The sequence below is a fragment of the Ahaetulla prasina genome, chromosome 6 (assembly GCF_028640845.1).
Source record: "Ahaetulla prasina isolate Xishuangbanna chromosome 6, ASM2864084v1, whole genome shotgun sequence".
In the NCBI taxonomy this organism is placed as follows: Eukaryota; Metazoa; Chordata; class Lepidosauria; order Squamata; family Colubridae; genus Ahaetulla; species Ahaetulla prasina.
In genome coordinates, this window is record NC_080544.1 from 61,468,165 (window position 1) to 61,955,922 (window position 487,758).

The 487,758-nt window shown below is 39.2% G+C and overlaps 15 protein-coding genes across 26 annotated transcripts; 8 read left to right on the forward strand and 7 right to left on the reverse strand.

Annotated features, from left to right (window-relative positions):
- Positions 1-338: 338 nt before the first annotated feature.
- LCOR (ligand dependent nuclear receptor corepressor) lies at positions 339-63,241 on the forward strand. The gene is made up of 9 exons (XM_058189121.1): positions 339-404; positions 814-893; positions 10,845-10,977; positions 15,816-16,103; positions 21,440-21,533; positions 24,923-25,890; positions 27,311-27,484; positions 28,398-28,467; positions 51,811-63,241. Exons 4-9 carry the CDS (start codon positions 15,866-15,868, stop codon positions 56,495-56,497), a joined length of 6,231 nt encoding a protein of 2,076 aa, XP_058045104.1. The 5' UTR covers positions 339-404; positions 814-893; positions 10,845-10,977; positions 15,816-15,865; the 3' UTR covers positions 56,498-63,241.
- A 2,675-nt stretch (positions 63,242-65,916) lies between these two features.
- SLIT1 (slit guidance ligand 1) lies at positions 65,917-243,812 on the reverse strand. Its single transcript, XM_058189305.1, has 37 exons — positions 243,543-243,812; positions 203,396-203,467; positions 202,702-202,773; positions 198,814-198,885; positions 124,370-124,441; positions 122,296-122,367; positions 120,630-120,701; positions 119,294-119,457; positions 116,825-116,972; positions 115,210-115,281; positions 114,591-114,662; positions 113,793-113,864; positions 112,701-112,844; positions 111,882-112,045; positions 111,244-111,267; positions 109,683-109,827; positions 108,289-108,363; positions 107,593-107,736; positions 107,328-107,471; positions 95,271-95,437; positions 93,148-93,280; positions 92,343-92,411; positions 91,004-91,075; positions 89,803-89,874; positions 81,614-81,685; positions 80,376-80,539; positions 77,927-78,051; positions 76,742-76,839; positions 75,136-75,272; positions 74,122-74,215; positions 73,770-73,907; positions 72,865-73,102; positions 72,623-72,753; positions 72,177-72,331; positions 71,337-71,625; positions 70,199-70,410; positions 65,917-69,567 (listed from the first exon to the last, which is right to left on the reverse strand). The coding sequence occupies exons 1-37, from the start codon at positions 243,737-243,739 to the stop codon at positions 69,329-69,331; spliced, it is 4,602 nt and encodes a 1,533-aa protein (XP_058045288.1). The 5' UTR covers positions 243,740-243,812; the 3' UTR covers positions 65,917-69,328.
- A 16,485-nt stretch (positions 243,813-260,297) lies between these two features.
- On the reverse strand, positions 260,298-286,716 carry ARHGAP19 (Rho GTPase activating protein 19). The gene is made up of 12 exons (XM_058189018.1): positions 286,640-286,716; positions 280,522-280,787; positions 275,054-275,134; positions 274,138-274,347; positions 273,196-273,422; positions 272,945-273,031; positions 270,687-270,752; positions 266,746-266,937; positions 266,099-266,194; positions 265,351-265,461; positions 263,291-263,359; positions 260,298-262,995 (listed from the first exon to the last, which is right to left on the reverse strand). The coding sequence occupies exons 1-12, from the start codon at positions 286,714-286,716 to the stop codon at positions 262,975-262,977; spliced, it is 1,503 nt and encodes a 500-aa protein (XP_058045001.1). The 3' UTR covers positions 260,298-262,974.
- Positions 286,717-294,512: 7,796 nt separating this feature from the next.
- Positions 294,513-325,830, reverse strand: RRP12 (ribosomal RNA processing 12 homolog). Its single transcript, XM_058188639.1, has 34 exons — positions 325,635-325,830; positions 323,999-324,225; positions 320,513-320,596; positions 319,979-320,055; positions 319,261-319,366; positions 318,793-318,909; positions 318,514-318,652; positions 315,155-315,282; positions 314,150-314,248; positions 313,975-314,066; positions 313,774-313,885; positions 313,476-313,576; positions 313,245-313,359; positions 311,254-311,396; positions 307,986-308,107; positions 307,323-307,387; positions 307,008-307,170; positions 306,629-306,783; positions 306,386-306,453; positions 305,850-305,943; positions 304,384-304,542; positions 304,186-304,266; positions 303,366-303,471; positions 301,260-301,367; positions 300,717-300,874; positions 300,291-300,382; positions 298,588-298,743; positions 298,263-298,435; positions 298,024-298,125; positions 297,175-297,224; positions 296,637-296,715; positions 296,053-296,120; positions 295,430-295,512; positions 294,513-295,204 (listed from the first exon to the last, which is right to left on the reverse strand). Exons 1-34 carry the CDS (start codon positions 325,771-325,773, stop codon positions 295,102-295,104), a joined length of 3,864 nt encoding a protein of 1,287 aa, XP_058044622.1. The 5' UTR covers positions 325,774-325,830; the 3' UTR covers positions 294,513-295,101.
- A 4,351-nt stretch (positions 325,831-330,181) lies between these two features.
- On the forward strand, positions 330,182-335,078 carry PGAM1 (phosphoglycerate mutase 1). The gene is made up of 4 exons (XM_058187238.1): positions 330,182-330,413; positions 332,691-332,965; positions 333,895-334,075; positions 334,234-335,078. Exons 1-4 carry the CDS (start codon positions 330,272-330,274, stop codon positions 334,401-334,403), a joined length of 768 nt encoding a protein of 255 aa, XP_058043221.1. The 5' UTR covers positions 330,182-330,271; the 3' UTR covers positions 334,404-335,078.
- A 146-nt stretch (positions 335,079-335,224) lies between these two features.
- EXOSC1 (exosome component 1) lies at positions 335,225-341,696 on the reverse strand. Its single transcript, XM_058187236.1, has 8 exons — positions 341,444-341,696; positions 339,813-339,928; positions 339,150-339,224; positions 338,518-338,606; positions 337,970-338,003; positions 337,159-337,209; positions 336,992-337,076; positions 335,225-336,289 (listed from the first exon to the last, which is right to left on the reverse strand). Exons 1-8 carry the CDS (start codon positions 341,694-341,696, stop codon positions 336,183-336,185), a joined length of 810 nt encoding a protein of 269 aa, XP_058043219.1. The 3' UTR covers positions 335,225-336,182.
- ZDHHC16 (zinc finger DHHC-type palmitoyltransferase 16) lies at positions 341,691-361,877 on the forward strand. Of its 5 annotated transcripts, XM_058187232.1 has the most exons (12): positions 341,697-341,833; positions 342,685-342,756; positions 344,372-344,624; positions 344,924-345,118; positions 345,635-345,726; positions 347,468-347,496; positions 347,818-347,951; positions 348,087-348,134; positions 348,613-348,698; positions 348,880-349,003; positions 349,994-350,064; positions 350,652-351,121. In XM_058187232.1, the coding sequence occupies exons 3-12, from the start codon at positions 344,388-344,390 to the stop codon at positions 350,764-350,766; spliced, it is 1,131 nt and encodes a 376-aa protein (XP_058043215.1). In that variant the 5' UTR covers positions 341,697-341,833; positions 342,685-342,756; positions 344,372-344,387; the 3' UTR covers positions 350,767-351,121. The 5 variants fall into 5 exon arrangements, with proteins under 5 accessions (XP_058043214.1, XP_058043215.1, XP_058043217.1 ...); XM_058187231.1 differs by lacking the exon at positions 342,685-342,756 and having other exon boundaries at positions 341,691-341,833; XM_058187234.1 differs by lacking the exons at positions 341,697-341,833; positions 350,652-351,121 and adding an exon at positions 361,765-361,877 and having other exon boundaries at positions 342,619-342,756.
- Positions 349,790-378,370, reverse strand: MMS19 (MMS19 homolog, cytosolic iron-sulfur assembly component). 5 transcript variants are annotated; one of them, XR_009155625.1, is made up of 32 exons: positions 378,258-378,370; positions 375,005-375,053; positions 371,412-371,512; positions 368,679-368,764; positions 368,225-368,299; positions 364,685-364,754; positions 364,472-364,600; positions 363,734-363,795; positions 363,460-363,546; positions 362,490-362,564; positions 362,263-362,340; positions 361,838-361,976; positions 361,391-361,545; positions 361,096-361,174; positions 359,284-359,409; positions 358,971-359,052; positions 358,053-358,150; positions 357,565-357,690; positions 356,648-356,803; positions 356,213-356,312; positions 355,932-356,034; positions 355,557-355,634; positions 355,175-355,301; positions 354,928-355,028; positions 354,788-354,844; positions 354,512-354,698; positions 354,095-354,177; positions 353,792-353,956; positions 353,637-353,696; positions 353,438-353,538; positions 352,981-353,217; positions 349,790-350,044 (listed from the first exon to the last, which is right to left on the reverse strand). XR_009155625.1 is itself a non-coding variant. In XM_058187229.1 (32 exons), the coding sequence occupies exons 3-32, from the start codon at positions 372,175-372,177 to the stop codon at positions 353,190-353,192; spliced, it is 2,955 nt and encodes a 984-aa protein (XP_058043212.1). In that variant the 5' UTR covers positions 372,178-372,307; positions 375,005-375,053; positions 378,258-378,327; the 3' UTR covers positions 351,270-353,189. The 5 variants fall into 5 exon arrangements, 3 of the variants coding, with proteins under 3 accessions (XP_058043212.1, XP_058043211.1, XP_058043213.1); XR_009155623.1 differs by having other exon boundaries at positions 352,878-353,217; XM_058187229.1 differs by lacking the exon at positions 349,790-350,044 and adding an exon at positions 372,137-372,307 and having other exon boundaries at positions 351,270-353,217; positions 378,258-378,327.
- A 2,794-nt stretch (positions 378,371-381,164) lies between these two features.
- UBTD1 (ubiquitin domain containing 1) lies at positions 381,165-409,050 on the forward strand. 2 transcript variants are annotated; one of them, XM_058187239.1, is made up of 3 exons: positions 381,165-381,493; positions 404,675-404,902; positions 407,928-409,050. In XM_058187239.1, the coding sequence occupies exons 1-3, from the start codon at positions 381,424-381,426 to the stop codon at positions 408,311-408,313; spliced, it is 684 nt and encodes a 227-aa protein (XP_058043222.1). In that variant the 5' UTR covers positions 381,165-381,423; the 3' UTR covers positions 408,314-409,050. The 2 variants fall into 2 exon arrangements, with proteins under 2 accessions (XP_058043222.1, XP_058043223.1); XM_058187240.1 differs by lacking the exon at positions 381,165-381,493 and adding an exon at positions 394,886-394,908.
- A 1,360-nt stretch (positions 409,051-410,410) lies between these two features.
- On the forward strand, positions 410,411-420,711 carry ANKRD2 (ankyrin repeat domain 2). The gene is made up of 9 exons (XM_058186995.1): positions 410,411-410,796; positions 411,442-411,549; positions 413,185-413,325; positions 413,766-413,873; positions 416,975-417,073; positions 417,341-417,439; positions 419,187-419,285; positions 420,093-420,191; positions 420,388-420,711. The coding sequence occupies exons 1-9, from the start codon at positions 410,719-410,721 to the stop codon at positions 420,484-420,486; spliced, it is 930 nt and encodes a 309-aa protein (XP_058042978.1). The 5' UTR covers positions 410,411-410,718; the 3' UTR covers positions 420,487-420,711.
- Positions 420,712-420,903: 192 nt separating this feature from the next.
- On the forward strand, positions 420,904-434,046 carry HOGA1 (4-hydroxy-2-oxoglutarate aldolase 1). Of its 3 annotated transcripts, none has more exons than XM_058186992.1 (7): positions 420,904-423,682; positions 427,206-427,334; positions 427,939-428,066; positions 429,334-429,468; positions 430,645-430,741; positions 430,977-431,110; positions 432,153-434,046. In XM_058186992.1, exons 1-7 carry the CDS (start codon positions 423,436-423,438, stop codon positions 432,300-432,302), a joined length of 1,020 nt encoding a protein of 339 aa, XP_058042975.1. In that variant the 5' UTR covers positions 420,904-423,435; the 3' UTR covers positions 432,303-434,046. The 3 variants fall into 3 exon arrangements, with proteins under 3 accessions (XP_058042975.1, XP_058042976.1, XP_058042977.1); XM_058186993.1 differs by having other exon boundaries at positions 420,904-423,580; XM_058186994.1 differs by having other exon boundaries at positions 423,509-423,731.
- A 1,669-nt stretch (positions 434,047-435,715) lies between these two features.
- MORN4 (MORN repeat containing 4) lies at positions 435,716-445,860 on the reverse strand. The gene is made up of 5 exons (XM_058186998.1): positions 445,563-445,860; positions 441,259-441,356; positions 438,650-438,764; positions 438,136-438,245; positions 435,716-437,916 (listed from the first exon to the last, which is right to left on the reverse strand). Exons 2-5 carry the CDS (start codon positions 441,323-441,325, stop codon positions 437,768-437,770), a joined length of 441 nt encoding a protein of 146 aa, XP_058042981.1. The 5' UTR covers positions 441,326-441,356; positions 445,563-445,860; the 3' UTR covers positions 435,716-437,767.
- A 5,260-nt stretch (positions 445,861-451,120) lies between these two features.
- On the forward strand, positions 451,121-464,501 carry PI4K2A (phosphatidylinositol 4-kinase type 2 alpha). The gene is made up of 9 exons (XM_058186991.1): positions 451,121-451,697; positions 457,015-457,215; positions 458,308-458,439; positions 458,526-458,679; positions 459,058-459,119; positions 460,212-460,311; positions 460,529-460,662; positions 460,773-460,832; positions 460,939-464,501. The coding sequence occupies exons 1-9, from the start codon at positions 451,197-451,199 to the stop codon at positions 461,098-461,100; spliced, it is 1,506 nt and encodes a 501-aa protein (XP_058042974.1). The 5' UTR covers positions 451,121-451,196; the 3' UTR covers positions 461,101-464,501.
- Positions 464,502-465,029: 528 nt separating this feature from the next.
- AVPI1 (arginine vasopressin induced 1) lies at positions 465,030-469,057 on the reverse strand. Its single transcript, XM_058186997.1, has 3 exons — positions 468,839-469,057; positions 466,909-467,269; positions 465,030-465,422 (listed from the first exon to the last, which is right to left on the reverse strand). Exons 2-3 carry the CDS (start codon positions 467,229-467,231, stop codon positions 465,266-465,268), a joined length of 480 nt encoding a protein of 159 aa, XP_058042980.1. The 5' UTR covers positions 467,232-467,269; positions 468,839-469,057; the 3' UTR covers positions 465,030-465,265.
- A 3,041-nt stretch (positions 469,058-472,098) lies between these two features.
- MARVELD1 (MARVEL domain containing 1) lies at positions 472,099-474,901 on the forward strand. Its single transcript, XM_058186996.1, has one exon. The coding sequence runs from the start codon at positions 472,220-472,222 to the stop codon at positions 472,745-472,747; it is 528 nt and encodes a 175-aa protein (XP_058042979.1). The 5' UTR covers positions 472,099-472,219; the 3' UTR covers positions 472,748-474,901.
- The last annotated feature ends 12,857 nt before the right edge of the window (positions 474,902-487,758 follow it).

Sequence of the window (487,758 nt, forward strand, 5' to 3'; positions counted from 1 at the left end):
TTATAAAGCTTAAAAGTAGACTCTGGGAGATACATTTTTTAATTCATAATCTGAAGTGAGTACTTATTTTTTAATGTTGGAATCATTTAATTGAATTATATTTGAATAGAACCTTTTCAGTTTTTAAACTGTTTTGGTTCATTTTCACTATGCAGCATTTATATAATTATTTCTGTGTGCATGTTTTAACTGATTTTGATAGGATTGACCAAGAACTATAGGATACATAATAAAAGCACATTCAGATTATTCTAATAACAGATAAATGTAGAATTGTCAATATTCTGGCACTGAGATATATAATTTGAGGAAATTAAACATTCTTTCTTTAATTTTAGGATTTGAAAGTATTCTAGAAGGGCTGTTTGGAGCTGAATTATTAAAAGATCTGAATTTGTTTAAAGGTATTATATATACAGTATATTTATATATATATATATATTGCCTTGATCTGCATCTTTAATGACAAACTCAACCTCTGCTCTGTCTCTAGAAAATGTATGTTACCTTGGTGATTTGTGCTTTTTTTCCCTCCCCCAGGCAGTGCTCACAGTTAGTTTCATATTGGCTAAAATTACTAATGAGCATAACTGGCAGTGGTTTTGGTGTTGCTTAGGAAAATTAGCTTTGTGTGTAGGCGAAAATTATACTTTTGTAACATTGTGGAAATGAAAAGCATGTTAGCATTCAAACTAGCATTGCTCATATAGCATCAAGCGTCTTATAAAACGGGTAGGGAATTAGGAATGAATTTTAACCATTCAAAAGTTGCATCTTTATAGATGTTAAATAACTTTTTCTTCTTATTCACAGACTTTGAACCTGAAGGTGTCTCTGATTGGTCTTTTGATGAAAATTGTCTTTTCTGCTGTTTGAGAAGAGAAAAAGTGAAGGTAACAATGCAATAAAGATAAACTTTGGCAAAGATTAGGGATTTCATTTAGCTTTGTTTTTGGCAAAACATAATCAGAAGGTGATTCTGCTGGTCTTTATTCACCTCCTCAAAGCAGGAGAATATTGAACAAAGTAAGCAATATTGACTAGGTGAAGTGTTTTTTCAAAGTGGGGTTTTTTTTCCCATTTGCTTTCATTTTTAAAATTATCTGTAGTGATACAAGACAATTGTATTCTTATTGTGTCTGAGAATGCAGATGACACTAAATGTTTTGTGGCTACTAGCTGTGAGGTGCAATATGTAAAGTACGGATGAAGCACGCAGCTCTCACTGCAATTGTTATATAAAGAGTTCTACCTGTGCTCGCACTCTGGGGAGATTCTTTTTCCATGGTGGTACCTTTTAACCATATATGCCATGCAGTTATTTCATAGCTTAAAGAGAAGGCTGCATCTGTTGGTCTCCCCCAGTAGATGCACCCTTTTTGTTTTCTGTCCTGCAATATTAAAATTCTCTGTTCTAGTATTTCCTTAGATAAGAAAATAGTAGCTAGAGCTACTTAAAGCCAGACTGCCTAATAGATATAAAATTATAATTCTACTCTTTGTTTTCTTGATGTATTGACCGATGTACTACGCTTTCATTTTATTCTCATTATCTTTATATATTATACTCTTATAAGTAAGCTATGAGATACTACATTTATTGGAGTGATTGTTGCATTTCTGATGTATTTCATTCATACAATGTTAATGCCTCTAGTGTTTTTTGAAAATCAGGGATTAGAATTATAAAGGTCAACAAAAATTTCATGGGAAATGATGCAAGAAATGTCAGTAAAACTGATTTTAAGTGTAGGAATTGGGTTAGACTTTGACACATACTATTATTCTGTTGTTTGTATTTTTCATGTATTTTAAATTTGTTGCTTCAGAGTAATTGATCTTGAACATGGGAGATACTTAGCACATCTGCAGATTTGAACCAGCATTGTTGTCTTATTTTTTTTTTGCAAAATTTATTGTCGTCTTATTTTTGATGTTGCTACATCACTACAATTTCTAGTATCCCTTGCCATTGACTAAGATTGCTAAGACGTATTTCAATAATATATCAAGGACTATTAGTATTGATCTTAGTGAAATCACTGAGATTTGTTTATTTGATCACTAGATCTATATATTTACCTTAGGTCCAAAATTAGGATATGTTTTGTATTTTTAAAATTTATGCTAAATAGCATAATGTCAATGACCTACCTTAATATATAATTCCACAGTCTTTTTTTGTGATTTTTTAAACTTTGTTAAAAATATTTGCAGGCCATAACATGCTGCACTGGGATAAGAGCTAATAAGTAGATTTTTCAAAAATACAATATTTAGGAGGAATAGGGGCTATATTAATAGAAAAGCAGCTAATTTTGTTTGAATCTATGTGAAACAGTAAAAAAAAAAACCTAATAGGGAATATAGTTATATGCAAAAGTTTTGGGCATCCCAGATCAAATGAATGTTTCAGGGAATTCTGAGTAAAAAGTAGCTGATATAATCTTTATATGGCTACAAACTGAAACCTCACATCTTTTTGTAAATTTGAATGCACATTTGCTATTCATGTCCATCTGTTTACAGATTCAGAATAAGAATACAGAAAAAGTGGATTAGGGTTAGGATCCCTAGACTTGAATATTATTTAAAATGTATGCAGAGAGCAATACATTCAGGAAGATGTAATTATTATTGAGCTAGATGAATTTTGAAAGGAAATATGGAGAAAATTGTAAGAGGAAGAATAGATTATTAGCTGGCTACAGAAATCCTTGTAAAGATCTGCCAAGCAAAATACGAACTGAAAGGTTTTTTAAACTTTGGTATCAGTCTTATTCACTGCTTCATTACTTCATCATCTACATTATGTAGGGCTTGAAAGATAATAATGAGAGCTTTGCATTTTATTTAAAACAAATTGGTGCCTAGTATGGTGCTTTAAGCACAAATATTCATATCGTGTCTAGACCAACATAATTGCTGAGTTTTGTACCAACTAAGCTTCCTGACTAGACTCAAAGGCATCTTACATGTAGAGTATATTACTGTAGTCAAACCTGGATGTTACCAACTTATGTGCCACAGTTTAATTATCTTTTAGATAGAGATGTAGCTGGCATATCAAAGCAGATAAAACACATTGCTGAGAAATCAGAAAGAGATTTGGATCAAAAAGAGATCTACTCCTTCTGGCAGAATATAATTCAATTCTGGAAAGGCCGATAAACCACCTATCAACCTTTCCAGTTAAATCAGATAGGATACATGAGCAGATGAGGTAATTCTACTTTATTGTAAGGCAACATCAAAGAAACCTTGCAAGTCTGGAAGTACAAATCTCCTACTGTGTCTTTTTACCAGCCTAGCCAATTTTGTGGGTCCTTCCTAAGTTTTCTCTGATTGTTAAACAACTCTTGGCTTCTCTTCCTCTTGTCTGATCATTCCTTGAGCAGAATCTTTTTCTGTCATCCCACATAAATTACACCCCGGTAAAATAATACATCACAAAAAGAACCTTTGCCTTTCTGGTTTCAGTTTCAATTTATTATCTCTAACCCAGATGAATACTGATTGCAGGAGTAGTTGTAGTTGTAGCCACATCATTTCTTGGAGAGATCATTGACATAGATTTGTGTGATCTTTGGTGCTGTCTGAGTTTGGTTGTTATCATGCAGGTCAGGGGTGAAATGTAAAATTTGTTACTACCGGTTCTGTGGGCGTGGCTTGGGGGTAATGTGATTGGGTGGGCGTGGCCAACTTTTTTTTTTTTACTTTTAAAATGCTTTGAAAGGGTTCTGACAATCCCAGCTGAGCCGTGTGATCATCAGAGGCTTTTATTTTTTTACTTTTAAAAGCATTTTTTTCGGCCAAAGAAAACTTGCTTTTAAAAGTAAAAAAAAAGCCTCAGATGATCATGCGGCTCAGTTAAGCATGCAGGGGGAAGGCAGGGCCAGGGGTTTTTGCTACTGGTTCTCCGAACCACCCGCCTCCATCGCTACCGGATCAAGCGGTCCAAACCGGGAGCATTTCACCCCTGATGCAGGTGTTTCATTACCAAATTAGGTAACATCATCATTGCTAGATGGGATGGGGTTTGCTCTCATTTTATATATTAATGGCTTGCCCTGCCAATGTTGGTGGAAATGGTCTTGGTGATTGCTTGATTAGGCTATTGTTCACTTAGCTTTTTTGTCTAAGTTGGTGATTCCTTGATTGGGATATTGTTTACATCTTAATTGTTAATCTGTTAATCTTGGTGTTAATCTCTGCTTATCTTGGTGTTGATGCTGACGAGTAGGTGTTTTAGTCATTTTGTTTCCTTTTTGGCTTTTTGAATGTTGTGTAGATGTTGTTTATCTCTGTTCTTCTTGATGGCCAATTTAGCTGAGTGCCAGGCTTCCAGGAATTCTCTAGCATTTTTGGACTTGGTTTGGTTTAGGTCTCACAATTTCCCAGTTGAAACAATGGTTAAGTCTGTCCATATGCTGTGAAATTAAGGAGTATTACCGTATTTTATGGAGTATAAGATGTATCTTTGCCCCCCAAAAAAGAGGGTGAAAATCTGGGTGTGTCTTATACTCCGAATGTAGCCCTGCCCAGCCTCTCAAACAGAGGTTTCAGAGGCTGAAAAAACGGAGGTTTCAGCCTCTGAAATGAGCTGCAGAAAAAAAGCCTCTGAAAGGGAGCTTCAGGAAAAAAGTCTCCGAAATGGCAGGAAAAAAAAGCCTCTGAAACAGAGGTTTCAGAGACTGAAAAAAAAAACAAGGCGCAGAGTCACAACCAAGCAACCTGTTGCTAAAATTCACCTCTGGGAAGAGATGATTGGCGGTATTCCGGGAAGCTGATCCACCCGTCAATCAGCTTTTTTCTTATTTTCCTCCCCAAAAACTAAGGTGCATCTTATACACCGGTGTGTCTTATAGTCTGAAAAATATGTTAGTATTACCTTCAAATGAAGACACCTGAAATTCAATAGTGAAAAAAATAAGGTTCTACATTTAGGCAAGAAAAATAAAATGCACAGATACAATATATGTGGTACCTCGCTCAATAGTAGTATTTTGTAATTTTAATAGATTAATTCACTGCTGATTAATGGAGAGAAAGGGTATGTTGGATGTGGCCATTTCTTTAAAGGAGTGGATTTGTCATTTGCAATATCTTAAATCTAACTTAATTCATTTAATCATTTGATTTTTATCCTGCTTTTATTTTATAAATAACCCAGGGTAATAAACTTTCATACTTCCTCCTCCTATTTTCCCCAGAAAAGCCCTTTGAAGTAGGTTGGGCTGAAAGACCACATCTGGCCAAAAGAAACCCAGCTGGCTTTCATACCTAAGATGGGACTAAAACTCCTGGTTTCCAGGCCAGCCCCTTAACCACCGCATTGGATTGGGTCTCTTCATTCTGTTTACTCTTCTTTGAAAATCAGTCATTAACTAAGGCTAGAGGTTTCTGTTAGCTGCACAAATTGGCTCTTTGAAATGTTCTGTCCATTACTAGAGATTCTGTAGATAGAAAGCTGCAGTAAATTTAACAAAAAGATTTTTTTAAACCTGAATGTAAATTAGAAATGAGAACAGTAATACACTGAATCTTGTTGTGTACTTAGGTTGGATTTTCAGATAATAATTTTTCCACAGTTGTCATAGAATCTGGACTAATGAGTAATTTCAACCTTGACTAAAGGTATCAGGACATTTACATGCATAATGAACATGTAATGTGAACATAATACCTCTTGAAGTGTGCCTAGATTATTTTGTTTTCTCTGGATCCATGATGGCGAACCTATGGCACGCTTGCTGGAAGTGGCATGCAGAGCCATCTTCAGGGCACACGGAGCCATCGCCCTTTGCTCTTCCAGGTTCCAGCGCTCTGGCCAGCTGGTCTTCATGCACATGGGAGTTCCAGAAATCAAAAGAGCAGTTGTCCAGTGTGCATGCGTATGCCGGGAAGATGATCTTCCGGTTTTTGGAGTGCGCATGCACGCTGGTCTTCTGGTTTCTGGCGCACATGTGCACTCGAAGAATAGCTTGCGTGCCTAAAGATGTGGAGATGGGATCCCGGCAGTCGCTTCCTGTGGGAGAAGCCAGGACGAGCGGTCCAGGGCTTCCCTCCCTCCCTGCACGAGTGGGCCTCTTGTGCGGCCCCAGCCCTTCAGCCCATGGTGACATGCGTCAACGATCTGAAATGCCTGGCCAGCTCAGGTGCCCCAGAAGAGCAGCAGCAGCGGCAGCGCTGCTTGTTCTTGTGGCAGGCAAGGAGGGGGCAGCGGTTCTCCTCCAGAATCCCAGCCACAAGGGGCAAGATGAGAAGTGCTGCGCAGTCCCAGGAAAGTAGCAGGGGCAATGCTGCTTGTTCTTGGTGGCTGGCAAAGAGGTGGCGATTATTCTCTTCCAGAATCCCAGCCATAACCGGTAGAGTGAGAACCACTGCGCAGCCCCATGAAAGTAGTAGGGGCATCGCTGCTTGTTCTCAGTGGTGGGCGACGGGGTGGTGGTGGTTCTCACCCTGCCACTTGTGGCTGGGATACTGGAGGAGAATAAGAGAACAAGCAGCGATACAGTATCCGCCCTGAGTCCCTTGGGAGATAGGGCGGTATATAAATACGATTAAATAAATAAATAAATAAATATGATGCAGAACAAGCAGCGATGCAGCGATACAGTACCTTCAGAATTTTGGTTGGCAGCAAATTATTTAAAGATAAAATGAAAACTAATCAGAATAGTCCATTCTTGCAGTGTGGCCATTTGTATACTTACTGGATAGACCTTCAAACAATGGTAGTTATGCATCCCTAGCCTGTATTTTGATATCAGAGGTTGGAAGAAGATGACAAAAAGTAGAAATAATTTCTTGAAGCAAAACTGTAACTTTAAATAAGTGGAAGTTTATCAGTGAAGATGAAGTTGGTAATGATAATAGCATTTTTGCCATCCTCCTTTTTTCCTTATATGATGATTTTTTTAAAACTCAGAATAATGATGAAATTGCTGCTGCAATTTCAGTAAGGCATACTACCACTCTCCTCTATGGGATCTTGGCATTGCATTGTTTTATTTATTATATTTTTATCCCACCTTTATTACTTTATAAATAACTCATGGCAGGAAACCTACATTATACTTCTTCCTTCACCTGTATTTCCCCACAACAACAATCCAGTTGTCAGCATTCCAGAAAACCCCAATTCCAATTAAAAACTCCAAAGCAAGCATTTTCTCAAAGTTCCATTTATTGAAGTAGGTATACTGACACATCTGGGAAAACCTAAGTCAGAGAGTTCCGGGTTTTCCCTCAGTAAATCAAAACCCCCCAAAGCATCCCCTCACTCATCAGTCTATCACATGCTCCAATCAGCATCCATCCCATCTTGAGACATCACTCCAACCACTCCTTCTCCAGATGCAGAATTGTCCTGACCTTGACCAAAAGGAAGAATGCTATTTTGTCTAAATACATTCTCTCCACTAAATCCCTTCTCCTACTTTCCCACACATGAGAAGGTGTCAGCACGGAAGCTTCCAGGACTAATATAGCTTCCAAAGTTGACATCTGATTGAGCTAAAAGTGTGACTGGCCCAAAGTCATCCAGCTGGCTTTCATGCCTAAACTCAGTCTCCTGATTTCTATGTCAGCATCTTAACCTCTACACCAAAATAGCTTTCTATGTCACAGTGTAGTGTAGTTTAGTATTTTTCACCTTTATTTATTTATTTATTTATTTATTTATTTATTTATTTATTTATTTATTTATTTATTTATGTCACAACAGTAAACACAAACATCGTCATAAATAAAAACAACACATCATGAAAGAAAAATATGTATATATAAGTAAAAGTATGCAACGGCTATGTTAATTTGATATAATGAAGGGAACAATAGGACAGGAACGGTAGGCACTTTTGTGCTTTTATGCACGCCCCTTATAGTCCTCTTAGGAATGGGGTGAGGTCAATAGTAGGCAGTTTTTGGTTGAAGATTTTGGGATTTTGAATAGAGACTATGGAGTCAGGTAATGAGTTCCAAGCGTTACATAAGTCATAGTTCTAAACTCTGTTACATAAGTCATATTTTCTGCAATCAAGTTTGAAGCGGTTGACATTAAGTTTAAATCTATTGTTTGCTCTTGTATTATTGCGATTGAAGCTGAAGTAGTCTTTTACAGGAAGGATATTGCAGTAGATGATTTTGTGTGTTAAACACAGGTCTTGTCGAAGTCGGCAGAGTTCTAAGTTTTCTAATCCCAGGATTTCTAGCCTGGTGGTATAAGGTATTTTGTTATTTTCGGAGGAGCGAAGAACTCGTCTAGTAAAATATTTCTGGACGCGTTCGATTGTATTAATGTCAGAGATGTGGTATGGGTTCCAGACAGATGAGCTGTATTCAAGAATAGGACTGGCAAATGTTTTGTATGCTCTAGTTAGTAGTGTAGAGTTTTTGGAAAAGAAGCTGCGTAAAATTAGGTTTACAACTCTTAGAGCCTTTTTTGCTATGTAGTTGCAGTGGGCTTTGGCATTTAGGTCATTTGATATGAAAACTCCAAGATCTTTGACAGGGTGGGGGTCATCAGTAAGGTAATGACCATCAAGTTTGTACTTGTTGATAGGGTTCTTTTTTCCAATATGTAAGACTGAGCATTTGCTGGTTGAGATTTGGAGTTGCCAAGTTTTAGACCAATCGGAAACAAAGTCGAGGTCTTCTTGAAGGGTAGAAGTATTGTTAGTGGTATTAAATAGTTTGACATCATCAGCAAAGAGAACACAATATCTTGAAATAAGGTCACAGAGATCATTTATGTATAGTATGAAGAGCGTTGGTCCAAGAACACTACCTTGGGGAACGCCACTTTTGACAGGAACAGGATTAGATACAGCGTTTCCAATTTTGACCACTTGTTGTCTGTTTGACAGGAAGGCATTTATCCAATTGTGAAGAGGTCCCGAAATGCCGTAGGAGTTTAGTTTGAGGAGAAGTTTATCATGTACTACTGAGTCAAAAGCTTTGCAGAAGTCTATGTAGATTGCATCTATTGCTTTTCCTTGATCAAGGTTGGTAGTCCATATGTTTTTGCAATGGAGAAGTTGTAAGTTACAAGACAATTTTTTTCTGAAACCAAATTGTTCTTTAGAGAGAAGGTTGTTTGTTTCAAGGTAGAGTGTAATGGATTGGTTTATGATAGATTCCATTACTTTGCATGAGACACAACATAGAGAGATAGGTCTGTAATTTTCAACTAGGCTGGGATCTCCTTTTCTGAAGATAGGGATGACTGTGGCTAGAGACCAGAGTTTTGGAAGGGAACTAGTTGTGAAAGCTTTATTAAAGATTATGCTTAGGGATTCAGCTATATTAATTGAAAGTTTTTTTAAAAAGTATGCACATAGTCCATCTGGTCCAATAGATAATGATGGTTTCAGGTTGCGAAGGGCTTTTTCAACATTATCTTCTGTGAAGTCTATATGTGTTAAGTTGTTGTTAAAATTTTTGGTACGATTGAGGAATGTCGGATATGAGCCATTGCTGTTTACAAAGACTGAGCCGAAGAATGTGTTAAAGAGGTTTGCTTTTACTGTTTTGTCAGTACATTCTTTGCCGTTAGGTTCTTTTAGTGGTGGAATGGATCTTGTTTCTTTAAGTTTATTGTTCACAAAATTATAGAAAGCGCGATTGGAATAAGTGCGTAGAAGGTCTTCTTCTTGCTTGGTGTGATAAATGTTACATTCTGTTTTTACTTGGTTGCAAATATTTCTGTAGCGGTTTTTGAAGTTTGCTACATAACCCTTTTTGTTTTTTTTCCAGAGGGATTTTTTTTTTGGATTGAAGCTTTTTTATTGATATGGGTAATTTGTTTTTTCTTTTGATTTTGGTGGTGATTTGTGGTACGTATAGTTTGATGATTTTATTGATTTCAAGTAGGAATATTTTATAGTGGTCTTCTGTAGTGATACAGGTTGAGAATAGATTTTGCCAGTCAAGAAATGAGAGATCATTGTTTATAAGGTCATAGTTAGCTTTTTAAAATTGTAGTTTGGAGTACTATTGTTGTGACGATTTATGTAAGGGCGTATGTTTAGACAAAAGTCTATCATGCAGTGGTCACTGTTGAAAAAGGGTTCTTTTACTTGTAGTCCATAAATTGAGTTCGTGTTATTACAAAAGATGAGGTCGAGGCAGTTCATGAGTCTAGTATTGTTAGTTACTAGTTGTTCAAGACCTAGGTTTGTAACTGCGTTGTGTAGTGTAGTATGTGATGCTCTTATGACCATCACAGTATCCCCATGGTCACATGATCAAAATTCAGACACTTGGCAACACTCATATTTATGATGGTTGCAGGGTCATGTGATCACCTTTTGGGACTTTCTGAGAAGCAAAGTCAATGGGGAAGCCAGATTTACTTAACAACCATTGACTTTGGTTTTCAAAAGGTCCCAAATAGTGATAACATGACATAACCGTGGCAAGAAAGATCAATTGTGGTCATATGTCTAGGACTACGGATAGGATAGGATAGGATAGGATAGGATAGGATAGGATAGGATAGGATAGGATAGGATAGGATAGGATAGGGAATGGGAAAATAGAATAGAACAGAACAGAACAGAACAGAATAAATGATGTTATGATCTGGTCTGCAGTCTGCGTTAGTGTTACAGGTTGTCCATCCTAAATTTTAGAGATGGTTTTAGAACACCTTTATCCAGAAATGATTTTAGTAAGTTGATAGAAGTTGTGTAGTAACACAGCAACTCATACAGTGAAACTGGTATGTATACTTGCATAATAAATGCTTGACTGTGTGAATAGTATTGTGGTTGTTTTATTAAATTTAACAGTGGGAAGCAGTATTTTGTTTTTATTATTTTTGTTAAATGTTTTCACAGGAACATTTCGTCAGTCTGGATGATCCAGCATTGGAAGTTGGGCATCACGCTCTGCTTAAACAAGAGCAAACAAAGATCACTTGGTTTGAGAGGCAAGCAGAAGAATTCCTCCATGAAGTCTTTTATCGAAAAGGTTGGACTTAATAAAAAATATTTAATGTATTGGTTCAACTTATTAATTTTTAATATTTATTTTGCAATAGTAAAATATTTGCCTCCTCTCTTCTGCTTATCAATTGCCAATGCTATCCCAATAGTCTCCCTAGTCCCCAATTTTTTCATTCTCTTCCCTTCCGCCTCTTTCTTTCCTCACCTTCCTGCACTAATGACCAAATGTAGCATATTTCATTGGCCTGCACATTCCCCGATCTTCCAAGTGCCTTCCTTTTCCTCTGCTCTCTCATCCTCCTCTTAGTATTAGTGTGGTGACATACTACCATCTTCCCATTGCCTTCCCTTTTATCTGTCCTCTCAGCTTCTGTGATGTCCTAGTATGGCGCATTCCACCAATTCTTTTGGATAAAATTATTTGATCAGGGAGATTTAATCTCTGAATACATTGGTAGTTCCCAACCATGTTTCTGTCTGTCTCAACCTTCAGTGCTGCCCTTCATCTTATCCTTCACAATGTCTTAGGGGAACACATAATTTTTTGACTGAACCAAAGTACTACAGTAGTTTTGCCTTTTTTTTTTTTGTTCTTGAAATTACTTCCTTTGTGTTTCACTTATGAGAAAGCATACATAGATAACCCACAGAATATTGGCAACACTTGAATATAGTTACTGAATTTCTGTTCATTTTTCCACATTGCCCAGTTCGTTAATTAAAAGCAAGGAATAAGCAGCCATTTGGGAGCAGGAAAAAAGAAATGGATAAAGTTGCTGTTTTCTGTTTGAATGTTGAATTAGTATGTGGAGGAGGTATGAAAATGTGCATATATTTTTATGGTCTCAAACGTGTGTGTTGCCGATATTTCCCAATCTACCCTGTCTAGAATGAAGAAAAAGTTGAGTATTGTTTATGTCTGTCTTCCACTATCACTGACCTAAGTTATTTCCATCACTGAAATTCTTTTCTTATTTACCACGGCATGCTTTCCTCCCTCATCCATCCAAAGTGCCTTGTGTTGTTTTTGTTGATAGCGTTATGTCAGGTTTTAGCATGCAGATTCACAAATTAATAAATATGGCACAAACAGATTTTGTTTTATCCAAACATTCCATAAAATTCCTGGTGCAATTTTTTAAAACAAAATAGAAATACACTATAAACTGAATATTTGTCTGGGTCTATTTGTGGTGTTACGTAGAGCCAGTTTAGTTTAGTAATTAAGGCACCAGACTAGAAAGCAGGAGACTGCAAGTTTTTATTCATGAAAGCCAGCTGGGTAACTTTGGGCCAGTCTCTCTTTCTCAACCCATGGCATCAGGCTTCAGCAATTCCATCTCAACCAATGGATCAAGATTCAGTTCTGAAAAAAGTGCATGCATTTTTCCTACACTTCAGGAAAAAATACTAGGGGGGAAAAATGGTATTTCCTATGTTGCATACCGAAATGCTTAACCTGCTTTGTTTTCTGAAAAAGAAGTAAAGTAATTCTTGGTTAATGTCCATTCATGCAGTGACCAATCAGAGTTACAACAGCACTGAACGAAGAGGAGTTATGGGTCCTCATAGTTACAGCTGTTGCAGCATTCCCATGGTCACATGATTGTGATTCGGGTGTTCAGTAAACAGCTTGTAAATATAACATTACAGCATCCCACTTTCACATGATTGCCATTTGCAACCTTTACTGCTGTTTTCCAACAAGAATAGTCAATGGGGAAACTTTCAGGAGGTTCCAAATGGCAATGTTATGACTGTGGGATGCCTCATTACGATTGCCTAATGACAGCAACTGGAACTGCTGCAGCTACCATCATAAGTTGGCAGGGTCACATGACATTGCACCTTATGACTGTGTTGCTTAGTGAGACAGTTTCCAGTCACAATTGCCATTAGTTAGCAAGGATTACTTGTATTTCCAAGTTCTGCTTATTATAATGTGAGAGGTTGAAATATATACTTTATTTAAGATCCACCTTACTTTGTTTTCTGATAAACTCCTAGTAGTATTTTCAAGCCTTTAGCAGGACATGGTGAAACCTGTTTTATTGCTGGTATTGCTGCTATGTTTTTATCATGTATTTATTTTCATGTTTGTTTATTTTGTTTTGTACATTTTGTACAAAAATGTAATTTTGTTGTACAAAGTTGAAATTCATAAATGTATATAAAAAACAGTAAACAATAAAATACTAAAAATAATGGGATTATTAAATGATCGATTTGGCAAAATTATGACATAAACTTGTCTATCAGGTAGTAGCGCTAATGAATGATGCTCTCAAATGTTAATAAGAAAGAAAAATAATTTGTAGGATTACAAGTACCAGTAGTCCTTGACTAACGAGTATAATTAGCCCAAAATTTCTGTCATATATCATGATGGTCATAAGTCAAGGCACTTCGTAAATCACCCAATTTTATGACTTTTTTATGGCAGTCATTAAATGAATCTGAAATTTGTTAAGGAAACCCATTGTTTGCAATGGGTATTTTATGCTGAAAACTGCAAGTAAACGCCCATTTCTGTCAAAAAGGCATTGTAAATTGTGGTCACTTGACCATGGGAGTTGAAAATGGCTATAAATGCAGCCGATTTGCCAAGCACCCAAAATGTAGCCATGTGCCTGTTGGAACTTCAAATGCGGATCATAAATACCTTTTGGAGGGAGGCATCATAAGTTTGAATGGCTGCTAAGCGACTGGTTGTAAGTCGAGGACTACCTGTACTAATAACAATAGCTTTTACTTAGCACATTTCAAGTATTCACATCATATATATTATGGGCAAGTTTGGCTAATTCAATCCAGCAGGGTTCAATCCATCAAGCATTTCCAGATTCCTTTATTTTCCATTTAAAATTTTATTAATTTATCAGAATATAAAATATAAAGAAAACGAAAATATTGGGAGACTAAGGGAGGAAAAAAGAAGAAGGGGAAGAAGAAGAAAAAAGGCGTTGACTTCAGACTCTTTTTAGCACAGAAGAAAATAACATTCCAGCTTCAACTTTTTATTTTTACACAATAATATATATTAGCCATTTCTATAACAACAAACCTATTGTCAGGGTTCCAAGTAACAGCCCCAATGAAAAAAAAAACCCGAGGCTCGAAGATCCTCAAAGTTCCATTTTATTAGAAATGTCATATTGGCACATCTTGGAAAACCTGAATCTGAAAGCTTCCAGGTCCGTCCCCTCCCCATAGAAAAGTCTAAGTCACTGTCCAGCATCCACATGTCTTATCACATGACCCAATCAATGCACCATCCCAACTGGAGATGCCTCCCAGTCACACCCCAGGTGCAGGGAAAGATATCCTTGACTCTCAGAGAAAGGAATGTTATTATGACTATATTTCTTTCCTGCTCCATACAATCCCCCCTCCCAGTTTCCCACAGCACTAAACTTAGCAGGCCTTAAAATCCAATGCAGTGATGGCTTCCAGGCCTGACACCTATCTAATCAGCAAAACCAAAATCAGCGTTTCATTTTTTTTCATCACAAGTACATTTCCAAATGGAAACAAAATTAGATATGTTCTTTTCTTTAAATAAAGCAATCAATTTGACCATCTCTACTTTTTTTTTTTTTTTTGCTATGGGAGATGATATATATTTTTGTTTATACTTATTAGTCTTTATTATATTAAAATTTTCTACACTGTCTCGGGTTGTTTAACCTTAAAGCGGAAAGATCTTTTTAACATCAATTATAAAGCTTTAAACTTTTCTTTTAAAAATATTTCTAAAATTAATAAATTCTAATACATATTTTTTATTTCTTCCTAACATTCATATTTTCAAATTCAATCATATTTTACAAACTTTAGGAATTACTGAAGCATTTTTTATATAAAAAACCATTTTCAGACCCACTTTATGAGCACAAAACTGCATCAACACTTTCTTTCAGTTACATATATCAGATTTGTAAAAATTCATTTTAAGCCCAATTAATTCATTAAATTTAAGTTGCTCCCTCCTGCTTATTCTCATAGAATAAAATCTTTTTTCTCTGGAATTTCTATCAAGTCTCTTTCTCAAGGAGTTCTCAACCTTAAAAGTTTGAGGAAACATGAAGAAAACATCCCAAATTTGCCCTTTTGAAAGTTATAGATTTGCATGGGATAGTATTCTGTGCTCCTTTGGCATATAGCAATGTGGCCACATGACCAGAGAAAATGTCTTCGGACAATGCTTGTTCCGTTGGCCAAGAAACGAAGATGAACACTGTGCCCTAGAGTTGGACATGACTGGACAGGGAAACCTTTATCTTGTTTCAGTTGTGCTGAGAGGGTAGCATTATCATAACAAAGATTGGTATTAGATTTGTATTCCAAAGTTGCAGTTAAATCCTTTACATTGTCAGATATTTGTGAAATTGCCTCATGATGTATAGGAAGTTTCCAGGTCCTTTTGATTAAACAGTATCATCTATTGGGACCAGAAATGTGCTTTTTTTTTAGTTCTTATTCCTTGTGGAATAAGCTTCCTCTTCAGATCCAGGTGCCCCCCACCCTATTGTCATTTTAGGGGTTTTTGAAGACCTGACTCTTCATTCAGACTTTAAGCTAAAGTAGTTGGAACCCTTTGCAGGGTTGGCCAGATTCGTCTTGTCGTTCATTGTTTTTATCTGGATTGCATATTATTATTTGTTTTTAGTTTGTGAGCCACCTACAATCAGTGGAGGTCAGCAGTGTTCAGATCAAATAAACAATAAAAATATGTCAATCTTGAGCTGGCATTTTAAAATAATTGAACATGAATCTAAAAATATTTGTATGTAGATTATGAATGTATAATTCAGGTTTTACATTTTTTCTGAGTATTACTACTTCAAATTTTATGTCTTTTAGATAGTCCCAGGGTCTCAGACCCCAACATTCCCTTAGTGGCCCGCGAGATCATGCAGCGGATGATCCGACAATTTGCTGCTGAATATACCTCAAAAACTAGCTCTACTCAGGACTCCAGTTCGCCCAATAGCACAAAGAACCAAAGCCTGCTGAAAGCATCTCCGGTTGCCTCATCCACTGCAGGTGCAAGAGCTCAAAATCCCGTGCTCAGCAAACTTCTCATGGCTGACCAGGACTCACCCTTGGACCTCACTGTCAGAAAGTCACAGTTGGACCCTAGTGAACAAGGTATGCATGCCACATTTCTGCCTTGTTTTTTGCAGGTAGTTACAATACGTTAGTCATGAATTGTTAAATGAATAGAAGAATAAACTATGATTGTGAGATTTGGGAAATGTCTGCCCCAGCAGATTGGCCCATTATACGTGAGATCTCAAATTCTGCTCTCTTCCCCCAAATCTATGAGTGCGATGGCTATATTGGGAAAGCTGTTTCTGCCTTGTCATATTGAATGTTGAAAGCATTGAAGATCTATGTAATGTCAGAGATGAAACCACATTTAAGAATACCAGAACCTCTGCTGAACTTTAGAAATAACGAATTTTTTCATTCCTTATGCTTCTTCAGTCCAATATTTTTCTGTTCATATTGATGGTAGCTAGTTGTATTTATGCAGTAGCTGGCCTCGATCAATATTTGTCTGTAGCTTTGCCTATAATCCTTTTAAAAGTAAAACTTTATTTTTATGACAAATTGGGCATGTAAACAATTTTTATTTATTTATTTCTTTATAAAATTTGTGTGGTGCCCAAATTCATAACACGTCTTCGATGTGAAACAGTTTGGAAGAGTACATATCTTAGGGGCCATAGATCCCTGGAAAGATGCTATTCCAGATGGTATGCACTGCAACAGAAAAGGCTCACTTCCTGGATCCTATGATGACATTGTTTAATCAATCGAATCTAATGCATGCCAACATTACCAAATTGAACACAATTGGCAGACACCCAAAAGGAGACAGATGATAGACGCTATGCCACTGAATAGCTTTATAGATAATAACTAACACCTTGAATTGTATTCTGAAGCCTACTTGTAACCAGGATATCTGAGAAAGCAGATGGATTACATGGACTTACTGTGGCATGCCCATAGTTCCCCATTCTATCACATTCTGAACCAACTGCAGCTTCCAATTGGGTCTTCAGTGGCATCTCCCCATAGAGAGCATTGAGATAGTCCACATGTCAGGTAATCAGAGTTTGAATGACTGTTCAAGGCCCTCTTGATCCAGAAACTGATGCAATTGATGTACAAGATGAATCTGTGTAAACACTTTCCTGATCACAGTTATCAATTGCTTTTCCAAGTAGGAACTCTGAGTCTAGAAAATCTTCTGAATTGCTTGACTAGCAAAGTGCAATGCCATTCAGAACTAAGATGGAAAGTCACCTTTCCACGATAGCCACAAATACCCACAGTTGCTTGGTCTTGCGAGGACTCAGCCTGAATCTGTTTCTCCCCCTCCAGCCTCTAGGCACCTTGATCTCTTCCGCTGATCTCACAATGATATTAAAGAAGGGTCAGAGATTGAGCCCTATGACAGTTTGCATGTCAGAAACTATGGTTCAATATCATTCCTTCAAGGCATAGTCTTGCCAGCATGTATGCTAATGAAAACAAGAAAGCTGACAATCACCTCATCTTCTATTTTTACTTTGGGGAAAAGGTGCAAGGTAGTTGAAGCAATGTTGTTCTTTCAAACTATCTAGATTGAGAAAACCCTTGCTTGAAATTTCATAAGTAAGAGGTTTCCTACTTATGGTTTCCTAGTCCTAGTCTAGTTAAGGAATACTATTTTTTAAATTCCAGAAATGGCTAAATAAAACACCAGAAAGAAGCAGAAATAGCAAGGGTGGAGACATGTGAAGAACAAGTATTACAATCCAATATTGTGAAGATTGATAAAAATAAAGACAGGTTTTATTTCCTGAGTATTGGATTAGATTGAGAGCAAGATGCAAGTGAATGTGCACTGAACTTGAGAAAGGACATAATGAAAAGCTTCAGTTTTTAGGCTGAGTTTAGGTTGAAGGAGAGTGACAGAGAAGTGGACTTTGTGTTTGTGTTACAATTTACAGTATATCCACCCAATTCTCAGAAACGCTGAGTAGCTTACAGTAGAAATATCGTAACCTTAAAATTGTATGAATTTACTTTTTTAATTAATCTGTGACACAGTTTGGATATAGCTTGGTCATACACATTCCTAAATGCTTTCCTGAAGAACTGCATTTTTATAGCTCTCTGAAAATTTTGCAAGGCATGGATGGTTGCATATCTGGTGATACAGTGTTCCAAAGCCATTACTGAGAAGAAGTGAACCTCCAGTCCCTGAAGTTGCCCTCCTGCAATGATGGGACTCTCCACAAATACTTTTCCTATAAGTGCTTAGTGGTCAGGCCTATTCTACCTGAAGAAACTTGTCGCAAAGATATCGAAGCCCTGAGCACAGAGGGCTTTAAAAGTGGTAGACAGGACTTTGAATTGCACTAGGCTGCCCTTACCTAGAAGATTCAGTTATTGCAATATGTCCAGCAACTGGCAGCCTTCTTAGCTCCTGTTTTAATGGTGTGCTACAGGCAAAGTTTACTGCTTCCTTAATTGCCTAGACTGCTGTGTATTGTAATAGCTGAATCTTCCAGGTAGACTTGAATGGCAGCTCAATGTAGAGCACATTAGAAGATTACAGCTTTGTGGCGAGAAGGACATGAGTGACTAAGTAGGGCCACCTGTTCCAGGAAAAGTGATAAGAAAGAATGTTAAGAGCAATGTACTGTTGCTTTTCCTTGGTAGAGAAACTCAAGATTTTAATTGACCATTGGTGATATTAACAAATATAAATGGACCTCATTATCCATTGTTTCAATTCCTGCAGTTACGTGAACGGTAAAAAAACCCATTATTCACTAAAAAATATTGCATGTACCTTTAAGTTTGACATGTGGTTCTGTTTTTGAGGTTTTTTTTGTGTTTTTCACATGTACAAAATTGAGGATGGCCTTTTGTGCATGCACAGAGATTGTTTTTCAAGGTTTTGTTATTCATTGTTTTGCTATCTATGGATAGGCTGGAATGAAACCCCTACAAGTAATGAGGTCTTTTTTTTTTTTTTTAATTTGCATTTATATCCCGCCCTTCTCCGAAGACTCAGGGCGGCTTACACTATGTCAGGCAATAGTCTTCATCCAATTGTATACTATATACAAAGTCAACTTATTGCCCCCCAACAATCTGGGTCCTCATTTTACCTACCTTATAAAGGATGGAAGGCTGAGTCAACCTTGGGCCTGGTGGGACTTGAACCTGCAATATTGCAGGCAGTTGCTGTTAATAACAGGCTGCATTAGCCTGATGAGCCACCAGAGGCCCTTGAAAAGTCTTGAAAAGTCATTGCCTACTTAGTAGTCACCCACCCCATTTGCAGATGTGAGAGGCAAAGTATGTATTGCTAAGATGATGTGAGTTTCTTTTAACTACCTATTGTTTGAATAATTATTAAATCAGAACACATTGACAGTATAAAAGTTTGTGAGTTTTACTTAGCTATGTAAGAAAAGATCTGCAATAAGCTTCTTCATTAGTGTGCTAAAGATAGTGTGAATGTCACTTAGCATAGCAACAATTTTGATCTGAATTGTTAGAAAATGAAAAGCTTGAATTTTTACTCTATTTCACAAAGCAAAACTTGCAAACATAATCTTAGATGTGGACATTTATAACTACGGTAATAAGAGTATGAATTTTGAGTGGATGTAGAGATTCATTACTCAGACAATTATTATTTCCCTCTTATTGCTTCTTTAGAGTTGTTTGTAAAAGGGTATTTGTTAACAAAGTTATGCATTTCCTAAAAGTTATTATTCTTAACTTTGTGTTCCCAGGAGATTTTCCATGGAGTTAGTTTAGAGAAGTGTGTTTGACTACTTGGGAAAATCCTAGAAAAAAGAATGAAGCAGTGGATTTGCAAGCACTTAGAAAGAAGCAATGTGATTTCTATAACCATCATTTCATTAAACAAAGGCTATGTTAAACAAATCATAGTGGGGGTTTTTTTCTTTCGACAAAGTGACTAAATCCATAGATCAAGAGAATGCTATGAATATAATGTATCTAGACTTCAGTAGGACATTCAGGGAAGTTGATGAGAGCCACCTTCATAATAAAATAGAACAATGTGGGATAGGTGGTCCCACTACTAAATGAATTTGCAATTGATTGAACAACTGTAGCCGATGTAGGTGGAGTAAGGAATGCAATAAGACTTCAAGGTTCTATCATGGATCAAGTGCTCTTCAAAATATTTATAAATTACTCAGAAGAGGATTTAGTAGTGATGCTCAGTAAATTTACAGATATCACAAATTTGGGGTCAGCGAAGGATTGCCAATGCCTTAAAAGACAAACTCAGCATTCAAAAGGATCTTGATAGACTTGAACATTGAACCAACAAAATGCAGTTCAGTAGTAAGAAACGTAGTGTTCTGAATTTAGATAGAAAATGCAGAATATAGAGATACAAGATAAATGGTTCCTGGCTCAGCAGTTGTACCTGTGAGAAAGACCATATTAAATATGAACCACTGCAGCTACCAAGAGTGAATTCAGTCTTGGGCTGTATCAACATAAATTCAATGCCAAAATTGCAGAAAGTGATAGTTCTGCTCTATGCTACATCAGACCACTTTGGAATATTATACCCAGTTTTGGTTGCTACAATAAAAAAAAAGGATGCTGAGAAACTGGAAAGAGTACAGAAAAGAGCAACCTCCTGGTGAACGTCTTGGAAGCTAAATCATAAGAATGATTAAAATAATTGACTATATTTAGCTTGAATAAGAAAAGATGAAGAGTAGACATAACAGCAGTATTTCTATATTTGTAGGGCTGTCACGGGGAAAAAAAATACGGATTTATTCTCCATACTGCCCAAGGGGAGGACAGAAACCAATAAGTGAAACTTTACAGAGATAAGGAGGAATTTCCTGACTATGAGAGCTGTTAAGTAATGGAACAGCAGCATGGGTGCTCCATCACTGGTTTGACAGCCATTTGTCTAAGATGGTCCGAGGATTCCTGCCCTTGGCAAGTCGGACTAGAACTTCTCCAAGGTTCTTTTTAAACCTATGATTCTATGCTTCTAAGTAATTTTAATTGAAAATCATATGGAGAAGAAATGTTTAGCCACTCTCCATGTCTAAAATCTCAAAATATTTCCACATCTTTCTAGGATATAACCTGCTGATGTAGACCTTGCAATATTAACATTTTTGGCTAGAAATATTTATACTAATTGAAAAGTTTTTCATCTTTGCTAGCAAAAATATTGGAAGATTTTGCTTTGGGATTTTTTTTTATTTTTTTTTTGCTAAACTTAGGAATATGTTATAAACAATATAAATAAAAATACTTATTGATGTGCTAAAATACTTTAATGCGAAGTTCAGGAAGAGTCATTGAATTGAACCTAGATTAACAAGTTACGACCTTAATAAGTTTTCAAATATGTGTTTGGTTTTCCCATTCTTTCCCATTCTCAAATTACACTCATGTTGTTGCAGACGGAGTGCTTGATCTGTCCACTAAGAAAAGTCCTTGTGCAGGCAACGCCTCCTTGAGCCATTCACCTGGCTGCTCTGCTACTCCTGGGAATGGGTAAGAGAAATTCTTAATATTTTTGCTCACACCTAATGTTTGGGGATATAATTGAAGTCAACTATTTTTGATAGGTTGAGTTTTTAACTTTTTGGATTATTAATTAACTTAGAAAGTTTCTTATTTCCAATGTTCAACTATAAATTCAAGAGAAATAATCAGTCTTTCTGTTGAATATAGACATAGGGTTTTTCAGTTTTTAAAGTCTAAATTTATATCCAATGATTAACACCCACAGACTTGATGCAAAAGCACTTAGGCCATTATTATGTTTAAAAACTACCAAGAATTGTGTGAGGCACTACTTGTGTGAACCTGCACTTTGACTTGAAACTGTACAAATTACTTAGGTTCCATTTAAAACCTATGTACATTTATATTATCATAGCAACTCTATAAAGTATATATTATTATTGCAGTTAGAGCACTCCTAAATACAAGTAGTCCTCAGCTTACAACCAAAATGACTGTTTGAAATTACAGTAGCACTGAAAAAAGAGACTTATGGCTGATCCTCACACTTATGACTGTTGCAGCATCCCCCAATCACTTGACCAAAATTTAGACACTTGGCAATGATTATTATGTCATAAAGTCACATAATCATCATTTGTGACCTTCCCAGATAGCTTCTAACAAGCAAAACCAATAGCAGAAGCCAGATTAATATAACAACTGCTTGATTCACTTAAGAACCATGAGATTTACTTAACAACTGCAATTTTGGTTAACAACCATGGCTTTTTTAGGTTGTAAAATCTGACATGGCTCATTTAACAATCACCTTGCTTAGCAACAGAAATTCTGGTTCTAATTGTGGTCTTAAGACAAGAACTTCCTATATAGATCATTTATACATATGAACTGTGCATAGAAGACCTGCTGCAATTTTTAGAGGATCTTCAGATAGATTTCCTGCTATCATCTTTGGAGTAGTGGATTCTGCTTTTCACAATTAATATGACTACTACAAAGTTTTCATGTTTTCAAAACAGTGATATAGACTGAAAACAATGTAGTAACCATTCATCATAATGCATTATCCCGGGTACAAAGACAATACCTACCTTAGTTTATCTGCTATTGAAAACCTTGTTGAGAGGAAACATGTCAGTGAGTTTAAATCGCCTGTCATAGGAAGTTTAATTGTTTTTACTGCACACTGCAGAGAAGTGATCCTTGTAGTCCCTTTCAACTCTACAATTCTTTTGAGTCTGAAATGAAGGTTGGACCTTTGATCCTTAGCAGCTATCTACAACCATGTTGTTGATGGTTCTGTCAGTTTGGGTTATTAGGCCTCTAAAAGCTCTGCAGACTCCTATAACAGACTGCATGAGGTTGGCTGAATAACTGAGCCAGGCCTCATTTTTTAATAGATTGAAATGTTAATAGCTGATAGTTTCTACTTTTAACACAAACCAATCAAGAATGCTTAATATTAATGAACACAGTATTTGGACAAGGGTGCCAAAGCAAACTAGTGGGTGACGAATTGTACAAAATTTGTTAAAAGATATAGGCAGAGGAGAAATAACCATTATTATAACACAGTACTAGCATTGCACTAGTTTCTTACGATTCATTAGGTCAAGGCAGATTTGTAAATACTTGTATTGAGGATGTTTTCAAAATAAAATACTGAATAAAAGCACTTACTATACTATTCTAACTCTATGCTGGGAAAGACTTCTCTTGAAAAAGCTTGTGTAGTCCTGTTGGTTCTGAATTCTTAGCTATGTCTGCGGATATAAATCATTTAGAAGTAAAGAGATACAGAATGGCATTGTAAGGGCTATAGTAGATATAAGAGTAAGGATAAACTACATAAAAATATTTTCTGCAGGCTTAGTTTAACCATGTAAATATGTTGTTATAATTAGTTGGACTTCTACATAAAATAGCATTGTTGGCAGCCACTGATTTTAATTGCAAAATGAAGTATTTAAATCACTCACTACATGGATTAAGTCTCGTGATATCTAAGCTCCAAAAATCCTAAAGTTTCTTAAAGAAGAATATCTGACTACATCTGTTCATTTTCTGAACAATTTAGCATAAATTTCTGAAATTTGTTTTAAACATTACATACCACATGGAAAGTTGAAGATCATCTTCAAAAGATCAGCATATTTTGCTGTGTCTTATATAAAGAAGTTGGCATTAAGTGTTGTCAAACAGTACCGTTTATCTTTGTTTATGTTTGTACTGTTAAGTTTAATGCCATTGAACATTTGTTTTCTTAATCAATGTTCCCTGGACAATGGTTCACTTTTATCAGACTAGTAGAAATATTCAGCACATGTTAAATGTCTTATCAGAAATATAAACTACAGGGCTGTTTTGTTCAGAAACAATGAATAACACCTGTTATCAAAACAAAATGTTAATTTTGGATTCTAATATTGAAAACAGATGCCTAAAGGATTAGAATCCCTAAAAACTTTTTAATATGTTCTTTGTCCATTCTGTGCTCTCATATCTTTCTAGTTGCAAAATGGGAAAACTTGCATTATGATTGTCCTAATGGAAACAACAAAGAGGAATGTGTTAACATATGCTTTGGGGGACTATTGGTTAGAATACATTGTAAATTTATGGGTTTTTAATAGTCTGATTAAACTGGATAACATTAAAATAGATTAATTCCTAATCTATTGAATTAGTAAAGTTGCAAGGTGCATAGACTGCTGAGTACTGTAGTTTTGAAATAGAAACTGTTTCTTCATGACTTGGCATAAAGAAAAAAATGAGGTTAATGTTTTTGTAACTCATGATGTCAATTTTTAAAAATAAATGAAGTCTGAACATTAGTAATAAATTTGTGAGCTCTTCATTATTTTTGTTTTTGTGTTTAATGGGAACAAAATGATTTGAATTCTGCTGAACAGTTTTGATGCTGCAGCAGCAACAAGCATGCATAGTGTGAATCCATATCGTTTTCACTTTTTATAAAAAGTGCAGATGGCTGATGTGTATGAATGTGTGTTGAAGTTGCTGCAATTTGTCACTTGGCTTACTCTTTTATTACTGTACTTGTTTAGTGGTAACGTCACACTAGTAATACAGTCGTGAATAGACTCTGGTGATTATTCCTTTCTAATCTATAATTAAGATGCTATTTTCAGACACTTGCGCGAAGTCTTTTCTGCTCCAAGATTTTGTGAACCCAACCAAAGACCAGCTGACAGGTTTCATTTTTCTTTGCCCAAAAAGCTTCTCTTTGTTTTTTGAACATTTTTAAAAACTGACTGCTGAGACTTTAAAAAAATAATAAAACCACAAAAGTGATGTTACCCAAGCAAGGCCTTCTAATAAAGGAGTGGCCCCCTCACCCATTCCTCCCTACCTGTGCAAGTCCTGCTCACATCAGTTTCCTTCCATCCAATTAGGCGACCTGGGAGACCCAGCCAGCACCATGCAGAGGGACTTCGGAGTGGTGATGGGGTACCCCCAAGAAGCTGGCAGGATGGAACGAGGGAAGGGTCTGGCCACTCCACATCTCTCAAAGTTCCATTGGCTCGATCACTGCAGATAAGTGAAGAACTGCTGAGCAGAAACCAGCATGCTACCGCTGCCAGCCATGGGCCATCTGGGTTGCAGAATCACGGACAGCACATGATACTATCCAGGGAGGCTTCTTGGGCAAAACCACACTACGAATTCAACTTTACCCGAATGAAATTCAGGGGAAATGGTGCACTCCACAACATCAGTGACCTTCCTTTTCTTACAGAAAACTCTGCTTTTCAAAAAATGGCACTTCAAACTAAACAGGATGGGAAAAAGGACATGAGCCATTCAACTCCTGTGGATTTAAAGATACCACAAGTTCGAGGCATGGACCTTTCATGGGAATCCCGTTCTGGTGACCAGTATAGCTATAGCTCTTTGGTGATGGGTTCACAAACGGAGAGCGCGCTTAGTAAAAAGTTAAGGGCTATCCTTCCGAAACAAAATAGGAGGAGCTTGCTGGATCCTGGACCAGATTCCTGGGGCTCAGATGCTGAGCAATCTACCTCTGGACAGCCATATTCCACCTCTGATCAGGAGGGTGATCCTGGCTCTAAGCAACCTCGGAAGAAAAGAGGCAGATACAGACAATACAACAGTGAGATATTGGAGGAAGCAATTTCTGTGGTGATGAATGGGAAAATGAGCGTTTCCAAAGCTCAGAGTATTTATGGGATTCCCCACAGCACCCTGGAGTATAAAGTGAAAGAGAGGCTGGGCACTTTGAAAAACCCTCCAAAGAAAAAAATGAAATTAATGCGTTCGGAGGGACAGGATGTCTCTGTAAAGCTTGAGATAGATCCCCAGGGAGAGGCAGCACACAGTGCAAATGAGTCAAAGGATGATTAGGGATGTTGTAGAGTGCCAATTACATAATAAACTGGGTGAGCACTATGGCATTGTTCAACTCCAGCTGTGTGTACCTAACTCCTCTTCAATCACTGGGTGCAGAACACGTTCCATTGCAATTCAGCAGAGACTTGTGAGGGCACGGGAAAAGGGTGCTCTGAATGTTGCATATTTGTAAATTTTCTGGCTCAGTATGGCTTAGAGCCTTTTGTGTTTTGTTTTGTTTTGTTTTTTGGCCTTTTGCATGTTTCTCTAATATTTTATAGAGAATTGAGTTACCTCACAAAAATGCAGACATGGAAGTGGACTGCTTGCCTCTTGAGCCTGCATGGACTTTCAGTTATTTTACTGGGTTTGCTTTTTTCATATGGCCTTTTAAATAATAATAATAATAATCCCTTTCTTGAGCTCTTAATACCAGAATTTGAAAACAAAACTGGATTATTGGATTATACTTAGATTTTCTCTTTTTGTTCCCTTGGATCCATCCAGTTGGTTGGAAAGAATTTTTTAAAATAATAATTGGTCTGTTGGAATTCAGAGATTTGGGGCTGGTTTGTTATTGGATCTAATAGGAGCCATTTTGTTTTAAATTCGGGAGGTTTTTTTTTTTAGTTGTTTGCAATCTGCTTAGTGTTCACCTGGTGAAGCGGGTGGGAATGGGACGGGGGAATCTTTACATACGTACACTACCTGCAAAATGCTTTGGTTAATTTCTTTGGAACACTATTTTCATTGTAATTTTATTCATTCTTTTATAAAGGTGAGGGTTGGACTTGCCTGCTTGAGGATGTAGCCTTATCTCAACAAACTCCTTGTATTCTAGGAGAATCAGGGTACACTGGATGATACACTAGGGTATTCCTCATTTTAACAAGAATATGGTTTTTTGTGACCAATATGCTTTTCGTAGATTTGATCCTGAGTTCACTAGACTGTGTGTTTCCAACAATTAGTTAAAACATACCTTTCTGGGGGTCAGAAATACATATAACAGTTTACTATATTCTTGGGCAAACAAACAAAAACCCTCATAAATTCACTAATTTCTAAATATTACAACCTTAGTAGTCTGACTAAATAGTTGTATAAATGAAGGATCTATGTTATAATGTTCAGGGAAGAAATTTTTACAAATTTTAATAAAACCTATGATCAGATCATTCTGGTCTGGTTTAGGCTGAGCATCTTATCTAGCTATAACGCTGTCAGGGTTGAACACCCAATGGGTGTTTCCTTTTTAAATACTAAAGTTGCCAGTAACAGGAAATGTTCTTGCATCTCCTGACATTTTGTTTTTGTTTTATCCACTATTGATTTAATAGTGGAGTAGCACACACATAGGTAAATCATCTGAAGCACTCCTAATCCACAATTCAACCTTTTTAGTTAGCATCTTTTCATTCTTATATTTTAAGCTTTAAGTAAAGCTTTCTGGATCTGCAGCTTCACTGAATTAGACTTAATGGTTCTTCAGGTAGAGAGACAATTGATCATAGCTGTGCAAAAGATTGATAGGACTCCATTCTGCTTTGCACAACCAAAAGAGGTAATGGGATTTATATGTAAGATGACATTAAGCACTGTTCATGGTTAGTTTTTGTCCTGATGACTGAAAGTGGATGCTATGATTCATAAGAAGATGGCCTAAGTAACCCCAGGACTGCTGCTTGAATTTGGGGCAATTAATTGTGGGCCTTCTTGATTTGTTGACTGAATACAGTGGATTCCTGGGAAGCAGAGGTTAGGCACACCATTGCTGTCATGTTAAATATGCACTTCTCATTCTTGAGAGAGATTGGGCTTCTAGCCCATATATACTTTGTACTACTGTTAATGTACTTTTTTTAAATTGCTTAATGTATTTCCATACTCAAAAAGCAGAGTTCCTTAGCTGTCCTAGATGCCATCTCAGTACAGACATCTGTTTAAAGCCCTGTAGTAGTATAGAAACTCTGCAATATAATCCAGTTTCACTGGAGATTGCAATAAAAATGCACTGTTTTAAATTTGTGGTTTCATCTGCTATTGAAAGTGTGGGAGAGGGTTTGCTGCAAGCTAGAAGTGTAACACTTGCATAGACTTTAGCTGTCTGAGGTTTAACCTTTTGTGACTGTTTTTATTTAAGTGATGTATGGATTGAGTTCCGTAAAATCTGTTGTTGTATTTGGTGTGCTCATTTTGCTTACTTAATATTTTCAATTTGTATCATTAAGTGGATGACAATCGTGCAGCAGAAAAATGGTGTGCCTACCCTTTAATGCTGCAGTTTAGAAGAGAACTAATTGTATGTCATTTCAGACCATAGGTTGAGAACTGTAAATAGATAGTGATAGTTGTGTATTCTTATTGCTTTGGTTAGAAAATGAATTAAACAACCAAACAATTTTCTCAGATTTAAGTCTTGGGACCTGAAGATTGTAAGATTCTTATCTACAAAGCTTTGAAATGTAACACTTATTATCTGTGATCACTTTCTATTCAGGTAAAAAAAAAAAAACCCAGAAGCTTTGGAACAACCATATTTCCTCAAAAGGTCTCTGTTTTTAAAAAGAAAAGAAAAAGAAAAGAAAAAGTAGGTTATTTTTAAAGCACTAATTGCATTACTTTGGTAATTGCAATATAAAATAGCCATTATTGTTTTGTGAAGCATGTTTAAAATTAGTTGTCCCTTTTTAAAATTTCAGAAGCCTCTCAAAAATAAACAAAACGCTGCTGAATATTCAAAAGATATAAATATATCTATATTTTATCTTATTGTAGGTTTTGTAAACTTAGTTGTAATATTCAGGTGCACCTTTTTAATGTTAAACTTTTGTTATAAGATTTCATCTTACTTGTTTTTTCCAAGGTGGTTCATCCTGTGGCTGTATCTTGCTTTAGTTCCCTAAGTGGTCCATTAAAGTCAGACTGCTCTAATAGGCGCCTTTGGTGTAGCTTTGAGTAGTATTTGGGAGCATTTCGCCTGTAGAAAAAATGGAATCAGTGTTTACCCATTAGCATGTTCAATTTTCTGCTGAACAGACATTTGTATGACCAAAATCCCAACTGATCATAGGTTGAAGTGGGAAAATATGGTTTTTTGTAAGAAAATCTTTGTTTCCTCCCATTTCTAATAACTGGACGTTCTTGTAAAATTTTGCAAGAAATGTTTGCCTTGTTTTCCTTGCTGATTTTCATGGCAGGTTAAGGAATAGCCAAGTGCAATGCTTCAGAAGTTAAGTCTGTAGGAGGAAAATTGGGGCATTTTTATCATGTATGTTAAACCTAAAACCAGAATTTTTGTAGAGATATGGCATATCTGTTGATGGTGTTGTTTGCACCTGCACAACAGAAACAAACTCTGAACATCATTTATGGCAGCCTCTGCTTTTAGAGACGGTATATGAAGGGTGAGTTCTCCCTTTACTCCCAGCCCAGAAGACTAAGGACTATGTGTGTGTGGATTTGAGAGAGAGAGAGAATGTGAGTATGTGTGTGTGTAAAAAATGTTTAAAATCAAGTTTTGTATTGTACTGGAATTTTAGATGTTGGTTGGTGACCTTTTACTGCAGCAGGTTATACAGATGACTAAGGCTTAGTGTTGTAGGGGTACAAGTGTGGAGTTTATTGTACAGTTCTGTGGAACAAGCCCCGTTTGTAGAAAATGTACCAGGTTTTTACTTGGATCTGTAAAATATAAAAGTTATTTCGTGAAAAATCTGGAGATCTGATGAACAATTACCTCTCTATCAGCTATTTTAGGACCTCATTTCCAGTGCCTCAGGCCTCTTCACCATACTGTAGTTATAAAGAATTCAAGTTATAGGACTTGGGCTATAGTCTTACTTTTAATTATCCAAGTGAAATAATCCCCAAATTGATTAATTTAAAGATCCTACACTGGCATCCCTCCAAATGCATCAATAATACATCATTATTTCTTGCAAATTTCAAGGCTGCTCCCAACTGCTTAACCAAAAGCCCCTAAGTTGTATGTATTCTTAACTATGTTTTGAAACAAATCTGATATTCTGATATTGTTTTAGGAATACAATGTGTCTTTTAAAGAGGAGAGCAGTATGAGACTGCTTTCTTTGTAATAGTTGATTTTGAATATTGTCAAGTATAGGCAGTTGAGGGAACTTGATTTTAAATAGATACAATATTTAGTCACAATTTCTAATCCAATACATTTTGGATTAAATGCTTATAAATATTGTGAGTTTTTTAGTGGTGAAAAGAGTTATGGCACATGGGCAGATGGGGAAGCACATTTACCATTCTCTTCTCCTATTCAGAAGCACTTTGCTAGAGCTCTAGAAATTTAAGTCATCTCCTTCAGTCCAAAAGTGAAAAGATTAATGTGCTAGACGAGATTGCCTGAAAGATTTAAGCAGCCTTCAAAAGAACAGTTTGTAATGTAAACAATTGAGATAAGACCTCTTGCTTTCTTCCTTGTAGTTTAAAAAGATTTCTGTTCTCGTTTTCTCTCTCTCTCCCTCCCCCCCTCCCTCTCCTTTTGATAACTTGAATTTGCTGACTGCATATTTTGATACTTGCATTTGGTGTTTTTAATTATTTGTCTACTGGTGTTTTTAATCTATTGTCAGACTTTGTTTAGAAACTCTACCATGCTTCTTCATATTTTACATTTGGTAGAGATAGTTATATATTTTCAATCCACACTTACTGTTTTACTTCTCAGTAAATAAACAGGTTAATAATTTACATGTCTTTTAACAGTAGAGGATCTCTTTACAAAAGTATTTGTTTAATAGACAAAATTGCTGAGTAATATGATAGGTGAATAATTGGTAAATTATTTTATCATTGGTTTTCCAAATTAATTTGTGAAATACAGGTAGTTTCTAAGCAGTTTAAGAAATGAAAAGAAAAATTAGTTCAGTAGCTGAGATTCTGGTTCACTTGGGACATGATAATTATTTTCCATCATTCACCCTACCAACAAATTTTAGCTTCTTTCTATCACAAAAGAGGACAATGCAATAGCAGTATCAATTATTATAACACCTTACATTTGACTATCTGATAATTGGATATTATCATAATTATCCTATGAATTCTGATAATTCTTCATAGGAAGGAACGTGGAACAAGTTGATCAGGAATCATCACTAAATCAGAAGTGATCTTTGGAGCTAAAAGGAATAGAATTAAAAGAGTTGATTATGCAGCTCTTGGATATAGAACTTTTGGTTATTTTTTAGATAATACATCATAGAATATCTAGCCATGAGTTGAAATTTAATAAATAGGTTTTCTGCTGAATGTAGAATTATGCAATTATAATTTGAACAGAAGTAATAGATATACTTTTACTTCCTTTCATTTGCAGATGAAATTATGTAGGCAGATGATCCATACTGAAGATATTATAGTAAGAAAATATTAGCCATTGCATGCTTTCTCTGATGGATAACTGGATTTTGTACCTTTTGTATATCAGTAGCATTCTTGATAGGACAGAAGTATTCTAATTGGATTATGTCCTGAAAGCACTCATTATATTTTCTTCAAGAAATTATCACCCTGCTCATAACACTCCCATTAATTATTTTTCTAAGATTCCAAGATCTTTCTCTCATATTAGTACAACATATACTAAGAATCCTTGATAAGAAAAAACTAACCGAGGGGTAACAAGTTTATAAAAAATAGATGGATATATTTCTTCTCCCATTCTGCAATTATGGGTATGCCACCTCAGTCTCTAATGTACCTCACATTTGGTGCTACATTTAACAGAACTTCACAATTTTTATAAAAATATCTATTAATCTTTACAGTCCATTAATATATCTGTCTAATCAGATTTTTAAAAATAACAAAAAGAAAAGCAGGAAAAGGATCTTCAGCACTTTTATTATTACAACTCTAGTCTTACTTTATCTGGTCTTCAAGTCTAAGGTACTATTAAAAGTTTCAGTCCACAAAAGATTTATTGCTTTTAGGTCAGATGATTTCTATTGATAATAAATAACTCAGTTATATAATGTTCAGGAAACTTGTAGGCATACATGTCTGATACTTTACATTTCAATAGACTATTTTAAAGACCATTTAGGGCTTTAAAATTTGGAGTCTAAATGTGGGAGGCTAAGTTAAGTTTCCTAAATGAAGAATAATTGTAGAACATTGTGTGGAATTTGGTTTGAGAATATATCACTAGGGAAATGGGTAGGGATTTTTCTCCTTTTTATCTTCAGGGAATGAACAGTATTTAGAATCTTTGATTGAAATTCAAGCCTTTTTACCATGTAAATTTTAATATAAATTTACTGACATGCTTTTACATCAGAGGACTGAAAATGGATCTTAATGTTTAAGTAGTTGGATGGTATATTTGTTATGCCATTAACTTGTTGAATGGTATATTTCTTAAATGAAGGGAGAATTTTAAAAAACAAACTAGAGTAGCATACCAGCATTAGTGATCTTAAGGGATTTTATAATATGTTATAGAGAAAATACATTAAAATCTAACCTTGAATTGCTAGTCTGTAATTAGGTGCATCCTAATTTAGTTGTTGGAAAGAGGGTCGGTGGCGGCTGTCGTGTACCCTAGCCTCAAAGAAAAAAAACCTGACAGATGGCAACCTCTCTTGAGTTCCATTTGGGGTAGAGATCTATGGGACTTTGGTTTACAGTAGCTAACAACTGCTTAAACATGTCTAAATATGTTTTGAGTGTTTGCTCATAACTTTCTAACCTCCACTCAATTGTCAAATGTTGGTATTTTATCAGTCCACAGTGTAAGTTTTAAACTAATGTGCTTAAGATTCCAGCTTGTACACACACTGTTTGAAAACCCTCAGGGACAGTTTACACACTACCCTCATTCAATTCAGGTACTTGTACACTATTCTTAAACCTAGCAGTGACTCGTGGGTTTTTTTTTTGTTTTTGCTTTTTTTTTTAATGTGCTAATAGCACATCCTTGATGAATGTCAATTTAAACTCAGTTCAGGTATCCAGGTATAACTCAGCCAAACGGATTTTAAAGCTGCATATTACTCTCCAGCACGCAGTGCCTCAGACACGTAGTGGCATTCTGTATATTCAGTTATTACTACTGAGCAAGATCGCAGGGGGGGGTTCCTGATAATTATGTATTGTAAGAAATTTCTATATATAGTATGTGTATTATGGTATATACATATATATTATATATGTAATCTTAAATATTTAAAAATGCCACTACCAAGCCAGCACAGCTAATGTCAAATACATTCCTACTTGCCTCTGTAAATAGAGCAGGGGCAGCTTCTCAGTCTAGCTGTGGTTTCTCCTTCATCTTAGGTACTTCTAAGCTTGAGCATTGGCCCTTGGATGTCTGACCTCTACATTCTAGTTATGCAATGTCTCTAGGAATTCTGTGCACTGGCCACTGTGATGGAAGCCAATGGGTCAGACAGGCTCGAGTTTATTAGTAACCCTTCTGCCAAAGTTGATGTGATACGGCAAGTGTGTAAATTTTTCAAATAATCAGCAGGAGCACTTATATTGTAGAAACGTATGATCTTTTCCAAATTGTAGCCCTTTTTGGGTGTTTCACCTTTAATTGCCATGCATTAATCATGAATGTATTGGCATTTCACAGCGCTAATAATGGGTCTATTGGTGAGCATTAAAGTTGGTGTGAGTAATATATTAGCATAATTACAACTGCTTGTACTGGCATCAATTTCGCTGTAACTATACACTAATGATGCTTCTGTATTATTATTTGATGCTTTTACACTTTAGAAAGTTCTCTGCATGTAAAATATGGAAAAATGGCATTTTTACAGACCTCTAAAAGTATAAGTGTCATGGAAAAATAAAGCAGGAACCCCCTTTTTAATCTATGGACCTCATTTCAATATACTGTTTACAATTTGACGGAATTGTATAAGTTAATATTTCTCTTGTACTGTAGCTTGTATTTATTTACAGATTTTTTGTACTGTGTGATTTGAACTTTTTTTTTTTTGTTCCTTGCTATGATCAACATTTTATGTAGTAGAGCACTTATGATCACAAATTAAGGTTTTGGTTTGATTGCACTACATTTAATTTTTAATGCAGTTCTGATTTTTTGACTGGACTTAATAAGCTGTGTCTTAATATATGTGATAAGTACTTATAAAATTTTAATTCATGTGGTTCTCTCTCTCTCTCTCTCTCTCTCTCTCTCTCTCTTTTCATTGTATGTCAAAATGCTGATTCTATTGTGCATGTATAAGGGTTAAACAGCCCTCTTGTATTTGGCCATGTCATTTTGGAAACACATTCCCAGCTGTAATATGTATGGTAGTTTTCACTGGATGCTAGACTTTTCAGAACCACTATTCTTCTAATAAATTTTGTTGTGAAAACCTGAACGTTTTAAAGCATTGCTTTCTAAAGTGTCTTTTTAAATAATAATGGTAATGCTTTTCATGATGTATTTGTCTAATGGAATATTGAAGTAGATTGATGTGCTTCAATGAGCTGAAGCCACAAATGTATTTGAAAAGTCAAACAGATGCCTATGAATGCAAATATCTGCTCCTGCAGCAAAATGTTTACATCAGTTTTAGAAATGGGATCTTACATGAATTGACTGAATATAGTTCTTCCCTCAGAGAAGAATTTGGATTATAAATAATATTTGATGAGGAATGTCATCACAATTTTGCCTATCATTTTCATTTACAGTATTTTTTTCTGAATATTCTTTCAGTGCAGTAAAATATTAGTATTACTGCAGTAATGTGAGTTTTTCCAGGCTCTCTAGATGTGATAAATCTCAGACCTTTGATATGTCATTATATTCAAAAGGAATTATCACTACGTGAAAATAATGGATGAATTTATATCTATCTCATTGTATCAGAAATATACCCGTGAAATCAAATTGAATATTTGCTAATCATTGTGCTCAATATTAGAATTATATTTGCGAAAATCTTATATTTATATTCAAGATAAGAATAAAGTATAATCTAGTACATTTAATCATTAAAATTCCTCCTCTTTCTAAAACAGCTTTTTTATTCTGTTCTTCTCACAGGGTGATTCACTGTATTCACCCAATATTTTCATATTATTTCTATAATCATACCTGTCTCATTTTGGCAGCTTGCACAGTTCTCAAGTTACATATATATCACCTTTTTTATTCTAGCTTTATTTATCTTTGGTATAGAGTTTTTAACAATGTTCAATTCTCATTTATTTTATGAATAATATAAATTATCTTGTTAAAACAAGTGGGTCTGGGTTCATGTTCATAGGCAGCCAGGGACTATTATTCTCATACATAATGCTATACCAATAGAAAATCACAAAAATGCTTATATTTTATTTATTTATTTTTATTTATTTATTCGTATTTTTATACCGCCCTTCTCCGAAGACTCAGGGCGGTGTACAGCCAATAAAACGACAGAAATCCCAACAAATTTAAAATACACTATCAAATTTAAAAAACTGATTCAATCGCTGTAACTTAAAATATTAGCTAAAATTTATCAAAACTAAAACCTTGGTAAAAACCCTATTAAAACCCACTAAAACCCCCATACTAAAATCAATCAGGCCAGCCCCGCTTGGTGAAAAAAGAAAATCTTGAGCTCGCGCTTAAAGGTCCGGAGATCAGGGAGGAGACAGAGTCCCACCGGCAGCTCATTCCATAAAGCCGGGGCCCCCACAGAGAACGCCCTTCCCCTGGGGGCCGCCAGCCGACAGTGACTAGCCGACGGCACCCTACGAAGACCCTGTGGGCGCGCACTGGACGTATCGGACAATGGGAGGTAACTGTTGGCAGCAGGCGGTCCCGTAAATATCCCGGTCCAATGCCACGGAGCACTTTAAAGGTGATAAACAATACCTTGAAGCGCACCCGGAAGACCACCGGCAACCAATGCAGCCTGCGCAGGAGAGATGTTACATGGGAGCTACGAGGAGCTCCCTCAATCCCCCCGTGGCTGCATTCTGCACCAGTTGGAGCCTCTGGGTGCTCCTCAAGGGGAGCCCCATGTAGAGAGGATTGCAGTAATCCAGACGGAAAGTGACGAGGGCATGAGTGACCGTGCATAACGCGTCCCGGTCCGGGAAAGGGCGCAGTTGGCGAATCAGGCAAACCTGATGAAAAGCTCAATTGGCGATGGCTGTCAAATGGTCTTCTAAAGACAGCCGTGCATCCAGGAGAACGCCTAAATTGCGCACCGATTCCCTGGAGGCTAATGATTCACCCCCCACAGTCAGCGATGGAGTAAGCTGACTGTGCCGGGACGCCGGCATCCACAGCCACTCCGTCTTGGATGGGTTGAGTCGGAGCCTGTTCGTCCCCATCCAGACCCGAACGGCCTCAAGACACTGAGTCATCACATCGACGGCTTCGTTGGGGCGGTTCGGGGTGGAGATGTACAATTGAGTGTCGTCAGCATACAGCTGACAGCTCACCCTAAAACCACGGATGATCTCTCCTAGCGGCTTCATATAGATGTTGAACAAGAGGGGCGAGAGAATCGACCCCTGCGGCACCCCACAAGTGAGTTGCCTAGGGTTGATCTCTGCCCCCCTGTCAACACTGTCTGCGAGCGGTCGGAAAGGTAGGAGGAGAACCACCGTAAAACGGTGCCTCCCACCCCCAAGCCCTCCAAACCGCCGCAGCAGGATACCATAGTCGATGGTATCGAACGCCGCTGATAGATCTAACAGGACAAGAACAGAGGAACAACCTCTGTCCCGTGCCCTCCAGAGATCATCAACCAACGCGACCAAAGCCATCTCTGTGCTGTACCCAGGCCTGAAGCCGGACTGGCACGGGTCTAGATAAACAGTTTCCTCCAGGTACTGGGGGAGTTGCCAAGCCACCACACTCTCTACAACATTCGCCAGAAAGCAAAGATTGGAGACTGGACGATAATTAGCTAAAATAGCTGGGTCCAGGGAAGGCTTCTTAAGGAGGGGCCTCACCACTGCCTCTTTCAAGGCGGCTGGGAAGACTCCCTCCCTCAGAGAAGCGCTGATAATTCCCTGGAGCCAGCCTCGTGTAACCTGGGTGGCCAGTACTAACCAGGAGGGACGCGGGTCCAATAAACATGTGGTGGCATTCAACCTCCCCATTATCCTGTCCATGTCATCGGGAGTCACAGGATCAAACTCAGCCCAAACAATGTTCTCAAGACGTGCCCGCATCATCCTGTCCGGATCTACCCAATCTGTGTCCAACCCATCCCGGATCTGAGCGATTTTATCGTGCAGATAACTTCCAAATTCCTCAGCCCGACCTTGCAAGGGGTCCTCCCTAGCCCCCTGAAATAGAAGGGAGCGGGTCGCTCTAAACAAGGCGGCTGGGCGGTTATCTGCCGATGCTATAAGGGCGGCCAAGTATACTTGCTTTGCCGTCCTTATTGCCACTAGATAGGTCTGAATATGTGACCGTACTAGTGTTCGGTCAGATTCGGAGCGGCTGGCCCTCCAGGCGCTCTCTAGGCATCCTCTCCGGCGCTTCATCTCTCTCAGCTCCTCAGTAAACCAAGGAGCCGGTCGAGAGCAGTGCCAGGTCAGAGGCCGCATCGGCACGACGCGATCCAAAGCCCCCGCCGCCGCCCTTTCCCAGGCGGCAGCAAGTTCCTCGGCCGAGCCGTTGGCCAGCTCCTCAGGAAATGGCCCAAGCTCCGTCAGGAACCTACCCAGTGGTCAGCTCCAAGGCTGCCATGGAGGCCATGAACTCCCGAGCTAACGACGATGACTCACCTACTGACGGCAGATTGAAATCCCCCATGACCATAAGCCTGGGGGTATCAACTGCCGCCTCGGCTATCACGTCGAGCAGCTCAAGCAGGGCTGCTGTCACGTGGCAGGAAGCCTATCTTTTCCTATCTTTTTAATGGTAAAGAAATATGCTCAAGAACATTGGTAGAATGAACCCTCCTTTTTGGGGGTGGAGTATCCCATAAAACAGAGATATACAATAGTCAACAAACAGTTCCTGTTCAAGAAAGGAATGGGTCAAACTGTACAGCAAGAGGCTGGCCTGGACCTTGCATTTTAGGGCGTGTGTTGCCAGGTGCCTTTGGCAGGGTTGTCTTGCTTTCTTTTTACCCTAATTAAGCACATGCTACTTAAAAAGGTACATAATCTGCACTCTATTTAAATGCAACCAGTTTTTCTTTCCACACCATTTCCTTGGATGCTGGATTGCTATCAGAATTGCTACCTTCCAAATGCCCTATAACTGGTTCACAGGAATCGCTGTGTTAACATCCCTGCCAGATAAGGAATTCAAAAGGATTTTTAGAGAATTAAACTACCATTTCTTCTAACATAATATCCAGACCTCAGCATCATTAGAGTGCCACAGAACTTTGCAACTTTAGGTAAATGCTTTTTAAGAGTTTTAAAATTGAATGTTTAATGCAATAGCAGAGAGTGAAGTATACATCACTGGTTTCTTCCATATCTACGTTTAGTATATTACTACAATACCAATTCTCTTCATACTACCCATCCTTTGCTGAAAATAATAGCTTTTTCAGATGTGTTCTGCCTTATTTCTTTAAACAGATCACTACAATATTTAATAGAATTTACTGTTTAAGTGATAAAGTGGAACGTAGATGTATTTTCTTAAATTTGAATTCTTGTTTGAAAGTGAGCTCTAGTGAGCAGGACCATTGATCAAGAATGGTTTTCTGTTAGGTAGTTGTTTTTTTTTTAAAAACTAACATTGGGCTAAAATTATCCATTGTGATGCCGGTACAAATGTGTGTACAGTATTTCTTTAATAATCTATTTTCTTTTATCCCACTTACTTTAATGAGGGCATCTTGATTATACATATTCTAGTCTAGATATAAAGATTTCACAGTTCATTTTCTATGCTTGGAAGTGGCTATATATAAAGCTTGTATGGTTTGTAAGCAGTCCAGCAGGTGAAACCATATTAACAGAACTCTTTGGAAATTATTTAGGAACTTTTAGGAAACAGGAACATCACAAAATCACATTAGGGGATGATACATAGAAGGTTCAGTTCGAATTAGGAACTGTCTTACATAACCAAGACTGTTTCTACTTAGTATTTTATGGAAACATCATGTACCACTTTTCTGTTCAATCTCTTGCTTCTGGAACATTCTGGTTAACTAATCTTAACTGAAGTTTTGAGGTCTATTAATTATATTGTGATACTATATGGAGTTTTTGTCTTTTATCAAACTCTACTGCAGAAGAAACATAAATCTTAGCAGAAAAATATGCTTACATCTTTGAATAAATGTGTACACCCATTAGAGAAAAGCCAGGATTTCCTAAATGCCCATTCATAGACTAAAGAGTAATCCTGTGCTGCTGCAGCATAATCAAAACCTTAACCAATCCTGGTAGAGATTACTTGTTGAAATAATTAGGTTGTGTTTGTTATGCTGCTTGTGTTCAAACAGATAGAATCAAAAGAACACATATACAGCAAGGACTAAATTAAGAGGATGAAATCTTCATAACCTTCACCCTTTCTATTATGTTTATCAGTCTGTGTAGAAAAATATTTTTGACCACTCTGTGGATCACTAAATATTGGAGTCCCCCCCCCCCCCCGCAATCAAATGAAATAGTGTTTTGGATTAGTTTCTTTCCCCAAAGGATTTTCTTTTATTTTTAATTCCTTTCAGCACAACATTTCTCATGTTCTTTCAGGTGCTGTTAAAACTCTTGATGTTTTTAATTCTGAACACTTTTTATTTAGATACATATTCCCATTGAATTTTAAAAGGATTTATTTTCCTGCTCCATATGAGTTGATAGGTAAATGCTGAGTGAGAGTAGTAGTATTGTTAGAACCATAATAGGGATAGTAGCCATTATCTTTTATGATTTATATGCTATTTAATGCAATATTAATATTGGTATTAGCTAACCTGTTAGCAAATGTAGTTTCCCTGAAGAGTAAACCCAAATAATGTAGTTATTGGAAGTTTTTACACCTCTTGCTTTTGCACAACAGCTCATGCCTTTGAGACAGTTTGATGTCTTGACAAACTCCAACTGTTACGTGTAAGTATTCCAGATATTTTCCTACTAAACACAGTGCAATTCAACAATAGTTGATGTATATTTCACTGATATATCTCACTAGTCTTCATGATTACATGTGAGAGAAAGAGAAAAAAAAGATAGGTAATAGAAGATGTAGTTATTAAAGACACAACCTCATTTTCCCTTCTCCCAACTCTAATGTGCTACTTATAGAATCACTTGTTTTTATGCACTGCATTGCAGTGGGATCTCTGCATATTTCTCCCAACATAATATAGGTGTTAAGTCAAGGCTTCTTCTGAAGGAATTACTCTTCAGTTATGCATTATCAATTGAATAAGGAGCGCTGTACTTGTGGTGCCTTCTGGGAGCTTTATTTCAATTATATACTAAGATGTTATTTTTGAACAAGTGTTAAGTTTAATTACTGTAAATAAATATTATCATTAAATTTAATTAGTAGCAAATGACACTGCTTCTCAAAACAATGCTTACATTGTGCATTTTCTGAAATAATTTAGAAAAATCAAGTATTGGCCCACAGATGCCATTGATTCCTATTTGTTGATGTTGTTTTAACTTCATAAGTGAATCAGTTACACTGTTAGCTGTTGTAGTTGATACAGGGGTATTTTAAATGAATACATCAGTCTAGATTAAGTATTCATCTATCAACCCTTCTCAATCTAGTGTCCTCAATAAGTTAAAGCTATAATTTTAAGAATTCTAGCTGTGAATTTTGAAAGTGTAATCTCTACACTCTACTTGCAGTTGTATATTTTTATTTGCTTTAAAAATGTATAACTGTCACTCTGGATGGCATATAGTAAAAGCAATTAAAGCAGAAATAACCTCCCCAAGTACCAAGAAAAAAAGCCATCCTAAAAGACAAACAAACCTGCCAGAGCCCTGTGGCCTAAGGAAAGAGCTAGGTTTTCAGAACACTTGAATACAGTCAGGTCTGGGGTCAAAGGGGGATAGTGTTCGAGAGGACAGGTCCTGTGATCAAAAATTTTCCTAGATCCCTTCAGTGGCATTGCTTATAAATGGGACCTGAACCATATCATCTCTGCCTGACCCTACAGTCAGGTTGAAACTATAGAACAGAGTTCCCCAACGTTTCTGGCTTTGAGGATTGGCAGAGGGGGGAGAGATGATGTTCTGTGTGAGCTTCCTAGGAATAACAATAGCCCACAAACCCACAGCCATACTCTGCCAAGAATTATTCAGAACCAAAGACAAAATACAGAAGGATAAAAGAAAGAATGTAATCTACAAAATCAACTGTAACCATTGCAACTAATTCTATGTGCGAAAAACATCACATCAATTAAAAACCAGGATCCATGAACATCGACTGGCAGTCAAACACCACAATCCTAAATCTTTTATCTCTACCCACATTGACACCAAACTACCAGTTCAATTGGAGAAACACAAAAATAATCGGCTATGGTACCACCCACCATGCTCGTGAGTTCATTGAAGCCTAGCATTCCACCAACAGACTCCAACAATTCCATCAACAGACTCATTGACCTACAACCAGCCTATGAACCCCTCATAATCCAAATCAACTGCACAGCCAAGCAGACAGCACCGACCCTCAAACAACCCCCCGCACCAGCAGTGCACCTCCCAATGACCCTGATCTGATATAATCTCCTTATCACAACCCATCTCAAGACCCATCACAAAACTCACTGATGACTCACAGCTGACCCAGCACAAGACTTGACACACCCACACCTGAAGCCTTTATAAACAAAAGAGAAGAGCAACAAAGATGATTAGGGGACTGGAGGATAAAACATATGAAGAACGGTTGCAGGAACTGGGTATGTCTAGTTTAACAAAAAGAAGGACTAGGGGAGACATGATAGCAGTGTTCCAATATCTCAGGGGCTGCCACAGAGAAGTGGGAGTTGGGCTGTTCTCCAGAGCACCTGAGGGTAGAACAAGAAGCAATGGGGGGAAACTGATCAAGGAAAGAAGCAACTTAGGAGAAATTTCCTGACAGTTAGAACAATTAATCAGTGGAACGACTTGCCTGCAGAAGTTGTGAATGCTCCAACACTGGAAATTTTTAAGAAAATGTTGGATAACCATCTGACTGAGATGGTGTAGGGTTTCCTGCCTGGGCAGGGGGTTGGACTAGAAGGCCTCCAAGGTCCCTTCCAACTCTGATGTTATATATATGTTAAAAGAACACTGATATGATATCCCTTAAACTCTGCTGAAGATGTTACCTAACCTGGTAATGAAATATTTGGATACAAACCCACAAATGTCACTATAGCAAAAAAATATAATGTATTATGTATCTCATAGTGTTTAAAGAGATTTTCAACTTTATTAAAATTAAAAAAGAACCAAAAGAATTGTGCAGGCAATAGTTTTTACTGTTACTCTGGAAGTAAAAGTTGGACTTCAAGAAACAAGATAGAAAAAAGATTGATCCTTTGAACTAACTGTTGAAAGAAGACTCCTGAAAATGCCATAGATTGCCAAGAAAATACACCTGGATCATAGAATAAACCAATCCAGAGTTCTGATCTGAAGCACAATTGATCAGGATCAAATTAATCATGTTCTGAACATATGTTGTTAATTATGGGTTCATTGCATAGTCACCCAGATGTTCAGACCTGATGTGGTATTTTTATCTACCTATTGACCTGGGATAGGTATATGTTGTTTGAAGGTGTTAAAGGTATCATTGCAGGATGGAAGCTATTCCAAGTAAAACTGCCTTTTGCGATTATTGTTTATTATTTCTGGACTTAACTCTGGGAAAGGTAGAAGGAGTGAGAAAAAGAGGACAACCAGCAGCCAGATGAATGGGCTCAATTACAGCAATGAAGGTTGCCTTATTGAAAGACTTGGACCTGGAGAAAATCATCTATAGCTGCTAAGAGTCAACACCAACTTTTATGGCATGTAATCAATCAAAATGTTAACCAGAATTGCCTTAATATACATATTTTTGCAGCACACGATGCTTAGTCTCTCTAGGCTTAAATTGTTATCCTGCAATAAAGTTGAAGATTTTACAAGCAGGTGTTTTTTTGTTACTTAAAAGCTTTTTATGAATTTATCCACTTGTAGACTTATTTAAGATTTGTTTATGTAAATGCTATATGCTGTTATCGTTTTATCCATGGAGCCAACTTGTCAGGGAGTGAGTGGTGTTTGACTATCTTAAGGGGAGAAAATAGGAAAGCTCCCAGTGTCCTTGATGAGCATGTAAATTAGCTGGACCATTGTTCAAAGCCCTTGAAAAGGAAGCAGTACGTGGGTTAATGTTTCAGCATGATAAAACTCCTCTAGTTTTAAAGGGATGGACTGAATGATAATGTTTTTCAATTAGCCGTAAGAAGGCTGTTAGATGCGTCACAGCTGGTGATTCAAATGTATGGGAAAAGGGGAAGAACAGAACACTCTAGAATGAATGTTTATTCAGGTGCATGTGAATTTAGGTGAGAGAGAATTACCCATCTGACTTGGGTTTGATGCAGGAAAATATATGAAGGCTATTTTTTTAAAAAATAAAAAATATTAAAATCTCTAACTTGCAGGCATGGTAACATAATGATTAGCTGTGCCCATGAAAATAATGTCAGCAACTTCTTAAGGAAATTCTGAATCTTTACAGTAAACAAAATATGTTTTGATTCTCTTCCCTTCCAATCCTGAGAACCATCCCTGTTTACATTTGGAACTGGATAGATGACTTATTCCTTTTTCTTATGTGTTCCCTTTTTCCATCGCATACATAATGAGCCGTAGTGGCGCAGTGGTTAGAATGCAGTACTGCAAGCTACTTCTGCTGACTGCCGGCAGCCTTCCATCCTTCCGAGATCAGTAAAATGAGGACCCAGAATGTTGTGGGCAACATCTGACTCTGTAAACTGCTTAGAGACGGCTGTAAAGCACTTTGAAGTGGTATAGAAGTCTAAGTGCTATTGCTTTACTTAGAAGTTGTTTTCAGTTCCATTGTTTGGCAATCAATCCATTTTAGGAATATGAACCTTATATCAAGCTACAGCCAAGGAATATACTTTTGATACATTGATCAGCCTTCTTAAAAAGTAAAATAAAAATCACAGAATTAATATATGCAATTCTTTTTTTAATAGTTTACTAAACATTACAATTTGAAAGAGAAAAGCTAATATAAATTAAAAAAAAGAAAAGAGTAAAAATTAAAAATAGAATATGAAAATGGGCCGTAATAGCTCAGGCTGTAAGGAGCCTGTTATTAGAACACAGCAGCCTGCAATTACTGTAGGTTCAAGCCCGGCCCTAGGTTGACTCAGCCTTCCATCCTTTATAAGGTAGGTAAAATGAGGACCCAGATTGTTGGGGGGGCAATAAGTTGACTTTGTAAATATACAAATAGAATGAGACTATTGCCTTATACACTGTAAGCCGCCCTGAGTCTTCGGAGAAGGGCGGGATATAAATGTAAATAAAAAAAAAAGAATATAATAAAGAAAAAGAAAAGAGATATATAAAGAAATGACTTTCCCTTCATCACGATAAGTATACACAATTGTAACTAATCATCTTCTCTTAAAATACAAGTGATTTCTTCCCGTATCTCATCTCTTACCTATAAGCAAATCCTTAAAAATTCATGGTACAGTCCTAACCAGTAGTTAGGAAGTCTACTAAGGGTTACCAGGAATAACCACATATTGATTTTAATTTTGATCAAATAAAGCAATTTTATATTTCTTTTCTTTATTTTTAATAATCTTGAACTATAACCTTCTCAAACAATCACCTAAAAGTTGATTTTTGTTGCCCCATTAATTTGAATAGGGGAAAGCTGTAACTCCAGCAGGTGCTGGGGCTGCTTCTGCTAATCAGTCAGACTTCTGAAAAGCATAAGGCAGAAGGGAAATAAATAAATCTGAGAAGGTATATAAAAATCTAGGGATGGGAGATACCAGCTTATAGCTCTATCTCATTTTTTATAGATCTATAATTGTGGTGCTTAAAATGATCTGAAAGGAACAGAAACACTTAGCCTTGAACTTTTGTTCTTCTGCTTCTTACATACCTGTAAACTTGTAATCTGAAACTGATTTTCCAGTGAAATAAACAAAGATGGAAAGGTTAGATATATTGAATAGTGAAAAACTTTGGTTGGAGTGGGTGATAAAGTGGGAATTTGTGTGTGTTACACACACACACACACACACACACACACACACACACACACACACTACAGCAGTTCTGCTATTCTGATAAGGATCATTTACTTATCTTCTTCCCCTACCTGTAACTGGTATAGAATCATACTGCTAGGTTTTATTAAGCAAGACAAAAAATAAATGCATACCAAGTGAAACGGTTTTTGGTGATTCTGTAACTATGAGCCAAATTGACTGTATTTAACCTTAAAAATTCTATTCCAATAAATAAATCCTCCAAAACATCCCAAGTGAAACTTGCTGTTGTCTCAGCTATATCTTTGGTTTCCGTCCTAAAATGTTTTGTCAGTATGGATTTTTTGCAGTGCTTTTTATTATCATCTGTGTGCATCTTTCAGATCGGAATCAGAAAAAAAAAATGAAGTGTAGATGTAGATATTTGTGTTCCCATTCTAATTGAAAACATAAAATCAATCAGTGGCAGCTCTGTTTTTCCACCCATGTTTCAACATCCTACTATGTAGACAGTTTCACAGTACAGCAAATTCTGAAGCGCATTAATTGTAGCACTATGACTGTTGCATGGCAACAGTTCTGTTTGTAGAAATCATAGCTTCGCTCTTGACATTCTATCATATGCTCGTCGACAAAAATAGATTATTTATTTATTTATTTATTTATTCGGCTTGTACACCGCCAAATCAATACAGATTCATGGTGGTTTTTCAAAACAGTAAAAAAAAGCGTCTATAACAGTAAAACAGACACAGTAACAATAAATAAATTAAAAACAATTATTAATTAAAATTATATGAATATTAAATTGATTGTAATAATTTGAGTCAGATTTGGCTCCTGGCAACTACCTGGACAAATCCTTTGGGAAGATTTCTGAAGTGGTTTGCCATTGTTTGCTTCCTAGCACTGATAGAGAATGACTGGCACAAGGTCACTGAGTTGGCTTTGGACCTAAAGCAGAACTAGAATTCATGGTCTTGCAGTTACTGGCCTGGTATCTTACTCACTACAACAAGCTGCCTCAAATAATAAAGTAAAGTAACATAAATTTAATAAATAAATTCAAGGTAAAGTAAAGATAATCATAATTATTCATGGAACACTTTTTGGAAGAGTTTCCAGAATATTAGAAGTGAGAGAGTGAAGTTTAATTTTAATTTAATTTTACTCTAGAGGCGCAGGGCACCACTCAAAAAGTAGCTGCTTCTGACTTGACTTTCATTCCCTTAACTTCACAAAAGTGATATCTCTTAAACTCTGCTGAATATGTTACCTAGCCTGGTAACGAAATATTTAGAAACAAACCCACAAATGTCACTATATCAAAAAATACAATGTATTATGTGTCTCATAGTGTTTAAAGAGATTCAGTTGTCAACTTTATTAAAATTAAAAAAAGAATCAAAATCACACCACAAAAGTGATGTGAAAATAAAAGAATATTTTGAACAAATTCAAATGACTCCTCACGAGAAGCCATATCCCATTCATATACTTTATTTCCATTCTGAGTACTTGGTACACAGCCTCCTTGTTCTAGATGTCTATTCCTTATTATTATTTTTTCTTCAAAATTAAAACAATGCAAATTCAAATGTGCTGGAGCATATTAAATCATGATTTCCTTGGCATACCTTTGCCACTTCAATCTGAAAAAAGGCATCCACTTTTTTGTGAAAACACTGAGACAGTATTTTTGTTACAGTAACATAGGTTTTATTTTTTCTTAAAGGGATTGGTGGAAATTAGGCTCCAAATTATATGGCAGGTTTACATTTATGAAACAATAAAAAGCATAGCTTGGGGTCCAGAACCACTTCTGTCATGGAGCTTTCAAGCTTTTTGTTACCTAAAGAAGCACTATCAGCTACCAAAAACATGAGGTTACCGATAATTCCACTGAAATTGGTCCATGAAGCTAGCCTTAGAATAAATTTACTTAAAATTAAAGTTCAAGATAAGAGTCTAGCATTCCCCAGTGTGCTTGTGATTGAACCCTTCAAATAAATGAAATTATATTTGCAGTATTTAAATTCTGCCCTAGGATTTTTTTCCCCATGGTTTTTCAGAGTTTTGTATTCATGAAGTATTGTTGATTGTAGTCACTCAATAAAAATATAAAACTATACCATACATGTGATTCTAAGTACCGTAGTCATAATTTATTTGTAAGACTTATGCATAAAAAGATTGCAAATGAAAATAACAAAAAATAAAGAACAAATAAACAAGGTAGATAAACTTCTAGCTAGTCATACTTTCTTTATTTTTAAGAATTGTACATAAGAGTTTGTAAAACGAAAAAGCTATAAGTTGTGGAGAATGGTGTGTGCTAATAAAAATTAATTCTCAAGATTACACAGACACACAGACACAGACACACACAAGTTAAAATGATGGTGAAATTTTTTGCTGATCGTATTCTTTGACCTTTGATTCTTTGAGAATACCAAGGCTTCACAGTAATAGTTTCTTTGTATTTGTGTATATATAGGGCACACATTCCATTTTTTACTACACTCATCTACTTCATCAGGTTGTATACTAGCAGGTTTTATGGTTAATCTTATCTTAATTTTCATTAGTTATTCTATGTTTAAGAACACGCAATTATTTTAGGGCACTACAAGGTTCTAATTAGGCTGCTTTTTCTTTTTTCTTCTTCCTCCTTTTCTTTTAGCTTATTAAACATAACTATCACATTATTTATCTCATAAATTTACTGTATTAAATTTATTATTTATTATATTACCTTTGAGCTGGACAGATTAGGTTAAATCCCCAAATGGAAAATTTAGTAAATGTAGTTTCTACTACAGGACAACAAATATAAGACTTGTACATCCAAATAGATTTTTTTTATTAGATTCACCACCACAAATGATAGAATTAAAATGTGTATCAGCACCTGAACTTGATGGACTTCATGTTTCTACAAAAGAAAATTCAATACTGTTTATTCAAACTTTCTTCATTTAAGTAGAATACAGAATTTTGTTTCTGCTGTTAAACAACTATTGATTTATTGATTTGATTTATTGCAGAACATTCAGAGATTTAATAGGACTTTATATCCAAAAGCAAAATAAGTTTTAGGCCCTGCAACTTTTGGAAGCAAAACCATCCATCTCAAATATACAAACATCTCCATCTGCTCTGGAACACTCATTTGCCTTCAAGTCCAAAACACTACACAGATCTATTTAATATTCTGTCTTCTACTGATGAAACAATACTTCACTCAATTTTACATTGTACCTTTCTTCAGTTTCTAAATAATTGTTTAACATTTAAAATGTTACATTTCATTTGTCCTTTTGTTTTCTAGAGCAATATACTATATGTAAATTTGAATAAATATTAGACTAAATAATTATGTTTACCTGAAATTCCAAATACTATTCTGATCAAAATTATTTATAAATGTCACTTTGAGATGTGCATATAAGGAAAGAGACCCTATATAGTTTCTCCGATATAATTTCTATGTCTCTCTACAGCCATGATAGCGAACCTATGATACATGTGCTGGAAGTGGCACGCAGAGCCATCTCTCTGGGCATGCTAGCTGTTGCCCATTGCTGTTCTAGGTTCCAGTGCTCACATGCGGGCCAGCCAGCTGGTCTTTGTGCACGCGTGCATGCTAGAAACCAGAAAAATAGGTGCGCGCCAGAAACCAGAAGCTCAGCTTCCAGGCACTGACGTGCACACCAGGGAGCTGATTTTACAGTTTCCGGAGCTCCTGCACATGCACGCCAGGGAGCTGCTCTTCTGGTTTCCAGCACTTCTGTATGTGCGCACCAGGGAGCTACTCTTCCACCCTCCCCCCTGTGCGCGCACTCTCCCGTTTCAGCACTCAGTGCCGAAAAGGTTTGCCAGTACTGCTCTACAGTGACAAGCTGGAAGAAAGTTCTGTGGACTGAATAATAAATATTAAAATGTTAATTTTAATATTTAAAAACACATTGTTCAGTAGGAGGAAATTTACACTATAAAACTACCATGTTCTGTTTCCAAGTAATCATGAGATCTAATTCTCTCAAATGATAATCCTGTCTCTGAACTATGCCCCCTCTGAATGCAGCTGGAGGCTGATTCAGTGTGATTGACCATCATGCAAAAGCAACATTGGCGGTGGTGAAATCTGAACTGATTGGCCACCGGTTTGCTGGCTGCGCATGCATACCAAATGCGTGATGCGCAATGCTTACCAAAAGGAGGCTTGGGAAGGTAAGTAGAGCAGTGAGGGGGTGGATCAGCTGTGCTGCGTGATTTAGATTCACTAGAAAGCAGGATTTCCTGCTTTCTAACAATTTTAAATTGTGCAGCATAGCTGATTGTCAGAAATACCAGTTCAGGGGAATTGTTAGCTTTTTTTTACTATCAGTTTGCCTGAATCTGTAGTTTTTATCACTACCAGTTCACCCAAACTGGTGCGAACCGGTAGCATTTCACCACTGAACATAGGGTATTTGTAAGTTAGAAATGTGGTATTTAATTATGTATAGGCAGTTTATAATTTTGTATGTTGAACACTACATTACTTTGTGCCCTTACTTGCAATAAGAAGTGATATAGCCCAGAAACATGCTTATTGTACCACCTATTGTACTACTTGTAAGAATGAAACCTGTATAATCCGAATATGAAATGTTTTTGATATGGAATCAATAAATACTCTCTCTTAGAAAATGAGCAGCACAATAGCTCAGTGCCGACAGGCCAGGTTTGAGACCCAATCATCACACAACAGAGTGAGTGCCCATCTTCCCTTGCTTCTGTGCCCCCAGCAGTTTGAAAGTATGCAAATGCAATGTCGTGTCCCACTCCTCCGCTGACGGCTGGGTCAGGGAAATCCGAATCAGGCTTGCCTCTGCAGCTCTGCCCAAAGTCCTAGCAAAGTCCTCAGAGCAGGCAGGAGACCAGTAAGTGACTTCAGCAAGATAAGTTCGACTTTTGCCTGACTCAGAGACTGCCAGAAAGTAGATCCTTTATATAGGCCATGGGGTGTGGCTCCATGACTCAGCACTCATTAAGGCCTGCTCCTCCCTTCCTTCTGTTGCCTCCGCCTCTCCAATCTTCTGATGCGAGGGTCACTCCAATCAGCTGTTGTTGGGAGTAAACCCTCCTCAGGCTCACCTGCTGTGGAGGAGGGGGAGGGGTCTAGCTGCTCCGTTTGCCTGGGCATGGAGTCAGGGCTGGGGGAGGGAGATGCTCCTTCTTCTGCAGTTTGTGTGGGCATGGAGCCAGGACTTGGGCCGGGAGGCATACATTCCTCAGTGTTCGGGAGCAGGTAAGAAGGCCCCGGCTGCTCTGAGGGCGGGCAAGACACAACATGCAAGTAGATAAATAAGTACCACCTCGGTGGGAGGAAACAGCACTCCATGATGTCATTCTGGCCATGTATCGTGGAAACATCTTCAGACAGCGCTGGCTCAATGGCCTTGAAATGGAGATGAGCGTCATCCCTTATAGATGGCAACAATTAGTGGAATAAAATCCACAGGACTCCTTTCCTTTCTTTAGAAAATGAAATGTTTCTTAAATGTCTTTAAGAAATAAATGAAAGGTGAAATTGCATTTTCCATGAATCTTCCAAAGACTAAAAGCTATTTTATTATTCAGTTGTAAGTACTGTAGTTACGATGCTGCCTTCTTTAAGCTGATGTATTCCCCCACCCCCACCCAAGCTGTTTGGCCACTGAATTATATCAAAGTGAAAAATCTTACCACTTACTTTGGGAGAGGAGACTTGGTCCAATATTCTGGCCAGAAACTTGTGCTCTTCTGAATTCATTAAGTTGTAACACCCATAAGCCATTCTCCCTCCCAACCATAAACTTAGAAATATATCTCCATTTTTTTTAAATGTTAAGATTTTAGTTGAAGTCTGCTGGAAACTTTGAATACATGAAGGAATTTGTATTTTCTTAAGGTTTTTAGCCTTTGATAGAGTTAAATCTTGCAGCATGTTTTGAAGAGATTGTTGACCACATGAATAATACATTGTGCTATATTCTGCTGTATTGCCTGCAAGATTCAGAATCAACAGTAATGAAAATAGCTTACCTGGTGTTATATACTTTGTAAATATTATCCAAGCCTGTTTTTAAATTATTAAGTTTTGCTAATTAGATTTCTACCACACCTTTCTTTCAGGAGTTCAAGGTACTATGCATAATATTAAAAAAAGGTTTCACCTACCAAGTTGTGCTTCTTCCTTCAATTTTTACTCACAGAAATCACCCTGAAATAGGTTGGCCTGAGAGAGACTGAAGAGTAATTGCTGATAAAAAGCGTTCTAGTAAACATCTGTGGGTGTATTTGATCCTGGATCTTCCCAGTCCAAGCTTTTATACCACACTGGGTCTGTTTGTATAGCTTGTCATTGCATACTAATTTGTTCAGGTTGTTTCTCCCACCTCATTAGATTCACTCCTCTTAAGAATTATGTTGTAAATAGGGTCATATTCAGGTAGTAGTAATGCTTGAGTTATATATAAATAGACAGAAACTTGAAAAGAAATCCAGGCATAATGTTAATATTGTTTAGGATTTTGTGTTATCTATTTGCTCAGTTACAGTAGAATAGAAAGATATAGGCTTTCCAAATAATTCAGTCATGAAGAGAATTGTGACAATTTTGCTGTGAATTTTGTTCCTAAATTTTGTACTGTACTGACTATTTCCCTCTTTCTCTCTCCCTCTCTCTCTCTCTCTCTCTCTAGTGAGGAGACAGCACAAGCAGTAGCAATAGATTCTCTTGGCCAGCCGAAATCTCCATTGGAAAAAATTATGGTCAGACTCTGTGAATACCACCAGAAACACTTCGTCCGTGTCCTGAATGACATCTGCACTGAAGTACAAACAGGCTATGAAGGCCAGCAGTTATCTGGACCTGAAAACTTGGATGTGCCTACTTGTAGTTCAGGGTGCAGCCAATATCATATTGAGAACCAGGAGCATGGAACTTCTTGCTCTGAGTCAAAACTCCCTCTATTGCTGGATGCGGAACAATCAGAGGCCCGTGGTTCTTTGCGAATACTATGCCATGCGCTGAAACATGCTGTAGAACTGAAATCTACAGACAGAAGAGAAAATTGCAGTTCCGTCAGAAGAGATTTCCCTGAGCTTCCAACTATTAGAACAACTTCTATAAGTCCCAGAGATAGTCCCACTCAAGGGTACCTCACTGCCTCCAATACCCATCACTCTATTAAAAATCTGGAAGGGCAGACCTCTGCTATTGAGCAAGAGACAGGGACTAGAAAAGGTGAAGATGACAAAGATCAGGTGCAAAGTAGAGGTTTACTGGGAGGCTATGTAGCTGTGAAAGCAACAAACGTAAACATTAATGAAGAGAATTTAGAGAATAGGGTGAGTTCTTTGAAGAACCCTTTCAAAGCTTTCCCAGAGGAAACTCGAGAGACGGCTTTCACCACTAGCTCTCCGCGGAGAGCAGACAAAGAGAATGCCTTGCAGTGCGGCTCCAAAGCCTTTATGCACCAGGATACTGAAATCAATGACCAAGAAACAAGATCAAAGGTAGAGAATCACTATCTGGCTTCAGGGAAAAGCAAGGGCGTCTGCCACATGCATCCTGGTGACAAGACTCATGTAGAGAATGCCAAAGACATTTGGCTACCTATTAATTCCATGCCAGCAGTACACCACAAAACTACCAATGGGCACTCCCGGGTCAAGAGTATTTCAGCTTCTACTAAAAGTACACGTAAAAGCAAGAAGTCTTCAGGACTAAGAATAAATGATTATGATAATCAATATGATGTTGTCTATATTAGCCAACCAATTACAGAGTGTCACTATGAGAGCAAAAAGACAGTATCAGCAAGAAAGACAGCAAGGAAGAGCACTCGTGGATATTACTACAACGGTGAATGTTGTGAGCTTCCTACTATTCGCACCTTGGTCAAGACTCCGCATTCACAGGAGAATGGGAACATCCTGGCTACAAGGCCTGAAGCGCTAACAAGTCCTATCCAGGGCATTTCTCTTCCAAGTGATAGCTACTTGGCTGCAGCTGAACCTGTGGGTAGCAATGATGATCAAAGATCTTCCACAGTGGCCCCTACTCAAGAAGATTCCTTCAGTGAAATAAGAACTGAGCAATGCTCTTATGAAAGTATCTCTTCTGAGGTCAGTGTCCTAAAGCAGAAAGAAGCTAGTCTTGCTGAACAAGCTACCATGCCTGTTTCTCTATTTCCCTGCCCTGTTTTTCATTCAGATAAAGACAGCTTGTTTGTGTCTTCACTGCAGACCATGACTGTCTCTTTCCCTCAAGAGGATAAAGGGGACTTGCAAGACAGTACTGACATCCTGGAGGCACATAGCTTTGGCTCCGATTCGTATAACTGTAATAGATCTAAAGAAAATAGTGTCAGTATAGCAAACTCTGTTGTACATCCTGTCTCAGAAGCTGCTAATGATAAATCAGCTCCTCTGTTCTCGGGAAATGTAACTATCCCAGAACCTCCTATTTTGATAGAGCCAGAATCTCATGTTAGCATGGATCTGCTGATGCCTGAAGTATCAGCCAATAGCATGGACTTGTTGCCTCCACTAGATGAGCCTGCTTCTGTTATAGATGTATCACCGTCTATAGAACCCCCACTACTTTCCCCTATAGACTTGGCAGAACCCTCAGTAATACCACCCGCTCTTGATGCTCTGGACCCTTGTATGACCTTTCCTTCAGAGATTCCCTATATTTCCAACAGTGTATCACCTGTGCAGCTTGTTGCCAGCCCAAGGAGCATGTCTCCTGTAAATCATCCTACTGGCCGAGTGCCTGAACTTCCTACTCATATTGATCGAGAACCTTCAGAGATTCTTTCTGAAGAATCTTCAGTGGTAGCAACTATCAAAATGAATGTGGAGCTCCCCCAGCTGCTTTCCAATTTAGAAGCAGCAAAGCTGCCTCTCAGTTTGGATTGTACTAACACACACGAAACCACTATTGAAAATTCCCAGAATTTGAAAGAAAGACTCTCTGTTGAATGTAAAAATGTGCTGCCCCTTGTGGCTGGCAGTGAAGATAAGGGAGAGAAAAATGTAAATGATACAATAAACATCAGTGAGACCATCAAGTCTGATGAGGAAATGGAGGTTAATAGTGAAACTCCAGTAGATCCCAAAACATCAGACAAGGACAAGAAAGAGACTTCTTCCAAAACAAACATAGACAAAAAACGAAGGCGGGAGAAAAAACCCCACATTGTTTCGGATCGCTGTCTTCGAAGCCAGCAGTCTCTGGCACCTACAGAAGACAGTTCTGAACAACCCTGCTCTTCCAATTCTCTTCAGTTTCCTCAGCTACAGATAAAGCTTTCTAAAAGTCCTGGTGCTAAACGTTTTAAGAGAGAGGTACATCTTGATGGGGCAACATCTGTGTGTTTGCCTAATGACAGACACCATCAAACACTGCTAAATGATAGTAGCAAATCTACTGAACAGCAGGCAGATGATGAAAATGACATCACAATAAGGCAGACCTATAAGAAAGTAATGGCAAAGGAATCTGTAATAGAGAGAAGCGAGAATGGAGAAGAAAACAAAGATAAGCCAGCAGCAATGCTTGAAATTTGCTTAGAAGCCAATTCTGACAAAAGAAGTGTTCATGTTCCAACAGAGATATCTGATAAAACCGAAAAGCAAATAGATTTAAAGCCAGAAAGTTTAGAGAATTCTGACGGCCCTATGAATATTATTGAAGAATTGTCCAACCAGCATGAGACAAGTAGCTTCATATGTCCTGGTAGCAAGCATGCACAGCCAGAGAAGGCAATGAAATGCAAGAAACCAGCCCTACAGTTCTATAACTTGAGGCACACCCCTACTACAGGTCATGTGGTCACTGCCACAAGAAATACATCAGAAAAAGCAATTGTACAAGTGAACTCTGACATCATGACCACATCAGCAGATCCTGTTGTCACAGATGAACCAAATGCAAGAAATGAAAACTCTATTGATTTTAACAGCATGAAAGTACTTTCTGACAAGCCAAGATTTGTGGAATGGTGTGCTGAGGAAGACAACCAAGAACTTATCACTAACTTTAATACCCAGTATATGAAGATCCAGAAAGGCTGGATTCAGCTGGAGAAGGAGGCTCAGCCAGCTCCAAAGGTCAAGAATAAATCTGACAAGTTGAAAGAGATTTGGAAAAGCAAGAAGAGGACTCGAAAATTTAAAGGATCCACTGAAGTCCAGAAACTGTCCCCTGTTCAGATGCTTTTCATGAAGGGTTTTGATATATCCAATATCTGCAAATGGTTTATGGAGACAACTGAAACCAAATCTCTGGTTATTGTGAAGAAGCTGAACACACGTATCCCAGGAGACATGCCTCTCATGAAGCTTCCACTCCAAAAGGGTTGTTCTTCTGGTGTCTACCCCAGTTCTCTCCAAGCAGAGCGTCTAAAGAAACACTTAAAGAAGTTTGCTGCTATGACCCCGGCAAAAAATACTATAAAGATCCAAAAGCTGTGGACCAGACTTCGAGAGAATGGTGACCAGACTGAGTCAGAGCAGATTGTCGGTCCAAAGCAGACATCTCTCTCTGAAGGCAGCTTGGCACAATGTATTGGACCCAAGAACATCCAGCCTTCCCCTAGCATGCCGGTGCAGACAAGCTCACGGATCCTGAGAAAATATTCCAACTTGAGAGGCAAACTTCATGGATTCCATAGAGCGGTCAAACAGGAGAGGCATGACTGTATGGCCAAGCAGCTCTTGGCCGAAAGCAGTTCAAGCAACAAGAGCATGTGCATTAAACCCTTGATGTCCCCCAAGTTGGCCCAGCAAGTGAAAGCCATCCAACTTCCTACTAAATCTACTCCGATTGAAAAAGGAGGAAAGGGGAGAAAAGGGAAAGGAAAGTTACAGGAGGACACCTCCGCTAAAGGCAGTCTTCAGCAAAGCAAAAAAAAGACTCCGAATGAGAATATCAGGACACTGGCGGTGAGGCAGTTGAGTCCTTCAAGCAAGGAAAGAATCTCTCTCAAGAAAGTCAGTAAAGTGAAGCAAGTGGGAGCTCCAGCTACTAGGAAGCAGACAGCGGCAGGAAGAAATAATAAGCACACCTCTCAGAATGAGAAGTCAAAGAAACTTATTGACTCACGACCTGGGAAAAAAAAGGCTCCCACCCACATAGGGAAAGCCAGTACCAGTCAAAAGGCCAGCCTGCTTTCCAAGCAGCAAGGGCTTATGAAGGCTCTAAAGGAGAAAGTGGTGCGAGATCCCCCCAGTCAGTCTCTTAAAAAGGCAAGTAGTGAGAAAGCGCTCACCAGATCAGTGAAACGAATCCAAGAGAACAAAACTCGGAGCAAGAGGAAGCTGAGGGCAAAGAAAGAATCTTCTCCCAGCAAGCGCAGGCGTCTGGATGCAAAGTAGCAAAGTCTTGGGTAGGAAGTGTGTCATAGAAACGCTTCCTCTTTCTTTCAGTAGTTCCACTGCTGAACAGGGAAGGAGGGAGGGGTGCTTGGGTCTGGCTAAAGGCCACCTCCCTCTTGCTTTTTAAGGAGCCTTCGGTTTGTGTTGCATCCGGAGAGGAACAGCATTTTTCTATATCACGGAGAAAGAAAAGTTGAAAGTTCCTGGAGTTGAACTGGAAGCATGGCGGTTTCAGTTCAAAGTACAGTGCCTTATTTATCATGTTAGGAAACAAATAAATTAATCTGCTTGATTTGAAGCTAGCAGTTTATGGGTTAATGCACATGCACTTGTACTGTAATGGAAAGAGAACCACCTGTCATGCACATCCCACAGAGTTGATGGCATATCTGCTAAGGATCATACAGAGCGTTTCCTTCCTTTTGTGCATTGTAGCATACTGACACTGTTTAATTTGTGCAGGGCATTATGAAGCCAGAACCCAAAGTTGTTTCCTCCTCTAATTATATTCTTTACTAGCAGGTTATAATGATGGATTTTATTATTAAGTTATTAATAATTACCTATGTGATGTAACTTTGGGCTTTAGGGTTTGGCTATAAGCTAGCCAGGTTTTGTGTAAAAAAAAAATCTTATGTTTTCAGTGATAGTCAGCCACGCTTGGCCTACCCAAGACACTGGTCCTGTTGGATGAATGGATAATGTTACCCTAAATGGAGATTGCTTGCCTCGTTTAACATTGCTGTAAACCTTAAACACCTTAAAGGCTACTTTTTAAAATGCTGCCTCAATTTCTGTTGGAGTAGTTCTGAAATGCATTTACCCCAAAATTCCTGGAATGATTTTTTTTTTGGGGGGGGGGATAGTCCTGAATTCATAGGCATATTGTAATGCTAAAATTAAATCTCAGAGAAAAATATCTGTAAAGAAAAAGTATTGGAAGGTGCTCCTTGTCAGAGATCTTTCATTGCTGAAGATTTTTAACATTTCTTTACTATGAAGTTGCTGCAAGTTTCTTTTCTATAGACTTCTTCAGATATCTGAAGGCTTTTTCAAAAGTAAAAAACATGACAATGCTGGTTGTGAATAAAGTAGCAGCTGGAACTTTCTGGTACTTTCACAAATGTATGGGTTGCAACTTAACATGAAGTAAGTTTCTTTCTGCCTCCCCCCAAGATGTAGGCTCACCGATTATTCATTAATTTTATATGCAAGTTGCCTGGCTTCACCTTCAAAGTTTAATTTGTGTATTATATAAAGATAAAGGTGTTATCTTTCTTTAAAGAAATCATTCCTATAAGAATACAATGTACTTAAAATGCAATAGTCACTTTTCCAGTTCAGACATTTGTTTTGGATCAAATAAGAAAGAAAGCAAAATTTTCTCAAAAGAAAACATCCTGTCTTGTGCTGCTCATTTGGAGGGGGGGGGTAGTAACAGTGACTCCTTTTGCTCTAAGGCTGGAGAAGAAAGGTAAGGACCAGCTTTTTATTTTATTTTTGTAGCTCTCGCTAAGCCACAACAAAGGCCTAGATAATTGCTTAGAAACTTGTGCAGACCTCCTCATGTTTGCCATGTTTGACTCCTGAGAGCTTCCTGTGAAGGCCTTCAGATAGTTTGACCTTTCAGAATAGCTTGCCATGGATACCAGATGAGATCAACAAACTCAAACATCTTTATGCATTATTGTATTAACTAGCCTGAACCAGTTTTTCCAGGCAGTGAGGGGGTTATTGAATATAAGATAAACTTTGGGGAGAATGAAGGTGTGAGGAAATTGATTTTTTTAAAGGATAGAGAGTACATTAGCATTTCTATTCTTATACCAAAGCTCATTACTGCAGGCAGAAAACTGATAATTACCATACCTATTGTAAAGTTTCTCATTGATCAAGGAAATTGGAATTTGGCTTCTGAAAAAGGAAAGCCCTGTTGTTCGCCCGCTTACTCAAGTCTGTGACTTGAGAGGGTGCCCTAAAGCTACAAGACATATCAGGGTGGACCCGTTTTTATATAATATTTTTAAATCATTTGATTTTTAACTTCTCTTTTCATTTAAATCACGATGTATAAATTAATTGTTGTAAGCATCAGGTTAGGCTTAATGTTTTCTGTAAAGATTCATACGAATTTGTCTGGTTGCTATTTTAATTGTAAATATCAAATGTGCTAGACATTCCACCAGGAGTATTAAAAATATTTAAGGAAATGTGTGAGCACATGCATGTGTGTGGTGATGGCAAGGGGTTGCAAAAATCTTTTTTTCCTCAACTTTACATGATTACATTCAGATATGCATACAACTTCCTGCTCCCTCTGCCCAGGGCTGCTTCCTAACAAACTGCTGGGTAGTTGGGGCTTCTTGTGGTACATCACTTTAAGCTAAGTGATTCTGATTTAGATCTCTGCTAATAAAATCTTTCTACAACTTGTGCTGTCCAATTTCTTGTGTGGTCTAGAGTCTAAATGTTCCTTGTGTAAGCATTATGTAACATGCTTCAGCTTCAAATCCGCCCTGTTTTGCTCTAATCTGCTGCCCATACAAAGTTGCATAACTGAGAAATCAATTGGTTGCCAGGCCCAGAGTTGCTGATAGTTTTAGTTCAGCTTCTTACTATTTTTTGGAGAAGACCACACCATCCTACACTTCAGCACTCTTGGCTGCCAGCTGGACATGCCTTTTCTATGTATACAATCAAAATATTAGGAAGCAAGAGATTAACCAAGTAGTTCAAAACAGTTTAGGTAGTTTTTTTAAAAAAATATGCAATTTGGTATAGAGAGCTAACAAGTCTTGAGATAAAAGAAAGCAAAATATTATCTAATTGGAAGACAGTGCTCTGTGCTTCAGTCCTTGTGACACTCAGTTCATACCTGGCAGAGATCTTGAGCCTCTAATATTCAAATACCATTTTTAAAGAGTTCCTTGAGATGTCCTTCAAGACACTGCTTTTTTGATACTCGAGTCTCTTCATTAAAATGAACTTTGAAACTTGGCTTGTACTATAGCTGGGTCAGGCTTTTCTTTTAGAAACTACAGGACTTAATTATGTGCCTTGCATTCTATTGTGAACATTTTACCTTTCCCCCCTCTAATAGATATTAGGTATGTAAGGTGTAGTTTCATGTTCTGATTACCATAGGAAAAATCCTCCAAACCTGTCCTGTTGTTTGACTTTTATCATATTTGTATCTTATCCCTCTTACTGTGGTCTTTTTCTTTGTCTGTCCATAATTCTTCCAACTGGCATGCTTCCATTCTCTCTTAGTAATCCTACTCTTAGCCAAACTCTTGATGCTTTGCGGTTGGGCATGCTGTTGCATTTAGTACTTTCTAGCAATGGCTATATGGAACAGCTTAAACTCATGTGGTTTATAAAGTGAAGAATTGCACCTTCACACCTCTGTGTATAACAGTAACCTCTATAACAATTGGAGCACTCACTTTTCTTTGTTAATGGTTTTTTTCATCCTGTCAAACACATATTCTCAACATGTATATGCTTTTACTTTGAAATAATGATGATGATGATGAACTGGAGAAAATCATAAAATATAAAAACCTGCAAAAAAAAGTAGCACAATTCTAGCAAAAGAAAACATCAATAGTACTAATAGTAGTAAGCTCCTTGGGTGCAATTCCAAAACATCCAGAGAGCCATTTGAGGACCATTGACATTCATAAAATTACCAACAATCAATTGCAAAAGATAGTTGTACAGGTAGTCCTTGACTTATAACCACAGTGGGCTGGATCTTTGGCTGTAAGCCATTGTAGTCATAAATTGAGGCACTTGAGCAATTGAGAATTGATTTTACAACCATTTTTACCAGATCATTGAGTCACCATGGTTGTTACGTGGCTATTCAGCAAACCACATAGTCATAAGTGTGAACTCATTTTGTCTGATGAATATTTTTTGCCTGAAGATGGCAAAAGAGTTGCAAAACATGATCATGTGAACATGGGACAGGGCAACTGGTTATAAATGCAAGCCACATGCAAAGTGCCTGAAATGTGATCATATGACTGGAAGAGGTGTTGCATCAGTTGTAACTATTAGGATAGAAGTAAGTTTTTTTTTAATCAGTCATAACTTCAAACAGTTGTTGAGTGACCACTCGTAAGTTAAAACTACCTATATTTGGAACCGCTTACATCCTGCAACAGTTCCTTTTAATAAAATTAAATTATTTGCCTATCTCAGTCTTTGGGAAGAACTGAATAGGTGAACAAAAGGGTTGTTTCTTGCATTTATCCAAGGGGCTGCAGAATTCTTATTTTAGGATAATCTCAGGAGTTTCACATTTGCATTGAGAGTAAACTCTTCTCTTCTTTACAAGCTTGTTTTTTGAGCAGGCTTCCTAAATAATTAAAAATGGATGCAGTCTGAATGATTTTTCTAACATGTATGTAATCATTTGCATAAATAATTCTTTACATTGCTATCAAAAATTTCTAAGTGTGTGTGTGTGTATGCATTACATTCAAATGCAATGTGAATATATACATATATGTATATGTATATGTGTGTGTAGTACAGACACATGGACATGATGCTGTGTTTGCACAGCATCTGGCTAAAGATTAAAATGCTTTCCTAGGTGCAGGATAAATTCTGCCTTTTCTCCCTAGGTAGTTACAAAATGGAAGAATAATAATGTAAATACAAATAGTTTTAAATATTTATTTCCTGTATTTTGTGCTGACAAGTCTCAGGAGTTCTGTTGGTTTGCAATATTATAGGTGGTGGTATTTTTTAAAAAAAATAATAATAAAGGCATGTTTCCTATAGGCAAATAGCATTAAAGGCAAATAGCATTAAACAGAAGAACTGTCATCTGGTCTGGAATTTATGCTGCAAAATCAAAATCCTAGATCTTACTGAGATGTAAGCCTGTGCATGGGCTAAATATTTCACACTCATCATTAAATATTCTTTTATGTTGAAATCAACACCTTTAATACAGAAATCTTGATATTAAGCATTATAAAACCATTATAGACTACATTCTGCATTAGAACAAGTGCTATGTTATAGTAGACAGGAATTAAAATTCTTAAAACCTTCAGGCTGAAGTGAGAATAGCACAGACACAGACTGACCATCTCTGTAAAAGTTACATCAAATGGATTCAAAGCATGATATAGTAAGGGGTTTTTTTCTCTCTTTTTTTTTTGCTTCTGTGGAAGTGACTTGAAAATTCAACTGCTGAGCACAGTTCTTTGAAAACTGCTTGGTCACGTGCACTTTTAGGCACAGCACTTGAAAGCAATAAGAATTCTAGTAATAAAGTTTTTTGTGAAAAAGTGGCATATGGGCAGCCGTATGCCTGTGTATGCATGTCTCAGTAAAGCCTGCTTCTCTTCAGTGGTCTTGCCACCTAAAGAAAGAAACATCTTTTGTTTCAGTCTTACTCCATGTTTGGGCATCATCACGGAATAACTGGCAATCCAGAATAAATGTATTGATTGGGGATATGGACTCAGGGATAGTGAATAAAAGGAGATTTTACTAGAAGCTGGGGTGGGGGGCGGCAGGGTGGCAGTGGCACATATGAGGAATGTTGGGTGCTTTCTATCATTTGCAGCTGATTCTTGTCAATTCTTATTCTCACTCCAAATCTTCAGCTGCTGCATTGAGCTAGGCACCATTTTTCTGGGCTCTCTAGAAGTTCCTTTTATTTTATTTCTTGGATCATACTTTTATCTTCTCTAGTTCCTCTCTCTTAACACTCCTTAGGTCACACTATTGTATTTAGGATATCATTCTCCTTTATTTGATAATTATTTTGATGGGATTGTGTGGATATTCCTAAGTGTGTGATTTTCATGTGCTTTGGGCTGTTGAAAATGCTTGCTCCGTTCTTCTTTCTGGAAATCTATTAGTTTCCTGTCTTAAGGCATAATCCTACATGTAGCTCCTTTTTGCTAATTCTTGCATCCACTTTCTGCTATCCAGAAATTTAACTCCTGCCTGTATTTGTTGTGAATGTCTTCACTTCTCTTACAAAGTTGCTACAGGAAGTTTAGCATAGGGAGCAGGCTTCTAACCTTCTGCAATCATTTTATTTTCCAATAGCATACCTGAAAACTTGGGGGGGAAAGTTCAATGAGCCCTCAATGTCTTGCATTCAACAAGCGAACAAATGCATTTGGCAATTTTATATTCTATGCATTAATTTATATTCCTTTCTCTCACAAAGGTTTTTATTTCTTTATCCAAAGCAGTCCTTTCTATCCCATCTCAAGAATCATGTATGGGGATTTCTCCTCCCCATGTTTGACCAGCCTGATATTATCACCAAACCCTACATATGATAAGTAGCATTTTTGGAAGGGTTTGATTGTATATCCTTCTCTTCAGGGCACTGGAAAATGCTGTGATGTTAGGAGAAGAATGTGTCTGTTGTGTATTGTTGGTTAAAATGTGTCATTAGATAATGGTTATATACCTCATCTGAAGAACATTTTAAATGTATATAAAAGGTAATACTCTCAGTTGCTTTCCAGTAATTCATAAACCTATAACAGCTAGGGCTATTTTACCGTTGAAATTGTATCAGTTGTGACAGCTTCATACTTGTGTGTGTCTGTTATTTCCTTGACTAACCAATGGAAAGTGATTTAATTCTTTTATCTTTTTTCTGTGCTGCTTTCTTTCTTTTATGCATTGTGACGGACTCTATGTACTCCGTGGGTTCTTATTTTATTGCAGCTTATTAAAATTTTTAAAATATCAGCACTGGTGTGGTGTGATGAAGTTTAATATAAAGATTTTTAAGCCATGGTCCACAATTCATTAGTGTTTCACAAGTTTTTTTCAGCCAATCGATGGAAGATCAAGCTGATTATCAATTTCAGTAGCTATTTTGACATACCAGTTACAGTGAATACACCAGATATTGAATCTTTGAAAAATCAGAAGTGCTTAATAATATTTTCTTTGTTAATTATAATCCCCAATTTAATATATGAAACTAAAGCAGCCTGTCTCTCACCTGGCTTCATTTTATTGGTAGAGATTATAGAGACAATTGTAAATAATGAAGAAATAGCTATCAAAATCCTGAGGAAAGCTGAACATAAGCAGAGCTTTTGACTCTGCTGCCTGGACATTCTGGAAGTTATAGTCAAAATATTTTGACTATACCAGATCAAAGAAAACTGACCCAAAGCATGCTTATTCAAGACCTGTTTCAATGTCAACTTTTTTTCTTCTGCTTTTTTTTTACTTAAGTATTCCTTCCTATTTGATCCACCACTTCATTAGGTTAATTCTAGAATGTGTAACTACAGGTAGTCCTCAACTTACGACCACAATTGAGCCCAAAATTTCTGTTGCTAAGTAAGACGGTTGTTAAGTGACCTTTCCCCCATTTTATGACCTTTCTTGCCACATTGTTCAGTGAAATCATTGCCATTATTAAGTTAGTAACATAGTTATTAGTGAACCTGGCTTCTCCGTTGACTCTGCTTGTCAGGTGGTCACAAAAAGTGATCACATGACCCCTGCAGGACACTGCAACCACCATAAACATTAGTCAGTTGCCAAGCATCTGAATTTTGATCACATGACCACAGGGATGCTGCAACACTTACAAGTGTGAAAAAGGGTCATAAGCTACTTTTTCAGTACTGTTGTAACTTTGAACAATCATTAAATGAATTGCTGTAAGTCGAGGACTACCTGTATGTAGATGATATTTCCCCCCCTGCCTTGGCACTGCTGCCTACATGAGGTGTCTTATATGTCATTGCTCCTATCTCCATGCCAAACATTAGACAAGAGTTAAGAGAGAATTGCTAACTCCTTACAGCTTACTGCTCCTGAGTAAACCACCTATCCCTCTCCCTTCAGAGTTATGGCAATAGTTAAGTCAGAAGGCTAAGTGGTAATAGAAATACTAAGCCAGAAATGGGCGCTCTTACAATTCTCATTTTGGTGTTTCACATTGATCTAAAACAAGAGCAGAATGTAATAAAATCCTCCAATATTGAATATCCAGTATACTAATTTTTGCAATTTATGTCCAAATGATGCAAATATTTTTTCTATTTTCAAGTTTCAAAAAGGGCACATTATTTTTCCATTTTTTCTTTTGTAAGAAAAATGTAGAAGTAGTTCTTTCCCCAAATAAATTTGTGACGGTTTTCCAAGATCTTTTCAGCTTATAAGACCAAAACCAAGTAGAAAAATAAATGTTGTCTAAACTATATTAAAATACGTTTTTTTAAAGGAGCAAATCTATTGCATGCATAAATGCCAGACACACTTGCATGGATGCATTGTATACATCAAAGAACAAAAGCAGGATGTATGAAAACCTGTTGCAAAGATGATTTGTGAAAAGTGCTGCAATGATACACGTGTGTATATAGTGGCTTCAAGTCATTCTTGACTTGTGAAACTACTCGGATAAGTCCACACATTGTTTTTTGGCTACATCTTTAGAAGTGGTTTGCCACTGTCGTCTTCCAAGGGTGGACAAAGATTGGTACAGGTGACTTCCAGCCTGGTACCTTAACTGCTACACCAACTTGGTATGTGTACATGCATGCCTACACACATATGATACAGGCTATATAACTAGAAGGCAGAGGAATAATAAATTTGATTTTATTGACTGGAATTTTCAGTCTATTGTTTCCTGTTTTGGGTAGAAAAGAGAGATTCTTATATTGAAGCAAATGTGTGGAATCCACCAAATCTATTTCTCTTTGTTTCCTATTAAAAAGCAGCAGGGATTGAGTGACAAAAAAGTACTCCTCCATCATATAATGAGGAACACTCACCATTTTGATATTTTTCTTAGAAAACTGAACACAGCATATTGTACTTGGACAACCATTATAGGAGTTGGAAGATGACACCTATTTTGTTACAGACAGAGATGGTTGGTTGCATGTCTGATTGAATTAATGTTATCTTCCCATGTGAAAAAACACTACTTTTTCAAAATCTATAACAAGATTGCTGCTCTAAAGAAGTTATACTCCTATAAAGGAGTATGTTAGTTTACATAAGCAAGGCTGTTCACATGATCATTTAGGTGTGGCATTGATTAGACTGTTGGGACACCAAAAGTATCGTTTTCAATAATGTTCATACAAAGCTTAGTACAATTTTCAAATGCAGAGGTTAGTGAGACACCATTGCTTTACCAGTTTAAAAAGTCAGTACTAAATCTGAATTAAGGAATTGTGCTTTGACGGTCTTATAAGTACCAAATGACATGGGGATCCTCAGAAAGGGAAGAAGACAAAGAATCACATTATTTTTGTTGATCTCAAATAAATCCATTCCAGACTTTGACTCATATTATGATCAAAGGATGTATTAGATGAAAATTATGAGAGTTGAAGCCCATATTTCTAAGTATATATACAGGATGGAGGGTGAATTGGTCATAATCAGCTAAATTTAAGCATGTAAGCATGATCAAATGTCACTTTGTTTATTCAAACATATGTCTTACGGTATGTATTGCATTGGCAGACACGGAGTACAAATTCAGACATATGATATTCTGTAGATTCTAATGGTTACCATTAGAAATAGGAAGTCATTAAAAAAGTCAAGAGCCCTAGATATATATTTTGTGTCATCCTAAAAGTTCAAAAGTTTCACTTTCTCAGTAAGAAAAAGAATACAGTTAACTTTTTGCAGGGTTTCTAGAATAAAAATGAAAAATATTAGGAAGCATGGTAGTGATTAAAATGCCTCTGTAAATCATGTATTCAAATCTGAAATTGGTTATCATTTACATTTCAGCAAGTCTCAACAGCCATAGCAGAATAGACCTCAGCTTTATTCCACTTACCCACGTAGCAAGCAATAGCACAAGTCCCAAAGTAAGCCAGAGAATATAGGCACAAGCTCATACACAGAGATAATTCTATGTACCTTGAAAAGGAGCTTCTGCAAGAACTCACTAAGTAATCACTCCCTAGCTTCCTGCATATCCCCACAGGAAGTAGAAGATGGCTTTATTATTGCTTTTTCTTTATTACTGCCAGTTTAATGGACACCATGCCTACACTTATAGTAATCTATTTCACCCTCGGGACTATCTTACTGAAACTGCTGTACAATAAAATCTGATGTTTTAGAAACGGTTACCTTGAGATCGCACGTGTCACATGCTCTCAAGCTAGTGCCAGAGTTACCTTTCTAGCGGAACCTTTTGTAAAAAAAAAAAAAGTCATAAGTTTCAAACAGACACCTGGCTGAGGTTGTCTTGGAAACAAGAACATTGGTAGAGTTTAAGGCCTCAAAGCTTGCATCAGACTGTGATTGCTTAATAACTGCATTCTTGCAAGGCTGCTGCCAGATAATACCTACCATGAGCTTATTTAATATTTGAATAAGCCCTCAAGGTGACTTAAAAGAACGTAACATCACTGTGCTATAAAGGTATCGGGAATTAGTGTCAGGTCCCAAGGTTACTTCCAGGGCACAGGGAGCAGGCCTTTAGATATACGTTGCAGGGGAACAATGGCCAGAAAGGTGCATCCAGTACCTCCATTTCCTACTTCCAAGCATCCAGTTGCATTTGAGTAGCCTCCATGAGAAACAAAATGCTGCATTAAAGGGGGCCTTTTCTCAATCCAGCAGGGTTATTTTTTATGTCTACTATCCGATGAGGTTTTAAAAGCTGGAAAAGGATAAATAATTTCTATTAGTAGGATCCATACATGGAAAGACAAGGATGCACCCACAAGGGCAAATAGTGTGATAGCCTGCAGATATACTGGTTAACTACAATATAAATGGAATATAGTATAATAAAAAAAGGAGTCACCAATCATGAATGGCAGGGTCAGGACGATATGGTGAATTGGGGGTGAACACAGTTGTACAAAATGCTAATGCAACAGAAAATTGGCCCTGTGATAGGATGAGTAGGGACTACTTTAAAAGTCCAAGCCATCTGCCTTATGACCAGGTAACCATCGGCAAGGTTGCAGCAACTCTCTTGGTTCTGGCATCCTGAGAATAGAAGCAATGGCAAACTACATCCCTAGATGCATCAACCATATGAATGGAGAAAAGTTCAATGAGAAAGAATGTCATTTTGCAAACCGGTGTGCCAAGAAACAAATCAACTTGGAAAGCTTTTGGCTTTAGAACCCCCTGAAGTTAGTTACAACATGACAGAAAATAATCACAATATAATTTGGAACTAGCAGCCCTGATGTCTAATAGACATCCTTGCTTTTCCCAACCAGCAGCAAAATAAATTATGCAAATAAACTGCAAGTGTTTAATTTGTGTCTGTGTATGTGCATGAGAGAGAGAGAGAGATGGCCAATTTTTATAAAATTTGGGTCTTCAGTAATACAGAAAATCTGCTTTGTTTTTGTAACTTAAAGTTACTAGTATTACTTGTACATGTCAACTAATTGTAAGAAGTACAAACAGAATTCATTTACTGATAAGAAACCTTGAGCAAATTGTTCCTGCAGTTAAAGTACTCCACAAAAGCCTTCTCTCAAGCAGGGATCTTATTTTATTTTAAATGCCTTGCTCCATCTTATTCCCAGTGGATGCAGCGAAGTCCCAATCTCATTCCTCTCTCATTTACAGAAAGACAAGTGTTCTATTTTATGGGAAGGCCTGCTGCATCCTATTGCAGGGCTGAAAAATAATACAATAAGCTGAATGCAAGAGATACATGCTGTTCATCTTTCTTCCATGAATAATGATTGGTGTGAACAAGGTTATTCTATAGGTGGTAGCAATGAACGGTAGAGCTGACATCTTCGATCAATGCAAACTTATTTGTTACAATAATCAAGTGATATGTAGTAAAAATGATTTTATGGTATAGAAGACTGATAAGAGTAAAGGATCAAAGAAATGATTGTGGCAGTTGCAACAAGAATTGGATGTCCTTTTCTTTCCTGTCAGCAGACCTGCAGTTTGTAGCCCAGGTTCTTTAGCCTTCATGTAATCACAATCTTATTTAGAAATTAAATTCCATGGAATTGAGTAAGTTTTACTTCTGAATAAGTTAGCATCAAATTGCAACAGTACAGCAATAGTAATGCCAATGGTTCTGATATGGGTGTTTTAGGGTTGCATAGATATCGGGGGCCCTTATCAGTTCAGCCATTCTGTTTTTTTAAATTATTAATAAATGAAGGCAGCTTTCAAGTAATGACTACAATGCAATTGCATGTCTAAGCTGTTTTTATTCCTCAGTGTCTTATAACCATTAAGCTGTAGGCAGCAACAATTCCTTCCTCAATTTCTTAAGTATTTTTTTCTTTTCTAGTCTTGTAACAATGTTCCCTTTGCTCCTGGTCACTGTACTGCTTGCAATTTAGCCCCATAAACAGAAGGTGAAGTTACCATGAGCAGGTACTAAGAATGAGAATAAGAGAAGCTACTCGATAAGAGAAAAAGTAGAATTGGCCAACAGAAGAAAAAAAGGCATGGTGCAGCTAGGAGATTCCAGTTAAGGTACAAAAGATACAAAATGACTGGTTCCTGAGGCCAGGCATGACCCATGGGCATGGTTCTTAGGACATTACAATGGGCAGCAAAAACAATTGTAGAGATCTTCAGTAAGAATCCATGGTGTGCCCAATCAGTGGCCCCAGGTAGAATCCGTGCTGGATATAAATACATTTGTTCAGCTGGATTTGCCAGCAAAAACAACAACAAACAAACCACTTTTATCTACACCTTTGTCTCTTCTGTCCTGAATAACCACCATGACCATAATAAAGGAACTGCTCAGATTCCTGACTGTTCCCAAAGCTTCTGCTAGGGCAGGTCTCACCCCTAGGTCTCTGGCTATGGCCTGCCCTTCACCAGAGACTACATGCAATGGGAACAGCCACATTTGCTAGGTTTTTCCACTTCCTCCACAAAGGATGAGCCATCGCTGCACTCAAAGGTATATTTCTTGCGCTTAAGACGCAGTCCTCCACAGCAGCTTAGTCCTGGGCATGATCCCTGGCAATCCATCCAGGAGACTGGGCGTGTTGTCTGGCAAATGGCATAACCTCGCTGGACTTGATGGAAATCTCGCACAGCCTCTCCCCGACACTCTGATTCTGGGGAAAACAGAAAGGTCAGACAAAAGGATGACTTTAAGAATGTTATCATAAAATAGACATTTTTATTGTCATAATCATTATCATCATGAAATGGGGGAATTCTAGCGAAGGGCATCTAAAATAATGTTCTGCTATCTATTGTCATACTTGTTTTTGTTGAGCCTTCTGATAGTTGAGAGACAGACTGAGAAAAGCACTGCTTACTTGTAAAAAGTGCTGGTGTGTGAAAATGCCTCTGCTTTCTCCAATGGAAATAGAAGATATAATTTTGTTGACAGTAAAGAATCATTCTAGATTTTAAACACTGGGAATTGTGGCTGCATTGCTCATGTTCCTTCATTATTCAAGTCACTTATAACCACCATAGTTGGAAGAAGCTGCTTACAGGGACCTCCTATACTGCAGCTGATGTGCCAAGAAGCTTTCCTATAGTCTCAGAGAAGCAATATTTTACTTGCTAGAATGTTCACTCCCAGGAAGAAGTTGATTCCTGAATTAGGTTTCTATCATTCACTTAATATGACTTGCCAGCAAAAATATGAACCTAACCTTTTGCAAAGAAGGGAAATTCCCTTAGTGTCATTAGTTATTAATGGTCAACACATATGGAAACAGAAATGTTTCTAACCTTGATCACAGAAATCCCCATCAAATCCTGAGTTGCATTCACAATAGGCCTCTCCTGCATCTGAGATCTGGCACTGACCATGAACACACTCCAAGCTCTTGCATGGGTTACGCAGTTCAACTTCCTGATTGCACAAGGCTCCTTTGTAACCATCTTGGCACTGGCAACTATAGGAAAGTGCATCAAGAGGCATACAGATTCCATGTTCACACCTGAAGATAAAGTGAGACATAAAGCTAGGTAGATATATGTAATTGCACTTAAGCCAGTATTGCTTTTCACCTCTTCCCTACTATCTTGAATCGGAGACAATTAGTAACTTAGGGAACCATGTATGACATAAATCTTTCAGCAATGAAAATTCTCTCAATAAATGTTTTTTTGCTCACAGCATTGTAATGAGATACCTGATTGGCATGGATGGTTTCAAGCCAAGGTAAGCAATGAACAGTATTTATTTGTATCCCACCTTTATTATTTTTACAAATAACTCAAGGCAACAAACCTATTAAACACATCTTCATCCTATTTTTTTCTCTCACAGCAACAGCCCTGTGAGGTGAGCTGGGCTGAGACAAAGTGACTGGCCCAAGATCATCCAGCCGGCTTTCATGGCTAAGGTGGGACTAGAACTCATGCACTCCTGCTTTCTAACCTGGTGCTTTAACCACTAGAGCAAACTGGCTCTAATATGCCCCTTCACTTAGTGCCAAACAAATTTTCTGACCACCTGATTTTCTTTATAAATTCTTCTAATTAAAACAAAATGAAATTAGAAGTTAAAATACCACAAGATAATGGAGCTACCTGTAGCATCTATTCTTTTAAAAGTCAGAACCAAAATATTCCAGGTTTTGTTGGCTTAACTGGTATGCGATGGCTAAAACAAGCACATTTTCTTTTCTCACATATCAAAGTCCATTATTAAAGGCCCCACTGGGAAGACAGAGCATATCCAGGATTCTTTTGTCTCCTGGATATTTTGTCACTGGCCACATATGCCATAGCAGCTATGAATAGGCAAGGTTCCTATGGCAGATGTCCTGTGAGTATTCTCATAATTCCACAATTGCTCTTCCCCGAAAAAAGATTGTATTCTCTAGATCTAGCAGAAAAGAATTTTAACATTTGTACTTACTTGTGTCCCTGGCAAGGGTTAGTAATGGGCTGGTCACAATGGGGGCCAGTCCAGCCTGACTCACAGTAACAAATGGGTCCATGAGCAGTGTTGGGTTGGCAAATGCCATGCATGCAATAGAGCTTGCGGCAAGGTTCACAACCAGGAACAACTCCTGGTTTCATCTGAGTCTTAGTAAAGTCTTGTAATTCATTGTTGATGTATAAATTGCGGATACATCCATGGAAGCTGGAACCATTCAAGATTTGCCAAAGTCGGAAGGCAGCAGAATTCACATCCACTGGCATGCCTGGTGAGAGAGGGCCATAGGAGCAACATCAGTCAGGGAAGAAAAAAAGAAGATCAGAGTGCTGGTGAGTAAGAACATGACTGATGGAAGGAAATAAACTTTGAAAGTCTCAGCCTCCGCTTTTCCCAAACTGATACATTTTAAACATGCTGGGACTGCAATTTAATCAACTTCATAAATTATTTGGAGCATAGCAAATTGGAGAAGGCTGGCCTAGTATATTGTAGACAAACGTTAGAGCCAGAGATACCAATTTAGAGAATACTAAGTCCAGAAAATTACACTATTTCGTTCCACCTGCCAGTGGACCTCTTGTCTCCTTGACTCTACATATTGGCCTCTGTTGTGAAAAGGAGAAAGAAAGAATTCCTTCTCTTCCTCCTTCTCCCAATTGATAGTGTATAAATGGTCCAAACTAAGAATTATTAGAACCTCCTAGTCCATATGGTAGCCTCCTTGTAAAAGTGTGGAAGTGTTGGAAAGAACTGATGCTCTCTCTGGTTTCAGCAGGATATTGCTTCCCTGTTCCCCAACAGAGATTGCAGTCCTACCCCCCACATAGAGTGGAGCCTCAGAATTCAGAGTGTGGGCCTTGCCAAAGCTATCCATGGTCATGGGATCACCTCCATCGATAGATAGGTTTACCATCCGCTCAAATGTTACCAGTTCCACTGTATGGAACTGTCCATCATTGATGGTCTCTGCACTAGGAGAAAAGAGAGAGATGGGATGAGAAAAGCTCTTGTATACATCGTTTTCATGACATCTTAACATCTACAATCTTGACCACTCAACATTCATTCAACACTCTGTTTAAAGATCACTTTCTGCTTTCTACATCAACTCTCAACATACGTTGTTGGACCCTAATCTAAACCTTAGCCTCTCCCCTTCACCCCCAAAAATCAGTGTGCAGATTGTAGGGTCATGCAGACAAATTTGCTCACATCCCATCAAACTACCCTTCGTTTGAATGAGAAATCAAAGATAGAGCTACCTATAAAGAGCTGAGCTAGGGTAACTGCCTGGATCATAGCTGACACGCACATGGCCTTGATAAAGTTCCACTGCCATGTGGTCAGTGTCCCCGTTATACAATAGAATCCCATTATCTTCAGCTGTGGAGACCTACAGAGAACAAGAGAGTGGGGAAAAAACAGATAGGAAAACCAACATTGTATCTGAAAGTAGATAATGCTTCTTCTTGGAGGGCTGGGCAGAGACTTAAATCTCTTTTACCTGCAGAGTAATATTGGCAGTGGGCCAATTCTGTAAGTCCGTGAATTGTAGGTATGTGTCCCTATCCACAAAATTGACACTCAGTAGCTTCTCGCATTTGAGCCCACCAAAGCCAGGAAGGCACTGGCATAAGGCACGATTGCCTAATTCCACACAGTTGGCACCATTTTGGCACTCCACTCTCTCACAGGGACTGGACTGAAAGGAGCCATGGGGTGGGATCTCACAGAGCTGACCACTAGAATGAAGCAAGCATACAATAGGGCATAAGTTTATTGCCAGAATCAGCTATTGAAATTGATACATTTTTGGAAGCAGGATGTATCCCTGATCATTCCAATGTTCTAAATGGATCCCTCATTTTCAGCATCTCCTAAACCATCATTGGCATCACCCAGGTGTATAAATACTATTAATATTTTCTCATAATTCAAATAATAATATATTTTGCATCCCAGGAAATCAGATTTGTTGTTCAACTTGCTGTGTCCTATCTCCTGAGTTAATAAAAATATGGTCCAACCATAGTGGAAGGAGAATGCTCTGGCATCTCTTTTTGGACACTGCTACTTGAAACAAGTTGGATAAGATTTCAAATAAACAGGTAGCATTGTGATCAACCTGTTGTTGAAAGCACATGAAAGATGCTGGAGGATCTCCATCTTGCAATGGTAGTGAAGCCACCCTGGAAACAGCTAGTTACTAATAAGTTTAGTCACTACTTTATGTTTTTGCAAACACTACTCCTTTGGTTACATTTCTTTCTTCTGACTATATTTCAGGCAACCGGGAAAAGGGTCAATCATCCAATAAAGGGCAAACCTCGGTCTTGAGCTTTGCAGAACACTTGGTATTTTTGTAGAAATTATGGGAATTCTCACAATATCTCCACCTAATATCCATACCTGAAACCACCAGTGCAAAGACAGGAATAACCATTTGGTTCATCAAAACATTTGGCATTGTTCTGGCATTGGTGGTCTAAGCAGTCATTGTAGTCCACACTGCAATTATCTCCCGCATAGCCAGGCATACATTCACACCTGGAGGCAGGAATAGGAATGAAATCCAATCATTGAGGTGGTCTGGCTAGTGCTCAAAAGAACAGCAAAATACACCAACCAAGAAATGGCTGAGGCAATGAATATAACTGTGTTTTTCCTAACTCCACTATACATTATTTGGTACACATTCATGTTCTCCACTTGTTTTTAAAACTTTTTCTTCTCCCCAAACTCCACTCTTTCCGTCACTCACTTGGGTCCATCAAGGGAGACTCTACATATGGCATTATGCTGGCAGGGGCTGAACTCAGGGGAACATACATCCATCAGCTGTTCACAATATGTCCCTGTGGGAAAAATACAGAGATAAGGTAGAAGCATATCAAATAGCGTCTCTCCTTGAATTTGCCTCATTCTGTCCCAAAGAAGTAGTACATAGAAAGGAGGAAAGCCCGTATTTGACCTCAAGAATTCCTATTTGCTTTATAGCAATAGTGAACAAAAATACGTATTGCTAAAATGTTCGCCTTTTGGACCTATGAGATGGAAACGTTCAGTCATTCAAAAGCTGAAATGTCCCTGATCCTTTTTATGTTGGCCAATTCGGGTGGTTGACTTGCATTTTTTTCACTATTTTGTTCAGGATAGCTATGCACAATAAGTAAATTCTGTGACATTAAAATAAACAGATGGGTTTTTTTTCTATTATGCAGAAACCATTCAACTTCTTGAGGTCATGCAGAAGGACAAGGAGCTACACATTATAGATAAGTATTTTGACTATTAGGCCAGCAAGCCTACTCACTCCTTCCCCTTCCTGTTCCAAATGTCAAATTTAATAAGATTTAGTGAATTTAGCAAATTTAGCAAATTTAGTAGCCAACAGAAAATATATCCAATGTCTATAGCAATTCTGAAGAATTAATCATAAGGTGAATGAAGCAGCTTATCTTTACACTAGCTGTTTTCTGCACTTATAAAAAGTTAAAAACAAACATTTGCCAAAAATACATTTTACATTATAATTATCCAACATAATCCACACAATTTATAAGAAGGGATGGATAATAAAATTATATTAGTATGAAAGGATGGATAATAAAACCATATTAGTAGTCTGGACATGGACCTCCCTATTCCCAACACCATATGAGGTCACTTTAGACACTATGACAATTTTGCTCCCTTCAGAAATAAAAGCAGAAAGCCCAGCAACCCCCCCCCTCCCACCTCCACTATAAGCAGTAGTTTACAACTGCAGTCATACCTGTATAGATGGGTAAGCACAAGCATGTGTGGTTAGTGGACCCATTAACACATGTGCCCCCATTCTTGCAACTCTTGTTGCAACTATTCATCTTCAGATTACATCTTGGACCTTCAAATCCATCCACACAAGCACATCTATTAATAAGGAAAATAAGAGCTATTTGATACTTTGAAGCACTTTCTTTTAGGCTTTTGTGGAATTTATATCCTTATCTAAATTTCAAGAAAGGTGAAAAATAGGGATGCTACTTCTTTTTTGAAACTGGGTTTAGGATCTCCATAACGCTCAGTGTTCCATCTTGTTATTCATCTTATACACTAAGCATTTTGGCTTCCAACTGCAGGAAATAGTTGGACCATTCCAGAAGGTCCTAAACTGAGAAAGAGCTAAAGCTGCTTTAAGTACTGGGACAGATGGAATGGCATCCTACTGCGGTCTTCGATGTTAGTACCAAAAAGAAAAAGCAGGACCTTTGGGAAGAACTAGAGAAAAGCACAAATGTGAGAATCCTAATCCTGAGTTATTTTTCAGTTAACTTCCTTAAATCTATTCCAATGCAGGGGAAGTTGTAGATTATTATTTTAAATATTTTTTAAGTTTTCAAAGCAACCTACATAGCTGTGTTTGAGGACTATATGTGGTACTTCTTGAGGCAATTCTATTTGAACCACATGTATAATAATGGAGATTCATAGAATACACTAATTTATATATGACACACCTGCAAACAGATACACATTCACATAAAGTAGAGAATGTTGTAGATGAAGGTTGTGAGATGTTGTGAGTTGCATAATATGGTGGCATTTGCATTTCTATTGCATGGACTTTAGAGGAAGAAGCAAAAACAAAAAAACAAAAAAACTGGTGACCTTGCCTAACAAAGGCAGGGAGTTGTCAGCTCTGATGCCCTTGATCAAAACATTCATGTTCCTTCTTGCTATCTTTCTACAAAGGGATAATAACGAGCGGCATGTGTAGGGAAAAATCTTTGTTATTCCCAAGGGACATTATGTGCTGGCTTTTAAAGATGCTATGTTGATATGGTGATATGATGAAAAGCCATTTAGTAGTTTAGCAAATTGGATGTACAGATCGGGTAGGGCCCCATTTTTTTCTCTGCTGCCTGCAGTTTATTTCAAGCTACTAATTATGGTATGTTTCCCAGAAAGCCGCCCACACTGTATTCTGAGGAGGAGAGTGGGAGGGTACACATCAAGGTTCAGAGTACCAAAAGACTGAAACAGTTGGTAATCCATTGGGATACATGTATTCCAATGGCTTGTCTCTCAAATCCCAAGCCATAGTTATAGAAATAAATTGCCTGCAGAATCAGACCATGTACCAAAAATCTCTCCTGTCCCCTAAGTCATGGAGTGCAAGTATATATGATTAACATTGAATAAATACTTCCCAATACTTTTCAGGGTCTGTTTCTGGCTTAAGGGAGAAAATGGAGCTGGATTTATTTTAGTTTGACATCTGGCAATTTTGTAATAGGTTTCTGCCCGGGTTCTTGGCAGATAATGTATTGCAGCTAACCAAGATTTTTTTTTCCATTTTAGGTCAGAGAGTCTTTCAGAAATCTTGAACTGCCACTCACTTAAAGCTGGCTCCATCTCCTTCTTGAGACAGGCAGGTCCCACCATTGTCACAGGGTCTGTCGGAGCAACCATCAACAGATAGGTCACAGTATTTGCCCTGGGATAAGGAAATAAAATGAAACAATCACACTTTAAATCAGGGGTCTCCACCCTTGGCAATTTTAAGACTTGTGGACTTCAACTCCCAGCTTTGCTGGCTGAGGAACTCTGGGAGTTGAAGTCCACAAGTCTTAAAGTTGCCAAAGTCGGAGATCCCTGCTTTAAATAAAAAAGTTCTGACCAATACAAGTTTTGAAAACCAATTACTTGCTCACCAGCCATCTGTGAAACAAGACTAACTTGTTATACATAAATTTTCCTGAACTTTTAAATTGTTTTTGTTAACAGAAATAGCTCTCCCCATTTCTTTCTTTTTTTTGCTCAGTGTAAAAGGAACAATTGATTGTGTTCACAGAACATGTTTAATTTCACTCCTGAACTGATCCACTTTCTGGGTTTATACAATACAGATAGACCTCGACTTACGACCACACTTGAGCCCAAAATTCTGTTGCTAAGCGAGACAGTTGTTAAGTGAATTTTGCCCCATTTTATTATCTTTATTGCCACAGTTGTTAAGTGAGTCACTGCAGTTGTTGGTAGTATGGTTAAGTGAATTTAGTTTCCCCACTGACTTTTCTTGTTGGGTCATAAAAGTTTATTACATAACCCAGAACACCGTAACCATCATAAATATGAGTCAGTTGCCAAGATCTGAATTTTGATCACATGACTACGGGCATGCTGCAACAGCTATAGGTATGGAAAGTGATCATGTCACCTTTTTCAGTGCTGTTGTAACTTCGAACAGTCACCAAACAAACTGTTGTAAATCAAGGACTATCTACACTGAAACATAAAATAATCCAGAGCATTGCACAACATTCAAAGCCACAAAAAGGCAAACCCCAGCATTTTGTATGAATAAACTTATGTCTTTCATTAACCTGATTAAAAGTGTTTTGGGAACACAGCATTTACCACCCAGTCTAGCATTTTACATATATCTTTTTGAATCCATGTAGATTTCTTTTCTTAAATTTGCCAGCTGTCTGAGGCTTGGCAAGATATGACTTTACATAGGCAGCAAGCCCACTCCCTTTTTTTCCTAGGTGACCCACCCACCTGCCTTTCACTGTACTTACCTTATAACCACTGGGACAGACACAGTGATAGGAGCCCAGAGGATCTCTTTGACAACTGCCCCTGTTTTGGCAGGGATTGGAGAGACAGGGGTTACACTTGGCCTGGATGATCGGTAGGGGAGGCCCTACATAGATAGAAAAAGACATTGCATGAATAAGACTAAAGAAATATAGCTGAAATAACTAAAGACACATTTCTTATTTCTAACTATAAAGGTTGTGTGTTTCCTGATCAGAATTCTTCGAAGGAATTGCCCTTTTCCCAACAGCTGAAACCATGGGGTCTCTGATAAATTTGTGATTTGTGCATATATATACACTAGCTGGATTCCTGTGCTTCGCTACGAAACTGTGTGATTGGGCATGATAAATTGAACTAACCAGTTCTGGAGTAACGCCCAGGTAGATTCCACAACAGATGTCCCTCTCATTGTCATCATACCAACAAAGTATATCTGGAGAAATGAAGGCTCCTGCTGAGGCCCCGCCATGATACTCCCTATCCTGTGGTAGACCTGCCTCTGCACTTTGAATGTTGGCATATTTAGCTGCAGCTGCCTGATTAACATAGGGGTTATTAGATGCATACTTTTTTACAGCCTCTCTATTGACTTTGAGATGACTTTGATGACACTTTTTTGCAGCTTCTCTTACTTGTGTTTCATAATCACATCTGTAAATCTTTTCCTGTGTTTTTTCCCTCTGTTCCCTTTAATTGGTATTACAGTAGAAGGCACAGATTTGTCTGAACTGAGGAGGTCAGTGTAGGAAGTGATTTGGAGCTGGGACACTATGCAGGAGAAATTCGGTTCATAATCCATTGGCTCAATGGTGGTCAGTGATTGAAACTCATAAGGGAATTTCTATCCCGCCGCCTTGAGTTCAGCAACAGTTCCAAAGGTGGAAGACACAGACATTTTGGTGAGGTAGGGACGTTTAGTACTATAAGGAGCCCCTTCCTGAGGGAAGGAGTGGAACGTCTGCCAGCTTGAACTGAGGTAACGGAATGTGAGGCAACTGGCAGTTAGAACTTTTAAGGTGGGGAGGAGGAATAGAATGTCTAACTCCTTAGCATCAGAATGTGTTAATATACTGTATATGAATATACTATATATGAAATAGTAATGATCTGTTGGTCATTTCAAAAAATCCATTCTTAGCGAACACCTAGAAGCCAAGAGGAATGTACGTGCCAAATCTCAAGTTTGTAGGCTCTACTGTTCTGGAGGTTTCATGATGAGTGAGTGGATTTCGCTTTTATATATATAGATTAAAAAATGGGTAATGGCTGAAAAGAACACCCATTCACCTATTCCTAGACATAATACTGAGACCTGGTGTTAAAATGGTCTTAATTTTCTGGAAAAGCAAGTAGCCCCCCCCCATTTCTTTCACAGAAATAGTTTTCACAGGAACAAGTAAAAGAACTTTTCAAAGAATTCTACGTTGGTGTGACATACACAGAAGAAAGGGCTCAGATTCTAGACCTGTTATGAGGCTAATTAGGGATTCTGGAAATTATAATCTCATTATATCTATAAGGCACCAGGCTGATATAGCTAATGTTATAATGCCTGTGCCCATCCTTTAGGCCAGGAGTGTCAAACTGGCGGTCTCTGGGCTGGATGCATCACACGCAGGCCCCATCCAGCCAGCTCCGCTAAGGGTAAAACCCTGTAAAACATCACATGACAGCAACACGATACCACAAGTTTGACACCCAAGTTTGACAACCACGTCTTTCATCAGAATCTGTCTTTCAATAATCTTCAGTACCATGAAACTGTATACAGTGATTCTTGACTTATAGCCACAATAGGGACCAGAAAATTTGTTGTTAAGTGTGCAGTCGTTAAGTGAGGCATCACACGACCACACCTGATTATATGACCTATTTTGCCAGGGTTGTTAAGTGAGACATCATGTGACGACAATTTGCAACCTGCCAGCTTCCGCAATGACTTAGCTTGTCAGAAGTCATCTGGGAAGCTTGCAAATGGCAATTGTGTGATTGTGGGGATGCTGTGCCAGTTCTAAGTGCAAAGAAAGGTGCTAAGTTATTTTTTCAGTGTCGTCATAATTTTGAACCATTGCTGAACAAATGGTCGTACGTCAAGGATTACTTGAAAGATATTGGGTAGTTTTATTGGCTTCCCTGGCTAGAATTTACTTCCCTCATTGCATCTTCATCATATATGTGTGCATCTTAATAAATTCCATGACTCACTTTTCCCCCCATATGCCCAATATTAACTCCAGCAGTCTTAGATTTGTAACATTCATGCCACAAGCAACTCAGCTGGGCAGAACAAACTATAGTTCACATAGCCAAGATCTCTTTAGTTATATGCAATGCAGTTCTTCAGAATTTTCAGAAGTAGTTCTTCCCAGTATTTTTTGAAAATATTTAGAGAGCCCTTTTATTTTCCCTGTTGCTTCTGTAGCTTACCCTGGCATTCAAACTTCTTAGCTGGAGTTGTGAGCAGAAGTTTGCCTTCCATATCTGCAGGACCAGCACAACGGGCAATGCCAGGTTCTTTGTAGCCAGTTTTGACCCAGCTGGACAGCCAGCGCATGTGGCAATCACAATACAGGGGGTTGGCACCAATTGCTCTGCACAGCGGAAAGAATCATAAAGTTTATATAATTATTCAAAGTACAAAATCTCTTCCTTTTATCTGGTCACTCTGCAGAAATGCCTCTAGAGGTCCTAGAACTAATTAATAATCCAATTTTTACTTTCATTTGTTTTAAATGCAGCATTGTTGAATTTTGAATAGTCTCTATTTTCAGCATTTTATTTGATGTCTTAATACTTGATGCTAAATCTGCTAAATGCCTCAAGTAAAATGCAGCGTGCTCATATCACTCATACTCTGAGGTTACAGATATTGTGCAATGAATGTAAATCCAGAGTGTGTGTTTCCTCCCCCAAAGACAGTGCTCATAAATATGTCTAAAAAGTTGTATACATTCTTAAGGCTGAGCCAGGAAAAATATCCTAGCCATTACCAGAAAAAACCCCTATGAACTCAAGATTAAGATCATTGTCAGTTGTATTAACCTTTGTAATTGGGACTGTTGTGGTGCTTTAAAGTTTTGAGGTATGTTCACCCAACACAAGTGGTGGCTTACTGAATAAACACACTTGTTTGGCTTCTCTCAACACACTAAGTTCTAATTTATAAATCACAGTTTGCTAAATCATATGTTAACCCAGCCTCTGTCTAGAAATCTGTGTCTTTTATTCTTCTGAACTGCAGCAGAAGCCTTCATACTCATTCCAATTTCTTGGAAGGAAAGTCAGAGGGTTCAAGGGCTAATTTTCCTTGTAAACACACAATGGAGTATTAAGTTAAGCTGCTAACTAATTGTGCCAGATGCCAGAAGGAACTTCAACACATTTCAGCAAACCACACTGCATCAGTTCTTATCACTACAGAACTAATGAAAACACTGCTACCTACAAAATTTCTGGAAGTACTTTGTCCAGGAAAGTTATTACCTAAGACATGTGCTAGCATCTTTGCACAGCTGAATAAACAGCTGGTTTATTGGTTTATTGGTTAAAAGTAAACCAATGGTGCTTTCTTCTTTGTATCTCCAAGCACCAGCCCACAAAAATGCTAAAAAAACCTATTTGGAATAAAAGGAACAAATGCTTACATTAATGATACAGATACTCACAGATGAGATAGGGAAGTAACATCAGCAAAGATCCCTTCAGGGAGCGTGGAGATATCATTTCCATGAAGAGACCTGAATGCAGATACAGACAATTGTTCTTATGCTCAAACAAAAGCTCCAATTATGGAGAGGAAGAAATCAAGCCCAATTTTTAATGTTGTGATTTTCCGTTGTCTACTATCTTTAGAAGGCTACATTTTGGAGCAATTAGTCTTAGTAAAACTAATGGGATGTTAGGAATTCAGGATTCCTAACCACATGAGCTGTGGTGGTACAGTGGTTAGAATGCAGTATTGCAGGCTGATTCTGTTCACTACCAGGAGTTCGATCCTGGCAGTGAACGGTTGATTCAGCAGTGAAAGGTTGATTCAGCCTTCCATGGTTTTGATCTCAGTAAAATGAGAATCCATATAGTTGGGGGCAATATGCTGACTCTGTAAACCTCAAAGAAAGAAGAAGGAAGGAAGGAAGGAAAGAAAGAAGAAGAAGAAAAAGAAAGAAAATTAGCTAGACCCACAGTTCCCAAAATACTGTTCTGTTCCGTTCTGTTCCGTTCTGTTCTTCTACAGCCAGGTCAATCCTCCACTGGCTCTCACCCATACCAGAGGAAGACCAACCCTGCCGCACCAATGGGTCTCTCAGGTCAAATTATTCCCACATGGGATCCCCATTCAGTCAGTTCGCCACAGGGTCCTGCCTCAAATATCCCAGCTGTGATCAGCTCCGCCACTCCAGCTGCCAATTGCTCAGTCCACAGTCCTCCCTCTTCCAATTGCAACCTCACCATGTCTCACAGGCCTCCCAATGCTTGCCATTTCTCCTTGGGCATTTGCCTCTTGCTGCTACTCCCACTTCCTGCAAAAGCCCCGACCTGCTAACTATAGCACCCCAGCTTCTTTTAACATGCTGCTTCTGATTTTAATCAAGATGTATGACCAGCTTCTCCTATACCCAATGTCCTTTTAGGAACTGTTCAAAGGAGAGAGGACCCTTTATCTACCCTTTTTTTCTTTCTGTTAATTGTATTTGTTGTTTTATAATTTTTAGACACCTCTGACACCTTTGATATCACCTTGATTATTTTCCCATGACCCTCAGTCACTTATATTCCAACAGAGGATTGATTGTGTCTCTGGTATAGAATGGCTTCTAGGTCTACCTGGAAAATGGGCCAACATTATCTTTAATCAAACAATGTTAGCCCATTTTTACCTAGGCTAAGGCAACATTGGAGTTGCTTGCCCATTTGCTGAAACCTGGAGATCACATCTGCCATCCATGAATCTCAGAGAAAGTAACTATTCAGTGCCAGTTCTTCCCAGGTACTAATAGTCCCACCCCCCCACCCTATAATAACTCTTAAGGTCATAAAGTGCGAAATGTGAAGGGTGTACACAACCCTTGCTGGGAAAATGATCAAGCCAATGTAGGTGAAGATGAGATTTATATCTTCCATTCCTCTCCTTTGAATGACACCTTCTGCATTAAATTCAGAGCTTCCAACATTTCTCAAGGCTGCCAAGAATTTTTCTCAAGAATTCTGTCTCATTTTGCACAATAGAAACAGGTTTATAAGATTACTAACTTAATTGATGGGCTTGCCTCCTAGCTAGGATGCTGCTGGAACACCATTCTGCCCTCTTGTTCCTTGGAGAATTCATGTATTGCTTTGTTTTATTGCAATCGGTAATGGAGCTATATCTGTTTATACCACTAGGATGTTAGTACTGACTTTACAGATATGCACACCTAGGCTCCTTATTTGCAGAAAGCACACATGCAAATCATTATATCAAGATGGATGGAGAATTGTGAGTTTGTTTTACTTATTCTGGTGTGATCATAGCTGAGAGCTAATTTCTGGATATATTCTCAATATGGAAAATTTCTTGAAATGATACCTGCTCTGAAAACTCATAATATTGAGTTTCTATTAAGAATGTAAACATGGCCTTGAGAACGGAGAAACAATGACTAAATCACTAAGAAACTTTCAGAAAAGATTAATCAGTTCTGAGAAAAATGGAGAGCATAAATAACCCAACTCTCAAAATAGCTGCACTTGATCTTGTTTGTGTAAGATGGGGCACAGAGAAACCGAGAGGCTTTCAAGATTCTGCTATTTTACCCTACAGTATTATACGAATTCCTGGAACCTCTTCTGTGCCCAATTAATTGATCTTGTCTTCTTTAAAGGCCTGACAACAATCTTGAAAGCCTTTCTTTCTCAAGAGAACAGATGCTTAACAGGGCCCCTGAAAAAAAAATTAAGAAGAGTTCATATGGCAAATAACAGCAGATATTATTCCTGGGTTGTTGTTGTTGTTGTTTTTGCTGATAAAAGAAATATAATTTTCTGTACTTTAGACTTTGGCACAACTAACTTCATAGATGAAACTACAATGTGTTAGTTTGCATTTCCCGTGTAGTTATTACAGAACCCTTTGTTAATCAGAATGGGACAATTCCGCCTGGCCATCTTGATGCAGCCAACTCACCACCAACAGCTTGCCACAGCCAATTCACTGCTGGCAACTCCACACAGCCAACTTGTTGTGGGGACAACTCACTATGGCTGGCCAGAGAGAGAGCCAGTTGGTGGGCAGAGGGCAGAGTGGCAGTGGTGGCTGGAGGCTTCCCATTTTTACACACACCCCTCTCAACACCACCGCCACTGCCACTACACTGAGATCTGGCCCAAAGAGGCCGGAGACAGGGGCGACAGGCAGTTGGCAGGAAAGTGATGGCAGCCAGAGGCGGCCAATGTTCACACACACACACTCTACCCTGCTGCTGCAACCATTTACAAACATGCCACTCTTTTCCTTCTCTTCCTTTCTTTTCCTTCTCTTCCTCCTATGCCAGCCTGAATTACTGGATTTCCTTGTTGTTTTAGTGAAAGAGGCAGTAGCTGCCTTGCCGCCTCATTGTGTGTGTGAGATTGTAGTATCAACTTAAAACCTACAGCCAGATGCCCCATAAAAGATAATAGCCTCTGTCTATGAAAGAGTTAATCACTTTGGAACAGTCTCTGGGTGAAAATCTGAAGAAAGGATTTATTTACCCTTCTACATATCCAGCATCTGCCAATGTTTCTTGTAAAAAAAAATTCCTTGAGAATTGTACACAATTACAGACTTCTGAATTCTGTAACCATTAGCAACCACTATGCAATGCCTCTTATTTCAGATCTGCCGAATCACTCTCGGAAGGCAGGCATTTTCACTAAATTGGACTTAAGAGGAGATTACAGTTTGATCTGAATGGAAGAGGGCCATGGAAATTTAACAGCTGTTTTCCTGTTAAAATTCAGGTGACATCCTGATTTTTTTAAAAGACCCACTCTGACACCAATCAACTTTTGAAGAAAGAAATTTAAATGCTGTACTCAAGAGCAAAAAGAGAAAAATCTCTTTTGATCCCAAGTGCTACTCAGGCATCCAGAACCCACCCACTCTTTAGTATTTAGTATAGTATTTTAGTATTTATTGGATTTTTATACCGCCCTTCTTCCGAAGGACTCAGGGCGGTTCACAGCCACAATAAAAACAATGACAATATACAGATAAAAACAAAAATTAAAAAACTTATTATATGTTTGGCAAAAATTTAAAACATTATACCATTAAAAACCCCATAAAATTTGTATCAGATATAAATATTAAAATTAAAACTCTTTAAAATTTTAAAATTTAAAATTTCTAAGCCAGTCCCGCGCGAATAAACAAATATGTCTTCAGCTCGCGGTGAAAGGTCCGAAGGTCAGGCAGTTGATGCAGTCCAGGGGGAAGTTCGTTCCAGAGGGTGGGAGCCCCCACAGAGAAGGACCTTCCCCTTGGGGCCGCCAGCCGACATAGCTTGGCAGACGGCACCCTGAGAAGTCCCTCTCTGTGTGAGCGTACGGGTCGGTGGGAGGCATTCGGTAGCAGTAGGCGGTCCCATAAGTACCCTGGCCCTAAGCCATGGAGCGCTTTAAAGGTAGTAACCAAAACCTTAAAGTGCACCCGAGAGACCACAGGCAGCCAGTGCAGCCTGTGCAGGAGTGGTGTTACATGGGAGCCACGTGCGGCTCCCCCTATCACCCGCGCAACTGCATTCTGAACTAACTGGAGCCTCCGGGTGCTCTTCAAGGAGAGCCCCATGTAGAGAGCATTGCAATAATCCAAGCGAGAGGTAACAAGAGTGTGAGTGACCGTGCATAGGGCATCCCGGTCAAGGAAGGGGCGCAACTGGTGGATCAGGCGGACCTGATAAAAAGCTCTCCTGGAGATGGCCGTTAAGTGATCTTCAAACGACAACCGTCCATCCAGGAGAACGCCCAAGTTGCGCACCCTTTCCATTGGGGCCAATGATTCGCCCCAACAGTCAGCTGCAGCTGCAGCTGACTGTACTGGGGTGCCGGCATCCACAGCCACTCCGTCTTGGAGGGATTGAGCTTAAGCCTGTTTCTCCCCATCCAGACCCGTACGGCTTCCAGGCAGTACTTCGATAGCTTCGTTGGGGTGGTCTGGGGTGGAAAAGTACAGCTGCGTATCGTCAGTGTTCAGTTGGTACCTCACCCCAAAGCCACTGATGATCTCACCCAGCGGCTTCATATAGATGTTGAACAGGAGAGACGAGAGAATCGACCCCTGCAGCACCCCACAAGTGAGGCGCCTCGCAGTCGATCTCTGCCCCCCTTTAGCTGTGGAAATTGATGCCCTAGAATTGGCTTCAAGAGCTGTCCTCTTGTTTTGACAAAGAAAGGGGAGGATTTCTTTTAACCTTTCACCTTATTCTTCCTGACTGAAAGAAACTGACATTTTCAAATAAAGATCTGTAGGCCACAAAACCAATATTCCAACAGTGGAGGTATTTCTTGGAGGGAGCAGCCCACCAAGAGTGTGGAGCACCTGCAGAAGGCTCACACTCACCCCATGTCAGATCAGGCACACTCATTTTCTCCACATTTTTTGTGTCAACTATGTTTCTAGTCCATATAAAAAGCCATTATATGCACGCTCATGCAAAATTAAATATGGTATTCCCTGGCCATCTCCTCCAACATGATCTTGAAGCTGCCCTCTCTCAATCCCTCCCCATAAAAGAGTCAGAGAGAGAAACAGGCAGTAGATGGATTGCATTGCAACAGCAAGGCTCAGATGCAGGAGGCCGAGATGCCAGGGAGCCCCCCACAACCAATTCTTCTCCTATAACTGATGGATACTCCTTTCACAATGCTCTTTTATATCTTCCTCTTCCTCTCAGGGAATAAATATTACAACTTTACCATGATAATAAAGCTGTGGGAGGTATAGTGAGTATTCAAAACATTGCATCAGAATCCGAATGAAAGAGTCAAATGTCAAAGACAATGCTTCATTCTGCCATGTCTGTGGCTGGGCAAAGACTGGGCTGAATAAGCCAGCTAGTTTGTTCCAACTACTCCCCTTCCATCCTACACAGGAAACTATACAGAGATATAGTTTCCCTGGATTTTATTATTGATCTTTGTACTGTAAAAAAAGTAACACGACCTTTTTGGTGCTATTGAATTTGTTTATTAAGATAAATTAAGTCACTGATTTAGGAGACAGTATAACTCCTTTTAGAGCATGTTTTTTTGGTGCAGAACTTAATCGTGTAATCTCAGGTTATAGTAATCAGTTTACACTAATGTCCCTTTTCTACTTACTGGAGATTCATATTCATTTGGCATCCTCTCATCATTCATAATCTAATGGACAACTGGAAAACAGAGACATTTACTTGAACAATACTAATAGTTCTCAATTTACAATCGGTCGCTTAGCAACAGTTTGAAGTTACAATGGACCACCACCACCCGTCCCCCAAAAACTACTTTTGACCTGGTTCCAAAGTTCCAACATCTGAGCCCCACCCCCCTTCATGGTCACATGATCACCTTTTGGACACTTGGCAACCAACCTTCATTTATGGCTATTTGCAGTGCCCTGTGAGAAAATAATACCCTATAACAAACAATGAGTTGCACTTGCTTTACCGCTTGCGTTCACTTAACAACTGCTCTAAAAAGGGTAATAAAAGCGGGTCTGATTATGTGATGGTCTGCTTTACAACCATCACAACTTATGATTATAATTGCACAGTTTAGTTATGGTCATAACTCAAGAATTACTCGTATTTACACTACAGAATAATTAAATTACAAGTAGTCCTCAACTTATTATGACCACAGTTGAGCCCAAAATTTCTGTTGCTAAGTGAAACATTTGTTAAGTGAGTTTTGCCCCATTTTATGATCTTTCTTGCCACCATTGTTAAGTGAACCACTCCAGTTTTTAAGTTAGTTACATGGTTGTTAAATGAATCCAGCTTCCCGGTTGACTTTGCTTGTCAAAAGATTGCAAAAGTCGCCTGGATACTGCAACCGTCATAAATATGAGTTAGTTGCCAAGCGTCTGAATTTTCATCATGTGATTGTAGGGATGCTGCAAGGGTCGTAAGTGTGGAAAAATTTTCAGTGCCATTGTAACTTTGAATAGTCACTAAATGGACAGTTGTAAATCAAGGACTACCTGTATTGCCTCTTGCAGAATATGTCTATTGCTCACTGCATTACTCCATCAGCATGCCATCTTTTCTACCAGTCAAGCACTGGATTTCAAAGCACAATTTAGAAATAAAGGAACAAGAAATTGAATTATAAGGGGCCGCATGAGTAGCTTTTGCAGAGAAAGAGTAGAGTCTGAACTCCAAAAGGAGGGACTGAAGTATAAAAAAAACGGTATTAGCTAGAGTCTAAGCAAACAATCACCCATACCCACCCCAGTCCATTCACCTCTCCTGGGCCCCTTAGAGAAGCAATAAAAATGCTAGTAAAGCCATAAATAGGAAGGCAAAGAAATGTTGATCACAAGGAGAATGAATATTTAGAGGCCAGGAAAACTATGGGAAGCAAAGACAAGGGAGATAAGAAAAGAAAGAGAAACACCAGATATTTATTACTATTACATGGTTACATAAACTTTTGTTTTTTATTTTTTTTAGCTTGACCTTCATTACTTCGCTGTCTGTGACACCATAACTTACAAGTATATTCTAATTTATATAAATCTATATCAAGGGGTTGCTTTCTCTGCCCATTAGGCCATTTCTGGTCTCCAGTACATCAAAATAAACGGCAATTTATGCTTCTATGGGATGGGTATTCTGGTCTCCATGATTAAATGAACTCATACAAGGGTATTTTTTCCTAGGCAGGTAACATGAGTAAGGAATGGACAATAATGCAAGATAATAGCTGTACATATACCTTATACACGTGATGGCGAATCTATGGCACACGTGTCAGAGGTGGCACGCAGAGCCCTCTCTGTGGGCAGGCATGCCATCACCACCTGGTCTTCGGGCTTCCGGCACTCTGGCGTGCATGAAGACCAGCCGGCCAGCGCACATGCGTGCGCCAGAAGCCCAAAGACCAGCTGGCCGGCGCGCTAATGCACATCGGCCAGCTGGTCTTCGGATTTCCGGTGCACACACATGCGTGCACACAAACACATTCCAGTTTGGGCATTCTGTGCCGAAAAGGTTTGCCATCACTGCCTTATACAAACATGGACTATATGAAGGAAAGGTCTCTCAGGTCATAGGAAATTAATCAATTTTCTCTCGAGCACCTAACATAAGGGAAAATAGGACCCAAGGGCACCTCTACCCCCACGGCCATTTCTTTTGAGTTCTCCAAACACTCTGTTTCACCTGACTTTTTTATTTAAAGCATCTTTTAGTTTAAACATAAAAAGGAACTTGGCCTGCAGCAAAGTAAAGATCCAGCCTCTAATATTCTCTTTATTTAAGCAATATACAGCTTTATTTCGTAATCTGCCCACCTGCCCAGTAAAAAACAAAGTTGATTTTGACAGAGGTAGTAGAAAGTATTCGGGAGGCTAGGCTAGGGTAATGATGGAGAGATGCATCATAAATTTGCCTTATAGTAAATGTGTAATTTATAATTGGTCCTTTAAAATGGAAGTCATTTTCTCAACCTGCCCACCGACCCCCAAATTCCAAATGTGCCATATTCTTTGCCTGGCTGCTATCCATTAAAACAAAATAATGACCAGGCAAAATTCATTCTCCAGTAAACCTTGAACAGGAGATTCCTTAGAGAAATGAATAAGGAAGGACAGGTGATATGAATTGGGTGCAAAAGACAAAATACATACAGCAGCCGTAGTGAATGGAGACCTTCAAAGGCTAGTGAGGGGATACACTGCAGCGCATTGTAGCTGAGGATCCTACGTGAAATTGGAGAGAGGCAGAAACAATTTAAACAATCACATGTTGTATAATTACATCCCATACATTGACTGTATTCCTCTCCGCAGTATTTTGTAAGGTGCACTAATAGGTAACTCATAGAAAAATCTTAAATATTTTGAATCAGAATCTCTCTCCCAATCAACTCCATTTTGGACAGGATAGAAATCACAACTATAAAGGAAGCCTGCTTTACACAATAAAAAGCCATAAAGCAGATACTTTTATAAGATCTCTAAGTAAATCCATACAACCTTCTTGCCTTGGCATAAGGAAGGCACACTAAGACTTTCCTGACAACATAATCTTATGCATCTGCCTGCATCTCAGTGACTCCCACAGTGGGCTAAGATGCTTTGCTTACCCTAATATCCCACTTAAAACACTGTATGCTGGCAATATAGAGTGCATTAATGGGCACTCAGGAGGTGGCCTGACATGCTTTGTGATAGCAACCTTGTGGCTTCAGTTACTTCTGCTAGTTTCCTATGGGACCAGTCTCTTCAGTTCCTGATCTCTTTGTTCTCTCTAAGTCTTCTTTCGGTTGTAAGGGAAACTGGAACTCCAGTTTTTGCCACTTTTTTGTTGCTTGGAAAAATGGGTGGGTGGGCTGGTCCAGCTAGATAGGGAGACGTCCTAAAACTGACACGTTCATGCCTCACTTGACACTCCCTTCTGACAAATAATGGTCAGCCAACCACATTTGTTTGTGTTTTTTTTTTAAAAAATAGGCCACTGGGAAAAGAAAAAAAATGTGGAGTAATTAGAGCATTATGCATTCCAAATGGAATAGGCTTTTCAAATGCTAGATGATGGTGGGCAGGGCTGGAATTATAGCCAAATCACAGGCCTTGGGTCATTTTGTCCTAAACGTGGATAGAGAGCAGCTCAGTTTGGGCCTGTTCTAGGTACTTGGTAAGAATGTGCTGCAGAGGCAGCAAAAATGTGGATTTCCTGCTAGCTTTAGGGTAGACGGGGAACATAGCAAAGGAGCTGAGTAGATGTGGCCTTTGCCCAGGTTTTCATCACAGGAACCCAATGATATCTGTCCCTGCAATCTGAAGTAGCACAACTCTTTCAGATTCAGCTCTGTTAGAAAACACTCACAAAGTGGTCAGTTGGCTCATATTGGTGAAGGAATTGTTGCTGAGGAAGCTGATCTTATTGTTGCTCAGGTCTCTGCAAAACAGAAGCACAGTGCAGGTTCTAATATCACTTTTAACTCAATCTTTCTTCCTTCCTCTCATTTTTCAAGCAAAAATCTACAATCCTTTGCAATTGCAGTGCCAGTATATATACTGATAAATCCGCTTTATGGTTAATCAGCACTTTTATGCAAATGTCTGCAAGATGATTGCATGATGCAATCCAGAGGTGGGTTTCAGCAGATTCTGACCAGTTCTAGAGAACTGGTAGCGGAAGTTCTGAGTAGTTCGGAGAACCGCTAAATACCACCTCTGACTGGCCCCGCCCCCATCTATTCTCTGCCTCCCGAGTCCCAGCTGATCGGGAGGAAATGGGGATTTTGCAGTAACCTGACACGCCCACCAATCCATGCCATGCCCACCAAGCCACACCCACAGAACCGGTAGTAAAAAAATTTGAACCCCACCACTGATGCAATCCATTATTCTACCTTGAATTAGCTGTATCCTATTCAAAATGGCTGATGTTCTCTTGTAAGAACCCTGCAACTTTATTTGCCTTAAGAGAGCGTCATGATTAAGAAGACTAAATTAAGAAGACTAATAAGAAGACTGAATCTAAAAATGTTTCCTAATAATTATTATTTTTTCCTTAAGATTTTTCCATTTTTTGCTTTAAGCATCATCTCTTATGATGCAAATGTTTCTATTTCTCTTCTTGGATGTTTTCTTATGGAGAGTACAGAAGATAAGAGGAGACTACCTCTCTTGACTATTTCTTGGTTCTTCTCTGATCCCCTTTTGTTTCAATATACATAATTCTATGGCATTCTATGCTTTTAATGAAATAATGCTTTTTGCTAATTACTGAAAAAAAGAATATGAAAGATAAATCACTGGGTTGTACAGGGCAGCCTGGCCTTACGTTTTACTTTTGTTTATAACTATGTGAAGCTTCACTGCATATTAATAACATCATGACCATCTGCTTCTACTAAGAGCTGCTATAGACCTCCTGTACCAGCTTTAATTTGTAGCACTACATCAATTAACAAGACATTGGTGTTTCTTCCTATTTATTCCTTGTCCAATTAGATATGCAGCAAAGGAATCCAGGTCACACCTATTCATCTCGAGTCAGCAAGTTGGAGAAAATGGATCTAGATTATGGTGAAGATCTTAGCAGTTTTCAGAACATCCTAGAGGGTGTTATGATCCTTATATTTAATCTACCATCTCCAGGAAAGACCATTGTAGGTTTCATCAGATGAGTAACTTCTTAGAGCTTCTCGGACACTTACACCAGCTGCAAGTAACGGAAGGTGGAAAGTTGTCCGGGAATAAGGATGAATTGGTTGCCATCCAAATAGCTGCAAGAATAGTAAAAATATGCATCAGATATTACAACTGAACTGCTAAAAGAGCAAAGTTCAAGATCTCCGTGTGCAAAATGTATAATATAAAAGTATATCACCTCGTCTTCTTATTGCTATGCAGATGTTAATTAACTTTACAAAACAACATATTGATAATTGTGGCCCTTTCTGCATATCACAGATTCACTATTTGTAGATGATAAACCAGAATGACAAACTTGATACCCCAATAAATACATTTGCCACACAGGAATATTAGTTCAAAATATCCAAAAATGTTTTTTAATCTTTCTTCATAAAAATGGCAGCAAAATTGCAAATATTGTGCAGCTTAAGAGACTAGGTGTATTAGTCAGTTTGCTGTTGCAAATCTAGAGAGTACAACCTGAGATCCAGCCAGTCTCTAAAAATATGGGTACAACCCCAATAGCTCTTCCAAAATTTGCTAGTCACATGTTATTTTTAATCTGATTAAAAAGCTATTAAATACATGGAAAACAATCATATTAACTGGATTTAATTAATATAATGTCTCCTAAGAGAAATTGTTTTTTGTACAGATTCCACCCACATTTTTGTTCTACTTTTGGGGACTCCAGTCCCTATCACCACCTCAAAACCAAGTGTGGTGTTAGTCTAAAAAGGTTGCGCTAACCATTTCATCCATGGATACAAAGTGTGAGTTCTCATAATGCTCCATAATGCTGATATCCTAAGTATCTATACTCACAGCTCAGTAACATTCTTGGGTATCCCTTTTGGAAGGCTTTTCAGGTGCTTATTGCTACAGCGAACTACTGTGTCTAGGCAGGTGCACTCCTGGGGGCACTGAGGACGTGGGAAACAGATGGTCTCCTCCTGACCTGCCAAGGAACAAGCCAAGAAGAACGCAATATGAAACTCCAGATATAAACTTTGTCTCAAATCTTTGCAAGAAATTCTGGGTTTTCTATTAGTGTGTAGGTCTTCAAGAGTCAGAAATATCAGGAACAATTAGAACACGGGATGTTAATCAACTGATGTGATTAATTCATTAGCAATAACAATGTAGGTTTTTATGGGAAGTGATAGAAAGGTCCCTTTCAAAATGGTGCCTTTGTATTGATTTGCAAGAAGGTTTCAAGGCAGAAAAGTACACTCAAAAAGCTAAGTTATTGTGGTTAATTTTTTCTGGGTCACAGCCATCCCTACCTGTTCTCCACACAAAGGCTACATTGAAAGCAGCTACTGCATTGAATCAAGGCCAATGACGTACAGATGCTTGCTAAATTCAGATGATTTATTCCTTTAGTGAATCAGTATTATCGTAAAATATTTTTTTGCATCAAGTTATTTTACTTACTTAATCTGGATGGTTAAACACCATAGCTAATTAAATTGCTTTGCCATTAACCAACTTTTCAAGCTTAAAAAAGAATGCTTAAAATCAGTAGACATAATTCTAGGGAACCATTACTTAATTAGAAATCCATGCATGTTTAACAAAAATTACATTTCAGCTAATTTGTGGCTTGAATATACTAGATTGGTTTTCTCTACTTTGGTAGTACTCTTCAATACTTACTTTCTATATATCTAAATTGCACAGAGTTGTGTAGATTGTTATTAGACTAGTTGGTTATGCCCATGTATTTGTAACTGAGAGAGCCAAGGTCAAAACTGGAATATGGTAATTTCCATCCAAAGAGTAGGAAAAGCGCAGAAAACTATACAATTGTCCCACAAATTGCAGCTCTCAGAATTTTTCCACAAAGTGCCCAAAGGAATTTGAAGTGAGTCATTGCATGTAACTCCACTCTATTCCTCACCTCATTTTCACATGTAGTTTTTTGTAGTTTTCATCATAGCCTTTTATGGTCTCCCCATTTCAGTCAGTGCAAAGTGTGAATTGTTTTTGCACCTTTGGAATGATTTGCCCAAGTTAGACCACTAGAGGTCTGGCACATTAAAAGTGAAGGAAAAACTAATTCAGTTATTTCAATGCAAAATTCAAGTTTTCCTAACCTATATGCAGACAAAAATGCAGTTGTCATTATTTGATATTTATGATTTTCCTGTTACTCTGATGTAATTTTCTAAATAAAACATTCATACAAAAATAGTTTGCTGATTGGGACAGGTTAAAAAATCTGGAAAGAAAGGCAGCAAAGGGCACACAAAAATGTGTATATTGGTAAAAGTTGCATGATATATTCATATTAAAAGAAAATACTTGCAAAAATGAGTAGACTTCTTCAGGCTAGGTGTTTACAGCTTCATGCTTCTAGGAGAAAAATTTCGTGCTTCTTGGAGAAAAATTTTTCTAGGAGAAAAATTTCTCCTAGAAGCACGAAGCTGAAGCCGGAAGATGACGAATGAGATTTCGTCGAAACATCGCCAAGATACTTCCAATTTTACGCGGGAGAAAACCCGAATAACCAAAGACCTACATATATATATATACATACATACATACATACATATCCTTTGTACATCAAAATGTGGAAATTGATATATACATGGAACTGAACTATGATTCAAAAGTAAAAATCTAAGCAAAATGTGTTGAAATATAGAATGAAACTGTACATTATTTTGCAGTGTCTGTTTATGTGAGTACCCTATGTTATTTTAGATTTACAACAAAACTATGTTGAATTATTTTCAATTCATTTAGAGAAATGGGATAAAGAAGTCAATTAGAGCTTTGCATGTTTAAGCATGATTCTTTATTAATCTGGATTACACTGCTCTTTTAGAAGATATAAAATGATTTGGCGCACATATATACAGTAAGAAACCTCACTGTGTAAAGCTTGTATATTTGATTTGTTTTCCTTGCTATTACCCAAAATCTGAGAGCCCATAAGTTACCTTCCTCACACCTGAAGTCGGGGAAGGCAACATCCTGCAGTGGGATTTGGCGCAGAAAATCTGGATTGTGGCAGCGTGGATTCCCAGTCACAATCTTCCTCTTGCGAAGCCAATCACCCAGCCAGGCCAGATGGCAATTGCAATTGAAGGGGTTAGCCAGTAGGTTCCTGGGTTCAAAGGTTATGTAAAGAATATAAATAATACCACAGATGGAAATTTTAACTTCCTGCAGTTGGAATGAAGTTTCCTGACCTCTTTTAAACCCAATCACCTTTCTCATATCTGGTAAACATCTAGTTATATTCAGACAATATAAACCTACTTTACGTGTTGTCGAGTTGAATTGCAGAGTAATTTGCAAAAATGAGACCAGCAAAAGAAAATTCATTCATACCATTAACTCAATTGCAAGAAGCAACTCAAACTATAACAAACTTCACTCAAGGCCCGACTTATCTACACTTCAAAGAATCCACTCTCCTGAACTACATGCTGAACTCAAAACATGCCAAAACTGGAAGAAATGGACTTATACATTGTCCGTATGTATACGTACATTACTATGCCAACTGTATTAAAAGTAAGAACAACAGTCCGCACCCAAATAACTACCACCCCAATAACCAACACTAGGCTTGCACACCCCGAACTTCCTCAAAATCCACCACCACAGACCTTAAATGCAAACTACTTAATTCACAAAGTCTCGTAAATAAAATACCACAATTCCTCCTTCTACTAAATATGACTGTATTCGACATTATATTTATATGCGAGATGTGGCTTAATCATCACGACCAGACTCCATTACCACAGTAAGAGGCTATCATCTGTACAGGTCCAACCGTGAAATCTGCAGAGAGGATGGTTTTGCTATCTCCTGTAAAAAATCCCTAAATCTAAAAAATATTCAAGTTACACAGGAGTTAACTCTTTCTGAGACCATCGTATGCGACCTCTCCCTAAACACGACAATTTGCTTCATACTCTGTTACAGAGCCCCTGATTACGACCTTGTACATGCGAACCAACTAATATCACTAGTAACATGGGCAGCCTCCTGCCCACACCCTCTTATCTTTCTTGGTGACCTAAATCTACCTCTTATTAATTGGATCCTAAATGAATGTACAACTGAACTCATACATGCAACCCTGTACAATGCTGTAACTAATCTGGGCCAAATCAACAAGTAACTAATAACAGTAGACTCAAACAACTGCCTTGATCTCATCTTTTGCAACAGTTTAAATTCAATTTATGGACTACAAATAAAAGAACCCTTTTTCAACAGTGACCATAGCATGACAGACTTTTATCTCAACTTATGTCCTCACATAAACAATCATAATGATATGTATAACTTTAGAAAAGTTATACATATCATTATATATTCCAAAGTATAACTTTAGAAAAGCCAACTATGATCTCATAACTGATGACCTTTCATCTCTTTTTTTTTTAATTTGCATTTATATCCCACCCTTCTCCGAAGACTCAGGGCGGCTTACACTATGTCAAGCAATAGTCTTCATCCATTTGTATATTATATACAAAGTCAACTTATTGCCCCCAACAATCTGGGTCCTCATTTTACCTACCTTATAAAGGATGGAAGGCTGAGTCAACCTTGGGCCTGGTGGGACTTGAACCTGCAGTAATTGCAAGCATCTGCTGTTAATAACAGACTGTCTTAGCAGTCTGAGCCACTCAAGGACCCTTCTTGAGCCACTCAAGCCACTCAAGGACCCTTCTTGATTGGCAAACTCTATTCACTGGCTGCATCACTGCTGAAGACCATTATAACATTTTTTGCAGGAAGTCAAAAGAATCATCAAACTATATGTACCACTAATAACCCCCAAAACCAGGAAAAATAAATTATTCATAACAATAAGGAAGCGTCAGACAAAAAAAAACCCTCTTTGGCGCAAAAACAAAACTGGCTACGTACCTAACTTCAAAAGTTGCTATAAAACCATATGCTGACAGATAAAGGTAGAATGCATCAGTTATCACAGCAAACAAAGAAAAACCTAATAGGTGCTAAAATCCTAAAATCCAAAAAAAAATCCCTCTGGAGAAGAAACAAAAAGGGCTATGTAACTAATTTCAAAAACCGATACAGAAATATTTGCAACCAAATAAAAACTGAATGTATCATTTATCACATCAAGCAAGAAGAAGACCTTCTGCGCACAAATTCCAATCGTGCTTTTTATAATTTTGTGAACAATAAACTTAAAGAAACAAGATCCATCCCACCACTAAAAAAATCCAACGGCAAAGAATGTATTGATGAAACAGTTAAAGCAAACCTCTTTAACACATTCTTTGGCTCAGTCTTTGTTAACAGTGATGGCTCATATCCTACTTTCCCAAATCGTACTAACAATGAGTACAACGACTTAACTCATATAGACTTCACAGAAGATAATGTTGAAAAAGCTCTTCGCAACCTAAAACCATCTTTATCTATTGGGCCTGATGGTCTATGTGCATACTTCTTAAAAAAACTTTCAATAAATATAGCAGAACCCCTAAGCATAATCTTTGATAAAGCTTTCACGACTAGTTCCCTTCCCAAACTTTGGTCACTAGCCACAGTCATCCCTGTCTTCAAAAAAGGAGATCCCAGCCTAGTTGAGAATTATAGACCAATCTCTCTATGCTGCGTCACCTGCAAAGTAATGGAATCTATCATTAACCAATCCATTACCCTCCCCTAGAAATAAACAACCTACTCTCTAATAAACAATTTGGTTTCAGAAAAAAATTATCATGTAACTTACAACTTCTCCACTGCAAAAACATATGGACTACAAATCTTGATCAAGGCAAAGCAATAGATGCAATCTACATAAACTTCTGCAAAGCTTTTGACTCAGTAGTACATTATAAACCTCTCCTAAAACTAAAATCCTACGGCATTTCAGGACCTCTTCATAGTTGGATAAATGCCTTCCTATCAAAAGTGGCGTTCCCCAAGGCAGCGTTCTTGGACCAACTTTCTTCATACTATACATAAATGATCTCTGTGACCTTATCTCAAGTTATTGTGTTCTCTTTGCTGATGATGTCAAAATATTTAACACCACCAACAATACCCTTCAAAAAGACCTTGACTATGTGTCAGAATGGTCAAACAATTGGCAACTCAAATCTCAACCAGCAAATGCTCAGTCTTACATATTGGAAAAAGAACCCTAAGTACATGCTTGATGGACATTACCTTACAGATGACCCCCACCCTGTCAAAGACCTTGACTTTCTATCTGATTGGTCTAAAACTTGGCAACTCCAAATCTCAACCAGCAAATGCTCAGTCTTACATATTGGAAAAAAGAACCCTAAGTACATGCTTGATGGACATTACCTTACAGATGACCCCCACCCTGTCAAAGACCTTGGAGTTTTCATATCAAATGACCTAAGTGCCAAAGCCCACTGCAACTACATAACAAAAAAAGCTCTAAGAGTTGTAAACCTAATTTTACGTAGCTTCTTTTCCAAAAAATCTACACTTCTAACCAGAGCTTATAAAACATTTGCTAGACCTATTCTTGCATACACTCACCTGTCTGGAACCCATACCACATCTCAGACATTAATACAATTGAATGCGTCCAGAAATATTTGCAACCAAATAAAAACTGAATGTATCATTTATCACATCAAGCAAGAAGAAGACCTTCTGCACAAATTCCAATCGTGCTTTTTATAATTTTGTGAACAATAAACTTAAAGACTCAAGATCCATCCCACCACTAAAAAATCCAACGGCAAAGAATGTATTGATGAAACAGTTAAAGCAAACCTCTTTAACACATTCTTCAGTTCAGTCTTTGTTAACAGTGATGGCTCATATCCTACTTTCCCAAATCGTACTAACAATGAGTACAACGACTTAACTCATATAGACTTCACAGAAGATAATGTTGAAAAAGCTCTTCGCAACCTAAAACCATCTCTATCGATTGGCCCTGATGGATTATGTGCATACTTCTTAAAAAACTTTCAATAAATATAGCAGAACCCTAAGTACAAGCTTGATGGACATTACCTTACAGATGACCCTCACTCTGTCAAAGACCTTGGAGTTTTCATATCAAATGATCTAAGTGCCAGAGCTCACTGTAACAGCATTGCTAAAAAGCATTAAGAGTTGTTAACGCTTGGAACTCACTACCTGACTCTGTAGTCTCTTCTCAAAATCCCAAAACTTTAACCTTAGACTGTCTACTGTAAAGGAGGTGCATAAGCGCACCAGCGTGCATACTGTCCCTGTCCTAATATTTTCTTTTTTATTCTTTTCTTTACTAGCCATCTAGTCTAGCATTGTTTATGTCACCCTTTCCCAAACATGGACGTTAAGACAATGTTACACCATCATTTTATAATTACTGTCTGTAGGAATAACCAGCAGCTCTCCAAGAGGATTGGGGAGCTGCTGGTAATTAAGATTGGTCTTCATTGATTACCATGAATTCTTCAAGGTTTCAAGAACAGCCCAATTGCAGACCATTCAAATTGGCTACCAACCTATATGGCCTTTTTTTAAAAAAAAATTATCATGTAACTTACAACTTCTCCACTGCAAAACATATGGACTTCAAAACTCAACCAGGGTAAATCAATAGATGCAATTTATATAGACTTCTGTAACAGAGTTGTTAACCTAATCTTGTGTAGCTTCTTCTCCGGTAATATTGAACTGCAAACTAGGACATACAGAACTTTTGCCAGACCAATTCTTCAATGCAGCTCATCTGTCTGAAACCCACACTGCATATTGGACATTAATACAATTGAGAGAGTCCAGAGATATTTCACAAGAAGAGTCCTCCACTCCTCTGCTCGCAACAAAATACCTTATGCCACCAGACTTGAAATTTTGGACTTAGACAACTTAGAACTTCACTGTCTTCGGTCTGACGTAAGCATAGTACATAAAATCATCTGCTACAATGTCCTTCCTGTTAAAGACTACTTCAGCTTCAATAGCAATAATACAAGAGCACACAATAGATACAAACTCATGGTAAACCGATCCAAACTAGACTGCAGAAAATATGACTTCTGTAACAGAGTTGTTAACCTAATCTTGCGTAGCTTCTTTTCCAAAAATCTACACTTCTAACCAGAGCTTATAAAACATTTGCTAGACCTATTCTTGAATACAGCTCACCTGTCTGGAACCCATACCACATCTCAGACATTAATACAATTGAACGTCCAGAAATATTTTACAAGAAGAGTCCTCCACTCCTCTGAAAACAACAAAATACCTTATGCCACCAGACTCAAAATTTTGGGTTTAGACAATTTAGAATTTCACTGTCTTTGGTCTGACCTAAGCATAGTACATAAAATCATCTATTGCAATGTCCTTCCTGTTAAAGACTACTTCAGCTTCAACCAAAACAATACAAGAGCACACAATAGATACAAACTCATGGTAAACCGATCCAAACTAGACTGCAGAAAATATAGACTTCTGTAAAGTCTTTGATTCAGTGGTACATGACAAGCTATTTCTAAAACTAAAATCTTATGGCATTTCCAGATTCCTGCATAAGTGGATAGCTGTATTTCTATCAAACAGGCAACAAGTAGTCAAAATAGGGAAGGCCTTATCTAACAATGCACCTGTTAACAGCAGTGTCCCCCCAAGGCAGCGTTTTAGGACCCACATTCTTTATACTTTATATAAATGACCTTTGCGATCATATTATAAGCAACTGCGTTCTCTTTGCAGATGATGTAAAACTACTCAACACCACTGATAATGCTGCTACTCTACAAAAAAATCTTGACTATGTGCCAGAATAGTCAAACAATTGGTAACTCCAAATCTCAACCAACAAATGGTCTGTCTTACACATTGGAAAAAGAACCCTAAGTACATGCTTGATGGACATTACCTTACAGATGACCCTCACTCTGTCAAAGACCTTGGAGTTTTCATATCAAATGATCTAAGTGCCAAAGCCCACTGCAACTACATAACAAAAAAGCTCTAAGAGTTGTAAACCTAATTTTACGTAGCTTCTTCTCTGGTAATATTGAACTGCAAACTAGGGCATACAAAACTTTTGCCAGACCAATTCTTGAATACAGCTCACCTGTCTGGAACCCATACCACATCTCAGACATTAATACAACTGAACAAGTCCAGAGATATTTCACAAGAAGAGTCCTCCACTCCTCTGAAAAAACAAAATACCTTATGCCACCAGACTCAAAATTTTGGGTTTAGACAATTTAGAATTTCACTGTCTTTGGTCTGACCTAAGCATAGTACATAAAATCATCTGCTACAATGTCCTACCAGCCAATGAATACTTCAGCTTCAATAGCAATAATACAAGAGCACACAATAGATACAAACTCATGGTAAACCGATCCAAACTAGACTGCAGAAAATATGACTTCTGTAACAGAGTTGTTAACCTAATCTTGCGTAGCTTCTTTTCCAAAAATCCACTACACAACCTAAAACCATCTCTATCGATTGGCCCTGATGGATTATGTGCCTATTTCCTTAAGAAGCTCTCAACCACCTTAGCAGAACCACTTAGCATAATCTATAAAATATCTTTCAGAACCAGCTCCTTACCTAACTTATGGTCACTAGCCACGGTCATCCCTATCTTCAAAAAGGGTGACCCCAGCCTAGTTGATAATTACAGACCAATCTCATTATGTTGTGTCACCTGCAAAGTCATGGAATCAATCATAAACCAATCCATTACCCTCTACTTAGAGACTAACAACCTACTCTCTAACAAGCAATCTGGATTTAGAAAAAAATTGTCCTGCAATCTGCAACTATTACACTGAAAAAAGTATGGACTTCAAAACTCAACCAGGGTAAATCAATAGATGCAATTTATATAGACTTCTGTAAAGTCTTTGATTCAGTGGTACATGACAAGCTATTTCTAAAACTAAAATCTTATGGCATTTCCAGATTCCTGCATAAGTGGATAGCTGTATTTCTATCAAACAGGCAACAAGTAGTCAAAATAGGGAAGGCCTTATCTAACAATGCACCTGTTAACAGCAGTGTCCCCCCAAGGCAGCGTTTTAGGACCCACATTCTTTATACTTTATATAAATGACCTTTGCGATCATATTATAAGCAACTGCGTTCTCTTTGCAGATGATGTAAAACTATTCAACACCACTGATAATGCTGCTACTCTACAAAAAAATCTTGACTATGTGCCAGAATAGTCAAACAATTGGTAACTCCAAATCTCAACCAACAAATGGTCTGTCTTACAAATTGGCAAAAAAAATCAGAACACAAAATACAAGCTGGATGGATACGACTTAACAGACGACCCTCACTCTGTCAAAGACCTTGGAGTACTCATCTCAAATGATCTAAGTGCCAGAACTCACTGTAACAGAATTGCTAAAAGAAGGATTAAGAGTTGTTAACCTAATCTTGCGTAGCTTCTTCTCTGGTAATATTGAACTGTAAACTAGGGCATACAAAACTTTTGCCAGACCAATTCTTGAATACAGCTTATCTGTCTGAAACCCACACTGCATATTGGACATTAATACAACTGAACAAGTCCAGAGATATTTCACAAGAAGAGTCCTCCACTCCTCTACTCGCAACAAAATGCCTTATGCCACCAGACTCAAAATTTTGGGTTTAGACAACTTAGAATTTCACTGTCTTTGGTCTGACCTAAGCATAGTACATAAAATCATCTGCTACACTTTCCTACCAGCCAATGAATACTTCAGCTTCAACCAAAACAATACAAGAGCACACAATAGATACAAACACATGGTAAACCGATCCAAACTAGACTGCAGAAAATAAAACTTCAGTAACAGAGTTGTCAATGCCTGGAATGCACTACCTGATTCTGTGGTTTCTTCCCCAAATCCCCAAAACTTTAACCTTAGACTGTCTACTGTAAAGGAGGTGCATAAGCGCACCAGCGTGCATACTGTCCCTGTCCTAATATTTTCTTTTTTATTCTTTTCTTTACTAGCCATCTAGTTTAGCATTGTTTATGTCACCCTTTCCCAAACATGGACGTTAAGACAATGTTACACCATCATTTTATAATTACTGTCTGTAGGAATAACCAGCAGCTCTCCAAGAGGATTGGGGAGCTGCTGGTAATTAAGATTGGTCTTCATTGATTACCATGAATTCTTCAAGGTTTCAAGAACAGCCCAATTGCAGACCATTCAAATTGGCTACCAACCTATATGGCCTTTTTTTTAAAAAAAAATTATTCATAAAAGCTTCTAACATAGTTCTTTTTCTGCAATGAGAACACAAGTAGTTGACTTCCGGTTTGGCACCGTAGGTGATGGGGGTGATCTTTACGATCACCAACCTCTGGATTATGTGGAATCGCTAGGACAGCTTAAATCTGCTGTCCAGCGGTTCGGAAAACCCCCTCTTCGGGAGAAGGAGAAGGTGGTGAGCTGAGGGCAGAGGTTGAATTTCCCTAAAGCCCCTGAGAAAAAAGGGGTTCGAAGGGTTAAGTTCCCTCCAGTAACCCGAAGTGCTCCAGATCCGAGGATTCTTCTGCTTTGGCGGAACCAATCACCACGACCAAACGCCGAGATTTATTTTGGACAATAAAGGATTATACCGGACAGAACGAAAGTGGGAGAACTTTATGCAAGTAGCCAAGCCGATTCCCCGATACTTTGTAACAAGCTTGAAAACAGTAAAAAAATGGAGGCGAATTGTTAACAAGTTAACGAGTGGAAAGCGAAAGCGATACTTTCAGCGTTTGCTGTCTGCAGTTGGTAATTTGCATGTTACTTGCTGCTTTTACTCTTTAACTCTTTGCTGCCTGCTGATAGAATCTAGGGAGATTTTTAAATACTGCTTTAAAAGACTGTGTTTCTTAGAGGTTAAGAAGATTTAAAGTGAATATTAAGTTGGAAATAAATAAATAAATAATTTTATAGAAGATGGCAGCCAAACAATTAAAGTCTACTGTAACAAAGAGCTCTGGAACTTTATCAGCTGGTGCCTCTCCAGCTCATACAGCAGAGACTAGAACATTGAATTTAGAGGCGTTACAAGAGAACTTAAAAGGCTTTATAGAAGAAAAATTTAAAGAAATAACTGATGAGATGTCTGAAATGAAAGAGCAGATATCAGAAATTCAAGTGGGAAATAAAGAAGTTAAAGAAGGATTTGTAATGGCAGTACAAAGTTTGGCAACGAATGTGATTTTATTGGAAGAGGAGGTTGAAGAAATTAAGCAACATAATTTAAAATTAGAAAATAAAATGGATGAATTTCAAAGTAAAATGGAAAAACAGAGGATGAAATAGTTTTGATACAATATAGAAATATGGAATTTGCTCTTAGAATTCGAGGTTTGAAAGAAAATAAGGAAGAGAATTTAAGGAAATTTTTCTGAAGTATTTGCTGAGATATTAGCAGCTCGTCCAGCAGATGTGGCTTATCAAATTGATAAAATATATCGTGTGAATTCTTGGATAGCAAGGCAAAAAAGTTGCCAAGGGATGTTGTTATTTATTTTACAAACAGAACAGTGAGAAATCAGATTTTGCAAGCTTCATATAAGGGGAGAAGATTCAGATTGCTGGTCAAGATATTTTGATATTAAAGGAAATTCCACCAAAATGTTAAGGGCTAGGAAGGAATTTGCCTTCCTGGTGAATGAACTTAAAAACATCAGATTGAATATAGATGGGATATTCCAACTGGTATAATAGTATATTATGCAGGAAAGTACATCGTTTCAATACGGTTGGAAAAGCAAGAGAATTTTATGTTGAGGTATTAAAAGTTGGAAGTCTTCCCCATTGGAAGCTAGAAGAAGGAGGCTGAAGTGAAGGAAGAGAAGTGAAGCAGGTACAAGAACAGATTGTGATGGAAGAAGATTTATTACAAGTGTTGGAAATACCTACGACGGGTATAGATCCAAAAGAACAAAGGCTGACGAGAGCTCCTGCAAATCGCAAGGAACAAGAGATGAAGGCACAACAACAACTGGCAACTACTACAACGGAAACAGTGGGAGGAGGAAGGCCTTAAGTAAAAAGTGAACTGGGGCTGGTGTTCCAAAAGTTTCCTTTGGCCGATAATGGCAATTAAACTATTATCTTGGAATGTTAATGGCCTGAATTCACATGAAGAGAAGGAAAGTATTTCATTATTTGAAACAATTTAAAAATGACATTACTTGTTTACAAGAAACACATATTAGATCTTGCTAAATGTTGGAGATGCGATTGTGAAGATGCTACTTATTACCATATATGGTGGACTTGTAAAAAAGTTAAAGCATTTTGGATTAAAGTATGGTGGATCATGCAGAATATTTTGAAAAGAAGATTAAGTTTACTCCAGTTCTTTCTACTAGGAATAATTATGGACTATACAGCTATAGAGACTAAATTGATTTTGAACTTAATAACAGTCGTAAGACTTTTGATTGCTCAGTATTGGAAGAAAGAAGAATTACCTACAATCGAAGAATGGACACTCAAAGTATCAAATCTGGCAGAGATGACAAAAATCTCCGCTTACTTGAAAGACTATACACTAGAAAAATATATTTTAGAATGGAAAATGTGGATTGATTATATTTAAAATAAGTATCAGATAAAAAAAATATCGAATAGCATATGAGTAAATTTAGGAAATATTTTGTATTAGATATATTTTTGAAGGAGAGGGGAATTGAGAGTGTGACTAAGTGTGGTGTGACTAGAGATTATAATTTAGGAATTATTTTGGATTATGATTGTTAGTTTTGATACCCTGCATTTTGTTCTGGGAAGTCGGGGTGGGGTGGGGGTAAGGGGAGGGGGGGGGGTTGTGGTAGAGATGGAGTGATGGTTAATGTACAGGGATTATTGAAGAAATATAATTAATGTAGGGTCGGGTCTGCCCAGTTACCATTTTAGAACAGTGAGGAGGAGAAAGAGAGAGTAGGAGGTAGGAAAGAGGAGAAGAGGAAGGAAGAGGGATAGTAGAGGGAGAAGGAAGGTGTAGGGTGGAGGGAGGAGCGGATGTAGATAAGAGAAGGAGAGGAAGGTTTGGAAAGTAAAAGAAGGTAGAAGAGGGAAGAGTGTTAAAAAGGGTGGTGGTGACTGGGCAAGCGCGACTAATTGTATACAACTGTACATTGGATGAATTATTTGATATGATTGTAAAAATAAAACTTTTTATAAAAAAAAAAAAAAAAGCACAAAAGAAAAAAAAAAGAATGAAAAAAAAAAAGAGAACACAAGTAGTTATATTAGTGTTTTGCCTGTGGACTTCCTGTTAGCTTCTGGTTGACCATTGTGAGAACAGAATGCTGGGTAACATAGAGCTTTGATCCAACTCAGCAGAACGGTTCTGTTCTCTCGTGTCTTTCCCAACCCTACTTAGAGGAGCATCTTTCATTTGGGGAGATCATGAACTGAATCAAGGAGTTCTGAGTTAAGAAATCTTGCACAAATCATTCCTCTGAACTATAAACTCATAAATTGCCTTAGGCAAATTGTTGCCCTTGTATCTCAGTTCTCCCCCTGTAACTGTAAAGGGCATGAGCAAGTTTAAAAGATAAGATGAAGTTCTGTTTTGACTCAAGCAAATGGTATAAATATTCATTTGTTACCATTTGTGTATTTTTAATAGCTTTACTCCCCCATAAAGAGACTTACAAAATTGCAAAATAAAATCAAATATTAGCAATATGCAAAATAGTTTCTTAGCAATATTCCATGGTTTGAAACAGTGATAAATGCCTATTTTAGCAACTACAGCATTTCAACCATGGCCCCCAGCTGAAAGTAAAGAGGGCCAGTCTCACAAATGAAAATTTCCTCTTGTCTAGTCATGACTCCAGAGATGTGGCTCTTTGCAAACAGTTCTCTGATAACTATACCAAGTTTAAAATGGGAACACCCCAGAACCTGGATCAGTTCATGATGGAAGCACATTTCTAAGACCAGAGAATAGTTTGGAAAGGAAAAATAACATAAAAATCCAGGACCATGTGTTATATTAAACTAAAATTTCCCTTCCTCACAACTCACAGAGTAGAAAGAGACTGCAATGTATCAAAAGCCCCTGGTGAAATAATGCTGATCTGATTGTCATACAAGGAGAGAAGGCGGACATTGCGCAGCCCAGTGAAGCTGTCATTGTGAATACAGTTGATGCGATTGTTCCTCAGCATCCTGGGGAGAAAAGAGAAGATCGGAAGAAGCCATTTTGCAGTAACAATTATTTAGTTGTCAGCAAGAAGCATCAACATTCTGCAAAATGGTGCTCCTCCCCCCTAATATTCCCGTAACTTACAGTGTCCGTATCCCATCCAAGCCTCGGAACATGGAGCTGCGCACTGACTCTAGCTGGTTAGCAGTCAAATGTAACTCACTCACTGAGGCTGCCCCCTCAAAGGCTCCATCCTCGATCTCTGAGACTTTGTTGTTGCTCAAATTTCTAGGAAAGCAAAGAGCAGGAAGTCAATAGAGGAAGGGTTGCATCTTAGTTCACAGTCTGCCAGGCTCTGTCACTTCAAGAGTAACAAAAGAAGACTAGTTCTGATAGAGCCAATACTGGAAGTGTGTTTCATTTAGCAGCTTTCAATTCTCCCCCTAGATTACTTCTGCACCCACTTAAACATCTGTCATAATTTTAGGCCTAATTTTGTAACCTCAGGTAGATTGCTGAGAGATTGATCAAAGTCTAGGCATTTTTGCATCTGTTTCCTGAAGAATAACAATAGTTAAAATATCTATGTAATACTTCTACTATCAGAATATGCCTCCTAAAATTGGTAGGCAATGTAAGCAGGAGGGTGCTATAATTATACAAAGCCCTTGTTGTGGACTTCATATAGTTCTTTATATCTATTTATACCAATGCCTGTAGGAACTTAAACAGCTCTTTCTCTGCCACATCTTTTTAACATATTTCTATGCTGTAAAGTTCACTCCAAAATCCTATCTAAGGAGGAATGTGTTCCTAGAAGCTCTCATCCATATAACTCACATTTTCTTTAAGTGTGGAAGTTTCTTGAAGATACCTGTCGCCTCCACCACTGTGATTTCATTGTTATTCAGGCGTCTGCACGGAAAGAAAGTAAAACAAGCATGCAAGCCTGACAGCAAAGACTTACGCTGCATATACAATATAATACCCATGCTTTCTTATACAAAAATCATCCAGAATAAGGAAAAAATGAAGTGAGTGGCACATTGAAAATCTTGGGGATTTCCTGAGAAGGACATGAGCATTTGTACAGAGTTTCCAAAGAGGCTGCACGTGGAAAAGGTATTGCATTTCAGATACAGATTAACCGAGTTGGAAGGAGCCTTGTAGGTCATCTAGTCCAGCCCCCCGCTCAAGCAGACCCTACACCATTTTTGACAGATGGCAATCCAGTCTCTTCTTGAAAGCTTCCAGTGATGAAATTCCCACAACTTCTGAAGGCAAGCTGTTCCATTGGTTGATTGTTCTCACTGTCAGAAAATTTCTCCTTATTTCCAGGTTGAATCTCTCCTTGTTCAGTTTCCATCCATTATTTCTTGTCTGCCCTTCAGGTGCTTTAGATAATAGCTTGACCCCTTCCTCACTGTGGCAGCCTCTCAAATATTGGAACACTGCTATCATGTCTCCCCTGCTCCTTCTCATCACTGGACTAGCCATGCCCAGTTCCTGTAACCATTCTTCATATGTTTTAGTTTCCAGTCCCCTAATCATCCTGGTTGCTCTCCTCTGCACTTTTTCTAGAGTCTCAACATCTTTTTTATAGTGTGGTGACCAAAACTGGATGCAATACTCTAGGTGTGGTCTTACTAAGGCTTTATAGGGTGGTCTTAGTACCTTACTTGATCTTGACTGTATTCCTCTGTTAATGCAATTTAGGATTGCATTGGCTTTTTTGGCTGCTGCTGCACCTTGTTGACTCCAAGATCCCTCTCACAGTTACTGCTATTAAGCCTGGTTTCACCAGTTTATATGTGTACTTTTAGGTTTTTTTTCCTAAGTGTAAGACTTTACTTTTCTCTACATTAAATTTCATTTTGTTAGGTAGGGCCCAGTGTTCAAGTCTGTCAAGATCCATCTGGATCCTGAGCCTATCATCTAGGAATGTTTGTTATTCCTACCAGCTTAGTATTTATTATCTGCAAACTTGGTAAGTTCCCCTCCTATTCCCTCATCTAAGTCATTTATGAAGATATTGAAAAGTACTGGGCCTAGCACTCTTCTCACTTTATCTTATTAAGGGACAGTGGCAAAATATATCCTAAAAATAATGACACTTCGCAACTCATTGTGTGAAGGAGCCATAGGAAAAACAAAGAAGGAAAGAACACTCTGTTTGGATTGTGAAAAGACATGAATGGATGGTCAATGATGGGCAGGGCAAGTTCAGATCTTACAATTCAGCAGTAGCCTGTGGGAGGCGCTCTGGGATCTTTGTCAGCCTCAGATTGGAACACTCCACCACATTGGCTTCACAACGGCACTTGGCAGGGCAAACCACATCACTATGGCATTCACTGTTCAAATGATAATCCTCCGTACCTGCCAGAAAAACGAAGTGTGAGTTAAGTGTAAGTTAAAGATAACTGTACTACTAGGGAACCTTCTTCTAGAACACAAGAAAATGTCGCTTACTACTCTCTATACTTGGGTATAATCATTGTCACTTCTCTGCACAGAACAGAAGAGAGCAGAGATCATCTGCAAAAACAAAACAAAAATCCTTTCTCTACCCCTGTTATCTCTATAAAAAGAGCTTGATAGATCAGCCTGCAAAAATATTAAAGTAAATTTTCCATTGGTTAGCCTTCCAACTGTACTCTTGCATTTCATATTCAGGAATAAAAGCACTTCCACGTAAGTGTTTTATGTCACTTCATCGGATCAGGATCTGGATTGATCTCATGATGCTTGCTTTTAAAAGTTAACTCTAGTTATAACTCTGCTCTATAAAAAATTTCCCATTGGGATTTCTAGTTCATCTTCTAACTAACTCAGGCTATCCATTGCTCTCTCCATCTGCCTCAGAAGTGGAGGTTCTGTTTTTGGAGGTGCTGTAGCAACATACAAGCAAAGCCACTGTAACTGGGGGGAAAGTACCTGGTTGCATAATTACAGGTAGTCCTCAACTTAACATTGTGCTTGTAAGCCCAAAATTTCTGTTGCTAAGCAAGACATTTGTTAAGTGAATTTTGCCCCATTTTGCGACCTTCCTTGCACACTTGTTAAGTGAATCACTGCAGTTGTTAAATTAGTAACACCGTTGTTAAGGGAATATCTTCCCCATTGATTTTGCTTGTCACAAAAGCTGATCACATGACCCCAGGACACTGCAACTGTCATAAATATGAGTAAGTTGCCAGACATCTGAATTTTGACCATGGAGATGCTGCAATGGTTGTAACTGTGAAAAATGGTGATGTCATTTTTTACAGTACCATTGTAACTTCAAATGGTCACTAAACAAACTGTTGTTTAGGACTACCTATATTACCCCACATGTAATCCATTCTAAACCAAGAAAAGACTACCTTTTAAAGGATTGTTTTAAACATGGTTGGGGAAGAGGAAGACAATGTTGCCTCAGGGGGGACATGAATAGTGAAGGCACATTTTCTAGATCCCATCAGATGATACTGCTTAATAGATGGCTCCTGAAGTACATCAACTTTGGACAACCATACACGACAGGCAAAAACTAAAGAAGATTGATGCTCCCTTAGATAACAAGGCTTATACCATGAAAGGTTTTACAGGTAAAAGTCAGTAGCTTGAGCTACACCTGGAAGTTTTAACGTAAGTTATTTAAACATAAGCCATTCAATGGCACTTGGAAGTTTTAACATAAACCATTCATCTTAAAGGGAAATTCTGAAATTTCTGCCCAGCAAAGAAAGGTATATGCATTCAATCAATACATTAATCCCACCATATCCCATTATAATGTTTTCCCTTTACCTGGAATGAAGTATTGTTCCTTGGCTGTAAAGAAAGGTGGGCAAAGAGTATTAATGCAAATGCAGCAAACACAACTCTTTCAGGCATATTAGAGCAAGTCTGTACATATGTTCTGGCACAAGATTTTTTTTTTCAGATTAGAACACTTAGTTGACCAATTTATAGTAAACAGATCTATCTCTGTGTTCTAGACATTAAATAAGAGATTGAATTGCAGACTAATTGATCATTTCAACCAAGCCATTCCTATTGTTCACTTTCAGGGTGTAAGATGGCTTATGGTTTATATGTATCCTGATTCCTTAGACCTCCGGGCACAAGAAAATTTAAAAATGGGGGGTACTAAAATGCAAAGGAGGCATTATGTGAAGAAAGAAAGAAAGAAAGAAAGAAAGAAAGAAAGAAAGAAAGAAAGAAAGAAAGAGAAGGAAGGAAGGAAGGAAGGAAGGAAGGAAGGAAGGAAGGAAGGAAGGAAGGAAGGAAGGATGGAAGGGATAGGAGAACATTTCTACATGTTCTTTATAGTCTGTTGAGACAAAATCTCTTGAAAGGTGTGCTAGAACATACAAAGGGCACCCATCATTACTCTCCTTGACCCAAATTCAAAAGCAACCCTATAGCAGGAAAGCAGTTCATACGGGAACAGCGGAATTTCTTGCTCTTGATCTGTCCAATGCGCTTGTTGGCCAAACGCCGGGGACTGGCACAACGAGCACCACTTGTCTCAATAGGATTGGCACGCAAGAAGTCTGCCAGCCACTTCAGGTTGCAGTCGCAAATAAAGGGGTTCTGGGCCAGATGGCTGCAGTAGGAAAGAAAAAGGAACAACTGAGCATAACCATTCAGGAATCTATGGGCAGCTCAGATGGTAGATCTGAGAGCCATGTGTGGTTGCTAAGATGGTGCTTCTAGCCAGTGCAAAGCTGAATGTTTTTTCAGTAGCCCCTGTCTTTGGCAGGTCTCAGAAATCATGGACGCATGCTAATGGCTCTGGAACACATCTAGGAATTTATTTTATTTTATTTATTCATGATTTATGTATTCATTAGGTTTATAACCTGCCTTTCTTCCAGGAGCTCAAGGCAGTATATGGACCACTTTGTCCTCCTTTTTTTTCCTTCACATCAACCCCATGGGATGGGTTTTGCTGAGAGATGGTGCAAAATCGCTTAATGAGCTTCTGGGATTAAAGACAGGCATGAATCTGAGTCTGCCCAGTTATACCCCAATCATTAATCAAAACACTACATTGGCTCAATGAGTATTGAGTCAGTAACTTCCAATGAGAGCAGGACTTCTTGTCTCTTTTTAGATGACATTTCTGTTGTAATCTCCTGGTTCTTTTCCCTCAGACTCTGGCCTGCTTTCCTCTCGGCCCTCCAGAATTCAAATCTTCTACCATCCTCCTACCACCCCATATCATCACTGGACAAATCTGTAAAGAAGCCGGCACTCACAGTGTCTGGATGGCACGCAAGGTGGCAAAAGTGCCTTTCGCCAGGGTCTGGATCTTGTTGTCATAAAGAGAGAGCAGTGAGAGGTTCTGCAGGTCAGCAAAGGCATCTGCCCGAATGCAGTTAATCTTGTTGGCATTCAGTAGCCTGGAGTGATGGAGCAATCATACTATAGTAATGTGTGCACATGCTGTGATAACAGTACTGGATACTAGACAAAATTATTTGCTCATGATGCAAAGGACCTACCCAAGTGCCCACCCCACCAAGTTACTAGCAAAGCTCAGACAAAGAAATAAATTAAACCTGTGTTTTAATCTGAAGTCATCTAATGCATACTTCCAAGTCAATATGAAAATTAAAGTTATTCTTTGACATTTGCATCTTTCAAGCACTTATTTTATAAATAAATAAACAAACAAATAAATAAAAATTTGCATCTTTCAAGGGGTATGATTAGCTATATTCACATAAAAATGCACATTTCAGTAGGAATAATGTACCACATTTAATTGACTCATGGAAACTGCTTGCAAAACTGTAGATTAGAAGAAAGAGTAATATATATAAAACAATGAAATGCACAGGATAATTTGTATGACTTTTCATGTAGTTGCTTTTGATGGTGAACTGATGCAAAAATGAGATGCCATTCATTTAAGGTTGGAAAATGACAAAAAGTATACAGCTATTTATCCAGCCCTAATTCAAGCCAAGTAAAGGGATAGAGAGAAAAGTCCACAGGGAAGATTTATAGGGCTAAAAACAAATAATGTTTCTGTCTGGAATAATGCAGATGGAACAGAAATAAAGGTAGGCTAGGAAGAGATGCAGAAGCTGATGCTGGAAATGAAATGATAGCAACTAGGTGTGAAAATGTGGAAAAAATATAAATGAGTAAGGCAGGCAGTGTGGAAAATAGAGTACAGTATCCTCAGTTTTTAAGCAACTGAGGAGGCTGTTAGTTTCTGAAAATAAATAATAACTATGTCGCTGGAAATGAAGTTCTAGATGATTGTAACAGAGGTATCTAAGGGTCTCCTACTATGCTGATATCCAGATAGCCATTTAGCTATCTTTCTTATTGGTGCTTACAGTAGTTGTAGTGCATAGAGGCCCCCAAATACTCCTTTGGGCAACTCTGTGATCTTGTTCCCATACAAGACTCTGGAAAAGAAATAAAATCAGTTCTTGGATTAGTGATGCCCTATATAGTGTATTGTGAGAAGAGGCTATCATACATTATTCAATATTAGGCTCACTTTTGAATACACAGTTTCCTTATATCGCACACAACAGCAATGTTTTAGCATTTAAAAAGATTAATATCTGGGTTCCTATAAGTACTGTATACTTATAGGTATACAGTATAGGGTGTATACAATACACCCAAAATATGCAACCGCTTAAGTCAGACAAATAGCTAAAACTCTATAAAGCTGCAGTTTTCAAACATTCTACTGCAAGCCCCCCCGAAAGGAAGAATTGCAATAGTGTAATGTAATTAATCAGCATAATGGCATGAAAACCTGATTCAGAGAAATATTTTCTCTCTGAAACTAACTATGAAAATGAATTATGAGGTAACTATTATACGCATTATATTTAGGAGATGAGCCAAATGATTTTCTAAGAATGGAGATTTGGCAGTATCTAGAAACGGAAATAGCTATAGAAAATATTGGTCAAAGAAACAGGGAACAGAGACTGGCATCTTTAGGGAGTTCCAGCTTGAAATTTTCAGGATATTGTAAGAATTACTCTGGCTGGCATCAGTTAAGTTGTACAAGTGGAGTCATGAAAGAAGAACATTCTTTCTCAACATGCAACCAGGGTTTTGCATCCATAACTATAGTAATATATTTCATATGTTTTCCCCCACTGACTACTCACAGAGAGTTGAGTGAACGGAGGCCTTGGAAGGCATCAGGTGCAATTTCTGAAATCTGATTGTTGCTGAGGTCTCTAGAACATATAGGACAAAATCAACATTCATAAACACTCAAAAGCCTTGTCACTTTTCTTCCCTGTAAACTCTTCCCCCAAAGAGTCTATTTGCCATTTCAATCTTAAAAGTCTTGAATTATAGATAACCATAAGTAGCTATTTTCTGTGACAATAATGGACAGCAAAGGGACCATTTGATAACCTTGGAAATCTGAAGAAATATATAAATCTTGGCCTATTCCTTTTACTTCCATTCTTTACCCACATAACATAATAAAATTTTGCACTACCCTCCTGAGATTCAGAGTTGGATTCATTCTTTCTGTTTAAGGATAGCTAGCCACCTGTGGATTTCAAATGCCTTGTCTCTGATCTAGGTCTAATTTGCCGTTCAATTTATCCTTTCCACCTGGATAATAGATAGATATCAAGAATAAAGAGTAATTGTATAATGAACAAAGATTGCACACAGCCAAAGAAGCATAGACTAAACCAAAGGTGGTGAGAAATGTAATTGATAGAAGCTGAATGATTGGATGGAAATGATCTGTATCAAGACACTCACATCCTACGCAGTTTCTTGTATGATGAGAAGGCTCCAGGGGGAATGGACTTGATGCCATTGAGTTCCAGACGTCTGTGTTATAAGCCAAGCATTAGAAAGAAAACAACTGGGGTACACCAATAAAAATAGATGAAATACTATATTATTCAGTAGGGGCATTTTAGAGAGCAAACAGAATCGTAAGAGAAAGGAGAGTTCTGCCTATCTGTCCATGCCTATCTAGCATGACTTTCAGCTCAGCTTGCAGATTAATTAATAATATTTTTATACAATTAAATTGCTATAGTATATATTTTGGAAATCCATGCAGAGTTTTACATTTAGTGAAGTTGTATATGATTTAGTAATCATATACACACTTTGCTGTTCAGCACATTGTACATTCATTTGCAAGCTACTTATGTGGATGTAATCACATGATCACACAGTAAATAATTTCTCAATTATCTCAGTCTGCAAATCTACATAATCTATTTTCCTAGTATATTTACTTGGATATAATGCACGAGTTAAAAATTATATTTAAGCCTAGATAAAATATTCATGAACTGACTATTTAAAACTTATTACTTAGGATAGTTCTCATATTTTGTCTGCATAATTTTGTCTGCATAATAGAATTTCAGGGCTGATTTGATAAATGAAGGAAGCACAAGAATAAGTTATTTTTTAAAAAGTTTATACATTTGAATACATTAATATTCCACTTTCTTCACTTAAACAGACAAAAGTTGGATTCAGACAACTATTCATTTATTCATTCGTGCAATTTATATGGCTGTCCATGCCATACAAAACTTAATGTGCTATACCAAATTAAAAGCAAGAAATAACATCTGACAAAATAAAATGAACTAAAAACAATAAGTGATTCAAATAACCAAAACTATTAAAACAAGTTTATAAAGCTGCCTGGCCTAACACTCCCTTAGGGAGAGCTAAGTCTTTGAAAATTTTGCAAGGCAGTCAGGATAGAGAACATCTGGATCTTGGGCGACAATGCTATTTATAGGGTAGATGCGGCAGAGAAGGCATTATCTCATGTTCCATCAATGCTTGCAATGAGGAGACATAATCAAAGATAGGTGGTCTTGCCAATAGCCAGGCTCTATGCTGTGCTATAGGGGACAACTAGCACCGTGAATTGCATTTAGAAGCCCACTGGCAGCCAGTGCCGTTCATGAAGTAGCAGTGTTACTTGAGGTGCACCCATAGCTCCTCACAACACTGTATTCTGGATCAGCTGTAGCTTTCAAGTGCTCTTCAAAGGCAAACCCATGCCAGTAACCCACGTTAGAGGTACCTAGTCATCAGTGACTATGAATAGGGTCTTCTAATCCAGATAGGAGTACAGAAATAGGTCTCTTCCAATCAACATTCCTTAACTGCTTCTCAAGCAAAAGCTGTAAGTGCAGAAGGAACATTAGATTGTGTTCAAGTCTGAACTTTTTTTTTATTTATTTGCATTTATATCCCGCCCTTCTCCGAAGAGAACTGGGCAGTGTAGCCCCCTTTAGAGCCAAAAATAAAAAAAACCCTCCTGGATAAAATTGCCTCCAACTCCACTGCTACTAGGTCACATAATTATTCCCTACCCAACATGTTTCCTACTCACATCTCTGTCATGGTTTCTGGTAAATTGGCAGGGATAGCTGTTAGACCTTTGCCACGACAATCTACAATGCCGTTGCTACAAGTACACATGGCAGGACAGGACCCAGATGAAAAACTGCAGATATGAGTTCTGGTAGCATCATCTTGGCCTGGAGAAAGAAAAGGAGAAAGTTATTGGATTCTCTATACAAGAGGAGCAAAGGTGAATGTTTCTGCAGTGCACACAAGAGACCTTTATATATGCACTTAATCTTTGGGAGCAGATATTATGTTATAATGTGGGGAAAATTTGGCTTGACTTAAGCAAAGGAATTTACTCAATTAACTGACTATTTTTGAGCAACATCTTTCAACACAGGGTCACAGTATAGACAATACTGGTAGTTAAATTTGTGTAAACTCTTCAAATGCAAAATAAAAATGTATTGCTGTACCACTTTTAAATCTTTTCCTCTGCAAGCTGGAGAGAGTATGGACTAGAAATATGTAAATTTCTAAATATAATAAGTCCATATTTGATTTGAGACTTCAAGAAAACATTGCCAACTGGAACTGATACCTCTCATATTCATTTTGGTCAATCAGAACCAATACTGAGTTCAAACGTTGAGGGACAGCAAGTATACCAACTGTAAAAAGAAAGGGGCAAATATGCCTTTTTACAAGGCTGAGTGTGCAATGAGTAAAGAAACCAGAGAGAATGGAAAAAGCAGGTTAGCAATGTGACAGAACAGAAAATGTAAACACCTTATATCGTTTTTCTGATCTCCCAGACATAGAAGCTATATTGGTAGGGATAATCTGAGACTGGAAAAAAGATGGAGAAAAATGAGAAAAGATTTCACACACACACACACACACACACACACACACACACACACACACACACGTCTTTTAGAGAAAGAAAAAGTTGAAACTGGAGGTGGCAGGAAGCTAGTAGAAACATTAGAGATGTCTTAAAGAAAAAGGATAGCTAGCGAGTGAAGATATTATGCTGTCTCCTGAAGAGATGCAAGTTACACTGTGATCGAAAATCACTGAAGAGGAAATAGAATAAACATTTCTGTGGAAGGGGGAAGACAGCATGGCATGAGATCTATCTGTCTGGTGCAGACACCCAAAGGGAGGAAACCATTCAAAAGCATGAACACTATGTTAGCTGCAAGAGGTTGCCAGTTAAGTTTTTACCTCAAACCTTTGCTTAACTCTTTGGAGAATTTAGTAATAGCTCTACGCCCTGCTACAGCTTAGAACAGGCATGCTACTATAAAACAGAAACAATATTATTGAAGGCAGGAAGATATTTCATCTTGGAATGGTAGAGTAATTAGATCATAAAACAATTTGCTACATTGGCTCCTTCTTTGAAGGCAGATGCCATAAGGTAGGGGGAGGGATAAGTAGTTGTGAAGCTCTGATGCATGCTTTAGTTGAATGTCACTTGGATAATTATCTGGCTGAAGGAGTAAATCTTACAGAGAAATAAATGTATTTCTATCCTTGGTATGCCTCAAACAATAATAATATTTTTAATGAACTGGGTTCACATGAAGATCCTTGTATGCTATATTTGATCAATCCAGAGAACCCATGACAGACAGAATTCTCTTCAAAACCACAGGTAATTGTTGCAGCATGAAACACTTTCTGCTGTGCATTAACTAAAAATAGAAATAGGAAAGCTGCCTGAGATAATATTATCGTAAAAGAAAGAGTAGTTATATGTAGAAGGGAAATTGGCAGGCATAACCATTGACTCTTTGGTACAAGTGCTTCAGTGGTTCTCAACCTGTGGGTCACGACCCCGTTGGGGGTCAAATGATGATTTGCCAGGGGTCGCCTAAGACCATCGGAAATATGGGAAATATACTTGCGAGTCGAAGAATCGCGCTCCAAGGTTGACTCCACAAGCCAGCTGCAGGCTCTTCAAATCGCTAGCCGAATTCGGCTTCAGGCACGATGAATTAAAAAAGAGAGAAATCTTTGCTCTGATGTCTCCCTCTCAAGCCAGCTGCAATCACTCCCAATCGCTACCCTAATCTGGCTTCAGGCGCGATAAACTTAATAAGGGAGGAGTCTCCGCTTTAATGCCTCCGTCCTCAAGGCAATTGCAAGCAGTTCAGATCGCTAGCCAATACAGCTTCAGGCACGATAAATTCAAAAAACCAGTTTGACGCTTTTTCCCCCCTTCTGCAGCTGCTGAGGCGCGCTGAGATCGCTGCCTAAAAAAAATAATTTTACGGTTGGGGTAGCCACATCGTGGGGAATTGTATTAAAGGGGTCGCAGCACTATAAAGGTTGAGAACCACTGTGCTAGCTAGTCTGTATTAAACCTTAAAGCAGACAAGACCATCCTCCTGGTTGTTTGGGGAATCCTAAGAGGATTTTCTTCCAAAGCTTGGAGGAAAATTCTTTTTTTTTTTTTTGCCCCCATGGAGAAAGCTCCTAGCACTTCACTGATGCCACTGACCTGAGCAGCTGAATTCGTTCTTTTGGATTTCTGCAACATTTAGACCACGAAGGGATGGAGGACCAGCACATTGTGTGAAGAGGCCAATAGTAGGTCGCTGGCGGAGCCACTGGGAAAGCCAACCCAAATGACAATCACAGATCAGCTGATTGGAGTGCAAGCGGCTGCAGAGACAAAGTAAAGGTGTGGGAGGAAAGAAAAAAAAAAAGCACCTTTTGCTTGATACTTCTAATTTACAAAGCCAGTTCTAGAGAATAGGTAAGCTAATGAATTTGACTGATAACTTGGAGACATTTCCTGGAAAGGAGATTCTGATTCTATAGGAATAGGAATGAATCCTGCATTAAGAAGTGGATTGAAATGGTCATCCAGATTTTTGTTTGCCTCTTCAATGATGGCATTCACCCACCCACATTGTTCCTGGAAGGCACTCAAAAAGGGCCATTTGAGATAGTCAACTATTCCACTAACCAACCTCAGACTGAGTCATGCCCAGGTTAATTAATTCCATTCAGTCTGTTGTATGGTAAGAATCATAACCCCATTCAATTGTCCAATTTCGTATATCAAGTCTTCAAAGAAAAAGAAAAAAGTAGCCAAAAAGCAAATATCTTCATTAGAGATGTTACTGCTAAAGCGGAGCATCACGGAATGTATCTCTCAAGCATTGATTGGCACAATGGCCAAGCCAATGGGGAGAGGCTACTGATGATAGATGTCTTGCTAGATCTTGTGAGACACTAGATATTTCTGAAATTGGGTGGGATTCTGTTTCCCCAAAGGGTATTTTTTTTTGCTATATGTTGCCTGAACATCCAATAAAGAGATATCACTGGTTTTGTGATTGACTGAATTAGATGTCCTTGGGCACACAACTAAACTTTTGAAGATCTTCCCATATTATTATGGTTTCTCACAAGTCAAGCTTTAGTGTCTACCTGGATTTGTACGAGTAGTTTTTATAGCAACAGTAAGAATTGGGTCATGATTTCAACAAGTTTTTGCTTTTTGCTTTCCGGTCCAGCCTATAGCCCTGAGATTATCTGGTGTTCTTCTATCCAAGAACTACCAGTATTGCCCCTGTTTGGGTTTTCCAAAGTACCTTAGTTTGGCTAGAACTCCACATATCAGACCCAACATGTTGGGAGCGTTTCATACTGTGAACACATTAATCCTAAAGGTAATCTACAGAATCTAAAATTGTCAATAAGCATTTCAGTCAAAAATTCTTATATTTATTAATTTCTGGTTCCTCCTGATATATATGATACCCAGTCAATTATGTTCTGCCTCCCCCACCCTATCACGCCCAGAAGCCATTTCCTTATGTGCTCACAAAGTACGCAGTTTGGGCATATGGTTGAAGCTGGAGATGGGTATGGAGCTGATATTGTTGTTGTTCAAAGTCCTGCAGGAATGAGAAAAAGGAAGAGCATCACTTAATACTTGAAATATATTTTATCTGTCTGTCTGTCTGTCTATCTACCTACCTTCCTACCTACCTACCTATAGTATTTCTATCTATCATCTACAGTATTATTTATATAGTAGTCCATCTCACAAGAAAGTGATTTTAAACTTAATTAAAAACAAATACATTAAAACAGTCACAATTTAAAAATATATATATATATATATATATATATATATATATATATAAGGCCCTGAGTCTGGGGAATTCCATTCCCAATCCAGAAATGGTGTCACAGAGTTCAGGCAAAGAGACTGCTGTGCAGCAGAGAGAATGGTACAAGAGCAGCAAACCCAACTGATCCCTACAGCTCAGCTTAATAAGCAGGGCCTCATATCCAGTGACATGTGGTACAGTGCTCTGAAAGCCATATGACATCCCACATGACAATTACCACACCTCCACCCTGCCCTAGGATCTCAGCTGATGCCAGACTATAAACCTAACTGGATATAACTTTGGAAATGATACATGCCCAGTCAGCCCTCTCGTCAGTAACTAAATTACTCATAAGGGAGGCCTTCTTACAAACCAAATTTGCATTCAGAAGCAGCAGCTAAAAGTCTCTGAAAATCTGCTGACAGGATACTAGGGCTTAGACTGAGGAGCTGACCCCGAGACCAGTAACAAACATCAGTCTCATGATCCCTGGAAATAACCCACTCTCTGATTCTCACCATATTCCCCCATGCAGTGGTGGGATTTAAATTTTTTTACAACCAGTTCTTTGGGCGTGACTTGGTGTGTGTGGCGTGGCTTGGTGGGCATGGCTTGGTGTGTGTGGCAGGGGAAGGATACTGTAAAATCTCCATTCTCTCCCCACTCCAGGGGAAGGATACTGCAAAATCCCCATTTCCTCCCGATCAGCTGGGACTCAGGAGGCAGAGAATAGATAGGGGTGTGGCCAGTCAGAGGTGGTATTTACCGGTTCTCTGAACTACTTAAAATTTCTGCTACCAGTTCTCCAGAACTGGCCAGAGCCTGCTGAACCTGTCCACACCCATCAGCACCACAATACTCTTCCATTCCCCCAACAGCAGTCCCATCCCTATATCCAAACCTCTCAGTTCCTCAAACCAGAAAGCAACTGCTTTCCTTATCAGCCATGCCTGGGAGGGGAAGCACTTTAGACTATCAGGTTAAGCTTTAAGTAGAAACACAAATTCCTAATAATCACATATGGGGGACCCCTTCACAGTTTGATAACCATTTACTTATCTACTAAATGACTCCACAAATGAAGGGAAGCCATGGGTTCTATGAATTCTCTTACAAAATCCTCTTTCATAGGGGGTGATCTGAGAGGACATTGCCCATGGCTTCTAAGTCTGTAGCTCAATCTGGGATGCAAAAGATAAGAACACCTTTTTCATCTTGGTACCCACAATGTGGAATTCAACTCCAAAATTCTGCAAACAGCATAACTATTAATAATAATTTGGGGATTTGGAATCCACAGATTTAGAAGATCCTGAGATTGGGGAAGACTACAAAGACAACTCTTGTATATTTCCTTAAGAGAGATACTTACAATACTTCCAGCCCACGGAGAGCACGAAAGGCCCCTTCTTCAATGCAACTTATATGGTTCTTGTCCAGCTGCCTGTTTGAAGAAAGATAGGATAAAAGTGCTACCTATTCTATATGTATTGTACAATAAGATGTTCCATACATCAGCACAGCTTTAGTAGATGAGAAGTGAAGGAACACAAAAAAAAACCTGTGATCAGAAAGGAGCATTAGAGAACTGCAAGAACTGATGATGGGAAGGTTTGTTTGGAGAGATTATGATTTGGAGTGGAACAGTGTCCACAAATATTGCATAATAAGTGGCAGACAATGTTTTTAACCTATTTATCTTCCTTTGCATAGACTTATGAAATCATCAGCTGCCTCATCTTGTTATGCTGCCTCATTTCAGGGGTAGGTTTCTGGGAGAGGCGAGTAAACATTACATATCCCAAGAGTACATACTCCCACTAGGGTACCTAAGTCACAAAGGTCACTTGGCTACCCATTTAAAGCAAGTTGAGTATTTATGTTGAGCAGCAATGATATAAGAAGAGCTGGAGATGTTACTGATGATGGCGAAGCCATCCTTTCATACTATATGAGAAAGGCAATGATAAGCCACTTCTCTATTTTACCAAAAAAACCACAGGAATAGATGATGAAACTGTATTGACAATATAGTATAGGATGATGAATTCCTCAGGTTTGATAGCACTTGACATGATAAATTATTTACATTGTATTTATTGGGATGAATGGGGAAATTACCTCTTTTTTCTCTTTTTCTTTTCTTTCTTATATTTTTTTAGATTGTATAGTTTTCATTCTTTCTATGTGTAATCTTTAATTAAAATTATTTTAAAAAATTTTAGGGGGTCAATCTATATTTTCCAAAACACCTGAAGGCAGGACAAGAAGCAATGGGTGGAAACTTATCAAAGAGATAAGCAACCTGAAACTAAGGAGAAATTTCCTGACAGTTAGAACAATTAATTAATCAATGGACCGACTTGCTTCCAGAAGTTGTGGGTGCTCCAACTCTGGAGGTTTTTAAGAAGAGATAGGGCAACCATTTGTCTGAAATGTTATACAGTTTCCTGCTTGAGTAGAGGACTAGAGGACCTCCGAGATTTATTTATTTATTTATTTATTTATTTATTTATTTATTTATTTATTTATTTATTTATTTATTTATTTATTTATTTATTTGTCACAACAGTATATATAAGCATAAGCATGAAAATAAATACATAATATATAAGCGTATATATGAGCATAGATATGTAATAACTATATTAATTGGATATAATGAAACAATAGGACAGGAACGGTAGGCACATTTGTGCTCTTATGCACGCCCCTTATAGACCTCTTAGGAATGGGGTGAGGTCAATAGTAGACAGTTTTTGGTTAAAGCTTTGGGGATTTTGAGAAGAGACCACAGAGTCAGGTAGTGTGTTCCAAGCACTAATAACTCTGTTACAGAAGTCATATTTTCTGCAATCAAGATTGAAACGGTTAAAATTGAGTTTAAATCTATTGTTTGCTCTTGTATTGTTATGACTGAAGCTGAAGTAGTCTTCAACAGGAAGGACATTGCAATAGATGATTCTATGAGTTAAACACAGGTCCTGTCGAAGGCAGCGGAGTTCTAAGTTTTCTAAATTCAAGATTTCAAGTCTGGTGGCATAAGGTATTTTGTTGTATTCAGAGGAGTGGAGAACTCTTCTTGTAAAATATTTCTGGACACGTTCAATTGTATTGATGTCTGAAATGTGGTATGGGTTCCAGACAGGCGAGCTGTATTCAAGAATTGGTCTAGCAAATGTTTTATAAGCTCTGGTTAACAGTGTAGTGTTTCTGGAGAAGAAGCTACGTAAGATTAGGTTTACAACTCTTAAAGCCTTTTTTGTGATGTAGTTGCAGTGGGCTTTGGCACTTAGATCATTTGATATGAAAACTCTGTTATATTGTTATTTGAAAAAAAAGATGGTGGGCGCTAAGAGGCAAAAGTGATTTGATGGCACATAATCAATGATAAAATCAACAGCATGATGCAGTGGCACACTATCCTATCTACCATGGTCACTCACAAATTCTTGAGATCAGTGGCTCCACGGAATGCCTTTCTGGGCACAGCCTGAAGAAGGTTCTCACTCAGGTCTCTGCAAAGATAAATTTTTAAAAAAGAATTTATCAGTTAAGAGGAAGAGGGCTGATAAGGTAATAGGAGAGAAGGACCGGTGGAGCCCAGATACATGGTCACCTTTACTATTGTTACACACACCAGAATTATCCACATTGTTGCCATAAGTCAACACTGATTTGATGGCACCTAATCAAGAATGAGCTCTGGAAATACAGATTCTACATTGTCTGTTCTTTTCAATAAGTGTTACTGGGTAACTTTACAATAGCAAGATATTTTGTGGCCTATTTCTATAATGATTTGGTTTTAAGAAGTTCAAAGGACCTCTTGCATTTTTTGAAAAATCTTATATGTTTGTATTTTAATTGTCAGGGTTCCAAGGAACACCCCCAATGAAATAAAGCTCTGAGGCTTGACGTTCCTCAAAGTTCCAATTTATTAGAGATATCGTGTTGGCACAGCTGGGAAAACCTGAAATTGAAAGCTTTCAAGTTTTCCACCCCAGTTGACAGTTCACAGCCCTGCCCCACACCCACAAGTTCATCACATAGTCCAATCAACTCTTCACACTCAATTGGATACAATCTTCAGGCAATTTCCATCAGACGCAGGATGTCCTTGAATGCGGAATGTTGTTATGACTAATTTTCTACCACTCCAACAACAACCCCCTCCCAACTTCAACAGCTAAAATATGTGGCAGTTAAAAAGCAAAGAAGAAAATTGCCTTCCAAAACTGACATTAACTTTTTAAAAAAAGAAAAAGTCTGCATCCTTGGATTTGGGCGTGTATGCTGTGAGCCACACTGAAATCCTGATTCACAGATCTAAAATATGTGCTCTGTCTTTTTCTTTCAGCTTGCCTTGTCCACTTTTTTCTTCACTTAGTTAGTATTTTTGAAATACTAAATGAATAATTTTGCTATTATAGAATAGAAAAATATAGAATATAGAAATATAGAAAAAGATGTATGAACAAGAAATAAGACACAAAGTACAGTGGCGCAAACAAAAAAAATCTAAGATAATAAAGTAACATATATGTTACTAAAGACTTATAAAATTAATGATGTTTCAACAGCATCCAAATATCCCCGTGGGATTTAAAACTAAATGGTTAACACAGCAGAAATCAGTAACAAGTACATAAAAAAGGTAAAGGTTCCCCTTGCACATATGTGCTAGTTGTTCCGACTCTAGGGGGCGGTGCTCATCTCCGTTTCTAAGCCTAAGAGCCAGCGCTATCCGAAGTCGTTTCCGTGGTCATGTGGCCGGCATGACTCAACGCCAAAGGCGCATGGAACGCTGTTACCTTCCCACCAAAGGTGGTCCCTATTTTTCTACTTGCATTTTTTATGTGCTTTCAAACTGCTAGATTGGCAGAAGCTGGGACAAGTAACGGGAGCTCATCCTGTTACACGGCAGCATCAGGGATTTGAACCGCTGAACTGCCGACCTTTCGATCAACAAGCTCAGCATCCTAGCCCTTTGAGCCATCACCTCCCTAACAAGTACATAAACAATAGTATAAAATCAACACTATAAGTTACATTGATCGTATAATTTGAAACATCCTCAAATCAAGATATTTAGATGGCTCTTATAGAACATTATAGTCCAAGAACAGATTCCAATTCCAATTAAATTTTAAATCAGATTTATTTTTCAATTAAGGTATTATTTAAGAACACTCTTACAGTTAGCTAGCCTTTGTTCCGAAGAATGAATCAAAGAATGTTTCTAGTATAAATCGCATAGAATCTGTTGAAGGGATATATGGTTAAGCACAATTTAATAGGATTATGCAGGTTGTAATGGAATTACAACTTTCCAATTTTTTTCCATTCTACTTCTAAACATTCTACTTCTAAACATGGGCCTCTGGTGGCGCAACAGGCTAATGCAGCCTATTATTAACAGCAACTGCTTGCAATATTGCAGGTTCAAGTCCCACCAGGCCCAAGGTTGACTCAGCCTTCCATCCTTTTTAAGGTAGGTAAAATGAGGACCCAGATTGTTGGGGGGCAATAAGTTGACTTTGTATATAGTATACAAATGGATGAAGACTATTGCTTAACACAGTGTAAGCCGCCCTGAGTCTTCAGAGAAGGGCGGGATATAAATGCAAAAAAAACCAAAAACATTTCCAGTACTGTTGTACTTTGCAACATTGCTACTACATTTGAAAAAAGAAAAACGGTCCAACCTCTAAAACCTCACCCCCCCCACACACAACATTTTTGGGAAAAAGCATTATTCATTTTAGAAATCAAAACTGGAACATCATACCAAAGATAAAACAATTCTAAGTATAGTTTTCAAAATATTTGATGCTCTTCTATTCAAATTCCCATCTCTACCCTAAATATTCAAATTCTTCATCTATTTGACATACAAACTTTATCTTTTTCGCAGTCTGAATCATATTTTACTAATAATTTAAAACTGTGCCTAAGGATGTTCAATAGATGTGGAATTCAGCTATGTCTTTCAGAATTCTTTCCTTTTTACAGTAATTCTTTTATTGATATATAGGTAATTTGTTTGAAGTTGATGAACTGTGTATTTCACAGTATAAATAAAAACTACCAACATAAGAATGGGTTATTCATTACATATTAGTGAATTACAATGTATAAAACTCTCTCTCTCTCTCTCTCTTTCTCTCTTTCACACACACACAAACACACACACACACACACACACACACCACCACACTACATTGTTCAATAGTTTTCAAATAATTGAATAACAATATGTTGAACTAGATTCCAGCAGGGGGCAGAATAGGCTTTTAATTGACATTGGGCATATCCCTCCATTCTGTTTAGTGTCTTTTTTCTAAGATCTTTGAGATAGAACATCTGGATTTGACATATAAATTGGGGAAGGCCTGATTACTGCACATTTTGTGCCAAATAACCAATCATAAGTGATTCATGCCATAATAGAAACATTTCTTTTATAATAGATATGCAATGCTTTGTAAACTAGATCATTTGTGCTGGTGAAAGCTAAGGTATCAGATCTGGTTTGTAAAAATCCAACCAACTGCCATCTAGTGAATGTCTGGATTTTTGCAAAACAGATTTGTTAGCCTTAGGAAAGACAGAACTAGTTTCATATCTTGCTGCACAAATTACATTGTGCATTTTCTACTCATGGAGAGAAAGTATTGCCTTGAAAACACCTGCCTTCATTTCCTCAGGACTGCCTTACAAGAGGCAGAAATTCTTTTGCCTCCTTCTCCCTAGTTCAGAATGTTGCTCCAGGCAAAGATTAGTAGTGTACACACTCTAGTCCAGGGGTCTCCAACCTTGGCAACTTTATGACTTATGGACTTCAACTCCCAGAATTCTTCAGCGCATGCTGGCTGAGGAATTCTGGGAGTTGCAGTCCACAAGTCATAAAGTTGCCACGGTTGGAGACCCCTGCGTCCAGTCTGCTATTATGGTAGTATATACTAAATTCACTGAGTATTAATTATTAAACACCTTGGCAACCAAAACAAAGGTTTCATAAGGATTATTGTTTTGTCAAAAAACAAAGGAGTTTCTGTCAATTCTGTTCCACCAACCTATGTTTTTCAGTAGCAACGCAAACATGAAAGCATGAAAGAATAACATTCTCTGTAGGGACAATCTTCAAGAATACTGTTTTCCCCACAACTTTATTCCAATTTCTTGAACTATATAAATTGCTTTATTATAAAAATGGGACAACATTGATAGATTTAATAGATCCCTGAAGATGTATCAGCTCAGCTCATCGACTCCTTCCTATTGAAAATTTTTATTCACTTTTGGATCGTTGCCTCTCTTCTGCCATTAGTCAAGACCTCTGTAAAACTGCCACAGAACTGTGGGATTGCAGGGCTAGGAAGAAAGATGAAGTGTCTGACCTTTAGAGATCTTCTCTTCCAGAGACAGCTTCCTTCAGGATCTTTTCCCTGAAGGAAAGGAAGGGGTTCCTTTGTACAACTCTGATTTCAGTTTCATGGCTTTTCCGAGGAACATTAAGCTGCCACTTTCCCAGACATGAACTGCTCCAATGTTGATGAATATCAGTTTGGAGCAAGAACTCTGTCTGACTTTAAAAGAATAACCTGTCCGCTATTTCCTTCATCCAGCCATCCATTCATGCTGAGTCAGATAAATGGATATCCAAAGACAAGCAGCTTTTTTACAGAATAAGAGACCATTACCCAGCAATGAGTGGGAAACTAGCTGCGCATGTGGTTAGACCCATCTGCCTCACCAAGCATATTCCTGGCAATGCAAATACTGGCCTACACAGCTGAATTGTGTTGAGCCTCTATTCTATTCATCTCCAATTTTATGCTCCTTTATTATTTGTTATTTAATTAAGGATAGGAAAAAAAATTTTTTTGGGGGGGGTGTTGGATTTTAATATGACCTAACCTAATTTGCATTCTTTAATGCTGTAGCTGGGAATTAATTATTTTTGAATTTTTTCACATTTCTTCAAGTTTTGTGATAAAATTCTGATTCAAAAAATGACTACAAGTATCTGGGGGTGGTGGAAGATTGGATTAATAAAACTCTAAAAAGATTTCTAATTACATATGATTATGTATTATTTTAAAGTTTCTATTTCTAATACTCCCTCTCTTCCCCCTCTCTCTATATTTAATCAGGGAATATCACAGTATAAAAAATTAGACAAAAGGGTTTATAATTTTGAACAATGTAAAACTGAATTTGAAAATTGAATTATGTACAAATGATAAATATGTAATTGCTAAAATGAATGAATTTCAAAATTTGTTCAAAATTTGAAATAGAACAAATGAAAGAATGTATAATAAAGTGGTCTAAAATTTAGAGTTATACAGACGGAACAATTGGAAAATGTGATTGAACGGTTAAGAGTTACACTACGTTATAGTCATAAAGATAATTTTTATAAAATTGTCATCAGAGAAATTGTCAAGAATGTTAATAATGGTGCCTCAAATTCATGTAGGAAATATAAACAAGAAGGTATATTTGATCATGTTTGGTGGACATGTAAAAAAGCTAGAAAATTTTGCATTCAAATACATTCACTGATTCATGTGATCTATATGACAACTGCAGCGAGATTATTTATGCACAAAAGATGGAACAATTCAGCACAAAATGCAAGGGAGGAATGGTTGGTGAAGATGATGAAACTCACTGAGATTTCCAAATTGATTTCTTTTATTGGAGAAAAGATAATATCTGCATTTATCGCTGACTGGAAATCCCTTACAGATTAACGACTAGTCGCTTAGCAAATTTTCAAAATTACAACAGACTCTGAAAAACCTACATACAACCCAGGATTCCAAGTTCTGATGTCCCTGTTCTCCTTGGCAGTCATGTAACCACATTTTGATGCTTGGCAACTGGCCTGCATTTATGGCCACTTGCAGCATCCTGTGGCCATGTGACTGTGATTTATGACATTTTTGTTAGAAACTGGCATTTACTTCAGGTTTCTGAAAAAACCTTCCCATACCTTACATTGGGTTTGCTTATCGACCATAGTGTTTGCTTAATTACCATGGTGCTTACTTAACAATTGTGAAAATCACTTAATGACTGTGGTGTTTGCTTAACGACCACAACAAAAACATCATAAAAACAGGTATAGTCATGTGGTGAATTGCTTTATGACTTTCACAATTTATGTTTGAAATTGAAAGCCCAGTTATGGTCGTAAGTCAAAGACCACTTTTATACACTTTTTTATGATAAACAAAAAAAATGAATGTATGATTTATGGTTTGAAAGTTTAGACAGGATAGATAGAAAGAGTACATAGAAAGAAAAAAGTCATATTGTAACTTTAGAGAAAGAGATATAGCCCAGAGTCACTTAGCTGAGTTGGGCAACTATAGCAATTGAATAAATAAATAAATAAAATGCACATGATAATTATACAAAATACATATAAATATTTATGCAGACTTTTAAAAAGTCACAAACTGATGCAAAAATGGGGCAAAATGTGTTTAATAAGATAAAATAAATGATAAAGTATTAAACAGAGAATCTAGACCTATTTGTAATCTATAAACAGAAGTTCAAACTCAATGAGATTTTCAATAAATAAAAGCATGAAATTACACTACTATTTAGTCCAAATAGAATAGAATAGAATAGAATAGAATAGAATAGAATAGAATAGAATAGAATAGAATAGAATTTGATTGGCCAAGTGTGATTGGACACACAAGGAATTTGTCTTGGTGCATATGCTCTCAGTGTACATAAAAGAAAAGATACCTTTGTCAAGGTACAACACTTACAACAGTTAAAGATAGTCATAGGGTACAAATTTAATACTTAATGATACAACACTTAAAGATAGTCATAGACTACAAATAAGCAATCAGGAAACAGTATCAGTATAAATCATAAGGATACAAGCAACAAAGTTACAGTCATAAGTGGAAGGAACTATTAGGCATAGTCCTGACTCAGTTTTTGCATTCTCTTTCCCTCCTCGTGTCTCTCCTGACAACTATTCAAAAGAGGAGAAAGGCAGGGGTACTATGATTCCCTGGCTCTGATGAAAAGTATTGATCATCAAGGGGCAGGTGTCTATGAATTGAAGATAATGCATTCTCCCATCACTTCTTGGGTGACTTGACTTTAGCAGCTTCCATCCAACATAATATCAAGTTTTCCAGAACTGACATTTGTAGACTCAATCAATCTTCAAAAACCACCAGGATTCTGTCAAACATGTAATAGTGACTGTATCAAGAAATGCCCTATATTATACTTAGCATGTGACCATATGATTTAATGCCTGGAAATGAAAACTCCACTCTGATGGAAAGACCATGATTTTAAGACCAATCTAATAACATTTCTAATTTAGTTGTTATCCCACCCCATCACAAATTTACGGCACACAGAGAATTGCATAGGAACATGTGTTTGCCTCAGCACCTGATGCCTGTTGTCTTTGTCTCCTACATCGTGCCATATATGTTTTGGACATGTCATCTATAAGACCTATGTGGGACGGGTGTTTTGACTGAAAGCAAGGTCTCCCAATGCGCTGGCCAGCATTCAGCAAGGAACTGAAGCCAAACTATCTGACATCCATAGGGCACAGCTTTCTCAGTGGGGTGCTCGCTCAGACAAGCAAGCCAAGCATTTAATCTCCTGCCCTACGGGCCAGGCTGAGCCTGATGCAATAAGGGGATGCAATGGTATTATGTGCCTTTCATTCTCTTGGCTAATCCCAACTTCACACTTTAACCTGATTGAAGCATGTTTGGCTTGCCAGTTCCTTGTGCTGAGAGGATTAGGGCTGGACACAGCAGGATGATAATTGCTTCTTACTGCCTCAGATCAACCATTCTATTTCCAATGCACAGTTGTGAAACAATCAACTTGCACTTGTGGTGTTCCCTTCTCAAATTTTCACTACACTTATGCCATTAGATATATAAGCAAGCAAGAATCTTGATGTTCTTTAAAGACTAATAAAATTTGAAGTTTAGTTCATCTTTCTCTTCCTCAGAATAAAAAAGGACACATATAGGAGCTGGAAAACCAGCCAAGTCATTGAAGAATAATATGCACTAGTAGCCCAGAACAGTAGAAATGATGTATCAAAATTATAGGCTAAGGAATAGGAATAGGTTAAGTTTGGCAAAGGATGTAAAACAACAAAAAGTTAACCAAAATATAATAATCATTACAACAGTTGCTCAATTGCTCAATGGTTAGCCTGATAAAAGGCTATCAGATAACAACAACAACAACAACAATTCACCTATTACTTTGGTTTAAGTAAAAACTAAGGTGTATTCCATGAGTTAATTATGAAAAGCAAGAGGAAAAGGCAAGGCTGGAGTCAGAGGTGATTTTCAGCCGGTTCACACCAGTTTGGGAGAACCGTTAGCGGAAATTTGGTGTGGTTCGCCGAACTGGTAGCAACCTCTGGCTTGCCACGCCCCCTAACTGGTCACCCGGTCCGCGCTCGCTCACCCCGCCTACCTGCTCAGCACTCACCCCGCCTGCCCACCCACCCTGCCTTGCCCAGCCATTACTTTCAGAATCTAGCCGCATACTTCTGCTCACCATTGCTGGCAAAGGTAAGGCCGAAGGGCCAAGAGGTGGGCGCGGGAGGGAGAGCTGGTGGAAGACTGATACCAGCGGCGGGTGGACTGATGCATGTGGGGACGGAGGGGAGCATGTGGGAGATCGTGGCACTGGAGCTCTTCCCATGTGTTTCCCCAAGCCAGCCTAGCCTGTGAGGGAAGCACATGGCAGATCATGGCACCGGAGCCCTTTTCCAGCTGGCCTTCATGTAAGAAGGAAGCATCTGCCTCTGGACGCAGAGCATGTTTTCAGCATGCAAGGCATTTGTCTGATAGGTATTCACCTCGTGCAGAGAAATCGAGCTTTGTTCCTATCTGCCAAAGCCTCTATTTTGCTTAGTTCGCTAGAAAATCAGTTGACTTCCTAGCACTGGTTCTCGAGACAGCAGGTTTCTGTTCTGTTCTATTTTGACTGAGAAAATATGGATACTTCTACACAGTGGTGAAATCTAAATGTTTTTGCTACCTGTGAAGGCAAGTCTGGCTTCCTGCACTGCTCACTAAAAACCTCAGCAGTACCGCTGTGCACTTTGTGTGTGTGCGTGTGTGTGTGACTTTGCTCCTGGTCTTTCGCAGCAGCCCATGCCCAACGTTCCATCCCCAGCCACTCATCTTAAAGGCGCCTCACCCCGCCCCTGCAGGAAGGGGACCCGGTGCCTTGGCTGCTCTGGCTGCCCCAGAGACCCCTGATCGGCCTGCCCAGGAGGTGCAACAGGTGAGGCAGTGATTGCCCCCGGCAGGCTCAGAATGGCAGTGCCCGGATCTGCTCCGGGTCCTTTAAGAGCAGTGGAAATCAGCCATCATGCCGCACGACCCCCAAGGCAGCTCCCCCAAGCGGACCCACCACACAAGGAGCACGATCTGGGGGCAGCTTTGGGCAGCACGGCACGGGCAAGGCCAGAAGGGATGAATTCCCCAACTCTGGTTCAGCTGGCTGGGGACAGGACGTTGAGCATGGGCTGCAGCGAAAGACCAGGAGCAAAGTCTCACACACACACACACACACACACACACACACACACACACACACCATGCACTTCCTCCAAATGGAAAAACGCCAGGAGCAAGCGTGCACTTCTTTTTGCACTTGCTCCTGGTATTTTTCCATTTGGAAGATGGAGAGAAGGAGGAAGAAGAGGGAGACGATTCCAGGCGCGTGAAGCAAGGCATGAAAATCCGCAGCAGGAAGTTTGAGATGAGTGAAAAGGGGGAAGCAGCCGAGCACTTTGTTTCTCTCCCACCCCCCATCATCTCCAGGACTGGGTAGCTGAGGTGGAAAGGCAGGCAATCTTCGGGACTAGGAGGCATTGGGTCTGGCTTGGTGAGGGGGGGTCAGGTTGGTCAGGTGCTGATAATCGGAACCTTTTTTAAAAAAAAATAAAAGCATTTTTTACTAGTTAAAATGTTTTAAAAAGTAAAAAAAAGTTGACCACACCCACCCAGTCACATGACTACCACCAAGCCACGCCCACCAAGCCACACCCACAGAACCGGTGGCAAAAAATTTTAGATTTCACCACTGTTTCAAAGCAACATTTCTGACTTACAGAGAAAGGCTGCAAGTGATAGAATAAAATGTATTCTATAGCAGGGGTTTCAACCTTGGCAACTTTAAGCCTGGAGGACTTCAACTCCCAGAAGTTGAACTCCTGGGAGTTGAAGTCCGCCAGGCTTAAAGTTGCCAAGGTTGGAGACCCCATTCTATAGCATGGAGGACGTCAAAAGTAGTAACATTATCTTTTTCTCAATGAAATAATTCTTGATTGCACACTAAATATGAATCAGAAGTATAATTGGCTCCAAAACAAGGAATGCAAGTTTAAGCTGTTTCGAAATCATGGGAGGAAGTGCTTCAGCTTATTTTTGCCTGAACCAGTCTTGAATACTGTCTCCTGTTCTGGCCATCAGATTTCAAGAATTCAGAGAAACTAAATGATTCGGCTAAAGCAATGAGGATGATCAAGGGACTGGAAACTAAGTACTGAAGAGAGTCTTTAAGAGCTGGGCATGTTAACCTTGACAACACTGAGGAGAATTACCTTCAAATACTTGAAAGGCTGTCACACAGAAGTAGCTCCAATGATGCTTGCTATCATTCCAGAGTTAGAGAAATTGAGTAATGGATTTAAGTTACAGGAAGTGGATTCAATTTGTTAGGAAACTTCCTAACAATAAAAGCAGTTCAAGAGTACAGTCAAATGCTTGGAGGGCTCCCTTTCATTTCACTCACCACATTTGTTGGATTCCTGCACTGAGCAGGGACTGTACTCAGAGACCTGAAGGGGTCTTCTAATTCTATTAACTTATTTCTCTTTTCCATGCTGGGCATGACATAGCTTATGCTGAGCTATCTTTCTACCTAACTAGATGGTGCAGCCTAGACCCTTTTTACCTATTATAAAATTAAAGAGCCAATCTCCATTTTTTATTCATCTACTCCAAGCCACTGCCAAACAGTGTCTTGTGTGGTGAATATGCCAAAGGCAATGGTTTTTCTACCATTTCTACTTTGGTTTCCTTCTGCAGCTTTTCTACTTGGTTTTCTACTTTGCTGTTCTTCTGCAGCTTTTTATTAGCCAGTGGAGAAAATATCCCCTCAAGCAGGGCACTGTAGCAAGAAGGGGGAGGATAGTTCTAGAGGTCTGTCAATGTTTTTTTAAGTAAATATTTCTGTTCCTGAACCCTCGATTAGGCATCTTCCAAGTTTAAAATAATATGAAATAAAAGAAATCCGGACAGATGCAGTATGGGAAACTAACAAATAAACAAAAAGGTATTCCTCTGCTTCCTCAGATGAAATAATGGAGGCTTTTTTCCAACCTTATTGGAAGCCTGTTGAGAGAAGGTGGTGCCATCCAGGGAATTGACAATATCAGAGAATATTGTGATGGAGAGAACAGAGACTGAGACAAATAACTGAAGTGAAGGATTGCTAGCGATGAGAGAAGCGACATGTTTATGCATCTTAACACTCCCAAAACTTGCTTCTGATCATGCTTCCTACTGTTGACTACTGACTTTACCACTGCAATAATGGATGGTAAAATGCAACTGATTTTCCACATCTTCATGCTCAGCTTTGGATGATACTAGAGTACAGAAATGACATCTAAGACTAATAGGTCCGAGGATGACTTAAGCCTGTCTCTTTCATGGGAAGGGATAAGATAAAGGCTAAATCATGGAGGCAAGGAGGAAAATTACATCAAGGCATGAATGAGTAATGCAAGTGGGAATAAGGCTTTTAAAGGCTTTCATATCACAGTATCTTTGTTTGTGTTCCTTTTTGCCAGAAAAGCCTTGGTATATTGGCTGGTTAAAGTACTGTATATATTGCTAGTGTAATGCTAATCTTTTCTTAGAAAATAGATGTTTCTTGGTACTAAGCACATGACTTCCATTCCTATGGGACATTAGGCCTGCTTGAAAGCTGCTAAAGCACCTGCTACCATTCCTCTCAAGTCCCCTCCAAGATCTGCCAATATCCCACCTCCTGCTCTGGAAAACTCATAACACCCTATAATGCAATGCATTCTCCTGTCACTGTTGGGGACAGGAATGAAGAAATCCCTATGGAGCCAAAATTTTAAGAGGTTTCACAACTCCTCCCATCCAGCTGGTCACCAGCACCACCAAAACAGCAGGCAGCCTTGAAACCTTCCATCTCATCTCTCCCCGCATGATGGACATAGTAATTAGCACAAAAGTCGCCTCTGATTCAGCCCCTGGGACTGATGCTTTCACAGCTGCTGGTTTGGCTCTTGTCTGTTGGAAGCACGCAGACAACAGACAGCAGACAGGTAGAATTAGCCAGAGTAAAAGATGTTTCCTCAAGCGATATTTGTACTGTGTCAAAAGGAAGCATATTTTGCAGCTTTGTTTAATAAAAGCTTTCTGTTGCTGCAGCAAAGGGCCAGGTCCTAAAATTATAATTATAGCTCTGTTTGGTTAGGATTAAAATATAAAAAGTAACAGAATCAACATTAAAACATTTACGGTAGCAGATTATAAAATGCTACCACTTCTGGAGAGAAGGACAAGGATGGCACCATCCACCGTACTGGGCAGGAGGCAATAGACAAGCTCTGGAATTGTCATGGCAACATTTAAAGCCATCTCTGATCAAAAGCCTCTAGGGTTTATAGTATTCTGATCAGCTCTCCAAAAATCCATTTCTCTCCGGTTCCCAAAACAAATTTAAAACTGTCCAATTAGCAGTTAGGCACTTGCAAATTCAAATGTAATTTACTGCAGGAGCAGTGGCTTCCTTCCTCTCCTGCTGTGACCACAAATCTGAAGAGTATTTAGACCCCTGCATGTAAATGAGATGCTTGGGCCAATTCAGTGCCTGGAGAGGGGCATATTATGAACGGCTCTTTAGTCCTCCATCCATATATATCTTATATCTCCTTGCACATATACAAGCATATGTTCAAATCCAAAAAAGTCGATGGGAGGTATCTGCCTCACATCTGTTTCATCTTTTAAAAATAAAGGTACAATGGAATTGGTGCATTGACAGATACCTTCCCAGGGAGAAGAAATTGAACACTAAAGAGCAAAAGAGACACAACATGAACTGACAGCTGGGAGGTGAAGCATGACACATTCCACTATGGAACAACAATGAGTATGAATGAATTAATTTAAACACTGGAATAAGCTGCAAAGAACTGCATTTGCCATTACTTCTAATCTGCAAAACAAGTCAGGGGCTTTCTTAGCAAAGCCACATGTAGACAGAGACTGAAGAGAAGAGACACTGTTAACAAGAGGAAATTGTCTTTGTTAGAAAGATGATGGGAAAAACCCTTTGAATTTTGTAATTTAGGACAGCAGATTCTGCAAATAAATTGTGGAAAAATGTAACTGTTTTATATCTTAATCTGAAATTGTTTTTGATAATACGATAATCAAATGAAGTACTGGAAAGGTTTTGCCATGCAGAAACTAAGAATAACTAAGAATAATTAAGAATAACTAAGAATTAAGAATTAAGAATTAAGTAAGCGGCATGCATAAGAGCACAAACATGCCTACCGTTCCTGTCCTACTGTTGCTTCATGCTTATGCTTATGTATGATGTTATGACAAATAAAAAAAAATTCCTCTGGAATTTCTACAGCAGGAGATTTACAATTTGCATTTGGCCATGATTCTAATCAGTTCAGAACTTCTGGGCAGGGAGGATACTGCAAGGAATTTTAATGTTATATATTTCCTTATTTCCAGCTTTGATCAACTCTACATATCAAATTACATCTATTTTATATTTTTTATCATTTGAAATGGATGAGCACCACTGGTCAACAAAATCACAGTATAATTATTAACTCTCACTGAATATTGAGAGATGAGACAAAACTGCCTTATTTCCACTAATGTTCAAACAGTTGAATTCTGCATCCATTGAAGTTTTTGTCTAGAGGAGTTCCATTTAGGGCAGGAATGTCAAACTCAAGGTCTGGGGTACTTAGATCTGATACTTATATCGGTGTGCAGCCCTCCCAAGCTCCGTTTTCATTGGCAGAAGGTTGCAGGAGGTCGTGGCAGCCAAAAACAGAGCTCAGGAGCCCATTTTACTGGCAGAGCACTCAGGCTATCACAGGCGCCCCCGACATGAGTGACATTGAGCTGGCCACGCCCACCCCAGCCCCCAGAGGTCAAGCACAACCCTGATGTGGCCCTCAATGAAATTAAGTTTGACACCCCTGATTTAGGGAATATTATAGTAATCCACCTTAACTGTCAGTCACCAGGTATATTCTCTCCATATAGGGCTGCAATTGACACCCAGCACTCTGAAACTGCATTTCTGATTATTTTAGTCGCCAGAGCAAAAGGACTAGGATTCCTAAATGGCTTTGTCTTCAAGCTATAGTCTTTCTTTAAAAAGTTCTATCCAAAGTATTAGTTCATTAATAAAATAAAAACTCCTGCAGCTAGCTGGTTACTGGATAGCATCAGGCCAGATGTTACACAGCAGCTTCATTTTGCAACTCTGAGAAACTGTCCAAGTGGTAATTGCTTCTGTGAATGCAAGAAAGAACCAATGTCAGTAGCCCCAAGAGGCCACTTTAAGCCCTTGAAACATATGGAATATCATGCATAGGTACCACAATAATATGCAATCCATACTATTCAACCAGGTCTAACTTAATTAGTGCCCATTGCATGTGATGGGAGCCTTCCAGCTGTTCCAGTGTATTGGAGGACAATATTATCTTGGACCTTGTTTGTCTACTGATTCAAGTGCTGGACAGACAACATTATCCAACTGCCAGTCCAACTGCCTTTGTTATATGTAATAATAACTGGCAGCCATCTTATTTTTGATTAAGGCAGCAAAATGTTTTAGATCACTTATAAATGCAACCTGGAAATGCATAAAAATATTTTACAGGAATTTTACTTATCTCCTTTATCTTGAATGCATGAATTCCATTCCCCAGTATTCAGTTATATTACCCAGGACATGAAATTATAAAAAAAAAGAAATCCAAGGATAAAAAAGAGTGCCTTTGGTGAAGGAAATCAATAGTGCATCCAGGCTTGCATTATAGATGAGGAGCATCAAGAACGCTCTATACACTAAGGATATCTTCCAGTGGGTTGTTTTTTTCCTGTGCATTTATAAGATTTCAACAGGGATTTTCAGATGTTCATAGTTTGCAAAGTATATGTGACATAGGATAAGTTGCCACCAAATCCATGAAGCTAAACTTGTGGACTATCATAAGATTTTTCCGGGCTGTGTACATGCAATAATTAAGACAACTGCTGATTATGAAGAGTGATGTTTCAACCTTTTATCCACTATAAACAGGAGGCTAAAATCTCATTTAATATTATTCTTGTTCATTGTAATTCTTAACATGCAATGTATGGACGATGGAATACACTGGAATTTTTATAAATTTGATTTGTCTTTTCAAAGTTGAAAATTAAAATAATAATTTAGAAAGCAAATGTTTGACAGATAAAAATTTAAACTGGAAACAACAGAAATAGCACTATTTGCTGCTTTTTTTGAGTGGACATTCTTGCGCCCATAATACTTTCAATACAATCTTCAATTTTTCCGTTTACTTTATGAGTAGCTTGCAAAAGAGGAGACAATATTTTTTCTCTTAAGAAAAGATTTAGATTCTATTTATGATCAGATAAAAGTATAAATCACTGATCATTCAATCTCCTGACTGATCAATCTCCTGGACAATTTTGACTGTTTCTTGGGGACATTCTGCCACATATCACAATATTGTGTCTAGGAATTCTGGGAGTTGCAATTGATGATAGCAAATTGGAGAAGACTGCACTACAAGTTGCTGAACCCAGTGAGAGATCTCAATTCTCACTGAACAGAGCCAATAGACTAAAATTCCTAATAGTAGCATGGCTTCCTGCCAAACAGTCTGAGTTGAACTGTTTCTTTAAAAAGGGAGAAAAGGAAAGGTAAGCTTACAATCTTATCACAGAACTTCAAACAACAACAAAAGTGCAATATATTTAATATGTTTTTATGTTAAAATGTGAATTGTGCAAATGAAAGGTGTTGTCAAAGAACAGTGATTTGCTCCTGTTTCAAACATTCTTATTCATGATGATGAATGCAGCAGAGGAGATGCTGTACTACTTTTCCCAAAAGGGTCCTTTCCAGACTGCTAATTCCATACAAATTTTTTATTCAGGTAGTTTATTGAGAAAATGCATATAGGGAATCAAATTACCAGGAATTTCACTGGTTATACTGACACTGATTGAAAGATTTTACAAGACTTTTAAAAAATATCATAGGCCACTGATTTTCTTGGTAGTTCAAGATGAACCACTTGTCTTGTCTGCTTGAAAGAAACTTGAAATGTTGTAATGTTTGAGTGAGTAAACTTTTGAAATCGGACTGATTTCATATTAATAACAGAAACAAGCATATCTCTAAAGTTGAATGACATTTATGATTTGCTTACAAATGTTAAGTTGTTTACTTATGAAGTTAACATTAATCCATTAACACTGTAGAAATTACATACATAGAATATAGGATGGGACTGACAAGGCAATAGTACTTGAGCAACAGATCTTGGAAAACTAGTTAATTATAATTTGAGAATGAATGAGCAGTCTGACAGGACTGCAAAGAAGGTGAACGCAATTTTAGGTTGTATCATTAGAATGGTAACTAACAAATGACAGGCAGTATCTATTTCATTCCATTTTGTTTTGACCAGACTCTGTTCAAGTATTATGTCCAATGATCTAGAAGAACTGGAACATTTCTTTGCTAAATAAATTTGCTAAATAAACAGGAGAACAAACAAATAGTATTAGAAAGTTGGGCTGTTAGCAGTGCTAAACAGATTGGAGGAGATGGATATGTTTAACTTTGAAAAAAGACAACCTTTGGGGGAGGATATAATAGTGTTTTTCAAATACTAGAAACTATATCTTATTTCAGAGTGCAAGACATACAATAATGAATTAAATCACAAGAGGACAGATTCCAATTCAATGTTATTAAAAAAAAAACTTCCTCGCAGTAGGAGCTGCTTAGAACCAATTGCTAAAAGTGGTGATATGTTTTTTTCATTGGAAGTGGATGCTAAATAGCCCTCTGGGTCTGCTTTCATTTGGATCTCAGGACTATGCAGAGAATTGGACTCAATGCTGTAAATGGTCCTTTCCAAATCTTCAATTCTTGACTCTGTGTAATAATCAGACAACAGACTTAATGCAAGGTGGCGCACTAGTGTCAGAATAAAAAGTTCATATACGGGGGTTCTAAATGTAGATTTAATATGAAAATAGTAAAATGTGGCAACTGAGAGCAGGATGTGGAACATTGCTTCTAATGAAATGACTGATTTAGTCATGGAATTGTTCAAGTCAAGCAACATTATTTTGTTAAAGCTAAAGGGGTTATTACCAATGCTATATCATAAATAATTCAAGAAACAACATGAAAAGCCTATGTATTTTTCATTTACAAACTCCCTAAGTGAATATATCCCTGAGAAACTGGATTGAGATCAACTTCTGTATTCTAGCAAGAGCTCATTAGGGAGGCCAAAGTTGCTCTGCTTTTATTTCTGTATGCTTATGTGAACACCAAGGTCAGGGAATGAATGTGGGCTGATGATTGGTTGTGGCCTGGTATTAAGTCAGGCAGTTGCAGAATATAGATGAGTGAGAAATAAATATTAGTCTGGCCAGAAACATTAAGTAATAAATGTCTGGAGAAGATAATGGTGGAAAGGTGCAACTTCTGGCCACCCTTCAAGGATGCAGTCAAGGAAATCAATAGCAATATGGTGGTTCTTCCAATTTAAACATCCTGTTCTTGAATGCCAGATCAATTGCTGATAAAACATATTATCTCAAAATGAATCTTGTTTTATAAAGCTGAAGTAACATAAAAATGGGATAATAAAAAAAAACACACGTTCCACCTCCCTCTGCTAGGTTTTCATGATGCAGCTGACTAAGATCAGAGTAACTTTAAAAATTCCATCCTGCTGATTAAGTACTCCATCTGACAGATCTGAATACAGTAGATGTTGTTAAAGTGGCTAGAATGGTACAGAAGTTCTGCTCACATCAATTTCTAATAAACTTTCTTAGCTACCTGAGATGATTTTCCAAAACATGGAAATTAGAGCGTGGAAGAACTTGACTCTGTTATCATGGACAGATCACTTCATGGACAGATCACTTTTGACAGAAAGCTGAGATTTGAAACCATGAACCAGTGAAAATGATCTGTCCCCAATACCTAAAGGATCCAGATAAATCCCTTACATGTGTGAAGGAAATTTTGCACATTGTCCTCAGTGATATTGTCAGTAATCTGGCTGATCTGTGAAATATGAAGAGAAAGTAGCAGTTTGTGGGTCCCCATCTGTGAAGTTTTTTTGAGAAGACAATCAACTCTCAAGGATGTTTCATTGCTTTTCCTAAACATTGCAGAGGATTTGGTCTAGATTATCTTTCTGATCCCTTCCAACTCCATGGTTTTGTGGCTAGAAATATTTTTAGTTGGACACTCAATGATAGAATAACATTTTAAATGGTGAGCAATTTAGGCTGCAACAAAGTCATTCTTTCTCTTTCTTCCTTTCCATTTCTTGCTCCCTTCACTGTATTTCTTAAGGCCGGTTCTGCCTCTACAAATGCACCTTCACCTACCTTACTTTTTTGTAGAGTACCAATTGAACCCCCTTTCTGAAGTCCTTTTGTTGTCTTCCATTCAATTGTGTCCAGTTTTCAGAGTCTCTCTAGACAAGTCCTTGCAATTTTATTGGCAAAGATTTTTATTAATGGTTTGCCATTGCCTCCTTTCTAGGGTTGAGATAAAGTGACTGACCCAAAGTCGTTCAACAGACTTTGTGCCCATGGCAAGACTAGAACTCTTGGTCTCCTAGTTTCTAGCCTGACTCCTTAACCCATAACACCAAAATGTCTAACCTGCAATATTTTTATCGAAGAGCCACAAGAGTGAGTGTTATGACTTTCCGTATGCAAGACATGCATTTGAGCTTTGGGCCCACAAAAATTCAGGGCTGCCTATACCAGGCTCCTCATTGCCAATAATCACAGCCATCTATTACAAGGCAGCTGCTGCCACTGCCAATTATGTGCTGGGTAAATCAATGGGTGGTAATTGCACTATTAAGGTCTCATTACACCCCTGACTCTGCAGCCCTGGCAGTTTGCATTGGGCTGTGACAATTTGGCTCCCAGCACCAAGCATTGACAGCTGCTGACTCAACTGAGCTTTTTACCCATTAGAGATACAAATTGGGGGGGAAAATCAGATGAAAGCAGTGAGGGCCATCCAGGATTTGTAGACTGCATACCACACATTATGCCAATGATGAAGATATACTTGGGATGAGGTTTTAGAAAGGATAACATCATCATTATGGAATGGCTACAGAAGATTTTCACTCTGAGCTGTGCTTGTTACAGAAAAAGTGGGTGGGTAATTCCCAAAGCTGTTGTGCTTTCTGCCTCTGATTGGTGTTGCTGCTAATTAACTAATTATCCCTTCCTCTAAATATCTTAGGAACTGCTATTTAACTGTTCTGAATCAGCTTAGATAGCATGGTCTCTCTTGCACTATTTGAAAATGGCTAACTTCCTACACATCTTTCAGCCTCTTTGTTCTAGGTGTAAAAACCACATTCAGAAGAGCTTAAGATAAGAAGATGGTACTGTATAAATGTAAGAATCCTGTCATTTAAAGTTACAAGCAGGGATATGGTACAGGGGAAAAAATCCTGCAGCATTTGAGGAACAAAAAAAAGGGTGTACAGATAAAAGACCCTCACTTTGTTTCTGCTATGAGAGGTTCCTGTAAGCAAAGATTATATACATACACATATATGGGTTTTTAAAAGGTATTACCCACTTAGCATAACTTCTTTATTGCTTTACAACTTTCTCCTCCTTTCTGCCACATTTTTCTGCATATGTAGATCAAGATATGTCCTTATCTCACTGCTCAAAATTAAATAATATTTGCCACTGTTAATATTGGCAGAACCAAGAGAAATGCAGCATATGGCCAAAGAAACTGATGCAGATTATTTCAGAATGTTTGTTCAAGAACGTAGATTTCAGTCTTAAGCTGATTGCTTCATATTAAAGTCTGTATTATAAATTACTTTACACACATATTTATTTACACGTTAAAGGAAAAAGATAAAATCATATTTAACAAAAATTAAAATAGTTTTTTCTAATAAATTATTTAATAAATACATTTTCCAAATACATTTAATGAAGTAAATTACATTTTTGTGTTGTGATTATACTGTAATTTTTTTCCCTTGGTAACTGCAGTTTACTAAGATTTTAACAGCTACCTTGGACAGAAGGTTATAACTTGGTCTTCTCACTACTGTATACTCAGCTCAAGTTCCATTTCTGTGGAACCATGAAGTTTCTGAAAATGTTTGTGCCTGCAATTAAACCAACCCTCTTTGAAGAGTTAAAAAGTTTTTATTTGAAAATCTATTTAAAATATTTAAAATAGATTTTAAATAGAATAACAGAATAAATAAATAGAATAGTTTAAAATATTCTATTTTAAAATAGAATAAATTCTAATTTAAAATCCATGCCTTGAAGGTGTTACAACCAAGGAATCATTTCAAATAAATTGCCTCCTTCCAAGATAGATGGTGGCAGTGGAAGTACTACAAAGCAGTTGTGCCATGCAGGAAAGCAGGGATCAAAATGTTGGAAAGTGTCAGAGGCCTTGCAGAAGAGAGATAAGACCTCATGCCTGGTCAGACTTTTTCTCTTTGATACACAATGTTCCTGCTTTAACTCAAAAAAGATAGAATTCATATGACATATTTTCTTTGCATGATTCCTTAGAAATGTTAGAGACAGTTTTTAATTTACTTTGGATTTCTCCAAAGTTTAACAGGTGCATTTAAACCCTCTAAGTCATGAGTGATTATTAAAAGTATGCCATCTCACTGGTTGAATGTATACTGTAGGACATTTCAAATGTGCCTCTTTTCTCTCTTTCTTTTACTTTCGCTTAATAAGTTCTTGCCCTTATTCAAATATAAAATAAGACTCTGGACTATGGATCATTTGAGATATCTTTGAAGCGCCTGGCCATCCTCCAACAGTGATGAGGAGATAATAAGCTGCAAGAATAGATGCTAGGAGGCATTCTGTCTCAAGAAGATCCAAAAATCATTCTATGCCTGCTATTAAGTTATATAATAATTACACTTCTTCATTCAGCTAATGGGGTATCTACCACTAGCTGATGCCCTCTATCCATGCCCTATCAGCATGGGACTCTTTCTTCTTTCTAGACATTTCTCCAAAGTGAAAATGAGGGGGGAAAACACACTCTCTTTCTCTCAAGTTGTTACTTATTTCTACTGAGGGCTGTGCTGCCAAGGACACTGCATGATGATGTGCTTAGAGTTCCTATTATTTCCTGCTGTGATTTTACTTCACTAATAAGTGTGAACTAGATATTCTCACCTACCCAGGTCTGAGAAAAGAAAAGATGAAGCAGAAAAAACTCAGAACCAAGTTCCAATTGTATAAAGGTACAATTCAGGTGCACACCTCAATCACTGACTTTGAAATAGTTTAGTCAGTGTGTTACGATATACCGTATTTGTATTAAAATACTAATTTATTCTGTGTTTTAAAGGTGATGAAAAGTTAAATAAAAAGAATTAATGAGATTTCAGCAAAAAATATACAGGGATGTATAGTTTAAATGTAAACACTGGAAATGTGATAGATAGGATTGTTAGAAGACAATGGTTGTAAGAACCATCATACAATTATAAATTTTTTTTATATTATATATAAAAATTATATTTTTTCATAAATAAATTGGACACAACAGAGATTTGTGAGAAGAAAAATAGTTGCTAGGACTGGTTTTGATTCTCATCTTTGGATTGGGTAATAGAAGGATAAATAATATCGCCTCATTCCTCTTGCTAATCAATAGATCACATAGAAGAAAATTATACTGAAATTTCTAAAAATATGATGAAGTGCAGTTAGATCAGTATTGGTGAACCTTTTTGGCACCGAGTGCCGAAATGGAAGCACGTGTGCATGGGAGAGCACCGGAAACTGGAAGAGCAGTTCCCTGGCATACATGTGCATGCTGGGAAGCTGAGCTTCCAATTTCCGGCATGCACATGTGCACTGGTCACCTGGTCTTCCTGTTTCTGGTACATATGCGTGTGCAAAGACCAGCTGGCCAGCATGTGCGCCAGAACCCGGAAGAGCAATGGGCAATGGCTGGCATGCCTGGAGAGATGACTCTGCGTGCCACTTCCGGCACGCATGCCATAGGTTCGCCATCACGGACTTAGTTTATTGACAACTTACGTATTTGGTTCCTTGCAAGTTACATTTTCTCATAAGTAATTCATCATAATCACTACACAGAAAGTGCTGTGTATGATGCATTGTATGTTGATGTGCATGTGTTAAAAAAATTACAAAAAATTACAAAAAAAAGTGCGGTGTAGTAAGACTCAGCAAGATATTTGTCAAATAAATATAATGCCCTTATATATTCAACAACACTATGTGTTGAGTATCATTGTTAAATATCCAGTATAATTTCTTTTAGATTAAAGGTCAGTGTTAATAATTATACAGTCAGATAACTCAAGATTGACTTTGGGCCTGTCACTTTCAACCAACCCAGTTCATAGCATTGTTGGAAAATAGGAGAAAGGCATATTATGTATGTTTGCTATTTATTTATTTATTAATTTAATTTCTATACCGCCCTTCTCCCGAAGGACTCAGGGCGGTGTACAGCCATATTAAAACACATAAAATACACAATATAAATCACAAATTTAAAATGCATTTAAAACGAAATATTTAACAGGCCTAATTAACTAAAACGGTCGTAGACCGATATAGAACATTTAAAATTTAAAATTATAAATAAATTAATACATTAATAAAATTAAATTAATTAAAAACACTTAGGCTAGTCCCGCCCGATTAAATAATAAAGTCTTCAGTTCCCGCTTGAAGGTTCGGAGGTCGGGGAGTTGACGTAACCCCGAAGGTAACTCGTTCCATAGGGTCGGTGCTGCCACAGAGAAGGCTCTCCCCCTGGGGGCCACCAACCGACACTGTTTGGATGATGGCACCCTTGAGTTACTTGTACAGGTAAGATAAAAATCAATCTCTCAATCACTCAATCAAATAAATAATATTCTGCCTTGCTTAAAGTTCTACAGTTTTAAACTGGAGGGTATCATGAGTTACCCCAAAGCCCAAGTAGCACACTTCAGCTATAACATGACAATGCCAAAATATTACCAAAATATTGTTTTTATCAATACAGAAAATACAGCCTTCCATAGTCCTTTTCTCATATCTTCCTCTGATTAAGCCACTATAATTATTGCATAAATGACCCTATGATTGGTATACATTTCAACCATCTCATATTGCTTAAGGAAAGACAGCATATTATTATTATTATTATTTATTATATTTGTATACCGCCCATCTCCCGAAGGACTCAGGGCGGTTCACAGCCAATAAAACAACAGAAAACATATAATACATATAAAACAGCAAAAAGAATAGACAATTAAATTCAGTTGATGCCTTAAAACTTTTAAATACAAATTTAAAACCCATTTAAACCCCTGATTTAAAAACCCCAATTTAAAACTACGTTCAAGCTAGTCCTGCTCTTCGAAACAGCAACGTCTTCAGCTCGCGGCGGAAGGACCTGAGATCGGGGAGTTGACGTAACCCCAGAGGTAACTCGTTCCATAGGGTCGGTGCTGCCACAGAGAAGGCTCTCCCCCTGGGGGCCACCAACCGACACTGTTTGGATGATGGCACCCTTGAGTTACTTGTACAGGTAAGATAAAAATCAATCTCTCAATCACTCAATCAAATAAATAATATTCTGCCTTGCTTAAAGTTCTACAGTTTTAAACTGGAGGGTATCATGAGTTACCCCAAAGCCCAAGTAGCACACTTCAGCTATAACATGACAATGCCAAAATATTACCAAAATATTGTTTTTATCAATACAGAAAATACAGCCTTCCATAGTGCTTTTCTCATATCTTCCTCTGATTAAGCCACTATAATTATTGCATAAATGACCCTATGATTGGTATACATTTCAACCATCTCATATTGCTTAAGGAAAGACAGCATATAAGGAAGGGTCTATGACGACTCAACACCACTAGCTCAACATGGCCAGCAAGGGCCGGCCTTCACACCACTGCTGTCTCCTTGATGCCAACCCACTGCCGCCATCACTTTGCAGGACATAGCAACACTGTAAATTCACTATGGGGACAACTCGCTGCAGGCGCTGGATGGACAGCCAGCTGGCTGGGCAAACCAGTGAGCTGTCAGAGGAGGGTAGTGATGGGCAAATCTGCATCGGATGGGAAGCAAGTCGGGTGGGTGTCAAAATGAGAAGCCCCTGCCACTCTGCAAATAAGGACAGCTTTGGGAAGCAATGGGGTCAAGATACTCACAACAATTCATCGTTTGCAAAAACATACATCAGCACTGGGATTGTCAGTGGTAACAAGGAAGAAACACTTGTTCAGCCTGAATACCCTGAGAAAGGAAAAGAAAATGGGTCCCCCTCCTCACTTTTCTTTTCTTGACATTTACAGCATATTCCTTTCCCATTGATCTACCTCCACCAAGATTACCATAAGTGATAGGATTTCTAGGTTTGGCTTACAAAAGCTAATATTAAATGCTTTAAGCCAACATGCTTTCAGATTCTTACATGACAAGCAAATATACTATGAAGTTGCTGTGTATATTTGTTTGACATTTCCAAAGAACCAGCTTGGAAGACATCTGAAATTTGAATGAAGATAGGGGACAAAAGAAGATACTGTTCTATGGAAACTACCTTCCGTTTTGTTTTTCCCCCTGGTTTTTGGAGCTCTTTGAGAGGTAGTTTTGAAGTGACAGTCTGTAGATGCTTTCATAATACAATCTATATATCTGCTTATTTTATTTTATTTATTTTATGCATTCTTTTTCTGAAAGAGGGCCCCTCGGTTTCAGTAGACTCTCAAAGGTCTCCATGGCACAAAAAAGGTTATGAAGCCCTGCCTTAGTGTTTTTGCCACAAAACCACACTCTTCCAAATACATCTTAGTGGAACATGACTAGCTTCCCAGATAAAGACCAGGACCCCCACTTTGTCTCCCTGCTGAACTTGGCAGCACTTGGCAATTGAACAAGAGTTGGCACTGCCTTTTTGCCAAGCACACAGCAATTGGCAAGACCAGCATCTTTTCTTTGAGTCTGACACCACAGTCTCCTGACATTGACTAGCTGGCAATAGTTCAGATCTTGGTATTAGCATGTCCTATTAGTTCCCAGTCGCAGCCAGGCAGCTGCCTCCTCAAACCTTTAGTCACATAATGATTGAAACATTTTTGGATAATTCCTCCCCCACTGTGAGACATACATCATTTTGCTGCACTAAAATAATCACAAAACCCATTTGCCTTTATTACAAAAAGAAGCCCATAAAGCTTTCTTCCTTCTATTTTGTTTCTCAAGTAGCCCTGAACAGAGCAATAAAAGAAATGCAGGACAAAATAATCTCAAATGCACAATAGCCTTCTTTAAACTGCCTTCTACAAGCTGCCCCTCCCCAGATGTTTGAAACTGCAACTTCCAGAATTTCCATCCATTATGGAAAAATTCTGTGACTTGCAGACTCAACATTCCACAGAAAACCAGGAAAACCAGAAAAAAAGCAGGAAGAATGGCAAAAAATATAATGCTAATCTCCAATGTTTTGCCCTTTCTATATAAAAAGTGGCTGCAATAGGGCTACTCTACTAGAGAGCTCCTTTGTGTCATTAGGTGACTGATTTTCCAAGTTGTAAGACTACAGAATTATTCCTTATGTAATGAGCTACTAAAATCTCTAATCTGGGTCCTAGTATAGCATTGGATATTCACGGAACCTGTTACCTTTAAATACTGTACATTATTGATTCCTCAAGGGCTTCTAAGGCTCACAACTGGATTTATTCTATTGTGTTATTTAATGTTATTATTGTAATTTTTAAATTATTTCTCATATTACATTAGCTAAGGCAAGCTATCCAATGAATGTTTCTGGCCATAAAGTAGCAAGGAATTTTCTTTTTACTTGATGAGCAATCTTCATTCATTTTTCACACAGAGTACAAGGGAGCCATCTGTGGTTCACTTATTCTCCGTTCTCCAAAAACCCTGAGTAAATATATTCTGTTGACTGCCTGGATTGGAATCCTAATATCAAGCTCAAAATAGTAATGCATTTATATATTGATGTATGTAGGAGAACAAAATACATGCAAGAGTCTCTACTAACCAAGCTGGTACCATTTTTGTTAGCTGCTGGCTAAGAATTCAAAGCAAAGGCCACTGCATGGTAAATATTATTCAATACTATAATCTATGTTTGTCACTAGGAAAACATAGCATATCTGTTAATGACTTGCTGTTTACAATGTGCAGACATACATTTAAGTTTTACTGATTTCAACAGAACACTGAGTTATCTAAGATTTCATAATGCTGAAATTTGAGCTGAGAGCACCAGTTTGGTATAGTGATTAGAGGCACCAGACTAGAAACTGGGAGACCACGAGTTCTAGTCCTGCCTTAGGCACAAAGCCAACTGCATGACATTAGTCACCCTTGCTCAGCCCTAGGAAGTAGGCAATAGCAAACCACTTTCAAAATCCTGCCAAGAAAATGTAGGAATTTGTCCAGCCACTCACCAGGAATCAACACCAACTTGAAGGCATGGGGGGGAAATGAATTTGTTATTTTGCTTTCATAACTTTACACCAAATAATGCACATAAGAAAGGCTTTTCTATAAAGCTCATGCATACTATCTCAATCAGTTAGCATCATATAACTAGAGCAGAAGTAGGGAATGTATGACTCTCCATCTATCGTATCAGCCACAGCACACATTGCCAGTGACCAGGAATGATTGGGGTTTTAGTGTCATAATGTTCACTAAAATGAAACTAAATAAATAAGGGCCACTGTTTTTTATTGATTTGCAGAACCCAATATTGTCAACACATATTAGCAGTGGCTACTTATAGGTTCAGGCAGCTTTTTCATGCTGGGCAAGGGCGAACTAGATCATTATTGTGTGTGCAGTTTGTGCTCTTGTCACTGAGCTATGGCTGTCTGCAACAGTTAGTGACTAGCATTTTTTTTTTTTGAGGCATGCCCATACCCCACTTCATATGTGTGTGCATATAACCCTTTGGAATTAGCATTTTAAAAAACATTCAGAGCTCCGTGCTGCCTTCAAAATGTATATTCTTTTTCTAGACTCACTGAGTCTAGGGTGGTAGATATGCTGTTAGTGTTGAGTGTTTATATACTTCAGTGCACAAGAGATGTTATATATATTTAAATATTTAGGATCTCTTGTATTATTTAAGAATTATAACATTTGCACATAATTTTAGATATTCAAAAACTACATAAGATGTTTAGGTTCTGAGGTTTGTCTCTACAGAATAGGACTTTCAGCACATGAAATTGGTTCTTCTGCAGAAACAGGCTCAGCATGAACATGCACTAAAACAGGTCTAGCTCTTTTCTCTTATGCATTCAATGAATTTTTCCAAGTCCATCCTTTCGATAATGTCATCATAAATCAGGGCCACTTCACCATTCAAAGAAATTGTAGTATCTGATCTATCTATAAGCTGGCAATTTCAGATGGATTTTGGAATATTTCAGGAATATTTTCTGGAAAGCTGAAAAGATAGGTGTTTTTATGAGCATGAATCTATTCTTAGCTATGAGCTATTCATAGTTCATATAGCATGATATATATGATAATGTTCAAATAGTCTCAATTACAGGCTTGAATACTCAGTTGCTTGAGTCATGCAATAGCCAGTCACTTCTTGGAATTAGTCATATTTAACTTTTATAGAAGTTGAAGTATTTAGTAAAAATGTGGGCTAAAACAACACATATGAAGCTTTAGGCCAGGGGTGTCCAAACTTGGTCCCTTTAAGACTTTTGGACTTCAACTCCCAGAGTCCCTCAGCCAGCAAAGCTGGCTGAGGAACTCTGGGAGTTGAAGTCCAAAAGTCTCTCTACCTTTCCATTGACTCCTAATCAATTAAAGCAAACACATATGGACGAACCCACAATCAGATAAGTGAAATGCAAGGGTGAAATCCAGCAGGTTCTGACAGGTTCTGGAGAACCCATAGCAGAAATTTTGAGTAGTTCAGACAACTGGCAAATACCATCTCTTGCTGGCATCAGAGTGGGATGGGAATGGAGATTTTGCAGTATCCTTCCCATGGAGTGGGATAGGAATGGAGATTTTGCAGTATCCCTCCCCTGTCACGCCCACCAAACCACGGCCACCAAGGCGTGGTGTAGCCCACCAAGCCACACCACGTCCACCAAGCCACACCCACAGAACCAGTAGTAAAAAAAATGTGGATTTCACCACTGATGAAATGTCTACTGCATTTTGAGTGCTACAGGAGAACAGAAAATGTTTTTTTAATTGGATGACTTTAAATGCTGAGAACAAGGAGTAAAAATCATTGCCAGACCCCAGGTTGATACAGAATCTGTAGCAAGATCTCTCACAGTCACTTCACACAAAGGGAAGAAGAAAAGATATGCAGCCAAGGACTTTAAAGTCCAGCTGGGTATATTGAAGAGGTGGCAAAATTATCACATTCTTGTCACTTTCACTCCTGGCTTTGGAAACTGCTGAGATTTTAAAGCTGTAAGACTTTTTGCAATCTGCTTCATTGAAAACAAGTTTCCCACTGAGACTGCTTCAAGATTTACTAACTGGAAAAAGGTTACAGTATAGAATTTATAACAACTGTATTGCTTTCATTCTAGAGCACAGTTGATCTTCATTAGGATGGAAAATCTTCCATTTCTTTCTAAAATTCCATTTCTAAAAGAGGGGCTGGCTGTCCATTTTCCAGATGACTTGAGCAATGTTTAGATATCTGCTAATCTTTTTTCAACCATTCATGATCTGATTTTTAATCCAGTAATGTACATATCATGACAAAAGCCCTGAAATTCAGGAGCTGAAGGCATAAGGCTAGTTGTCTCTAACATGGAAGCACAACTGTAGTTTTTAAACCCACTAAAAAATCTTTGATCTCACATCCTTTAATCTTCTTTGTAGCTTTCTCAGAAATAAATCAGCTCAGTTCTACAATACTTTCGATGCCATGGGAATGCAAAAGTCTGGAGCTACTTTCCTACTAGCTTAGAACCTTTGTATAAAAATCCTTTTATCTCATCTGAGACATGAGTTTGGTGTACATAGGTTCAAATTAGACTGTTAAAACCATGCTGAGTAAACCAACATCCATTGGTCTAATGTGGCTCATCCATCAGCCAATCCCACTTATAAGGCTTCAAGTAAGCCTCTTCCACTCATCAGCACTTGCAATCAATAACTCTGCTTTGGTTACCTTATGAGAAATGACCCAAGAGAATATTATCAAGATATTTGAGTTAGCAGCATCTAAAATGCAGTGTTCTTCCTTATCAACTTGAATTGCTTATACCCACATCCAGTCTGAGGAGGCTGGGCAAAATTTATCCTAGTTCTTGTGTCAGATCTATTCTGCCCTCCACCTCCCCACAACTTATCCATAAGACTTAATTATCCTACAGATCCTTACACCTGATATTTGTGAACCTCTGAATCTATATATAGAGGCCTGCTTTTTTATTTAAATTCTTAGAGCTTTATCCTCATCCACATTCTGTTTATCCTTATAACATCCTTCTCAAATAAATTCATCATACAGTTGATAATCCCCAAAATGTATTCCAGAGAACTTTTTGATTTAATGGGAATTTGAATCCAATTATGATATCTGATTCTAACAAAGGGAGATTTCAGTTGAGATTACCCTACATTCAGATCTCATTGGAGACATCTATTTTCCACAACTGTTCTCCTTCATCTGACTGGGGGAAAGAGCCTATCCCAAAATGTCTACAACTGGCGCAATTAAGGCAGATGGTAGCATCACTCACAATAGTCACTCAGGAGGGACAGGGATGGTACTTCTTGGTTATAGTCTCTAGGACAGATGCTTGCTCTTGCTGCCTCCTGATATGTAAAAGAGAAGCTGTAAGCATGTTAACAGAAGTGTTACGCAGGTCCCAGAAGGTTCAGCCTGAGGTTTGGATTATTAGGATTGTTGTTTCAAAGAGGTTATGCAAGCATCACATCAAATGTCAGAAATTGTATTTCATTTCAGACCACAAACCGTAATATATAAATGACAGATTTCTTATTGTCACTAACAGTGGGTTAGAAGGCAACTTTTTAAAAGGAATAGCTATGGTATAATTAGTTTAGCTGGAGGCAACCAAAGGGGTTTTAACTGATTTTTATGAGTCATTTGCAATTTCACTGCGATGAAGCAAAAACTAATAAAAAAAATACTACAAAATAAAATTACATGTATAAATATCTTCAAAATTATGTGATATGTGTGGCATGCAATATAAACAACTAACTCTTCTTTTCCAATTACCTTCATTTTTGAATGCTAAAATATGGCACTAAATGGTTTTGTATGCTCTAATTGTAAATGTGAAGAGAGAAAACTTATTTGGGCCCTTCACCTCTGTCCTTCACCATTGCTCTTCACCTGTCAGCCTAAGGGCAGCCTATGGTTTCATCACACATGACAAACTATTGTCTGGTAACTTATCAATAATTTACAGGTAGAAATAAAAACTTTAACTACTGTCTGGGGATTGCTGTCCAGAGATTTTTAAAAAAAATTATCTGTGGAATGAATTTGGGAAGGTGAGCAAGTTTAACCCTAGGGAGAAATATTCAACAACATGCCACCAAGTAAATGTCCACAATTCTATTTTGAACATGACCACCACACTGAGGTAATACAGCTTCTGAAGAGTCATCAATGTGAGCAATAATGAGAACTGTTTTTCAGATACTCAGATTTGTAGTAGCACCAGAAAGACAAAAGAGTTCCTTGGTCTATGAGTCTTAGTAGCATGTTTTATTTAGTTGCATGAAGTTTAATGTTAAGATACTGTATATGGTCATCCAATTTTTTTAAAAAAATAGGCATGTTTGAATAATTTCAATGGTCTTTTTATAGGGATAAAACAATAAAAGAAATAACAGCAAAGACCATACATTTATATATGTTATATCATTCATTAACCAACCAATGCTTTTTAAAATTCACATGATAGCATAAAACTAGAAAACAAAGGCATTTAATTCATCCCCTTACCTTCAAATAATTGCATGGATTTTGGCTGCAATTAAGTAGAATACTCTATTACAATGCTTCCATTTAGACAGCTGTCCTTTCTTAATATGATAAAACCTTAATTTCTCTTTTACATTTCATTAATCAGTCACCCACTATTGCTACAATAGAGAGATTCTCTAGAGAAAAAAACAGGATTGAATTAGTTTATTGTTGAAGTCCATCTGGGGCATGAAAGCAAATTGCTATATATTATACGAAAACACCTGGCATGCTTTTTAGAGAATACCAAATATAAGCAGTTTGATTTTACTTGAAATAATGCTCCTGTGTGCTATTATAAGGGAAGCCATTCTGTTTTGGGTGCTAGCATAGCCAATTTCTTGATATACAACAATAGATATTAATAGTCAGGTGTGGCAAAAAGCCCTCTGCCTAACCATTTTAAATATGCCATAAGAGATCACGCTCTAAAAGGATTTGCAGCCATGGTGTGAAAAAAACCTACCACTAGATAAAGAGAAAGTTTCCTTTTGTAGCTTGAATTTTTTTCCCAATGAAGAGTTTACCATCAGTGTGCCACATTTTACTCATTGGGTTAAATTTGCAGGAAGGAAAATACTCAAAACAATTTGCAACTTTTTTCCAACTTCACAAAATTATATGATGCCACAAAAACGCTGACCAAACACAAAATCACCTAATATCTCTGTGAGAAATCCCATGAAAATATAGAATGCTATTGTTCCATGAGAATAGAATGCTATTATTCAAAACAAAGGCTATAATAGAACTTATTCAAATCATAAACACTGACATTTTTCATATCTTCTTAATATTGCTGTGTTTCTACCTATATACAGTTAATCTGACAGACTGGATCCATAACATGCTGTAACCATGTTATAAGAACTTCCATAAATATCTTAGGTGTTCATATTCTGGGGGGAAAATGGTTGCAATTTTCAGAGGAAGTAACTTAAATTTGTACTTTGTCAAGCTCTTATTGGTGAGTGCACACATGTGCACCCAAGGCTGATAACAATTCATCACAGCCTACTTGATGTTCAGAGGTCATAGACATACGGTTCTAAGACAAAGATTGCCACAAGCTAATGTCGACTTTGAAAGAAAGCAAGACTAATAGTTAGCATTCTCTCCCAATATCTGTAATCATCTGCAGGATGAGAGAGTTGTAAGCAGACTGGATAGCAAAAGAGGTTTCATGCCAGAAAGAGAATGCTAATAATGACAGACTGCTCCTGTCACCAAAGCCTATGCCCTTTAACTGGGGTAGGCGGCCAGGGACAGTTTATTCTAACAAAGATTTACAGTACAAAAGACACATAATAAAGTTGCATGCTCCAGTTCCTGTGACCTTCTTGCACACAGAGTAAGGGCTAATTCCTCTTAGAGTGAAAAGACTAGGTTTTCCATATAAATTTCTCATACTGGGCAAGAAAACAGGGGTATTTGTTAATGGAAGCCTAAAGAAAATGCCTGTCATCAAATACAAAAGCTACCAGTGGAGAGAGAGACTATGAAGAAATGTGTGTACATTCACACAAAAATATGCAGTGATACAAATATGTAGGCACTAGTCAAGGCCAACTCTATCATTAGGTAGAGAAAGGACTTAATACACTAACAATAGTCCTCAACTTACCACAGTTTGTTTGGTGACCATTCAAAGTTACAACAGCCTGAAAAATACTTATGACCATTTTTCACACTTTCGACCTTTGCAGCATCCCTATGATCATGTGATCAAAATTCAGCCCCTTGGCAACTGACTCATATTTATGATGGTTATGATCAACTTTTGTGACCTTCTGACCATCACAGTCAATGGGGAAACCAGATTCACTTAACAACCATGTTACTAACTTAACAAGTGCAGAGATTTGCTTAACAACTGTGGCAAGAAAGGTCGTAAAATGAGGAAAATTCACTTAACAAATGTCTTACTTGGGTTTAGAAATTTTGGGATCAATTGTGGTCATAATTTGAGGACCACTATAATTTTTAACCTAGCAGCCTTAATCTGCAAACTGCATCTCTTTTTAAATTTTATTCATTTATTATCTATTTATTTATTGTGAAATTTATTTTTTGTATCCAATGACTATGGGCGGTTTATGGCTTTCCCCCCAAGAATCTTAATACCTGGATAATTTCAGAATTTTTTACAACATACTTACAGCACAGCAGTGGAAATTATTTTTCATCTCACTTCATTCCTGCTAGTCAAGCAGCCGTGCACAAGCCACCCAACACCACAGTGCCCTGTTTATGAATCTCTCAGAAGTATCTTTAGGCATGTCTGAAAATGAAGAAGGTGATTTCTTGTCCTGTAGGCAGGACAAGAAACTATGGATGGAAACTAATCAAAGAGAGAAACAACCTAGAACTAAGGAGAAACTTCCCAATAGTGAAGACAATTATAGTGGAACAGCTTGACCTTCATTGTGGGTGCTTCATCACTGGAGGTTTTTAAGAAGAGACTGGACAGCCACTTGTCTGAAATAGTATTAGGTCTCCCGATTGAGCAAGGGGTTGGAATGAAAGACTTCCAGGGTCCCTTCCAGCTCTATTCTGATTGATTGATTGGTGGCTTGTTCCATAACTAGTTTTCCAGTAGGGCTATTTTAAAAAGAGTTTGAAGAGTGATGCAATAACGCCCTAATGTGATTTCTACTTTTATTGAAGCTACCATGCCCTTTGCAATTACAATGAAATAGCCAGAGGACATTCCCTGGACTGGAAGTCTAATTTAGCCTAAGCACATTTAAGTTAAATTTGAGCTACTTTATATCTTGTCCTGTATCATCAACAGTTTGGCCATGAACTCTCAAGAATATCTGACATTTACATTTGTGTTATTCTGACACTTAAGAATGATGTGATAGGAACCAAGTTTGTTGTTATTTAACATTTCAAGAAGAGAACAAACAGAAGAGGAATTCATCCACAAATATTTAAGAAATATCTGGAAGGCCAGTACAAAGTCACTGACCATATTTCGCTAGTATATGAACCTAAAATTTAGATTAAGTTTAATAAGCAGAGAGAAATTGCAGTTCTTCTATTTAGCTGTCCACGTACTCATTTCACCCCCTAATTTATGTGAACAGGTTTTTTTTCATTTCTTCTTATTCAGAATGTATTGTTCTTCTATGCTGTTGATTAACACTGAGTATTATGAACTTAATCCTTACGTGCTGATCTGTTGAGTGGCGTGCTAGGAAAAACACAAAAACAAAGCCAGCTAATGTAAGTTGTATAAGCAAAGATAGTTAATATAAGTTGTGGACTCAAAAGAGGATTATAGAAATTTGAAGATGGGCATATTATTACTATATTTTATTGTAATACATCTAGCATTCATAAATCTCTATATAAAGGACTGCAGGATGGGAAAGAAAGAATTTATTGAACTGGAGATTGGTTTCATGTCCAAGTCTTGTATTAGTTACAGATTGTATGATTTATATGCTACAGAATAGGTGAGATCTTCATCCATCAGACTTGCACCAGTAGCTACTAAGTAAATTTTATATCTGTTACACAATATAATTTGAAAGCTAATAGACAGTTAAAAATATACTGTAAAACTGAGTAGGAGTGAAGTCTTACCCCATCTGGTTACTTTCTTACCATGTAAACAGACACATTTTTCCACCTAGTAAAAACATATACTTTTCAGTGGAAAAAAAAGATTTATATACAGAGCTATCAGGAACAGAATGATATAGGAAAGACAAGTTAACCACCAATCAAGCTGTCATTGTCCTCCTTATACGAGGAACTCTATAATATGATTTGTAAAGCTATCACTCTACAGCAGTGATGGCTAACCTTTTTGCCATTGCGTGCCAAAAGCGGGGGGAGTGGAGGGGTTGCATGCGCACGTGCCCACAGCCATAATTCTATGTGCCTCACCCCCCCACGCATGCCTGCATGACCCCTCTGCGCTCCCCCTGCTTTTGGCACACAATGGCATGGTAGGCCTGGTAAGCTGGTTTTTCGCTCTCCCCAGGCTCCAGAGCCTTTCTAGGAGGCTGGGGAGGGGGAAAATGGCCTTTCCTCCCCGGAGGCTCTCCAGGGGCCGAAAACAACCCGTTTCCTGACTTCCAGTGGGCCCAGAAGGCCCGAAAATCAGCTGGCCAGAGCTGAGCTCGCGTGCCCACCAATATGGCTCCGTGTGCCACTGTGGCACACGTGCCATTAGTTCGCCATCACGGCTCTATAGAACAAAATAAAACAAAACTTGCAAACCTATTAAAAGGCTAAGGAAAGCATATATATATAACAGCTTTAAGGATCTTTAAATCAAAGTTTAAGCGCATTATCTATAATGTTCTATGTGAAATATCTACTCTTCATTGAATCCAGCATTTGGCTATATCGCCAGAGTAGACCTTTAGATTACTATTTGCCATTACAAAGACAGGGCTGATTAGAGAAACTTGCCTACGGTTAAGAATAGGATGACTAATTTTTATGGAGACCACACATCCTGCAGCCACAAGTGCAATGTAAATGCAGGCAAGAAGTCTAAACCCCACAACTAAGGCTCAGGGGAGGGCTAATGTTTGCTTTATCTCAAATTAGTGACCCAGGCTGCTGTGGAATGTCAAGGGTCAGCACCGGTGGAAAAGGAGAGAAAAATGCTCTACAGGAGACTGGCAATCTATCCTACATATCAGTCTCCTCCCCAGTCCTGGATCCCTGCTCTTGAATTCTGCACTATTTATTTTTTTCATTATTTGTGGAAGGAAATGAGAGAAGGAAGAAACATGAATCCAAGCAATAAGGAGGCAGCTCAGAGACAGAATGTCTGGAAAACGCCAACAGGTGGGCCTCCCTCAGTCTCAGTGACACTAAAACTGAGAAAGAATATATTGTCAAAATGATCCATTTTAATGTACTTTTCTTGAACTAGGTTTTCTTCCCCTTACTCACACATGAACATAGGATCTCCATCCTGCACCTTATTCAATACAAAATATTCTAAAGGCAATTTTATTTAAAGCAGGAACCTATATTTGTGGTGCTGGTAGTTCCACAGGATAATTGGTTGGGAGAAATTGAAATTGTATTTTTCGGAGTATAAGACGCACCTTAGTTTTTGGGGAGGAAAATAAGAAAAAAGCTGATTGGCAGGTGGATTGGCCTCCCAAAATACCCCCAACCATTTGCTCCCAGAGGTGAATTTTAGCAACAGGTTCCTTGGTTGTGAGCTCTGTGCCTTGCTTTTTTTAGCTTTTTTTCCCCAGCCTCTGAAACTCCGTTTCAGAAAAAACTTTTTTCTGCCTCTGAAAGCCTCCAAAACAGAACTTCAGAAAAAAAGCCTCTGAAGCTCTGTTTGGGAGCTTCTTTTCTGAAGCTCTATTTGGGGGCTTTTTTTCTGAAACTCCGTTTCTGATGAACTCCATTTCTTTTTAGCCTCTGAAACCTCCGTTTGAGAAGCTGGGTGGGGCTACATTCGGAGTATAAGACGCACCCAGATTTTCATCCTCTTTTTTGGGGGGGAAAGGTGCATCTTATACTCTGAAAAGTACGATATCTCTTTCCTTTATCTGAGCCGCACATGTCTCTATTCAGTTCTTCCTCACCAATAGAAGAGGTTGTGATTTTATATTTCCATATAATGCAGAATTAAGCAAGTATTTAGTCTATTCAGTAATGGGTCATACTTGGGTCTTGTTTTGTTCTGCCTTGTCCTTGGTGAGAAGTCTATGTAAACCTATGATCTTTCTAATGTTCAATCCAATAAACCCTGAGAAACAGATACTTTTTAATTTTGAGATGTTCTCATCACCACCTGTTATAAACAAAATCTCTTTAGCCTTGATGGTCTCATTCTTGGCAGGATGGCTTAGTTTTGAATTGTGATGGTTCCACTCTTGGCAAAGGGATAAAGCGTTCCAAGATAAGGTTGACTTTTTCTCTTTGTCCTTGTTAAAATCCAGTGAGATGAGCCAATGGAAAAGCAGGTGTGCTTAATTAGGGTTCAGAGCTTATATAAGTTAATTTAAAAATCTCATCGAATGGCACTTCAGTGCTGACCTACCTGAGTGCTGCTGCATATTTGCTGACTTTGAAATCACCAAATTTCTGGGGTTCTTAACTGGCAGAAAGGATATAAAGTTTTTTTCTCTCGTCATGTTGTAATCTTGAATGCTTTTACTTGCTGTCTTGAATTGATATTTCTTAATATATTGGATAATGTTACAGTTTCTGTATTCCTGTATATTCTTTAATTTCTTTCTCTGATTCTTTGATTTGATTTTCTTTAATATTGGCTTGGAATAAAAGTCACCTGTTCATATTGGTGAGGTCATTGCTCCCAAATCCAAAAGAACTTGTAGAATCTGTGACCCAACACTGCTGGGCTGGGAACAGAGCAATGTAACTTCCAACTCTTGGCCTGAAAAAAGATTGTGCATCTCGATTTTAAAGGAAAGAAGTATGTATCTGGCCTCCCGATCTCCAAGAATGAGAGGGAAGGCAGCAACTCCCGATGGCTCAAAATCAAATAGGAAGGCACTCATAATATGCAGTGCCCAACCAAATTCAAATAATAATCCAGGTCCCTAGAAAGAAACCCAGTGTCCAAAATGTTAAGCTAAACTTGGGTATTCCCTTAATTATTGGCCTGTCTGATCAAAATTTTAAATAAAATTTTGTCACATTCACATAAATGTTTGTCACATTCACTATTCTTAATTATATCTTAGGCACTAACATTCTTCTTAGAAATGAGAATAATAAAAACATATATGCCAGATTTTATTATGTAGGTTATGGTGTGCCTTGAGTTAGGAAAGTCCAACCCTAAATGAATATTTACAATGACAGTGGCTACTACTTGTCTAATCTTATAAAAATCTGATTGATTTCAGGAATAAGAAAAAGAAAGACTTCTTCCTCATTAGGGTAGCTGGTTAACAAGAGTCTTTTTACCCAACTGGGTACTCTTAGTATGGTAGATATGTAACATCGTGGCTTTTCTGAGAGTTGGATCTTATCTTACCAGAGGGTACCAGAGTCAGTCAAGAGCCTACTCATAGCTCATATTGTATATGCATTTGATCTGTGCCCTCTGGAGGAAGATGACTTTTTCACTGAGTACTTAAAAAATAAATCAATATAGAACAGCAACTAGAATGTGGTTAATGAAACGAATTTGTAACTTGGTGAGCAGTAAGACAATCATCTGTAGCAAGGAAACAAAGGACAGAAAGGCAAAGTGAAGGGAAGTCTCATGGAAATACAGAATCATGAGAACAGCTTATCAATAAACAATATTCTAAAACTTACTCTGTAGAGTACAACTCTTTTATCTCAGATGTATATGAAGCAAAAATTAATTTCCTGTAGACACTACCCTTCTTTGTACCAAAATCAGTTATTGACCTCTGTAGAGAGGCAAAACTGGAACTGATTAACTGTTTTAAATCTCCATTTTAAATGGTCAGTGTCTGCACTTACACCTGCTCCACTTACATTAACATGCAGCCATTAAGCAAATAGCTAAACAAACATGCTGCAGAAAATCATGTGCATAGTAATGAGATACGAAAGCACCAAATTCCACTACTAGACTGCGTGGGAGCTGGAATGTCTCAGGGCTCCACATTCAAGGGTAAGAATTTAGGAAGACCATGTCCACATAATCCACAGCGAGAGAGAAGGTAGTTTGGTCTGTAAATCTAAAATGAGTGTGTTTATCTTATTAGTACCAAATCCTTAAATCAGACAATGCACTATATAATAGGTACTGCAATGGAATAAACATCTAAATATACTCGCATCCTTTATTCATCCACCAACAAATCTAATTTCAAGCATATTGTATATGCATTTGATCTGTGCCATCTGGAGGAAGATTTGGAGGAGAAAAAAATGGCATGTGGATGATTTCAGTCAGAAAAACTGGCAAGGTTGAAATATATTCTTCCTTCTCATACAGCCACTGGAACCAATTTCATAGCTCTTGAACTTGTATTTCAAAGACAGTGAAGTGAACTGGGGGGGAGGGATTGCTTCCATTTGTCTTGAATGACTGGTTCCCCTCATACAGGGAGCCACACAATAGCAATGGACTGACACCTCTACAGGAGGCAGAAAGCACCATTCCTTTGATGGAGGATGAACTCCCAACCCCTACCCCACTCCTGCCACCATCTGTTCCAAAGAAAGGACTTAGAGGCAGAGGAAAGGATTTGTCCTTCCATGGTGGTGGAGAAAGGAATTGACAACTGCCAGGGATGATTTAAATGTTTTTCAAGATGCAGAAGACCAAGGGAATGGATTCCCAAGAAGGCATCAGCCATAGGCCTGAAGTATCTCCTCTAAGTACTACATTGTTACGAAGATGTCAGGTGGATCACCGAACTGGCATCGGTCCCATGTTGTTCAACAGTCTACACTCCCACTCTTTATACACACACACATACACAGAGCCACCACAGGGAAGGAGGAGCAGCTGACAAATGACAGAGGAGGGCCCAGGACGCCCAGGCAGTTCTGCAGCTTTTATTGTGGCTGACCTAAAACCAAATACCCAGGCCCTTGTCTCCCTAGCGACACCTGAAGGGCCATGTTTCCTAGCAACCTGGAACAATAGCCTCTGGGAAAAACACATGCAGCTGGGTCCTGAACTGGCTCAGAATCCCTGCTGGCAAATAATGGGATCCTGAGGGCCTGGCACTGTCCTGTGCTGAATAAACCAGGAGCAGTTCCCTAACCAATCTTTAGGCTCTTCCTAGGAATGTTATTCCATAAGTCTTCAGTTCCTCCTCCCTTCCCAATTCAGCTCCAATTGGGAAAGCTAATCCCTCTTGAGGGGCCTAGAGAGTCAAATATGTTCTTTCATTTATCTAGCAGCCAAATGCCAGGTCTCTGTGGGCTGAATGAACTTATTGCTGGGTAAACCATACAATGCATTTGCAGCACTGTGTCTTAGCAATTGCAGGCAGAGAGCCAGGATTTCTAATTCCCTAAATTTGGAAAGGGAAACCCATGAGTTAATACTATTTCTGATTAAGGGGCTGAAGGAGGAGTCAGGTAGAGGTATCAGGTCTTCTATTTCTTGCACTTAATGTACCTTTGAGAAAAGCTAGCAGAGCAAACCACTGCACACACTCAGCAACTTTGTAAATATTTTCCTTTTCATAAAATCCCAGCTGTAACATAGGTAGAAATGGGGGAGGGGGGAATGGCATTTGTTACCAACCTGGACTCTGTCACCATTCTCTATCTTCTTACAGTCCAAGAAGCAAAAGCACTTACAACAGAATTATAGTGAAGGGGAAATCTATTTAAGCAAGGGGGAACAATACTTAAAAATATCCTGGAGGTTAGTGAGGGAAGGATAGACTCTTGTCTGCCAAATTACTATACTGAAGCTTTTTGTAAACATCACTTGGACACTGCAGCTGTAACAAACACCATAGTATTCCCTTTTAAATAATATCGAAAGCACAAAGAAGAAATAAAATAATAAACAAAATAAAGGAAAGGAACAATAAAAAAGGAAAGGAAACACAACTAAAGGTTCTATTCATTGGAATGTGTAACCCCATCACTCTTCTTTACAAAATTAATTTTGCTCCCACTATAATTTATTTGCCTTTTGTTCTTTAAACTTATCACCTTTCCTTTTTTTTGAAGATTTCAACAACTCCAATGATGGCTTACTCAGTCTTCCTCTTGGTCCATTTGTTCCTTTTTCATATATTGGTTTTTGCAATGTTATCCTTAATCGTTTTTTCTTATTCATTATCAAATACTCAACATTCTTCTTTCACACTGGTCTCTGATTTTTGTTGCAAAATTGGATCAGGTTTGGTCACCAGGAGAAGAGGTTTAACTCTTCCGAGATTTCAGACTCGTGCTGGAGCCCATCTTCAGGGAATGTCTGTCTCTGGAATATATGCTTTGAGTTACTCTGTAAATCATATTTATGTGGTATCTTCCTATTGGTTGATTGGTATGATTGACTTTTGTATTCAATCCACATTCATTAATAATTTATTCAACATCCTGGGTTTTTTATACCCTAAAGGTTTGTTTTACTTAACTATAGTAATTGGGACCAAAAACTCTGTCCCTCAAAAAAGCAGTCATAAAGCATGACATGTGACAGGACCAATTTACAACAGCAATTGCAACAGTTCCAGTTGCCATTGTTAGGCAGTTGCAGCATCCTGTGGTCATGTGATCACAATTTGTGACCTTCTACCGGTTTCTCCATTGACTGCCTGTTGGAAGCTGGCAGTGAATTTAGAAAATGGTTATAATGTGCCTGCAGGATGCTGTGACCATAATTGCAAGCTGAGCAATTTGCCAAGCACTCAAATTGCGATCATGTGACCTGAAAGATGCTGCAAGCAACAACCGACCTCAGAGTGCATCAAGAACTCTGCATATTCTTGTTTTAAGTAATAGATTTTGTCACCATAATCATTATTTAGTTATTTGTCAAGATCCGCAGAAGCTTCCAGTCTCTCTTAACATTATTTATTTTCCCATTAGCATTTGGCTTAATTGCATTGATATAGTAACATAAAATTTAGAATGGTATATTCTTCAGGATTTGGCAAAGAAACTAGTTGTCACTAGTGGCAGACACTCTCTCCCATATAAAATAACAGCTCCATTTTTTGGCACAGCAGGGTAAGAAAAACATTAAACTCTCTTTCCGACTTTCTGTTCATCATCTGTGACTTCTATTTTAATTTTATGGAAAAGACTCGAGAATGAAATATTAAAAATAGACATAATTTATATAAATAATGTCAGGTTTGAGCCAGACATAATCAGCTAAACCTACAATGTTCATGCAAAATGCCATATTCCTAAATGAACCATAAATTGAAATACTTTCAATTTTATACAGCAGGGGTCCCCAAACTCCAGTCTGCAAACCGGTACTAGGCTGCGGCTTGTTGGGAACCAGGCTGTACAAACAGTGGGTGAGTGCATAGGTGCATGAAACTCCATTTGTGCAACCGGTGTGGCGCATGCACAAAACCATCCCCTCTCCCCACCACCACCGCTACCGCCACTTCTGCCAGTTTGTGGAGCCAGAACAGAATTCATTTCACTCAGTGGTGGGTTGTTCCCAGTTCTGTCCGGTTCTATAGAACCGGTAATAAAACCGGTGAGAGGCTCCGCCCCCCCACCTTAATGTCATCAAGGGGCTTCTGTGCATGCGCAGAAGCACGTGCACGCTCCTGTTGTGAACCAGTAGTAAAAGTAAGTAGAACCCACCCTTGGACTGGTCCTAGAGAAAGAGATTGGGCCAGTGTAAAACTGTGCTGCCTAGCCTGCGGCCAGCCCAAAAGAATACCATGAGTGATATATTGAAGGCTGCTGAGAGGTTAAGGAGCACAGGAATGGTTGCACTACCCCCATCCCAGTTTTGTCAGAGATCATCCATAAGTCCATGGATGAATGATCCATAAATCATTCTTTTGGGAATTCTTTAAATGTAAGTTCTTTGATTGCTGGTTATAAATACTCCGATGTCGCTATCTCATTTTAGGAATATATGTTCCCTTTGGTATGGGATGGGTATGGATGATTAGAGGGATGCCGAATGAATTATTGCTGAATGAATATGGGTTGAATACAAATGTCATTGGCCAGTATGAAAGAACATGTTCAGTAATTGATAATGAATAAGAGAAAATGATTAAGAATAAAATTGCAAAAACCAGTATATGAAAAAGAAATGAACAAGGAACAGGAAGACTGAGTAAGCCATAGTGGGATGGAGTTGCTGAAATCCTCAAAAAAAGAAAAGGTGGTAAGCTTAACAAAAGGCAAATAAATTATAGTAGAAGCAAAATTAATTTTGTAAGCATAGACTGATGGGGGTACACATTCCACCTTTGGGACAACCATGAACTGGATGACCAATAATCTCTATAGACATTCAGGATATTTGTCCCTTACTATAAAAATGAATTTAAAAGAGGAAGTAGAAGATGATACAACTGAGAATCTGGCTGTTTGGGATATGGATTTTAAAATGGCATGCTAAAAAAATAACATTGACAAAGATGTTATATAGCAGTTAGCTAAAAAGGACACACAAATAACAAAAGCAAAATGTGGATGTGTGAATTTCAATTCAGAAGAGCAACTTGGATAACTTTGGACTTACAAGACACATATTTTATGTATGAAATAGTTCCTGAGGGAAAAAATAGAGAATGGAAAAAAATACCACCTTTCAGTACACTACTTAAAAAGAATAAACATTCTTTTAATAAACATCAACACCTTTAAAAGCAAAAATAAGGAATATAAATTTGGCTTATTTGATCAAGTGTGTGTGTGTGTGTGTGTGTGTGTGTGTGTGTGTGTGTGTGTGTGTGTATAGAATTTTGTAATGTAAAGAAATACGAAATTGAGTTTACTTGTTTAAAGTTAAAATATAGATAGCTATTTCTGGTAATTCTTAATGGACTTGGATGATGAAGCTTTATTATTTACTAATAGATAAAAGATGAGATATAGGATGAGGAGTTTTTTAACTGAAATATTAGAGACGGTGATAATTTACTGAAATTGTACTTGACTTGATGAAGAAGGAGGTAATTTCTTTATATAACTTTTTTCTTTATATTTTTTCCTTTTCCCCCTTCCCCTCCCCATTCTCTTCACTTCTTTCTTTTTCTTTTTTATATTTTTCTTAGTTTGTATTATTTTTTAGTTTTAAAATGTAATAAACATTATTATTGTAAAGAATTACAAAGCCATCCATTCTGGTTATATCTCAGTCAATGCAAACTACCAGCTGATCAGGAGATTGAATTGCTGGCCCTGCCCTTCAAATGTTACCCATTCCATAGTCTATAGTACTAACTGAAGATTTGTGTTTTGAGAGACTTTTATAGTTTTAACTGGACATGGCAATGGTTGAGCCTTGTCCCTTCTGATATTTAGCCATGATCTTCCTGAGAGGTGTCGGATGAAATGCACGCAGCTATTAGATATGGTGTATCAACTTTTGCTTCTTGTAAAGGTCTTGCTTTGTTTTGATCCTTAAAGTGTGATTTCCAATACCTTGTGCCAGCATTTGCTGTAATACAGTACACTAATATAATGGGATTACAAGAAACTGAAAAAAAATTACATGAAAAAGTTATTGCTTTTTTTATCAGTTCTGCTTAATAAGATATATACATTTTACCAAGCCTCATAAACAAGTTATCTTATAAATTGCATTAAATGTTTGAACTGGCTTCTTCCAAACATTTCCTTGTTAGTTTGAACATGACCCTTGAACATTCCTAAGTACAGTAAACTTTTCTCTAAAAAATAATTAATAAAACATACTATGATAGGCTATGGGACCTGACTTTTGGTATACCCTGTATACTGTATGTATGCAGGCATAAACACTCATCCTATCTTTAATAACACCCTAAATTCATCTGTTTCGGAAAAATAAGACTCATATATCTTGTCTGCTAAACTAATTACAATTCCAAACTTACCTGCTGTTAGGTACCTGACCTCACCTGACCCTTGTCTAAACTGTCCTAAAGCACTTGAGCAATTAAACAGGCTTTGGATTAACATTTCTCAATGTTTGTCTTCTCCTCCAACCCAAATCCCTTGGAGGCTCCAATCTCATTTTACACACATTTTTCCTAAAGACAAGGAAAGCTGGATTAATTTTTACTGTGCCCAAGGGAACTATTTGCAATTAAAGATGTCTCACTGACTGTGACCCGGTGGTAGGAAATAAGACTAAAGAAAGTTTGCAGGCTATTTCTACTACTTATATACTTCAGCATCTGATCCAGAAAAAATTGAGAGACGGGAATAATATTTCACTTTTATAATAAGGAGTAAACTCCAATTCTGCTATGGCATCTTTCATCCTAATTCCAGGAGTATTTATAATTATTCAAATTTCTTCCCTTGTACTGTAAAACAGGCTTTTCCAACTTAGTACACCCAGGTGTGTTAAAGTTGCATTGGAATAGGTTTTATAAATCTCTTATATGGGATACTTGTCCAACTATATTATATAGAGTGAAATCAGGGGTGGGTTCTACTTACCTTTACTACTGGTTCTCAATGGGAGCGCATGCGCTCGCTTCACTCACTCACACGCTTGCGCTTTTGTGCATGTGAGAAGCCCCTTGATGACGTCAGGGCAGGTGGTCGGAGCCTCCCGCTGGTTTTACTACCATTTCTATAGAACCAGACAGAACCGGAAGCAACCCACCATTGGACCAGTCCCAACTGATGTTGACAGGGACTGAGAGATCCAGCACCTGGCTTCTCATTTGCAGCATTCCAGAGGGCTCAGTACTCTCTCCACTCCTATTTAACATCTACATGACACCACAGGTGAGATCATTGATAATCATGGTGAGATATCATCAGTTTGCTGATGATACTCAGTTCTACATCTCCATTCCAGGTGACCCAAATGATGCAGTCAATACCTTTCATGGTTCCTGGAAGCTGTAGGGGCCTGGATGGGGGGTGGGGGCAACTGGCTTTGACTGAATCATAGCAAGACCAAGTGTCTTTGGATGCATGGAATCTCAAGATCTGGATTTTTGTCATCTTTAGTTCTGGTTGGGGTTTCATTTTCCCATTCAGATCCAATTCGCGACTTAGAGGTTCTCTAGACTCATGACTCCTGCCCAAAGAGCAGGTGACAGGTGTGACTAGGAGAGCTTTGCACAGCTTTGGTTCATGCAACAGCTGTGAACTTTCCTGGATCTGGACTCCCTGCACTCAGTCATTCAAGCCCTAGTCATCTCTCATCTGGACTACTGTGATGCATTCTACATGGGGCTACTCCTAAAATCCATTGGGATGTTCCAGCTGGTATAAAGTACAGCAGTATGAGCAGTCCTTGGGGCCCCTAGAATGGCCCATGTTACTCTTCTGCTCCACGAATTGCAATGGCTGCTGGTCTGTTTCTGAGTGCAGTTCAAGGTGTTGGTTATGACCTTTAAAGCTCTGGGTCCAAGCTACCTGATAAAGCATCTTGTTCCACTAGGTCACTCATGCTGGCAGAGAGGGCCTTCTTCAGACGCCATCAGTTAAAGGATTCCAGCTGTCAGGATCCCTCTCTGCTGTAGCACCCACTCTTTGGAACATCCTACATCTCCCTGAATAAGATCTGCCCCCACTCTCCTATCTTTCCACGAGAGCCTGAAGAGCTGGCTCTGCCAATTGGCCTGGGAATCCAGTGGGGGAGTCCCACACTGCTGGTGGCTACTACTGATAGATTGATAGTAAACTCCACCTCCCCTCCAGCATTCCCTGCTTCCCTTCACCCATCTTTTAATCTCATATTACTACATTTTCATTGTTTATTTTATTGTTTCATTATTTTGTTACTGTTATGTTTACATTCCTTTTCATTTCTCTGTTTTTACTGTTTTAAGCTGCCTGGAGTAGCCCCACAACAAGATAGTCGATAGATGGATGGATGGATGGATGGATGGATGGATGGATGGATGGATAGATAGATAGATAGATAGATAGAGTCTAAATCACTAAAAATTCATGTAATATCTTTGTGTATTGTCTATGTATGAAAGAAAATATTTTGGGAAAGGAAGAAAGACAAGGAAGGTTGGAACCAAGTCCATATAAAGTACTACAGTGGGCAGCCTGCCAGCTTGGTGACAAGGAGCAATGACAATGGAAAAGGCAGACATGCTATCTAGACCCATTCCAGTCCGGCTTCCGACCCGGATACAGCACGGAGACAGCTTTGGTCGCGTTGGTGGATGATCTCTGGAGGGCCAGAGACAGGGGTCATTCCTCTGTCCTGGTCCTATTAGATCTCTCAGCGGCTTTCGATACCATCGACCATGGTATCCTGCTGCACCAGTTGGGGGGGTTGGGAGTGGGAGGCACCGTTTATCGGTGGTTCTCCTCCTACCTCTCCGACCGGTCGCAGACGGTGTTGACAGGGGGGCAGAGGTCGACCCCGAGACGCCTCACTTGTGGGATGCCGCAGGGGTCAATTCTCTCGCCCCTCCTGTTCAACATCTATATGAAGCCGTTGGGTGAGATCATCAGTGGCTTTGGGGTGAGATATCAGCTGTACGCTGATGATACTCAGCTGTACTTTTCCACCCCGGGCCACCCCAACGAAGCTGTCGAAGTGCTGTCCCGGTGTTTGGAAGCCGTACGGGTCTGGATGGGGAGGAACAGGCTCAAGCTCAATCCCTCCAAGACGGAGTGGCTGTGGATGCCGGCACCCCGATACAGTCAGCTGCAGCCGCAGCTGACTGTTGGGGGCGAGTTACTGGCCCCAAAGGAGGGAGTGCGCAACTTGGGTGTTCTCCTGGATGCACGGCTGTCGCTTGAAGACCATTTGGCGGCCATCTCCAGGAGACCCTTTCACCAGGTCCGCCTGGTTCGCCAGTTGCGCCCCTTCCTTGATCGGGATGCCCTATGCACAGTCACTCATGCTCTTGTTACCTCTCGCCTGGATTATTGCAATGCTCTCTACATGGGGCTCCCCTTGAGATGCACTCGGAGGCTTCAGTTGGTCCAGAATGCAGCTGCGCGGGTGATAGAGGGAGTCTCACATAGCTCCCATGTGACACCCCTCCTGCGCAGACTGCACTGGCTTCCTGTTGCCTTTCGGGTGCATTTCAAGGTTTTGGTTACCACCTTTAAAGCGCTCCATGGCTTGGGACCTGGCTACTTACGGGACCGCCTGCTGTTACCTCATGCCTCCCACCGACCCGTACGCTCACACAGAGAGGGCCTTCTCAGGGTGCCGTCCGCCAGACAATGTCGGCTGGCAGCCCCCAGGGGAAGATCCTTCTCTGTGGGGGCCCCTACTCTTTGGAACGAACTTCCCCCTGGTTTATGTCAAATACCTGACCTTCGGACTTTTCGCCGCGAACTGAAAACATACCTGTTTGTTCGTGCGGGGCTTTCTTAAATTGTTTAGTTTAAAATTTTAAACTTCTTTTTAGGTTTAACTGGGGTTTTTTAGATTTTTTAACTATTTTAATTTCGGCCACACTGTGTAATAAGTTTTTTTTAATTTATTTTTAATTGTATATTGTCTCTTTTTACCTTGGCTGTACACCGCCCTGAGTCCTTCGGGAGAAGGGCGGTTTATAAATCTAATAAAATAAATAAATAAATAAAAATAAAGACATGTTATGATTCCCATCTAAAGAGAAGAAAGCATCTTCCACAAAATAAAAATAACTTTTATGGCAACAATATTTACAGATAGATATATGCAGATGCAGCAGAATTAGAATCCAAATCCTACAAAGAATAACATCTAACTTCACATCCACAAGATGAATATTTAATATGGCTTGGCAATTTGGCCATTGTCTTAGCGTACTATGTGAAACCAATTCAGATGCCATCATGTTTCTTGGGAGCGTTTTATTACCACAAATTATGTGAATATCCTGGATATATAGCCAATAAAAATCCAAAAAACTATCTCTAATATTTTCTGACATTCAGCTAATTAACATATTTCACAAGAAGTGTTCTTATTAAGCGTAAATCTTAGGTAAAAATCTATTATTTCATATATATATTTTAAAAGACCTTACATCCAATTCTATCCAGCTCTCACTTTCTGGGGCTCAAATTAGCTATATAACCATTTGCGACGAGCTCATGTCTAAACAGATACATTTTGCCAGTAAACTTATCTTTCCATTTCCAAACAGTATGGAAGCATGTCAGCAACAAGATATACAGAAAAAGACAAAACGTAAACAAAAGGGAATTTAAATAGGAGTTGTTATTCAGGTAATTACAGAACAAAAAGTGTCCATATGTTTTGTTCAGCAGAGAAATCCAGCAAAAAGAATCCAATGGACTGGAAGGAAAACCAAAATAAGGCAACTGTCCCCAGTAAATGCAATTACATTACTCTGCTGTAGGGTAATCTCTCAACTCCAGAGGCTTCATATCTCTAGTCACTTTCAATAATCCCAACTTAAGGCATCGGGTAATATTTTTTAACCTTTTTCTTTTCCACAAATCAAATTATCCTAAACTGGCCTGCTTGGTAAACAGTTGATAAGGTTATTTACTTTTGATATTTACTTTGAGTTATTCTTATTATATTGATTGAACTAAACTGCATTAGGAAGATGGTGTTTTCTTTCTGCTAATAGCATCTAAGTCCTAAAAAGGGCAATTTTCTGTGCATCCTTCTATAAAATTAAGCTTATCATTTGGCTAGTTTCTTGTTTATATAGAGAACGTTAATTTTGGAATACAAACTATTCTTAAGGAGAGAGAGGTAGGCTTTTCTATTGTTCCATGCAAAAAGATATTACTCTATTAATTTTCCATTGTTTTAAATACAGTGTTCATTTAAGAGAAATGTTACAATTCTAAATGTGCACAAATTTCCTGCCAGTTTAGCCAATAGAAGCAATATTTAAATAATTTACTAAGTTTACACTTGAAGAGTTGCAACTTGCAACATTGATCAATGGCCAGGTACACTGAAATAATTGACTGTAGGCCAAGCATCAAGGGGAAAAAATGTTTTGCTGCATTGCTAGAATTAAAAGGAGCCTTACTGTGCATGCTAGACAGGAATTGTACGACGCTTGCCTTTTAATTCATCAATTGGTGCTGGAACATAGCACAAACATAGGCAAATGTTTCTTACTTGCTGAGATGGATTGTGATACAAAAACTTCTTATTACTTTAAAGCCTTGAGCTCTAGCAACATCCTGTTTAAATCATAAATGATTTGAATATCTTCTCTAGACCGAGTCTGTCTAGAGATTATATCAAGGGATCTCTTTTCTGCCATTTTCAGAGCCTTTGAAAAGCACCAAAGAGGCACCAACAATGTTGTTATGAAGTAAATATCCTGCTTTTCTTCAATAAATTTAATCTGACACATAAATATTATTTTATTTTATTCTTCCAGTTGTCCTGTAAAAAACTGGTCAGAGCGTATTTCCTAACAAACAGTGCAAGTTTCACTGCAAACCGAAGTAATGGTTTTTCCTGCTCTGCTGATTTATGCCAGTAGAGAATGGTATCACCATGAAATCTGCATGCCCTATTAAAAGGATTCCTGTTCTGCCTTTAGTGTCTCTTTTTCAACCCACTGTTGATACATGACTTCTTTCCACAGACAATTAGGTAGCTAGAAATCTGCATCACGTTTTTATTCAGCTTTTGGCCCAATTTGAGAACACAGTGGTTCTCATCGAGAACCCCTTAGTATGAATGATTAAATTCTTACATTCTTTATTAATAATTGAATTCCTCAGTTAGTGATTAGGATACTTAACACACTACACATTTCTCCTTTTACTTACTAGATTCACCTTCTAAAACAGATTGCTTGATTTGCACATGGTTATTTGTAACATTATTTGCTGCGTAAGACATAGTAAGATGCTTTGTGTGTGGCTCTAGGTCATCTCGGTACCCAAAACATGTTGCAGATGACATCTTACATGGCTTCTATTTTGGATCAATATATCAAAAGGATGTAACATTAAAAGGTAAAATAAATGAAAATCATTCTCAACAGTTAGAAAGTCTATTCAGAATGAATATATTTGCAAATTCTGAATGCAGAATAAGAAGCGAATTTCAAACACAAAATATGGAAATGAGTAATAATAAAGCTTGTACCCTGGAAAAGATGGGAACTACATTAATAAAATATTGCATGTCTTACTGGCATCCAGTTTTAATGTACAGTTCATTTTGATTCCCCACTCTATATTGACAATTTTACTTTTCAGATGTTACCCACCATATCTAGTCATTAAAAGGGTTGATGAGCATGACAAGAAGGTAGTATTTCTAATTCATAGAGGGTACTGAATAAAACAGAATAATGTTGTTCACCATCTTAACAGGGGAACTAAGTGGCTATAGAAGCAATTTCATACACGGGAACATGATATAATCGATAATATTGGTACTTCTCTGCTCTCAGAGCTTCAGGGAAGGTGGTGTGTATTTATCCTTCTGATAACTTCAAGATATCCGTAGATATCCTTGTGATGCAATCACTGAGTGCCAGAAGCTGGATAGTTTCTAAAGCTAATGCCTTCTAGGTCAGGGTTCTCCAACCTTGGCAACTTTAAGCCTGGAGGACTTCAACTCCCAGAATTCCCTAGCCAGCTTTGCTGGCTGGGGTATTCTGGGAGTTGAAGTCTTCCAGGCTTAAAGTTGCCAAGGCTGGAGACCCCTGCTCTAGGTAGTCATCTAAAATACAAAAATCTGTGAGATCAATTCCTGGCAGAAGGTTTAAACTTCATAGAACATCTGACTAGAGAACTACTCATATCTAAGGAGTCCTGCTAAAGCTGAAACTGGTGATGCAGTGCCTCCTAGTGGCCAATGTATGTGATTATAAGGTTATTTATTTACATGTCATCTGACATTATCTTAACTTTGTATTTATTCCAGGAAACTTCTAAGGAAGCACTTCCCTAATCTGAATGTTGCCTGAAAAAGAGAGAGCTTTTGTATTGAACTTGTGATACTGGAACCTCTAATATTTTACTGTTTATAATGGTATAATGGCATGGAACATTCATAAGCAATCTAATTACTTAAGAACGAAGCATTATATTTGCATTCAGATGGTGAACTAAATGATTATTTTCCCAATTTCTTTGGAATTAAATAATCTCACAATGATAAGAATAGGAAACAGAGAGTGTAGACGGACAGTTAATCCAAAGTGGCTGCAAAGAGGCTTCAGGGAGCACTCTACACTACTGTGAGTGCGCCCTGTGTCTCAAAGAGCAAGAAAAGCACCCTGGAACAGTGCAACTGTCATAAATACATGCCAGTTGCCAAGCACCTGAAATTTTGATCACATGACCATGGGACTATTGCAATGGTTGTAAGTGTGAAAACTGGTGGTTGTAACTCAAGGACTACCTGTAATATAGAATGAAAATTGTGCTTTGCATCTAATCACAGCACAGACACCCCTGGCTAGAAACCAGGAGACTGTGGTCCCAACTTAGGCATGAAAGCTGGCTGGATGATTTTGGGTCAGTCACTCTTTCTCACTCGCCTTATAGGGTGTTGTGGGAAAATAGGAGGAGAAAAGAGTATTAGGTATTTTACCCACCTTGAGATATTTGCTACGTTAGGTTATATTAATATTTTAACTTTGTCCTGAGTGAAATAAGCTTAAGTTGTCCTTAGTTGTATCAACATTAAATAATGTTTTCCTCCTAAGGCAAAAGCATCCAATAACAGCTACAAGGAGAATAAAAGTACAAAATCTGTTGCACTTTTAACCCATTACAAAGTCAAGGATACATCAAGGGCATCAGAGTGTTGAATTACAGGGTGAAGTGTGTAAATACTCTCAAATCCCATGGCTTTTTTTTAGCACTAACGAACAAGTAACTAAAAAAAGTAATGGAATGTGTGTGTGTGTGTGTGTGTGTATTTTTTTTTTCGTAGGTTTTCACGGGTATAGGTATGTAGGTCTTGGCATTTTCAAGGCTTTTCCCGTGTAAGGTTGAGAGTATTGTGGCGACGTTTCGACGAGGACTCACTCATCATCTTCAGGCTGGTGTCTTCGACTTCATGCTACTCGAGCAAAGAGTGGTCAGAGCTGTCATCTCTCTATAAATACTGTTGGGGAGGTGGGGAGTGTTGCTGTGAGCGGGTTGGTTGGCTCTGTGGTTGCATCCTGATTGGTAGATGGAGTGGGTGTTTGCAAATTGGTCAGCTGTTTCGTAGCATCCTGTGTGGATGTGGTTCTGCTCTTTTGTTCCTGAGCTTTGGTGTTGTGGCCCCTGAAGTTCTGTGATGTGATGTCTTGAGCAGATGACTGTGATGCAGCATCCTGGGCCCTGGTTTGGCTCCAAGTCCGAGGTCCTGTCATGTGTTCCTGGTGTGTGTCAGCACGAATCCGAAGACACCAGCCTGAAGATGATGAGTGAGACCTCGTCGAAACGTCGCCAAGGTACTCTCATCCTTACAAGGGAAAAGACCCGAAAATGCCAAGACCTACACACACACACACACACACACACACACACACACACACACACATATATATATATATATATATAATATTATATATATTCCATATATATATATTCCATATATATAATATATATTCCATATATATATATATATATATATAACTACCACATATATATATATATATACCGTTTTCCCCAAAATGAGACATTCCCTGATAATAAGCCCAATTGGGCTTTTGAGCGCAGGGCAATAAGGCCAAGCGCTTATTTCAGGATTCAAAAAAATATAAGACAGGGTCTTATTTTTGGGGAAACATGGTATTTATATATACATATATGTACATACACATTTATGACTGACTGGAAATTCCTTACAGACTTTTTGTATGAAACAGAAAAAGACAGCTTATTATGTGGTGTTTTTTTAATCAAAAAGTTTTACAAACATTTTTACCCATACTTCCACCCTCCACCCTCCAACCCTCACCCTGTCCGCTCCCTCAGCCCACCTTCACCCAATCCCCCCACCCCCCACCCCCGGACTTTCCAGAGCAAAATACAGGATATGTCACCTAACAATCATAAACTAAAATAAGCAAACAATCCATAAACTTCCATCCCTCTCCTAGTACCTTAACTCCCCTTATCTATTCAAAAAAAAAAAAAGAAAGAAAGAAAAGAGAACAAACTATTACAATTACATTCTATCCATTCTTAACTTTTCAGTCCTTCTTCTCCATTCCAATATTCTTCCGTAGACAGTCTTTTAAGTACACTAAAGTTTCTGCTTTCTCTTTTAAGTTCATTAATTTTAGTGTCCAATCTTATTCTTCGAAGTGGTATCTTGTATAGTCCACCAAATTTATAGATCCATCATACATAATAATAAATAATATCAATTTTATCCAATCCTTAATACTCAATTTCTTATTCTATTATTATCATTACCTTATTTTTTATCCAAATTAATTTAAATTTTAACAAATCCACATATAATCAACTAGCATTACTACAGTCACTCCAACATTTAGAATATAAATTCAAACAATACCATTTACATTTAGTCCCATTTCTTCCTCATATATCCAACACTATAAATTACCAAATAATTTATAGCCATTTTCATACATTCATTAATTAAGTCCATTTCTTGTTCTGTTTTTATCAAGACTCCCCCAAATCAAATAATTCCGTTGTTGACAATTCAACCATATATAAACAAATAACATCACTACAGTCACATCTCCAACATTTAAATTATAAATTCAAACAGATACAAATAAATTTTACAAATTCCAAATAACTATTCTTACAACATATATAAATTAACAAAAGTTAATTATAATTTAACCTTTCCCATAAAGAGAAACTCTGTTCACTTGAAATTGTTGCTTCTTTACTCCTTGTTCTTTACATTTAATAACCACTTGACTCAATCTTTTCTCCTTTACATCCCCTACTTTTTCCAATGTTTCTTCTGCATCAGTTTTAATCCCAACTATTTGATATGGACTTGAAGGTTATCCTCAACTTGATTTATGACCAAATAGATGTAGGATGAAAATGGCCCTATGGATGATTGCTGGAAATCTATAGGCCTCAATCATATAGTTTTGCTTTCATGCACTACATACTAAAATAATATTTTCCTGTGATTATAACAGGCTATTATGCAACCAAGAAAAAGTTGCAGCTTTTTTTAATTGAGGGACCGATTGGGACAACGTATGCACCCACCTTTGCTCTGAAGACTTTTTTGGTGTACTTAAGGCAGTGTCATTCTGCAGTGAGTCAGAATAGAAGCAACACAAACCTTGACAATGGGACAACAAATATTAGGCTGGTATAGATTTCACTGACTCAAAGAATCTGAAATAGTTAAAATGTGTATATTGAGCACAGAGTAGAGAGTGACTTTATTCAGCAGTGAGAAAAAGTCCTTGGTTTCCCACTAAATGGCATTTTCCCTTGGAGGGTGAAGTCAACCTGAAGTAATAAAATACATTTATTTTATTTATTTATTTATTTATGTATTGTAATTTGTCAAACAGAAACGAAAACAAGAATAATATAAAAATATAATAACAAGGATGATAGGCACATTAGTGCGCTTATGCATGCCCCCTCTACGGACCTCCTAAGTATGGAGTGAGGTCCACGGAAGTCAATTTGTGACTAAAACTGTGAAAATTTGTAGCTGAGATAACTGAATCAGGTAGAGTAATCCAGACTTTGACAACTCTATTATAAAAATCATATTTTTTACAGTTGAACAATTTACATTGAGTTTAAAGCGGTTGTTCGCGCGCGTATTATTGCGATTAAAACAGAAAAAGTCATTTACAGGTAAAACATTACTACATGCAATTTTATATGCAATATCTAAATCTGACCGCAAGCGAGGCAGTTTCAAGTTATCCAAACCAAGACTTTCGAGCCTAGTAGCTCAAGTACAGAAAAGTGCAAGACATTTCTCGTAAAGTACTTCTGAACCCGCTCGATTGTACTAATGTCAGATATATGGTAGGGATTCCAAACAGTTGAACAGGACTCTAAGATTGGTCTAGTGCAGGGGTCACCAACCTTAAACACTCAAAGAGCCACAGAGGTCCTAACCGGAAGCCCCTGTTCAATTCTGGAGCCGACCAGAAATCCCGTTCCCCCATCATAGTCTCCTCCTAGTGCAGTGTCCTTTTTTCTCTGCTGACCAGAAGTCTGGTTCCCCCACCAATGAGCATCCTCATAGCACAGCATCCTTTTTCCTCTACCTGTCCTAACCGAAAGCCCTATCAATTGTGGAGCTGACCAGCAATAAGGAGCCGCAGCAGAGGGATGAAAGAGCCATGTGAGGCTCCAGAGCCAAGGTTGCTGACCCCTGGTCTAGCGTAAATTTTATAAGTTCTAGTTAGCAATACGTTTCCAGAAAAAAAGCTTCATAGAATTAAGTTTACAACTCTTAATGCTTTTTTTAGCAACACTGTTACAGTGAACTTTGGAGCATAGATCGTCAGAGATAAATACACCTAGGTCCTTAATAAAGTGAGGGTCATCTGCTAGATCAATACCACCTAGCTTATATTTGACATTCTGATTACGTTTACCAATATGTAAGACAGAGCATTTATTAATCGAAATTTGAAGTTGCCAAATGGATAACCATTCAGACACATAGTAGAGATCACTTTGCAAAATAACAGAATTATCTACGTCATCGGCAAAAAGGACGCAATTGCTTTTAAGTTGATCACATAAATTGTTGATATAGAGCAAGAAAAGCGTGGGACCTAAAACGCTGCCTTGTTAACTGATGCAGAATTAGACAGTGAGTTCCCCATTTTTGCAGTCTATTAGACAAGAAAGCAGCAATCCACTTGTTCAAAGAAATGCCATAAGAATTCACATTTAAAAAAAATATATATTTGTATTTTTTTTAAAAACAGGAATAATATAGAATCCCCATCATGGCTGAAGATGGATGCAATCACAAATGTGTGGAAAGAAAAACAGCAATTATTTATACTTTAATTTAATGCTAGACGCTATGAAAAAAGGAACATTTGCTCTCCTTCTCACTACAGTCCCCTGCCATATGTTTTCTTAGATAATAACAAAGGTCACTGCCCATGTGGGTCATGAAGCTATAGTTCTAGCAAGGGAAGAATGATGGAAATGTATTTAGCTCATGATTACCAAAGCAAAAAGGTGACCTTGACAACTGAACAGTTCTTCATTTTCACAGTGAGACTGGTCCTCTTGCAAATGCAAGATGCAGGAAAGGAGCAGGAAAGGCCTGGCCTTTTGTTCATCTGTCCAAGGCTGACAATTTAATTGAACCCCATTTGAAATAAGGTCAGCAGGGTTGGGTCTTCTCCAGCAAACTATCAGACAAGCATCATTTCCTGGCTCTGAACGTTCATTAACGAGAAGAGAGATTTAAGGACATGTATTTCTCCATCCCAATATAATTGTCTTTCAATTATTCCCATCCAGGGAATGTACACAACACTGCATATGATCTACAATAGTGCAGAGATGTGCAACCTTTGGGGAAGCTGAATGCCACATTTGGCCTTTCAGTGGCATGCCAGGAGCACACTTCAAAAACGGATTTAATTTGATTTAATATCAACGCAAATTAAATTGCATTAAATAGAATATGATTACTTCCAGCTTATTTAATAATCTGCCATTGCCACATTAAAAATAACATGCTTATGGCAATTTTTGGAGGGGTTCTGGAAACTGCATCTACCATAAGACCTCTGAGTGTGCGCCCATTATGGAGACAAATTGTAGTATGGGACAACAGAGAGGTCTGTCTTGAGGAGCTGAGAAACCACGTGCTGTTCAGCAAATCAGAGCTTCCCACATTCCATGCAGATGGAATCTTTTAGCTAAGAAGCTAAAAAGGAATAGAGTTCTTTACTATTTTGAACGCCTTAAAAATGTATATACATAAGAATACCCATACCACATATACATACACCATGAAAATACTGTAATTTAGGAATGCTGCAGCAGTTAGAAGCACACAACTATGTTTCTTAATTGCTTGCATGAAGAGAAAAAAAAAGATCATAGTGCTTTGAAACACAACTTTATTTAGCAATATATATTTTGTAGAAGAAAAGTCTGTTTATCCACAAACTCTCTCAATTAAGTAGATGATCTGAAATGTAGGTTATTATTCATAATCTATATATTTTTGTCTTGACCACTAGTCCACTTTTCCTTTACTCCTTCTATAAAATAGTTTTCATGACAGAAATAAATTCTTTACTTTTCTCCTTCACCTGTCTGCAACAAAAAGTCATAGAGCAGAATGAAATAGACATCAATTAATGGGAGTTCTCTATGTGTTGCATTACTGAGACTACATAATAAATATCAAACAAGTTGCAAACCAGGTTGTCATGGTTACATCTATGGAAAGTAATGTTACAGAGATGCTAGGAATCCCTTCCCACCCATCTGAGAGGTTTCTTGGCAGAAACTCTTAACAGTTAGACCAGTATCTGCTTGTTCTTTGAACTGACTTGAGAAGTTTCCAAGTCAGCTTTGCAAAGGGTTAAATAAAGTCTAATAAAGGCACAGTGACAGCTAGTTGTTCGAATGACACAAGGTTTAACTGCCCTCACAGTGTTTTACACACAGCCAAGTTAAGGGTGACAATGATTTGGCTGCAATTCCTCTTTGTGCTCAGACTGGACTTTGCCGTATTCCATTCCATCATGAAAATGGCAAAGTACAATGACAGAATGTCAATATTTCATTATGTCGAGTATTCTTTCTTTCCTTATTTGTTTGTTCATTTGTTCGTTTGTTTGCCTCCCATCTCAGAGTTCGAGGTGATTCTGGTCAGAATTGGATATTAAGGCTTATGCACTCCATTTAAAAAAAAGGGCCGGAGGAGAAGCAGATAACTGTGCTACTCCCAGATCTGGAAAGTTAAAAAAAGCCAGTTCTAGGTTTTGAGCTCAACAATGCCCCTCATGTATACTGTATGATTCTATTATTGCAACATATTTTTCATCAATTGTGTATTATAATTTTTGTGCTGTTATTATAATTACTATTATTATAGAAGCAGTAATAATTTGCCTGTTTTAGTAGTTTCCCTATCTCTTCTTGGCAAATATTAAAATAACCCTGGAGTGCAGACATATTATATTGTTTTATATCATATTACTCATGAAGCAGCAATATAGCTGCAATTATTTCATCAAAATCATGGCTAACCTCATCCTATTTACTACTGTCAACACAAGTAACTGGGTCCTCCCCACCCGGTTATAAGAACATGTCTCATAGGTAATTTCCATATTAGAAACAAAACCTTTCAAACTCTTCAGTAAAAATGTGAAAAATATTCATGGCTTCAAACAATATAAATGACAAACAATTGTTGGAGTCCAGGCAGCATCAATTAATTGTTTAATTATCTATTGACCCATATGCACAGAAAGAGGAAGTTTTTAATAATGACTACAAAATAAACGACAAAGGCCACACTGTAAAATGTCTTAAGTGCACATATCTCGTCCACATTCTGGTTGCTTTGCCTGTCTTTCTTATTTTAGGTTGATTGATTACATGCTGTCAAGTTGGTGTCAACTCTTAGTGACCACATAGACTTATTATAGGACAGCACTGCAAAGAAAAAGGAGAATGTGCTTAAAAAGTAACTCTGTGCTTGTTCACAAGCAGACCCTTAACAAAAGTGCCTAAAAATAGAATTTCCTGCCTGCAGAACTTGTTTCTATTTCATTAATTTGTTAGTGCAGAGAAATATAATAACCAAAAAGTACACAAAAATATTTAGGATAAACTGAGAAAAAAATTTCTTGCATGCTAATTGACACCATGGATTACTTGCTAGTTTAGACTGCCTCACTTCTCCCTTTGCTTTGAAATGAAATAGAAATAAATTGGCTATAACAATATTTTCATTAGAGTAAAAATGACACTCAGTGAGTCTGCTGTTTTGTAAATTCCTTAAAGTTAGAAGTTCATATAGTACTATTCTTATTTGACAGCCTCTATCAAATTAAAATTTTAATTCAAGTTAAAGCTAAATAAAAGGGAGTAGAAAATCCACAAAACTTTTGATATAACTGCTAACACCACAAATAATTGAAACATCAACCTATTTTTCAGAATTCCAGACAGGAGAGGTATCTTGGATCTATAGCAATTTTTGTGTGATGTTTCTTTCTGATCTAATTTCTGTGTCTTATTATAAATAAATTGAACATAAAGACCATTGAAATTCACAGTTGTTCTATAGCAATAAATAATAAGATTGCCTATCATGCTAAACTTCAGTGGCTCCATGCTGCTCATTTTCAAAATGAAATGGGTAATCTATAAACACACAAAATACTGTACTTTAATGCATTGAAAAGAAATTTAAGGTATGCAAAATTCCATGACATTTAAAAGTACACTGCACTACAAGAAATAATACATGCATGTCCTTAGCTCATATAGCCATTTGCATTCCCCTAAGCTTTAGGTTCAGAGCAAACATATGCACCATTACAACAAACACAAGACAGAAAAATCCACTTAAATACAATACAATCCATTGTAGCTTTGATTTACATTTTGTATTCTCCAGAAATCCTTGAAGAAATAATAAAGTTTAGAAACATAAAGGTCAATGTAACATATAATCTAGTTTGAAAGATGTATTCTAACAGGAAAAAAAGCTGAAAGCCACCTAGATCCAGCTAGAACAGAGACGGGGACTTGGACACATAGAATTGTGTGGAAGGACTTAATCCATTCACAACATGTACATGTACTGATCCCTCATAAATCTAGAAATGGCTATGGTTTTATTTATGAGAGGGATACTGTCCAACAACAGTGGGCAACTGTCTAAAAACTTGAAGGAGGAAAGTCATTGGCCAATGGCAGTGAGCCAGATCAAGTAATCAGCTACCTTGGCAACGGCTGCCTCAGAAACCATGCTTTTTAGAGAGCTAGCATAGACCTACCCTTGCTCTTGTCCTTTTATATTATTCTTTCTTTCTTTCATTCTCATTCGTAAGATCTTCCATCTAGATGAGAAGCAAGTCCTGGACTGCAGTGGGAAACAGATTGCACATCTCCCCCCAACCCCCAGTTGTCCCTGAGACTGAAGCCCCTATTACCAAGCCAAATTGGCATTCCATAGGAATCAACTTGGTGCTTCTTAAAAGGTAGGGAAAGGGGGAAGCAAATCTCTCCTTGATAGCTTGGCTTTCTTTCTTCAGCTCTGCCCTTCCTCAGTGGGAGAATGCCACCCACCGGTTGAGGCTGCTGGATTCCTTCATTATTAGACTACCCAAAAATGCACAATAAAGAAAACTGGGCTTTCTGCCTCTTTCCATTACAAAATCTGGCTTGTATAGATAAACTATAAAATTACCATATTATGTTGGACTACCAATTTCTCTTTCTTAGCTTTGAATGGGTTTTATTTATTTATTTATTTATTTATTTATTTATTTATTATTTAAATTTTTATACCGCCCTTCTCCCGAAGGACTCAGGGCGGTTTACAGCCAGATAAAATAAACAGTACTATTACAAAATAAATACTATTAAAATACCACTTAAAAACTTATTCAATTTGGCCGCAATTAAAATTTAGCAAATAATAAAACCCATTAAAAACCCATTAAAAACCCATTAAAAACCCCTTAAAAACCCACGAATTAAAAAACTAATCCAGTCCTGCGCAGATGAATAAATGTGTTTTAAGCTCGCGACGGAAGGTTTGGAGGTCCGGAAGTTGACGAAGTCCTGGGGGGAGTTCGTTCCAGAGGGTGGGAGCCCCCACAGAGAAGGCCCTTCCCCTGGGTGTTGCCAGACGACACTGTCTCGCTGACGGCACCCTGAGGAGTCCCTCTCTGTGAGAGCGCACGGGTCGGTGAGAGGTATCCGGTAGCAGTAGGCGGTCCCGTAAGTAGACACTAGTAGACAATTTGTCACATATTCACAGTGTCCAGAACTGTACCATTCAGGTATGCAAGGCACAAAAAAGTCCTTAATACATTTTAATTTGTATTAGCTCATAATTTCAAAAAAAAATGGAGGGGGAGGTGAGCTTTATATATTTGGAATTGTGAGATCCTGCCATGGCTACCGTCTCACAAAAATATCACCAGGATGGACAAACCCAGTTATAACCATTTCTTAAAAGGCAAACTAGTCAGGTTGCATCCTATTATTCCCTCTACTCCTCCTACCCCATATAATTTCTATTACCTCAGCCAAAGTTTTTCTATTTTGCTGGAAAGACGACCACACTTCGACTCAAAGGCCTGGGGTGCAGCATTTTTATTTCCTAAGAATGTCTCTGTTACCATTATGAGCTTCAGAGGTAATATCAGAACTAAATATTACGCACTTGTAAAATATTCACCTGCCATTTTTTTCTTTTTTAATAGTTACATTTGTAAAAATCAGGAAAGTATTTATGGGCACTCTGACACCATAAATGCTATGTAAACAACTTTGATATTCAATTTTTATAAACATTTTCAGATAATAAAAATGTATTGAAAATAAAATTTATCAATAGTCACTTCTGATTTCAATAAAAATTTTTCTCTGATAAATCATAAAAACATCTTAAAACATGACTTGGAAACATTATAAACATGTAATTGGGTAAGTTACAAAATAAATACTATTAAAATACCACTTAAAACTTATTCAATTTGGCCGCAATTAAAATTTAGCAAATAATAAAACCCATTAAAACCCATTAAAACCCATTAAAACCCATTAAAACCCACGAATTAAAAACTAATCCAGTCCTCGCAGATGAATAAATGTGTTTTAAGCTCTGACGGAAGGTTTGGAGGTCCGGAAGTTGTGAAGTCCTGGGGAGTTCGTTCCAGAGGGTGGAGCCCCACAGAGAAGGCCCTTCCCCTGGGTGTTGCCAGACGACACTGTCTCGCTGACGGCACCCTGAGGAGTCCCTCTCTGTGAGAGCGCACGGGTCGGTGAGAGGTATCCGGTAGCAGTAGGCGGTCCCGTAAGTAGACACTAGTAGACAATTTGTCACATATTCACAGTGTCCAGAACTGTACCATTCAGGTATGCAAGGCACAAAAAAGTCCTTAATACATTTTAATTTGTATTAGCTCATAATTTCAAAAAAAATGGAGGGGGAGGTGAGCTTTATATATTTGGAATTGTGAGATCCTGCCATGGCTACCGTCTCACAAAAATATCACCAGGATGGACAAACCCAGTTATAACCATTTCTTAAAAGGCAAACTAGTCAGGTTGCATCCTATTATTCCCTCTACTCCTCCTACCCCATATAATTTCTATTACCTCAGCCAAAGTTTTTCTATTTTGCTGGAAAGACGACCACACTTCGACTCAAAGGCCTGGGGTGCAGCATTTTTATTTCCTAAGAATGTCTCTGTTACCATTATGAGCTTCAGAGGTAATATCAGAACTAAATATTACGCACTTGTAAAATATTCATCTGCCATTTTTTTCTTTTTTAATAGTTACATTTGTAAAAATCAGGAAAGTATTTATGGGCACTCTGACACCATAAATGCTATGTAAACAACTTTGATATTCAATTTTTATAAACATTTTCAGATAATAAAAATGTATTGAAAATAAAATTTATCAATAGTCACTTCTGATTTCAATAAATTTTTTTCTCTGATAAATCATAAAAACATCTTAAAACATGACTTGGAAACATTATAAACATGTAATTGGGTAAGTTACAAATAATTTAAAGTATCGATTTTACTTATAAAAACTCCTATTCCATCCCAAGGTACAAATAATACTCTTTATTCAAGTACATATTGTGAAAAATAAAAACATAGCACAGAAGAGATGATGAAATGAGAAGGAAGAAAGCAAACAGGGAAAAATGAAATTATTTTATCAGCTGGATTCAAATGATGTGCTGATTTAGTTCAAACTAGGGCTACTGTATTGCACAAACATGAAAACCCAGTCAACAATGTAGCATTTTAACTCAAGCAAAATTGTTTGGAGTTAAATCTGGGTTACCATATCTGGCCTGTAGAAATCTGAGCAACCATGAAATAGCAGCAAAGAAAGAGACTCTCCATACCTTTTTTCCCTGTGGTGATAAGAGATTTCTGCAGCCTAACCAGGGTTATAAGAGTTTACTTGAGATACTTATTTTATTTTTATTTATTTTATTTTATTTATTTATTTTGTCACACAGCATATATAAGCATAAGCACGAAATATCTATACAATATATAAGCATATATATAAGTATGTAATAACTATATTAATTGGATATAATGAAAGGAAACAATAGGACAGGAATGGTAGGCTCTTATGCACGCCTTCTTATGCATTATTATTATTATTATTATTTGTTAAGTTCGGGTATTGACGAGGCAGGAGACCAGGTTAGTGACAACAGCTCTTTAATATAGTGTGACCCAGCAAAACTCTGGAGAAAAACCTCTCCTTATATACACTTCAGCCTGAGGCTGCAACCAATCAGGAACGAGATATTTCCCGCCTAAAACTCCCGCCAAAACTTACAGTAATACATTACACTCCTTCCCTCCCAGAAGGCACTTTGCTAATATTTGCATATTACTTCTCTACGTAGTCCTGCAGGTACGTGGGGCGTCTCCTGACTCTCCCGGACCTGCGCAGTTCACTTTCTGGAGTTGAGTCGAGCTTGCCGGAGGGACTTTTCGTTCCTCTGAGCTCCTCCTCCCGCCATCCGCCCTGGATTATTCGCCGGCTCGGACCTGCTGTCCTCTAGAGGGCCTGAGGGTGTCGCTGGACCTCGCCTGACTCAGATAAGTCTCTGTTTGGTTCTATGCTTTCTGTTTGTTCTCGGCTCCAGTCAGCTGTGGGGTTAATTAAATCATAGTCAGGGCTCGTCTCGCCTAATTCTGCCTTATCGCTCAATCTGTTTCTTAGCTGATCTATGTGGCGCCTCCAAACTCTGCCGTCGTCTATTTCCACTAGATACGATTTGGGGCCCGTTTTGTCTATGACTATCCCCCTCTTCCAGTTTGGGCCGTCGCTATAATTATGGGCCCACACTGAGTCTCCTATGTTTAATTCTCGGATTCTATCTGGTTTTGTTTTGAACCCGTCCTGCACGTAGTTCGGTGTAGCCGGTCTAGCGGGCACCGTAGCTTCCGCCCATTAATAGCTCGGCTGGCTGCGGCGGTGGCCACACAGGGGTCCTGTGTTGGACGGTTAGGAATGCGTCGATTTGTGCCTGCCAATCGCCGGGCCGCTTCGTGATAGCGCTTCTTTGCACTCCGAACAAAACGTTCAGCAAGGCCGTTCGGCGCGGGGTGGAACGGCGCTGAGAGGCATGTCGGATGCCCTCTTCAGCCAGGTACCCTTCAAATAATGCTGCGGTGAACTGTGGGCGTTATCGGACACGAGGGTGTCCGGTAGCCCGTGCGTGGCGAATAGGTGTTTTAGTGCTGAAATGACAGCTCCGCGGTTGTGGATTTCATTAGGATGATCTCCAGCCATTTGGAGAATGCATCCACCACAATTAGAAATGTTTGGCCGTGGAAGGGCCGCAAAATCAATGTGAATGCGGGACCAAGGGCCTTGGGGTTTCTCCCACTCCAACACTGGGGCCGTGGGTGGTAGTGGTCTGGATTCCTGACATACCTGGCATCGCCAACCCTGTCACCGATTTCCTGTCCATTAGGGGCCACCAGACATAGCTCCTGGCTAGCCCTTCATCCTTACAATTCCTGGGTGACCCTCATGCAGTAGTTCCAGGACTTTTTCTCAGCTTCTCTGGAACTACCACCCTATCCCCCAGAGCAGGCACCCCTTGCACAGACAATTCCCTCTTTTCTTTACAAATTCTCTAAAACGGTCGCCCGGTAGCGGCCATCCCTTGAACCCAACCGATTACAGTTCTTAAAACAACGTCCCGGTAGGAGGCCGAGCCACTTCCTGCGATGTGACTGGCCCAGAGTCCCAAGAGTCAATTAGTAGAACGGGGTGCCCGGAGTAGGGTCCTCGATTTCCCGGCAATGGGCATCTGCTCAGTGCGTCCGCATGCCCCAGCTCTTTCCAGGTCGATGCTGTAGTTTGTAGAGTAGGCGGCCAAAAAATAGTCCATCTGGTCAGTCTGGGTGATAGTGCCACTGGCGTTGGGCGTCGCCAGCCAGTAACCCAATAGCGGTCTGTGGTCAGTGATAATTTCAAAGTCTCTCCCAAAACGTATTCGTGAAATTTTTCACCCCTGACACTATTGCGAGCCTCCCTATCTAGCTGGCTGTAATTCCTCTCAGCCGGGACATCGTTCGTGAATAGAACGCTATAGGGCTTCAGTGCCGTTTGGGAGTCTGTGGCTAAGTACAGCTCCTACTCCATAGGGGACGCATCACAAACCAATACTAACGGCAGCCTGTTGTTGTATTGTATTAACAGGCTATCGCTTGATAGCAAACTTTTACTGCCTCAAATGCCCTATTCTCTGACTTCCCCACGACCAAACAGTGTTTTTCCAAGCAATTTATGCAGCGGTTCAGCAACGGTTGCCTTGTCTTTTAAAAACACGGCGTAAAGTTTACCAGACCCAGGAAAGCCTGGAGTTCTGTCTTGTTTTTGGGTGCTGGGGCTCTCTTTATCGCTTGACTTTGCTCTCAGTGGGTGAATCCTTTTTGTCTATTCTATAGCCCAAAATTCAACAGATTCGACCCCTATCTGACACTTGCTTGCTTTGACTTTTAATCCTGCCGACCTAAAATGGCCAAAACTTTCCTTAATCGCTTCCCCAGTTCTCTTAAATCTTCCCTGATACCAACACATCATCGAAATAGGGCACGACTCCGGTAACCCTTGTAGGAGTCGCTCCATCAAATTTTGGAATAGCCCGGGCCACACTCACCCCAAACTGTAACCGGGTGCACTTAAAGGCACCCGGTGCGTTACAATGGTCTGGGCTTCAGCTGTGCTAGCATCTACGGGTAGCTGTTGGTAGCTTGTGCCAAGTCTAATTTGGCGAAAACTTGTCCGTGCCCTAGTGAGTGCAATAAGTGTTGCACTACTGGAACTGGGTAGGCGCTCTTTTGCAATGCTTTGTTCAAGGTAGCCTTGTAATCAGCGCAAATTCTTATGGACCCGTCTGGTTTTATAGGGTGACGATTGGCGTCTCCCATTTGGCATGGTCAACTGGCACTAGTATCCCTGGCTGACTAATTTATCTAACTCTTTGTCGATTTTAGGTTTGAGTGCAAAGGAACCCTCCTTGCCTTTAACCTAATGGGAGCTATTTGGGGTCTAAATTGAAGGAGATAGGGGTCCCCTTGTACTTGCCTAAGCGGTCCTCGAATCGTCTGCGAATTCCTCCATTAGGGCGTTTTGCAGGTTGCATCCGCTCGGTGGGCGCCAGTCACCCCATTCCCAACGCCTGAACCAGTCTAGCCCCAGCAAGCTTGGCAAGGTTCCCTCGACTAACGTGATGGGCAGGGTCTTTTCGTATGTCCGTACTTGACCTCGACGGTCGTTGTCCCTCGAACAGGGATGCGGTTGCCCTGGTAATCCTGCACCCGGAGTCGTTGTTTCTGTAGCTTGCGCTTTGCGATGTGCGGCAAGGCTTTCACAAAAGTGTCCCAGGACATGATTGTGATAGCTGATCCTGTGTCTACTTCCAGTCGGCACGGTACGCCTTCAATTGTCGGGTTTGTGAAGATCTTTTCTTCGATGCGGGTAGCTCGTGGTCTATGGTAACAGTCATTCGGTTTGACTTGGCGCTCTTTCTTTCCTGGCCAATCGCGGTCGCCTTGCCGATCGCGCTCTGATTGGCTGGTTTGAAATTTCGGCGGGAATGTGGGGTTTGCATCTCTGACTCAGAGCCGCTCTGATTGGCCGATTTGAATTTTCGGCGGGAAGGTTGGGGTGCTCGGCAGACTTGAGCCAGGTGCCCCTTCCTTTCACACCGCCGGCAAATGGCGTCCCTGAACTTACATCTTTGGCGCTGATGTCGCCCCCCGCAGCTTCCGCATTCCTCCGGGTCTTCCCTTGTCGATTTTCCGGTGTAGTGGACTTCTTCCTCCTCTTCGCTGGTTGACTCACGACAGGTTTCTTCGTGGTGGACTGTGCTCGGCTTTGCGCCCGCCGTCGGCGTGAGTCGCTTTTGCAAGGTGTCTGCTGCATGGTTGGACATCTCATGGGCTCTGGCTTCGTCCAGAGCGTTTGCCAATGTCAGGTTGCTCTTGGCTAGCAACCGTCTCCTCAAACGGATGTCTCTGACCCCCCGTATAAGTTGTTCCAGCAGCTCTTCGTCCAGATCGCGGTACTCGCAATGCTTGGAGGCTTGTCTCAGGGCTGCCATGTAGTCGCTGATAGACTCGCCTTCTTGTTGCCTGCGCTCCCCAAACTCGTACCGTCGAACGTATTTGGACGGGGCCGGTGCGAAGTGATTCTTCAGGAGGGTCTGAAGGGTCTGCCACGATACGGAGTGTAGCGGTGTTGGCTCCGCCAGGGCTTCTGCGACGGCGATGACTGCGGACCCACAGTGGCTTATGAAGTAAGCCCGTTTGCGGTTGTCGGAGACTCCCTGTAACTCGTTTGCCTCCAGGAAACTTTCGAAACGGGTCATATATATTCCCCATGTTTCCTGGGCAGGGTCAAACGGAGTGGGTGGCGTGTAGCCGGTCATCGCTGCATTCGCTATCACCTTGCTGGGTTTGATTCTCGTAGTGAGTTCAGCTCTGTTCTGGTGCTCTGCCTCAAGATCCCACCCTCGTCGCCAAATGTTAAGTTCGGGTATTGACGAGGCAGGAGACCAGGTTAGTGACAACAGCTCTTTAATATAGTGTGACCCAGCAAAACTCTGGAGAAAAACCTCTCCTTATATACACTTCAGCCTGAGGCTGCAACCAATCAGGAACGAGATATTTCCCGCCTAAAACTCCCGCCAAAACTTACAGTAATACATTACATTATTATTATTATTATTATTATTAGTAGTAGTAGTAGTAGTAGTATTACTATTACTATTATTACTATTACTATATTATTATTATTATTATTAGTATTATTAGTATTATATTATTATTAGTATTAGTATTATTACTATTACTATTATTATTATTATTATTATTATTATTATTATTATTATTATTATTATTATTATTATTATTATTATTATTATATTATGCCTTTTATGCCTGCCTTCTCTGAAATGCAAGCCAAAAGCAACCCTGTAGACTAGGACTTCTCTAAGGACACTATATCTAGTGGGTTTATTTTTGATCCCCTTCCCTCAGATGCATAGGAACTCATTTTCAACCAGTTTCTCCCATTACAGACCATGTACCCCACTAAATTGTTGTGAGGAAAGGAGTATATAAGGTTCCTTGAGTATTTTGACAAAGGATGCAAATCCAACAAAAAATGAGAGTCAAAAAGAACCTGGAAACTAAATGCTATCTCTCGGTGATGCTTCAGACCACAATGAGATTACTGCGGAATTTCCAGTTTTTCATTAACATGTTAAAGAAATGCAGCAGAGATCCACTGATGATTTGCTGGTGGATCCCCAAATAAGTCAATTACCCAACAGACTAGTCTGGCATGCTATACAAACACAGCCACTGCAGGCAGCCACTCCTGAAATCCTCAAAAATCCAAAGCTGATATGTAGCTGATGTCATCTTTTTGCATCTGCTTTGGGTTCAATACTACTTAAAATTTCTACTTGTGCTCTTACCTTCATTAACTGGAAAAGCATCCACTCACTAATTATATAAGTGGGTTTTCTGATTCAAAAGCTTTTCCAGAAGCTCTTTTCACATCCTTCCAATATGTGATAATGAGCCTCAGCAGGTGTTCCCCCCTCACATGATGTTATGTTTTGCTAATAGTTAACAATCATAGAAGGAAACATTATATAACTTATTGCTATATTTGCATTTAGAAAAGCTATACAGAAACACAATAATTATAAAGATGTTTTATCAACAAATTGAAGTTTAAATATTTTAGGACAAGCAATTTGGGATATAAATGTAAAGGATTTCTTTTTTACCTTTGTACATTTACAGTTATTTTTTTTTAAGGTACAATTCACTATTATCTTTTCTAACTGCTGACAATTAAAAATGAAAAGAAATAATTAAATATCTGCTTAATGAGAAACATTTAATTCTGTAAGATAGAAATCCAGTTCTCATTCATGAATTTCTCATCTAAAACAATTTGGAAAATACTTCACATGAACGTACACACAGAGTCATACATGTATACTATGCTACTAAAATGTATCAATATCAATTTATCAAGAGGTATAATTTTAATATCCTTTCAACCCAGGTACATCTGTGCAGCATGTGAATTTATTCCTTTGTTTGTACTTTTCACTACTTGAGTATCTGGATATGGATATACAATGGAGCTCCTTTATAGCTACCACTCTGCCTGTCCCAAATGTCATACTTACTCTATGCCCTTTCCTCCCCCCCCCGACCACCCTTGGACTGTCCATAGAACATCATCGAGCCTCAGTTTGTTACCATCGGCAGCCAAATCGGGCTGCAATTTCCGAGATTCGATGGACGGGGGTGAGCCGTTGCGGTGCTGAGTGATTGTATAAGGCGGTGACTATTTCATCTACTGCCCGAGACTGAGACTGAGACTGAGATGGATTTCCATCGACTTTTCCCACCCGGAGATATCCTGACCGACCAGGATGGGTCTGCTTGCCGTGTTTTTCATCATGCGGACATTTTCAGCGGCGGACCTTCTTGCCCTCTGATTCCCTCTCTCGTGGGTCTGGCCCTCTACGTTATCGAGGGCCTATCTTGAGGACGGGTTTTGGAACCCCGAGAGATGGCATGCCAAGAATAGGAGACTTAGGGGATTTTTAATTAATTGTTTTAACCAATTTTTTAAGGGAGTTTTAATGGGACTTTACGGGAGGGTGGAAATCGACGGGCTTGGGTTGGTGGGGAGGGAGGGTGGGTGGGGTGGGAGGGTTAGGGCGGATGAGGGGGTAGCCCGTCGGAGGGAAACCAGTTCCAGCGCATGCTCGTGGCGACTATCAAATGGGTTCGGAGGTTATGAAGTGTGTTCCTTTGTGTGAGGTGAGTCTATTTGCACGGTAAGTGGGAGGGGCAGATATGGCGGAAGGGGATCGTATCGACATAGGGGTCACGTTCGATGTCTGCAGGCGATCGCGCCCCGATCCCCTGACTTCTCCCGTTCCCGGATGGTCAAGACCCTCAGAGCCTGGGCCTTCGTCTGATGTTATGCAACGCACGGTCCGTGGCCAATAAGGCCCCTAATACATGATCTGATACAGGGGTGCCACGGATATTATAGGCGTTACGGAGACCTGGTTGGGCACTGAAGGTGTGCCCTGGTCGAGATGTGCCCACGGGTTTCCGTGCATTCCATCAGCCGAGGCCCAGGGTAGGGGTGGAGGGTGGCGGTTGCTATTAAGAGAGTCTAGAGCCGAGGAGACCACTGTACCTCAGATTGCGGTGTGAATCCCTCTTTGTGAGGTGGGGTCATAGATGTCAGATGGGCTTGCTGGTCGCGTACCTGGCTCCTTGCTGCGTGACAGCTGCCCTGCTCGAGCTCCTGGAGGTGCTTGCCGGGGTGGCAGTGGAGAGCCCCAGACTTTTAGTCATGGGGACTTTAACTGCCATCTGCCGGCTCGTCATCGACGGTAGCTCGGGAGTTCCTGGCCTCCATGACGGCCTTGGACCTGACTCAAGTAGTGGATGGCCCCACTCACATCGGGGAGGCACACTGGACCTGATTTTGTCTCTGGTCAGTGGTTGAGAGATCTGGACTTAAAGGAAATAGTCACTGAACCTTTGTCATGGTCAGATCACTCTCTTCTTCGCCTGGACTTTCTGACCGCTACCCAACACCGCAGGGAGACGGAACCATTACGGTGGTACCGTCCCAGGCGCCTGATGGACCCAGAGAGGTTTCGGACGGAGCTTGGGCCACTTCCTGAGGGTCTGGCTCACGGCACGGCAGAGGAACTAGCTGCAGCCTGGGGACGTGGTGCGGCTGGGGCTTTAGACCGTGCCGTGCCTTTGGGGCCTCTGCCCCGGCGCAGATCCCACCGGGCTCCTTGGTCCTCCGAGGAGCGGAGGGGGATGAAACGCCGGAGAAGACGCCTAGAGAGTTCCTGGAGGTCCAGCCGTTCAGAGGCTGATCGGACACTAGTTAGATCCTATACCAGGACCTACCTAGTGGCACTGAGGGAAGCGAGGCGTTCCTACGCCTCCTCCCTCATTGCGTCGGCAGATAACCGCCCAGCTGCCCTGTTTCGGGTGACCCGCTCCCTCCTTCACCAGGGGGAGCGGGATGACCCGATGAGGGGCGTGCTGAGAGTTTAACGGTTATCTATACGATAAAATCGTTCAGCTTAGGGACGGTCTGGACCAAAATTGTGGCGATTCAGGCGGGGTATCTGAGGCGGTCTTGGTGATGTTGTGTGGGATGAGTTTGACCCTGTGACTCCGAGGACATGGACAGGTTGCTGGGTAGATTGAATGCCACCACGTGTTTACTGGACCCGTGCCCCTCCTGGCTGGTGCTGGCCACTCAGGAGGTGACACGAGGCTGGCTCAGGGGATTCTGAGTGCTTCCTTGTTGGAGGAGTCTTTCCGGCCGCCTTGAAAGAGGCGGTGGTGAGGCCCTCCTCAAAGCCTTCCTGGACCCGCTGTTTTAGGTAATTATCGTCGGTCTCCAACCCGCCGCGGCGAAGGTTGTAGAGAAATATGGTGGCATATCAGTTTCCCCTGCACCTGGAGGAAACTGTCTATCTGGACCCGTTCCAGTCCGGCTTCCGACCGGTTACAGCACTGAGGCGGCTTTGGTGGCGTTGGTGGATGATCTCTGGAGGGCCAGGGATAGGGGTTATTCCTCTGCCCTGGTCCTATTAGACCTCTCAGCGGCTTTTGATACCATCGACCATGGTATCCTGCTGCGCCGGTTGGAGGGTTGGGAGTGGGAGGCACCGTTTATCGGTGGTTCTCCTCCTATCTCTCCGACCGGTCGCAGACGGTGTTGACGGGGGCAGAGGTCGACCCGCGGCGCCTCACTTGTGGGGTGCCGCGGGGTCGATTCTCTCGCCCTTCTGTTCAACATCTATATGAAGCCGCTGGGTGAGATCATCAGTGGCTTCGTGTGAGGTACCAGCTGTGCGCTGATGACACCCAGCTGTACTTTTCCACGGGCCACCCCAATGAAGCTATCAAGTGCTGTCCCGGTGTCTGGAAACCGTGCGGGTCTGGATGGGGAGAAACAGGCTCAAGCTCAATCCCTCCAAGGCGGAGTGGCTGTGGATGCGGCATCCCGGTACAGTCAGCTGAGTCCGCGGCTGACTGTCGGGAGCGAGTCATTGGCCCGATGGAAAGGGTGCGTAATTTGGGCGTTCTCCTGGATGCACGGCTGTCTTTTGAAGATCATTTGACGGCCGTCTCAGGAGAGCTTTCCACCAGGTTCGCCTGGTGCGCCAGTTGCGCCTTTCTAGACCGGGATGCCTTGTGCACAGTCACTCACGCCCTTGTGACGTCTCGTCTGGACTACTGCAATGCTCTACATGGGGCTCCCTTGAAGGGCATCCGGAGGCTGCAGTTGGTCCAGAATGCAGCTGCGCGGGTGATAGAGGAGCCCTCGTGGCTCCCGGTGACACCTATCCTGCGAGGCTGCACTGGCTACCTGTGGCCTTCGGGTGCGCTTCAAGGTGTTGGTGAACGCCTTTAAAGCGCTCCATGGCATAGGGCGGGTTACTTACGGGACCGCCTGCTGCTACCGAATACCTCTCACCGACCCGTGCGCTCTCACAGAGGGACTCCTCAGGGTGCCGTCGGTAGCGACAGTGTCGTCTGGCGACACCCAGGAAGGGCCTTCTCTGTGGGGCTCCGCCCTCTGGAACGAGCTCCCCCCAGGACTTCGTCAACTTCCGGACCTCCGAACCTTTCGCCGCGAGCTCAAAACTTACTTATTTATCTGCGCTGGACTGGGTTAGTTTTTTAAGTTATGGGTTTTTAATGGTGATTTTATAGTTTAGGGTTTTATATCGGTCGTTTGACCGTTTTAGTTTTAAATTGGCCGGTTAAATATTTCATTTTAAATGTATTTTAAATTTATTGTGTACCTATGTGTTTTAATAAGGCTGTACACCGCCCTGAGTCCTTCGGGAGAAGGGCGGTCTAGAAATCTAATTAATAAATAAATAAATAAATAAATATGCCTAACTTGCAGACCAACCAGACTGCATCAAAAATTCCTGTAGAAATACAGCCAACTGAACAATCAGCATTATGAGTAGCTGATTACCAATCAAGTTTTATATCTCAGCTATTATCCTAAAATGTCATTTGGTAGAAATCAGCACATCTAGTACCAGTATTTACATATGAACTGCAGTATGTTCACCTTGGCATATACAATGCATAAGCTCTGATATACACAATATAGAAAATAGCTTTTGACTTCCTTAAAACATAGAAGGATCTTAGGAGCCCAGGGAAGCAAAAACATTGGTTTGTATTGAACTGGTACTCATGATATTAAGGTAGTACAACATCTATAGCTAAAAACTGGACAAACTTTATCTGTTTCTTATTCAACAACTACAAAACACAATGACGCCCAAGGATTCACGCTGCATTAGTATACTTCATGGGTGTCAAACTCGTGGTGTCACGTTGCTGTCACGTAATGTTTCACAATATTTTCCCCTTCCCAGAGCTGGGGTGGGTGTGGTCTCTGCCTGATGCATTTGGCTCACGGGCCACCAGTTTGACACCCCTAGTATACTTGTTTGTCTAATTCATCTGAATCATGGTACTGACGCCTATGCCCAGCTCTTTAAATAGTTTTAAATGCCTGAATGAATGGCAGCACCAATACACCATCATTTTTCAGGAGAACAAGATGCAATATATTACATAACAAGCAATGAACAAATATTACTTACAGTCGTGACAATGCTTGGTTATTCTGGAAGAGGAGCTCTGGCAAAGTGTGCAGCTGGTTCCTATTTAGCCGTCTAGGGAAATGGAGGGTGGAGAAAGAAGTCATCATAAGCATTCTTAGATACATTTAGAAGCATGTGGGCTTCCTCAACCCAGGGATATTATAGTATTGACTATTATATGTGACATGGTTCACGATGTCAAAGCCTCATAGCTTTCTGGTTTGGACATACTTTTTGGTAAATTACTCCTTTTTAGCGTCAGCATCTGTTTGTAGATTTAGAAGATAATAAATGATGAAAAAGTTAATCACCAAATATTGTAAATAGAAATACTGAATATAAACACCATAATATAACTATGTACATGCATAGTTTCAGTTTTATTACTCAGATTGCAAAGTATGGGTATTTTAAATATATACTTTTGGATTATTATGAAGACTGACTTAGACTTAGAATAACTTTATGGTCACTTTGAATGTACACTAATCGGCATACATTAAAATGAAATTTCATTGCATACAGCTCTCAAAGGGTCACCACCTCCAATAAACATTACATAAACATGACAAAATAAATAAATAAATACAAAATTATGCATATACCCACATATATTATATGACACAGAGAAACCACACAGTCTAGTTTGGATGTATACATGTACATGGCAAGAAAAACGAATCTTGCGAGTTTACCAGCCAGATGGTATAGGGAACAAAGCTGTTACAGAATCTGGAGGTCCTGCTAGACATACTTCAAAACTTCCTCCCAGAGGGAAGCAACACAGGGGCGGGTTTCAAAACCCATCACTACCAGTTCACTTGCGGGCATGCACGCAACACTTCTGCGCATGCACAGAAGTGTCCAGGCGGATGGGTGGAGCCTCCCACTGCTGTCACTACCAATTCACCCAATCCGCGGCAAACCAGTAGCAACCTACCGCTGGAGCAATAGAAACAGACTATAAGGTGGGTGTGTGGGATCTCTCACAATGCTGTGAGTTCTAAGCACGTAGCACTTATATGCAGTATCCTGAATGACAGGAAGCCATCTTCCTATAATCTTCTTGGCTGTCCTTACCACTCTCTGGACTTTCTCTCTGAGGCACTGCAGCCACCAACCAAACAGTGATGCAGTTTGTTAAAACGTTCTCAATCTGCCTCTATAAAAAGTGGGCAGGACAGAAGGAGAAAGATGTGGTCTCCTCATCCGATGCAGGAAATGCAGGCACTGGTTTGCACGCTTCACTAAGGATGACGTGTGGAGAGAGCAGTTCAGATTGTTAGTTACCGTATCCCAGATACCTAATACTGTTAACCACCTTTATAGCTGCATCCTTGATACTGAGTGGAACATGCCAGCTGTTTCTAATATCTACAATGATCTCCTTTGTTTTATTAACATTTAGAACCAGGTCACTTTTATTGCACCAGTCCATCAGAGCTTTTACATCTTCCCTATAAGCATTTTCATTGTCATCCCAGATAAGACCCACCATTGAAGAGCAGAGAATATTAATCATGCAGGAGCAAGTAAGGTACTCAGTCATAGAATAGCACCATGGACGTGGATTTTTTTTCTAGAGCAGGGGTGTCAAACTTGCGGCCCGCAGGCTGGATGCATCACATGATGAAGGGAACAATAGGACAGGAATGGTAGGCACTTTTGTGCTCTTATGCACACCCCTTATAGTCCTCTTAGGAATGGGGTGAGATCAATAGTAGACAGTTTTTGGTTGAAGATTTTGGGATTTTGAGTAGAGACTATGGAGTCAGGTAATGAGTTCCAAGCATTAACAACTCTGTTACAGAAGTCATATTTTCTGCAATCAAGTTTGAAGCGGTTGACATTTAGCTTGAATCTATTTTTTGCTCTTGTAATATTGCGATTGAAGCTGAAGTAGTCTTTTATAGGAAGGATATTGCAATAGATGATTTTGTGTGTTAAACACAGGTCATGTCGAAGTCGACGGAGTTGTAAGTTTTCTAATCCCAGGATTTCAAGTCTGTTGGTATAAGGTATTTTGTTGTTTTCGGAGGAGTGAAGAACTCTTCTAGTAAAATATTTCTGGACTCTTTCTATTGTATTTATGTCAGAGATGTGGTATGGGTTCCAGACGGATGAGCTGTATTCAAGAATAGGTCTGGCAAATGTTTTGTATGCTCTAGTTAGTAGTGTAGAGTTTTTAGAAAAGAAGCTGCATAAAATTAGGTTTACAACTCTTAGGGCCTTTTTTGCTATGTAGTTGCAGTGGGCTTTGGCATTAAGGTCATTTGATATGAGAACTCCAAGATCTTTGACAGGGTGGGGGTCATCAGTTAGGTAATGTCCATCAAGTTTGTACTTGATGTTAGGGTTCTTTTTTCCAATATGTAAGACTGAGCATTTGCTGGTTGAGATTTGGAGTTGCCAAGTTTTAGACCAATCGGAAATTAAGTCGAGGTCTTCTTGAAGGGTAGAAGTATTATTAGTGGTATTAAATAGTTTGACATTGTCAGCAAAGAGAACACAATAACTTGAGATGAGGTCGCAGAGATCATTTATGTATAGTATGAAGAGTGTTGGTCCAAGAACACTACCTTGGGGAACGCCACTTTTGACAGGAACAGGATTAGATATAGCGTTGCCAATTTTGACCACTTGTTGTCTGTTTGACAGGAAGGCATTTATCCAATTGTGAAGAGGTCCCGAAATGCCGTAGGATTTTAGTTTGAGGAGAAGTTTATCATGTACTACTGAGTCAAAAGCTTTGCAGAAGTCTGTGTAGATTGCATCTATTGCTTTTTCTTGATCAAGGTTGGTAGTCCATATGTTTTTGCAGTGGAGAAGTTGTAGATTACAAGACATTTTTTTTCTGAAACCAAATTGTTTATTAGAGAGAAGGTTGTTTGTTTTGAGATGGAGTGTAATGGTTTGGTTTATGATGGATTCCATTACTTTGCATGAGACACAACATAGAGAGATAGGTCTGTAATTTTCAACAAGGCTTGGATCTCCTTTTTTGAAGATAGGGATGACTGTGGCTAGAGACATGCTGGCCATGCCCACCCCTGATCTAGCAAAGGGGGGGGGGAAGTTGCAATATGTCACATGACAACAACGTGATGACGCGAGTTTGACACCCCGTTCTAGAGGATGGGGATGGTGGTGGAAGAGTACAGAAATAAGGGAAAAGGCTAATGTGACACAGAAAATCCACCCAAAAGTAAACAGAAAGCTTTCATTGTGCGTGGCACTTTATAGATGGCACATCTCTATTACAAGAAATGCCAACTTAAATGGTGACAAGTTCTAAGGATATTGGACATCAGTCAACACTGCACTGGGAATGTTTTATCTTTTTGAGTGTGGCAAAGTTAGGTAACTGTTTAAGGAGAGAAGTAGCAAGTGTTTAAGTGGTGTTTTTTTACAGTTGCTATGAAGAAAACATGCAGATGTTGCTGAGACAGATCTGTGCACTCTTCCCTGACTTGATGCTTCTTGCTGAAAATTATTTTGGACCTGAAAAGAATGGCAAACAGATTGAGAAGCATCTGGGTATAAATGCCAGCCAAGCTGTTCAAGATGAGTGTAAAATCACATAGATCTTGCACCATCTGCTCCTATGAGCAGGAGGGTGGGGGCAGAGAGAAATTATTCTTGATCTAGGTAATGGAATCGATTGCCTTGGACCATAAGGTGTGTTATTCCTACCTCTGCTTAATTCCACTTCTAATCTATGAAGGAATAGGAAGTCCAGTGGGAACCCTAACTCATGCTTGTGAATGCAAGGTTTAGTCAGCAAGAAAAAGTGGAGGTAACTATTAGGAAATTGCATCTCTTTTTCATTCTTTGGCATTTTCCCCACCACCAGCTTTCATAGCCCATCCAAAGCCCTGAGACACTCACAGTCGTTCTAGTTCTTTCATGTCGTCAAACGCTCCTCGTTCCACCATGTTAATCTGGTTTTCCATCAGCTGCCTATAAGAATGACACAAGAATCAGAACTTGGATACCTAAAGGGACAAACAGCAGGTCAAAGGGCACACTTATTACCTTAGTAAGTGGAAGTCATGTTTCTTGACTTTGTATAGGAGCATGCATCTTTCTTGAGACAGGGACCCATCCTCTTATGGGACTAGGACAGTGGTGGGGTTCAAAATTTTTTACTACTGGTTCTGTGGGTGTAGCTTGGTGGGCATGGCGTGGCATGCTGGGTGTGGCAAGGGAAGGATACTGTAAAATCTCCATTCCCTCCCCACTCCTGGGGGAAGGTTACTGCAAAATCCCCATTCCCTGCCCACTCCACTAACTTGCTTTCCAGCTCTGTTCTCCTGTGCAGGGCAACAAAAGAAGACCCAGCCGATCAGCTGGGACTCAGGAGGCAGAGAATAGATGGCCAGCCAGAGGTGCTATTTGCCAGTTCTCTGAACTACTCAAAATTTCCGCTACCAGTTCTCCAGAACTGGTCAGAACCTGCTGAATACCACCTCCGGCACTACGGCCACTGTCAATTAAAGGGAACGCCTGGCATTAAATTTGAGTGATATTGAGACAGAGAAGGGAGCAAGGTGATTATGTTTTAGTATGAAAAATTACTCACAGAACTCTCAGCTGCTTCAGCCCAGCAAAGTCATGTTTACTGATCCGAGTGATATTGTTTCCATTCAGTTCCCTGTGAAAAGAAGGAAACATCAACAATGAAAAGATTTGCAAGTCTCAGAACCACACTCCCCAGTACAAGCTCCCCCCGACCCCGATGTTTTCAAAATGTTTTGGCTACAGATTGGTTGAAGGTTAGCTATAGAAACTGGAGGCACCAAGCTGGGGAAAACTATTATATAGCAGGTCATCCATAAAGCATAAAGTCATTCCAGTTTTGTATAGATAATTTATTGAGCTAGTTCATAACCTTAAGATTCTTCCTGGACTATGACATTTTTGGAAGCAGCCTATTCTCCTCTGTTTCTTCATTAAATTGTTTATCTAATTCTCTTGCTAGTCAGTGCTCTGTATTAGTCCCTTATAAAATGGATTTCATAATCAAGAGATATTTTTAAGAAGAACACCTTTCAGAATTTATGTTCTATCAAGACTGCTACCACTGTACAGGTTCAAATGATCGTAATTAAGAAATTAGTAAAAAGTGGAAGGATTTGTAAAGCTCACCAAGGGAGAGCAGAAAAACAAAGAATTTAGGTCTGCATATATCAAAGGCATTAGATGGAAACTGAAATTAATAAAAAATTAAAAATTAATATATACAAATTTAGATGTGCTATTCAGAATGTAGCAGTGATGGATATTTTTGTAAGTGATTGATTTTGAGATGATTAACACTCACAAGAAAATGAAAAGGAATGTGATAGAAGGAACCCATTGGAAAGAATGTCTATACCGGGTGTCAGCAACCTGCGGCTCTGGAGCCGCATGTGGCTCTTTGGGCCCTCTGCTGTGGCTCCCTGTCGGGTGATCCCACCACTGGCTGGCTCCACCCCTCACCCTCCCCTCCCAATCACCCCTCGCCTGGCCTGAGAAGGTAAGGGGGACGGCAGGGGATGTAGAAGCGGTGTTCTGTCCCCTCCTGGCCTCAGCCACACGAGCTGGCTAAACGAGCCAATAACTGAGTTCATGGCTGCTATCAGTCCTGGCAGGGAATCTGCAGCTGCCTGCCAAAGTCTCCCTTTTATCTTGGGGTTGCCAGGCAACCAGGAAGTCAGCAGTCCAGGCCGAATGTTCAGCTCACTTCTCTGAGTCAAAGAGTTCAGTTCAATTTTTGCTCGTTACGGAGCAGAAGAGCAGCCAGGACTGCTTTTATACTCTGTGGGGTGTGGCTCCATGACTCAGCACTTCCTATGGGGCAGGCCTTGGCCCCACCCCTACTTCTGTTGTTTCCGCCTCTCCTGCCTACGAAACCTAGGGTCCAGCCAGGCCTGATTGCCATCAGCCGGGTCTGGAGGCGTGGCCTGGGGGGGAAGAGTCAGGGGATGGAGGCCTCGTTATCTCCTCCACCTGGCCTGCATCTGGCTCCTGGAGCTGAGCCAGGGAAGCCGGTGCTCCAGAGGTAAGTCCTGATGGCCCTTCCCCCTCATTTTCCAAGTCACTTTCTGGCAGGGGGCCCAGCTTGGGAGGCGCAGACACAACAAGCAGCCTGGACAGAGAGATACAGAGAGAGAGAGAGAGAGAGAGAGAGAGAGAGAGAGATACAGAGATACAGAGAGAGGGGGGAGGGAGGGAGCAGGGAGAAAGAGAGAGAGAGAAAGAGAGATCAAAAGGGTTTTGTGGTTCCTGGTGTTTTTTAACAACTGGTTCTCTGCCCTAATGACCGGCTGGGTAGACGTGGCTAAGGGGGGTGTCATGTGACTGGTAGAAATGAGTGATGCCAAGTTGGCCACACCCACCCAGGTTTTGTGGCTCCCAGTGTTTTCTTTTCTGTGGGAAACAGGTCCAAATGGCTCTTTGAGTGTTTAAGGTTGCAGACCCCTGGTCTATACCAGCCTTTCCCAACCAGTGGCTGTCCACATGTATTGGATTTCAGCTCTTTTGGCAATACTTGCGGATGATTTCAGTGAAGTCCAATGACTAGAAAAGGCCCAAGTTTGGAGAAGGTTGCTCTATACTACTAATTATTGGAATTCCTGAAGGAAGTGAGCAAAATGATTTTGTATCCTTAGATGAACAGAAATTTGCAAAAGAAAAACTGCACTACTGATAGTTTCTGATTTCAAAGTCATCTAACCCACCCATAGATTGGATAATAATGCAGCAATTGTTTTTCTATCCTTTAAAAGTTCAGATGCAAACTAATAACAGGTGTGCAACTTCTCTCAACCTCGCATAGCAGTGATAGGAAGCCATACCTGTTAAATGTTGTTTAACACACCAATACTAGGAACGGATCATATCTCCTGACTCTGAGAAATTAGGCTATATTTGCTGTGAATGATAATAGCAAGTTAAAGGCAATTAGTTAGCCACTCATTTAATGACATTTTTGAAAAAACAGCAAAGCCCCTGGATAAAATTGTAAGGCAGGAAAAACTGCCAAAGTAATTTTATCCTCAGCCGGATACAATCATAATAATAGTGATTCTCTCTTTACTGGCATGTTGTGGAGAGAAATTTAAGCCCTGCCAACAAGTTCAGAACCTCTAGAGAATGAGAATTGACAAGGACCTTTGAGAGAAAGTCATCAGAGTTCTGTAAAGACAACTGCTAGAAAGAGTTTGTCACAGCTGCTAACACTGTTTCAACATTTATGCACCTCAGCAGGTGTTGGCAAACTGCACTCATCAGACAGAGGAGGAGCAGCAGCAGCAGCAGCCGCCACCACCGCTGCCACCAGCTCCGGCTCATGATGTGTTTAAGGGCTTTCTGGGGTATAACCTAGTCAGCTTCAAGAAAATGACTTCCTCAGCAAATTGCCATTTATATTGCTTGTGGTCTCTAGAGGCCATCTTGAAATTGGGCTAGTGTCTTGGGTACCAGTGTGAAGCAAAAGCACTGTCACTCAAATGCCCCAGTGCCTCAGGAATTTACATATTCAATTACAGAAGTACAATCATTGGGCTCTGGGCTTTATGCTTTGAGGAAACTCTAGGCCCAGGAGTTTTGATTGCTTTGAGGTTGTTACTTGGAATCCTGACACAATCTTTGTTAGAAGGAGATCAATAAATTCCCAATATAGTGGAACCATTGTAAAGGCTTGACGCATACACACATGCACCTCTTGCTCATTTCAATATAGTAACTAGAGTGCATCTCTCTGAAAAGCACTTGGCTATCAGTTCTGTGACCCTGCCAAGTAAATGCCATGGTATTCCTGATTTTTAGCATGATAGTGGAGAGAGAATCCAGCCTGTAGCTCCAAGAGGGATTGTTTTGTTTGCTGTGTTTTTGTGCAGTTTAAAATGAACAGCTTTGAGTATTGGCTTCATTGGCCAAGATTTTCCTGGTTCCATGAGGTGCTAGCTACTATGATCATATCTAGAGAGTCACTCTGGGTATTGTGTGGAACAAATGAAAGAAAATTGTTCTCCCAACCAAAGGCATCTACTGGGAAGGGGGAAGCAGGGAAAGGAAAAGTAAAAAAAGGCAAGATATTGGCTATGACAGAGTGATCAAGACTACTGCTATATTGTATTATACTTCCCAACTGCTATATTGTCCTGAAATATGTAATCAGTCAAAATTCCAAGTAACCTAAAGGTAAATTGATGAGACTATACCCCACCATACTTTCTAGCTCTTTATAACTTCAAATTTTTGGACACTTTTCAAATGAATCACTGAGGTGTTCCTAATCATATCTCTGGGATCCGTCGGCTACCCAGTGACATTCTGAATGCCAGCATTTTGCACTGCAGTAAGTAACTGTCCTTTTATTTTTTTAAATTAAAATATTGTTTTAAAAAAATTAAAATCAAGTAAAGCAATGAACTGGGGATACCAAGAGAAGTGTTGCTCATAGACTGGCATCCATGAAACCACATTGGGGGCCAAAGTCCCTCTGCATAAATCTGTAGGAATAGGGATATTTTGATTTAATCCAAATGATTTAACATTTTCCCTTTTTTTGCTCATAACCTTTCCCACAGTATATGTCCATCATTTGTACCATGGCCATAGGAAAGCTACTGTCTCTGTGTTCAGAAGAATGAGGGACAATGATAAGCAAGAATGGAAACAACAGCTGGTAAAAAATCATTAGCAGTGAATCTAGTTGAGTCTATAGTAGTCCTCCCATTTCCAAGTCTCCATCCATCCTCCAGGTATTAATCATTGTCTGCCAAAACTGATCTACCAAAACCAGGCTTAGATGGTATCTTTGTTCCTTGTTTCCTTGTGGAATAATGTGATTTGTGAACCTAACTATTATGGCTTGCATTTGGGAATTTGTATTATGTGTGAACTAAGTTACTATGGTTTCTTCATCAATTTCTTGCTTAAAAAATACAGATTGATATGTATATTTCACATTATTTCCTCTCTGCTTCTGGAACATGCTATATTACTGACTCAGGCTTGTAATCAATTTGCCCTAAAATTAACAAAGACAGAATGGTGAAAAGAGACACTGTTCTTAATAATACTGGCCTACATAAGAGGTAAATTTTAAGTAGCAAAAAAACTCCTGGATAAAAATAGCAATTTTTTAACAGATATCTGGACTCTGAAAATCAGCAGCATCTCAATGACTGAAAAAAATATTCACCCATTCTGTGATGAAAGGCAAAGGCAGTTTTCACCAAAAAACTTAACTTGTTAAGTTATAGAGCTAGAAATTTTATATAACACATGCCAGAAAGAGACTAGCAGATCCAGGGGGAGGAATCAAACAGGGAATTTATCTGTAATCTCTACATAGTCACAAGAGGGCAAAGTCTGATCCCTCTTGAATGCTATTGAACCTTATCTAGTTTGGTTCAGATGTAAATCAGCAGTCTGAGAAGACTCTTGTGTTATAGGCATGAAAATAAAATAGCTAATTGAATTTTCCAGGAGTGAATCTCATTGTTTACTTCTGACAATACACTAAGCTTGTTTAGTGTTAAGTTTAGTGTATTGAAGTATTTTGTAGGGTTTTTTAAATAGTTTAATATATTGTATGAACCATTTGGTAGTCTGTGGTTCAATATATTATGCAAACTCAGAAAAATTGATTAACTCAATAAACATATTAAGCACGCTGTATGAATACAGTCAATAACAAGCATCAAAATTACTCAGAATACCATGTTAACGCTAATCCTAATCTTATCTGTCTGTCTGGATTCTCTCCAAAGGACAACTGGCCAGTTGTAATGGAGGTCCAGTGTGCAATAGAAATTTACCCCATGACTTCTATGAGTTCTATGACTATCCAAGGCAAATCTCATACTGATTTTTTTTTATGTAGTATTATTCTTAGCCCAAAGCCTTGCTGATATGGCTGTAAGGGTGAAGTGTGAAAAATCTATAGTGATACTCTTGATACTGCTCAAGGAAATAAAATAACAATAGCCATTTTGGGAAAGTTATCCTTTCTGTGCTGCTAGGATCATTCCCACCTATTCATTCTGCAGAAAAACCTGTTTTTTTCTGATGGGAGCTCAAGTTCCATTTCCGGCTTATTTCAATCAGGTATAATAATAGAGCCCATTTGCTGTTTAACATTACTTTAAGTATTTTAAATATAGGTGGAGAAATCTACACACAGAGCAAAACATAAATTAAATAAATGAGAAGGTTAGAGGTGTGTCTTTAAAAGTAAAATAAATTACACAAGAGGATGTGTTCTTTCATAATAAAATCATACTAATCATACCTCACTAGTTAAAACTGTCACATCCCCAAATTGTTCCTGCACCCAACAATGTTTAATTAAATAAAAAAACAAAAATATATTCTAGGACTGGAACTTGGAACAGTGCAAGCTGCAAATAATACTATGCTAATGAGAATCAGACATGCATGTATGAGGCAGTGAAAAATCAGCCACATGCAAGAGGTTTGGTGTTTCACATCAGGATTTCATTTTCCCCATTTGACTGCAGAGAATCCCTAAATATAATACCTAACTATTTCTCTACATTGTGAAAAAATTACCTTTTCTAACTGTGAGGTCAGCAAATGCTATCAGTAACCACAGAGTAATACTGCACTACTTCCAATATATGCCAATTCCCGGAAAGATGGCCTACTATAAGGAATCAGATGAAGTGTGAAAAAGGAAATGACAACCACTCCGATATTTTTGGTCAAGAAATAAATGTATATTCACAAACAGTAATAATGGAAGATGACTCCCCAGCAATGGTGAAATCTTCCCCAGTTTGCCACTGGTTCGCTGCTTGCACATCCATGGCGTGTGCCAAATGCACGTTGCATGCACATGCATGCACAGTGCAGGCCAAACACATGCTGTTCCAAGGAGAATGTAATGTTGTCAGATTATGAAATGTCAAGACCTAATGCTGCTGTTCTAGGAATCAAAAAATTGAAATGTGTTAGAATGGGAATGTGAGGAATATCTTATGGACAAGAAAAAAAGATAAGAAGATGAAAGTAGCCTCTGTTGTTAAAAGGTTATCAGTGTTAGTACATCAGAATCTCCATATTCCGCAAGCAATAACACTTATAAGCCCTAATTGGTCACACAAATAGAACTTACACTGACTGTTTCACAGACAATAAACTCCTTGCAAAATTACAGCTTGAAGAAAACAAAATCATCAGACTAACATGAAACAAAACAAAGTTGAAAGGGTTGCCTGCTGTCATGTTGAAAATAGCTGAAGAAAAGCAGAAAGCAGGACTTCCGGGTGGCTCCGCTTCGTTAATGGCGGGCTATCTCAGACGGCCAGTTCCGTGTGATTCTGTAGAGCCGCTTAGACAGCGTTAATCTGCTTTCAAGCGACTTGGAAATCTCTTCCCTCGGGCAAAGAGGGAGAGGTGAGCATTCGGGCTGAAGTAGAGCCCCAGGAAAGCACCAGGAAGATTCCTGGTGGCTTGATGGGAACGCTCCTTCTATAGCCCGAAAAAAAGCTCCAGAATCCGGAACGCTTCTGCCAAATGGCAGAACAAAACGCAGCGTCCATCTCCGCGACTGAAATGGATTACTGAAGGACTCTAACGCGGACAGAGCTGAAAACTGGAGCGCTAGCATTTGATTGTAACAAGATTTTAACTCCCTGATAGAGAATGTATTCGTAGTCAAGATTGGAGATGATGAAAGGAAATGGCGTTTTGTGTATTGCAAGTAAATGGCGTTTTGTATATTGGAAGTGAAAGTTAAGGAAATGCTTATTACAATTGCTGGCGTGGAACCTTTAAGAAGAATATAACAAGATATTTTTTTAAATGGAATTTTTAAATGGAATTTTTATTTTTTATTTTTTATCCTTTTTTATCTTTTTATTACAGTGTTTAAGAAGAAAAGTTTATTGAATTTTTCTTTTTTCTTTTTCTTTTTTTTTCTTTCCTTCTTCTTGGTATTACTTAGATTAAAAATGGCTTTCAAGCAAAGAGATTTAACTACTTCTAAAATACTGAAAATTTCCTCACTTCAGATACAGAAATTGAAAGAAGATATTAAAGATGGCTTAAGGAATTTTTTATAGGAGCTTATGGAGGTTCATCTTTCAGAAATAGATCAAAAATTTGATGAAATGGAGAAAGAAATATTGGATTTTAAAGATATGGTGGAAGAACAGAGGAGGGAGATGAAAAAATTATTATTTTATTATTATTTATTAAATTTTTATACCGCCCTTCTCCTGAAGGACTCAGGGCGGTGTATAGCCAGAAATAAAATACAGAATATGTACAGTTAAAAACGAATTAAAATATAGCAAAATTACGAAAACGGCTGATAATTAAAATTTAAATTTAAAATATTTAAAATATTAATAAAACCCCAATTTAAAATCAAACTATTCTGCCAGTCCCGCTTGAATAAATAAGTATGTTTTTAGCTCACGACGGAAGGTCCGAAGATCAGGCACTTGACGTAGGCCAGGGGGGAGTTCATTCCAGAGCGTCGATGCTCCCACAGAGAAGGCCCTACTCCTGGGGGCCGCCAGCCGACATTGTTTGGCAGACGGCACCCTGAGGAGATCCTCTCTGTGAGAGCGTACGGGTCGGTGGGAGGCATAGGGTAACAGCAGGTGGTCTCGTAAGTACCCAGGTCCTAAGCCATGGAGCGCTTTAAAGGTGGTAACCAAAATCTTGAAGTGCACCCGAAAGACCACAGGAAGCCAGTGCAGACTACGGAGCAGTGGTGTTACGTGGGAGCCACGCGCGGCTCCCGTTACTACTCGCGCAGCTGCATTCTGGACTAACTGCAGCCTCCGGGTGCACCTCAAGGGCAGCCCCATGTAGAGAGCATTGCAGTAATCCAACCGAGACGTAACCAGAGTGTGAGTGATCATGCATAAGGCATCCCGGTCAAGGAAGGGACGCAACTGGCGGACCAAGCGAACTTGGTAAAAGGCCCTCCTGGAGACGGCCGCCAGATGTTCATCAAAGGACAGCCGTCCATCCAGGAGGACACCCAAGTTGCGAACCACCTCCTTTGGGGCCACTAACTCACCCCCAACAGTCAGCCGCGGATGCAGCTGACTGTATCGGGGTGCCGGCATCCACAGCCACTCCGTCTTGGAGGGATTGAGCTTGAGTCTGTTTCTCCCCATCCAGACCCGTACAGCTTCCAGGCACCGGGACAGCACTTCGACCGCTTCTTTGGGGTGGTCCGGGGTGGAAAAGTACAGCTGAGTATCATCAGCGTACAGATGATAACTCACCCCGAAACCACTGATGACCTCACCCAGCGGCTTCATATAGATGTTGAACAGGGTAGGCGAGAGAATCTATCCCTGAGGTACCCCACAAGTGAGGCACCTCGCGGACGACCTCTGCCCCCCTGTCAACACCGTCTGCGGCCGGTCAGAGAGATAGGAGGAGAACCACCGATAGACGGTGCCTCCCACTCCCAATCCCTCCAACCGGCGCAGCATGATACCATGGTCGATGGTATCAAAAGCCGCTGAGAGATCTAATAGGACCAAGGCAGAGGAACAACCCCTGTCCCTGGTCCTCCAGAGGTCATCCACCAACGTGACCAAAGCCGTCTCCGTGCTGTAACCGGGTCGGAAGCCGGACTGGAACGGGTCTAGGTAGACAGCTTCCTCCAGGTGCCGGGGGAGCTGCCATGCAACCACACTCTCTACAACCTTCGCCACAAAGCGAAGGTTGGAGACTGGACGGTAGTTTCCCAAAATAGCTGGGTCCAGGGAAGGCTTCTTCAGGAGAGGTCTCACCACCGCCTCTTTCAAGGTGGCGGGGAAAACCCCTTCAACCAAAGAGGCATTTATAATCCCCTGGAGCCAGCCTCGTGTCACTTCCTGAGCAGCCAGCACCAGCCAGGAAGGACACGGGTCCAGTAAACATGTAGTTGCATGCAACCTCCCCAGCAACCTGTCCACGTCCTCGAGAGCCACAGAATCAAACTCATCCCAAATATCCTCAACAAGATGTGTCTCCGCCATCTCGGTTGGATCATCGCAATCTTGGTCCAAGCTATCACGAAGCTGAATGATTTTATCGTATAGATAACCGTTAAACTCCTCAGCTCGTCCCCGCAGGGAATCATCCCGTCCCTCCTGTTGAAGGAGGGAACGGGTCACCCGAAACAGGGCGGCCGGGCGGTTATCTGCCGATGCAATGAGGGTGGAAACGTAGGAACGTTTCGCCTCCCTCATTGCCACTAGGTAGGTCTTAGTAAAAGACCTCACTAGTGTCCGATCAGCCTCGGAACGGCTGGACCTCCAAATACTCTCTAGGCGTCTTCTCCGGCGTTTCTTCTCTCTCAGCTCCTCGGAGAACCAGGGAGCCAATTGAGATCTACGCCGGGTCAGAGGCCACAAAGGCATGACACGGTCCAAAGCCCCAGTTGCGGCCTGTTCCCAAGCCGCAACCAGTTCTTCAGTCGTGCCGTGGGCAAGATCCTCAGGGAATGGCCCAAGCTCCGTCAGGAACCTCTCCGGGTCCATCAGGCGCCTGGGACGGAACCAACGCATTGGCTCCGTCTCCCTGCGGCGGTGAGCGGCGGTCCGAAAGTCTAGGAGAAGAAGGAAATGATCTGACCATGACACTGGTTCTTTCACTATATCTCCTAAATCCAGATCATTAACCCACTGACCAGAGATAAAAATCAAGTCTAGCGCGCCTCCCCCAATGTGTGTAGGGCCATCAGTTACTTGAATCAGGTCCAAGGCCGTCATGGAGGCCTGGAACTCCTGAACCACCGTCGATGACAAGCCGGCCGATGGCAAGTTGAAATCCCCCAAGACCAGAAATCTGGGAATCTCAACCGCCACGCCAGCAAGCACCTCTAGTAGCTCAGGCAGGGCTGTAGTCATGCAGCAAGGAGCCAGGTACGTGATCAACAGCCCCATCTGATTCCGATGGTCCCACTTCACAAGGAGGGATTCACAGCCAGCTATCTGAGGAACAGTGGAATCCCTCGGCTCCAGACTTTCTCTAATCACAACCGCCACCCCCCCACCCCTACCTTGGGCCCTCGGCTGATGGAATGCACGGAAACCCGGAGGGCACAGTTCAACCAGGGGTACACCCCCTTCTGTGCCCAACCAGGTCTCCATAATGCCCATAAAGTCCGCGGACTCCCTCTGAATAAGGTCACAAATCAGGGGAGCCTTATTGACCACGGACCGGGCATTGCAGAGCATCAGCCGAAGACCCAAGCTCTGGGGATCCTGACCATCCAGGGAACGAGTGAGGACGAGTGAGGAAAAAATTAAAGGAATCAATTAACCCATTATTGCTATCTAGTATTCAAACAGAGGAAAGACTGGAAGAAATTAACCAAATTAATTTAGATTTGCAAAGGAAAATAGATGAAGTTCAAATTAATTTGAATTTAGAAAATAAAATATATTCAGGTTAAGGTAGATAGGGCAGATGAAGAAAGGGTTATATTACAATATAAATTAATGGAATATGCTATAAGGGTGAGAGGATTAAAAGAATGTAAGGAAGAAAATTTGAAAGAGATTTTTATTCAGGCCTTTGCTCAGATAGATGGAGTGGAACCAGAAGATTTTGAAGTTAATATTGAAAAAAATTATCGTGTTAATTCTTGGTTGGCAAGGCAGAAGTGTTTATCAAGAGATGTGGTTATTTATTTTACAAATAAGAAGATTAGGTATGGAATTTTGCAAGCATTTCATAAAAATAAATTTCAAATACTAGGACAAGATATAATAATGATGAAGGAAATTCCTCCTAAAATGTTAAGAAAGAGAAAAGAATTTGCCTTTTTAGTGGATGAGCTTAAGAAACATCAGATATATTTTAGATGGGAGATTCCAGCTGGCTTAACAGTGAATTATAAAGGAAGAAAGAATTTTCTTAATACAGTTTTTAAAGCACAAGATTTCTGCACTAATGTATTAAAGATTGGGAACCCTTTATCGATAGATGTTAAGTTGAATGGTGAATAGATGGTGGAAAATGTGTAAGATAGAAGATAAGGGAGTGAGAATGTTTAATTTTATTATATATGATTTTGGTTAATTTTTGTAAATGATTTATTTTGGATATAAATGTGTAATTTTAGGGGTACTATTTGATATATTTGAGGTATAAAGGAATAGGAAGATGGAATATTGTTTAATTTTGGAGGATAGTAAAATTTAATTTGGATTAAATATTATATTTGAGAGATGGATGTAATGTTGTTATATGGTTAACTAGAATTTAATTGTTATAACTGATATATTTTGGATAAGTTATAGGTGTAATTTTAATAATGTTATTTGATATAAGTAAGGTAAAGTGAAGATTTTAATTATTACAATTGACATATTGTGGAGATAATATAGGATTAACAATAATATTTGTAATCTGATTTGATGTATGTAAATGATACCAAAGATATGAAAAGATGGATTATTGTTTATCTTTGGATGTTGGACAGTAAAATTTAAGAAATTAAGTTGGAAATATGAACTATCCTTGAGAGACTGCTTAAGGAAGAAAGATATTTCAGAAGAATCCTTGGTGAATATTGGAAGATGGAACATTGTTTTGGTACTGATGATGAAGGTTGGATATTAAAAACTATGTACTTTAATGAAGAACAAATACGAACTCAATTGGAAATTTCTGAGATCGGGGAGTCGAGGTTTTAAGGAGTGACTATAGATTATGATTTGTGTTATATTTTAATTTTTGACTGTTAGTTTTATACCCTGTATTCGGTTCTGGGAAGTCCCGGGGGGTGGGGGGAGGGAGGGGGAGGGAGGGGGAGGGGTGATGAGGTAGAAAATGGATTGATGGTTAATGTATAGAAATGATTGAAGATGTATAATCAATGTAAGATCGGAGCTGCTTGGCTACCATTTCAGAATGATGGGAAGGAAGGAAGTAGAAGAGAGAAGGAGGTAGGAAAGAGAAGAGGAGGAAGAGGAAAGGAAGGAAGAGGGATAGAAGAGGGAGAAGAAAAGAGTAGGGAGGAAGGAGGAGAGGATGTAGATAAGAGAAGGGGAGGATGGTCGTGGAAAGTAGAAGAAGGTAGAGAAGGGAAGAGAGTTAAAGGAAGGGGGAGGTGACCGGGCAGGTACGATTAATTGTATATGATGGTACATTAAATATGTTATTGGATATGAGTGTTAAAATAAAAAAATTTTTTTAAAAAAAAAAAAGAAAAGCAGAAAGCAACAGACAGGAGAAAAAAATTACCCAGGCAAATACCGAGTTTCAAGAAAAGACCAAGAAGATATGAAGAGTTATATTTAAATAGGCAGTGCAAGGAAATTAAGGATCACAATCAAATAGAAAAGAAAAATAGCAAGCATTAAGAAAATTAACAAAAATAAAAAATAAAAATATTTTGCACAGAAGTAAGCATGTTTAAAGATGAGACAAATCTATGAGAGTAAGAAAATATAAAGGAGAATAGATAATGGCATGAAAACGTGGAATCAATTCTATGTGTGCATTATATATATATGTGTGTGTGTGTATGTATGTATGTATGTATGTATGTATGTATGTATATGTATATGTAGGTCTTTGGTTATTCGGGTTTTCTCCCGCGTAAAATTGGAAGTGTCTTGGCAACGTTTCGACGAAATCCCATTTGTCATCTTCAGGCTGGGTATTTACAGCTTCATGCTTCTAGGAGAAATGTGTGATCTCAGCTGTTTCTTCCTTTTAAATGCTAGTGGGGGTTTGAACTGATTGGTTGGGAGCTTGGCTGTGTTCTGATTGGGTGGAGGTGTGTTCTGATTGGTTGGGGGTTTGGCTGTGCCCTGATTGGATGGGGGGGCTTGGTTGTGCTCAGATTGGTCTGAGTTGCAGGGGAATTTGAGTTGGTGAGCTGCATTGCTGTTGTTTGGCTTCGCATTCGTGGTTGTGCTACATCTTCATGGTGGATGTCAGTCTGCTGCATGTATGTATTGGAGGGGTTTGAAATGGCTAATGATGCAGCTGCGGTCTGGCTTCTGGTCCGTGGCCATGCTTCATCATCGGTGTGGGTTTGAGTTTGCTTTCCGCGTGGATGTGTGGTGGTGACATGCTGTGTGGACCTCGTGAGTGTGGGTCTTGCGTCATTCTTCATGGGACTCGTTTGTCGATAAGGGCGGGTTTCCAAATGGCTGGTAGGCGGGAGGTATCATCTCGTTTATCCATGCTGTGTGGGCGTTTTTCTATCTTGATGGCTTCTCTGATTATTCTGTTGTTAAAGTGTTCAGTTTTGGCGATAGTTCTGGTATTTTTAAAGTCAATTTTATGTCCTGTGGCTTTAAGGTGTTGGACCAGGGAAGAAGTTGGTTCCTCTTTTTTGACTGAGTTCTTATGTTCTTCAATGTGTGCACTTATTCTTCTGTTGGTTTGTCCGATGTATGTGGTGCTGCAGGTGGTGCATGGGATTTCATATACTCCTTGATTTTCTAACTCAATTTTGTCTTTGGGGTTTCTTAGGATGGTGGATAGTTTATGCAGAATGCTGTCTTGATGTTGTGTTTGTGGAGGATCTTGCTGATTCTGTCTGTGGTACATTTTATATATGGGAGGAGGGGTTTACCGGTTTTCTTGTTCTCTGTCTTGGATTTTAGTGGGAGTTTCTTTATGGATTAGTTTGGTAATCTTATTTCTTTGGAATCCATTGTATGTTAGTACGTTAGTGAGAGTGTGTAGTTCGGTTTTTAGGTGTTGTTCGTCAGCTAAGCGTTTTGTTCTGGAGATGAGTGTCTTGGCTACGAAATTGATCTGTGCTGGGTGGTGATGTGAGAGTGAGTGCAGATAGTGGTTTGTGTGTGTTTTCTTCTGGTAGATGGTATGTCCTAGGGAGCCATTGGATTTTCTGTAGACTAAGACATCCAGGAAGGGAAGTTGGTTGTTAGCTTCTGTTTTCATGGTGAATTGTATTTTGGGGTGTATGTTGTTGAGGTGTATGAGGAAGTTGTCCAGTTTTTCTATCCTGTGTGGCCAGATTATGAAGATGTCGTCTACGTATCTGAGCCAGAGTTTGGCTTTGTGGTCAGATTTTTCTAGAGCTTGGGTTTCAAAGTGTTCCATGTAGAGGTTTGCAATGTCAGGTGAGAGGGGTGATCCCATGGGTGCTCCTTCTGTTTGTTTGTATTTTTGTCCATTATAGATGAAGTATGTGTTGGATAGGCAGTGAGTGGTCAGATCTAGGATGTGCTTGGGGAGCGGTTATATTTGTTTTGGATTGCTGTTAAGGCTTCTTTGATTGGCACTTGGGTGAAGAGGGATATGACATCGAAGCTAAGAGTAGATCGCTGGGCTGCAGGTTTTGTTCCTTTATGATCTCTATGAACTGGAATGAGTTTTTTACGTGTGAGGTGATGGGTTCTGCATAGGGCTGTAGTTGTTTGGCGAGAAATTTGGCTAGGTTTTGTAGAGGTGAGCCTATGGAGCTGACTATGGGTCTAAGTGGGATTCCTTCTTTGTGTATCTTGGGGAAACCATAGCGCTTAGGGCATCTGGATGATTTCTCTCTGGGAATGATTCTTTGCTGGATTTCTTCACTGATGGGGGAGGCTTTTATTTTGGATCTGGTGGTTTTCTCTAGGTAGGTGGTGGGGTCTGTGTTTAGGGGTTCATATGTGGAGTCTTGGAGTAGGTTGGCTAATTTGGTTTGGTAGTCAGATGTGTTCATAATCACCGTGGCGTTGCTCTTTTCTGCTGGTAGGATTATTATGCTGGTGTCTTCTTTCAGGTTAAGTAGTGCTGTCTGTTCCTCTTTGGGTAAGTTGCTTTTGGGTGGCTTGCTGGTGCGGAGGATGTTGGTGATTTTGAGTCTGATTCTGTTAGCGTCATCAGGGTTGATTTTGGTCAGGCTGGTTTCAACTCCGCATATAATGGTTTCAGTGGGGATGTGTTTGGGAGCGACTGCAAAGTTGAATCCTTTGGAAAGGACATCGGTTTCGGCTTTGGTGAGGATCCTATTTGAGATGTTATGCACTGTTTGTTTCATGTGTGGCTGTGAGGGGGGAGGGGTTTGGTTCTGGCATTCTTGTAGTCTTCAGAGTTTGTTGGTGTGTGTCTCTGTCTTGAGGGTGGTCTGTGTTTCAGCTCTCCAGACGGCGAGTTGTTTGGATTGGTCCCAAAGTGCAGGGTGGATCTTGTTGCTGAGTTTGAGGTGAAGTGTGAGGAGATCTTTGTTGATTCGATCTAGGAGGATTTTTTTTGTGTGAAGTTCATTTCTGATTAGGGCCAATTCTGTTCTTTTTAGGATGTGTTTGGTGGCTGCAGAGTTGGAGTGGAATTTCAATTGGAAGCATGTGGGGATTAAATTTTGATCTCGGCAGTTGCATAGGAATGCGAGGTCACATAAAATGGAAGCTCTCTGGACTTCTAGCTTTTCATAGGTCCTGGTCAGATGGTGGATTTCCTCCCCATAGAGGTGCAATATTTGTTTTCTGAGGTTTTCGCGGGTGTTTGTATGTAGGTCTTTGGTTATTCAGGTTTTCTCCCGCGTAAAATTGGAAGTGTCTTGGCGACGTTTCGACGAAGTCTCATTCGTCAACTTCAGGCTTCAGCTTCGTGCTTCTGGGAGCAATGTGTGATTGCAGCTGTTTCTTCCTTTTTAACTGCTAGTGGGGGTTTGAACTGATTGGGTGGGAGCCTGTGTTCTGATTGGATGGGGGGGTTTTTGTGCTCTGATTGGCTGGGGGTGTGTCCTGTTTGGGTGGGGGCTTGGTTGTGCTCAGATTAGTCTGAGTAGCAGGGGGATTTGAGCTGGTGAGCTGCATTGCTGTTGTTTGGCTTCGTGTTCGTGGTGGTGCTACATCTTCATAGTGGGTGTCAGTCTGCTGCATGTATGGATTGGAGGGGTTTGAAATGGCTAATGTTACAACTGCAGTCTGGCTTCTGGTCCTTGGTCGTGCTTCATGATCAGTGTGGAAGAAACAGCTGCAATCACACATTGCTCCCAGAAGCACGAAGCTGAAGCCTGAAGATGACGAATGAGACTTCGTTGAAACATCGCCAAGACACTTCCAATTTTACGCGGGAGAAAACCCGAATAACCAAAGACCTACATATATGTATATATGTATACATATACATATATGTACATACATATACATACATATATATACTCACATAAGAACAAAGCCAAAAACTCCAGCCTGAAGATGATGAGTGAGACCTCATCGAAATGTTGCCTAAATACTTAGTCACTAACCAAACATTCTGCAAAGTGAAGAGAGATGAGTCCTCAAAAGTATTATTAATAATAAAGTTGCAGAACTTGACATGCCAGGCAGAACTTTTTAAAATCTTACACAATGAGGCAGTAACATTACTATATGGAGTTTTTAAATAGATATGGAAACAAAACACAGGTCTAGAAACTTTTATATTCCAGGAGGAAATAAGGCAGGGCTACAGAATATCCAAAATACTGAATAATTGTACTTATTTCACACACTCTAGGATAATGCTCAAGATTTTTCAATCCAGATATCAACATTACATACAACAGAAGCATTGAAGAAATAGGGACCCTCAAGATCGCATTGCTAACATTCAACAGAAATGGAAAAGAGAATTTTAAAAAGGTATATTTTAATTAATTATAGAATTGCTTTTAAAGTCTAGACCATAAGAAATTAGTAAAATTGGGATAATGTGCCACTCACTGTAAATATTGTAAAATATGTGTGATGACAAGAAGCAAGAGTTTAAACAGAATATGGAGTAACTAAAGATTCAGAATAGGGAATGTTATATTATCACAAATAAATATATTACTTATTTGATAAATCAAAAGCAAAATATTAGAGAAAAATGCCAAACTAAGAAAAAATAGATACTGGAATTAAAATTATTGAAAGAAATATCAACAGTCTCAGGTATGCTGATGATATCATTTTGGTAGAACTGAGGAAGACTTAAGAAGTTTCTTGCTGAGGTGAAGAAGTGCAAAAATTGTCTGCTGCTAAAATAACTAAGATTATGTCAACAGACAATTTCAACCCAATGCAAACAGTGGAGAAGAAGTTGTGGTGGTCAACAGACTTTATCTCAAAAAAGGCTCAAAATTTTTTCCGGGATAGTGCCTGTGTCTGTAGCCATGAAACAGAGATAGTTCTGCTAGTTGGGGAAAAGGCTATGAGACAGATCTAGACAAAACAGCAAAGTGGAGAGCCAAGTGGTACATACTGTCAGTGCTGTATCTCCCAGATATGCCTGTGAAAGCTGACAATCAGAAAGGCTGAATGAGACAACTCTATTCCTTTGAAATGTGGTGGAGAAAATTGTTATGATTATCTAGGACTCCAGGAGAAACAAATTATTCAATACTAGAAGTAAAACCAGGCTGCTCACTAGAAACACTGATCATTATGAAAGTAAAGCTTAAATATTTCAGATGCATAAAGCAAAAGCCAGAGTTACTAGCGAAATCAATGACTTCGATGCTTAGAAAAATCGAAAGCAATCAAAAGAAGCTGATGGGGGATAAGATGGCTGGATACAGTATTATCATTGTTAATACACATAGGAGGAATTCAAAGAAACAATTGCTGAGAGACAGTGATTGAACAACTGAAGAATGAGATCCTATATGGAGAATAACAGGTTGAGGAATATGTCTTTTTGTGAATCATAGTAACGTATTACAGTCCATTCAAAATAACAAGAAAGCAATTATAGTGAAAACCAATACAGAGCAACAAAAGTAAAATAGGATATAAAGAACAAGAGGGAAAGTTTGATGGAAATTATCACCACCTATTTTATTTTATTTATGTCCCACCTTTATTATTTCTACAAATAACTCAAGATGGCGAACATATCCAGCACATTTTTCCTCCTCCTATTCCGCCCCCCCCAACCACAAGCCTATGAGGTGAGTTGGGCTAAGAGCGACTAGCCTAAGATCACCACCTGGCCTTTCATGGCTAAAGCAGGACTCAAACTTATCCTGCTTTCCAGCCTGGTGCCTTAACCACTAGATTAAATCCCACTTTAATATTTTAAACTTTTTCCCCTCTCCTCTTGTATCTAGTGTTGCTCATTTATTACATTATCACTTATTAAAAGCAGTAATAAAAGGTTTACACAAACACAATGGCTTTCAGAGTATAACTTTCATTTAATCTGTTATTCATAGGCTATCCATACTTCTATTCCAAATCTCAAATATGAATTAGTATTTGTGTCTTATATTTAATTGCTATTTATAAAGTCAACCTTTCAATATAGACATGAATAATAAGACTTATCACACATAATTTTAAAGAAAAAAAACATGTATAATGTTATTCCTGGCAATACATTTTTTACATTTCTTAGACCTTATCATCACCATGTGATAATGCCAATGATGAAATTAAATGATGATTTAAATTTCTAGGTTCTATCATATCGCAAGATCTAAAACGGACAGCTAATATCAAAAACATCATCAAAAAAGGACAACAAAGAATGTTCTTTCTGCGCCAACTCAGTAAGCTCAAACTGCCCAAAGAGCTGCTGATTCAGTTCTACAGAGGAATTATTGAGTCTGTCATTTGCACCTCTATAATTGTCTGGTTCGGTTCTGCAACCCAACAAGAAAGACGCAGACTTCAGAGGATAATTAGAACTGCAGAAAAAATAATTGCTACCAACCTGCCTTCCATTGAGGACCTGTATACTGCACAAATCAAGAAGAGGGCCGTGAAAATATTTACAGATCCCTCACATCCAGGACATAAACTGTTTCAACTCCTACCCTCAAAACGACACTATAGAGCACTACACACCAGAACAACTAGACACAAGAACAGTTTTTTCCCGAAGGCCATCATGCTGCTAAACAAATAATTCCCTCAACACTGTCAAACTATTTACTAAATCTGCACTACTATTAATCTTCTCATCGTTCCCATCACCAATCTCTTTCCACTTATGACTGTATGACTGTAACGTTGTTGCTGGCTATCCTTATGATTTATATTGATATATCATTTGTGTTGTAAATGTTGTACCTTGATGAATGTATCTTTTCTTTTATGTACACTGAGAGCATATGCACCAAGACAAATTCCTTGTGTGTCCAATCACACTTGGCCAATAAAAAATTCTATTCTATTCTATTCTATTCTATTCTATTCTATTCTATTCTATTCTATTCTATTCTATGAAAGAACAAGGAGAGCAGACACTAAAGACAGGAAGGAGTGGGGAATAACAGAAAGTGAAAATACACAAATGTCTGAAAGTCTGATGAGATTCAGGCATGATTTGTTGTCAAATATATCACATATACTGATTAAATTTATTTTTTTTTACATTTATATCCCGCCCTTCTCCGAAGACTCAGGGCGGCTTACAGTGTATAAGGCAATAGTCTCATTCTATTTGTATATTTACAAAGTCAACTTATTGCCCCCCCAACAATCTGGGTCCTCATTTTACCTACCTTATAAAGGATGGAAGGCTGAGTCAACCTTGGGCCGGGCTTGAACCTGCAGTAATTGCAGGCTACTGTGTTCTAATAACAGGCTCCTTACAGCCTGAGCTATTCCGGCTGTTGATTAGTGAATTCTAATAGTATGATGTGAAATATCCATAACTGGATATCACATCATGCTATCAGAATTCACTAATCAACATGTTTGTTGATTAACTGGATATTTCCATTTTTTTCTCTATCTCTTTTTAAATGATGTATGTCAGAGGTGTGGGTTCAACACGAGAGCTATATGTGTTTTAGTTTGCAGCCTTGAGTTATTTCTAAAAATAACAAAGATGGGAAATAAATAAATACCAAAGAAAGATCAATTTCCCAATGTGAATTCTATCTTAATCACTTCTATTATTTCATTTGTCCTAAGAGAAAATACATGCCCAATTTCCTCCTAAGTAATACGGTACCTAGTTCTGACATTACAAGCAGACTAAGAAGTTCAAACCAGTGATCTGTCATAGTTACAGCAACTTACTTTGGATAGATTTTACAACTTTCAATTTCAAGCTTAAAAGCTAAGAATCTGGTAGGGTCAGCTTATCCCAATTCTTACAAAACCTGATGTATTGAGTGATGTGAATGATTATTCCAAATCACCTGTCATTCCAATATGATCTTCATGTTGAAATTCATCTAGGACCCCAGTTAGACATTCCTTCTAGGCTAGGAATTTGGCTAGTGGAGGTGAATCATGGAATAGAATAGAATAGAATTTTTTTTTTATTGGCCAAGTGTGATTGGACACACAAGGAATTTGTCTTGGTGCATATGCTCTCAGTGTACATAAATGAAAACATAGAACAATTAGAAATAAAGAAACAATTAGAGAGCATTTCACCGAGGCAGCCTTCGTCGGCGCCATCTTAATCATAGTCTCAAGACAACTGGAGGTCTTCATATTGTCTATCTTACTCTTGATATTCAGATTCCAATTTTGTACTTTTTCAACTTGGAGCTGTCCATCAGATTCTTGTGAACCAAAAAACAATGCTGCTAAATCACATCTAATTCCAAGTACCTAAATATTCTGGACAAGGAGTTAGTAGAGGTATTTGTTCTCTACAATAAAATCAATATAACTCTTCCTACCCTTCTTCCCTCCTTACACACATATGTGCACACATACACTCATCCAGCTGTAAAAGGCAAGAAATGCACACTAAAAGAGTTAGGTGTTGTTTTAAAATGCAACACCCTTTCTTTCACCCATTCTGTGTTTTCCCTTAACAAGTCCAGAGAGTACACAAAAGGTGTTAACAAAAGCTATTGTTCCCTTGTGCATCACCAGGAAAACTCAATCCAGTCAAATAGATTAAACAAGAGTATATCAGAATGGGTTGTCTTCTCAATCTCATCATTAGGGAGTAACTGAAAATGCCTGAACAAATATTAAGCATAAGATAAAAGGGTTTTTTTTCAAGAGCAGAATCTGTGAAGCATTATAAAGTGCATCCATCTTGTTTATTTATTTATATCCCACATTTTTTCCAAGTGGTTAAAGGCAGTGTCAGGACCGGATTACAGCCAACTCATATGCTAAACACAGATCAGATTGGTGCCCCTTGGCCTTTCCATTGCTTAACTAAAAATGCATTAAATGTTGAAAACCTAGAACTGAGTTTGGCAGTAAAAGATTCAAGGGCATGATAGCTGGGAGGGAAAACCTCTGTGCTACCCTACTTCTGTTGATGCCCTAAGCACATACTTATTTTGCTTAATGGTAATTCAGGATGGATATGAGGATCTCCCCTCATTTTACCATAGCAACAACCCTATGAAGCCATTTGGATCAAGAAGGAATGTCTAATACCTTAACCTTTACATATATAATGATACCAATGAACATGATGCATCATTTGGAATTAGATTTTATTTTGGGAAATTAATACCGTGTTTCCCTGAAAATAAGACCCTGTCTTATATTTTTTTAAACCCCAAAATAAGCGTTTGGTCTTATTTTGGGGGAGGTCTTATTATTTTGGGGCACGTGGAGCAAGATGGGGCTCCTCTTGCCATCTTACCTGATTTCCAGCTCTGTCTCCCTAACTCTAACCAGAGGAAATGGTGGGACCGGCTGTGCATGCGTTTTAATATTTTCGGGTGGGGGTAGGGGTGGGTATTTTTGGGGAGAGCTTATTTTCAGGGGGGGCTTATTTTAGTGCATGTGCTCAAAAGCCTGACTGGGCTTATTATCTGGGGATGTCTTATTTTCAGGGAAACAGGGTAGCAGTTCTACTCTGTCCCTTGAAAGTGGCTTTGTTCTATTCATAGAATATGAAATACTTTGTATTGAGAAGCTTTGTATACTTTTATGTTTTCTCCAAAATAGCAATCACAGATTATCCAATTCCTTAACCCTTGGTCCTTGCAGATTTATGTAAAAGATCTGATCTGGAATCTGACTTTCTCCCTCGTCTGTCTCAGAGACACAAGAAAAGTTCCAGGAGCTCTTCCTTCAAAATAGAATTGCCACTTTTCCAGCATCAGAATGTCATCAATTCTTGCTGTAAGGTACAATAGGACCCTCAGTTGTATCTTCTCTTTAAAATATATATTGTTCACCTCAGGAAATTTTATGGAGAATAGAATTTAGTAAATTCCTCTTCTGTTGCTCTCCCCAGTCCTCCACTCACAAAGCTTAGAATTAATTTTCACTTCCTCATCTGTTAAATGAAACTTGACTTCTTTCTGACTGCCTGAAAAAAGGTCCTTTTCAACTTCAAATTGATATGATTCAGATTTAATCAGGCTTCTGATACAAATGGCTACAGGAGCTAATCTTCTGAAGTGCTGAAAAAAAAGAATAACTAAATATATTGGAGATTTTTTTATTATTTATTTAAATAAATAAAATAAATAAATAAATAAAATATATTGGAGATCATTTTGCTATGTCCAGAAAAAGGCATCTGAAAATATATTTGTCTTCTTACTTATGTGCACTACTTCTATTTACTGCCTCTTACAGGACCAAATGTAACTGTTCTCTTTTTTTGGCACATACTGGTAATTGTAAGCATTTTACTTTCCCTGCTACCGATTCCTCTTTGATCAAACAAATGCCAGCATAACATTTGTTCATTATCCACATTGGCAGCCCTTATATTGTTCTCTGCTACTGCTAAATGAGTTGAGGGTCTGCCCCTTGTTATAGGCAGAGGCTGGTTTCTTCCTCTGGCTTTACAACCCCCCTCCCTACTTCAGCCCCTCAAATACCACCAGGAGAAGGCACCGCAGAAGAAATGGGGTGGGTCTGCCTTAGGTCTGCCTCGGGTACTCTAAGCTGGTTTGCCTACCAGTCCTGCACATACCATTTGAGCCTCCCAAGTGAAAATAATATGAAAAAAAGAAAGATACTAAAGATACTAAATAATTGAATTTCCCAGAGAGGAAGGAGGCAGATCGTGCCATGACTGTAGCAACTAGCCAGGTCCTGCAGGGCAGCATACACGCAACTGATGCAAGACAACTGTTCTCTTAGGAGGTGGAGGAAGTGACTGAAACTGACAAATTATAACTGGAAAATTATGAAATAAGCAACAAAAGCTCAGACTCTTGATTGAATAGTTTTAAATTACTTGAAGATGAGATGGGAGGATGCAAATATAATAACTAATTAAATACATTAAAAAAACACCCTGTGTTTCATTCAAAGACTTGAGGAGATGCTTTCTTTGCCCTATTTTTTCCCCACAACAACCTCCAAGTGAGGATAGAATGATTGGGAAGGAGTCACTCAATGGCTGCTGTGACTAAGTACGGACTACAACTGGGTGTCCCTTTTTCAGTCCAACACCTTAAACACCATGCCACATTAAGCAGAATGACACAAATATCTCCCCTCTCCTTCTCAGAAAAAAATGGTGATGCTGGCTATTCAGAGTATTGTTAAAACAGTGTTTCCAAATATATCCCTTCTTCTCCTCCCACCCCCCAATGTAGTCCAGTCTTCATTCATCTTGACAGCTGGGAGAGCAAGCAGAAAAGGAAGCAAGTTAGAGACAAGAGGTGAGGGTGACCCATACCTTCTAATACTCCCCAAACACACTGCTGGTCATGTTCACAATAGACACTGTAGGTTTTTATGTACCCTAAAGCTATGGTGGAGTAGTGAGAGCTTATGGAGAGGGGGAATATTTTTACACCGTGACACACAGGTTCTTTGATAAATTGCAAGTGAGGACATAGGCAGGATGCTTTTATTTAAACCAAATATCGTTCTCTAAGTTACAGGATATAACAGTTCAAGGTCAGGTCTTTTGAAGACTTGAAGAGACCAGGAGGACAATGTTCCTTGTACTCTCTTGCCCCAGCACACATGCAGAGGATTTTCATTCCACTGCATCCCAAGTTAATGTAATTTTTCTTCTCTGTCTGTCTGCCTGTCTCTCTTGGTGTCTTTGGCAAATTGTCTTTTAAAATAAATACGGGCATAACTTGTTTTAGTTTAATATATTTCTGCTATTGCATTGGTTTAACATATTTTTCTATCTGAGTCTTTCAAATACTGAAACATAAATTGGGTAAGGTCCCTTCATATGTGTTGCCCAGGGAAACAATGTTCTGTTCAGCTTTTCAGTTCAACAACAAAGAACCTTAAGATGTTACAGTGCTGTTTGTCACTCTACCCGAATCAGGTTCCTATTAATCTGCCATTGACTTTCTATATGTTTTGTCTGAGTCAACATTACCAACTTTCCTAACTTTGTCTGCAAGACCACAATAACCTACAGCTATTAAACCAACAATGACATCTTTATCAAGAGAAGTTCCATCAAAGTTCATAGTAGAAAAAGAAAAACCGAAGTGTAACACAATAGGAAAGACAAGTTAGATAGCAGTGGGAGAAATCAGCAGATGAGAAAGAAGTGAAATGGATCTGATCCCAATTTGGGAGAACAAGGAACATAAGGCCATTCTGGTTATTACTTTTAGTATGGGATCCATGCACCTTCTCAGTTTAACACAGGCATTGAATTGCCTTTAGTGGCCAATGAGAAACTCATGACTTTGAGAGGATATACATCAAGTTGGAAGAAGATGCAGTGATGCTATAATTCAATGAGCTGCAGCCAAGTCCTCCTTCCAACTTTTGAAGTAAACTCAGTCGATGCACAGTTGGTGTTCTTCAAGGAAGTATACAGGACCTGGAGGCATAGTGAAGAAATTGTTGTGACTGTTCTGCAACTTAGCATTTACACTGCAAGCATCAGCTAGAACCTATTCCTCTTAAAGCTCAAAATCATTAGAGAAATATCTCTTCCCAAGATGTGATGCTTTCCTTCCCTGCAGCAGAATCCATGACTGCTGTGCCTGAAGATCACAGGACCAGATCTTTGTGGGGAGAGCAGCAGATTATATGCAAGAGCTTATTTGAATAAAGGAAAGGTTCAATTGAGCCACAGGTATAATAACATAGATTTGATTATAAATACAAGGTTTATTATTAATGAAAAAAGGCATCCTGGAAGACGACCATGGCAAATCCTTTCCGTTGCACTGCCAAGAAAATGGCTATAGTCGTCAGAACTGGTCTCAACCCTACTGCTTTTTTACCTTCAGTCATTCCAACCATAACATGAAATTATACACACAAATGCACAACACACATACAGATTATGATACTCCATTCAAAGTTAATATCCTCTGAATCTGATCTACTATCAACTGTTTTGATCGACACTACTTTAACTGTCCTTCATAATATAGAGACAATTCTCACTCTTAAAAGAAGACATAATTCAAACTAAAGGAAGAATCTTACCCACTTTCCACTCTGGGATCAAAAGCATTTTATTTATGATGAACTGGAGTATAAAAGGGCAAAGACTTTTCAAAAAGCACTGAAGCATCTTAAGCAAAGTGCAAAGTAGCGATTACTGGTGACACTAGGTCTAAAAATTCTAAGCACAAAAGAAGGAAGAAAAAGGCCACGGTACCAGGGCCATGGCCTGTCTAACCCAGCACTATTGCCATTATAGCCAATCAGAAGCCTACAGAAGAAGTGTAGTATAATCGTCCCTCCCATTTATGTTCCCAAGCACCTGGTATTCAGACAGTGTGGTTGTATTTGCACACACATTGAATCACAATGCCACACTTCCACTTAGAATGCTGGGCAAATCCAGCCTATGTTGGATCATTGTGTCACATGAACTCTGAGAATTGAGTAAACTAAACAAGCTTTAGTTAGGTTAACCATGAGTAGCTCTGTAATAAGAAAACAACCACTGTCTTTGATATTAGAGATTATATATAGATACTATGATTAACACACAGCCTGATCCACTCATCTGATTTCTTTTTCTAATTAAAATATCAGTGGCATTTGCATTTTCTTCCTATTGCCCTTTGAGCTCTTCGGTTATCATATGTTGTTGATGGCCTATTTATATTCCATCCATATGTGGGCAGTTCTTCTTCCATAGGTATGGTCCATTTAGAAACTATCCATGTCTAGTCACCATTACCAGACTGCTTGAATGTTCTCTGCCAACCTTCTAAGACTAAGAAGCAGCCAAATAGGTCATAGTCTATTGTCAAATTTCTATCAGACTTGTTTACCTTAAAGATTCGTTGTGAAGCTAAAATCCTGTGCTGATTTCCTGGCGATATAAACATATAGCTTTCCTCAAACTATCTGCACATTTCAGAGGCCACTATAATAGATTAAAAGCAAGTGTATATAACGCATAATAAACACAAGGCAATAGGAATTTGAAGGAAATCTATTGTATTTTATTGAAAAATGTTCTCTGAAGGCAAATTCTGCAGCCTTACTGCCTATTAGTGGGCTTTTTTTTTCATCCCTGGGGCAATCCATCCTGGTTAACAACCTCAGCTCCATCAATACAAACACTGCAGAGTTTTTAAACTAATATTTTTTCAGCACACAATTCCTTGGAGAGACGAACTCAGTGTTTCCATGGCAATACACTGACAGCATCTGCTTGGGAAGTAGCTGAAGGGAGAAATTGGAATAGAATTGCAAATTCCCCACCACCCAGGCAAGGATCTGAAGGAAATGAAATGAAACATGACTGCCATTGTGATCTATCACAAGCCTATAATGCTACTTCCATAAGGAATCTTGTCTTGTGCCAAAACAGTGAACTCTTCAGTAGCAACTTAACTCTCATATTAGCTAAATGTATCTGAAACTTCCAAAATAGATATATGCATATTCCATCTAGAATTATTAGCTCGTTTGTCCCTTACAACATCTGGCTATTAAAAGGGAATAAAGTGGCTTCTCTACTTCCCATTTATTCCAAAATAAGATCTGCCGTATATCCATATCTTCACAAAGCACATATGGCAACAATTTTTCTAGGCAAAAGGTTTTGAGTAGTATCACACTAGTATCACACTTCAAAAAATAGTGAGTGGTTACACTCATCTATTTAACAATTTTCCAACTGGATAATAATGGGTTGAAATCTCTGGGGGATGCAGGGAGGGGGGGTAGGCTCTACCCAAGCCTTTCAGGAACCACAAATGTAGCTCTTGACTTTGAAAGGATGCACTTCTGTCTACTGACTAAAAAGAAACACTAAAGTTTCTCTCAGAATTATTCTGTGATGAATGAATTATGTGATTCATTTTGGGATACAAAATTATGCATAATTTATTTAGTTGTAATTTAAATTTCTAAAATCACCCAATTCAGCAATAGTTGTACCCTGTTTCCCCGAAAATAAGACATCCCCTGATAATAAGCCCAATAGGGCTTTTGAGCGCATGTGCTAAAATAAGCCTCACCCTTAAAATAAGCCCTCCCCAAAAATATTTAAACGCAGAGCTAGAAATCAGGTAAGACATCAAGAGGAGATCCATCTTGATCCATGTGCCCCAAAATAATAAGACCTCCCCAAAAATAAGGCCAAGGGTTTATTTCGGGGTTCAAAAAAATATAAGACAGGTTCTTATTTTTGGGGAAACACGGTAGTAGCACCCAAACAAAACTGCAATACAATAAAGGAGAAAAGGAAGGGATTATTATAACAGGAAGAGCAAAATCATAAACCACCTCAGCATAATTTAGCCTAGGTGGAGACATATTTTATTTTATTTTATTTTATTTATTTATTTATTTATTTGTCGTAACAATATATACAAGCATTGCAGAAAGGATTATATAATATATAAATATATATATGAGGAGAAACAAGGTACTATAAACATATATATACATAGGGGAAGAAACAATAGGACAGGAACGGTAGGCACGTTTGTGCTCTTACGCACGCCCCTTAGAGTTCTCTTAGGAAAGTGGTGAGGTCAACCGTGGATAGATTTTGAGTAAAGCTTTTGGGGTTATGAGAAGAAACCACAGAGTCAGGTAATGCATTCCAAGCATATACAATTCTGTTACAGAAATCGTGTTTTCTGCAATCTAAACTGGAGCGGTTGACATTGAGTTTAAATCTGTTGGTAGCTCTTGTGATATTGTTATTGAAACTAAAGAAGTCATTGACAGGAAGGACATTACAACGGATGATTTTATGAGGTAAACCCAGGTCCTGTCGAAGGCGACGAAGTTCCAAGTTTTCTAGACCCAGGATATCAAGTCTGGTGGAATAAGGTATTTTATTGGTTTCGGAGGAGTGGAGAACTCTTCTCGTAAAATACCTTTGGACACGCTCAACTGTGCTGATATCAGATATATGGTATGGGTTCCAGACAGGAGAGCAGTAATCAAGAATTGGCCTAGCAAATGTTTTATATGCTCTGGTCAGTAGCGTGGTGTTTTTTGAAAAGAAGCTACGTAGAATTAAGTTAACAACTCTTAGAACCTTCTTTGCTATATAGTTGCAGTGGGCTTTGGCACTTAAATCGTTAGATGTAAAAACTCCAAGGTCTTTGACAGGGTGGGGGTCATCTGCGAGGCAATGTCCATCAAGCATGTACTTTGTGATTGGGTTCTTTCTTCCAATATGCAAGACTGAGCATTTACTGGTTGAGATTTGTAGTTGCCAAATTTTAGACCAAGCAGTTAGATGATCAAGGTCCTTTTGAATTGTGGATGTATTGTCAGTGGTGTTGAAAAGTTTGACATCATCAGCAAAGAGAACACAGTTACTTGAGATATGATTACAAAGATCATTTATGTATATTATAAAGAGAGTAGGTCCAAGAACGCTACCTTGAGGAACACCACTCTTGACAGGAACAGGATTTGATAGAGCATTACCAATTTTAACTATTTGTTGTCTGTTTGACAGAAAAGCAGATATCCAGTTGTGTAAGGGTCCTGAAATGCCATAGGATTTTAATTTTAGGAGAAGTTTATCATGTACTACTGAGTCAAAAGCTTTACAGAAGTCTATGTATATTGCATCTATTGATTTACCTAGATCAAAATTTGTAGTCCATAGGTTTTTACAGTGGAGAAGTTGTAAATTGCATGATAATTTTTTCCTGAAGCCAAATTGTTTATTTGAGAGAAGGTTGTGTATTTCTAAGTGCAAGGTAATGGATTGGTTGATGATGGATTCCATTATCTTGCAGGCGACGCAACATAGGGAGATTGGTCTATAATTATCGACTAAGCTGGGGTCGCCTTTTTTGAAAACTGGAATGACTGTGGCTAGTGACCAGAGATTGGGAAGGGAACTGGTTGTAAAAGTTTTATTAAAGATTATACTTAGGGGTTCTGCTAAATTACTAGAGAGTTTTTTTAAGAAGTAAGCACAAAGTCCATCAGGTCCAATGGATAGAGATGGTTTCAAGTTACAAAGAGCTTTACCAACATTTTCTTCTGTAAAATCTATATTTGTTAAGTTGTCATACTCATTGCTTGTACGATTTGGGAATGTGGGATATGTGCCATCACTGTTGACAAAAACTGAGCCAAAGAATTTGTTAAAGAGGTTTGCTTTAGTTACTTCGTTATTGTATTCATTGCCGTTAGAATCTTTTAGTGGTGGCATGGATCTAGAGTCTTTAAGCTTGTTGTTGACAAAATTATAGAAGGCACGACTGGAATTAGTGCGCAGAAGATCCTCTTCTTGCTTGGTGTGGTAATTTGTGCATTCACTTTTTATTTGGTTGCATATAGTTCTATAGCGATTTTTAAAATTTGCTACATAGCCTTTTTTGTTTCTTTTCCAGAGGGATTTTTTTTTAGATTGAAGCTTTTTTATTGATATGGGTAGTTTGCTTTTCCTGATCTTGGTGGTAGTTTGGGGTACATATAGTTTGATGACTCTGTTGATTTCGAGTAGGAAAACTCTATAGTGGTCTTCAGCAGTTATACAGGATGAGAACAGATTTAGCCAGTCCAGAGATGAAAGATCATTGTTTATAAGGTCATAATTGGCTTTTTTGAAGTTGTAGATGGGAATGCTATTGATATGACGATTTAAGTGACGACGTATATTAAGATGGAAGTCAATCATGCAATGATCACTGTTGGAAAAGGGTTCTCTTATTTGTAGTCCATAAATGGTATTGTTGTCGTTGCAGAAGATGAGGTCAAGGAAGTTGTTTAGTCTTGTACTGTTAGTTACAAGTTGTTCAAGACTTAGGTTTGTAACAGCGTTGTATATTGTAGTGTGGATTGGATCAGTTGTACTTTCATTTGTTATCCAGTTGATGAGAGGTAAATTTAGGTCACCCAGGAAGATGAGTGGATATGGGCAAGAGGCAGCCCATGTTAGTAGTGAGGTTAAAATATTAGCATGAGTAATGTCGTAGTCAGGGGCTCTGTAGCATAGAATGAATCGAAGTGTGGTATTATATTCTAACTTATGGATGTGTTGAGACCCATTAAAAGAAAATCAGGGTCAAAGAGAGGTCTTAGGAGCGTTAGGAGGGGACCTTTCCCGCCGCCTTGAAAGAGGCGGTGGTGAGACCCCTCCTCAAGAAGCCTTCCCTGGACCCAGCTATTTTGGGTAATTATCGTCCAGTCTCCAACCTTCGCTTTGTGGCGAAGGTTGTAGAGAGTGTGGTGGCGTGGCAGTTTCCTCAGTACCTGGAGGAAGCTGTCTATCTAGACCTGTTCCAGTCCGGCTTCCGGCCCGGGCATAGCACGGAGACAGCTTTGGTCGCGTTGGTGGATGACCTCTGGAGGGCCAGGGATAGGGGTTGCTCCTCTGCCTTGGTCCTGTTAGATCTCTCATCGGCTTTTGATACCATCGACCATGGTATCCTGCTGCGCCGGCTGGGGGGGTTGGGAGTGGGAGGCACCGTTTATCGGTGGTTCTCCTCCTACCTCTCCGACCGGTCGCAGACGGTGTTGACAGGGGGACAGAGATCGGCCGCGAGGCACCTCACTTGTGGGGTGCCGCAGGGGTCGATTCTCTCGCCTCTCCTGTTCAACATCTATATGAAGCCGCTGGGCGAGGTCATCAGTGGCTTTGGGGTGAGTTATCACCTGTACGCTGATGATACTCAGCTGTACTTTTCCACCCCAGGCCACCCCAGCGAAGCTGTCGAAGTGCTGTCCCGTTGTCTGGAGGCCGTACGGGTCTGGATGGGGAGAAACAGACTCAGACTCAATCCATCCAAGACGGAGTGGCTGTGGATGCCGGCATCTCGGTACAGTCAGCTGCAACTGCAGCTGACTGTTGGGGGCAAGTCACTGGCCCCAACGGAAAGGGTGCGCAACTTGGGCGTTCTCCTGGATGGACGGCTGTCGTTCGAAGATCATTTGGCGGCCGTCTCCAGGAGAACTTTTTACCAGGTTCGCCTGGTTCGCCAGTTGCGCCCCTTTCTAGACCGGGATGCCTTATGCATGGTCACTCATGCTCTCGTCACTTCTCGCCTGGATTATTGCAATGCTCTCTACATGGGGCTACCCCTGAAGTGCACTCGGAGACTTCAGCTAGTCCAGAATGCAGCTGCGCAGGTGATTGAGGGAGTACCACGTTGCTCCCGGGTAACACCACTCCTGCGCAGTCTGCACTGGCTACCTGTGGTCTTCCGGGTGCGCTTCAAGGTTTTGGTTACCACCTTCAAAGCGCTCCATGGCTTAGGGCCCGGGTACTTACGGGACCGCCTGCTGTTACCACATGCCTCCCACCGACCCGTGCGCTCTCACAGAGAGGGTCTTCTCAGGGTGCCGTCCGCCAGGCAGTGTCAGCTGGCGGCCCCCAGGGGAAGGGCCTTCTCTGTAGGAGCACCTACTTTCTGGAACGAACTTCCCCCCAGTTTATGCCAATTACCTGACCTTCGGACCTTTTGCCGGGAACTGAAAACTTATTTATTCATTCAAACGGGACTGGCCTGATTTTTTAACTGCTACATTTTTAAATTCTTAATTTTTTAATTTTTAATTGTATTTTACTGGGTATTTTATATGGTCAATTTGGACGGTTTTAATTTCGGCCTTTATGGAATAAGTTTTTTAATTGTTATTTTAGTGTGTATATAAATTGTTTTAATGCAGGCTCCCTGAGTCCTTCGGGAGAAGGGCGGTATAAAAGTTTAAATAAATAAATAAATAAATAAATAAATAAATAAATAAATAAATAAATAAATAAATAAATAAATAAACAGAAAGAGCTTCTATTATTTTAAGAGCAATCTGGAACATCAGCACAGTCTAGGTCAGGCCTGTCAAACTGGCAGCCCACAGGCAGATGCGTCACACACAGGCCACACCCACCCTGGTTCCACAAAGGCAAAAAACATTGCAATACGTCATAATATGTCATGTGATGTGATTGAGTTTGACAACAGAGGTTTAGAGGTTCCTTTGGAGAAAACATACAAGTTCTGCAGGGCTTGAATACATACTGTATAGGTAGTCTTATTTGTATTTCTGTTGTAATTGCTATACAGCTCACTTAATAATTCTACTGTGTTGACTACTGGTTTTAAAAAGAAAAGGCATAAAGGACAATGAAATTGCAAAGCACGCTCATGTGAAGATAAAGCAATGGAGTTTAAAAGTGCTATAGTTCAACCCAGCCACAAATTGAGCATTGTATTAACAACAGATCCCACCTCCCCACCATCCTGCTCCTGCCCTCCCCATATTTTAATTGAGCCACAGTGTTTGACTACTTGTGTTAACTTATTCATGTTTTTAGTTTATATAGTTTTTATCTTTTATAATTGTAAGCCGCCCAGAGTTACCTGCCCAGGTAAGATGGGCAGCCAATAAATTTTACAAATAAATCAATAATTGGAAGGTCAGGATGGTTAACTTGGGCTGTCTTATTCTTTCCTAGAAGGATGGGTTCACTATAGCAGTTGGTAAAATGTAACGGAACAGATGCATCCATAGGGAAGAGGTCAAAAAAGTCGACAGCCATAAGCATGTGATCAAAGCCCCACCCTTTTTTCCTGTTCATTGCATGCTTGTGGCTCTCAACCTGGATTTTTTTTTTACCTCTATCACAGCAAACAATTATCTGGACATGACCAAACCGGATTTCTCTTTCTTCTCTTTCTTTAAGGGATTATGACATAAAGGCAGTAAAAGGTTTGTTCCTTTCACCTTGAGTATACCAATTTTGGTATTCTCTCCCCCACCCCACCCAAAAAAGTTTTTCTACATATTTGATAACTACTTGGTTTATAATGATCTATTTTGTTCTTTGTTCTGCATATTACTTGAAAACTAGTTTTTAATTTCTTAAAGAGAAACATGGAATTTACAATTATAAAAAAATATTTGGACCATCACATACTGGAACATACACATCCCCCATGAAGAACTTCAGCAGGGTTATAGAAAACTTTTTTGAATTTGAAACATTGGAGCTTGGAAGATTTGTTTCAAGTTTAAAACTGTTGTTCAAAAGTTTAAGTGCAGCCCAGGATTACTTTAAGTTCAAGGTACTGTACTTTAAAACTGAAAGGAGCAACTCATTTGCAACTGAAAACATTTTAGATTCAAAATATTTTGCACACCCCTAATCTACAGAATAGAATGGTCTTAAGAAAAATCAAGAAAAGACATCACTTAAGTAAGTAATCTGAATCAGGTTCTTCCATGTCATAAAAATAAGTGAGTTGTGAAAAGTTTCTTATTTTGAAAACAAAGATCATCATTAGAACTCAGGGCTACCTGCCAGATGAACACCATGGTAATACAGCTGATATAGTTTCTGTAACTCAGAAACTTTATAAAAAAGAGATGCAATTGGCCATTCTGGAAGAAGCTATGGCTCAATTGATATGCTTAACAATAAGGTAGGGACGCACTGTAACATGGCTTCTCCCCATATCTATCTAGCACTGGGTAAAGAAAAGGAAATGCACAGGCTGAATGTGACTGAAATGGCTGCTTCCCATGCCAGCACTGATTTGCTGGTGACATTGCAATGAAAAATCACCATGTCGGTTAGCCTGATTGCTTCCTTTTCAGCCTTACCAAAGCAGCATGGGAAACAGCCACAATGCAAGAGCTCCTACCCATTCAGAGTTGGACCTGTGAGGTCACCCAACTCTTTCATACAAGAGATGTTGTTGTCTTTGCAACAAATGCTTGTCTTCGGGTTGATTGTCAGCTGACCATATGTCATCTACTTAAGGCCAGCGACATGATGTTGGCTGTATTTCTACCTAGAATTTATACATTGATTCCCCCACTTCCTGGGTTCTTATAGCAGTAACTGCTGCCTTGACTTTATGCTTACTAGCAGTAGCTGAGACCAAGTTAGCATTTATTTCAGATGAATTCACATGGTTTTGTTATAACAGTTACATTTTTATTTTAGTATCTTACAGAATGCCATTAAGAATAGCGAGTGGTATCTAGCAATCTGTCTGCAATGTTAGTTGCTTACCAAATGCTCTCTCAGTGCCTTTCTTTAGAAAGAACTATCCATGAACTGTTCCAGCTTGGTATTTATTTCTGAAGTTAGGACACCAGGGGACCTATTTGTTAAAGAAAGAGGCCCATATATTCAGTGAAAGGCAGTCAAAAAAGCATCAGAGGAGCTCTTGCTCTATCTCCTAACATATTGCCTCCCCCAGATTTGCCAAAGAAAAACAAAGCTCACATCTATAAACAAAGTTTACTTGGCTAGCTAACTTCCTTAGTGATACTAAAGGAAACAAGAATAGCATCTGCTCAAAGAACCATAGAACTGTGGTACCCTGATACAGCAAATACAGGAAAAATGTGAAGCAGGGGCAGGGGGAAGATATTAAACTTTGGAAAGTCTTTTGAAAAGGTTCAGTGCACATTTTAGAGCAAAACGCAGTTCCCTTAAGGATATTATGTACTTCTTTTATTATATCATCTCAGCTTATGAGAATGCAGTGCTGGTCTACCTTTAGGCATGAAAAGCTGATTTTCGGAAATAATAAAAACTGTTTTTTAGTTACTGTATTATTGCTTTCTATTATTAGAGAGGAGATGTGAGCCAGTATGGTCTAGTAGTTAAGCATCAAGCTAGAAACTGGAAGACTGTGTGCACTAGTCGTGCCTTAAGCATAAAAGCCAGCTGGATGTCTTTGGGCTAATCACTCTGTCTCAGCATACAATGTCAGGCTTGGTGACAAGCCAATCAGTCAATTCCTGGGGCAACCAATGGATAAACACATGGTTGATTTCATACCTTCCTGCAAAAAAATGTGAACCCTGCACTTGTAGGAAAAACACTAAGAAGAAGAAGAAAATACTAGAGAGGGAAAGAGATACTTGTAGAATTTACTGCTAAAGGTTTCACACTAATTTAACCTGAACTGGATACTCTGTACTTGGCTTCAAAATGCTTATCATTTGCTGTTTGCTTCAAATAAAATATCTCAAGTTGGTCCTACTTGCAGCTTATTCTAACCCTAACCTTACCGCAGAGTTAGAAAGACACATTGGAGCAATTCAGGTATTATACAAACCACAGTTCGTGCTATCGTTTATTCAAATTCAAATCACTGTTTTGAACATCAAACATGCAGAAAGAGTAAGTATGTTTTTTTCTGTTTTTTCAATGATTGCTTCATAAATTCCTGACTCACTCTTGTCTCCTTAGAGTAGCATACAAATATCATTTAAGTATGATTTGCTTATTTGGATATCCTGTCAAATTCTATTAGTATATTATTTCTTCTTGTGCCTTGTAGACAATTAAAAATAAATGGTTTTCAGTTTGAACATCTAATAGAAGAAAAGACTAGAAAAAAAGACATCCAATAAAAGGCAGAAGACTAGTAGAATGCATCCATGAACACCAGCTAACAGTCCGAATGCACAGTGAAAACTCCTTAGTCTCACAATAGATAAACAGATTCAACCTTAATTTAACTGGAAAATGGTGAACATCCTAGACCAAGCTAAATAAATAAATAAAAATGCTGGGGAATTCCTGGAAGTCTGATATTCAGACAAATCAGCCAACAATTGACATACAGACAATTTAAAACAGACAATATAAACGCTAAGAAAAAAAACCAAAAAGACCAGAACACATTCCTTCCAGTAGCCAATACCCAGATAAGCAGGGATTAACGTCAAGCAAACGATCAGGCGGAAAATAAAAACCTAATCAAGGAACTACCAAGGAGAAAACCACGCCCCCACTAAAAAGGCAGGACAAGTACTCTATATAAAGAGAGTGTAAACACCACACTCACTCGCACTGATGATGTTATCTACTTCAGTAATGAAATGTCTCCAAGCATACAACCAAGCTCAGAGAACATCAAGGATTCCATAGTTTGGACATCATTTTAAATCTTGATTTTCATTAAGCATAAAGTCTGAACTGAGGCATTATTTTATTCTTAGCAAGGCATTAAGAATCAGAGCAAAGCCAATTTTCATAGCACAATTTCTGCTATATATGAACATCTGTATTCTTCTCAAGTACTGTATGAATTTATACAGAAGTTATAACTTTCCAAGCAAGCATTTGCAGATACAACCAACATCAATTACTGCAGCCAGGAAAGTGTCACTATCATCCCAGGACTTGCTTCTGGCTATATGCATGATCACCAAATTCATAATTTACATCAGCCATCCCATTTCCATACATAAAATGTGAAACAGCCCTAACAGAATTAGCAGTCTAGCAACCTGACTCCTTCTTACAGTTGCTTTTGCTTAAAACAATAAAGTAAAACGTATCTGTACAGATAGCTGTGTATCACTCCATGAACTGCACTGTGCTAAAGATTCTTTGGAAGTCTAAAAATAAAGAGTGCAGCATAGTAAACAGCTATAATAGATTGTTTTCCTCTCTCTTACATATTTTGATTGTTAGACTAACAGAATTAGTACCTGTAGTTAGCTAAACAAACACTTGGACTTTAATTGGTCAGATGAAGGGAGCATTTTAAAACCTGTACAGTATTTTCTATAATAGTAGAAGTAGATATAGGAGTAGGAATATTTTTTCCTGAACACAATTCCCCTTTAAACAAGGAGATCTATATAGCATATGCTATCAATCCCTATATGTCTCAGGATATAGAGGAGGAGTGTGTTTGTATTATTCATAAATTCACAAAGTATTCCTGAAACCATTGCATTCTTCCTCTGCCAGTTTTGACGTGAGCAAGCAAGAGTTACAAGAAATGACAGCATTGCAACTATAAGTAACACACTAGATGCCTCTTGTCAGCACAGCATGGTACCCATTCTTGGTATTATGCCATTTAAGAGCAGAATCTTGTATGTGTGGATCCCGCATATACCAAATGATGGGCAGAATCCATTCATCTATGCTCCCCAAGCAGCTCCTTATGGCTGAGCATAATAATGTCTTCAGTGAGGGCAATTAAGGTGCCAAAGAAGGAAATGCCATTAAAGAAGACATCACGCAGGGCTGCTAGGAGAGTTCACCAAGGTTGCTTTGTTGTGCACAGAGGTGTCCACAGGCATATGACCTAATTAGGCTTAATCTGAGAGCATTAATTGGTTTGTAGGAGGAACAACAATAGGAGGGGTGGGTTGCCCTGTACATGATCCTCCAGATGCACAACAGGCCAGGCATCCTCAAAGCCTAGAATATGGCTACTTCCAGCCCATAGCAGCTGTAAGTCCTGGTAGGGGAAGCTGTAACTGTCACTGGACTGTCTCATTTCGGTCTCCAGAAGGATGGATTATACCCCCAAATCTGGCTTTGATGAGCACAGGGGGAACAAAGCTCAAGCTAGGAAGGGGGCAGCCAAAGGAAGGAAAGTCACCTGCTTGCTGTGAAAGTCCACCCTTGGTCACTTTCCAAAGTATAAATCTCACCAGAATGCCGCAATGCTACCATATCAAATGAAATGTTCATTGCACTGCTGTTTGTATCATTCAAGTCAGGTGCGTTCGCTGTCACCCTGCCCAGCAAGGGGAGTTCCTCTCCTTGCTTCTGCTTCACCTTTTGCTCATACAAACCTTGCCTTGGAATATTTTAAGCCCATTTTAATTCTCTATTAGGTTACCTAATCTTAAATCTATAAAAGCATATCCACTGCACCAAGCAGCATACAATCTATCTGGCTTTAGGACACACAATCCTGGGAGGGGGGGAGCAGGAGACATTGGAAGAGTGGTGGACTGAAGCTTTGAGACCCAGGCAGGGATGGATGCAGAACTGGCAGGAAGTGAAAAATGGACAACAGCGGAGCTTTGGGGGCAGGGGCAGTGCTGAAACAGAGTATTGGTTCTTTCTACCAGACTTTAATCATTAACCATCCACAGAGTTTCAACTAGTTCTCAAAGAGAAACCACAAGAAGTTCAAGTATGAGAGGCAATATTCTGCTCAGTAGCAATGACTCCACCTTGCCCACTTGTCCGCCTCCCCTGCCTAAACTGCACAATCCAGCGTTGCACTTTCTAATAAATTATTTAGTATGCCTTCCACCTTTGCTTCCCTTTGCACCCCCTCCAAAGTAGCAGTCACTTTCAAGCTGCAGAAACATAGGGGTCATTCTAATCAGCAGAGCAAAGGAGGCTACTATGAATGAGCCTTAATAGTTCTATCATCACTAACTTATTCTGAACAATTTCACAAGCAACAGAGATCAAAGATGCCCACTGATTGCTCCTTTATTCGCTAATGCTTCAGGCAACTAGTAAGAAGCGGAAATGGATTTCATTGAGCCACAGGATTAGTTATCTCCCCAAGTAGTTTCCTCTTGCTTTCCTACAGCCCTAGTTTAACTGCTGAAAGGAGGGGGAAAGGAGCTAACTGGGGCTGTGTGGAGGGTAGTGTCCTTAGCCTTGCAGGCTCCTTAGGAGAAGAAGCGCCCGTCCCACAGCAGCCGTTTAGTTTTGAGCTCCTGTGTATTTGCTGCAGTCTTCATATAACCCCAGATACATTCTAGCAATACGTTTGCCTGGCAAAGAGGTTTGCAACCAACTCAGAAAGGACATTTACAAAAGGGCAGAGAGCGATATGATGACGACAGTCAGTTCCAGCGATGTAAACGCCGGTCTCCATTCCTCCTCCTCCTCCTCCTCCTCCTCCTCCTCCTCCTCTCCCATTTCCACAAAATCTCCTCGCTACCACCCTCCTTCCAAAGCAGGTATCTCTGCAGCTCCGTTTTCCCCAGCCTGGTGCCCTTTGGATGCCTTGGGTGAAAGCTCCCTTTATCCCCATTGGAGCTCCACGCATCTGAGGTAGTACCAGCCAACAGTTTTCGTGGAAAGCTCTGGGAAATAAGCAGCCCCAGCCGGCCCCCAGAAGATTCACACCCGCCTTGCGAACGCACAACCAAACACACACACACACACACGCCCCCTCCTACACACAAACACACACCAAATATCCCCTAACAACGAAGCTGGAGGGACAAGAAAGTTGCCTAGCGGGGGATCTCTGCGCTATTCGCCGCGGAGGGAAACGCGATCCCGAGTCTGCGCCCAGCGGGAGCCGCTGCTCCTCATCCGATTCGACCCGACCCGCTGCCCCGCGGATGCAGAAGGGGAGGGTGGGAGGCTCCCACTTCGTGCAGACCCGGAGGTTTGAGATGGGGGCATAGCCGCACGGGAGCGCGCCACGGCTGCCTAACAAAGGCAACCGAGGGATTGTTCCCGAAGCCCCTGAGGAGCGCTCGGAATCGGACGCTGCCCGAGTTCGGCCCAACTTCCACCCCGCATTCCGACTTCCCCAGAGGGACCTTTGTCTCGGCCACCTCCGGGACCGTGCGAGCGCGTCATGGAGCTAGGCGTCCTAAGGCTTTGAGTGCGCCTGGGCTCCTTTGTCAGGGGCGGGAGGGGAAGCGCCACGACCAGCATTTGCGGAGATTCCGCGGGCGCCAGCGAAACGCGGCAATCACACGCCTCCCAAGTGGCCCTTCGGGACCTCCGAGAGCCGCAAGCATTCCCGGTGCAGCGGCGCGCCCCCTCGGTCCGGCGACACTTACAGCCTCTCTGCGCTCCTCGGGATGTTCTTAGGAATAGCGCGGAGCCCCAGCCCGTGACAGTCTACCGTGGTGCCGCTGCAGGCGCACGGTGTGGGGCAAGCGCTCGCCCGGACGCGGCAAACGGCCGCCCAGGCCAAGAGGCAGGCTCCCGCCCGCAGCCACACGCCGCCGGACTCCGCTCGGCGCTTCGGAGCCATGCCGCCTGCTTGGGCAAGCCTGCTAGCGAGGAGCTGCCCCGCACATTATCTGGCAGCGGCGCGTTGGGCTGGCGCGGCGTGGAGCAGCTCGTTGTGTCTGACGCAAGCGAAGGATGCCAGGTTCTGTCGCGCCTTTGCGCGTCCGGAACGCGGAACTCGGGGCACGGGCGAACGGTCTCTGCCTTCCCCTCTCTCGCTCAAATACACACACGCACGCACACACAGAAGGAGCACTCATCCATCAATCCCAGATGGCAGGAGCAGCCTTGGCTCCACCTCTCCCACCCCCTCCTTACCTCACTCTCTGCACTCGCCTCGGGCGCAGAGATGCAAACCCCCCCCCAACAACAAACAGTGAGGAGAACAGGACCAGGAAAAGGGATGCGCAGAGAAGCAAAGGGACAAGGCTTAAAACTCTTGCAGACGGCAAACATAAGGCAGACCTGTACAGGAGTGAGCGCTGATGCAGGCATCCACATAGCCACATAAAATCACCAAGTACCAGCTTCCTTCCAGGGGAGAAATAATATCCTGAGCAGTAATGGTATGATTTTGGTAACTTCTTTGTCTACCTATATTTTCTCTGCATCAACACTTTTTTCTTTCCCCCACTTGTGTATTTTCCCCGTTTTGAAAAAAAAAAAACTTTGCAAAGAGGTAGAAGGTACAAGAAGATATAGAGATGGTGCACAGACAACCAGTATCAAGGTGAATGTACAGGTAGTCCTTGAATTACAGCAGTTCACTTAGTGACCATTTGAAGTTACAACAGCACTGAAAAAGTGATTTATGACTGTTTTTCAGACTTATGACCATTGTAGTATCCCCATGGTTATATGATTTACATTTGGATGCTTGACAACTGACTCACATTTATAATAGTTGCAGTGTTCTAGGGTCATGTGATCACCTTTTGCAACCTTCTGACAAGCAAAGTCAATGGGAGAACCAGATTCACTTTACAACCTTGTTACTAATTTAACAACTGCAATGATTCACTTAACAAACGTGGCAAGAAAAGTCATAAAATGGGACAAAACTTGCGTAACAAATTCCTCACTTAACAACATAAATTTTGGCCTCAATTGTGGTCATAAATTGAGGATTACCTGTACTTGATTTCAGAAGTAATAGATGTACCATTGGTAGACCTGAAGTGGACAGATCATCCTAGAGATCATCCTATCAATGTGGCCACTAAGAATTAATATTAACTTGATGTCAGTGTCAGTCAATCAAATGTGATTTCATAATGAATCTATTAATCAAACTAAGCATGGCTATGCTTATATGAACAAGTACCAATTAGTATGTGGATAGCCCCAAACTATTAAGGACAAGTAGTCATTTGGAAGTACTAAATGATCATTTGTCTTTTTGTGCCATTGTATCTGACATATAACTTGCTTTTATCTTGATGCCTGTATATCAAACATATTGTTTGACTGGAGCAATTCCGATTATTTGGTATTAAATAATATTATTTAATAAATAAAATTAAATAGTTGGTCCTGTTTGGATTTTTATTTCTTAAATTATTGGCAATAATGCCTGTACAATTTGAACATGGTTCAAGCAGAAAAAATGGATCAGCCTAAGTGATTGTTTGCACTGCAATACATTCCTGCTTGTTTTATACCAAAGTAATTCATTTTAACAAAAACTTTCTTTAAAATTATCACATTTGCCCTATCGGTTCATGCGACATTAAGTTATATGCTGTTTTAGAAAAGACCTTAATATCTGGGTCTTCAAGCTGAAGTTAGAATTAATGCATTTTCTTGTAACACAAAGTGGTGTAGTATTGTTTTCACTGGAAACTACTAATGATGATTAAATAAGTAGATCTGAGTAACAGATAAAAGTTACGTTCTGTGCTTCTTAAAAGCACATCCAAGAACATAAAATTATTAGATTGTTGCTCCAATATAGGAAAGAGATATCCTTAGAAGAAAAATATCTTCAATTACCCCCTACAACTGTTACTTTCTTTCTAGGGTTCAGAAACGTCAACCTCAAAAATTCCCAAAGAGTGTGCTGAAAGAGAGGGATTCAGGATCTGAAAGTTTCAAAACCCCATAAGTTTCTTTCTCCAAAGCCTAAAAGTAAATAAAGTAAGTGCAATAAATTATTTGTTTGTTTGTTTAATCCATCCATTCATCATTTTACTATAGCCCGCATTTCACTTAGTGACTCCCAGTGCTGAATCATTGTTGCATTGGGAGCAAACACTTTTTTTAAAAGAAAAAGCTCAAAAAAGATAAAAACTGAAAGTACAGGCATCTTTCTTTCCTCATTACTCATTTCACTGTAGCTGATAGTCCTGGATGGGTCAGTTCTTTCCCCAATTATGAGATGGATTGGGTGAGAGAAGTAGAACTGTCCAGTTGCAACCAAAAGTCAAGAATGGTAAAAACCCTTAAAGACATACATGATTACAGACGATAAAAGTTTGGTGGTGAATATTGTCCATGCAGTTTCAATGACAATAATTAGGATGAGTTCCTTTGGGTCAGGGCTATAAACTGAGCCCCTTATAAAAATGAACTGATGTTTCTGTACAGAGATGAATTCTATGTTTTAATATGTGAAAACTACAGAAGTATTATACCTTTGCTGTGATTACACAAGTCTGGAAGTTGTAAATTTACAAAGAACAATTTATATGGACATATACCTCACCCCACCCTGCAATCCCAATGGATTTATTTCTGGCATGATTTTCATGACACAAAGGAGGGCTCTGGACCATTTCAGAGCTACTATGTCAGATTTAGGAAATAAGGGAGCCAAATTGTCACACCTTTTTCTTCCATAAAATCGATGATGATGTACACAGCTTTTCACCCTAATCTTGTTATTCAGACGTTAATCACAGTTGTCACTCACACTGCCTAGGTTCAGTACGTGCAGGCTACAATCATTTTTATCCTGAAGGCAACATAGAAAGTGACAGTATGAAGAAATGCAGCGGGCAATTTTGGCAGCCACTAGTCGAAAGTTAAGCTATTAATCAGTAAAAGAACTGTGTGCAAGACTTCCTTGTGGGAGACAGAAGAAGAAGCAGCAACAACATATAGAGGAGAAAGAAACAAGAAGACAATGAAGTTTGAAAAACCTCAAAACTAAATGATGAACTCAAAGTGGATCAAACTTCAAAACATTTTTTTTATTGTGGAGAATAGAGAGCACAATGATTTTTTTATTGTGAAAAATAAAGAGGAATAAAGTAACCTTGGGTGGCTTCTTTTGGGGTGCTGGTTTTCAGGTGTTGGGCATCCATCCTTGCTATGTTTGACTTCTCAATGGCCTTTGATACCATTCACCATGGTATCCTTCTGGACCAGCTCCAGGAATTGTGCAGATTTCCTCCTGTCTTCAGAGCAATTGAGGGGGAGAGTGCCTCAGGGGTCAGTGCTTTTTCCATTCCTTTGTAACATCAACATGAAGCTACTGGGTAACTTTATTCGTCACTAAGAGTGCGGTATGATCAATATGCTGATGATACCCAATTATACAATCTCTGCTCCTAGCAGATTAAACACGCTGTTGATGTTCTATTCAGGTGCTTGGAGGCTGTTGGGATCTGGATTGCAAACAACAGGCTTCAGTTGAAACTTTTAATACTGGGGGCTCTGGGTTTGGAGGGCTTCTAATTCTAGAACTGCACTATCTCTGGTACTGAATAGTTTACATTGCTCCAAGCAACACTGTAAGCAACTTGGAGGTCCTCCTAGACTTGTGACTCCTGATCAAAAAGTATGTGGCAGTAATGGCTAAGGGCTTTTGCACAGCTTTGTGTTGTGCAACAATTGCACCCATTCCTTGATCAGAAGGCTCTGGTCATGGTTACTCATGGGCAATTATGTGTATTCTTAGAATGACACACTTTATACGTCTCCTCTGCAGCCTGCATTGGTTGCTAGTTTTCTTTTGGGGCCAATTCAAGGTGCCTGTTTTGATCATTAAAGACTTTCATGGTATGGGCTGGGATATTTGAGGGACCACCTGATTAGATCTGCCTGTCCCATCAGGTCTGGCAGAAGAAATATGCTCTATGTTCCATCTGCTAAGGAACTACATCCTGTGGGACCTAAGACAAAAAAACAACTTTTTTGTTCGAATATCATCCCTCCTGAGGTGAGATTGATCCATAAAATGTTTACATATTGTAAAAATGGGAAGGTGAAGCAATATGTTTACAAAATACATATGGTTTAGATGCAATATGTTAAAAGAATTGATTTAGTTCTATATTAATATTATATGGCTCCTTTTTTTCTTCAATTTTAGTTCATTTTAACCATTATCTTAATTTATTTTGGTTATATTATCATTCAGATCAAATTAAAAATTCTTTGTTAAATTTAGTGGTTAACCTCTGCATCTTCTTTAGATTGAACTGATTACAATGATATTAAAATTAGTTCTTTTGGACAAAAACACATGTATTTTTAATCTCAAGACTTTACAGTCTGAAAAAGGAGATGTATTATAGGTTTTGCTAAGCCTCATCACTTATTTATTATTTCCAGATTCTTTCATCAAGTCTGTTCATTTTGCTGGTCATATAAGATACCAGACTTTGAGCAAAATATCCTGATGTAATGTGTGGATATGTATTCTGAAAGGATAATGAATTTAGAGCAAAAAAACTCCTCATAATTAAATATTGATACATTTGCTGCCAGAAATCACATCTTTAAAAAAAGATATTTGCCCAAGCTTCATGTATTGGTACTAACTATAAGTAGTGGGTGAAGATTGGGCAAATAGAGGTTCTATGCTGCATTAAAGACATGTAATAGCTTTTTTTTTGTCAAAGCTATCTTCTAATGAGTACTTAAATGAATTTCCATTCAACAATAGTTATTCTACTGTTAAATAAAAGTTTCCCATCTACAAGTTTGGATTATTTTATTTAATCTAGCCTGAGAAGCAAAATCCATGCTGTAATCTCTTGTAGAGATATAATGGTTTGCTGGGTAGTTATCATTGCAGAAATATATCACCATATGACTTATATCATGTCCCCAAGGATAGACAGAAAGCTAAGTTCTTATAATCCAACATAAATTAGTCAGCTATATCTCAGACACAAGCAAGATACCAAAACCCATTTTCTATTATTTTCTTCAGTAATGCCAAGTTTCTGGGCACACAAAGAAAAGTGAAAAGAAAGAAACAAAGTCAATTTTGGTGGTACTAGCCTGAATTTTTAAAATGGTAATCAACCGCAAGCATCTGTATTTTAGGAATCCATCAAAACAGACACAATATTTTTAGGATCTTTTAAGGGGGAGAGAAACAAAAATAAGATTTTATATGTGAATCTGCAGTAATAATTAGCAAACAGCCAAAACACTGCAGATGAGGCAGAAGGCCACCATCAGTCTTGCGTGGGCATCAAACCACTGTTGCGCCATCTGTATATTTGCAATGTTCTAATCATGGATTTCTACAAATAAACATACATCTAATTAAAACAGTTGCTTAAATTGTACAGTACTCTGGAGCGTTGTGTGCTGTAAAGTTGTATATATATTCAAGAATTAAAAGCACATTTTCACAATTGCTGGCTCAAATGCTAGTGATAAAACTTGTTGTTTAACTAAGGGAATCCAGCAGCTAACTTAGGTAGCATATGCTGGATGTTATGCAGTGGCAATAAGGTGGTGAAACAGAGAACTGTGGGTACCAGAGAACCTATATATAGGAGGATGCTATCCTGTAACTAGTATTGAAGTAATACAGATACAGCTGCTGATCCACTTAGCATTTGAAATGGAGCAGTAGACTCCATGTCTTCATCTTGGTTGCTAAATATAACTCATGGGTTTTGAAAGCTTCAGATACTAAATCATATTGGAATAAGATTAGATGCTTTTATGGAATAGATCTTGGAAGCCTGCAGACTTGTTGGGGAAGTTGATGAGAAAGTTTCTTAGGATCACAAAATCATTTCACCTTGAAGACAAGACAATAAACTGGGTCAAAGGGCCTTAAATCAGAAATCAGTTCAATTTGCCAAATATGGGAAAGAAAGTGTGAGTGGCAAGGGTGAGCATTGTTATGATTCCTTCTGAAGTTTCAGAATTATACTGTGGCAAAGAATATGACTTTATTGAATCTTCAAGGAGATATGAATCCCAAGGTCCACAATGAAGTTCTATAGCATTCTACTCCAGACACATTAAGCCACAATTCCCATCATTCCTCAATCAAGGTGATTTGATACAATTCAGGTTATAATTGGATACTTCTATAGACATTAAGAAGGGGAAAATCACATGAGAGGAACAAAACAATTATCTTCTGGTAGATATAAACATTAGTTAGCAGTTTAATCAGAATTGAAAGAGTAAAAGAGTAAAAGAGTAAAAGAATAAAAAAATATATGGCAATTGTACAAAAGTAGTACATGGAGAAAATCTGTTCTTAGTTAACAATTTGTGTTTTGTTCATGAAGTCTTAACTTCAGCTACAATACTTCCAGTTGCCTTTGGAAAAAATGTGGTACTGATTGCCAGATTTCAGAAGAAGTAAGTGCGGCCTGACAAGATTGTAAGAACAGTTCAGGAGATTTATTTATTTTATTTATTTGATTTCTATACCGCCCTTCTCCCGAAGGACTCAGGGCGGTGTACAGGCAAGAATAAAACAGACGGTACAATATACAAATTTAAAATGCAGTTAAAAAACTTATTTTAAAATTGGCCTGAGAAGTAAAATATATAATAAGCTAAAAAACCCCATTTAAAATTAATTTCTAAGAATTTAAAAATTTGTTAAAATCAATTTAAGCCAGCCCCGCGCGAATAAAAAGATGTGTCTTCAGTTCGCGACGGAATGTCCAAGGTCAGGTATTTGGCGTAAACCCGGGGAAGTTCGTTCCAGAGGTGGGAGCCCCACAGAGAAGGACCTTCCCTGGGGCCGCCAGCCGACATTGCTTGGCGGACGGCACCCTGAGAAGTCCCTCTCTGTGAGAGCGTCCTGGTGGGTGGGAGGCATGTGGTAACAGCAGGCGGTCCCGTAAGTACCCAGGCCCTAAGCCATGGAGCGCTTTAAAGGTCGTAACCAACACCTTAAAGTGCACTCGAAGGCCACAGGTAGCCAGTGCAGTCTGCGCAGGAGGCGGTGTTATATGGGAGCTACGCGGAGCTCCTTCTATCACCCGCGCAGCTGCATTCTGACTAACTGAAGCCTCCGAGTGCACTTCAAGGGGAGCCCCATGTAGAGAGCATTACAATAATCCAAGCGAGAGGTAACGAGCGCATGAGTGACCGTGCACAAGGCATCCCGATCAAGGAAGGGGCGCAACTGCCGAACCAGGCGAACCTGGTGGAAGGCCCCCCTGGAGACGGCCGTCAAATGATCTTCAAACGACAGCCGTTCATCCAGGAGGACACCTAAGTTGCGCACCCTATCCTTTGGGGCAATAACTCACCTCCAACAGTCAGCCACGGCTGCAGCTGACTGAATCGGGGTGCCGGCATCCACAGCCACTCCGTCTTGGAGGGATTAAGCTTGAGCCTGTTTCTCCCCATCCAGACCCGTACGGCTTCCACATACCGGGACAGCACTTCAACAGCTTCATTGGGGTGGCCTGGGGTGGAGAAGTACAGCTGGGTGTCATCAGCGTACAGCTGGTATCTCACCCCAAAGCCACTGATGATTTCACCCAACGGCTTCATATAGATGTTGAACAGAAGGGGCGAGAGAATCGACCCCTGCGGCACCCCACAAGTGAGGTCCCTCGCGGTCGACCTCTGCCCCCCTGTCAACACCGTCTGCGACCGGTCAGAGATAGGAGGAGAACCACCGATACACGGTGCCTCCCACTCTCAATCCCCCCAACCGGCGCAGCAGGATACCATGGTCAATGGTATCAAAAGCCGCTGAGAGATCTAATAGGACCAGGGCAGAGGAATAGCCCCTGTCCCTGGCCCTCCAGAGATCATCCACCAATGCGACCAAAGCTGTCTCCGTGCTGTACCCGGGTCGGAAGCCGGACTGGAACGGGTCTAGATAGACGGCTTCATCCAGGTATTGGGGTAGCTGTCGCGCCACAGCACTCTCTACAACCTTCGCAACAAAGCGAAGGTTGGAGACTGGACGATAATTACCCAAAATAGCTGGGTCCAGGGAGGGCTTCTTGAGGAGGGGTCTCACCACCGCCTCTTTCAAGGCGGCAGGGAAAACCCCTTCCAACAAAGAAGCGTTGATAATCTCCTGGAGCCAGCCTCGTGTCACCTCCTGAGTGGCCAGTACCAGCCAGGAAGGACACGGGTCCAGTAAACATGTAGTGGCGTGAAGTCTCCCCAACAACCTGTCCACGTCCTCAGGAGCCACAGGGTCAAACTCATCCCAAATGGACTCAACAAGATGTGTCTCCTCTCCCTCGCTTGGATCATCCCAATTTCGGTCCAGACCATCAGCTGAGTGATTTTATCGTATAGATAACCACTAAACTCCTCAGCACGTCCCTGCAACGGGTCATCCCGCACCTCCTGATGAAGGAGGGAGCGGGTCACCCGAAACAGGGCGGCCGGGCGGTTATCTGCCAACGCAATGAGGGTGGAGGCATATGAGCGCCTCGCCTCCCTCATTGCCACTAGGTAGGTCCTAGAATAGGACCTAACTAGTGTCCGATTAGCTTCGGAACGGCTGGACCTCCAGGTGCTCTCTAGACGTCTTCTCTGGCGTTTCATCTCCCTCAGCCCCTTGGAGAACCAAGGGGCCAAACGAGATCTGCGCCGGGTCAGAGGTCGCAAAGGCACGACACGGTCCAAGGCCCCAGCCGCGGCCCGCTCCCAGGCCGCAACTAGTTCCTCAGTCGTGCCGTGGGCCAGATCCTCAGGGAATGGCCCAAGCTCCGTCCGGAACCTCTCAGGGTCCATCAGGCGCCTGGGGCGGAACCACCGTATAGGTTCCGTCTCCCTGCGATGGTGGATGGCGGTTCGGAAGTCTAGTCGAAGGAGAAAATGATCGGACCATGACATCGGTTCTGTTACTAAATCATCTAATTCCAGATCATTTAACCACTGACCAGAGATATAAATCAGGTCCAGTGTGCCTCCCCCCATGTGCGTGGGGCCATCATTTACCCGAATCAGGTCCAAGGCCGTCATGGAAGCCTGGAACTCCCGAGCTGCAGTCGATAGCAAGCCAGCCGATGGCAAGTTGAAATCCCCCATGACTATAAGTCTGGGGGTCTCAACCGCCACAGAGGCAAGTACCTCCAACAGCTCGGGCAGGGCTGTGGTCACGCAGCAAGGAGCCAGGTACGCGATCAACAAGCCCAACTGATTCCTATGGCCCCACCTCACATAGAGGGATTCACAACCGGCAATCTGAGGAACAGTGGCCTCCCTCGGTTCTAGATCTTCCTTAATGACAACCGCCACCCCCCCACCCCTACCTTGGGCCCTCGGCTGATGAAATGCTCGGAAACCTGGAGGGCACAGCTCAACGAGGGGAACCCCCCCCTCCGGACCCAACCAGGTCTCCGTAATGCCCATAAGGTCCGCGGACTCCCCCTGAATAAGATCGCAAATCAGGGGGGCTTTATTAGCCACGGACCGGGCATTACATAACATCAACCGAAGATCCAGGCTCTGAGGATCATGGCCGCCTGAGGAACGGGTAGGGACTGAGGGGCCGGAGCACGTGATCGCCGTCAAACATCGAGCACGTGCTCCCAACACTCGATACGGCCCCCCCCCTCCGCCATATCTGCCTCTCCCACTTACCGTACAGATTGGACAGCCCTCTAGTCCTGGAACAGAACCCTCCCCTGCCTTCAGACCAGATGTAACAATGTCGCGAACAAGCACAGGGCTGGATCCCTCCCGACGGGTTCTCTCCCCACCACAAATCCCTCCCTCCCAACCCTTAAAATCCCCATTAAAACTCCCTTAAAAATCTATTAAAACAACTAATTAAAAACCCTAAGCCTCCTATTTTGCATGCCACCTCTCGGGACTCCAAAGCCCGTCCTCAAGGTGGGCCTCGATAATCTGGAGGCCAAACCCGAGAGGGGCACCTCGCAGGGCAAGTAGGTCAGCCGCAGTAAATGTTCGCATCACTGAGAAGGTCCGGCAAAAGGCCCATCCTGGGCTGGTCAAGATGATAGCAGATGACAAAGCAGATGGTAAAGTGACCATGACCAGTCTGTCCTGATGGGAAACAGTTAGAGGTAATCCATGTGCGGTAGATGACCAAACCGCTGACTCAGTCAATTCACCACCCCATACAAGCAACCAGGGGTGGACTATGGAAGAAGGGGGGGAGGAACGATGATAAAGATGTTATTTAAAGATGTTAAATAATGGAGGGGTATCCGTTGGGCCCGTGGGCCTTCCTCAGGCACCACCAGATATCCACACCACTAGGGCAAGGCCACAAACCACCTTGGGCCTACCGGGCCATCCGCCGCCTCAAAGCACCGGGGCAGGCCGCCGCCGCCTACCGCCTCCGCCCGGCCATCGCCGCCGGGAAAGCCCCATCGCCACCGCAAGCAGGCCACTGAAATCCCCACCATCCGGGAGGGGGCACCAGTCGCCAAGTCCCGCCAGCAGTCCCGGGGTTCCACCGGCGCCAACGCCCGACGAAGAGAACCAGGCCGCCGCCGCCGAGAGTTCGAAGAGGCCGATGGAGCCCGGGCGGCCCTCCAGATCTTCATTGGGGCGCAGCCCCTCCGGGGCTCCTCCCATCGCCCCCGAAGACGCCCAGCTCCAAAACCCATCCTCGAATTGCCCGAGTCCTCCAGGCAGGGGTCCAGGGGGTCCGCAATACCAACGCCCCCCCCACCGCCGCCGCCGCCAAAACGCCGAAAAGGCCGCCGGCGGCTCGGCAGGCCGCCAGGATTACCCACAAGGCGCCGTGACTCCGGGGCTCCTCCCAACGCCCCTCGGAGTCGCACAGCGCCCAGCCACCCCTCTTTCGGGTGGCTAGATCTTCCTCCATCAGGGCGGGGGCCCAAGATGTCACTAAGGCCCCCCCCAGACCCGGACAGAGCCCGAAAAGGCCCGTCGCCGCTCCCCCGATCAGCAGGGCGGCGCCATCTTGGACATGCGCAGAAGGGGGGAAGATGGGGAAATTAAAAGATTTCTTCACTTTCTCACCTATAAAAAAGACTCAATGATTGCTACCCAGGATAATCCATTTACTGATGTAATGATATGAAATTGTCAAAGGATGAATTTTTGATCTACTTTTTAAAACTTAATGGTAATTCTCTTTTTTAAAAAGCTACATTTTTGCATATTAGAAAGAATGTGTTTGCATACATATCATTCTCTGGCCAGAGCTAAGACCAACAGGCTTCTTGTGATGAGCTGGTATCTTTTGTTCTTACATATAGCTGCAGTTATTAAGGCAATGGTCAATTAATTTGAATTAATTAGTGTAAATTCAAATATAGATTTCATATAGTTCTTATAATACTGAACAAGCTATGCCAAAGAAATGAAATTTTACTGTAGGAGTAATCAAGATAAGCTGTTATTTTCATTGAAATATTTCAAAGTATCAGTGGATGGAGATGTACAGTAATAGTAATTTCAACTGAGCAACCAATAAAAAAAAGGCAGTCTATCTCCATACACATTTGCTCAACTATCATGAATTTTCCTCAATTCTTAAAAGACACACACACATACACACACAGACTTTGGGAGAAAAAGTGTGTGAAAAATGGATGTTCTAGGCCAGGGGTCCCCAACCTTTCGGACCTCAGGGACCACTAAATTCATATTTTTAAATCCCACAGATCCACTAATACAGTCTGCCTAATGATTGGCTGGGTGGGCGTGGCTAGGTGGTCATGTGACTGGGTGGGCGTAGCCAACTAGATGTCACTCATATCGAGGGGCGCCTAGCCAGCCTCTACTCGCCCCCCACTGCCAGCTACTCCTTGCCTCCCCGCCTGAGCTCCTTAGGGCCCCAACAGGAAGCAGTTGTTGGAGCTAAACAGCCACCATGAGAAAGACTTGGCAAAAATCCAAATTGGATCTGACTGAGAAGGAAGCTCAGAAGAAGCACCTCACCAAGAACCACAAGCATAGGCTTTCCAGAGGGAAGACCTGTGGGAGTGCAAGGCCAGGTACCAGCGCCTGGAGGCTCAGCGAGCTGAGATGGTCAGCCAGTTCCAGACCATGATGCAGTCCCACTGGAACAAGGCCCTCTGGCTCTTCACCACCACCAGCAGTTACCTCCAGCCTTCGCCCAAAGCCCGGCACCAGGAGGCTGAACCAGACCCCAAGTCAGAATTTCTGCCCCCTTCTGACCCACACAAAAAGACCCCAAAGAGGGAGACTCTCTGCACCAACACAAATGTTTATTGCATGTATCTGTTCCAGGGGCCATAGTTTGAGGACCCCTGATTTAGTGCAGTATAAAAAACGCAAATAATTTTTCTGCGGACCACCAAAATTTTCTCACGGACCACCAATTGGTGATCGCTGTTCTAGGCTTTTCATGACAGATACTGCAGTGAGTCTCCAGGAAAAAAAATATTTGGATACTAAGTAATATAATTATTACAACAAAGCTATATCTGGAAGTCTTTACTTTGGCCCCCTAGGACCACCTACCAAAATTCTAGAATCAAAGTCTTTAAATTATATTACTTTCTGAACATACATTTCTGATTTTTGCTATTTGGGCTGTCAAAATTCCAAGGAAATCATCTCAGTTCCTGCAAACTGGAGAATGTAATTTCTACCTTCCCTGCTGCATACCCTTGAACATGCACATCGCCCTCTGAACCCCATTACAATAATAATATTGATATGTCTTTTGTCTCTGGCATCCAAATAGACCATGCAGATGGAGGACAGACAAAAGGATTTCTAAATGTGATCACATCCGTAGTGAAGAAACGCACCCAACATGCTTTCTTTCTCCAACCAGTGGGATGGTGAACAGGGTACTATACATGTTCTTAGCAGTTTTACCAAATGATCAATTACTATGTTCATTGAAAAGTATCTCAACAAAGTCTTGCTTGAAGCAATACTGTAGTAATGCCTTCCTGACCAGGGGGATGCTTCTATAATATGCTTTGGTACTACAGGGCCTTCATCTTGAAGAATACATTGAAATTGGTGATTGAAGAAGGGAAAAGCTGAGCATTTCCAGGTATGCAATAGTGCACTTTCATCTTTATGTGCCTTAGTCTTCACCTGAAATTCTATAGCAGAGCACATAACCTGAAGAGCAGAGATTCCACCATCATTTTCTGTATATACCCAGCTTGTGATGGATGTATATGTATCACAGCTTCTGTTATACCTTACCTCATATTTCAATAACAGCAATTATCTCTTCCCATCTCCAGATTTTAAACAGATACTTACATTTACACTTACATTATTTTATTTATCCTTTATTTTCCATATTATTAACATTATTCCTAAACTCTTCAAATGCTTGGACCAAATTTTCTTGTCCAAATTATATTTGATTTATTTCTCTTCAATTTCTTTTTGATACTGAAACAGGTGATAATTATAGCCAAAGTTTTTTATTTTTATTTTTAGAGGATGAGCTGAAGGGATCAGAAAAATGTTTATTGAACAAGAAGCTTGGAAACTGCAGAACAATTTGTGAGCAATGAACTATTTCTTTGTCTTCTATAAGAAAAAGATGGCTAATTTTGTGTATAGTAGGGGTATGTTTACTTGTTTGTAAAGCTGTAAGAGCTGTCCTGAATGCTGTCAAGAATGTTTCAGACATTCCTTGTAAAGAGAAAGAGAATTGTGATAATTGAACCAGAAATTAATTGTCTGAGAGTATTAGTCAAGAACGGCTTGACTTACTCAATTTGCTACTTATTTATATGCCCACCATTTTTAGCTTGTTAGTGTATTTAATGTTAATGCATACACTTCCTCCTTCTACGAGTTTCAGATTTTAAAATGTACAATACAGAAAATATCTACTACAATATAGGGCCACTTTTGTTATAGCTTGCCTTCTGGTATATTTTATGTCATCTGACCAGAGGTTTTCATGGGTTATTTTGATAATTAATTGAGGCCAGCTTTCAGAACGTATCAGAGAAACACTTCTTTTTAAACTTAAAAATATCAATATGTTGTTTAGAATAAGAAAAATGAGTTTTACCACATGGTAAAATGATTTTACCACACAAATATTTGTTCGCAGGTGTACCAATTTGTGATTATTGTTTAAAGTTCTATGGTTCCTACACAGACTGCAAGATACGCTATTAAGCCCACCCCCAAGGCACTCTAGCCACAATATGCACAAAAATAGGTCAGGTTACGTCTAGACATTTGACAAATTTGTGAACATTTGGTTAGTCTTCTCTATAGCATTGATCATATTAACAATTCTTTCTTTCATTCTCCTTATTTTGTGAAAATCATTAACCTTTGTTGAAAAGCTAGGATAATTTACTGCTTACTAGGCTAACTTTCCATTGCTATTGCCAAGTATTCCTCACATAATTCTCCAGTGTCAAGCACTGCAGTTTTACTACAATAAACACATCCTAGTTAAAGAGTATTTAGATTCCCAAGGGCTTCTCCTGACTGCTTTAACTTCTAGAATAGCCAAAAAGATTTCTAAAGATGTGCACTAGGAAGAACTACTCACTACTATTCTTCATTCCATTTAACTTTCTTTTGCATAGACAATCAAATTCTTCTTCTAGCTAAAGAAATGGTGGAGATACAATTGCTCCATCTTTCTTAATTCAAGGAAGTTCCAAGAAGTTGTCTTTTTATGTTTAGAATGAAGTGAACTGATTTGCCACTTACTAGTTTCAGTATATAGCCTATGGCAATGTTGATTTGTGGAATAGTTTTTATTTAGGTAAAGAATTTGGGCCTATTCACAGTTTATAAAAATGAATAACTGAAGACAGTAAAGTTCTTAAATCTCAGGACTCACCCAGTAAAGTGACAGATTGGGCCTTACCAAAACCAGAATAGGTTAATATTTCTTGCAGTAATTTTTCAAAAGACAGTAGTCACTTCCCCTCTCACAATTCCTTTTTGCTTGCCAAGTGCATGAAAACAGCAGTTTCGGGCATATAAGCACATGGTTTAAAGCAAGGATGGGCAAATAACTCCCTCTTGTGGTTCCAATCTTATTATAGTTTTATATTTGAAATTAGCAAATGGCCTATTTTGGGTAATTCAGACTGCTTTATAGACAGTCTAAATAAACATCAAGTAAAACAGTACACAGAATGGTGGCATGCATGGTAAAGTAATCAGAATTCAGATTGCAAAAGGTAATTTTGGAGAAGTCATCTTTTTTTTATAGGAAAAGGAAGACATTTGATCTACAATCATTTCCTATCCCCAAAAGAATATATCTTCCTAAGAAAAACAAGTCAACTCTGCAAAAGAAATCAAATATTTCCTTACCTCAAAAACCTACAGCTATGATTAAGCTAAGTAGTCAAACTTTTCAACAATATTTATTTGCTTAACTAACAGCCATTTATTTAAATGGTTATTTAACTAATAACCATTTATTTTCAGTCCCTTAAAGCTTATATCATCTCCTTTTCCCTATCACTGATCTCATCCTATAAATCATCCAGTTCTTTGGACTTAATGTCTTTATACCAGCTCCTGAGTGTTTTGCTTTTTAATTTTATTTCACTTCCTTTCCTTTGTTCACTCTTCATTTTTTCATTTGACAGCATTCCTATATTTTACAAATTGTTAAAGGAAGCTTTGCTTCTATTCACCTTTTGCAAAATGTACATTAAAATGCTATCATAAAATACTATTTCACCTCAATAAATCATCAAATAATGATACAACATAGGCTCTTCATTTAATAATAAAGTATTATTTAACAATATATATCTCGTGAATATATAATTTCTCTCTAAAACGTAAGTAAAGGTATTTCTCTGCAGAACCCATAAACTGATTTTAAAAAACCAAGAGCAGTGGACACGTTAATTAATTAGATGTGCAATTTTGTTTAAGCTTTTAGGTTTGTTTTAACTCTTAAAATTAAAGCAGTTATTTCAGAGTTGCTGGCCAGCCTTATTACTTTATGTCTACCTGTACTGTCATTGCCATGGTTAAATTTCAGGCTGGGATTTACACGAATAATGAAGAAAGGAAATTATTTCCCCTCTGCTTTTACATATATACTGTTCAGATCCACATCAGAACATGCATGTGAACAAAAACATATCTGAAGCACTGCAAATAATGTTCTGCCCGGAAAAGGTGAATGATTTTTGGCAAACCTTTCTCTACTGCTTTGAATTGTATTACCCCCAAAGGGCTCTTGCCTTTTCTTTCATGCTTTATTTACTCAAAATTTCTTTTTTTCCCCCAAACATTGAAAAAAAAGCATTTCAGGTATTTTATGACACTTCGAAAAGCTTCTTGCAGGTCAAACTAGCCAGAAATCCTTCATTAATTCCTTCTTAAAATGTCTTTTTCTTCTGGAATGGTATCCTGATCATTCTAATTACAATTAGATATTGATGGAGTCTATGTTATTCTCTTCCCCTCACTTCACCATTTGTATAAAAATAAGCTTATTTTATTAGATCAGGATAATACAATGAAAAATTTGAGAAGAGACATATTTCTGAGGCACATGCACGGCACCTTTTTTTCCTGAGCCAATTAACAAATAGAAAAAGTCAACCCAATTTTTAAATCTAAAATTGATTAAATCAGATTTTTTTAACATAGTTCTGAAACTCAATTGAGACAGGCACTCTCAAGAACATGAATGCAATCTATAGTACAATTTGACACACATCTATCCATAAATAAGGTAATATACAATCCAATAGTTACTTTCAGAAGCTCTCTGAGTGGTGGCACTGATGTTACCTAGTTAGGTAATTAAATATCTCCAAACAAACAATCATGGTCACAGAGCACCAAGAATTCCCTAGTCCAACCCTGAGTTATAGGTATTATCTTCCATTGGAATATATCTTTCCTGAAACTTGAACGTTCTTTACACTGGAAAAACAATGACTTTTAATACTTAGAAATTTTCTTTTTGGGAATTCAGTTCCAGAGACAAAATCTTTTAAAACTCAATGTAAATATGTTATAAACCTCCCAGACATCTCTTTGGTGCTACAAACCAGAATTAAGAAACAAAAATGGAGAAATTTGTTAACAAGGATCCAACACCAAGAATTATTTAATGTAGAAATTTCATGTTAACAGATAGGGCAACATTAAAAATGTATTATTTACAATATTACATTGCATTGGTAAGTGAGAGTTCTCCATAGCACAGATGAAGTTTAGAATAAAATGTAACAGTTCTTGGAGGTAATTATTCTAGATTTGTTCTAGAATTGCCAATTATAAGAGCAAAGATCTGAATTACTAATGAGCTTAATAATTTAAGCATTTAGGCAATGCTTTTTGGGGCAGTCTCAAATAGTGAATTCCTTGCGTGTGATAGAGCAGTTCACATATCACACTAACTAATAAACTGTACATTCACTTTCTCCTCCTGCACAGCATGCTTAATTATTTCATGGCTTGTACAGGACTTACACTTTACAATTATATCTGAACTAATGAGGTACAGTTTGCATTTTTCCCTCCAAAAGAGTTTGCAATTCTGATATGGAGGGGAAGATATCAACTAGACTTTGAGAGTTTGAATGGAAGTTAAAAAATGATTTGCCACAATGTAATCACTTATTTGGAAAGAATGCATAAGGATTATAGTTGAGTATAAGAACACAATACCAAATAATGACTTGGTATTACATAAAATACAAGAATGATTTGTCTATGGTGCACAAGAAAGCTTTGCTTTCAAGATTTGAATGGGATTTTGGACATCTTCCTGACAGATTCTTCTCAGTGTAGTAAAACATGACCAAATCAAGGTAAGAATGAGAACTTAGAGTGTTTCTCTCTACTGTTTTCCCTACCTCAGTTATTTTTGCATACTATGACCTCACAATGTTAGCAACCATTTTATGCTCGGCTTAAAATATTGACAAGTAGATTTGTGGGTATTTACAGCCAGCTAGAGAACTCCTTGTATATATCAGATTTAGAAGCCTACTCTTTTAAAAGAGGAGGAAAATATCAGTCCTTATATTTAAAGAACCCAAATAGCCCCCCCCCCAATCCTTAAAAATAGAACCAGGCTTTGTTCCATATTACTTCAGTTTTTTTGAAAATATAGCCTGAAATTTAAAAACAAAATAAAACCTCAGCATGAAACAAAAGACAATATATAGACTTTTCTTGGTGTGTGTGTGTGTGTAATGAAACTCATGTTACAAATCTTTCAGACAGCAATGTGTTTTCTGGGAAGATGGCAGAAATGTTCACCTAGCTCAGTGCAGATTTCTGATTCTTCAAGAGAAGGAAGAAACTTAGCAGTTTCAAGCAGTTGCAATATTGCTGTAGTCTTTTTTTTTTACTCAAACAGCAGCACTGCTGTATCAGTGCATCCTCCTCCCACATGTGTTCGTCTGTTATTGACAAAAGAAAAAGGAAACATTTCTTTTAGTAATTTGACAGCCTTCCCGCCTTCCCAATGAGCAAGTCAGCTGCCTTCCACATTAACAAGCTCTTCTGCCTTTTAGTATTCTTCCAGTAGATTGTTAGTCATTAAACTGTCAGCTCCTTGGCCCTGCCTGAAAAATGTGAGTCAGAGCCTGGATTACAAACAATGGAAATGTAATGGTGGTGCTGGGGAGCCTCATCCAAAATGTTTTCGCAGCACTGAGGAGAAAATAAGAATGGCATTCTCAGGACAAGTACAAGCAACGGAATCACTAGTCCTTTGAAAGGAGAAAGATGTAACTGATTCCGAACACTAAGTAGAATTTAAATAAAACTGCCGTTTCCAAAGATCACAAGAGGAGCGTAGCTGCAAACAAGAATTAACTGTTGTGGATGCTAATAGGAACTGCCAGGTTAAAAAAAAGACACAGTCTTGCTAAAAAACAAAACTTCACCAGTAAACATGAACATAGACAGAGGATGCAAACTAAGTCTCAAACAGTTGTCAAAATAGTAAACAGTTGGGAACAAAAATAATATTAAATAATAACCTCTTCAAAGACAAATATCATCCAGTGCATCAACAAAGGGACAGACAGAAATGTCCTTATGACAGAGAAAGTCTTATTATTCTGGAAGGTACACAGTTGTAAGCTCCAGTAAGTGAAGTTAGATATATACTGTACACCATCAGCTCAAGTGGAATACTGTTGAAGTTCCATGAAATCAAGTATTTTTAGAGGCATCCTAAATCAGAAGAAAAACAATTAATCATCTGTCCCATAGTTCAAGAGACAACAGACACACAAAATAAAAACGCCCTAATGAATTAGCTTTTACTTCCTATTGTAAATCATTGGGGGGGACGGGGACGGACAACACAAATGCAATCATATACATTTAACTTTTAGTTGTATAATACAAGTTCACAGACATCATGGCAAAGAAGAAAACATGCAATTACAAGAGATCAATCTATCCAGGACATTTGTTATAAATATGACTGTGCATGCAGCTCCTTTACATATGTTAAAACTCTCACCTCTTTCCTGTGTTCAAGAGATTTCAGTTTAGCTCTTATCACATTAATTGCTGGAGAAGAAGCTGGTGTCTGCAATTAAACAAGATGTAAACTGAGACTCTTTGAACTTCACTATGACCTTTAAAACTAAAACAGTTTTAGAGTCTCCTCAATTATCCTAATTTAAATTAACTCATTTAATAAATTTATTAGTTCCCTCAGTTGTCAAAGCAGTTCTAAGCTTTTGACATTAATTTAGCTATTACATTGCTTAACACAACAAATTGTGGTCATATCAATCCTACAAGCATCTGAGAAATCCTCCGAGGAAACACAATCAAGTTTATTTTACCATAGCATCCCCCAAATGCACATCTTGAGGTATATTAAACCATAACTGAAAACTTCTGTGTTGGCCAATAACTCTAGGAGTTGACGAAGGCTGTTTTATTGTGAAAAAAATATCTAATTCCAAGTATATTAATAAAACAATATAGAAGTTTAAAATCTAATAATTTAGGAATGGGGGAAACAGCTTTTAACTAAAAGAGAGAGAAAAAAAGAATCCGGGAGGGCAGAGCAGAAGAGGACAGGACAAATGAATATAATTTTCATCCATTAAATGAGCTACATAATTAAGGAACAGCCCTATAAGGTTGGTAAAACACCAGATATATTACTATGATGACAGATATGGGGCTGAATGCCACAACTACAAAGCAATTGGACAATTTTGATTGGAGAAACCACAGTCGAGGCATTATTATTATCCCCTCTTTAATCCATAGATACCACTTCATATCTGATGCACAAAATTTCCCTTAAAATTGCTCTGTGGTCAGCTACTTAAAGAACTTGTACCATAATTCATGTTGTTCAGTTTAAAACTACAACTACACCCACTTTTTGTTATGTTTGATGGAATTTACTGGATTGTCTGTGTTTTCTCACTACTGCACAGTGTAAAACTGTTTCAGCCAGTTTTAGGATCAGACATATCAAGAGAGCTTGATATTAACTGGGCTCCATTACTGTTTTTTTCTGGTGAGCCTCTCAACATACAATAGGAGTTAGATATTGTTGTTTTTTGTATGAGCCCATGGACTGCCAGGAAGAAACTGAATGAATTCTCAGACTCTGATAGTCAAGGTCTCAGGCAGATTTCAACAGAGCTGCTTGGACAATATAAGAACATAGGTGATTGCTGATTTGTATTATTAGATACATATCTTTCTTCTTGAAATGTGCTTGCAAGTAATCCTCACTTAACAACTATCTGGTTTAGCAAAGTTACACAACGCTGAAGAAAGTAACTTTGGTTCTCACACTTGCACCGTTGTAAGATTTGGGTTTTCATAGCTTCCAACAAGTAGAGTTAATGGCAGGTAAATTGCAAATTGTGCTCATGTGATGTCTCACTTAATGATTGCTGAGATTTATTTAACGACTGTAATGGAATTAAGTATGCTGTGCTCATGCGAAATCACATTGTATCACTTAGCAATGGAATTGCCAATCCCAGTTATGGTCATTAAATGAGGATTACTGATATTCTTTCCTTTCTGCTACATTTCCTCCTCCAGTATTGGCTGAGCACAATCTGGATATGGAAGCTATTTTATGGGTGCACTTCCAGCTCCAGTATAACTGAAGTACAGGATTAGTTGGTGTATAATTTATTTATGCCAATAAGACGCCTAAAAAAATACGGTAGCCCTAATTCTATACTCTCATTTTCAGGACAAATTGGGGAAACAGAATAATGTAGATACACATTGGAAATGTTAGTAAGATCATATCTTATCTAGAACTGCCTCATTTAGCAGCCATTCAATTGCAATTGTGATAAAAAGTAACTTTGTAACTAATCGTCACATTTATGACTTTCACAGGTTTGTAAAATAAAAAAAGCTGATGTAAGATCATGAGCACGGTTGCTGTTTTGCTTAGTGACTGGTTTGCCAATCTCAATTGTTGGTCACTAAATGAGGACTTCCTGTAGTTCTGTAAAACAAATTTCCCCTTGCCAAATAAATTCCATTGATTAATATAGGCAAGACCCTTATTCCAGCAAACCTTACCAAGCTGATATTCTCCTTGCTACCATGCTTTGAATCCTTAGTGCCTGCAGATTCTGTAACAGTATCATTTTTCTTTTTGTCCAAAATCACTTGACTTCCCAATACTTTACGCTGCATTTGGAAAAGAAAATTATTTTGAACTGTGATAGAGAGCAGGAAAGTAATGGAACAATATTTATTCCTGGAAATGTCCAGCATTATGAGAGAGATGTTTCTCTGGGTGAAAAGCCAGTGAGTTTTCCCCTATACTTTCCCTATATTTTCTGCAGAGATGTTTCCACTCTGGATCCCACATTTGACCAAGCAATATATTTCCTTTCTGCAAGAAGTCTTATACTGCCTCTCTTACGCCATGGAAAGCTTATTAAAATGAAATCCTATTACTTCTGATGAAGACGTAGAAGATGCAGGAAAAGACATAATAAAATGAGATGGAAGAAAATATTTTCAACTTTCATAAGTGCCCTTAATGGAGGCAGATGTGTCCAAGCTATGCCCCACAAGCTGTGCATGCAACCTTGGAGAGCTTACAATATGACTCCACAAAATCATAAAACGTTAAAGGAAGTTTGTTCTTTATATACATTAACTATATTATATAGTATATGTGGCCCAATACAACTCTTCTTCATTCAATATGGCTCAAGTAAGCCCCAAAATGTTGGACATCCATTATCTAAGGTATTCAAGACACATTTCATGCAATGCCTACATCAGAAAATTTTGGTGATAGTAGAATGGATTTTACCTTGATTAGGCCGCTGAAGGAACGAGTTCGGGCACGTTTCTGAATCTGTGTGGACATAGCTGTTTGAGGAGTAAGGGCTTCAGGATGCTTCTGAAACTAGAAGAAAACTTAAGAGCTCAGTTCATTCCATGATGCTATCCAGTGTCCATGCTGAAGCCCAGTTCTACTTTTCACTCATGCCTCTTTGCCCCAACACCTATTTTAACAAAGATTCCCATGCTTTAATCTCTCTCATGGAGACAAGGATATCTAAAGATTACTTTCTCCCACATATGGTTATCTACCTAATTTGAGCCTGAAATATTCCTTTTGAAATCTGCTGCCAAGAGGACCAAGATAAATAACTGACAAATACTAGATGGATGTAAAAGTTGCTGTGAAATGCCTTTCTTGGGAGGCTCATCCTATATGATCAATTTGATACTGGGTGATGCCTTCGGGTCTTTTAATAAAGCTGTGACCTTTGTTATTTGGAACCACCATACAATATAGCCTATTATTATTGTAAAATTGCTTTGATGGCTCTCTTTCTTTCCTGGGACCTTTTCTGTTGCATTTGCTCTTTCATGATATGGTGCTTTACCATCATCTTTATTTTGTGAGGTGAGCCATAATCTAAATATCAATATCAAAAATAATAATCATACCTGCTGAATAAGCTTCTTTTTCTTGGCAGAGTCTGGCATATTATGAACATGGCAGAAAAGCTCTTTCAGTGCTTTTTCTGTATGGTGCTGTGTGTCTTCCAAGTGGGCAGAAGGATCTAAGAGCCCTCGTTTCTTGAATTTCAGAAGCTGAATGTCTTTGAAATTCTGGGGCATTGGCAAATCCAGGTCATCCTTTAGAAATTCAAACAGACCATTAAGCTGTTGGCTCTAACTAGCTTGATTCTATAAAGCTGGTTATTATTCCAGTGAAAGTCTTCCATGAGAATATTTCCAATTTGAACCTTAGATCCTGTAATAGAACAATATCTGCCTGTCTCATCTGGGGCCTGACCTTCCCTTCTCCTGTTCAAATATTGTGCATTGTAACCAAACTGTCTAAAATGGACTAATTTGGTTGACAGTTGAATAAAAAGATGTGTATTTTTCCCAGTTTATGGATGGAGAATACTCTAAAATGTCCAGAATGGTTTTCAGCAGATGCCATCCCTCACCCACTCCATAATTCCAGCATGCCTATCATAGAGCTACCATCAGTTATTTAGGCCATCAAGGTCTAATTACTACCCAATGAGGAATCCAAATGTATATATTTATTAGGTTTAGATCCTGCCTTTATTACTTACAATTCCAGCCACTGGAATTACTTACAATTCCAGGCAATGTACATAATCATCCCTCCTCCTATTTTCTCACAATGACTCTATGAGATTGGTTGGGTGCAGGATTTATCAAAATCACCCAGCCAGCCTCCGTGACTAGATAATACAATATATGCTATCCTGTTTTTTAGTGAAGCCCCTTAATCATTACACCAAATTGGCTCAAACCTATAAAGACTGTCTAGGCTGTCATACATACGATTGATGGCTGTCATGTGTATATTGTATCTCTCATATTTAATCTAGCACCAAGTGCTGAGGAGTTTAACGGTTATCTATACGATAAAATCGTTCAGCTTCGGGACGGTTTGGACCAAAATTGTGGCGATTCGGACGGGGCGTCTGAGGGCGGTCTTGGTGATATTGTCTGGGATGAGTTTGACCCTGTGGCTCCCGAGGACATGGACAGGTTGCTGGGTAGATTGAATGCCACCACGTGTTTACTGGACCCGTGCCCCTCCTGGCTGGTGCTGGCCACTCAGGAGGTGACACGAGGCTGGCTCCAGGGGATTCGGGCCGCTTCCTTGTTGGAGGGAGTCTTTCCGGCCGCCTTGAAAGAGGCGGTGGTGAGGCCCCTCCTCAAGAAGCCTTCCCTGGACCCGGCTGTTTTAGGTAATTATCGTCCGGTCTCCAACCTTCGCTTCGCGGCGAAGGTTGTAGAGAGTATGGTGGCATATCAGTTTCCCCTGCACCTGGAGGAAACTGTCTATCTAGACCCGTTCCAGTCCGGCTTCCGGCCCGGTTACAGCACTGAGGCGGCTTTGGTCGCGTTGGTGGATGATCTCTGGAGGGCCAGGGATGTTGTTCCTCTGCCCTGGTCCTATTAGACCTCTCAGCGGCTTTTGATACCATCGACCATGGTATCCTGCTGCGCGGTTGGAGGGATTGGGAGTGAGGCACCGTTTATCGGTGGTTCTCCTCCTATCTCTCCGACCGATGCATGAGCAGTGTTGACGGGGGCAGAGGTCGACCCGGCGCCTCACTTGTGGGGTGCCGCGGGGTCGTCTCGCCTTCTGTTCAACATCTATATGAAGCCGCTGGGTGAGATCATCAGTGGCTTGGTGTGAGGTACCAGCTGTCGCTGATGACACCCAGCTGTACTTTTCACACGGGCCACCCCAATGAAGCTATCGAAGTGCTGTCCCGGTGTTTGGAAGCCGTCGGGTCTGGATGGGGAGAAACAGGCTCAAGCTCAATCCCTCCAAGGCGGAGTGGCTGTGGATGCCGGCATCCCGGTACAGTCAGCTGAGTCCACGGCTGACTGTTGGGAGGCGAGTCATTGGCCCGATGGAGAGGGTGCGCAACTTGGGCGTTCTCCTGGATGAGCGGCTGTCTTTTGAAGACCACCTGACGGCCGTCTCCAGGAGAGCTTTCCACCAGGTTCGCCTGGTGCGCCAGTTGCGCCTTTCTGAACCGGGATGCCTTGTGCACAGTCACTCACGCCCTTGTGACGTCTCGTCTGGATTACTGCAATGCTCTCTACATGGGGCTCCCTTGAGGGGCATCCGGAGGCTTCAGTTAGTCAGAATGCAGCTGCGGGTGATAGAGGAGCCCTCGTGGCTCCCGTGACACCTATCCTGCGCAGGCTGCACTGGCTACCTGTGGCCTTCGGGTGCGCTTCAAGGTGTTGGTGAACGTCTTTAAAGCGCTCCATGGCATAGGGCGGGCTATTTACGGGACCGCCTGCTGCTGCGAATACCTCTCACCGACCCGTGCGCTCTCACAGAGAGGGACTCCTCAGGGTGCCGTCGGTAGCGACAGTGTCGTCTGGCGGCGCCCAGGGAAGGGCCTTCTCTGTGGGGCTCCGCCCTCTGGAGCGAACTCCCCAGGACTCCGTCAACTTCGGACCTCCGAACCTTTCGTCATGAGCTTAAAACTCACTTATTCATCTGCACTGGACTGGGTTAGTTTTAAATTTATGGGTTTTAATGGGTTTTATCCTAAATTTTTAATCTTGGCCAATTTAATAAGTTTTTAATTGTATTTTAATCGTATTTATATTGTATTACTGTGTATTTTTATCTGGCTGTGAACAGAGTCCTTCGGGAGAAGGCGGTATAAAATTTAAATAATAAAAAAAATAAAATAAAATAAATGCTGAATAAGCTTCTTTTTCTTGGCAGAGTCTGGCATATTATGAACATGGCAGAAAAGCTCTTTCAGTGCTTTTTCTGTATGGTGCTGTGTGTCTTCCAAGTGGGCAGAAGGATCTAAGAGCCCTCGTTTCTTGAATTTCAGAAGCTGAATGTCTTTGAAATTCTGGGGCATTGGCAAATCCAGGTCATCCTTTAGAAATTCAAACAGACCATTAAGCTGTTGGCTCTAACTAGCTTGATTCTATAAAGCTGGTTATTATTCCAGTGAAAGTCTTCCATGAGAATATTTCCAATTTGAACCTTAGATCCTGTAACAGAACAATATCTGCCTGTCTCATCTGGGGCCTGACCTTCCCTTCTCCTGTTCAAATATTGTGCATTGTAACCAAACTGTCTAAAATGGACTAATTTGGTTGACAGTTGAATAAAAAGATGTGTATTTTTCCCAGTTTATGGATGGAGAATACTCCAAAATGTCCAGAATGGTTTTCAGCAGATGCCATCCCTCACCCACTCCATAATTCCAGCATGCCTATCATAGAGCTACCATCAGTTATTTAGGCCATCAAGGTCTAATTACTACCCAATGAGGAATCCAAATGTATATATTTATTAGGTTTAGATCCTGCCTTTATTACTTACAATTCCAGCCACTGGAATTACTTACAATTCCAGGCAATGTACATAATCATCCCTCCTCCTATTTTCTCACAATGACTCTATGAGATTGGTTGGGTGCAGGATTTATCAAAATCACCCAGCCAGCCTCCGTGACTAGATAATACAATATATGCTATCCTGTTTTTTAGTGAAGCCCCTTAATCATTACACCAAATTGGCTCAAACCTATAAAGACTGTCTAGGCTGTCATACATACGATTGATGGCTGTCATGTGTATATTGTATTTCTCATATTTAATCTAGCACCAAATGCAGATAGAAGGTCATCCATTAAAAAAAGGTCACCCATCATATCATAATTTGTAAGAGTATATAATAAGCTAAATGCTTAATCTAAAATTTAATTCTGCCATTCTTTTTTTCTCCAAGCATGGATCTCCACAAGACTCCATCCTCACTATTTCCTGTTATCATTAAGAAGCCCGTTTCAGATTGCAGTTTGCTCTTCATGCCCAAGTTTTGTCCTTCCTTCACAACTTCTTACCTTTGAAGCATGAGTTCTGGAGTCCAAATAATGTATCCTGGCATATTCCCGAATATATACTGGAGCCTTACAGTGAAAATGGGGGAGGGGAGGAATAGAAAGATGAATCAAAATGCTCTTGATACGCAAGAGAGACACACATAGATTTACAGGAACTGATCAGGAATTTCCAGGGATTCTTCTTCTGGTTACCTTTTCCTTGAAAGAGGTATCAGAGATGGTTCCAATTAGTTCTTCACAAAGAGAAGATCAGTTTTGACATAATTCCAGTATGGAATTCAAATTAGGGATTCTCTGATCCATAGGTCACACACAATGCATCAGCAATTGGGCTTAGAAAAAAGTGGCCTTTCTTCCTAATTGCTAATCAGAACTTAATTTTTTATAAGCAGAAATGCTATGTGAGGTTACCAATTTTAAGAAATGGTCGGCAGTTACAATTAATATTTTTTTCATCCTTCACACTGCCATATCTGCTTCCTGCCATTAGGTTTAGAAATAGTTTTTTTCCCTCAATATAAAACTTCTCCAAAGTGAGGGGGAAATGAGAATTGAAGGTGATTTTGATGACTATATGTGGGCAATTGCACATGAAAGATGATATGCTCACCTATGACAATTTACATTTTTCACTTATAAAGTAATACTTTCTACCCATAAAGTAGAGATGCCAAAATCCAATCCCTTTGCAGCAAATATAACTACAGATGAATCTGGAAAATGTTGCCCATCCTTATTTCATGCATAGAAAATGAATGTTTTTTTTATTAAATTTCTATTGAAAGTTTTACAAAGAACATTAAAACTAATACAAACTACATGTAATCCTTGACTTCTGACCACTATTTGGATCAGAACATTTATTGCTAGCAATCCACAGTCATGAAGTGAATTATGCTTAATCGGACTCTTCCACCAATTTTGTTTGTCCGAAGACTCCTGGGAAGGTCATAAATGACAGTTATGTGACCCCAGGATGTCATAGCTATTGCAAATGTATGGTGATTGCCAAGCCCCTGAATTTTGATCAGTTGACTGTAGGGACCATGCAACAGTTGTTAAGTGCGAGGACTGGTTATAAATCCCTTTCAACGCCATCATAACTTCAAATGGTCTTAAATGGTTATAAGTCAAGGACTATCTATAATAAAGAGTAAACATAGTAAAGAAAGAAAACAGGAAAAAGACACAAAAAAAAAGAATAGAAAGAAATAGAAAAGAGTTTCCAATCTTTTTCGTAGCAATCTTTCTTATAGCAAACTTTCACTCTTTTCTATTCAGTTTTTTTAAATCATCAAAACCTCAAATCATAATTGCATTTTTCATTTTAGGCAAAATGTCTATAAGTCAGCCATAAATGTCCATGCCAAAGCTCAGAGTCCATAGTTCATTTTTTCTAATCAAATAGCTTAATTTAGGTATCACTTCAAGTTCAGTTATCTTCCCCATTATTGCCCTCTCGTGGGTAATGTCAAACTTCTACATTTTAGCATTATTTATTTATTTATTTATTATTTATTTATTTATTCGTATTTGTATACCGCCCTATCTCCTGAAGGACTCAGGGCGGTTCACAGGCAAATAAAAAACATTTATGTACAAATTAAGATAACCATTAAAAAACTTATTCTAAAAGCCAAATTATTAAAAATAATATAAATATTAAATAATATAAATATTAAAACCAGTTTAAAACCCCTATAAATTTAAAATCTAGTCCATAATACTGGAAAGTTAATTTCTTGAAGAGTTCAGATCTGTGTTGTACTCTCATATATATTGTATACTGTCAGATGCGGACTTTTGATAAAAGAGTGTTCATTTTCTGAGACACTTCAGCCTAACTAAAGACATCATCATCATTATACATACGTCTTCCCAAAGAAAACAGAAAAGTCTTTAAAGGCTTAATAACCAAATCAATAACTGATAAGAAAAAGATGTTATAGAACTGCTTAGTAAATAGAGTTTAGGTTCATCAAAAACCCTTAATAACAATGAATATCACCTTCTGTATATCCTGCATTCACATCTAGAAAATATTTTTTAAAAACTTCTACATGTGAAAGATAATTTTGTAAAAATAGGTAAATTCCAGCAAGCCCAGCAACAGCAATAAATAACACCTCCAAAGCAGCACTTCTAAAAAAAGCAGAGCATCTCATAGTTTGTTCACAGCACACACTTTCCCCCAATGAATAATGTCCTCAAACAGGGCAACAGGGTTGGAGATTATTCCTCTCTCTATGTGATCTTACTTTGAAGAGCTTTTGTGAATGCTTGATCATGAAAGCCATTCCATTATTCAGTTTGTTAATGTTTTCTTGCAGATCGCTGGCAGTCACCTAGCAACAGATGCAGAATGAGAGCAGGTTAAGCAAGTTGTAAAATCACAGAGGCAAGCTTATTTTAATAGGTGAACTACAGCAGTCAAACTATTGAGCAATTCCATCCTTCCTATCTTGCCCCACACTCCCCTTTTTACTGTTATATTAAACAGAATACTTACATTTCGGGGCCACAAAATATGAGGTGCAAACATAAGGGCAAGGTTATGTGCTGACATCTTGTTCCTGTCCTGTTTCTTGGCTGTTTGATAGAGCAGATCCAATAGCAATTTGAGCAGATTGCGATTGGCAGCTGGTAAGATCAAGAAGAGCAATTGCAGTGCTTCAATCTGACGCTCTTTATCTGGATTGTTGGTCTTGTTGCCCTTGTCATCAAACTGCATCAGTTCTATAAAGCAGGAATTAGGAAAATATCTGTTAAGCATGGCTGAGAAATCTCAGCAGCATCAGTAATTCTATCCAATACCTTAAAACTATTTATTTTAAACTTCTGATTACTCTTTTAAGAATCCCCAAAACTTCATATTTAAATATCCTTGCCTTTTTAAAGCACCAGATTATTATTATTAGCATATGGCATTGTTACAGTGGCCAGGAAACCACAGTGATATTGCAGAGTAGTAGTTTGGCTCACAAAAATACCAATCCTGTTATAGGAGATGCTTGCACACTTCCCAAGATGTGCCACAGGAGGTTTTGTGCCAGAGAGAAAGACAAGTGGCTCTTCCTGCAGTGTTACCCAAGGCCCTTCCTGTAACTGCCCTGCAAATGGGTGCTGCAAACTGGAAGGTTCAGAGCCATCAGGAATCTGGCTGTCTGCATAGAACACCAGCCTGTCTCACTACCAAAGAGGTACCTATCTATCTACTTGCATAGGACATGCTTTCGAACTGTGAGATGGACAGAAGCTGAGGTGAGTGACAGGAGCTCTGCTGCCACACAGTGCTTGGAGCTGAGACCATTCCCATCGTCATTAAGCCACTGAGTCATTGTGCCTCCAATGACCCGATGAATTAAAAAGATGGATATTTTGAAAGATGGATCTCTTTCAAAAGTGCCTGCAGGAAAGATAAAGATAAAATTGCCTAGTTAATATTGATTACCTGAAATTTTAAGGTGTGCATGGAAATGTTTGTGAGTCAGCAAAGGCTCTGGTAATTCTCCCAGGAACATCTTCAACAAAGTGGCCACATCATTGGAATGAAATTCGCCTGAATCCAGGTCAATTTCTGTTCCACTATTCAAAGCTTCTTTCAGATTCTGTTGCCTGGTACTGTTTCCAGGCACTCGGAACAAGCCTTCTGTCCGTAAATCTGCACCGTAATAGGAAAGGTATTAAACATATGCCAGATACAGTAACTGCTACCATTCTTAATTTTGAATCTAGATCTTGAGCTAGATTCTAGATCAAGTGATTGTCTGGATTTTTGCAGTCTAAGTTATGATGGCCCTTTTCACACCTTTCTTCTTCTTTTTAAATCTCTTCAGAGCCCTAACAGAAGAGTCGATGAATTGTACAAAATCAAATAGAAACAATCTGGTTATTTTTGGGGGGTTCAAGATTACCAAGGACAGAGGGCGATAGGTACTATTGAATGCAATTAAAGGAATTTTTTTAAAGTCTAGTTCAAGATTTGATTCACAAAGCAAGGGTGTCTTTCTTTTAAAATATTTACGTCCTCCAACGTTATTAGCCAACACAGAATCATAGTTTTATTAACTTATCTTTTATATACTTTTGTCATATCTCATTTATATATATTTTTGTGGCTGAGCCGATATGTTCTCATGTTATATCACAGAATGGTCATTTAATTTTATTTTCAGATTTTGATCTTTTCCACTGATGACTGTTAGTTTACCAGAACAAAAGAAACATAAAATAAAAACTATTTTCAGAGAAGAAAATGTTTAGATCTAGAAGCATATGTAGAAAGTTTTTATAAATCAAATTTTTGCCTCAGATTATTCCACAATTGCTAACTTAAGAAATATAGAAAGATTTCCAAAATTACTTACTTTTATGCAAATATTCAATGAGTTGAGATATTTGAGCAATGCCTTCTTCAGTCAGTGGTGCTCCAAATACCACCCCTTTCTCTATAAATTCAAAAAAGCAAAAAGGACATGATTAAAGAGAATATTAACTGTTTTATTGATTGGTTTATTCACTATCTCAAAATGTCAGAAGTAAAACCTGGGCTAGAATATATGTTCATTCAGTATCCATTTTCAAAAAAATAAAAAAAACCTTACTTTTATTATTAGTGCAAAAGTCATCAGGTTGGAAAAAGGAAGCTATGTCACAAAATAGATACTTTTTATCTATATTTATGCCTGGGTCTTGTTCACACTGTAGTATTCACATTGTGTAGTTTATGAAGGAATATCAGCAAGATTTTTTTTCTAATTAAGATAAACATCTACCGTGTTTCCCCGAAACTAAGACCTCTCCAGATAATAAGCCCAATGGGGCTTTTCAGCGCATGAGTTAAAGTAATCCTCCTCCAAATAATCCCCACACCAACTACTTATATGCATGCACAGCCGGTCCCGCCATTTCCTCTGGTTGCTTGCCGTGCAAACAACACGAGGTAAGGAGGCAAGCCCGGGGGGAAGGGGAGACATGCCATCCCCTCTCTGTTCTTCATGCCGGCCGAGCAGCCGGCCACCGCTGCCCTGACGTGTCCCACTGTCGCCGCTGTCTCATGGAATAGTACTCTGCAAACTGCAGCACTGCCACGAGCTTCATCCTATCGGCACAGTTGGCATCCTGCCGTTCGTAGCTGCGCCGGTATGTCAAACCTTGTGACAGTGCTACTATACATCCATGCAACGCTCTGCAAGCCTTGCAGAGTCCTGCTCTACGAGATGGCGTGGTGGTGGTGATGAGTCTCACAATGACTCATTTCTGACAGGTGGGGCGGGGGAGAAGCAAGACGCGTGGAGCGAGACATGGTTCCCCTTGCCGTCTCTTCTCCCTCCCCCTTGCCGGGCATGCAGGGCTCCTGCCCCTTGCTTAGCCACCTGCTTCCTTTAGGGATGCAATTTGGGGGTGGCAAGTGGAGCGGGCGAGAAGCCAAATGTGCGTCTTACCTTTCCAGCTCCATCGCATTTCTCACCGTTGTGTCCAGGGAAACACGTTGTAAAAAAAACCCTTCTCACAAGTCCAGTAAAGTTTTTTTTATGTATGAGGTACAATTATAATAAAGTAAACTAACTAACTTCTTCGACTAGATTATTTGAAATGGTTCACAAGGTTTATTACCCCAACAGTTTCTGCATGTTCAGAGTCAAAATTAGGCCTATCCATTAGGCTAAAATCTTAAGGATTAGATCACATGTAATATTTTGAAACTGATGAAGAGGAAAAGAGTATCCTGATATATATATAATGTAATAGAAATGCTCTGGCAATCTCATATAAGTTCCCTGCATCCAACCAACTTATTATTTTGAAGAACAACAATCTTAAAATAATATATGTAGAATCTAACATTCACCTCATAAGTGTATGTGCTGATATCACAGGAAAGCAAAACAACTTGTCATAATATTTTGCTACTATATTTAATGTACCACAACAGTGCTTTGTAGCTCTGGTTATAAAACTCATGTTCTTCTTACTTAAACCAATGAATATTATAGGAATACTTTGCTGCTATTAAAGAAAACTAAATCTAATCAATTTCTTGGCCGTATTGTGAATTACTGAAATTATAGGAAGCAAGGCAGTTTAAAAAGATGATGTTTAAGCTTTTTATTTTACTTTTTATTGTTTTTTTTCTATAAAACATAGAAAATGATGTGTTTTGGCAAAGATAGCTACTGGTATCAAACAAGTATAACACTAGCACTTAGACTTATATGCCGCTTCATTGTGCTTTACAGCCCACTCTAAGCTGTTTACAGAGACAGAATATTGCCCCCAAACACCTGAGTCCTGGGTACTGACTTCAGAAGAATGGAAAGCTGAGTCAACCTTGAGCTGGTCAGAATCAAACTCCTGGCAGTCAGCAGAACTAGCCTGCAATACTGCATTCTAACTGTCTATGGAGATTTTCAGTCATCCAGGTCATGGTTGTCCCAAAGATGCTTCAGCTTCTTGGATGAGAAGCGAAATGTCTTCAAACAAAAACCAGAAAGTCTAATTGCCTCTTGAAAAAACATCTTTGGGACTGCATTCTCACCACTGCGCCACCATGGCTCTTGTATGTATGTGCAATGATTATGTAAATAAACACAAACCAAGCATGTACATGCAGATGATATGACTCTCCTACAGTTGTTAGAATTATGAAGTCATTTTGAGCTTTCAAGGTGTGTGTGTGTGTGTGTGTGTAAATATGATAGAATCTACCTTGATTAAAAAAACTATTTCAAATGTTAGCATACTGAATTATATAATAAAAGTAAGTATAATCATTATTATATACTTCAAAAATCCTGGGAGAATCACATTGTTGAAATATAAATATATGTCAAGCTGCTAAGTACAATAAATACTTGAGCTAGCTTGTCAAGTAATTTCTCATTCAATTCTTCTTTGCCATATTGTTTACTTTCACCTCTTATCTCACTTATTTTTTTAGCTTTAATTCTATTATATGATTCTATTATATGTTACCATTCACAAGAACTTATAGTTACAAATGTATTTCAGGTGCATGCTCCTTGAAGCTCTGGGTGCTCTTTGAGCTTGATTATTTGCTTGCAGTCATTTCATTACCAGACTAGCCAACATCTTTAGTGTTAGAAGGGTATGGATTTATTCTCTGTTTATATACAATAACTTGCCCTGTTGGTAGGAATGTTGAGGTTTTTTGTTGAGCTATTTTCCATCTATCTGCGCAGTTTATACATTTCAACCCTCAGCTACGTATATGCTCTTCTGTTCAGCACTCTTTTCCTGAATATTCCATTTACTTCTCCCTCCAAGTCGTTTCATTATCCCCAAATACTTCACATTTTGTATCCATGCTAGTTCCAGTAGTAACATCAGTTCCAGTTACTGAGATATATTCCAGCCTATCATTTTGTATCATGAAAATAAATTTGTACTGCCATCTTCCAATCAACAGTAATTTCTGATGACTCCATAGACATATACAATTTCATTAGCATCCATATGGAATGGTTGTCACTGAATTTTTCTGGGATGTTTTTCAACTTCACAGCCAGTTTTCACCTTCTGATTATCTAACCCTGCCTAAACTATTTAGCTTGGATTCTAGACAAGGTTGAGCAGATGCTGCCACCTGCTGCTGAAACTACATATACACAAAGTCCAGTTGAGTTCAGCTCCTGATAAAAAAGTTTTTTTATAAATAAAACATAGCAATTACAAGCTCTTTAATCAAAAACTTCCTCTTTCAATCATTTCTGAAACATTAGAAGGGAAGGAACAACTCTTAATTCTCAGGGAAGTCTATTCTACAAGCCCAGAACAACAATGAACAAACTGCAGTTCCAAGCCTCCATTCCCCATTTCTTCAAGAAAGTGAGGCATGATCAAAGCTTATCCAAGGCAGAACATAAAGACAGGCTGATAAAAATAGCAGAAACTAGTCCTGCAGGTACTAATAAAGCACTTTATGACTTGGTGTCTGTCAAAATCAGTACTCTGAATTAGACCCAAAAAACTGTTACTAACCAGAGTTGAGTAAGAAACACAGATATAATATAAAACTGGTAATATTACCAGTAACTAAGCCACTGCATTTTCTATGCAGTAAATTTTCTGTACAGTAGAAACCAGTAACTAAGCCACTTATTGGATGGTCTTTAATAGCATTCCCATGTAAAGTAGTTTAGTCCAAGAAATGACTGTTACAATATAAAACTAAATAAACTAAATAAATAAATAAAACTAAAGATTTCTCTAGTTAGTATTTGTAGGCATATTGTGACTACTCAAAAATCACTTAAGCAATCTAAAATGTCATTTCTTAAATGTGACTGTCATTATATTATGAGAGAGAACAGAATGGAACTTCTAATTAGATTGCAAGAAGAGATTGATGAATATTTGAATTCAGTTTGGAAAGAAGTCTAATTAGATTACAATGTGACTCTATAAACATAGCAAACCATAAGACAGGATAAGAATGCAGAACTCATTTTCTAAATTGACAGAAACATTTTTCTAAGATACTATACCAAAAAAAAGATATAAGAAACAGTACAAGAAGATAGCAATTAGTGGTCAGCTCCAAAGATATAGACTGCTACTTTGTCCAAGATTCAAAATGTTTTACAACTCAGTCTGAGATCTGGATGTTTTTCCAAACCTAGTAACTCACGAAACATCCCAGATTCTTAAGCAGCCCAATGGAATGGCAGGTAGAATGAACATGTCTATCTATGATAGAAAGTATTCGATAGCTGCTGGGTTGTAATTTTGTCCATCTAGCCCCATGATGGCAAACCTATGGCACATGTGCCAGAAGTAGCATGCAGAGCCATCTCTCCAGGTACACCAGCCATCGCTTGTTGCTATTCTGGTTCCAGGGCACACATGCGCACTGGCCAGCTGGGCTTCATGCGCACTTGCACACCAGAAACCGGAAGACCAGGTGACCAATGCACATGCACATGCTGAAAACCAGAAGTTCAGCTTCCTGGTACGCACATACATGCCAGACAGCTGCTCTTCCAGTTTCTGGTGCTCCCCTGCATACCCGTGTGTGCTCCCGTTTCAGCACTCGGTGCCGAAAAGGTTCGCTAACACTGATCTAGCCTATTATCTTCTTTGAATTTTTATATATTTAAAATAGCTGTTTTATCACTGAACTAGAATCTCCTGTACTAAGAATATAAGGAACAGGATGGCTTTTCTCCTAGAAGCACCTTCAATATTGACTATTTTTTCCCAATTGTGCCATTTGATGTTAAAAAGAAATATTACCTTTCTTTAATTTCCATAGCGAAAACTAAGGATTGATTGTAATAGATATCTTTGTAATACTGCTTTCCTAATTTTTAATTTGGAAGCTTATTAATAAAGTTGTGGGCTTTGCTATAAAAGAAGAGCCGGTTTTAGGTCAGAGTAGCAGTTGTATGAATATCTGGGAAGATATTATTTCATCAATTTCTTTGACTGTGGTGGCCCACTAGGTTAGGACGTTGGGCTAAGGATTGGTGTTCACGACCCAGTTGCTGCTGCAGGGCGGGGTGAGCTCCTGTCACATGTTTCAGCTCCTGCCAACTCAGCAGTTTCCAAACAAGATAACTGCCAGTAGATAAATGGGTACCACATTGGTGGGCAATTGAACAGGGATATGAAAGGAGTCCCCAACTGGGCATCCCTCAGGGAACTGTGATGTCACCATTCAATCCTTTCAGGCTGGACACACTTCAGCCCTCCTGATACAACTCTAGTAATAGTATCCATTTCTTTGGAAACACTGACAATAGAGAAGTAAGTCCATGATATCATATTATCATTGAAAGCCAACAGAAAGCACTAGCAAACACATAATACTTACCTTTGCGTTTAAGAGACATCAAGGAACGGAAAAAACCTGAGGAAATGCTAGGCCCACCAGGCAACTGGGGCTCTTCCTCACCCATCAGTTGAGCAAGCTCTGCTCCAGGCAAGTCAATCAATCGGGTAATGTTGCTGACCACAAGTTCTGTGAATGCTTCAGGCTTCTCATGTCTCAGCTTCTCCACAAAGAAGTCTGGATTAAAGATTATTTGATGCCGCTGAAGGGAAGACTCATTGCAGATAACAAAACTGCAAATGGCATCACTAGGGAAGACAGTCAAGCATTACTTACATGCGTATAAAATATAGCAATAAACTTTAGCCATGCAGGCAATCAAACTAAAATGGGTTAGTTTAAACTGTAGAGATAATGTTTTAATGTAATCTGTACGTCTTTTAAGGATACCATTCCACCCATTTTTGCAGTATGCAACATATCAGAACACTAGTTATGCTGGCTGCATAAGAGAGAAACTACAGCAATTTGCATGTTATACTACCCCAAAGAAATACACATTCTCTGTGCAAGCTAAACAACGAACTGTGCAATTGATCAATCTTGGGCAATTATAAGTCATATAAGTTAACTGACATAGAGAAAATTAAATTTAAGAGTTATTCTTTAAAAAGACATTCATTCAGCTTTTAACAATTTTTTTAAAATGTAAGCATAGAAACATTTTTAACAAGAATAATGTTCTAAAACAGTACAAACATTTGGAAATTATTCAGAACAGAGTTAGCATGAAAGTTACATCCAAAGTATCATCCTGTGGATATCAAATGGTATTTTCTGCTCTTACTGGGTTTAATATTAGGGAAACGTAGTAGAAATATAATTCAGTTCTTTTCTTAGAGGAAAATTATGTATCATTTGTTAGGTTATATGCTGTATAAAAATTAAAGTGTTTCTGAAATATACAATGCATAAAGAAAAAACTGTCAACTGTCAATTCCCTTTTTTGAGAATTCCAATAATCCAACATAGTGGAATATTTTTATCAAAATTATTCAGAGCTACCCTAGATAGAAAATATTTGCCACTGTGGAAAATTGCAATAGATATCCTTTTGCATCCCAGCCTGGGATTGAAGTGGCTAATTAAATCTGAAATCATCCAAGCAGTGAAGTTGTCAAAATCACGCCAAAAACAGTAAGTCACAGAAAAGAACAGTTCTCTTCATCCCTGAACAAGTAAGCTGCCAAGAATAATCTAATTCTAGCACTGCTTCATAAGAAACCCTGCTGTTTGATATGTTTAAGAAGCTGAAAACAAGATGGAGCCCTTCAGTTCAAACAGCTGGGGATGAATGTTGATTGACCTAATACTTTTCTCCATTGCACTGTTTTAACATATGCTAGTCAGACAGGACAACATAAATATGACTTATAAGCTAATCATAGACCCAACATGTCCTTCTAAGGAAGACCAATATGATGTTAATGTCTTGCCCCAATAAAACTGCTAAGTCTGCATAACATCTGTGTCACCTATTCAAACTCTCATTCCTCATGTTCTAGAATTTAAAGAAACCCTAACCAATTTTTAAGACATAGTTAATAGCTAGTACATGCCTGCCTGTTTGAGGAATTTCAATTCTTAATTTCCATGAAATCTTAAAGCAACCATTTATGAAATAATAGAAAAGACAATTCTCTTACACAAGTGCTGAAAGTTTCTGGTGCGGCATTGGGAAGCAGAGATGTAATGAGAAGAACTCATTCCTTGTTTTCAGAAATAGAACTGCCTGCTCCAACGCAGCCTATGCAAATTCCACACACAATAAACAAGACAAAGACTCATTTGTTGGCCCTCTTCTAACAAATAATCAACTTTCATTAGCGTCAGAGCAGAACTCAGATCAACCAACTTTACGGAATACTAGAGAGTAGACCGCATCCTTGAAGAGCTTATCATTTCAATTGTTCAATTTATTTGGGAGAATTTAGTATTAAGCTCTCAAAGCTTAATCCAAGATTTATTAATGCTTAATGTTTAACCCAAGATTTCTATATATTACCTTGGTTTTATCTTCCCTTTTAAAATCTTAATTCATGACTTCCTCATTTGATATCTAGTTTATGAAGTCAAATCTTATAAGAGGTTTTCCTTTAAAAATATTTCCTTATTATTTCTAATTTTTCTAGATGTATAAAAATGAGCTGTAAGTTTTCACCTCTTATATGTTTTTAGCCTAATTAATCTTCACAGTATGTTTTGTTGTTTGAAAATGTCAATCACGGATAATAAACTGGATTGTGGTGTATTGCTGTCTCTCTTTATAATCTCATTCCTATTTTATGGTGAACAATTTCACAATATGAGCAACCCCTAACTCTCTACTAAATTCCATACTAAACATTACTAGGCTTTGTAATTTTGAAAGGTCACTTTATCAGCAACACTCCCTCGCACAAAAATATGCTTGGTTATTGCTAACACTAATGAAAGTCAGAACTCTTTTCTAACAATTCTGTCACACACTATCTAAAGGTAAGGAAGAATGAGAGGTGCCCATTCCTATTTGCATACTAAAAAGAAAGAAATGGGAAGCGGAAAAAAGATAAACAACTGTATATTTGCTTTCATAGACATGTTTGATTAAAGAATTAGCAAGCTTAGGATTTGCTCAAGTTATCAAGAAGAGGATGGCCCTCAGAGTAAAATCCTCAAGGATATAGAATCTTATCAGATAGAGAAAGGAAACAAAGTTCAAGGACAAATGAACAAAAACCAGATTAGATTGGCTTCATAGCTAGATGTCTTTTTATAATTTATGGACTAAGCTATAACCAATCATTCTCTTTAACACAGAGCAACGTTGAAGAGGCGGCAAACTTTGTTCTGGTTTTATGGAGCATTTTCCATTGGTGCATTCAAAGGGAACCTAGGTATCAGACGACATCAGCTCATTCCCACTACCTTACAATTTATAATTTTATAGAAATTAAATATAATTTTATTTTGTAGAACTGTTTAAAATGTATCTAGCATTCTTTTGAAAGAATGCAAAAGGTGTTTTTTAAAAATAGCCCACAAACACCTGAAATGTTCTATTTCAGTCACTCACGCCCTCGTCACTTCCTGCCTGGACTACTGCAACGCTCTCTACATGGAGCTCCCCTTGAAGAGCACCCGGAGGCTCCAACTGGTTCAGAATGCGGCCGCGCGGGTGATAGAGATAGATAGATATAACACCTCTCCTGCACAGGCTGCACTGGCTTCCAGTGGTGCAATTCAAGGTGTTGGTTACCACCTTTAAGCACTCCATGGCATAGGACCGGGTTATTTATGGGACCGCCTGCTGCTACCGGTGGCCTCCCATCGACCAGTGCGCTCCCATAGGTAGGGTCTCCTCAGGGTGCTGTCAGCCAGACAATGTCGGCTCCCAGGGGGAGGGCCTTCTCTGTGGGGGCTCCAACCCTCTGGAACGAGCTACCACCAGGTATCCGCCAACTCCCTGATCTTCAGACCTTCCGACGCAAGCTGAAAACATTTCTGTTCCATCGCGCAGGACTGGCCTAATGGTTTTTAAATGGGGTTTTTATTGGATTTTTATAGTTTCCAGCCAAATTTGAATTTTTGTCTTTTAAATTGGTTTTAATTTTTGTATCAGTTGTTTTATTCTGGCTGTAAACCGCCCTGAGTCCTTTGGGAGAAGGGCCGTATAAAAATTAAAATAATAAATAAATAAATATATAGGGCTGGTTTAACTGCCTGACCCCAGAACCTGAGAGAATATCTAGGTTTTTAATTCCTTATGAAGAGTTGGAATCATCCTGACTTCTGGTGGGATGCTGTTCCATAGAGCAAATGTTGACAGAGAAGGCACAATTCCCAAGTCCCAGAAGATGACATTTCCTAATAGAAGAGACCTGGAACATGCCAATCCTGCCAGTTCTGATAAGCTGAGCGGAAATGATAGGTGACAGATGGTCCTGCAAATATTGTGATCCAATGCCATGTAAGGCTTTATAGAGGACAGCCAGCACCTTGAAATGCATAAAAAAACTCCACTGGGAGCCAGTGCAGCTCGCAAACAGACGTTATATGTATGTATAACAAATATCCAAAAATGCGTAGAACTGCTGTATTTTGGACCAGCTGCAGCTTCCAAATGCTCTTTAAGGGCAATCCTACACTACAGTAATCCATCTGGGAATTAAGGTTGCTAGTTTCTGGGCAAGATCTGTTTAATTTGTATATATTTTAATCTTGTATTTTATATTTTATCCATATAGTATCCTTATTTTAATTGTGATGCTTCTGACACAAATAAACAAACAACACACAATAGGGTGATAATAAAATCAAGACAGTCAGAAGAATATGTCTTTTAAAAATGGCTACGGCACTAGTTTTTATGACATGGTTAATGAGATAACTAAATATAAGTGAACTCATATCTTTTTATTTTCTGTTTTATCATTTTAATTGAGGGGTTCTCAAGGTACGCAAATAAAACTTATCTAAATATGTTTCTTATAATAGCACTATTTTGACTATTTTGACTTTTTAAGTACATTTAGCATCTCTATACCTGCATTTTGTACTTGCTCTACTAGAAGAACTATAATCCTACCTGACCTACCCCACCAACAGACCATGGTGGTGCAGTGTTTAGAATGCAGTATTGCAAGCTAATTCGGCCAACTGCCAGAATTCGATTCTTACCAGCTCAAGGCTGATTCAGCCTTCCATCCTTCCAAGGTTGGTAAAATGAGATCAGATTGTTGGGGGGCAATATGCAGACTCTGTAAGCTGCTTAAAAAGGGCTGTAAAGCACTATGAAGTGATATATAAGTCTAAGTGCTATTGATATTGCTATCTTGAACCTCTCAGAATCTTTCTCTCCAAATTCCCAATCTAGTGGTCACCCAAAATTATCTCAAACCCTCGCTATTTTCCTCTTCCAGTACCAAAATAGTTTTCTCCTTTTCTGTCCTATTCATATGTGATTCTTATTATACTCAAGCCCCACACTGGCTGAGGTTAAAGATCATGTAGCATATTTTGAGGGTAACTAGTTGGGAAAAGGTGAAGAAAATACTTCCACCTTCTTCCCTGCCCCCTTTCATATAGCAAGTTTGTGTCTCAAAAAAATGGACCTACTCTCAGGGAAGCAGCATAGTTATAAAACAGAACTTTATAAGTAATAATTCAGCTGCCACACAGGAAGTTGTTTTATTAAAAAAATTGCACTGGCAAATCATCTAATCCTTTTCCTTGAGAAAAACTAGCCAACATTGCACATCTTATCAATCCATCAAATTATGATCTACCCATTTATCTCTGTGTTCTGGATTTCTATGACACAAGTAAAGATAAACTAACACATCACTGTATAATAGGGTAGCTTGCACTGTAGTGGATTGTGCAACCGCTGCTACATTCCAGCTTATTGGGGAGAATAAAGCCATACAGTACTCTAATGAAAGAGGGGTGTAATTGTTGAACATAATGAATCATAACCACACTGGATGGGCTCATGCAACACACTCATAAACTACTCTCATGCATTTTAGCCTAGGGTTGTACTAGTACCACTACAGACATTGACTAGCAGTTCTCTGATTAAAGAATATTTTAATCTTATCTGAAGACCTCAGGAATCACCTAGGCTTTTTGCACACAACTCATTTACTTTATTACTGAAATATATGTCTGTGGAGATTCTCAGTCATCCAGGTCAAGGTTGTCCCAAAGGTGCTTTTTGAAGAGGCAACTGGACTTTCTGGTTTTCTTTTGAAGTTGTTTCCTTTCTCATCCAAGAAGCTTCCAGAGCTGAAGTAGCTTCTTGGACCAGAAGCAAAACGTCTTCGAAGAAAAAACGAGAAAGTCCAGTTGCCTTTTCAAAAAGCACCTTTGGGATTACTGAAATATAGTGACTTATGGCAGGGACGAAGTAGAAAATGTATTGCTGCTTTAATTCACCACTAAAACAACCGCGCAGGCCATATCTATTCGTCCATTCGGAACCCGACTCTCAACATCCTTTCCAGCTACCCTACCGTGCTCCTACATCAAACACTACTAAACAGCTTTCTCGTCGATCTTCAGCGCCCCCAGCCCTTTCCCGGCCGCCTTATCTGCGATGGGCGCTCTCTTGTCATACCTATAGGTTTGCCCAGGTACACTTTTCCTCCCAGTCGATTCCGTCGCCATTTCATATCTGCCGCTTTGCTTTCCCATAGGCCGTTCAATCGCAAGAGTCAATTGGCTCTTTCCAGAGCAGCTTGTTTGCCCCCACCTTTTCTTCATGCACCCATTGGTCTGTTCGAACCTGGCAACCGCTTAACGATTTCTCGCGGACTAATAGGAAAGCTGATGAGAAAGGAGAGGCAAGGAACTGTATTGCGCTAAGTTTTCTGGGACTTGTAGTTTTGAGGCGACGTTTATGTGATCAGAAAAAATACCGAGCTTGGAATCGATAGAGGTGGCTGTTGCGTTTTTTAATGAGAGGTGGACATCTGCGATGACAGGACTCCCGTGAAAGTTTTATATACTGAATTTAGGTCACTAGAAATATTTGGGACATAGGAGCACCCTATCCCCAAAGTTAGTATATAGGATTTGTATTGCCCACAAACTATTAGAAAAATTATGAAGCAATGTCTAGTTGAAATTAAAGATTGCCCCATCCCTTTTAACATTTCAAAAGTTACTTAAGACTGAATAAATTAACTTAATTGATTTGTTGGGCTTTACTTATTTTACTTGCATAATTTTGTCTATTGATTAGTATATATTTTACAGTATGAAATTATTGATTTCTTAACTTTTACCATGAATTTTACTGTTCACCTGTAATGAGCCTTTACTGATTTGGCAATGGAAACAGAATGAATAAATAATTCATGCAAAGCAATTGACAATTTTATATGGAATGGAAATGAAGTAACAAGAACATAAATCAACTGACTGGTTAGTTAATTTAGTGCTTTAAATTTAAAATAGCACAGATCATATTTCAATCTGCAGAACATACCTACATAAAGAAAGACCTGTGGATCCAGCTGAAAGTTTAAAAAAAAGTAAACAATGTGGCAGAAGAATTATGCAGATTCGGTAACTTTTTAATATACCATATTGAACATTATTTTGATAAGAGTAGTGTGGCAAAAATTATGACATTCTGGGTAAATAAACTGAAAACTAGAAGTATGGGCTTACTTCTTAATTTGTTAATAAACACAAGAGTTTTATAGTATGGTGTTTGAATAATTAGAAATGTAATCTTTTTAGAAATTTTAAATACTATTTTTTACTATTGACTGTTTCCCTATGCCTATCATTAAGTGCTGTACCTTATGATTCTTGACGTATATATCTTTTCTTTTATGTACATGGAGAACGTATGCACCAAGGCAAATTCCTTGTGTGTCCAATGACACTTGGCCAATAAAGAATTCTATTCTATTCTATTAAAGGAACAAGAAAAATTGAAAGGTGAAAATGAAAATGTAGAAAAATTAAATATGTGCAGTTTAACACTTTTTCTTTATCAAATGCATTAATTTATAAAATGTGTTATTTATTATTTGGTTGCTTTATAAAAGTATAGTTATATAAAATTGAAAAGCATATTTTGTTCAGGCAATTATAAACTAATAAGTGTATTTAATAAAATACACTTATTTTATTTTTAATTTTTTAAAATGGAATTACAAACTGTTGAACCCTAAGAATGTAACATCTCATGTTTACCTGTTTTGTAGAAATGTGGGCAAAAAACAAAACAAAATCATCAACTCTGTAGTAAAACAAAGAAAACTATGTAGTCTAGATTTTTCCACCAATACATCAAACATACCTACAGAAAGTACTACTTTTCAGAATAAAGCTGACCGTTTTGCATCGATTTGCTTAGCTTGTCATCAGCAGCTTCGATTTTGATATTTTTCGGGGACTCTGTAAATTGAAGCTTTGTTTCAGTACCATATTTGCCTTTTACAAAATTATTTCTAGACCATTTTTCACATCTTAAACATTTCACATTATTTAAAAATAATGTATTAGAAAATTTTAATAACCTTTAATTTTTCAGAGAAAAAATGAAAATATTTCAAGAAAAAATATAGGTTGTTTCCAGGTCTTTAGTGAGGCCAGAAGTAAATCTCAGTGAGAAGTAAATTTTAAACTAGGCAGCAATTTAGCACCAGTACCTGGATGAAGCTATCTATCTAGATCCGTTCCAGTCCGGCTTCCGGCCCGGTCATAGTACGGAGACAGCTTTGGTCGCGTTGGTGGATGACCTCTGGAGGGCCAGGGATACGGGTTGTTCCTCTGCCCTGGTCCTATTAGATCTCTCAGCAGCTTTTGATACCATCGACCATGGTATCTTGCTGCACCGGTTGGAGAGTTTGGGAGTGGGAGGCACCGTTTATCGGTGGTTCTTCTCCTATCTCTCCGACCGGTCGCAGACGGTGTTGACAGGGGGGCAGAGATCGACCGCGAGGCGCCTTATTTGGGTGCCTCAGGGGTCGATTCTCTCGCCTCTCCTGTTCAACATCTATATGAAGCCGCTGGGTGAGGTCATCAGTGGTTTCGGGGGGGGGGTTTACCATCTGTACGCTGATGACACTCAGCTGTACTTTTCCACCCCGGACCACCCCAACGAAGCTGTCGAAGTGCTGTCCCGGTGCTTGGAAGCCGTACGGGTCTGGATGGGGAGAAACGGACTCAAGCTCAGTCCCTCCAAGACGGAATGGCTGTGGATGCCGGCACCCCGGTACAGTCAGCTGCAACCGCAGCTGACTGTTGGGGGCGAGTTATTGGCCCCAATGGAAAGGGTGCGCAACTTGGGTGTCCTCCTGGATGGGCGGCTGTCGTTCGATGATCATCTGGCGGCCGTCTCCAGGAGGGCCTTTTACCAAGTACGCTTGGTCCGCCAGTTGCACCCCTTCCTTGACCGGGATGCCTTATGCATGGTCACTCACGCTCTGGTCACATCTCGTTTGGATTATTGCAATGCTCTCTACATGGGGCTGCCCTTGAGGTGCACCCGGAGGCTGCAGCTAGTCCAGAATGCAGCTGCGTGAGTAGTAACGGGAGCCACTCGTTGCTCCCATGTAACACCACTACTACGCAGTCTGCACTGGCTTCCTGTGGTCTTTCGGGTGCGCTTTAAGATTCTGGTTATCACCTTTAAAGCGCTCCATGGCTTAGGGCCCGGGTACTTACGGGACCGCCTGCTGTTACCTCATGCCTCCCACCGACCCATACGCTCACAGAGAGGGTCTTCTCAGGGTGCCGTCCGCCAAACAATGTCGGCTGGCGGCCCCCAGGGGTAGGGCCTTCTCTGTTGGAGCTCCTACGCTTTGGAACGAACTTCCCCCTGGTTTACGCCAAGTGCCTGATCTTTGGACTTTTCGCCGAGCTGAAAACGCATTTATTTATCCAAGCAGGACTGGATTAAAAGTTTTACTTAATTTTAACTGGGGTTAGTTATTAATTTTTAGGTAATGGGGTTTTATCATTTTAATTGTAATTTTAAATTTTGGCCTATTTAAATAAGTTTTTTAATTAATGTTTTACCTTGTATGATATTTATATTTTATCGGGCTGTAAACCGCCCTGAGTCCTTCGGGAGATAGGGCGGTATAAAAATTTGATTAAATAAATAAATAAATGTTCACATTATTTCATTTTGCATCTTTTTTTAAACTGCTTAAGAAAACCATTGAACATTCCATTTGAAAATCATTTTTAACTGACTGAACAAGAAGTCATTTTGAGAAATCAAACTTCCATGGGCATGTCTGCCTACTTAGCAGATGGTAATTTCATACTGATAATTGTTTTTGAGTTTTTAGTATGTTAATTAACAACTAGCATTTCTTTCTGGCTTTTGGGGGAAGGGGTATCTTAAATTTGCCAGAATAGATTTGTTAAATTCCTGTACTTCAGTGTTTCAGATAACCTTTTTTTCTGCTGCATAAATTAACACTGGAGTTAGGTAACCAACATAAATAAATTTCTACCTATCTATCTCCCCCCAACTATACTGATACTTCAATTTTCCTAATATATATTTTAAGAATCAATAAAGACTATACAATCCTAATCCGTAAAAGAAATATTTCAGGTGTCGAATTGCTTTCTGAATATAGCACTTTGATTTTCAGAAACAGGAATACTAAAGCTGGACTCCAGAGCATGATTAAGAATTAATTACTGGCTTAATTTAAGCTTCTGGCTATAAGATCGTCTCCTTGTAGATCACTTTCAAGATTCAAGCGTGTGGATTCTGGCTGGCTTATCAGATGCCCCTATGGATTGAAATGACAAAGTGCTAAAACACAATGCTAAAACAGAAAATAATACTAACAAGACTCTCTGCAAATGTAACCATTGAAAAGTGGATGTACAAACCCCAAACATACTTAGAGTATCCCTTATGGCAGGGGTCCCCAACCCCGAATCCGTGTACCAGCAGCAGTCATTTATTCAATCAATCAATCAATCGTGGCATTACAATGCCTAACAAGCTTGACTACTAGTGAGGGATCATAAGAGTTGTAGTAGTAATATGTGGAGGCTACTAATTACCATTTTTGTCCCAAGCAATTGAAATACATCCAAAAACGGATGTATGTTAAGTGCCACTTATTAAACAAGATGCCCTGCAGAGACATTTCTTTGGAAAGATGAGAAAGAAAAATGTAAAATGCATTCACCAAAATCTTATTATTAGAAAAGGTCCGATAGTACGAAGTTTACAAAACCTTGCAGAACATAAAATCTAAAGATCAGCTGAAAAGAATTGCCCCTTCCTTAGTCACCCTATTACTTCTGAACTTTCTTGTAAACTTCCCTAAAATTAGTCACAGTGGAAAGAGATGGCTTAGACGTCCAGATAGGAACAGGAAAGGCACAAGCTTGGAGTGTCTAGTTTTTATAAGCACATAAGCAGATCTAGTAAATACCTCACATGAGGGATGGAATAGAGAATGCTTACAAGTTTTAATTACAAAGTTTTATTCATATGCAGGATTCACATTTATCAAATAATTTTCTCTATAGGGAAATAGAAACTTCTAGGCTCTATTCCAGCAAGTTTTTGCTTTAAACAAAATTGGAAGCAGCTTCTGTTTGGAGTATAGTCAGATTCAATTAAGAAAATAAAAAGCTTGATTGCTTCCAAGCTTAATTAAGAAAAACACAAGCAGATGGATAAATGTGCAGATTTTACTCTTATGGGGGAAGCAAAGTGCTGCCGCAGAAAAATTCTGATAATTCAAAATTGCAAAATATATACCCTTGAATTCTAACTTTTGTTTCCTTGAAAACAATTGAGGAAGATCTGAAGAACATAATCTACATAGCATTTTCGTGAACTGAACACTTTATTATGGTAACTTCTCAGAACAGCAAGACACATTATATTTCAGTCAGCCCTTAATGTTTCATCAACTTTTGCCAACTTTCTTTGTTCCATAAATGGGGATAATTATTTAGTCAAAAGTCTAAAGAGGCAAGTGTAAATTTTAGAAGATGTGAATGGTCTGCAGAGTTCCATCCCTATTCTTGTTTGGATGGTGGCATCAATACCAGCAATGATACTCATCAGCAATCCATTACTCTTTCTGTATCACTCCAAAAATCTGTAACTCCTGAATGTTAAAATATTGTATTTTTTTCATTTTTTAAAATAATTCCACCCCTTAAAAATCTTTTCAATGTTTGTGATCTCAGTAGAAAGACATTTCTTCTGTATATATAGTTCTTAGTATCAAGGAATTAGAGGAACAGAAAAAATAATTTCTAGTCATTATGTCCTTGTTACTTTACTTTCTCTGATAACAGGCAACCTCTTTGCTATTCCACCTTTCAATGGCCTTCTCCCAATGAAATCAGTGCCAACTAACTCAATCTGAAAATAACAGCTGCCATGCAAGCTGTTATTCAGTTTTATATTAAGCCTTTTAACCAAAGGGATGTACTCCAGTGAAGAATATCCTTTCAAGGTAAGGTTTCCATAGCAAGCAGAGAGTGAATCAGAAGCAGCTGTTCAAATAATTCCCAGCACACTCAAGCAACAGCTGAAATCCTTCCTATATGTGGTGGGATCCTATGTTTTGACCTCTTTATTGTTCCCACAAACTAGTTATTGTAAATCTGCCCCTTTTATACAATATTATAGTTTTGATCCAGATCCAGTTTCTCTGTAGTTCAACACAGAAAAAACATATATAGGCTCAACACAGATGTCTATACCTTTCTCTGTGGCTAACAGCTACAGTATCTGTGGATGTATATGTATCTGAGACTAACCAGATATTTTGGAAAAAAATGGGTGAAAGGGTTAAATTACTCTCAATACCTCATTTGTGTAGCATAGCCACTAGGAGGAGGTAAATTAGCTCATGCATCTTCAATAGTATCCAAAACAATGTCTAGCATACTCAGGGGTGTTGTGTGTGCGCCCTCCCCCAGCCGGGCCTGCTGCCAGAAAGTGACTTGGACAGTGAGGGGGAAGGGCCATCAGGACTTACCTCGGGAGCACCAGCTTGCCTGGCTCAGCTCCAGGAGCCAGAAACAGGCCAGGTGGAAGAGGTGGAAGGCCTCCATCCCGATTCTCCCCACCCCAGGCCACGCCTGCAGACCCAGCTGACGGGCAGGAGAGGAGGGAACAACAGAAGCAAGGGTGGGGCAGGCCTAGGAAGTGCTGAGTCATGGAGCCACAGGATATAAAAGGCAGCCAGAGCTGCTGTGTCTCTTTGTAACAGGCAAATCCACTGATTAAGAGCTGAAGTTTGTTTCTAGGTGACTCACCAGTGTTGTGGAAGATAACAGAGGCTCTTTGCAGACGCTGGCTATTCTGCTGCCAGAGCTGATAGTGATGGCTAATTAAGCCATCATTCGGACGGAGGCGAGGGAGGACAGAACAAGGGGTGAAATGTTCCTGGTTCGGACCGGATCATGTGATCCGGTAGCGATGGTGGGGGTGGTTCAGAGAACTGGTAGCAAAAATCCCTGCCCACTCCCCCCATGCCCAGCTGAGCCACGTGATCATCAGGTTTTTTTTTTACTTTTAAAAGCATTTTTTCTTCTGCCGAAGGAAAAAAAAAGCCTCTGATGATCGCGAGGCTCAGCTGGGATAGTCAGAGCCTTTTAAAAGCATTTTTCTACAATCTCTTCAGTTGAAGAGGTTGTAAAAAATGCTTTTAAAAGAAAACAAAAGCCTCTGACGATCAGGCAACTTAGCTGGGATCATCAGAAGCTTTTTTTTTCTTTTAAAGGCAAAAAAATGCTTTTAAAAGAAAACAAAAGCCTCTGACGATCAGGCAACTTAGCTGGGATCATCAGAGCTTTTTAAAAGCATTTTTTACAACCTCTTTGGCCGAAGATTATAGAAAAAATGCTTTTAAAAGTTAAAAAAAAAGTTGGCCACGCCCACTCACATTACCCCCCACCAAGCAACGCCCACAGAACCGGTAGTAACAAATTTTACATTTCACCACTGAGCATACTCCTATATCCAAGGTGTGCTTTTCTCAGGAAAAATAAAGTTCTACATCCAAGGTAGCATTAGTCTTTGGCTGAGAGAATTTCTAAGCTTTGATTCTTGTCTCTTCCAATAGTGCAACCAAAATATGCTGTGATCCATTACTGGCATATTTCTATTCTGATCTCGTGTCTATAAAAAGGCATCTTAGATCAGCGAAATAGCTGGAAGAGTTTAAACCTGCCAGTGAACAGCTTCAGTCATCCTCAATGTCTTTAAATGAAAATGGAGAATCAATGATGGATTTTTTTTTCTTTTTTTTCTTTAATAGAATAGAACAATTTTTTGCCACTGATGATTGTTGCCATATTTGGGAGGCAGGTTTTTTTTATTCTTGCATACAACAAGCCAGAAAATGTGTGCAAAAACCTAAATCACACATTTGGTTGTAGAGGTTAGCTTTTCCACATGACAGTATTTATTCTCAGATCTGGGGCTATGATCAGAGGTTTCTAATAAGTCTACTCTAGTCTGATAGTTGCAATAAAAGTACCATTTTATTCAGAAGCTAAGATCACAACTCTTAAGTTCTCCCTGGAAATAATAATTATTTTGTTTTTATTAACTTTTACCTCTGTTCTTACCTATTACCAAATAAATCTAAATTCTTAAAGAATTTGTAGTGGTTGCCACTACAATAAAAATAGCAAGTTGCTTCAAACAGAGAAAGGAAATAGATAGAAAAAATGGTTTCACAGGACCAGTGCCTACATTATACTGAAGAAACATAATTTATTGTATTATTACTGCTCAAGTGTTCATTAGGAACCAATAATCAATCTCTTACCCAAAGTTCTAGTTTTGCTCACACTGCTCAGAGCTGTGGAAGAAACTAGAGTAACAACTGGCAAGAAAACCTCTATTACAAGGATCCATAAATAACAAATGGGATACATTTTTTACTATTCTTTCTGCTGAAAACAATAGGTATTGCCAATATGCAGGAATAATGAGCAAACTCCATTTTTTAAAAATAACTCAGATTTTGGAATAGCAGCAACAAGACCCACAGTTCAATGACCTAAAGGGACTGATTTCCAGATAAATTCTGTGCGGTCTTTTCTCCTTCAGGTATGGGTCTGCTTTTTGAAGAGTCTCTTGCCTGCTTGGGCACCACGCTGAGCCCCCTTCATTAGATTCGTGTACTGTCCTTGAAGTTTGGCTTTTTTCCTACCAGAGAGAATAGATGATAATCAGTACTGAGGCTAATCAGTATTGCCTACATTTGAGCAGGTAAAAGTTTAAGGGAATAAAAAAGGAATTTATATACTTGGAGATAAAATATATGGATTATAGTGAACAATATTTTTTGAGTTTGGATTTTTCTATACTTGGACATTATCACTGGTTGCTGGGTTTCTAGCAACCTTTTTCACACTTCTTCACCATTCTTACCTTCTGTTTAGTTTTGCTCTGTTCAGTGGGATGTATGCATAAGGATCCAGCCCATCCTTTTTCTTGATGTCACCTTTGCCTTTCTATAAGAAGCAACAGAATCTATGCTCAGTGATAGGCAATCTAGCAAAGTATATGGTAGCAGCCCTAAGTCCCTTAATCCATTCCTCCACTAGCTTTCCAAAAGACTTGATATTTATTAATATGTCAGTTACTCAGAACTATCGATACCAAATCTGATCTGGTTTGGGCCTATTTTTTCCCCACCCTCCCTTTTCCACCCTCCCCCAAGTATTTTTTTAGATTGCTAAAAAGGTATGAGAGCTTTGAGGAATTGTTGAAGAAGAAACTTTGGAAGTTGTTTCAACAACGTAGAGGAGTAGGCGGGAAAGAGCATCTCAGACCTCAAATCCTAAGGTGGATTTCCCTACTCCTGTTTTAAATTATGCCTAAAGAATATGCCCCCAAATAAAGATATAGATTTTTCCATTTCTGTTACAAACCATGTGAGGTTATCATAAACCCATGCTTTAACTGACAAGATTATAACAGATGATTCTACAATAGCAATTTCCTATACCTACGTCAGATTTGGGCCCTAATCAATCACCTTATGATCTTACCTTTGCTTTGTATTCTGCCCCAGGTACTGCCTTCTTGCTAACAGGCCGATGAATTCCTTTGCCCCCTGCTATAAAGAATAAACAAACAGGAGCAGGATAACTAAACCTTCAAGTACAAGTTGGATTAGGACTCTTACAAAGAATTTCAGGCTTGAAAAAGAAGAACCCACCTTGTTTTATTCCTTGGAATTTATTTATTTATTTATTTATTAACTATTAAAATTCTATGCCACCTTCTCACTGAGGTGACTCTAGGTGGCTCAGTCATGTAATTAAAATACGATATAAAACCTTAGAACAATAAATAAAAACAATACATTTAAAAATCAGTTAAAAATCAATATCCTGAGAAAATAGCCACCTTTTACTAAAGGTTTGACTCAATGCATCAAGATTAGACCAGAAGCAGAGGGAAGCCACACAGAGGTTCTTTCAACTGATTATCATATAGATGTGTAAACACAACTGATTTTAATCAATGCCTTATTTCTAGGTAGCTATTTTACCCCCCTCCCATGTCAAAGTACACCAGAATCCATGCAGTGGTGGCTCACTCCATAACAGTCCCCAAGGAACATCCTAACCTTTGTATTGTGGCTGTGTATCAGCAGGAAGCCCTTCATCATCTGCCTCTTCCCGAAATTGACGTTTCCGACCCTTCTTCTGCAAGAGAGAGGTCATGCATCAAAGCAGGACTTGGTAAGATCCCTCATCTTCTTTATAAATTTGTGCCTTCTTTCCTGCATTATTTAATGGCAACAGGGAATCTATCATGCTAAGTCCAATGTAACTGTCTCCAAATGTCTGAGATCCAACCATCACAACTCTAAGGGACAAAGTAGAGACACATAACTTGCGAACCCACAGTTGCGTTCAGTCCTGACATCTACCAAAGATGTTGACAAACTTACCAGGAATGTAACATAAGGGAAAAAATATGTGACTGCAATGATCGTTTCAATGTCATTTAATTTTAATTAAATCAAATTTAATTCTGAGTTGGTTCAGATGCCACTCAACCTGCCATTTAACCTCAACTCTTAAGCAAATTACACATTGGTATAAACACTTAATATTTAAAGAGAATGCCAATAATTCTTGTTCCTCCCCTTCTTCACTTACTTTCTTGATTCCAACTTCCTGCATTAAATCTGCTGACTCCTCATTCAGCCCTGTGGTAGACAGCATAACAGAGATCAGACACAGCACAAAATATGTACCATAGTTTTTTAAGCCAAATCCTTTCCATAATATTTATGGATAGGAGAAAGAGTAGAAGAAGAGCTGGAAGCAACCTTGGATGTCTTCTAGTCCAAACTCCTACTCAAGGCAGGAGCCTTATATCATCCTAGTCAAATGATTGTCCCATCTATTTTTGAAAATGTCCAGTGATGGAGCAGCCACAACCCCCAGGATCACTCATTAATTAATTAATTAATCATTAATTTTTCCTTATTTCTAAGTTGGATCTCTCTTTTAACAATCTTCCACAAATTATTTCTTGTCCTGCCTTCTGGTGCCCTAGAAAATAACTGAATCCCCACTTCTTTGTGACAGCCCCTCAAGTACTGGAAGACAGCTATCTTGTGTCCCCTAATCTTTCTCTTTGGTAGGCTAGACATCCTGTATTTGGCTCCCTCAACCATTTGTCATACAATTTAGTCATACTCCAGACCCTTTATCATCTTTGTTGCTTTTTTCTGCACACTTTCCAGTATTTTTTTAATGCCCGCATTAAAAATAATCTCAATTCTGTACTGAGAAGCTATGGGGTTCTATATCCCATAGGCTCCAAGGTATTACATTAAAGATATTCTAGATATATAAATCTAAAATGCTTCCCTGAATAGCTCATTCTGTTTAAATAGCTTTGGTTATTTCTGTAATCAATTGATAATGGAAACTAGAATTATGGAATGATCACTGAATAGTTATTTGATGTGCATTTAATCAACTGCTGAATATTTGTACCTGTAGGTTCTTCTTTCTCTTCACATATGATTAAGCGACCATCAGCTGATAAGTTGAAACCATGTTTAACTTTTCCAGTTTGGGCAGTGCCTGGCCTGGTAGCTACATGATAGAACAGCACAAGAGACTTATGAAAAAATATATCTGATTCTGGAGATACTGGTCTATCATCTTCCCCATCAAACTGAAGTAGTAAATACTATGAACTTAGAATGGGCCATCTTCAAAATTCATCTTACCTAAAACCCTGTGTGCCACATTTGGATCCAAGAAGTTGAGAGGCTCATCACTTTCTCCCTCCTTAAGCCAAGCTTGGTTTTGTTGCCTTAACACTTTCCTGGTTGCTCTTCCTTTTTGTTTGTCTGTCTCACCTTCTAGATCAGAATCTGAGTCTGCCAAAATATCCTCAATGCTACAAACAAGGGCATAGAAACAACACAGGCTCATTAATGGAGAGTCCATAGATCATTTCAGGTTCCAAAGCACTTGGAATCAGCCTTAAAAATATCCTTAATCTCCCTTCTAATATGACATCAAGATTCTGAGCATGCACCTCATTCATACCTGTTGCCCTTAGGTGATGATAATGTTCCTTCTTCTGCAAAAGTGTTGGCAGCCCTTTTCACAGCTTGTCGCTTGCGGTTCCTTGATTCTGCCTTACGGATATTAAGCAGTACTTTGCGATATGATTCAGGAAGCAGAGCCTGCAAGGGCTCGAACCTAGGAAGGGAAAATAATAATCTAAAATCATGGAAATCAATTCCTTTCATAAACTTCACCCCCGATCATGGAATTTAGTCAAATATCCAAACTCGTATAGTTTCATTTAGCTTGTAAGAGCTGTTAAATTGTCAGCCAAATTCAATAATCTTTCAGCTGTGCAAATACTGGTCAAAAAGAGACTGAAAACAAATTGATTTCTACAAAAACAGGTTAAAAATTCCAATAAAAAGCAGGCTTCCACAAATATGGTTGCTACTCTTTCCCTTAACTCTCTGAACATGAAGAGAGACAAAGTGACTGAGATGAAAGAACACTTGTGGTTCTATTTGTCTGAATATCATAACTGAATTATTAAACAAGCAATAAATTAATCGCCTGCACTGGATCTTTGTAAACACATTTGGCATAAACTCTAAGAGTGTGGATAATCTAAATATTTAGGAAATTTTACCAAAGGATTTATTCATAAAGGTTCATCCATATCTTATAAGTATATGTATATAATCCATATACATATACATCCATATCTTATAAGTATATAATCTGCAAGTCTAGAATTTATAAAGGAAAATCCAGCTTCAAAGGACATACCATACTTGACGAATTACAAATCTCATTATACTTGTTTGTATTAAAACACCTGAGCTTTTAAAAATCTATCTGATCTTTGCTAGAAAAAAGGTGTGACTTTGATAATGCCTAACAGAAACTCTTCAGTAATATTTCGAGATCCAGATTAATTCATAAGTGTGTCAAGCGCTGGAGAAATCAGGAGATTTCAGGCTTAGCCTGGTCATCTTCTATAAGTGTTATTCTCAGCACAACATAATAATTGTAATATAAAGCTAATTATAAATATTAAAAAAAAATTTTTTTTGTCCTGATGATTTCTATTTCTGTGCATTATCAGCAGAAACAATGTTCAACAGTTAAGTATATTACTAGTATCAAGCTACCCATGGACATAACTGTAAATTAAGGTAAAAAGAGAGAAAGACCTTTTCTTCAAAGAGATGGTCTCCTTTTAAATCATGTGTTAGCTCCCTTCATTAATACTATGAAAGAATTGTGACTACAACTAGGAAAAGTTGTAGGGTAAGCTTTTATCAGGGAATTCACAAGAGCAAAAAACAACAACAACAATCTTGTGGAGAAACATCCTCTGAACATTTCCTCTCTCTCTCTCTCTCTGCATGCAGTGATGAGAATGGAAAGGATCAAAGACAATTATTATCTTATCTGGGATTAGACTAAAAAGTACTTTCAGGGGAAGAAGGAGGAATGCTAGACAAAAATGAACAGATCCAATTGAAATTACCTGCAAACCTCGGTGCCTCATTTTCCACTGCAAACTTTTATTTGTGTATATGTGTGTTTATTTGTACACATACACATACCCCTGTATCTAAAATGGGCTGCTCAAGTCCAGCCAATCAAGATAACAAGGCTCTGGGTGACTTATGTTTCTAGAATGTAATGAGATGGATTTTTTACCTCTCTGATCACCACAATATTAGCCCCTTCCTCTTAAATTCAGCACTAACCCAAATTTCCGGATCAATTTGGAAAGGAGGTTTCGCAGCTTCATACGGAAGTGGCGCCTCATGTCTTCTGTCAATCCTCCAATGGCTTCTAACTGTAGAAAAACACAAACTTTTAAAATTTGGCCACTCTCTATACCTCACCTCCCCATAAGCCATTCCTGTCAATCTGCCCTGACATACACTGACACCTTGGACTGGTATCTTTCTACTTCCCAATTGCAATAGGAAGGAAAGAATACCACAAACAGCTGGACAAAAGATGAATTAATGGACTTCAACAGACAACAAGGAACTCAAGAGTGCCTTATGGCAGGACAGGTTCTAAGGATTCAAATACATTTCCATATTCTTCTTTTTTAATTATGTAAACTAGGGCCCTCTTCATTCCTAAGATACTGATCCCTCAGTGTGCTTCCCCATTCTCACCATAGTCTCCAAGTGCCGACCCAGCAATGTTGTGTCCAAGAGCAGCACTGTCACCTTAAGGAATCCCAGAGCCGATTTGACAACATCGCGAGTCCGTGAGCCTACCATGAGGCAAACATGTTTCACCAGCTGCTCCAGAGCGTCTGACCCAATATGTTCTGCAATAAAATAGATTATAAGTATAAGCTTCAATTCTCTTCAGGTCTTAGGAAAACAACAGAATCCTTCCAGTTGCTACCAGACACAAGTAATTCTGCAGCTAAGTAGTAACCTACCATGACTCATAGTGCCAACAACAGGTACTGTGTTGGGAAACTTCAGGTTTACAGTTCTTTGTTCAAGACAGTCAGTATAGCAGAAACACCATCTTAGATATATATTTGAACAAATGTTCAACCCAGCTCAGTTTAAACACAGCCCAAAAATTTAATTAGGTTTTTTTTTTATCTTAAAGCAATTGCCAGTATAAGGAAGATATTCTGCTTTGAACTGTTGCTGGTATAAACTCTTACTTAATCCAATTGACAGCCTCTATTTTCTCACCTTTGAACTCATAGAGTAGACGGGTAAGAGCAAGCACAGTGCAGCTGATCATAGTGACAGAGCCAGTTAAACCAGCATAGATCAGGAGGAGATAACGCTGCATTCCTTCTGAAAGGACACATGCAAGAATTTGTATTGTAATTATATATCAGTTACTCAAGAACACAACTTATAACAAGACTAATGAGAAGCTTCACAAGAATACCAATAATTGAACAGAAATTTGTACAAGAAAAAAAAAACCTGTGGATATAATGTTAAAATCCCAAATCAAGTTATCTTGGGATATCAGCTTTCACCCACCTTTAAATGATAACAATCATAACTCAATTGAACTTTGTCATATTTTAAAAATACAAAATGAAACCCTGAGGAGCCACTAAAGTGGATGGATCATGATCTTACCTAATGAAAAACAGCATTCTAAGATGAGAACACAGGTATTAACAACAGACAGGCAACAAAGAGAAAATGATGGGAAACATTGAATATCAGAGGTTGAGATGATGAGTGCAGAGTTTTAGTCATGGTTATATACCATATTTTTCAGAATATAAGATACCTTAGTTTTTGGGGAGGAAAATAAGAAAAAAGCTGATCGGCAGGTGGATCCGCCTCCCGGAATACCCCCAGTCAGCTGTTCCCAGAGGTGAATTTTACCAGCAGGTTCCTTGGTTGTGAGCTCTGTGCCTTGCTTTTTTTTTTTTTTTTTTTTTGCTTTTTTTTCTGCCTCTAAAACTTCTGAAACTCTGTTTCAGAAAAAACTTTTTTTTCTGTCTCTGAAAACCTCCAAACCAAAGCTTCAGAAAAAAAGCCTCTGAAGCTGTTTCTGAAGCTCTGTTTGGATACTTTTTTTCTGAAGCTTCGTTTCTGATGCTTTTTTCAGCCTCTGAAACCTCAGTTTGAGAGGCTGGGTGGGGCTACATTTGGAGTATAAGACACACCCAGATTTTCACCCTCTTTTTTGGGGGCAAAAGGTACGTCTTATACTCCAAAAAATATGGTAATCTCAGACACAGAATTTGATGGCCTTAAGGAAGTGAAGAAAATCTAGGAAATGATGAGATCACGCCAATGGAGACCAGAGTTACAGAAAAGGGATGAAATACTTCTTAGGTTGGAATTCAGGCCTCTACAGAGATTGGTTTGTTCCATAACTCAGTTTCCTTTTTCTTTTTTTTTAACAACTAGGGAATTCTTAGACTGATTTACTCCAAGAGAAAAAAATCTATTGCTGGATCTTTCCATCTGGCACATCCCTAATTTGGCTTTCAACTTTCTATACGTGCAAGTATGGGGCTATGATAGCTAAACAACATTGCACAATAACCAGAGACACCTGGGTTTATTCATTTGCAAAAATTAATCAACATTTTAGAATTCTGCAATCCAGTGCTTAAATAGGAACATTAAATGTATTCAAAGATTATACTGGACCAGACTTATTTTAATCAGGGTTTTTGAAGGAATTATAATTAGCATGATTCACAGTCACTAAAATTAAAAGAAATGCTGCATTGTGGTTTAATGAGGAACACTTTACTATATAGGTAGTCCTTGACTTACAACCACAATTGAACCCAAAATTTCCGCTGTTAAGCAAGACAGTCACCTCATTTTATGACCTTTCGTGCCACAGTTTTTAAGTGAATCACTGCAATTGTTAAGCTAGTAACATGGTTATTAAGTGAACCTGGCATCTCCATTGACTTGGCTTGTCAGAAGGTTACAAAAGGTGATCACATGATCCTGGGACACTGCAACCATCCTAAATACATGCCAGTTGTCAAGCATCGGATTTTGATCACATGACTGGGGATGCTACAACTGTCGTAAGTGTGAAAAACAGTCAAAAGCCACTTTTTTCAGTGCTGTTGTAACTTCAAACGGTCACTAAACAAATGGTTGGAAGTCGAGGACTGCCTGTACAGACTAGCAATAGGAAGAAGTTCAGTGGTAAACATGGAAAAAATGAAGTACTCAAGGTGAAAAGGATTGCAATGTTGTCTAAATGAGAGAAAAGACAGAGAAGACCAAGCTTGGCAAGAAAGACAAAGAGAACCAACCTTTTCATGCAAAGCCCCACATAAGCAAACTGGGACTCACCATTTGGAGTGAGGCCAAAGCGCATAAAGGTGTGACCAATTTCTACCAGCAGATTGTAAGCATTTTTGCGGGCACCCACAGAAACTTCTTTGGTGCAGAGGATCACCTGGAGACAGCAAAAATATGGTCAACAGTCTGATCACTTACCTATTGCCTCCACCCTAATTTTAATTATCTGCATTAGTTATCATTTGTTTAAAAAGAGAGGGAAGAAAAACTAAGAGGCTAGAATTCCAACCATTATTTGAAAGCCTACAATAATAGTAACAAAACTCATCTGATTTAGAAATTTCCTACTGCAGTAATTATTTTTCAAGAAAGACTGAACTAGATGGCTATAAAGTTTTTTCAGGAGTGTAGGTGGTTTCCTTAACTTTGAGAAATGTATAATTCTTTACTAATATCGACTAATTAATGAGAAAATATTTTTAATTATTGCCAAAGTGTTATTTAAACTTAAACATGAATCCATTAACTCCTCAGCAACGTTTATTGCAAAATAAGCAGACTGAACACTGAATGGAGTTACTCTTCCAACTGTAAAGGAAAAAGTTGCTTATCTTTAATTTGCATAACCCCTCCAAATGGTAGTAGTAACACATTCCAGGATACTCTGATGCTTACTAACTCCATTACAAGAGTGCTGATCAGGGATGGTTTTATAATGAAAAGCAGATTTGACATTTTATAAAAGAATAAAATAATGAATACTTCATTCCAGGCATTTAATTTTTCTCCATTTTCTGACAACATAATTCTACACTCAAATTTCCAGTTTCTTCAGGACTGTGCTAGCCTCTCTTTTACTGTGCTTTCTCACCTCTGGCACCAGAGCTGTGACAAAATCTTCATGTTCCACTGTCAGTTGTTTGATAACATGGAAGAGGCACTTCAGCCGGGGCTAAGAACAAAAAAAAAGAAATATGGTAATATACACAGCATTCCCAGCCATCACTCTGTGATACCCATCACAGTTTACATCTTATCTACATTGGATGGTAAAAAGATTTTTCCTTACTCTCTTGGCAGGTGAAGTTGCACTGGTTAGGGAGTCCAACAAAGCACTCTTCAGTTCCTCCAAATGACTTCGCACAAAATTACGACACGCAGGTTGGTCAGAGGCACACACTTCCTCTAGCACCCGATAAATCTTTTTCTGTATTCTATGATCTTTGTTCTAGGATAATCAGATCGAACAGATTTTTCAAAATATATAATGTGCATATATAAAAAGCACAGGGACTCAATCCTCATAACCTTGAGAGAGGCACCATATCCTCATGATCCCCACCCCGGTTGTATTTTGGGCACTACTTCTAAAGACCATCTGGAAAGTGCAGTTGGTTCATAATCAGTGATCTGCTTATTGGCTGGTGCTTGTTACTTTGAGAATATTACACATATTTTGTAAGGCTACAGAGTAGCAACTAGGTTTCTGGGTGCAAACTGCTACTTTTGGCTTATAAAGGCCTATATGACTTAGTGCAAAGACTCCACCCAGACTCAACTATATGAGACAAGCCATGAGAGGAACTGCACGTGGTGCCTCATTTTCATGAGGTAAGGGAGGCTAAGACCCCAAAATGTAACTGTTCAACTATCTTACCCCTATCCTCCTTGTAGAAGGGACAGGGGCCTCTTTGGCAATTGTCTTCTGAAAACTGGTCTGTCTGTTTTCTTATCAGAAGCACTTACAGGGCTAATTATAGGGGGCTTCTGGGTTGAAAGGATTTGTTGGTGATAACACCATTGCCCAGGGGATGCCCAATTGCCAAAAATAATGCAATCTTTATCTTGGTGGACCTTTGAATTTGGGGCATTTTAATGCTTTTAATTTATGTAGCTTGTATTTTATTATTTGGGGTGAGTGCGATGTTCTTAAGCTATTATTTTGGATTTATAAATTGTTCAATATCTATTCTTATAAGGTCTCTGAATTCAAGAAACAGCTACAATCCAACAATCAAATAAGTGGCCATTGCTATGCTATCTTGGCCTGGCCTAAACTATGTGGAAAAAGCTTATAAATGAGCAATTTCAAGCAGCTTAAATAAAAATGTAAACACATATGAATCTTTCCCACAAAATCAACAGTATTCAAATAGTCTTTCCTATCAGTACAAAAAATTAAAAATGAATGGCTCCCTCAGTTAATAAAACATATTTTCACTAGCTCCATGAAATAAGGATTACATGTAGTCATGCCCCTTAGTCTTTTAATTAAAAAGGACAGCAGTAAAGCTTATTTAAGAATTATTTCATTAGATCAACAAAACTCTAAATAATAGGATTGTGACTATTAACGTGGGTAAATTCACACCACTCTGTACTTGCCAAACAAAGTTTTAATTGCAAGCTTCTTAAAAAAAATGAATGTGTTATCTAGAACTCTTCCTTCAATTTGATAGCATCATTGATCAAAAGCAGCAGGGTCGCAGTGTGAAATGTCACAACATAGAACCCAACAGTTGAACAATAACTCACTTGCAGGGAGGAGTGGATGCTGCCATAGAGAGCATGCAGAGATGATTCATCAGCATAGGGAGCCATAGCCACCACTAAATCCAAAATGGAAAGCCTGCAGCAAGGAGGACACAGTTAAAAGAACACAATCCTAATAATCTTATAAATTTGAACTCTTTCAGAACAGAAGAAGACTTCTTATAATGGCATAAGCTACCAGGTTTAGACTATAATTAGCAATGGAAAGACTATGTAGCTCAACCTGAAATTTATTTTATCCCTTGTTTCCTTCTCACCTTATCTAATGGAATGGGACAAAATCCCCCAAATTTTTACGAAAGACAACAGGATCAAAAATAAAAGATCTTTGGAAATGTTTCACAGATCGATATAGGTGACTCTGATTTATGCCCTATCTTCTGGAGTAAAAATAAGATAGATGCTGAGCATAGCCACTTGAAGCATAGGAAAAAATACCACAAGATAAAGCCTATCTCTCTGATAATTTTACATCTAGACAGGATGGGAGGCACACAAATCTAATAAATAAACTTTACCTAGTGAATTCTGAACTATCAGAACTGGTCAGTTTCTCACAAGCTTTCTCCAGGAAGGAATTGACCAGCTGCAGTGAAAGATAAAAGAAAAAAAATTATATAGAGGGATGTTTTTCTAGTACCAGCGGCACATACCATCATAAATTCCAAAATCAGTTTAGCTTCAGGCATCTTCCTGTTTTAGTATTCTAGCAAATGGTGAATTCTGAGACCCATATTTTTTCCCCGAAGACTGCTGCTCACCCCTGCTTCAGTAACTGTCAAGTAAGACCGGATGGTGTCCAGCAAAGAGCGCCGGTGCACTGAGCTCTCACTATCATCACCCTCTTGGCTGTATACATTGAACATGATGGGCAGAAAGTTCTTTGCAAAGCGTCCAACCTCAGCACGCTCAGCCTCTGCAAATGGAAGCAGAGAAATGGAATGAATAAAGTGTTATTGTGAATGCAAGGATTTTCAGGCAGTTTAACAAGGACTCTTGCCAGGCCTATCCACTACAGAAGCTTCAACCCCAGACAAACCTTGGGAAGATTACATCATAATCCTTTATTTCCTAAGTCTAGGAACAAACGGAAATGAGGTGAAGATGTTGCCAATATGGAAATTAACAAGTCATATTTACCTGTTTGGCAGCCCTTATTAATTAGCCTGCGCAAAGCTTGGCACACTATCTGCCGCAGTTCAGAAGAGTCATTAATGGCCGTGCCTAGAGTGCGAGCCAGTCCTTTGAATGAGAGTACCACATCTGTAGCATGGTTGCAGAAACTAGGCAGCAAGGTCCAGATCTGAAAGACAAAAAAGGCAAGGTCAACATATTTTACCTTCATTTGTATTTCCCATGTCAAAATCATAATATGCTTTATACCAGCTATCAAAAAAAAAAAAGAAAGAAAAAGAAAAGAAACCAACCAACCAACCCAAAAACAAAAGTCCTCACTTGCCACTGGAGTGTATTGTAGATCTTAGCTTCTAACTCCTGACCTGCCTGGGCAAGCTCTGTGGCTGCAAAAAGAGATAGATATATATATTTAATTGTGTTTTAATAGGCACAGGGATAGGAATCAGGAACAGATGGCTCTCCAGATGCTACTGAACTGTATCTCCTAGTTTCTCCATTGTTCATGACTATAATAGCTGTATTGCTCGAAGCTAATTCTGCAATATACCTCCATTCTTGCATGACAGTTAATCTGGAGAAATAATTTGACCCCGTTGGGTCTGCAAAGTATCAGAAATAGACATACCACTGCAATATCACAGAGGATCAGGAAATTATCATGAGATATTTAACACGTATTTGTTTACACTTGGTCGGTAATCAATAAATTGTTTACTGAATACGGGTACCTCCCAAAACTTTTCACAATGTAGAGAGAAGAGAAAAATGCAACCTATTTTAAATCTCAATTTTTATAAAATTATATATACCAAGTAGTCCAAATTGTAATCTCCTAGAAAAAAAATCTCCTTTAAGGAGCTAAGTTTTATTTTTGGAAGCCTCCATTGTAAAGATGATGGATTTTGTTTTATTTTGTCACATGATTTTTGATGTTCAAAACTTGGAAGTAATATGGCTTGTCCTACTTGGATGTCTAATTACCTCTGTTTTTTAAAGAAGCAGCCAGTGGCAGGAAATGACTGGAGAAAAAGGCAAGCGGTACACTTTGGATGTGGTCTCGGAGCACAGGAAGGAGCCAACTGTGAGGAAAATCCAGTGTCTCCCTGTAGATAATATAATAGTACACAATTAAGAGGAGATGGGAAATATCACCAGTGAATATGTTTGATTTGTGCTAATATGCTTTTGGTTTTTTTTTTGTTTTTTTTTTTGTTTTTGTTTACATTTATACATTTTCTCAATTATTTCTGTTTCTAGCCACAAAAATGTCACAGAAGCATGGAATCCAAAGGGATAATTTAGCATGCTTGTCAGACGATTTCCTAATTTCTCTTGAACATACAGATAATCTTCAACTTATGACCAAAATTGGGAGGAGAATAGTAGTCACTGACAAAGAGGCTGTTAAGCAAAATGGCCACATGGCCACTTCATTCAATGACTACAATCTTGGTACTCCTGGTTTAACAATCTTCTGGATTGTTAAGCCAATGAAGTGAAAGGACTATCTGCCAAGAGGAAATCTCAGCTCAGTGTGACCTGAGATCCTCCCCACACATACCCTCTCAGACAGGGAGGCAGAGCAAGGAAAGGGCAAGGAGATAGGGAGAGGTGCATTTTGGGCTCCATGCATGCGTGGATTTCAGATATCTAAAATAGATCTGAGATTTCAGATTTCAGATTTCAGATTTCAGATTTCAGATTTCAGATTTCAGATTTCAGATTTCAGATTTCAGATTTCAGATTTCAGATTTCAGATTTCAGATTTCAGATTGTAAGCTGCCCAGAGTTACCTTGATGTAAGATGGGGGGTGGGGGAGCTATGAATTTTATAAATAAATATATAAGAAATTCAAGCACATGCATAGCTTCGAATTCTTCTCTTCCCACCTCTGCAGAGAACTCCTCAAAGGAGGGGAGAGAGGGATTTTGACCTCTGTGGCTGCTTGAATTTTGGCAACTGAAGTTCACACATGCCAAGAACTTGTGCTTTTTCTCCCTCCACCAATGCAGATTTCAGCTGCTGAGGTCCAAACAGGCATGGGTCAGTAGGGAGCTCTTTCAAATCCACACTGACGTATACCACAAAAAGACTCCTTCTCAATCCAATGACCCCTCAAATACCTCTAGTGATTGGTACCCTGTTCTATTAAGCTTAAATTAATAATACAAAAATTAAGATCAAAAGATTAACAAGAGAAGTCCAAAGAAGTCTCGTTTGTTGCAGTCTTCTCCCCTGGAAAACATGAATTGTGCCTGGCGCTGGAGGCACTCGCTTCTTTCAGCTGGGTGCCTGCAGAAATTCCAACTGCAGTGCTTCATATCCAGTGGGGAAAAATCATTCTAAAAAATCTCTCCCAGTACTGGTTCAAATCACTAGCCTTCCAATACTAACTCACATTTTGTCTCCTTATCTAGCTTCTTAAATCCAGATAACAGCAACCAATAACCAATAACCAATAACCAATAACCAATAACCAATAACCAATAACCAATAACCAATAACCAATAACCAATAACCAATAACCAATAACCAATAACCCAAAGGCTTTACTCTCTACAGATTCTTTATCTGGATGCTTGGGAATGCCTTGCTTGTTTCATGTGCCATAAATGTTAATAATAAATGTTACAGCATTCCTTTACCTTTTGCATTACAGGACGACACTGCTGCCCACCTGCTTCAAAGAAAACCCTCTGTGAATAAGGGTAAATGGGGCATTGCTTTGAAGAACCAAATGGCTTTCAGAATCTTTGCAAAATCAGTGGAACTACCAGTCATATTGCTCCTTCATCTATAATTTAAAAGCTAGGGGCAATTCTGAAATTAGTTCAGAAGACAGAATACAGAAACATCACATGCACTGGCCTTGCAAATACGAAGATGGAAACTGTACTCACTCTGTGCCATCCATATCTAGGGGAACAGCCTCCAGCACCACCTCAGGGCCCATAGTGGCCACTGCGGCTCCCAGAGTCTGATCAAGCAACACAGTGTGTGGAAAGTGTGAGGAGCTGCGCAGATCAGCTAGCGACTGTAGACACTGCAGCAAAAAGGAAATAAGAAAGGATCACATAGGAAATAGCACAACGATTTTTAATATCCTCTAAGCATAGCTGGCAACCAATAGGTTTTGGAGTCTCTTAGCTGAATTTCGGCAGTACAACTTCCAAAGATAAATCATTTTTTCTTTGCTGAATTCATTAATTTTTATTTTTGATTAAGTAATTGGCAGGTTCTGGTCTATGCCTAAACTAATCAGCAGATGCTGTCTTAATGCCTTCTTTGCCTTAACTGCAAAGAAAACCCTCTGTGAATAAGGGTAAACAAATAAGGGTAAACAAATAAGGGTAAACAAATAAGGGTAAACAAATAAGGGTAAACAAATAAGGGTAAACAAATAAGGGTAAACAAATAAGGGTAAATGGGGGCATTGCTTTGAAGAACCAAATGGCTTTCAGAATCTTCGCAAAATCAGTGGAACTACCAGTCATATTGCTCCTTCATCTATAATTTAAAAGCTAGGGGCAATTCTGAAATTAGTTCAGAAGACAGAACGATAATACAGAAACATCACATGCACTGGCCTTGCAAATACGAATATGGAAACTGTACTCACTCTGTGCCATCCATATCTAGGGGAACAGCCTCCAGCACCACCTCAGGGCCCATAGTGGCCACTGCGGCTCCCAGAGTCTGATCAAGCAACACAGTGTGTGGAAAGTGTGAGGAGCTGCGCAGATCAGCTAGCGACTGTAGACACTGCAGCAAAAAGGAAATAAGAAAGGATCACATAGGAAATAGCACAACGATTTTTAATATCCTCTAAGCATAGCTGGCAACCAATGGGTTTTGGAGTCTCTTAGCTGAATTTCGGCAGTACAACTTCCAAAGATAAATCATTTTTACTTTGCTGAATTCATTAATTTTTATTTTTGATTAAGTAATTGGCAGGTTCTGGTCTATGCCTAAACTAATCAGCAGATGCTGTCTTAATGCTTTCTTTGCCTTAACTGCAAAGAAAACCCTCTGTGAATAAGGGTAAACAAATAAGGGTAAATGGGGGCATTGCTTTGAAGAACCAAATGGCTTTCAGAATCTTTGCAAAATCAGTGGAACTACCAGTCATATTGCTCCTTCATCTATAATTTAAAAGCTAGGGGCAATTCTGAAATTAGTTCAGAAGACAGAATACAGAAACATCACATGCACTGGCCTTGCAAATACGAAGATGGAAACTGTACTCACTCTGTGCCATCCATATCTAGGGGAACAGCCTCCAGCACCACCTCAGGGCCCATAGTGGCCACTGCGGCTCCCAGAGTCTGATCAAGCAACACAGTGTGTGGAAAGTGTGAGGAGCTGCGCAGATCAGCTAGCGACTGTAGACACTGCAGCAAAAAGGAAATAAGAAAGGATCACATAGGAAATAGCACAACGATTTTTAATATCCTCTAAGCATAGCTGGCAACCAATAGGTTTTGGAGTCTCTTAGCTGAATTTCGGCAGTACAACTTCCAAAGATAAATCATTTTTTTCTTTTGAAAAAAGAAGCACAATTTGGAACATGTTTAACAAAATTAAGATCAAAAGATTAACAAGAGAAGTCCAAAGCCTGTTTATTCATACATTGTCTCGTTTGTTGCAGTCTTCTCCCCTGGAAAACATGAATTGTGCCTGGCGCTGGAGGCACTCGCTTCTTTCAGCTGGGTGCCTGCAGAAATTCCAACTGCAGTGCCTTCATATCCAGTGGGGAAAAATCATTCTAAAAAATCTCTCCCAGTACTGGTTCAAATCACTAGCCTTCCAATACTAACTCACATTTTGTCTCCTTATCTAGCTTCTTAAATCCAGATAACAGCAACCAATAACCAATAACCCAAAGGCTTTACTCTCTACAGATTCTTTATCTGGATGCTTGGGAATGCCTTGCTTGTTTCATGTGCCATAAATGTTAATAATAAATGTTACAGCATTCCTTTACCTTTTGCATTACAGGACGACACTGCTGCCCACCTGCTTCAAAGAAAACCCTCAGCACTTGCAGCACCGAGGCCCAAGCTGCGTGGTACTGGTATGTCAGACCTTCTTCCACTGCTCTGAAAAGAACATTCATTGGGAAATAAAAAAAAAAGAATCTCAGCATTCTATGTTGTAATAAACCATAAAGGGGAGGTTGTTAAATTGCTGCAACCAACCAAGCTATTTCACGTACCTGAACATCTTGCAAATGTGAGCAGCGGATCCAGAGGGAGTTGCAGATGAAACAAGTCCTAGTTCTGTCACATGAGGGGCCACACATTCTTTGAGCAAAACCTGAATCGTACAAATTCACATTTGCATCAGCCCACGTTCTCTACAGATCAAGTAAGTCAGCAATGACAATGCAGGAAATGCTTCATCATAAAACTGCACATGGAAATGCCCCACAATTCTTACATTAACCAAAGTTACTGAAATATAGTTCCTGCCAGCTTAGCACTCTACATCTAGAAGTAAGGGCAATGTAATACCATTAAGGTCTGGGCAGCAGCATCCAGCACCACCTCAGGGCCCATAGTGGCCACTGCGGCTCCCAGAGTCTGATCAAGCAACACAGTGTGTGGAAAGTGTGAGGAGCTGCAGATCAGCTAGCGACTGTAGACACTGCAGCAAAAAGGAAATAAGAAAGGATCACATAGGAAATAGCACAACGATTTTTAATATCCTCTAAGCATAGCTGGCAACCAATAGGTTTTGGAGTCTCTTAGCTGAATTTCGGCAGTACAACTTCCAAAGATAAATCATTTTTTTCTTTTGAAAAAAGAAGCACAATTTGGAACATGTTTAACAAAATTAAGATCAAAAGATTAACAAGAGAAGTCCAAAGCCTGTTTATTCATACATTGTCTCGTTTGTTGCAGTCTTCTCCCCTGGAAAACATGAATTGTGCCTGGCGCTGGAGGCACTCGCTTCTTTCAGCTGGGTGCCTGCAGAAATTCCAACTGCAGTGCCTTCATATCCAGTGGGGAAAAATCATTCTAAAAAATCTCTCCCAGTACTGGTTCAAATCACTAGCCTTCCAATACTAACTCACATTTTGTCTCCTTATCTAGCTTCTTAAATCCAGATAACAGCAACCAATAACCAATAACCCAAAGGCTTTACTCTCTACAGATTCTTTATCTGGATGCTTGGGAATGCCTTGCTTGTTTCATGTGCCATAAATGTTAATAATAAATGTTACAGCATTCCTTTACCTTTTGCATTACAGGACGACACTGCTGCCCACCTGCTTCAAAGAAAACCCTCAGCACTTGCAGCACCGAGGCCCAAGCTGCGTGGTACTGGTATGTCAGACCTTCTTCCACTGCTCTGAAAAGAACATTCATTGGGAAATAAAAAAAAAAGAATCTCAGCATTCTATGTTGTAATAAACCATAAAGGGGAGGTTGTTAAATTGCTGCAACCAACCAAGCTATTTCACGTACCTGAACATCTTGCAAATGTGAGCAGCGGATCCAGAGGGAGTTGCAGATGAAACAAGTCCTAGTTCTGTCACATGAGGGGCCACACATTCTTTGAGCAAAACCTGAATCGTACAAATTCACATTTGCATCAGCCCACGTTCTCTACAGATCAAGTAAGTCAGCAATGACAATGCAGGAAATGCTTCATCATAAAACTGCACATGGAAATGCCCCACAATTCTTACATTAACCAAAGTTACTGAAATATAGTTCCTGCCACCTTAGCACTCTACATCTAGAAGTAAGGGCAATGTAATACCATTAAGGTCTGGGCAGCAGCATCCACCACCTGGCTGTGAGGAGACAGGAAACAGTTCATAGCTACGCTGAAGAGACGAGGAAGATGAGCCCAGCAGAGATCCCACTGCAGCCTAAAATCAAAAGAAAAGTTATTTCTGACTATCTGAACAGCATTTCCCAATTTCCACATAAATCTGGCCCATTACTATCTCATCCTTACTTTGCTAGGTTAACGTGTGCACGTTCCATGACAGCCAGCCAGGCCAACAGAGGCTGCAAGTCATTCTCACTGGGTACATAGTCATAAAGAGCCTGGTGGTGCAAAACAACAGAAAGTGTTACTCGAACATCCAAGGCTGGCTGTGCACCTTTCACCCAATCACTGCACTACTTACCATGATAATCTGGGCATTAAGTTCAGCTGGCAGACACACTGCAGATGACTGGGCAGCAAAGAGGCTATGAAAAGCTTTCATAGCACATGCTGTCACTAGCTGGACAGTGACAGGGAGAAAAAAAATGAATAACAATTAAACTCGTGGCTCCCACATAACACCTCTCCTGCGCAGACTGCACTGGCTACCTGTGGTTTTCCGGGTGCGCTTCAAGATTTTGGTAATGATCTTCAAAGCGCTCCATGGCATAGGGCCGGGTTACTTACGGGACCGCCTGCTGCCACCGAATGCCTCCCACCGACCCGTGCGTTCTCACAGAGAGGGACTCCTCAGGGTGCCGTCGGCCAGGCAGTGCCGACTGGTGACGCCCAGGGGAAGGGCCTTTTCTGTGGGGGCTCCCACCCTCTGGAACGAGCTTCCCCCAGGACTTCATCAACTTCCTGACCTTCGGACCTTCCGCCGCGAGCTTAAGACACATCTATTCATTTGCGCAGGACTGGACTAGGGTTTTAAATTTTTAATGACTAAATTTTAGCTTTGGTTTTAAATTGGGTTTTACTATCTATATCTGATTTTAAATATTTGGCCTTTATAATAAGTTTTTTAGTTGAATGTTTTATTTTGTATATTTCTGTGTTTTTATATGGCTGTACACCGCCCTGAATCCTTAGGGAGATAGGGCGGTATAAAAATACGAATAAATAAATAAATAAATAAATAAACAAACTTAATAGAAAATCATTGCTCTTGCTTTTTCTCTTTTCCCATCCCTGGAACTAGGAAATCAAGTATGATGCATCTCATCCATTTCCAACAAGAGAGGCATTTGAGTTTGCAACTAGGGTAAGCCAAGGTATTAAGGGAAGTAGATAGAGATAATCCATCTTTGTTGTTCACTCCCATTGAAGATCTCTGGTCCTCCAACTAGCTTATGCAGTTGTGACTATACTGCATTCAAAAGACAAGGCAGCACAAAGTCGACCTAAAAAGAGGAGGAACACTTACTACATGGCTGAGGGTCATAACTCGAAGCAAGGTTTCACAGCAAGATTTGACAGCTGGAGCAGGAAAACAGGGCAATAAATCACGCAGCAGAGTCAGCATATGCAAAGTTGTTGTGGCCTCCTTAGCACCTGAGGAGCCAAACAAATATTAATCCTACTATTCTTGCAACACACAACATATTTTCTATTGCTCCTCGCAAAGTTTGCATTCCATTCTTCAAGCTAGTTTTAAAAACATCTTGGGATTGTGCAAAGTTGTGGAATAAATATATAATATTAAAATTCTGTAATAAACAAAATCAGCATATATTTTTTTAAGAACAAGTATTATATTTACTTGAAAAGTATGAATTAAAATGATCCTTCCTTGGAAAAGGATGATTAGACAAATTAAAATGGGAAAATATTTCTAGGAAAAACAAGTTGGCCTTTCAGCAAACTTGCTTTACAAGATAAAAAGAGGAATTGACTAGTTTCAAATCACTTATCCATTTTAAATAATGATTATAAGATTTTTGTTAAAATAATAGCTAATAGATTAATGTTGATTCTGCAGCGAAGAATTCATAATGATCAATCTGGATTTATAAAAGGGAGACAGATGAGGAATAATGTTAGGCAGATTGTTAATTTACTGGAGTACTTAGAAAAGAAAAATTTTATTCCAGCAGCATTTATTTTTCTCGATGCAGAGAAAGCTTTTGATCGATTGCATTGGGATTTTTTATTTAAATTAATAGAAAAGATGCAATTTGGAGATGGTTTTTTAAGAATAATTAGGGCAATTTATGGAGAGCAAACAGCACAGATTATAATCAATGGTAGCTTAACAGAACCTTTTAAGATTGCGAAAGGAACAAGACAGGGATGTCCTTTATCACCATTATTGTTTATTTTAACTCTAGAACCATTATTGGATAAAATACGAAGTAAAGGAGATAGAGGAATTAGAGTTAGACAGTATGAATATAAGTTAAGAGCTTTTGCAGATGATTTGGTGATTACTTTAACAAACCCTATAAATTCTAGTAAATCTTTGTTGGAAATAATTGATCAATATGGGAATGTCTCAGGGTTTAAGGTAAATCAGAAAAAGACAAAAGTGATAATAAAAAATATGGCCAGACAACAGAAAGAAAAACTAGAGGAAATAACAGGATTTGAAATTGTAAAGAAGGTTAAGTACTTAGGGGTTTATATTACATCGTCAAATGTGAAATTGTATAAGAATAACTATGAGGTTTTATGGCAAAAAGTTCAGAAGGAGTTGATTGTTTGGAAAAATTGCAATTATCTTTGCTGGGAGAATTGCTGCTATTAAAATGAATGTTTTACCTAGATTTTATTCCTCTTTCAGATGATACCAATAATTAAGAAAGATAAGAATCTTGAGGAATGGCAGAAGGAATTAACAAATTTATATGGGAAGGTAAAAAGCTAGGGTTAAAATGAAAATAATTCAAGATTCTCGGAAAGGGAGGTTTAAAATGCCTAATTTTAAATTATATTATGAACAAGAGCATCCCATATGTGATATTTAGATAACGCACAGATGGCCTCTTTGATGTACTTACCCATCGTAGAGCCAAAGTAGAGTCTCCACAAGCTTGTGAGCCCAGAATTCCCATAAAAGCCTTGGAAGTATCAGAAAACTTTTTGATCAGCACAGGGCTGGGTACCCTGGGGAAGATTCAGAATGAGAGGCATCAATAAGAGGAATTATTAACAAGCATTCCACTGTCTTTTGCATCCAGTGATTTCATTCTTATGCAACTAAACTCACTTTTGGCACTCTGCATTTCTACACCTGCAATCCCACTTATAAGATGCACAGGGAATGACGACACAGACTATCTTCTTGTAAGGCATCATTAATATGCCTATTGTTAAATATAAAATAAGGACACATACAGAGACAGCATACAGTGCATTTTTAATCATCCCTCATCCACCTACTGCAAGAACAAATTCAAGGAGGAAGCAAACTGGACAAGTTACAATGATAAGGGAGCATAGCAGAAGAAATGACTAATAGTTTCAAAATGTTTTATATACTGAAAGAGGTAATTTGCAGTTAAAATCTCTGCAAGTATTAAGAGAGGAAGGAAAAATTATACTTGGTTTCAATATGAGCAACTACGTGCTAGATGGAAGGAGATCAGAAAATTGGTATAGAGCAGAACGAGGAAAATTTGGTAAAGCAAATTAGAAATCAGTCTCAGGAGCATATAAAGAGATTGTATAATGTGTTACTTGAAATAGATTCTGAAAGGGACTTGGTAAAGGACTGTATGATAAAGTGGGCACAAAATTTTCAGGAGCCAATATTATTGGAAACTTGGGAAAAATTTGGGTTAGAAATGTTAAATTCACATGAGCACAGAATCTGAGGAAAATTTTTATAAAATGTTTTATAGATGGCATCTAGATCCTAAAAAATTATCGTGTATGTATCCAGATATGCAAGCAAAATGTTGGAGATGTAATTGTGATGACGCTACATATTTTCACATTTGGTGGACTTGTAAGGACATAAAGGCCTTTTGGATAAAAATTTGGTGGATTTTACAAAATGTTTTGAAAAAGAAGATAAAGTTCCTGCATAATTTTTCTTGTTGGGAATTATTACGGATTGTACAGTAATTGAGACTAAATTGATTTTAAATCTAATAACTGCAGCAAGATTACTAATAGGACAATATTGGAAGAAAAAAGAAGTACCAACAATAGAAGAATGGATATTGAAAGTTGCCAATTTGGCTGAGATGGCGAAGATATCAGCCTTTTTGAAAGACAATACAAGAAAGATACTTAAAGGAATGGAAAAATGGATTGACTATATTCAACGTAGATATCAGACTAAGAGTTATCAGACTGTTTTGAATGATTATGATGTATTATTTTGATTGCTTTTGGGGAAGTTAGGAATTGATGATTGTAGGGTATAATTAAGTTGGGATGAAAATTTTTAGCATATGTTTGTTTTATTTTTAACTATACCTTGTGCCCGTTCCGGGAAGTCGGGGGGGGAGGGGGGTTGTGAAGGGAGGGGAGAGGAGGGGGGGAAAGGGGGAAAAAATTTTGTAAAACTTTTTGAATAAAAAAAAAAAATCACTTATCCAGGAGTTCTGCATGGGTTACAGAGTTGTCCTACTGCAGGATACCTGCAATTCTCCTGCCTCTTGCCCTTTCAACCAGTTTCTGAATCATAGCCACAGGTCTCCTGCTAAAGAGTTGCTATTTTTCTTTTTGAAACCAGAATACATCGTTTCAGGGGGAATTCAGGAGAACAGTGTACGGATCACAATTAGGGCCAAACGAAGATAAATGGAACAGGTTCTTATCACATGAATTAGATACCTCCAGATTTCTCAATTTCTTGAACACAGAACTTAGCAGTAGAAATTGCAGCTGGGTGATATAAAGGAGCTCCATCTCCAAATAGGAACTCACTACCCCTGAGGATAGAGCAAACACCATGCTGAGCAGCCTTGCGGACCTGAAGGAGACAAGAAAAATGGGAGAGGCTGCAAACTAGGCTAGAATGTTTGCCCAGTTTCAAGCCATATTATACCGGGCATTTGACAATCAGATTTTAAAAATTGTGAACCATGAACCATATAAAATATATGAACTCACCTTGGGCTTGACATGGACAGTGAAGCTGAGAAGACCATGGAAAACTTGCATTGTCACAGGGTAATTCCATGTTACCAAGTTTTGTCTTCGTAGCAATGTAGCTAGGCAAGAGAGGATCTGATAAAGAGTTAAAGGATAGAAATGAGGCATTGTCCTATGAACACTAGATATCAAGAAGCACCTTTCCTGACATGTCTATAAAACACTTAAGCCAGGAGTTCATTTTAAATTTAATGTACCTGACAACAAGTATCAAGCAAAATCATGTTCTTTTAAATCTAATAATAGGCTTAATTCAATCCAGCATTTCTTCACATACTTGTTATGGTACAGTTCAAAATGCTGAGCAAAGGGGCTTCTAACAGATTTGTTCTCTCTTAAAATATATAGGAACCATTCTATTATTAACAAGAGCATCCCATATGTGATATTTAGATAACGCACAGATGGCCTCTTTGATGTACTTACCCATCGTAGAGCCAAAGTAGAGTCTCCACAAGCTTGTGAGCCCAGAATTCCCATAAAAGCCTTGGAAGTATCAGAAAACTTTTTGATCAGCACAGGGCTGGGTACCCTGGGGAAGATTCAGAATGAGAGGCATCAATAAGAGGAATTATTAACAAGCATTCCACTGTCTTTTGCATCCAGTGATTTCATTCTTATGCAACTAAACTCACTTTTGGCACTCTGCATTTCTACACCTGCAATCCCACTTATAAGATGCACAGGGAATGACGACACAGACTATCTTCTTGTAAGGCATCATTAATATGCCTATTGTTAAATATAAAATAAGGACACATACAGAGACAGCATACAGTGCATTTTTAATCATCCCTCATCCACCTACTGCAAGAACAAATTCAAGGAGGAAGCAAACTGGACAAGTTACAATGATAAGGGAGCATAGCAGAAGAAATGACTAATAGTTTCAAAATGTTTTATATAAAAAAGAATATATAAAGACTAAGATATTTCCTTTAAGTAAGTTTAAAAAGGATTATCTGTCACTGACTCCTTGCAATATCTAGAATCTAATTTGTAATAGGATCTTTGTCCAAGTAACCAACTTCGTTGCACAGAATTTTATAGTGTCCTCCTTGATTCCTTTTAATTTCTTCTCTGAATTATCTTAAAGGGCATTCGCAAATTCATAGAAAATGCTTGTTGTGTTCCTAGAACTCACCGCTTCAACACTAAACTTAACAGATAAGCAACAGCAGCCAAGGATTCAGGAGATTCCACAGCTTCCAGAGTAGTCATCTAAGGAGACATATAACATAGCTCAGGAAAGCAGAGAAAAGGTGGATGCATGTGACTTTATCCTGAAAGAAACTGATCTCTACATTATCCTATCTATACACTGTTTTTTGACACTTGCTGGTTCTCCATGCCTCACCTTGCCCCATCCAGCAATCAAAAGCATGGAGATGTTTACTCTCCAGCTTCAGATCAGTGATCAGATCACTTGACATTTATAGCGCCCAATGAAAATCTCTGAGATCAAAATGTGGAGGGAAGGGTACTTTAAAAAAAAAGTTTGACTACAGAATATACAAGGGAGCAAAATGAAAACTTGCAGCATAAAGAGGGGAATATGTGGCTTTTCAGATATTTTTAGATTCTCATTATTCTGTTTTTAGTAAACATATTGCTTTTTATATTTCAATGTTCTGGAATTGCCAGGCTATCATTTGGATATATTTCCTTTGATACTTACCAATACACCAAAATACTCTGTCTCACTTTCGGTACCACCCTGTGTTCGGATTACCTCTGTGACTGCAGCCAATACTGCACATATCTATAAGAAATCCAAATTAAAGAGTCAAAAACTCTATTCACCCAATTAAAACTCCTTGTAAAATACTTCTCAGTTTATACACAAAACCTGCTGATCCTTTCACTAAGCTCTTACAACTGCTGTGAACAAAGCAGCATTTATTACTCAGTGTATCAAGTGTTTCTTTGATGAGACACCAAAGAAAATCCGAGTCTTAGGTATCTTCTATTCCTTTCTTCCATGGTAAGAGAAGAATAGTGGGAAATGTCTATTATTTAATAAACATTTATTTCTGTAATTTATACTCCACCCATTATCAATATTGACTCTGGATAGCTCACATTAAAATAAAAACATGAGGTTCAAAAATAAATTAACCCAGCCTATGAAACTTTGTTCAAACACAGTTAAAAATCACAAAAAATTCAAACCCCAAATGGTTGATGGTAAAGCAATTTTCACAATTTCCAAAATAATACAACTATTAGGACTCTGGGGATAAACTGCTCCGGAGAAGCAGAGATGCTACCAACACCACCTCCTCCCTCCCCTCACATCCCTTACCAGGCTGACTGAGTTGAAGAGGCAGAGTCTATTAATATAACCTATTTACTTAATGAATAGTAGATGGATACTATCTCTGGAGACCAATGAAAGAAATATTAACCATATACACAGTATCTTTGGCAGTTTTTATAACCAATTAACAAACAGCAAAAAACAAATGATCCAATCCATTAGAAAACAACCTTATCAGCTAAGCCTTGCTGTTTCAACAGCTCCAGTCTATTACAGTAGTACTATTGCACTTCACTATCCACATAGTCTATTCTCTTAAAAACTTTTTTGATCTCTTATCTAATTTTCTTTAGATTTTTCTTCATTACCTTTTGCACCTGCTCCTGTAACCAACTATATTTTTCCTTGCCTTTTCCATCATTTCATACCCCTACCACATACATCTTTCTGTGACATCATAAGTTATATATTCCCTTTTTTTCTATCAATAGTAACTATCTCATAGAAGTCAATCATCAAAAATGTTGTATGCTCTTCCAAGAATATTCTTGAACTCAATTTCTCAGATTTCAGTGCACCACTGCAGATTTCTCACATTATTGCATTACTTACCCTGTTTCCCCAGGGTAAGACCTCCCCAGATAATAAGCCCAATTGGGCTTTTGAGCGCATGCGCTAAAATACCACCCACCCACCCCCGAAAATATTTAAATGCCGGTCCCCATTATTTCCTCTGGTTAGGGTTAGGGAGACAGAGCTGGAAATCAGGTAAGATGGCAAGAGGAGCCCCATCTTGCTCCACGCATCCCAAAATAATAAGACCTCCTCAAAAATAAGGCCAAGCGCTTATTTCAGGGTTCAAAAAATGTAAGACAGGGTCTTATTTTTGGGGAAACATGGTATTTATTGATAAAACAGTTACAAGATCAATTAGGATTATTCCTCCAGATTGCTAGGTTTTTTTTAGAATAGAATAGAATTCTTTATTGACCAAGTATGATTGGACACACAAGGAATTTGTCTTTGGTGTGTATGCTCTCAGTGTACATAAGGAGAATAAAATACGTTAATCAAGAATAAGAAGATACAACACTTAGTGATAGTCAAAGTTACTAATAAGCTATCAAATTGTACTAGGAAACAAATAAAATTAATATAAATTGAAAGATACAAGCAACACGGTTATAGTAATGTGGGAATAGATAGATATTAGTAAGGAAGAGAATAATAGAAATACAGTCTTAGTGAATTATTTGACAGTGCTGTGGGAATTAGTTGTTAAGCAGAGTGATGGCATTCAGGAAAAAACTGTCCTTGTGTCTAATTGCTCTGGTTTGCAGTGCCCTATAGCGTCGTTTTGAGGGTAGAAGGTAAGACAATTTATGTTCAGGATGTGAGGGGTCTGTAGACATTTTCTACAGCTCTAATTATCCGTTGAAGTCTGTGTTTGTCTTGTTTGGTTGCCGAGCCAAACCAGACAGTTATGAAGGTACAGATGACAGACTCAATAATTCCTCTATAGAACTGGATCAGCAGTTCTTTGGGCAGTTTGAGTTTTCTGAGTTTGCGCAAAAAGAACATTCTTTCTTGAGCTTTTTTGATGCCATTTTTGATGTTAGGTGTCCATTTTAAATCTTGAGATATGATAGAACCTAAAAACTTGAAGGACTCTACTGTTGATACTGTGTTGTCTAGTATTGTAAGAGATGGTAGTATAGGAGGTTTTCTTCTAAAGTCCACCACCATTTCTACAGTTCTGAGTGAATTTAGTTCAAGAAAGATTGTTCTGGTTGCACCACAAAGCTAGTTGTTCAACCTCCCATCTGTATGCAGATTCATCGTTGTCTTGAATGAGACCAATCACTGTTGTATCATCTGCAAACTTCAGTATTTTAACAGAGGGATCTTTTGAGATGCACTCATTGGTGTATAGAGAGAAGAGCAGTGGAGACAGCACGCAGCCCTGGGGGTGCTCCTGTGCTAATTGTGCAGGTATCTCATATGTTTTTGCCTAGCTTCACCTGCTGCTTCCTGTCTGATAGGAAGCTTAACAGAGTGGTCAGGCATCTGTACCTGGTTTAGCTTAGTTTGAAGAGTGTCTGGAATGATGGTATTGAATGCTGAGCTGAAGTCTACAAAAAGGACCCTCGCATAGGTCTTTGGAGATTCAAGATGTTGTAGGATGTAATGCAGTCATATTAACAGCATTATCTGTTGATCTATTTGCTTGGTAGGCAAATTGCAAGGGGTCTAACAGTGGATCCGTGACTGTTCTCAGGTGGCCGAGCACTAGTCTTTCAAAGGTCTTCATAACTACAGATGTTAGGGCAACCAGTCTGAAGGTTTTAATATTTGTCAGGAAACAGAGGCTGTTAAGCTTCAAAACCACCATACACTACATACATACATACATACATACATACATACATCTGCCTGATATGCCTTGCAACATGAATAATGGTATGTTTCTCCAACTTCCAAGCTGACCAGTACATTATCTCTTCAGCAAACATGATAATAGGTTTGCATTTCAGGGAAGTGGCTGGAGAGCGGAAGTCATTGGCATAATCTATATAGAAATATAGATTGTGATCCTCCCTATAACTTTTATTATCTAATCAAGTATTTGAATTTTGAAATTCATACTTTGTATATTGTGTTCAGAATACCTACATAGTCAGAATGTCTACTCTGCACAAAATTAGGCTGTTGGAAGTATTGAGAATCTAAGCTTTTATCAAGCATTAAGAGCTCCTCTTGCTCTTTGCTAGTATTTTACTCCCCTTTTATATATTCTATGCTCTCTGCAGAGATGTAATCAAGTTAGCCTTTTGCAGAAAAAATAATGCAAATCTTATTAATCATAACATTTGTTGGTTTTCATAAGAATTGGCAGCCACAAACCTCCTTATGGGCAGCAGAATTGGATTCCCAAAGACGCTGCACTCCGCTGAAGGTGAGATTAGTACAGTCAGTCAAGCCACTCAGGAAAGTTGCTGATGATTTGTGAGTCTTAGCAGATTCACTGTTATCTTCCACCACAAAAGACTTTGCATTCTCTCTAGGCACAGGTCCTGATGACTGCAGTTCATTATGTAGTTTCAGGGCATCTACAGTCAGGTTACTGTTTTCTGTGAGAAAGGCAAACACTGAGCTAACTCTTGAAGCATCACTATCAGATAATCTATGCAAATAAATTCATAAATAATAAGCCAAGCTGCCTAAAGGGATACAAAATAGAAATTTACACATGGCTTTTCAAAACCATATCCTAATATAAGATCAAATAGTATATTTGTAAGCATTTGAATAGGAATGCAGCAATTAACAAGATCCAGCACTTTGGGCCAGTCACTCTCTCAGCCCAACTCACCTCACAGTTGTGGGGAAAATAGGAGGAGGAAGGGATGTGTACTGCCTTGAGTTATTTATAAAAATAAAGGCAAAATAAAATAAATACCACAAAATAATTTTCCACTTTTATTAACAGAGCTGATCAGATTGGGGGAATGACATTGAGAAGGATGTGTGATGTATTGAAGATTTTGATAGATCACACTCTTGATTTCAGCAGTTGATAAAACCTTTCATGATACTCTCATTTTAAAAAATGGTTAAAATATGAGGTAGATGAAAAAACTATTAAATGGATTCAAAACTGGCTAAATGACTACATAATTTTTATTAATGACATGCATGGTTTGAGGATACATTTTTATCAGATTTGTACATAAAGACAAAATTCAAAAAGATCTAGCTTGGACAGTGGACTGAAACAGGACAAACTTACAGGGAGAAATATAAAGTCACACTTATGGGGAAAAAATAAAGGGCAAAAGTATAGGATGGGGGCTTATCTATGGAAGAACTTGGGTATTTACAAGCCCAAGCAGATTCAAACTGAACATGGTTTGATATGGGAGTAAAACTGCTAGAGACACACACTTTTGGAGGACCTATTTGTAAGAATAGAAAGTCCAGATCAACGGCTGTACCATCCCATCTATTTTGCCTTGGTTTGGTCAGACTTAGAATACTGAGTCCAGTTCTGAGCCGATAGTTTAAATAGGACTGAAAAGAAAATTCAGGGTAGATCTTAAGGGGGAAAAAATCTTAAACAGCAATAGTTCTCAACTATAATGGAACAGATTTCCTCAAAAAATGGTATACTCCGTTTCATGGGAGATCTTCAAACAGATGGAATAGCCATTTGTCCAAAACATTTTAGTGCAGGGGTCTCCAACCAACAACAAGCCACTGGTGTACATGATCTCCTAGACTAGGTACTTTCTAACGCTATGATTCTATGATGAAGTTATTATAGCTTCAAGATGTAGGTGTTTCACCCGCAGACACGGCTGATCTATTTTTACTTAAAATTCATAGAGCATTCCTGCGTGGAATAGTAATTCCTTATTAACGCTCAAGGAGTCACAGTTGCCGCTGATCAGCTTTGAAACTGAAAAGAATCGGCTACCGCAAATGAATTAAAGCCATCGCCTTCATTGCTCTTGCGGCTGCTGCTCTTTCCTTTACATACCTGACCGGGGGGCGAGTAGACGACCACGGGCGGCCTGGCGGTAACGTCGTCCCTCCGGATTGCTATCGCTGCTGTGCCCTTTGCGCCAACGCTTAAGTTTGCCGGCTGTACCGGACCGCAACTTGCCCGAACGACCCATATCGCTGGGTTCTCGCCACGGCTCGCCAAAGCAAAAGACCCAAACCACGTGCCGCGTCTACTTTCACTCTATTTTAAGTAATTCCGGTTATCCACTTCCGTACCGAACACCAACTTCCGATTCTTCCATTTTGCCAGCTAGTTAAAAAAGCAGAAGGCAAAGCCATGAGCTCCGACCACTTTATTCTTTTCCGACTTGGATTGCAATTCCTTCTGGCCCTGCACACGTTCATGTAAATCAATGTTTTTCAAAGTTAGCAATTTTAAGATTGTGGACTTCAACTCCCAGAATTCTCTAGCCAGCATTCTTGCTGAGGCATTCTGGAAGTTGAAGTCCACACATCTTAAAAGTAATTTAAGTCAGGGGTCTCCAATCTTGACAACTTTAAGCCTGGAGGACTTCTACCCCCCGCATCCCACGATTCTGGAAGTTGAAGTCCTCCAGGCTTAAAGTTGTCAAGGTTGGAGACCCCTGATTTAAGTGATTCTGGGAGATGAAGTCCACACTGATGTAAATAAAACAAGCAGGGAAAGAAGCTTTTTTTTCTCTGTTTTTTGAAATCTTAACACAGCAGAATTCTGAAGTTTTCTGTTGGCTGTTTGGAATAGAATTTGTCTTAAGAGCACAACCAAGCCAGCATTGCAGATGTGATGTTCTGAGGGATATGCAAGCTTGTAATAATTGTCTGGAAAAGTGGTTGAAGGGAGGGGGGAACCAAATTTTATCTCCCAAAGGGTTTTGGAAGGAAACTTAAAGGGACACAGTACTGTACTTAAAGTCAGGCAAATAATTTATTTTGACATTCAAGTAAATCCCCAAAACACTTCTCCTTGATGGTAATATTAATAATAACCTTTAACACCATCAAACAACATCATCTGCCTATCCCAGGTCCTTGGGAAGGACTAGATAAGTGGATAAAAATGTCAAATCCAGTCTAAATATCTGGCTGACTAAGCATAATAAAAACAATAACTGAGTTCCATTACCCTGTATGAATATATAAGATGATCACTCTAATAGAAATAACCCTATTTTTATGAATTGTGGATATAATCATTTTTAAAAAACAACAAAAAGTCCTTTTTTTGTGCCATTAAATTTAAATGCTTGCTATTGCCTGCAGACAGTAATACTAAAAAGTTAATGATGCTGTCACATGAACCTTGATTCCTAGTAACTAAATTGAAATATATTTGCAGAGGTCATCAGTGCAGTTATCTGAATTATTTATTAATTTGTCCATCTATGGCCACCTACTCCAGTCAGTAACTCTGGGTGGCTTAAATTGAAATGTTAAACAACATTTTAAACAATAAAAACAGTATAACCAACAAAAAAACATTAAAAACATCCAATTCAGCATACACAAGATCAAGATATTTGGCCAGGTAGCAATTTAGCCAGGATATAGGGCCTTTGATACATTCAGCAGTCCAGCCTTGGGAGCATAGCCAGGGTTTTAGGGCCTTATGAAATATTTGCAGGGTCAGGCCCATTCTGAACTCTTGAGACTGTTCCATAGAGCAGGGGCCACTCAGAAAAAGCTCACCTAAGCACCCTAGTCAACATTCTTTGGCTGATGAGATCTGCAGCATGCCCATTCTGCTTGACCTAGTTCAAGGGTCTGCAACCTTAAACACTCGAAGAGCCATTTGGACCCATTTCCCACAAAAAATACTGGGAGCCACAAAACTTGGGTGGGCGTGGCCAACTCAATGTCACTCCCGCCCAGTCACATGGCACCCCCAGCCACGCCTACCTGGGTTTTGTGGCTCCCAGGGTTTTCTTTTCTGTGGGAAATGGGTCTCTCTCTCTCTCCTTCCCTCTTGTTTTTTTTTCCTTTCCCTCCCGTTCCCTCCCTCCCTCCCTCCCTCTTTCTTTTCTTTCTTTCCTTTCTTTCTCTCTCCTTCTCTCTCTTGTTTCCCCCTTTTCCCTCTCACGCTCTCCCTTCAGCTCTCTCATTTCTGTGTCCCTCTCCCTCTCTCTCCCCCTTCTCTCTCATTTGTTTCTCTTTTTCATTTTTCATTCTCTCCCTCCACCATTTTCTCATTTCTCTCTCTCTTTTCCCCTTTTCTCTCTCATCTCTCTCTCTTTCCCTTCCTCCCTCTCTTCCCCCCTCTCCCTCTCTCTTCCCCCCTCCCTCTTGTGTGTGTGTTCCCTCTTGAACCATTTCCAAAAACAGGCAAAGTTTGGATTTGGTTTTTTTCTGACGTTCTTTCTTCTTCTTTGGGTGCTTTCTACCATACGATTTAAATAAAGAGTCATTTCAGGTTCCCAGATAAATGAAGCTCTTTTGTCCCCGAGGTGGCTCGGTACCAGCTGCCTGGCCCTGCCCCTCACCCTGCCCTCCCAGTCACTCCTAGTGTGGCCTGAGAAGGTAAGGGTGACGGCGGGGATGAAGACTCGGTCTATATTCCAGAGCGGGAGGGAAGTGCCCTTGTATTTGCCTCTCATCTTGTGGGCGCTTCTTCTGGCACTTCTTGGTGCTGCACGCACCTCAGTTGCTCGCAACTTTCTCTCTGCCCTGAGACACTGGCCCGGCCCAGCTGTGGCCGATGCTCCGTGCCAAGGAGGAGGTGGAGGGGACGCTGTCTCCCCCATTGTGAAGTGCGCTAAATTTAAGTGTGCTGCACAAGGCGCTGCAAGAACAGTGAGCGGGCCATGAAGGCAGTGAGAGCAGTGGCGTCAGCTGCAGCCGGGCTAGTCCCGTGCAACTTGCACTCGCTGCCCCCATGGCTTGCTCGCTGCTCTTACAGTGCCTTGTGTAGCACAAATTTAGCGCCCTTCACAATGGGGGAGACGGCGTCCCCTCCTCCTGGAGCATTACAACACGGAGTATCGGCTGCAGCTGGGTGGGGCCAGTGTCTCGGGACGGAAAGAAAGTCACGTGTCTCCCTGAGTGACTGAGGTGTGCCCAGCACTAAGGAGCGCCCAAAGAAGCGCCCGTGAGATGAGAGGCTGGTACAGGGATGCTTCCCTCCCGCTCTGGAATATGGAGCAAGTCTCCATCCCTGCCATCGCCCTTATCTTCTCAGGCAGGGAGCCACAGCAGGGGGACGAAAGAGCCGCATGTGGCTCGGGAGCTGCATATTGCCGACATCCAATTAGTTGGACAGGTAGAGACTCTTGAAAAAAGGCAATCCTGAGGCACCCCAGTTCCAAGCCATGTAGAAATTTATAGGTAATAACCAGCACCTTGAATTGCACCTAGCAACACAATGCTAACCTGTGCAGCTTACGCAGGAGTGGTGTTATGTGTGCTATATATCTGGCACTTTCTACAGGTAGTCCTCAACTTATGACCACAATTGGGCCCAAAATTTGTTTGCTAAACTTGACAGTTATTAAGTGAGTTCTATTTGGCACAATTAGTGAGTGAATTACTGCAGTTAAATTAAGTAAATCCGGCTTCCCTATTGACTTCGCTGGTCAGAAGGTCACAAAAGGGAACCTGGAACACTGCAAAAATTTTAATCATATGACCATGGGTATGCTGCAGCAGATGAAAGTGTGAAAAATGGTCATAAGTTACATTTTCAATGCCTAGTTAAAATGGTCATTAAGCAAATGTAAATCAAGGGTATCTGTATTATTTGCCAACTGCATCCTGCACCAGTTGGAGCTTCAGAATGGTCTTCAGGGCATTTCATTTACAGCTTGTTACAGAAGTCCAATTGCTGATTATATTTATATCTGATTATTCAGAAAGTGATTTGGATAATTTTCCTATTTGAATTTGCAAAAGAGGCTTCTTGATAAGGCTTTAAAGAATCTTGCAAGGAGGGACAAATTAAAAATAAAAAGAAATCAAGTTTTTTGAGGATACTACAGACCAAAATTGTTAGACATAAAAGGAATATAAACTTGGTTTAATTGATCAAAGTTAAAATAGATCTGCTGTCTCTGATAACGTAGTGGCGAGTGGCTATTTTTTGTGTGTGCAACATATGGATTTTATGAAGCTGACATTCACCACACTAAAGGATGCTCTGTTGCCCCGATCTTTTATTATTTCTGCCTGTGTGGTACATTCCGATTCCTTAGGAAATTTTCAGAGCGAAATGAGACAATCGCGGCTCATCATCTGACACCACGCCATTTTTTACATGCGCTTCATGAGCTATGAATCTGAGGGACAGATAATACGCGGCTACACCTCCTAAAGGCATTTTATAGTCTTAACGACAATAATGCAAATAGCTCTTTTTGTGCGTGGCCCACAAGCCCTGCATCGAGAATAAATTTAACGAAGAACCTTCTTCCCCTCCCTTATTAAGTGGGAGTCACCCAAATTAACCCGCAATCTGGGTAGCCTACAATCTGTCCGAGTCTACAGATTGGAAGATTGCGGGAACGCCTGCGTCCTACAGTCATAGGAGGCTCTCCTTTCGGCACATGCGCACTAGCCGGTAAAGAGTCTCCTTGGTTGGGGGGAGTGGAGAGGAACCTTGATTTTCTTGCGTCGCGCTCCGGTTCAGTCTCTTCGATTCAGAGCATGGCGGCTGCATACAGACTCGTCTTGGTTCGGCACGGGGAGAGCGCCTGGAACCTAGAGAATCGGTTCAGTGGCTGGTACGATGCGGATTTGAGCCCAGCCGGGCAGGAAGAAGCGCGGCGCGGCGGCGAAGCGCTGAGAGGTGAAGATGCGGGAGGAAGCGGGCAGGATGGAGGGAGCGACGGGGACGTTGATGCTGGGTTGCCGGGGCCGCGACTCTGCTCATTTTTTCACTCCGAGAAAATTGGGACGGGAGGTGGGGGGGGAGAGTAACGGAGGGACTGATTATTCTGAAATTGGTTGGGTAGGTGGACTGTTTATAAAGGTCATAAATGCAGCTTGTAATAATGGGGGATGGGGAAGTCTTTTGACTTCAACCACCTGATGTGGATTTAAAAAAAAAACCCTCTCCGCGGGGTCAGTGTTTCGGGCCAAGCTTTTGCCTTGGAAGGTAATTCATACTCCCATCCGTGTGTCCCCAGTGTCATTGAATTAGATGCAAATTGGGAGAGGGGGTTGCGTAAAATTGGCTCGCAAAGGCAAAGATGCTCCCTTCGCCCACGCTAAGAGTGGCAAATGGGAGACCGAAGTAGTTTGGGGTGGACATTTTAGTGAAAATGGTCCCGGGGCGCCGGCAGGTTCTGTTGCGACTGCCGGAACTTGCTTAGAGGACAAAAGACCGAGATTTTTGCCTGGGCACGTGCAAGCAGCCTCGTCCTTCTTGGCGGAGAAACACGAGAGATGGCCTTCCTGCCGGAGGCGAAAGGGAGGAGTCTCTCAGTAGCCAGATCCCGGTCCTTTTCCCTTTCCGAGTTCAGTCGTTCCGGCAAGCCCTTTGCCAAGCATCGAGCCCTTTGGTGGTTTTGCTATGACATTCAACTCCAGGATAACACAAGAAACCGTTCTGATTGTAAAAAAAAAAAGGCCCTATTCGGCATTAAAAAAAGGGGGAGGTTTTAATTTGAGTAGGTGGCCGCTGTTCTTTTTTTAAGAGTCCCTCTCCTTCCCAAGCTGTGCATGTTTGGCAGTCTCCTTGAGTTACCATATTTTTCCATCTGCCGGTGAGGGCACAATGTTATCTTACTTATTTCCAAGGAAAGCATCCAACTCTGAAACTGTCTAGATGCATTGGCAATTGGGTGATAATTTGTTAAGGAAATATAGTAGAAGCTGAGTCATTCAGTACTGCAACAGAGAAAGGAGAGTTTCTGCCCAATGCAGGAAGTGGGGGAGGGCAGGAAATACTTAAGAGCTGCACCTCTGAGGTTCAAGAAACAGCCTAATCCTGCTCTTTAGTTTACTTACCTTAAGGCCTGAAAGAGAGCCCCAATCCTCAGAGGATGAAGACAACTTTATGCATTATTCATAGCTGTGGAATCTCTCCAAAGTTTCATCTGATTTCTCCAGCCAATTATAAAATCTGTAGAAAGTTTTTGTTAATGCATTAAAAATGTGAATATTAAAATTATACTTTTAATTTATTGATGGACTTGAGAATCTACCTGAATAGAATGTAAATTGTAAGTTTGCCTTTTTCCCAAGAATACTTTTTAAAGCAAGATTATTTGAAATCAGTGTTATAGTATCCAAGGAATAAAAAGTTCATTCAACAGTTCTAATATTTGTTGATGTGTGCATGTTTTATTGTATTAACAAGTTATTTTTAAAAATTACTCCTTTCATTTTTAGGAGATTTTGGCAAGTATTATTCATGCTTGTATGTCTTCATTCATTCTTCTGTGTTGCACAACTGTTGCTTTCTTCCCTATGGCATTAGTTTGCATAATTGCACTATCAAATTTTGTGCACTCTAGAGCAATTGGAAACAAGGGAGCACAAGGCAATTATGAAGATCTGATAAATACTGTTAAAGCCGCCTCTCTCCCAATATATTTAATTATAGCACATTAGCATCATCTTTTGTTGTGAGACTTTTTATTTTCCTTTATCTTTTGCAAAATTATTTAATTTTCATACAGGGAAAGTTTAGTCTCATGCTACATCACCAGAAGGGCAACTATAGTGATTATAATGAGAAAATATATAATACACACACACTTTTTTCTTTGCTGGAAGGGCAGTTCAGATTGTGAGAACCCTTTCCTTCACAGACTACGACTGGGTTGGAGAATGCCAGATGGATGTCCTTTCAAAGAGAGCTGCTGGCAGGACCAGGGTATGAGGCTCCAGAGTACTTCTAAGAGAGGATATTTTAATCCTCTATCCCTGTGCCCATTCATCTCCTGCATTGAAATAATTTATCAGTGCTCATTTTACATATAATGAAAAATTATTAATGGACAAATGTTTGGGGTACTTCAGAACTGCAGATTAAATGAGTCAAGATGGATTAACTGTATGTCAGCAATAATTGTGGTAAAGATAAATGAGTTACAGTATTCTTTCTGGGTTCTTCCAGATGCTAAATATGAGTTTGACATCTGCTTCACATCTGTGCAGAAGAGGGCCATCCGGACCCTCTGGACTGTGCTGGATATTCTTGACCAAATGTGGTTACCAGTAGTGAGGACCTGGCGTCTTAATGAAAGGCATTATGGTGGTCTAACAGGCCTTAACAAGGCTGAGACAGCTGCTAAACATGGTGAAGCCCAGGTCAAGATATGGAGGCGTTCCTTTGACATCCCTCCACCTCCAATGGAGCCCGATCACCCTTTCTATAGTACCATTAGCAAGGTAAGATGAAGTACTAATCTATTAATCTGATGAAGATGGCTGTTTCTTTGAGATTATTTTAAAGTAATTGTCATGTTGGGATTAGAATATAATTACTGTGTAATTTCATTTGCTTTTTGCTTTGTTGATTTCTGACTCAAACAATAGTTCACTTTTATCTCGTTTGGCCTCTATTCATACAATATTCTCACTGGCCCACTGTTTTGGGTAGCCATGTGGGATATGATTACATTGCTGTGGTTTTTTGAGCAGAATTTTAGAATGCAAGTTGCTTTCATGCAATTAATCATTGACATTGATCTTTCATGAATGTTTGTATTCTATGGATGGGAACAGTCAAGGCTATTAAACTGGCAGAATTTTCCACCTATGCAATATTTGTTAATGAATTAAGAAATAGAGCATTGGCCTCATACCATTTTAAACTGTAATAGGTTTTCATGTACTGTGGTAATATAATTAATGTAGGATAAATATTTTAAATATTTAAAGACTAGTTCACCAGGAAGCTACATAGTACAGTTAAACTGTGACTAGAGCTACTAAAGAGGCAACCAATTCAGATAAGTTTAGGTATGAATCCAATAATGAGTGAATGATACTGAAGGCAGTTTTTCAGTGGTTGAAGATGGTATAAAGTTAAGGTGTTATTTAATGTTATACAACTTCATAGACATCTTAAAATTATTTATTGCCTAACGTATGGCTTGCAATATTTATTAAGTCACAGTAGCACAGATCTAAAAATGTCATTGAGCAGGAATTACAAAAAAATTACAATAGCCTATACAAGCACTTAAGTACCTAACGTGTCAAGCGAGCAAGTAGCTTCAGGCACAATTTTTATAAAGCATTTTTTGAAATGAAGTACAGCAGTCTATAACAAGTCTTGAGACAACACTAATCAATCACTGCCTTTCCTTCTCTAGGATCGCCGCTATGCTGACCTTACTGAAGATCAGCTACCTACATGTGAGAGTTTGAAAGATACTATTGCCCGGGCACTGCCTTTCTGGAATGAAGAAATTGTTCCTCAGATCAAGGAAGGCAAGCGAGTGCTCATTGCAGCCCATGGTAACAGTCTCCGAGGCATTGTGAAACATCTAGAAGGTGAGTATTCGGTTTGTAACTTGGGAACAAAAACTGATTTAAGCCTGACTCAATCTAAAAAGTTAATTGAAGTTCTCTGGCAATTGGTCCTGAATGGGATAATACAATCAAGCTTTTTATCTTGTCATCTATTTTCATGTGTATGTTATTCTTTGCAGGAATGTCTGAGGCAGCAATCATGGAACTCAATCTGCCCACTGGAATACCAATAGTCTATGAGCTGGACAAAAATTTGAAGCCTATCAAGCCAATGCAATTCCTGGGAGATGAGGAAACTGTCCGCAAAGCTATGGAAGCTGTGGCAGCTCAGGGCAAAGTTAAGAAATGAGGGCAGGCAAAGTAATCAGTAGTATAACCCCTTTCCCCTTCCTAGCAAATGCCTCAAGGGACAGGGCTGAAGAGCCAGAGATGGTGAAGCTTATGAGGGCCATGGCTTATTCTTCAACATTCACATTTCTCCAGCAGGATCTGGCTAGATATTTTAGAGGTGTGGACCATAGATCAGCAGGGTTACTGACAGAAACAAATCCCAAAGCAATGAAATTCAGTGCTGCTGAAGTGACGTGACCAAGGTTTTCTCAAGGGAACCTTTGCTGTCTTTATGCGAGAACTCCAGTTAGTCAAGTATCGCTTCATTTGGTTTTGCCATTCAGGATGGTTGCAAGGACCATTTTTAATTGTTTTTTTTTTTTAAGTTTTTGCATAAGCAGCACGCCATTTCATTTAAGCTAGATAAAAAGCCAATTCTTATTTCATTGCCTTCTGAATGTAGGAAGGGTGAGACTAGAAGGACTAGCTCCCACTCTGGAATTTCCACCTGTGATCCAATAACTTTGTGTAGTGCCAGTAAACCCTGATACTGTGTATCATCATGTTGCTTTTCTACCCCATAGTCTGTGATTGTCTCTGCCTTATGGATGGCAGATTTACACTAGAGCTAATTTCACTGTACAATGGCTGAATTTGCCCTAGTCTCAGTAAAATAAAGGAATTATGTGCAATAGGTGCTGTGTCTGTATTACTTACAAAAGTGGCTTATTAATATAGCATTAAGAAATATGTAACTATTCCAGTGAATAACATCATTCAAGTTGCCAATTTTAGGTGAAACAAATCTTGTGTGTGAGTGAGATACTGAAACCAGGAGTACAGGTTACAGGAGTACTATACATACACTCCCAAAAAAACAGGCCCAGAATAAATACATGGGGGGAAAACTCATTTGTGTGGTTCCTCAAATGCCACTCCAAGGCTGTACATTAACACTTCAATTGAAAAACATTGTGCTTCGCAGGTGATGTCAAAAATAAGATAAAATATGTACAGGAAATACAAGGACATGGTTAGGTGGAACATTTTTGATGTGCGATTTTATTGAAGAAAAAAAATGGTCATGAATGTGTTTTTTGTATTCACTCCAGGAAACAATTCCAAAGTTTGAGCACTGGAAAGATGCTGAAATGTGTATTATTTGGGACTTTGCATATCTTGCTATCATATATACTGTCAAAAGATGCAGAGTTGCATAATTTTATATGCCAGAGACTGACTGAATGCCACTGTATAGATTGCCTCAGTAGTTTGGCAGGAAAGTCTACTTCTTCCCAAAACATTAAATGTTATGTAAATCTAAGCCAAAATATAGTTTTAGCATTTTTTTCATCAAGTTCCTAGTTTTTATCCCATCTTTTCTTATGACACTGAGACAACTTGAGATTCAAAAGGGCTTTCAATTAAAGTATATTTGAAAAGAAATGGATATTGATTTAGGCTTACTTCCTGGACAGGCCAATGACTTGTAATTTACAAGGGAAAAAAGCAGGCAGCCAACCTTTATGGATTGTTTTCTTGTTGTCCTTTTGCTTTTCTAAAGCAGAGTTTAGCTGCTTCAATTGAAGGCAGAAATCAGAGTAGAAAGTTTCCTGAATTATAAAACAATAAAATAAGGTTACAAAATTGAAAGTTCTAATCATGATGTCCTTCACTAAAAAGCTCTGCTGTATTCTTGAAGTTGTTTTCTTTCTTTTTCTTTCAAGTTCTTCTGGTGGTTCTCCTAGGATTAATCTTTTCTGCTACCAGTCCTATGTTTTGGTGTATGCATTTTTCACTATGTCTGCAGAAATTGAGGCTGAACCCGGGCTACTTTGCGCAGTTCCTTGCCATGTGTACTGGGACACTGCATTTCACACCAGCTGATTGGCACCATCTGTAAACCTGGGATTAAAAAAAAGTCAATATTTATATAGCTATACCTTCTTGGGGAAAAAAAGTAATTTACTTTTAAAATTACCCTGCAATTAATTTCTGATGTTGTCACAACCTGCCTATCTTTAAATTCAGTACAGGTAGTGCTTGATTTATTTGATTTATTGATTCATTTAGTGACTGTTCAAAGTTACACCGGCACTGAAAAAAAGACTTATGACCATTTTTTACACTTATGACCATTGCAGCATCCCTATGATCAGATACGTGATTTATATTCGGATGCTTGATAACTGACTCAGATTTATGATGGTTGCACCATCCCAAAGTCATGTGATCCTCTTTTGCGCCCTTCAGTGGGGAAACCAGATTCACTTAAACAACTGTGTTACTAATTTAAGAACTGCAGTGATTTACTTAAATGTGGTCAAAAAAGTCATAAAATGGAGCAAACTCACTTAATAAATTCTCAACATAACTTTGGGGCTCAATTGTGGTCGTAAATTGAGGACTACTTGTAATTCCAGTTCAAAATGACTCTCCAATGATGCATAGCTTTCATCTTAATACTGAAAAACAGCTATTTATGTGGACTGGATATTATTCTAGATTTTCCCATTTAGATATAGTGACATGGCATGTCTGTTATTTCCTACAAAATCACATTTAAGCTACGGCTTTTCAGTTTATCCCGAAGATAATTGTTCTTACCTGCTTCACTATGAGCCACCACTACCCCCAGCTCATTTTCTGCTGTGGTCAGCAAATAATTTGATTGTGCATCTCCTAAAGAGATCTAATCCCACAGGTTAAGGGAAAATAGAAATTTCCACCAAAAAGTCAGAAATGTAAGCATAAAGATAACAGAAAAAGGATACAACTTTGGCCAAAACAATATCTCCTGGGCGGAAACTCTTGTAAACCTCTATCTATCAACACATAAAGTAGGAAGAAAGAGAAAGCATATGTCAAAATGCAAGGACAATTTCAAGGGACAAATGTCTCTGGCAAATAGAGCAATGAAGCTTGGATAGGGAAGCTTGAAATAATTATGACATTTTTTAAAAAAAATTCTGAAGTAAGATACAGGTTAGCTACAGTAATTGAGACTGGAATTTCCATCGCTAAGTGATGTAAAGCGCAATGTCACGTGACCACACTCTTTAGCAATGGAATTCGCAGAAGTCTCCAGTTATTCTCATTAAGCAAATTATTGTGGGTGGTTAAGCCAGGACTTCATGTGATCCAGGCTTCCTGCCTGCTTCCCTATTGACTTTGCTTAGGGGAAACCAGCAGGGATGGTTGCAAATCAGGATCAACGATCTGAAATCCAATGACCGGATCATGATTATGGAAGGGGTGTGTGTGTGCTGCAACAGATGGAACTTTGAGGACTGGTCATAAAGTGTTACTTGTCCAGTGGCACTATAAGTTCAGATGGTCACTGAATGAATGGTTGTTAACTATCTATATTCTTACCCTAGTTATCAAATCACTACTCCAAATATTCAACTGCATTAATTTTTGTTCCTAGCAAGTTTTAGCCATCACCTGAAAACTATACCAATACATGTGGAATAAAATGATTGAATATTTCTGTATGTTCATACACATTAATGTAAAAAAAACCACTCTGCTTCTCTGCTATATTTTCTTCATTTGATATAACCAAATATAAAGCCATCTGACCTTGTCTTTTTCTGTAGCTCGGATATCTTCTCTCCTATAATGGAAGAGAAGATGAAATAATAATTTTGCCATTTTCTTCTGTCCCCTCTTCAACTAATCTTATAGAACAGGTGACTTTATCTCCCCTTCCCATGCATCCTACTCCCTCCCTTCCCATCTTTTAGTTATAGTGGAGTGTTTATATTTTTCCTGTATATAGGCTTTGTAAAATTTTATCTTCTAATATTGTAATATTCTAATATTGTAAACCACCCAGTTACTCTTGTGGTAAGGTAAGCATCAATAAATTAATTAAATAAATTAGTAAAATAAAACATATAATGATTAATGATGGATAAGAGACTGCACATTTAAATATGTTGATGAAAAATAAAAATAAACTTTTTCTAAAAAAAAGATTATTATTAGCAGAGCTTTAGAACCAACAATATTTCCAATTCTCATTATCACTCAAACATCAATAATGAGAATGAGATGGAGTACTAACATACTGTAGTTGCCTTATTCTAATGCCACCTTCAAAAGATGCCCACAAGTTTTCTTCATACCGTATTGTTCCACGGAATGGGGATTTTAATGGTGTAGAACCAACATACAAAATATGCACCTTGGCAAAACGAGAGTTAATACTGCAAACCTGAAGAGGAAAAGAGGAAGAGAGAAAGCAACTTTTAGTAATAATCTGTTCTCTCTTATAACTTCAGGATTATAATTGATAATACTTCAGAGTTCCACATAGTGGAAATAACCAAGCTAATCTCCAAGCTAGGATATATAAGCCTTTTCTCTTTCTGCAACATCACAGTGGGCCTGCTAAATATTGAATGTAGTGATTAAACAACTAAAAAACAAGTAAAAATAAATGCAGACACAACACTGGCAATATATTATGATTATAATTGGGATCTAGATTTCACATACTCACTTTATTGTAGGGAAAATAATCCCATATTTAACCAATACCAGAGAGAGAATTGACAAAAGCCTAATTTGTTTCATTCATCACACTATTAGCAAATCTAACATTAGCTTCCAAAGATGAATGATTTGCAGGGAAAAAATCCTACTCTTCACTTATGAGTAAATATAGCATTCTATTTGTATTACCTTTTTTTCCCTTGACACTAATACCTGGATTAAAAATAACAATGAAATTATTAGGTAGATCTGCTGAGGCTACCTTGCAGGTCACTGTGGCTCCCACATCAGGCAGTAGCTGAGATTCCACATCTCTCATCACAGAGATTACCGGGAGCTGTAGGAAGGGTGCAAAACCAGCATGATTCAACCATGCATTGAATACTGAGTTACCACCGAGATAAATTGAAGCCCAACCTCTTCTGGATTGCCAGTATGTCAAGTCATTCAAGGCATGGAATCCTTATCATTATCCCCCCCACTGTCATCCGCAGTACATACCGCTACATGCAGTCCTTTTTTACTGATGTTTCATAAATTATAGTGGTCTTGGAAAGGGTGCTTTACAACCCATAAAACACTTCTGGCTATTGTAAAATGTTGCGTCCTCCTCCCTCCCCGTCATATGACTGCATTTTGTGCACTTGGCAAAGGCTCAAATTTACAACTGGTTGCAGTGTCCTGCAATCATGTGATCACAATTTGCAATGTTATTTTTACTGGTTCCCAGTTCTTTTGTTGTTTCTGGATTCAGACTTATAACCGCATGATTCATTTAACGAACATGTGATTTGGACTTACAATTATATGATTGGCTTAATGACTGCTGTAATAAAATCAGGTCCACTGACGTGGGTGCATGATTTACAACTGAAATCCTAGACACAACTGAGAAGTTAAGAATGCAGAAATACTTGATTCTCACCATGCCATTCTCACTTTTCTTTATGAAACAACCAGCCAAAGAGGCAAAGATGGAACCGTGGCGTGTGTAGGTACCATTCCCAGGGGTTCCTTCCTCTAAACTGCAGAGTCGCTCTCCTGTGAAATAGAACACAAGCCAAAACATCTTATTTTCTGACTGCCACATCTTCTCATGTTCTAAATCAGGAGTGTCAAACTTGCGGCCTGTGGGCCAGATGCATCACGTGCTGGTCATGCCCACCCCTATTTCAGTGAAGGAAAAAGTCATCATACTTCACGTGACGATGCGAGTTTGATACCCGTTCTAAATACTCATGTCTGATTGCTTTCACTAGAACTTCCTCCGTGACACATGCAGGAGTTTATGTGCAACAAAAATAGATATCATAGATAGAATAAATGAGTAAATAAAAACATAAGAATACATGAAACGACCAACTGGATCAGGTCAAGGATTAATCCAACAGTTTGTTTGTCATCATGACCAAGAAGAAATCTCTGTAGTGTTTTCAAGCCAATGGTTTTATACCTACAGGCATGTAGTCCTTAATCGGGAGGTGACAATATATCTCAAGACTGAAAGCCTTTGACTGATGTCATCCATGAATTTATCTAATCCCATTAAAACATCCAAATAAATTATTTTTGTCACATCCTGTAATTAATTCCACAAAATAATTTTGCACTATGTAGAAAAATGCTTTATTTTGTCAGTTCTAAAGAGTTAATATCTTCACTGAGTTATCCACTATGATTCCAAAATTAGTGTCAATTTTGGGATTTCTTTCGTGTATATGTACAGTTATGGTATTTTACCTAAAAGTTATTTAATTTGAATCACACTTGATTAGATATTCACCAATTTTAAACAGATTCTTTTGGAGGTTTTCATAATCAGTTTTGGTTTCAACTACTAAGTATTTTAGTATCATCTGTAAACTTGGGCAACTCCGTACTTATGTTTAAGATTATTAACGATTAAGCTTAAAAGCACTGGTCCTCGCATGGGATCTTGGAGAATTCACTTACTTCCCTTCACAGAAAAAAATTCCAATTTATTTCTAATTTCTGCTTTTGATTTTTTAATTAATTTGCAATCCTGTAGGAATAGGTCCTTTTATTCCATGGCTGCTAATTTTACTCAACAGCCATTGAAAAAGAACTGTAAAGGTTTTCTGAAAATCCAAGTACGCCATCTAAACCTTTGGAGAGGTTGCTAGATTAGATGGTGAGAATTAGATGGTGAGAATTAGATGGTGCATAATAATAAACCCTAGAACCGTGAAATGTTCCTTTGCTAGACAAGGTCGAATGCCCATTTGTTTGGGGAAAATAGAGGATTCCTCTATTGAACAGAGGGTTGGTCCAGATGATCAATCTGTATCAGATCCCTTCCAGTTACATTCGTAGATATATTCTATGAACTAAAACCGACGCCCAACAAATCCTATCATCACGGCCATCTGTGTCCTACAAACCAACTCACAAAGCCCCCAATTCAACCTCTTCTGGCTCTGGGGCTGAACCGAATGCCAGACATTTTACCCACAAGGCTGTCTGGCAGTGAGCCCAGGAAATTAGCGCTCAGTCCCTCTAGAGCGGCTCCCATCCCGCCCTGTCCCAGTCACCCACCAGGAACACAGTAGCGGGAAGCAGCCATGCCGGGCAACAGAAAGGAGTTCGCGCTAGGCCGCCTGTTCCCCGCGGGTAGCTGGAATTTCCATTGGGCGATTCCACGCTCACATGACTTCCTCCAAGCACGCGTTCTTCTGAATAGCAGCCCACGACCGAATCTCGGATGTTGCAGCAGAGTAACTGTAACTAGGAGGCCGGCGGAAAAGAATGGCCCTTGAAGCGCATTGAATGACGGGAAGTGTAGTTTCATTTAGCTTGGCCAACGTGTAGTCGCGCATGTGCGAATAAGGATAAGGAGGGGGGAAAAAATGATGCCGGGAAGGCTGCAATTGTCGAGGAGAGGTCTATAGAGCGGGGTTCATTGAGCCCCAAAAATGGCAGCTCCAGGTAAGCGTGAAAGAGTTGGAAGGAAACCGATTTTACAGTGATGTCTGTTTGTAAACGGCCTTTTTCTGCGTCTTTGGGTTCCCCCGACTGGCTCCTCCAGAAGTTCCTGCATTGCTGTTTAGGGCTTAGCCTTCTTGCTGAAGTCTCTGATCGTCCCCGTGCTCTTGGCGCTGATGTTGCTTGTTGCTGTGAAACGAAGCTGGGATGAAGACTCCTTCGCTGGCCGAAGAATTGCCTAGCCTCCTCTTTGAAATGCATGCGGGCAAGACCTCTTTAGGATGCTTTGTTTTCTCGCGTCTTAAAAGGACGATTGGCAGAAGCAGACGTGCTTCTCGTTTTTTAAGCCTTGGCCTTCTCCAAAGATTCCGATGAATAGATGCGACAATTCCTTTCTTTCTCCTTCCCCGTCTGCGATTTTTATTGCCAAAGTCATATGTGTGCCTAAGTAGCTGAGCTTTGCACAGAGGCGGAGTTACAGCCCGAGCACACCTTGTTCAACTTCCAAGAGTCAGGAAGTATTACAACCTTTAGAAAGCAGTCCATTGGCTCTGCTTCCCGGGTTCCGTTATGTCGTGAGTGTCTTGGTGTAAATTTGGTTGGCAAAAGACAGTAACGGGAAGACAAAATACTTAAGTGTGTTAGTAAATATTCAGTATATGCTTACATTATTTTTTTCTGTAGCCTACTCGTGCTTAATGAATTAATGTAAGATTTTGTCCTGCAAGAATTACCAGGGTCTTCCGATCTTCCCTCTAAATATCTTACCCCAAGAAAACTACCAGTAATTGAGAGCTGTTCTTTGTGAATATTATACAGCGATTATACAACGATCTGACAACATTGCTTTTTAGTGCATAATTTTTTGGACAAGAACTGTGCTACAATATTATACTTCCCACATCTGCCAAATGAAGTGGATTCAGGTAATTTTTGACTCGTCGTGAAATATTTCTGTGTAGTCATATTATCTCTTTACAAAGAGTGGGCCTTCTTAATATTTGGAGGAGGGCATTACTGTATTTAAAAGTGGTAGTGGAAGGCCAGAAAATTTGAGACAATGACGGAATGCAAATAGACTGATTTAGATTTTTCAGGATAGTAGATCTTTATTGTTTATAATTTTCAGGTTGATTTTGCAAAGTTTTCCACATAATTTGTTGGTTGTTTCTGGCACATTAACAGGAAGCCACACTCCTACACTTGGTGAATTATCATCAAACTTCAGAATGAGGTTCCTCAATACCAAAGAAAGAATTCCACTCCATATGTAGGGATAACATTAAGAATAAATAACATGCTTTCTATTGACTATAGCATTACTCTTATTTGAAATAAAACTGGGAGAAGAGAGAGATATTAAGATTGTGTTGGCATAAAACCAGTAACAGTTGATGCAGTTTTAGACAGAAACACGTAGGTCTAATTTTACATTGGCTGAAATTTAATTTGATCTGCCATAGCATCATCTTACCAGGATGCTTTTGGCTCCCACAGAGGTCTTCCCAGAGTCATTCTCACTTAATATTAATTGGCCAAGATCAGTTTTCTCCAGAGCTTACCCAGCTCAAGTTCCTTCTTGTTTTTTGATTAGCAGCTGCTTGATGTTGGAGTTCTACAAACAGGTAGAAGTCATATTTTAAACATTTGTCCTTCCTTGCTGGCCATAGTAATCTAAGTGGGATGATTGGCTCAAGTGAGGCAGAGATGCCAAGGAAGAGATTAGTTTTGAGAGGGATTAGTGATTATGGAATACATTGGTATATAAAAAAGAGAGAGATAAAAGCATGAATGAGGAATGAAAGCAATGATGTTTTAGAACAAATTCTAGCTATATTATTTGTCCTTAAATCTAGAAGTGTTCTCTATAGTGTATCCTAGTCAAGAGTATTGGGCTAAATTCTAGTTATTCCTTAGCAGTTTAAATGATGTTCGTGTTGGCTAGAGATTACGGAAAACGGATGTCCAATATCTCAGAGATGTGCCTAATCCTGGATTACAATTCCAGACCATGCCAGTTTCATCAGCTCTAATATCCTCACCATTTGATATATTTTTGGCTTCCTCTGAGTTAGTCCTTTTTCTCCCTTTAGTTATGCAGGAGAAAAAGAAACCCAAACATAATAATAAAAGATGTGCTCTTCAGGCAATTGTAGAGCAAGTTCTGAGCACCTCGTGCATTCTGAATACAATATGCATGTGGTCACGCAAGGTATCTTGCTGTTCAGCCTAGGAAAGTAAGCAGAAGCATCAGCAAAGTCACAACCTTTATTACTGTGTTATTATCCCTATTGGGATAATATGGAAAAGGGCATAACTCTTAATGCTGCACTGGAGACATCCAAAGTGAGTGCTTCCCCAGCCACAACTATGATTCCCTTTGCCACGACTGCAAAGATTTTTTCACCCACTCACAGTGGGGTCTTACCTAACAAGATGACGATGGAGCAGTACCCAGAGCACTGCTCTGAATGTCTGGTGCAAACATTTTCCTCACCAAGCCCTGTCAAATATTTTCTGACATTCCTCCTTTCTTACCAGGTTCTGAGCTGCAGAGATGAGAAGTCGCCGGCGGATGTACTCCGCTGTCATGCGTCTCTTCCTGAAGTGTTTGCGGATAGGTCAGCGGCGCCGGTTCTGGCTGACCCAGCAAGTGGAACAACTGTGGCTATATGGACATCTCTGTTTGCGCTCTCTGTTTTACAACTCTTTTGCTGATAGTGACACAGCTCTTGATGCTCTCTTTGAGCCTATATACTGGCTGGTAGATCATGTCACTCGTTGGTTTGGAGTGGTGAGTACTTAGAAAAATGAAACAAAATTGGGAGTTTAAGGAGAGATATTTTCTGTATTAATAAAGTTACAGCTCCAGTTTTCAAGCTACATACATAAAGCCAGGAGATTAAAAAAAGAACTAAAGTTGCAGGAGGACATGGCATTAGGACTTCATAGAATCTGTTAACTATTATCTCTTTTGGCTTCCCAGAAAACAAGAAAGGCTTAAAAAGGGAATGCCACACACCCTTTCTCTTTCAAAGGGCTGACTTGGAATATAGTGTCTTGCTAGCTCAAATTCCTTTATCCCTTCTGCAGGTGTTTGTAGCTCTGGTGATAACATTGACCACTTCTGTGGTGGGCATAGTGTACATTTGCCTCCTTCCCATGATTCTTCAGACCTATCCCATTCCCTGGATCTTCTGGCATGTTATCTATGGCCATTGGAACCTTGTCATGATTGTTTTCCATTACTACATGGCTATCACTACTCAGCCTGGTTATCCACCACAGGTAGGACTGAGGCTTTGATATTTATATTTGGACTTCTTTTAGTATTTAATATTTCTTTAGATTCATAAGCAGGACTGCTCAGCATGGTTTCCAGCCTTTTTTCTGTCTACCTGGGTTCACACAACTTACTGAAATATTTTCCAGCCAACCACGTCAACCTTTTGTGTTCTGCAAACCATATGGTTAATTTATGATTCAGTGTGTTGTGTAAATCCAGAACATTGGGCTCAGTTAACTATGGATAAATATGTTGTGGAAACCTGACCGCTAGTCATTTTATTATGAAATGTTATGGACCAAAAACAGCTGGAGTTGTTCACATGCTGTGAACAACAAACATCCCAGAGTATGCCAAAATTCAGAAGCACTGCCTCAGAGAGCTTCTGATCATTATCTTTGGTAAGAATGAAAAGGCAACATCTTTGCTACTCAACAATACTTACAATTGATTTTAGCCAAAAGTCTGAGAAGCAATACTCCACTATGCTCAAAAACTGCTGCTTTTTCCTTCTGCAGCACCCAAAGAATGATCTTGCTGCTGTGTCAATATGCAGGAAATGTATTGCCCCCAAACCTGCTCGGACCCACCACTGTAGCATCTGCAACAGGTGAACCATCATCGTGTCAAACCTGTATTTCATTTCTTTCATTCTTCCCTGCCATCTGTGCTTTTTTTTGGGGGGGGGAAATCATCCTTGTTATTTGAGAACCTTTGAAAAGCTCTACTCTTGGCCTCTTTTGTTGCAAGGCATACAGTGACCCCATATGAAGTTCTGCAAATTTCATTTCTTGCTGTTTACTCTCAAATTAAGAAAATCATTAATTAGGTTTGTTTCTGCAAATCTGTGAACGTGAAATATTGGGCATATAACTTGTCTAGGAGAAGGTTTTAAGAATTTGTTAGTCTTCATTCCGATTGCTAGTTTTCCTTCAGTATATTCCTGCTTGTTATATTTTAACCAACTGCTCAAATAGTTGACTTAGAATAATACATGAGCAGAATGCATGTATTTATATGGTGGTTTCTTTGAGGTAGAAGTGAAGTGTTAATGATGGCATTTTTTAATCTCATAATTTCCTCAACAGTAAGACTGACTGGCTTAAGCTGTGGGCTTTTGTTTTGTTGTGCATGAGTACAAATCTAATTTTAGAAGAGAGTATTTGTAGCTCAGGGTTGGATTGTGAAGTCCCGAGTGCTCACTGAGCTTGGGCGTTTTCTTGCAGATGTTTCATTATCCAGCTAGTTCCATTATCCATCATCGCACAATCTAATATTCCCTATATTGTGTTTCGGCTGCATTATAAAAATTTGGGGTAATTTTTTTCCAAAGTGAAATTTGCACTGACACATAAAGCAGGGTTGTTTGTAAGAAGAGAAAAAAATTACACAAACCTGATAGGTTCCTATGTATTGATCTTATATAAATTCTGTTACCGCTGGGATTACAAATAGATTCTAGCTATAAATCTAAATCTACTTCTCTTCTTTTTGGTGAATTTGAATTTTTTGCATTCTTCAGCAATTAAAAAATATTTAATTTCATCACCTAAAGCAATAAAGACCAAAGATTTGCTTTCAGTTTTTAGAAATGAAAGTTAGCCTTCTCAAAAAGCTAACACTACATTTTATTTGTGATTATGCATATGTAGAGTACACACAGTCTTATCTTTGGGCACAGTAACTTAACATTAGCTTCTGTAATAATAATAATTATGAAGTAATCAATAAAATTAATACATACTTTATTATTAATCATAATATGTCAGTTGCACTGATTTCCAGTTTGCTTCTGGATGCAATTTAAGATGCTGGTTGTTAACTATAAAGCACATATAGCATAGGGCTGGGTTACTTGAACTACTGGCTGTGTTCTGCCACTGCTGCCTGGTTAGTTCAATCCTGCAGTTGGTGTGTTCCTAGTTTCTTTGAGATAGTTTCTCGGGACCCGAGTAGGATCACTTTTCGATCAACTGCACTCTAGATGAGGTTCCCTCTGAGATTTGGATGACCCCAATTCTGCTGTTTAGAAGAACCATGAAGATCTGGTTTTTTACCCAGACAGAATGAGACCGCTGACTATCACACTTGCCATTTTTTTTAATCTTCCTTTCATTTTCTTGATTTTATTATAATTTCCTTGTTTGTTACAAGCCAATTAATCAATTATTCCCAAGACTGAAAAATAACGTTCATGGTCCATTAAGTCTCTACTAAAGGGTAATATGCAACTTCAGCCTCTGGTTTATTTTGTTTTTCACCTCTATGGTTGAACTGTTCCTTTGTTAATAGTTATGCTGCATATCAACAACCCTTCTGTAATTAAAATTAATGCTGTTTCCCTCCCACAGGTGTGTGTTGAAGATGGACCATCACTGCCGTATCCTTTTGCAGGTCTGTAATAGGACTAAGGATGTAAAGGATCAGGTTCAGATGGATTGTTTGTTGAAGAAATCTTAAGTGATTCTGTTCCCATAAACAGAATGGAATCTCTTGAAAATAATTGTCCAAAGCAAGTGATTTATGACATGCATCAGGAAAAAGTTTGATACCTTCTCTTTTTAACATAAATGGCTCACATTGAAGGTCCAAAAGAATGCTGTGGGGATTAGGTGTGAGCGCGTTTGTAGGCTGGGCTGTTGTAAATGGGGAAAGGTTGGCTTTCTCCCTGGAGTTAACGATCTTTAACCTGAAGAGACAGCATGGCTTAACAACTGTGTGGGACACTACAATCATCGCTATTTCTTCTCCTTCATGCTTTTCATGACCATGGGCTGCATCTACAGCAGTATCAGTGGCTGGGACATGTTCTGGGAAGCTTATGCTGCCATTGAGGTGAGCACAGGAGGCAGACTGTTTTCTTTAGGGGAAAGGCTTTGAAACTTACAGAGGTGCTGCCCTATGCAGCAGGGGTGCATATAGGCCAAGAATTAAATGAGGGTAACTGGTGGCCTTTTTTCCATCCGATAGAAAATGAAACTACTTGACAAGGAGAAACTGCACGTGACAGCCAATCAGGTGGGGTACCTGCTAATCAGCTGTTCAAGTCAAGGACAGGACAAGGCATATAATGGGAGTTTTACCATTTTGGTTCCATTCTGATTCTATAGAAGTGATTGTCACAACAATTCACTTATAATTTCCTGGGCAGACACACTTCTTCCATTCTTCTTCACAAGGGAGCTTTGGAACACCATTCAACTGGCATTTTGTCCCTATACATGGAGGGAATATTTCCCAAACCAGATGTTTTGTCTGCTTTTGGAAGACAAATGCTAATCGGGAGTAAGGAAAATGTGTCCTGGGTCCCAGTGCTCTGCCCATCTCTCTCATGACCATAGTCTTTGTGTCTTAAACATGTACCAGGCTTGCTTGTTGTGCTTTCCATTTCATTTGTTTGTCCTAGAAAGCCCTTGGCAACTTCTGGCTTGGGCCACTGCTTTCTCTTTCCTGCATTCTTACTTCCAATTGTGGCAACATCTGCTCTTACTTGCAGACTTACTCTCAGACACCACCACCCACCTTTTCCTTCCGCCAGCGAGCTTTCCACAAGAGCATAGTGTACGCCTGGGTCCTCTGCAGGTAACTTATCTAGTTCTTTGGTGGAAAGTATTGGGAGGGAAAAAAACTACTTCAAGAAACTTTCAGAGTGCTGCCAAGTCAATCTTGGGAGTAATCCCAGTTTGCATGGTGCTTCACCACTCATTTTTTCAAGTATTTCTCTCAGCAGATTTTGACATCCTTGTTTTTTAAACTGTTTCAGTTCAGTAGCCTTGGCATTGGGAGCCCTCATGCTCTGGCACTCAGCCCTCATCACCCGTGGTGAGACCAGCATTGAACGACATATCAATCGCAAAGAAAAAAAGAGGCTACAGAAAAAGAGCAAGGTAAGGGAAGAGGCTGAATTTCCAAAAGGGAGAAAGAAAAAGGGGGACAGACCCACTCAGCTGCTGACCAAAAGTTCTTTCTAGCATGCCTCTTAAAACCTACAAATCTTTTAGACTGCCTGTTTAACTTTTCTGTCTTTTAGGAACACGAGGCATTTTTTACACTGCAGTTCACCATAGCTTTAATTTCTATGCTACTTTATTTGGGTTATTTTAATGCGTTTAGAATTCCAGGTAAAGGTAAAGGTTCCCCTCGCACATACGTGCTAGTCGTTGCCAACTCATCTCCGTTTCAAAGCCGAACAGCCAGCTGTCCGAAGGCGTCTCCGTGGTCATGTGACTGGCATGACTCAACGCCAAAGGTGCACGGAACGCTGTTACCTTCCCACCAAAGGTGGTCCCTATTTTTTCTACTTGCATTTTTACATGCTTTTGAATCTGCTAGGTTGGCAGAAGCTGGGACAAGTAACGGGAGCTTACCCTGTTACATGGCAGCACTAGGGATTCGAACCGCCGAGCTGCCGACCTTTCGATCGACAAGCTCAACGTCCTAGCCCATGAGGCACCGCGTCCCTTTTAGAATTCTATATACGCATTATCATAATCTAGTAAAGGGTTTAACTGATTTTTTTCCTCCTATAGGGTCTGCGTATCACAGATAAACTATAGGCCTTTCTTTACTACCAATTTAGAATTTATCAAGTAAAGCTCAGATACAGGGAATTTTGAGGACAAAAAATTTCTTTCAAGAGCATTTTCTTTTACTATGGTTGACACTTCTAGCACAAAAATTCAATGCCAATTGCCATGAGCTTTCTTTATTGTACATTTTAAAGATGCCTTGTATGCAGTTTTGTTGTTAAATATCTGAAGTCCTTGCCAATCACATTGAAATACATATACACCTTTTCTCCTCTATAGAAGAAGACGACTTGAGTTAGAATCAAAATAACTGAATTGCATTTCATTCCTCTTTTCTCTTGGCTCCAGATGTTTCGAAATCCATATAGCTTTGGTCCACTGGGCAACTGGAAGGTTTTCCTGGGTGTCGAAAGACAGAGGTAACAGATATGCATGTACTACATATGTTAGAATAGCATGGATGTTCCAATTGAGGAAACAAATTATCATAACTGGAATTACTTAGACTCATAATATAGTCATATTCTAAGTACCTGGCAATTAGAAAATGCTAACAGAAGCAATATTAAAACAGATTTCCATGTCTTCCTGCACTACAGGTAGTTCTTGATTTACAGCTACAATTGGGACCAAAATTTTGGTCAAAAGTCAAGGTGCCACATTACCAAACTTAATTTTATGACTTTTTATGATGGTCAAGCAAGTCGCCACATTCCTTAAGCAAACCATATGGTCATTAAGTGTGAACCCATTTTATCTACTGGGTGTTTTTTGCCGGAAAATGGGGAAAAAAGTTGCTAATGATCACATGATATGGGATGCCGCAACCCAGCATAAATGTGAGCTGGTTGCCAAGCAGCCAAAATGTGATCATGTGACCATAGTGGTGGGATGGCAACCATAACTTCAAGAATGTGTCACAAGTACTGTAACTTTTGAATGTATTACACCTTCAAACGGTCATTAAGTGACCAATCATAAATTGAAGCCTTGGTCTTTTTCCCAGACACTGGATCACTCGAGTTCTTCTACCTTCCCCACATCCCCCTTATGGATCTGGCTTCAGTTGGGAAACTCCTCCTTATGTTGTTCAACAGAAGACGCCTCTTTTGGCAATTTGAGTTGGATGAAGAACAAAGCGTCCCAGATGGTGGAAGACTTGAAACCACACCTTCTTTCATTGGGAAACATAACAGAAGACATGGTCCCTAAACTGGCAGGCTAACATCACAGTGGCATATCTGCAATGAACCGCTCATCCCACAGGAGACTGGAGAACCTCCAGCTGCAGTCGGGGATCTATTGCCCGTGTGTTTTGTTTTGCACATAGTCCAATGGGACTGGAGCAAAGTATTGTCAGTAATCAGGGCAAGTAGTTCTTTCCCTAACTCAAGGAAGTTAACTGGCATATTAGGTCTTGTTGCTCTTCCTGTAAGGACAGATTTTTTACTATAAAAATAAATATATATAAACAATCATCTCCTCTTTAGTGGGAAAAGGAGCAGTGAAAAGATTTGAATACAAACTGCTGATTTATAACTAACAGGAGTAGACTATTTTTTTTTTAAAAAAAGGTAATTCTTTTAATACTGATTTCTGATTCAATGGTTATTTCAAGCAACAAGTAATAATGATAGTAAGCAACATGTCCATTACCAATCTCTACCCAGGCTATATTCAACAAGTTGTTTTTCCAGTCAATGGGACAAATTAATGTTTCAATAGCTTTCAGCTGCAGCTCCAGAACATGGTATGTTTCTATAACACACTTAACAAGGTTATTTAAAGAGACACAAATCTAGGGTTATCCCTTCCCCAACAGGCAGAAATCTGTATTGGGTCTGACCTATTTAAACCTTCACTGATATAGTACACTAATAATCAGAACATGGCACGATTGTCTAGTATCCCAATTCTTTTTGTAGCAAAAATTACACACCCCCGTTAGCCAGAATGGCCTTGCGTTTCTCCAGCTATTTATCAATAAAGCACCAGATAAGCTGTTACGCAAAGTATTGAAACCAAATAGTCAAGCATTTAAGCCTGGAACCCCACAGTTTACTAATCGTTCTATGTTCAATGAACAGAACATCCAAAATTTATTTTATGTAAAAAAAAAGAGTTGAAATGGTGTAGTCTTTTAAACAGAACTTTTCAGCAGTCCTTCCCAGCTTTATATTCCAACAACTTTTACTCTTGTGAAGTGCAGCTTTTTCCTAATATTCACAGTAGTATACACTATCATGATCACTGTGCAGTGATCTATTCTTACCCACTTTCTGTTGCAATTCTGCTATATTCATTAATGAGATGTCCTTTGACATTACTAAATCAAGGAAACCTGTTTCTCTACACTACAGTGTCTTTTATAGCAGGGGAGTATCCCAGTTAAGGCTTTTCAAAATTAGATTGAATGGGAAATGCTTCTTAAAAATCTAGGTAGAATACTACGTTCATACTTTATAAAAACAGCACTAATAAAGAATATAAGAAAAGGATTAGATGTTGCCAATTTTACATCTAAACAACAGTTTCATCCTGATGTTCTAAACACTAAACTAGCTTGGAACTGTTCAAATCAGCTCACATCCCTTACCATCCTCCCTGCTTCATTTCAATTATTTCAGGAAATTTTTATTAAAATAAATGGGAGACTAGCTTACAGCAAAGAACCAGCCTTCACCATTTTTATTTCCAATATCATTTTGCAGCTCCAAACGTATTCTTAGAGAATAATGATGAATAGTTTCAGCCCAGCACTTTTGTTTCTCAAAGTATCCAACTTGCCCCCTCCCTCAAAGATAAGCAGGGACAGCAAATGGCAACCTATACTTGGTAAATTGGTGTTTTATAGAATACCACATTTCTGTTGTCAACCATATTATAACATATTCTCAGCACTCTAAATGAGCCTTACCTCTGCTTTCACCAGTTATATTTTCTCAAACGTAGCTATCCAAGATAGCTAAAAGACTAAGTAACCCTTTCCATAGTTCTTGCCATTTGTATTTAGAATAATTCTGAACGTTATAATTATCCCAAATTGTAATAATTTATTTTGTTTATGACCACATGTTTCATGTATGCAAAATTACTATAAATGAAAATTGTTCGAATTCCTCTAGTAGATATTAGCTATGGTTTATAGTGGTTAATTTTTATACCACTAAATGAGGAATATAAGAATGTAGTACTCCAGCAACATGATGAAGAACAGCAGAATTGAACTCACTATGCTCAGTTCAATGTCCTTCTCTTAAGAGGCATTTTCTCCAGAAGCTTTCAACAAATGGGTTATTTATTTAACATCTACTGCACGCAGGAGATTCTGCTACCTCTATGCCATACTGCACTGCAGTAAAAAGTGAGGCTTGAGGGTTGCATCCACAGTGGTTAGGATTCCAGCAGCCTACAGAAAAGGCAGTCCACCCTAAAAAGGAAGGAAATGCCTCCATTTTTGTCCAAAGCTTTGCTGAACTGCAAGAAAAATGGTCCAAGGCAAACAGCACAAAAGATTGTCCATCAGGATTCAAAGAGTGACATTTCACCTGCCAGGTGTTCCAAGCAGAAACCTGTAAAAAATAGATGACAGATTTAGATGAGGAAAAGAAAGGATACACACTGCAAACCATGCTTCCCAAAGTTTATTATCAAAGTCAAACTATTCAGGGCCATTTAAGCATTGAATGACTAGTTTCATCACAGAGGCTTTTTAAACAGCTAATATCAAGGAGGCCTAGTTGATCAGGGCTGCTATTAAAAATGAAAGAAACAGTACTATGTAAACCTTACCATTCTCCTCGTGCTAAGACAGCTTCTTTACGTACAAGGCGCTTCTTGTCATCCAAAGGCTTGGCCAATGCTCGAATAACTCGTGGCTTGAATGGGATCACCTGTCAAGAATTGGAAAGCACCACTTTAATGAGGACTCAACTAAAGCCCCACTTATAAACTAATGAGGGAGATGAACTGTTAAATTACCACCACTTACCACTGAGGTAGGTAAGGAGGCAAGTGTATGGAGGCACTGAAGTGCAGCAATACGGATTGCCTGCAACACATAAAAGGCAGGAAATTAACCTTCTAAGCTTCTTCCAGATAGAAAAGAAAAAAATAAACTGAGAAAGGAAATACTACTATCCTCACCATGGCAGAATTGTCTGTTAGATTAAGAAACTTGCCCACAAGTGTGTCAATGTGGAGATGAATAACATGAGGTGCATCAAGTAGCAATGGTTGTACGCAACGTAAAGTTGAAAGCTGCACCACATGGTCAGAACATGATAGAGACTCTAGCAACAGAGGCAGCAACTGTGGGAATGGGCAAAGAAGGGAAGAAAAGGGTCACATTTCCTTTACTATTACACACTTGGATTTAAGGAACCTCCTTAAATGGAGGTTCCTTAAGTGGCCAGGTAAAGAGAACATTGGCCATCGTTTCATACTCACTGTAGGCAGCTCTGTCACTAGCACTGGCTTGGGCAAGTGATTTAATATGTGAGACAGGCCTTTCAGATAATTTGGTTTCACATCTAGGAGGAAAAAGGCAATCCAGTTAAGATTCTTCTAGCAAAATATTGCAACATCCATTTGCAATAGATTCCGACAGCCACAAACCGAGGCCATAGTGAAAACACTTATTGGCAGTAAAGAGAAAGCCACGTCATTCTTCTATATCTCAATTCTTTCTCTAATCATGGAGGTGGACAATTAAGGCTGCAAATTCTCCTATTTGCCCCTCAAATAATAACAGAAAGCTCAAACCTTGTAAGAAATAGAGCAGGAAAGAGCATAACGTTCCTTTTCTCCTATGGAGAGAATATACTGCCCTGGAAATGCTTTTTAATGAAACCTAAAATTTCTTACCAGGAGTGGATGTGTGGAAACTTTGCACCAACTGTGGCACACAATCTGTGAAGAAACGCTGGCGGAACATGAGACGCACCTCAGCATGACAGTTCTTGCCCAATACATCAGTAGAATCGGCCATGAGCAAGGCAAAGCCATCGCCCACTGCAGGGCCAAGAATGGTGTCCCCCAAAAGTTGGAGTAGCTGTAGAGCAAACAACAGCAGGACATGTTTAAGGAAGAGGTCAAAGTATTAGGCCTTTATGAGAATCCCAGCTTTTCTCTGGAGCTCACCTTGTCAGTCAGCTTTTTGATTAATGGGTGGTAGCGTAGCAACAACGCTTTACTCACCTGCAAAGACAAAAAGAAACAATAAAAGTCTGAAACTAGCATGGAGGAAGGATAAGTGTGCAAACAGCATTGTGCAAACTTACCCACAACAGCAGAGTAAGGGCCTGACGTTGATAGGGACCATCATTCAAGCCTTGTTCCAACATTTTTATGGCCATTTCCAAGAGCTGATCTAAGAGTGGCCCTGAAAACAGTAGAAACATAGTGAGCAACTGTTACACCTGTGTTACATTTTCTAACAGTTAAACTGAGTAATATGTAACACAATCCAGTTTTAGGGTTTCAGTAGCATGAGAGTATGACCCTAATTCTATGGCTTTCATTTATTACCTTCTGGATATTTGTTAATCAGTCCTGCAAAGCATTTGGCGGCAGCAGTAGTAGTGAATGGGCAGTCACAGGAACAGCTAATAGCTAGTAGCTCATGCAACAACCGATCCTGCTGGGGAATTGCCACCTGCAAGGAAAGCAGACACTGCAGAAGAAGAAAGGTAACAGAAAACTTCCCACTTGCACACTGGCTTCTCACCTTGGCATCACATAGTGCCGATTTATTCTCAAGTAAATTTCCAAATGTTCCTGACCTACAATGTCCACAATCCACCAGCAATGTTGATTAGAATGATGGAAGTTGAGGTGTGGATGTTTGAAAGACCATAAATTATCCCATCCCATTTCTAAAACACCACTGAAAGTTCTCCCTAGGACTCACTGTTCTTGGCAGTGAACATACGAAGGCCATAAGGAGAGCAACCAGTCTTCTTGGGGCTGCCGCTGGACATGGCCCAACCTGTAGAAAAGACATCATTTTTACTATGCAGGTTATCCAGAACTTTCTAGGAATGCTTTTCCATACACAGAGAGCCATTTTTTGGTATAGTGCTTAAGGTGCTAGACTAGAAACCAGGAGATCATGAGTTCTAGTCCTCCCTTAGCCACAGAAGCTTGTTGGGTGAGACTGTCACTCGGTCTCAGTTCAACCAATTTCAAGGAATTGGTGATATGGGGAAAATAGAAGGAGGAAGTCCTAAGTACACCACCTTGAATTGCATCAAATAAATAGCTGGCAGAGATTAAGCTCAAATACCTGAAAGGGATGAAAAGGGCTGGGATAGTTGCTTCCAGGCAAAAAGGAAAGTTCTCCATCCAGGAAGAGAGGTACCACTTTGGACACACTCTGGGCAGCCAATCTGCCATGATATAACAATTGACACAATATTAACGCACAGAAATGTCAGGAGAGTAGTGGAAGAGATTACCAACACCTCTCCTAATCCTGGACTTATGTCAAACAGAAACCCAGTCTTATCCAAATGAAATACTAAATTGTATAGCATCAGAAACCACAGGAAGGGACCTGTTACTCACTCTGGGTTTAAGTGCATGCAGGCCGCACTGATAACTAACACCATGGATGATAAAGCTTCTTCTGTTAGCAGAACTTTGTCAAGTGTTGTTTGAGAATTTTCTGAAAGTGGTAATAGAAATTGAGATGTTCGTTTTTATTAGTTCTTTTCAGGGGTCCTTCCAATGTATTGCCTGTTAATGGCTGTTTCACAGAGAAGAAATTATAACACAAGAAGTAGCTCTGAACAGATGAAGGAGGAATAAAAGCCAGCCCAACCCATGAATTTAAACACACAAAACTTTATCTTTCTTCTTGCTCAGAACTCAGAAGTACGAAGACAAATAATATCATTAGTCAATCTAGGACTGGACAAAAGAACAGTCCAACCTTAACTACAGGTATTGCTAAAATTTAATTGAGAGGGTGTAAAAGAGCGAGTATTTCTGCCATCCTACCTTCCAAAGCAGCTTGGACTGCTAAGCCTAGCAAGCAGGGCACCACCGTCTGATGGAAATACCAGTAAGTCTGAGCATTTTGCTGGCACTGAAAGGCGACCTGTTGCAAGCTGTGGCACACAGATACCACTGAATTATTACTTGCTGGCATTTTGCCTGCAAAAACAAGAGCAATTTTAAAACCCACAACTCATAGTATTAAAAAAAGAACTAATAATTCACATATTTGAAAAATGATCACTACATTGTCTGTGATTGAATTATCACACTGTGGCATAATGATTAAAAGTGCATCATTTGCAAAGCGGTTCTGCATGCAATCATTTTGCTCCTCTCCATTGCACATGAGCAATCAAACCAGAAAACCTATAATTTCTATAAAATGAATCTGCTCAAAACAGTAGATTTTAAATTTGTACTGACCTCAAACTTTCAAAACAGATTTGTTTTATTTTATACTTCCAGTGTTATATTACCATTTGGAGATTGGAATATTTCAAAGTCAAGCCTATTGTGCACAGAGTCTTAAAAATTATTTCTCAGCTTAATCAATCAAGATGTGAGATTTAATAAATGAGATAGTAATTTCTTCAACGACACTACACCATGACAATAGGCTGCAACAAATATCCTGACAGCACATCTCCCTCAGTACATGATTTCGTTAATTAATCCAAGCTTTAAAGTCCTGCTATATGTAATTATAGAACAATGATTTACTGTCTGTAGTAGAAGACATTAACAATTTAGAATTCAGTGCTCTTCCTGTTGAAAGAGGCTATACAAGCACACACAGATTCTACTAAGCCTTTCCATCTTTTAGAGCACCATTGTTGCAGAAATCTGGGTCTTTCTAATACAAACATCAGATAGTGTTCCCCTTCTCAAAATTCCAGTACTGTCATTTAAAACATTACCTTTTTGAATCTGCTGAAGATGTTGCAAGAGGATAGGAACAGTTTGCCTTACAATACCAGGATGGGTAGACACTGCTGCCAGAGCTTGTAGATGTTTCTGATGGGATAAAGTGCTGTCCTGAAGTTCTGAAACATATAGAACAGAATAGAACTTTTTATTGGCCAAGTGTGATTGGACACACAAGGAATTTGTCTTGGTGCATATACTCTCAGTGTACATAAAAGAAAAGATACCTTCATCAAGGTACAACACTTACAGCACTTAATGATAGTCACAGGGTACAAATAAGCAATCAAGAAACATATCAATCATAATTAGTTTGGTCACTACCAAACTTTCTCGGATAGAATAGCAATCTTCCATATGCAGGTTAAGTTTATTTACAATAAATCTATTTACAATGCATTCATGACTACTGAGAAATTCAGACAGGGAATTAGCATTTCTGTGCAACTATTAAGAAAGTTATCCATTGGAAAGATTCTACCTGACTCCAGTCCTTTTGAAAGCTTCTGAACCAAACACTTGCTGAAGATTTCTGGGTAGACAGGAGCAAGGGTGCCAGAAGCATCCATAGCTGCCAAACTAAGAAGATATAGAAAAAGTAAGAATGAACTGCCATAATGAAACACAGAGATCATTCTGTGAGGGTCAAATTTTTGAAACTGCAATACCATATATTCTACGTGTGAGGTTTTATAAATGTTAGTTTATAAACACTCTGAAGCAGAGTGATGCCAAATGCCTAGATTTTGTTAAATTCCATCCAGAAGTTTTAAGCTAAAAACTGGTAGTAGAGGATAGGGATTCTCACTAGACATATTATCAAATAATTTGACAGGCTTTGAACTGTGGTTAGATGGTGGCTTGAGCAATAGAAAACTTAACTGAATTAACTGAATTACTTCTATGGAAAAAATATCAACACTACTGGCCAAGTTCCATAAAATATTAATCTAGAAATGCTAATCTAGGTGAAAGTAGGTCTGGGGTTAGACCTTTACTTTTTAAAAAACTTTATTTTAGTATGATATGAGATCCAGGACTTCATGCTGAGCCATAACATAGCTTATTTCCTTGAGCATTATCTTGTTATGTGAACCAAGCCTCGAGTATTCGGACACAAACTAATATCAAAAGGATGGCCATACAACCCAAACATGAGGAATCAAATGGGATCACAACAGCAGTATTAGAAATGCCCTTTTCTGTTAATTAACATGTAAAAATCTTAGATCAAGATATGGAAATCTGTAATTGAAGAATTTACTGTTAGGCATTAATTGGTGGAATTCTTTTTACTGTTTGCAAGCAAATTACCAATGAAATACCCAATATCACAAAAAGGAAAAATGCTTTTTCAGAAATTCTCAATGGTTTTTTGTTTGATCAGGATTGTTCTGACCTGATCTGGGAATCCTTTTCATTCAGGATAAACTGTGCAAAGTGATCTGCAAGCTTTTCCACATCTGCAAGATCCAGAAGCTCTAAAGCAGAAAAAAATTGCTATATTATATCCTACTTCTTGTGAAGTAATCACAACATATACGAAGTCCATTAAAATGATCAATTTGCTGTTAAGGCTAGGAAACATGCTAACCAGCATACCAGACACATGTATACCCACTAGCATCTAAAAATGTATTCAAGAGAAAAAAGTATATAATCTTTCCTCTACCTCCAAAGAATGCCATTTCAAACCAAAGAATAACACATACCTTGACGAGATCCTAGAAATGTCAGAATCTGGATCCCAACCAATTGGAGTTGAATATTGGGCTCAGCTAAGACAGAGAATACTATGGAACACAGAGAGTCTTTGCAAAAAAGCAGTGGACTTTTGTCTGTAAAGGAAACAGAGAGTTACATCTAATGAAACAATCTTGAGTATATCAGGTACTCAAAACTAGAAACAACAAGGTTTATGCTAGCATTGCTACTATAATGCTAACCTTCAGTGTTGAACCAGTTGTCTGTGAGGGTTGCAGAAAAATTATAATTTAAAGAAGTGAAACCCATCTAAAGCAGGGGTCTCCAACCTTGGCAACTTTAAGATTTGTGGACTTCAACTTCAGCAAGCTGGCTGAGAAACTCTGGGAATTGAAGTCCACAAGTCTTAAAGTTGCCAAGGTTGGAGACCCCTGATCTAAAGCTCACCTTACCTACAAATTCCTGGAAGAATAAAAAATGAGCCCCAGAAAGGAGGAAGTATCTTGAGAAAGATAACAGAATTTGAAAGGTTATGCAGAATCAAGAGCATCTGAGACACATTTATAAATTAATAAAATATAATATGGTGACATAATAAAATTTAAAAATGTAAGATAAAATGGATACAAAACTTCAAAGAAACAATTACAGTGCAACAATGGAATGAGCTATAACTGTAAAATTAATTCCAAGCTACAATTTGAGGGAAAATTGGTAGAAGAATTTTATAAACAATATATAATGTCATGGTTCCAGAAAAACCTCTTCTGCTATAGTATATCCCTGTCAATGATTAACAAGATGGATAAACCAATATAGGTGGTCCTCGGGCTACAACCATTGGTTTAGTGACCATTCAAAGTCACTGAAAAAGTGACTTATGAGCTGTCCCTGCACTTACAACCACTGCAGTGTCTCTATGGTCAAATGATCAAAATCTGGGCACTTGGCAACCAGCATGAATTTATAATGGTTGCAGTGCTCTGAGATCATATAATCTCCATATGCAACCTTCCCAGATGGCTTCAGACAAGCAAAGTCAATGAGAGAAGCTGGATTCACTTAACAACTATATGATTCACTTAAACACTGCCTTGCTTAGCAACAGAAATTCCGATCCCAAATTGTGGTTTTAAGTTGAAACTATATGTAACTAATGCTAGCAATGCTACAATAAAAAAGGGACATTCTGCTCATGGAATGGTTATATAAACCCCCCCCACTCCCTCCCAAAAAAGTATTGGAAAAAAATATACAAAAAGTTTAAAAAACATTTAAAATAAAATTTGAACTGAGACCATACATATTTTATTAAGAGTAATTTCAGAGACCATAAATAAAAATACCCCTGTCTATTAAGACAAATGCTGACACTGGCAAAACCAATTTGATACAGTACTGGAAAAATGAAACTCTATCAACAACATAAGAATGAAAAACTAAAATTAGGAAATATGCAGCTTTGGCAAAACTGATTACATATATTTATAAGAAAAGTTTGGCTAAATTCAAGCAGGAATGGTTCCTTTATGCATGATAAATCACACAACAAGGCAGTCTTAGAAATTTAGAATTAGGTTTGTAAGAAAATGTGTTTTCCAGAAATTACCTCAGCATTATAAAGGATAAAAATTTCCCTATGCCTCTCCACTTTCTCTCTCGGACTACTGCTCTGGCCCTATGTATGAAAAGCATTTATCTCTGCAGAACACACCTCTGGGTAACATGGAAGCACAATAATATAAGGAAGCTGTTAAGAACAGTCTTGTTAGCGAAATACTTAAGTAAAAGAAAATTCTGTCCTAGAAGCAGCAACTCACCTTCCTCCTCAGGACCCCACATTTGCCGTAACTCCAAGAAACCAAGCAACACCTCCAAGACTGTCCTGTGCTGACTACTCTACAAGAGATCAAGAGGACACAGGATGGATTGGAGAAACTTCCGTAGATAGAGGAAAGGACAAGACATGCAGACTTTTGCTCTAAATTGGAGTCCAACCGAACTATAAGCCTAGGGCATATGACAGAACTGCCACAAAATATATTGAGTCTGGAGTTACATGACCTTTTAATCCTGCTCTTCAATAGAATGTTTTCTGCCCCAATTTCTTCTCACCTGCTCATGCTTGGCATACTGTTCCAACAGCAAAGGAAGTACACTACTTGTGATCTGGTAATAAGCCCGCAAAGAAGCTCCTGCAGCTGCCTGCAAGAGCTTAGCGCTTGGCCACACCAGTTTCATGTCAGGCTCACATAGATGGTGTCTGCAATCTAAAATAAACAAGATTGCTTAACAGTAATACAAAACAGCACCAATATTGTATTTATTCCACTAGGGTGATGATTACCAACAGCATTAAAGTTTAATTTAAAAAATTGTTCTCTGCATCTTATTTCCTGATACCTTCTCCTTGAATGCTGAGAGCCAAATCATGACTGTAACATTAAAATGAACTACCTGCTCTTCAAGGTGTTTACTTCTTTTAACAGCACATCAAGGAAGAACAATAGAATACCTATCATAGGACCAAAAAAACCAACGTAAGAGCTCTTCAGGGCTTACCTTGCAAAACTCCTCTAAGAAAGGAATCCAGAAGATCCACATCATCAGCTCCAAGCACCAAACGGGACAGACATGCTGACAGAGCTCGCAAAGCAGACAAGCATTCTGCTTCTATCTTCTCACTTGCTGTCTGGAACACCTATAAAAAGGTGGAGTCAGAGCTTCTTGTTTTTGCTATGGTGGGTATATTTAGCTAGTATGACAGACATCTTTAAAAAGCAAGCTTAATCTATTTCTTCCATTTCTCACTATAGCTTCTTTAAATGTTATAACATTCATAACTATTCACTGTAAAACTGTATAAAGTCTCAGGTGCAGCAGAACCTCAGAAAGGCAGAGTGGGAAAGTTCAGAATGCATGGATCCCCAGAAGTCCAATCTATTTCCCCCACCCAACCACACAAAAAATACACTACTTCCTCTTACTTCGGTGCGCAAGGATGACCAAAGGCTAGGGAGGAATTCTTTCAATTCTTTATGCCCATAGATCTTGCATGCAGCAATCTGTAAAGAGATACACAGAAATAATTCACTGTGTGCCTTAATTGACAAATAACAAGCAGCCCCACTGACAATACATTGTAGCATTTGGGCATAAAGTAAAACTAATTCCCATGGCTCAGGCAAATTTAATTACCACTGAGTGCTCTCACCAGGGTTTGCAGGGAATCCAGTTTGGCACTTTGTACATCTGAGTCTATTTTCTCAATGAGCAATGGAAGTAGGAACTGTAGGAGGAAAAAGTAATAAAAAGCACATTTTGGATAAAAAAGTATTAAAAAGCACATTTAGGGGGGGAAATATCTTCTCTCTCACTCATACACACACACATACACACACCTTCTAGAAGAACACAATGTTAAACCACTTTTGTATCATGCCAAGAAAACCACATGGATGCATCCAGGGAAGTTACTAGAAGTTAGGCTTGAAGTTGAATGTACTGGGAACAATTTCCCTTACTATTAACAAATCAGAAATCTTTCCCAATTATCAGTGTTGATGTATTTGTTTTCAACCACTTAAGGCAGGATATAATTTGAATGATATAATCTATATATTATAGATTGGTCCCAAGCCTAAGGGTCTTTTTCTGTGTAAAGTAATATGTAAACACTGAGAAGCTTCTTGCCTAATTTGGGAATCTGTGAGCAATGTATGAAAGGGCAGATCTCTTAGACACTGTTAGAGACGCTTGGATGTTGAAAGTGCTGTATTTCTGTTCTGTGAATGCAAGCATACAGAAGTTGAGGGAAGAATCTGAAGCTGAACCCCCAGCAGGACAAAACTAATTCGTGAAAAAGGCTGCTGTATTAGGAAAGAAAAGGCCTCACTAATATGCTAGAATTCCAAAAGGCTCAGAAGAGAATATTTTTGTCTCTTTCTTCCTTTCTCTTTAATGTAAAAACAAGCCCAATAAACAAAAATCTGTCTACTAGAATCAGCGTATCAAAATTGTAATAAGGAAAACTTATATGAATCAGGGAGCGACAACAATTACAATTCACTTGAAAAGCACTGTAACAATACGTTTAACTGTAAGTGAAAAACAGTGTGGGGAAAATTCATGTCCCTTTTCATGTTAACCAATACTATGCCAACTGCTGAATAAAACTGTCATACTTCGGCAAAAACGGGGGTAGAGGTCAGCACTGTCCGCAGACTGAAAATCAGGTCTTCTCTCTGGATTCCATGAGGATCACTGGAGGGCTAGAACAAAATCAAAGATAGAAAACATTATGGAAGTCACCTTGTTCAGCTATCCACCCTTGGTATGCTGAATAAACCTCTTCATAAAAAAATATCCTTCATAACAGATATTGTTACATTTCAGCACCCATATTTCAGTTTGAGAACTAGTTATAAGACAAATTTGGCATCTGAACAATTCACTCACAGGAGTAAAGTCAATAGGGAAGTAGCAGGAAGTCACCTCAAACAGCTCTTCTGCAAAAGGCCCTAAAAATTATAAACATAACAGTATGGCATCTGAGTATACATAGTCACAATTTCATATTAAGCCATTGCAAATTACAGAGGCTCTAATTCTAGACAGGATCTATATTTGAAGTTCACCTGGTGACATAACTCTGATCACCCACAACTCAGGAGATTTGTCTTAGAGCTTCACATAAGACAATCTACAACTTTGATTCAACAGTTTTTACTTTTAAGTGTATTTTAGCTATTTTCCATGTTCAATAATCCTCCTTACTAGAATAAATTCTCATAACTAAGAGGGTAGAACTACGGAATCTAAAATCTTCCAATCTGGATATAGCTCGTCAGATAGTTCCAGAACATTCTGTTTCCATGTGGACTAGGCCATTCCACAGGGTTGATTGACAGTTTTCACAAACAAATAATCCAAACTGGAATTTGCTTGAGATATTTTGAGGGATAAACTGGTTGAAATACCCTCATTTCATTTTGAACATCCCAAAACAACTTCTGGTTTGAAGGACATGCTTCTGGAAATTACTGATCCTGTTCACCTCCAATGGAATGATCTGGAAAGAAACTGAATATGGAGTTCTCCAATCAGTTCATTCCTGGATCAATACATTTTGCACTTGCTATAATGGTAATGCAAGCTTTTCCTTGGATGATTAACTTCACTTTGAGCCAAATTTACCTAGTGCATAGCCCTTTACAATGATGTCTCGAACAATCTGGAAGGCTATTAACAGGTTGCGTGGGTCCTTCTCTCCATCCATCACCTGAATAAAGCCCAAGGTGAAATCAGCACCTAAACTTTTTAGCTCTGTGGAAAAAAAGCAGCAAATAAGATCCCACAGTTTTCAAGTTGAACATGTGACTTAATTACTTCCAAAAATAATCTTCTCACCTGCCTCTCGATTGCTCATGAAATTAGTGATGATACTATAGACAGTATGACGATTTAACTGTAGCATAGACTAAAAGAAAAGAAAAGCATGGCTATTAAAATAATTATTATTCACATATTAAAATCATATTTTATTTAGATTCTTTTGTTATTTCCATTTCTTCTAAGGTAAATTTATTTGTACTTTATCTAATTGGTACAGAGGACAATTCAGATTAATTAAATGCAAGTCAAAGCTTATGCCTACAATCTATATTAGTGTGGAGATGGTCAAAACTTTTCTTCATTCCATTTTCTGTCTCATGTTTGGTCCCAGTGCAGCTCTATATACTTTGCTGCCTCTTGTGAAGCCCAACATATTTTAGTTCCAATGTAAGTGTAATGCACATAAGAACTTCCATTCACACATTACAGATAGTTATCAACTTACAATTCATTTAGCGACCATTCAAAGTTATAATGTCACTGAAAGAAGTAACTTATGTGTGATGTTTTTCACACAACCATTGCAGCATCCCACGTTGCACCTAATTAAAATTCAGATGATTGGCAACTGGATATTGCAGTAGATATTTATGATGGCTGCAGTGTCCCAGGTTCATGTGATCACCTTTTGCGACCTTCCGACAAGCAAAGTTAATGGGGAAGCCAGATATGCTTAATAACCATGTTACTAACCTAACAATTGCAGTGATTCACTTAACAATTGTGGCAAGAAAGATGATAAAATGGGGCAAAATTCACTTAACAACTGTCTCTCTTAGCAACAGAAATTTTGGGCTCAATTGTGGCCATATCTATATATACAAGTGTAAGACCTACAATACTAATAGTTTTAGATTTAATCTCAAGGATCAGTTATCCAACCTCACTTTGTCCCTGTTTTAGTTATGCTATCACATAAGGACATCATTCAAAAAATAGAATGTAAAGAAAGAAGCAACTAAGAAAGTTTATAGAGAAAACTGATTTGAAATGACATTTAATGTAGAATCTACCATAATAAATCAAGACATTTAATGTAGTATCTTTATATACCACGCGGCTGGGGCTTTAGACCATGTCTTGCCTTTGCGGCCTCTGACCCGGCGTAGGTCTCAACCAGCTCCTTGGTTCTCCGAGGAGCTGAGGGGGATGAAACGCCGGAGAAGACGCCTAGAGAGTTCTTGGAGGTCCAGTTGTTCGGAGGCTGATCGGACACTAGTTTGGTCCTATACTAGGACCTACCTAGTGGCACTGAGGGAAGCGAGACGTTCCTACGTCTCCTCCCTCATTGCGTCGGCAGATAACCGCCCGGCTGCCCTGTTTCGGGTGACTCGCTCTCCTTCAACAGGGGGAGCGGGATGACCCGTTGCAGGGGCGTGCCGAGGAGTTTAGTGGTTATCTATACGATAAAATCGTTCAGCTTCGGGATGATCTGGACCAAAATTGGGTGGATCCAGATGAGGTGTCGGAGAGCTGTCTTGTTGAGACTGTTTGGGATGAGTTTGATCCTGTGGCTCCCGAGGACATGGACAGGTTGCTGGGTAGGTTGAACGCCACCACATGTTTACTGGACCCGTGCCCCTCCTGGTTGGTGCTGGCCACGCAGGAGGTGACACGAGGCTGGCTCCAGAGGATTACAAATGCTTCTTTGTTGGAGGGGGTCTTTCCGGCCGCCTTGAAAGAGGCGGTGGTGAGACCTCTCCTCAAGAAGCCTTCCCTGGACCCAGCTGTTTTAGGTAATTATCGTCCGGTCTCCAAACTTTGCTTTGCGGCAAAGGTTGTAGAGAGTGTGGTGGCATGTCAATTACCCCAGTACCTGGATGAAACTGTCTATCTAGACCCGTTCCAGTCCGGCTTTTGGCCCGGATACAGCACTGAGACGGCTTTGGTCGCGTTGGTGAATGATCTCTGGAGGGCCAGGGATAGGGGTTATTCCTCTGCCTTGGTCCTATTAGATCTCTCAGCGGCTTTTGATACTATCGACCATGGTATCTTGCTGCACCGGTTGGAGGGATTGGGGGTGGGAGGCACCGTTTATCGGTGGTTCTCCTCCTATCTCTCTGATCGGTCGCAGACGGTGTTGACGGGAGGGCAGAGGTCAGCCCTGAGACGCCTCACTTGTGGGGTGCCTCAGGGGTCGATTCTCTCGCCCCTCTTGTTCAACATCTATATGAAGCCGCTGGGTGAGATCATCAGTGGCTTCGGTGTGAGGTACCAGCTGTACGCTGATGATACTCAGCTGTACTTTTCCACACCGGGCCACCCCAACGAAGCTATCGAAGTGCTGTCCCGGTGCCTGGAAGCCGTACGGGTCTGGATGGGGAGAAACAGGCTCAAGCTCAATCCCTCCAAGACAGAGTGGCTGTGGATGCCGGCATCCCGGTACAGTCAGCTGCAGCCGCGGCTGACTGTTGGGGGCGAGTCATTGGCCCCAATGGAGAGGGTGCGCAACTTGGGCGTTCTCCTGGATGGACGGCTGTCTTTCGAAGACCATTTGATGGCCGTCTCCAGGAGAGCTTTTTACCAGGTCCGCCTGGTTCGCCAGTTGCACCCCTTTCTAGACCGGGATGCCCTATGCACAGTCACCTACGCTCTCGTGACATCTCGTCTGGATTACTGCAATGCTCTCTACATGGGGCTCCCCTTGAGGAGCACCTGGAGACTCCAGGTAGTTCAGAACGCGGCTGTGCGGGTGATAGAGGGAGCCCCTCGTGGCTCCCATGTAACACCTCTCCTGCGCAGACTGCACTGGCTGCCTGTGGCCTTCCGGGTGCACTTCAAGGTTCTGGTAATTATCTTTAAAGCGCTCCATGGCATAGGGCCGGGCTACTTACGGGACTGTCTGCTGCCACCGATTGCCTCTCACCGACCCATGCGCTCTCACAGAGAGGGACTCCTCAGGGTGCCGTCGGCTAGGCAGTGCCGACTGGCGATACCCAGGGGAAGGGCCTTTTCTGTGAGGGCCCCCACCCTCTGGAACGAGCTTCCCCCAGGACTTCGTCAACTCCCTGACCTTCGAACCTTCCGCCGTGAGCTTAAGACACATCTATTTATTTGCGCAGGACTGGACTAGAATTTTTTAAATTTTAAATCTGGTTTTAAGGGGGTTTTATTATTTATATTTCTATTTTAAATATTCGGCCTTATTTAATAAGTTTTTTAAATTGTTGTTTTATTCTGTATATATATATGTTTTACCTGGCTGTAAACCGCCCTGAGTCCCTAGGGAGATAGGGCGGTATAAAAGTGCGAACAAATAAATAAATAAATAAATAAATAAATTGACTAGACCAAGGAGACCATTCTTTCTATACTAATAGTATCAATGTATCAGAACATGATTTCAACTTGCAAAGTATAGAATTATAAAGATTCTTTAGCAGAATATGACATATTTAGTCTCTGACACCAAACCAAAGGAAAGGCCTTAGCTACCTATTAATATTGAGTCACTGCAGGCATAAGATGCTATACAGTATAACCAGTGCAATAATAATGACTGTTAGAAGGAATGTTGAATCATATATACAGAATGTAAAGGACTTCCATGCTCACCTGAACATGAACTTCCTGGAAGATAGCTTTGAGAACGGACACTGCCAGCCCTGGAGCTAACACTGCACATTTGCTCTAAAAAGAAAAAAAAATATGATAAATGTCCATCTGCATTAAGAGATGGCTATCTGAGAAGCTTCCATGAACAGAATCAGAACCTCAGCAAAGTAGATTTAATTCAAATCATGGTTAAGTCATTCATCTCTGTTAGGAAGATTTTGCTATTTAATTTTATAGAAAAGGTGTACATATTTTTACTAATAATTTTACAAAGATAAAAAAATTAATATAAATTAAGAAAAATAGAAAAGAATCAAAGTTCAGAGAAAAAGAAAATACAGGGGGGAAAAGATACAGAAACATACAAAACACATCAAAAGATTGCCACAGTCATTTAGATCCTAGAAGTTTTACAAAATGAACTACATATGTATCACTAATAGTAAATTCTCACCAGAGCGTTCAGTCCCTGCAGCACAGAAGGAATGACAAGGTGATTGTCTTTTAAACGGTTCTCGTAGAACAAGACAAGGTGGGTCACTGGAATAAAAATAATTACTATAATTAACAATAAAAACATTATTAGTCACTGTGCTATATTAGTAAGTTTTCAAATTACACATTAGGAATTAAATATAACAAACTGATATCTTGGTCCAGCGTGGAACTACAGGACAATTACAGTCCACATTCATCGAAACATTTGGTGATGATAAATAGAGTTCCTATAACAAGGAAAAACTCCAGAAGGCAAACTGCACATAACCAAAGCACGCACACAAAAAATATATCTTTTAATAATACATTTATTTCCCCGTTGTACCATTTTACCTTATTTTAATGAATTAAAAAGTTACTCAGTAATCTATCCAGATCCCAATGTCTCAATTATTCATCACACCAAGAAAGCCAATATTAGAGCAGTTCACAAAATCACTTCCTTAAATAGTCCATTAGCAACCTTTACTTAGTTTCAAAACAAATCCAAGCTGTTTCCCACTCACACTGTCCAGCATATTTGTAATCCTTCAGGTTCTAAGATTTGAAATGTTTTCAGTTTGTCTCCAAACTCCAAGTACAATCAATTTGCAGGTGTTGTTTAGTGTATTCCACTAAACAACTTTCACTCCTTCCACTTTTTTCAGCTCTATGATTTCTTCCCCAGCCAGTAGGTGTCACTGTTACTCTTTTTCTCCACTTTTGCTGCGAATAAAGTATCTCCCAAAAAATATTTTCCAATAATTTTCCAAAATCCTTCAAATCAAGGTGGCAATAAAAGTATAATCCAATATTTTAAAATGATTTAAATTCCTAAAAACTAGCCAATCCAGTCTAATCATTTATCTTTAAGGTTGTTTTTGTCTGTAATTTCTTTTCTTTCTTTTCCAAATCTGACAGTAGCTCCAGGTCTTAGTCGCTGTTATTCAGCTCAATTGAGTCCCACTTTCCAAAGAGGGTGTTTTTTAGGGGAAATTCCATGGCAAAAGTTAGAAAGTTCTTACCCAGACAGAGCAAACTGTTACAGGATCTTTCCTTTCTTCCCTTCCGTTTCAGCTGTCACGGCTTCGGTTCAGCCATAATGGCCAGTTAAAGGGGCTTTCTTCAGGTCAAACAAGAAGTCTGCACTCTCCTCGTGACTACCGAAGAATCCTTCCTGTTTTCATCACCCCTACAGGATGACTTTCAGCCCCACAGAGCCTCCTGGCTAGAATAATCTGGCGGAACTTCACGGAGCTACCACTCAGCCGCACCACTTCACCGTGATGTCAGCGGCCTTCTTGCAAGTGCACAAACTATTATAGCAATACAATTTTTTCAGGGATTGTGCAGCAGCCTATTGTAACTATCACACAATAGTGCTCTGCTCTCACTCCAGAGTATCTTTTTGCCTTCAAATCCAAAAGGTCCTTGAGTGGCGCAGACTGCTAAGACAGTCTATTATTAACAGCAGCTGCTTGCAATTACTGCAAGTTCAAGCCCCACCAGGCCCAAGGTTGACTCAGCCTTCCATCCTTTATAAGGTAGGTAAAATGAGGACCCAGATTGTTGGGGGCAATAAGTTGACTTTGTATATAATATACAAATGGATGAAGACTATTGCTTGACATAGTGTAAGCCTCCCTGAGTCTTCGGAGAAGGGCGGGATATAAATACAAATTAAAAAAAAAGTTGCAGTCTCCTCTTTGGCTGAACATATGAGGTATTGTTTAATATTAAGATGCATTTCATCTTCTCCAAATAAACGTGATTGTCACATATGCACTTGTTAATAGTGGCATGATACAACTAAATGCCTTCAGGCACAACTGCCACAAAGGTAAGATAAACTAAAATGTAAATTACACTGCAGTTTAACTATTTCTAAACAAGAGGAAGAAACTCATAAAATTAAAACATTCTAAATTTCACACACACAGAGTCTGGTAGTCCTCAATTTATTACCATTTGTTCTGTGACCATTCAAAATTACAACAGTGTTAAAAAATTGGACTTGCAACCCATGACCAAGATTATAGCCACTGCACTGCCAAGTGATCAAAATATGGCCATGTAGCAGCCAGCCTGCATTTATGATCAGAGGGATGTTTCAACTCCCTTCACCTGCCTATCTCTACTCCTAGTGCTTTTGTCCCCCTGTGCTTTGCAGCCCTTGCTGCCCTTTCCTATTTTCTTATGCCTACTGCTAACTAAACAGGCCGGGCCTGGACTTTTGCAAGGCAGCAGTTGGCCAGAGAATGCATGCAGTCTTGTCCAAATTGTGTGTGGCTTTCTTGTGAGATTTTGAAGCCTTCCAAATCCTTGTGAGGATACGTGCTACATGAGAGACCTTGCAAAGATTGTCTGATGTGGCAAGCAGCTTTGTGCAAACCCAGGATGAAGACAGCTGGTGTGGCAGAATGCAGGACAATGAGGGTGGCTAGGCTGGGATTTCCTGTTGAGGGCTATCTGAATCGCAAAGTATAAAATAGTTGTATATATGATCATATAGTCCAGTTTTGCCCCACAAGGATGCAAATGTCAAAGGCTACTAAGCTATTGAATTAATTTGCCAATTATATTTTTATATAATTGAATTAAATAATTCATTGAATTATATATACACTCCTGATCACTGAATAAAAACTGAGGGCGGTTTTGTGCCTGGTAAGGAAATTTAGCTCACTGTGAGAATTATATTTTGCCCCACCTTCCTGCTCTTGGAGGAGGGGATAACACTGTAGGAGGACCTCAGAGAGCACTTGAATGCCTTGTGCCCGCACTTGAGAATCTTCGTTCTTCAGAGGAGTCCTGCATTAGAAAGAAAAAAACAGAATTAAATGTTTAAGAATCATGCAATTAAGAGAAAAATACTGTACTACCAGGAAGGAGTTGGAGTGAGATTTCTCTTACTTGCTCAATCACAATTTAAATTATATTGCATCAGAAATTGCTCTGATAAATTATTGTTAACATATGCATATATTTTTCTGAACCTCCAATTGCAATTCTTTTTTCATTCTTTTCAGGCAAGAAATGTTCTTTGAGATGTCCTTATTACATTCTTTGACTAATTCAGAGTATTTCTGGGGCCCATCCAAAAGTATGGCGGGGTAGTGGCTCAGTGATGAAGACACTGGGCTTGTCAGCTGTAAAGCCAGCAGCCTAGGTTTGAGACCCGAGCACCATGCTGGCTCAGTGGCCTTGAAACAGAGATAAACATTGCCCCTATAATTGGCAACAACTAGTGGATTAGGGACGCAGTGGTTCAGGAGCTAGGACGTTGAGCTTGTCGATCGAAAGGTCGGCAGCTCAGCGGTTCAAATCCCTATTGCTGCTGTGTAACGGGGTGAGCTTCTGTTACTTGTCCCAGCTTCTGCCAACCTAGCAGTTTCGAAAGCACGTAAAAATGCAAGTAGAAAAAATAGGGACCACCTTTGGTAGGAAGATAACAGCGTTCCGTGCGCCTTTGGCATTGAGTCATGCCGGCCACATGACCACGGAGACGTCTTCAGACAGCGCTGGCTCTTCGGCTTTGAAACGGAGATGAGCACCGCACTCTAGAGTTGGCAACGACTAGCATGTATGTGCGAGGGAAACCTTTACCTAGTGGAGTAAAATTTGCAGGGACTCTTACCTTTACCCCAAAGTGGTCACCTAACTAAGTTGCCAATTCCTTCCCTTTTATTTGACTGTTGACAAATATTATGCTGGTTTAATAGCCAGCTACTGTTTCTTTCTACTAAGATGCACTAGTATAATTGAGCCCATAGGCTGGAAAGTTGGAACTCTCAAACTACTACTACCAGAAGCCCTCTAGACTTTCACACTGATTCTACTTTCTGCTTTGAGATAGCAGTTTGGTAATTTCTGTTGATACTACTCATCTTTTTGGGGCACCTCAGCTGCTATTATCCCTTTATTCTGACTTAGTCAGAAAGAACAAGAGGACTCTCAAAATCGGTATTGTTTTTCTAGCGTATAAATGAAAATAACTTCAATCCCTCCCAGCAATGTAGCATAGAAGTATATGAAGAGCAGAGTCAGGTCTTTATCTCTCAAGCTTTTAAAAAGAATTGAAATATAAAATTGCATTTTTACATTGCACCTTAAAATGCATACATTCATTGTTGTAGAAAAGGATTTGCACAATTGTCTTGTTCTGGTTCAGTAACTGAACTGAAAATCTACAAGGCAATGCAAAATAAAACTTTCAGGGAGATCACAAGATGGTGCTGATCTGCTATAAAATAGAAATTTCTTGGCAGAATCTCAAAAATAAATGCTGCAGGGAGTCCAGTTTATTACAGCTCATAATATACATACAAATATCTTCATGCTCAGCCTGAAGGCTGAAATTATGCAGAATTCACATTTTACACAGAAAAATTATAATTTAAAAAAAGCGACAATTAGCTGTGACTTAACACTATACAGAATAAAATAATGCTGGCTCAGATGTGTATCCATTAAAAAAAGAACAAAATAACCATTTTTTCTTAAAACATTTATTTCCTGCTTCCTTTTATCTGAAAAGTCTAACTTTAATCTTAGGCTCTGAGGTAATAATGCTATAATAATCCTTTCTTTCTTTCTTTAACATTGGCTCAGAAACAACCATCTCAATTCCCTTCTTCTGTTTTGTCTCAGATTTAAAGAATTCACATTTTCTGCTCCCAGAATAGAGATTTCTGTGTGACAAAAGTGTATGACAAATAGCTGTGTTAAATGGGATTTTAAAATATTCCTTGTATAATCAGAATCCAGCCCAACCTCAATCTCGGAGTTTTCGAAGTTTCATAATTATATATCATTCTTCCCCCTGAGAAATCATATTAATTAGCATGATCAAATTCTGTGCCATTACATTGTTTTCCTTACATTCACTCCCTACAGTTTTTTGTGTGCTAAGTTTAGACAAGAACAGTCATTTTATTCATATTTGTTATAAAAGTAATCCTATGAAGTTAGAGAGTAATTATTTTTAGGTATCTGGAGCAGAATAGAAGACAGGTTTTCAGACTGTTATACAATGAGTTACACTTTGTATAATTTCCAAAAAATTCCACGTGCCTCATAATAGCAATCTCAGGTGATAGTATGAAAAAAAGTAAAGGATGTGCCACTAAATACTCTGTGTCTCATTCAGAAATGAAGAAATATTTATATGATCCTGCCTTTTCCAAATAATGTAGAAAGGACAAAAACCATTTCTATTAATGAAAAGAACAGGCTTTCATATAAAGCAAAGTTCCCCAACATTTTTGGCTTTGCGGACAAGGGGCGGAGAAGAGGGGATGGCTTCCCACGCACATGGGGAAGCACGCACAGCTTTATTTGCGCAAGAGGCAGGCACACATACCCACTGCTCGCATGACAGGGAATATGCCTGCATGCACGCTTGTCACTTCCATGGCCCGGTTCTGAAAGGCTCAAGGCCCAGTAGTGGGCCGCAGCCTGGAGGTTGGGGACCCCTGATGTAAAGTAAATTTTAAAATCCAGAAGCTAGCCATTCAATAAGAATAACCTTATGAAATATATTTATCATTAACAGTTCTCATAAAGAAAAATGTATTTTACATAAACTAAACACATTGTATCTGAGAGATTTGGCCAAACCATTCCAGCAGGTCATGATCAAGTCATTTAGTGTGATCTGGCTTTTGGTTGCAACAAATGTAGATAGGTCTTAAGAGTATGACTCAGTATGACTTGCGTGTTAGTCCATCAGCCAAATCTTCCAATAATTTTTACACCTGAATTCAACTGCAGAATACCCACTTAAGCCCATCTAATCTTCCTTCCATCTTTCTTCCCACTCCCACATCCACTTGTCCTTTATTCAACCTCAAAATCACAATCCTTTTAGTTCCACTAAAACTAGTTCTTTACTACAGAATGTATATGTACAAAGAGATTATTATATCTAATCTCATTGTGCATATTACATTAATTAAATCTTGAGAAAATTTGCGCGTCCATCATACTTCCTTATTTTGGTTAGCATAGCATACACTAGTGGTAAAAAAGACTGCAGAAGAAACTGAAAGGAAAAATTACAATATGAAGTTAAAAACAAGTTTAATGTTTTAAATTACAAAAGGAAATGGGCAATGTTGACTTTTTTGTTATGGTTATCTTTAGAGCTACTTCTGATTCAAACACACCTGCTATTGGTCAACATTCAAAATTTAGTAAAATTTTGATATTCTTATTTATGTTTCTCCATTACTTCAATAGAACACAGACATGCTGGACAAGATGTATTATGTAGAACAGTGATTGTTGCAATGATCTACTTACCCCAAGATTTCCACAACATCTAAAATGGAGCATGTTCCAGTCTTTACTCCTAAGAGAAAAAGGAATTGAAATTGTTAATTTCTAGTTCAACTTTTACACAGCGAAAAAAATGGGAATATATGTACTTTAAATCCCAATGTAACTTGTCACTCAGCGCTTGTTCAATTAACAATTAAGACACTATGTCTCATGAAGCATAGTCTGCCTTACTAGTCCAATTCTCATGCGATGTTTAACCCGGACATGCAAAAAGACAGGCAGGTTATACTATCACTCTCCTGCATAAATATTTCACTTAATTAACCAAGCTGGGCTTAGATTTTGCACCCAACTAACTCAACCTTGCTTTGAGTTAACCTAACTTGTATTATATCTGCAAGCTATCTACTAGGGCAGGGGTGTCAAACGCATGGCCTGCAGGCTGGATGCGTCACACACTGGCCATGCCGACCTCATTTTAGCAAAGGGGGAAAAAAGTGACATTATATCACGTGATGACACAAGACACCCCTGTGCTAGGGAATCAATGACTTGCTGGTGTTATATGTTATTGACATTCAAAGATGAGTCAGATGACTGTGGGAGACAAAAAATGGATCATTCTGGTTGTGGGAATATAGCCTTATACCATGACAAGTTGAACATTTACACTATGCTAAGCATGTAGGTTTTCCTAAGAGAGGCACCTTCCTATACTTTTAGCTTTTTTTCTGTGCTGAGCATAAAGAAGAGGCAAGAATTTCATATCTCTGTACCAGGTCTTATCACCTTCTCGGTACAATTCCTGATCAGGACCCAGATAATTGGGGGCAATATGCTGACTCTGTAGACCACCTAGAGAGGGCTGTAAAGCACTGTGAAGTGGTATATAAGTCTAAATGCTATGCTATCTAGGATTACACTAGTGCTTAACACAAGACTAATTCTTATTTTTTTGCCATAATGCATTACCTCAGGTAAAAGCAATCACTATGATGTATTTTATATCATTTGACACTAGAAAGGATCCAGGGATATCTTCAAAATGCTTTCAAGCCACCAAGATTAACTATTGTATATTGCTAAACATACTGTCAGTTCAGCAGCACAAAACAAAACTCTTTGAAGAAATCATTTGACACTAACAAGAACCAAGTGGATGAATATGTTGGTATATAGTATATATTCCCACCTATCTTTAATGTGACCAGTAAGAATAAGCTACACCGGTTGGTATTTTCAGTCTACATGTATGATCTGAGAAATAATGCATTGTCTAAGAAACCATGCATACTTATTAAGACTTTAACAAAGCAATTAGGTACTTATATTGCCTCTTTAAAAACATATTTAAAAAGGGTTATAGAAGCCATGATGATAGTGAACAGAAACATCAGCAACTTTTATAGTGGACAAAGTTCACAAAATTTCTTCAGCTTTTCATCTAGAATGAAAAAGTATTATAATATTAAAAGTATTATATATTTATAAAATTGAATAGGCAAGCATTACCTAGCACTTTTCTTAAATGTGACATTTTCATGACAATATATTTTGTTGTATATGTACAAAAAAGGCATCTGAATAAAAAAATTACATTTTCTAATTAGCCAAGTTCAAAACAGTCCCTCTAATAAATATCCTTAACTCTTTCATTCCCAGAAGATCATACATCCAAATGTATTACTGGGCTTCTACAATATTAATAATAATAGAAGGGCTTGGCTTTCAGCTCCTCATGAAATACAGTTAAGTCACAGTACCGGTACTTTTTGTACTGTCCATGAGGTTTTCATGGCAAAGATACTGGAGTGGGTTGCCATTTCCTTCTCCAGTGGATCATGTTTTGTCAGAACTCTCCGCTATGACCTGTCCATCTTGGGTGTCCCTGCACGGCATAGCTCATAGCTTCATTGAGCTATGCAAGCCCCTTCGCCACGACAAGGCAGTAATCCATGAAGGGGACAACAGAGAACGAGGTGGCTGGAGCAGAAGGCATGAGGTTAAATGGACTCCAGAGGATGGTAGAGGACAGGAAGGCCTGGAGGAACGTTGTCCATGGGATCACGATGGGTCGGACACGACTTCGCAACTAACAACAACAACCAGTACTTTAGAATTAGACTTGAAAATTCACTGTGAAGCCTATTTGGTAATGGTTATGCAGGTTTGCATTTCAGGCAAAAGGAAGATTGGAACTTAGGCCTGCAGTATAATTATTTTTACATTCAATATATGCTTGTTATCTTTGTGCCATGACTTGTTTACAGTATATTCGAGTCATAGGATTTCAAATGTAAAATCAGCAAATATATATATATTGATATCAAAAAGGTAAGTGTATCCACAATCTTTACTGAAGAACTGTGTTATCTTACTAGCACAGTGGGGAAACTTGCACATGGAAAAAGTAAACAAGTTTATAAATAAAATTTGTCTAATTACAATAGGAAAATAAATATTGTATGGACTCTTTTCAAAATCTATCCCAGCATTTAATTCATTAACTAGTTAATAAGCTAGGAAAATTATTCTTCCAGTCTTACCTAAACAAAAAAGTACACAATGGAATGCATCTGTCCACTTGGCCAAATGCTAAAAAGAATCCTTCATGCAATCTCTTTTCCCTTATGTATTTCAGAGAATGCTACACCACATGAAAATGAAACCATTTTCCCCAATGAACAGCTTTATGATAATACGTCAACAATATTTACATTAGTCTTCGTTATCTTTTTTTTTTTCAAACCTCGTCTCCCCACTCATATATAGTTCCAAAGAAAACCAAGTCGGGGAAAGGTTCTTTGAACGAAAAACTCTTATTCGGTTGTTTTTTTCCTTTACCAAAAACAACACGTGCCATACTCTGCAAGACTAATCGCTCCACCTTATGAACGATCACCTTGCTTCTGCCAACTTCAACCCATTATAATTGCTGGAGTCCCATATAGAGACGGATAAAAAGCATTTACTAAAGGTGGGAGAAACCCCTCTATAAACCCCAGGATTAATTTATTCTTAAGGGTACATTGAATTACACTACTGAGCATAATTTCCCAAGAAGGCTTTTCACCCACACACCGAACTTCAGCATTTCTCCTTTTCTCCTGATCTAAGCCCGATCATCCTGCCTTCCTCTCCATTTTATTCACCATTTATTTCAAAGTCCCAAGTAGTCCTTCTTGCCCTACGAATCTCGTCTTTTGCATGCACCGCAGAAACACGCGTGCTCATTTCCATGCCATTTCTATTCACACCCATTCCCTGACCATACCTTCCGCCGCCTGCCTGGCCGCGTTTTCCCATTCCCACTCCTGTAACGGGGAGGCAGGTTTCCCTATGGCAACATGAGCCCCTCCAGCCGCCATGATAACCGGAGAGAAAAAAAGGGGGAGCCAAGAAGCTGCAACCGCGCGTGCGCGTCTCCCTATCACGTGTACCGAGGTAAACTTCTATCACGTTAAAAGAACTCCCTCCAGCGATTGACAAAAATAGCGGCGCGAGTTTCTAGGCGGGTCTGCCGGCCAAGGTTCTGCCTAGGAAGCCGAAGGGCAGAGTAGGTGTTAAGGTTAAGGTTATGGAGGGTAAGAAGCTTATCCTCTTGCTTAAAGAGCATGCAAATAATGTGCAAACCTTAGATAATTTATTTCCTAAGATACTGATTTTGGAACAAGATGGGAAACTGTGTAGAAAAATCAAAACTCATTTCAGAATACCCAGACGACCCGAGTCTCTATTCGCTTCTCAATCTAAAATATAAACAAGAAATATGCTTTATATGATTTTGTTATTAGAAGTGGTTATACAGGGCTAAGAAATAATGACACTCTCTATATTTTTTTTTCATGTTGAATAGCTCAAAATGTAAGGCAAGCCTGTGTTTTAATCAAAACCCGGAAACAGACAAAATTGCTTTTGATAGTCCCCCAAAATTTGGATCACTGACCCAGCTCAAACAACATTTGGCTATTCTTGAAGAACTTGCCAACCACATTTTGGCATCATGTACCCAGCCCATTGGTTTCAGTGTATCATGCAAACCAATAAAAGTGCATCGAGTAAGCCATGATTCATCAGCGGTAACATTGGATCAACTTTGGCCTCTGAAACTCAGTAGGGATACCTTTGTTCTTGGGAATTCACCAGGAAATCTGGGGGCTGTAAGCTAATTAGAGAAGCTGAAAAAATATCCCTAAATAACAAATTAATTCCATACTATTAAGACTTACTCTTCTGCCTCCCCCCTCAGAAATAATGCTGCTTGGTCAATTGTATGCAGTGATCTGGAATGGAGTTTGACTTTAATCTTTTTTTTTTAGGAACCAGGTCTCTCATTTCTACCAGAGAGTTAAGCATTGCAGCCATCAATTTTGCACAGAAGCCAAGGAACTTAATTTTTCTCTGTGGTCACAGAACATGTTGAAAGCAAAGTAGCAAATCACAATCTAGCTACCAGTAAGTGTATTTTAAGAAAGTAGCTGAATTTGTTTCTTTATGATTCAATGACTCTGTTTCTACATTATTCTATCTAAGCTATGGTTCTTGAATAATATTTTATCAAATCCAACTGAGCTTGCAAAACCCACAGAACCATAAGCTAACTATATGAGCTAGTTCCCGTGATATATTGAGCCACAATTTAGGACCAAGTTTTATCTGAGCAATGAGCTGTGTGAATGCAAGCAACTGTTTTAATTCAGTATTTCCTGTGTATCAATTCTGAATGGGAATATAAAATAGAAATGAGATCAGTGAATACATCATAGGTAGGAAAGAGAACTCTAGGAAAGAGTAGGAAAGAATAGTAATTTTAGAGTAAATTTAGATGGGGATTGCTGAACATTTTAAAAAGGGCAAAAAAAAGAAAGCACTGCCTTTGAATTGTGCTTGATTCCTGGTGATTTCATGAATATATTCATGCAGTTGTCTTGGGTGCAATACCCAAGAGTGGCTCCAATGAGTGTCTTTTACCAGACTATTTTTTAAAAAAATATTCTCAGTTAATTGCTTAAATTGAACCTATGCATATGTATGTTTTGTTTTGGAAACATAAAAGAATGGGCAAAAATTCTTTCTGAAATTCAGGAGACACAATGCAAATTGGTAGAACCAGTAGCATTGAATTAGGTGGACCTAAGCTTCCATGGGCACCGTTTGCTGTTCATTGTAAACGTAGGAAGGGAACCAACTAAAGAGTTCAATTTCTCATAAAACATTTTTCTTTTTTAAAAAAAGATTTGAAAGATGAAAGAACTGTGGCATGTTTGCCAACTTTCACAACTAAGATGTCTGGACTTTAACTTCTAGAATTCCCCAGTCAATGTAAAGTACACACATTTTAAAGTTGAAAGGTTGGAAACAGTTACCAGACCAAGTTCCATGCATAAAAGAAACTGGTACCAAGGAGACAGTTGGAGCCTTTTCGCTATCATGTATGGCTTATGTGAATTATGTATTTATACATTATTAGCTGAACTATAAGTGCACTTGCACAGTGATGTGATTATCTTAGCAACTGTATGGAAGCGGTTTGGTGTTGTTTTCTCTCAGGACCTTGACCTACCAACCTGGAATTCTCCAGTAATGTCCCAGCCAAGAGCTAACCAGATTGGGTTTGATTTAGCTTCCCAATTCAAACAAATCAGCCAGCTGCTGCCCCCTGCTGAGAATTGAATTGTTTATTCAAAGCAATGTTACTGATTTGCACGACACATTGAGTAACCATATAGGCTGACCGTAACATTGCTGCGTAAGCTAAAATGAGGCTGGTGATTCGGTGCCTCTCGTGGCTTCACGTTTCCACGGAGTATTTTGGCATTTGGGAGGGAAATGCCTATTTCACCTTAACTCGCCTGTATTCTCGTTCGCGGGTAAAAAAGTCCTCTAAGAGGAGTTTGGAAGGGTGCCGTTGATAACTAGTCGCCCTGCTTTGGAACTAAGTCTCCACTGTTGCCATACTTTCTCCGCAGCCCCGAGCCCCCCGTTCCCCAGCCGCTGGAATTAAGGCCAGGGTCACGGCTCCTCTACGCTTCCTGGCGGAGAGGAGGCGGGGCGGGGCTTGAGCTCCGGCCGCCGAGTCACATGCTCACCTGGAGTGGGAGGAGCCCAGAAGTGTCTCCCAGGGCCGCTGGACTCATCCCGGCTCAGAGCTCCAGGTCTCCGTAGGGTGGCGGTTGTAGTGTTGTAACGACCGATCCCTGGGCCTGCCTGGTGCGGATCTCGCTTCGGCAGTACGGAGCCTGCTTGCGGGCTTCCTTTTCTTTTCTTTTGCAAGGAAAACCCGGGGATCTGAAGAGCGGAGGAGAACCCCCCCCCCGCGTCTCACACAAAGTTTGTGCGTCCGGAGGGCGAACTGGGATCTTGCCTCATGCGGAGCGAGAGAGCCCTGAGCCGGGCTCAGGCACGCAGGTCCTTTGAAGTTGCACCCTGGGACTTCGGCCATGGGCAGCTGTGTGGGAAGACAGCGCAGAGAGGGGCCGATCACCCCGGGAAACCAGCGCAAGCGAGCAGGTGAGCTCCCCAACTAAACCGTCCAAGCGGCCGCGGGAAGGGTAGCTCAGATTCTGCAAATACTGAGACGGTCTCCGTACAGCACCCCTCCTTAAGGCCTAAAGGGGGAACCACGATCCTTGCTTGGGCACCGAGCGCCACCCGTCCCAAGCCTGAGAAAGGGTGCCTCCGCGCTCTTTTTCTGCCCAGGTGTGTGGCTCTGATGGGCGTGCAGTGAAGCGGCATCTCTCTCTCTATAGCTTCCCTCTTGCTGGAAATAGAGAAGTTACCCTCCTGGGTTATAGAGTTCTGTAGATTTATTTGGTTATTCCGTTATTTCCCATTATGAGTGCAAAGCTTTTGGAGCAATCCCAGTTTTAACAGGTCCCTTGAATTCCTTGTTTAGGAATTTGGGATGATTTAGAAACTTGCCTACTCGCTTTATGTAAGAGCCAGTCCAGCCCGTCTCACCAGGTTGAAGTGGAAACCGCTGTGCCTCCTCTTCTTACTAATGCAGACATGCTAGCTGGTTTAAGGACTGCTTTGGGGCTAGCAGGGTTTCAGCACACATGCTCGATCAAAACATACTCCTAAGAGACAAATCAGAATGATTTGTGGTTTCATCCTATCAGAAACACAGATTTGGCTTTGCTGTCTGATTTTTATGCACCCAAGAATACGGGAACCCTCAAAACATATCCTAGAGAACTATTGTATTTGCTACACTCAAGAAGTATGGCCTTCACCAATATTTGGATCAGAAATCCTTGTCTGTTTCCATGTTCAAAGTTCCTGTGTAAATTCTTGCAAGTTGGGACACAGAATCTGTGCTGCTTGAATGCATGCATGTGATCCTTTGTGATGTAAAGCCATGTGCATAAGACCTGCCCTGATTATTTAGTCCATGTCAGTCAATAGCATTATTATTCCCTTTCTAGACTGCTAAGACCTGTCTCACTCTGCTGTAGTTGCATTAGTTGGATCAATAGCAGAAACTGTTCTAAACCTAACAATCTCATCAGCAGTATTTGACACTCCAAACATTGTGGTACATAAATACTGATAAAGGATTTTTGAGGATGGAGCAGTCCTGACTTCAGCAAAAGAAAAGCCTCAGTAATTAAATAATCAGAGGAGGATAGAAAATTTAGTTTCCGTGCTTCATTGTTCAAGATTAAAATTTGTTTTTAAAGCTGCAGATTAATCTCCCCATATGCTTTTAAACAGCAGATAAAAAAGGGGCGAATGACCAATGAACCCTTGCTATTTTCTGCTTCAGGGAACTCTATTGTGAGAAGGATTATTTTTGGGTTTCAGACCAGGAGATTTACAGCTGCTATTCAGCTTTCATTAAACAGCTTGTCCTAAGATGCCCCTCCAAGATAGAGTAAGACCTCAGACTTCGTTGAGAGTTCTGGGGAGACTGATACCATTGGTCACATACAGTGCTGTATTCTGATTCCTGCTATTTTTGCCTCTTCTTTTTTAACAAGACCGATCTTGTAAAACAGAACCAGTCTCTGGAGGGCTAAGGTTTGTTTGTAGCTACTTGGAACAGAGTGAAAAGAATAATGATACAGACTGTCGCAAACATATGTGGAGTTATGCTAACAGGGAGTACGAAAAATGATGTAAGCGATTGTGGATAAGAAAAATACATATAAGAGAATGATTGTTTAAAAAATGAAAATGTAAAATATTGTATAATTGTATAGAGAAAAAAGATACCATAATTGCAGAGGATGTAGTCAAAGGGAACAGTTATTCTTTAAAAAGGCAGAGAAAATGCAGAACAGTTTTGATGGAGAAAGGAAATGAACAAACAGCCTCAAGCAGAGTGAATAGAACTAAAAATAGATCTGATATTGTGATTTGGGATGAAACTAAAATGACCAAAAGCTTAGAGGAGTATGAAATATTGTGATTTATCAAACAGTAGAATTGAAACAAATGCTATAAACAGTATCTAAGGGAAAAAATCATATTGGAACATTGAAAAATAAGTCTGTAGATAGTATAACAGGAGAAATACTGATTTATAGATGTGATTTAAATATTGAGTGACTACATGACTTGTGTAAATTGTGTGTGAAATCTGCATCTCTGCCCGACAATTAAAAGAATGTGTTGTTCCCATATACTGAGGGAAAGATAGCATTAGTAAATGCAGAAATGACAGTTTTGTGGGGAAATACTTTGCATAATTTTGACTGAAAAGGAATGGCCAAAAATCTAGGCTTGCTTTATGCTGGACAAGAGCTATGTAGACCAGAACTTGTAATTCCACAAGTCATTGAGATGTAATGTATGTGAAAAATAAACTATATTGCGTGTTTGTTGACATGCAATATAGAATTTTTTTGTAGAAAATTTTTGATAAATAGGTCTGAATTATGAACTTGGGTAAATAGGAAGTTGGATTGCTGAAAATGATATGAATGGTATATGATGGCAGTAAAGCATGTGTGATAAATGGAATGCGTAGTGTTCAACATTGAGCAGGAAATATTACAAATGTGTATGATATTTCCTTGGTTGTTTAATGTAGAGATGGTTAAATGTTTAAGGAATGCTTGTGGTAATATTAAGACTTATCTGGATTGAGTGTGAAGTGGTGTATACTTTTAGGCAGACAGTGTTATGAGAACCTGAGTGATTCACATTGTATGATGTAAAAGGAAGTATGTAACTGAGAATTGTCCAAAGCAGCTTTTCTTGACAAGGAAAATGGAATGAACAATTGCAAGTTATACTCAAATAGTGAACAACTAGAGCAAGTAAATTGTATCTTGGTAGAATATTAAGTAAGCAAACATAGATGAAGAAATGTTATAATGCATGCAAGTGCTGGTAGAATAGTACTAGATACTATGTGAACTGTTAGAAAGAAAGAATGTTGTTGAATGAAATGAAAATTGTTATGTATAAGAGCATGCTTCTATCTACTTTGTTATATGCTTGTGGGACTTAGCTACATTAGAAGAAACATAAAAATAAATTGAATGCCCTGAGAATGAGGTACTTAAGAAATGTGTAGTTGTACAAGAATGAATGAGTGCTGAACTGGTGTAGGAATACAAAATGGTGATCAGTACAAAACAATTATATTGGAGATAATGAAGATCAAATTGCAACATAGATATATCAGAAAAGAATGAATGGGCCAAGAGGAAAGGGAAACTGAGCAATTCATAGTTGGATCGAGTTGATGTGATCCTCAAAAAAGAGAAGTGAGATGTTTAAAAAGCAGATGGCACAACAATGTGTGAAGCAATGTACAGGCATGTCAGAAGCAAAAATATAAGGATAGGATGATATGGAGAAATGTAGTGAATGATGATAGCATAAAACTAGATTTACCGTAATTATATTTCCCTTTTTTTTCCTATTTACTCTATGCCATAAATTTCTTTGGTTTACTATTGTCTCTTGATTATTGTACATGGCATAATATTGCTTACTGTAAAAAAGAAGAACAATGTAGTATCAATGGTATTTCTTTTAAAATTCTTGTGTGAAAGACCAAGATTTCCTTCTTAATTTTATTTTTTTGGAAGATCTGAGAGTGCACTTTAAAATGAAAAGTAAACTTCTTGGCATAGTTTGCAAATCTTGGGCAAGAATATCTAATTTTCTTCATGGGGATCACTGAAATATCTATCACTAATAGCTAGATTGTGAGAAATAGGAAAGTCTGTAGCTTGGTCATGGATGTAGGCTTTCAGTGTACAAGGTCCCAAGGTATTTTTAATGCAGATTTTTCAAGATTCAAAGCCTGACAAGTTGCTATTGTATAGTTTATATTGAATTTAGATGATTCCAATAATCTTGGGGTTTTTTTGTATTCCTTGCTATATTTCCTTCCAATGTTAAGAATTTTTACTGTTAATTAGACAGAATTTAATGATTTGCTGATACAAGAAGGAAGTATTGTGAGAAGTTAAACTTTTCCAGAAGAAAAATGTATTATTATTAATCCTTTTATTAATTAATCATTTTATGCATTAATTTTATCAGCATTTCAATTTATTTGCTTTAGGCTGCAGTACTAGTATTATTGAACCTAATAAGATGGGTCTTAATATGAGGTCAAAAGTTAAGATTGTGATACTAAATAATACACTTGCTGTCATAGGAAGCTGAGTAGCTTTGACTTCTTATAGGATGGCACTCAAAGTATGTATTGCTGGCATTTTGCAAATATGAGATTGGATGAATATCAAACACATAGCACAAATACATCCCTAATAATGTTTAAAAAGTATTAGCTAGAAACTACTCAGTAAAATGATATTTTTGGATTAAGAAAAAGATATTTAAAATACTGTGGAGTATGGTTTATAGTGAAATTTCAGAGAGTTGCAGGATAGCTTTTACCCCTTTTTTCCAGTAAATATGAAATAAAATATTCTAATTATTTAAGAACACTGAAGTTCTATGGAATTTAGAGCTAAGGCATTTTTACTCTCTAATTATCCAAGTGTCAAAGGCTATTATTCTGCTTTCCGGTCCTAAATTATGGGTCCATTGTTGTTAGAAAATCATGTGCTCCACCCCAGAGATGACTGCATTGGTGTTATGGGTGGAATGATAATTCAGTCTTCATTCAATAGCATTGTTTGGGCCCAAACTATTTTGACAATGCTCCTGCAAATTATGAATCCATTGGCTTATAATAAATTGGATTAAATAAAAAACCATTCTTGTGTCTACATAGATGGATAAACAGTGTGCAAATGGTTAACATATTGATTTGATATACTGATAGGTTTGTGAAATTCCCTGACTGGGAATTCTGGATTTCATAGATCAGTTGATGAGTCAGCTGCATCTGTTACTAATTTACATATCATGAACCATAAACTCATATAAAGTTCCAGAATGCTAAAGCAAAGCATACATACATACCTAGTCTAAAAGTAGTTTGTTATCTAGTTTGGGTGCTATATGATATGATTGATGTGTTTATTCTCTTTGAACAGTGTGATTCTGGAGTACACCCTGTTAAAACAAGAAACTGGCCCCACCAAAGGACTGTGGAACTGACTCATGCCTTTGCTTTGCTCATATAGCCACTGATAGCAATTGCATGTCTCTTGCTTCCAGTAATAATTACTATTTTGTAGGAGGCAAAAATGAGAAACGGGAAGTAGGAGGGGTGAATAAGTGGGTAAAGACAAACCCTTGTAAGCTATATTTTTCCAAAAAGGAGGCTGATTACCTCTCATCAGATGCTTGTATATAATGTATGTGGGGAGGGAGGCATTTCTTAACTAAGATTTCTCATTCTCCCATATTATTCTCCCATATTGTTCTCATCTGGTAGAAATAAAAGCAGCGACATCAACTTAAGTAGATCCTTCCAACGTTGGTAATGTTTAATGCCTTAATATTTAAGAAATTATGCCCTGTATTTGATTTCCAGAAAGTAGTCACAGACAGCAACATAAAGTAAGCAGTATGTAACAACATTAGCCAATTTGGAAGCTAAGGGAACATTTATCTTTGTTGGTACTTGACTGGTGATTATCTGGGAATATCAGAGGTTGGCCAGACTGGTAGTTTAAAAATACCATTAATAGAGTTAAGCTCAATTTAGATGGATCTTTTACATTTTCAAAAAATAGTCACCATAGCAATTTACAAATATAAAAACATAAAGACAATGGCAAATCATTAAAACACAGTTGCATAAAGTCGAAAATAACAATAAAGATAAAAACAGCTGAGCCAGAATCAATAACTAACATAAATAACAATAGAGTCAAATGCTTATTTGAAAGTAAATGTCTTCAGTTCCTGGTAGAAGATGCCCTAATCTCTAGGGGCAGGAAACCTATGCATAATTGATCTGGGCTTCCTGTCCAAGAATTGTAGTTTCAGCATTAGATTTATTTTTGCAGGCATACAGGCAATATGAGTAGAAGTGCCAGTTGGGATAAGTGATCTTGTATGCCTATAGCTTACTGTTGCTTAAATTGTGTAAAATAAACCTTACTGGGTTTTATTAGCCATATCACGAGTGTAAACTCATGCTGCCTTGCCCACATGGAGTTTTCATTGGCCTTAATATAAAGACATTTAAATTGCAGCATGTGCAACAAATTTCCTTGTGTACCAGTGATGTTTCTTTTTCGCTTCTCAGATCCTTTCTTTTACCCTGTTTGCTGGCTCCTACATTCTCTCTCCTAACTCCAATATTCCCTCTCCTGGTGTACTGCTTCTGTCTCAACTATACAGGTCCAGTGAGTTAGGAGGTTAGAACCTTTTCACACTAGGATCCACATCTTGTGAAGAAACATTCACAAGGCTGTTAATATATTTAAAAATGTGCAGTAATTATAACCTTTGGTACAAAGTATATTAAACTGGAAAAATACATAATTGGTTTTGAAAATTGTCATCTTTAAATATTCCATATCTTCCAGTTTAAAAAGCACGCAACATGAATAGTCAAAGAACTCTGACTAAAATAAATCAGGAAGACATAGGAATATTGGGCCTGGATTAAATTTGTAAAATGACAGTTAGGAAAAGTAGATTTTTTCAGTTTGTCCTATCACCTTTATTTTTTATTATTTCAGTCTAGGCACTAGAGAAGCTGTATCAATACTGTACTGGTAACAAAATTATATGGATATGCATATCAATTAGAAATTCTTGTCAATTTTTGAAAGTAATTTTGTATTCGGTTTCTAAAATATCTTATTTGACACTTGTAGTAATGTTGCTGAAGTTTCCTCTCCTGGTTTTTTTTCTGCACATGTATAATCTTTTGTATGCATGCTTTGGCTAATTTTGTACGCATACTTTGGCTAATCCTGATTTTACTCTGATGTTAGAGTAGAAATAGGTTTCATGGCATAGTGACTGGTCTTTGTCTTCTTTTTGCATGCCATATAAACCTCATTAGGTGAATCTACTTCTTCATAAGCCAACATCTTAGAAGTACTGATAAGAATCTTCTTCTCACCTGTAACAGTCATCAATTAATTCCCAATCCCCAGCTTCCAGGCCTGTTGTTTGTTTTGCTCAGACGGTATTACCCAGCTGTCTTCCCATATGGGATCCAAGGTAGCAGTCTCACCTGGGACCCTAAATTTAGATTGTGCTGCTTGAAGGCATGGCTCACAAATTCAGTAGAGAAGAATTTATGTTCTTAGTTTAGCAACTAAAAGGATCAGGTTTAGTGTATCTTATTCTAGTATCCACTGAAGTACTCTTTAATGCAGTGCACTTATTTTGGCATATTCTTGGTCTTTTTGCAGAATAGAATTACCTATAATTGTCATTCTGAACTGTCAGAAGCAAATTAGGATGAGTGTTGTGCATCTTTGATAGTCATATAAAAATATTTTTTCAATTGCAGCTGGTCATGTCATCATTCAGCCCAGCCGAGAAATAGCACTAATCAAAATTTTCTGTCCTACTGTATGAAATGGTAAAATAGAAGTTCCATCCTAGATGGCAAAATATGATGACATTGGATCCTATCTCTTCTGTGCTGAATTAACCATGTGGCTTTCACCAGAGTTAGAACCAAGCATCATAGGAGAACCAATGGTGGCAAGGCCTAGGTTGACGAAGCTTTTTCAGCAGAGTATTTTCATTCTCATGCTGCTTAATGCTAAATTTGTTTGGCAGTGTTGTGGCTGGTCTGCTCCAGTTTTACTCAGTTAAGGCAAAAGATAATTGGAGCTGAAGAGAAGAAATATTCTGTATGACATAGTACAGCACAGCGTAGATGTCACGCAGGTAGTCTTGACAATTCCCAACACCTTATAGCTACCATCATTTAATGGACAGGGTAGTTCTTGGCTAAATCATCAATCATTTACAGCTTCAAGAAGTGCACTTTCAAAAAAAAAGCTGATCTGTCTATTTTCTTGCAGAATGTCTCTTTTATGCAAAGTAATTTGTCTTCCAAGGACTCATACAGGGCAGGAAGAAAGAGAAAGTGGGCACAGCTGTGTGCAAAGGACATGTCTGGGCAAGAAGCTGTGGAATAGAATTTATATAGCATACACAGCATCTTGTTTCAAGCAAGACAAGTAAAATATAGGATGCATTCTCCCTTTCCATACGAAAGAGGTTGCATTTATACTATAGTATGACTGTGATGATTCCTCCAGATGCTTCCACAGATGCCTCTCTAGATGTTAGTTCAAAGGAGTATAAACTAGTGACGGGCACTTCAGGAGAGGAGTTGGTCAGTGGCTCTGAGTAGCCAACTGAGAGTAATTTGGCTGAAGCATAGCTGCAGCAGGACAACCCTGAGGCTTCAGGAGAAAGCATTAAGCTGCAGCCAGTTAGTGATAATGTTGAAGAACTGCCTTCTGCACCTGATCTGAGAACTTGCAGGGCAGAGAAAAGGTAGGAGCAGTGAAGGTCAGCCTGATTACTCACAAGGAGGCAGCTTGTCCCTGTTGATGAGCTGCACCAGAAGCTATTTAGCACAGCAGACAGATATTGTGCTAAATGATACTGGGAATAATGTGTACCATTCCTAGGTGATCACTGTGATTCCAATCTTGCCTTGTGAACTCTGGACTTTTCTTGCCTCATACACACTCTTGTATTGTGGATTTAATTTTGCCTACTGGATTTGCCTGGTTTGTAACTTTCAAGTACCAGCCTTGGTCTGCTTTTGGCTGAACTTGATTAGGACAGTTCTGGGTTTTTAGTAAAAGGAATTTTAATAAACCCACTAGCTCACCTTTACGTGTGCCTGTGAGTGAATGGGACAGCACAATGACTTTTCTTTAGTTCTGTACAGGCAGGCCTTGATTTATGACCACAATTGAGCCCAAAACTTATGTTGCTAAGTGAGACATTTCTTAAGTGAGTTTTGCTCTATTTTACATCCTTTCTTGCCACAGTTGTTAAGTGAATCACTACAGTTGTTAAATTAGTAATACAGTTATTAAATGACTCTGGCTCCTCCATTGACTTTGTTTGTCAGATGGTTGCAAAAAGGGATCACATGATGCCAGATACACTGCAACCGTTATAAATATGAACCAGTTGCCAAGCGCCTGAATTTTGATCACATAACCTTGGGGATGCTGCCCAAGGTTTTAAATGTGAAAAACTGTCATAAGTCACTTTTTTTCCAGTGCCATTGTAACGTCGAATGATCACTGAATGAACTGTTGTAAATCAACTACCTATATATACAGTAGTATCACAATTACCTTTTTAATATTTATGAATATTTGTTGCTATATTTATGTAATCAGTTTCCTGCTGAAGGGCAATTGTTATGGTTTGCCGATCCTAAAACAAAAATATCTTTTGTAATTTGGAACTTTTGAATACATAACCCTTCTGCTGGTTACATATATCACATGAGATGTGGTCAAAGCTCCTAAACTGCTCTTTTGTGGTCATATTTTGCAGGGAAACCTGCTTAGGGAAGTTGAATGGACAGTTTGTGAATCTACATGTCTCCCCCTTCCTTAGGTTTTCTCCCTTTCTCTGTTTTTTGGGTGGAAAAATTGCTCTTTGTTTCCTCCTTATTTGTTTGTCTTTCTACTGACTAATATATTCGTGAGCTCCAAATATGCAAACCAACACATATGCACATTTTCTAAATTCAACTTCATATGCATTTTTACCAAATCAGTGTTGAAAGAACATAATAAAAGCTATATTTAATCAGAAGGAAAGCCTCTCTGGTGCAGTACAAATAAACCTCAACTTACAACAATTCACTTAGTGACTGTTCAAAGTTACAATGGCGATGAAAAAAGTGATTTATGACTGTCACACATCACAAGTATGATAGTCACACTTATGACCATTACAGCATCTCTATGGTCATGTGATCAAAATTCAGACACTTGGCCACTGACTCATATTTATGACAATTGCAGTGTCCCAGGGTCACGTGCAAGGGTGAAATCCAAACTTTTCCCTACCAGTCCTGTGGGCGTGGCTTGGTGGGCGTGGCAGGGGAAGAATATTGCAAAATCTCCATTCCCACTCCACTTCAGGGGAAGGATACTGCAAAACCTCCATTCCCACTCCACTCTGGGCCCAGCCAGAGGTGGTATTTGCCGGTTCTCCAAACTACTCTAAATTTCCACTACCGGTTCTCCAGAACCTGTTAGAACCTGCTGGATTTCACCCCTAGTCATGTGATTTCCTTTTGTGAACTTCTGACAAGCCAAGACTATGGGGAAACCAGGTTCACTAAACAACCATGTTACTAACTTTACACCTGCAGTGATTCACTTAACATCTGTGGCAAGAAAAATCATAAAATGCAGCAAAACTCACTTAACAAATGTCTCACTTAACAATAGAAAGTTTAGGCTCAACTGTGGTCATCCGTTGAGGACTACCTGTATTTTGTTTTTGAGTCTATGATTCGTACAGGAAGTCTAGAAGCAAGAATTAAAGGTAGGGTCATATCAACTAGTTCTCTGTTCGTGAAATTCAGTCTGTGTATGGTAGTTCAAAGAATAAAAATGTTTGCAGCCTAATTTTTTAAAAAAAATCTCTACTGCCCCACTTAGGTCCATGATCTTAAGATTACTTCATTTGTATCTATCTCCTAGATTCATGCCCCACCTCATTTTATGTTTTAAAATTAGGATGTAGGATGATACGGAGTAAAGGGTGAGCTTGAACCTTAATCTTGATTGCTATTATGTTGTCTATACACTGAAAATTTTTTAGAAGATAAGATAAAAAGGGGAACAATATCCCAGTGCTTAGGTTAAAAAGTATACCCACCTCCCAGACAAAAAGGTAGAGAGGCCTGTTGAGCATTTAGAGTGCATCCTGGTTAGAAGATGCTGTGGAACGAGTGTATCAGTTGCATTTTGGGAAATGGGTGTTTGTAATTGACTAACATCACAATATCCTGTTAGACAGACCATAACATCCTTTCAACTTTCCAGATATGTCTAGATCCAAAATGGTTGGGGAGCTCTGCTCTGCTCTATCCCATAAGTGAAAGAATGGAGATTGGATAGACTCGGGAAAGGTACAGATGTCATTACTGTAGTCCCCTTACATGTTTTCTTTTCTGCAAATTCTATTGTTGATAACAATAGGTACAAATTTATTTAAATCTTATGTGAAATTACATCAATTCAAGATACCGTAGGCACTTATTTCTTCTCTCTTAATTCTCTCTTATTACTCTTTAGTTTTGGTTTTCCTTCATCAGGAGTCCTTTAAAAGCATCTCTTATGCCAGTAATCTTTATTGCACCTTTTATTTTGCTTGCATGTTAGCCTTATGAAGCAATTCCAAAAATCCAATTCAATGGCTGCTCTAACAATACACAATCAAAATTTTTAATCCTTTGAAAACCTCACAAAGTGCACCTTATCAAGTAATGAGCTACTGTAATTCTTCTTGTTCCAAAAAAGCATCTGAAGTATTTTGCAATGTTATGGTTAAACCAGTCTAGCAACTTGAAATGAAACCTGTCTTCTTCTTCTCACACACGTATGAAAATTTTGCTTCTGTAGTTTACCTGTCTTATGTTGTGTTTCCTTATTCATTGGAAACCAGATATTTAATATTACTGGTAGACATTTATCCTATTTTAAAAATATTTTTATTCTATAAATTCTATGATTTTATATGTTTTACATTTATTCTGTTAAATTCTATGAGATTCTTGGTATTTAAGCTATACAAATGTTAGCTTTTATTCCCTTACTGCAGCTTTTGTTTTTACATTTCTCAAACTCTGAGTGCTGTAAAACAGGGGTCTTGAACTTTGGTAACTTTAAGCCTCGCGGACTTCAACTCCCAGAATTCCCCAGCTAGCTTTGTCAAGTCCGCCAGGCTTAAAATTGCTAAGGCTGGAGATCCCTGCTGTCAAGATGCCATTATTTGTTTTTGCACTACAGTACATATACCACTATAATCACATGTACCATATACTCAACCTTTTCCTTTATCATATATAATTGTAATTTAGATCTTGCTTGCCACAGAGATGATTGAGCTAGATATCAATGGAAATAAAATATTTTAGTTATTAAGTAAACTGCTGTAAAGCACTATGGGGTGGTATATAAGTGCTGTTGCTATCTTTCACATTTTAAAAAATACCAGCCTTGGGGTATTGGCCTATTCTTTTTTAGAGTGCTCTAAATATTTTATATATGGCATCCAAACAATTATGCTGTGGCTATATGCCTTTATATCACACTTGCATTAAACTGTCTGTCTGTCTGTCTGTCTATCTACCTACCTACCTACCTACCTACCTATCTATCTATCATGTTGCGTGAATCCAGTCATTGTGATTTGTAAGGAAGCATGACTCTGTTTTCTGGAAGGGCAGCTGAACTGTATAACAAAATGTAGGAATGATATTTAGGCCTTCCTGAAGTTTGGACTGAAAAAGCAGGCTTGTCTACATAGGGTAAGGTAAAGATAAATGTTCCCCCACACATGTGTGCTACTTGTTTCCGGCTCTAGGGGCGGTGCACATCTCCATTTCTAAGCTGAAGAGCCAGCACTGTCTAAAGACGTCTCCGTGGTCATGTGGCCGACATAACTAAACACCAAAGGCGCACGGAGCGCTATTACCTTCCCACCAAAGTGGTCCCTATTTTTCTACTTGCATTTTTTTACGTACTTTCAAACTAGTAGGTTGGCAGAAACTGGGACAAGTAAGAGGAGCTCCTTCTCTTACACGGCACTAGGGATTCGAACTGCTGAACTGTCGACCTTCTGATCGACAAGCTCAGCATCTTAACCACTGAGCCACTGCATCCCTTATCTACATAAGTAGACACAGGTTTATATTTTCTACTTCAGTATAGAAGGATAATTTGCTTTAGTTATTAGCCATTTTTCCTTTATCCACCTTCCTTTTCAGAGGAGTCAGGGGTTTTAGGCTTTCAGAGATCTCAAAGGATTAGATGGAGAAGGCTAGCAGCTCACTTTTGAACCATAGGATGAAGGTTTCCATCCCATTAAATAAAACGTTACTCCATAGAGAATGCTAAATAAACTAACCTTTTGCTGGGATTTTCACATGATTAAGTTGATGAATTTACTTAATACTGGACATACATAATATTTAAATAAAATTATAAAGGTTATTTAGCTTTGAGGAAGGATGGTTGGGATAATGCATTTCCAGGGTGTTATTAAACATCTAATGACGTGAGAGTGACTGGCATTGATAGTAATTACAGTGAAATATTCAGCTATTGTTGATTCATTAACACTTTGTTGATATAACTTCTGTCCTATGTGACCTGGGCCATTGTAGAAAGGTCATCTGTCCCACAGCCTAAAAGGTCGTAATACTTAAAATACATAATATTTACTTACTTTTGGTCTGAGGTAGCTGCTTGTATTTCTTTCTCTCTGCAGATGATCCACTTCAGTTGAGATACTGTTAGTCCTTGACTTAACAACCACAATTGGGATCAGAGTTTCCAGTTCTAAACAAGGTGATTGTTAACTGAGTTGTGCCCCATTTTATGAACATTTTTTGCCCCAATCAGTAAGTGAATTATGTGATTATTAAATGAATCTGGCTTCCCCCACTGACTTTGCTTCTTAGAAGCTGACTGGGAAGTTTGCAAATGCCAATCACATGATCTCGGCATATTGCAACTATAAATATCTACCATTGGCCAAGCATCCAAATTGTGATCACCTAACTGTAGGGATGCTGTGACGTAAGTGTGAGCACTGGTTGTAAATCATTTTTTTTCAGTGCTGTTGTAATTTCCAGTTGTTAAGTCAATGACTAACTGTATTTTTTCCAAAGGCTTGTCAAGGTTGATTCCCCTTTTATCACATCCAGTTCAATCAGAAGGTTAAAACGTATGGCCTAACTTGGCTAATTGTAGCATTTTGAGGGCAGGTGTAACGTATAAGGAATAGATTGCTACAGAGCGAAAAGGTTGGAAAAACTGTCATAACTGATTAGCTTCAGTGACAATATCAATGCACCTTGTAGCCCAGACCTTGTTTTTTTAGGATAAATAGTTTATTAATATGTTAACACCTTTTTCCACTTCCTATTCGTAAGTTTACAAGTTGAAATTTGTTACAGTAAAAGGATTATAAGTGCTTTTACAGGTAATCCTTGACTTACCACTACAATTGAGCCCAAAATTTCTGTTGCTAAGTGAGACAGATATTAAGTGAATTTTGCCTCATTTTACATCCTTTTCTTGCCACAGTTGTTAAGTGAATCACTACAGTGGTTAAATTAGCAACGTAGTTGTTAAGTGAATCTGGCTTCCCCATTGACTTTGCTTGCCAGAAGGTCACAAAAAGGGATCTCATGATCCTAGGACACTGCAGCCATCATAAATATGAGTCAGTTGCCAAGCATCTGAATTTTGATCATGTGACCATGGGATGCCTCAATGGTCATGTGAACAAAGGTCATAAGTCACTTTTTTGGTCCCATTGTAACTTTGAATGGTCACTAAATGAACTGTTGTAAGTCAAGGACTTCCTGTAGTTGCTTCTGGCCCAGTTCTGAGATTCTAGTTATGAAACGGGAAGGTAGCATCCCAATAAGTAGTACTTGATTCTGCCTAGCGACTTAGCTGATAATGGCTGCATGTTTTTGGAAGTTCTGATTCTGTACATCTGGCAGTCACTTGGATGGGGAGCTAGCTAGAGTAGGGGTCTCCAACCTTGGTCCCTTTAAGACTTGTGGACTTCAACTCCCAGAGTCCCTCAGCCAGCAAAGCTCTGGGAGTTGAAGTCCACAAGTCTTAAAGGGACCAAGGTTGGAGATCTCTGAGCTAGAGTATGCAGCTATGGCAATAAAACATGTCCATATAATTTCTTTCTCCAGGGTCTTGAAGTGGTAGAGAGAACAATCTTGAGTTCTCCCTGTTTGTCAGGCAGGCACACTTTGACATTGAAGCTTAGCAAATAGGGAGTTAGAATTTGGAATTTAATTAATTTTAGTTGCTTAATTACATTCCCATCTCTTGATTCAGAAGTTTCACCTAAAATTGTTACTTAACTGACTTTAAACTGGCCTGGGCGTTTTTTGCCATTAGTTCAGGATTTATTTTTTATTTATAGGTCAGCTTTAATACTAGGCAGTAAATAATACCCTATTCAGGACAGTATTTCTTCTCTCCCTGCCAGGGCAGGCATAAAACCCACAAGAGCTACACAGTCATCATCCATAATGAAATTATCACTTTGGAGGCTTAGGGAAAAACAGACTGAGCTTGAGCCTGAGATTATTATATTTTTTTTGCCATTACAGCTTGTCTTGAGAATATGTTTTACTTTTAGCTTTCCCTCAATTTACCATCCTGTTTCGATTTCATCTGCAACACAGGCTTGAAATTCAGTCTCCTTGTGTAAGCAGCCTAGATGGGATCAGTTGAGGAATCATAGCTGGAACAAAACCTGAAATACAAGGCCAATGATATCCTAGATCCGTGATGGCGAACCTATGGCACTCACGCCAGAGATGGCACGCAGAGCCCTCTCTGTTGGCATGCACACTGTCACCAGCTGCTCTTCTGGTTTCCGGCACATGCATCCACGCCGGCCAGCTGGTCTTTGCGTGCGCCGGAGCACCGGAAATCCAAAGACCAGCTGTCCAGGGTGCATGTGCATGCAGGAAACCTGAACAGCAGCTGGCTGGTGTGCAAATGGGCACTGGCAGTTGATCTTCAGGTTTCCGGCACTCTGGTGCCGTGCACGTTCCAGTTTGGGTACTCAGTGCCGAAAAGGTTTGCCATCACTGTCCTAGATGATTGCACGAAATCCAGCTAATGGGGCAAGAAGAGCTTTCTGGCCATCCTTTATGTACACTATGTCTTAGGTTCTGTCCGTCTGTTCTTTCTTCCGAATCCTCAAAACTATTGTTAATACTGTAGCGTTTTTCAAAACAAGGAACAGAAAATTTGAATGATTTCCTTAATTTATTTGTGTCACTGACTTTGGATCACCTTGCTGCAGAAATATGCATGTCCATGTTTTTGATCTGTGAGTGGTTGTTGCTACCAAATAGTGTTGATTCTCTGATACAATTGAGTGGATGTAATCTCTTTTGAAGGAGATGGTGTCTTGACAGCCAATGAGGAACTCTCCTGTGAAATGTAGTGCCTGATAAACAGAGCACAAGGTGATCAATTCTGCTATGTACTGTCCTTTATGGAATTGAGTGGGTAGCGGAATGGGCAGGATAAGGAGGTACCCTTATTGGAAGTGCAGGTTAGTGTCTGTTCCGATGAGCTCTATGCAACAGTTGCTCTTTTAATTTTGCTCTCCGGTATTCTTGCCCCAAGCCCTTTTTTGTGTATGTACATCCAGGTCAGAAAAGCTAACTGGTCCCAGGAGCTTAGCAGTCAGCATTACACCCTAATTCCCTGAGTCAGGTTGATGACTCTCTATTTTGTGGCAATGAAGTGTAATTATTCGTCCAACATCATGTGATTTTACTGGCCTGATGTTTGTAAGCAAAGCTTTTAACTATAGACTGTTTGGGATTTGTGGATATTGTAAAGGAGGGAGAACATAGTTCTCTCATGGCTTTCCATGAAACAGAAGACACTGCTAATTATTTATATCCTTGCAGAATTTCCACTGACTGCAGTTTAGTGGGGGTTGATCAGATCAGAATTAATCAGATCAGATCAGTGTCTTCTCTTCCTGCACTATCTCTTTAACATTTGATCCTGTCTTAGAGGTTGAGCGTTGCAAGATGATAAAAAGTACAGTAAGGTACTTGGCAAGTTGGAATATGTTGATGACAGCTGGGGATATTGGTGGTGATGCCTTAGAACCAAGCCATTGCCCCATAATTTAACATTTTCTACATGCCTGCCTCTTCCCGGCTTACTGGCCAAATGACATGGATAATAAGCACATGACTTGGAAACTCATCAGGTTTGTTTCTTTGTTTTTTGTGAATATATTAGCAAACATGCCAAGGCCCAATTTTCATTGGAGCTACACTTCAGGAAGCCTTAACTGTTTCTGCTCCAGCATAAATCCTAGGGAAAATAATCCCTGTTCCTAGTCTTAAAAGAAAGGGTTCTCATTGGATTCTGCAGCCTTTCAGATGTTATGCCTCCCTTGGCTGGCAAAGGGGATTGATTATCCCAGTTAAGCTTTCTCCTTGATTTTTCTTTTATTTATCTTTCTTACTTTATCTTTTCCTATATCTTTTATACTTTCTATTAGTTTGGATCTTCCTTTTTTAAAAAAAATTAATAAAAATTATATAAAAGAATAAGTGCTAAAACATTTGCTTCTTGAGGATTCTTCTCAGGCTTTTCCAGTTGAGAATGAAAAATTCTGAAGAATATTTATTTATTTATTTATTTATTTATTTATTTATTTATTTATTTATTTAAATTTGTATACCGCCCTTCTCCCGAAGGACTCAGGGCGGTTCACAGCCAGGTAAAAATACATAATAAACTATAAATACAATTAAAATACTATTAAAAGACTTATTAAATTGGCCAGAATTAAAATTTAGAAATAAAACCCATTAAAAACCCATAAACTTAAAAAAAACTAACCCAGTCCAGCGCAGATAAATAAGTGAGTTTTAAGCTCACGGCGAAAGGTTCGGAGGTCCGGAAGTTGACGGAGTCCTGGGGGGAGTTCGTTCCAGAGGGCGGGAGCCCCCACAGAGAAGGCCCTTCCCCTGGGCGTCGCCAGACGACACTGTCGCGCCGACGGCACCCTGAGGAGTCCCTCTCTGTGAGAGCGCACGGGTCGGTGAGAGGTATTCGGTAGCAGCAGGCGGTCCCGTAAGTAACCCGGCCCTATGCCATGGAGCGCTTTAAAGACGTTCACCAACACCTTGAAGCGCACCCGGAAGGCCACAGGTAGCCAGTGCAGCCTGCGCAGGATAGGTGTCACTCGGGAGCCACGAGGGCTCCTCTATCACCAGCAGCTGCATTCTGGACTAACTGTAGCCTCCGGATGCCCCTCAAGGAGCCCCATGTAGAGAGCATTGCAGTAGTCAGGCGAGACGTCACAAGGGCGTGAGTGACTGTGCACAAGGCATCCCGGTCTAGAAAGGGGCGCAACTGGCGCACCAGGCGAACCTGGTGGAAAGCTCTCCTGGAGACGGCCGTCAAGTGATCTTCAAAAGACAGCCGTTCATCCAGGAGAACGCCCAAATTGCGTACCCTCTCCATCGGGGCCAATGACTCGCTCCCGACAGTCAGCCGCGGATTCAGCTGACTGTACCGGGATGCCGGCATCCACAGCCACTCCGTCTTGGAGGGATTGAGCTTGAGCCTGTTTCTCCCCATCCAGACCCGTACGGCTTCCAAACACCGGGACAGCACTTCGATAGCTTCATTGGGGTGGCCCGGTGTGGAAAAGTACAGCTGGGTGTCATCAGCGTACAGCTGGTACCTCACACCGAAGCCACTGATGATCTCACCCAGCGGCTTCATATAGATGTTGAACAGAAGGCGAAGAATCGGCCCTGCAGCACCCACAAGTGAGGCGCGCGGGTCGACCTCTGCCCCCGTCAACACCGTCTGCGACGGTCGGAGAGATAGGAGGAGAACCACCGATAAACGGTGCCTCCCTCCCAATCCCTCCAACCGCGCAGCAAGATACCATGGCCGATGGTATCGAAAGCCGCTGAGAGGTCTAATAGGACCAGGGCAGAGGAACAACCCCTATCCCTGGCCCTCCAGAGATCATCCACCAACGCGACCAAAGCCGTCTCAGTGCTGTAACCGGGCCGGAAGCCGGACTGGAACGGGTCCAGATAGACAGTTTCCTCCAGGTGCAAGGAAACTGATATGCCACCATACTCTCTACAACCTTCGCGCGGCGGGTTGGAGACCGACGATAATTACCTAAAACAGCCGGGTCCAGGAGGGCTTCTTGAGGAGGGGCCTCACCACCGCCTCTTTCAAGGCGGCCGGAAAGACTCCCTCCAACAAAGAAGCACTCGTAATCCCCTGGAGCCAGCCTCGTGTCACCTCCTGAGTGGCCAGCACCAGCCAGGAGGGGCACGGGTCCAGTAAACACGTGGTGGCATTCAATCTACCCAGCAACCTGTCCATGTCCTCGGGAGTCACAGGGTCAAACTCATCCCAGACAACATCACCAAGACCGCCCTCAGATGCCCCGTCCGAATCGCCACAATTTTGGTCCAGACCGTCCCAAAGCTGAACGATTTTATCGTATAGATAACCGTTAAACTCCTCAGCACGTCCCTGCAACGGGTCATCCCGCTCCCCCTGGTGAAGGAGGGAGCGGGTCACCCGAAACAGGGCAGCTGGGCGGTTATCTGCCGACGCAATGAGGGAGGAGGCGTAGCAACGCCTCGCTTCCCTCAGTGCCACTAGGTAGGTCCTAGTATAGGATCTAACTAGTGTCCGATCAGCCTCTGAGCGGCTGGACCTCCAAGAACTCTCTAGGCGTCTTCTCCAGCGTTTCATCCCCCTCAGCTCCTCGGAGAACCAAGGAGCCGGTTGGGATCTGCGCCGGGTCAGAGGCCGCAGAGGCACGACACGGTCTAAAGCCCCAGCCGCAGCCCGTTCCCAGGCTGCGGCTAGTTCCTCTGCCGTGCCGTGAGCCAGACCCTCAGGGAATGGCCCAAGCTCCGTCCGAAACCTCTCTGGGTCCATCAGGCGCCTGGGACGGTACCAACATAGTGGTTCCGTCTCCCTGCGGTGTTGGGTAGCGGTCAGAAAGTCCAGGCGAAGGAGAGAGTGATCTGACCATGACAAAGGTTCTGTGACTATATCTCTCAAGTCCAGATCCTTCAACCACTAGAATATGCTAGGCATCTCTGCTCAGCTGGGCTCCATAGAGTTTCAGACATTTGATCCTAGTGCCTCTTTTTTCATAGATAAATTCTATAGATAATAGGTATGTTTGTTTGGAAACAAATGCAGCCAATAGGCAGCCTTTGGTTTTTCCCTCTGTTTGCAGCTGGCTGTCATTGCATCCTTGGTCTGCTTAGCTAGCAAACTTCAGAGCAATTACTGTACCAGGGGGGCCCTCCCCCACTGCAGCAGCCATGGAAGAACAAGAGCCCTGTGTGAGAGGACAAGGAGGAGACTGAGGTCAAAGAAGACATGCATCACATGCCCTATTCTTTAATCCATTCAGTTAACCTCTCTCTTATCACAGGGACACAGCCTGTGGAAGCCAGCAAGGAGATGGGATGGCTGGAGAGGGATGGCAAGCAAAGGCAGTGGCAGAATCGCTCTCCCCACTGTAGCAACTCTGTTGTACCCATGTTCCTTTAATTAAGTTTACCAATTGTAAATTACAGCCGAATTGCCAGAGCAATCCCTTCTCTACCCATTTTTACCTGGTCCCTCATAAACTGGACTTCTCCAGTCTAATGCCCTCCATATATGTTAGGCTAAACTTCAAATTTTTGTGTAGTGGTTAAATCATCAGGCTAGAAACCAGGAGACTATGAGTTCTAATTTTGCCTTAGGCACAAAGCCAGCTGAATGACCTTGGGCCAGTTACTTTCTCTCAGTCTTGGTGAGAGGAGGCAATGGTAAACCACTTGTGAAAAGCCTTGCCTAGAAAACTGCAGAAACATGTCCAAGTAGTCTGTGAAAATTGCACGATCGAACCGGGCGGGGGGGGGAACACCCTTGAAACATCCACTGGCTAGAAATTTTGTCAACTAAAATCTTAAAGGTTTGGGCAATTACCACCTAAAACCAGGAAAACTACCACCAGGACCTGACCCGGGACACTTACATTGCAGCACTAGTCAAAAGGGCCCAGCAGAGATTATACTACCTGAGACTTCTTAGGAAACAACAACTGAATGAAAAACTGCTGGTGCCCTTCTACCGCTGCACCATAGAGAGTATTTTAATTTACTGCACCTGTTTATGATTTGCCAATTGCACAGTGGCAGATAGGACGGCACTCCAGAGAGTCAATGTCATTGTTCAGAGGATCATTGGTTGCCCTCTCCCCTCTTTGGAAGAGCTTTATAGGTCCTGCTGCCTTAAGAAAGTTCAAACCATTCTTAAAGATCCATCACATTCTGGGCAATCTTTTTATGTATGAACTATTACCATCTGGCAGACTGTACAGGATAATAAAAACAAGGACAAATAGGTAGAAAAACAGCTTCGATCCCAGGGCAATAACCATATTGAATTCTACAGTATAGTGCAATATCGGGTTTTCAATTTCAATTATATAGAATGTAAAGGATGTATGTTTGTGTTTTTATTTTTATAGTTATAATGTACACTGAAGACAGCATTTAATTTGTTTAATTGTTGTACCATGTGCAATGACGATAAAGTAATGATTTATATTTATTATGATTTATATTGATATATTGACCATCATTTGTGTTGTAAATGTTGTACCTTGATGAACGTATCTTTTCTTTTATGTACACTGAGAGCATATGCACCAAGACAAATTCCTTGTGTGTCCAATCACACTTGGCCAATAAAATTCTATTCTATTCTATTCTATTCTATTCTATTCTATTCTATTCTATTCTATTCTATTCTATTCTATTCTATTCTATTCTATTCTAAGTAAAGTAAAGTTAAAGAAAATTGCCGCTAAATTGTAATTGTTCTAAAAGAGCCACTTTGGATCTATTTTGATAAAAAATAAATAATTTTAAAAATGTCAGACTAGGGTTGACTTAAAGAGTGTCTTTATGACTTGTCCTAAGTGATACTGTCATATGATTTGGCTTTTTAAAGCTCTGTCTTTCAGTATTCTATACATAGCAGTGAATTTTTTATCCCTTTCTCAGTAATTGTACTTTTCATACCTGAACTGTTAGTTTTCAGCAGCTAGTTCTCTCTTGCTGTGCACAGAATGTGAGTAGCACCTTCTTTTTTTAACATGCAGCATTCTGTTTTTAAATCCTGTTGACCCTGGCATTTATTTTTTACTTCAGTCTTAGCCATCTCAATCTCTGAAATAGGATATTTATTTATTGCTTTTGACCAGGATTTTGTGTAATATTAAAAGAATACTCATTCCTGAAAATAATCATTCTCATTCTCCCTCTCTCTCACACACACATATCATTACATGGCTGCACTGCAGTAAATAACTGATTCTACTTATGAGCTCCTGGGTTTTGTTTTGTTTTTTGTCTGCCTGTAGCTAGTAGATTTCAGTGTTCTGGTGTTTTTTGTTTTTTGTTTGATGAAGGTATCTTTTCGTCAATGTACATTGAGAGCATATACACCAAGACAAATTACTTGTGTGTCCAATCACACTTGGCCAATAAAAATTCTATTCTAAAAAAAAATGCTATAACTCTAAAGTGTATTAACTATTTTGTTCATATCCATGTATGCATTATTCAGTCTTTCTTGAGCTAAACATTTTATGTAATCTTACTTAAATTAGTGTCTTTTAGATGGGTTGGAACACAATATCCAGATTGCCTCCCCCAATCTGTTTTGATGATCTAGATTGGAGGCTATCATGTCCTATTAAATGTCATTGACTTTGTTCTTATCACAGCTCTCCTTTTTAACAGAATCTTACAGAAAATTTAGTCCTGCTTTCTCCAACTTGATGTCTTTCACATGTGTTGGATTTTAATTAACATAAGCCCCATAATATTGGATGAGAATTATGGGAGAAAAAAATCCAGCAGACATGGAAAGTACAGGATAGGAGAAGGCTGATTTAATTTTTCCTTTACACTGTTTTTAGTAACGTCAGATGCTATAATCGTTAGAAAATTGATGTATGCTGCATTCATTGCTTTAAGCAACAAAGGCAAATATTGTCACTCATAATGCTTCTCAGTTCAATGATGATCTCATCTTTCTCAGAATGTGTAGCATTCTGTTTTCTATTAGTTGTTCCTCTATTAAACCGTTCAGCAGTTTTTGGTTGACGCAGCTAAGAAAGAAAAAAGCAGAAACAGTTTTTTAGCAGAATTTTAAAAATGTAAGATGAAGTTTGTAAGATTTATATAGAGATGGGGGTTGAGGAAATTGGTATGTTCAGATCAAAACATGGGAAGTCTTAAAAAAATATTAAGGCTTAAAAGGAGTTTGTGATTACATATATATGTAAAAACTCAGTCAGGGTTTAATTAATCCTATCTCTGATAAAGTAATGATAAATTAACTAGGAAAAGCTATCAGAAGCTCAAGGAGTATTGCAACTTGCTAGCATTTGAGGTAAAAAAATGAAGCACTGGTTATAAGAAGATGTCGTTAGAGGTTTTGAAGTTTCCTGCTTTAAAATGTCCCTATCTCTTTGCAGGTCGTAATGAACCTCTAAAAAAGGATCGCCCCAAATGGAAGAGTGATTACCCAATGACCGATGGACAACTAAGAAGCAAGCGGGATGAATTTTGGGATACAGCCCCTGCCTTTGAGGGACGCAAGGAAATTTGGGATGCACTCAAGGCTGCTGCCTATGCTGTGGAGGCAAATGATCATGGGCTAGCACAAGCCATTATTGATGGTGCTGGAGTTACCTTGCCTCATGGTATGTCCCTCAGTGCAGAATAGAAATGGTGTGCTAACTTGTTAGAACTTGAAGGATGTTGCTCCTCAGATCAATTCTCTTTCATTTTACTAAAATAAAAAAAGCTTGCATTTACAATCATAACATTTCTATGGAGCAAAACTGTGGTTATAGGAATAAGCAGGATTGGCTTTCTCTTTACTATAAATTGTGTATAGTGAATGGGAGGTCCAGGTCACAGCCCCTGATTTTCAGGGTGTCATAGAGTTCAGTGCTGTCTCCACTTCTACATGAAACTACAGGGTGAGATCATCCGCCATCATAGGATGAGGTATCAGCAATATGCTGATGATAGCCAGTAAAGTATCTCCATCCTGGGTAAAGTGAGTGATGCAATGGATGTTCTTTTGTGGTGCCTGGAGGCTGTGTGGGCCTGGATAGGGAACGACAGACTCCAACTGAACCTGGTAGGCAGGAGTGGCTGTGAATGGGCCTCTCTGTATCCAGGATCCTTATCATCTTTGGTCCTGGAGAGGATTGCACTACCCCAGGTGAACATGGTGCATAGTCAGGAAATTCTCCAGGACTCACAGCTCCTGATCCAAAAGCAGGTGGCAGCCATGACTAGGAGAGCCTAGGGGTATACTAGTTACACCAGTGATTCCCAAACTGTGAGCCGCGGCTCCCCAGGGAGCCGCGCCACCGCCACAAGGGAGCCGCGAAGAAGCAGCGTCCGCTCCACACGCGGTGCCGCGAGATCCCAGACGCACAAAGCCAGACACGGCCGCAGCAACCGGGACTCGCACACCGCAACTCGGGACAACTCCAAAAGCCAAGGGACCCCCGCACAGCCGCACCCACACCCCCCGCGGGGCAGGCCACAGCAGGCAGGAAGACGGCAGACGCCGACGACGGACCAAAGGAGAAGCGCGAGCTCCGGCCCCGCCCGCCCGCCTGAACCACAGCGCCCGCCCAGACCCGCCGCCTGACGAAGCAACGGCGCACCTCCCCTCCAGTCTGCCCGCGACGCCACTGGCCTCCCAGACCACCCGACACGCTGCCCAACACGGCCGCGGCCACCACGCTCGACGGCATCGGGAAAGAGGGGCTGCGCAGAAAATAGCAAAACCACCCCGTTAGTTCCTCCCAGGTGAGCCAGGCTGGAGGCGAGAACAGCCACCTCCTCCACAAGGCGGAGACCCGAGGGAACAAGGGGATCGCGAGAGGCCAAACTCCGAGACCTAAGCAGGGACCCCCACGCCTGGGAAAGTTCCACAGAGGCCGCTCCCATCAAAGGAGACGGCGCGTCCATCAGCAAAACATGAGTATGCCAAACACTTTGTAGAAACAGACTTTTTGATTAAACTCACATACCTATGTGATATCTTTGAAAAGTTGAATGTGTTGAATCTCTCTTTACAAGGAGGCAATATGCACATTTTAAAGTTAACAGAAAAGATTTCAGCTTTCAGAAAAAAATTCAGAAAAAAAGACAAAAATTTAAAAAAAAATCGGATGTACCTATTAAGGGAGCCGCGGAAAAAATCCGAAGTGTTATGGGAGCCGCAAACCGAAAAAGATTGGGAACCTCTGAGTTACACCCTTTCCTGGGTAGGGAGGATCTCATGCTCTGGCTATCTCCCATTTGGATTGTTGCAATGCGCTCTACCTGGGGCAACCCTTAAAAAGTATCTGGAAGCTTCAGCTGGAGCAGAATGTGGCCACATGAGTAATTTTGGGTGTCCAAAGAAGGGCTTTGCTCTGAAAACGGCATTAGGTGCCAGTTTGCTTCTGGGTCCAATTCAAAGTGTTGGTTATGACCGATAAAGCCTTGCACAGCATAGGGCCAGGCTACCTATGGAACTGGCTTTGTTTCCTTACATCAGTCCATCCCACCCAGTCAGGCAAGGAAGGTATGACAGTTAAAGAACTTTGGTGGGGTCCAATAAAAGAGCCTTCTATGCCATTGCTCACACCCTGTGGAATATTCACCACCCAGAGGTGCGGCAGGCCCCCACCCTCTGGCCTTCCAAAAAAGAATCAAAACATGGTTCTGTAGCCTTGAATGGGAAGCCCAGAGAAGCATGTAGCTATGCGGCTGGCAATATCCTGAAAGTCCTCCCTATGCCTTTTAATTAATTTTAACAGTATTTTATCATCCTTACCTCTTTCTAAATTTTTAAACTTTTATATATTGTTCTTATATTTTAATATTTGATGTACACTCCTCAGAGTCCCTCTCTGAAGGCAATGGGAAGTTCAAAAGTGAAAAACAAACAAACAAACAAATAGGCTTGCTGATACAAAATTGTTATTTTTTAGAGTTTAGAGATATTTTGATTCTTTTATAATGCTCTACATCACAATTCCTTCTGATACAAGGATAATAGTTCACTGGTACTAGGACCTGAGTACATAGGTACATTTTTATTTGTCACATCAGCTTCAACAGCAAAGACAACTGTTTAAGTTTCAGTCTATCTTCATTGGACAGTCATTGTTTGATTGACTTCTGCAGAATGTTGGAGTGGCTTTTTTCATTTTTTCCCATTTCCTTTCACATATAGAATTCCCAAGGATGGGTATATCTTGGGTGATGAGACAGATCTTTCATTCGTAATGGAGACGTTTCATCAATGGTCCATGAGGCTGGTCTTTTTGTACTTGCTTCTAAAACAAGAGGTGATCTTTCAAACTAGAGATTGGTCAACCTCATATATATCATAGGATAACAACTTTAAATGAAATTGGATTTTGTTTCCACAGATGTCTGGTGGGCTGCACATTTAGTTTCAAGACTTAGAAGATTTTAGGACTTTGTGATAAAACTGGAACATACTATAGAACTGGAAGACTGGCACAGGAGTCCATGGTTAGGTTTGAACAGCATCATAGTATCCGGAAAGAGGCCAAGTTATAGAGAGGAAAACTGAAAGCTTACACTTGAAAGTTTTATTTTAGAATTAAGATGATCTCAAAATAATTTTGTGATTTCTTTTTCCTTAAGCTTCTCACGCCCTCTAATGGTCTATTCACTCCTCTACAGGCTCACTCACTGAGTGCTATGATGAATTGGGTAACCGATATCAACTTCCTGTGTACTGCTTGGCACCACCTATTAACTTGATTATGGAGTGGAGTGAAGAGGAGGGTGCAGAACCTCCAGAGCCAGCACCCAATACTCGCCGTGAATTCCCACTGAAAGTGCGCCTCTCATCTGGCAAGGATTTACGTCTGAATGCCAGCATGACAGACACAATTGGACAACTTAAGAAACAACTCTACGCCCAGGAAGGACTGGAGCCTGCGTGGCAACGTTGGTTTTTTTCTGGCAAGTTGCTGACAGATAGGACCCGCCTGCAAGAGACTAAAATTCAGAAAGACTTTGTAATTCAAGTAATTGTCAATCAGCCCTCTGCACTAAGGAACTGAGCTAGAGATAGTTGGTGTGACTCCCAGTTTGACCCAGAGGCTGAGCAGAAGCCTGTGTGAGCAGGAGTCTGTTCTATGCATCTAGAGAAACAGATAGTGCACTTAAAAGCAGACTGGCGGAATCATAGCCAAAGCCTTTGAAGAGTTGCACATGCTGTCTCGCTGAAGGGCACAGTCAGCAAGCTGGGCAGTAGGACGGATGTGCAATGTTCAAAGTGGTTTCTGTTTCTCCCAATGGTTTGCTTCTCATGACTATCTGGGTTAGATTTTTACCTTCCCCAAACTCCAAAGAATTAGTTACCTCACCCATTTCTAGGCTCGGCTGGCACCGAAAGAATGCCTCCTTTCTTTCCCTTCAATTCTAGTCCAGTTGGAATTGCCCACATTGGGACTGTAAGCCTGAAATGATGGATTGTGGGTCTAGTCCTTTTCAGGGACTCAGTGTAGCTCCCATTTGAGTACTGAAAAGCTTTTAGAGAAAGCATGAAACCAAAGTGTCTCTCACATGAGAGACTATTGCCTTAGGCCCAAAATAAATAAATCGGTGGCCAGGGCTAATTCTTCTATATCTAGGTTGTTGCTTATACTGAGGTTGGCATCAAAGATGACTGTACTACAAGTCAGCTCATCCTAGTTCTACGGACAACCCCTCATCCAGATAAGGTGTGGTATGTGGAGACTGGATTGTGTATATGGGTCCCAGTGTAATTTATCAATAAAATCTTTTTCCAACTATCCATGTGCCTGTTTCAGTGAAGATTTAATTACATTTTTTCATGTCAGAATTAATAATGTATGTTAATGACTCATTTTGTACAGTACACATATTTTACATTGCTCATCTGCTAAGTACAAATGAAGGGATAACAAAGAGTGAACTCTGAATTACAAATCAACTTATTCATTTTTCAGAAGTCAAATTAGCTGACTGATGAACAATCAAACATGTACCAATTTATATGATGCTACCCAGCATTCTTAATATGGTAATTTTATATAGACTATACCTGCTGGACCCTAGAAACTCACATCAGTTGTTAATATTTGGATGTGTCAAGACTCAAAACCACAGACATTTTGCACTTTTGCAAAACTTGTGGCATCAACATAATTAATAGCAGAATTACTTTGCCTCTGGTTCATATTGACTTTAAAAGTTACATTTTCAACAGTTTAAACTTCTTTTTAAAAAAATACCTGGAATACAAGATTACAAGTTACAAAGAATTTAAGGGATGATAAATTGATTCTCTGAAACTGAAAGAGTTACCACATGTTTAATCCACTTATAAAAATATACAGTATATGCAGTATATGGACTTGTTTTTATCATGCACGTAGGAATTAGGAAATAGGCTGATTGTGGTTAGAACCATTCTTTTGTCTCAGGAAATGGGGATAGTAGGAAAAAGGATGCTAAGCAAATTCAAGCCTTATTTAAAATGGGCCAATATGTTTGGTCAATCAGCCTGTTCCTTTCCCAGTAGCTCATTCTGTCCTACATCCCTATATAAGCAAACGTCTATTGTTGGAAAGAAAGTTGCCCAAATAAAATTCTGAATGATTATTAGGAAAAGGATTTACATTTTGTATATGCAGGAACATCCCATTAGTTGAGCAACATTGCTGTCATAATTTAAAGGAGGGAAGGGGCACAGAGATTGTGTCCGCTATAAATAGTTCTCATCTCAATTCTTCCTAATGTCATCTCATCTGCCCCTGGTTCACCCATTATTATTCATAGTATTCCATGCTCACTATTCCAGGCTTTGTGACTAAGTTAGATGCCTGGCAGGTTGGCAAACCTTTCTGGCAAATCCCATGGGCTGGTATGTAGCACTTTCCCATAGCAAGTTAGCATTTTAAAATAAATAGCTTCCTAATTTGGTACTCTTCAGATGTGTTGGATTATAAATCTACTGTTGTCAACTAGTGTGCTCAGGCTATATAATACATCTGGAAGGCACCAAGTTAGGATCACTTCTACAATTATATATTAGATTATTCTACCAAGCATCATAATAATTCATAAGTAGTTATGGAGAATTCTGTCCAGACATGGAGCTATAAACTCCACCCACAATCTAACCAGGAAAGCCCAAACACCTCTTTGGGACTAAAGGAATTCTGCCAAAATCTCATATTTCTCTGTAGTTCAGGGAATTCTGTGTTTACTTCCTGATTGGCCAGAGATGTGTGACTATTAAAGGATCACTAGATATATGATTTGTAAAGAGAGTTTGACAGACTGAGCTCATGACAAAGGCACCCGGGGGCAGGAAATAGGTCTTAATATCAGTGACTTCAAGAGGAGATGTCAGAGAGTACAGAGTATAAAAGATTGGGAAGCTGAGTCAGGATCTGAGGAGTAGGTGAGAATATTCACATTTCCAGGACAAACAAAGATGGATATGGACAACAAGATAAAATGGGCAACGGAGCTGATTGAAAAGAAGCTGAAATTGGAAGATGAACAGCAGCAAGTGAGTATCTAAAGCCAAATAAGGCTGGTTACTTGGGACTCAGGCAGTAAATGAAGATGCAAAAGATGAGACTTGAAAGCTTACTGGAATACTAAACTATGGATGGAAGATGTTGGCATAAGTCAAGCAAAATATTCTTGATAGGCACAGCTGTTTTATCAGAGAGTTTTGTTAATTGGTTCAGGAAGCAGATTTAGAGGGGAAGTCATGTTTTGACCTCAAATTTTAATTTTATGATTAAAAAAGGGAATGAAATATGTTGCTGCTTTATCAGAGTATAGTATACTAAGGTCACCCAAAAAAACAAAATAATTTCAAACTCTAGTTATTAAGAGAGAAAGGCTCATTCTTGTATTGGATCTGGATATCTTGGTGGTAAAAAATAAGTTTCAAAATAACTTATCAGGTTACCCTGGAGCAGCAAGAGATTATCGTTTCTTTACTTTTTATATTTTTCTTGATTGATATTATTTTTTAGCTTTGTATTTGTAAACTTTTAATAAAATTATTTAGAAGAAAAAGAATTTGGATAAATCGAATAAAACCCTCAAAGGTAGAATGCACCATAAATTAGAAAAGAAAACTAAAAAAAAGCAGAGAGCAGATGCCTCAGGCTTGGACACTTTCTCTATTTTTTTAACCCAGAAAAAACACGCCTCTGCAATGCCACCAGAAGTGGTCCGGTTGGATATCCCACATCTGGAGGAGGAGAAAAAACATGGACCTGTTAACAAGGATATTGCAAGTCTTAAGGTGAGTGGGACTCTTAGATTCTATTTTAGCTATTCTACCAACAAAACTCACACCCAGAATTTCATTGGGTAAAACATTCTCTGTTTATTAGTCACTAGCTTTTCACCACTCCAGGATTGGTAACATAACTCAGTTGAACATGAATTGGTTTCATTTGCAAATGAAATTATTTTATTTATTTCTGAACTACATGCTACTATCTCAGAATGGATGCACAAATGGGTGTCTTTAGTAAAATAGCAGGATACTTCATTTGGTTATACATTTATTTAAGGAATATCAATTCTATATTTATGCTGAATCCATTAAATATCCAGGTATGTCTATACCAAAGGACATAACTTGATTCATAACATGTAAATACAAGAGAGGTTTCTTCAGATATTGATAGATGGGAGTCATTAGTCCTTGCACTTTGGGGAAAAGTGAATGCTCTCAAAATGAATATTATTCCCAAATTAATTTATATTCTGAGAGGAATTCTAGTTCATATTTCTGGAAAACATTTTCAGAATGTTTATCTGCACAGAAAATGCAATTACCAATTAATAAGAGAAGAACTGGTTTTCTGAATCTGGAGCTACATCGTCATGCTTGCCTAGTGTCAGATATTAAGTACTGAAAGCCAACAGATGGTGTTAATTTTTCACCTGGACAATTTATATGCTAAAACTCTAGGAAACTAGAAACAATTAAGTCAGTTAAAAATGTAATGGAATGTTTAATCAAAAATGATTTGATCCTTTTTCCAGTGCTATATTGGGAAACTCAACTTTATAAATTAGTATTTATAAAAGATGATGATATGGAAAAATTGAATGGAAATAGTGATCATTGACTTTGGATCAACTTAACATACTCTGTGTCAAGAGAGAAATATCCTGTAGCAGTGTAACTCAATAGCAATATTTATAGTTACAACACTTGTTAACAAGGTTGGATCAGCAGCATTTTCAGCTTTTGAAACCCCTAAGTTACTTGCTAAATCCTTTAGAACTAAAAATCTATTGTTAGTTTCTATAGACATTTGTTATAAAAATATTAATTTGCTATGCAGATGCTAAGAAATTGGAGGAATAAAGAATTAAAGATTGCTATATTTATGTATTTATTTATTTTTATTCGTTATATTTAAGAACCACCCATCTCTCTCACCAAAAGACTGAGCAGTCTCATAAAATAAAATAATAAAAAATTAAAAGCATAAAAACAGTGTATAATATTTAAAAGAGGTAAGAATTGGTAAAATTAATTAAAAGACATGAGGAGGTTTCAGGGCACTAATCAGCCTCATGCCTTCATGCTTTTTGGTGCATCCCAAGCAAGGGGACAGAGTCATGCTTTTATGCCTTTCCTGAAGGCCAGGAGAATGGTGGCCCACCTCACTTTTGGGTCAGAATGTTTCTCAGGATGGGGGTAATGCCAAGAAGGCTCCCTTCCTGGACCGTACCTGTTGGAATTCTTTGGTTGACAGGATCCGCAACATACCTTCCCCTGCCTGACCAGGAAGGAAAGGCTGATGTAACAAGCCAAAGACTGTTCCATGATATTACTTAGCAAATCAGACAACTAATAGATCCTAGACAATTTTTGAAAATCCTAAGATTTTTTTGGTATATATTTCTCTTCTTATAGGGACAAGAAAAGATGCGGAAGAGTTCTGTGGACTTAAGAAAGGAGATCCTTGAAGTTGGTGGTACCGAATACCTCTTCAAACTACACAAAAAACCAAAAAAGAAGGAGGAGGAGAAACCAGAGCCTGAACCAGAGGAAATTGTAGGAGAAGAGAAAAAGAAAATATTGGAGAAAAAGAGAAAATATCAATATTTATTCCGAGCAGATCTTGAGAAGCAGAGCAAAATGGCAGGGAACAATCTTCTACAAACTGGCTGTTGTAAAAGAGAGAGAACTATCAAATTTATTTGTTGGGGTTTAAGGCGATACATAGATATTAATTTCAGCTCCCAGAATTCCACAGTCAACATGACTATTATTGAGGATTTTAAAATAAAAGTCCATTAGAATCTTCCAAGAGCCAGTTTGGGGTAGTGGTTAAAATATCAGGCTAGAATCTAGGAGACTGATGGTTTTTTAAAAAATCCAGTGCATAATGTCTTGGTGGGGTTCATATTTACTTTTTTCTATAAAATACTTTTCATAACTTTTCATATAAAAGTTACAACATTGTCATCCTTCTTTTAAAAAAATGCTTACAGACGGGGCCTGTGGCAGTGGAGGATTTTTTGAAAGCTGCTGTACAGGGCAGGATACAAGTAGTGGAGAAATTCCTGGCAGATGGAGGCTCCCCAGACACCTGCGATGAAGTAAGACCACAGAAGTGTATTTTCCTCAGGACTATTTTTCACTTTCCTTAAAGATATATATTCAAATATTTGTTGATTGAGCTCAATGCTTGGCACAGGGTGTTCTTTGCTGCTTCTGTTATTCCAAGTAGAACCCAATATGTAAACTTCTCATCGAGGGGATTTTTTTGGGACACAATCTGTTTTTAAATTGATACAAACTCCAATGGGGAAAAAAGGCTCTAAAAGTAATGTTAAAGTTGGAATAAGTTGCCCCAAATTTGTTATTTTCTTTCTTTTGAAAAAAACATATCCAAAAACATCCATAAAAAAGAGGAGCAGATGAGTAGCTTGTAGATTGCTCCTGGATTTAACATCTTTGATTTCAACTACAGGTAGTCCTCGACTTACGACCATAATTGAACCCAAAATTTATGTTGTTAAGCAAGACAGTTGTTAAGTTAATGTTGTCCCATTTTTTAAGTTAGTAACATAGTTGTTAAGTGAAGCTAGCTTCCCCATTGACTTAGCTTGTCAGAAAATTGCAAAAGGTGATCATATGACTCTAGAACAGGTCTCTCCAACCTTGGCAACTTTAAGACTTGTGGATTTCAACTCCCAGAATTCTGTGAGTTGAAGTCCACAAGTCTTAAAGTTGCCAAGGTTGGAGAGACCTGCTCTAGAACACTGCAACTGTCATAAGTATGAATCAGTTGCCAAGTGTCTAAATTTTGATTATCTGGCCATGAGGATACTGCAATGGTATAAGTGGGGAAAATGGTCATAAGTCACTTTTTTCAGCCATTGTAACTTCAAATAGTCACTAAATGAACTGTTATAAGTTGAGACTATCTCTATGCTTGCTCATGTCCACCTCAAGAGTAAAAATGTTTGGAAAATTGAAGTGGAAAATAGAAATAGACCACTGATGATGTTACCTAGTTTGAGAAATGAAATGACTGCAAGAAAACAAGCAAGCTCAGAGTACCAAGGACTCCTCATTTCAACCTTGAGCTACAAACATTCTCCTTTATTAATAGAAACATCATTCCAATGGCACATCTGCTCTTTTCAATATATTGCTACAAAAATAGGGGAGGGATGGAGACGACTTCCGGTATCCAGCGGCAACGGACGTCTGGAAGGCTTCTCCTGCCTCCAGCGCCCGAATCCGGCCGCCGCCGAGGCCCTCAGGGGCCAGGTGTTCCGAAAAGGACACCTGCCGCACGGACGGCTCGCCAGGGGTCTCCCAGCCGACATACAGGACTGTGGGGACCGATGCTGGCGAGTCCTAGGCTCGGCGGGGTTCGGAGGCCACAGGCCGCGGCCATTATTTTGGTCGTCGCCTGGGCCGCTGTGCCCGGTGACACCGGGGCATTGGATTTATAACTGCAGCAGCCTGGTGGTGAACAGGGCACGGAGAAGAATTGAGGAGGAGAAGGGAAGGGAATATCGGTGGCGTGGTGGACTGCTCCGGAGTGCGGGGGTTTTTCTCCCTGCGGTTGGAAGGAGCACGAGTTATTCTGGAGAGGAGAACTTAAAATAAGAAGATTACCGGTTTTGTGGAGCTCTGGAGAAGAGGTGATGGAGAAATTTAGGAGGGAAGGTTTGAGGCCCCTCCTTCTGGGGAACAGTGGTGGCGTCCAGCTTCCGCCTTCACTATGAGAATTTTGATGACATCACTTCCCTTGACTTCCTGGTTGACTAACTGTACTCTGGACTCGTTGCTCCTGTGAGTGCCCCTGGTGGATCCGGAGGAAATTACAAGGATACTGTGCCTGCCTGAGGATTTTCAGAGACCAACTGCTGGAGAGATGGAGAGAATTTTGGAAAAGTTATCTAATATGGACAAGAAATTGGATGAAATAAGAGCAGAAATTGTGACTATCCAAAAGGATTTAAAGGATACTCAACAAGTTTCAGCAGAAAACAAGCAGAAAGTGGAAGGTTTGGAGGGTGAGATGCGGCAGTGCAGAAAAGAGAGGAGACGACAGGCAATGCTGTGCTTGGACTACAGATGGATAAAATGTCTTATTTCCTTAGGTTTCAAAATTTGGAAGAAGTGGACCAAGAAGACTTGAGAGATGTTGTGACTAAATTGTTGGGAGAATTTCTTGGGAGAGGTGTTGATTTCATGAATTGGGATGTGGATCGAGTTTATAGAGTTAATTCGCAATATGCACGCACGCATGCAGTTCCCAGAGAGGATCATGTCAAATTTGTGAGAAGAGGCGAGATGAAATTCTTAGAAAACATAGGAGTGGGGCACTGATTTACAGGGGCAGGGAGATAGCCATTCTGAGGCAGATTCCCAGACAGGTGCGTGAAAAAGAAAGAAATATTATTTTTGTCAAGCAAATTGTACCAGAAGGAGTGGGCTTCAGATGGCTGATGCCAGAGGATTGATGATTTTCCGGGAGGGCATTACGAAAAAAATCAGTACAATTGCGGAGGCTACGGCCTATGTGGAGGAACACAAAGCCTTCCTGGAATCAGATGACCCAGGAATTGAAGAAGGGGAGGTTATAGATCATGGGGCTGAAGCGGCTGCCGCTGTTGCGGCCCTGGAGTTGGGTCAGGCTGAACCCAGAGTTCTGAGATCCAAAACTAGGAAGTGATAAAGATATTTGGGATTGTGTTGGTTTTCCTTATTCTCTTTTGTACGATATTCTGTTTATTCTTGACTCTTCTTTATTACGTATTTAAAATTTGCAAACTTAGCTACTTCGTGTCACCTGCTTGCCTTATGGCTGTTGTATGTGTTAAAAAATTTGAGTAAAATTCTTATTTTAGATAAGAAAAATGAAAATTTACCATACCTGATATGTATTTGTATAAACCTTTTTTGACTAATAAAAACTTTTTGAACAAAAAAAAAAAAATAGGGGAGGGATGAAATTTGGCTTAAAACAGCATATGGAGGAGTCACGCATATTGATTTGTTATGAGCAACTATGGGATATCTGGTGTTAGCAAGGATTTTTAAAAAGGGCCTTTTAAAATATTACCATGGCATTAAGCATATTGCTATCCAAAACTTTTAGCTGAACTCTTTGGTTTTCATTTAAGGATGCTCTTTTTAGCCTACCATGTACAGAAGACTAATTCTGTCCCTCACTTAGTTCCACAGGACAGCTTTGCACCGTTCCTCCCTGGAAGGGCACACAGAAATTGTAGAGAAACTTTTGGACCGAGGTGCCACTATTGACTTCAGAGATCGTGTAAGATACTTCTCCGTGTCTGCTGGGATTGCCACCCTTTCTCTGGATGGGCTATTTATGCATCATTGCCACCAAATTTCTCTAAAGCACAGTGGAAATATACAGTATATGGGTACAATATTGTGCTCAGATCTATTTGTTTATTTGTCTTGGGCTAAGAGTTATAATTATTTGGAATCAAAAAGGGGACCCCAAAGAATACTGGATATAGCCTTGGAAGGAGACTGGAACACTTGTCTCCTGACAAGTCATGCTTTTTATTGACAGTTGGATTGCACAGCTATGCACTGGGCCTGCCGTGGTGGACACCTGTCTGTTGTGAAGCTCTTGCAGGAAAAAGGGGCTAATCTAAAGTTGAAGGACAAGGTGAGTTAAGAGCTGATTAAGGAAAGAGATCAATGTCACACAGGAAATTTGAAAAAAGCTTTACGGGAATAGGAAGATTCTAATGTTAACGCAGAGTACACAACTAGTACTTCTCTCAAAGCCTTAGGTGATCCAGTAGATTATGCTATAGTGCTATAGTGCTATAGAGCACTGCACACCAGAACAACTAGACACAAGAACAGTTTTTCCCCGAAGGCCATCACTCTGCTAAACAAATAATTCCCTCAACACTGTCAGACTATTTGCTGAATCTGCACTACTATTAATCTTCTCATAGTTCCCATCACCAATCTCTTTCCACTTATGACTGTATGACTATAACTTGTTGCTGGCAAGCCTTATGATTTATATTGATATATTGACCATCATTTGTGTTGTAAATGTTGTACCTTGATGAACGTATCTTTTCTTTTATGTACACTGAGAGCATATGCACCAAGACAAATTCCTTGTGTGTCCAATCACACTTGGCCAATAAAATTCTATTCTATTCTATTCTATTCTAGATTGTCTCCAAAACCCAACTATAGTATTTCATGTGAAAAAAGAAGAAACTTATCAAATACATGACTGCAATTAATGAAATTAAATTAGTTGTGTCTAGAATGCCCACTTTCCAAGTACATTAGTACAATCCAAGTATATTAGTCACATGTGAAGATACAAATTTTCATTTCCCTACTTTCAAGATTCAGGAATATAACTGGGCTTTCTAGAAGAACTGAAAAATAAGATTTTTTGAATCTGCTATTAGTATTTTATTTGGGATCCACTTACATCTAAACCTGTAGTATTATTGTTGGTTATACAGTCAGCCAGATGCTAAGACTGGATCTGGCATTTTTATCCACCTATTGAGTCCTTCCCAAGGACCTGGGATAGACAGATATTATCTGATGGCATCAAAAGAACCATTGGAGGATGTAAGCTGTTCCAAGTAAAGTTGCCTTTGATTGATGGGGATTTTGTTAATGCCAATAATGTTCAAGTTGTGTCCAGATGTTTTGGGATTGCACCCAAGGTGCTTATTACTATTGATACTATTTTTGCTTTCTTTTGCGACAGTTATTCTACTTTTATTTGCAGATCCTTGTATTTTGTGATTTTCTCCAGATCTTTCTCTTCTAATTCTGCTGACTGCAAGTTCTGCCATGTCCATTATACCGATTTCTTTTGTCTTCCTTATTCACAATTGTTAAGTCTGGGGTGTTATGTGGCAGGTGCTTGTCTTTTTGAATTCTAACATCCCAGAACACTTTATTATTATTAGCTTTCTATGCTTCCTTTTTAAAATATAGAAATAACTCAGTGGTGAACATAGCTAATACCCCTCCTTCCTTATCCCCCCTCCCCAGCAACCTTTTGAGGTGAGTTGGGCTAAGAGAGCAACTGACCCAAAGTCACTCAGTTACTTTTCATGTCTAAGAGAGGCCCAGAACTCACAATCTCCTGCTTTCTAAGCCAGCATCTTAAATATAAGGCCTGCCTTCTCTCAACCCAATCTATTGCACTAGATTGGGTTGAGAGAATGATTGGCCCACCTGATTTCTATGGCTGGGGGGAAAAAAGTCTCAAGTCACCTTGTTTTTAGTCTCAACATTCACTATGACGTCAAATTAAATTAACTACCTTCCTCCCTTTCAAGAAAAAAATAGCTAACAAGGAATCATATTTATCCTTTTCTGCTTTTCTTTTTTACATTTCTTCATTGTCTGTTTGAACTCAGCTTCTTAGTACTCCTTTACATGTGGCCACTCGCACTGGTGTAGCAGACGTTGTGGAACATCTGGTAAACAATGATGTGGATGTCAATTCCCGTGACCGTGTAAGAAATACCTTTTTCTGACTGCTTGTCTACCTAACATGTAACTTGCATCTTAATCCACTTTTTAAGATAAATGACCACAATTATATATGTGCAGAGGATTTTGTAAGAATCATGCTACCCAGATTTTTTTGTACAGGTGAAATATAAATGTAATATGAAGTTCATGCAAATATTTGCACTCAAACTCACAAATGAAACAAAATGAACAGAAAACTAAGCTTGAGAAAGATGTGCCATGGTTTTAGGATTTAAACATCTTCCTTTTGAAGTTTAATTTCAAATTCTCAATCTTAATATGCTTCTTTTTCTTGTCAAGGTAGTCAAGCAGTTCTCTATTGTAACTGTTTCATATCGCCTTAGATATTTTCAGCCTACAAAGCATAAAATGAAATACCCTATTTCTACTTTATGATTCCTAGTGTCAATATTTTTCACCTATAATAACGGCAAACCTGCAATCTTATCTATGACAGACAGACATTATTCAGCTGACAGTATTTGCCTATTCCTTGTTAAAGCTTTATTCAGTGGATCCAAGCTAATTTTTAATGCATTTTTAAAAATCTAGCTGTTTATTTGCTGCTATTTCTCCTATTTTGGTACTATAAGCAAACTTACTTTGACTATCAATCATACATATAGATCTAATTCCCACATAACACTGTTATTGGGCAGTTTGTTTATTTTTGACAATGTAACTAGCATTTTCTATGAACAAGTCATTAGAGTTATTCAACAAACTGTTTAAAAATATTAGCATCATATGTGAATTGGTAGTGTGGTATTGTCATCTCTCTACTGCAGGAGGGAGACAGTGCTCTGCACGATGCTGTACGCCTTAATCGCTACAAGATAATTAAAATGTTGATTCTGCATGGGGCAGATATGTTGGCCAAAAATTTGGTAAGTTTTTGCTCACTGTGGTGTATAAATCAACAGTAACAAAAATAACAGTAAAAGAAATGTGGTTTCTTTTTCAGATACTGTCCACTAGTATTTAATAAATTAGCAAATATGTATCCATATTTTGAAGTAATGGAATGTTTTCATGTCAATTTGGAGTTTGACAAAACTCCTTAACTCTGTTTCTCCTACACAGGCTGGCAAAACTCCTGCAGATCTGGTGCAGTTATGGCAGGCAGATACACGGGAAGTGCTGGAAAAGAAAGAGCCAATCACAACAGAAATGCCAACATGAGCCGTAGTTGGATGAACAAAGCAGACAGCTGCAATTCGAAGCAAGAATGGTTTGGAATTTAAACAAATGTGGTGGCAAAACCCCAATAAAGATGCAATCAAAGCAAAACAAAGCCAAAAAACAGTGAAAAAACAGCTATTTCTAATGTTTTGTTTAGTCAACCATAATGCTATTTTATCTTTGGCAGTTGTATGATGAGATTAAATTCAATAGCTAAGAACTTTCTATTTTTCTCAAACAGGCATTGTGAAATTTCTGCTTGTCACACAGTTGTTAAAGGTCTGATAAACAACCGCAATTCTGATATCCGCTGAGTCAAATTGCACTAAGCTATTGATAATTCCCACAAGTTTCAAACAGCTGCATGATAAGTAGTCAGATATGACACAGTTTCAAATGTGATTGCTGTGGGACTGCTTGCAGGTGCAGATAATAAGGACATGAACATCTTCTATAACTGGCCAAGTAGTGAATGGCAGGAGAGACTCACAGCTTGAGAAACAACAGCCTTTCTGACTACAGACCAATCTGCTTTCAAGCTTCCAGAAAAAATACCAGACCAGCTATTCAATGGCTACAGGAAAAACCATTCCATAAAGGAAATGTAAAACATCATGTAAAAACACAATACTCCATCCTATAGTCAATTTAGACACAGAACACTAAAGTTGAAAAGACACAAACATAGGCTGGAAGGTGAACAAAAAGACAATATTACATTTAAAACAGACTACAAAAAAATGTAATGTGGATCTAGCCATCTGTTAAAACTATTTACCAATCACAGCAATGCACACCCTAAATATTAATTTAATTCATGTGCAGAGGGTGTCTATGCATACATTAACAGTACTGCAAAGTCTGACAACCCGGAGAACCTATCACATTCTTTCTAGAGTGTGAACCCAAGCATCAATTGGATGGCTGCCAGGAGCTTGTCTGCTGGTTTTACTTTCCAAGTTGCATATTCACTTAAGAACAATTCACTTGAGGACATAGGACAACCTTTGCTTCTTTGGCAGAAATGTCCTTTCCAATATTGCAGGGCAGCCAAGGCCAAATTTGTTAAACCAACAAATGGAGATCAGATCTGTTGTTCAGCATGCAAAATAACAGTCACTATTTTTTGCCCATTAAAAGCACTAACCCCTTCAGTAGAAAAGGTTGTGAACAAGACACATTAAGCTGAACAAAGAAAATGAAAATACTGCCTTGTTGCCACTCTCTCTTTCTAGTCAGCACCACTCTGATGCAGTTTTTCTATGGATAATTGCATTGCCTAAACATGGATGGTGTCATAATAAGGAGGGGAAAATACTGGTACAATTAAAGCACATTTAACCATGTCTCTCTGAAGAGCTAAGGGCATGCTGAAGACAGTATTATGAAATGTCCCCCAAAATCGTTGCCAGGACATATTTGTGGCATGATTAAGTGAAAAATGGGGAAAAACCTGTAATCCCCAAAAGCAACCTCAACATTTATAAAATATGTTAGGGTTTCTCACTGCTAATCTAGACTGGGTGGGGAATTTGAATGACTGGTGGGGAATTCAAATGACTGAATTGATCTGAAACAGCCAATAGATGCCAGTGCTGTTTATTAATGAATTTATAGGTAGTATTAGACTGGAACAGCTATAAATCCCATAAATAAACAAGCCCAAGGGATGGGCAGATGTTTCTGCTTTGTAGTGAGAAAAGGCCATAAAAGCCTAATTTATATCAAAGCAAATAAACCCATTCTCTCGGTAACCTCTTTGCTTAACTGTGGATTATTGAATAAGCCACATTTGTCTAAGCCAATTTAGCTACACAAAATCAAATAAACCATATTATGGCTTATATAGCGCAATTGCCATTTTGCTCGGTCTTTTTGCCCGCCAAGGTCTTTTATGCTGGTAGTGTGGCCTGTCACAAAAGACTCTTTTTTTTGTTTTCTTTTTCATCCTAACCTTTGGCTTTCCCCTCTTCTTCCTCTTCTCCACAACTGCCTTGTTCATGGATTGTAGCAAAGTCAACCCTTAAAGACTTCTTTTTGTATACTGCTGAGAATAGCACCGAGTGAAGCGGTTAATAAAGAGCTCAATTTATTTTAGAACAGAATAGATTTTTTTATTGGCCAAGTGTGATGGGGCACGCTTGATGCATATGCTCTCAGTGTACATAAAAGAAAAGATACGTTCATCAAGAATTCTAAGGTACAACACTTAATGATAGTCATAGGGTACAAATAAGCAATCAGGAAACTATCAATATAAATCGTAAGGATACAAGCTATAAGTGGAAGGAGACGGGTGATGGGAATGATTAGAAGATTAATAGTAGTGCAGGTTTAGTAAATAGTTTGACAGTGTTGAGGGAATTATTTGTTTAACAGTGTTGAGGGAATTATTTGTTTAACAAAGTGATGGCTTTTGGGGGAAAAAACTGTTCTTGTGTCTAGTTGTTCTGGTGTGCAGTGCAGTGCTCTATAGCATCGTTTTGAGGGTAGGAGTTGAAACAGTTTATGTCCAGGGTGTAAGGGGTCTGTAAATATTTTCACAGCCCACTTTTTGACTGTGCAGTATACAAGTCCTCAATGGAAAGCAGGTTGGTAGCAATTGTTTTTTCTGCAGTTCTAATTATCCTCTAAAGTCTGTGTCTGTCTTGTTGGGTTGCAGAACGAACAAGGGTTCATAAATAGATAAGGAAAGCCTAGACTCGGAGAGAGTTTGGCCTACGTCCGTATAGGAACAGGCCCAGCCTGAAAGTTGTAAAAGAAACGAAGGGAAGGAAAAGCAGCGCTTGCTTTCTGCTTTCAGGTCTAAAGGGAGTTCAGCCAGCCGTGTCTGAGCTGGTGTGGTCTGACTTCCCGCCCCGCGGGCGGTCTCGGGGAACTTTTCCCCCGCCTTCTTCAAAAGACCCAGTGGCCCGGAGCGGTACAGCATTCGCATCAGACAACAGCGGGATGGCCAGGACGACCCTAGCCCCGCGCTTTCTGTGCCCCTTTTGGCCGCGGACCCCTTGCGCGACCCCCCCGCGGGTGGCTGCGGGAGGTGTTCTCCGAAGGTTCTTAGCTGCAGCGGCACCTGCTCGCCGCCTAGACCTGCAGGGTATCTATCCGCCCCTCGTCACCCCTTTCACGTCTCAAGGCCGTGTAGATTACGCCCGGTTGCATGAGAATCTGCGCCTCTACGCCGAAATTCCCTTCCGAGGTAGGGTTTGGATTCTGGAGGGGAGAAGGACACGCGGGGTCCTTTTTGGGTAAGGCATCGTCAGGAAAGGGAGGCGAGAGCCACCTGGGACGATCTTGGCTTGGGTGCCACTCTGCCTGACTTTACTTGGCCAAGTTCTGTGGAATTTGTTACTTGTCTAGCTTTTGTGAATGTGTCTTATGAACCCTGCGGAAAGAGGGGAAAAAGATCGGAGTTTCCAGTCTGCTTGCTTTTGCCCGTCTAAAAGCAACCAACCACCTTGCTTTTCTTTCTTTTTTTTTAACAGCTAACCTTGTTTCTATGATCAGAGTTTACTACCACATTAAGCCTCTGGGTCACTGTATATATAACAGGTTGTGTGACCCGAGACATTGTGGTTATGCGCAATTAGTTATGGTTTATTCAGTAAATTCTAGTTAAGTAAAGCATAATAATATTAACTTGTTCATAAATGGTGATCTGGACAGACTTCTGTTAAAAGCACATTTCTGGCATGGAAAATATTCAGTTTTGGGCAAGAAATCACATTTCACTGTGGAGAAAGTGCCACCAGTAAATTGTAGCAGGAAGGCATACACCTGTTATGGCTGAATATGATCCAGAATTTTTTGTCGTTGTACGGTTGCTAAGTTGTGTCCAACTGTTCGCAACACCATGGACCATAGAATACCAGGATTCTACTGTCTTCCACTGCCTCTTGGAATTTATCCAAATTCATGGTCATTTCATCAATGACATTATTAACCATCTCATCCTTACCCTTCTCCTTTTGCCCCACTTTTTCTAGTGTTGTTAGTTTAAGAAAGATTAGGGAAAAAATAAACCAACCCTTCTTACTTTATTAGTGCTTTCAAAAGTATAGGAAGGAGAAGTACAGCCAAATTATTTTGTCTTCAAGGACATGCATAGATGCCCACCCAGACTTTGGACCTAGCCTACTGTAAATGGAAAATGGAGGAACATGCACTGGATAGCAGATTTTTCTTATCCCTGAGTAATGTTCTACTAACATTAACTAGCAGATAACCATGTTATATCAATAACAGCTTGTGTACTTTTTTAATTTTTACTTTATAGATTTTCTATTAAATACATTTCTTAGTGCTTAATAAATATCATGTTGTCTGGGCATTTAATTTGCTTAAGAATACAAATGACATTCTTAATCTCCAACCCTTTTTTCCAACTATTGGTAATATAAATTCCATGTTTGATAATATTCTACATCCTCTTTCTGTTTAATTTTCAATGTCAATCTGGTGGCCTCTGGTGGCTCAGACTGGTAAGACAGTCTGTTATTAACAGCAGCTGCTTGCAATTACTGCAGGTTCAAGTCCCACCAGGCCCAAGGTTAACTCAGCCTTCCATCCTTTATAAGGTAGGTAAAATGAGGACCCAGATTGTTGGGGGCAATTAAGTTGACTTTGTATATAATATACAAATGGATGAAGACTATTGCTTGACATAGTGTAAGCCGCCCTGAGTCTTCGGAGAAGGGCGGGATATAAATACAAATAAATAAATAAATAAATAAAATCTATCCATTTCTGCACAATCTAGTATCTTCTTGACTATTTCTTCACCTTGCGGTATATCTTCATTTTTCCAATATTGTGAGAAAATAATCCTTGCTGCTGTTAAGACATGTAAGATTAAATACATACTTTTCTTATCAAGTTTTTTTCTGATATTATACCTAATAAAAACAATTCATATTTAAAATCTATATGTTTCCCTATCATCTTTACTAACCACCTGTGTGATTTTGCCCAATTTTTTTTGCTTTGACACGTCCACCACAAATGATAAACTGTGCCCTTTTTTAATTACATTTCCAACATTTGCTAGACATATTTTTAAACATTTTATCTAATTGAGCAGGTATTAGATGCCATCTATAAAACATTTTATATGTACTTCTTGTCTTGAATTCCCAAGAAATGTATTCTTTCCTAAAGCTCTTAGTTCATCTGCTCTCAGGATAAAGCTATTGTCTTTTCAATGGAAATGATCATATGCCTTACTATAGAAATAGAATTTCAAATAGAAATTCAATATATTACTGCAACTTATTTGCGTATTGTATTTTTTAACTTTCCTTTGAGAAGCTGGAGTATATAAATAGAAAACTTTACTTTTATCCCCACAATAAGTTGTGAGGTAACTTGGACTGAAATATTGTAAAGTCCCCCACTGAACTATGTTCCAGTTGGGAGTTTAACCAGAATCTCCTCAATTCAACTGTTGCCTTCACCATCAGACTACGCTATCATAGTATTGGTAAATTAACTTATTTGATTTCTGCATGTGATGTAACTATCATTTGTTGGTAAAAGTTAAACCAGGCTTTTATAATACTACACATAATACTGCCTTTGGAATCTACTGGAAAACATAAGCTGAGTCAAAACATGTCAGCTAGGCAGAAGGTACAGGAGATGTGTTCTTCTAGATCTTACTAAGTGAGAATTGCCATCAATCTGGCACATTACCCATAAGACTGGAATTAATAGCAGTTGGAATTCAACAATATTTGGAGAGCCACTACTTCCTTACCTCTTACCTCAGTGCTCATTTGCAACATGTATCTCTCTTGTTTTAAAATATGCTATTATGTATTCCAAACACAAACGAAAATGTGAGTTGTGACTTTTATACTGTAAGCAACCAAAGACCAGAGCATAAAATAAAGATTTATTCCACTTTGATATAGAATTTTATACTTCAGTATTTTAAATGCCTTCTTCATAAGCTCTTTTCTATATATCTGCTTCTAGAGATGAGATTAATAGTAGCTGAGAAATAGACCCTTAAATAGTAGTGCCCTTTGAATTCATTCTCAAAAACAGATTTGTATACCATTTCTGCTATCTTTTGGATGCAAGATGAAAACGTATTTCTCAGACCTTGATTAATTTGGCTTGTTACTGCCGTGTATAGACTACTAGTTTTTTAATGCCTGCTGCTTTCTCTATTGTTCGTTCATCTTATAGTTCCATAATGTTAATTATTTGATTCATTGATGACAGTATGTTGATTTGGAGAATTTTAGTTTAAAAATATAGTAATCCTCGACTTACAACCACAATTGAGCCCAAAATTTCTGCTGTTAAGCAAGAAAGTTAAGTGAGTTTTGCACTACTTTATGACCTTTCTTGCCACAGTTGTTAAGCGGGTGATTGCAGTTGTTAAGTGAATCTAGCTTCTCCATTGACTTTCCTTGTCAGAAGGTCACAAAAGGTGATCATATGACCCCAGGACACTGCAACCATCATAAATACATGCAGTTGCCAAGCATCTGAATTTTGATCACAAAACTGTGGAGAGGCTGCAATGGTTGTGTGAAAAATGGCCATAAATCAGTTTTTGCAGTGACGTTGTGACTTCGAATGGTCACTAAACAAATGGTTGTAGGTCATGGACTACCTGTATGCATACTTAAAATAAAACCATAGTATCAGTGGAATATTTTGCTTGATGGAAACATAAATAGCTACTCAGTGTTATCTTCTTATTTCTCTAGGTTTTGTAGTACATGGTTCCAATGGGGAAGCTCCCTACTTGACACAGGAGGAATGCCTGGAAGTAGTGATGCGGGTGCACCAAGCTGTGCCTAAGGAAAAGCTTCTGCTGGTTGGGTCAGGATGTGAATGTGAGCAATAAAAAAGGTAGACTAGAGGAGTTGGCCTCTAGCTGACCATACCTTTATATAAGGATTCTACGTCTGGTATCTTATTTGACCCTCAAGAAGCTCTTAGTATCTCAAGAGCTGTCCTTTAAATCACTTACCCGTATTTTTTGGAGTATAAGACGCACCTTAGTTTTTGGGGAGGAAAATAGGAAACAAAATTCTGCCTACCAGGTATTCATCTGGCTAGTCCTCAGCCTGGTCAGCTTCAGCACATTAGTTCACTTGCTGGTTTTGAGGTTGGGGCTGGTTGGGGCTGGTTGGGGCTAAAAATCAGCTTCTAAAGCAGATCGTCGGAGGGAGCAGCAATTAGAAAAGCAGGCAAAGCACGGAAGATGCTTTGCTCGCCTTGGGGCTGAAAAACAGCTTCAAAAGGGAGCTCCAGTGACTAAAGCAGGCGAAGTGCAGAAGGGGTAAGAGAAGGCAGCAGCTGTTCTGGGTAGCCATTTTGGGCACATCACGCAGGGTTACATTCGGAGTATAAGACACAGCCAAATTTTCAGCCTCTTTTAGGAGGGCAAAAAGTGTGTCTTATTCTCCGAAAAATACGCTATATTTCTTCCCTTAGCAACTCACTGCACCATTGAGAAAACAAAACAAATGGCTGACAAGGGTGCTGATGCTGCTCTTGTGGTGACTCCTTGCTACTTCCGTGGAAGCATGACCAGTGCTGCCTTGATCCATCATTACACCCAGGTAAAGAAGTGGGTCAGGATATTCTCTTATTTATATTTATTAGAGATGACTGAAGTTGTATCACATTACACCTTGAGCCAAAAAAGCAAAGCTGATATTATGGCTTAGTATTATGTATAAACCAGATCAGATGATTGGTACTAAAGAAAGTTTTTGAAGGTGTAGTAAGAAAATGCTAGGAACGGTGATGGAAAGTTTATGTATTCCTTATGTTGTTTGAACTTCAAGGTATTGTTAGAATTCAAACAATAGAAATTCAGATTTTTTTTTAAAAAAAAAACTTGATTCAGGTGAAATTTCTTACATTATTTAATGGCTGATTACAGATAGAAGTACTTTGTCTTGAATTCTTTTACTTGAAGACTGAGAGTTGAACAGAAAGTGAATAATGGGAATTTGCATCCTCCATTCTTTTTCATTGAGATTGACTTCTCATTATTCATTCCCAAGACACCGAGAATTTCACAAGTAGTTGAAAAGCCCTTTCTATATCTGTGTCCTCCACATTTGTTGGAATTGCTGCATATAAGATTTGGCCATGTTGGCTGGGAATACTGGAAATTATAATTCCAACATATTTGAAAGATGCCATTTTAGAATAGGCTGAGTTAAACAATTGGTGAATCACAAGTCATTCTTGAAATCATGCTAATTGCCATAGAAGGACTACAATTCTGAAATGTGCTGTGGTGAAAGTATCACAATTCACCAAAATATTATATTCTGATTATCCACATTCTACTGAGCAGGAAATGCATGTAACAGTTCAGTTGTTCAGATTCTAAATACTAAAGTGCAATAAGAAGCTGAATAAAATTCAAGACAGATGCAATTGCAATATCCATGCAGCAGAGGTACATAATTTGTGACCCCAAGAATGTATGTTCCTCTGAAAGCCTCAGGTATCCTCCAGAGGTTGGCATCAAAGTGTTGTGTTTATTTTGACAGCTGAGATAAATACTAGTGATTAGTTAATTTAATTATATTTAGTCAATTAAATTCAATGTAGCTTTTATTTTGGCTCTGCCAGCTGTTTAAATACAGCCCTTAGCATATCAACCAAAGACTAAGTGTAACCTTCTCTTTGAAAAAAGAGAATATGGCACCCATCCACCATCCTGGCTCTGCAATAATTGGAGAGTGCCTTGTATTGCCTGGACATAGGTGAGGGGACCTTGCTGAAGATTGATATTGAAAGAGCAGTTTGTAGTTCACTGGTGGATTGTTTCCCTGTGTGCCCACATGCTTTACTACTTTATGTTCCCAGGTGGCTGATGCATCTCCAATTCCTGTGATACTCTACAGTGTTCCAGCCAACACAGGCTTGGAACTGCCCAATGAGGCAGTGGTCAGTCTTGCGCAACATCCTAACATAGTGGGGATCAAGGACAGTGATGGCAACGTGAGTGAAATATGACAACCAAGTGCTGCACTAATGTGATCCCCTCAGGGGATTCTTATTGCTTCTTGGTGATATGAGAATCTACATGTTGGGCATCTTTTGATGTTAAGGAATGAAAGCTGTTGTACACATTTTCTCTTAAGAGACCTGGAGATCAGTGAATTGTTCTTTCCTCCTATGAAGAATTAATGTTTAAGCTGTTGAAGAAAATACTTTAAAAACATTTTTAGCCTAGCCAGATGGCAGTTTCCCATATATTTGATTATCACTTGAACATTAAACTAACAGTAGAACAACAAAGCAGGTACTTTGTTAAAGTTCACATTACTGATTTATAGAGGGCACTATACCATATCTAGATTGTGAAGATTCAAATTGAGATCTCTGTTTCACCAAAAAGCTCACTGGGGATAATATACAAAGTTTATTTTACTTACAGGTAAGAATAAACATGGTAATCTCCAGGCTGAGTATATTGAATAAGATGTAACATAAATGTGAAAGATAAAAAAAGCTAAAATTTCTGTGGTAATTTTAATTATTTCTGAAGAACCAGTATAGGATGAAATCCCAACTATGTTCGTTCTACTGTAGCTGGTCTACCCTTTGAGACCATCTATCTCTCTTCAAGCACAGTTGTATAGAAGCATTTCAAACAGCTTCTAATTTTCATTTTCCAAGCATCATTCCAAACATAGGGGAAATTTTGCTATCAAACTTCTGCAATCTAAAATTGTATTACCTTTTTTCAACAGACCTGTTTAGGTGCACGAAGCTGGAGACTGTGTAGTCCTTAGCTGTCTTTTAAATATCAAGATCTTTGTAAAACAAAGTGGAAAAATACAAAATTTTTAAAACTTAGAGTGGCCTTCTCCATATGTTTTGCCTCTAATTCCTACTACCGTTTTGGATATGCAGACTGGAGCTGCTGGGATATTTTAGGACAAAACATCTGGAGAGATCCACACTGTAAAAGGTTTATTTAGCAAAAACAAGTGACATGATCAGACAATTTTAAAATGTTCATTAAGTTGCCTTGTATTTATGACCTCCTTGGCATGTGTGCTTATGAGTGTAGAATCATCATGAGTTCCCTGTGTTTTTGCTAATGGCACCTTTTGGCATTTCGGTGATTAGTGCTATCTCCTGCTATCAAACCAAGCTATCTTTTACCAGATTACTCGCCTGGGGCTGCTGGTCCACAAGACACAGAATGAAGACTTCCAGGTATTGGCAGGATCTGCTGGTTTTTTGCTAGCCAGCTATATTGTAGGTACGTTGTAAAATAAATGTTTCAGGATATGGGGAAGCAATACAGAATAGGAAAGCAGCTATTGTAATATTTTAAAAATATTGAATAGTATGATAACATACATGATTGCTAAGAAGCAGTTATTAAGTTATTATGCTCTAGAATAATACAAGAAAGGCTGTTGGGGTGGATGAAGTATATATGGGAAGATGAATAGTTTATAAGCTATTTCTGTTGACTCTGAGCTCTACTGTAGGTGCTACAGGAGGAGTCTGTGCCCTTGCCAATGTATTAGGCAGTCCTGTCTGTCAGCTTGATGAACTTTGCCGTGGTGGAAACTGGGATGAAGCCCGTAAACTGCAGCACCGATTGATTGAACCAAACATTGCAGTAAGAGCCCTTAAATCTGGGGGAACTTAAACATTCTAAAATGGAACTATCCTTGTTGGCAAGTTTTGGGAAAGAAGGTTAGAATAATTTTAAAAACCCAATGTTTTTGTAGCATTCTCGCAGCCAGGTATCAGTCTGATGTCCAATCCTATCCACTTGTCAAAATAATCTTCTTTGAACTGGAGGCTGTGTGCTCCATACTGTCAAATACAATGATAAAGCAATTCTGCTAAATTATTGTCTACTGATCTCCTGCTTTCATTCCAATAGTTTGAATTTACCACATTTAAAATGTCTGTTTTGCTTTTTTTTAAAAAAAATCATCACACATTTAGAAGAAAAGATCACATCTGAAAAGCTTGTGTTTCATTCACATGGTATGTTTTCAAAATGAGTCTTCCCCCCCAAAAAAATTATTACAATTATGAATTTTGAAATACTACTTTCAGATTAATTTTAGGCACAACATTTAAAAAATAATAGCCAGGACTTTCAATTTAAAATCCTGGCTATTTTAATTTTAATTAACCTTTACTAATTTTCCTAGTCTTTCTGTTTTACATAGTTCAGTGCTAAAATATGCTGGCTGTGTCTAAGGTACCAAAATAAATTTGTGATATCTCTTGTTAAAAGATATTGGACAGAAACATTGGGAATCAACCTTGCATCTGTCAATTAATGTAGAGGAAAATGTAAATTTAAACCATTGGTCTGAATTAGTAGTAGATTTATACTCCAGATCTTATGTTACCTAAGTAAAAAAATAATCATTTTCCCAAAAAATAATAATCTACATAGTTTCAGGGAGTCTGTATTGACTCCAAATGCTGAAATGATGCAGATATGAATTCCTTACTTAGGTTTAGGAAAAGTTGCAGAGAAATAATTGTCAATACCAATCCTTAGATCGTACATGTCTTCAATCTGTGGTACTTTCTGTTATCAAAGTGGTGCTTGCATGAAAAGAAATTTGTAAACAGTTATTCTGCAATATTAGTCTGATAGTAGTTTTTAGAAATTTATATTGTTTGTGTTCCAACAGGTCACCCGGAAATTTGGAGTCCCAGGTCTCAAGCAGGCGATGGAGTGGTTTGGCTATAAAGGAGGCTTTTGCCGTGCCCCTTTGCTCCCATTAACTGAGATACAATTAATGGAATTACACCATGATTTCACCTCCAATGGCTGGCTCTGAAAGACAAAGGAGTTATAGCAATGCCTGGAATCTTGATGCAGCCAATTACTGTCTAATTGGGAAAGGCTCACATATCCTGCAATTTACTTAAATGCATGCAGCTCATTGAACTCATAGTGTACTTATTGGAGCATTGCTATAGCAACAAAACAATGAAGTAAAATCTTCAGAATGGAGCTTTAGATGAGAAAATGCTGTATCTGCACCTCAAGGTTGACTAGAACAGGGGTCTCCAACCTTGGTCCCTTTAAGACTTGTGGACTTCAACTCCCAGAATCCCTCAGCCAGCAAAGCTGGCTGAGGAACTCTGGGAGTTGAAGTCCACAAGTCTTAAAGGGACCAAGGCTGGAGACCCCTGGACTAGAAGGCCAACATTCCTTTGCCACTTAAAATTTCTTGATTCTACATAGTACACCTATGCCTAGGATATGGTCTTATCTATCTTCTATTCTTTTCAGCATTTTCTTATATCCTGACTAGTTCTGGAATCATAGAATGGTGAAAGGCTAATTCTCTGGGTTTGGAAATCAGATGTGCGTAATCTTAATGCCCTATGTAAAAGATGACATTTCATGCATTTTTATGATTTACTAGGTCAAAATACCATTTGCACCGCTACCTCATGCACAGTAAATTGAGTTTGTTGAATAGTTGTGTGATCCACTGGAAAATTGAACAGTCTTGAGATGGTATAAGAATATGCAGTTAGTGAATGATTATGTGCCATCAAGTCATTTTTGATTTTTAGTGACTACATAGATTTTCTCCATTACAATCTATCCCTAATCATTATCTACAATATTTATTTATGGTATTCACTGAAGCTAGATCAGTACAATTTAAATGTTTTTTTTTAAATATTTCATAACATTGCTGCATAGATCTGACAGTGCTCAAGGGCAGAAGTGTTATAGTATGGCATAAAAATACATTCTTCAAGATAATTATGCTTCTGTTATTGACCTTTTTCTGCTGTCTAATAATGGTGCATTATATTTGGAAAAAGAAATGGAGAACCGTTTAATAGTTTTGTTGACTATATTTTTAGCTAAAGCATAAACACACTAAGGCTAATTGATGGTACAACTTCTTTCAGTACACCCAGATCCAAAATGACTAGAAGTAGATAATTGTGCCTATATAGTCACAGCCCCAACCAGTGGTGGGCTAGAACCAGTTTAACAACCAGTTCTGTGAGCGCACGCTTTGTCCGTGCACAAGCCTAATACTTTTGCATGCAGCATTCAAAGTACAGCAATTTGAAGCTCAGATGCTTACCTTCTAAGGCAGCCCCAGTCAGTAGAACAGTGGAGGGACGGAAATCAGTTGTGCCGCACAAATCAGCTTAGCCAGAAAGAAAAAAAGATAGGACAGGATGGGGTGGGGGCAGGTGAGCGGGGCCAGCTGATGGTCAGAACTACCTGTTCGCTAGAACGGGTCTGAACCGGAAGCAGCCCACCACTGGCCCCAACCCCAATAACTATATAGCTGGAGATTAGTGAGACTGGAGCATCACTCAATCAGTCAATCAAGCTGTTTCATAAAGTATTTTCTACAATCCTGCAGCATGCACGGAACCAAAATTTTTATGGAAAAATCTCTTCTTCAAGTGGAAAAAGTTGGGGAAATTGAAGTTGTAAATAACAAAATGCACGGCTTCCTTACAAGTACTTAAGTTTAGTTGAACCAGTTAATGGAAGTTAACTAATTGTGTCAAAATTTTCTTTAAAAAATTTAGACATGAAAAAAGTAAAGGACTTAACATTTTGCCAGCACAGTAGGCAGTTACAAATACAAAGACCAGCATCAGATGAAGATTGCTCAAGGAGGCAGTTTTGACAGTTGTAGGTCAAAGGAACAAAGGAAAAACGGAAAGGAATATAATAAAATAACATTGGAAAATATTGGAGTAGCTTATAATTATCTATAACTCATTGGCTGCATTCAACACATTCTGCTAAGCTATGATTTAATCTTAATTGTTGGATAGATTACAGCAGCTGAATTCATACATTTGCTCAGTCACAAGCAAACAAAATGGCATCTTGGTGTTTTAAATTTACCATTTAGAGCAAATTAATATATTAAAAGATGGTCCATTAAAGATGTTGGAAGAACATCTTTTAAGATAACAACAACCCATAACCCATTGGGTCAATGTTTCAGATATATTTCTTAAACTGAACTGAATGACCGCAGGAGGAAAAAAGCAATGTGAGCAGGAGCAACTTCCATCTTCCTGTGGGCTTTCTTATTGGCTTTTTTTGTAGGAAGCTGGCCGGGAGTATTAATGATCACATGACTGCAGCAATTGCCACATCTTCCCCAAATTTCAATCCCATGGGAGTCATGGGTCCCAGCCAGATTTTGTACACATTCTATAAGTTAGCCCATCTGAGGTATCTTGATTCAAAAATTGTTGCCCTATAACAGTAATGGCTAACCTTTTTTTCCTCGAGTGCCGAAAGCGTGTGTGCGTGTGCATGCAACAGTGCACACACGCATGCCCAGGCCCATAATGCAATGCCCCCTTCACGCACCCCACCCCCTGCATATGCACATGCGACCCCATGCTCCCCGCCCCCTGCGCATGTGCGCATGACCCCCCTGCACCCCATTGTGGGCCTAGCAGGCCTCCCTGAACCCTCCTGGAACCATAAACGGGGAACGGGTGAGATGCACCACCCCTCCCCACGGATGAGTGCATGATCCCCCACAACCCCCAGTACATGCATGCACATCTCCCGCATGTGTGGCAGAGACCCGAAAATCAGTTGGATGGTGGGAGGCGCGGGCACATGCACAGTGGAGCTGACCTAGGGCGATGGCTCGCATGCCCACAGAGATGGCTCCGGGTACCACCTGTGGTACACGTGCCATAGGTTTGCCATCACGGTCCTATCATGTACCATTTCATCCAATTGAAGGTTACAATCAATCAGAAATAAGAGTTTTAGTAGTATATAAATGTCGATCATTACCTACATATGCAAAAATATTGTCTGTTTTTTTAAAAACAGCAGCAGCTTATATTCTAACATTGCAGTGGTTATATAATGATTTGTCCTGTTTTTATATTCAGTCTAAACAGATATTCTCATGAGTGAGTGAGTGATGGAACTAGTAATTAGAGCCTATACAGTAGTGCTGAAAAGTTTGTGAACCCTTTTACATTTTCTTTATGATCTAAAATGTGACTAGTTTGCCACACGAGTCCTAAAACTAAAGAGAACCCAATTAAACAAATGAATAAAATATATTTTACTGTATGTAACAAGATACATTGGTTTAAAGAAAATTATCAAAACCTACATACAGGTAGTCCTCAATTTACAACAGCACTGAAAAAAAGTGACTTATCATTTTTCACACTTACAACCGTTGCAGCATCCCCATAGTCATGTGATCAAAATTCAGATGCTTAGCACTACTGCACATTTGGCCAGAATAAACACAAGATCCATTCTGGATCTGCATGATTGAATAAGGCTAATCCACTTGTCTCAGTACAAGAGGAAAATAATACACCAAAGTTGAGCTTCAGTAACTCTTTATTTGGCCAAGGCCCTTAGATGGGCAAAGACACAAAGGCACGAGGGTAGCATTGACACACAGACATTCAGTGTGGAGATAGGCTGGTTACAAGGGCTCCAGCATGGCACTTAGGAACACACATTACGTGGGTCAATGCTTGACTAAGAACACCCCCCTGTTTTAAACAATCCCATGTTTAATTTTAGTGCACAGAAACATAAAATGGTTGACAGATATAAAGTTATTCTTTTTTGACCCATTTTAACTCAATTGTTACCCCACTGAGGGATTTGCTATCATCTCTAGAAAATTTAACTTCTTTTCTACCAGCCTGGTATTTTCATTCAGCCTGCATCTCTAGCAAGGAACCAGTTGTCCGTTCCATATCATTCCCCATCTATCTGTACTATATATTAAGAATGCCCTGCAATCTTCACATTTATAAGTTATTATAAGCTGTTGTGCTAAGTTCCAGTGTTATTTAATGCATTTTCTACAGTGGTATTTCTCAACCTTGGCACCTTTCTGACGACTTCTGGGAGTTGAAGTCTACGCATCGTAAAGTTGCCAAGGTAGAGAAACACTGTTCTATAAAGATATATAGTATGGCATTATCTGGGAACAGCTTTTTCTTTAGCTTTACAGCATTGTATAAAAGATGCTGTCGCTTATTTTGGATACATATAGGGCTATACAAGCCATTATTCTATGATATTATAATATATTGGACTAGTGATCAGCATCCTGAGATTCATTTTTATTTTAAAGCAAATGTCTAGCCATTAAGGCAGCAAAGTCAGGCTTGAAACATTAATGGAATGTGTGGTAAAATTTCAGAAGCCAAAAGAGGGAAGTGTGGGTGGAGACTAGGAGTATTTGTGTGCAAAGAACTTCCAATTCTGAAGTAGGAAGGAATTTGCAAAACTTTGCCTTGTCCTATGACTAGCAGAGGCAAGGCTTTAAAAAGTAACGCTACTCCATTTTTAACATTTGTAAAACAATACAGCTGTATGTATATGGCACTATGGTAGATGAAAACCATGTAACATCTCTGGAGCTTAGTGAATCTCTTCCTACTATGGCCCTTAGTTAAGTGACCTGCATCTCATGTAAGGAAGGGATAACTGTGAAATGCTGTCTGTCACACAAGAAGCTCACAGTGAAAACGGCCTTAGCAAATTGTGTAAAACACAAGGCTAGAATAAAGAGTGGAAAGAGATCCTGGATCTATTCTGGAGCCTAAAGCATAAAGTGTAGCAGAACTCAGACATTCTTATTATGCTGATCTGCAAAATTGTTAAAAGTCACATTCAGAAAGTCTAGAATTCTTAATGCCACTCAATATGTTAATTCTTTGCTTCTTGTATTTATTCATCTATATTTATTCATTTAATTTTTATAGAGAAAGGAAGACTTAGCAGTGAGGAATCAACTAGAGGTTTAGGGACATATAAGAAGATAGAAAATTAAGCTAAATGCAAGTTCTTTAATCCTCCTTTGACCACTGGAAACCAACTCAACTGATCATATAAAGACAACATTCCAGCTGTGTTAGGTTTGTGGCAAGAAAGATGGATTATATATTAACGAGCTCCAGTAATTGGGATACCCATTGTGCCCAACTCAGTTGTGGGGTTATAGGATTAGCAATCTGTCTAATGGAGAATGCTTTTGACAAAGGAATTGCTATGATCTTGGATGTGATACTGACAGGAGACATAGGCTTCATAGCTGAGTTTTGGCACCAGTTCACATTATAGGGGCCAAGCTGCTTAAGTAAATGATAAAGGCAAGCAGGATTCAGATATAATAAGTTTGCATCCTAGAGATGGTATTTGCCTCTGTGAATCTTGTACTCCACACTCTTACCAACCTCTGGGTTAGGCTGCCAGTCATAAGAAAGCCCTGTGTTATGGTAAAATTTATACCCCTTATGCTGTCAAGCTGTGTGCCATCTTGGAGGCACTCTGTGCACGTTGGACCACTGTCTGGCACTTTTCCCGTCGCAAGAGTTTGTTGTTTTCAAAAAAGCCTTCATTACGGGGTATCCCATGAGAGCCATCAGGAAAAGTCAAAAGTCCTGTGGGAGAAAATAGAACATCATTGTTCAGTAGGAAAGTTGATTTGTGCATGCAGTGCTATGAAATATATCTGCATGTACCTCAGAGGATGGTATTTTTAAACAAACTCTCACTTATGCCCTGTTCCATGCTGCAGCAGAGTTCCCAAAATAGATTTAATCCAAGATTATTAGCTTTGCTGCTTAGTTACACCCACAGGACGTATCCTTATCACTCACCAAAACCATCAACCCGTCCACCCTTGAATTCTCCCTCGAAGATCATGTTGTCATAGCGTGTGAAGACTCCAACACCGTTGAATTTTCCCTGCACAAATTCCCCTTCATATCTGCAACAATAACAGGAGTGTATCTGATTGGACACTGCTCTCATTTGCAAACACTATAATAAAGTTCTTAAAACATCAGTACTAAATGAAAGGATAAGGGCCATAGAAGTATTAATGGAATATCTTAAAACGTTCAATGGCCATTCTACAGCCTACCAATGATCTACACTGAAAAAGTATATGACAACAAATATGGGATATTTTTGTTACACACTTGTATTAAAAGAAAATTCATGCATGCAAAAAGAAGCAACACAGTCATTCTATAAAATCCTTTATCATACCATGGGCAATATGTACTACATATTTATTCTTATTCTCTGAAAATGACTCAGATCATACATGTGGATCCTCTTTTTGAACTAGCTAGCACAGTACTACTGAACTCATAATCCAGTTGTCACCTGGAACCGTCGGCAAAATTGAGGACTCCATATCCGTTGAAGAGACCATTTTCAAAATGTCCTGTGTAAATGCTGCCATCAGCAAAAGTCAACTGTCCAATACCATGTCGACGTCCTAATGGAAGAAAATGAGCAGGATTACTTTTCTATCCGTGACCAAAAAGGTAGACATTGTTGTTTGTAGGCCATATCTTATCAATCACTGTAATGACATCTTACTTTATATTAGTTTCAAAATGAAAAGAAATAATAACAGAGTCCATGCCAGATAATCTGGTAGGCAGATCAAGAATGGAAAGAACCTCTTCTTTGTTCCTTTTACCAATCATTATTTATAAAACGTGGGTTGCATTATTCCATGCATTATATCATGCACAGGTTCACAGCACTCTTTTAAAAAATTTATGTGGGTCTCAAGGAACAGGACTAGTTTTCTAGATTTGACTGCATAGCCACTACCATAAAGACTCTCGTATACCACACTGATTCAAATGTATATCTGTAAAGAACAACTTTTTTTTCCAGCTGGGCCCTATGCTGAAACTGGCTGGAAATGAAGTGGGCTTAAGAAATTGCTGTCCAGTTTTCAATCCATTTTTCAGCTTTGATAATGATGCTGGCTAGGTGTTCTGGTTACTATGGTCCCGACTGGTATAAAAACAAGCATTAATTGCTTTCTTTTTTCGAGGTAGGTCTTTGAGGTCATGTGATTTTCATTGATAGATCTTTGGTATGTCACATAAAACACTCAGTTGACTCTAGCTTATAATTTGGTAAGCTAAAAATAAAATGAAATTTGATAAATAAATAATAAAATCTTTCTGTCTGATGCACTTTTTTCTGGGCAGACGGTAGGGAGAAAACATCCTTCTGTCATTTGGACTAGAAAGAAAAACCGGCAGAACTCTTGTGAATTACAATTGAGTTTTTAAAAATGAAAGTAAGTTTCCCCAATTGCTTTCATCACTTCTGCAGGAAACTTAAAAGAAAAAAGTCCAGCATATCATTGATGGAAAAAGAAGTGAAAAAGTTTAATGACCAGTTGTTGTTTGTCGTTCACATTTTTGGTATGTCAATTGCAGATGCATCTATGTAGGAATGAGTGAAGGGGTGCTTCAGAGCACTACTTATCAAAGATACCATTGTCCATAAACTATTGTACCTCTCAAAATACTGGAAGTTTCAATATTTAGTTCCTCACCCACCTCCCACCAGAGACAGATGTCCCAAAATAAGTGTGGAGAGCAGTGATCAGTGCTAGATGGGAGAAGGTATGCCAGTAGCTCTATACATTGAACATACCAAAGAATAAATATCGCATACATAAAATAAAAGTGCAATAAGAACTATATAGCTGGTCATTACCACTGTGGACAACACTAAATAGGTTTATTTACCTCAATCCTTTCCTTCCAGGCTTTACTCTTCATAAAGTCATCAGGTGAGAGTAAAAGTTATACTGAATCAGAATTCCTAAGGTTGCTGCACTTTTGAAGAGCCATTCTAGGATTTTGTTTCTGTGCTGGCAGTAGGAAAAGTCTTACCATTGTTAATTGTCCTATTTCTTATCAGATAACACAAGTGACTGGAGAACATTAGTTTAACTCTAAATAATAATCCTATTGCTGCCTAGATTTACATATTGTATGACTTGCAAATCCCACATGATCCTATTAAGTATATTGATGTACTCCAGCCCATCATTAGTAACCAATAGTAAACTGTATAGGGATCATGAAGGGGGTCATCTCCATCTCCTAATGAAGGTGTCTGGGTGAGGAGGGCAGAGACCATATTATTCTTAGACATCTTTTCAAAGAAAACCTATTTGCAAAACTAGATTTAGAAGCTCTTCTCTCACCACGATGAAGCTTATGTTCTTTGTTGCCTATCCTAATAGAGCCTTCTTTGTAATAGTCAGAATAGCTTCTTGTAAAAGCTACTGCAAGTTGAAATAAAGAGTTCATAGCCATCCTTCTCTAAAAGCTATGCAAGCATCTTCTCTGTTAAATGGGATTAAACACTTCTAGTCATCTGTAGTTCCTTATTATTGCAAGCTCCTTTTATGAAAGAAATCAAAGGTATCCTGGCAAGAGCATGGATTCCTTTCATCAGCAATTGTTCTTAAGCACAGCATAATTCCCCAATTTTAGAAATACAGTATGAACACAAGGTACATATTTATTGTTTCTGAGAAAATAAATAGTATAAATACTATTTATTGGATGGCTATTAGCATTGCAATTGTCGGTTCCAATTACTTTGTTTTCAGTCCAATTTTCTGTTTACAGATGTGAACAGATTTGAAGAATCTTTTCTTTATACTTGTGCATCTATTTAGAATAAATAAGCTCTTTTTTTTTGCTCTGTTGAGATAAATACTGAGAGTGTTCCCCTTCTTTTACACTATGACGCTTTACTTGTTCTATGATCATTTTCATAATTTTATCTTAACAGAGTTCCTGATCTAACCAATACCAAAACAATTTATTCTATTTCATAATGACAACAGAAAAAATTCTCTGGCTTAATTCTCCATAGTAATAAAAACAGTATGTATCTTTCCCAAGTAAAACTGATGGTACTGCACCTATGAAAAATTAACTTACCTTCCTTCCATTCCCCACAGTATTCTTCTCCACTGGAGTAAGTGAATGAGCCCTTAGTCAAGGTCATGATACTAACTTTCAGGAAGACAGGATAGCAGCTGCAACAGAAGGTTCAGGAAAATGAAAACAGCATAAGACAAGAATGAAAGGGGAGAAGAAACATTTACAAAACTGTGGGATCCTTGGTGCTCTCTGACCTCCATAGTTTTCTTGTAGATGTTTTATTACCAAACTAGGTAACTTCATCAGTACTAGGGGGGAATGGAGTTTACATTTACAAAACTGTGGCACTATGAATGGGAAAGGTAAACAATGGGTACTGTCAAAAGAAAGGGTGGGGCACATTGTTTCTTACCATAGCAATCTTAGCTTGCCCCATTTTGAAATAAGCAAGGTTTGATTCCATTCATACAAAATACGATCTGCATGTCATGTCTGAGCTTGATAGTAAGCCAAACACCATTTCTGGTGCTGCACAGATATCACAAAATCATAGTATTTATTTCATGAATGATATTAGCAAATATCACAATATATTTTAGAAAGTATTGCAATTATGTAGTTAGTACATTCATAGCTTGGAATGCCTAATTAGCCTAAGGACAATATAGGAAGTAATTTAATCCCAAAACAAGAAAGAGCTATGTATTTGTTCATTAAATTATAAAATAACTGTGCATTAATAGTATTAATATTTTTATGGTATTGAAGACTAAGAATTTTAATTATCAAATTGACAGCATATGTTATATGGATACATCTAACAGGCACATTGTTTTGATAACTGGCTCATTACTTTCAAATGTTCTTCTGACAAAATAAGAATGGTTAGTGAAATACTACAATAATGTATTTAGGGCTGAAACAAAATATAGCACTGGAAAGTGCTGCTGTCCACATTCCAGCTAGCCAGATCTCACCCTACGGTTCAGCTTATTCTAATGTATATTCCTTAAAATGGCATATGAAAATTTTCTTTGAAACATCAACAAAACATCAGACAATCTTTGTGTTTTCATATTGATGTCACTTAAGAGCTTTTAAAACAGGGGTGTCAAACTCATGTCGTCACGGCGTCATCACATGACATATTGGGACTTCCCACCCCCTTCGCTAAACTGGGCATGGCTGTGGCTAGTGTGTGATGCATCTGGCCCATGGGTGGGGAAGTTTGACAGCCCTGTTCTAAAACAATGTAGTGATTTATGATGTGAGAATTACTTCTAAAATACTAATAGTGGCATACTGCAGATAATGGCCTCAAATCAGACAGTTCCCCTCAAAATGATAAAAATAAATTTTAATCCTGTCTTTCCTTACCTCCCCTCTTCTGCACACATAAGATAACTTTATTGTCATTTTTTTTTACTGCGAGCACACCAACTCACATTAAAAATGAAATTCTGTTGCCTGCTCTCAAGAGAAAGTATATATCTATCCAAACACATCTATAATAACAAATATACACATGCTATATACATACATAAATATATACCTGCACCATACATATACATTACACCATACATATATATTAATCATTGTCAATTTTGAATATGTAGCAGAAAACCTGAGCATTCAGGAGGTTGATGCTACATGGAACAAAAACTGTTATTGAATGTAGATGTTTTGCTTTGTACACCATGAAGCCTCCTCCCAGAAGGTAACAAGGAAAACAGGTCATGAAGAGGGTGTGTAGTGTCCCAGACAATCCTGCAATTCTGCTCAAGCATCACTTATGTGCTATAACATGATATGGTATAGTATATCATGATACCTTAAATTAAAAGAATATGAATGGACAGTGCTACCCATTGCATTTCAGAGTTGACTCATAATAAATGGAAACTATTGTTTCCATCAATATTCTGCAATTTTATTCATCTGAACTTCAGTGCAATATTGAACTAGATCACTTCCAGTTCAACCAATCCCGTATATCCTAAATATATAAGAATAAACCTCTTAAATATAGATTGTGATATGCTACCTTTATGGGATCCTCCCTCAAATGGTATTGTTATAGTAGTAGAGTTCTCACACCACAGACTGTCTTTCATTCTACAGGTATTTCCCAATGCCATTGTATGTAGAGCAATTTCGTACTTTCACTAGAAAGTATATCCAATCCTTACACAACAAATTTAAGTCTTACATCTTAGGTTGCTACAATTTATTAGTTTTATTTCATTGGACTAGATTTGAATGTAGCTTGAGCAAAAGGGCTCCACTTACGAAACATTAATGACTGCAATTTATCTGGAAAAACTGTGGGCACAACCTGGGTGGTCTCTATCAAAAAAAGAGTGCGGCTGGATCAATTCAAAGATGCAGACCACCATTCCATAGCAGGTAGTCAGATGGAAGTAATTTGAATTGAATACTAATAATAGTGAAGTGTAGTAGTGTTACTGCCTTTCTTTCAAACAGCTGGAACATTTACATGGCTTATTGAATTGTATCAACTGTGGAATAGATTCTAACAGTCTCATGTCTCTGAGATTCTATCAGCTTCTCTGACTTCACAAGGATTCTGTAGTTCTGAATTGCTTTGTCCATCACAGCTTCATAGCCTGAGCTGGGTATTGTTGCATCTGTTATATTCCTATGTATTAAATGCTGAAAGTCACTAAAGATTAGGAAAGGAAAAGTGGGCAGTACTACATAAGGAAACTGATTCTTTACTGATAATTGTTGCTGCTATAGGAATTACTTATGGTTGGCATGGTGAGAACTATTCTTTCCTCTGTAAGAAATGAATGGCTATGTGATTGCTTGTGGAGAGAAAAGAAAAGCCAAAGATTGCTGGAACATTAAACATTACAAAAAACATTAATGTTTTTTGAAGCGACAATAGTCAGATTTATATATTTTAAAAAGCTATTACTACTTATGTTTTCTTTCATCCTGCATGCCCAACTTGTCTTTATTGTTAATTCTTCAGGGGCAACATTTGGAGATACATCAACTACAAAGATAATTATATTTTTCAGATATTCATCTATCCAGTACAGGGAAACGCACTAACATTCTGCCTGCATTTCTGTTGCTTTGCTCTATATGTTCTGGCTATAATCCTTTGAGGAAGAATGAGTCACAAATGATTGGTAAGCAGTAATAGTATATGGGAAAAATGCTCACTTCTCAGTCTCGGCGGTGGCCATATTCCTCAAACATCTCCTATTAGTGGATTATCTATTCAGCATACTAGTGCTATACGCTTATTCTGAATCCTCCGTGAGAGTCATTCTCATACACCATTGGATAAGCTGTTAAGCATGGACATCATTTCTCATACTGGTATATAGTACACAAAGACAGTAATTCCAAGTGTAAAAACCAAGGGGTTCCAGAGCAATAATCACATGTACAATGGAGCAACCACAAAAGATGTTATGTAAACCGCCCTGAGTCCTTCGGGAGATAGGGCGGTATATAAATATGATTAATAAATAAATAAATAAATAAATGTTCTATTTTTTTGATAACATATCCAATTCGTTTAAAAAATTTTTGATTTGTAGGGGTCAATTTAGAAAAAAAAATAGCCTTTTTTTGTCCATAGCTAATAAAGCCAAGATTATAAAAATAGGAGTACTCACTTATTATATTACATTAAATGGGAAAACTAGCAGCATAATAACTGTGAAGTGAACCAAGCTTTCAAAACTAATCTCACATTCAAGCCACACAATATTGTACACAAACCAATATATCTCATAGGAGAAAATATAAAGGAATGCTCCCTAGCTTGATTTTCTCCAGATGTGTTGGATGACAACTTCCATATTCATCCAGTCAGTGTGTCTATGCTGGTTAAAGAAAGTAAGATTGAACATTCAATATATCTGGAATATGCTAGGTTGGATAAGGCTAGTACAAAGGAGCAAAATACATTGTGCCAGTCTTCTCTCAAATGCCAATCAGAATCACATTTTTAAAAACTTGCTGCTGTGAAAAAACACATTTGCTTTCCTTTGAAGAGAAAAAATTGTAATGAATGATTAAAGCTGGTTAAAGGGCTACACAGAAAGAATTAGAGACCTGCTTATCCTTTCAGGGATCTTACAGTACAATGACTGCTGCTTCCCTGGAAATAATTACAGCTGTTTTACGGAACAGAGCAACTGCAGTTGCTCAGCACAAACCATGCAGGTAGCAGTTTCCCAATTTCTGAGGACATCTCCATACACATCAGCAGAATCTGATTCAATGAACAAGAAGCCAGCAATCAAAGAGGACCTACTATACTCCTCTGTTTTAGTTTTTCCTAAGCCACAATCTTTCAGTCCTGAGTCATCACTTACCCCCAGGCAGCATCCCTCAGTAGTGGAATCAAAACTGCTCACTGCAAAGTCTCTTTTGACAGCTCCGCGACCGAGCCCAGCATCCTTAAGTCATGCCCTGCAGCCCGGAACCACGCCCATCTAGTAGACTACAACGGTTCTGCACCCCGCTTTACCGGTCGCTGCTGCTGTTGCTGCTGCTTTTCACTCAGCCTTTCTTCGCGTTGCAATTTCCTGTCCCCAAAGCCTTCCTACCCGCCCGGATTCCACGCAGTATTCCCGGCCACGTCATCTCTATGCTTTTATCTATTCATTGCACCAACAATGACCGCGCCCCTCACCTGGATGAAAGCTTTGTAGCAGCTGCCACCAGCCGCACGCCCCTTTGCTCTCCCCCATGGGCTACCGCCTCCCTCCCTCCCTCCCTCCGCTATGCCAGGCTTCCCCCCATCCATCTCTCAGGGCACTCGCCCACTAGGAATTTTCCGCTCACGCTGTTGGTGGTTTCCTAGACAACCAGTAGTAACGCGCCCCTCTATTGCCCAGCCTTCCAGCTAATTCTCCCTTCCCTTCCCTCCATGGCCTTCTTTGTGAAGGGCAAGGAAATTTTCACGGAACGGCCATATTTCCGAGAGGCAAAAAGACAAGGCTTTCCTCTCCACAGAAGCGAGAGGCTGCCATGCTGAGGCTCTTCAAAGCTCCCTTCATCTGCGGGGAGAGATGCCTGCTGCGGTTCCCAAGAGTCAAAATTCAGGAATGGATGCTGAAGCAAATAGGCAGTGCCCTTGAAGAAGAAAATCAAAAACAGCCTTTTATGAAACAATAAAACTGTTTTCAAGTGCCTGGCTTTTGTTTTTGTTTTGTTCAGTAAGGAATGCAGTGAATGTTTCTTTATGGCTATTGGATAATTTCGGGTGGCTGAATTTTGTTGAATGATATTTATGATTGAAGTTTTCTTTAAACTGCCTGTTAAAATCTTAGCTCCTCCTCTCAAAAAGTGATAGTAAGCCACAACAAGGAAGTGAGTATTTCATTTCAACTGCACATATGTTTGAAGCAATTCCATTAATACTAATAGCTACAATTTATTAAGCTTGTATAATGCCCTGAGTCTTAGGCTTCTGGGGAGTTTCAAAATCCGTTCATGTGTTAAGGGATTTAGACAAAGCCAATTAAAAAAAAGGCCACCAATTTCAAGGACTTGGAGGATATAAGTCGTACATTGAATATGACCCTTTTATTGCCAGAAAAATTCAAACTAACTGAAAATAGACAAAACAAAATGATGTTCTGACTTATTTTAACTTATGACACAACAGCTTGATCAAAATAAAAGAAATGATGTTAGAGGAGTTATACTAAACAATTGTGACTCATTTGATCATCTTTTCAGAGATATTTCCTTACCCTCAACGCCTTTAACAATGAACAAGCTTCTAATATACTGCCTTCATTGGAAAAGGGAGGGAATGAGATATTCGGAGATGTATCTGCCATGAAAATACCCATGGTGAACTCTATATAGCATAATCAAACATGAAGAGATGACTGCAGGAAATGTTTTATGACATTTTGTATTATGTCATAAAATGTTTTATGATAATTGTTATGTTACAAAATATAGAATTTGTCAAATTTTAAATTCTTTGGGTGTCACATATTTTGGATTTTGGACATGTTCTGTAAGTTAGCCCGTTTGAGGTACCTTGGTTTAAAAATTGCTACATTGTTTCACCAGTTAAAGGTTACACCCAAACATATAGATTACGACTGGAAAACCTACAGTATTTTAGCATGGAGGCTAGGCAAATATCAGAAGACTTCTGCTTTAGTGACTTAGACTTGTGTTTTGACCTTACCTTTGGAAAACATGGGATGGAGGTGGTGTGACCATTCTGGTCTTCCTGGGCCTCTCTGGATATTCAATACCATCGACCACAGTCACCTTCTGGACTGGCTTTGAGGCTTAGGAATGAGAGGCACTGTGTTGTAGTGGTTCTCCTTCTTCTTTCATGGCCTGTTCCATTCAGTGTTGGTAGAAGTTGAAAAGTTAAGCCCTAGCTCCTGCAATGTGGGGTCCCAATGCTGGAACCTTTTGCCACTTCCTTTTAATAGCTGCATGAAGCTGCTAGGTCTTCTGGCATTTATTGGTATAGAATTTAGCATCATCAGTATGTTAACAATACCTAATTATATGTCTCTGGATGGGGAGGAACTGGCTTCAACTCAATCCTGGGAAGATGAGTGGCTATGGGCTTCTGGCCCCCCAGGCCCCCAGGCCTAAATGATACCTCATTTAGGATACCTCATTTAGGTGCAGTGCCATTCCACTCTGGATGGAATGGCACTCCACCAAAACTAAACTGGTGCACAATTTGGGGGTGGGGGATGGGGTGTTCATCCTGAACTCACAAATTCTGCTCAAGGAGCAGGTGGCAATTGTGGCGAGGGGACCTTTGTACAGATTTGTCTAGTTGCCAATCGTTCACTTTCATCACCTTGCTCATGGTCACTCATGCCTTGGTCACTGCCTGTTTGGATTATTACAATGTACTTTAAAGGAATCTACCCCCAAAGTCCACCAGGAAACTTCAACTGGTTCAGAATGCAGAGCATACACAGTAATTGGGTTCCTAGGTTTTCTCATTAACACCTCTGTTGTGTGAACTGAACTGCTTCCAGTTTCCTTGCAGGTGCAAGTCAAGCTGGTGGTCATCACAATTAGCCCAGATTCAGGTTATCTATGGGACTGCTTTTCCCTAACGTCATTTACTCATAGCAATAGCAATAGTACTTAGACTTATTTACTGTTTCAGTGTGCTTTACAGCCCTCTCTAAGCAGTTTATAGTGTCAGCATATTGCCCCCCAAAATCTGGGTCCTCATTTTACCGAGCTCAGAAGGATGGAAAGCCGAGTCAACCTGGTGAGCCTGGTGAGATTTGAATTGCCAAATTGCAGTCAGCCGGCAGTCAGCAGAAATAGCCTGCAGCACTGCACTCTAATCACTGTACCGTCATGGCTCATCCTATTAGGTCAGATAGTGTGGCACACTCCTAACTCATCCTCTAAAATATTGCTATCTGATGGGAGCTAGAAAGCATGATTGACTATATAACAGAAAAACAGAATTTAAATAAGACAAGAAACATTGTCTATAATAATAAATAATAATGAATCTGCACTACTATTAATCGTCTCATAGTTCCCATCACCAATCTCTTTCCACTTATGACTGTATGACTGTAACTTGTTGCTGGCAATCCTTATGATTTATATTGATATATTGACCATCAATTGTGTTGTAAATGTTGTACCTTGATGAATGTATCTTTTCTTTTATGTACACTGAGAGCATATGCACCAAGACAAATTCCTTGTGTGTCCAATCACACTTGGCCATTAAAAATTCTATTCTATTCTATTCTATTCTATTCTATTCTATTCTATTCTATTCTATTCTATTCTATTCTATTCTATTCTAATTAGCCTCAAAGGCATTATTTTCCTATTCCCTGATATTTTAGTAAGGGTTGGTTAAAACAGTTTATAATATAAACTGATCTGGTAGTTTACATTTTTCTCCACTGTGAAAATTTTATTTTTTTGTATTATATGAGACCACTCACATTCTTATTCTATGATAGATAAGTGAAATTTAATTGCATAGTAATCATTTGTTTAACTATACTTTAGTAAATAAATCATATTTAACTGGGTTTATACAATGCTTTGAACCATAAATTACAGTTTAAAAATTAGAGTATGCTAATGCAAAAGCAAACAAATGAAAGGATTCCCTATGTATTTCTTGAATCAAGACATCCTAATGAACAGATAAATGGAAGAACCTAGTTTAAAAATGTAAACTTGAGTACTACAATAGTAGTTCAATATTTTTTTTCATGGAATAATGGAGCTATATCTGATATCCCTACGATTCTTCTGGAAAGATTTCAGACATGACACAGCCAGCATGCATTGGAATAAATATGATTGTGAATTGCATCGATATTAATAGTTTTGACGACATGCAAGCGCTTGAGAAATACAATTGTTTTGCCAGAAGAATGTTTCATTATATTCAATATATTATACAATCCTTGTGCTAAGCAGTTCTGAATGAAAAGGATGAAATAAAACATATAATGATGTCTAATAGCTGATGATTTCTGAGAAGCACACTAAGGCTGTTAAGGAAGTGGGAAAGGGCTTAAATTTTCAAGTTTTTAATAGCTTAAGCAAAACATTCTCCCCTCCCCCCTCTTTAAATAGGAACTGTCACTTTGAAGAGGGAAAGTACAGCATTTGCAACACAGCGTTGGCGGTGGGGCGAGGAGGGCAGGGATTGCCAAGTGTGCATGCCGTGCTGAAACTAGTTGAAATGAAGTTGGGGATGTAGGAGTTGCGATTGTTCTCCAACATTTTTATCTCAGAACAGCCAGAAAAATTTCCCAACATTAGAATAACTGAAACAAAACGACCAGGGAAGCAGATAATTAAAACAGATGAGCTCAAACAAGATTTATTTACTAGATTTTTATTCAGCCTTTATACTTTATAAGTAATTTAGGGTAGTAAGCATACATAATATACTCCTTCTTCCTCCTATTATCCCAACAACAACAACCCTGGGTTGGGTTGAAAAGACAGTGACTGGTCCAAAGATATCTAGACAACTTTCATGCTTAAACCGGAACTAGAATTCATAGTGGCCTGGTTTCTTCAGCACTACACCACTAGCTCTTGGGTAGAAGGAAGACAAATCAAGAAAACTGTCCAGTGATTCCACCATTCAGTGACAGTGTTGCCTGGTTGCCATGATGAAAGTGAATGGGGGTGTGTAGAAAATTCTTGGAAACGAACAAGATCATAAATATTCAGAGGGTACAGGCAGCCATTTCCTAAGAAAAGAGAGTCTTTAGAGACTGATTACTGCGATTAAAGGCTATGGGATCATTTGTTATTTCCCACTACAAGTTTTAAGTCCCTTAAGATCCATGTAGTCCGTCCAGTACAATTGTAATGCCAGCCTTTCGGCAGCCCGGACAGTAGGATATATAAATATTTTGAAAGGATTTACAATAAGATCGTATGACATTCCAGAGCGGTGTTATACGTACGGGATGTATACTGTACATTGACATAGCGAAAAGAATTGTGTGTGTAGCATATTGACAAATGATCATTGCAATCAGCGCAGAATACATAGATGTGATTTGGCAACGGAGCGCTAGATGACATGTCTTCAGCATAATCAGGAGGCGATACAGTAAAATGTACATGTAATACAGAATGTGGGCGGCGCTCTGCTCAAGAAACGGAATTGTGGCAATAGGGGCCTAGTGAAAAAAAAAAGCACGGATTGAAAAGTAAGGAACGGATCTACATTTATGCTCCATTCAAAAGGCATGACTTAGCTAGGAAGGGGGAGGCGGAACTCTACATAACGAAGGGGCGTGTCCTGGGCGGGACAAGCTTTACGAATGGACGATATGCTCTCTAATAGGCGTGGCTTCCGGGCACCCTGTAAACAGGGGGCGTGGCCGCACTATGATTCGCTGATGCTACTCTGGCGGAAACGGCAGTGGCCGCGGGCCGGCGTCAGGTGATCCGGACTGAGCGGCGCTGAGCCTGAGACCGCGGGGCCGTGGTTTATGCGTGCAAGTGCCCATCCGGGGTTAGATCAGCGCCTCGGACCGGCTCGGCCTATGGATGAAACGAGCCCGCTGGTATCTCCAGAGCGCGGTCCGGCCCCGGGGTATGGGCTGCCTGGGGGTGCCGTGCGCTCCCCGCCCTGTCCCGCTGCCCCTGCAACTCCCGCTGGACCGTGTCCCTGTCCTTCCCCACCGGGATCCCCCGCAGGTGGCCGCGACCGGGAGCGCCAGCCACTGTTGGATCGGGGTAGTGGGTCGGAGCGTGGAGCCACGCGGGGGACTGTAGCAACATCCGGGACGACCCAGACTCAGGCTCAGGTGGGGGTCGGAGTAGGGATCGCCGCGGGTCGAGGTGAACGGGAGCACCGGAATGAATTTCCCGATGACCCAGAATTCGCCGAGGTGGTGCGACTGGCAGAGCTGGCGAGCGAACGCGGAATCTACCCTGAGCGCATCTATCAAGGTTCTAGCGGCAGCTATTTCGTCAAGGATCCGCAGGGGGTGAGAGAGCGGGGCTCGGGAAAAGTATTCAGATCACGGGACAAGGGGAAAAAGAACAAGACGTGGTTGGCTGAAATTTTAAAATAACTGGAGGGCCGGAGAGGGGATGCAAGGGTTGTGGGATATTTGTAGTTGCTACCTTTTTCAGTCCCTTGCGCCCACCTCCCCAATTCCGTATTGACTTTTGCTCACTTTTTTCTTTTAAGCTGGGTCTTCAGAATATAGTGCTGGAAGTGCTTCTTCTGATGCATAAAAAAAAAATGACACACCATATGCCTTTGTCGTTATGGAAGATTTTATTGAATTAACGAGACCATATTTAGGAACATAGATAGTGATGTTTAGTGAAACAACGTCGTTGCATAGTGATTTCTCTTTGGCCCAGAAACTTTGTGAACTATGCTAAGGTATTAATGAATTTACAATCAATATTAAATGGTTGGTGATGTAAATTTTTGGTTATCATGGTGAAATTTCTTTTGAACAGTTTTGAGCCCTATGTTGATTAACAATTTAGAAATTATATTTAACACTGATATATACTTTCCCCTCATCTTTAAAGGTTTAGTTTACCTTATCATAGTATTGACAATTTCTAATTTTTATTGCATAAACACCACTGTAGTTCACTATCATCTTTATTCAATATATATTATACACATTTTATAATGTAATAAAACAATTAACTTAGGAGAAAGGATATTTTGATGCTAATGCATATTTTTGGTTGACATGATCAATTAACAGAGTTGGAAGGAACCTTGGAGGTCTTTTAGTCCAACCCCCTGCTCAGGCAGGAAAACCATTTCAGACAAATACCATTTGTATACCATTTCAGACAAATGGTTGGCCAATCTATTCTTAAAAACTTCCAGTGTTGGAGCACTCACAACTTCTAGAGGCAAGTCATTCTACTGATAAATTATTCTAACTATCAGGAAATTTCTCCTTAGTTCTAGGTTGCTTCTCTCCTTGATTAGTTTCCACCCATTGCTTTTTGTCCTGCCCTCAGGTGCTTCGGAGAATAGCTTGACTCCCTCTTCTTTGTGGCAGCCCCTGAGATATTGGAACACTGCTGTCATGTCTACCCTGGTCCTTCTTTTCATTAAACTAGACATACCCAATTCCAGAAACCGTTCTTCATATGTTTTAGCCTGCAGTCCCCTAATCATCTTTGTTGCTCTTCTTTGCACTCTTTCTAGAATCTCAACAAATATTTTACATTGTAGCGATCAAAGCTGGATGCAGTATTCCAAGTGTGGTCTTACCAAAGCATTATAAAGTGGTATTATTTAATTTCTTATACTTAAGTGTTTATGTTGGATCAGAAGTGGAAGCTTTCTAATAGTCCTGTAGTGCACTATATGCGGTCTTATTCAAGTAATACTGCTGCTACCTTTTGGTTCTATTTTACAAGTTACACATGAATATGATCAATTTGAATGTTAGTCAGTCAGTAGGAATACAGCCCAGGTACATTCCTTTGAATTATTTTAGATTCTTATAAATTTAATGGCTGCCTTATAGCAAAACATTGCTCTGGAGGAAAATAACTGCTAACCCTGAGAACAACTTGTTCTTTCCCAAGTTTTCTGATCTTTTGAACAAAGCAAATCAAATCTTCAAAATTTGATTTGGTTAATTCTGCATGCAGTATTGAAAATAATCTCTGCCTTTCATACTTTGGGCGATACAGAGTACATTTGGAAAAGAAAGCTGAAAGAATCAGACAAGTTTGATTCGTAGAAAAACTTTCATGAATTGCTCATTGTTCTCCTTTTCAGCTTTAAACTGCAGCAGGTTACCATTTGCCCTTTGCTTTCCAAACAACTTTTGCCATTGTTTACTCAACCAGCTTTCAAAAAACAATGCAACTTATTCTTGCTTTTTTCCCCATTGGTCATTGATGGCAATTAAACTACAATCTTTTTTTCCCGGTTTTGAAACCTGGTCTTTTAGAAAAGGGATTAAAATTCTATGAAAATGATACATCGATCCTTTTGTAGCTATTTTAGAGTGTAAGCTTATTTGGAGGCGGGCAGCTGGACAATGATACATACGTTTTATCAAAAGCATTGGAGAAGACAATAAGCATATTTTTTGTTATTTTTACTGCTTTGAGAGTCCTTGGCAGGAGAATAATTCCCCAAGGTGTCACTGGAATTGGCATCATTCAAAGTTTAAAATCGATTTGGGTAAAGATTACATGAAGAGAAGATTTGTCTCTATTTGTGCTTCTGTATTTGCAATTGAAAGAGGTTTTAAATTCTCTTGCTCTCCAGTTTTCAGGTTGAAGTTCACATACAGTAGTTTTTTTAGTTTAGAACATCTTTGAGGCTTTTGTGGTGGTTCCTGCTTCTGTTTGCATTACTGTTTTTCCACCTTTAGGAAACTGGACATTTCAGTCTATGGTTCAGTTTTACATGCTGTATCATAATGTATTGAAATAAGAGAAACAATTGATCACATGGAGAATGGGATGACAAGTTTCCCCATGTTGTATAGAGCTGACTGTGTTTGTAGTCTGATGGTTCTCCTTGTGACCTATTATATCTAACTCAATTAATTTGGCTCCTTTATTCGGCATAACCAACTGCATGAAATCATATAGCATTACAAATCTTTTCATTGCTAAGAATCCAGGCTCTTCTTTTCTGCTTAAATTAATTTCCTTTCTTGTTGGATTTGTGAGATGCACCCGAGATGAATCAAACTTTTGTGTTGATTCACTATATATCACTATAAAGGAATTAAGTATTGGAGTTTAGGACTTGGTATCTGGGTTATCTGCTCCCAGTTAGCCTTGCAAGATTAGAGTTGGGTCAGTGAAAACTGTAAGATTTTGCTGTGGAATTTGGTTATGTTTGCTGCATGTGTGGGGCTACAGCTATGTTGTTGTAATTATTTACTTATTTATTAGTTGTGTGTTTTATCTTTCCCCCCAAATATTAGAATGTCGTACCTATTATTCTCTTTTCCTCTTTTATCTTCACAATGAAAAGTCTGTGTGTTTAGTTGGATTGCCAAATTATTGCCCCAAAGGGGCAACACCCTATAGATTTCTATGTCTCAATGTTTTTAATTCTAAACTATTATTATTATATTTTTGAACCACCTTATATATATATTACTCAAGTCGGTGAACATGCTTAATACTCCTACCTCCTATTTCCCTATAACAAAAAAAATCTGTGGATTGGGTTGTGCTGAGAAAGCAAGACTGGCCTAAAGTTATCCAGCTGGCTTTCATGCCTAAGGGGGATCTAGAACTCAGTGTCTCCTGGTTTCTAGGCCACAACTTTAACCACTACACCAAACTGGTTCTCCCATCTGGCTTAGGGCAGACTTAGCTGTAGCCAGCATATTTGAGGGCCTGCACAAATCTTAGGGCAGACTTAGGGCAGGCCCTCAAATATGCTGACTACAGCTACCATAATCTTCACAGAATGATCAATAAATGATGCTGACTGGAAGAAAGGACTTGTACAATAGTTCAGTATATCTGGTCATTGCTAAATTGGGAAAGTGATTTAGGAATATGCTTTTCTACTTGATTAGAAGACGTGATTTAGCTAGTACGGTATCTAACACTGAGATGACAATATGGAAAGTCTAGTTTTATGAGAAATGTTTCTGCTAATAAAGAAGTTGTATTTCAGAGGCATTCAGATCAGATAGTGCAAGGAAAGGACTAATTTTGGTAAACATTTTCAGAATATTCGACCTGAGTATGCTAAAGTCTTCAATATATAGTTCTTGGAAACCTATTTGAATTAAGTTTCTACGTAAAAATATTCCTTAAAGAGATTTTGTGATAGTAATGATGTTCTCATCTTAAATTTTTTGCTCTCATTTTGATAAAAGCATTGATTTTATCTGATGGACAAAATGTGTTGTCCTAACATTTATTATTACTAGTATATGTACGTCAGGTAAATCAGACAGCCTATCCTTTATTTTCTCCCTTGCATTGTATTTGTAAATTGTTTCTACTGTTTCACAGAAATGGGAATAAAAAGGCTGAAGGTAGAGCTGCTGGCTTGAAGCCTTAATGACTATGCTATATCCAAGGTTTAGCAAAATTATCTGTGCATTTTTCAGGGGTTCAACAAATTATGAGACCCACTGAACTTTTTATAAAACATAAGTCTTTTGTGAAAATAAAATCACTTATTATTTAAGTCTAGGTTCTCCCTGCCCCTGGCAAGCACAACTGCTTTTTTTTATATTAGCATTCTGGAAGACTTCATAAATTTGGGAAGACTAAATTGGTTTTATTCTGATCTATATTCATCTACTGGAGTTACTGGTCTACTACTTCACAGAGCTAAAGAGCAGGAGGGAGTGGAAATCCCTTGACTAAAGATTGCTTTGTTGTTTTTAATGCCCTGCTTCTTTTGTAGTAAATAGGAAGGCAGGCAGGCAGGCAGTCGCCCCATATTCACTAAAAAAAATCAGATGTTGTAGTTTTAGTTTGTGCTGTATTCTCACATCTCAGATCGGTAATCTTCCTATGTGCAGTTGCATTCCCTGGATCACATGCAAAGTCAGATTATCTAAACTTCCTTCTCGTTGCTAGAAAATGAAATATACTGCCCTTTTAAAACAAAAGCAGAAGTTGGAAACTAAGGCTGAGTGAAACGAGATTTTCTAATTCTGGAGCAGAATATATTGACCAGAATTCTGAAATATCAGTCAGGAGTCTAGGAAGAATATATTGTTTCTGTAAAAAGAGCTATCTTTGAAAGATAGATTTAAAAATCATTAGTTAGAAATATGTATTGCGCAAGATTGTTTTAAATCTAGTTATGTGTTTATGTTTGATTTTTTGTTTTTTTCCTCTGGTGACTATTTTCTCTATACAGCCTCTCAATGTTTTAGACTATTTTTTATGTCACAGTTGTTTCCTTATTAGATGAGATCAATACTGTCTTGTGATGTGCTCAGAGCCGTATATTATTATCCTGTGTATTTTTCTATGGGAAGTTCTTTTCAGATTTTTTCCCTTTATTATGGTGACTGTGTCTTTTACGGGAGTCATGGTTTTCAACGGCCTGTGCTTTAATCTTGTGATTTTATTTACGCTTAAACCATACTCAACATCACATGTTATTTAACCTCCATATTCTACTTAGAGCCTTTGCCTCTTTTAAAAAACCCTTATCTCCTACAAAGAAAGAGGGAGAGAGGAATTAAATTTCCTAGTCACACATCTTGGAGCTACAGGGTTATCGCCAAGCTGGGATGATTAATTTTCTGTGTTGCCTTTGCTTTATCCAGCCTATATTAGCAATATCCACTCTTCTGTCCCTTTCAGAAAATCATCGGTGTGTTCAAACCGAAGAATGAAGAACCCTATGGGCATCTGAACCCAAAGTGGACAAAATGGTTGCAAAAACTTTGCTGTCCCTGCTGTTTTGGAAGAGACTGTTTAGTTCTCAACCAAGGATATCTGTCTGAAGCTGGTGCAAGTCTTGTTGACCAAAAGCTGGAATTGAACATTGTACCTCGCACAATGGTGAGCCCATTCATAGGAGAGACATAATCAAATGGGATTAAACTGTGGATCATGAGGCTTGGAATAGGACCATATTTCCCTACATGCCAGGTACAGAAAACCCCAGGGGCTTTTGGATTGCATTCAACTTCAACTCCTACCTTGCTTGCCTGTTGGCCCTGTGACTCAGACTTACGGAAGTCGCAATTTGAAAATACCTGAAAGGTTGATTTCCCATTACCGTATTTGAGATCACCAGTAGGTCATATCTTCAGACAGTGACATTCTTCCCCTTGCTCTCCTTTTAAATTTCATGTCACTTATTCCTGGTCCAGTGAATATTTCTGAATCTCAATTATATTTGGCTAGAAATAACGGGTACTTTTAAAAAAGTACCTGTTCTTTTGAAAAAAGACACTGCAGACAGGAAATAATTGGTAGTAATGCAAGAATAATTGTAATTATGTTTTTTTAAAGAAAAATAGTTTTGTTTTTGTTTTTTTGTTTACATTTATATCCCGCCCTTCTCCGAAGACTCAGGGCGGCTTACAGTGTGTAAGGCAATAGTCTCATTCTATTTGTATATTTTTTACAAAGTCAACTTATTGCCCCCCCAACAATCTGGGTCCTCATTTTACCTACCTTATAAAGGATGGAAGGCTGAGTCAAGTTTTGATCTTACTTTGAGAGTTAAGCACGTGTAACAATTGGGAAAGTGGGTTTGAGTCCTTGCCTGAAATCTCAAACAGGCCACTCCTTAGTTCACACAAAATAAAGTGAGGGAGGGGAGAAGCGCATTCAGACTTTTAAGATTTAGGCCCATATGGCATTGGTTTCTTGATCTGGTCTACCTTACAGAGCTGACATATGTGTTATAATATATGCACACTTGACACCAATCTCTAATTTCTCATTATTCTACATTGTTGCTATGATTTGTTTTTCAAGCCATTTAAATTCTACGTTCAGTCAGATGATTAGAACTTGTTCTAGACAGACAGGCCTGGATATGCTTAGATTTATGCAGTTATGACTTTGTTCTGTAAATGGGGATGATTGGATGGCTAGTATAGATGAGAGAGAAACTGATTATGAACTTATAATTTCTTCAAGGTGGTGTACTTGGCCAGTGAAACATTTAACTACAGCGCCATTGACAGAGTGAAGTCCCGGGGCAAGCGTCTGGCCTTGGAAAAAGTGCCAAAGGTTGGGCAGAGGTTTCATCGAATTGGTCTTCCACCAAAGGTAGGGGATATAGATAAAAGAGTAAGACATTGGATATTGTTCTTCGGTAAGTTGCTCTTGTTAAGGTATTTGCTTCTTATTCTCAGGTTGGTTCCTTCCAGCTTTTTGTGGAAGGCTATAAGGATGCAGATTACTGGTTGCGGCGCTTTGAGTCTGAACCTCTTCCAGAAAAGAGTAACCATCAATTGTTGCTACAGTTTGAGAGATTGGTGGTGCTGGATTATATTATACGCAATACTGGTAGGTTCTGCCTTTTCCTTGCTCTTGACATGGAATGCTGATTGAGGTTATTCATATTGAAAATGCTTGTTCAGCTTCCCCAGTATGCCTACTTAATTTTTTGTCAAATCAAGGCATTCTTCCATACGTCTCAATATTGCTGAAATGAATTAGCTACAGCTTCCCAGAATTTCAAACAGACTCTTTGCCAGCCATTTCGGAAGGTCTTAAGGTCTGGAATTGGGTTCTTTGGGCTGGAAAGCATAGGATCTTCTTTCTACTTTCAGTCATGCCATATTCCAGTTATTTTTTTCCTCCCATAATATTGGGATGTGAGGTTTGTTATGTGTGGTGAGATACTTCTCTATTTTCCATCTGTGCATTTCTATTTCTTTACAGATAGGGGTAATGACAACTGGCTGATCAAGTGTGATTGCCCCCTGGACAGTACAAGTATGCAGGTGAGTAGGGCCCAGTGGGGCTCTGACAACTCCATATGAGTATATGATACAGAAATTAAGGGGCTCTCAGAGACTTGCATCTAATGTCCTGCATGGAACAAATCTAGGGAAGTGGCTCAAACACCAGAGATACAGATTAATCATATATACTAGAGCTGTACATATGATAAAAATACTTAGATATGTCATGTGAACTGTATAGAAATATTAGAGTTAGTTTTATATGGAATAGATGTAGAGATCTAGGATTTGCTAGATTCTTCTTAGGCAATTTAGCAATAGAATAGAATAGAATAGAATTTTATTGGCCAAGTGTGATTGGACACACAAGGAATTTGTCTTGGTGCATATGCTCTCAGTGTACATAAAAGAAAAGATACATTCATCAAGGTACAACATTTACAACACAATTGATGATCAATATATCAATATAAATCATAAGGATTGCCAGCAACAAGTTATAGTCATACAGTCATAAGTGGAAAGAGATTGGTGATGGGAACTATGAGACGATTAATAGTAGTGCAGATTCAGTAAATAGTCTGACAGTGTTGAGGGAATTATTTGTTTAGCAGAGTGATGGCCTTCGGGTTTCATAGGGGGCAACGTATGAAAGTGCATTAATAATGTCTGTAATACCATGGAGTCCAAACATAGCAGTGCCTGGGTTCTTTTTGCACCTTTGCAGAGGGGATGTAAAACAAAGGTAGGTTAAACTATGTTGATATGGTTTAAGTGCCATGGCGGTGCAGTGGTTAGAATGCAGTACTGCAGGCTACTTCTGCTGACTGCTAGCAGTTTGGCAGTTCGATTTTCACCAGCTTAAGGTTGACTGAGCCATCCCTCCTTCTGAGGTCAGTAAAATGTGGACCCAGATTGTTGGGGGCAATATGCTGACTCTGTAAACTGCTTAAAGAGGGTTTAGAGAGCATTGTGAAACGGTATATATTGCTATTGCTATGGTCAGCATTCCATTGGGTTGGCTTTGGGGCAATGAGTCTTCTGGAATTATACGTTATCTCTTCAACTAATGGGCAATGATTGCTGGGATTTGTATCATTTCCTGATGCACTATTTTCTGTTTCCTTGTAGGACTCAGAATGGGTTGTAGTCAAGGAGCCTATAATTAAACTGGCAGCCATTGACAATGGTTTGGCTTTCCCTCTTAAGCATCCAGACTCTTGGAGAGCATGTAAGTACTTCAAATAAGAGAAGCCACTTTAGTTCATTATATGTATTTTTTTCTCAGTATGAATGCTTGTGAAGGGCTAATTTCTTGATGTTCCTTTAATAAGTTCAAGGTATTAAATCCTGAAGTATTTCCTTTGTATTTGAATCTTTGCTACCCTTATTGCTAGTCTGGCTTTATGAGCCTAATTTTTGCCTTTTGTTTGTTCTTCCTTCACAAGATCCTTTCTATTGGGCATGGCTGCCACAGGCGAAAGTGCCATTCTCTCAAGAGATCAAGGATCTTATCTTGCCAAAGATTTCAGATCCTAATTTTGTCAAGGATCTAGAAGAAGATCTCTATGAACTCTTCAAGGTAACCACAAGAGCAAGTTAATATCGGAATATTAGGTGCCCATTTTTCTCTAAGGAGCAGAGATGTAGATGCCACACCCATCCTAATTAGATATACTATTTCTTTTATAGAAAGATCCAGGTTTTGACCGAGGCCAATTTCATAAGCAGATTGCAGTAATGCGTGGTCAGGTATGTACTTAGTCCCACTGGAGAGATGGAACCTGTGTTGGGCATTGAGCAATTTTTACCATTTATACATTAGTTTGGTATTCAGTTGTCTTTCTTCTATTCCTAGATCCTAAACTTGATGCAAGCCCTGAAAGATGGGAAGAGCCCTCTTAACTTGGTTCAGATGCCTCCTGTTATTGTAGAGACTGCTCGCTCCCATCAACGCTCTGCCAGTGAATCATATACACAAAGCTTCCAGAGCCGCCGGCCCTTCTTTACCTGGTGGTAGCAGTTGCCTCTGTTCTCAGTGAAGAACTTTAGAGGGGGCATCATTTGAGAGGAAGCAATCAACCCTCCAGACTGAGGTTGTCTGCTGTAGATGGTCGGGAATGTAAGCAGGGTCAGTCTCAACTCTGCACGTTCCCTGTGAAAAACAAGGGATGTTCATCGGTCTGATTGCTACTGCCTTCTCTTTGGGCTGGACAGGTCCTATCATCAGCCCAAGCATGACAGCATTTCCTAGCAGGAGCCTGCATGCCATGCCCTTTTGTTTCAAGATATCCTTCTAATGTTCATTTGGATGGACATCTCATAAGGTCTCCTATAAGGAAGGGCTGATGGTGAGGGGATAATCCAAATTGGATGGAAGCACTTCACTGTGTATCACTACCAGCCTTGTTGTTCCTTCCTTCCTTGTTGCACATTTGTTATTACTGTTGAAAGCAGGTTTTCCTGCACTGGATTTGCTGTTTCTCTTGTCCTATGGAGAAGCTCCTAGGGTGTATGCCGTGGAGCTGTTCAATAGGAAATGTGGTATAATCAGAATTTAATCTGATATAAAGTAACTTATTGAGGATTGGGCCAAAGCCAAATGTAACAGCTTCAATTCCACTTAGGATAAATAATAGGGCAGACAGATTCTGCAAGACAACCATAGGACAAAAATTAACTAGTGTGCTTCCCATTCCTCATATGTGGCTAGGACCAAGGGTCTCAGATACTAGTTTTTAATTTGGTTTTAAATTATCCATCTCATGCTCATACATTCATGCTCCACATAGTCCTAGAGCAAGCGAATAAGAGGTTATATACCTACCACTATTATCTTGGTTAGCATTTCAGACACATTTCTAGTATTCCCAAGAGTAAGCAATAGCTGTCTCTCATCTCTAGAAATGCTGGCTGATTTAGGAGATAAGAGAGGCTATTCCAGAGGCAATGGTGTGCATTCTCCTACAGAGTGGGAGTTCTATTGGGCTGGTTTGAGCATTGACAATCTGTAGGGGGAGGGAAGTGGGGAGGGAAATTCTCTATGGGATGCTGACATGAGGAGATGTCTTCTACAGGGCTGTAGAGAATTGTAAGAGGAAGGTATAATTTCTACCATATCAAGATGATGTTCTATGTACAGTGGTATGATACAGTGATTGCTGCTTCTCATAGGCTACTGTACTAAACCTCTGGAAACAAGAACATATTTGAAATTTTCTATATAAGTTTCTCAGTGGCTACTTGGCTGCTTCCCAGACCTACAAGAAGAGACCTTTTACTAATTCCAGCTTCCTGCCTCTTCTTAATAAAATCCTGATATGCTGAATGTAGGACCTCTTTTTCTCTGACGTTGCTGGCTCAAGAGACAGCTTCCTGCATTTTGCTAGAGGTGGCAGATAGAAGTTGGCACTTGGAAATACTTTACATTTTTGCCAGTCCGAACTGAAATGTATTGTTCTTATGCACTATAGAAATGTATGTAATATATTTAAATCAATGCAAGTCTCTTCATAACAGATCTGCTGTTACAGAGTCAAGTCTCTTGTGTGCGTTTTTCTTCTGGAGTTAATAAGAACTTCCCCCTTCACTAGTCTCACACCATGCAGTAGAGCTGCAACTGTGCCTTGACATAATGGTAAATGGTATCTGTATTATCTGTATGGTAAATACAGATTATTGTAGACTACAATACCTGCATTGTCAGAAAGTCCCTCCTTATTGTTCTTGTTTTATTTGTTTGCAGTACCTGGTTTATGTTGGAGCTGCTACAACATGGATAAATTATTCCTGTATTTTAATCATTTAATGTTGCTGCCGGATTAGAACTGATACTTCATTATTATATGTTCTATGCTGATAGCATTGCATGTGTGCAGTGACAGAAAATCAATTTTTCAAATTCAATATTAAATATGGAGTGGATTTACAGGATTATATTCCAGAGTTGTAGGGAAACCATTACATTTAGGCTTAGGGTGATACAAAATTGTACATTGTCTCTTGGAAACTGTTGTGCCTTATTATTTTCCTATGCTGCTGTTTAATTTGGCCTTGACACACTTCCAAATGTTGATTATTTAGTAATGTTCAGAAAAGGTTGCAGAGGTAAAGTAAGTAGTAATGTAACTTTTTGCCCATTGGAAGCCAGACCTTCCCATCAGTGCTTGAATGGCAATATGACATAATTGTTCCTTGGCAGCTGTCAATCAGCTCCATGAAGTGAAAAAGCAGCTGTATCATGCTGTCCTGCAGCTGCTTATAACTGGTTCATATATTACTCTAGGCCAGCGCTTCTCAGACTTGAGCAAATTATCCAAAATTGGGTAAATATGGTTTTTCTTTGGGTAATGACACATGAACCTATTACCTACTGTTTCCCCCAAAATAAGACATCCCCTGATAATAAGCTCAACTGGGCTTTTGAGTGCATGGCAATAAGGCCAACCGCTTATTTCAGGGTTCAAAAAAATATAAGACATTTTCGGGGAAACATGGTAATCACAACAGGGACATTTAAATTGACAAAGTATTTACCTACATTGGATAAAAAGGCTTCTCCGATAAACGGTTTGGGGTAATGAAAGAAAAAATTTTGGAGGGCACTGCTCTAAGCTAAAATATGGTTGGATCCTTGGTAGTTCAAGCAGGCTACAGAAACTGAATTAACTTTTTATGTGCCAGGTCATCATGGTTTATTTGCAGGGGCATAGTAGGCTATATGAAGATAGTGTCAATGGTATGAAAATCTGGGTTAATACATTGTAATTACATACAAGGCCAAATGATTCCCTAAGACTTAGTTGGAGAAGGTAATAATTTATTAAAGTTGTGTTCTGCCTGGCTCCCAATGAGTCCACATGGCTCACAATTAAACAACTTAGAGTAAAATTGATAAAAGATGGCAAGATTGACAGACAAGATTTTTTTTTAACTTTAATTTATATCCCGCCCTTCTCCGAAGACTCAGGGCGGCTTACAATGTGTTAAGCAATAGTCATCATCCATTTGTATATTATATACAAAGTCAACTTAATTGCCCCCAACAATCTGGTCCTCATTTTACCTACCTTATAAAGGATGGAAGGCTGAGTCAATCTTGGGCCTGGTGGGACTTGAACTTGTAGTAATTGCAAGCAGCTGTGTTAATAACAGACAGACTTAGTCCGTTGAGCCACCAGAGGCCCCTAGATTGAATGAAGTAATGGGGTCTCTCTTGCCAAAGACCTTATTTTTATATATCTTATACATATTATGAGTATATGAATATAGATGTGGATTTAATAGACTTTCTGTGGTGCTTTTTCCGCAATCGTAGGGAAAAGGTACTTGCCTTTAGAATATTTGTGTGCATTTGTGGCAGTGGGAAAGCATTTAGTTCTATCTGCAATGAATTAGCAAACATGTTCAGAATTTGCTGTACTCACTAAAACCTTTTATTTAAATAAACCTTGCCAGTTCGATGTTATTTAAGGCAAAGGTAAGCAGCCTGCAGTTCTAAAATTGACATAGTCCTTGGTGTATTTTCATATGGCATACTGCAACAAAATGATTCCAGACTTTTGGTAGGGCAGGCTCTTTCTCTGTCACTCTGCTGAGCAAAAACTGATGAAGCTGGTGACATGAGGGAATGTGGCCTCCTACATGACGATATCACAAAGCTGTTACGCTAAGGCCTGTATGTTTTCATAGGCTAGACAAAATATAAACCACACAATGCATAATGAGCAAATTGGTTTCTCTGAAACAATTTGTAAAAGCAGATCAGGTGATGGAAAATAAATACAGAAGCAGTTATTAACATACATCACCTCTGAATAGCGGTAAGTTTGCATATGTGGAATAATAAGGAAAAGTAATTTCTTCTGGATTCTGATTGTAAATTTCCCAAAGATCTCTTAGGAGAAAGCAGTTCTAGACTAGAGACATTTGGACTCTTACATTCAGAGACATCTTTAGACAGGAAGCTTTATTAAATATAAACCATAAATAGTCAAAATACGTAGTGTTTGTGCTTTGACATAAACTAATCAAGTCTAAATTAGCAAACCAAAGTGCTTTACAGCAAAAGAATTTTACAATTTTTTTCTGCTGTTACCTGCAATCATTTGTCAGGTATTCTGCTTTGAAGCTTCTCCAGGCTAGTCTGATTACACTCGGCCACAACCATTGGCATAAGATCACAATCACTTTTCATTGTGCATTGTAGCCACACTCATCTCTTTTTCCTTCTTTCTATATTGGGGAATAATGCAGTGGCCACTTCTATCTGCTGTCTCTAGCTCTTTCTTCCTACTGTCACCATCAACAGCAGCAGCAGCAGATGTATTACAATCTTCAATCCTGTGGGTCAACAAAAGTCTCATTAAGAATTGCATTATACTCCCTTTTTCTTAGAAGCGGACAATCAAGATAAGGAATAGGGAGCAAAGCATTGTGATGCTGGTTTGCTAATGTAACAAAAGAAATTATACAGCTGCTCTTCAACTTAATATCCTCTTGCTATGTTAGCAGAAGAATACTTATAGTCTCCAGGTGTTTTAGATCCATAATTTGCCATGGATCATGTTGGTTAGAACTGATGGAAAATAAAATCCAAATAATCTCACAATGTCAGCTTACTATTGATTTCAGCATTTTGTTTAGCCATGATGGATATATTCTGTGCTTTAACAACCCTTAATAATAGGAAAGCAGAAGAAAGAATTTGCCCAGGGTTGCCTATAGCAAGCCCAGATGGCAACCAAATGAGAAAATGAAATCTTTCTTGTGATGTTATGTTGCAAGCTCTGCCCCTTACATAATTGCACATCACTTTCAAAAGGTAGAGGTTATCTTGAAATATGACACATTTTATCATTTCATCTTCTCTCCCACTGCAGTTTCCTATAACTTTGTCTCTTCTGATCTGCAATAGTCTAAATTATTCAACTACCTATTAGGCTATATGAGCTAAAATCTGATTTTCCCTTTCTGAAAGCCTTTTAAAAATCAATTCTACATCAATTTTTTTATTGTAATATCCATGAATATAATTTAACAAAAGATCCTACACAATTGGACACCTATTTAAAGAAACTTCCCAATACATGCTTTTATTACTGTTTAATAACTATAAAATACCAATTGTATTAGAAATATATTCCAGTTGAATGGTTCACAGTTCACAATTAAATAGTGTAGCAGTTAACTAAGGGTTTTACTTTCTAAATACATGCCAGAAAAACATTTTCAATTAAAAAAACCCAAGCTACCGTATATACTCGAATATAAGCCGATCCGAGTATAAGCCGAGGTCCCCAATTTTACCCCAAAAACTGGGGTAAACTGGGGACTCGAGTATAAGCCGAGGGTGGGAAATGAGGCACCTACCGGTTGAAACCCTCCTCCTCAGCTGAGAAGGCTGGCGGCTCCCCGCCCGCCCTCTCACTGCACCGGCAGGGCTTCAGTCCGGTAAAATGTGAAAAGAAAAAACTCGAGTATAAGCCGTATATACTGAGTATGCCGAGGGCTTAAAAAAACAACTTGAGTATAAGCCGTATAGACCCGAGTATAAGCCGAGGGGACGTTTTTCAGCACAAAAAATGTGCTGAAAAACTCGGCTTATACTCGAGTATATACGGTAAATAAATCCTTACCTTCCTTCCTAAAGAAAGAAATACAGTACATTAATCAACTGTGAATTGGAATAAAAATATGTTCATACTCTTAGTTGAAAGCAACTGAAGAAGTTGCTGGGGGAAGGAATAGAGCCTACAAATTCTGCTTCCAGTACCAGATATCCAAGTAAAATTAAAAAGCAGTATAAGAGCAAATTTCAAAATCATACCTTAAGTGACTGAAGTGTTGTAGCTCTAGCAGCCTGGTACTGCTGTCCTTTCCAGATAAAGGCCTCTCATTGGCTTTCAGCTTCAGTTTCCTCTGCCTTCTGTGGAGCTGTTGTAAGGCCCGAGTAATGCATTGGCTTTCTGCACGCTCCCAAATTAGCTGGGCTCGTTCTTCTGCTTGCATATCCCCACTGCTACGGAAGAGACGACGTAACTGCAGTAACCCCACCCCCTGGAAAATATTGGCAGATGCTCTCTTTCTAGTACATGATTTAGCGATTTGATTCTGTGGCAAATCAGAGATAATAGAGGCTGGAGTTCCCATGGTGCTAGGATCTCTCCATACTGTAGCTAATGGTGGTTCTGTAGAAAAGATGAAACCAGGAAGAAGCAGATTGGTTAACTGGTCCTGACAGCAGTTCCTCTTTCCTATAATAACCTGGGTCTAAGTGGAAAAATGCACAGATGTTTAATAGCCTTAATCTGAGGTACCTACATTTTGGGACCACAAGTCAGAACTAAGTTTCCTTATAACACATTTCATCCTAATTCCTCCCAGAAGATGATTCCTCAGAACAGAGAGGAATCATTTAAGCCATTACGTCTTAACTCTGCTTTGTGCAAGAATCCAAATTAAAATATTCATGGCAGACTCCTTTCTCTACCATTGAGGTTATTCAGTTATGCAATATTTCAAGAATGTTAATTTAGAGCTTTTCATTGTCTAAGACTTAAGACACAGACATTCAGATATTGCAGCTTAATGTGAAGACTGTATGGTAATTTATATATAGTAGTAGATAGAATATGTATTGTCAAGTCAGGACTTGCACATTTACTCAATTAGCAGGAAATATGAGCTCCAGGTTATTCCACCTAAACTGGTATGAGTACCAGGGTGGATCCATTTGGGGTGGGAAGTTTTCTCAGTCAACAACAGGACATTTTTTTCCCCATCAGCCTTTCAGGTTCTGACATGCCTTGTGTTTGACAAAGCCTAGCAACAACCGCTACAACTCCCTATAAAAACCCTACCTATCCAGATGCCCAAAAAAGTATGTAAGAAAAGTGAGCAACACATACGATGGACCAGCAGCAATTTGAACTGGAGTCATATTTGCCAAACTGGCAGATTATGTCAATGAGCCACCTCGATTAATCTAACAATCTGGTTGAAGTGGAAGGTGGGAAAGAGAGAGGGCTAACACTAATGTCTGGGGTGGGGGTCCTTGGTGCTCTCTGAAATTGCCTGTTTTCTTGCAGACGTTTCATTACCTTAAAGTCTCCTTACTAGCACTTATGATGTTACCTACTTAGGGTAATGAAACGTCTGCAAAAAAACAAACAAACTCAGAAAGCACCAAGGATCCCTCATTTCATCCCTGAGCTACAAATATTCTCCTTTATTGGTATTAACGTCTCAGTGCTCACGAGGGTAAAAGCGCCTCTTTTTATAATACAATACCGAACACTTAGTTTGGTAGTTTGAGGACGCTCGTATTCAGAAGGGTCCTGAATTCCAAAGAGAGACAGGTTTGAAATACACACTAACGGGGAGGCCCTTAGTCGAATGGGCCTTAACTGAATGCTCACCGATACTCGCCACTGTAGGCTACCATTAATATTGTATAAGAAGTACTCCCTGCGAGTCATTAAATACACTGAGTAATTGTTGGGCAAGTCCCTCGTTTCAGAGAACCCCACCCCACACGACCACTTTGGATTCTTTGAAGATACGCAGCAGCAGGATGCCACCTAACTAAAATGAATTTCAGAAGACAAAGGGGGTTTGTCTGAAATTATTGCTAGAACGGCTTTTGAGCGGTCATAAGGAGCCACCTTTCCCCGCCCCTTCCCCATCCCATCTCGAATTTTAGAACGGCGATCGAGGCTGAAGCCGAGACCTTCAAGCTCTGACAGGCACTCACGGACCTGGCGTCTGCCGTTCTTCTGGGGGTCGCCAGTCCCTCAAAGGCTCTCGAAAATCCGCCAGAATTGCCCGAGCTCAGGGAAGCTTTACCCTCCCTTCTCAAACCGACCTCCGGCCATTCATACTCGGCTCCTGAGAAGGTGCGTTTGGCCAATGAAGAGACATGACAATATACATCTCAGCCAATCCCTTCCGCTGCCCTCTTCTCCAAATGCCGAAGAGAATGCTGTAATCTAGCCAATGAACTGAGGACGAGGGTGGGACGGCGAGGCCTCTTTTGGGAACACGTGGCAGGCAGTTATTGACGTCAGAAGGGAGTGTTTAGCCTGCAGGGCGGAAGGACGTCGTTGTCTAGAAGTTCGCTTTCGGCGGGGAGTTATATAGAATTTTTTTATTGGCCAAGTGTGATTGGACACACAAGGAATTTGTCTTGGTGCATATGCTCTCAGTGTACATAAAAGAAAAGATACGTTCATCAAGGTACAACATTTACAACACAATTGATGATCAATATATCAATATAAATCATAAGGATTGCCAGCAACAAGTTATAGTCATACAGTCATAAGTGGAAAGAGATTGGTGATGGGAACTATGAAACGATTAATAGTAGTGCAGATTCAGTAAATAGTCTGACAGTGTTGAGGGAATTATTTGTTTAGCAGAGTGATGGCCTTCGGGAAAAAACTGTTCTTGTGTCTAGTTGTTCTGGTGTGCAGTGCTCTATAGCGTCGTTTTGAGGGTAGGAGTTGAAACAGTTTATGTCCAGGATGCGAGGGATCTGCAAATATTTTCACGGCCCTCTTCTTGATTCGTGCAGTATACAGGTCCTCAATGGAAGGCAAGTTGGTAGCAATTATTTTTTCTGCAGTTCTAATTATCCTCTGAAGTCTGTGTTTTTCTTGTTGGGTTGCAGAACCGAACCAGACAGTTATAGAGGTGCAAATGACAGACTCAATAATTCCTCTGTAGAACTGAATCAGCAGCTCCTTGGGCAGTTTGAGCTTACTGAGTTGGCGCAGAAAGAACATTCTTTGTTGTCCTTTTTTAATGATGTTTTTGATGTTAGCTGTCCATTTGAGATCTTGCGATATGATAGAACCCAGAAATTTGAAGGTTTCTACTGTTGATACTGTGTTGTCAAGTATTGTGAGAGGTGGAAGTATGGAAGGGTTTTTCCTAAAGTCTACCACCATTTCTACAGTTTTGAGTGTGTTGAGTTCGGTTTTGTGTTCAGCTCCTGCACAGTCACTTACCACCATTCAAATGCAGGCCGCCATCCAATGTAAATAGACGGCCTGTAACTGTATAGTGTCACATTTTTATTTGTTTATTCATTTATTAAATTTATATGCCGCCCATCTTGCTATGGAAAGCAGCTTTGAACAGTGTACTGTTTTTCTCCCCCACCGCTTCTCGGCTTCGTTGCGGTTTCTGTCCATTGGCTTGTGTTAAAGCCCTTCTGCTGTTTTCACACAACAGGGTTACCAGCAATAATTTATATGCTGAAGTCTGGCTAACCCAGCACCATGATAGCTTGATTCTTCCCATACCTACAGAAGAGAATATTGGTAGCTCAGGGTTGAACTGTGGGGTCCTTCATGCTCTCCTGGTTTGGTGATTTTCTTACAGACGTTTCATTACCCAATTAGGTAATGTTATCAGTGCTAATAGGGAGTGGGGTTTGCTCTTATTTTTATATACTAGGTATCCTGTTAGTGTTGGTGGGAGTAATCTTTTGGTTCCTCGATTAGGCCATTAGCTTGTTTCTCTGCATTTGTAATTCCTTCATTGGGGTATTGTTTACTTCTTGACTGTTGGTCTGGTGTTAATTTTGATGTTAACCTCTGCTCTTATGGGTGTTGTTTGCTGATTGGGAGGTATTTTGGTGTTTTTGTTTCTTTTTTGGCTTTTTGATAGTCTCTTTTGAGTGGTATGTACATTTTTTATCTCTATGTGCCTGTTGATGATTGATTTGTCTGAATGACAGGCTTCCAGGAGTTTCCTAGTGTTTTTGGGCTATTTGACTTGATACATGTTGTTTTAGTACCCATATATATGTGGAAAATACCAAGACTAAGTGACTTATCTCGACAGTAAAAACTGAAAGCTCCAGTTAGGGACAGATAGTCATGGAGAAAATCTATCTATATACGGGTAGTCACTAAGAGTCAGCACAGATTTGATAGTACATATTCAGTCATGACCTATAATACACATGCAGCACATAGATTTTTTGTTTGTTTGTAAGAGCATATAAAAACCAAAATTAAGTTATAATGACAAAGAATGAACAACGACAATTCTGAAAGATTCAGTTGTGGAGATGTACTAAAATCCATCAGAGTAGATAGATTATGAAATTTACAGAAAAAAGGAGTTCCATTGGATTGGAATGCATCTGGGATTCATTTTATTAATTAAACTTCTATACTACCATCCCACCAAAGTGTATCTAGGCGACTTAAAGTTATTCAATAAAAATACCATATATATATAAAATCCTGCCATCTGAAATTCATTGACCAAAATTCAGAGTTGCTATGCAGAATATTTATTTTCCACACTCAAAGGGCAATGTACATTGGACTATAAATCCAAAATTTATTCCACTCATTGCAGTTACAATATGCCTTGGTGGACAGCTCCAAATCCCTCATGCTCCAGCTTCTTAATTTAACATAGAGGGTGTGGTTTTAAAATTATTTATGGATGTGATTAGATCAGCTTCAGTTTGAGGTTGATAAAAAGTTTTGCTTGCAGCAAAAAGGGAAGGCTGGAAAGATCCTCTAGAGATTATGTTTGTTCAAAATCAAAGGTTGCCTTTCTGCAGTCTAAAAATGCAACAGAATTTAAATGCCAGAGCAACAAATGAAGAAACTATTTGTACATTTAGGTTTACATCTTCCAAGTTCTTCCTTCTAGGGAGTTTAATGAGTGAATCACTTGGCCCTTTTCCATGCAGAAGGGAGGAACTGAACTTGATGTCTGCAGAGTCCATGTTTTCTTCAGTCAATCTTTTTGGTTTGGCAGAACATTGTTGGCCCAAGTAGTAACAGAACTAAGCAAACTATGATTCTAAAGAAGGCACCATTCAAAAATTATTTTAAGTTCTTGGCTAGAGCTACAGGGGCAATGGAGAGAGGGAGAGAGTTGTTAGTAAGATGAAGGAGAAATGAAATGAGCTCCAAAAAAAGGAGGGGCAAGGGTGGGAAAGGGAGGGCTAGAACAGGAAATTGAGAGGCCCTAGTGCAGGAACAACTGCTAAACTGCAGATGTTTGGCAGCTGCAGACAGAGGAAGTGCCTAAGAGGGGAGTGAGATTTGCTGGGCTGAAGAAGGCAGTAGAGGAGACAAGAGCTCCGGAGGACCTCGTCATATAACATGCCTCTTCCACCACCCCCTTCCTCACCTCCACCCCCGTGTCCAGCATCTCGAGAATCTCTGAGCCTGAATAGGCCCTTCCTACGAAGCCTGTTAGGAGGGCTGCGTATAGCACAGCTGCTGTTAGGTGCTGTCTGCTGGATAACTTTAGCAGCTCACAAATATGAAGGAGCAACTTACTTTGCAGTCTTTGCAGCAGTCTTGGTGTGGCTTCTTACCTTGGTTCTTTTTGGACTCAGTTTATTGGGCCGATGGACTCTGATTCCTGTGGTGGGGACCCGCTGGCTCCTAACAAACATTCTTCATGACCTGTTGCTTGGAGTTATTTTCTTCACGGCTGCTGCAGCCATCATAGGCTACAAGGCGCGGAGCATCAGCTATTGTACCCTGCGAGGTTATAGCCAGCCCTGCAGTTACACTGCCTATTTAGTTGCTGCTATTTTTGCTGGTAAAACTGCCTTCCTGTACTTGCTCTCCGGACTCTACTGCTTGGTACGGCGTTTCCAGGGGCACCATGATATCATCTGAGAGATGCAAGAAATTCAAGAAGTACAGACCTTATTCAAATAGATGGATAAATCTAGCATACAATTAGCCTATAGGTACCTTGCTCCAGATGCTGTCACCCTCCTGAGGAAAACCTGATGCATACCCTATTTTTTCTGACAGTTATGAATGCTCTTACCTCCAGATGACTGATCTTTTCATCCACAGATGGACGCATGCTGTCATGAACCAGAAGCTAAAAATGATGCATCTTAGGAGGAACTCCTGGAAATCAGATTGTGGATTTATTTCTCTCTCTTTCCCTTGTCTTCTTTTATTTTGGCAGGAGGATTTCTATGGGTCTGGGAAGTTTTCACCTGATCTGTACTTCCAATATACCTGATTGCTATAGGAAGGATTTGGTATTATCACCTTCTGGTATATAATATTGGTTTTATTATTCATGCTAACCTGTTTTGGATCTTAGAAATGAAATGTTCAGATTTTATACCATATGGGCTTCTTGAGAGTTTTTTGTTTGTTTGTTTGCTTGTTTGACGCAGGAATATTCTGTTTTAAACAGAAATTTATACATAATTATTTTCTGTAAATTTTAAAACTTTTGAATATACCCCGATAGTATTTGTAGCATTATTGTGTTTTTCAGAAAACAGAGGGATAAAGGCTTCTGCCATCTGAAACAGCACTCTCTAATTGAAAGAGCCGATTTTAATTCTAGATGTACGCTAATTAAATTAAGAAAAATAGTATATGTTGAATAGGCTCAGAGATTATTTTTCGGTATGGGTACAGTATTGTTTAATATATCCCAGTACTAAGCTCTGTCTCCATGAATGAATTCCAATCTTAAGGGTTTCAATTCACAAAAGAATTGCTCAAATAAAACCTTCTGTCATCTTGCCCATATATGTTACTGTATTATTTCACTTTGATGAAATCTCAGTCCATATCCTGCATTAAAGTAGCCTTCTCTAAAATTGTTTCCGTCAGACGTTTGGGATTCTATTTACCATCTGAAGAGAATTATAGAAATATTTGTGTCCAATGTTCTTGAGAGCAGATTTGGGAGACCTTGAGTTGATGATTTGGGAGGCCTTTTACAACAAACCAATCATTATCAATAGGTAATGTTCAACAGTGATGGGACAAAGAATAGTGAGCGGAGGCTTCACCTAGAAATGGAAAGGATTTACTGATAATTAGCTAAAGTTACATTTGGAATTAGGGTGAATTATAAATTTTCTCTAGTTAATACCTTCTACAGTAGGCCTTAAGTTTATGCAGGATATTTTTCAAAGACAGGAAATAAATCTTTCCAAGTTTACTCCCTGAAACCTCTGTTTTATACAGACTTTCTAAAAATACTGAGAATTTGGAACTTAACGAAAAAGGTATCTAACTATGTAGCAAGGGATAGAGCTATTTTCCAGGTTATAAGTGTGGTGTAGCTCCTGTGATGATAGGGCACTATAACTTCTGTTGTTATAATCTGGAAGCATTTACAATTTATTTTGTATAAAACATTATACTCAGTTCAACTTGAGGCAAGTGAAAGTAGAATTTTATAGTGCCTGAGAAAGTCTGAATATAAATGTAGAAACCAGCCATAGTAGTTCAGTACTTCAGAATTTGGTCAAAAGGAAGAGGGTGAGAAATCATAGTAACAAGAACTTTTAAACAGCAACTTACATAATTTAGAAAGCTCCTGATAGTATTGAGATCCAGCATGGATTAATTCAGAATTTCATGGAGAAATGGTGGTGCTGGACAACTACATCATCTCTTTTATCATGCTCAATAAAACATACCCAAGTGTACATATTGGAACATGAAGGAATCAGAATAAAGCTGGAAGGTACCTTCGAGGTCTTCTAGTACAGGTACACCTTATTTGTTTCTAGATGTTCACAGATCTGTTTTTTAATTATTTTTTAAAGTATCTTCCCAGGTATTGGTGTTGGCTGATTGGTCTGTAGTTTCCTGGGTCTGTTTTTTCCCCCTTTTTTAAGATGGCTACCACATCAGCTCTTTTCCAATCCTCTGGTAATTCCCTGGTGTGCTAAGATTTTTTTTACAGATGTGATACAATGGTTCTGAGATAACATCTGCCAGTTCCTTCAGAACTCTGGAATGTAATCCATCATGTCCTGGTGATTTATATTCATCAAGGTCAGACAGGTGCTCTTTTACCATTTTCTTGCTTATTTTAATTTTTATTTCTAGTCTGTCTTTTACAGTTATGTTTTTGGTAGATTGGGCTTTGGTTTCTTTTTGTGTGAAGACTGATGCAAAGAATGAATTAAGCAGCTCTGCTTTCTCTCTACTGCCTGTTACTTCCTTCTCTTTAGTGGACCAACTGTTTCCTTGACTTTTTTCTTGTTATTTATATATTGAAAGAAACTTCTTTTTAATTATCTTTGACTTTTGTTGCAAGTCTTTATTCCTTCTGAGCCTGCTTTCCTGACTTCATCTTTGCAGAATTGGGCTGTCTGCTGATATTCTGCCTTAGTTATGTGTCACTCTTTCCATTTTTTGTACTTATCCTTTTTGTCTTTCAGTTTATCAGAGAGATCTTTGTGCAACCATGCTAGTTTCCTTTTGAATTTCTTGTTTTTCTTTTTTGGTGGTATTGTTTTGGATCATATTTTTCACTGTTTCCCACGCTTCTTGAGTTGTTTTCCCCTTTAGGAATTTTATCCATGAAATTTTGCTTAGGCTGTCTCTGAGTTTGTTAAAATCAGCTATTGAATTCCAGTATGATGTCATTCTTGCCCAATGTTCCAGCAACTTCAATTTCCCCTATCACTTATTCTCTATTAGTAAGAATTAGTAAGTACTTAATTAGTAATTAGTAAGAACTTCAACTCCCTCTAACACTTCTCTATTAGTCTATTAATAAAATTAGGTCCAGCATAGTTTTTCCTCTAGTTTTCCACTACTGTCTTCACACAAGGTGAAATTGATTAGCTATTGGGAAAGAACCAAATGCCCATGCCAATTTAGTCAAGAGTTACGGTAGGGCATGGCAGCCTGAAAGTGTTCTAGGAGGAGGAGATAAATATAAGGAGATAAAAACCTTCAGGCATGCTGAATCCAAGGGCAATTTGGCTCTAGGCTACAGGCAGCCCATCAGCGGAGAATTGCTGTGCCATCCTACCTACTAGAGATGGGAAGAGCAAGTGGAAGTGTTGTTTCTACTTTTAGCTACTGTTAACATGTTCTAAACCAGAGGTCTCCAACCTGGGCAACTTTCAGCCTGGAGGACTTCAACTCCCAGAATTCCCCAGCCAGCTTTGCTGGCTAGGGGATTCTGGGAGTTGAAGTCCACCAGGCTGAAAGTTGCCCAGGTTGGAGACCCCTGTTCTAAACAATGTGTAATATATCTGGGAATGGCTATAACATCCATTATGTTTGGAGCATCTTGGCCACTATAGATTATTCTTGAATATAAAATCTGAAAAAAGGCTTTCTCAGTAGGAGGAGTTGCAAAGCAAGCAGTATAAAATAGATTAAACATTTAGGGGTATTTGGATCATTTCCTCTTACTTTCCAAAAGTTCCACTTTGGTTATTAGACACAGATTTCTGTTTCTGCATCAAATTCTAGATATGTTCTGTCTGGATAAAATTTATATTCCAGATCCTTAATTCTGTAATTATCTCAGATTCTGAATAAAATTCTGTATAATAAGCATAATCTGTTAAATAGCTCTGTCTTAAACATATATGCATTTTCCCCTCCAAATGCAACTAGGAAAGAGAAAAAAAAAGGAGCAACGACAAGGAAAAATTAGAGAGAGATGAGGGAAATTTGGGTAATAATAGGTAAGAAGCAACTCATTCATCTTTGGCTGTAAAAAAATAGCAATTACAGATTAAATAATTTAGAATTTGCTAAATTCCACATGTACTGCCTGAGATTTCTGCCTTACTTAATGCTAGGACTGGCCTTGTGCCTTATTCCTGCAAGGTGGGTTGTTCCAGATACTGGTAAGATATAAAAGAATAAATCTGATTTGGAGATTGCATGAACAATGTACATTTTTCTTTCATGAGCTTAATGATTATGTGATAATTTTTCTCTGTGTATGCATGATTGTCATCAACTGTTATCTTAATCTCTTAAGTCCTCCTTGCACAAGTAAGTCCTGTAACTAAGTATAACTAAGTATAACCTATAGTACTGTCTTCCAATAGTACTTTATTTTTTAAATAAAAGATGATTGGATGTTACTAATAGACAGAACATCTACCAATGCATAACAAGTGTGTAAATAATTGATGTGGATGGAATTTAATATATTGCTTTTGACTCACCCTTGATCATAACCAGGAAAGAAAGATCCTTGACATTAATAGTTTTTATTGATTTTGGGCCCAAAGCTGTTTGAAACATCACAGACAAAACTGGACAAATGCCACTACAGATTTCACAACCTTCATGTTACTAATTTACTCAGAGACATTACTTTTTCCTGCCCTTTACTTTACTATTAAATCAGCAAGAAACTGACTTAATAGAACATCGCATGTCACAAATGTAACTGACTGCAGCCAGATAACTGGGTTGTTGTTGTGGAGAAATAGGAGAAAAGAATATTAGATATTTTTGCCACATTGTTTATAAAAATAATAAAGGTGGGATATAAATGAAATTATTGATTGCTAGATAGAGATGAATCTCAATATATATTACTTTAAACATTCAGAGTATTCAGTGACTTTTTTTAAAAGGAAAAGTTTTGATGCTGAAAACAGTTCTAATTGTAGAAATTAGTTAAGTTGCAGTAAAGATTGTAGACATCAGTAATGAGGAAAAACAGAGATGTGAAGTTATTTTCTATCATTATAAATATGTTGGACTATGATACTGGACAGGTTCTGCTTTAAATTGAATAATTTGGATGAATAATTTGAGCAGAAAAGCATAATAATTTGAAGCAAATCTACCAGTACTTGCTCAGAATGTAAGCATCACCAGTATATCACTGCATACTGATGAACATTTATACTCCTCATTTATGATAGGAACCAGTTAACATGTAATAATGCAAGAATAAAATGGTGGTAACCCCATTTTGATCAAGCTTTCTGGTGTACTGTAGATCATGGTTAGATGGTCACAGAAAGTGGAATTTACAGTTCCAGCCTTTTTCAGAGCAATGAAAGTGAGATCATTTTCAGGAGGACTAGGGTAATTGATGGGTTCCATTTTACTCAAGGAAGTGATTATGTTGTAATAACAAGATGAATTGTGATCATTTGAGTAGATAACACAGGGCAGTCAGAGAACGAGGGAAATATTCAAGCAGAGTGAATTCTTCCTTCTGAAGAATGTTTTTGTGTGTACCACAACTCATGAGCTTTTTTTACATTTCTAATTAAAATAACACATTTTAGCTGTTAAATCTTCATATTTTATCACATGAATTTATGCAAAGAGAAACAGGCAATTACAGCCTTATTGATCACAGTGAGTGTACTATTGCTCTGTGTGTCCCAAAGGTGCTTTTCAAAAGGCAACTGGACTTTCTTAGTGTTTTTCTTGAAAACATTTCACTTCTCATCCAAGAACTTCTTCAACTAAAGAAGCTTCTTGGATGAGAAGTGAAATGTTTTCAAGAAAAAAACTAAGAAAGTCCAGTTGCCTTTTGAAAAGCACATTTGGGACAACCATGACTAGGGAGATTAGGAATCTCCATAGATTTATGCTTTGTGTACACACTCATGGAAGTATTCTATAATGAGAGCACTCCAAATTATAACACTATGTCATTGTGAAGGCAGCCATAATTATTCAAGCTTCAGATCTTCCATCAGAGTAGTATTTTAAACCTGAAGCAGCCTGTCCAAACCATTGTTTTTGATCAGTAGACAAGCCCAGACAGCGAAGGAAGGACTGAGACTCAGACTGCAACATTTCCTGACTGTCAGTGGGAAGTGAGCTTCTATGGACAGAGTGAAAGATTCAAGGAGGAAAACCATGCATGAACGAGCACCAAGACATCCTGGATAAAGCTGAAAGAGTTGTTTTTTGCACAAGAAGAGCTTTCCTGCAAGGAAAAAGGACTAAAACCATGGAATAACTCAATGGAAGAGACCACTACAAGAAGAATGTACTTGAGCCGTTATGAGGAAATGCTGAAACTCATTGCAGAGCACTCAAGTTACTTTTCAGGGTTCTGTCAGCAACAATAACACCATAAAGTAAAGTGGGGAACAGCAAATCTCTTAACAAAATTCATAGATAGCTCTCATATAAATAACAGAATGCCTTACTAAATGTAAATGATCATAACATAATATGTTAAGATCCCACATCCAGAAAAAGAAAAGAATTCTGAATTAATCCACTAAATAGGTTAAAGTTCTCTACACTGAACATTACTGATCAAAATCTATCATGCCAACCCCCTCTGAGTTGGTAGATAAATGTTTTATCAACTTTCCAGTCTAGGACCTAAATCTAGTCAGCTAGCTTATTTCTAATTTAGGTGGCCTAATTTATTGCAGATAAATAACTGGTAACTGACAAAAAAAATAGTAAGAGGGGATGAATTGTGTAATTATAGCTTGGAAGGGCTACAAAGATCATCTAGGCCAATCCTCTATAGAGTCAATACAATGCAGACATTGACCTCAACAGCATTTTTGATAGATGGCCATCCAGCAAGGGACAGGTCACCATCCAAAGCAGTCTGTTGAAAAACTCTTACTGTTAACTCTCCTTCCTTGTAATGTTAACATACTACTTTATCCATCTTTTGGGACTAAGCAGTGCCCCGGTCTCTCCATGATAGCTTTCAAGGATTTGAAGAGAGATACCCTGTTTTTCAAAGCAAAACATAACCATTGCATCATACTATTCCTGTTTTTTCTTGCTAGATCCCTTACATTTTCATAGATCTATTATTGACCCCCTACAGTTTACCAATGTTCTTCCGAAAATATAATACTCAGAACTGTACATTCTATTCTAGGTGCAGTCTGATTAATGCAAAACAGAGGAACAATGGCAACTTTTCATCTGGTTTCTTTAATTATAGTGTATGTAGGCTAATATTAAATTTGAGGTTTGTTTTACAGCTCTGTTACACTACTGGTTCATATTCATCTTGTGATCCACCAAAATATCCCAAATCCTTTTTGATGTACTGCTGCCTAATATGCTTCCTTTATTTTATAATTGTGTCTGATTTTTCATCCCATATGTAGGATTTTGCATTTGTCCCTTGAAATTTATTTATTAGATTTATGTGTCATCCATCGTCTAGAGGTGACTAGCTGCTTTCTACCCATTATTTCAGTTTTCAAAAATTATTCTGAACTAGTCTGAATTAGTCTTTTGAGCTATTTGCTTTCTCACTTATCTTTGTATCTTCTGTATATTTGATAATTGTATTTTCTAATTCCCTGTGCAAGTCATGTGTTTGATGTTTAAATGCGATCACGTGCTCCAGCCCCTCATCCTTACTCGTTCCCCGGATGGTCAGGACCCTCAGGGCCTGGGTCTTCGACTGATGCTGTGCAATGCCCGGTCCGTGGCTAATAAGGCTCCCTTGATTTGTGATCTTATTCAGAGGGAGTCTGCAGACTTTACGGGCATTACGGAGACCTGGTTGGGCACAGAGGGGGGTGTACCCCTGGTTGAACTGTGCCCTCCAGGTTTCCGGGCATTCCATCAGCCGAGGGTCCAAGGTAGGGGTGGGGGTGGGTGGCGGTTGTGATTAAAGAAAGCCTAGAGCCGAGGGAGTCCACTGTACCTCAGATAGCTGGTTGTGAATCCCTCCTTGTGAAGTGGGGCCATAGGAATCAGATGGGTTTGTTGATCGCGTACCTGGCTCCTTGCTGTGTGACTACAGCCCTGCCTGAGCTACTAGAGGTGCTGGCCGGGATGGCGGTTGAGATCCCCAGACTTTTGGTCATGGGGGATTTCAACTTGCCATCGGCCGGCTTGTCATCAATGGTGGTTCAGGAGTTCCAGGCTTCCATGACGGCCTTGGACTTGATTCGAGTAAATGATGGCCCTACGCACATGGGGGGAGGCGCACTAGACTTGATTTTTATCTCTGGACAGTGGTTTAATGATCTGGAATTAGGAGATTTAGTGATGGAACCGGTGTCATGGTCAGATCATTTTCTCCTTCGCCTAGACTTTTGGACCGCCGCTCACCACCACAGGGAGACGGAGCCAATGCGTTGGTTCTGTCCCAGGCGCCTGATGGACCCTGAGAGGTTCCGGACGGAGCTTGGGCCGTTTCCTGAGGATCTTGCCCATGGCACGACTGAAGAACTAGTTGCGGCCTGGGAACGGGCCGCGGCTGGGGCTTTGGACCATGTCGTGCCTTTGCGGCCTCTGACCCGGCGTAGATCTCAATTGGCTCCTTGGTTCTCCGAGGAGCTGAGGGAGATGAAATGCCGGAGAAGACGCCTAGAGAGCACCTGGAGGTCTAGCCGTTCCGAGGCTGATCGGACACTAGTGAGGTCTTTTACTAAGACCTATCTAGTGGCAATGAGGGAGGCGAAACGTTCTTACTTTTCCACCCTCATTGCATCGGCAGATAACCGCCCGGCCGCCTTGTTTCGGGTGGCCTGTTCCCTCCTTCATCAGGAGGGACGGGATGACCCCTTACAGGGACGTGCTGAGGAGTTTAACGGTTATCTATACGATAAAATCGTTCAGCTTCGGGATAGTCTAGACCAAAATTGCGATGTTCCAAGCGAGATGACGGAGTCGCGTCTTTTTGAGGTGGTTTGGGATGAGTTTGATTCTGTGGCTCTCGAGGATGTGGACAGGTTGCTGGGGAGGTTACATGCAACTACATGTTTACTGGACCCGTGTCCCTCCTGGTTAGTACTGGCTACTCAGGAAGTGACACGAGGCTGGCTCCGGGGAATTATAAATGCTTCATTGCTGGAAGGGGTTTTCCCCGCTGCCTTGAAAGAGGCAGTGGTGAGACCCCTCCTCAAGAAGCCTTCCCTGGATCCAGCTATTTTGGGGAATTACCGTCCAGTCTCCAACCTTCGCTTTGTTGCGAAGGTTGTAGAGAGGGTGGTTGCATGGCAGCTTCCCCAGTACCTGGATGAAGCTATCTATCTAGACCCGTTCCAGTCCGGCTTCCGGCCCGGTCATAGTACGGAGACAGCTTTGGTCGCGTTGGTTGATGATCTCTGGAGGGCCAGGGATAGGGGTTGTTCCTCTGCCCTGGTCCTATTAGATCTCTCAGTGGCTTTTGATACCATCGACCATGGTATCTTGCTGCACCGGTTGGAGAGCTTGGGAGTGGGAGGCACCGTTTATCGGTGGTTCTCCTCCTATCTCTCCGACCGGTCACAGACGGTGTTGACAGGGGGGCAGAGATCGTCCGCGAGGCACCTTACTTGTGGGTGCCTCAGGGGTCGATTCTCTCGCCTCTCCTGTTCAGCATCTACATGAAGCCGCTGGGTGAGATCATCAGTGGTTTCGGGGTGAGTTATCATCTGTACGCTGATGACACTCAGCTGTACTTTTCCACCCCGGACCACCCCAATGAAGCTATCGAAGTGCTGTCCCGGTGCTTGGAAGCCGTACGGGTCTGGATGGGGAGAAACAGACTCAAGCCCTCCAAGACGGAGTGGGTGTGGATGCCGGCACCCCGGTACAGTCAGCTGCAACCGCGGCTGACTGTTGGGGGCGAGTTATTGGCCCCAATGGAAAGGGTGCGCAACTTGGGCGTCCTCCTGGATGGGCGGCTGTCGTTCGATGACCATCTGGCGGCCATCTCCAGGAGGGCCTTTTACCAAGTACGCTTGGTCCGCCAGTTGCGCCCCTTCCTTGACCGGGATGCCTTATGCACAGTCACTCACGCTCTGGTCACATCTCGTTTGGATTATTGCAATGCTCTCTACATGGGGCTGCCCTTGAGGTGCACCCGGAGGCTGCAGCTAGTCCAGAATGCAGCTGCGCGAGTAGTAATGGGAGCCATTCGTTGCTCCCTTGTAACACCACTACTACGCAGTCTGCACTGGCTTCCTGTGGTCTTTCGGGTGCGCTTTAAGATTCTGGTTATCACCTTTAAAGTGCTCCATGGCTTAGGGCCCGGGTACTTACGGGACCGCCTGCTGTTACCTCATGCCTCTCACCGACCCGTACGCTCACACAGAGAGGGTCTTCTCAGGGTGCCGTCCGCCAAACAATGTCGGCTGGCGGCCCCCAGGGGTAGGGCCTTCTCTGTTGGAGCTCCTGCACTTTGGAACGAACTTCCCCCTGGTTTACGCCAAGTGCCTGATCTTCGGACTTTTCGCCGTGAGCTGAAAACGCATTTATTTATCCAAGCGGGACTGGATTAAAAGTTTTACTTAATTTTAATTGGGGTTAGGTATTAATTTTTAGGTAATGGGGTTTTAGCATTTTAATTGTAATTTTAAATTTCTGGCCTATTTAAATAAGTTTTTTAATTAATGTTTTACCTTGTATGATATTTGTATTTTATCGGGCTGTAACTCCCTGAGTCCTTCGGGAGATAGGGCGGTATAAAAATTTGATTAAATAAATAAATAAAATAAAATAAATAAATGTTGAACAGCTCAGGACCTAAAACAGAAGTTTGTCATTCAACACTTTGTTCCCGCTTGATGCTGAGCATTAACATGCTTTTGAGTTATGATTATTGAACCAACTATATATCCATCTAATGATAGCGTAGTCCAATTCATATTTGTCATATTATACTGTGTGTGCTACATACTCTTAATTGGTCACTGATTCAAAGAGAAATTTAGGTTGGTTTGACATAAATTATTCTTGATAAACCCATGCTGTCATGCTCTGTTCTTTTCTAAAGGCTCATATACCAACTGCTTAATAATCTTACTATGACTTCCTGTAAAATCTAAGACCCTATTTACTGAATAGACTATTCAAGTCATGCCTCTGATGCGTGACATCCGAGATAGTTTGGACAGAAAATGAATCTTCTAGAATTAGTATTCAAGCTTAGATATGAAATAGAAACTGCTTCGTAACTCTTGCAATAGCTCAGGTCCATATAACTGGCAAGACCAAGAAGCAAGAATTCATAGAATTCAAAAGGTACATTTAGTTCTAGTCAGGAGTGAAATGCATTTCTGACCACTATAAAAATCTCCAGGCAGCCCTACAGCAAATAAATTCAGGCCTAGCCTTTTTGAAATGTTTCCTTCCCCTAGTGCCTCACCTGGGGTGGGCTGCCTGTCCTTATACCAACTGAACTCACACCTGCTCCTCACAGTCTTTTACTTAGATGACTTCCATGGGATCTAGAAGTAGTGCAGTTCTCCTGATTCTGGTATCGCAATATGCAATACCATTGCCATAGTTTCTAGTAACCTGCAAGGCGGGGAGCTGGAGGCACTGTTTTATAGGGATTTTGTTCTTTCCAAAGCGGACTAAAATAATTTTATTAAAGGAAGTGTATTTAAGCATGTCACTGCTCCTCTATGGAGTCCCATAGGGTTTGTATTGTTACATTTTATTTAACATTTATATGAAACTCGGGGAAAGACAATCTGATTTGGAATGTATATGAATATATGCTGATATTACCCAACTACATGTGTCTACTCTAGCTGGGCAGAAAATACTGTGTACATTCTAAACTTGGAAGCTATACGCGTCTAGATGGGACAGAACAGACTGAAACAGAATATACCAAGACAGAATGGTTATTTATTTGGACATCAACTGATTCTCCAGCAGCTTGTGCCAACTCTCGATGTACTTGCACTCCCCTGAAAAGTATGTTCAAGAGGCCAGAGCTTCCTAGAGGGTTGGGGCTTTGCCCAGCTTTGACTGTAATTTGTATCTCTAGCCAGAGCAGATAGTCTTATTAACAGTCACTCACATCCTTGAGTGTTGAAGTTTATAAAATCAAATTCTATTTGTGTCATTTATACATATGAATTGGCTCAAATTGTACATGTGACAATCTGGGACAAGTAAAGAAAGGGTGTGAGACAGTTTATCTGTATAAGAGGTTTTTGTGGGTCTCATCTCAGAGCTGTAGAGTTTTTTTTATAATTGCAAAAGTTTATTTATATTTTTTGACATTTTGGTTCCTCCAGTAAACTTTTCATTATAGATTTTGAATGTTTTTTAAAAAACCAGACAATTACTGAAAGAGGAAACTGTTGTTCTTCCTATCTTTCCAAACCCTCCAAGGTTTAAAGCCTGTTTTCTACTACCACCTGGTGGCTTTCTTGTGAATGCTAAGTTTTACTATTGACTACAGTATTAGCAGCATGTTGGATACTTATTATCTGCCAGCACACAAAACCAAAATGTGACATGTGGTTAACACACACCAGTGTTCAGGTCCACAAAACCTGAGAGCAAAAGACAGTAAAACAGCCAAAGCCCTACCCTATGGTTTACAAACACAATGGCTGAATTCATATAACATGCTAGACAATAGTCATTAAAAAGTCAATGAGCATTGCTTTTGTTGAAAAGTAGCTGACATTCCAAATCAATAAAAAATCATTTCCAAGTTATGGTTGTAACAGCACAAATATGGAATCAATATTTGATAACAAGACTAATTTAAGGGATAATATATCAGCAATAATAATGCAGATGCAAACCCTGCACATTATGTTCAAATTAATATTTTCAGAGTCTGCTTCTTTCAATCTGTACAAAATATTTTGATTTCCTTCTGTTATGCCACAAAAGTTACTATATGTTAGCCAAAAATCCAATCATTTCAGTTATTTGTGAACTTAATTTAGCAACAGCCTTTCCATGTAACATGGTAGAAATTTCACTTAACATGCCAACAATTTTACTACAATTCTTATATTTAAAGATTACTATGGGCATTATCTTAACTCTTATTGAAGCACAAATAGAATAGACCAATATGTAATCAGTACATAATCACTTTTCCATGATGGTTTTTAAATCTGTGTCAAACAATGCAAATATATTTATAACTGGAACTTTAGTCTTTGTATGACATTAGAATTCATTATACATTTTCTAATTAAAGAAATGTCCACTTGACCAAAATGCTAGTTGTGCATTATAATGTAAGAAAATGTGTCTAGAGCTGGAGCTCTTTATTTTTTTGCAGTTCTTCACTAAATAAATATTGCATTTAGGAGGCATTTCTATTATACCAAGTTGTTTTTATGAACAGAATTGCAGTTTTTTTGTACAAAGAAAAACAAATTTTAAAAAGTTGTATCAATATACTGTTCAGAGTATTTTTGACTTTATGTGCCAAAAGTTGTTTATAGCTCCTAGCAACCACATAGATTTTCTCCATGATGATCTATTCCTGTTTTTTCTAGTCTCTCACTGGTACACTCATTGCCACATTAAGTCCATCCCCCTTGCTGCTGGTTGTCCTTTTCCCAACTTTCCCAGCACTAGAATCTTTTCCAGAGCACTGGATCTTTGCATAATGTGTCTGAAGTAAGATAAATTGAGCCTGGTCATTTTTGTCTTGAGAGGGAATTTTGGGTTGATCTGGTTTGTCTCCTTGGCCGCCAATGGTATTTTTAGGAGCCTTCTCGAACATTGATGTTCAAATGGGTCAATACTTTTCCGATAAACCCCCAAGTGACCTCAAGAGCTCTCAGGGAGTATGTTAACCACCAGATGACAACAAAGAAATATGATCTTTCCAACCCTCCCATCCTGTCAGAACTAATCCTTCCATCATCCCCACCATCCTGTCAGAACCGATGAAGCTTCTTGGACAAGAAGTGAAACTTCTTCCTCAAGGAAAAAACAGTCCACATCATAGCATTTGAGTCTTTTCTAAGGCCTTCGTAGTGCTAGACTGCAGCATATTTCTTGACGGCTTATTCCTTTACTGTTGACAGGACAGGACAGGACAGGACAGGACAGGACAGGACTGGATAGGATAGGATTTTTTATTGGCCAAGTGTGATTGGACACACAAGGAATTTGTCTTGATGCATATGCTTTCAGTGTACATAAAAGAAAAGGATGTGAGGGGTCTGTAAATATTTTCACAGCCCTCTTTTTGACTCTTGCAGTATACAGATTCTCAATGGAAGGCAGGTTGGTAGCAATTGTTTTTTTCCGCAGCTCTAATTATCCTCTGAAGTCTGTGTCTTGTTGGGTTGCAGAACCAAACCAGACAGTTATAGAGGTGCAGAAGACAGACTCAATAATTCCTCTGTAGAACTGTATCTGCTGCTAGTTGATCCTAAAAACCAGAAGTCAACCACTACTTCATTGTCAACTCTAATTTCAATTCTAACTGAATTTCAATAACCTTGACCACAGAATTTAAATTTAAAAAAAAGTTTTGCCCAGATGACTAGCTGGCATTCATTCAGAATTATCTTATTTACAACTGTTTTTAATAGCAAATACCTACTTTTGAAGCAGCAGCTTTACACAAGGCGCAGGGAGCATAAATGGAGTTATCTAAATATTTTCTTTTAAACTTATATTTCATTCCATCCAGAGGTCTGTCCCACACCCCGTACCATAAGTGACAGAAAAAATCGAGGCACTCCGATGACAGCCTGGTTACTTAAAACTGTTTTTGTGGCTTACTTCTCTTCCTGTGCTACCCACTCGATCCGAAATACTTGCAAAAGTTCAACGAGGAACAAAACGTGGGAGGCGGTTCCCCTCCTGCAACTAAAGCTGCTGTCGCTTCCTACCTACTCCTGTTCTTGTTATTCTTTTTGGAGAAGCTCTTGGAAACCAGGGCCACTCTCTGGTTTCTGTGGTCAGAAAGGGCCTGAATTCCTTTCCCAAAATAGTAACTGCCCTTTTACCGTCTAGAACAGGGGTCTCCAACCTTGGCAACTTTAAGCCTGGTGGACTTCAACTCTGTTGAAGTCTGCCAGGCTTGACGTTGCCAAGGTTGGAGACCCCTGTTCTAGAAGGATAAAACTTAGGGTTGATAATTTTATGTCTTTCCCAAAACCGGGACGTTGCTGGTCCAACTGCTAGGTCCCAAATAAGCAAACCACATTATGGCTTAGCTACGTTGTTCGTGACTTCAGTCATAACAAGAGAAGCTTGTG

Excerpts from the sequence above, each read along its gene's own strand:
- LCOR (XM_058189121.1), top strand. The coding sequence starts at position 15,866 with ATGCAGCGGATGATCCGACAATTTGCTGCTGAATATACCTCAAAAACT. Across the intron at positions 25,891-27,310 it reads AAATGAGTCAAAGGATGATT|CTTTAAGTAAAGCTTTCTGG; the intron begins AGGGATGTTGTA and ends TTATATTTTAAG. Across the intron at positions 28,468-51,810 it reads AAAGAAAAAGAAAAGAAAAA|TGAGGAGACAGCACAAGCAG; the intron begins GTAGGTTATTTT and ends CTCTCTCTCTAG.
- SLIT1 (XM_058189305.1), bottom strand. The coding sequence starts at position 243,739 with ATGGCTCCGAAGCGCCGAGCGGAGTCCGGCGGCGTGTGGCTGCGGGCG. Across the intron at positions 109,828-111,243 it reads GGAACAATACTTCATTCCAG|GTACGGAGGATTATCATTTG; the intron begins GTAAAGGGAAAA and ends TTTTTCTGGCAG. Across the intron at positions 107,737-108,288 it reads CTTCCACACTTAAAGAAAAT|AAATTTGAGCAACAACAAAG; the intron begins GTGAGTTATATG and ends TTGCTTTCCTAG.
- ARHGAP19 (XM_058189018.1), bottom strand. The coding sequence starts at position 286,716 with ATGGGAAAGCAAAGCGGCAGATATGAAATGGCGACGGAATCGACTGGG. Across the intron at positions 275,135-280,521 it reads GATGTCTCTTAAACGCAAAG|AGAAAGGGGTGGTATTTGGA; the intron begins GTAAGTATTATG and ends TTGAATTTATAG. Across the intron at positions 263,360-265,350 it reads GCAAGGAGAATATCAGCTTG|ACACCAGCTTCTTCTCCAGC; the intron begins GTAAGGTTTGCT and ends GTTTAATTGCAG.
- RRP12 (XM_058188639.1), bottom strand. The coding sequence starts at position 325,773 with ATGGGTCGTTCGGGCAAGTTGCGGTCCGGTACAGCCGGCAAACTTAAG. Across the intron at positions 307,171-307,322 it reads ACAATACACTCCAGTGGCAA|ATCTGGACCTTGCTGCCTAG; the intron begins GTGAGGACTTTT and ends TTTGTCTTTCAG. Across the intron at positions 295,205-295,429 it reads AGAGCAAAACTAAACAGAAG|GAAAAAAGCCAAACTTCAAG; the intron begins GTAAGAATGGTG and ends TCTCTCTGGTAG.
- PGAM1 (XM_058187238.1), top strand. The coding sequence starts at position 330,272 with ATGGCGGCTGCATACAGACTCGTCTTGGTTCGGCACGGGGAGAGCGCC. Across the intron at positions 330,414-332,690 it reads CGGCGGCGAAGCGCTGAGAG|ATGCTAAATATGAGTTTGAC; the intron begins GTGAAGATGCGG and ends GGGTTCTTCCAG. Across the intron at positions 332,966-333,894 it reads TCTATAGTACCATTAGCAAG|GATCGCCGCTATGCTGACCT; the intron begins GTAAGATGAAGT and ends TTCCTTCTCTAG.
- EXOSC1 (XM_058187236.1), bottom strand. The coding sequence starts at position 341,696 with ATGAAACTACACTTCCCGTCATTCAATGCGCTTCAAGGGCCATTCTTT. Across the intron at positions 337,077-337,158 it reads ATATTGTTTTGGCCAAAGTT|ATCTCTTTAGGAGATGCACA; the intron begins GTATCCTTTTTC and ends CTGTGGGATTAG. Across the intron at positions 336,290-336,991 it reads GGTGGCTCATAGTGAAGCAG|GTTTACAGATGGTGCCAATC; the intron begins GTAAGAACAATT and ends TTTTAATCCCAG.
- ZDHHC16 (XM_058187231.1), top strand. The coding sequence starts at position 344,388 with ATGAGAAGTCGCCGGCGGATGTACTCCGCTGTCATGCGTCTCTTCCTG. Across the intron at positions 345,727-347,467 it reads CACTGTAGCATCTGCAACAG|GTGTGTGTTGAAGATGGACC; the intron begins GTGAACCATCAT and ends TCCCTCCCACAG. Across the intron at positions 347,497-347,817 it reads GAAGATGGACCATCACTGCC|CATGGCTTAACAACTGTGTG; the intron begins GTATCCTTTTGC and ends CTGAAGAGACAG.
- MMS19 (XM_058187228.1), bottom strand. The coding sequence starts at position 378,351 with ATGGCGGCTGGAGGGGCTCATGTTGCCATAGGGAAACCTGCCTCCCCG. Across the intron at positions 362,341-362,489 it reads TGGATTCCCTGCAAACCCTG|ATTGCTGCATGCAAGATCTA; the intron begins GTGAGAGCACTC and ends ATCTCTTTACAG. Across the intron at positions 356,035-356,212 it reads TGCATGCACTTAAACCCAGA|ATTGGCTGCCCAGAGTGTGT; the intron begins GTGAGTAACAGG and ends ATATCATGGCAG.
- UBTD1 (XM_058187239.1), top strand. The coding sequence starts at position 381,424 with ATGGGCAGCTGTGTGGGAAGACAGCGCAGAGAGGGGCCGATCACCCCG. Across the intron at positions 381,494-404,674 it reads AAACCAGCGCAAGCGAGCAG|GTCGTAATGAACCTCTAAAA; the intron begins GTGAGCTCCCCA and ends ATCTCTTTGCAG. Across the intron at positions 404,903-407,927 it reads TGGAGTTACCTTGCCTCATG|GCTCACTCACTGAGTGCTAT; the intron begins GTATGTCCCTCA and ends ACTCCTCTACAG.
- ANKRD2 (XM_058186995.1), top strand. The coding sequence starts at position 410,719 with ATGGATATGGACAACAAGATAAAATGGGCAACGGAGCTGATTGAAAAG. Across the intron at positions 411,550-413,184 it reads AGGATATTGCAAGTCTTAAG|GGACAAGAAAAGATGCGGAA; the intron begins GTGAGTGGGACT and ends CTCTTCTTATAG. Across the intron at positions 420,192-420,387 it reads ATATGTTGGCCAAAAATTTG|GCTGGCAAAACTCCTGCAGA; the intron begins GTAAGTTTTTGC and ends TCTCCTACACAG.
- HOGA1 (XM_058186992.1), top strand. The coding sequence starts at position 423,436 with ATGGCCAGGACGACCCTAGCCCCGCGCTTTCTGTGCCCCTTTTGGCCG. Across the intron at positions 423,683-427,205 it reads CGCCGAAATTCCCTTCCGAG|GTTTTGTAGTACATGGTTCC; the intron begins GTAGGGTTTGGA and ends TTATTTCTCTAG. Across the intron at positions 429,469-430,644 it reads TCAAGGACAGTGATGGCAAC|ATTACTCGCCTGGGGCTGCT; the intron begins GTGAGTGAAATA and ends ATCTTTTACCAG.
- MORN4 (XM_058186998.1), bottom strand. The coding sequence starts at position 441,325 with ATGACCTTGACTAAGGGCTCATTCACTTACTCCAGTGGAGAAGAATAC. Across the intron at positions 438,765-441,258 it reads CTGTGGGGAATGGAAGGAAG|GACGTCGACATGGTATTGGA; the intron begins GTAAGTTAATTT and ends TTCTTCCATTAG. Across the intron at positions 437,917-438,135 it reads TGGACGGGTTGATGGTTTTG|GACTTTTGACTTTTCCTGAT; the intron begins GTGAGTGATAAG and ends TTTCTCCCACAG.
- PI4K2A (XM_058186991.1), top strand. The coding sequence starts at position 451,197 with ATGCGTGCAAGTGCCCATCCGGGGTTAGATCAGCGCCTCGGACCGGCT. Across the intron at positions 458,440-458,525 it reads GAATTGGTCTTCCACCAAAG|GTTGGTTCCTTCCAGCTTTT; the intron begins GTAGGGGATATA and ends TCTTATTCTCAG. Across the intron at positions 460,312-460,528 it reads TCCAGACTCTTGGAGAGCAT|ATCCTTTCTATTGGGCATGG; the intron begins GTAAGTACTTCA and ends TTCCTTCACAAG.
- AVPI1 (XM_058186997.1), bottom strand. The coding sequence starts at position 467,231 with ATGGGAACTCCAGCCTCTATTATCTCTGATTTGCCACAGAATCAAATC. Across the intron at positions 465,423-466,908 it reads CAACACTTCAGTCACTTAAG|GATTGAAGATTGTAATACAT; the intron begins GTATGATTTTGA and ends GTTGACCCACAG.
- MARVELD1 (XM_058186996.1), top strand. The coding sequence starts at position 472,220 with ATGCCTCTTCCACCACCCCCTTCCTCACCTCCACCCCCGTGTCCAGCA.